Genomic DNA, 514,154 nt, shown 5'->3' with positions numbered 1-514,154 from the left:
AGGGGAGTGGGTGGTAATAAGAGGACAGCCGCTCCCATAGTTTCGCGTGGCAAAGGCTGCAAAATGCACCCATGAGGATCCACAGTGCTGGGAAGGCAACAGTGTTGGAGGGTGCAGGGGAAGCATGCATTGCTCTAATGACTTGTGACGGTGCAAAACACAAGATTACACTCGGTTTAAGTCAATTTAACTCAATTAAATGAATACTGTGCAGGATTACCTCAGGCTGATTTGTTGTTATTCCTTTAACTTTCCCAATCCCAATATAATTACAAATGAAAGTTGCTGATATAATGAACAATTAAATGAATGACTCAGCTGCAGTTTCCTGCTTCACCATGACACACCTGAGATTGAGCAACAGATCAAATGCAGGTAACTAACCTGACAAAGAAAGAGATGGGTGGGGCGTAAAAATACTTCTCTAATGACACTTAGGTTGCTTAGTGATAAAAAGGGTGAAAACTCTTTTTTTGATAATTTCTAGTAAGTGTTAAAGGGTCAATCTGGATCCATGAAATGTAAACAGCGCAGGATGAACTTAAACTTCTGACAGGGGCAAGCGAAAACAATTTCTGGTTTTAAACAAACAGTTTCAGATTCATTGTGAATCTGCAAGAGCTGATAAAAGCAACACACACAATTAGCAGCAGTCGTTTTACTCATTACATCACTTTTCATCAGGATAATACTCAGGGTGGGAAAAAGGGGCAGCTTGGCTTTGCATTTTAGCAGCTTTCTGCTTATTCATAATTCCTTCTAAAAAGGGGGAAAACTCCACGATTTGAGGAATGTTAATGCTCACTATTATGAAATAATCAATTAAATAATCATTTGTTTAGGATATTACAGGAATATTCTCTGAGTAGTGTATTTTTTTTCATTTTCTTTTATATAACTGAATAGGGATAAGAATAGTTGAGGGATTGGAGGCCCTCCCCCATCACTAAATACAGGGCTTATCCTCTCCATTAGGGCATGTACAACATTCTTTTTTTGCTTCGTTAATACCCGGCATTCTTTGCTCAGGAGCTGTTGCAGTTAAAAATGGACATCGTAGTTTCCTTTTGTTTGTCGGTAACATTTGAAAATGGGACTACAGGGCATCCATCAGTGATATACATGATTATGATCAAGGCATAATGACCTATTAAATACACATTTAAAAAATGAGCCCAGATGTAAATATGCACTTGAATCTAAAATAATCTGTTTATGGCCGTGTTCTGTTTAAACTGTGAAGAAGTCAGGGTTATTTACAGAGATTATCAGTCAGAAAACACACAAAAATAAGACAAAGCGACCATTCTGCATCATTCATTTTTAAACATGCAAATAAATCATGAATGATGCATGGTGGGCTGATCTCGGCCTGCACTAGTTTATGCCGTTCTATTACATATTAAAATATGCTCACTTACTGCACATAATGCAGCTCTCATGATTTCATAAAACTCAAAATTTCCATTCCTGCTGTGGTCCCTGGGATTCTTTTGTGAAATGCTCTTTCTCTTACAGTAAGAATATTAGCAAACACAGTTTTATCAATAAAATTTGAAAAATACAGATTTTGTTTTACCCATGGCAACAAAACACTGGATTCAAAGGCAGCACAAATGACAACAACATTGATAAGAAAACCATCTCCCAGAAATCACGTTCTAATCTGTTTTCACCTAAAAAGTACCAAACCCTTTGAGTGTGTTTTCTGCAGTTTTGCAGCACATTCGCCAGAAGCATGACAATTGCAACAGGTTCGCACACAGATCAAAAAGGTCAGTTCCAGCATCATGGTTCGGGTCTAGTTTTGACCTAAATTTGGACCCCACACAACAGTTATGGCTGGAAATGTTGGCAGAAGAGATGATAATTAATATAATTATGAATATTCTGAAAACAGTAAATGACATTCAAGTACTCGACATGGCCAAAGCAGTCTCAGATTAAACCAGTAAAGAAAGAGTGGATGTGGGAAGGTGTGTTTATGCCTCTGATTCACGTCCCCTTAAGTAAATACTTCCAGTCCAGCCCATGTGTTTCATGTCTCTCTCCTCACCAGCGATACCAGAAGCTGGTTGAAGGAAGGTGACGTGTTCTTGTTTGAAATCAGTGCAGCTAATTCACAGGAAGAGATAGAAACATGAAAGCCTGAAGGCTTCAAACTGTGGTTAGTTGACAAAGAGCTGAGCTACTGATCCATAGCAACACTGTAAATTCTTTGGAAGACTTAGAATGGATTAGAAAGGACATGTACCGGCACGCTGACCAAGGCAAAATTAACAAAAGTTAAAGTAGATCACCTATGGGGCAAATGCCAACTCTATAGACTCTGTTATAACAAGTATAAATTTGGAGCCTCTTTTCTTTTGGGCTAAACCATTGACTGTATAGAGGGATAACTGCTCCCCAAAGATGAAGCCAAATCATCTTGATCTCCCCCTGGTGGCTGGCTGAGGTCATAAACCCTGCGTCCTCCATGTTAGTGGATGGGACATGTACCAAAATAAAAAGTCAAATAAATATTTTTGAAAGATGTTTTTTTGTCATTTTAGGGAGTTCTTATTACTGATGCTATTTCAAGTGCATATATTTCCAATAATTTTTACTTTAATAGTTATTTGATGCTATAAAAATGATTAACAGATGAAACTGATCGTTGGTCAATCGCATTGGTGGGACATCAATATCATGGCTTCATCCCCGAATCACTACTGCACCCAAAATCTGTGATCAGTATATTTGATATAAATATAATGATTAAACAATAGACAATATGGAAACAAAGTACCGACACATAATTTTCATTTCAAAGCACCTCAATAGTGCAACGAGGGTTCAAGCCCTGTAGACACTTGTCCTGTGCCCTTGAGCAACGTACTGAATCCTGTGTCCCTGTGGAGCAGAGCAAGATAAACATAGAATCACTTTATCACCAGGGTTGATCATGGTCACAGTTAAGCTTGGTACCTACAGGTTTGCGTGTGGGGGTGACTTGCACAGACTGGTAAAATTCAGGCAGGACCCTCTTCTTCACTTTGCGTTTTCTGAGCGTGGAGGATGAATCGGGTTCGCTCTCAGGAATCTCGACTAGATTGGGTTTTTCTTCTGTCACTCGAGCATGCAGGGTCCTTCTTGCGTGACGTGGACTGTGCCTGAAGCCCTGGGAAACAGGAGCAAATGTCAAGCACACAAGCAGGTTTGACTTCCAGCAGTCTTGGCAGAAGAAAATAAAAGGTTTCATCATAATGTGGAAAATGATTGTGATACGATTCAGCCTTGATAATAGGGAGGCACTGTTTCATGACCTAGATTTCAGAGCCAGAAGTGTTGGAGGAAGATGACACAGCAACTTCAATACATGCAGGAAAAGCAAACATTTCAATATAACATTTTGACATTTCTACCATGTCTTTAGATCTGAGTTTTTATATGAGCTGTTTATTATTGCATTTTATATCTTTGAAGGTATTTATCAGCCCTGTTGTGTGTGTCCTTGAACATGAAACTAAACACCTACCGGCTACAGCCCTGATCTGTTGGGGATTCAGTGTCCTGTGGCTCAATAAAATAACCTCGGAGCTTTTTCTTTTTGGGACTTCAAAACCACAGAGAATCACATAAAAGTAAGAAAGAATACAAATGACCTCAATGTATTAAATGCAAATACAATCTTAAAAACTATATGGCACTTTATATCGAGCTTATGTGCTAAAATGTCTTATCACCAACCCATTTTAGTTTCACTTTTAATGAAACTACAGACTAATCTTTGCATTGATGATGCCAGGAAGACGAGTCAACCGTTTTGATTTAAAGATATCATGCTTGCTATAATATATTTACAGGCTTTCAAATGCCACATTTTATTTTGAAAATTACGTGCGTAAAACGGATATTGAGATCGACAGGAGCTCGACGGATTTGGGCTGAACATGAGAGCATCAGACATGGACCACGTTTGAGTACGAAGCCTTCTGTCGGCCCACTAAGACCTTACTTTCAAGCCTTGTGCTTCCGAGAACACGATACTAACAGTTTCGATTCATCTCCATCATATGAAACTGCAGACTCACCTATTTACTGACAACACATGCGCACTGCGCACATCATGCTTCTTAAAATAGTCATGCAGTACTCGATTAAAGTGGAAATAGTCTGATCTGTCGCATTATACTTTGTCACAACATGGAGCCTGTTTGTGCATTAATATATTTAAAATACAGTTTGTCCTTAAGAAATCAGATGTAAATGATCAAGGGGAGTCAAGCCCATAATGGGAAAAGTTCATCCTACGTACCTCTGATCGAAAATGGTGCGTTCGGAGGCCAACTACAGGGCAGATAGCAGATGAGAGGAGGAGATGTTACGATCAAACATTTTCCAACAAGCATGACATGTCACTTAGAAGTTACACGTTCATTTAATAGATTGAAGACTTAAAAGGTATTCAAAGCTCAATCGTCTTAAGACCATCAGAAGACTATACTTCATCTTACAGATCAGTGTCTATACGTCTAAAAGCTGCAGACTGTATCGCTGCGAGCTACAGCAGATGGTAGATAGAAACAGACTATGAACACGCACAGAAAACACATCAACGTCACATACATGACATGGGGATGAGGAGGAGGATGTGCGGCGCCTGCCCGGCCTGCGCCACGGGTACTCACCGCGGCTCTTTGCGCGTCCGGAGAGCACCGATTTTATTGGATGTTTCCCATTACGGAGCCTGCGGTGCCAGCAGCAGAAGAACAAGATCGTCGCGATGGTCCCGAGCAGGAGCAGCAGCAGCAGCAGCACACATTGAATACTGTACGGCCTGAGCAGAACCAGAAACGCCGCAGCGATCATCATAAGGCGGGATGTGTGGTGGAAGGACCCCCGCAGCCTTCAGACAGCCGGCTCCTCTCCTCTCCTCCGCCAACGCGACACTGGAGGCTCAGGATGAGAATAAACTCTCCAGCTGACATGTACGTGGAGCATCGCGCCGTGCGCATGAAGCGTGGACGCTTTACAGTGGACAGCTTGGACTGTCGGTGTCATTACTGCCAGGGATAATGCATGACTCAGCAGAGACGCAAGTTGTATTTATTTTTTTATTTTTTTTCTTTCGAGCAGGGAGAGTCAGCAGATTCTCCAGAGCATCGCAGTGATGTGCTGCAGAGTCAAAGAGCCCTGGCAGATAATGCTCCTGTACCAGTGATACCAGCAGTATATGGTTTCACATGAGTCTGTGAAACTCAACAGTCCAACTATATATATATTGAATATTGAAGGTATTTTTGCATTATCATCCTGTATTTATTATTCATATTGTGATGACACAAGATGTTTTACTACTGCAGTTTGTTCATATATTTTGATGTAGAGGTTTGCTTTCAATAGCCTCCTGCACTGCCAGGCCCTGAAAACAGGCAGGTGCTCTGCCCATCACACACTTGCAGGATTAGGGGGGAAAAATAGAAACCAAATCTAATCATAATCCAACAAGGATTATGTCATTTTTGGATGAACTGATATCATGTAGAGCTTTTTTCACCCCCTTCGGTCAGAGAGAAAGACTCAGGCAGGCAAAGTGTGATGGGAGTAACCCAAAAAAAGTTCAAAGTCAGGAACTGCACCCAAATAAAAAGCCAGATATTGATTAGTATTTATAGAGTATGTTAGCATGAGCTTATACAGCCATATTGTTTGTGTGTATTGTGTGCATGTGTCCTGTTATATAACATCATCAAATACAATAGATGTGTATTTTTCCTATATATTAGAAAAGTAATCGCCATTTTTATGTATGGTCATTGAAGTAATATTAATATTCAATAATAATATTATGGCAATATGCTCAGTTACATTGTGTCATGTATGCAGATATATAGAACATTCAGGGTTCACTTAATTAGGTAAAAATGCCTTATAGTTATATCCATAGTGAGCAAATGATAATGTTTTTCCTGTATACTGTCAGACATTAATTCAACTCTACTGTGTGTTTGTTATTGAGGTTGTAGTTTGCAGGAATCTTGAATTGAAAAGTGTTCGTTTAACTGGGCTACACACCGAGTTGAATAAATTGACATTTTAACAAGAATTGGCTTTACTATAAGATTTGTACTGATATAATGAGGCAGAGCTTTTGTGCTGAATTGCATTAGATTGTATTCGGTAGATGAAGCTAATAAAGTTGCCAGGAGGTGTGGGATGCAAATGCAGGTTACTGTCTTGTGTGGTGAGTTTTGTGCATCGATTTTTTGTTTACATTAATGATTATAATAAATGATTGATATTTACACATAAACACATTTTACAAGTTTTATTATTATTAATTTTACATCTTAACATTTTCTTGTACATGTATATCTAACTGATGTACATGTATAGGCTACTCATACTTAATGTAATACATGTAAATATATATGGTTGCATTAACACTATGATCATAGGGAGCAAGATGCCTGCAAAGGGCTGCAGATCAAGAGTTTCAACACACGGTTCAAGAAGTCAAATCTAAGAGGCTTTGTATTGGGTGGAGCACATTACTCACAGCCGTTAATGTTGAAGACGTCAAGTTACAACATGTCCACATAATCACAATGGTTTTCTGTACAAGCATCATTAAAACATTTGTGAACTTACAGTTACTACTCCAGGGTGGACACCCTATAATGGCTGACAACACATTTTGGTCAGGAAATCTTTCCTGCCCACAGCAAAAAACACTATAACTCCTGACGTCTGTCAAAATGTGAACTCTCACAACCCTGAGTCTTATGGTTTCTGTCCAAACAAAAACTCTCTGCTTACTCCTGCAATAACTGTGAATTTGCACATCTTATATTCATATTTCATTTTGTATGTCATATTCCTACCCACCTCATTACATTGTCTTTAAATGCAAACAACTACAGCAATTTTGCACGCATGTCCCTTTTGTTCTTTGCTCTATGTGCACCCCTTGACATGCTGCTGTGATCATTTCCCAAATTGTGATCAATAAAGTATCTATCTATCTATCTATCTATCTATCTATCTATCCATCTATCTATCTATCTATCTACAAACATAATCTTTGTATGCGGTGATATCTGTTTCACCCAATTTATGCATATAATAATGTATGTTACTATGGAAACACTGCTCTGTAACCCACATTTTTCAACTGCATCCGGTTTTCCATCCATCTGACTGGGAGAATTTACAGTGAAAGTTGGCGACAGGTTCGCACTTCAAGCCGAACAACTGAATCCAGACGGGCGGATATTATTACCTCCTTTTTTGTCTCAATACCCAGTAACCCCTCCCTCGCGGCACGCTCCGCGCAGGGAAAGTAGCGCTCCATTTACACATGACGTTACAGACCAGACTAGCTGCGATTGTTTTGATTTGGGGAGTTGTCGCTAAACTGCATCTGTTGACAGGAGCCAGAGGAGAAACTGCAGGTAACGCGATGCTCCGCTTCATCCACATTGGGTTCGACCATATTTAGTATTTAACAGTCAAGCCAAGTCCAATTTACTCTGGTGTTTGGCAACTCCCTAGATTTTCACTATTGCTAAAGTTGTTAAAAAATACAATAACTGAGAGTAGAAACACAATTTCAGTTCAAGTGTTTTAAAGCAGCTAAAACACGAGTTTCTTCCACGGAGTGACGTTAAATCCACATTACCGTGTTACACTCAAACCACGATGACCTGTGTGGCGGGTTCTTCTCTCTCCATCCTCCACTGGTGCGCTTGTGCAGCAGCTCGGTGCTCAGTGCTGCTGCCACAGGTCAAAGGGCTGTACTGCAACAACACCGTCATTTAACTGCAGCGGAGATGGCTGTAGTTTAGCCTCCACCCACACGAGGCGCTACTAAAGAGCGTTGCAGGGTGGCACGCGACGAAGGAAATTATCCTCATGCTGACTTTGGTTGTGTTGAATTTTGTGCAACTGACGTGAATTTCTCCGGAGTAAGTTGTGTTTAGATCATTGTGCATTAGGCCGATATGACGGGTATAATAAAGGCCAGCTAACAGCATTCAAACCGTTTTATTTGCACAACATCACCTCAGAAATATGGACGCTGTGTTTGGGTGGGAGCTAGCTGAGCTAGCGTTTCCGTTCTTGTATTTATGGTTTAAAAATAGTTGTTTTCCTTCTGAGAAGTTCTGTTATCGACTTTTGACTGATCCACAGTCAACAACCCTAACGCTACAGTTACAGTTATGTGTGAACATTACTGTTTAAATATCTGTCTGCCTGTATTATGTTAACGTGTATCCCCTCTACATGCAAACTTAAATTAGTTTGTTTTTCCACAGATAAATGTCTTCTCCCGTTCAAACAGACGAAGATGAGGCGGAGGAGGTGGAGGAGGTGGAGTTTGTATCTGTGAGTCATGTGTACATTGATCTATTAATGAATGGTCTGTATTTATATAGAGTTTACAGTACAGGTTATTGCCACTCACACACACACACACACACACATTCATACAGTGCATCTATGAGGCAACTCAGAGATTAGTATCGACCGCTCTACCCCCTCAGTCACTAAATCAATAGGTTCAACTGATAAGATAAGCACTTGCTTATTTTCTGTTCCTGACAGGATCACTATTTGTGCAAAATCATCTTGATTAGAGATTAAATATGACCAAAAAAATATATATACCAAGATATATATATACCAAGATAACATCTTTTATAGAACTTGAGATAAATGAAACATTGATATAACTGTTAAGTTTAAAGCCTCTTTTGTTGTGGTTTTAAACTCTTCTGTATGAGCAAAGAATGACAAACATTTGATAGACAAATCTGAGGTTGATTATGTGCAACACCTTTTTAGTCTGCTTACACAATTTCATCACTTTATATCCATATATACTGAATCTTTGTTGTAGTCCTTTTGTTGAAAATTATATTGATATAATTATTAATATTGTTTTATTACTCCACCCTAATATTGTTCTAGCCTGATAGACTGATGTACTTCATTCATGAATATATCACATTTATTTAATTTAACTCTGGACATGTATTTTACGACTGTTGCATTGATTCAAACAGAGATCTCCTCTGTTTTTATGGGCATGTCCGCCTTACACCCCCCTTCTTCACTGTACAAGGTTTACAGACTTTGATGAATGCTGGTGAGTTGTATAACACTAACTCACACAGTGTCTTACACTTGCTTCAGGAGGACCAGCAAAAACCTGTGCTGGAATGTATTGATCTGCTGAGTGATGATAGCGACGATGAGGGATGTTCATCATTCACAGGAGCGGTGAGTGGTTGAATGGAACAGTTTTTATTGGAAAGGGTAAATACCTGTCTTTAGAGTTTTTTGCAAATGTTCGTGGCCTATCTCTCCGATATAGCTTGAAGATGAGATCACCCGTCACAAAGCACGTGTTTCGTCTACACTGGACAAACTAGCACAGCAGGTGGCACTGGAGAAAAAGGAACGGGCAGATAAATGCAGAGCATTCAAGGTAAGATCACTTCAGCATAAAATAAGCTTCTACCATTAGTAGCTTGTTAGACTGTAATGAATCATTTATTTCCTTTTAATTTGGAGGTGTCTGAACTTGACCAGTCCAGTCTGTGGCTTCAATGCTAACCCTAACCCTTGTTAGTTTTTTCTTGTTTCTTTTTTTGTTTCAAGACTAAATGCCACTTAAAAAGCTAAGATGTAATTGTCTCATTGTTGTGTTGTTATGTGGGTTCAATGAAAGCCATTTGTAATAGCAACAGTGCCACCCTGTGGACATAATTGATAGGAAACTGGTGAAACCCACTGTGCTTTGACGAACAGACATCTGTGTACTCACTTCATACAACATTATAGTCGCAGATCATTAAACACTGCTGGTTTTCTGCTGACTTCCCAATGATTATAAAACATAGCATGTTGTCTTGTTATCATTCATCTCTGGGCCTTTTTTTTTTTCAGGAGAAGCAGATCTTACAAAAAGTTCATGGACAGCAGGAGTTGGCTTTCAGTGCTGCTAATGGAGAAGCAAAGCACTGTGTAGACATGTGGCTAAAGATGCCAGGTAATGTGGATCAGTATCACTGACATTGATACTTTTACCTCTCTAATATTCTGTGCTGCTGCAATGACTCACGTTCATCACATGGCTGTACTTGTTTTAATAGATCTGTTGCTATTGTGTTATTTGACTGATTCTGTCCACCTGATTACACTGTACCTCTGGGTTTATTTAGGTCTCGCTCCTGGATCGATCAGTTCTGGTTTTGGAAGAAGGCGCAGACCTGCTTCTTTCCCCATAAATAGTTCAACTAGACACACTTGTCCAGTGATTAACTGTGGTCGTGTTTATGAAAACGCCTTACTGCTTAATGGGCACTTGAAAAGGTAATAATCGTCTGTTCATTTCAGCGTAGGTCAAATGCTTTGAACCATGTTCCTGTGTCCAAATCTGCATATTTTGAAGTAAAATATCTTGCGTGCAGGTTTGATCATTCCCCTTGTGATCCAGCTATCAATCTGAAGGGATGTCCTTCTGAACTCTTTGCCTGTGTTGCCTGTGGTCAACACTTTCAGACCAAAGAAGCATGGAGAACACATCTAGAGACTAAGGTTTATACACTCTCAATGTTTTTTATCCATTCGATTTTGAAAGTCGTAGTTTGCTATAAATTTACAGGAGTCAAATTTCAGGACTTCTCTCATTTTGAATCTTAGGTAAATTCATCTGCTGATAATGCTCACAGCATAATTCAGGCCTATCAGCGGATTGTGTGTTTCGCCTGCCCTGCCTGCTACCTCCTCTTCAACCTCAGAGACGAGTGCCTTCAGCACATGTCGACCAAAAACCACTTCACAGAGACTCTTTCCATGAATGGTTTGTTGGAACAATTTTCATCAAAACTACACATAATCAAATCTCAGGAGGTATTTTATTAACAGGAGTATGTCTACATTTTACTTTTGTCGTCTTGTTAGAACCCAGAGGAAAACCGATGCCGGTTCCAGTCCCACAGTATGTTAAGAACCGTCTCACTGCTTTGTGCAAGGATGTACGGTTCAATGTCCGCTGCTCTTTATGTCACAAAGTACTGATCTCGCATCAGGCAGCTCAAGCTCACTTTAAGTAAGTAAGAGCTTATTCTAACATGCAGTGTTACAGTGTTTGGATAGAATGCCCCGATTTTATGTATATTGTGTTTGGAATTTTTATAGAACTTACTCATTTTCTTTTTCAGCGTGTTCTGCAGACAGGGCTGTGCAGTGGCCAAAGCTGATATAACAATAGGTCAGGTGATGAAACAGCTGCAGGTGCGAGGGCAGTGCTCCCTCTGCTGTCAGATCTTCCTCAGCCAAGATGAAATCGAGCGCCACAAAGAATCGACCCAGCACGATGTCGAGATCAACCAGACGATGGGCAATGCACTTCTGCAGCACGCCAGGATGGCTAAAGGGGCACGGGGGGCAATACAGTCCACTGGCCTTGAAACACCAAAAAGAACACGCAAGAAGAACGATGACGAAGGTTTTCCAGCCAAACGCAAGCGACTTAGCCCAAGTGTGAATGGCCGCATGAGCAGGAACCCAACAACAGCGTGGTTCTGCGAGTGTGGTCTGCAGTTCTTGGAGGAGGATGCAGCCAGTAGGCATCTCATGGCTATAAACCAGATTTTCCATCAGTGCGGCGTCTGTGGCAAACACATGGGAGAGTCTTCAATTACCCGTTTGCATATGAGCCGGTTTCACGGGGGAGCTCATCTCTCCAACTTTCTCTTCTACTGCCGCAAGTGCAAGGTGGAAATGCCTCGGCACGAAGACATCCTGTCGCACGTGACAGAAGCTCACAGTGGACACACCTACTTTGCCGAACAAGAAGTGTCTGAGGACGCCGCCACAGTCATCGATGCCGAGCCGTCCACCAGCCACGATGTCTCCATTCATTCATCCTCCAAGTCTTTCACAGTCCAGCAGAACACAGCGGAGACATCTTCTTCGAAAGCAGAGCAGACTTGGATGTGCAGGATGTGCGAGGACATCTTTGACTCGGAGGCGGCCGCGTACAAACACTGCAGCGACGCCAGCAGTCACAACTTTCAGAGGTTCATCTGTGGACACTGTCCTCAGAAGTTCTTCAAGGAGTCCACCGTACGGAGACACTGTGTGAACGAGCACGACGGCCAGATTAAGAGCTCCCACTTCTGCGGCCTCTGCGACAGCATGCAGTTCGAAGTTGAGGGCGAGTTCTTGGAGCACTACAAGAGTCTCCACAGTAAGGACTACTTCCGAATGGATGATGGAGACGTCGTTCAGCCTGCTGTTGCCAAGAGCGCCAGTCGGCTTACGTGTCCGTGCATGAGTTCCGAAAAGAGCAAGGAGGAAATGAAGGCTACATATACACAGTGCATGAGGAATCTGGCCGCCGAGGGTAGATGTCAGTATGTCTGTGCTCCGTGTGATGTAACCGTGCCTTCCTATGCACGGATGAAAACTCACGTCCACATGAAACACACCGCCTTGCACCTGGACAAGACCTTTGATGTAGAATGCAAAGAGTGCCCGGAGAGTTTTGAGAGTGTGCAGAGTTTCCACAATCACTACCACTCCCGACACTGTGCACTGGAACCCTGCAGGAGCTCCAGGACCTGCGAGAAAAACATCAAAGAAGAAGCTGCCACTGCAAATATTTTCAGTGCTGTGGAGATCGAAGCAGACAACAACGGTAAATGAGTTTACATCACATCTTTGACATTAATCATCTGCTGTTTGTTTGCATGCTGCATTTACTTGTGTGTTTATATTGTCATGTGCAGAGAGTGAAGACGAGACAAGGGAGACGTTTTTGAACATCTCTCAAGACAACAAAGAGAGTGAAGCAAATGAAAGTAGGCAATAAACTGTAACTGTGTAAAACTTTGTAAGCAAAGGCAGTGTAGCATAGTATCTTTTAAATGATATCACATTTCAGTGCTTCTGTTTTGAAATTTGTTTCCAAAATTTATGAAATATGTTCATCATGAAACTGGTTCAACTATTGATTAAATTAGGACTCAGCTCAAAATACATCTGCAAGCTGAAAGATATGAAGTGCCTTACATTATATAGGAGCTCAAATGTCATATCTCCTCCAAGGCCCCACAGTCCCCTTAGATTCAAGCTGCACCAAGCTGTATACACCCGAAATTTCAAAGGGCCCATGTCTCATTCTTCCACCAAGTTTCATGGAAAACCGTTTTGCAGTTTTTGCAGAATCCTACTGACAAACTAACCAATCAACAAACCCATGGACAGGGCTGAAAACATAACCTGCTTGGTGTACGTAATAACATTTGTCTGTAAGCTTCTACTAATTGTTACATTTACCCTTTATCGTTTATTCTGTTACAGATGAGTCGGATGAGGAAATGAAGAATGCGATGTCTATGATTGAAGAAGAAGCAAGAGAGTCCACAGGTATGGAAAAGTATTGACTCAAGATATTGGCACATTTCATAATGTTAATAGTGTGCATTACAAGTCAGATAATAAAAATGTAATGTGCGGAAAGACAATCTCACACTTATCAACATAAGATGCTCTCAGTAATGTTTTATTTGAACTTCTGTAACAAAAGATTTGTATTATCTGTTTTTTTTATGTACAGAGATAGAAGAAGCTCTTCAAAGAAGTCTTCTGGAATTCTAATGATGGGAAAGCTTTCTGTGACACATTTCATCAGTTATTGCATTGAAATGTTCTGTACAATGTCATTGTATTCAAAGTATATTAAATAAGCATTAGTTGTTATTTTTCCTGTTTCTTCATTTGTAATTGTTAAATAATCGACAGGACATGACAGAGAATTCCTCTCGGAACACAGAGTGCCACCCTGATCCCGCTGTCGTTGGCAGATCCCATGTAACCGTTGATTCATGCACACTCCTGTGTGTCGACACGTGTGCTATAGATGGCATTGATGACGCTGCAAGATGCCATGGCTGAACTTGTGACCGCTGTGCAAAGAGCTGGTGTCTCCAGTTGCCGTCTCTGTTTGCAGCGCAGACATGAAATCCAGTGAATTGCATTTACCAATATATCTTGAAGTGCTGTCACACTAGTCGTCAACATGTGACTGAATTCTTCTAAAATCAACAGTTTTAAGAGACACATTATTCTCCTGTGATATAATTTGGAGCGCAGGGTACACAATACACAAAAATACATTTCATAACATCTATCTGGATGAAGCTAGGTGCTTGCGTGTTTACTTTTCATGCACATCCCCCTGGTCGTTTGATTAAAGTTAAAAATATATAATGAAGAAAACTGTGAAACATCTTAAAACAGTAGAGTGATCGTGGTCCAGTTGGTAAACGAAGAGTCTTAATGGACTTGAGGAACAAATTAATCAGGATCGAACCTCCCTGGTTGTGGAATTTGTCAGCTGCAGTCTAATTTCAAACTCTGGTGAGAAGAGGCAGTTCTCATGCAGCCAGTAGTGTAGAACATAGACAGCGGCAAGATAGTAATTGGTTTAAGAACCTATAAAACACATGATCCCTGTGTTACTCCCGGTTCCGAGGAGGTTATGTTTTTATTGCCAATCGTCTGACTATAATGCAAAAACTCATTTAATTCAAACTTGGTGGAAGGCTTTGGTGTGGAACAAGAAAAAATCCCTTAACTTTGATGTTACAATATCTAGAGTTTCTGGACATTTTTCTAGAAATTATCCAGAGATCCTAATGAACTGTATTGAAAGTATTGGGACTGTATGACTTCATTTGGTTGTCACCTCTCTTCATGGCATTCTCCTTGTGTATGATCCACGAGTTTATCACACCAGCGTTCATCATGCCATAGAACACACTCAATGGCCACCTCTTGGTTTTTCTTCCACAGCCGTAGTGAGCACACATCTGGTCGAAAGTATCGACACCTCCCTTCGTGTGGTTGTAAAATTCGATCACTTCAGGCTTGCGAGTGGGTCCTATGCTTGGTTGTGTGTGCATGGATGACAGGAGCAGGACAAGTTTATTTTTTGAAGCTTTGTCAGGGAGGAAGGACACCAAAGTTAGTTCTTTGGTGAAAAGAAAAGCACTGGAGCCTGGTGTGCGATTTTCTTTATCTTTCATCACATGTGGGATCTCCCTTTTGTTTGCTTTCACCGTCCCCACAGGGGTCATGCCACAGTTCTCCAGCAGGTCGATCACCAGTGGCACAGAGGTGAACCAATTATCAGTGGTCACATTCCTGTTTGTCTGGTGATATTGCTTGGTCAGCTCCTTGGTGAAATAATGGCCAAGACTTTGGTCACCCTGTGGTCACCTGCTTCCCCAGGTATGGTATCCCTGCCAGCAGGTACTTGCTGTGGACATCATTGGCAAGGACATGCTTGATTCCATATTTGGCAGGTTTGTTGGGGATGTACATCCTAAATGGACACCTCCCTCTAAATGCCAGCAGCTGTTCATCCACAGTTATGTTTTCCCTGGGCACATACAACTTTTTACAGTTGTCAATGAATATGTCCCATATTTTCTAATGGGAGCAAATTTGTCCATGGCCTGTCTTTCCCGCCGTGTCTCAGGGTCATCAAATCGCAGAGAGGCAAGGAGGAACGAAAAGCGACCCTCAGACATAGCAGCACGGTACACAGGTGCACCAGTACCAGGGTTCCACATTTCTTTAGTAGACAGATGGTTGTCCATCTGGCAACCACTAAAGATAAAAATCCCCAGCATCGCACGCACCTCTGCTGCTGTTGTTCTCTGAACTGTAGCTGTTCTCCTCTGATATTTCGTAGCTTCAGCATCAATACGGATGTTCGTCCATGTCACGATTTCGTCGATGATTTGGTCCTCAAAAAATAATGTGAAGCATTTCTCAGGGTTGTCAGAATTTGATGCTTCTGGTGTTGGTCCTGGTATAACAAGTGGTTGTGCATCTTTCCGTACAGTTTGATGTGTTCGCTAGACGAAGGGTCATGCGCCCTCCACCCTAAGGATTGGATGCGATCTCTTGGAGCAGATCGATGCTAGGGTCTGAAACTTCCTGTTGATAATCATTGTCAAAGTTCGACATCGAGATGAAAAACGATGTGAAAATAAGCTAGGTGAGCGAAAGATTTGCCTTACGTGCATCACCGAATGACGGCTGACTGCAGAAAAGAGAAGGGATTTAAAGTTCGACAGCAGCCGCGTGATTGGCTGGAAGAGACTGTGGCAGAAAGATAAACTTGATAAGGACATTACAGCTATCATCTTTAGTTTTTCAAACCTCCATAGTTCTGTAATATCCAGTGGTCGTCGGCATTGTGTTTTAAGGTCCGTCCGTCTGTCCCATTCTCGTAAACCCTCAGCTCTCACATACAGTTTTATATTTTATTTTACACCTTTTCAAAGCAATGTTTTTCAGTTTATTGTGGAGTGAATTCAAGACCAAACTACATGTATATATACTTTTTAAAATTTTATTAGAAAATAAATTGGAAAACCGGAGCACCCGGAGAAAACCTAGTGACAGACTTTCTGTGAAAGTGGACGGCTCTAAGTACAGGTTTTCAAAAAGAATACCAACATCTCAGGATGAAAAGGCAGAGCCGTACACGTAGAAGACACCAATGAAGCTGTCCAGAGAGCTTTTCATCATAAGGGCCAACGCTGGTGTCGATGTGGTGAAAACACTTGTGTGGAGGTGAGGGGGCTGGGAGAGCACCCTCACCTGCGTGCCGTGTCCCCCGTCGGCGGTGAAGCCGACACCTGCAGCCCCTGTCCCGTGTCCCCTGTCGGCGGAGAGGCCGACACCTGCAGGCCCGGTACCTTTTGCCGGGGCGCCCGGGCGGCGTCGCCCACCTGCTCGACCTCCGGAGAGCCTCGGTGAGCGCAGGGAGAGCTGTTAGCTGATTGGTCCTCCTGCTTAAAAGGCAGCGTCTGCGCTGCCTCAGGAAGGACTCGGAACTCGGAACTCAGAGACTCGAGGAGACTGAGACACTCTCCGACAGAGTCCCGGACACTGAGCTGGAAAGCTCAAGAAGTTGTATTGGAATTTATGTTTTGAGGAATAAAGATGCTTAAAAGCAACCCGTGTGTCTCTGGCTGTGTGTGGGGGGGAGCCCCGTGGCAAGGTCAATTGCCACAACTTGATCACCGCAGCAGAATGAATATAGTAGAATTAATGTCATGTTTTTCTCAAAGAGCTAATAGCTAAAATGACCATTCCAAATATAGCTCCTATTCCTAATAGTCCACAAGTCCCACCCATAAGGAAATTGGACTTGAAACTGCTAGGTTAGTCATGCTTACGCTTTCTTGAATTATTCCTGAGATGTTTTCGAAAGCAATCCACAATTAAGGCCTTCACAGCTGGTATTTCAAAATGTATCATGTGTTTCAAGTGGTTGTGCATCTTTCCGTACAGTTCATCATACACTTTAGCAGCCACTTTCTTGCTGCTCACATTTGGGAAAACCCACTCCGTGACAGGGTAGTCTTTCATGATTGCATTCATCAGCTGATATGCTTGGCAGATGGTAATCTTCTCTCCATAGTCCGATTTGGATTTACACTTTCTTAAGACATCCACGACCACCAAGGCGATATATGTCCGGACTTCCATCTCTATGTCTGTCATCTCACAGTCAGACTGTGTACTTGTATTGTCTGATACGATCTGACTATCTGTTGGACTCTCATCAGGTAAGAAGGCCATTTGACCTGGTATCATCTCAGTGTTCTCTGAAAATCGGACTGTGTTCTCCATCATCTCGGTGTTCTTCTGTCCTCTGTAAGCTGGGTGTCTTTCGGTCCTGGTATCTGTTCAACAGATTCCACTAACAAGCAGATTTGATCTACGCTTATACCTTTAGAGATTAAACATATAAAATGTCCCTAAAGACTGAACAAGTTCTTTGTTCGGTTTATTGGCAGGTGACATTAAGGTGCATTACCTGAAATGTCTAAGGACATCAAAGACATTTGTGTCATTTAGTTGAAAGACATTTCTGTCTTTAGTGACATTTTATGACAAATCAGCTTGTAGAAGAAGCTGTTGAGAAATTGTTAAACAGATACAAAGGCAGAATAGATCTGGGATCTGCAGCAACTGAGTGAACCTGTGCCTTGCTGGTTGTACCAAGAAGGCATGGCACTTAAGTCCGCTGGGCATGAAGTGGAGGCTGCATATGCTTTTTTTTAGAGCCGGGTGGGGTCGCTGGATCGTCGATCAGGTAGAATCGATGAAAAGCTTGCTTGAACCGCTAGCTCGCGAAGCTGAGAAGGAGGCAGGCCTGGAGCTGGCACAATGCCGCTATGTTGAAGCTTAGCGATGAGGAAATCAGCCTCCTCTGTACGAGATTTGATGTGTTCGCTAGACGAAGGGTCATGCGCCCTCCACCCTAAGGATTGGATGCGATCTCTTGGAGCAGATTGATGCTAGGGTCTGAAACTTCCTGTTGATAATCATTGTCAGAGTTCGACATCGAGATGAAAAACGATGTGAAAATAAGCTAGGTGAGCGAAAGATTTGCCTTACGTGCGTCACCGAATGACGGCTGACTGAAGGCAACATTACCACGACTACTGATGTTCTTAAGATTGTTGGAGTTGTCAATACATGCCCTGCAGTGCTGCAGTTGGCCGTCGCTGCTGCGTTCAAATTGAATTAATTTATTCTAGTCGTCACAACAGCGCAACAAAAAAATACCTGGCGTTCAAGCGGGGGCGGGGCTCGAGCAGAGTTGCTAGGCAACGTTTGTCTCAGAGCGCGAGACCGCGGCGTGAATGGCGCTTGTCGTTGTCGAATCTTCCGTCGCTGGGAATGACCGGGAGGCTTACTGTTCGGTCTGTAAAAAGAAAATGAGTGCAGCTTCAATGGGGATCAATGCTCTCCGGTCACATATGCAAGGCGCTAGCCACAAATCTGTTGCGGCACGCAGACAGCGGTTGTCCATCGAGCATTGGGCAACACCTTCCTCGGCTAACGTTGTTACACCACCCAGTACGAGTACGACAGCTGAAGCTAGTAACGTTAACGTTACTGCTAGCGTTGCTAACGTTAACTCAGTTGCCGCCGCTTCAACTTCTACAGACCTCAGAGTGACGCCGGGAGCCACACCAACGCTGCTGTGTTGAAGTGTTGTGGTGTCTCGACACAACAGGAAAACACCACTCTCTCACGTCCAATGAAGGAATTTCAGAAATGTTCAAAGAAATGTTTCCCGACATCGCCATTATATCAGTGACAATGTTGATCTGATTTGTGTTATTTATGTTGCAAAATAGTGTTATTTAAAGTATTATAAAAGTGCCTATTGCAGAGTTGACTGAACCATTTACTGCTCAGTGTGTCTTTGCAGTGTTTCTCACACCAGATTCTGACTGCCATATTAATTTCAATCTAGCCTCTTAATTTTTCTCTCAAAGTGCACCAGATTGATGCATCTTTACTTTAAAATGTACAAAATCTTCTTCCAAGAGGGTCCAGGGTCCATCCACCATGATCTCTCCAAATCCTGTGGGAAACACTGTTGTGTGAGTGAGTGAGTGAGCATGTTATTGTTATAAATATACTTTATTTTTTTAAGTTAAAATAAATTTTGCCTTAGTAACTCAATTTATTCTTTTGAGCTTGTTTCCCTCCCGGCCTATCTGAATTCTGTTGTGTTGATACAGTGCTCCATAGAAGTTCTGTCAAACTAACATTTAATTTTGCAATCTCAAACTCAATTGTGTTAAAGGTGTGTCGCTGATGTAACCGGTTACAGCTCATAGTGGCGCTGGGGTCTTGAAAAATATTAGAAGGGTCTTGAAAAAGGTCTTGAAAAGTATTGAATTTAATCTCAGGATTGCTGCATATACCCTGGGAGGTAATAAAAACTCCATCTCAAATCGAGCTGAAGCAAGAATTACATAAACTTTAGTAATGAGCACTGCAATGGAACCAAATGAAAAGACCCTCGACTGCAAATAAAAAGGTATTTTTCACTTGGACATTGGTAAATTACATTGTAGTTCAGTCCAAGTGTTCGTTGGGGCCCACTGAAGCTTCTCGGGACCTGAAGGGTCCTCGAACCAGACTTTGGGAACTGCCTCTGCTCTGGGCTGCTCGGGAAGCTTCTGAGAGGAGTCGCTGGAGGAAGCCACAGCCCATGTTAGGACATGTTGTCCCGGGGGCGCACTCACTGACCGTCAGCCGGACGACAAGGAGTGTGAGACCGCGCACAGGAGACACCGATCATAAACATCAGATTATTAATTCACCATCATGGCTCAGGCGAAAATTCACGCAAAGATGAACGAACCTCTGTGCAACAAGTTCAGCAGGACGCTGTCCATGGCGGATCGCTCCGGGAGACTGCTGGAAAGTTTGGATCAGCTGGAAATGAGGTAGAGTGAAGCAAGAGGCCGGAGCCATGTGCGAAATGTGCAGTCAGTGCCGGAGCTGTCTGCGGAAGCCTGGTCAGCTGTTTTATAACTAAAGTCAACCTGGCTATTTAGTTAGGAAATGTAATAATAACTTTTAAAGATGAGGCTGTCACACCTTTTTATAAATGCAGCAGATCACGTGTCATTAACAAATGTTGCTGCACTGTGACAAAATAAGATTTGATTGTATCCTCACATGGAAAAACAGTGATTTCCTCCATCCACCGTCCCACTGTGGTAACCATTGTCTTCACTGTGAGATCATGATGATGTAAGTGGGTGTGTTCCTGTACTTGTATCTTTGTGAGGACCATTTTAAACATAAACCCACAGAGTGAGGACATTTCGACCGGTCCTCACTTTTTCAACGGGATGTTTGAGGGTTAAGACTTGTCTTTAGAATTGTGTTTAGGTTAGGTTTAGAATTAGGTTTGGGTTAGAGTTAAAATTAGGTTACAGTTATTTTTAGAATGAGGTTTAGGTTAGAGTTAAAATTAGGTTAGGGTTAGGTTTAGAATTAGGTTTAGGTTAGATTTAGAGATAGGTTTATGTTAGGGTTAGAATTAGGTTTAGATTAGAGTTAAGTTAGGGCTAGGCATTTAGTTTGGATGGTTAAGGTTTGGGTAAGGGGCTAGGGAATGCATTATGCCAATGAGTGTCCTCACTAAGATAGAAGTACAAACGTGTGTGTGTGTGTGTCTCTCAGGGTGGAGTCTTTACGTGAAGCAGCATCAGCCATGGAGCAGGAAAGGGAGTGCATCCTGGAAATGCTCCAGTCCATACAGGGCAGTCAAGAAATGCACAACATCTGCGCCGGTGAGGCCCACAAGACTCTGACTACACATGAGTTTGTAACGCTGGCTTTACAGGGAGATAAATAACTACACAATTGCCTGCACAACATTGTATGTATTGTGTGTTTTAGCATTTTCTCGCAGCTGCTGTAACATTTTGATCCAGTGAGGTTATGCTTTGAAAGCTGTGTTATAGTTGGGTGGTGGTGTTCGAGAATCTCAGGGGGTTTTAATAAGGATCAACATGGGTTTTTGCACCCCACCCTAAAGAAGATTGAAGTTTAACCTCAGATAATAGACTTGATGAGAAAAATGAGTTTGCTTTCCACCTATATTTTTAAGATGTTCTAATACAAAAGGCTACGGAGACCCTGAAGTGTAAGAAATAATAATTTTGAAATAACCCATGAGTATTTGAAAATAGAGTTTGACCTCAACCCACCAATGTTCAACCCAAAGTTACGTTACGTTCCCTTGAGTGGAGCCTATACCAACACCCCAGCATGCAATGGGATAATTACATTGACCTGGGTTATATTGTCTTCAGATGATGGGAAGAAAATGGAGCACAAACATGGAAACACACTCATCGAGGACAACAACCTTATTGTGGGCCAACACATAGACAGTGTGGCCTCCTACAGTAGATTGCACATATCTTCTACTTCTTATTACCAGTGTATTTTATTTATGTGGAGACACTGCATTGATTTTTCATGGTTCATGTCTTCTAGGGGAGAAAGAAGAATTAAACTTAACCGCGAACCGTCTACTTGGCCGGACGCTGTCTGTGGAGATCTCCATTGGCACAATCAGAAACTCCCTGCAGGAGGACGCACTGAACAAGGCCACGTCTATAATCGACGAAATCGTGAAAAAGTTGCTGGATGACATGGACGACAGCCGCCAGCAGCTGCTAGCCCTGCATGCGGCCTGCGTGACTGAGGCGCCGCCCGTCCCCATTGACCAAAAGTTCCAGGCCATTGTGATCAGCTGTTCTCTGGAGGACCAGAAGAAGATCAAGCGGAGGCTGGAGACCCTGCTGAGGAACGTTGCAAATGCTGAAAGGAACATCAAGATCATGGATCACCAAAAACTGGAGGACTCACAAGCCAATGGCGGTCAATAAGAACCCAAAACATACAAACAGGTCTTACATACCACTAATCTGTACAAACTGTGACTCTACTTGTAGCAGAAACACCAGCCACTACGTAGCAAATACAGCCACACTTAAACTTAGGGCCAAGAATACAATCAATCACAACTCACTACTATATTAGAGTGGTGTCTATGCATGATCAAGTTTCACTTCCACACTCAATATGGATTCTTTTTTTTTTTTATTGTGTGAACCCACTACACATTGTGTGCACTTAGGACAGAACAGCATAGTGCTTCATTGAAGGTTTGTTCAGTCCAGCGCTGATTACCCACTGAATAATTCATAATGTGTCAGGAGATAGTCTACTGAGGATGATACTGCAGTCTTAATAGCTTTATTACCAGGTTACACTTTGTGAGATCGGCACAGGAGTCTCCGAACAAAAGTGAAAGAGTATTCCTGATGAAATATGGTTGGTTGAATCGGTTCAGTAGCTTGTTCTGTGTCACTGTCATACTTTAAAATCAGACACTTGTTTAAGGATATTGGATGTGCATGCAACTCTTTGAGGAACACAGATCACATCAAGCTGTGGATTTTTATTCATATTTGCACCGAGCTGTCTTTTAATGTAAGATTGTGTCAGAAAAGTAAATAAAAGCAGAATGGGCACCAGATATGTCTTTATATCTGGATCCACTCCAGAGTGGCCCACGTGCGTTCTTTCTTTCATGGAAATCTCTTCAGTCGTTTTGTTGCGTAATCCTGCTCACTAACAGCTGAAATTGTCAAACAAATGGAGTAAATATCACGGCCTATTTCTGGGACTGATGGGAACATGGCAGTTCTCAGGTTGTCAGGGTAACAATTCCACCTATGATATAACACTTGTCTTCCAACTCAACTGTCACATGCACATTGTATACACACATTATAGCCCTGTTAAAAAGCTAGCACACCTATCGTTGACTAATGAATGTGAACACCATGTTTTAGCAACAACATAACATTTTTTTATTATCTCACCTTGTTAATTCTGAACAAATGTAACGAATAATACTGTTTTGAGGTAAACTTTCATTTGAAATTGTACACTGGATGCCCTAGGAAAAAAAAGAAGGTACAACTTCAATTATTTCTTTTATTTAAGTCAGATTACAATCAACTCCCCCACACACACGTAACATCAGGTGCACAATTCTGTGGCACACTTCCAGGCTGTGATACATGTATAACTGTGAAAACAAACAAAAAAAATCCAACAATGGCTTTTGTTGTTGTCAGACTGTAAGTAGAATTATCGATTTATTTGTAGATCTAATCATGTGAAACTGCTTTATAAAGTTGTGTGTGTGGAAAAAGTAGAGGAACAGTGAGACAGATTATTACAACACCTGAGTGACAGCACATAAGTATGGTTAGTTGTAACTTATGGTTCTTTAAGATTTCATACTATCTTAATAATAAAGTGCACTAAATCCATTCAGTCAAGAAGCAAATAAAAAAGGCAAATGTTTAGAAGTAAGAGAAAACTAGAGAAGTGATTATTTACAGATTCGCTGCAGCTTTAAACAAACTGCGAGAGGAGGATTAAAACGGTCAGTGGGGGAGAATGTAAACACGGACAAGGCAATGTGGCTTTACAACCATGACTGAACATTCACTGATGTGGAAAAAAAAAGGCTTGCATGCATTACTTATGCCACACTTTCTTTTCAAAAGAGAACTCTTTACATACAACCAAACGAGAAAGCTTGAAATGTGACACAATCTTAGTACCGACGGTATTTGAAGCAGCTGTTGAGATGCTCACATCAGACTAATAAGTGACATGGTTTAATTCCTCTGAACTTCATTTGAAGCTTCTAACACAGCTCCGAGATCAGTTGCAAAACTTTCAAAAAAGACAGGCATGCACATGTTAACCCACAAAGATGTCCTATGTATTCATATTCCATTTAAAATACTTTTAATAAAAGACATTTCAATAATTTTTATAAAGAAGATTTAATATAAGACTTTTCTACATTGCCACGTATTTCTTTGTGCTTGGTAAATTAGTAGCTTTCAGAAAATGATCTTTGGAAAACCAAATTACTGAAAGGCAATAATTAACAGTTCACAACTGTACGGGGGACTGAATATGAGATTGGGAGTATCCTGGTTTAGTGAGAAGGAACTGGAATATCTTGCATATTCAGGCCACCAGAGGCACTCCAGCAGAAACATATCCAGCCCTGATGCTCGTGGTTCTGGTAATACCATCAAGAGATGTTCCAATACCAGCATCGGGAATGCCTCAGATACTGCAGGATTGAGCATCAGCAAGGACGCAAATCTAAGTACCGTTCTTTTACCACGTATTCAAAATATATTAGTTCCCCCCTTATTAAACTGCAATTTTCTTTTCCTGGAAATCACTCTATCTTGTCTGCCCCAAAACAGCAGTTGCGCTGTACTGCCACTAATACTGTTTTTAGAGCAGCCAAAAAGAAGTGATTACTGGTAGTGTAGCATTAGCCACAGCTAGCTAACATGTCCCACATGGCGACATGAAACGCATGCTAGGCTTCCATTTCAAGCAATTTGAAGGAAGCAATAGTTGCATATTCCTGTATATCTATTTATTTGTGTTCTTGTCAGTTATGACTTTCAAACTAGATGGTAAAATAAGTTATATGACATTCATTCTCTATGTATTTGTTTTTCAAACGGTTTAACCTGAGCCAGGCCGTACAACAACGATAGCAATCATCACTTCCATACATGGTTGGTAGCATACAGCTGTTATACAAGTGTTTTTTTACGTTTGTTATTTTATGCACCTGTATCGGATCAGTACTTGGTATTGGATGATGCGCAAAGTCCAGGTATCGGAATCGGTAGTGGGAAGAGAAAAATGGTATCGGAACATCTCTGACACCATCAGAGAGCAAGGGTTCACATTCTGCTCAAGACACCTCACTGTTCACTCTTCATTCTTTCTGTATTCCAGATCCTTCTCCCTTTCATCCCATTAAAATGAGCAGAATGATAATAATAAAAAAAGGTAGTAACTGATAGGATGAGGCCAAACCACCAAAATAAAAATAAGACTTGTAACATGTTTAGTGTTTGAAATGTTAGAAATGTAGTGACGGCGAAATATATAAACCCTGCATAGGCAAAGCTATACTAACGTTAAAGAAAAGGTCAGTTAAATATGGAATATGTAAAATGCAAACAACTGAACTGAAACATAGAACCATAACAGATTGCAAATTGATGTATTATGACCTCAAATAGCAGAGAATCATGAATTCAACCCATAATTTAGTCTTAGTTAACACATTTTTAAATACGTGGATTGTAAGCAGACACACAGGACTGTTTTGTGACAATAGTTATTGATATTTGGTTATACATAGGAGCACATTCTATTCATTTCATGTTACATCCAAGTCGTTGCAGTGTTAATGTTAAACTACAGCTCAGAAAATGGGACATTTTGGCACAACGTCAACACTTCAGTGAAAATATCACTCAACACTAATGTGATTCGTACAAAAATACTTCTGCACATAGAATTAATTCTGGATTCCAGAGTGTTTTGTCCACAATAAACAGCATAGTCTGAGCCATAGTTTGTTGACAGTTAGAAAAATATGGTACAAAATAATCTGTTTATCTTCTACGATGCATGCAAACATATTGTACGCTTCAAATGTCAAACACATGAATGGGCGACCAGGAGCAAGAGTGCAACATTTGCTGTTACGTATTTTGATGAGAGGCGTGTATATCGAGTTATATATTAAAAAAGAAAAAAAACACAATCACTCACAGACATATCTCTGGTTTTTGAGGGGATTTCAGCTCTAGTTGTTACCCAGAGTGTACAAATATCAACAGGTTTTGTGTGCAGACCATTGGTGGATATCCAAGGTTTAACCAAAAGAAATTCAGCCATCAATGAGGGGATTCAGATTAAACATCAGATTGTTAAAGTAGTGTAGAGTAGTACTTCCCAGTCTGTATGGGCTTTGGTCTCTTAATGAATACAACAATGTCCAATCCAGTCTGAGAAACAAATAGTCGGGCTCTAAAATTAAAAGGATTCTATCTAGAGTAGGCTGCAACTTCCAAAAGGATTTTTACTCTTCTTGGTCCGTTGTTTGTTAGGTCGCAAAGTGATGACTTCTCTACCGTTGCTGGAGTTCTGGTTGCTGACATTACTACTTGTGGTATTAAAAACACCTTTGGGAAAATAACAATTTATGAGTAATGTCACCTTGCAATTTAAACCTTAAATTGCAACATAAAACATGACATTTCTTACCTATTTTATTGCTTGTTGAATGGACCACATCTGTCTCCTCTGCTGTTTGCTGCTTGAGTCGTTGGAGATACTTTTCAGCTAAGTATTTAAAAACTAAACAGAAAGGAAAAGAAGTGTGTCAGTAACATTCAGAATGTTTCACTTGCATAAAACCAGTTGTCCACATTGTCAGTAACCCACCCTCGTTAACATTAAGGTCCTCTTTTACTGAAGTGCGATAAAATCTCAGTTTGAGTCTTTTTGCCAAACCTTCTGCCTCCTCACTATAATTCAAGCAAAGAAATTACATTTCATTAATTCAATATCCTTGTCCTTTATTTTTTCATTGTATCTTTTGCAAAAAAAAAAAACTTACTTATTTATAACAGTCTCTTCTAGGAGGTCGATTTTGTTCTGCACTAGAACTGTGGGAATGTCTCCAACCTCTGCTTCCACTTTCTCCCTCCAGCTGTCGATAGCCTGAAAAGACTCCCTGTCGGTAGTAGAGAAAACCAGCACACATGCTTGTGCACCTGGAATATGGGGCAATAAGACAGCAATTCAATTTCAAGTTAACTCCTTAAATAATTTTTTATATCCATCTCTAATATATGATACCTAATCCACCTTCCGTGAGGATGTAAAAACAGTGTCGACATGACAACAGTCCCATTAGAGATTCACTTCATTGTTTTCAGTGCTGTGTGTGTGTGTGTGTGTGTGTGTGTGTGTGTGTTTTGTTTTGGTTGAATGCCGTGCAACCAGTGAACCATACAATCTGGGACTTAACCTGAGCACAGTGAGCAGTCAGTGAGGTCAGGGACCCAAAGCTGCAGCGTTATAGTTTGTCAGAGTGGCGGGGGCCTTACCACGATAATAGGCCTTGGTGATGGCGTCAAACTCCTCCTGCCCAGCTGTGTCCCAAAGCATTAGTCGGACCTCTTCGTCATTGACACTAAAATAATGAGCAGGTAAAGAGGGAAAAGTATCTGATAAGCTGTAGTTAGGATAACAATCTCCTACCCAGCACAGAACAGTGGTTTATTCTGTAATATTTGTGTACGTTTGCAAGCTCTGTAATTCAGAGTAACTAACATATTATCTTCTTGTTTCCTCATTAAAGTAACCTTTTGCGATACTAATTACTGTCAACTAAAAACATACTTTTTCATGAATTTGCAGTAGTTGACTGTAACATTTTTAACAATCTTAGAGAAAACAAAAAACACTAAAACCAGTTGCTTACTCGATCTGTCTTTCCAGAAAGTCCACTCCGATTGTCTTTTTGTAGTCCTTGGTGAAGATGCCTTTGCAGTAACGTTGGATCATACTGGATTTGCCAACGGCTCCGTTGCCAACCACAACCACTTTGATGGCCACTTCCATGTCCTCCTCCAACATGGTGGCGACGTCTGGCTGGTTCTCAGTTCCACTCTGCCCGGGTAGTTTTAGTGATGCCAAGTGGACACATATACCACCTGACAGTGTAAAACATTGATTAATGTGAGGCACAACTTTAGATATTAACCACCAAAAACAAGCCATGACTAAATTAGTTATATAAAAGGTGGTAGGGGAAGGTAGTACTATTCTTCAAACTTACTTTTTCTCCAGTACAATCCAAAATGTAGCACCTTTATATAACAGATTACTGGGGCTGCAACAAATGTTTATTTATTTTATTGATTCATTTTATATCTCAACTATTATGATGTTTATATGTCAAAAAGAACAAGATTTCAAATAACTGGAGTATAAAGAAATTGCTTCTTCTGTTTGGCCAACAGTAAAAATTGTTTGTTTATAATGACAAGAATTATATAATGGAGAAGTTACACTGCAAAAGATGGCCTTATATACACAATGACTGGGATTGTTCTTCAAACTATTATTTTTGTGTGTTCAATCTGAACACAGCGTTGTTAATTTTACAGGGAGTGACTGTGCAATGTGTTTATTCTTCCATTAGCACGGCGAGCGGCAGACTCCACATAGCAACTGGCCCGTCTACAGTGACATGTGTGGAGCTGCTGAGTGCGACGCTAAACAAAATATTGTGAGAAAGCTGTTCCCAGTGGACAGTGGCAACCTACTGTGTGAGTATGTTCCAACAGCCTGTCTGGATTTGAGTCATAATATTTATTGCAGCAGAAGACATTCATTAACCACCACTGAGCTGCATGATGCAGCAGTTGTTAGACCATGCAGGCAAAAATATGGAATATGATCCTATATTATTATACTATCAATCAAATCTAATATTATTTGTAGAGCCCATACTCACAAATCACGATTAGCCTCATAGGGCATAGCGTGTGACATTCTCTGCCCTTAACCCTCGACTAGAGTGAGCAAAAACTGCACAAAAGAAAACTTTTAACAGGAGAAAAAGAAATGTAGAAACCTCAGAGTCAGAAGTGAGGGATCCCTCTCCCAGGACGGACAGAAGTACAATAGATGCCGTGTGCAAAATAACAACATTCATGAGCAAATACAGTGTCTAACATAAATAAAGAAGTCTATCAATGTTTCAAGTATTTATACAAAAGAAAATATCTGACAGAGATGAAGGGAGGAGTAATGATAGTGGTATTGCCAGTAGTATTCAATAATAATACTGTATATCTAAACAACCTGGTTGTAATAGTAATTCCCGATCAGCTGCCACCATGATCCCTGATGTGGCTGCAATTACATTATCTTATATATATTCATACATTTTCAGTTTACAGGAAACTATATACTTTAAATTTAGATTTCACATTGACAGATCATTTCTGCGTCACTCGTGTTGAGTGAAGACTGAGGCCCCCTGGTTATTTCGACTTCTTAACTCCTAAGTTATACATCTGCAGTTCTTTCACATCTCAATCAAATCATATGAATATACATTAAAGACATAAGAGAGAATCTGAACTATAACACTGTCTTTTAGATCTTATTAATATGCACATGTAAATGAACACATTCTGTAGAAGATAATACATCCGAGTCCTTCCTGGGACACTGTTAAAGCCAATGAATTAGGGCACAAGGAGAATATAACTATTTCACAATACCATGAGAAGAACTCGTTTCTACATAGGATGGATGATGGTCAACGTAGGGCAGTATTTCCAAAGTCTAACAGTGGAATTAAGTGTCAGCGAACTTTTCATTGGGCTTTTTAAGCCCGAACCAGACTCGCCTTGGTCAAGACTTGACCTGTTGAACAGCAGCTTGAAGCGCCGTGCAGCTGCTGGTGGAGCCCCGCTGAACCCGATGGAGGAACCGGGGGATTCAAGGCTAGCTAACCCCACACAGCGAGCGGGTTCTTACCTGTAAAATCACGTTGAGACTCCTCCGGGTGTCCTCCAGCATTAGACGAGCTAACCAGCCGGCTAACCCGCAATCACATACCTCCAGCCGCCCCCTGCTCGTCTCTGTGGCGAGAGGAGACGCCGGTGCCTCCCTGGGCTAAGGTTACCTAGCTAAGGGTTAGCCACGTCTTTTCCCAGAGTACAGAACCTTCTGCTACACCTGCTAACGGTCTCTAGCTAATGTCTGCACAGAGCTCGGCTTCTCCACGTCTACACGACACACAAAGTTTGGTTAACGACGACGAGTGAGTCACCTCGGGGACGTTTACGGGATGGAAATCACTTATCAGTCCGCGTTACTGTCTGTCCGCGAGCCTGCGTATGCGCTAACTACGCTGAGAGCGGAGCTAACCAGGTTACTGGCTAGCATCGTAGCTCGCGAATGCTTGTTGCTTAGCAGCAGCGCCAAGAGTGAGCGCACAGCGCGAGGGAGTCGACGTGGAATCATGGGAGCGTTTGTAGTTCTCAAGTCACGACAGACAAGGTTGAAGTCATCTAATCCAAAATGTCTGGATATCAGTATTCCCCCCCACACAACGATCATACCTGTTATTCGTGTGTTTTATTTCTTGACTCAAACCGAACACACTGTATTTTTCAGTTTATTAGGAACACTTAGCTACTATCAGTGCAGTGTAATACACAGATCCCGCAAAGAATCCTCCCTCATGTGGGTTATAATGTTCAGTTTATAATTATAAACCAATGTTTATCTTGATATGATTTTTATATATTTTATATCTCTAGTCTTGTATTTTTTTTTCAATACACTTACATCTGCTGTACCATAATTGTACAGGCTATGTTAGTCTAATGCACAACTTTGAAAAGCTTCAGTTATTTATCTTTAAATCTGTATTTATATTTGGCTGCAATACTCTCCCTCGGTTGCTTGTGTCTTTCAATCACCTTATACTTAAAATATTTGTTTTGTCAATATCTCCATTAACACACACTTCTTTAGTGTTAGTTTTGTAGTCGTTCTGGTGGCTAGACTCTCATCCCACTGCAGTGAACTTATTCTTGACTGATTTTGACCTTTTATTATTCTTGTGCTCATGTGTTTGACTGTTGACTGTGCTACTGGATGCCTTAATTTCCCTCAGGAACAATAAAGTGTCTATTACAATTTAACTGTATGATCATTTTAATGAGAATGTCTGTGTTGCAGCTAAACTGCAAGTTGACGGGTGTTCCTATTATTTTGTCCACCCCATGCAAATCAACAAGATACAACTCTGTCTGATGCATTAAAGTTGAACAGCACATACGGTCATACGTGTGAATCAATATTTCATTATTATAGTTTCAACATCATCTGATTACAACTTTCATGATGGATGGATTTACAGTGCATTCGCTTTAAGCAGGTGTTCCTAATAATCTGACAACAGTGTGTATCTGCATTGGATTTTATTAAACTCATCACATTTTTTTGTTTTGTCTTAATCCGACATATGACTGCAAGAATTTTAACATCATATTACAGTGTCATATAAAGTACATATAAATAGAAATACTTAGGTAAGGAATTTAGTTATTTTCAGCTACTGTCAATATGTGCCCACAGTATATGCCCATACTGTCTTATGTAACTTATTTACAGACAATGGTTATGATATTTATTGGGAATCATCAATATCTATTGAGCTAATACAACATCACACACAGAGCAACCAAAATTATGGTTTTCAATGGTTTTCCAAAGTTTCCATTTACTCTGATGATTAATAGAGCAGATAGCCTATAAATAGAAGTACATGGGGGAACAGAACTAGAGTACACTTAGTTAGTTTTCACTACTTCTTATGTTTGACAGCTCCCCATTTACTATTTAAGTATTTATAGTCATTAGTTATGAAATCATCAATCTCTATTACACTCATGATTTACAGAACAACCCTATTTAATAGTGTCCGTTAGCTTTGACAATTAATTTCAAAAGACTTCTCCATTAATAAATATAAGGGGAGTTATAATGTTTCATTATTTAAATCTAGGGGGGGATTTTATTCTAAGGTTAAACCCACGTGTCCTGTAGGTCCATTTGTTGTGTTGTATAAATGTCCCCGCGAGTTCCTGTCGCACCCGGCTTGACACAAGAGTTTATAAACATGACACAGTGTTTATACCACGACTATATTTGAATGTGAACTTCTCCAGGCACACGCCTGCTTCACATCTTTCATACAAAAGCGAGAAGACCCCATTGAACTTTTCCACGGAGGCCACCATCTGCAGGAGGTGATCGGCGGCACGCTCGAGACAACTAAACGAGCGTCCACGCGTACGTCAAGAGTTTCCTCTTCCGGGGGCTGACGAGAGACGTCACCGTTTTACCCGCGTTCGTTGAACAGCGCACTGCGTTTGGCGGGAGTGACCTCAGACAGCGACTAACCGGTAATATAACCATAATATTACACATCAACTAATGTGTTGGTTGTTTGTTTGATACGTTGCTTCGTTAGTTTCAGAGCTCGCTCGTCTTTAAGTCACTTTCCACGGCGGCTCGCTGAGTGTTAGCTAACATCCTCTGTGCAGAAGTAGTTGCTCTGCCTGTGTGTTGTTGCCGGACTTAGCTCGAACTGTTTAGTGTGGAGGACTCAACCGTTTGAACTTTCGTCTGTGTTACTAAATAGAGTCTGAAAGCTGCTGCTCCTGATCCACTGTGACTTCATAAACATCCAGCTAGTCGGATGTATTATCAACTTTATAATAGTACAGTTTAGACAAGGGTCAGCTTTCTAGTACATGCAGATAGAAATATATTCTGACAGGATTGTGTATTTATATTTTCCTCTCTCTTTTACAAATGATTGACACTGACTATTACTACTTATATAATTCATTTTGTTTTTATTGCTGTTTCTCTGCTCATGTTCTTTTTTTTAATTCAAATTTTGTCTTCCTTGTGAAGCACTTTGTATCATTGTTAAGAAAAGTGCTACTTGATTGAAGTTTATTATTATATTAATATATAATGCTATGAAAGTTCGTCTTGTGGACTGTGGTTGTTTATGTTGCTAGTTGTGCACAGTTTGAAAGTGTTTTGTTTTTGTCACAGCTGTCTTTGGCATGTCACACCAGGTAACATTAAGATCAGTGGATTGCCACCCGTTAACAGTGGTAGCCGATGATTTCAGAGTATAAAAATATAACTCGAAACACAATTCTGATAGAATAAAAGTCCTCTTCTATTTTGTCGGTCCATACGTGCACTGTACTTTTTGTTTTAATTTGTGTCTTTCTGATACGAGTCTTACAGAACGCTCGGAGAGATTTAGCTTCCACTACAAGTCCTGTAGGATAGTTTTCATTGTTTATATGAACCTCGAAAACCCAATAAATGAGAATTAAGAAATACAAGACAGATCATTCTTCTCCAGTACACTGTTTTATTCCCTAAATGTCAGGATCCTAGTGATGACAAGATGGACACAAATAAACTTTTATCTAGGGCTACTGTTAATGTTAAATGCTCTTTACCTAGTAATCTGCTGATTCTTTCTTCTATTTATTTGTTGGTCTTCAAATAATCAAAGAATTATGAAAATGTGCCCATCACAACATCTTCTTTTCAGCAGTTCAAAACCCAAATATGTTCAGTTTTCCTCTCATACGTGACCAAGAAAACCAGTGAAACTTATTATTTACTTACACAAGTAATCGATCATGAAAATAGTTACCACCAAGTTGCCACCTTTTTTCAGTCAATCGACTAATTGGTTATTCAAGTAATTATTTAATTTGTACTTGTATTGAAACTAGCACTGATCTGCATCTCCCGTGTTTGGCCTATAATCTGCTACATTACAAACTAAATTTGCTTTCCTTTCCCCTCAGTCACCATGGAGATCCCTGGCAGAAGAAGGAAGTTCATCACCAGCCCTCAGGCGGAGCTCTATGATCATCCTCTGCAGTTCTACGGGCAGCCTCCTCTTGAAAACATCTCCCTCTCGGAATTTGAGACATTTGCTGTGGACCGACTGAAATGTAAGACCTGTGCAAATAATGTAATTTACTATAAGCACTGTTTTCTCTGATTTTGTCAGATACATTTTTAACATGTTAAAAAATGACTTATTTTTCATGGCACTGCAGTGTTGAAGACCATTGAGAATTTGGGAGTGAGCCACTTGAAGCTGTCGGAGGACTACAAAAGGAAACTGGAAACTGAGTCTAAAAACCTGAACTTTCCTTACAGACTAGAGACTGTGAGTATTTATAGCATGATCGCAAATCTCTGCTGTGCAGCTTTTATAAACTGTTACTGTGTAGCTGAGCTCAAACCTCAAAGCTTTATCACTATCATACAGGGATTTCTCTATGTTCATTTACCAGCTCATTGAGATGGGGCATACTGGGATTTCTTATCTATATTGTTAGAGCTGTAAATGAGGGATGGCACGTGCTTTGTAAAGAGTGATCTGCATTGTTAAGTTAAACTTTTACAGCTAGAAAATGTGTGTCTTGCCAGATGTCATAATTAGTAGCATTGTAAATATTAAGTGCAGGATCTGATTTATATATTTGTAATATTAATTATATGGAGGAAACATTTTTAATCTCTTACAGACGGAGAAAACACCCATATCAAAACACAAAAGCTGGGATCACTGAGAAAGTTCCGAGGGCAGAAAGCTGCCTTCTTATGTCCCATTATGAAGCTGAATTACTAAAAATATTAACAGATATTATAGTAAAATTTGTTTAATGTTCATAGCTTGTAAACATTACAGAAAATACAGCCTGTGATGATATGATCCAGTCTTGTACAGAGAGGAAGTCAGAAAATGCTCTTCGCAAAGATTATATACTCTTTTAAAGGCTGTGTAGACCCCAGTCCTAGTTGTTACTGGATTCTGAGAAATCAAAGCTACACATCAAATTAAAGTAACTGTAAGAAACGCTTGAAACCTTTTTCAGAATTTAATTTCTTTTGTTTAAATTAACCCTCTCTTTGCTTGTGGGAATCTTATGTTGCATCAGTATTCACTTGAATCTTGAATCTCAATCTTAGAGGAAGTTGAGAGATGAACTAATGCCAAATAAAAGACTTACTATTACTATACTGATACTTCTATTAATCTATCAAGGATGACAGAAAACCCCAGATTGGACTAATTGAATATGAGAAACGAAGAAAGGATCACATCTCCCACTTCATTCTCAGGCTCGCCTATTGCCAAACGTAAGTGAAGTCGGCCATGATTATTATTATGGTGTCTGTTGTCATGGATATCAAATGCAACTAAACTAAGTATTATTATTTTCCATGTCATCTTAAAGGGAAGATCTCAGGCGCTGGTTCATACAACAAGAAGTAGATCTTTTCCGCTACCGCTTCAATGAGCTGTTTGCAAAACAAAAGCTGGAATTTCTGCACAGGAATAATCTGCAATATGACACAGTAAGTTTATTTTACCTTGATTTTATGTTTCTACCTTGATATCAAAAGTAACTGCAAGAGAGTACATTTTGAAAGACACCTTTTCTCTTTTGTTGCCTGAGGGTTAAATGTGAAACTGACACCTCACTTGTACATTTAAGTGAAACATATTGTGTATTACAGCTCCAACTGAAGTACTGAGTGTGAAGCTTCCTCCAGTCACAACATAGTGTTATCACAATGTTTCTTCACTAGATGGCGCTGTTTGATCACTGTAACAGGACCCTGAATGTTAAATGTTTTCTTAAATGGTGATTTTAAAGTTTTAAAGTTAAAAAAATATATATATATATTTAAGAGATTTACATGTGATATGTAAAGAATGTAAGTCTAGTAATGGTGTTTAGTTTATCTCTAAAACAAAGCCTTCATGTGATAAATGACGTTCGGTTTCCTTGAGCCTCGACCTTCAACATATTCACAGTGACACAGTTCTGCCTTTTCAATGAAATTCATCTTCCTCATCCTCATCAATGTCTTTTCAGATTAGTGTCGAGGAGAAGAAGACTCTGCTGGGGAAACTCATCCACTCCAGTTATGCCGTCAGTGGGGCAACTGTTAAGGAACAGGACTTCTACAAAGTGAGTTACTCTTGTCGGACAATGTTTTCTTATCGCTTTAGTTTCCACGAGGTGAATGAAAGGTGCTGAAACAAGCCATGTGGACAATAACACCACGAACCATATGCTTTCTGATCTGGATGGTACAACTTTAATAGTCCTCATGTTAAAATCACCCTCACGATTGTAATTATCTTCAAGGAATTCTTCTATTCACTGTCAAAACTCTAGTATTTCCTGCTGTTTTTATGCCTTATATTTGATAGGACAGTGAAGGTGAGACAGAAACTTCACGATTATAACAAAGTTGAGGTTAAAGGTTGTGGTGTTAGCTACTCGGGGAAGGCTGAAGAAAATATGCATTTTGAGTTGCATCATCGGAAATTGTAGCAGGAATTGTAACTGCTCCAGTGTTAATCAATCCTACGTCTGGATCACAAAAAACTGTCATAGGTGTTTGATTATTTGGATTAATGTTCCAAAGTTAATGTTCTTTGGTCCTATTCAGAGATGTTGAGATCATTTTAACCATTAATTTGATAGAATAACCCCTGTCATTACCAACAACTCAGATCACAGGCTTTCCAATTTTCCTTTATGACTTGAAGTGTAAAATAGGCTGGTCAGAATTTTCAGAAAAAAACGTTTATCCTCTTGGAAAAAAAGGGACAAAACATGTTATATAAATCCTCTTCTGGCTTTGGTCCAGTGTTAGGCTCAGAATAATTACAAGAGCTTTCTCATTAGTGTCACCCATTCTCTCTAATTCGAACCTGCCCAAGAGTACCAGTGAAGCTGGGTAGTGAACTGTGAACTCCTTCAAAATAATGTATTAATTGCACTGAAGTAAAACACAGACATTTCTGCTTAGTTCCATTTTTTTCCCTTCAACTCTTCCTCCTCCGGGACCAATGTTTTGTCAGATAGAGTCAGAAAATTATAATATGAAATAAATGAATTTATAACTGTTGCATTTCTCCCTCAGGTTATTTAAATCAACTCACTGGAGAACTCCTGCACTCAAAAATACATCAGAATATATTGTATTACTTCTTAAGAAATGTTTTGACATAATACTGTTGAGTCACTTAATGTCTAAATGGTGGAAGAATCTATTAAATCAGTATGAATAGTGAGCGTGAAGAATAAGGGCCTGATTGACAGATCACCGTCATAACCTTTCACGGCTGAATAGATTTAAGTCTACAGTTTGTCTTTTCACAGAATGAAAAGGAAAAGGGGGAAATGTCATGGCCTGCTGCTTGACTCTGAATTTACATTAACGTGTTGCTTGACAGTCTCTTCGCCGAAGGAATGTAAATCATTACACTCTCGTTATTCAACATCACGTGAATAAGTGTAAATTCTTGGATTACATTAGAAGCAGCTCAAAATAAAAAGGGTAAAGGGTTTGGTGTTAACATCCTGACACTCATTCATGCAAAGGGAATATTAAAATGAATGTCTTTTGAAGGCCGCAACTATTTAAAACATTTTACTCCTCCACCCTTGTTGTTTTAAAGGTTCCATTTCAAGATGCCCTGGATCTAGTGCGAATGAGGAAAGTGTACCTGAAAGCCGGCTACGCGTACATCCCTCACCAGGACATCGTCGCCATTGTTCTCAATGATTTCCGCACCAGGATTTCCAAAGCCCTCGCAGTAAGTGTTAACAGCTCCTCACTGTTTCACAAAGCGTCTTATGTAACATTGCAGGAGGCACACAGATGAATGAGAATGTAGACTGGAGAGCAAACGTGACAGTTCATGGTTTAAACATACACCAAACATTTACCTTCATGTATATATGTAAAATAGGGCTGTACGGCCTTACTTTTGTTTGTCACTTTGCTGTTTATGGTGTAGAACCCCACCCAAAAAAGATCCTTTGGTCTCGACTTTGCTTGCTAGCATCCTCCATTTTCATAGCAGAACAAATTAACAAATTTTATTGATTGGTGAGCGCCCCCAGCTGGATCATGAGGTAAACTACTGTTTGTGATGCTCTTCTTGACTTCAAAATTTGAATAAATATGACAACCCAAATAAATGTAACAATAGGGACCTTTTGATTGGATCACACCAGCCACGACACCTGTGAACGTGTTGATTTTTTGACCAATGAGTACTCTGTATTTATTACAACATTATTACTCAGTACTCATGGGGAGAATTACATCCAGCTTCAAACTATGCCTTCATTTGTAAAGGTTTATAGTCACGAAACTTCAAACTATCTTACACACACGCACACACTCTCAAGTGTGAGTCAGTACCAGCCAAGCTGTCATGGCTGGTAAATATAATGCTATTCAATACAACCCTGACCTTTTTAAAAATAAATAACAGGATCATAGATTTTAATCAACCCCATTCTGACACACTACAACAGCCCCACTTTACATATTATTTAAGAGAAGTTAAAGTGGTTAAAATGTTCCTGTTCATCGATGTTATGTAAATACATTTTGTGTATATATATATAGTAAGCCTGGTCGCATCAGGCATAACATTATCAAATTGTGATTGTGGTTGTTTCCTTCTGTGCCCTGAGGAAAACTGGAGAAATGCAGGGTTCAGATGAGGAGAATAAGTGTGCGCATATGACATAAAATGTCTGGAGGGAAGACCAGGGACAGCTAGTGTGAAAGTGCTTATTGTTCCTGTGGGCATGATGTTTTTTTTAACGGGCTGGGGAAGTTGGTGGGTGAAATTGTGGAATAGGCACACTTGTGCATTGCATGTAATGCCCTGGGGGATCTGAGACATGTTGTTTTGGAAACCAGAGGCATTCTTCATAAAATATGTGAGGAGACAAGCAAGGTTCAGTTCCTTTGTGGTGAGGTCCTGAGTGGGGAGAGGGCACAAGCATGACCAGCAACCAAACGAAGTAGCATGGTACGGTTTGTGAACAGACTTTTCTTTTTTAAGATGATGCAAGAAATGTGCTATACAGGTTGTATACAACCACAGGAAGGAAACAATGAAGACATGTTGGACTGTGTATAAAGACGAAAGACAGGTCCTGCCAATACACGTATTCGAACAATCACAAGTCAGCTGCCAATCATGACGTTTCACAATGTTTTATATAATCAAATAACTAGTTACAACCACACTTACTAGAAACATGCTTGAACAAACATCATTGGGCTCAGAACTATACCTGAAATGACAGAAAACATCTTTGAGAAAAGGGTATTTAATGTGTACTTTGCCTTTGTTGTTTGGTCAGTGTCCTATTCACCAGCATGGAGGAGGCAGGGTTTCTAATCTAGACTGCAGCCAACCAGCAGGGGTTTGGCTTCACTTTTGGGGAGCTGTGATTTTGTCCATCTCTATATACACAGTCTATTGTTGGAAGCAGGCACCAATAAGTGTGAGATTATCATGGTAATAGTGATAAAAGAGAAGAGCTACATTTTGAGGGACATTGTTTGGCCAGGACAAGCACATTGGTCAAGAATTATACTAAACAAGTGTATTTACACTCCGGTACATGGAACTGGGGAGGCAGAGCTGTACTATACACATTTGTTTGACTTACATTTTTATATGCAGTTTGTGTATCACTGCCCACAAAAATATATGGCAGTATTTAACCTGCTGCATATTGCTTTCATAGAAGTGTAAGTATACTTCATATAGTGTTGGTGTCGTGACAGTGTTTCTTAATGACACCAAACACAGTGTGTGCCTGTTTCCAAAGCAGATGTGTGCATCTACCTTGGAGCTGGTGGTTTGTCGCTCTGTGCATAGAAAATTCTTTGGCAGTTTGAACAAAGGTTGTGTCTTTGTTCTGCGGTAGTGTGCTGTTCTCCATCCCTTGTATTTTACTGAGTAGTCACTTTCAATCCGTGCGTTTGGAGGTAATGCCTGTGTTCATGACAAAGAGGAATCTGCCTGGCCACTGATCTAAAATGCCTATTGGCAAACTGAAGAACTCATCAGAAAGAAAAACACTGCTGGGCAAGTTAGGTGGAAAATCCCCATGGGTTTCTACTCTGGTAAAACTGCACCGGCTGCGAAATACACACCAGTCTCCAAATAGTGAATTAAATTGTCCACTGCTCTTGGTGTAGTATAAAGCGTCATTGTGTCTGTGCTTAAGTCGGAATAATGGGCAAAACGTCCTTGATTTGCTTTAACTGGAACACATGTGCTCCACTACAGGATGACAGGCAGAGAGGATTAGAAAAGAAAAAACTAATAAAAAGAATAACTTGGCCCAGTTCAGACATACTTCTATTTCCTGGTAATTATCCGGACCACTAACTGTTGGAACGAAACAATGCTCCAAAACAATTTTTCTTGCAACTCTGCCATTACGACTGTTTGTGTAACTATAATGGGTATTCTCCTCCACTGGGTACAGCGATTGGACAACACAAAAATGTGTCATTAAAAAGGCATGAAAGTGAAGGCTGTTTCTCTATATGGCTCCAGCTATTGGTTTGATGTTAATTTTAAAAGACAGAATATAGTTTATTGAGATGTTTCTTTGTGTATGTGGATGGGGGACTTTGAAATGGAGACTGTAGTCGATTGGGATCATGTTATATATATATATATTTTTTTTTTTAATTTATAAAGCAATTATCCTAAGTAAAAGGTTTTTATTGGCGTGGGAGGTGCGTCCATCTGTTAACTTGCTTTTGAGTTTTAAAATTGCACTCTGAAAAACTTCCCATCAAGCCGATTGAAAACCAAATGTCAGGAGTTTATTTACTGATCAATAATTGTAATAATTGTCAATTTGGATAATGTGGTTCCAAAGAAAACCTCTGAGTTTTAGTACCTGATTGTGATTCCTTGAGTTTCATTCAACAGTCTTAAGCCATGCTCTTGTATGTTAATTATCTTTGTTTGAATTACCTCATTTTTCTTACACTTGACCTGCAATGGTAGGCTTATAGGTTATATAAGTATATTATAATAGGTTATATTCCTTTGACCGACACTGTTTACCATCACTCACGCCTATGCCTGTCTCTGCAGCTGACAGCCCGCTCGCTACCAGCAGTGCATTCTGATGAACGGCTTCAACCTCTCCTTAACCATCTCAGGTAAGCAGCAGGATTAATCCCTTTGTTCCGGTTTTCTTTTCTTTTTTTTGCCCGAATGCTTTTGAGAAAGAGATTTAGCAGAATTGATCTCTGGCATGGAGGAGGGCTGGGGGCGTGGTTTGTGGCTGGTCTGAATCCACTCAATCTGCCACTGTAGAAAAGTCCAGATGTTAAGGGAGTTGCTCAGTATTGGAAGTACTTAGGACCGTGCAACATGTGTCATGTCTCATACAATTTGTCGTTAGCTGTATTGTATCTCCGCTTGGTTGTTGAGCACCTGTTTATTCAAAGTTATCAAAATTGAATGTGTCCAAATGCCACCAAATTTGACAATGGACTTCATTATCCTTTGTCAATACTGTGGCTAAACTGTAAAATATCAAGCCTCAGTTACATTTCTTGGACATACTGGTTATACATAATTTTATCAAATATATATATATATATATATATCAGTATTGGAATTTTTAAATCCCTAATATTGGTATTGACCCTCCAAAAACTCATCTCAGTCGGGCTCTAGACGAATCAGATCTCAGTATGAAACCTGCTCGGCGTCATGCTGTGAGCAGACTGTGATCAGTGCCTGTGATGTGGTCACACTGCAGGAGGTTTTACACAAGGCAGGGATGATGCAGTAAAAGGTGTCACTTTTCTTGATGTGTTGGAGGGTGACGTTTTGCCAAAACACGCAACACAAGCCTGTCTCTTCGTCGTAGCTCTGCTCTAAACCTGCGTTCAGTTTTATATGATTTCAAATTGTATCAAACAACAAGAATGGCACTCAGTGTAGAGGCTGAGAAATCCTTTGACCGAATCCAATCCTAAATTTAATGGGTTCTTTCTGGGCTCATCCGTCCAAGTTTCATGGAAATCCATTCAATAGTTCTTCAAACAAAACTGGTGACAACATCCTTGGCAGAGATAAGAAGAACAAAGTGTACATAAAGTTAAATGTTTTACCAAACCACTGAGCCGTGTGAGCCGTGTGTAATACTGAGGCCTCACCTCTGGTAGATACCTTAATGTCAAATCCTTAAACGTGATCACAATTCAAAGATAATGTGATTCAGCCACAGCACACGTTTGCATTGAACATCAGTAGACTTCAATAGACGTCAGCCTCAATAGCAGAGAAGAATGACTCAGAGCACAGTGGGTGTTTATCTTACATTAGATAAAAGCAAGAACATGAATATAGGGGTGGAAGAAGTCGTATTGCCTGATTGTTGATGGGGATTAGTGGGGGAGGTTGTTGAGATTCGTGGGCAGGCCTATAATCTCTGGTGGGGGACAAGATGTAATGTGAGGCATGGCCACATGGGACTCCACAAACGTCCTAAAACATTGACTTAAAAATCTACTGATAGCAGATTAGCTGTTTTAAGTTTGTTTAGCAGGAGGTTACAAGGCTTGTATTCACTTTTTCTTAATAAATTGCATTAATGCCATTATTTTAGTTGTGTCCTGTTTTTAAAGTTGGGTCGATTTCCTATCAAAAAGACTCAACCAGTTTTCATTGCAGCCCTGCTTACTTTAGTTTTTTTTTATACTTTACTCAGTATTTGGTATTTATTTGTCAAAGACCTGATATAGATCTTATTTCTTCTCATTCCAGTCATGCCTATGTGGGACAGGATTACAGCATCCAGAAGAATGTCGGCAAAATCTCCTTGGAACAAATTGATTCAGTGAGTTGCACTGACCATTTATTCTTGAAATGTCAAGTTCAGGGTTCCATTGTGCCTGGGAATGTGTGGTGGGAAGCAGGAGAAATGAGGTTTGTATAGTAACTGTCATAGCCACAGCGAGGAATGAACAGAGAGTGTATTTAGTGCCACGTTAGTTTGAATCCATCTGTTCACATTATGTTTAACATGTTGTCTACAGAGTTCAATTAGATATTTACAGGTACTGATGAATTATTGTTGTTCATTATTTGCGTGTTGTCTTCCTGTAGCTTTCATTGAAGTCTTTCCCGCTGTGTAAGAGGCAGCTCCACCAGGCTCTGAGAGAGAACCACCATCTACGTCATGGAGGCCGTATGCAGTACGGCCTCTTCCTCAAAGGCATCGGCCTCTCTCTGGAGCAGGCGCTGCAGTTCTGGAGGTCGGAGTTCATCAGAGGCAAAGTGGATGCCGACAAGGTAATGTGGAAAATATCTACTTGTTTTCAGACACTTCACCTATGAAGAACACAGCAGTGTTCGGTTCAGATGCGTTCACAAAATCATGAAAATATCTTGAACACAGTGTTACATTACATTTACATTACATTTCATTTAGCTGACGCTTTTATCCAAAGCGACTTACAATAAGTGCATTCAACCATGAGGGTACAAACCCAGAACAACAAGAATCAAGAAAGTACAATTTCTTCAAAAAAGCAAAACTACAAAGTGCTATAAGTAAGTGCCATTTAAGTGCTACTAAATTGTTAGTTTAAAATTTTATTCAAGGTATAGTCGGAAGAGGTGTGTTTTTAGTTTGTGGCGGAAGATATGTAAACTTTCTGCTGTCCGGATGTCCATGGGGAGCCAGGACAGCAAACAGTCGTGATTTTGATGAGTGTTTAGCTCGCAGTGAGTGTTGACGGCTGTGTAGAGCATGCAGGAGGCAGAACATGACGTGTGCATTCTGCTGCGGATATCACATGTTGTGGTCCACAGCACATCAACACCAGCATCTGCCCGTATTGCCTAAATCTCTTATACCTGTTTTACAACAAATTTAGCAGGTAAATGCTGTGTTTTTATAAACAAGGGCAAGCCTGCTAAAAAAATGCATCATGTTCAACGTCACTCACCTCGCTGTCATGCAAAATTAGCACGTTCACCTGAGCGTCTCGTTTACCGGGAGTGAATGCAGATTTATCCCGTTGCAGACAAAAGCCAGATGTTAGTGGGTGTTTGTGGGTGTTTTTGGAGTGGAGAAACAGGCTATAGTCTTTCCAAGTAGTCATCTTTGTTGGCAGCTTCTACGTGTGTTGAACCTCTTTTTCATCCAGAGATGTTTTTATTCTTTGTTGAGTTTTTTTCAGTTTTGCATCCATATTCCAACCGTATTCTGACATGGTTTCACTGGGTCAGATCATGTCTGGCAGGAAAAGTTCTGAAAAATGTCCGCAGCAACTGACTTGGACATTTGTATTCTCACATCCTGCCCCTCCAGAAAATGTAATAAAAATGTTCAGCGCATGTCAAAAAAAGCAGCTTCATTCCCATAGCATTAGAATGCAGGTAGGCGTTATCATTAATGTAAACATGCTGTGTCTCCTGAGTGCTGTTCCACACTTGAAGCAGTGCTGTTGTTCTAATGGAGATGAAATGACCTCATCATAGCTGTATTGATAAAAAGAAGGTTTCATTAGTGGCACACTGTACTGTAGTGAAGACAGTTTTTGTGTGTCTCAATAGAAGAGTTCCACAGTAAAGACATTTAAATTGTTCTTAATGGTGAGAACCACTTCTCGTAATGTGAATAGTGACAGGGAGACGCCACCTATTTGAACAGAACATTCCTACTGTTTGTTCTTGTTGTAATGCTTTCATATTAATGTATTACAGACGAGCCAGAGCGACATTAACATTTAATAGTTCTAACATGAAACTGTTGTTTGCATTTCACATTTGCAGCTACAGCATTAGGCTCCGGTTCATCACACAGGTCCTTATTTTGCAGTATCTTGCAGATATGTTGTTACGCACTGTGTCTGCCTTGGCTCGGCTTGAGCACATTGTTTAAAGTCTGCTCTTACACATGTTCATGCAGTCCTTCGCTGACTGTCGAGAAAATAACTTGCTTGTTAAATAGATAATTGCTCGCTCTGCATCGATTTACAGATACGACTCTATACACCGGAGAGCATTAGAACATCCCTGCACGCCTCACCTCGGCTGGCCTGTTTTAGAAACGAGACGTGACTGAGTCAGACCTCCCTGTGGTTTTTCTGTAGTTATTTTCTGTAATCCTCCAAACCCCCACACAGCCATTTGAGAATTAGTTTCTGAGCTATTATGCATGAAACATGAAAATTAAATTTCAGTTCTAGAGAGTTGACTTTATTCTGCCGCGTAGTATATCGTAGTAAAAACTACTGCTGGAATTGATGGCTTTTTAATCATGGTTGAGTCAATGCCTGCAGCATGACCATGACTTTGTTCTCCAAGTTTCTTTCTCAATGCAAACCAAAGAATATAATAATGTTGTCCTGAATTATTCAAAGCTAAACTTCAAAAATGAATATGGTCAGATATTTGTAGCTTCATTATCATTTCTGTGACTCATAAAATGAATTATCAAAACAATTATGAACCTTTTTAAATTCTAGTACCAGCATAATTTGTTTCATGAGACCGTTGTGCCCCATGGGAGTGTTTGCTGCTCAGCCCCGGCTGGGTACTCAACCGCAGAGCTGCAAATATTGATCGATGAATTGACTCGCTGATCAACAGCAAATGAATCATCACATATTTGAGCTTTGAGTCACTTAAACAAGAGTTCCAAACACTTGAGGGTATCGGGTTCCTCAGGGTGATAATTTTGGCCTTTGCCTTTTTAAAAAAAAAGTGTTATAGCAAATCTCAGCTAATTTAGTTTGTAGTCTGAACAAAGAGAATTGATGACACAGTGGGCTCGAGGAAATTGAGCTGTTCATTGTTCTCTTGTGTTGATAGACCAAGTGATTCATCGAGGAAATGATTGGTAATACAAATAATCGTTTGTTGCAAACCCACTTGACAGTTTGAAATAAAAAGCAGCACCATCTGTTTGCATTGTGACACAGTATAAGACACTTGTCTCAACAGTCATGTGAGCTTTTGATCTGTTTCTCTAATGTCTATCTTGTAAATGATATAAGTAAAAGAAATGCTGTCCATGTGTGTCTCACCCTCTGACCTCCTCTGATTAAACAACCTTCCATAGCTTAATCTCACCCACAAGTAAGTTTCATTTTTGAGTGCTCATGAATAGATGCAGTATTAACAGCATGCAAGGTGCCAAGAGTTCTTTAATTGCTCCGAGTTGAATAGAAACAGAGTAGAGCAGTCTGGCGTGCGTGCGTGTGTGTGTGGGGGGGCCTTGATCCCTGCTGTGTTCTTTGTAACAATGACTTGTATTAATATAGTAGATCATATGGTTGGTATTCCACCTGCAGATAGTCTGCGCTCTTCCCAGTCTGAATCCAGACAAAGTGTCCAGACTTATATGTATTACATTTACTCATTTGGCTGAAACTCTTATCCAAAGCGACGACACCAACACTTAGAAGAACCTGGAAGTAATGACTCAGTGCAGGAGATCAGGTAAAGAAATGCAGTAAAAAATGTGCTCGTTAGACTAGTTAGGGTGTTCGAGGTGTTAGGAGGGGAACCACAGACGGGAACAGTCTGGAATGAGAGTTGCCGAGAGGGAGCACAAACCCTGAGTTCAAGTAGGTTAGTGCAGACCTGGAAGTCGCTCTGCATGCAAGCATTATAGTGACTTGAATTGGATTTTGGCGGCCGTGGGTCGTCAGCAGAGGTCGATGAGCAGCGGAGTGACGTGCCCTTTTAGGCTGATCGAAGACCAGACGCTGCATTCTGGACCATCTGTAAGCATTTCACTCTGCATGTTGTGGGAATATAGACTTTGTTTCTTGACTGCAGTTTTTTCAGTAGTAATATGGACATATAATAATAAATCTGCCTAGACTTCACAGACACACATACAGACTTTCATGTTTTCAGCTGTTTGAAATTGAGACATCTCTTCTTTGAGCGCAAATGAACAGTATCATAGAAATAGAGATGAAAGTGCACTAATGTTTTACTGGTAAGCAGCAGAAGTGACCTAAATTTATACAGGGCTAACATTAATTGAATGAGCATAAATCTGATGTGCTGTTTAGGTCTATGTGGGAAATTTACATAGAAAAGTAAAAAAAAACTAAACTGTCAATCAAATTTCAACAATAATTTTACTTAAGTTATGCTGGTTAATATTAATACTTTTTCTTTTTAAAACTGTAAAAATCTGTATCCTGCTGGTTAATTGTTGTTAATTGTTGCTAAGAAGAAATCATCTGAGACAAAAAGTAAATGGTGTAGCTTGCAGCAAAATATGCTAGAAGTAGGGGAGGTTATATTTTAGTTCCACTCTTCCTAAAGCTGTAATTCAGTCAGTGTTTTTATTTATTATCTCTGCCGAGGAAGTTATATTTTCACCCAACTGCATATTGTTTTTTTCATTGTCAGCAGTATGCTTACGGCCACACCAGCCTGAAAACACCCAATCTCAATACTCAAAAACTAAACGGATGAAAAATGGTGCAAGACTTGGGCCAAGAAAGGAACCATATTTTCCAGGAATTTTTTCACTTTCTTTAACATTGCAAGATGGGTCTATTGGGCCTTTGCAGGTTTATACACTCTATTGACTAGAGTTCTAGTTTATTTATTTATATATATGAAAAAGTATTTTCATTCAAGCCATTAAAATGTCCCATCTCTTGTGTCATTAGAATAACATAATGGTCAACCGGTGATTTGATGCCTGTTAAAAGATGACTTTAGAGAAATAAGGTAGGTTATAAGGTTGTGTCCTGCCGCCTTCACTCCCTCCTGTCCCACTATGTGACATCGGCCCTCAGGAAGAACCTCATGGCAGCTACAGTGCACTGCCTCCTCGCTGCCCCATTTCTGAGATGGCACGGGTCCCACATACAGGCTCCCAGAGAAGGTGTGATGGGGCTCTGCACACAGCCCCAGCTCTTGTTCCACGGCAGAGGCAGCAGAATTGGTGCTGACCAGTTCGCGGCTCTCCCAGTGATGTATGTGTTGTGTCAGGGACTGCACTTTGTGGCAGGCTGCACAAAGCCAGCTCATTAGTATGCGCCTGGCACAGAGAAAAAGATGGGAGGCAGCGATGCCGAAAGGGAGGCCTGGAGGAAGAGGCAGTGTAATATTAGACTAGAGGGAGAGAGAAAATTTATGAAATCATCTTGATCTATCCATTTTTCTTCCCACGGAAGTTAGCCCATCCATTTGGAGGAGTGTCTATTTGTACCACGTTTTGGTCGTGTTGTTTTGCCTCAGGGTCGGGCTGCTCTGAACTGCTTGCTTTATACAGATGTTAACTTCAGGTTAATTAATTTCCACTAACTGACACCGTTTTTCACATTATAGGTTTGCTTTCCTTTGGGGTCTTTAGCAGCCGTAGAGGAGATTCATTAGATGACACTTTAGATTAACAGATCTTTAAGTTTGGTTACAAATGTACACAGTGTTATTTTAGCACTGTCGCCTCACAGCAAAAAAGTTCATGGTTCAAATCCTGGTTCGGGTTTTTCTGTGAGTTTGCATTTTCTCCCCGTGTTTGCGTGAGTTTCCTCCGAGTACTCCAGCTTCCTCCCACAGTCCAAAGACTTGCAGATTGGAGTCAGGTTGATTGGAGACTCTAAATTGATTGTAGATGTGAATGTCAGAGTGAATCGTTGTTTGTCTCTGTGTGTTGGGCCTGTGATACACTGGCGACCTGTCCACGGTGTCAGCTGGGACCCTCTGGACTCCTTGACCCTCATCGGATAAGCGGTAAAGATAATGATGGATGGATCCTTTTGTTCTTTCTTCATTTCAGAAAGTCCCTAAAGTTCTAGACAATGATCTAAGAGATAGAATAGCCATTAGCCTAAAATGAACTGAGTAACGGTTAATAAATCATTATCTGATACAACTAAATTATATAACTAAAAAGTATAAAGGCGTGTTCTTAGATTTACTGAGCATGTTAACAAGTTGTCCTAGTGCCATTTACCTCTATTGAGAAACTAGGACCATGCAGATATAATGTGATTATTGGTTTGTCACAGATATATCAGTGTAATTATTCTCCATTGTTGTTTTTGAGACTTTAAGAATATACTTGTTTTTGGTGATTAATTAAAAAAGCACCCCTTTGCAGCATCGAACTTGTAAACCTAATGAGCACTTGCAGTATGTTTTATTCCTTCACCTTGTATTGTTTTTAGGCTGGGAAAAGGCCTGTAGTGCAGATTAAAAAGTATTTTAGTGGCGTTACATATAAGAGGGATTGGAGCTACAGGCACACCAGTCACTATGGACTGAGCCTAAGAAGCGAAGCCAAGTTGACACACATGCACACACATGCTCACACACACGCACGTACGTAATCCCTTTGATTGTGTCCTATTTCTCTCTGTGTCTCCACTGCCGCAGGTTTTTGTGAATGTGTCCTAGAGTGTGGGGGGATGTTGCAGCTGATGTAGCCCCGCGAGCTGAGTTGTGCACCAGAGGAGCTGCAGCTCTGCTCCTTTTAATGCTTCTTCTGTGCCTGTATTGAGAATCTTTTACTCCCGATTTTCTCAATTCACTCGGTTTAAAGGTCGACTGTATTGGGGAACATCCAGGATTATCTGCAGTGTCGGAACACTTTGCACTGAAAATATATTAAATTTAATGTTGCATTCAGTAAAAACGGGACCCGGTGAGACAAAATATGAACTGTAATCCACAAAATATCAGTGTTAAGATAATTCAATATTATTTTGAGAGGAAATCAAATGTCAAAAACAGTTAAAGTTCATCTTATGGTAGATTATTTGAAGAGTTTAACAGATATGAATTTTTGGGGGCTGATGCTGATACTTATATTGGGGATACAGTTACTTCAGCCAATATATATTAAACAATTTGGTAACCCTCTTGACGAATAAATGTAAGAAGCTTTCATTTGTACTCAGAGCGATGAAGCACCTGAGTAGCTTGATCCAGTTCTATTTTATACTTAAATATTTGCATCTTAATGTAATAGATGTTATTGTAATTAGTTTGTCGGCCTTGTGCTGGTACCTCAGGACTTTGGGATTGTTCAGACGGAAAGTACAAGGATTTTGAACAAATTTGTGTTCATGTTAATTAAAAAAACAGAGCAGAAGTAAATGCAATACGCTTCCATATTTCTGAATTATTTATGCCGTAAAGTCAAAGTTTTCATATCAGGGCATATTGGAAATCTATAACGCAGATACTCATGTCTTTTAAAGGCTCATGTCAACCAATTTATTTATTTATTTTTATTTGATCGGCCAACTGATAAATCTCCTGGGCTGTAATGTTGAAGGTGGACCTTTCGACGTATGTGTGGTAGTATGTCTGTTTTGTTATCTGTTAATTTATATAAACTTTAACGGTAATCACCATTTTTGGCAAAGGTCTCAGACTTCCACCGTCTAAAAGAAATGAAAGTTAGAAGGCTTTTTTTATCACTTTTCAGACCACGTGGGATATTTTTATGTCCCAATTACAATTTTTCACACACATGCATATTAAACACACTTCGTTGTCAGTGGAGTTCCAAGATTCGTTTTAATAGACTAGGGGGGGTCTTAAATCAGAGAGCGGCCTCTTAAAAATCCTTAGAAGCTCTACATAATTAATATTTGATTTATTGTACTTAAAGAAGATTTTATGGGTTTTTAAAGTGCCTCTGCAGCTTGTCACATTAGCAAGTTCAGGGGTTTTATTGCAACATTAATGTGTTATGATGGGTGCAGTCACGGTGATTGTGTTCTGCCACCGTCGACGCACACTGTGTGGATTTTACTGTTTGATTTTTAGAGGCAGGGTCCCTGTAATTCATTTTTAATGGTTGCGCAGAGGTACAATACATATAAAAGCAGTTCACTGAGGAGGTTTTTGTAGAATGACCTCCATCAAAATGTATGAAGGGTTTTTTGGTTTGGATTGAAGTGGAATGAATATGGTGTGAAGCTTTGCAGACGTCTGGTCTGGCACTTAAAAGTTTATCGATACACTTCGCTCGTGTCCTTGACTTTGATGTTTTGCTTGTTGGGAGATTATAGAAAGATTTTCCAGATATTAAAGCAGGGACGCGCATAGTTACTTTGAATCCAAACCCGGCCGCTGTGTGTTCATAGATAAATTGGATAAAAGTAGAACGGTGCAACAACACATTAGATGGCTGTAATGCACCTTGACGTTGGTTGCCATCCACCAATAAACCAGACAAAGAAGAAGAAGGTCGAGATTTTTCTGACTGAAAGCAGTTTGTTAATACTTTAGTTTGTAAGTAAAATCTTACAGCTGCATATATATGTATATACTCCATATTTGTTTATTCTGCTTTTTAAAGAAACAAAACATACATGTCTTATGCAAGCTTGTTGCTGCAACTTATCTATAATTTCCAGAATTTCTTTTTTTACATGTTGACCACTGTAAAAGTACAGTGATCATTTACTTAAGTGGCCTCTGTGACTGACATGTTATCATGTATATAACACATTATTAGATTCTAAATACAGATGCATCAGTGAGAAAGCAACATCTTTCTGTTGGAGCTAGTTTCTGCTGATATAAGCCCTTTCTAGATATTAACTCTGGAGAATGTCCGCACAATTTGGTCCGGACTTTCTCCAGAGTTTGCCTTTCACACATGCAGACGATTTTCACAGAACACAGAAATCTCCAGAGCGTTAGGTGTGAGGTGTGGCGCTGCATGCAGGAGGCAGGACCGTTTTGTTTTACAGCACACGTGTCGATGTGCTGCTCGAATCCTATTTGTATTCTTTTGGGATTTTTCAGTTTGAAATCCGTTGCGTGTTAGAAACATCAACATGCCCCATCGCTTATTGGGGGATGGCAGGACAAACTGCGCAGAATGTCTGCAGCAACTGACTCAGACATTTGTGTTCTCACATACAGCCCCTCCTGATCATTTCAGAATATCATCTGGAGTTCAGTGCGTGCAGTTTCCCTCCAATGGGTCACAGAATAAATCTGTGGGCTCGTGGAATAGGAAAGAAGAAAGTTCTTTTTTTGGGCAATTTTCTAGTCTTGGCTTTTATTTTGAAATTATCAAGTAATTTGCCCTCTTTGGTCTCAGAGCAGAATAAAATGAGAAATGTCTCGTTAGTGGAACTGCAAAGTAACCTTACCTGTTAAATACATTTTCCTCTGAGAAATAGTGGAGTACATGTACTGTACTTGAGTAAATGTACTTTTCCATTCATACAGTAGTAGGAGCTGGTTATCAGTTTTCTATTACACTGGTATATTGGATTTTAATTCTCTTATAAAAAACCTCCTCTTCACAGAGTATGTGTGCGCTGTGCAGGGTGAGGGCCAAAAGTACTGAGAGGGAAAGATGGCTGTATTAGGGTTCACATATTTCAACCACCTCGAGTGTGGCGACACCTCTACAGCAGGTTCTCTCTAATAGCTCTATATTTCACTGAGGAAAACACCCTGTCAAAACTGACATGATGTATAACAATGTCTCTTTTCACCCCAACCTTGTCCCTGTTACATTCTCATCCTCGCTAATACCTTCTCGTCCTCTCTCCCCTCTCTTCTCTCGCTCTCTCTATCTGTAGTTTGACAAAGCATATGCCTACGGCATCCGCCACATGTTTGGCAAAGAAGGCAAGCGAACAGACTACACCCCCTACAGTTGCATGAAGGTGATTTTGTCAAACCTACCCAGCCAAGGCGACCATCATGGTGAGTTGACGGAAGAAGCCGTTACCCATATGATAAGCCCCTCAGCTCTCATTATCAGGCCTTTTTATTTAAACAACTCAGACACTGTGGATGTTCTCATTCTCAAAATCTCAATTTGTTTTAACACATGCAGTTTAATCCCATCAGTGAAACAAGAGTTATGGTATCTTAATTCTTAAATTGTATTTCTGATGATTTCAATTCACTTTCTGTTCGTAGGATGTCCGTTTCGTCACAGTGACCCAGAGCTGCTCAAGCAGAAGCTTCAGTTCTACAAAGTGTCTCCCAGTGGAATTAATCAGGTGGGTGTCATCCTGGCTACAGACACGTCTCAAATGACCAGGCCGTCCTTTAGACGCCATTATTGCCTCCACATTCCTCCCTTTCACCTCATAAAGTATTTTATCTCTACTTTAGGTTAATAAATTCTGTTTCACGTTCATTTATATATGAATCCATTCAAAGGATGACCTGCAACATTTACCCATAACAGTGGTTTATTTCTAAATGACCTGGCATGTAAAAACAGTTAAGGCAGTAATATGACGAAGTAGCTTGAGGATGCTCTATATATTGTTTCTCTAATCCCTCAGAACAATTCTAGAGTACAGCTCAGGAATTGTATGCGAGTTATAAGTATCACATAAATATGATATTTGCTCTTTTAAAAACTCACAGCGCAGCAAATGTTTTCCCTTTATTAGCGTTCTCACTGATCTAACAGCAGCCACGGTGGTTTGAGCGTGCCGGCGGCAGTATCATGCTGCAGGCAGCCTTCAGGAATATAGGGAATAATGATGTCAGATTCTTCCAACCAGTCTCTCTCATAGCTCGAGCTGAAGACCTTGGATTTATTTTCCAGCAGGTAAGTCACCCCGAGTGAGCAGTCACGCCAAAAATACAGTGGTTTTACTACAAGAACGTGAGGGTTTTTTGCGTGACCCAGTAAAAACCTGCGCTTCAAACCGGCCGCACACACCCTCCCTTCAACTTTACTGAGCCTCAGAGAAACTGTAAGGAAAAAAAACAAACAGGAAATCCTGAAATTGATATGTACCAGAAGACTTGAAGATGTAATCGTTTCCAACCGTTCTGCTACAAAGAGTTGACTCAGGGCCTGAATATTTAAATTACGCAAAATAAGCCTGTGATCTGCCCTCGTTACATTTGCAAAGATTTCTTGAGGGATGCGTTCGCTGCTGTCTTTATGATTTAGGAGGGATGTTTGTGTAGGTAGTTGACTGAAAGCCAATTAAAACAATTTTGATTACAAGACTGCAGAAATCCCCAAATGTTGGCGATATGCTGAGTGCCAGTATCTAAAGTGTAACAGTTTAACGTGAGAATACAGTCAACTTTTTCTAACCTGCTGTTTTTGAACTTGTCTTTCTCTATCCTCTACCTTGTGCTGCAGATCCTGGAGCTGGTTAAAGGAATGCATTATCAGCTGGCGTGCCAGAAGTACTTCGAGCTGACGCACAATGTAAGTGCAAATTTAATTTGGAGTGGGAAGTTACCATGGCTACCTGTTTCGGGGGCAATGGTTTGGTCCTTAAATCTCACGCATGAAGGCTCAGGAGAGAGACCCAGACCTGCCATCACATCCGTCATTAGCTGCCTGTCACAACCACTTAATTGCTATTGGTTTATTAAAGCGTTCACATCTCTTATGTCCCCTGTGGATGCTTGTTTCATTTATCTGTTTAAGTTTGGATGCTTGAGTCATTGTCCCTTTCAGTCACACTCAAAGTCCTGGTTCTAGTGGAGATCTATAATGGAAAAAAAAGTAAATTCAAATGTGACTACAAATGCCTTAATGTAAGTCTGGCAAATAAGGATCATTAGTTAAACGCACCCTCTTTCTTTTATCACTCCCCATCACTACATTTACACAGAGTGATATATTAGGACTAGGGTGAAGTGGCTATTTTTAAATGTCAAATGTAAAAAGTCAGTCAATCAGAGTTAAATTGTGTGGAGGAAAAATAATTTTACCTTCAATACAACATGACTAATTGCACTTGTTGCACTTTACATGTTGGATCAGTTTGTAAAAAGTCCAAGTTAAAACTTTTCAAGAGTTTAATTTAATCCTGCCAGTTTCAGTATGATCACCCAAATATCATCAAAATCAACCATTAAACTTTGCCTTGAACATTTTCCTCTCAAAGAAGATCAGTAATTACACAAACTGCCTTTAGTGTTTTCATATCATGAGTTCACTGTCCTGACTGTAGGTGGCTAAAAGCAGTATCCTTGAGTAAGTCTATTTTTTGAATAATGTATATATTTTTTTATTAAATAAACATTCTCAATGCAGTTTAGTTTTATATTTGAGAAACAGCATCCACTGAGGCCACAAGTAACAAATTCAGTGTTAAATGAAACAGGTATTAACAGTAGCAACACATAGAGAAGAGTCATAACCATAGATTGTAAATGATGTTGGTGGACACATCTCCTCTTCCTCCCACTGTTAAATTTGTTGTAATTTGGAGCCAGAGTCTTTGCAGTAGCCATCTTGGTGCGGAGCCATGATGGCGAGGTCCCGCTAGGCTAAAACACGAGCTCAACCAATCACAAGTTAGCTCATGATGTCTCACCCTGATTTTATAGCATCAAATAACTATTAAAACAAACGTTCTGGAAAAATGTACACTTGGTCAAACATCAGGGTGATAAGAACTACCTAAAATGACAGAGACCATCTATGAGTAATATGTATTTAATGTGTACTTTGGACCTTTTAGCTTTGTCCATATCCAATCCACTAACATGGACGTAGCAGGATTTGTTACCTATCCTGCAGCCAGCCACCAGGTGGCGATCAAGATGTCACACAGCATATATAATATATTAACCTTCACCACACAAGCTCCTGCTCGTACCAGACCACATTAAGCTGAAGCGGCAAAACCCCTGAGTTCACCGCCTTGAGTAACAATGTGTTTTATTTATTATCAGTTTTAACTTTTTATTTGTAACATGATTAATGTTCTATTTCTTCTTTCATAAAGAACATAGTCTCACTATAAATCCTCCTGTGTGTAAAAACAGAGGAGACATTAAAAGCCAACTGTCTTTTCTCTTTGAACACACAGTCGTAATCGTGGGCTGCTCCTCGGCTCGCTGGCAGGTTATTGACTAATGAAAAATGCAGGTGTCATGTTTGTTTATAGTCATTTCATTTACATTCATTCAGTCCATGCAAACAGTTGATGGAAAAAACAAAAACAAAACAAAGACGTGTTATGCAGTCATGTGTGAAATGAATTATTCTGCTTCACAGGACAATTTGTACACGTTGAATTCACAGTCTTATGAGCAAAGCTCCTACGAGTGCTTAATCCTTGAAGGTTTGGGAACGTGAGAAATAAAATCAAGGCCTGGAAAGTTATTGGAAATCAACATTAATTAATATTTTCAGCAAAAACAACATGAAGTTCAAGACATTTTTCTTTGTACTTAACATTGGCAAACTGGTTTTGTGCACTTGGGTCTCAGCTCTTCCACTAAATAGCTAAAAAGGTCTCTGTCTCTAACTCCAATTACACAATATGCTGCTTTGGTGTGATTGTGTTTTAGAAGAAATCACAAAGTACAACTGAATAGTGTTCACACATTTAAATCTCTTTTATATAAAGCCTGATATTGCTCTTTAAAAACATTTTCAGAGTAATAACAGTAATTAACCTTTTTCTCAAACTATGTCATGTTGGATCCTTCAAATCCGAGGGAATTGGTCCGAAAAGTCCTTGAATTTGATGTTGAAGACAAAGTGGGAAGTTACTGGCCGATAAAACTGATGATTTAATAGAATTATGTAGAGAATCAGTGCTGATCAATAACACTTGCAGCCCCCTGCAGGTGCATTAGAACAGCTCAAGTGCTTTGTGCAGAGCATTTATACTAATATAGATGTTATGTTGTATTAATTTAAATGATTGATAGTTATAGTTACTGTCGTAGCTCAACAGGTAGAAACAGCAACGTGAAACTTCTCCTTACTGAACTTTATTTAGCAGCTGGAAGCCACTGATAGCTAATGTGTACAAACGTCATAGTAATTTTAAACATTTATTCCTACACTATGAAATAATCCATCACCATTAAACAATTGTTTAAAGACTAAATGTCACAGAAAGAGCTGGAACTTCATCTGTTAATTGAGGCCTAGGTTTTTACTCATCGTGAGTGATTTTGACATTTTATTCCCTGGAAGGGCTTTTCATCTTTTCACTGTGCTCCGATGGAAAAGTTAGGACGTGACTTATGTGTCTGTGAAACTTCTCCTTGTTAATAGTTAATAAGGGAATTGCATGTAAATGAGCAAACGATTCCGCTCATGAGATTCTTTGTGCTCATGGTATAAAAAGTAACACACATGAGATTGAATCAGTCGGCGAGTCACTAACCTGCCATTTCCGTTGTTCTTCTTTTTAAAACAGATCGAGGAAGCCAGTTTTTCGCTCAACCACCCCAACCAGTACTTCATAGAGAGCCAGAAAGTTTTAGGAGGAGGCAAAGACATAAAGCGAGAGGTGGGGACGTCGCAGAGGTCGCAGGAGAACTCTGCCAACAAAGGACCCACTGCGGCACCAGAGCCGGCGGCGAACACCCCCCAGGATTTGGCCGAGATGACAGAGGATCTGGACTCTTTCTTTCAAGACGCCTGATCTTTGAATTTCCTTTTTTTTATACATGTTTGTCTTTGTTTGTCGAGGGAGTGGAATCTGTATTTGACATGTGAAATATTAAAGTTGCCTTTCAGTTATCTTTGAATGATTTAAATTCATTTTTAAAACACAGCAGGGTTTGAGTTAACCTCCGATCTCAGTGTCGCGCAAAAGTTGACTTTTCTATCCGATAAACTTCCTTGTTAATGTTTGCGGTGACGCATCATTCACTTTGCAGTTGAACCCATGCGTTAAAAAGTCTCTGTTTGTTTCCCTGTTTTCACTCTGGTCTCAGTGCACTGTGTTTTGGCAGGGACGTGGATTTTGTGGGTGATGACTAGAACATTTCCCAGCTGTCTCAGAAACAATGTCATTGTATTTGCTGGCAGGAGCACGGATGAATGGTGGCAGGAGGATGGATGAAAATAAACAATTTCCACAGTTGTATTATGCCGCCTTGGAATATTGCCTCATGGCGCACAATGCAATTTATTCAAAGCATACGTAGTCGGGGGATATTTCCTTTCTCTTATCTCCACTTTCTGTCTGCGCAATAATTTGTGAAAAGTGGCGGCCGTCTGAAAGTGGAGAACCTTGTGCACTGCTGCGGATTCGGTTACACACACGCTGCTCGTCTAATCTCTTTCTTTAGGAGCTACAGTTTCAAACTCCTGCCTCCACTCCTACTTTACATTTCACAAGATCACTTAACTTTAGATCCAATTAGAGCCACTGAAGAATTAGCTCTGAATTATATAAATGCAAATGTGTTCTCCAGGAGGCCATAAGGGGAAAAATTGAATAATGGTATAAAAACCTCTATTTGTAATTGAATCATTGTTCCTTTTTAGATCCAATTTGATGTCCCATATGGTGTCAGATGTTTCATTTCGCCGCAGCCTTTATGACACTTTGGGACCGCACTTCATCACCGTCTAATGGCTCTAACGTCACGAGCGCAAACACACGGCCCGCTCCAGAGCTGCACATAGCCGGAATTAAATTAGGTCTTAAAATCCAGGCATGGTGCTTGACATAGAGAGGATTTATTCAGCATAATAAGGCGAGTGGATAACTGTGCCGCCGAGCTGCTGTCAGTAAGAGACCCTTGATGTTTAATACTTGGTGGAGCATGACTACGTTTGACAAAGCTGGCACTTTCTTAAGACTGTGGGCAGGCGGTTGACTAGGACGGTGTTTATCTCCTGCGAATGGATTTGCAATCATTAGTCATGAACTTGCTTGCTTTTGTCATGCGCTGCGTTCCCTCCATGTACTCATTACATGGGCAAGAGGTGTTCTGGGGATGGTGCATTATCTGAAATAATTAAATCCCGGACCTAACTGCAACATGTGTGGGTTTCTTTCCCCCCTGACGTGTGTGTGTGAATGTGTTGCAATCTGGAGCTCGTAAATGCTGCAAACATAACATCCTCCGTCTGATTTGCATTGAAGCCATTAACACGCAATAACACTTCAAAAATATACAGAATGAGCGAGGACTTAAAAACCTTCACGTCCGAATAATGGAACGTTAAAGTTACGCGTGCGTGAATTGAAAAGGTCGTTTGTGAGAATTAAAAACTCCACATTGTTCTCATTTAACGTTTCTGTTCAGAGCATGATGTTTCTCATTGTGTACGTTCACCCAGGGGAGTAGTTTGACTTGTTTAATATTCCTCACCAGAAGCAGCTCTGCTTAATTTGGGGGGGGATTTGGGTGCGTTTTGTTTTTCTATTTACTTTTAAGAATTAGATAACACCACATAATTCATTCTTCATTGTGTTTCGCCCCAGAGCTGTTTAAAAGAAAATCGAGCAGAATTTACTTGATAACTGTCTTATTCCTCATTTCAGATCTCATAAACGCTGACATGATGGAGTATTAGCTTTCTGCGGTGGGAGGAAGGAGAGATTATTTTGGGGCTTCAGTGGATTCTTGTCAAATTAGCTGTACTGCAGGCTGCCTTCATCCCTACTTGCACCGGAGTTCCTGCCACAGAAATAAATAAAGGTAATACTAAACAAGTTGGAGCAGAAATACGAAGTAAAGCCTGACGGAGGGTAAATTAGCTCGCCTCTAGAGTTAGGGTTGCTTTAAAGCCCTTAAAAATGTGTTTTATTTTTTAAAGGCAAAGTTCAGAAACTGCAACACGGATTTAGTCTTGTAACAAACTCAATCACAGATTTAAATAAATCCTCCTGTGTTTACAAAGATGGACAAAACTTTCTCCCACTGTCCAGAAAGGAGGCCAGAATATCTCGGTTATGGACGCCACCATCTCGCTCATTTGGAGCCAGTGACGGTCAGGGGATGGAGCCACGGTATCGAGGTCACATCAACGCACATGCTTACGTTTCACTCCATCCACTGCAAAAAATAGCAATTGAACACACCAGTGTGATAGGAACTGACTGAAATATATTTTAATAAGTACTTAGACTCTTTAGTTTGTTCCCTGTCCCGTCCACTAACATGGAGGTGGGATTTACGACCTATACTGCAGCCAGCCAGCAGATGGCGACCAGAACACTTTGGCTTCACTTTTGGGGTGCATATTTTGTCCATCTTTGTATAGCCTAAAGTCTATATGGTCAAAATGTGTGCACAATGGTGAGAGTGTGGAATTTAATTCATTACTCCCCTGATTCATTCAAATGTCGTGAGTACGTTCCATAGAATCCCCCCCACAGTCTCACTGGGATGTGTCGAACACATAGTACCTGGATGTTTGCAGGATAAATAATGTTTCCATGGAAGATCTTGTTGCTATCTGTTAACAAATGTGACAAAAGACCAATTGAAAAAAAAAAAAAATAAACTGTATTTTTCAACTTTTTCATTTTCCCTTGAATTGTCATTATTCTCCAGAACATTTATTCACAGCATTGTCCTGACTGATGAGTTTGCAGAAGTGAAGATGACAGTATGTATTAAGATGACAGATACTGTGGCAAGTTACAAAGACTGATGATGGAATTGATTTTTCTCTTTGCTCAGCATTGTGTTGTCAAAATTATAAAGCTTGATTATTTAGTTTCCACTCTACGTGCTGGTAGTCAACTAAAGTATTTCATCTTGTTCAGTCACAGATCTGAAATCCACACACACACACACACACACACACACACACACACAAAAGATGAGCTCGCTGCACATTTTGTTCCTGCTGGAAGGTGATGTTGATGGTTTGGAATATAAATGTGGATTTAGCTGGAAAATCAATCACTGTAAATCGCTGTTATCAGACAAACTGTCTGAGCTCATGTCTGTTTACACAGCACCGTGAGGAGGCCGCTGCCAGCATCATTCCATTGGCCTGAATCTGGAGATCCACGTGTCCATTACCGTCCCTCAGTGATGTTGTTTGCCATTGATCTTAACACCAGATGGAAATATCGCTTTACTCTCCCGTCAGCTTTTTATCCAATCCATGTGAAGCCTGGTCGTTCTTGTTATGATGCAGTGTCATGTTAGACTTTTAAATAAAATTAAAAAAAACATTTATAATCAAGTCCTCTCTGCAAACGTAAAAATATCCGCGATGCGTTACAGCCCTGTTGATTGTAAACTCGGCGGCAAACTTCCTGCAGCTGTTTGACGACTCATCATTATTCCCTCGGGCGTTGCTTCATTAACCTGACAGATGTGCGAGCCGCTGCTCATGTGATTAACTCTGCTCACAAACTCCTCACTCTTTCTAAGCTTCACCTGCAGCCCTGCTGTCGCCTCGTGTTAGAACGCCATGTTGGACGCAGCCTGTGAAGGAGCAAGAAGAGTTAGTCCCCCCTGCTCCTTCATGCTTCTGTGAAACAAGTTTGAATCACTGTGGCACAAGTGCACGTTGGTTCTTCTCACTGTGGATCAGAGTGCACGGCAAACACTGACCATGTATTTGAGCCCCACACACTGTGGAGTTTATCTGACTGAGGAGGGAGCTCACACATTTACATCTTTCTCTCTGCACTGATTTTTTTTTTTTCCCCTGCCCCCATGAGTTATTAAAGCTTTGAAGGCAGAATTTAATGAGATCATGTTGCTGTAGATCCACATTTGGCTTGAAACCGACTTGCATCTCATTTGGCTTTATTTACCCATATCTGTGTTTGTAATATTCTCCTTCATATCGCTTGTGAGGACGCTATGGTCGGGTTATTGTACACCCATGACTGCAGGACTGATCACAGTTTGCAGTTTGACCACATTTAAACACCCAAACCCAGTTTTAGTACATTCAGGCTGAGTGGCTGAGATTATAAACCACATGTACAATCACAGCCGGAGAAGGACGATGCAGGGCCGAGTCTTGCACCGTTCAACATCAACATCTTATCGTTTCAGACCAGTGCAGTTGACCTTTTCTCGTCCAGCTCCCGCATGGTTTAAATGGCATTACACTTGCACACACGGGTGTTGGTCTAAACTGGTGCATTGTTGTTATTTCTTTGCACTCACATACACGTTAATAATAATAAAAAAAAAGCTCTTAAGGTTTAGGGATAGATGCCAAAAGAATGTTATTTGTAGGTGAGAGATAGACGTACAGTTGTCAAGTGACAAAAGTGTCACATTTGACAAATTAAATGATGCTCTTTTTTTTATGGTTTGAGTGATGACATCAGCAACTCATGAATTCATGTACCAACATTTTGTCAGACTTTCCGAGTCGTTCAGACTTGAGACGTGACTTTCCTCAGTGAGAAACTAAGTTTTCTGATTGTTTTCCGACACCATATGCACCATCTGTCTTTATTTTTAAGCAGTGGACAGTGTGGTTGCACTTTTGACCAATAAAAACCTAGTCTGGAGTCAGCAGGTTTTACTGGTGTTCTAAGGGCATACTATTAAGATAGTAAATTCAACCTACACAGGCAGGTGCACAATATGCAAATACGCTGCCTGTTACACACACAGATGTTCAACTTGTGCCCGAAGTGAAAGTGTTTCCTCTGCAGAGAAGCTTTCTGTTTTTACAACCTGGCAAATCACCATTCTACTAGCAAATATCCACTGGATTTGAAAGGAAATCGAAGATGACACTCTGATTAGATTATTGCACGAGTTATGCACAAAACACACCCACGATTAATCAGGTACAATCCTTTCGAACCATGTACCTGCGGGACCTTTTTTCTGGTATCACACTGTCAAAAGCTGTAAAGCTCTGAGTTTCTTCTAGATTGAGATTGAATTATTGGAAAAATATTAGAATAATTAGAGCTTTTCAAGAATACACATCAAAATATTAAAAGATATGTGTAACAATTCTTATTTGAAGTTCCTAAAATTAACTTATTTTGTTGATTTGTATATTCACACTATTGAAACAATGTTCAAACCCAGAGAAATCCAAGATTTTATTCAAGGTAACTGGACGTTTTTGTCGCCTTTTACTTCCTCTTTCCCTGTGTCCCTTTGTCCGTCTCTTCTGTAACTTCTGATTCAAATAACATATGATGAAGGACAGGCAGCTAGCCAGTTAGCCAGTTAGCTGTTTTTTCCTTCCACTGTTTCTATTGGTCCCTTGTGAAGGATCACGATGATTCATTACCACTTGTTGGGAAACGTGAATAAAACTTTAATGCATGACCTCATCTGTGAATATGATTTGCCCCTGAGTCACGTAGATTTTCACAACTCCCATGATCCCACGCTGCTTTACGACTTCCTCAAACAAGGTCTTTTGTTATTGTTTTGATTGAGAGAACCCTAGTGGCCAAAGTTACATATACATTTTACCATCCCTTTAAGTAAAAAATATAGACAGAAGCTTTATGGATTTATTTGTTCAGATTTGTCCCCCGGGTGCAGTGCGACACAATCTTGATCACATGTGATGACTCATCCTCAGTATAATGAACCGGTTTTATGAAAGCAATGTTGGGGTTGAACGGCTGCTCCCAAGACGGAAAAAAAACCTTCCTCTCTCTCTCTCTCTGCCAGTTAAGCCGATTCTGTCACACATATTAAGAACAAATCTGCCGCAGAGTGTGACACATCAAAGCAGAAGTGGAAAGCAAACCACCTTGTTAATGGAGGGAATTGTGGAAGCGAAGACTGCGGGGGTGCTGGGAGGGACATAATGGCCTTGACAATCAACCAGCCGAGTGCCCATCCCTTCTCCCCCTGCAGGGGGTGTTTGGTGGAGTCAGAGTGCTGGAGCTTGTTGATGCCTCATGAGCTGACACAGAGTTAGTGGTCTGAACAGTCGGGGTGATAAGAATCCCATAGATGGGCGAGTGCGAGGAACCGGAGTTGAGAGCAATCCCCTGGATTTCCTCCCTGACGTTGATGGATTGATGAGCTGGAGCACGCGGCAGTCCACCACATTGCCCCGGTGAAGATTGATGGACATAAAATAAGTTTTTTCGCCCACTTATTTTCAGAGTTGATCCCCTGCAGAAGGCGCGAATGGTGGTGAGTTCCAGACAGGTGAAAAGGCTGCGGAGGAGAATTCTGCCTCACATCATCAATTCCACTGTGAAGCCAACAACATTTAGACGAGGAAGGATTTTGGTTAGAGCTCATAACCTGCTGGTACTGCAGCTGCTTCAATCAACCAACCTATCAATCACTTTTTATTTGTACTGCCCATTTTCACAAATCAATATTTGTCTTGTGGGGCTTAACAAGGTGAGACATCATCTGCCCTTAACCCTCAGCAAGAGTAAGAAAAAACTACAAAACTTACTTTTTACAGGAAGAAAAGTAGAAAGTAGAAGTGAGGGATCCCTCTCCCAACAGGTGCAAATAAACAAAATAACATATTTAAAACATTCATGAGAAAAGACAATATCTAAAACAACTGTAATGATAGAGCTATGGCCAGTTATAGTAGTCGTGTATATGTGAGTATTGTAGCAATCTGGTTGTAATCATAATCCACGATCACGCTTCAGTGTCTTAAAAACTGTTGCAGATTCTGTCTCATACAATAACAAAGGGATTTACTGCTCCACATTTAATGGCAAAAAATAAAAGCCTCTAAATGAAACGTCTGTGTTTTGTCGAATTGAATCCGTTTTCTAACCCCCTTTGCTTTTCTTACCGGGATTTATCATCGTGAGAACGAGCCGTCCTCTGGGCCCTTCACGTTGACAAAAATTATTTGCCCCATTAGATTACACCTGTCGCTGAACATTTATTAAAAAATAAATCAATTTAGAAATGATGTGCCGGAGAGGGAGAGCGGTGGGAGAACAGGAAACAGCCCACCTCTCCCTCCCTCTCACAGCTGCACTGGTTAATCTCTTTCTTGTGGTTCATAGCTTCAGCGCCCCTCGGGGGAAGCTGGGATTTTTTTTCTTTTCACTATTGACATGCATTTTTCATCTTCGCCGGGTCTCCAGCAGCACTCACTACAGAGAATTGCAATTTTCACCCGAGCCTCGTAATCGTCTGTATAGTTTGATGTCTTACTTTTGGCAGGCTGCACACGTGTGCTGATGTGAAACCAGCCGCCGCTCCACACAAGACTTTCTTTTTACTTTCATAATTACATCACTGTGACCCCACGACATAATATCAATACTTCAAAGGCTTGGATGGTTTGCAGGTCGCCTGATGACTCCATGTTTTTTGTAATCGTGTTCCGTAAAGGGGTCGCCCTTGAGCGACGGAATCGCTTTTAGACTTAGCCCTTGAAAACGTGTAAAACATCAATCAAATTGGAAACCTTCAAAACTGACCTTTTAAAAATAATTCATCAAGCGATTGCATTCACATAAACGTGTGCAGGATTTTTTTCATTTCCTAATCCTTACAATGTTTTTCTTCCCATTCAAGCATCCTGGTGAAAAAGTGTGTCTGAAAAGAAGCACTGAGAAAAGTATTAATTAGAAAGTGTCACAGTGGCTTCGTGTGCAGCTCCTGCACTGTTGCATTTTATTTGGTCCTGAAAGTGATGTGCACGACCTTCACTTTGAGAAAAAGCACTAACGCAGCCCTGCGGGTCGCCGGGCTGATGAGGTGAGGTCAACCCAAGCTCGTAATGGACTTCAGCAGCTTACTGCAGAAACCCTGTGGGCATTTTACCACAGAAACAAAGCAGCGGTGGAGGAATAATTCAGTAACGTCTGGAGTCTGGCTGTGGAGAGTTTCGGCTGCTCATGATTGGATTGTGAAATGATGGTCACTCACGCTGTTAAGGCCCAGAACTGACATGATGTAGATATATATATATCATCATCATCCTCATCACGTGCGTTAAGCAAATTGGAAACATGGTGAGGAAAAGGGAATTGCAAGAGAAATGAATAAAACAAAGTTCTATGCATTTACTCTTTCACAGCTGGGCTTATTTTATGTTCTGTGTTTATTATTTCTATTCTGTTTATATTTTTATATTTCCTGAAGTTTAAATTGCATGTTAACTCAGGATTTATTTTAGTAATGTCAATTTTTTTCAACTGTCCTTGCTGTGAGACGAATAAAGGATTTTATCTTATCTACATTTTTTTAATCAATTGTCGAAGTTATGGAGATCAGAGTTTTGTCTCAAGCTATAAAAGTCTAAATGTGCTCTGATTGAATGTGAGATTCTTTTTTATCACATGCACTTATCAGTTGAATGTGGGAGAGTTGACACGTTAACTGAGCGTGCTGATTGGTTGTTGACTCAGTCCTTAGCAGAGATGTGACACTTCTGACTAATTTGACCCATGTGGCTGTAAAGTTCCCTATAGAACATGTCGACTCTCGCCATACGCTCCGCATTAAAAAAGGCACCCGGGGACAAAATTACTCAAACATGACCTTGACTGCATGAATCAATAGTCGACTGTTTTTGTGTGGGCTGAACGGATCACCTTGCCCTCTGAGCGATAGTCGCTGCGGGTACTTTTTAAAATCCAGATCGGATCCATCGGCTGTGCCGTGATTCCTCGGCTGTGAGAGGAAATACAATCTGAAAACAAAAAGGCTCCATCGGGGGATGTCAGTGAGTCTGAATCTTGACAGCTACATCACGCTCTCTTCTGTTGGAGGCATTTATCCAACGTTGCATCTTACACCGTAACTTACGGGGGGATGAACTGTTGAGGAAAAAGAAGCTAAAATCCAGACTCTAGATACCGATCCACCTGTGGTGCGTTCATCTTTTATGTCTCAAGTGTCATTCTTAAGCTGAATGGACGTTTTTCTACGATTGGTTCAGCTGAAGAAAAATAACTCAGACTCTTTGTTGTGAAACAGTGAGAAAGAAGGTGAAAGCTGTGACACATTGCGGCGAATGAGACGGAGAAGCATAGAGAATGGATCCATGTATTAGTAAACAACTGCTGCAGGGGAGAGTGTCACAGTTTTACACAGGTTCACGACACAGATTCAGGATCTTTAGACTCTTGTGTTGTTTAGAATTAATGAACCATCCTCTGTAATCTGTACATTTTCTGAGTAAATCCTCTTCATAATATTTCAGAAACCAGAAAGTGTTGTTTTCTGTTGATCCAAAAGTGAAACATATGCACTTGCAATGAAGCCATGGCTTTTGGATTCCACTCGGCTCTGTATAATTTAGAAATTAGTCAAATTGAGAAAAGAACCATTGTAATATATTGAACAGTAGAAAATCACTCAGCAGAGCACAAACCGCCTTCAAGGCCAAACAGTCCCATTAAATCAAAATCAAGCTGCACCAAATTACACACACTGAGTTTTTTCATCAAGATCCATGAAATATTCTCTGTAATCTGTGAATATGTTGAAAATCGCCAGCGCTCTCACAATGTGTAAGTAGAGAAAAACCATTCCTGGACCTGCATCCTGAAAACGTACTGGATTCTTCCCTCATCCATATCACATCCTTTCATTCGTTGTCATCCGTTGAGCTGTGTTTGTGTGATCTTGCTTACAACCCAACAGACAAGGACAAGGGGTGAAAACATAACCTCTTTGGTGGAGGTAATTATTATATTGTCAGTGGATTTGTTTGGATCTGTTTAAGAGGAATATTTTAAACAGACAATGCAAAGTGTCACAGAACTGACCTTTGACACTGAATGAGGACAATCGAATAAGCTGTTTCCCAATTCAGGGGCCGAATCGTTTGAAGGCCGATTGTGGCTCGACCAGAATGTCCTATTTCTCCTTCAAAGCAGCCGACCAATGAGTCCTTCCATCCCCACGCAGCAAAGGCTGCAACAAGTGGATCCGTCTCAGGTCAACCTTACCCAGGATTCATTGCGCTTCGGTGACAATTTCTTTCTCAAAAAGATCATGGTAGCCCCAAGCGAAGAGAGCAAAAAGTCAGAAGCCTACACCTTTAGATCAAAGTATCAGGAAAACCTGGTGACACGAATCGACAAAATCATCCGTAGACCAGGGTCGTCTCATTTCTAATTCAGCCTCCATGGCCCATAAAAAGGCTGCCACCTTCTTAGGCCACGAAGACTGCGTCCTCTCAAAGGGGGGGCACCCCTGTATTGGGATACCCACAGACTATACGTGCTTAATCCTGTTTAGATTAACATAGGCTGCACAAACAGTAAATCTGACTTTATGTCCAATCCAGTGGAACAGATAAGCTCTGCATCGCTCCGTCATCATTAACCAGAATATCGAGGCATTTAATCACCTCATCCTGCTCACTTCTGCCTTCCGTGTTCAACAGAAGCCCGGTTGCCAAGGAAATATTATGTTTATTCATAAATAGCTATTTGTAATCTGAATATGTAGATGTATTTAGCAGCTTGTATCTGCATTATGCATGAAAACACTCTCAGTGGGACCAGATCTCAGACTCTACTGTTTGTTTTTAAGACGTTATTCAGAGAAGATTGGTTTAGTTTTCCATAAGAGAGACTTGAGGCAATTTCAGACCTTGAGCCCAAACAGTTGAAAATCATCATAATGGATGGAAATGGAATATTTTCTCTTTTGTCGAGTATTAAAAAGAACTACTCAAGTTTCAAGGGCAGCTACGTCCTGGAAAACATTTCCTACAATATTACAAACTTAAAAAAACATCTTGCGCATCAAACCAGCTCTGTATTCGTTGGGGGATTTCTTTTTACACGAGCAGACTTCATCGGTAGAAAACACAGTTAGCCCAGTTCACTTGCCGCTTAGTTTATCCAAATGCGCCGAGCAGCACAACATGTCAAAACTCATCATCTCTCCAAAAATAGCTCTAATGAGCTGGGGGGCAGGCTTTTGTGCAAAAGGGAGCTAAGATCAGTACAGTAACGCACAACTCCCCCCTCCCGGAAAAAAAACCTGCAGCTCAAGCTATACGTCCTCACCCTCCGTTACCTGGCTTAGATCCCAGCCCGCTGTCGCAAGGGAAACATGAAAATCCTCAAAACACGTCAAGGACTCTGACTCCACACACCATTTCATCACAAGTGCGATGCTGGTGAAGAGCCCCCTTTTTAGACCTGGGTGATTATAAGCCCTCATTTTCTATTCTGGCTCATCAGGCAGCTGTCTAAACAGCCCTCCGTTTGCTCAGGTAGCTGTCCCTGGCTGAGGGGGAAACTGCATGTTGGAGTTATTACCATGCAGCGTTTTGCATCATTGAACATTTCTGGGTGCTCGCCTAGATCCTGACCCACTTTGGTGCCTTTGTATTTCCAATATTTAGATCCAGAGATATGAAGGAAGATAAACACCATGCTGTGTGACAGGCTGTGTGGAGTGTACATCAGGGTGCAAGTGAGTTCAACCAATGCCAGAATGAGACGTGCACGTTTTTTTTGTTTTTTTTGATAAAATGAGTCTGCTGTGCAATTGAGCCGATTCTCCAAATCCCCCCCAAAAAAGATAAGAAACGGATGATATTCTGCACGGGATCTGACTCTATGGGCCTGCGAGCCGCTGGAGTCCAACGCTCGCTTTACAAGGCTACCGATTTATTGCTTTGCAAATCAAATATCAACAAACAACTCCAGAAAGGAGGCTTTCATGAACAATTATCCGAACCCCGGGACGCCCGCATTGCTCCTATCAATCTCAGATATGCGGAGCCACAGATGGCACCATTCATTATGACTACCACTCAGAAAATGACATACGCTGTGAGCTATGACTCGCTGCTGAAGTATATTCCGGCGGCAGCGTGACGGGTTGGGCTCGTAAAGTACCTGTGACATTTGGCCAGAGCGGCAGCAGCGGGCTCGACTAGCTTAATGAACTAACATGTTCGTGTTGGCAGCACTAAGTGAACCATTTATTAGTGGGCGGGGAGCAGACACAGGGCGCAGTCAGGTTGGTAATGACAGCAGCCGCCAGATGACAGGAGCTCTCAACATGGCTGCGATAAGGTGCAGCCCTGAGTCTGTCTAGCGTGTTTCCAAATTTAAGTGAGTTTACTTTAGGCGATGCCACCGGGCAAAAATAAAAAATAGATATAAAAAAAAAAAAAAATACTGTAACATGCCTAATATGTGATGCAAGTTAAAGTGCTTTTTCTACTTGTTTAAATGAATATTTATTAACCTGAGGATATTTTTACATATCAAAAAAATATGAGACGTAGACGCTGCAGCACAAGTTAAAACTTTTATTGTCCACAAGGAAAGCGACTTCCTGTCGCCATCACAACGCTTCCCAACCTGCAACGGAAATAAAGAAGCACTTTATACTGAAAGTAACAAAAAGCAAAGCACAAATATTCAATAATAATACATTTTATTTATAGAGTGCTTTTCATATTACTCAGACACTTTACAAAATTTTAAGTTTAGCATAAAAAGTAGCACAATAAAAACATAGAGCACATATCAAACATTCACATTAAAAGCGATTCTAAAAAGGGGAGGTTTAAACATGGTAAGGTCGGTGCAGTCACGGATGTGTTTGGGAAGAAAGTTCCAGAGGGAGGGGCTAAAGGAGTGTTTTTACAAGAATATGCCCATTTTATTTGTTGCTGAGCAACAGATGAGGGGAAGTCACACCATTATCATATTTATGTTAAATATGAAGGTGGCGCAGGGGACGATGAGTTTTACACTAACACCTCTCTCACACCAAAATAGGTGGGTATACGCAATGTGGGTAAGCCTGTGAAAAAAAAGGTGATTGATATTTCCCATTGCCAAATTAGCAGGTTCACCTGAATGTCATGTTTTCATCACTGCTCATTGAAGCCGGAGCTGATGAAAACCTGAATCTACTGCACAGTTATTTGACCCAGGAGTGAATCCCCACTGCAGAATACCACCTGCAGACAAAAGCCAGATGTTAGTGGCTGTTTTAGGGGTTTTGAGCTGGAGTGGAGAAGAGGATCAAGACTGGATGTGTACATGTCAAACTTTTCCTCTCAGTCTAAAAGCAATCCTGGGTCAACCCCTTCATCTGCACCTAAATGTAATGGATTCCTAGTAGTTTGTGTAATCCTGCTAACAAACATATGCAGATGAAAACATAATTTAGGGAAGGCAACAATGAAGAAATTAATTTCTTGCTGAAAAATAGATTTATAGATAGATTTATTTATTCTAACCCAAATGCAGGAGACAAGTTTCTGAGTAAAACAAAACAAAAAGTGTCCTTTAATATAGCAAGGGATCTTGCAGGAAAATGAAGGCAGAGTCAAACAATTTTAAGTCAAAATAATCTTAAAACACGAGGAAAAGCAAAAGCACAGGCACACACAACAGATACAAAACAAGACAAACTGACAAAGACAAGGGACTTAAATAGAAAAGAGAGGCAGAGATGATTGGACACAGGTGAAACACATGAGGAAGAGATGCAGACCATCACAAAAGGCGGAGAACAGGACAAAGGCAGGAAATCAAGCTGGAGATACACAAGGGGCATCATTTCACAAAGAAAACAGAACTCAGAATGGAACAACCAAATCCAAAACACAAGGACAAACAAGATAGTGTCTATGATCTAAAATGCCCATAAACTGAAAATCCAAAACGTCTTTCAGAGTTCAGGGCTCAGAGTCATGACGGACTGGACTTCCAATGGTGTAAATGTCAAACTCTCAGTCTATATAATAATGTGTATGGATATTTCTGTGTGACGCATGTGGACATGTGTCAGAAGTGATTCTGAGAGGATGTAGTATAAATGACACCGTGTCCTTGGTTTGCACTAGTTTGTTTATGCAGCGAGCCTTGCTGCCCCGAGTCTGATACTTTGGCTGGGTGTGCATCAAATGCACTACAGTAATTCCCCTGGATCCACCCCCTGTCTCTTTATGAATCCCCCAGTTATAATCTGTCAGCGCTCGTCTGACACGCAGGGGGACGCTCGGCATGGAGATTGCAGCTTTTAGCCGGAGACAATCAGCTCGTCCTTGAGATGGAGATAGATGGAGACAGACTCTCACCTCACACTCTCACCTCAACCTTCTGAAATGAGCTTTTATTGTCTTGTTAAGGACAAATAGGTGCAATTATTCCAGAAAATAAGGCACTGAGCACGAGAGCTGGCAGGAAGGAGTGCGCTGCCATCATTTATTTGTTCACACAGCCGTTGACTGAATTAGTGAGAATGGCGCGCTGCATATCTGAGGACGTCTCTCTCGCTTTCTCTCAGCCAGTATAAACCCATAAGCAGATGGTATCATTACATGACTGCGGAATGTGATGGCATTTGTGCACCCGCTGTTTTCAACTATATATATTTTCCTGCTTTTCTTTTTTCATTAGCATGTGTTCCTGCGACTTAGGAAAGGTACATTCTGAGAAATATACGCATATTAGATTTCTTACAGCGAGAGAGACAGAGAGATCAATATCCCTGTTGTATTTGTATAGTCAATATGAAGCGAACAGATGGTTTTGCCTTGTAGAAAGACTGGAAACAAGGGAGTAGTGCCTGAACACTGTCAGGGGCGGATGCTGGTGGCGATGCAGGTACCCATTAGGGGAGTAAAACATTTCCAATACCAATATATTTATATATAAAACATTTTGATGTTGTATTGGTTTGATATTTTACAGTTTAACCATAAAGATGTTTTTTCATAAAAAAGACAAAACAAATACAATATATAAATTGATTTATAACAATTTCTATGCCCCCCCCAAGAAAAACTAAACCTGGTACACAGGGGCCGCTGTTGGGGAAACTAACAAAACGGGTCTAAATCTGTCAAAAAGATAGAATAACAGAAAAATTGAGCTACACCAAAGGATAGTGGGAGTCACAGAGGAAAGGGGGTCTGTAAATAACAATGGGCACATGACAAACTCTTGTACCAAAACCAACAACACAAACTCAGAGGATCAACTGTAGGTGTTGACCCTCTGACAGCAAACAAGCAACTGTGCAAGGAAACCAAACCTCCTTATATACCCCCCCCCCCCCCCATTCTAAGCTGATTGCCACCAGCTGAGATCCCCATGTGCATCCCATTGCTCCAGATGAGCTGGGGAACCTGGATTCTGATCTCCACATGATCTCTACGGCATCTCATGCACAATTTGAATATACATGCACATCTTTCCTGCACTGGTTAGTGTGTAAAAAAAAGATTTTCAGCACATATCTGCAAATATAAACACAGATACAGATATTTAAAAAAACTCACTTTAAAAATGTTATTTCTCTTTTAATATATCTTTAAAACAAAGAGTAGAAATACCAAGGTGTGGTTATTTTTGAGGCTGTTTCGGGACACGGTTTGTTGTGCTAAGCTAAGCTAAATGTCTCCTTGCCGTTACTTCATATTTATTATATACATAATTGTGGAATTGAGCTTCTCATAGGTTTGGGATAATATAGATAATTATCATGATAAATCTCACATTATTATTCCTCAGAATTGTAAAGACTGATTTTTGCGGGTTTAGATTAGTTATGTTATATACTTCCTTGAATGTGCTCACACAATGCATTAGCAATGAAAATGATGTTGAAATAATTATTGATATTGTCTTTTCCTGTCTTCTCATCTAACTCTTCGTGAGATAGTGAATAGAAATATTTCAAATTCTATTATGATTGGGGAATGTTACCTACAGTTAATAAAACCCTGTTCTTACCTCCGTCCCTTCAGAAATGCTGAATGTGAGCTCTGCTGGAAACATTTTACCAAGATTATGGAAACTCAATGTTTTCTCAATGCGTTTGAAATCCAAACTGACCTTTAGCCGAAAACCAGTCATGTGGAAGTTCTGATTAATGCAAATTTTGACAATTATTACCTGACAAAGTCTATTTAATGTGTTTTCCACATTTTCTCTCAGGTTGAACCTGTTTGAAGCAGCTTTGTATACAGTGGGATGTAAAATGTGAGCAGTCAGTGGAACTAATGAGACATTCAGAGGGTCCAAAACAAAGCAGAGGGAGATTTTCTCAACTGAAGTTTTTAAAGTCTTTTATTTCTGTGGCCCCACATGACTTGGTGAAGAAATAGTTCTCAACAAACAAGAAGACACAGAATTTAGTTTTCAGCACTGATCTGAACTAGTAGAGCGCAAACCTCCGCCAGACAAACAAACCTATACACGTCTGTCTCGCTCTTATAATAGGAAACTGAAAGTAAAAAGTACAGGGTCTGATATTCAGAATCCAATTGAATAAACTTAAAAGTCTAGACTGCCTGTTTTTATTTCCTGAGAAACTGTTTAGTGTTTGGTGCGAAAGGTTATTCGGATAATTAAAGGTAAAAGCTTTGCAGACACCATCACCTCCTTACCTGCGAGTCATGAGTCAGTCTTTTCCATCCTCATCCTCTCTCTTCAGGCCAAAGTCTGAATGCATCTCTGGGTATAATAAACAGAAATTAATATAAAACACAATGTATCTTGACTTTTTCATAGGAGCAGATGCACAAACAGAAAGTTTTCACTGCATAGACTAATTTATATTCTATTACAAGTGTTGCAGAAGGTGATGAACTTTAAAAAGCGACGAAAACAAACAGCTGCCACTTTTTTCATCAAGCCCCAGGATACAAGAATCACTGTGGATCCATGTGAGGACAAAGTCTTTAAACACATTACTGACTCCACTTCTTTGTGCAGAACGAGGAGGATGCACAATGATTAATGACTCTTTATTACAAATCCTTTTTGTAATCTGAACGGGATTGGAGTTTCATCACTGGCATTCACTTTCTAAAGAAGCGCACCAACATCGGAATATCGGGCTTTGGGACTTGGGCTCTTGGCCGGATTCACGCTGGCAGAGAGCTTGTTCTGAGAGTGGATGTGAGAGCGGATTCTGGCAACGGCTGCAGGAACAGCACTGGCACACGCAGCGTTTCCAGCGACACTGATCTTCTCCAACTCGTAGGTGCAAATTACCACGAAGGAAAGTTTTAAGAAATTGACAAAATAGGAAATTATATCTGCAGCATTTACAATAATTCAATCACAGCCATTTCATTTCCCAAACCGCTCCACTACTAAAAGAAAATTGCCTTGGATTCAATTAACATTTTATTAATGCATTATTATCACATTTAATAGAGAGTTCATTGCTGCAGCTCACTGCTGATTTACAACAGTGTCATCCTGCAGAAAAAAAGCCTTGAAAAACATACTGTAGGACAACGTGATCGACTGCGAGTGCAAACCCGAAACATCTTGTTAATTTCGCTTTACGTCGACACAGTCGTTCTTCCCGTAGCCTCGACAATTAATCTCTGTGCGACGCAGACAGCTTTATAGCCGGGTGCTTTATGGGGAACAATTTGAAATACATACCAAGCTACTTTCCTGACTGATGAAGGACCTGAATGTGTCTGATGGCTGAGTACAATCTTCAGTCCCCGGGGAGCTGCGTGGTGTCTGTGCCTTCTGCTCTGCAAGGAAGCACAAGAAGGAAATCGTATTCTGCGAAAAAAGAAGAACGAATGCGCAACGGGAGCATGATGCGATTCATGTCACATTACTGCAGAATGAGAATATGTTGCAGGGAGAATGTGTCATAATTGTACAATTCAACTGAACCGCACTCCAGCACAGTGTGACTGCAGCGACAATGCTTCCTGTGCATCGCTATTGAAACAGCTCAGCCCATTATCTATAGCTATTATTTTTCTCCACCATATGGGAGGTAAAGCAGAAGCCAAAAGCTTCTGTCCCTTTTTTTTTCTTTTCTAGAAATGTTTCATATGTTGTTCAAGCAACTGGATAATCATTATGTGATAATATATGAGAAAGACAGATGGGGAATAATGGAAACTGTCTTGTTTTTTATCCGAATGTCTCAGCTGCAGTTTTCTAAAGTTTAGATAAAAGTACTTTCATTACATCTGCAGTTGCGCTGTTTCAGCCCAAAAAACAGATTGTTCCTCCAGAACGTGTTCATTAATCAAAATGTTTCTCTTTGCAGGAAGATCTCTTTTGTTTCACAGGCTCAGAAGGACTACAAAGCAAACTGTGACACTTGAGACTGTACAATGTTAAACGTTTGTGAGTCATTATTGACCCACTCTTTGTTCATGATTAAATCTTTCTTTTCACAGAGACTTTAGCAGAGCCTGATGTGGCGAATAAAACAAGCTCGTCATTTGTCTTCATAAGTATTCATGCATTTCACAAATTAGATTTTGATGAAAACAGATGGAAATAAAGAAGAAATTCCTTCAACTAAATCCTGTTACTATGCTTTATAGTCATTCAATTCCATTTCAGATATTGAACATTTCTTCAACGAAAAAGTTCCGGAACATCATAATGTCCATCTATCGTTATGATTCAGTGCAATATATATATATATAAATTATTTGATGTATTAACATCTGTGTGTCACCATCTGACTTTCAAATAAAACAAAGTATAATGCAATCATAGCTTAACAGTGTTTGTCAGTCTCCACATTGAACTGGAGGTTCAGAGAACCCTGATAAAAAAAAAGAAGCTCTTTTCATGAGAGAATAAAGTGCTTGACTTTAGAAAAGAAAAAAAAATGTTAATCATGTATCCCTTTATCCTTTTAACAGTTTAAACTATTTCAACTCATCTAGACAACTGAACTACCTTAACTTTTCTTAAATTCACTTATCTGGGGCTGTGTCCGAAATCACTCATTCACTATTCCCTACTATATAGTAACTTCTATATAGCAGACCATACAGTGAGCTGAACACTGAAAACACTTTCGGACGCTACTCTATTGTCACAGGATGATGCCCTATGCTTCTATTTACATTCCTACCACAGGTCGGGCTGCTCCTGCTGCCCTCGCTCCTCTGGTCTCTCCTCCGCGAGCACAATGCATGATGGTATATATTGCTCGATTAGTGACCATCGGTTGTACACTATTTTTCATGATGCATTTTGGGAAACAATGAGTTGGTAAACAAAACTTCACCAAACATTCGGACACCACTACACAATGGCCAACTCACTATATAGTGCACCATATAAACTCTATACCTCCCCCTGGTGTGTGTCTCTCACTCAACGACTGCCACTGTGGTAATCTGAATTCATAAATTTGATTGGTTGAGTGGTGTCACGTGAGATGATTTACAACACATGAAATTACTCTGTGTAATTTCCTGAGCCGTTACAGTGCGTCAAGGTCAAAAAGGTCTGGATCTGCCTATTACTGACCTCTGGGCCATTAAAGTGAGGACAACCTGCTGGTTTTGAGGTGAAAGACTTGGCTTCAGCATATCACAGCAAAACATATAATCATATTATCTTTGTGTGCTTTACAAATAGAAAATAACGGCTTACAGCAGAAAAGCAAACACCTCTGATGCAGTGCCTTGAACTTCTGATTGGCTTTGTTCATAAATCTTGTTTTGCATTATCAGCACCAGTGTGCAATTACCTTTGAATACATAAAAAAAAAAGAAATGCACCTTTGGAAAAACATCAGTATAAGGCATGAATTATGAATAAGGTTGCAGGTACAGCTTCTATCCATAGGGATTATGTTTGCACAGCTATAAAACACAGAATAAAAATAGATACAATAAGGATAATCCCAGAGAGAAAAACATGCAAATGATTAGCGAAGAAGGAATAAAAAATGTGTTAAACGGGAAAAGACGGTCTATGTAATAATAAGTGATAATAGGTTGGTACGAGTAAATATAATTCAAATGTCCATAGTTCATGTGCAGGGTTCTTCACTTTCTGCCACTGTGAAAATAAACTGGTCATTACTCTGCTGTTTTCCTGAAGATAATTATTTCTAAACACCGCAGCTTTAGTAAACTTTCTGTTTCCTTATTCCCGCTCGTTTCTATTACTTTAATTGCGTGTCAGTGCTTTTTTCCCCCTGGTGTTTTTAATGAGCTGTCAGAGCGTCCTGTAACACTTGTACAGTAGCTGATGTAAATGAGCTTTAATGAATTTGGGAGACACAGGAATTATGTTTCAATCCTTTATAGGATCAGTGTGGCTGCAGGGAGCCTTGTTTATGACGCGATCACACAATACAAATGGAACACACACTCATTTCAAGTTTGTCCGTTTTTAAAGTGTAAAGCTTCGTCTTTGGGAAATGAATTAAATCGAGGAGGCTAAATGAGCCAAACCTTTTTCTGTTTATGTCTCACTTGAATATTAAAGGAGGCATATTGTGCTTTTTTAAAATTGTTTCTTGCCTTTAATGTGTTTTATAGTTTTTTGTGGCTGTAAAAGTTCTGCACAGTTTAAAAGTTAATTTACGTACACATTTGCAAAATGCACAGCTAGCGGCTAATCTTGCCCCCAGCAAAGCCAGGTAAAGTGAGAGTGGAGGATGTCATTTCCTACATGGCTGGAGGCGGTTGACCAATCACAACAGAGTGGGCCTTATTGGGAAAGGGGGGGGGCCTTAAAGAGACAGGAGCTTAAACCAAGCGTTACTGACAGAGGCTGACAGAGGAGCTGCAGCAATGGACAGTCTGAGGAAAGTCTTGTGTTTTCTGAACATTAGGGCATGTAAACCTTTTCAAGTGATAACCCTAATTAAAATCACTAACCCGAATATGAGCATAATATGTCTCCTTCAAAATTAAGTCAAGTTGTATTTGTATAGCCCATACTTACAAATCACAATTTGTCTCATAGGGACAAGAGCAAGGAAACTACCAAAATAAAAACGATTAACAGTCGACAAACAACGTACGAACCTCAGAGAGAGCCAGAGTGAGGGATCCCAGGACGGACAGGAGAGCAAGAGATGCCGAGTGAAACTGAACACATCAACAAAACAACAGTATTTACAACATTGATTAGAAGAAACAATGTGTCAATGTTTTCAAAGTATTTATAAATTAGAAAATGCCTGATAGAGATGAAGGGAGCAGCAATGCCAAATGAATTGAGGAGCTATTGTCAGTAATGCTAGAATAAATATGATTAGTGACCAATAACCATAGTAACTCCACTCCTCCTCCTCCACTCGCCTCTTATATTCTTCTCTTCTGTGACCAGATCACTCGACAGCATCTTTCTTCATCTACACGGGAGAAAAAAAAACATACGATAAAGAATATGTCAGTCCTACGTATCACCAATGATGAACAAGAGTAGACTGACAGACTGCATGCAAAGTCGTCCACATGCATTGTTTACAACATGTAGCACAACACACTCATATTCCATCACTGTGAAAAAAGTAAACCAATTCAATGTGTTATAAATTCATTTATCATTTATCGTTTTATGAGGCGTTTTGAGCAAATTTATTTATATCACTGATGTGATGGTTAGTTTGCCGCACATTATTTTTTTATTATCTTTGACTAAAAATGTTTTATTTCTTTTTATCACAGTTTAGTTGGATTCCTTATCTAGTTAGAAGACAGACAGGGATTTTAAATTCATTTAGTTGGGGTTAAACAGGGCAGGTTTACTTTTTTTTAAGTGGAAGTTAGCAGTTAAATTAGCATTATTGTTACTAGTGTTACCTGCTTAGGGTTTAGTCTTCCTTTCAGTCAGCTAATGAGAGCCGGGCCTCGGGCGTACTAATCACAAGAGGGAATTCAAACGGCTAAGTGGACTTCAGCTTTGACGTTTGGAGCACGGAGGGTTTCAGTGTGACGTGTACTGTGCAGCTTCGTAAGGTTAGATGACAGAAATGCAGAGAGAGGTTAGCAGAGACATCGATAAAGACACTACATACTGAGTGTGCCGTTTTATCCCACTCAGCAGATACACTAAAACCAATATCTACATCCTGTGCGGCTGCTGAGCGCATTAAAGACATTATTGTGATAGAATACGAGGACTTCTTACCTCTTTTAACTCCAAATCTTTCTCAGAGTCAATCAGTGTGTCTGATTAATGAAGTAGAACTTCAGAGGATGGATTAGGAGAAGAAATGTATTAGTTTCTAAATGATAAAAAAAGAGTGATGAAAGGTTCAAGGACGACTGAGCGACAGGAATGTTTAACAAGTGATTCATTTGGGACAGGTCGGTGGGCGTTCATTATGAGACGAGTTAGCCGTTACCTGAAAGCACACGTTGGGTTAACAAACTAGAAGCAAATGGCAGGTTTAAGCTCCGTAGAGCCACCTATTTAGAGAGTCTTACACACTGTTGAGGTTTATGTTGTTTTTATTAAATGCTTTATGTACAAATACAGATTACACACAGAACAAAGCACGTGTTATAAATTACACACTGAATATTGCTGATCGCTTTCCACCCCCCCAAAAAAAGTGTTTTTCACAATTACGATCTCACATCTTATTTTTTTTTCAAATCACAATGTCACTAACTTTAGGCTGACGCATCCGTTTTTTACCATCAGAGTTTCACACAGGTAGTAGCAGTAGCAGTATCAGTTATGGGGGAAACGTTTTCTGAACATTAAACATGTTTAAAACAAATGTTTGGGACATTGAGTCACTTCAGTTACTTTGCGTTCAGGTCTTTAGGGTTTAGTTCCTCATCTGTTGCCTTTAATGGAGTTTATCAGGTCATTTGTGTCCAGATCAGTGCGTGGTTGTCTGTCCTTTACTGTAATACGCATTTCTGCACACACACTGATCTGCAGCTAAAAGCTAAAACAAATTAGGAGGAACAAAATAAAGATGTATGTTTATGAAGCCATATGACGATTACATTTGTGGGAAAAACCAATTTGTCCAAACAAGCCAGACTGAATCTCACAAGTCTGGGAAAGATCCACATAAACCAAACTGAGCCCCACAGCCTGACCAATCAGGGAACTGTGGAGAGAGAGGTGAGGGAGATGAAATGAGATTATTTCAAATTTAATGTGAGCATCATGTTGGCTCCACATCTGGTTATAGACTCATCCTGCCTATAAATGAATTTTGGTTTGACCAAACGCAAGCTAAACAGGGTTTGTGTCCGGTTTTCTTGTACAGAAAAAATTATTGGAAAATGTCAATATGTTTTGACAATTTAAATGTAAAAGAAGAATGACACCAAATGTCTTAAGAGTTGCTTGTCATACTGTAGACTGTTCCTATGTAAGGACATGCTCAAGAGGATGTGAGAATAAAAATGTACTTACTTTTTTTACTTCATTTCTTTTGCCTAATCTGACTAACATGTATTATCTTAGACTTTGATAATCTGTCCATTAAAGGCAGTTAATGTAAACTACTTTGTCAAAATCTGAGACCTTAGATATGGGAAAAAAATCTGAAATAACTGTATTTCCTTGGAGGTGGAATGAAAGGTGTTTAAAGAGCAACCTTCCTGTGCATTGATTGAATTTCTGTGTTTTTCATAAAACAACTCTTCCCTTCATGAGTAATAAAACCCAGAATACTGCATAATGTTAGATTTTGAGAATTTATGTGCTACAGGGGGTTATTTATTTACTTCACTTTCTCAAGGAGACGGACGAAAAAGTCACAACTTTTCACCAGGAATAAAAAAGAAAATTATAAACATTTTTTTTTGTTTGAAAAACGTTTGGGAGGTCACATATCCGGAGCACCGTCAGTATCTACCATAGGGATGTTTCCTGTAGCCCCCTCTCGTCAGCCGTAAAGCCGGGGCTTTGAGACTGGGACGGGCGGTCGGCCACTCCTCCTCTGTGAAGAAAACAGTTAAAGAGACGTTGTGGAAAGCTGCTGCAGTGACTGTGCAGTGAGGGAGCTCATGTCACAGAGTCAGACTGTGAGCTCAGGTAGCGTCCGCCGTATACCCTCTCACAATCCATTTAACCAAAGACAAGGAAAATTCAAGCGTGCAAATTCTATCCCGGCTACTGCAGAGGCCCCCTCGCCACAGAAAATTAATTTCATAAGCTCTGTGCCCTCTGCTGGACCAATACTGCGATCTGACAGTCAGCAGCTCCTCCCTGAGAGCCAAATTACATAAAGATGGCCACCTCTGCTGCATGGCACATTGCACCGCTTCCAAATAAGAAAGTGTTTATGGAGCAGAAAATCAAATCATTGCCCCCTTGGTTTTGGTTTGGTCTGACCTCAACACCCCAGTGCACAATTCATTGTGCTGAAAATGAATGAGCCTGCGAACCCGCTGCGGCGACCGGCCAATTTCGCTGCTGTCATGTGAGAACCTTATAACTCCACTTTTTGCTTATGTTGATGTTTTTTTTTATATATATATATGTTATTACAACTAAAGGTTTGAGGAAATTTTAAGACATTTGATTTTGAATTTCCAAGCAGTTGGTGTGTTGGATGGAGATACAGGATATATTATTGTATGCACAGCGGCGGCCACTCAGCCGTGGTGGCAGCCTTTCTGGAATAAGCCTACGACGGCACACATCCAAGAGGCAAAACACTCAACCTTTACAACGGCTACTGGTCGGCCCCCTGAGCTCACACTGGCACATTTACGGTTCTAGTCAAATGCAGAAAAGAAGGAAGTGGGTGAAGCGTGCAGGAAGCGGCTCCCTGGGTGAGGATGATTAGAAGTGGTCTGGAACCACAAGGCTTTTTCCTTTTGTTTCTCTTCTGCCAAACATCTTTTAAATATCAGAGACGCCGAAGCCAGGGTTGTGTTTTTTTGTTTTGTTATAATACATCAGGAATGAATTAAATAAGAAGCAAGGTTTGTGACCCATGTTTAGATCAGTAATGTTCAGCTGAGTGCATAATAAGCTCTTCTTACCATAGTTGTTGTAGGATTCATCACTGGTCGCATGTCCGTATTCGTAGTAATCGGAAATGCTAAAATCAGACAGAGGGACAACATCACAGTCAAAATAAAGAAACATTTGTTCATATTTTGTTTAACTTGAATATGGATGGTTACTGAAAAATACATATTTTCTACGTTATACTTATAATCAATGTATCCCATTACAAAATGAGCACAACAAGATGTTCTAGTGTCTTTCGTTTACTTTTAAACTTGTAAATCTTAAGTAATGTGTGACATGAGTTTTCACTGAGTAATTTAACAGCTGGGCCCGGCTTTTAGCCAGTGTTACTCAAACCGAGGTAAATAGTTGCTGGGGACTATTTTCAGCTGCAGATTCAACACATCCGATGCTCCAGTGAGTATTTACAGCAGCAGAATGGTGTGTGTGGGATTAACTCGGGTGCCCATGGTGCCATGTTGGTTACTGATGTGTTTTTAATAGTTTCTGTGTGACAGTTGAGCTCCGGCACAGGGGGAATGAGCCACGTCAGGGTGTTTTGCAACACAAGACAAGTTAGTTGGTTCCATTCATTGCTGTTGTTGTAGTTTTCTGACAGTTATAAAAATATGAAATGTCAGCAAATGTGTCTTCTGAGCCGAGAAAAAACGGTGCTAATTCATGGTCAGGCTGAATATTGGGCGTGAACAAAGTCATTTAAGAGCAAAGAAAGGAAATTGTGAAGCGCAGAAACATGACGATAGAGCAGCTGCTCACAGAACACGTGTCACATGCTGCTTTGCAAATAACAGTAGACAGATGGCAATTGAGAAACGTGTTGATTGACTTCAAAATGAAAACGCCACCTCTTCGACTGGTTGCTGTAGTTATCCTCGTAGGGCTCGTAACTCTCGTCGTCATATTCTCCTCCATATCCATCATCGTAGCCCTGTGAGCAAACACACGCACAGCATAAGCAGTCTAACTGGTTAGAGATGAGCATAAAAACAATCAATACTTAGTTCCACAGGCAAAGTCCATTACTTTGTGTCTATAACAGGGAGAGGAAGCAGGGGAAAAAAACGTCCAGCAGAGATTATTGATTAAGGTTCGCAGGAGCCTAATAGACACCTTTTGAGGCTTAACAGCAATATGGATCTCTTCTATTGATACGTAGCGACTCGGGGGAAACAAGCACAAAAAGCCGGCTAGTGACTGCAGTCATGTTCAATAACAATGTAAGTGGCTAAACGGCATGCAGCACACATTCAAGTCTAAATTTAAAAGGAGTGTATAGATATTTTGCAGAATGTCTCTCCCCGGCCACTTGGAAGTACTGGTAACAACTATAAAAATATAGGACCCTATCCTCTGCAGCTGTAAAACACCTATATATTACTTTAGTTTGTCTGTTTCTCATAAACACAACAGACTCATTGATTCCTCAAACACAAAGGAAAGATTTCTATAATGTAAAAAAAAACATGTTTGTAGTATCAAGGCAACTCCTAATGCTAACGGCTTTTCCAGTCTGTTTATCCAGTTTTTGTGTCTTTTACATCAACTGAGAACCCTACTTAGGTTTGGTAACCCACCATGATGTCACCCATTGGTTTGCAAACTACTGTTTTAAAGCCTCAAAGTAACCATAACCATAACCATCAATCACACGGTAACCACACCCCAATGCGTGTTGTCTATTTGACTCTAAATGGGAGCATCATTGACTAAATGAACATCATGCTGTATTGAAGAAGACTAGAAACTAGCGTTTGATGCCGTAAACTTCACATGAAAATGTTTAATGACGTTATAAATCAAGAAAGAAGTAGTAGCAGTTTTTCATTAACTTCTATAGAAATGACCATCCCACATCACCCAGTCATCATTGAGACCATGATATAGTTTTGGTCTCCGAGGTGACAAGGCAGCTTGCACTTGTTAAGCCTACGTTGCCGTGGATGAAGAGGATTGAAGAGGCACAAGAGCAGAAGAGGGTAAGACCCAGAACACCTGATAACTCCAGGCTACAACACTGAGGATGTGTTCAGGTTTGTGGATCAGGCACTTCTGCATTGGTTTTAATCTCCGGAAACCGGACTCCATTTTTATAAACAGCAAATACTACAACATTACATTGTTGCAGTGGTATGTAGACATCTCACTCCTTTTATGTAATACTGGCATCTGCATGAAGCATCCATCCATCCATCCATTGAACCCTCCATCCATCCATCCATCCATCCATTATCTATACCACTTGGCCTTTCAGGGTTGCGGGGGAGCTGGAGCCAATCCCAGCTGACATTGGGCAAGAGGGGGGCTCCACCTCGCCAGCGTATCACAGAACATATAGAGACTCCACACAGAAAGACGTCAGGTTCAAACCTTATACCTGTGAGAAAACGACGCTAACCACTGCACCACCATGCCGACCATACAGCAAACAATGTTCACTGTTCTTTACAATGTGTTATCGACAAATCAGGTTTTCTCTCTCTTTTTATTTATTTACTTCTCAAGTGTGTAATGTCCACTGGGGACAGGGTGGACACGTCACACTCTCTTTTCAAAATAAAGTTTTTCGTCCATTTGATTTTTACATTGTCAGTTGATTTACTCCTCAAACATCATTGAAGAGAGGAGCCGGTGGAAAATCTTCCTCCTCAGAGCTGCTTTCAAATACGACTGTGAACTCAGAAATTAAGTTTTATGAGCAGAGGTGAGTTCTTGATGGACTTTATGCCTCTTAGGCAGCAGGCCTATCTTCTTTGAGGAGGTTGTCGGAGATGAATGCAACCTAAGAGAAGACTGTGGGCACTATTCTGTTGAATGGTTTATTCATGAGAGCAGGGGTAACCAATCTCAGCAGACCCAAGGTTCACGTAAACAGCTTAACCTGAATAACACCATCAACTGGAGAAAGGCCAAAGAGTGCGCAGAGCAGTAAACTTCACTATTGTCTGCTCTTGTAATTGCTGGATCTCGCTCATTTAAGGAGATTTAGTGGAGTTAAAAGTGCTTATGTTTCTTTTTACCATGATCTAATCTCTTCTAATCCTCCCCAAGCCCGCTGTTTCAAATCACGCTCCACCATACATGCAAGTGTTTAGTTCTTTGTCGAGATGGAACACATTTTAAATCAGCACCAAAAGCGTCACTGAAGCTGGCTTATTCCAGACATTGAATCACGGCCGCAGCGTTCCTCCCCGCCTGCCTGTAACAGCAGAGTAATATCGTCTTGCAAAAGCTGACACAGTGAGTGTGAAGGACATCCAGTGCAGCAATGTTAAAAAAGAACGGATTCATGGCCTGTATGCACAGACTCTGCTTCTCCTGTCGGGTACCGCCAATCCAAACCTCTCTGGTTCCTGTGTGGCTTTATTTGTGTGAACACGAATTTGACCAAATTAAAGTTAGGGATTATGTCAGGGATTAAGTTGTTCAGGGGATCCAATACTTCTCCCTTTCTTGCATGAGTCTTTCCCCACAAAGGCAGAGTCAGAGACCTGCATATCTCAGTAATTGACCATTTTATTAACAATCCCATATGACAAATTGCTCCACGCTGGACCATAACTGCAAAGTAATCAGTGGATTCATTTCACTCATTATAAAAATAAACCTAAAGTTAAACTACAGGAATACAGGAATGTGAAATAGTTTTTTTATGGAGAGTTTCTTCTACAGTATTTTTATTAAAAGGGAGATTTTTTTACAGAAGCAAAATAATATTTGTGCAGCCTTTACTCACACAGAATATAAAATATCAGTGTTGTTTTCAGCTATACAAAATAAATGATGGAGACGCTGAATTCATTTGAACACATCATGGCCCTGCATACTGTTTAGCTGTTTGTTTACTTTAAAGCTATGTGTATACTTATAATGTTTGCTTTCTCTGACTCACGCTCCTCCATTTACACTGCATTTGTCTGGTTTTTGCTTTTTGAAAATGTGACTTTTATTTAGGTTGGTTCATCCAAGCAAACTAACAAGAGACTGGATTTTTGAAATGTAACTACACTGTGTTAATGCCTGGTTTAGTATTATGGGCCTTACTTTCCCGGAGAATTGCTGTAAAACCATTGTTGCTGTTCTACACCCGGGGGAAACAATAAAAAAGAACGAGTTGCTGATAATAATAAACAATAATTTAAATAATTGTGACTTAAAGGGGACATATCATGAAAATTCCACTTTGTTAGTGCTTCTACACGTTAATGTGGGTATCTGGCATGTCTACCAACCCCAAAACTCTGGAAAAAAAACACTCGCGCGTTTTGTTATGGTTCCTCTATGTCAGAAACGTCATGCTTGAGTGACTCGATTGAGCTTCCTGTGTTTTGTGTCGTCACAATACACTGGAAGTCTCCCTACATGGCCTTGGCCCACCCCACCTCATCCCCCGCCACCCTCCTCCCCGACACAAGCCGACGCCAACACCACTCGACCGCGGAAGCGCCGCGCCGCGCAGCGCAGCGCCGCTTCCAGCGCGCAGCCGCCTGGCTGTTCACACGGAACCGAGCATTTCGCGCTGGTCAGCCCCATAGACTGTATATATAAGGTCAGCCCGCGATTCTGCTTTCTCCGCTTGTTGTTGTACCCATTGAATGTCGGGGTTCGGGGCTAAATGATGGTCTTCATAGCCCCCCACCCCTCTCTTTCTCTCTCTGTCTGTCTGCTTGTGTGCTTGTCGTGGATGGGCAGAGGGGACATTTAATTATGTGATTGGGAAAATTAAAACTCCAGGACAACAAAGGGGAATACAAAGTATGGCATGCATATTTGATAATTTATATCATATAAAATATGTAATTTATATCATTTAAAATCATGGGGGATAGGGGGAGGGGGAGCTGGCTCATTAGCATTTAAATGAACAGGCACTCAAAACAGGTCACTCTGTGGAGGGCTGTTTTATACAGGGTAAAAAGGGTGCTGTTTTAAATGATCCTTGTGGTATTTTGACCAAAGTATGTTACAGACATTTCATTAAGACCCCAAGGAACCATATCAACTTGTGGTAAAATGGGCATGCTATGTCCTGTTTAGGTGATCGGGTGACGCTGAACCCCACTCCTGAGCAGCGATTGATCAGGTCTGCTTGTGAATTATCTGCTCCCCTGTAAGTTGTGAGTGCTGACAATACGATTATTTCACAACATGCCTTATCGTAGCCTATAATTTTGATTATTGTGGTTCCAATATTCTGGTGGTCCAACTGTTTCCCTTACCGTCATCTAGTTTATTCATACAAGTAACACGACCGCGGCTCCATCCCATGTTTATGTTATCGTTTACACATGACAACAAATCACAGCGATGACGTGTTGTGATTGTATCTCCATGACAGCCGAGCACAATTAAACTCTCATCTGCAGAGAAAGACAATGAGATGCGTTTGAAAGCTCCGGAAAAATGGAGATGAACCTTGAGTTGTTTTTCGTTGCTAAACTATACTTACATGTATATGGATCCAAATATAAATGCCATGAATATCATTTATTATCTAACGCAGACAAGACAGATGGACATTGTAAGGGAGAAGCTATGTGATTCCGATAAAGTCGAAGCATTAGTCAAGTGTCAGCTCAAACAAAACCTCACGCGGTGTTCATCAGCGTAACTTATCTCTCTGCTGACGTTACTGTCGGTTTGACCTACAACACATGCTGCACTCAGATCGGACACGACACTGTGTGTGTAAACAGACAGGCCCTTAATTAATGAGGCTCCATTGCTTTAGGTTGACACTTATCTGTAAAAACAATTAACACCGGTCCTATTTAACAAGGCAGAGGAAATAAATCAAATGTTAATACAAGGGTGGAGAGTCCTCGGCCGCTGTAATTAGGACAGAAAGAACCTAAAGGCCCTTAGCGCTGTGCTTCATTATCAATTGACAACCTGTACGTCCCCCGACAGTGACGGATCTTCACAGGGAGCAGCCTGTGAATGCTTCTCCACGTGGCAGAATGGGGAGGAAAATGAGATTCACAGTCCTTTTGTCTCAGTGAATAGACGCTTTCTACCTGCTCAAATTCAATCAGCGGGCACCTTTTGTCGTCTCTTGTGCACTTGGAGCAGGAGTTTGCTTTTCAATACATTTTCTCCAATTGTGTCACAGTTATACAATATGTAGGGGAAAAAATTGCGATGAGATTGACTCTCGATTACTTTGGCGACATTAAACAATATGGTGTTTGTCATTGGGAGAACAGAAATAAACAAATCAGACAAGGCCTTTTCTCACTATTCAAATTGTATTACTTGTGCTCACAGAGTTTAGCTTTAGAAGTAACTGCGTCCTTCCCTCGCCGGCGGCGCCGCGCTCCGACGGGACCGCCGAGGCCATTACGCAGTCTACCTGAGTCCCTCGTCTTTTAAATAATCGAGTGGAAGTGTGTGTCTTACATCTGTTTTAATAAACAGGAGAGTTCTGCATGGAGAATTTCCATAATTAATCTAACAAATGTGAACTCAGCAGTGTATCTGAAGCCATTGTTATAAAGCAATTACAGCAGATGTTCATGCCGTCCTTAAAGGTGGCCCGGGAAACTGCTCCCCTTCAAGAAACACTCAACCAATCTCACCCATCTTTTATGTTCATGAAATAGATTATATGGGAAGACTCCCCCCCCCATTTCAAAAAGGCGTCCTTTTGCTTTTTTTTTCACAGCAGATTGGACTTTTTTTTCCTCTTCAAAGCCTCCCAAAGCTCTGTGTTTAATCACATTACGCCATTTGCCGCACAGCCTCGGTATGGTTGCAGGGCTCAGGTCTAAAAACCCAGGCAATGTGTTTCAGTTTTTTAACAGCAATTTGTACAATTCATGGTTGTGCTGTGAGCGACAGAATTCCATATCACTCTCAGATTCTCCTCTCTTCTATCATCAGGCCTGACATTAAAAGATAAGATTTGATCCAGATGGGATTTGATCTTTAACATTAAACCGAGGCCATGGTCCCAGTCCATACAGAATGCCATCAATCACAATCTCTAATCTCCCTCTGCACTTTTCACATGGAAGAACTCTGACTGATCGCAGAGAGAAATGTCTCACTGCTGCTCTTTCTCGGGAATAAGTGACATTCATTCATTATCACCCGTTTGAAAAGTCAAAACAACTTAAAGTACTGCACCTATTCCAACTGTGCCTCATGCAGAAACAATACACTGTTTGACAAATAGTGCCACATCAGATCACATACTGGAATATAAAAGCTCTACAGTGGAAAGACACGTTACCTCTGTTTACATCAGTGTTTGATTGTTTGTTAGAATGAAAAGCTGCTCCACCAAATCCCATGAAACTTGGGGGAAGGACGCAGTATGGGTCAGGAAAGAACTCGATACATTTCGGTGCACATATAGATTACATAGCCGATCCAGGAAATGTCTTTTCCCACTATCTTTACCATTGTGAGATAGGACTTTTTTCCTTGATTTCTCAGAGACAATTTCAAGGATCAGGAGGCATTTTGAAGGGACTGATATCTATGAGTGCGTGCAATTTGTTTCTTGATGAAAAGAATATGTCAAATACTTGTCAAATACATTTAAAAAAGCTAAGTGGTCTTGTAATTTCAAGCATGTTTGCTTCAAAATGTGTTTCAATACCTCAAAATGTCCCGAAAGCCAAGGCATGTGGTATATAACCTTTAGCTAAAGAACAAGAAAGTAAGAAAGAGCCTTGAGATTAGGCCGACCACCATCAGTATATGATGCGCTTTGAATCTTTGAATGTTATTATGATCAAATTTTCTTGTTTAGTTTATGGATAACTGCATCCCTAAAGAGATCATCAATTTATCTCAAACCAAGATCAAAGCACGCTCGGGCTCTTTAGTAGCAGATAGAGACATCTAGCAAACCTCTGTTGCAAAATGTTAAGCTCAGATTCAAGCGCCTGACATTCACCGATCTCTAGATTTGGCAGATTTCATTTGACAACGCGTGAAGAACCTATTAGAAAGCTGTAACAGCCCGGAATGATGAAAATAACAAAATAAAGCTGAAAGCACTTTCCTCGGAGGTGATGCCCAAATCTTTATACATGCTGAACCCCACCACACACATTCCCTCCACAGCCATGATCAACTCCACTCCTTGCTCTCCTATAAGAGGCCCAATAATGGCCACTGTCACTGCATTACTTCAAGACACTGACAGCATGACAGAGCCCATTAATCACTACAGTCTCCGGAGGAACCCCGGTTACATGACGTCCTGCTCCACGGCCGAGACGCAGCTAATATTTATGGCAACTTCACCAAGTCTGAGCAGTAAACAATGGACTGTCGTTCGTTCGTTCACTATACAATGATTGCAAACTACAGCCTGCATGTATAAGTACACGTGTATGTATTGTGCAGCGATGTTAATACTAACTATTGAATTGACTGTGTATAAACGCACGATGGACAATGAAAGAAAATTGATGCGATACATAAGACAAAGCAGCGGCTACATCCAGGATTTACTTCACTTTATATTTACTTTATATTTATTCATAATTTTAGTGCCTCTGCCAACGAGGTTATGTTTTCAGCATTTGTGTGTCTATTAGTTCACAGCATTACACAAACAAGACAATTATCTTCACAGTAAAATGGTAAAAACCTTCCAGTAAAACACTCAATAAAAATCAAAACAGAATGATTTCCTCAGATTGATATTTACATAAATCTATCAGTGTCTATATAAATATCAAAGTGGAATTTATATAATCTAATTCAAATCGAGATATACACCCTAACTAATGTACTAATAATTACTGGTAATTAACTGTTAAGTCCCTTTCAGACACGCATCCTTTTTATATCAACCTGAAGGCAATTCACTAAGCTGGTCGCATGCCTGAATAATCATTCTGGTCATTTCCTACACTCACAATAGAAAATCTTATTAGATCAGACCTGGTAACATTTCTTTTATCCTCTGGGCGAACTCTAGCATATTTACAGTGTTGTTATGAATATACACTGTCCCTGAAAAACAAGCAATAAATCAATAATAAATAAAAATAAATAACAATGAAAACAAAAAGCTGAATAATTCAGTGAAACAGCCGAAGCTGAGAGTAAGGTGAGGGACTATATCTTCAGCTGTGGATGAATACACACTCGGTGAACTAGTATTAATTCCCAGAGGCAGCTGCACTGAGTTGAATAAACTACGGCTCATGCTAATAAATACAAAAAGTCACAGAGTGCAACAGTGCAGCCGACTGTTTTTAATACGGACAACAATGAAGGAATAAGCTGCGATGTGGATTTGGATACACAGAAAATACTTGGAACGTGTTGGAACATTATAAAGCTACCAAGAGCCTCATCCTTTAACATCCTTAATAAACTTGGCCTCATAGTCCCTCAACTCTTGCGAGCGCAAATCGTTTTTTCAGCTCCTGACGAGGCGCTTTTCTGAGCACCTGAATGTTAAAAAAGCTGAGTTGAGTCATCGAACGCTGAGGCCCTCTCTGCGAGGGAGTGCGCAAGTAAAGGATGCGGCAAGGTGAGATTTGTGGGAGGAAGATAAAGAGGGAGACGCCGCGTTCATAAATTATAAAGCAAACAATGATACATGATAACTACCAGCTTCCTCGTGCTTCCCATTGAGGTTTTAAATCAATACCACCCTCAAATAGGTGCAATTATGGACATTCTCACAGTATCACTTTTATGAGACGGACTGACAGTTTGACAGAGTCCATCAATCAAACGGCCTCTCTGGAGAAATCTGCGAGACACCCACACACCCATGCTGCTTCCACCCGAAGACAAATACAGGATGTAACAGCAGAGACTCTCACACACTGCTGCTGATCTCTTATTGTGCTTTTACACTGCAGGAATCTTGTAGTGGAACAACAGCATTAACAATAACATCTGCTGAAAATGAAAAAAAAAAAGAACCCAAACAAACAAACCTGGTCCATAAAGAGGTCTCGATACGTTCTGCCAACGCGCTCGGAGAAAATTGTGTAATGCGGCAGAGAGAAATAAAGAAATAGCAAAGTGAGATATGAGGAGAGAAAATGTTCAGGACAAATTCATCTTTCCATAATCCCCTGGTCTCCGTGCTCCCACCCTCCTTCCCAACCTCCAATTACAAAGAGAAGAAATGCCTCGCTTTCTCACTCCTCAGAAATACACAGGCTCTACATCAGAACTCAATTTGGTTTGGTAATGAGACTGCGCTTGTGCATTTCCCCATGCAGACAGCCCAATCTTCAATTGCCAGCACACATGGGGGCTTTGCTTAGCAGGAAGGCTCTGAGGAAATAGACTGGTAAAAGTGTTGGCTTTTTTCATTTGGATGAAACTTTAGCGCTCACCTTGTGTAGTCTTTTCAAAAATGACCTTGGGAAATTCCAGAGGACGAGTGTATTATAACCAGGGCCTTGATTTCCTTTTTTTTTTTTATAAGGATCCCAGCGTTGTTTTAAGTGAAGTGAGCAAATATGTGATATAGGGCTAGTGAAGGCACACTGAGGGACGGTGGTCTATCAAATATTCCATACATTAACCTGCCCTGTCAGTCCCTCTACTGGCCCTCGCTGCTCACTGACAATCAGGGTGTGCATGACAGCGTGCTGCGTACGTGATGCCGGACTCGACTCGACTCACAACCAAGTGCCAGTGCCTTCAGTGGATAAGTCCAGGGCTTTGTTTCCTTGCCAACCCTGAACCCAAGGTTGGCGGCTGCTGTCTCCAAGGTCAACAATAATGATACCCCTGCTGAGGTGCCCTTAAGCAAGGTATTTAACCCCCATGTGCTCTTCCTAATGGCTCACAGCGCAGACTAATGGCCTAAAAGCCTGAGAAGTACAATATAAGGCTACATCCACAATACTACGGCTTCATTTGATAACATCAACTCTGCTACGGAAACGCCTGACGTCCACTCTGCTGCAGTTTTACAGATGCTCAAAACAGAGAAGCATGGAAATGCTACTGGGCACGTTTTAGTTTGAAAACTCCTGGGCTGCGTTTTGAAATGATGAGGTAGATGCTCACAACCGCTTGCTGATTGGCTCTTCTCATTCACGATGAAGCCTTCGCTGATTCGTCAGGTTCCTATTACACGATCAACTACAAGCGTTGCTGAACCTGTTCTAACAGCTTTTGTGCTGTTGAATTCTGCATTATACAATGGGATGAGATGAGCTACTATTCGAAGAATCAGTTCACACCGGCGCACACATTGCCCAGAGTATGTGAGTGGTCACGTGATATGTGTTTCCGGCCCGTTAGTATGGACGGTGTTTAAAACTTCATGTGGACAAAACATCAAAACGCTCATATCAGAGATCATTTTGATAAAAAAACGAAGTAACATTGATGTAGCCTAACATCACCATATTACACAGAGATATTACAGAGATTATTTACTGCATTTCTGTCGTAAAATTTCCATTTTCCTTTTTAATTCTTTCCTTCTCATTGTTGTACAGGGAAGCTGGTCCGAATGTTTGTCAGGCTCATTTTACACACATGAGAAGGCTGAATATAAGTTTTCAAAAGAAAACTGTATTTATTATAACCATGCAAACAGAGAACTGAAAAGCTCCAGTAATATCTAAATCTTGACTGTAAGACCTTTGCAAAATATAGTTTAATTTACAAACCTACTGTGTATAAATGTAGAATAACGTGTTTGGATTATTAGTATTCATGCAGAGTGTGGTGATTATGATAATGTAGCCAATGTTAGGTAATTTATCAAAATATTATTGGTCAGAAGTTTTGTCGTCTGAAGTGCGATGTGTTATTTGAGGCCTCATTTATATGTGTGTGGAATATGATGCAGATTTGAGAGCTTTGAAATAGTGATGAAAAAGATGAAGGCGATGTTAACGTTCACTGTGATCCATCACTTATCCTACTTTTAAATTCCTTATCTTACTCGTGCTGAAGTTAATGGAAACCAAAGGCCTGCACAAGACGGTCCGAGATCATTACCAAATGAACAGTGTGATTTGAAAATTGAAGTTAATTGTATAAAATATATATATATATATATATAGTTCCTGCTTGCCCAAATTTGTCAAACTTGTCCCTGAATGCCTCACCATGCAAAGCCAGACTCCTCCGGATCACATGAAAGGGAATTAGAGCCACTCTGATTTAGACACAGTTCAAGTGAAATTACTATCAGCCATACTTTTCAGTGTGTGCTAAAGAGGATTGGACTCACGTAGTCATCATAGGATTCATGTGTGACTGCTAACAGCGGGACCCTGTATGCAGCACTCCCCGCCGCCCCCCTGGCTCTCGGCGCTTGTACCTCCCTCGTTAAACCGGTCGTGGGAAGTTTGCTGTGCGCCGCTGCTGCTGCCGCTGGCCCCCGAGGTGCCGCTGCTGCTGCCGCCGCCGCCGCCGCACTCCTCCCCGTGCCTCTGTGGCCCCTGGTTAAAGCAAACAAGCACACAAACATGGCATCGGTTTTTACTTCACAACATGTCTAAATAAGCCAGAGTGGGGGAAAACAAGTTAAACAATAAGAAATCTATCAAATCTCTGCCACCGACCTGGTGGTATAACTACTGGCGCTGAGGTTGATCTTGTCACGATCAGAGTGTCACTTTGTGTCTCTCTCTGCTGTGCAACTGTGCTGGAGTTTCAATAACACCATGGAGCAGTGCCATGCCTGTGTTTGTGTCACCATCTGCCTCGATTAACTGAATGCGCTCAGGTTGCAGTCGCACAGTTCCACCGGAGTATAGAGTTTATTTAATATTGTCCACCAGAAAAGAAATGAATGGCCAAAGGGCTCGGGCAGGAGAGAGGAATTTAAGGTGGTTTGTTAGTTCTGTGGAAGTGGTGACTGTCCAGCAGCAGGACCACATGAACAGCGCGGGGGATTGCGGGTGCGGATTTAGCCGCGCTAAAGCCGTCCATTGTCTGCTAAGTTACATTTTAACAGCTGCCTGATGTAGGTGGGCTAGGATACCCCTTTTCTTCCCTTGGCACATCCTCCACTAGGTAGCAGCTCATTGTGATCCAAAAATACAGACACTCAAAGGGGAATTACTGCTGCATATTTTTCATGGAGATTTACAATAATCGCTTATCGGCACGCCATAAGGAGTAAAATCTGGGGAGGGAAGTGGTGGCGGTGACTTTAAAATGGGAGCATCCAATGTTACTGGTGGATTTAAAGCATCCTGCCTGCGCTGCCTGAATTAGGCTGCCGTGGCAAACTGTACCTGCTCGCTCCTGAGGGACGGCCACGGCTGCAGGTAAATTACGGACAATTTACTCTATGAAACGAGCTGTGGAGGCGACGGGAGGAGGCAGGTGTTCCACACGCACGGCTTCATGCACGGCTGAGCCAATCAAATGCTCTGTAACACTCAGAGCTCTATGGTAACAGCCTGAGCACCTGGAGCAAACACCGTGTCCATATTGGCTTTTACTTGTATAACAGTGGGGGGAAAGAGTCCCCGTGTCAGACACATGCTTCTAAAGGGTAGAAGTCTTTGTTGTCTCTTAATTGGTCATGGAACCATCTCCCATTCTGTTTGAAAGCCAGGGGAGTTTGCTACGACAGTCGACCAAAAAACTATCTTTTTTTAGAGGATGAAGTTGAAATTTTACAAGAATAACAACATTTTACGAGAAAAAGTTAAGTTACACTTTAGTATAGTTTTCATAAATAATGAAATAGGTCATCTTTTGGCTCATCAGCACCACATTTTTACAAGTATCAGGACTTTTGCAAGAAGCTGTGTCTCTTCTGGAAATAAGCACAGACTTGGAGGCAATTGCCTTTTTTGTGGAGGAGGAATCAAGATTAAGGGATAATTAAGAAATAAGATTGGTAATCAAGATTTTTTATCCAGAAGTGGAACTCTGGAGAGCATGGCGATCCTCGCTGGTTAGTCTGGTTAGTCCTAAAAAGTAGTCCTTTCTTCATTTTTGCAATATCACAACTTTTTCCTCATTAAATTACAACTTTAGTTTCATAATAATATGACTTTTTTTATTCTTGCAATATTACAACATTATTCTTGGAAAGATTCACTTTTCTTTAATATGGCCCTAAGACTTAATGGTGGATTCACTGGGGAGAGAAAACCTGCTTGTGTTTGCAAAGTGATCATCTGTGTGAAGGCACACTGTGCATCCACCTAAGTGCATGTTACTATTTTGGTCATGCTACCTTAAGAAAACAGTGAAATACAATTCGAAACTCAAACAACAACCTAAGGCAGAGAATATAATATGAAATATTGAAATGTTCTGAAAATTCACCATGAAGGTTTTGTGCTTCCTTGTTTCAATAATTAAAATGTGTCTGTCATTCATAACACTTCACACTAAGTTTCACTTTATCTATAAATGTATGAAATTACACAACATCTTTAAATAAATAACAAATCTGTGGTAGTCAAAGCTGCTGACTCATCTTGTGTGACTGTGTAACTGAATTAAAGGAATATTCCACCAGTCGTCTGCTCATGGGCGCGTCTTCTCTTTTCCCATCTTCTCAGATTTATTTTGAGGAATAACTCACAACAACAGTAACCAGGGGATCACATATCAATTGAGTTATGTTTTATTTTATCATTGACAAAATAACAAAAAGCAAGTTTGGATATTGGATATTTTGATTTGAGGAGTGTTTTTGCCATTTGCCACTTTAGTCAAATTAATCAAATACTTTTTTTGTTTTATTATTAAAACAACCCGACATTTTTCAAAGATATCTCTTCAGTCAGAGTGTGTGCCATCACCAGGAACACATGGAATCTGTGCAGAATTCAGATGACACCTCCGCAGAGTTAATGCCTGTGAAGTAGATACATCTCTGCCGCCTTCCTCAGTGTTGTTTTAACATTTAAAACAGTGAAATGAGAAATACACTGTTTCATTCCTGTGTTCCAGAGCTAACTGTTTGTTCATTGGGCATCTGTGGCTCAGGGGGTAGTGCGGGCCGCCTGTTAGCCAGAGGGTCGGCGGTTCTTCCCCATTCCAAATGCCAAACCTAACCCTGTTCACATAGATGCACTGTATCAATGTGTGTTTGAATAGGTGAAACAAATATACTCTAAAGTTGGAGTGGTCGTCAAGATTAGAAAAATGCTATATACAGACCATAACCTCTATATAAATGTTTGTCTTCCTGTAAAACAATTTTAAATGTGTCATGACTCATGCTGCACTGAGGGACATTTACAAAACTTGCACTAATCAATTGTGACTTTGGGCGTGAAGCTTGCCGCTCCAGTCATATAACACTGCACTTCAATGTGTCAAAAATGAGATTTACTGCTGAGGAACAGAGGGGGAACTATTTGTCAACACAGGAAACGGTGAGGGATCAGGTGAATGAATTCTCTTTGAAGTCAATTTGTCTCTTTCTCTAACAATCTTTGCTGGGTTTTTTTGCTATCTGAGATAAATATTGGGCATCAATTTTACAAGCAAAACATATTCAGTGGATTTTTATTTTTGATATAAGCTGAAAACTGAACAACAGAAATCCTGCAGCTTCCGTTTGGGCCTGGTCTTCACTCATGAATCTCATCATATTTTATCCATTAAGATTCTGCATGAACAAAGTCAACATTTTTCAACATGTGAACATGTCTCGCTTGTGCCTTTTAAATGATAAAACTAAGACATAGTTTGATAGAGTGAAATAAGTATGTCCACCTCAACGCTGCAGGAAACAAACGGTCTGAAACAAACGGATTCAAACAGCCAGGGTTTGTGATGTCACAATCCTAAAAAAATTAATCCGTGGGTGGAGCTTAGTACCTGGAAAAAGGCTCCTCAGCTGCAGGTGGCGCTGTGAGGGTGGAGTGACAGGGAACAGGGGCGGAGCCACATTAGCTTATTCATAGATCTCAATCCCGAAATGAGGACGGAAGGTGTAGAGTTGCATTTAAGCCAGTGACATACTTTTTGAATGACGGACATTTTGAATAAGTAATTATAAGGAATAAAGAAGAGTTGTGGGGGTGTAACAAGCTGCTGGAGGGGGACTTTAAGGTTTGTAATTCTTCTGAGGTATTCCAAAATAACCCAGATAATGGTATCACTGTTATCTTTATCTTGGCTTTGGCTTGAGACTTGGGAACTAACAATTCTTATTATTGGTTCTGTTTCTCAGTTTTGATCTATTCCTGCAATGCCACCAATGTTTTAAAAGTGCAATCCTAAAAATCTGTGGAAACCCAATATAGAAACTGTAACTTCATATTGATTTCATATTATGTGCAACAGAAATGGTTAATCTTCACGATGAACAACACCAATTTTTTTTAACATGACTAACAAAGGCTGAGCACAAATTCAGCTTTTACAAATCCTACAACTTTGCAGGAACGAACGTCACTTTGTCTCTCTTGGATCTTTTATAACAATAGTAACCTTCAGAATTTCAAGAGGCCCTCGTTACTGTTTTCCACGGGAACACTCAGCTTCTTTCAGTGCAGCTCTTCACGCAGGTGTAACCGGTACTTTACCTTGTGGATATTGCGGTTGCCGGCCGCGCGCCCCTTCCCGGTGCACTCCTCCCCCTGCTCGACTCTTCGGAGCCGTTCAGCAGGGACAGCTCTCTCAGTTGCTCCTGTCTGATCTCGTCGTTATAGTCCTGCGGGAACCCCCCCCCCAAAAAAAGCATGTGTCATAAAAAAGGAAGACAAGGACATTTGTCTTCTGACTGCAACAGATGCTTGCAACAGCAGCAAATGTCATCGAATTCAAATTGTCGTGACACGCACAGGAAACACATGGCGTCTCTGAGCGCTGAATGCTCAATGAAGACGTTTTCTTTGGTTATGTTTGGACACAAAACACAAGGGAAGGATTAATAATTTGGGAAAAGACAATAACCCATGAAAGGGCTGCGGATACACTGCTCACAGCAAGTTTGAGCTTCTGTTTCTTTTCTACAGAACAAGATTGAATTCACAAATTATAGGCAGGATGTTCAATATAACAGGAACAGGGTTTTCAAAATAATTTCTCTTTTTGTTGAGGAGACGTAAAAAAAAAGGAAATAAAGTCAAAAAGCCTTTCTTCTCCCTTTAAGGCAGCACAAAAATAGTCTTTACTTCGTGGGCACACACTGCCTGTAATTGACAGCTTGAACAACGTTGTTTGGAATATCGTTATCTTGTGATTCTGAAGCATTTTTCTCAACCCGTTATCAAATGCTGGATCATTACAGAGCAGATAAGCCTGTGGGAAAAGCAGTATTCATTATCTTGTCATTGCTGACAACTAAACAGGCTTATTTATCAGAAACCTTCAAACCAAACCCACGAGATTCACTGCATTGGACAAACGTTTTTTTTGTTGTTGTTGTTTGACAACAAAGCGATGGAGGCTGGAAAATAATTCCTTTGCTTGTCAATATTTCTGACGGCCATGTTTTCTAACGTCTTCTTCGATTTTTGACGGCACGACTCAAAACGACTTAACTCACCCGGAACATTTTTTAATCTCTTTAGCACTTTTTCCTTGGACAGCCAGTTTTCCATAAATGTGAAATAAAAGTCGAAAATAATTTCCCCTGGTCCACATTAATCATCGCTCTCACTTTAGTCTTTACAGCCACGGAGTCAATGACGTCTTTGTGTGAGCATTAATCCAGCCAATATATTAACTGCACATTGATGCATGAGATACGACTCTGTCCAGAGTGCACTGATAAGTGAAGGACTAGATAACATTAATGGCTGCGCAAGTAAAAGTACAGCTCATATAATATTCTGGAGAATTAGTGTCACCTTTTCTTTTTCCTCTTTTTACGCCCTCCTTCTCATTGTTCGAACCCACTCACATCACACTCGTGACTATATCCCAGTTCTTCTCTGCGACTAGTTTTGACACTTCAAGTAATTAAACACTTTTTATTAGAGAAAAAAAAAAAATATGCAAAGAGTCAAAACTGTGAAGCTAATTCATTACATAGATGTGTGAAAAGTAACTCCTCTATTATTATCAGACTCAAATTTAGCAACCAAATCTGCAACCAAGCTCCTTGTGGGATAATTCATCATTTTCCTGCAGGACCGTTTTTCAGCTTCCCCCGCTCTGTTGTTTCTAATCATTTTTGCTCTACACTTGGTTGTTTGCGCTTCACTGTGCAGAATGATGTATGTGCAGACTTTGACACTTTAAGTCTTTCTCTGCTGGAGGAGCAAAGTTTGCCAGTGTGTTATCCCAAATATCAATGAATACATGGACTGCATGTCAAGATGATGATGCGTCTCCACTTCCTCCCAATATCCATGAAGCCAAAATATCCTGCATAAGCATGTTGCCAACTTGGGCTGAAGACATCATTTGAGGCCAGAGTCTGTGCAGTAGCAATCAGGGGATGGGGCCGTGGTAGCGAGGTGCCGCCGATCAACACACTAGTTGCTAGTCAGTTGTCAATCATGATGTTTCACATAAACCCAACTTATGGAAAACACAAACACTTATCACCAGTGTGAAAAGAACAACCTAAAAAAACAGAAACCATCTTGGTTAAAAAAATCATTTGACTTTTTAATTTGGGCCATGTCCCATCCACTAACATGGTGGAGGTGGGATTTGTGACTTGTACTGCAGCCAGCCACCAGGTGGCGACCGAGGTGCTTTTAGGCAGCTATCATTTCATCCATATTTATCTACAGTTAACAAGTAAATGACAAGACAAGTAAATGAGAATAATTTTGTGACATCACACATCTTTGGATGCCACTTGTGGTTCAATGTTTGACTTTTAGTCAGTCAGGAACACTTCGTCAAGATTTAACAATTTTTTGCATAAATAGGAATACAGCTATGCTTGGTGCGGACGGCTCCATTCTTTGGATGTTCCCTGAAATAGCCAAGCAGCAGTATGCCAGTCTACATGAAACCAAGCAGGTTTCAAACTTTTAAGAGGAATTGTCTCTGCTGAAGTTTAATGAAGAGAGGAATTCGTCCAACAGCCTCGTTAAACCTCGAGGATGCACACAGTGCATCTTGGTGAGTAACAATGGATGCAAACAAGAAAGCTACACAGGGCACCTTTAAACATTGCATATGCATAGATTCAGGATTTATCAGTGAGGGTAAAGGAGCGGAAACCATTTTCTTTCTTTTTTAAGGAAACCAGCCAGGAAATATCCCAAGCAGATGCATTCAGTAAAAAGTATTTTTATATGTTTTGTATATGAATTATAAATGTATTTTTATAGGTATTTATATGTTTTACATGTCTGTTTATATGTTATATGTTACATGCCTGAATATTATAAAAAATTGGAAAGGAGTCACTTTGTCACAGCTCTTCATTTGCAGTAACAGGATCCTGTCAGGAACCAGATGATGCACAGATTTTGAAACGGACATTTTTTCACACCTACATGTCAAGGAAGAAGAAAAAAGACTCCAAACTGCTCCTCTTGCTAATGGAATAATAAGGCATGCAGAGTTGTGTTGGTTTGAAGGAGACCGGCAGAGCTTCTCATTGGAGAGCTGGCAGCATATCCAAAGCACAACAAATGTGCCAATGCTTGTAAAAGTTGAGTGTGGACAGAGGCCCTAACGTGAGCACACAGAGATAAACCCCCTGCTGAGGATTCTCGGGTCAGACTGTTTGCGGACTGAGATTAATTCTGACCACGCGTGACCTTTGTGCACACACGACGTCCTTCAAATAGCCAAAGCTCGACTTTTAAAGGGTCAACACATTAACAATAGCGATACATTGATTCCATATCAATCTTGTGTTCGGGTCTGTCTCAGACAGGTTTCTATTCCAGGCTGTGTTGACTGATTTCGGATTTCATGCCTTGTGCATCTTATATCTCAGTGTATGAAAGAACTGTTTCTACATCCATAGACATTTTTCTGGAAAAATAATACACACGTAATTAATTCAGCGCGTCTGAATGATCCATCTCAGAGGATTTGATCTTTAATTAGAAGAGATGTTGTTGAGCCAGTCCCCCCCCCTGAAACCTTGAGGCATCAAGTGATGTGATTTAACTGCTTAAATACTCTGTCTCTCCAACAGAAACAACACAAAAGATCCATCCATCACTGTCTTCCCAGGCTCAGGTCTCAGAGGTAGCGGGCCAAGTGGGTCATCCCAGATGTCCCTCTCCTGAGCCACACATTCCAGCTTCTCCTGGGTGCTCCCGATGAGAAGCTCCATCAAGTTCTGGGTCCACCAAGGTGGTCTCCTCCCAGTTGGGTGAGCTCTGTAAACCTCCACTTGAGGGAGCCATGTGAAGGAGCCTCGGTTGTACTCCGAGCTCCCTCCGGATGTCTGAACTCCTCACCCTGTCTCTTAGGCTGAGCCCAGCCACCCGCTGGCCACTTGTATTAATAACCCTGTTCTTTTGGTCACCGATCAGAACTTGTGACCATATGAAGGTTGGGATGTAGATCGACCTGTTAATCGAAAGCTTTTCCTTGGAGCTCAGCTCCCTCTTCACATCAACTGTCACAATGGTACAACTTCCCCTTACTGCTGACGCCGTCTCCATCTTTTCCCTCACTCTTGAATAAGACCCCGAGAAACTGAAACGCCTTCGCTTGGTGCAGCACACAACCTGGAGCAAGCAACTATATCGATGCCACTATATAGATATATTGTGTGGTCTTTGTTGGATTACTAGTATGGCCTAAGATTGTTGTCTTCCAAATGGTGCCTTTCGATGATGGGAGCAGATCCATGCTGTTGTTATTGCTATGATGAGATCACTATTATCACATATGTCCAATGAAATATTCCAGAGAGACACACTGGCCTCTATGGGAGACAGCGCTCAGGACCCACTCTATAATACACTGTATAAAAAGCAGATTTATGGCACATGGTGATGATGAATGAACTGATTTTTCAATTTTCAAAAGCAAAATAACGTGTGTTGAAATGTAAGGGAGTCGTACCCCCTCCGTCTATTCAGGTGACCTCACTAACCTTCTCAGGTGTAGTGAGCGACGCTCTTTAGAAAGGTGCTCTCACACAGGTCAGGTTGTGTCACGTTAGCTGGATGGGCTTATTAAAGCATGTATTCCCTTTCACCCCTGGCCCAAAGGTCAGCATCAACATGCAATATGCAGGAACTTATGGTTCCACTGCAGAAATGGAAAACCACGCACAATTAATTAGTTTTGAATCTTTACAAATGCAACCCAAACACACACGAATGCCACAGGCCACAGTGAATTGAATTTCCTGTGTCGCCTTTAGCTTTTTTAGCTTCACCTCTTCACACCTATTGCAGACAACGAGAATCAGGAAGACGTCCATTTCCAGACTGCAATTGTTCAGCCTAAGACGGTCTGAGAAATCTTCATATACATGTATGTGATGTCTTGTATAACAGCCCAGTGAAAGATGCTCTCATACCCCCCAAGCACACAGGCCAGCGGACTCAGAGCCACAGAAGCAGCAGCTGCAGAGGAGCTTGAAGCGATTATTGTAAAGTTTTGTTACTGTGTGCATGTACAGTTTTCAGCATGAGTTTCTAATCTCTGTTGCTGAGACAGCCCGGGCTGAATTGTGTCTGAAGAGAGCAGTGGTCCTGAGCCAGCTGGTGTGTGTGTATGTGTGAGAAAGAGAGACAGCCGAGAGACAGGAGAGGATGGGTGCCTTTTATAAAAATAATACATTTCAAAATAAATGTGATTTCAAAACCAGCATTATGCATTTCATCAAAGAACAGTCATATAATTAAGTTTATAGCTGCACATTTAAGTGTGCGCTATCACTTTAAATAAATGGAGAAACAGTGCCGCTATTGGTGTCCAGTTGCATTAAAGCATAAACAAACCACAGCGTGATACTTTTCCCCACAGTTGGAAATTGCATATTTCGATTTATCGCTGTCTATTAGAGATCTAAATCTGCCGCTTTCAAAGTTACCACAACACAAATCGCACCATTGTTACGAGCACCTGCACAGTGCGGATCTGTGCAGATAATGACACACATCTGTACAAAACACACACCGACCTTTGGTGTCGCCGCTCAGGCTTCTTCATTGGGAGCATATGGCTCAAATAACTCACATTAACAGTAAAAACAGGCCGACGTGTGTCAGTTTTAATAACACTCATAATTTGTTTGACTTTATGCAAAAAAAAAAACAATTAATGCCACATATCTTGTTCGGGCATCTGTGTCACCCTGTATCTGCCAAAACGCTCGGTTTGGCCTGCAGATCAAGGCCACTCTCTCTCATCCAGCTGGGAGCAGGATCGCCCGTCCTTCTCCAGTCGCCTGTATATACAGCCGACCACTGATAATTCCTGTTTGAGTTTCCTCCTGTTCTCTGGTGCATTCTGGGACTCTGAACTAACAGGCATTTCTGGAGTCGGATTTTTCACTTCACGGTAGATCTGAGGGCTCCCCGTTAGAAGAAGAGTTTGTTTTCTCAGTGGTTCCAGTGACTGATGAAACAAACTCAACCTGCTGGTGGCCCCTGTGTTCTGTCTCCGCTCCGGACTAAACGAATAACACAATAATAAATACACTCTAATGATCCAATTATGCATCTTAAATTCTAATTGGAAATTACATTAGTCGCACAGCGTGAGATTTATAACAGAGGACTTGTCTACACGCCACATGAGAAACGTTTTCATATCACATGAAAAGACTGTGTATCTTTTTCTCCTGGTTTGTAGATGTGAGCTGTGGGAGCTCAGTGGGAAGCAGGTTTTGTTATATTATAAAGGTAAGACATTTATTTTCAGACATCAGCGGGGTGATGCCACATTAAAAGATTTTTGTTTTTACTTCAGTAGAGGAGATGGAATCAATTTGAGTTATTGTTCAAAGTTAGACGATAAGAAAGAGGAACAGGGAAGAAATGGGTGCTGCGCAAGTCCCCCACTTCAGCTCACATGTGCAGCAATTCATCCCAAGACCTGGGAACTCACTTTGATGTGCAGATTTCCTCTTTAATTACAACCTCGTGAACATATTTCCCTCACTCTGCCTTTTGAAAATATCAGAAATTCATGTCGACAATATTAACAAGCTCTTAAATCCATGTCGCTTACTTACAACTAAATCAATCGCCGTGACCGCCACTGATTGTTGTTTCACATGAAGTGGCTCCTAAAGCACAGTGCAGCGATAAAAAAAGGTAGACAGCAGGAAGCACTTGCTTCTCTCCACCAGAGGCAGGAAACATCTGTTACTAAAGATACTGACAGATGCCTGTTGTGTTACATTATGGGCAGGTTATTTGCAAACCCATTGGATCCCTGAGGCAGTGAGCGAGAGCTAAAGCACAGCATGGGATAGTCTCTATTCACATGTTTTTTATTGACACATAGACTAAGCTGGAGGAGGGATGTTTTCCCCCTTCTCTGACTTACATTGTTCACACTCCACCATGAAAACACAATGTGTGGCAGGGAATGTATAGGGTCTGATTAAGAAACAAGATATAAATAATGTTGTTGAGATGGTTTTTAATTACTTCATAGAAGGAGGTTACGTCTTAGACAGAATGTCTTTGTTTGCCTGTTGGTAAGCTATTACACAGAAACTGCTCAACAGATTACCAGGAAGCTCTGTGGAAGGAAGTGATAAGGTAAGGGAAGAACTCACTACATATGATGCAGATCGGAAGCAGGGGGCAGATTCAGGATATTTTTTTTCACTTTCTTTAACATTGCAAGGTGTTCTTTTGACATTTTCGTTGATTTCTCATAGTACTAGAGAGTGCATACCTCTGCCAAGGCCCAACAGTCCCCTCATGAAACCACATTTAAATTCACTACCCCAAATGTGCCTTATTTTACTTCGTCAAGATCCACGAATCCGTGGGAAATCAGTGAACATTGACTGCCCCATCTCGTTATGATAAAGAAAGCAAAACAAAACACTGGATCTGTCCCCTGATCCAGATCCGCAACACAATTTAAAAGCTTCTGCTCTGACCCACACCACACCCATCCAGTTTGGTGGTAATTTGTCCAGAAGTTTTTGCGTATTCCTGCAAACTATCAGACAAACTAACAGAAAAATAAACTAACTGACAAAAACATAACCTCCTTGGCAGAGGAGGGACTGTTGGACCTTGGTAGAGAAATGTGTTCTACTGCCTTTCTAGTTTTTTATAAGATGTTTCCCCTCAATATTGGCATTATTATTTTTAATAACAAAAAATAGAGTTTTAGTTTATTATTGTTCACTTCCACTCGCCACTTCCGGACGTCTCCAAACATGATAAACTGATGAGTCTCATCATCCACAGGAATGATTTCCAGCCCTTTTGACACTTCAGTGAAATATGACTGAATCTGTGCCTTCCTTGTTGCCCTGCATCATTAGTACCGCTGGCAGATTTTCTAAATAAATACATGAATTAGACTCAAACTTATGCCTGGCTTAAATTGTCTGTGCATATTGAATGTGCGCACCTATTAGAAAAGAAAGGTATTACAGCCAATCGCTGTGTGTCCACTGATCAGACAACATGAGGCTTCAGTTCTATAATGATAACTCAAGACGCTGCAGCTGAAGCGAGAGCTCAGACTCTGACGGCACCTTTACAGTCAAAATAAGGATCAAATGCAGCACATAAAAGCCCCTGCTGATGTGGAAAGAACAAGAGAGCCTGCTGCCACGTATGATTGGTGTGGATCACACAGTGGGAACTGGGACGCTGATTCCTGAGAATATGCACATCCGGTGCGCTTTTACAGCTAAAAGGTAAAAAAGCCTGTTAAAAGATCCAATATGTGCTCTGGATGGATGCAAAGTGGTACAGCAGGGGCCACGACTCCATTTTTCATGCAAATTACTGCACCAACAGGTCATGACTCACAGGTTAATGTCAGTGCCAACACTGTCTCTATCCTTGGTTTTTCACATTACTAATGTCGTAGTAAATCTAAACTAGCTCAGCGCCTGTAAACAGGGAGGGAAATCTGAGAGCTAACAACTGCTTTACTTGTTTTTTGGCAGACAGTGCGAGCTAATTTGTATTTTGATGGGATATTAACTGCAGACGCAGTATCGCCATCCTCCTGGCCCAGTGAGCAGATATGCTTGTAAGAACATCAGCTCGGGATAGGAAGATGCATGAAGTCCATAAAGTAGACTCGAGCAGCACAATTCCTCGATTAGGCTTGTCGTATTTGCAAAGCTTGATTAATATTTACAGCTTTGACTCGGCGAGAGCACACAACATGCACATTAATTATTGCTAAGTTCTCCAGGCTATAAGTTGCTGGAGTCTGGCAACTTGTTCCATACTGCACTTTAATTGCTGAATACATTAGTTTTCATTTGCAAGTAAGGGCAGTAAGTGTAGAGCAGCAGTTGTAATGCGGAGAAAAACTTCACTCCTATATCTTAAGTCCACGTAAACAAACCCTGGATACTCCTCAGAGCACTGGAAACCCAAGATGCTGTTGTCTTTGTGTTAATAAGGCGGGTGGAGGAATGATCACGCCAGCGGTGATGACTGATGTTCATAATGTGACATGGGAATTCAAAATTAGGAGGAATGAACAAGGTAGAGTCATAAACTTACTGGAACTAAGAATTTTTTTATTTCCTCCAAGGCGTGACTCATGCGGGAATAGGCCTCTCCAGGTGGAGCGAAGACTTCAATTAAAACGTGCAGATCATTACTCAGATGGGCGTATTTGGCCTCCCCGCTTTTCCTGAGTTCTTCCTCCTGTGAAAAAAAAAAGAGAGAGGGAAGGAGTTGTAAGAGAATCCAGAATTCATATGAAAAGCATCCATATAGTCTGATGTAATGTTCGCTATTGATCCCTGAAGACAAAGTAAAGCCACTGTTCTGTAATGTGAGACCCTCTGCCAAGGAGGTAATGTTTTCATTTTGTTTGTCTGTCAATTAGCAGTATTCTGCAAAAACTGCAAAACGGATTAGCACAAAACTTGATGGGAGGATACTGCACCAGTCAGGGAAGAAGCCATTCAATTTTCAAGGAATATTTTTTCACTTTCTTTAACATTGTGCGATTGGACGTTTTGTTTTTATTTCTCAGATAATAATTCCTGGATCACGAAAAACTCGAATAAAAATCCATATCTAGAGACTGTTGGACCTTGGCAGAGATATGCACTCTACAGCTATTTGAGAAAAAGTCAGGGATCACGAAACACAGTATAGGATTCACCCCACATGGACCAAGAATGTCTGCACAAAATTCCATTGCAATCCATCCACTCATTGAGTCCGGACCAAAGTGGTAGACTGACTGACTGACGCCCTGCAGCCATGCTGCTGGTTTGATTTATCTCGTCGGATGAAGTAACTCTGCTCCGAAGTTATTTTGTGAGATTGAAGAGGTTTTGATGTGACTGACACACAACTCCATCTTTTTTTCCCTCCTTTCATCACAAGTATAGTATTTGACATGCCGGGCACAACCCTCGCTAATATTTATGATTCAGCTTTAAGACAAAAGAACACTTGAGCAATCGCTACGTTCATCAGCAGGAAGACACATTCCAAAAAAACATTTGCGAATGATGTGAAGACTCACTTGCACAAAGTAATAAGTTAACTTCTACAGAATAATTACAGCTCATCCGACAACTGCAGAAACAAACTCACATGGAAAAATAGACTGTATAAAGAGCTCTGTCTGTCTGGCACTAGGGATGCTGTTGAATGTGTTTCTGATAGAAAATGCATTTTGTGATATGAGATCTTGTGAATTTGTGGAGAATGCTCTGTAGTCATCGCACTAAAACAGCTCCCGGAAATGTTTCAATTGACAGACATCACATTTATCGTCATTTAAGACCATGTGCCAAATGGATGTGGGTTATGAAAGGTTATACAAGGTTATACAAGGTTATGATTATGTAAGAGATTAGGACAGTTTGTTAAAAGGTTATGAAAGGTTATGCCAGGTTATGACGTGATGATATGCTGTGAGAAATTGTAGGAGGGTAAGACTTGTTATGAGAGATTATGCCAGGTTAGTTGGGACAGAGGAAGAGGGAGGAGTTGCTTCTCACATTACTTGTAACTACTATAATAACTTCATCACCCTTAACGGTGCTAAATAAGGGCTGTAATGTAACACGTCTCTTTCACAGCAGACATTTCCACGAAAAGTACAGGTGCACTTAACCCTTAACTGATGCCAACACTCCATTCAGGTGCTCACAGGGACAGTTGACAACAGAACAGGCCATCATTAATGCTGCTACACACATGCTAGTCCAACTGACTGTGGCAATGTCCAGTGTTGCAAACTCCATCCACTGATGCAGACCATGAGATGCAGTTGAAAGCTGGCGATTGGTCCACCACTTTGATCGAGACGGAAATATCTGGAATAATTATTGTTTGGACATTCATGTTACCCAGAGGATGTTTGCTGGTGGTTTTGTGCTGGTGGCTTTTCTCAAAACGTTGGATCAATAGGATTTGGTGCAAACGTTCAAGATGATGATCTATGATCACTTTAAGCATCCTGATTTTCACATGTTTCATTTACTGGATACCTGCCAAGCAAAGCATTGGTGTATTAACGAGCATTTAGCAGCAGTGTTAGCTTGGCTGTAGACTCTTCTTCTTGGAAAATAACCCATCCTTACTATTAGCTTATTAATTCCTTGGCTGAATATCACTTTCCACAATCAAAAAAATGACAGTTTGGGTGAGTAGTATGAGGTTAAAGCAAAGACACTGTGGTAAATAAAGGAAGTCAGAAAAGAGGATAGTCAACTTTTAGTCTTTACCCAGGCCCTGAGGGCTCCAACCTGATGCTCCACACTGGCTTTAAAGGCTTAAAAAGATCTGTCAAATAGCTCAGGGACAGTTTTCACTGTGTTTTCAAAGGAACCAGTCAAATCACAATATCCATTCTCCACTGAACAAGTAATCAGAGGTGATGTCAAACTTGGAGTGGAGACGTTCCCTCTACTTGTACCAGCCACAACTGCAGCTGCTGTTAAGAAGTTGGGCGATGAGCGTCTTGCTAAAGGACACCTTGATCAGACAGTCATGCACTCAGCCAAGCTGGGGATTCAAACGTCTGTTCTTGCATCACAGGGCTGTTCTCTGCCCTCTGGGAAAAGTCAGCTATAATTAAAAATTGCCCGAAAATTTCAGCAGGTTTCACATTCTCTGTCAGAGAGCCTGGGTCATTACGGATCACATCAAAATGTGTCTCTGAGTTGTTTCAATACTTTGTCATTGAAATGAGAGATTGTTTTACAGCGGAAAGAGAGAGACATACATCAGTCACCATGGCTACAGTATGCCCGTGTGTTTAGTCAATCAATATATATGTTTGCAGTGCACTGCAGTAAGGACGATAGGAACTCAGAAATAAAGATTCTCTCCAACCTTGCAGTGCTGGCTTTGACTTGTTCAAAGTCTAGCATCAGAGAGGTGAAATGAGGACTTTGTTTTAGCACCGTGACTCAGCACAGTGTCAAACAGAATAATACCTGCGCTCAAGGTGTAATATTCACCATATGGTCTATCGTGAGTGGGTGGGCTGCTCTGGTACAAACCTGAGATATTCTACCTCCAGCTGCAGGTCTGATGCACCGCTCTGAGAAACAGGATGTCTGGGGTGGCAGAAATCTGTGATGTCAATGTGCTTTCACGTGTAATGGGACTTGAGCTATCTCTGTGCCACACTGCCGTGTGACCGGCCGCTCTGAATGGCAGCCAGCCTCTCATTCACAACATTCAGTCTCGGGGTTGTCGGTCCTTCAGACTAGTTCAGAGTCAGACTGTACACAAAATCAATATCACAGGCTGAAAACACTGAGCCTAATCCAATCGTTACACAGCCACCCTTCGGTGAGAGACAACCGCTAAAGGTCCATTATTTTTCCTCAGTGCTGCACACAGCATGTGTCTCTGTCAGACTGAAACTGACATGCTGTCATCGTGCACGCTGTGCGGTGCAGAATAGCAACCTAAGTACTGCATGCAGGTAGAAATACTGACGTGCTTCTGACAGTTCGGCTCGTATGAACATTATTAAAACCTCTCTATTCTTTCATTTTAAAAACTGAAGACAAATTAATGCAGCACATTAGTAAACTAGATAGTCTTGGTGGCAGTAAGCCAGATTATTAAATTAACTCTTGCTCATGACTAAGGCACATGTGGATGGTAAAGAAGTGCTTCAGTGCTTTCAGCCGATGTCATGATGAAGAATTTCAGCTTTGCAATTAATGGAAATCCATGTAAAAGGTTGTTGTTGTTTTTATCTATTACTATGTCAAACAATTATCATTAAATAATAGTTTCATTAAGTTGACTTTATCTTTTGCATATATACATGCATGTAGGTATGTACATATGCACATATATACGTGTGTGTGTTTTTAATTTTTGCATAATTTAGTTGGTTGTACCTTTTACAATTAAATATTATTGGATGTTGTAAAAGAAAGTACAGACAACATACAAGCTTGCATTCATACTATATATATATGTATGTAGTGTAGGCACGGTTATTTATTTATATATATATATATATATATTGGGGTGAGAGTCTTCTTACAACTGACACCATGTGCCGTGTCAGTTAACATACACAGGTGACAACTAAAACCGCATTGATATGTTTAAAGTGGCTGTAACAGCTTCCGCAGTATTATCCCCTCAACGTGGTTTCTAACGTATTGAAATGCAGCTTCAGTTTCACCAAAGTGGTGACAACACTGCAAGTCTTTTATCATGTCTTGATGTCTGAATAGGAGGGTACAGTAATAATAGCAATGTAACTCTATAACAGCACAATGAGACCCGTTATGAGCATGCATACCATATCCAGCAGGCTGTCTGCGCACATGCTCGGATAGGTTTGGCTCCAGGGGACCACAAGTCAGCAGGATAAATGACTTCCGCAAAGAGATTCAGTACTTTGCATTTATAACTGACTATTACACAATATCCTATTAAACAATACAAGGAAAATGTATTCAAATTGATCTCAAACATATGTTTGTCGACTGAAAGCTATTCATTTTACTCCGGGTGCCATTCATCTCAGTTACCCTCAGATGTTGTTTGTTGGAACACTCCTCTGCGCTTTGGTGGAATTTCAACCGCTCTGTTTCTGTAAACATTTTATATTTGATCTAAATCTTCGACCAGCCAAACAACTATACATCAGCATAAATCAATATCTGCCTTACCTTAGCTTTATCCCTCATGGATCCTTTGCCGAGGATGGACATCTTCACCCCAGTCTCCTCCTGCAATCGCTTCATGGAATTCCCCCGTGGTCCCAGCAGCTTCCCAACAAAATTAAACTGTGACAAAGGATAGAAAGAAGAAAGAGTCCTTATCAATGCTTTCAGCATGCAGTTTGTAAGAGGAGGGAGGACAAATAATGAAAAGGCTGATTTATATGTCCAGGCGAGTATTTTTGAAGCAGCCTTTCTCTTAATGTCTTGGATATAAAAAGAAAGGTTAAACATAAGATATGCTGTGCTGACCATTAGTCATCTAATATCAATATAATCTCACATTCCATTCACCATTCATCATGGGAGAAAGAGCTGTAATGCGGCCTGTAATAAATCAATATAACTGTGTTCTATATGTACGTGCACATTGAAAGAAAATGGGATTCTCATTGGCGGTCTGGCAAAACACATACATCCATCCTTCTGCATGAACTGCGCCCTCACTAGTCATGTCTCTTATCGGCGTTTAGGGTCATGCATGTCCTGCCAAGGAAAAAAGAAAAGAAAAGGGAATATGGGCTCAAACCAATAACATTCCTGAAACTGTTTAAGAGGTCAGTGCGGAGATAAAGTCAGAAATAATGAGTTTCTTCCCAGTGGGAAATTAAATAATACTATCCAAATGACAAACTATCAGATTCAAGCCGCGGGGCTCTGACTATCATTTCCCTCTCACTGTGCACAGGCTAGTGTTCATATTGAGATCAGTAGCTCCAGGTTGTTTCAGGCGCAACGCTGCTGAGATTAGTGCTGATTAATCTGGGAGGTGAAAGTCATAACGCAACTGTAGTCAAATGGAGCCTTTCTCAAGAAACTATGAGCAAGAGATCACCTAGAAGATGAGACAAACAGACTTAGGGCCATAAAGACAAATGCAAAGAACAATGCGATAGTCTCAGCTGGTTTCAGACCGACACTGTTGTCACTTTTCAGCGTCCTTTTGTTTGTCTTTTAGCAAGATAACACAAAACCACTGAAAGGATTTCTATGAAACTTTGTGGAAGGATGTGACATGAGCCGACAAAGAACACATTTAATTTTGGCACAGAGCTGAACAAAGGAGCGGATGGAGGAATTTTTTTTTCACTTTGTACAACATTGCTAAATTGGGCATTTTTGGACATTTTCACAGGGAATAATTAATAAATCTCGATGAAATATTTTTTAGGCATATTAGAAGGGCTTATATCTATGAGTGTGTGAAGTTTGGTGTGGTTTCAGGGAACTGTTGGGCCCTGGTGACGGTATGTACGTGCCATTCTAATTTAAATAGCAAAAGCACTTGTGCCTGTCTGTGTTCCCATGTGCGTGTTGGCCTTAACTGTTCATTTTGGTGCATTACTATCTTGAGGCAGCAGAAAGCTTTTGTGCAATCGACCAACACAAACCAATGGGTGTATTATGTTTAAGGGTGAATATTCAAAACAGAAATGTGCACGTACATAGGCAGGTACACAACACAGACACTCTCTGCTTCTTACACACGCAGGCGGCTTTTAAGGGGAATGAGAGATGGCAAGAGTGGAGATTGGTTAGATGCATGTTATACCCAAAAACTCCTGATTCATTAAGAAACTAAGTACAACCCCTCTGAAGCATAACGATGCTGCAACCTTTTTTTTAGGCCATTAAACTTGCACAATCCTTCAAATAGAGTCCTTAAACTTTTCCGAAAAGAAACAAACCCATAAAGGCCATGCATAAAGAACATCTCACGCAGTTTCAGTGCTTGTTTTATTGTAATAGAGGGTTCGACCTTCAAGTGTTGGATGAGATGATAGGGGACCACCTCCAGTGCTGAACAGGTGGTCACCCATCCACCACAACACACTCTGGCCAACCCTAAAATGATATTAACCTTTCCACAAAACAGCCTCTCCCACTGTGGCTAAGCAGCTAATAACTTCTCTGCCAGCTGTGCATCTGCTGCAACTCAACGCCGACAAACGCACACTCAGCTTATTCCGTGAACATGATTAAAATCAGGAGTGAATGTTCAATCTTAGGTGAGGGCGGCGCCAAGGGCACCAAGATGACACCGTCCACAAAAAAACAAAAACAACGACGCTTCCCAACTGTCCTCTCTCTGTCCTCTGATCTGAGCGATTAAGGCACCTTTTGTGGACACCTTCCGTCACGTTGCGTGCGTTGACAGGACTATCCTATAGCCGGCAGCAGGGAGCTTCGGAGCAGATGGTGGCTGCAGCTACGTCGAGAACACACCCGGTGGGCGGTAGAAGAAGAGTGGCCTGTTTTCATTTAGCTAATGAATGTCTGGAGCCACTCTACTGCTCCATGGCGAGCAATTTGGGCTCCGGAAAGGGGCACGATTCGATGTTAAATGAGGTTTGAAATGATGTTATGTGCCCCCCGTAGCCTCAACACTGATAAGTATGCAGATATTAGAAGGAGGGGTGTTGTGAATGCAACAATTATGCACAACACATTTAAGACGCTGAACAAATATTCTGTGCGTGAACTGATCCTCTTATTTTTTATTCCACAACGTGTGAAGGACAAACAATTAATCAAGAGCTTTTGTGCAGATTAAAATCTAAAATATTCATCTGCATATTAATTGTTAAACACCAGTTTATGAAGACCTCACAACAGATACGTATGCTTGAGGCCTTTGAGCATAGGGGTCGCCTGGTCTAGGCATTCAGTGCTTTATTGTCCCCAACAGTTCTCCATTTTGAGAGGTTAGTCACTACGTAGCTGAAGGTCAGTGAGTGTCGTAATTTCTAATCTTCAGCAAATCAAGTGATGTATTTAATTTTTTAATTTATTTCATTAGAATGGAGATGAGACCAAGCAATGTATTTGGGAATGCTCACTTCTTATTGGCCGACAGGTCTCTGTCAATTCTTCATTTGATGGATTTACTGTATCAAACACTAGCAATCAGTCAGTGAGAGGTACAATGGATACATGAAGATTTGTTATCACTCGTAAAAAGTTTGAAGTTTCAGTTTTTCGTCTCCAGGTGATAATATTTTCTCATGTTTTACTACATGTACAACTGAGGTGGGAATTCTCTTTATATGTTCAAGTTCACTTCGAGTTGTTTTCAACTCTCATTCGTAAAGTTGTCATTGTATTAGTGGTTTGTAGGATTTTCCATCATGTTGGCTTAGTAAAAACGGTGGTGTAGGTATATGATATTATGCTCATTTTGGGTATGAAGACACTTTCTTCCATCTCAGACGTTGACCCACACACATAAGAAGAAAATGCATGAAAACCGACCTGAAGAGCCTGATTCTTCAAAGGGATATGTAAGAATGTTTTTGAAGGATTTTTCGAGGCACTTTCACCAATTTGACAACACAAATTCAACATCCTGAAGCAGTAAACAAATACAGAAATTTCCAGGAAATACAGAAAAGAAGCAAAAAGCTTTTCCTTTATATCCTTCCTTTGAAACTTTTCTGTTTTGTTTGGAACAACAGCATTTTTATATATTTTTGCAGCATGTTTCATTGTGTTGCAAATGTGCTGTCAAACTGGTGAATGTGCTCCTCAATCTTTTTTTGATTTGTCTATTTGTATGTATTTGCTTTTCCATTTTCTTGTAAGGGAAAATCCATTCCTCCATGCATCAAAGTCTGTTTACGGGTCTTGGGGAGTAGCGTAGTCCTGCATATATGAATAACAGGTTGTATAAAAGCCTTTGGTGGCTTCACAGGGAGCGGTGTGTTATCTGATAAATGGCCTCCAGTGATGTCACTTGAGTCAATGCTGGTTGGATCAACATCAAGAATCTTGTGGTGTGGGTTTAGAGAAAAGCGAGTTAACCAGACCTCTGCTGGCTGCTCATTTCTGCGAGCAGCTAACTAACATCTCAATCCCTGACTGGACTGTAAGTGTTTTGCGATGCATTGTGGGTAATGTAGGACTGACCTAAGTTTCCTCTGTCGTGGAACGTGACGGTTCTTGTTGGGAGCATGCGGAGGTGGTGGTCACTTCCATTTACAAGACAAGATCTCTCGTGTGTCCCTTTTAGATGCAAATAATCATGTATATCTTTACAAAGGTTGTTTTAAAATGGGGGGGAGCAACTCACTCACCATGCCTGAATTAAAAGGAGGAAAAATCGAGAATTTATTTATTTCAAATGTATTTATTATCTATTTTAAACACTGACATTCATCACAAGTAATTAGGACCTGAACAGTACTGACGTTTACTTTGTGTTTAATTGATTCGCTCCAGAGTTTATGAGACACGTCTTTAAACACATTGAAAATGTGACGACGGAACACACACACACACACACACACACACACACACACACACACACACACACACACACACACACACACAACATTGATTATTGTGAAGGGCCTACCTCAATACTTTTAGAAGGCATCAAGTTAGATGTTTCCTTGCACAGTTTACAGCTTTCATTCTCTAAGAATTTCTTTCATATCCCGGCAAAATTATTGTACACTGAAATATCCTTAACTAGATCGATGTTCGAACAAATCAAATGGAATCGAACCCAGCCCTAGTGAAGAAATGACCAATGCATATGTGTACTGTCAAGAAAAGGTATAATAGGTGTATTACTGCAGTGCCTAAAGGCATAGTGAAACATTTTGAGTGCACCTAAATTATGTGCTGGAGCACCTTAATGAAAAAGTTAGGCACACCAGTACAACCAATCTTAAGAGTTAATCTAGAGCCCTGATACAAAACATTTTGAATTACTTTTTAATTAATCATATCAGTTATTTTTTATACAGAAACTTTTCAATACAGAGGTAAATTCTTTACCCTAAAAAAATCATTTAATAAAACCTTCAGAACCCGCCGTTGGCTGAGTGACACATCAAAGACCTTGATTGACAGCCAGTGTGAAGGAGAGCAAAAAAAAAAGAAGAGAGAAACGTGGGTAAGAATGGATGATAACATGGGTTTTGCATGAATAAGAATACAGGTGTTGAGATTCTGGCCTGGCCTGCCCTGCGCTGCACTGTGCCTTAGGCAGAGAAAGTTTGGAAACCCCCGGGCCCAGACCACATTCGCGATCAAATCTCAATGCATCCTCCATGTGTCTTCGCTGCATTCACATTTGGAGATCTGTCCTCTTCTGACCATCCAAGATGCATGTTTATGCCAGGTATTAACAACAACAGTGACTCGCTATCAGAAAGCAATGGCTGTGCTCGAGGATTAACATATTAGCTTCACTTAAAGCAAAGAAGTGATAGAAGTAGAAGTGCATGTGGCTTTCCACTGCCAGAGACAGCTCTTCAGTAGATGAACTAAGTTTGATGCTAGACTCGCACTGATTGGGACATAAACAGTCCTTAGACGAGACAAGGGCAAAAAAACTCACGTAAATAAAAACTGAGGCAAACTCGGAATGATTCTCTATGTTTCTACCTCTCAGTATGTAAAATGTGCACGGTGGCCGACCTTTAAGGGAGTGCACTGAGGCCAGTCGAGATTTGCACATGTCCTGAGGCACTTACTGCCGGGTTAGCGAGCTGTGCTATTGGGAAAGTCCAGGTCCTGTCTGATAGGAGGATTAAAGCCTCAGGTAGAGGTTTATACTTTGATGACAACTAGGGATGACTGGGCTGAGAGTCTGTCAGAGGAGTGTGTCCTATGGACTCGGCAGACGTTAAAGAAAGCGGATGAGTGGTTGTTTGGTTCTTGTCTGACAAGCGGTGGAGATTTGCCGAGCTTTTCAGAAAGGAAACCAAATCAACTGAGAGTTTAAAGAGAGGCTGTGTGTCAGTGTAAATCACTGCTATCTAATATTAAGGTATGAATTTAAAAATGTAAAAAAAAAAATCAAGAAAACATCAGATATATGCAAGCAGTAATTTCTGGATTGGGACGCACCATATATGTGTTAAAATATTCAGAGAGGAGCATAATGAAACAAGATAATATCCAAAACATAAAATGTGAGTCAATTTGCATTTGGTGACTAAATGACCTAGATCTTTGTGTCTTTATCATGACAAACAGGAACAGGATGTGCTAACAGAGATGACACAATACACGTTAATATGTAAACATGTCAACATGTCGCCCAGATGGCCCACACACACTCACATACACACACACACGTGTTTGTAGGTCTGGCTTAGTGAGGACACTGGTTAGCATAATGCCCTCCCTAGCCCCTTACCCTAACCCTAACCCTCAAAACTAAATGCCTAACCCTGAAGCCCAATTCATGTGTCTGCCTCGAAGCTACGCCCTAGCCTATATGTAGATGTGTACCCTAAGCAAAGCCTGTACCCTGAAGTGCACCTTGCCAAAAGTGTAATGCCGCACCAAGGTGACGCTGACCACAAGAGCTGTGATTGGTCCGCTTGGTAGTATCGCATCTCCGGCAGACTCAGCGCCATATTTAAATCGAGTTGAAACAGTAATTGCTCTTCAACATCTATCAGCTCCAATTCCAACATGATCCGATTAGTAAACTGTAGAACACTCAACACCAGAAACTCAACCGGCGGTGTAATTGCAATGCGACTCACACACACCTTCGCACAACTATGACTGCTCTGCCCCGTGTGTAGGCTACGTACCTACGGGGTAGCTCCGACGCAGAAGCACGAATCAGCCTTAATCCTTACCCAACCCTAACCTAAACCTAATTTTATCCCTAACCCTAAAACCAAGTCTTTACCCTGAAACAGCCCATTAAAAGTAGGTCAGAAAGTGAGGGCCGGACAAAATGTCCTCACTTTCCCAAAATGTCTGTAGGTCGTAGGTTTAAATGGGCCTAACAAAGATATCTTTACAAACACACACACACACACTAACCAAACTCTAACAAGTGACTTGCAAACCTCGACAGGCTGTGTTTACTGTCTGAGCAGCAGCTTTATAACTCTCCTGTCAGAGCAGAGGAAAATCAATCCATACAATCTGAGCTCTCTTCTTGTGAGTCTCTAACAATCGATGGCCTTTAAATGACAAGTGATGAATACGTGTTGTTTTTTTTAGCATTGAATCTCTTCGGTTTTTTGCAAATCCTATTAGAAAATGTAACAAAAAGAGGCTTTTACATTGTCTCAAACCTTCACAATATAGCCATTCTATAATGAGCACATATTCAATACATATCTTCAAGCTATACTGTTTTGGTAGTTATGCACAGATAGTAATTACATCCATTTTTATTGTAAAACACTGACATGAGCAATGTGGCTGACATACAGTAATTCATTTTGTGTTTATAATTCATGGAAAGTCTATTATTTAAAATTGTAAAGAGTAACACATCTAATACTGCACAAGGGGCATATCCAGGGTTTAAGTTAAGGTTAAACTTACCTTAACTCGTATTTAACCACTATATAAGCCTGCATTCATTTTTATGGCATAAACTCAAATAACATCTTCTTAAGATCAGTAATTTAAAGTCACTGGGGCCCATTTTCACAGCTTCTCACACTGCGCTTCAGAAATTGTGTTTCACTTTGTAAGTGTTCCACCAGGAAATGTGTGTTGCTCGACCCACAATAATCTCCAGCCTCGTTAAGCGATTATTGCACTGTGTTGTTTTGACAAAGAACTAACCAAAGTTAAGGAAAAGTGTTTTTTTTAAAACTTCTTGTCGCTCTTTCACTTACAATTTGCTTTTCTCCAGCAGAAATGAGTTGCTCTCTTTTATGCTCTTAAACTCACGACAATAGTGTCAATCAACAGCGCACCGAACAATCTATTGAATCTATGCTGTGTGTTGACATTTGACTTGATTTTGTCCCATTAGAGCGACTCAATGTACTGAAAACTCTGTTTGAATCTCACGCAGAGCTACGACGCCGTGTATTCTGGAGGGTTATTGTTTTTTTTTATCACAGAGAGGTATTTTATCTTTATTATATCTCCTGAGCAGCATTGTGGCAGACAGAGCCATCACACAAACACTGACTTAGTGGGATCCCAAAGTACAGCTACGATGCTATCACACAAGTGCTTCATTTTAATTCACACTCTGCGCTCCCTCCACTGTATTCGCCACTTATCTAAGCAAAACACCTTTCCACATGAGAGGCTTTTCTTTGGGCCTCTGACATCTCTGGACAGACAAAAATGGAATTTCTCCACGGGCAGAGCACAGCTGTTGCACTACTTAAAGGTTACAATAACCCAAGACTGATAAGCTCCAACATTCTGGCACCCCACAAGGACAAAATACAATGTAATGTGTTGTGGTCTGTGGATGTACCTGCAGAATAGATATTCAGGCAAATACCCGACAGAGGTAAAATAGCTTCTTTTTTTTAAAGTGACAGGTGCAGAAATATACATATTTAGTTATTTCATTTTTTAAAAACCAAATTCAATTTCTAATTAAAACAGCAGAAATCCTATTTTTTTATGCAGAATTGACCCAGAACTGGACTCCAACTCGTAGATGGTATCGGCCATTGAAAAATCCATTTCATGCCCCAAGGTTATGAGATGCTAATCAAGCTGTCTCATTAAGGAGCAGAGGATAAATTCTAGTTAAGCGGTAATGAAAATGGCCATTCTGATTATCTCAACATCATATTTTTTCGCTTTAGTAAATAGTGATCTCCGTGTATGCGCTGCGAGAGTGTCATTTGTTTACGCGTCAAAACAGGACATGTACAGATGTACCTCTTCTTCTCCCGTTGACCGAGATCGACCCACGTTCTCAAGGTTTCATTTCTCTTTCAGGGGAGATTAAAGACAGAAAGTGATGGTGAGGTCACCAGAGGAACACTTCAGGGCCGGATTCCTTTATCTTGACAGGCTGCAAAATGACAACAAATCCGAAGTGGATTTTACAGGAAGTAGTGCACAAAACACACAAGTGCCCCCCTGTGAATGATGCATAGAGCCGGGGGCCAGTCGGAAACAAGATGCATCATCCTTCCAGGTTTTATTCAAATAGGTCTGTGGTGCAGCAGCTGCACATTTACAAAGACAAATTCATGTGTCTTGCACATTTTTCTGTCCAGTTTCATATAAATTAAGCAGTTAGGCTTCTTTTAAGTATACATACATAAGTACAGTGGTGGAAAGAAAGTAACTTTCTAAGTTTTCGATATAAGTACAATTCTTACATAAAGGAATTTAAGGTTGTAGCCTATGAATCATGCTTCCTGCATGAATGTAAATATCAGGCTTGAATAATAATACAATAATAAGAACCATACATAATTGTTTGATTAATGCAGTTATACTCATACTTTTTTATATTTTGCTTTTAAACATTTAATGGATATTTTCTCTTTAATGCCCAGTTTAATTCCATAACCATGAGTGTCTGGAAAGCTTATTTATCTCTGCACTTTATATTCTAATTCGTTTCCCTTATATTTCTGAATTAATGCATCGTTAATGCTAAAATTCATGTGTGGGTAAATCCAGGACATCAAAGAAGGCACTGGCCATCAACCACCACTATCACACACACACACAACCAGTATCCAGCCATGACCAACAACCATCAACCAGCAGTGCAGGTTTACACGATACAGCTCTACAGTGTTAAATACTCTGTTATTGTATAGAGCCGGATCTATTATTCATAACATTGCCAATGAAAATAAATGCCTATGATTAAAAGATAAAGATATTATTGCACTTCTTAACATTTGTATGTAGGGTGGAGGGCACCACAAAGCAACTATACTTAGAGCGACCAAATGTCCGGCAGGGGCCCTGTCTAATGGGATCTGAACAATGACAGAGCCTATGAATGTGCCTGAAACTATATGATCCAATAACAGGACTAAACAGGCCCAGCAGACATTTATCTTGTCGTAGCAGAAGCACTGAGGTGTGTTGGTTCAGCCGCCATGCACAATACCACAGCTCTGTCATCAGTGTCATTTAAAACACTTTAGTATGTGTAAATGTACCGTAAAGAGTGATTGATCGACAGTTAGGTGACATTAGTCCTCCGTGTGTCATATCATGGAATCCACAGCCATGCGGAGCGGTTCTCCCACGTATTCACGTAATTACTTAGCATTTAATTACAGGTGTAAGCTCGACTGAGCACTGTCACACTGCAGAAACGTGAGGGGGCAGATGCGTGATACTTTATCCTGTGCTCCACCACCAGTGACACTAAGTAAGGCTGGACGTTATTGAAGAGTCGACTCGACACCGGTGGAAAACGGCTGTGACACAAAGTGGGGTTGTAAAGTGAAGAGAGGTCAAATTGATTAGTTTGTGCCTCTCTGCGGGGCCAGATGTTGTCGGAGTAAAAAAATCAAATATATTGATCGGTGAAAACAGGCAGGGATTCATATCTGTGTAGCCACATTGTACAAACATTTTTCACTGCAGTTGGTGCGATATTAATGTTACAATTAATCAGGTGTTCTCTCATCTGTCGTGCAGGTGTTGCAAATAGTTATGGCAAGTGTTATAATGTAAATATATATATTCTTAAACAGCATTATAAAAAATATCACGATAAATAAATACGTTTTTTATATAATTTTCTTTATTTGCTTTCATGCTTTCCGCCATGGGGTTTGCTTACAATCTCTAACCAACAAAAATATATCATAATACCATAATATCATGATGTCATTTTAGAATATAGAACAATGAATGTCCCTTGTATGTTTGAAGGTCTTCTGCACAATTTAAGTTACCAACTACCAGTTGATAAAACTATGTATACTTGTTACACATTGATGAAAATGTAAATCTGTGTCTTATGTATTGTCTTTGTAAATACTAGATCATTTTTGTCCAACACACAACATGTCTAGTTCAGTCTTGAAAACCTTTTGGTATGAAAGTCTGTTACTTTGTGTGGTACTGTGTGCGGCGATCTTTCCGATCTCCGCGTGACGTTTTTGTTGTTCTCATCCTCATTGCAGGGCGTGCTGTTGAGCTAATAGCCTCTTCATGTAGCTAATCACCATTAACTGAAAGTGCAGTGTTACCAAGATGTTTAAGATAGTGACACTGCAGTCTTGCAGGGTGCTGACTGTGCATTTAGGTCACAGAAGCTGTTGTTGGACAACTGCTCCTTCCAGACTGCACTGCTCTGCTGACTTGGCAGAGCTGGAACTATTGTGCTCATTACACAGAACCAGGACATTCAGCCCGTGTACTGAACCTGTTTATAACCATAAGTATGTGTTGCTTTACGATACATTTTCTCAGACCTCATTCATCAATCTCAGTGGTTCTCAGGGTTAAGCTTCACTGGTTTTCATCTAATCAGGAGAATCACACCCCGGACACCAAATGCAATTATAAGATTAATGTATAAATACTAAACGGTATATAGATGTCCTCAGGCCTCGACTCCTTTCAGCCTGTGACGTTTTGGGCAGACTGGACAATGTTACAACTTCATGTTTCATGGCAAAATTCTAAAATGTTCTGTGCTGCTACAGAAAAGCAATTCAACGGATATTAAAAAGCTTTGCAATTTAGTACCAGAAAGGACTTTAGATTGCATTGACCTCATTGACTCCACCCGAGTCTGTTTAAGTACAATGTCTGTACAAAATACATAGGTAAAAAGCACTAAAAACTATAAATTTAATTCAAAATGGCCCACGTCTTGTGTGGGTAAGGGTGAGGTATAGGGTATTTTTGTGGATCAAAATATTATACACGTCTTCCTGATATCAAATATCAAGTTTCTGATGCAATGTTTCAAGAACCCCTAGAAAAAATGTGAAAAGTGATATTAAATTAGAATCCTTACTTATTTGAACATGTTTGCAAAGTTTCTTCAAGGTCTCAAAAAAGGTTCATGAAATGAAAATGAATGCACAAAATCTAAACTGTCTGACCTCCTGTACAAAATTCTAAAAACGTGTTCGAGAATGATGAGAATAATGATTCCAATTAATTTCATGAAAATTTCAACAACTTTATCCTGAAATCACCCTGAGTTAAGTGGTGGCTCGGCGCCCGCTGGCCACACGTGAGCTCAATCACCAAAGAACAACGGATCTGAAGTAGGTGCCAATTCATAATTATTTTTGAACACTTATTAAAAATATTTCTGCAGCCAAACAATAATGATCTCTACAAAATGAGTAGGTTACTTTGTGTTCGAGATCCAAATATCCCCATTCAATTATTCTGTTTTTGACATTACAGCACATATAATGTACATATATATATTCTTCTGGATATAATGAGAAAATGAAGTGTTCCCATTTCAGAGGTACTTCAATGAAAATTGCTGTAATGGATGGACAGCAAATTCCCCTGAATGAAAGTCATTGTGAATCGTCTGTTCACAAGAAACGGACTCCATTGGCATTTTTTATAGATCTGAAATCAATTTAATAGAGTGAGGACTTCCTGGACACTGTTTAATTACTTTCTCAACACTTTTCCTAAGGAGGAAACAGCAAATTGATTTCTGTGGAGTGTCCAGAGGGGCTCACTGGACAAAAGTACACCGGCTGTGCTCCTGAGGCACAGCTACAGTAACAGTATTGCTGCACAGAATCAGCAAGCATCTGAAACTAGAAGGCCACTTTGAAAACGCAGACCACCGCCAAGGCCAGTGTCCAACAACTTCAATAAAAGAGAAGAAAAAATCAAATTCATGAGGAAAATCAGCAACAAACATCCCGTGACTGTTAGGTGTTTCTGTGTTGAGGCAGCTGCATCAGCTGTGCAGTACGGTTCCAAGAAATAGCTGTGAAATGTCGGGGCAGAGCTCGTGACCAGACCAGACGTGAAACATTTCAAATCGGCACTTGGATACAAAATGTGTCTGAGAGTGTGTGGAAGCAGAGAGTGGAGCCACTAGAGGAGCAGAGTGATGAAGACGAGAGGAGCAGAGCGATGATGACAATAGCTAGATTGTTGCACACAGACAGTGAAGTACACACCAAGTGTTGGCCTAAAGTAGAAGGTGCAAGTTTTATATGATGGGAGGCACTGGCCAGGTCCCACCAAAACCAATGATCAGATTTGAGTTTGCTTCCCCCAAAACAATGTACTCCAGCAAAATAATTTAAAGCTAAGGTTGGTAATCCTAGAAAAGATAGCAAGAGCTTTGAAAAATGCAACCGATACATCCCACCCCCTCCCATACGACCCAAAACTGATAAACACACACTGGCTACTGGAAGAAGACTTTTTTCGTGACTTGCTCTCTAACATCGTCTCTGTTTCAGCTGTCACTGCAGTCCAGTCATGCGCAGTGAAAGCACGGGCAGGGTGTGTGGAGGCAGGCAGGTTGTTTAGTGACAGACAGGTACGCCAGCCAATCATGTCGTTCTGTTCAAATGAAATGATTGGTCATCTTTGTTACAGTCCTGTGATGGCCACAGACACCAGTTTATTTATTGATGGCTGTCTGGACGTGAGAAGGATTTCAACAAATAAGATTAAAAAAGGGTTTCAGATACAAATGACCAACCCTACCTTTAAAGGAAGATAAACAAGTGAGATTTTGATATAAACATTAAAAAAGGTTTTTGTCATAGATGGTGAAACATTACACTGTGCAGTTTTCATTTTATGGGACCTTAAAATTAATAGTCTATAGCAATCCTCGGATGCCAAGTATACCATATCATCTTATATCCTTATTTTCACGAGCATGCAATGAAAAGCAGTTGAGACATGACAAGGTTCAGTTAACTGATCCACAGAATCGGTTTGGTCAGACAAGATTTTTAAAGAGTTTACTGTAAAAACAAAAAACTTTATATACATCATATTTTAAAGTAAAGACCATAAATACTTTAAAAATATTAACAAGAAACAAAACTGATCACTGTATAGGTGAATGTAATGGTCTTGCTAATGACCTGGAACATCGATCTGTTTCTTCTACCTACTGTAACACACTGTATGCAGTATATGATGTATTTGTAGACAGGACATATAATCAATAAACTATATCAAAAAATGTTTTGTAGCGATCTGCGTTGTTAAACTGCCGCCATCATTCTTAGCTGCTTGTTGCATGACGGTGTGAACGCAGAGTCAGTGAAGCGGCCTCCTTTGATTACAGTGGCAGTAAAGCCTTCAGGTTCAACACCAGCAGCTGTGTGTTGTTGCTCAGACGCCCAATGGAGAAGCCTCATTAGGCCACATTTCATTTGTCAGTCGTGATATTGCATAAATCAGAATACCGTGTACTGTGTCACACAGTGATTTATGGTGCTTGTTCTTCAATCTACTCTTCGCTGCTTTAGGGCTGTAAAAACTTAGTTTTTTGTTAATTAACCGGAAATAAGCGGACTCGGCCCGATAACTTTCTATCGGGATTGTCGTTACCCAAAGTATTTATGCGATGGGTGCAGCAGGTGTCTAGTGTCCAGACTAAGAGGCACCACTCACTGACTAGTTAGTTACTAGTTAAAAGGTATTTTGTGGCGGCTTCATTACTGCAGGTCACTTTGCAGTTTCAGAAGGAAAGCTGCAACCAGCATGGCCGAGGCAAAGCAACCAGCCCATTCCAAACAGACATTTTTAGGAGGGGCACTGCACCAAAACCTCAGATTAGAAACCTGAAAGTCCCACTCCAACATCTTATTACAAACCACTAAAAACCTTCTTTGTTCCTAAAAATGACATATTCAAAATGTTTACAGTGAAAAATTCCCCTTGTGACCTTTAAATGGCCCAAATTGCTCATTTTCTGACTGGGATCTATGAAAATGCTAATCTGGCCCCGCCCCTGCTCTCCACCACTTGCACTGGAGAAGCCTTGTCCAGCTACTGAGCTCCACCCACAAGATGACAGGATTGGTGTCTTAGGTTTGTGACATCACCATTCCGGGCTGTCTAAATTTCTTGTTTATTAACTCCTAATTTCACTCATAAGATTTTATAAAAGACTAAAAGGCACAGGGAGGACAAAAAAGTTTTCAATTTTGAAAATACTGCAAATTTCCATTACTTTTCAGTTTCCTCCCACAGATAATAAAGCATAGGACCCTAAAATGCCACCGTGTGTTTTGTGGGATAAGACATTGTTGTGGTTGTGTCTCTTACCTTTGGATACTGTTGCACTGGAATGAGAACTCTTTCGGAGAGCTTGATATTTTTATTGCTGATGATATCTAGGTATTTCTTTATGTCGCCATCTTTTCTCAAATCGTCGCCTTCATACTTTTCAATCTCTGCAAACACAAAATAAAATAACAGATAAGAAGATAATTAGTTTTGTTATGTAACTGAAAAACACAGCATCAGTCCACATGTGCAACTCGGCTCTGGAGTTTACTGCAGCATGACAACCACACAGTGTAATGTTCGGCTTGGGGCGCATCGGCGGGAATTAAACTATGCATTGCATTACACACAGTGAATAATTTTAGCTGATTATTATTGTGTCTCAGTTGTAAATATGCTCACATTGCAAACTTAATGATATGAGATTATCCCACTGACTACCGCTACGTCCTTTACATCAAACCCTGTAATCTCATGATCCAGTCAAAATAACAACAGAGGCAAAAGTCGCAGTCAGCTTACTGTGCCTCACTTCACTGCAAACTGAGCTCTTGTGAGCTGCGAGCGTTCCCTCATCCCCGCACAGCGAAGGACTTAAACAGCTGTCAGATTAAATATACAAAACGTTTGATATCAGAGTCCTTTGGCGTAAAAGATGAACTCTCATATTAAGATCATATTTGCAGATCATTGGTTCCAATCAAGCTGCAGCACTTTACAGGATGTGCAAATCTTGTGCAAATTGGCCCAATGGTCCTCTTGTGTCTCCACGGCCTGATTGCAAACAGGAAGGAGATGAGAGGTGGATATTGACTGTCTGGTTCGACTCCACACGAACACCCTGAACTCAACACTCACAAGACATTATCCTCTAGAAATGAAAACCTCTGTGGTTTCCTCCTTGATCGCTGACTTCTACTCAACAGAATTACAATTTTAGGTCTGCAACACACTTGCGGGACAATAAACGATGTTCCTGAACAAGACCCAGAACAAGTCAGCGAACACACCTGAGCTGCTGTATTGAAACTCAAGGGTTCACTGAGGCTGGAGCACTGCACCCTTATCGGAGCTGCTGACAGCCGGCACACAAAGCTGTGACGTTAACAAACAGCTCCAGCTCGGGCAGATAAAAGGCTAAAATGTTCACTAAGGAAGAGAGTTGATTATAGACTGTAATACATCCTGATTAGAGTCGGAATGCAATATATAATCTGTGTCAACTGTCTCACAGCCTGACAAATTATCCGTTTGTGTGGAAAATAGTTGGAGAGAATGGCCAGTGGTGTCAATTTTACACCAGGAGTTGCGTGAAATGCACAAAATCCATGAAATGCAGTGATTTCTTCCAGCGTGACACAGTCTCTCTGATTGTGACTGATTGTCCGAGGAAGATCATTTAAATTGGAAGATGCTGTCTCTGCTGCTAAACTGTCAAAAATCAGAGAGAGGTCATTCAAAATGGAAGAGTACAAATGAATGAAACTGAAAATGCCTTTTCAGGTTACTAAGAGTCATTGCCAGAAGGGACAGCCTTAACAGAGATGTTTGCTGAAGGAAAGGTTTTTGCTCATTACCTCTCAGGACTGCTGTCTGGATTCTTTATCAAATCATTTATGCAGGTTGACAGATTGAAATCCAAGCATCCAACCTTTTTCTCACATCAACGCTGCTGATTCACACTTCCTTATTCCTTATGTGACACTTTACATGAGGCAGATGTCCCAGGATAACAAGAGCTTACAGAATATGCCTTTTAATATTATGTGTTTTGCCTGAGGACATACATCAAACACAACCTGTGGTGTGCAAGCACATGTACATTTTGAATTAGCTCTTCTTTATATACAGTACATGGGGAGCTGCATAGGGATTAGTTAAAAATATACAAGTTCAAGTGACAAAGTAACTAATGATATTTTTGAGAAATTATTCTTCGTCTCTGTTGGGAACAAATGTAACATAACCAATTATACAATATGTGTAACACAGTCTATTTACATATGTTTGTAATTGTGTAAATTGTCTTGGCCTCCATAGTCAATATGTGGAATGTTCAAGACAAAGTTTCTGCATTCACTTTTATGGGACTTTATACTAGAGGTATGTCAAATTGTGTTTGCACAAATTATTAAGTTATTACATGAAAGTAATTGTGTAGTATGCTTACACATTTCTGTTTTTGGATTTGTGATAAATGTCCCCAATTGATCAGTGGATTTTGCGATTTCGCACTTTCTGTCATAATAAATGGAGATCGCTTCCACAGATGTTCATGGTCAGGCCAATGAATATCGCGCACATCTCAATCCACACAATGCTAGACACCACAGGTTACACATGATGGAGATGGAAGTATGGTGAAACAATATATAACCACAAAGTCCATACACAGAAGAGACCTGGGTGGACGGACTGACCTTAAGCTCAACACAGTGTAAACGTTAGTTACTTTTTAACAATCTTTCCCTAACCTTAGCCAAGTGGTTATCATCGTAATCCTCATGACAAAGCCAGATGTTTCCCTAAGCGATTTGATAATGGGCCTAAACCCAACCTTAATTGTAGCGTTGCCTGAAATGATGTCATCCTGTGAATAATGGCATCACATCAAAAAGTGCCTATACAACATGTGTGACTGTGGAGGGTATAAAGTCACACAGTCTTTTATACTTTCCAGGACTTGTTCCTGTAGACTCTTGTTAAAGTTTTGATCATTTGAGAGTTAGCTGCTCTGCCACAATACTTAATGCAAATGCGCAGACGCAGACGCAAACATTCACTCATTTTGATTTGTAAAACTCACACCATCAAATGAAGCTCATGTGCTTTCTGTGCTCAGTCCCACTTCCAGGTTTGATCAAGGACCTCATACATTAGTTATGGACCTCTGCATATGAAAGAAAATTTGTTTTGGGATGAATTTTCATTATGAAAGTGAGTATTTAACTTTCAAATGGGCACAATGTTCACATCATTTGAATGAAGTAATGCTGTTTTTATAGCCCATGACGATTATTGTACTCTGTAACAGTGCATAATGAGAAACACCTTCATTCTAAAGTGCAGCCTGCCTGTGAACTCGGAGATTGTGTGAGGAGGCATGCGAGAGAGTAAAAGATGGGAAGGGAGAGAAACGGTGGAAAATGAGCTTACAGTGTATAAATCCGGAGAAACGTTCACACTGGTATCATCGTTGTCAAATATGTGGTAGGAAGTGGCGGGAGCCTGAAGATCAGAGACGCGAGAATGTGCTTTGAAGGTTCCTGGTTTCAGCCCTCACACAGGATGAAAAAAAGTGTCAGCGGGGAAACTGAATGAGTGACTATTCTTGTGCTCTTGATCCTCTCTGTTGCGCTGTCCAAACTGCTTCAGCAGAGCTGCTCAGTAACCAAGAATGAAAAAAAACAACTCTGGTTTAACTGGGCAGCTTCCAAATGAACGTGCAAATGCACGAGTTCAGAGACGAGGTTTTGTTGAAAAAGAGAAAATGTGCTCAGCCGGTTTGCCACGGATTAAAGTTAAATACATCTGCTTTGGTCAGTTTGCAGCAACACAGACTGAGGAAAAGTCTTCAGTCCATTTATCCTGGAAACTTAATATGCATATGAAATACAATATACAACCGACACATCCCAGCCCCTAATATCACATGAATGAGCACTGACCACTGCTAGAAGACAGCTTTTTGCTTGCCAACTTCTTCTATCGTCTCTGCTTCAGTGGTGCATGTCTCCCTGACTGAAGACTCCAGTCATGTGCAGTGAGAGCAGAGGCAGGGAGCACGCAGACAGGCAGGTCGGTTAGTGAGAGACAGGTACGCCAGCCGATCGTTTCATTAGGTCCTGCTTATTACAGTCCTGCCAGGGCTGCAGACACCAGCAACTGTATTTATTGATGGCTGTCGGGACGTGATTTGGATTTCAACAAATAAGATAAAAAGTGTTTCAAAAACAACTTACCAAACCCACCTTTAAAAATCAATGTACACAAATTATTCATAATTACAGTAAATTAGATTCTAGTTTCTATTGGGAATTCACAGATTATATTCGGTGGCATTTTTGATTCAGTTTACTCAGCCACACACACGTTTCTGCCCCTGTTTCTTACCGTGCAGCAGCTGAAAAAGCCAACGCCCCTATGAGACCACATTTCAATCTACTAGATCCAGATTTCAATTTGGATCCAGACCAGAAACGCACTCATCTCTGCCTACCAACCCCCTTGATAACACTGGATTTTTGCTCATGATTCACACATAATTCTCTCCCTGACAAGTAAAGGAAAATGTTGGAAAATGAAAGAAAGTGAAAAAAGGAAAATCCTGAATACCCCCGATACAGACCTGCCCCAAAAATGTATGAGTTCTTCCCAGACCCTGACACTTCCTCCCACCAAGTTCCGTCCCGTAGTTTTTTCATAATCCTGCTAACAAACAAACTAAATCTGATGAAAACACAACCTCCTTGGCAGAGGTAATTCGTACCTTACAATATTTGAGCTTGTTTCAGTATAAAGAAGAATGTATGCAGTTCAAACACACAAACAGGGGGGGGGGATGGGAGGTGCATTATTTGAGATTATATGTTTACTACTCAGCTGTTTATCTTCACATTGTAGCTTTATTGGATTTAAGGCTTTATTTGCCATACAGTCTAAAGCATGCAGTCTGTTCTAATACTGAGTAGAAGCTGCCTTAAAAGTGCATGTGCTTGTCTCTTCCTCTGCTGTGGAGGGACGTGTCTTTTTTATGATGGGTCAATGGAGTGTAGAAAAACGCACACGTTTCTTTTATACGGCTAAACTATGATGAAACGATTCACCATAATGAATACAAATCTAAATGAATATCTTCCTACATAGGTTTGATTAATCTCTGCCCCCCCTGCACTGTCAAGCCAAAATGGGATTTGATGAGACAAAACAGAACATGAAGACGAACCTCATCACACCCAACAACAGCGGCAACTCAGGATGTCCTAGAATCTGACGTGCGCTCCGTGTAGACAAATAACACACAGTAAGCAGCCTCCGCTTTCCACTCTCACCTTATATTTTGCAAAGCTGGCTGAAACACTGAAAACCTTGAATAACCTGCTGATTGATTGATGAGCAGCACAGGGAAAAGCTGCAGAATAGTAGAAAATACACATGTAAACTCTCCACTTCTGCTGGGTAAAGATCCTGGTAGCTGAGGCAATGTATTGTTGAATGAGGTTAAAATACTCATGCAAAAATAATTAGATTTATAAAGAGTTGAACAAGTCAATACTGGTATTGAGTGATTCTCATTCTATATGTTTAATTAAAAAAACTGATATACCAACTGCAGTAAGAGGCCGGAAAAACAAAGGCTTTTGACAGCTGCCGCCATGGGCCTGTAAACAGCTAAATTATTCCCCGATTGCTTCTACGTGCTGAAAAGTACATCTACAATAATGACTTCACAATTCAATCAAAAATGAATTATTACTGTTTAAATAGCACACAACTTTCTGTCATGTCAGATTTTCCTGCATGTCATTTAACGCTGCACAAAAGCATTTTGGTTGGTACGGTTAGGGGACAAGACATTCAAACACCCACAGGTGTTGGGTAGACGCAGACACAGATATATGATTGACCCTCTGTTATGTAGAGACCCCTGGGGTTAGAGTCAGGGAAAGTGGACAGGGGTCGGGATGTAGAATTTAAAAAGAGAAAACTATTTAATGGACTCATATGCAATATGAATGGGTTTGGGGTAAGGGCTATGTCTGGATATTGTCATATCTACGTATCTGTCCTGCACTGGATGGCTATCCTGCAAATAAGTTATGTAACAGGTAAAAATATATTTGTTTAACTTCACAGGTTCGGGAATTAAAATGTGTTTTTTGAGAAATTAGACATTGAAATGATTACATCTTAATCAGCGTATATGAAGCCTAGTCAGCCAAGGATTTGTTTTATTGTGAAAGCCTACGACACCACCTTTGACACCTTCACTACCGCCTAACTAACCGTCACTACTGACAGTGAACTAACTAGTACAAAATGGATCACACAGAAAGAGCCACTGGTGAATACATCCTCAGTGGCTTTTACTGTTTGTGAAAAAAATATCAGCTGTTGACAGCCACTAATTTGGCAGGTGGTGCATTAGTGCTGCGACAATTGACAAAACATTTTCCAAGAACACAACTCAACCATCATAAGAGGAGGACAAGGATGCCATGTGAGGGGCAGTGTATGGAGCATTTAATCACAGGGGGCTGGTTATATGCTAACATGTTTGGGCGGGTCCAGATTTGACTTGGAGTTAATAGCGGATAACGAGTCGAGTCCAGTGTGGAGCTCTGTGGGTGCGGGCGGGTGCAGGGCTGCAGAAATGGACCTGTGGAGGACTTCTAGCAGGATTCACTCGAGGTAAGTGGAAACAGTCTGATACCACTGGTGTTCATTATGAATTAAAATCATGCATATGGGGGAAAAAATTAAGAACATAAACAAAGATAAACAAGTTATATAAATGTAAAAAACTTTTTTTTACAACAGGTTTCGTCAGTAGAGAGACGGGCTGGTGTGAAATGACACACGAAAACCAAAACATGCATCGTGATTTCCAGTGTTATTCAGAAGTCATTTGTTGACACCATCTGAATTAGTCTCCTATAACTAAATGCGTGTTACCACCAAACACAGCAAATTGTAGTAATGGTGCTCCGAGTGGCAGAGTGGACCTGGTGAGGGGGTGGATGGACGACAAGACGTGTAATTAGATTTGGCCTTTTTCACTCTGGACTGATGAATTCATATGCAAAGGGTTTCAAATGTGCGCCGCTGCTCGGCCCCGTGCTGTTGATGTGTTTTTAACAGAGCCGCACTGAGGCAAATTGCATTCAGCCCTTGACACAGCGATAACGTATTAAATCTTAAATCTAATTATATTGCCGTCCCCAAATTCTCCGCTGAATATGCAACGCAAAGTAATTACTATTCATACAAATTACATATTTTGAATAAAATAAACAGATTATACACAACATAAAGGCCAGACAGGACAGAAAGTATGCCTCACATTTATCTGTGGTTGACAACATGGTCTTTATCTCCTAGATAACATGTGCAAAAGACACTATTATTTATGTATGTATCAGTTTCATTGTATTATATGTAAAAGTTGCAAATAAATAAATAAAGGATGGACAGCAAAATATATATATTGCTCTCTGTCCCTTATTTTTGTATTTACAACTTTCCAGTTAAATGTGAGCATTCAAGAGGCACAGAAACATAATCTGATCTGTAATATCTATTTTCCGAGTGCTGCGGCTTTGGCTCATCCACTCATTTCTGTTGCTTGAAAACGCTCATGACCTTGGAATTTAATCTTATTCAACCCGTGCACTCATTGTAAGTCACTTTCGATAAGAGTGTCGGCTAAACGGCGAAAATGTAATGCAATGTCTCACTTTCCTGAAATGCAATGTAATTTTTTCTTTTTTGTCCTTTTGATAGGTCACCCCACACGGGGTGCGGCGGCGTATCTGCTGCTGCGAGCCGAGTCACCGCTGGATCCTCTCATAATGGGCTCGCTGAAAATGTGACTAACAATTTATAAACAAGAGAGGGAGAGAGATTAAGTGAAAATCAATTAGAGTTCCCAGACAGAACTGCTCTCTGTGGTGGGGCATCATCCCAATCAATTATAAGAATGTAAGACATGTCTGTTAAAGTTATACGAGTATTTGTCGACTATACTTTACCTACAGACTATGATACATCAATTTAACAGTCAGTACAGCTTACTCTCAGTTTTGTAATTACTGCACTATACGTTATTAGTTGACTAAAGCAAAGAGGGGTCCTGCAACGTCTGATTAGTTTTAATAAAAGCATAAAAGGAGAGAGGATGGATGGACGCATGGATGGGTGGACGGATAGATGGATGGATGGATGGACGGGTGGACGGATAGATGGATCCCCAAAAATGTAACCACGCTTCGAGGCAACGCTGACCACAAGAGCTGTGATTGGTCCGCTTGGTAGCATTGCATTTCAAGCAGACTCACCGCCATTTTTGAATTGAGGTGAAGGAGCGAACACGGGCGACGTCTTTCTTTTCTTGGTTGCAGTTGCTTTGAGAAAAAGGAATTTCTCTTCAACTTCTATCAGCTGCAACTCCAACACGACCTTAGAAACACTCGCCATTGTTCTGAAGTAAACAGACACCGGCATAGAAACTCTACCGCCACTAGCGTTTTGGCGTAGCTTCCGCACCGAAACATGAATTGGGCTTTATCCCTTACTAATCGACTGGGCGGCTGTGAATTCCCACTAACCAGAGGGTCAGTGGTTCGATCCCAGTCTCCCAGATTCCGCGTGTGCGAGTGATGTGTGATAGAGAAAGTGTTGCCCACAGATGCACTGTATGAATGTGTGTGTGAATGGGAGAATCGCAGAACTGTACCGTGAAGTGCTTCGAGTGGTCGTCAAGTATAGAATAGTGCCACATAAATACAGAGCATTTACCATCTACTCGAACAGAAACCGATTTATACTGTGATTAACTACTTGATATTTCATCTATTTTTTTAAGAAAATGTCCTCTTTTTGCGTAAGAGTCGTTGAGAGAACGACAGCAAAGTGCAGCGACGTGCTGAAGAGAGAATTTGAGCTCTGACAGTTTGGAGAAAGGCTAAATGCAAACCAGATAAAACCCAGATATGATAAAGGATTAAAGGAGGCGTTGCGCTCGCACACTGCTGTGTTTCACATCAAAAGGCAGTTTCTAAGCTGCAGTTCAAATATCTTATACCCACTGACGCTTAAAGACATTAAACTGACAACCTCATTGAAAGTGGGAACACAGGTGAACTCGAACAGATGTGATGGGGTTTCTTATGTTCTTCTCTCTTATGTTCTTACTTTACGTGAGTCATGGGCCTCCTCCATAAACAGTACATGCTCATCTTTATTTCTGAGAAGCCTGCGTCCTTCAGATCTCATGAAGATTTGTTTGTACTGCCGCTTCGCCTGGCAGCACTTGTGAGGGCATTTGAGATTAGTAATGCTTAGCAACAATATAAAATAGATCTTGTCATTGTAAAAAAAAAAAAGAAGAAAGTGATGTGCAGAAATGTCACCTTTAATCTCAAAGTGGAAACATGCAGCTGCACACACTTGCCTTTGTTTTTCCCCATCAACCAATATCCCTCTACCCGTCCATCAGACATCTCAGTGCACAGTGTGCCTGTCTGCTCGGCTTTGTGCTTTGCTTATTAGGAATCCCATTGGTTTTCATGGCAGGACTCAGCTACGTGGCATGCAGGCAAGTGTTTCAAGGAAAACCGCTGGGATCTATTAAAGGCTTCCCTTTCTTGTCTCTAACTTGAACCCACTTTAAAAACAACGGTGCGGCTCTTTAGTCGGCCGCAGATTAAAGCTCAACACATGGAAACATTGACCTTTATGTGTCAATCCGAGTAATCATTGCCCACTTATACGCTGAAATGAGCCGTTATACGTGAGTTTAAGTGACTTTAAAGAATGGTCTTGAGGGGAAAGTGTTTAAAAACATTATTTCACTGTTTTTCACTGTCGAGGCAAACCAGAAGCCCACACTCCGATCCGAGAGATGATCATCCTCACCCACCCACTGGAAGAGCTTTACTCCGCTCGAAGAAAGAACAACAAATTTAAAGGCAACACTAACTTAAACAAATAACAAATTCATTCCATAAATACGGAGCCGTTAACTGAGGCCGTGGTAAATCCATGTCACGCTGGTAAACGTGCGTGACGTGAATAATTCAGGATTTCATGCTCCGCTGTTCAGTGACAAATAGCTGTGGATCTATAAATCTGTGGGTGCAGTTTATCTTGCCGTCCACTGATGAATCTGTATAAAACATGAGCGCAGACTGACATGAGATGATAGAAACTGTGTGAAAGTGGTTGGAATTATGACGATTATTTCAGATGCTGCCCACAGCTGATGGTGCTGAACATTGTCAGAGTCTGACCGAGCTGACAGTTTATACAGAGTAATTGTTCACTATTGTGAATGATGAATACACTTTTCTTTGTTGACCTCGCAAACAGGATTCATCTCATTGAAATGCTCTCTGTTCCTTAGAAATGTATTACAGCGTGTTGTTTTTGTGTTTATAGTGTTGTACTTACTTGAAGAATTGAAAACTGCACTGTATTGAGTATATGTGTATCTGTTAGTGGAAAAAACGGATTCACCTGAATGAAATCAATATCTATATAATACCATATAAACATGCTAATTCCCGTTCACTGTACAGATGCAATAAAGACATTGATTTTCCTTTGTGTCCTGGCTGTGGGACTCAGCCTTGAGTAAAGCTGGCAAAGTGCACTGTGTGACAGATGATCCCATCTGCATCACAGTTAGCGACGAGAGCGCCGCTGTCACGTGTCTCACCGGCACATTTCAACAGGGGAGCTCAAGGAGCCGAGGCACCAGAGCGCTGTCCAATCACAGCGTATGAATCCGACATGGAGTTGGACTCTACACCTCTCTCCATGAACACGTCCGAACAGATGTGTGTTAGGAATCTTAACATCACAGAGTAATACGGACGAATGTGGACGACAGTAAATGTTGACATTCATTTCACACCTGATACACGTGTTCCTACAGGAATATAGTGCCACGTGTTTAGCTTGATTTACTGTAGTTTTTCTCATGTAAGCAGAGTAAAAATATTCATTCCACAGCACATCACTCAAACCTTTACTAGTTATTTTTAGGATTGCACTCCTGCCTACCTTGAGGGAGCACATGTACATTTACAACGGAGAAAAGGAAACGTTACGACACTGCACCTGCTCCAGACTCCGGCCAAGGACCCTGTAAGACGTCACAAACTACAGGAGACCACCTCCTCCTTCAAGCTTCTCATCCTCATCCCGACTCATGAGGTACGATTATTGATGCTGGCACCAAATATCGATATTTACCCTTTTAGTTTTTTACTTTTATGCACTTTTTTATTCATGTCACAATCTCAGTTTATGTATGTGAAACCGACAATAAATTGCAGGGAATAAACACAAAAATCCTGCACTTTACATCTTTAGGGAGAATTTTGTAATTATCTTCAGTTAAACAGATACCATGATGTATTGTTATATGGTTGTCTTGCAACATATCAATTATCGGAGAATCGCTGTACTGTAATATTATCGTTATTGTCTGCTGTGTATCACGTGTCGTATTGTTCCGCTGTTGTGTCGTCTCCCACCTGCTCTTCTGACTATACAGCAAAGACTGCACCTCCAAAGACCCAGCTGTCAAACTTCTAAAGTTTGCAGACCACACTTCTGCCCATCGGACTTATACCAGATGGTGACAAGTCAGCGTATCGGCAGAAAGTTATAGTTCTGGTGCCCAGGTGCAGTCAAACAAGTGGAAATGACAGCAGACTCTTGGAGACACTGCTCCCCCTCGCAACATCCAACCGCACTGTTTCAACCCCCGAGCTTCTGGGAACTACCATTTTCCCCAAAACCTGAGGCAGGAAACCAACCGGCATCCCCTCCATCAACTAAAGTGCACTGCAGAGGATGTTCTTTCTGCCGCAACTGAGGAAGTATTGTCTGCCACGGGAGCTGTTGAGCAAGTTCTATACGCTGCAGTCAGTGAACGCGTGCTGGGCACATCCATCACGGCCTGGTTGGGAGCAGCCACAGAACAGGATAGGAGCCAGACTGCTGCGAACAGTGAGAACAGCAGGGGGAGAATTTGGTTCCGCCCCCCTCTGCCCACCCCCCGGGGTTTGTACTCTCCAGGAACAAGGAAAACTGGTGAGAAAGGCGTTACAGATTCCTGCAGGCGCCACAGAACCGTGTTCACCAGAACTACCAGACACAAGAGGAGTGTCTTTCCCCATCACGCTCATCAACAGCTGACCAGTATCATCTACTACACCATAGATACACTTGTTACATGATGCACACAGCTCTTGTTTGCACTACCACATCCTTGCACTTGATACACAGCATATAGTTTTTCTTTTATATGATCCGTACCTTGCTTTTATATTGTCTGTAAATAGGAGGTACTTTGTTTTGCACATTGTAGGAGACTCACCAACTGCAGGAACCAAATTCCTCCGTGTGCACGAACGCACTTGTGCCAATAAATCTGACTCTGATTCGAATTCTGCTTCGAGCCTGAGCCGAGTCCTTGTGTTTGCTCTGCCGTGATAAGTTTTCTCGCCTATCAAAAGTGACACAGTCTCGATATGTGAACGAAACTACGGATGCACCTGCGGCGTGCAGAAGGTACTTTACATGCTGCAGGCTGAACTTGATTATACGGCCCTGCTGGAAAAAGTGTGACATGAAGTCAGAGGGGAGACGGTCGAACATCTGTCTCAGCGGCACCTCCGAGTCCCTCCTGTGACCTTGATGACAGCGTTGGTGTTGAGAGAAGATGAGTCATGCTACACTACAGTCACCTCAAATGTTTATGAAGCAGTTTTCAGGAATCATCGATTCTATTTAGAATCGATGATACAGGCGATTAGATTTCAGCGTGCACGATACAGTCTGTCTGTCACAGAAACAGTGGGTTTCTTTCCTGCTATGCACTTTTCTCATGAATGTTGTAAATATTGTAATTTTGTTGATGTGCTCTGCAACATGTGACATCTTCTGCACTTCTGATCATCCTGGTAGAGGGAGACCTCACTTGAGACTCTCTCTGAGGTTTCTGCGTATTTATGGTATTATTTGGTAGTTCATTTTTGGTGGCAACTCTTGTCTAACATTCGATTGATTGACTGATTCATTTATTGATTGAAGAATATTCATAACAGAATATGATGGCTTGATTAGCAAACAATACTGCAATGCTTTTACTTTCACAAAAATGTGAGCAGACAAAGACGTCGACCCATGAACTGAACAATCTAAAATATTTATGTACAGGTGGAGTTCTTAGAAATATCAGACTTATACTGATATTTGCTTAGTGTGGTTAATGCCCTTTTTGCAAGGAAACTTAAGGCGGATGTCAAGTTTGTGCAGCTTGTTTTAGTCTGATAAAGAAATGATTATAACACACAATTTGATATGAAATAAGTCTATGGTGAAGATTCAAACACTGTTACAATGTACAACAGCCTTTAAAATGAGCCAAACATCCAGGTAATGGAGGTGATTGGCCCATCACTATATTTTCAGCTCTCCAGCTGTATAGAGATCTGCTCTGTGGACACTCTCGAGTTATTATTTTTGGGGCTGTTTTGTGCTGGTGCTTGACCTTGGAGGGTTAGAATAAAAGGTGATGACTCTACACTTTACTTTCTGTGCTCATTGCATTCCTCCACCTTTGGAAAACATTTTAAAAAAAAGTTGTGCACAAGGAGCCAAAGGGCAGTGCCCAAATCAAGACGCACAGCCACAGGGAATCCACTGTCACAGCATTGAGAGTCAGGGGTAATGTGTTGAATATAATATCACATCAGGTCACTGGACACCCCCCCCCCAAAAAAAAAAATACAAATGCAAGGGTGTTTTCAGTTGCAGAGATGGTGAATGCCACAGATTTTAGAAAACACCTGACTTACCTTCTGCAAGCAGGCGCAGCGCGTGCACAAAAGAGGGGTCCAGGGTGTTTTTCTCCGCCACCAGTTCAGGTAAGCACTTATTTGAAGTCATGGCTGTGCCAGCGGAGCTCCTCACCGGCCGTGCAGGTGAGAGAGACTGTGCGGGACTGGACTGGACGGGCGTCGGAATGCAACTGAAAACCTTCCCCCCGCTCCTGCGTTGTTGGCGGCTCCACTCCACCGGGGCACCAAGCGCAAAACCAAAAAAGAAATACCAAGACAGAAAAGACAACTAGTCCGTGATGCCTGGCTGGAGGGTGAGTTGTGCTTCAGAGGTGTGAGTCCATCTCTGCTGCTGCTGCTGCTGCTGCTGCTGCTGCCGCTCCGTCCTCTCCTCAGCACCCCGCCGCCCTCAGTGGGTCTGCACACCGCGCCGCTGCCGCTCCGCCTCCCCGCCCCCCAGACACATTATTGGCCACACTCTGGCACCGTGGCGCCGCCGGGAAAACAAAGACGGTCCCCGCTGGGCGCAGAATAATTGTGCTGTGAGGGAATGAATGAAAAAGAAGAAGAAAAAAAGTTGAGGTTTGCGTTTAGTCGGGGCTCACCCGTGGTCCCTGCAATAATCTCACTTCAACAATAGATTCATTCGCTTTGTTTAAAAGTTTTATGCTGAAAATACTCCCTTAAAGAAGAATGAAACTGAGAAACAACCCTGCAAACGCTGTGTGTCTTCAGACATTTTAGTTCAACCATTATTCAGAACCAGCAGAGCCGGTCCTGTACATTTTTGGGGCCCTACGTTTTTGGGGGGGCCCTGCTTCACCTAGTGGACAATACAATGTAAGTCGTTTTTATGCAGTTATATGCCTTATTCATTTGAATCTTTTAAAGAAACAATTGACAACTTTGAAAGTGCCTTATTATAAACAAATAGTTTTTGCAGTCTTGAACAGTCTTCATCAGGTAAACATTACGTTTCTTTTTCGTAACGACCTGTGGATATGTTCTTTTAGGCATTTTCAACGTCCAACCTCTAAGTTGTTGCGTGTTGGACACAGGCTGCATCATGTGCGAACGTCTTTGTTGCCAATTCTGGATCAAGCAAACGTTATGATCCTCGCTTGTCGCCCAATAGTACAAAACTGTCTGTGGCAAGCATTAGAATAGCTACAGTCACTTAAGAGGGGCCCCTGGTGGCATTTGGGGCACTAGGCAGCCGCTTATTTGGCTAAAGGGGAGGGCCGGCTTTGAGTACAGGCCACCCTACAAGTCCTTATGAGAGCATATTATAACATATACTATATTTTGAGTCAGGGGATTTCAAAATGCTGTCATCTCAGGTTAAATTATGACTGACTTTGATATGGCAAAGATCAATTATGGCTGAATCAGTGATGCCATACTACCGAGAGATAATACCTTATCAACGGGAAACATATCTGATCCAATTACTTTCTTGACTGAGTTTCTATTAGTTTCCAGAGTTCCCAACAGAGCAGCTTGTTGTTTTTTTCTGTCACACTGAACAAATGCTCTGTGTGACCAGTGGCTGTTTCGCCTCAGGGAGGAAAACACAGTTATGACCTCTGTGTCGCTGCCCATGGTGCCGGACACCACCTGCACGACTCAGATTTCTCCTGATGTGGGGAACAGGCAGTTTTTTTTCATCGCATAATCGAATAAACAGCATTGACTAATATGTTTGTTCAACTGGGCTCCTATCAGTCTGTCCTCACAGCCTCTGATCTACTCCAACGTCTTTATTAATCAAGTCAGAAAGAAAGTTTATGTCTTGTTATGGTTTAATCACTGTTTGGCATCTTTCCGAAAAGCTCTGCAAAACTACACCCGTCCAGCAATATATCAATGCTTTTGTTTATTGTTTCCTGTTTAACTTTCGCTAATGTCTCAGTATTTGACAATAACAAGTTTGTTTGGTTTTTCTGACACTGTTTTTTAATTTAGTTCTAATCACATCCTAATATGCAGCCATTCTGTTTATATCTGAATTAAAAAAAAGATATTCACAGTCATGGTTTTAAATGAGACATACTATACCTATACAATGCCCTTTGATGCAATACGTCAAGTCAAGTTTATGTATATAGCACATTTAAAACCAAAGGGATATACAATAATGTAAAATAAAGTTGATTAAAATAAATATGCGATGGTGTGGATAAAAACAATTTCAGGAAACTCAAGAGAAGATGTTTTTTTGTAGTTTATATTTGTGAGCTTGTAAAAGAGCAAAGCTGCAATCCCAGCATAACAATCTTCATTTCCTCTATTGAAGTGTGACTCAAAGAGCAAAGGAGAGCTTGTTTCTGCTTGTGAAGAGGAAAAGACATGACACCACCTTAAAGAACTTTTATCATTGTGATTCTTTATTCTCTCGTCACGGTGCAGCGCTGGAGGTGTCAGCGATGTAAGCACGAATGTGTGCATCTCGTATCAATGCCTCTCTTGTCCCCTTCAGCCGGGATATTGATCTGAATCTCAAAGTCATCTGCAGCGCAGGATGCTGGCTGCTGTACTTACTCACAAATTAGTTTTTGAGCAGAGGAAGCTGGTGGATGACCAAACTCCGGCTCTACTTGACCTTTAGAGATGATTGTGACTGCTCTGATCAGAATAACAAAGACTGTGGTGGGACCACACACACTGATGTTAGCTTCTTTTCCCCTTTAAATAGACACATAAATAGAGTTGGTCGAATTAGTTATTTTAAAAATGAATAATCTCGTCATAGAACAGTGAGGAGACAGTACATTTGTCTGTGAAATCTCATATTCTTCTTTTAAAGATGATCTACTTATCTTTACATTTCAATAGCAATGAGACAAACTGTATAATCTCAAAGTCTGTAAGAACAGAAATTTAATTATTTAATATCTAATTGTAGAAAATGTGGGTAAATGTTGTCATTAATCATTACTCTACATTTAAAATGATTTCTCTCACTTCACCTTTAGTGTCGTGATTATTAATCATGAGTATTAAATATATTACTCTTCAATAGAAGGTTTGTTTTGGAGACTGAAAAATGTCATGTGTAGGTTTCAGGAGCTCGAACAACCACGTGGGTTTGTTTAAAATGCTATAAAAAAAGACATGAATATCTTATTAACCAACTTTTTTCTCTTCATCTTTATAGATAGTTAGAATACATTGATTATAACATCACATTTGCACGTCCTCTTTTCTTTAAATGAATTATTGATCACTCTGTGTTAAGAAGAGACACAATGTTTTTCTGCTTGACAAAACCACTACGCCCATGTCGGCTGTACTGTCTCTGTGTTTCACGCTCGCTGGACCTTGACTTGTGTAATTTCATTCAGTGAAATGATTAATAATCTTGCTGCTGTTGGTGCTTGTTGGTTAGTATTGTTAATATGAGTTTGACTGTATATGTGGTTTCATCTTGTAATCTCAAAGTATGGTTGTATCTTTGGATGAAAACAGACAGAATGAAAACAGACATCAAGATGCAGAATGTGTTCTTTGACAAATATGAAAGAGGAAAACTGATGTTTGTCAGTGCTGAGAGAAGATGTTTATCAGACTGCTGCATGTTATTTGGGGGAAAAAGAGTTATCAACACTTCTCTTCTGACTTAGACTCTCTATCAGTACTGACACCATCGAGTTTTCAACTAAGATTTTATGGATTCTTACAGCTCTCTAGTGGTCAAACGGCAACATTACAAATTTCACGAACACTAACGGAGAGAAGCCTTTCAAACCTATAATTTCTAAAGTATCCTGGCTTAGTTGGTTTTTTTAAATTTGCAGACGATTTATTATGTGTTTTATCTGCTTGTTTATGTTTTGTTCATCGCTTCTATTTTTGTGTCTTTGTTTTATTTTTCCATTCAACTTCAATGCTTTTTGTGTGTGCTAATATTTGTGCATTACTGACGACAGCTGTTCTCACTGTGTCCATGTGATCACCAAGTTTGCTCTGTGGAGCTTTGATTCATCACTTCTGTTACATTTCCTTAGTGAAGCTCCAGTGTTGGATCAATGATTGATGAACATGTTCAACAATCTTTTGATTTGGGACACAAACAACAGAAATCGTATTAACATATTTCTCTGTAACTTGACGGTGGCGGTAACTATGTGAAGCTGTTTCTATGGCCTTTGTTATTGCTTAACCAACCGATGTTGGTCCTCTTTTTGGCCCCAATTACAGCCCGCCTCTGTCAAGCTGGACACAGGAATCTAACAATCTGTTGTTGTCAAATAAAACTCTAAAACAGCTATAAACACTACTAATGTTAATTCAGATTAGGCTAAAGTACTGTATGTATAACAGAGCTGGCCTGTTTGTTTTTTAAGCCATGTTCAAGTCTGAGGAGGAGAGAGACATGATGCTCACTCTGACCATCTTAGTCCACCGTGGACACACTGGATCATATATGTGGTGATACATGTTTGAAAATGCTGAGGGTGCATCATCGTCTGTTCAACATCAAAAATGTAATGAAATCATGCATTGAGCTGAAAATGTTGCCTGATACCTGTTGGAAAACCTCGGGCAGATTAATCAGGCCTACTTGTAGAGGCTTGATTATTACTATAATTATGACTAATGACTAATGAGGTTTCAGCTTCTTAGGTTTTTGTAATGTTTAAAAGATGTTTAAAAGAGCAGTACAATAGCTGACCCTTATATTCATTATTGTGACACCTATTCATCCAAATTACATCTGGACCACAAATAATTGATTCCTCCATCTGCTGAACTTTTATTTGTAAATATTAATACAATAAAACGTTTACCCATTTGGTCAAGACGGCTTTTATTTTGAAACGTTTGGCCGGAACTCTTATCTTAAATCGAACTTAGTCAAGTTAGAGGCGATGAGGTCGAACAAAACCACTCACGTCTCACAAACCCAAGTGAGAATGGCGGAGAGGTTCAAGTGTGAAGAGCTGGGAAGGTAAGAACAGATCCAGATGTTCGCACCTGCATGTTGACTCAAACAGCTGGAGGATGTTGTAGACAAACTGTTTACTGTGAACGACTGTTTAGTGACTGATGATCTACAGACTTTACTCTGGTGGTGTAAGACACGTGTCCTGCGGTGAAGTGGAGTCAGACACACACATGAAGAAAGAGATGTCACTTCGATGCAGCTAAATTAACCATTATTAATTAGCTAATTAGCTAATAGTGACAATGTTCGACTGACCAACTCCTATGTCGTTTATGTCTCATTTAAAATCTATATATTATGCAAAACTAATAATAGTTTTGAAACTAATAGCGAGAATGCTATTATTAATTTCAGAGTATAAATAATTACAATAATAATAATAATAATAATAATAATTTATATTTTAATTCGGATAATAATGACTTTGTTTTTGTTGTAAAAAAGTAATAAGACTGTAGGAATATCTCTTTAAGGCACGTTCACGTTAATTTGTTAAATCGTATCAGGCCAGCATGAAATACCAGGAGCTGGAAATGTGTGTGTGTGTGTGTGTGTGTGTGTGTGTGTGTGTGTGTGTGTGTGTGTGTGCCCCCAGACAGCGCACACACACACACAGCCACTCCCCACTCATTCGCTCAGAGAGACACACACAGTGAGATCAGAGCTCGTTCACGTGAAGCAGCCGGTCAGTGACAAACAAGACACAGTGTTCAAAAACCAAGTTGAAAAGAAAGTACGATGAAGCCTGTCTTGCTCTTGGGTTCACAGTGAATGAAGGAGGACATGAGGAGAGACCAGTGTGTCTTTTAGGTCTGAAAACTCTATGAGACCCAACAAATTAAGAAGACACTTAGAAACATTACACCCCAGTCACATGCATGTGTTCTTTTTGGTTGAGCTTTATCAGCGTTGTAACAAAGTGATTATAATTTAATTTATTTTTTCTCTATTTTTGAAAAAGTACAGACCGATGGAGGAATGTAGTGATAAATGTCACCAAAAGTACTTCAATTAAGTTGAATTTAAGCAAAGTTATTGCACTATTCTTTGAAAAAAGTGGCAAATGTCACAAAAAGTTGTTTGAAAAAGGTTTTTTATTTGCACATCAGAAATTCCTGAAAGTAATGTGAATTTAATGTTCATGTGTATGTTATGTAAATACACATGTTAAACTTGGCCCATTTTGTTGGGGCAGGGGAGCGGGTGGGGCATGAAAAATATTCTAGCTCCAAAGTGGGGCATGACAGAAAAAGTTTGAGAACCACTGCTTTAAGGTGTGATAATGTGAGAATTATATATTATTTTCCTTTAGATTTTTCTACTGTCTTTCTATCTTTAATATCTTTGTAATACTTTCTGTGATTTATTTACTTAAAACTTGGATCTTAGTGGAAATTAAATATCAGTAATATTAATGATAATCAGGTCATGTATGTGAACAAAATGGTAAACAAAAATTGTGAGGCTATTCATTTAAAAAAGGGAGCTGAAAATAATAAGATTAAAACAAAATAAAATATGTGTTTGCATGAGGAATTTGGTTGCGCTGAAAGTGTTGTTGCTCTGCCGAGAAAACGTTTATTGAAGACGACAGATACAGTCAAGTTTTAAAGTTCACTGACCTTGAAAACTGCAGTTGATAAAACCGTCTCATATCAAGATCAGTCGTAGGTTGATTGTACGTCTTGGAAAACTGTAACTAAAAACACAGAGAAGAGTCTGTAAATGTTAGTAATCCAATAATTCCTCGGCTACAACTTCAGTGAAACATCCCTAAACTTCTACGCCTCTTTGCCCTGCAGGAAGTCAAAGATGTCAGCGGTCATTGTGGTGCACGGCGGGGCGTGGGCCATTCCAGACCACCTGGCCGAGGCCTCTGTCGATGGAGTCAAGGCTGCAGCATGTCAGGGCTTTTCTCTGCTGAAAAGTGGGGGAACTGCAGTGGAGGCTGTGGAAGCAGCTGTGAGAGCGCTGGAAGACAACACTGCGTTCAATGCAGGTACAAAGAATTACTTTGTGATACATTCAGACTCTAATTTAATAGACACTGATGAAACATTGACACTCCTCATCCCCGTATTAGAGCGTTAATTCCAATCGGATCTGCACTAAAATGAAGATCACAATGAATCTCAATAAAAGCAGGACAAGTAGATTTCCTGCTTCACTACTCTCAGTTTAAAAAACAACAACAACTCCACCTCCACAGGATCCAATCACTGATCACCATCTTCTTCACCCAATTCAGCCAGCTCTGTCTGGTGTGAACTGTCTCCATCTGCTGGTGGTGATGCCAACGTACACCTTGGCTCCAGAAGGAGTCTGGGGGATGGTGGTGGACAAAGGTCATGCCGCCCTCCGATTATGGGGCTCATCTCCATAATCCAGCATTAGAGCCAGATGGAGTCTGTGGAGAAAAATATCAGCATGTCTGTTTTGTCTGATAAACATATATAATATTTGCTTCGCTAAACTTAACCCACGTGTTCTGACTAATGAATCAGTTTACATACATAGCATTTTCTGTCAGTGTAACAAGCCAGTCAGTCAATGCATTGGTCATAAGTCCTGCTGCTTTTGTTGTCAGCGCCCTGCGGACATGTGAGGATGTGGCAGACAACCTCTTAACACCCTGCAATTTACCGCAGCTCATTATTCGCTGGGCTCCCCGACACATCACACCCACACTCGCCTCATTGCACCAGCTTCTCGTGCTTTTTAGAATTGATTCTAAAATTTAATTCCCTGTTTTAAAATCACCTGAATGGCCCTGTCTTACATATAGCGGACCTCCTCTTCCCTCATACCCCTCCTTAAGCACTTCGATCTGCTAACGGGCTGTCGCTCACGGTACCCAGGGCAAGATTTAAGACAGAAGGTGGTTGGGCTTTTAGCAGAAGGGCTGCACTGTAACCTCCCTTTGTCATTTAGACAAGCTACCTCAGTTAACTCTTGCATTTTTTTTAATTAGATGTTTCATCTAGTGTCTCCTGCATTAACGTGTTTAAACTTGTAAGTGCACTTGTACTCTAATAGTAATTTCAGTTTTTATGTCTGTGAAACACTTTGTAATCCCGTTTTTCTGTATATAAATGCAAATGATGATTATTATTATTATTATCACTATTTTACATACATGATCTATACAGCTAATTCTTTGCGGGCCATGGGTGTGCTGCAGCCAATCCCCGCTCACCTTCACACCCTCAGATCTAGAGTGTCCAATTAACCTAAGTGGTAACCGGTAACGTAACCGAAGACTGTGGAAGGAAGCCGGAGACCCTGGTGAAAACCTACACACCCCGGCTGGTCGGCAGGTCCGAACCCAGAACCTTCTTGCTGTGACGTGACAGTGCTCACCACTGCACCACCGTGCCGACAATGATAAACAGCTGTAGTTTTTAACCTCTTCACACCAAGTTCTCTCAGCATGTCTGTGTGTTTAGTTGCTCAGCACCAACACTATTAACTGTGAGAAAACGTGACTTTTCTGAGATGCCGTTTAAGTTTGTTACTGAATGTAGCATTTAATTCTAGGACACGGAGCCGCACTAAACACTGACGGAGAAGTGGAGCTGGATGCCATCATCATGGATGGGAAGACACTGGCCTGTGGTGCTGTGTCTTGTGTGAAAAACATTGCCAACCCGGTGTCACTGGCACGAGCGGTGATGGAGAAGGTGTCATCTGAAATACTTTTGGCCTTACGGAAAAGACGTAGCAGGAGATACTGATTTATATTTTCATGAATGTTTTTAATTTGTTGTTACAAATTATATTTTGCATTTTCCTACATGTTTGTTGCCTTGGGAAATGTCAGACCGCCCACGTCATTTTGACAGGCAGAGGTGCGGACATGTTTGCAGAGAGCATCGGTGTGGCCACAGTCCCCACCGAGACTCTGGTGACGGAGTACAAGAGGAGCAAGTGGGAGAAACAGAAGAATTATGCCACTGGAGTGATGGAGGATTTTAACTCTCAGTGGTTTGTATCTGCAGCATCTGACTTTATTTTTACACTTTCCTATCTTGACTTAAAATTTCCATTAATCTCAACACATACAGTCTGAATAGCCTGACAATAACCCCAAATATAATTAAATAAATAAATATAATTGTTCAGTATAAAGGCTTCTAACAACACTCTTGTGTACTATACCAAACATGGCATTTACACTGTGTGCTTTTTCTGTGTCTTTTGAATAAAGTGTTTTTTTGTCTCATTCCAGGTCCCATGATACAGTTGGGGCAGTTGCTGTGGATGGTGCTGGTAATGTCGCATGTGCAACATCAACTGGAGGGATCAGGAATAAAATGGTTGGCAGAGTAGGAGACGCTCCGATTATTGGTACGAATTAATTGACTTTAACTCTCTCAAACAGCACATTATATTGTCGGCTGCAGTTAAAATCAGATTTTTAATTACATTTTACCCCACAACTTGGAGTTAAATTTATATTAGTATTTGGGGACATCAATGCATGAAATTGAGTTGCATTTAATACAAATTTAATAGATGATTAAACTTTTTTTTCCTGCTCTCTCTTGTAAATAAGGCTCTGGAGGATATGCAGACAACTGCAGTGGTGCAGTGTCTTGTACCGGTCATGGAGAGTCCATTCTTAAAGTCACATTGGCCAGACTCATTCTTTCACATATTGAACAAGGTAAAATATCAGGTTTTTTAGTCTGACTTTATTTTTTTCTATAAAGCACCAAACAGTTTTTGAATAAGATTGCAACAGTGCAAATGCCTTATATAATTCCTAGTTTAGAGTAACTACAGTATTTCATTGTAGCATTAATTTGATTTGATGACAACGGCAGCAACGACAGTATCTTTATTTCATATTTTATTCTCTCCCCCACACAAACAGGTAAATCAGTGGCAGACGCCTCACAGTTGTCTCTGAGGTACATGGGCGAGCGTGTTCGAGGTGCGGGGGGTGCGATTGCCGTTTCTCCATCAGGCCAGTGGGCAGCCACGTTCACCACAGAGCGAATGGCTTGGGCAGCAGTGGAAGAGGATGTTCTGTGGTTTGGCTTAGACCCAGATAAAAGATTAAAAGAGCATTTTTCCAAATAACAATTTTAGGTTCTTTGTCCTCATTAGTTGTATTGAGAAAAATAAGAGGAACAGTATTTTAATTGTGTTTTACTAATTTGCCATGCTGAACCTTTCTCTACTGTTGTCTGTAGCCAAAAGTAATCAACAGTGTTTTCTTGTCAGATCTATATACTCTACATATGTTGAATGAATTTAACACCTTATAAATATTACAGTGCATAAGTCTGGAGACCTCTCAGTCAGTGGAGCAACGAGTCCATACATTAGGATAGTTTTTTCTTATTGCATACCACATATGCAAATATAGGATGTGTTTATTTTACTAAAGTTTCTGTAACAGTAGTATTTTTTTCCCCATTTTATCTGAAGAAGTGGACTCATTTTTGAAACACTATTAAAAGGTGCATTTTATTGATTGTCAGTTGATACAAGTCCTGGATGTCTGGTAAATATGTCAGAGTTTTGTTTCACCTATTGACACCTGGCATTATTGTGACTTGGGTGGGTGGACAGGTCCAACCTGAGATGGGACCTCACTCTCCTGCTCTTTATGCAAATAAACACGTACACTATTTAGGTTTACAAAGAACAAATGTGTTGTTTGTTTTCTTTTATAACCCGACTGACGAGTTTCAGCAAACGTTGTTTGGTTTTCAATGCTTTTCAAGAACCTCTAAACAGCAACAACAGCCTCATTCATTCATGAATCTGCTCTATTTGACCAACAGCTTTGTCTGTGCGGCTTCAGCCTTTCGAACAATTGCTGCTCAGAGAGACTCTGTGAATAAAAACCTCATTCAGACTTTGAATTAAATGGCATGGATGTTACTACCACAGTTTTTTAATAAGAGTGCAGCACAGTTGAAGTTTTGAAAAACTAAATATAGTGTAGTAGAAGTTTAAAAAAAAAATTGTAATATAATTTTCAAAAAATTCTGGAAGTCTTTAGAATAAAATATATTTATTTTCAAATTATTTCTCACTTTCGTTGAAAATGTCATATGAGGCCTTATTTTTCAGTTGCATATCCAAATATTATTCTGGTACCTCAAACTACATTAAAATGTTTCAAACTTTTGGCCTGGATCTTGGAGCTACGGATCCAGATCTTACACACCATACCCGTCTGTTGATGGAGCTGAAGCGGCGTGATGTCTGTGAGCAGCCGTCTGTGGTGGGTCAGTAGTGGGTCAGTAGCGGACCTCACTGGGTCTGTGGTCGCTGCCATGCTGCCTGTAAACACAAGCCACGTGACGCTGCCTGTCAGGGGCTTTGCAGCACTGGGGCGATTCACGGCGGAGTTAGAGGAAGTTACTGGGAGCAGCGGTGCTACTATGTAACCTTACGCGAGTCGGACGGCAGAGACGCGGGAGAGAAGTAAGAGTTTGTTATATTTACGCAGACATGTCGAAATTTCCCAAACACAAGCGTTGGAGGGGTTGCGTGTGGGCGTGCTCGCGTAGCAGCTCCAAGGCTACAAACAAACTTGGTATCTAGGGCCTATGCTAACGGCACCTAGCTAGCCTTGAATGACAGAGTTAGCATCCAGCTGTGTAACTTAATACCCACATGTTTTATCCAGCATGTGTTGACTTCCCCTGCACACGTCTCTAACTGCGGGAACATAGCTTGTATTACCGGTGCGATAATCTCAACCAGTGAGCTTCCCTGTGCAGACATACCCCACAAGTTACCGTTAGCATGCTAACATAGCTTCCTGACGCGTTCTGCAGCGGCTTGTTGTTAGCCTCCTTACGTTAGCATGCTAACTAGCAAACAGCTCACTGGCAAAGCTTGGCCACGCGTTTTATACGGATATCTAGATTTATTCAGCGAGATTAAATCAACCTGAAGATGGTTTCGCACCAGTGTGTTTGAGATTTAAGCAGCTAATGATACTGGTTTGAGCACAGCTGAGTTTTCTGGCCTGCTCCAGTCGTGCTTGTTTTGTTTTTTTTAAAACAACATCTCTGGTAACTTGCAGGTAATTTAACAGTAGCGTCACTTTGAAAGCACTCCACGTCGAGGATGTGAACACTTTTCTTGTTTTTAAATTCAAAACACGTAAAGCTGATCAGAGGTAGAACACATCGGGCTTTGTAAACATTGGTGGATCAGAGAAATTGTCAAAACAAGTAGAAGCTGGAGACGTTGGCTCAACGGTGCAGGCGAGTAAACATGTAGGCTACAAAAAAAACAGCTGCTGGAGGAAACCTCGGTCATCTGTCGCTCTGTGTGCAACAACTTTGACATTAATTCAATGTTTAGCAGTGACTTCAATCTAACTGACAGTACACAGCCATTTGTAACTTTGTTAGCACTTTGATTACCAGCAGCTGTATGTAGAAGTTTACTCAAAATAGTTTGAAACCTGTGGATATTTGTTTACATCCTCTCTGGCTTGTCTCTTGAGCCTGGTCTGATATATTATGTGCAACTAGGATGTTGCACGTGATGCATGAGAGCTTCATCCAAGCATTATCAATATAATTTTACTTGGATCAATACGGACTCACTCTGTCTGTGTCGTTTTGCAGGAGGGCAGCAGCATTCATGGATATTGTGGAGACCTCAAACCATCTAATACCCAGTGACCAGTTGGACGACTCCCTGACTGCGGGTCAGAACTCCGAGTGTGAAGCCAGTAATGAGCTAGGGTCTGGACTCCAGCTGGACGATTCACTGAAGAACATGCTCAGTGACAAAGATCCCATGTTTGGATGTGCCAGCTCTCAGTTCAATCTGCTGGACAACGAGGAGTCTGCTTTTCCGGCTGCCACCTCCACAGGTACGTCAGACAATTCTATTTTATTTTACTGACTCCAGTCTTTGATTATATGCCTACTAATATATGCTACTGCCATAACTTCACGTGGCTACTTCACAATAAAAGCAATTCAGAATTAACTGGATAACCTGCTGAAAGAAGTTAAAAGCTTGCTCTTTTCTGTATTAAGTGCATAATGTTAGCAAGCTGTTAGGTGCTGCAGAACACTTGAGGGAAATTCAATTGTGCTCTTCTTATTTTTAGCCTTTTATTACACACTTTTTAGACAAATGCACACTATCGTCATAAATGTGCTTTACATTTTCTGTAGATATTTGTCCCTCATATTGATACACCAGGTGATAATCTACAATTATTTATTTTACTTGTTGTTGGCAGGTCCTGAGGATGGTTCAGCACCCACAGGTCTCAGCAGTGAAATGACAGTTGAAGAGACCAAACCAGTGAAGCGTCCTGTTGGCAGGCCGAAGAAACGTCCACATCATTCAGTACAAGGTAAGTTGGTGCCGGTGCATTTAGATTTCCACCATATGAAATCTTTAAACTAGAGATGTGGTGAGTGACATCATTTTCCATGTTTTGGTTCTTGTTGAAACAGAAAATAGTGATGGCCCACAACCCGCTAACACATCCAGCAACATCATTACCCGAGGACGACCTGGAAGGAAACCAGCCGACAGGCTAGAAAAGCCGTGTCTCATTGAGAAACAAATTAAAGGCACAGAACTAAAGAAAGAATTAACTGAAGGAGGACGCATCAACGTAAATAATCTTGATGGAGGACGATGGCTGAATCCTACGGTCGTACTGAGACGGTTGACAGTCACAATTGGAGGATTCAAGATTGAGTTGCTTCCAGGACCCTCTTATACACAAGACGTTGATACAAGCCAGGCCGTGTGCCTTGAGGAGGATATGTTGCCCGTCGTGGACAAAGGTTTGACCGTGTTGCCGGCTGATGCTGTCAATGTACAGAATCCCATAGCTGAGAGTGTGGCTGAGAGTGTGGCTGAGAGTGTGGCAGAGAGTGTGGCTGAGGTGGATGTGAGTGAGAAGAGCACTGCTGATGATGTAGTCCATGGGCTGGGCCCCTATGTGAATCCCAATGATGTGCAGACCTCCAATGGGACATTAAAAGGGAACCCGTCCACACAAGAGACAAAGCTTGACAATCAGAGTATTCCTGAAGAGCAAAAGCCAGTGAGTAATGAAAAAGAAGATATTAATGAGCCACAATGCAACGAGAACGACCTAACTACTGTTAGTAAGACTGACGGTAAAGAAAAGGAACTGAATGTGGTGAAAAATCCACTTAAATCTAAACAAGGACTGACTCCTACCAAGAATAAGGACTTGGTTTCATGTAAACCAAAAACCGTGATTACAGAGCCTAAAGTATCACAAAATCCATCGCCATCGAAAATCATCCCAAGAGGTGACCTGCACAAAAATAAACCTCTAAAGGACAAGAAAGAAGTTGCGCCTTTGAAAAGGCCTGCAGAAAACGCCCAAAGTGAGCATGCTTCTAAAGTGCAAAAGACACAAAGCACAGGAGACACTAAAGTGAAGCCAAAAGTACCAATTCCATCTAGCTCAGCATTAAAGAAGAGCCCACCATCTGGCAACCGTGTTGGTGATCAGCAGCCGCCGACCAAACAAACACCCGCTCCTAATAAGTCTAAAGTTGAGTCTGCTCAGCCAGTGCACAGTCGTCCAAGCCATACGTTAAAAACACCTGAAGAGGGAGGACAGGAAAAGCCCAAACTGAAAAAGCCAGAAAAGATCCTTCAGAGACAGAAAAGTAAAAGTGTAAGAAGCATGTCTGTGGACGAGCCGCAGCTCTTCATCCCAGATAACGCTCCTGTTACGAAGAAGGAAGCGGCCGAGGAGCAGCCTGCGAACAGTGACAACGTGTGGGATGGAAACAACTGCTGTGGCCTGTGTAAAAAACACCACAATAACACGTAAGTGCCGCTCCTAACCTAAATAGAGAATTATTGTACAGTATAAAAGCCATATTATTGATTGTGACTCAGATTTAATTAGTGTCTGTTGTAGATTTAACTCAACAGGGTTAAAGTTGTTTGTTGCAGAACTATGAACACCACCGAATTGTTGACTTTTAATCAGCAGAGCATGCAATATTAGCACAATTACATAAAGAACTTGGCAGAATTTGTAAACAGAATTTTATAATTGGTGTAATATTTGTTTGTTCAGAGTACTCTGGTGCCCAGAATGCTATTTTGCAAACACACCTTTAATAACAGTCGTACTTTGCCTAGGTTCATGGTGGGCTGCGGTCGCTGCGAAGACTGGTTCCACGGTGACTGCGTCGGTCTCGACTTGACAAAAGTACGTGAAATGGAGGAGGAGGACCAGATGTATGTTTGCCTGAAGTGCTGTGACGAAGAGAGCAGAAAGGTGGAGCCTGAGCCCCCGAGCGCACCCAAACCAGAAGTTCCAGCAAAGACTGAGGTCCTGGACCAGAAGCTGCCTCCCAAACCCAAACCAGAACCAGGATCCTCCCAGAGCCTCACATCAGGGGGAGTCAGACCGGTAAGAAAGGTGAGCACCGACAGCTCTTACAAGGAAAATGTTTAACCATGCATTGAAGAAATTGAAATCCTTCATATACAACAGATTTTGTTTCCCCCTCAGATAATTCATCCTCTGATATTAATCATAGCCAAGGGTTTGTCTTTTGGCTTGCACATGGGTTTGTGGTTAACAAGGTGTTCTCACCAACGTTTAGAACATTTCCCTGCACTTAAAAATCCCCCTGAATTCGTTGCAAAATTGGCTGAGGGGTTATTATGTCATATTTGACCCTTTTCAGATTTTAATTTCATTTATATATTTTATTCCTCAATGATGCAAAGTACTTATGACTAATGGACTTCTCTCTCAAAATAGGATCCCGACAGAAGGCCGTCTGCAGATGCCAGAGATGGAGCTTATAAAACAGGTATGTTATTACAGAATTATATACAAGATTAAATGAAGGTTATCACGACAAGATTCAGCAGCAAGTATGCTCAAAACTTTAATCATACACTACTGGCCAAAAGTTTTTGAAGACACAATTTTTACATCGGTTATTAACATTTATCTACCTCAGTGAATCTGTGTTTCTGAAATTAAAGCATGAAACAATCAAATTAGGGATTTTAGGAACGTAGAATAATTGAATGTCTAAATTTTATTTAAATTTTTGACTGATTAAGGCGATGAATGTAGTTGTGTTGTTCTTTCTACTACACAAATGTTGCTCTGAAAGATTGTCCCAAAAAACGTTTCTCACTTGCACAGGATTTTTCTAAAGGTCTCACAGGCCTTAGGTGCTGTCTGGGTTCTTGTAGGGATTTGAAATTAATCAAAGGTAATTTTAGGTTTAAATTTTTTCATTGATTCTCATTCAGAGGGCTATGATGCGATTATAAGACTATTACTGATGCATCTTGGTACATGCACATTCTTGACTAATTTCTTTTTGCGGATTTTAATGTAAATGTAACTAAATATTATTTCTAGAGCAACAACTGTAAAGTTTACTGCAGCAAAGTCACCGTGTACTCTCACTATCTCACTGGGAACAAATCTGAAATGTCAGTAAAATCCATATTATTCCTGACATCAAAATACTTTGTGAAGCTTAGTGAGAATGAAGAGTTTAGACATCAGTCAGCATCAGTCCTTCCTCCTGTCCTCTGTCCTCCTCCCTCTGCTGCCGCTGCCATGATTCATAGTCTGCAGGTACTGCTGGTAGAGAGAGGGGGCGGTTTATTGTCATCTAAAATGAACCTGCTACATACAGACAGCTTTTCAGTTGGACTGGAGCTGCTTACATTTTAATAAAAACTGGGGGTGTTATTGATGGTTTTACCACTTATACATGTATATATATATATATCAACACAACCAGAAAATATTGATATAAACTATATTTGTTGAGTCTACTGAGACCAAATATAATACTGGAATGCCACAACTACCCACATGCCGGTGACAGACGAGATTTGATTGCAATATGGATATACATGTGGGTGTAGCATGTTGCCAGTGTTAAAATACCGATGAAAAGCAGCGCATATATTGTATTTTTAAAACGATGCAGGCACATATTTCTCCCAACTCCCTTAGAAAGTGTCTCACAGCTCAATGTTTGTATTTCAAAAACTCAACAAAGTACAGAGTGAGTTTAAAGCTAGTGAGTGTGGAGGTCATTTTGGGAATCGGGAAGGCAAAACCTAAAACTAAAAAGGAGTGTATGTGTAAGGGAGTCTTATAATAGTTGTGTTGTTTCCATATTGGGAACCCAATACCACCGTCTTGTTGCTGCTTAATATAGTCTGACTACCTGCTGTTGTGTTCGGGTTGTGTGAAGGTCATCCACAGCTACATCTAAAAGTGCTAACTGTGCATTTTTTGTTCATTACAAAAGAAAAGGGTGAAAGAAATCTCATTAGCTGTTATCTAATATCTAAGAGACGATAAAGTTTTTCACATCAGCTGTTTTTGAATGTCACATTTTTCTCTCCTAACTCTGCTCCTGGTGGTCGTAGACTTCCCTCACCTGCTCCCCCCATCTTGTGATTCTGTCCTCACAGGCGTTTCGCTGAAACAAGAGGCAAAAAGTAAAACTTCGGCTTCAAAGAAACCCGTGTCCGTGGAGGCCATCAGACGGAGTGTGCGTGATTCTCTGAAAGAAATCCTTACACAGAGGTAAGTGTTTCATAAGCTTAAGTAAGAGTAAATGCGGAAATTGACATTGCCTTCCAATTCCTCAAAAACTGTGACTCTCTGCATTTTAGGTTGAAGGAGTCTGATCTGAACATCTCAGTGGAGCGGGCTGCTGAAGTCGCCAAGAAGACAGAGAGAGAGCTTTTTCACTTGTATAAAGACACTGACAACAAATACAAGAACAAGTACAGAAGCTTAATGTTTAACCTCAAAGATACTAAAAACAATGTAAGTACGACTTCAAATCAGGCACGACACACATGAAACGTTTTCTTGGTGTTGTATTTCAGTTTTAATATCAATGAATTTCCATTTTGTTTGAATGGTTTTCTTCAGGTCCTCTTTAAGAGAGTTCTCGAAGGGGAAATTTCACCCAGTAACCTAATTCGAATGAGTCCTGAGGAACTGGCCTCGAAAGAATTGGCTGCTTGGCGACAAAGGGAGAACCGACATGTAAGTAATACTAAAAGCTTAGTCTATATTTTATTGCATTAAATTCACCATGACAGTTCACGATAATTATGTAACAGAAGTTAAGCTCAGCAAGTACGATTAACATTTGTAGATGTGGTGCATTTATTATTGTTTTCATTATAGATGGTTGTATTTTGAAAATTCAAACTTTAAGTAGCCATCTAGAAAACAAATGATAATGAATTCCTCCTTTTACAGACAATTGAGATGATTGAAAAAGATCAAAGAGAGGCCGAGAGACGACCCATCACTAAGATCACACACAAGGGCGAAATTGAAATCGAAAGTCAAGAACCGCAAAAAGCGCCTGAGCCTGAAGAGGTAAGGCAACATGTCAAGTATTACTCTGCATTATATATCCAAGTAAAAGAGGGCGACATGTTTGCGTGAATGTCTTTGTTTCCCTCACTCTTCTCAGATGGAGTCTTCCCCCAAATTGACTGAAGTCTCGACAGAACCTCCCAAAACCCCAGAGGACAAAGCGGAGAACACCAAGACTGATAAAGACACTACAGGCCAACACAAGTCTCATTTATTTGACCTGCACTGCAAAATCTGTACAGGTAAAAGCCTGACATCAGTAAAAGATCTGATCTTAGCCCTGGAGCTCTTTCTCAATAATCCACTCTCCGTTGTTACACATTTGTCCCCTTTTCCCTCTATAAGGTCGTATGGCACCCCCTGTGGAGGAGGCCCCTACCAAAGTGGTCAAGGTCGCTACCACCGTTGTCAGGAGGCAGTCCACCAAATCAGAAGAGACAAAAAGCACAGCAGGACCCGCACTTGAGGACGACCTGCACCTCACAGTTTTAGAGGAGAGCTTCAGAAGCACTCGGCCAGGCTATGAATCCAGGTATTATTTCTGACTCTCTGCGTGGCTCTTATGTGTAACTCGTTTTTTGCAAGAGTGCTACATCGCTGTTCTGTTTGTCACAGGTCGGATCATGTAGCTGGAAGAGATGAAGAGGCCTTGTTCCTTTCCGGCCTGCAGTCCCTGTGGCGAGGATTCATCCACATGCACTCTGTGGCAAAGCTCGTGACTAAAGCTTTCCCCGTCTCGGGCAATCTGGATAATGCGACTGAGGTAATGTGGACACAACTGAACATATTCAAGAGTTTTTGATGGCTGTTTTAAAGTGCTGTCAGTTTATACATTTGATTCCACCTCCCAACAGGACCTGCCAGACAGCATTCAAGTTGGCGGCAGGATAAGTCCACAGATGGTGTGGGACTATTTGGACAAGATTCGGGCAAGTGGAACAAAAGTGAGTTTTGACAGCTTTCCTTTTGAAAATGAATATAGTACATCTCAGTCATTAAAGGTATATTACACCGGATTTGCCGGTTACTAGTTGATCATTCAAAGTCAGCTCCTCCTCCCTGGAGCAGTTGTTTTCTGATTGTTATGCAGTGGTTAGGATCAAAAGCACAAATAAACACACCTCACTTGTGGAAGGAATCTGGGAGGTAGATGACATGGGTTTAAATACGTGGTAAATATTAAAATATACGCTTGATGTTACAGTCTCTGTTGTATCTGTCTGGAACAGCTGCTTCCTAACATCTTCAATTGATGTAAACACAAATCAACAGCCGGCACATTTGTAGAGAACGTTAGAATCTATTCTGTGCACCTTTTTAATACGTCTGGATTTATGCACAGGTCGCTGATTAGGTAACACTTCTGACACACACAACATTTTTGTATTGTCCTACCCTCACACTCTACCTGTTGTTATTGGCTGAGGGATATACACCCACTGTCCCAAGGCAGCAGCCCAGAAACATCCCACACACAAAATACAGGCCTCTGCACAACCACACACTTCTAGTGGATCATAGGTGTTGATTTAGTACGAGTCTACACATTGTTTTTTCAGGAAAATCCTGCAGTCTGTCTATAAATGCAATCATCCACTAATGCATGTGGTTCATTGTGATCAAGAGCAGCTGAGGTTGACATTCAGACATTTAAAATTCCATTTGATGCATTTAAGAGCGGTTTGATTAAATCATTGTTCTTGTACACGGGTGGAAGATTTTACTGACACATGCCTTTTTATCTCATTAAAGGAGGTGTGCCTGATTCGCTTCTCCCCCGAGTCGGACGAAGATGAGATCTCCTACACGCTCTTGTTTGCCTACTTCAGCAGTCGTAGGCGTTTCGGGGTGGTGTCTAATAACCGGAAACAAGTGAAGGACATGTATCTGATTCCCTTGGGTGCCGCTGAGAAAGTTCCACATCAGCTTGTTCCCTTTGATGGGCCAGGTAACCTGAACGCTTGACCAATTTTCACATGGATGATTCATTTATCTTACTAACTATCTTTTAAACTGAATCAATCTTTTGATTTGACAGGTTTAGAAAACAACCGGCCCAACCTTCTTCTCGGACTCATAATTCGCCAGAGATCAAAAAGGGACTTTCTTCCCGTGGACTTGAATGAAACTGGGAGGATTATTCCTGAAATCAAACCCATCACCGTTTCCGCTCAAGAAACCAGGACAACAGTGGAGGATGAGAAATTGTTTCTCTCTTCCTTGACGACAGTGCACAAAAAAGAGAAGGACAAACCACTTAACACCACTGAGGCTGTTGATGAGCCTGTTAAAGAGGCTCTTGAAGAACCATCAGCATCAGAGGAGCCCACCAATCAGGAGCCACAAAAACCACTGCGCTTTCTTCCAGGTGTGTTACTGGGCTGGGGTGGGGAATTGCCACCCCTGCCAGATTTTGGAGGAAAACCTGCACCGGCAGCAGACGACACCCCTAAGACCCAACCACCTTCAAAAACGGAGGCATCGGCTGGGATCACCAAAAGTCCAACAGCTGCTGCCCAACGAGAGCGCTTTGTCATCAAGAAGAGAGAGCCGAAAGCTGCTAAAGCTGAACCAGAGCTCTCCAGCCCGACTGATACATCTGCTGCTCACAACTCGTCAGGGAAAGATGCTGCAGTGGTGACCCACACTGCGCATATCTCTCTGAAAGATAAGCCTCCAGATGTACCGACTGAAGCGTTCCTGGCAAGCCTATCAGCGGCTCCAAGCGGGACTGAAACTAGCATTGCTGCCTCCGCAAACAAAGGCGATGCCGGCCTTTTGTCTGAAACCGTAAAAGGAGCGACTGAAGGGAATTCTTTGTTGCAATCAAAATCCCAAACTGCAACAGATCACACAAATAGCTCAAAACCTCCTTTAAGTGGAATATTGAAGAAGTCCTCAGCTTATTCCAGTGTAATTGAAGATAAAACAACGGTGCTACAAAAGGAGAAAGTCAGCCAGCCAGCGACTTCAAGTCCTAAACCTGTTCCTGTGCCGAGCAGCGCTAGGAGTGATCCACTTACAACATTTCACCAAGGATATTTACAGCTTTCACAGGCCAAGAACAAGCCTGAGGAACAAAACCAATCTGCTGTTCAATCGTGCTCCCCTAAAAAGGAAGATCCTGCCATGTCCCAGAGTGGTGCTGCTGTAACACCAACAGTATACCCTCCTGCAGTACAGGGACCACCAGCAGCACCAGCTTTCCCAGCATACAACAGTGCAGAAGCACCTCTCCCACTACAACAGCCTCAGGTACCTGGCAGCTACGACTACCCGAGTGTCCCTCCTGCTAACACCTTCTCGACACCAAACACCCAGGATCAGAATCACAGTACGACGTGCGATCAGGACAGCACCTCGCATGTTCCTGAACCTCAGTCACAGTACTCTGAGAGCTACTCTGAACTATCTGAGCAACCTCCATCCCTGGCCAAAGACAACAAGCGTCCAGAGGAGCGATACAGCGACCCGTGGGCGAGGCCGCGGACCACAGAGGACAGAGACCACCACGGGCGGCACAGCCACCACAGGGACGCCCATCACGGGAAAAAGAGCCGACACCAAGACCGGGAGCGGGAGAAAAAGTACGATCGTGGCTCGGATGACAAGCACAGGGAGAGGAGCAGGCACCACGGACACTCAGAGGACCGTCACGCTGAGAAGAGGAAAGAAAGGCACCACAGCGACGACTACAGCAGCCGCAACAAGGACAGACACAGACACAGACGGGACTCTGATTATGAGAATGGACGGAGAAGTTCAAAAGACAGTTACTCGTAATTATTATTGTTATTTTTATTTTAAAGCAGCATAGAGCTAGAAAGACTGTCACAGCTTGTTTGTTTTATTCACCAGCCTGCGGCTTATAAGCCACTTTCTTCATAGAAGTTCCATTTTGCATTATACATCCAAAATGACATAATTTAGTCTTCTGACCCAGAAGAACTCAACATCGGAACATTTTTCAAATTTTTAACCTTTTACTGTTCATGTATTATTCACATTAAGCTGCTGTACTGACTACAGACGACCGATTCATGTTGTCATTGTCGTGGTAACATACAACACGTGTGTGTGTGGACCATTTGGTGAGAAGTTTAAGTTGAGCATATTGAATGAATGTAAGAGGAAACATTTCACTAAGGATGGCTCTAAACAGCAGCTTTGCTTTTTTTTCAACTTCATTTCTTTTAAATTGCTTAAATATTTTATATACTTACTTTCTATTGAAAAAAGTATGTACATTTTGGCTTGTATAAATTAGAGATGAAGTGTGCCTTTGCACCGTGTGTTTATGTACAGTTCGTAATAAAGCTAATCCTTTTTTTATTGTTGATTATAAAAACGTATGTCTTTGAATCAAAGGTAAAAAACATTTCGTGAAATCGGAGCAGTGAGTAGAAGATCCAGTAGATGGTGGTAACGCACCTTGACGTTGCTTGCCACCCGCAAATAAACAGAACAGAAGAAGCTGCTTTGATTTAGAACATTTACATACATTCCATTAAAAGCACTATTATACATAAGAAATCAGATGACAACTGAACTAAAAAGTGTTGAGAAAACAAGTAGTAAAATATAGTTAAGTATTAACTTTACTTTGAGAAACTGGAACCTAGCTAAGGTTGCCATTGGGTATTATTAAACACATACTATGAGCTACATTTTCACTATTCATTTCCCTTATAAACATTAAAACCTTCACTGTTTCTGAGGAACAGCACTGGCCTGGTGTCTTCAAATAAATAAACATTTCTTAGATTTCCTTCAAAGCCTTTTGAAAACAGCCCTGAGGTGACGATCGAGACGTTTCTGTGTAACTCGAACCCCCCGAAATAAAGCTGACCAGCGTAGTTTAAGGCCACGTATCGCTCAAACGGGTCCACGTCTTCAAACAGGATTCTCTTACTGTTCAGGAACACCTGAAGGACGGTGCTGTTCAGAGACAGGGAGATGTTGTGCCATCTGTCACAGCAGAGGGTTAGATTTCTGAATGTTAACGGGAGGGAGAGTCTCTCCCCGAGATTGACCGCGATTTTGAGGTGGCCGCTCTCGAGTCCGACTGCGAGGTAATCGTCGTCTTCGTGCTCGGCCTTCCCCATCCACATGATCAAACTGACGTCGGAGCTCGCGCGGAAGCTGAAGGACACTCGTGTGTATTTCAAATTTCTCGTGTTGTATCTCGGGTCAGAGTATTTCACGTACGAGTTTCCCACAAAGTTGAGCACGTCTGTGGATATTTCTGCGTCACAGTGCTTTCCTCCCCACCCTAAGGGGCACATGCAGTGGTATGAGGTCACATTGGATGGAGCACACGAGGAACCGTATCTGCAGGTGTTGTTTGCACAGCTCACAGACTGGTTGCACACAGAGCCAGTCCATGATGGTGGGCACACGCATGTGAATGAGTGACTTCCTGTCGCCCTGCAGTGACCTTCATTCTGGCAGACCTTGTACCCACACGCGGTCCCATCCCAGTCCCCAACGTTTGCTCCGCTCACTGCTCCCATCTCCGTTAACTCCAGCTCTGCATCGTTAAGTATAAGTTCTCTCATGCCGCCGGTGAAACCTGTTGGTTCCCCTTCAGTTGCATCGGTGGAGACGAGACTCAAAGTGGACACTCCACCGACGAAGATGTCTGTAGCTACGTCGAGGGTGGTCATCCCCTCGGTTGCATTCGTTCTCACCTCCTTATCGTCCAGACTGAGGAAGCCTCGGTGGCCGACTCGGCCGGCTGTCACCCTGTGCCAGGTGCTGCCACTCCTGTCCACTTTGTTGACAGACTGCAGGACGCGGGTGCCGTCACCCAGATTGTATCGCAGCTGGACGAACCCGGATTTTAAGGAGAGGCAGAAGAAGTCTCCTGGAGGAAGAAAATACACAAGAAATAGGTCCGAAGAAAAGTCAGTTTATTACATTTTAAAATACTAATTTCTACAGTTATATACTGGTAGTACTAAGATGATACCAATATGCCCAAACACCTCTTTTCAGGTACTTTGTAGCCTGAAACTGAGACAGTTTAAGGATATTGTTATTGCTAAGTATTATGGAAGGGGCTTAAAATTACTATTTCATCATCTACTTAATGGAGTTAAGTTTCTGCCTGTTTCTTTTGTTATATTGCTGAAAAAAAGATTGGTTCATAAAATATGATAATATGAATAAAATCCTGGTCCTGGTCCTCACATAGTCAGAAAAGTATTTTGTTTAATGATGTAAAGTTTAATACGGAATGAAAACGTCCTCACCAGCTCTGGCACTGAGGTGCTGTGCAGTATACACAAGGATGCCATCCGGTGACAAAGGCTGGAACTGCAGCTGCAGAACCGTCCTGTGTCTGACACCCATGGGGGGGAATGACATCCACGAGGACAGGTTGCCGCTGAAGAATGGATCGCTGATGGTCACGGCTGAACGGGCAGAACATTACGCTGGTTAAATAATTGAGCGGCGAGGCTCTTGTCTTATTTACATAAATAAATAACATATGCAGCATAATGATACAGTAAGGGGGGGGTGGGGTGTTAGGCGGCAGAAACCTTTCTCGCAGTAGAGCCCCGCTGTCCCCAGGGGGCACTGGCAGGTGTATCCGTTTGGGAGAGGGATGCAGGTGGAGCCGCGGGCGCACAGAGGAGGGGGGCTGTGCTCCACATCACACACAGACACGGTCTCAGAACAGAGAGCTCCCTTCCATCCAAATGGGCACTGGCAACTGCAGACGGACACAGGCACACGCTGTGAAGGGCTTGTAAACACTGTTGTGTCCTTTTGCTTTACATGCACTGTGTTCCTGACCATCTGAAGGTTATTGAAGTCTAGTCACAACACTGAAATATACACATAATGTAGAATTGTTCAGAGCATCCCACTCAGCAACAAGGCACCTCGTGTGTTATTTATGACAGGAATCATTGTAAATAATCAGAAAATGAACCACGTTTTTGTTTTTATCCAACTTACTACACAGACGAGCCCGAGTCCATACATGTCCCCCCGTTCCTGCAGTGAATATGAACACATGGCGTGACTCCACACTGTCCCACACTGCGCCCGAAGGCTGGATGTCCCGCAGGCTGTCCCAGCGCCTGGAACTTTCTGTCTGTTCTTGTGCGAAACAGCACATCAAAAATGCACCCTGCAAAAAAGACACACAAACACACATGCACACACTGACGGCCAATAGACAAGAGGATTATCAGAGAAACAGCACACAGGAAAATGTGATTAGATTCTGTTTTCTGATTCCAGTTCAAATACGACCAACACGGAGGGAAACACTTCTCATGATGCGTGCAATGTTTGAAATGGATTTGAGTGTTGTTCATGCGCCCACACATGGTTTTATATCAAGGATATAAATATAAGATTTATAGAATAAGTCTCAACATCTTCGATGTTAACGCTTGAATTTGATGGAATAAAGTCTGAGTTCACACCCGAGATTTCAGAGGGTTTTAAATCTGAGTTTCCCCCCCGTCATCATGCATCTCCCTCTCCCTCTTCGTATTTGCTTTTTTCTTTTCTTTCATAATTCAATTTGATCAAGACAATATTTGCTTTGGCCTGTACCTGCGGAGCACGGGGCCTTCTATAAATATGGGGCCGAGCACAAGCCTCACAGTCATCTGCACATGCAGACTCCCTTCTCTCCGCTGCATTAGTCATTGGCATAAACAGGATGCAGGGGAAATGTCATGCTCACTCATGAATATTCATGCAATGATGCTGTCTACTTGGCAGACTCAAGTGATGCTTCGCGCTGCTGCAAAAAACTTAGACCGTTGGAAAAGCAAAGCAGATTCATAAGAAAGATTTGCAAAAGCGGGTTTATTTTTGTTTTAGCTGCACTAACCAGACCAAGGAAACCACATTATAAGGAAAATGCGGCGTAAATGTTTTTGCAGAATTATTTTCTTGCAGAACTTTCAAGAAGTTTCAGTCAGAATAATATTTTCTACAGATTTCCTACGGCAAATACTTTAAATAGTCAAGTTCAACAAATGCAAACTTCCCGATGTCTTGTTATTTGATCAACAGGCTCAATAGAGTGACTGATTCTTTTTTTTCTCCAGCAGCCACAGCTCCTCTTCTGCCACCTTTCCACAGGGGAGAGTGGATCTGTTGATAACTGGGAGTGAAGTGCATTATCAGTGTGTTCACTGGCAGCCATCATGATTAGGGCTTGAGGAAGGTCACACAGATCTGATTAGACGCTCATGAGTTCTCATTACACCCCGAGCAGAAAGGTTATGGTTCCAATGGTGTCGCCTGGGCTCAGGTAGTGCTTACCAAAGACAGCAGGCTGTGGCGGCTCGGGGCAAATGAACGCTTCCCCACAGCTGATTTGATTTTTTTTTGAGGATTTATTTGGTGAGTGGGGGAATGAATTTAACGATGATAAATAAGCAAATTCACAAAAATCCCTCCGGTGTCCAAAACCTAAAAAGCTCTTGTTCACCTCAAATGGATCTGCCATGACATTTATTATAACAAGCTTCATTGCTATAGTGCAGAGGCTGCTGAATATGGTTATGATGATATTCATAGCTGTTGTCATCATTACGGTTACGGCAATTTCGCTCCACAGCTCGGCACATTAGCGAGGTACAATGAATGCTCTCCAGAATACATTCCTACACCTGAGAGAGAGCACAAACGATGCTGCTGATGACAAAGATTATTTGTATGGCACCCCGGTTCAAGCAACTTATCAGCGTTGGGAGTGGATTTGCAGCCAACACACAACTGTGCCGGGTGTGAATCCATTAAAGGGTGCGGATACAATCAACCTCGGAGCTCTGTTCTGGCCTCATACACAGTTCGAGCCTGTAACTCCCTTTTCATTACACACCTTCCCCTCTGCTCACAAAGAGACAGAGATCCTGAGAGAAACTCCGAGCCCAAGGGCTCAGCGGCGCCGGGGCCGTAATGAAGCCGTAGTCAGTCTTACCCTGAAAGCCACGCCGGAACCTGGAGCCAAGCGGCAGCAGTTCAGGGGTGTACTCATTATATCCACCTACAAAGAGCTGGTTGAAAACATTGAGGCCCACCAGGGGTCCGGGAGACGACGCCGTCCTGTTTCGTTGACCATTAACCTGAGAGAGACAGAAAAATCGTCAGTACTGAAGCTGGAGTCTTGCATCTGAAGGCGTCAGTGTGGGAGCACAATTTTTCGTTTTTTTTAATTCTGCCAAACTTGACATAACGTATGACCTTGGAGTTATTCAGTCAGTGCACACCTATCAGCCTCAGTAGCTAAACTCTTTGAGGCGCAGGTTCCCCCGGGGATCTCGGCCCTGCGGGGAACTCGGCAGCATCTCACCGTTCCTGCGGATTTCTCACCAAACTTACATTAAGCGAACATCCTGCTGTAACTGACCACTGGAACAAAACGACGTGTTGGTACAAGAAAACCTGAGGTGGTCTGAGGAAACATCGACTCAATATAACAGCATATACCAACCAACAGCAGGAGACAGGATACAGAGCGTTTCTGTGTGTGTGTGTGTATATATATATGCAGTATTCAGATGCTGTACTCTGTTGTAATGGTACTTTATATATTAATGACAAATGTAAGTGTGGACACTAACAAATATGAGTTAATTTTCCTTCTCAGATTGTTTAATTTGAAATCTTCTAAAAGGTGTGTAGAGGTAGTTGAACCTTAATATTTGTTTTCCTTTGAATTCTAATTAATCTGTAATAAGCATAGTTACTTAAATTTTTTTCCCATAAAAAAATACACTTTTCCAATCATCCAATCACCTTCAGCCATCCTGTTTTCTTGGACCTCCCAAATATGACTGTGTGAATGTCGACCCGCTGGTTCAGTCGATCGCTGACTATAGTGGCTACACCTGATCCCAGGTTGAATCGGTGCACAACTCGTCCGCTTCGTAGTCCCAGCACAAAGAAGTCGTCACCATCATCTCCTGCAAAACACAAGAGAGGTTTGCCATTAGCACAGCAGACTCAAAACATACGATCAATAACATTTATAGACTCTGTATTTGAAAGGACAAGGGGGGCTCATAAACATGAATAGAAAATGTAAAATACGTACAGACAGCAATGTTACATCTACTACAAATACACAAATACAGATAGCTCGCACACCCTCAGCCACCCACACGCCCAGGCCTCAGCTCCTGGACAACAGAAAATGATTTAAAGAAAAAGTAAATTATAAACCTACGCAGGTTGTTTTAAGACGAGAAAAGAAAGACGACCTGAAGCAACGTAGAGAGGTAATGGATCTCGAAAAAATGTGTCAGATAATTACAGTCAGAGGGAGTTTTGTATCGAGGATCAAGGATATCTTTATTGTCCCCGATGGGCGATTTGTAGTATGGACAGCAGCATCCACACAAACCTCGAGCTGAACATAAGAGATGGACAATAAAATAACCTAGAAACGTAAAAAAAAACCTAAAGCACAAAAAAAACTGCAGGATCTCAATAAATGGTAGCTGGGGCAAATTAATCTATTTGTCCGGCACATAGTCAAACTGTATCTACGGCCACAGAGAAACAGCTTAAACCAACAAAACAAGGGATGGCTATAGGGTTAGGTTCAGGGTCCTGTCCTCGTACTAACTAGCTTTGTCTTTTAATGACCTACGTCCGATTTCCAACACCGTGAAAAACAAACTCAATCAGAACGTTTTCTGCCTTCAGAAAAAATAACATCACACAAAATGCAAATAACTTTGAAACAAACATCCATTCACCAAAATGTGAAATTCGCATTTCCATAGGATTTATTATATATTTTGCCTCCTTTGTTTAATTTGGTGTAACTTGCCTTTAATAAATGAACTCTGCTTCCTTCCATGTTGTCGGCGATCAAAGATGCAACTTCATTAAACCAATTACCACGTAAGGCGTTCGTATTCCATCTATTCTATATTGTTCCTTTGAATTTCGCACCATTACCAACAGCGCTGCTCACTCTCCTGACAAGTGTTTCATTATTCATATTCCTCTTGTTTTGTTTTTGCCTCCGCCATGATGAATTGTACTCTCCCGGGAAAACAAATGCAGGAGGATCCACAAGATTGTTCTTTTTTTTCTCCTTTTCTTTCTTTCCCTGCTCCTCCTTTTGATGAAATACGCCGATAACAATGACACGGTGGTTACCTGCTACCAAATCTGACCCTGCAGAAAGAGGAGATCCTAATTTAAAGTGATGGCTGCTGACAGCATCACAGCGCACCAGCACCTCAAAGTCTGTTTAAGGCAATTAGCTCTCATACTTTGGAGATGCCTCGCGCTCGCATGTTTATTTTATCTGTGCGATGGCAACACAAGCTCCTTTTGAAAGTCAAGAACAAGAAATGTTTTAATTGCAGAAAAACTCACTATTCATTTCTCCGAACCCTCGGGGAACCCTCTTGATTAGAGGATCTCCGAGGAGAGTGGGAATCTATTAGGTAGCACATTACCATCCACAGCGGGTGAGAACCTCTCAAAGCGGCAATTGCATTTCTTTTTAAAACCCTTAATGGGGTTTGACACCTGAAATCAGACTAAGGAGAAGTCCCAAAGTTGTTTCCCCCCCGACGTCTTTTCATTTGACCGTAAGAATTATTCTAAATTGCCGCGCAGGTGCATGGGGCTGAGCTGACCTTGTCCTTTATGCCCAGCGAACAGGATCAGATTGTCTTTCACGGCAGATGAGTTGTTGGCGAGCGTGAACTTCAGCTTGAACTCGTAGAAGAAGCTGAGGCTCGGGACGGAGGAATAGGCCACGAAGGAGGTGTAACCAAACTCGTCGCTTCCGCTGAACCGGGCTCGAGTCACGTTGATGGCTGTGAAGAGAACACAGATTTCAGCACAGTCCAAAAAAGAAAAAGAAATCACATTTGTGTTAAAAAGTGAAGCAGCAGCTCTGATTCATCATTTATTTCACATGTTACCAAAAGATGGCACTATTGCTACACAACACTTACAAGGGGGGGTAAGTGACTTTTTTTTTTTCTCCCTCTGAATGCTGTTAGATGATGACCTGTTTTCAAATACTATCACCTCTTCAGTCCTTTTCTATTTTCATTAGTCGCTGTTTAGGAAGGGTTCTGGCGAGCGGGCGCTGCTTCGTACCCACTGATCACACGGGCAGCACCATAATCCCTGCGACTCATTTGCACTCTCAAGTTTACTTATTCACAACGCGTGGCTGATTCAATAATGCTCTCTCATGTATTCCATCCCAGCAAACCCCATCCACTTGATTTTACACTGGGGACTCAATGTAAATTCATTCATTCATTCTGCACGAGGCAATTTTGAATTCATTCAACATTACACTCCTCTGTGTTGGCGTGTGTGTTTTTTGTGCGAGTAACGATTCAAACACACAACCGCTCGTCTTCACTGCAAAGACACCTCGCATACTCTGCTGCAGCCCCGGGCGGTGTCTAAGAGGGGCTCAGCCCCCCCCTCTGCGACTGCCCTCAGCTCTGTTTGGCTGCTAAATTATTAATAAAGCTGGGAAATGCTCCTGTTGTCCTTTCGAGTCTGGCAGAGCTGTATTTGTCTATTGTTTCAATGGATGAGATGAGATTATTTGTGAAGCTGTGCTGTGTGTGAAGTGATCACCTCCACGATGACCCTTTAGCCCCTGTAATATCTGCTTCTCCCACCTGTTCAGACCAGATATGAAAATGTGAGCCGTCATTAGAAAATTAAATGACCTTGAATGTGTTTATGATGGAATATTTACTCTAACACTGAGCCTATTGTACAAACTCATTATCAGAGCTGACATAAACGGATTTCAGATGAATTCATAAAAAAACATTTGACATATAGGATATAAAACTATATAAATAAGTATCGCAGTATAATTTTCACCAACATCAATATATCAAAGGGTTGATATAATTCAATATATTGTTTATACTGTACAATGTACAAGCACAGTGAGAAGGAATAACAGAATATTGATCTACCTCCGATTTATGTTGTTCAATGTCATTACATGTTTGAGCCCACAGTTTGTAATGATGCTATAGTAAGTAGCATTATATTGTAAAGTTTTGTCACCCTGTTGTAGTATATGGGACAGTAACACAGGGAAAGGACAAAACGTGCACATTATAAGTGCCCATGCTTAGAAATTTCTAAAAAAACAACGACATATGGATACTAAAAACTTTAAAGCTCCATATTTTGGGAAATGATCGTGCAGGCAGCCTTAACCTTGAGCGAAGTTGATTTAACAATCAATAACTCACAGCACGTGTGAGGAGGTTGGATATACGGTATGTCACAAGGTAAATATGGAGGCTATTGAACAGCCTCGTGCATATGGCATCGGCAGAAATCAGACAGGTAATGTGATGTGTGATGGAAGCTTTCTGGAAGCTGGTGAAAAGAGAACTCAGGCAGCAGCTGATGTCCTATGCAGAAGATTTTCATGTAGACTTGATGCATTAAGGAGACCAGAAGGTGCAACAATATACCAACGCCAACAGAGTAACATGAGCAAATGTCCCCCCCCACCAAAGTCTGAAGATGTCTCCCACAGCATCCAGGTATATCTCCCTCTACTTGCGTCACCCAATCCAACAGCAAATCCATGAATGGCTAGAATTGCTGTCACTCTCTGTGTTACATGTAGGTGTTCGCATCCTAAAACACATTGTGTCCTCTGGTGAAATACGCTAAAGAGTTGGAGTTTGGTGCCTCTTTGTCTGGGCCATCTGAATTAGATATGAAAGTCCATGAGTGTAGACACAACAATGTGCTGTTGTTTGGCCCTTTATCTACAATATAACCTGACCTTGGGCACAGCGAAGAGAGAGATGGGATCATCTGTGGAATGAGACAGGCTATATTGTTTATTACTATGGTGCACTGATGTAATGTGTGAGGTTGGTCAAACATTCCTCCACAACACATGTATGTTTTCCTACTCCGTACTTGTTTCTGTTAGTAACTCGTGTGCAACCATTTGAAATACAGCAACACACAGGCTTGTCGGGCTGCCTCTGTGAAATGCATCCACGGATTATAACATACTCTGTGAAATAATACTTCACAGTATTTCTACTCTGCTGGGCATTTGTGTAATATGCTGTAAAGTAATCGGAGCGGCGGGGGGGAAAAACAGAGTGACGTGTGGCACCAGATAGCGAAACGCATTCTGCCAAAAACTGCATGTATATAGTGTGCCACATCTTAGCTGCCACGGAGCAGCTGGGGGAAACATCACATCTCCTGCGTTAGAGATGCTTCATAGCATATTGTACGTATGCTACTCTATCCTCTTTCCCTGTCTGGGAACAAGGTTAAAAGAAATTCCACTAAATCAATACTAAACTGATATGCTGATGCAGAAAAGTGCTGCGCAGTCTTTAAGCAAGAGCATTAAAACCCTTTGAATGGACTCTGTGCGAGATATCTGGAAATATAATGTACCAAACGAGATTGCGTTACATAACTGTACACTGAGCTGCTTGTGTGTTTATTATGCGGCTTGCATCATTTCTTCTTGCTTTGTGCTCTCAGACCTGACATCATCTGGAATTAAAATGATAATCACATTTGCAAGTGGTAGTGCTGTGCCAGTATAACTGTATATTTCATACGCGGTATATTGTTTTCAGCCATATACATAAATCTGTAGGAGGGAGCGAGGGTACCTTGTGTACAAAGGTAGACCATTAATAATTCTGAGTGAAGTTAACTTAAAAATGAGGCATCAATTCCAATTCCTACTCTTCCTTTTCCTGCTTGTTCACTGTTAAAACTTATCTATTAAAATGCACATGGGAACTGAGAACTAAAAATATTGTATTTAGAAAGAAATATCACTGTTTCATGTTGTCTTGGAGAGAAAAAATATACTGTCTGAGTATTTTGCTAAGGCCAACACGTGAGGAAAAGTAAAAAAAACAAAAAAACAGAGAGGCAGAGAGACTTTAGGAGTTGTCACTTTTCCCTCTGATCTTATCTGACGATATCAGGATAAAAATTCAAACACCAGCCGTAAACTTGGTGTGACACCGGAAGGTTGGATTACTCTGTGTGGTGTTGGGGTGCTGAGAGTCTGACGGGGGCTGTGGCACGGCTGAGTGACTTATATGCCAAGCACCCTGCTGCTCTTCCAGTCAGTTGAGTCAAGCAAGACACTTTGTTTCTGAGAACAGCAGCGTGTGAAGCCCCAACGTATAATCAGCTCTCTGTTGGGGAGCTATAATCATCAAAGGATTCTAAAAATTTGTATCTGTATGGTCATTCGTGAGCTCTTTGGGACCTTTTCACGAAAGTTATGTTAGCAGCTCTGTGATGATGTGCCACAGATTGTATATATAAAAAGGTGGACGTCATGACTGCTCTGAAGCCAAAACGTCTTGATTGCCCCCTGGTGGCTGGCTGCAGTATAGATTTGAGAAAAAAACCCTCCTTCCTCCATGTTAGCGGATGGGACATGGACCAAATGAAAAGTCAAAGTTCACATTAAATAGTTCTTATCACACTTATTTTTGTCCACGTTTGTTCTGTAAGTTTGGTTTTAATTAGTTATTAACTTAACACAAAGCAACATATTAGGTCATAGACAAACATTTTGGGAGAAGAAGTCAATTTTGATTTGACAAAGGCAGAGGTAACGTCATCTTCCTCATCTTCTGGGGACCATGAATATAGGAACAGAAATTCATGCTATAGTCATTTCAAAGGTTTATGTATTCTGTTCGTCAGTTCAACAACTGCTGCTTGTAATTATATATTCACTGACTTGGCTCAGATAAGCCTTAGATTAGTCAGTCAGCATTTCGTGACCCTTGATCAAATCTTTTCTTATAGCTGTGGAGTCGTGTGATAGATAGATAGAGAGAGGTCATGTATGTTACATGTATTGTCTCATAAAGCTATATAGCTTTAGTGTATTAACATTAACATTTAATGTGAAAACACATTAACTTCCTGTTTAGGGACAGCAGAAGACATTTTCAGAAAAAAACTTAAAAAATGTGCGACACAATGCTAAAATTACAGGTGTTTGGAAATCAGAGCTTATGAGTTGAAAAGAGTGTTTTGGAATAATCAGCGCTGCAGCCACGAGTTTTACTTTGATTATTAAAACTGTTGCTGGAGGAAGACGTTTCTGCCTTTTCAGCAGAATTTAGTTTCATTAATCCTTTCACTTGACAGCAGACTCTCGCTCTACCAACTGCTCCAGGCTCTCGTTCACGAACAGTTTGTAGATCCCCCCCCCTTCTCTTAAGCTGCTAAATCTACGCTGCAATCGTCTGTGCAGGAGCTGTTCTTTGCAAACACTTACATTCATCACAGAGTAGACCTTGTCTTCCGTAGGGGCAGAGGCACACGACCTCCAACGGTGACTTTGGGATGCATGTGGCTCCGTGACCGCAGGGGTCGCGCTCGCAGGCATCGAACTGGCACAGCCTGCCCGTGAAGAGCGGCGGGCACTCGCAGAACCAGTCCTCGGCATCGCTAAACGCACACACATGGAGGGAGGCATAATTAGGGCCAGAGGTGAAAATGGACCATGACATTATATCAACATGTCCAGATGCTTTACAAGCTCACACAGCGGCCTGCTGAACACACAGAGAGCAGTGAGGGTAGAATAACCCGCCCTGCAATGCACGAGAGCCGGAAAGAGTAAACGTGTCCAGCCTGATGGAAAACCTGTGATATACTGTATATACGAGATCTGCTGAAACCCAGGCATTTGAATGAATGTACAGAAAGTGCCTGAGAAAAATAAGAATCTAGTTATTATTCATCTTAGTCGCTGCAGCACTTCATGTCTTTTTTGCTAGAGGTAAACACAGGCACCCTGAAAAAGACCAGAAGAAAGCAGATGATTACTAACGCAGTCAGAAAACTTATAACCAGGAATAGTACAAGATTTTCTCTGCCTCTGTCCCTCTATTCAGAAGCATGTGGCTGCTCTCCTGGCAAGAAGAGGAGGGTGATCTAGCGTGCAGAGAATTATCCGAGACCGGGACTTTATAAAATGCTCCACGATGTGCGTAACTTTGAAAGGTATAATACCAGATAGAGGAAGCATTGGCGGGGGTTTCAAACCCATAAATTAATAATGTGTTTTGAGCAGCAGCTCTGCAGGATGTTATTTTGCTCCTTGAAAAACTGCCTTCTTGGAATGAAATATTTACATTCTGTCACCAGAGCTGCACATTGTTAGACATGGATGTATTGGGGTACAAAAGCATTGTGAGTGATGCAGGAGAAAATGTCAATTGCACGACTATTTAACAGGCTGCTAATGCTTATGTCAATTTCAAGATGTTTTACGACACACGCCACACACTGATACCGCCGACTGTGACCATTGTTTTCAAAATAACACTCATGGATGATCATTTTTCATGCACCGAACAGAACAGATGTCAATCGTATAATCTTTGACAACTCGGAGGAGGAAGGATCAAATATTTACCGGAGCGACTCCTGCTGGAGTTTCCATGTTTCTGTGTTTTCAATGCCCCTAATTTGATGGTTAGTGTTGGGTTTATAAATGTGGGGGTGACACATACATCTTGGATTCTTGCTCTAGTTTCCTGCCACAGTCATAAAAAATGCAGGTAAGATGAAGTGGACACCTTGAATTGCATATTCATGCGAATGTAAGTGTGAATATATCTGTCGGTGTGAGTGTGAATGTGTCTTGGGTGTGATCGGCTGTCGAGGTATCCGTGGCTGCACCGCTCCATGTTCCTGCACAGGATAAGTGGGTATAGAAAATTGATAAATCGAAGGAAGGAAACACAAAATATTTTCCTCGAGCAGCTTTAAACTCCTTGAGATGATTTTAAATATGAGTATAGACACTTCTTACATGTCTACAAATCTGCCTGTTGTGGGATTGGTGAGGATTTATCTATTTGTGTCTTGCATGAAATTTCATTTGAAGTACAGCAAGGATAACGTGCGTTCTGCCGAACAGAGACACAGCAAATAGTTCATTATACAAAGGGATCACACACAAAACAGTGGAACAGTCTTGACCCTGAAACTATTCACTTCCTGCACAGGGTAAACAACAATTCTCTCCGGATGTGTTGGAAGCAGCTGAAAATTAAACACACATACGGGGATCAGTACGGTGTGAGGGTTTACCCCAAATGTGTTTGCGATTGCAAGAGTTACAAAGGTAAGGGCATCATTGTAGAACAATCTTTTTTTCCTCAGAGGCATAAAGTTAATGGTCATATTTAAGTTAGTTTTATTGTCTTTTAAATGTAAGTTTAATTCCACTTAATGTCTCATTGCTTCTGCCAAGGACATTATGATAGCCCATTTCAGTTTGGTTGTTTCTACGAAGAATTATGCTGAAACTTGGTGGAAGGATGGGACATGGTCCAAAAGAAAATATTTGCAGCGCTATCTGCCACGTGCTCGCTTCCATCCAGAAAGTTTTTTACCATCCAAGACCTCATAGTTTCAGCTGCATTTGTGCACATACCTGCAAGTGACATGCAATGCAGCTCTCAGAGAATTTGTCTTCACTCCTTCAGCTGTGTACTTTGGAATCTGTTTGCGTTTGAATGCAACGTTCATGTGCGTGCATGTGCACCCCCGCTACCGCCATAGATTGAATCTATCATTTGGGTAACGCTGCAGAGAAAGTAAAACAAAATGTCTGGGTCCAGCAATTTATGTGCAGCTCTGCACGGAAATTCAATGGCTTCTTTCCTGACCCATATTGCATCTTTCCACCAAACGTTGTGCTAATCCGTCAAGTAGTTTTTTGCGTAATCCTGCTAACAAACAAACAAAACAAAAACATAACGTTTTAGTGTTATTATCAATACATTAATACACAGTATTGTCAAGCTAAGTTATTCATTATCAGTTCATATACTAGCCTCCACTTATCCACAGCAGGAGTTTTAGTTGTAAACAAGTACATCAATAAACACATATCTCCTTACATCACTGTAAATGTTGTGAACGAGCTGACTTAAAAGTGTTGCCAAGTAAGTGAACTAATTGGAGTAATTATAGTGCAGACAAATGAGTAAAAATTACCAACTTCAAAACAGGTAGCTGATATTTCTGACTCAATAAAAAGGTGAGCGTGAACAGACGAGGGGAAGACGCACAGCGGAAAACACCTTTTAATTGGCTTAATCAAAAACTTGATGTGTGGGGTGAGAAGAGGTTATTTTCATTTTCCAGAGGCAATCTCTTTGATTACTTAATTGTAGTAATGTTTGCAGCCTAATCGGAATATGTTAATTGCAAATGCATAAAGTCGATACTCGCCATATCTCACGCCATTCAATGGCTGCGGCTCTAGTACAGCCCATCACGCGCTGGATGAATTATTGAGGGGAACTACATTTTTAATCTAATGAGTACCAGACATATCATGAATAATTGATCGGTTAGCTTATGATATCCCTGTCAGCCGGAACAATAAGCTGTGTGACCACATGCATTGCTCGAATTTCACTCCCTTGTAAGTTATTTGCAGGACATTTTAATTCAAGTGCTTGTTGGTATGCAAATACACTTGAACGGAAAGGCACTGATGAGGCTCGGTTGCCATGGCAGTCAGTCTTCAGTTCTCTGAGAGAATTTAGTGCACTTCATCGTTTGTTAAAACAAAAAAAAAAGGACCACCGGGTTTAAGAGATATTATTTATAGAGAGGATCTGCCTTGGTACGGAAACACCATTTGCTTTCCAGCATCGTAAGCAGCCAATTCGACACCATCCGATAATGAGATTCTTGGTCGGTGGGGTGGGGGGTGGGGGGTGACATTCCGTGAGACGACATTTTTTCCTCAACTCAATTATTTGTCATCTGAATTTTAATATGATCAAAGGGATGAAGTGGAATTTACCTGACCGACCCGAGCACCTGTTTGAGCAGACAGCTGTTCGATATTTCTCCTGACCTCTTGCAGGCGCCCTCGCAAACATTTTCCTCAGCGGTGAGGAAGGGCGGTGTCTGTTAAGTCTCCTTCACAGGGTCTTTTGAAACGCGCTGTCATAAAAAAAAAAAAGCATACTTAAGATGACACTTGAAATAAAATCCTTGAGGGACGTTTTCTCAAGGGATCAGATAATATTTCTACGGTCCAACCTGGAACACTCTGCACTGTGCAGCAAGCTTTGCTTTTCTGAGACACTTTAAAGTATATGTACATGTTCAAACTGTACTTATAAATATATATATATTTATCCAGGTTTTCTCCTGATACTGGCGGAAGCAGAGAAAAAATACCTCATTGTGTCTGAGAAATAAAGTTGTTTAACCCTGATTCAACATTTCTCCACTTGATGAATTCATCGGAAAATAAATTGATTTGCTCGAGTCAGCCTCTATGAAAGGTGACATTTTCTTACCTTTTTTTTTTCTCTTACAACCACAAAACAACTGCTACCCCACTTAGTCCACATGCGGTGACGCAGCAGTATCCGTGTTTGTCTCGCTTCCTGGCACATCAGCAACACTTCATGCGATGAGCAGGGTTTCTGCTACATCACAGCCTGCAGATCAAGTAGTGGAGCAGCATCTTCGTGTCAACGAAGATTGTCATCGCGCCAAATGAAGCAGAATTCGCAAAGGAAAAACATGACAAAATGTTGAGCTTTGTTTTTCTTCTTACTAAAAGTGAAACAGCGTAGAAAAATACAATGGAGACAAAAAACCCCTGCTCTATCTATATCTGACATGATAAAGGGATGAGAGAAGGAGAAAAGAAGTCTGACAGAAGGAAACAGACGCACGGAGAACTGGCTCCTGCCGGATGAAGACAATAAGGAAGAAGATAATAGGATGTTTTCGTGGAGACTGGTCGACACCTCACTGTGGAGAACAGATACCTTCAACTGGAGATCACAATGTTTCACACACTACACATGTATTCAATTTTCTCCAACCTTTAACCCACGGCTACAGATGGCTGTGTCTGGTGTAATTACTTTTATGTTTTGTCTCCTTGTGATCACGGAATGATTATTTTGCACGTGTCGTCTTATTCGGGAACTGACAGTGAGAAAGGAAATATTTGATTTCTACATATAGCTGTACTCTGGTCTGATTACCTATAATTACCATTGGAGACTCTTACACCTTTTTATAAGAACCACATGATTTACTAAGAAAACAACATTATTATTTTGTGCCTATTAATAGAACAAAATTTGACACCTTATTCAGACTTGTTATCATAAATAAAGCAGTTAAATAAAATCAAAAACCAGGCAACTGTGTTTATAAATCCACCAATCACAACTGGTTTTCAAATAAGAAATTAAATGTGCTGGTTCAGGGGCCTCCTCTAATGAAGCTGGTAACCAGAACAACAACCTCTGATACGATCTGACAACTGTAATACATGACAACTGTAACACACACTGCTTATAAACCTTATAAATCCAGATAGAATTTACAATAACATTTTTCTTATTACTATATAAAGTATGTATGTGAGACAGTGCAGAATGTTTATGACGACAAATCAAACTGCCTTATGATATAATAGAAATCTTCTTCTTGCTCACTTACCACTAACTTTCACTTTGTGTTATCTGCCACTTGTCCCCAAGGTATTATAATTATTGTGTAACTACTATTGTAAGTGTTAAGTATGTCGAGGTTACACTGAAAAAACAAAATAACTTTACATGTAAAAAATTGCATTAAAAACCCCCTAATTTAGAAAAAAACTAAACATGCACTGTTGTTTTGAATGCACACGTCCTCCAACATCTAAAGACACGAGTACAATAAACTCTAATGAGCAATTTTTCTCTTGAAATGTTCTTCAGGGACCAAAATCGCACACAATCGAATGGTAGCCGTGTTTGTTTTCTCGTGGTGAATTAAAATAATTGTATGTTGGACCTTGAGTTATTTTATAGGGACTTTGAAACAAGTACAGCTCGAGCCCTGATTAAGATGAGATTGGTTTCACAACTTGCAGGCAGTGAAACGGAGCATCGGGAGAATTTAGTGTTAAGTGGAGTTTTTGTGTGGCACCGGAGCCGGACCACCACACAAGAAGCGAGACGTCGACTCTGCTGCAGCCAATTAGCAAGGAGTAATTCCGTCTGTATGAGTTCTGCTCTGTGTGTGTGTGAGTATGTGCGTATGTAAGTGTGTGTGTGAACATAAGTCAGTCCTCCACTTGATACTAATGTGGATCTTTGTATGTGATCTGTGTGTCAATCTGTTTTCTTTGAGGTCACATTTTAATGCACATTAAACATTAAAGCAGCTATTAGCAGCTTTTTAAATGTATTTATATAATAAGGCATGAGCATTAGCATGAACTTATTTTCCCTGTTCGCTCTATGTCTGAAGAGTGTGGTTGAAACGATCAATGTTGTTTCAAAGACGGTAAATAAAGATGGACAACATGACAGCTCCCGTAGCGTGGAGCCAAAATGTCTTGATCACCACCTGGTGGCTGGCTGCAGTATATGCCATAAATCCCGCCTCCTCCATGTCAGGGCAGTTATTTGATGCGATAAAAACTGGGTGAAGCATCATGATTGACAGCTGAGACTGACTTGCTATTGGTCCAGGGAGTGTAGTGGCAGGACATTGCTATCGCCATCCCCTGATGGCTACTGTGCAGACTCTGCTGTCAAATGCACAAGATGGTGGCGTTTTTAAATCGAGGACATTTTGGCTTCATTTCTGGATAGTGGGGTAAAGCGGGGATGCGCCGTTCATCTTTATATGCAGTGCAGAGATTAGAAACCTTGGCTTGGACAATTAAGACAACCGTGAATATTGAAACATACATTTGTATGAAATGTTTTAATGACGATTACTGTCATTCTCTGCAGTCAAGCTCAGCGTTTCAGCTCAGTCTTTTGGTTCCTTATCATTAGAACAGACGCTTCCTCCTCTAAAAACAACAAGGTGTAAAGTATCCACCTACCAGCACTTCCAAAACTCACTAATTACCACTTCACATTTTGTTTGTATAGTATGTACAAAAAAACAGTAAAAACAACACATTAGTTGTTTTACTGGAGGTTATGTGTTGACTAGACTATTGGTGCAGTAATTAACATCAAAATTACATAAAGCATGCAAAGATAACAAAAAAAAGTTCTCGCTTATTAAAAATTTTACTAAAATACACATTAGGCATATTAAACTTCTCCTTGTCTTGTTGCTTGTATAATCCTTAAAACACGAAAGTATGTATGAGATGTTTAATGCTTAGAGAAATATAATATAACATAGAGAAAGAAATATACATATGGATTAAAATCATAACCCTGGACAGGACGCTGCCATCTGGTCTCACAAAAGCATCAGTGCCAGACATGGGGGACGAGTTAAGGGACGGCATCAGCACCAGCAGGAGATTCACGGACCAGGGATCCAGGTGCAAGATTCTTCATACTGCACCCCCCACCACAACTGGCCCAATGTACATCTGTGCTGCTGTACGTGTCTTACATGAGAGGGATTGCATAGTTATGTATTTATCTAATTGTCTAATCAGGACATGATGAGACGTTGCATTTCATAACTACAGGGACTCTCTGATTGTATAAATGCAGGTGGTCAAATTCTTCTTTTTTCCCCATAGTGTTCTTGTTTCTTCCAGAGCGACTGCAGAGTATTATTGAATCTCTGTGCCCCTCTTGGAAAACAATTTCTGCTTTAACATTTCCATCGGCCATATTTACAATCCCTCTAATGACATGGTCTGTGCAACCTGCAGCTGAGGTTCATAACAGAAAGCGATATCAGGCGTCACAGAGCTGGCACCGAGGAACAAAACGGCCATGACCCCCCCTTCCCTGATGATTGCCTGGCTTTTCATATTGATGTCGCCTGAATAACTAATATGTACTGTATGTATCGTTCACCAGCCACAACCGGCTCTGGTCTAAAAATGACATTTCTACATGCCCAAGTGAACGGAAACCCACATGAAAACGGGGACAGCGCCCAAATCACCCCAACTGAACTCACAATCAAAAGCCTTATTCATCACATTATATTGTGGCAGTGCAATTCAGGGAGACGAGCAGAATGAACAGAGCTCTGTGAACTCCCGGTGACCCCGGCGTGCTGTGCAGTTCAAGAGGATACCGCATTAACGCGTATTCATCACACTGATAATTGCGAGGCCCACGCTTTCACACATGACAAGCCAATGTGACCACGGGGCCACCGGCTCTTAATTGGTATTCTCAGAGCCGTTCATATTCCAATATTCACGGTGCCCTTTTTCATTTCCTGTTTAATAAATGTAACTGTTAATTGATAGTGTCATTACACAATGAAGAAGACATTTGGGGGCTTCTATTTTCTGGATGGCCTAAGGTGAAAGAGTACCACATGTAGCTAATGCATCCTTTAAAAAAGAAAGCCAACGTCGCCGGTAAGTGGGCTGTGATCACAGAGTGATGAGCTGCACCAAGTAGAGATGAAGGACGGAGGGATCTTCACCTATTTGGCCGAGCGCAAGGGACTAACTTTGGTCCAGGGATTAGCTTCACTGTGCGATCAATGTATGGCAGATCTATAGTAAGAGGTGGGAAGGAGCAGGACATGACTTTATTACCTATTTAGCATTTAGCTTTAGATACTCAAGCAATATGTCAATAATCCGCCTCCTTCTTTTTTAGTAGTCGTACCTGGGCCAAGGCCTAATAGTCGCCTTATGAAATCTTACATTTTTTTTTCTCAAAGATGATTTCTATCATTGAAGGTAGTTCTTATCACACTGATGAATGTTCAAGTGGAAATGTGTCTGTTAAGTTTTGATTTAAGTTATTTGATGCTATAGAAATGGAGTAAAACATACTGAGACTGTGACGTGATTGGTCCAGAGTCTCGCTACCGCGGCTCCATCCGTGATCGCTACTGCACAGTGGCTTTTGATGTCCTCTGCAAAAGATGAAAATGTTTGTATCCAAGATATTTTGGCTTCATATGGCAAATACTTTTACATAAGTAGTCACATCATTCATCAAAAAATAAGAAATAATTCATTGCAGCTTTAATATTTAGATTTTATTCCTCTTGTATAACCACTGATTTGGCAATTCGGTTAGATTTTTGTTTTACACCAGGTTTATTTGGCTGGATAAATAACCATTTTTGTCAAATGTTGAAATGAGCAAGAGGATGTTTAAAAAAACTAACTGGACTCTCTTCTGTTGCCTCCTCCTCGCCATATTGCCGCACTGAGAGAGAGAGCCGGCACCATCACACTGAAGCCGACAGTTTCCTTTTCGCATGGATGTTTATTTTGTGTGGCACATTTCATTGGTGCAGTGTCACAAACTGTCTGAGACCTTAAACTTTGAACAACACTGAAAAAATTAATCAACTCGCAAAGCTGCAGCCTTTGTAACAGCCTGTTTTTAAAATATTTGGCATGTGACATGTTCCAGACTTCACCACCAACACTTGAATTATGCATAACGCAGAACATCATCATGCCAAGACGACAAAACAAAAAATAGAATAGAGAGAAAAAAATTCCACTTTTTAAAAACGTGAAAATTATATTGATTATCTGCTGATATCTGGTCCAGTCCAGTATTTCACAGTTAGCCCACACTCAAATTAGTCCAATGGAGATAAGATAAGCTTGAACAGCTCTGCAGTCGGAGACGGTTGGTGCCAGGAGGAGAAGCTGTTGCCAAAACTGTCATTTCACTAGCTGGCTGACTGGGATAGTGAGTGTTCAAAGCTCCCAGGGTACAGCAACAGCTCCATTCAGGTTTTTAGAGATTGCGAAAACAATTTAAATTGGAATATATATATTTCTACAGTGGATAGTGTGTGACTCTGAAGTTCCTGCTTCATACTGAGTCACAATGGCATAAGGAAACAGCTGGTCTAACCTAGATCTATATATACATATGCAAACAGCAAACTCTCCTTTCTTTTAATTGACACATCCATAACACTAGTTCTACTCAGCTGCAGTTCACCTTATTCATTGTGTGCTATGTAATATTGGTACAGAATGACACTAGAAATACCACACTGTGGTTATATGCCTCTGTCAACCAGAGTTTCAGTCAAAATAAATTCTTTCCCAGGCTCATGAGGTCCTCAAGACCTTTGACCCCTGAAAGTTGTTTCCAAGCGACAACTGGTCAAACTTTGAAGAAATTATGAAAAGGCAGACATGGGATGTTCAAGAGGCCAATAACATGTTTTGTGAGGCCACCTTGACCTCTGAACTTTGACCACACAGATCCAATCAGTAAATCCATGATTCTAGGTGAACATTTATGCCAAATTTGAAAGGATTTTCTTGTGGCATTCTTAAGACAACACGCCAATAAGGGAGAAACAGTGACCTTGACCTTTGACCACCAAAATATAATCAGTTCATCCTTGAGTTCCAATGAAAGTGAGTGCCAAATTCAGTGAAATTCCCATAACTTGTTCTTGAGATATCGTGTTCACAAGGCAAACAATGTATTTTGTGAAGTTACTTTGACCTTGACCATTGGCTTTTGCCCACCAAAATCTAAACAGTTCATCCGTGATTACAACTGAACATTCGTAGCAAATTTGAAGAAATAGACTCAAGGCGTTCTTGTGATATCGTGTTCACAAGAATGGGATGGAAGAACGGACAACCCGGAAATATAATGCTTCTGGCCACTGGCTATTTTCAGAGCAAAGCCATTTAAATATCCTATATCCGAGGCACTATTTTATATTCTTGGTGGGTTTCAAGTTCAAAGGGAGTTAAGTAATGTTTAATTAGAGTAAAAGGTGACCCGATACCTGACACAAGTTCCTCCATTACGACAGGGAAGGTGTTGGCAGACAGGCGGGTCGCAGTTCTTGATGTTTCTCCCTCTCACCGCCTCTCCCACCAGGTAAATCTCCTTTGCGTTGACCTGAAGTTCCCTGATGCAGCCGATGAATCTCCTTGCTCCTTTCACACTCCTGTCATGCATCTCCCAGTGGGACGAGACATCCCCGAGAAATATAGGTCCAAAGGTTCCCTGAAAAAAACGAAACACACAAACATAAAAAACAAAACAAAAAATCTAGGAAGTCAGCGATCAGTGTTATCACACTGAATCCCCCTTCAATGAAAACAGGATATCAGGGTGTATGAGTATATTAACATTATTACTACATTATCATACTGTATATTAAGATGAACAAGGAAGATTAACACTATCAGTTACTGTTGCTCTCCAGCTTAACGTGGTTTTAGCCCAACCTAGACTTTTTTCCTCTGAATTCGTATGATAATACACATCCTGATACAAAGAGAAAAAGGTAAAATATCTAAAAACTGCTGCAAGGTTTCTTTGATGTGAAAGGTAATTGGGTAGAATTAATGTGGATAAATTCTGTGAACTTGCAGCTTATCCGACCATAACGGTCAATTTAACAAGTGAGGTATAATTGTGTGTGCGACCAAAGTAGAGCTGCGGAAAATAAAATAAAATAATGTAACAAGGTGACAGTGGATTTTAAATCAAAACCACCCCAGGGATTTTCTGGATTTTCAGTTTGAAGCATAAATACTTAATCGCTTATAGCCGTCCCTTTAGATATTGCAGTTTAATCATACGTTGCAAATATTTTTCAGATTGCTCTCCAGAAATCACTTTATTCTAGGTTAAGATTTAAAGCTACTTTTAATCCATAATAATGTGGACGCTGTATGTAATGACATTGCGAACACATCAAATTACACTCAATCTCGACATTTTCCATTTCATAACAGAGCATTATGAAATCACATGGGAATTTATACGACTCTTACATCCTTCCAATGTAACATTCATCCCGCCCGGCGCTGGAGGAAAAAGGTGTGAGACAGCTGCAGTGAAGGTGTTTGGTGGCGGGACAGCGAGGTGTCAGACCACATGATCGTTTGAGATGCCGGCAGAATGCGATCTTTAAATAATAATAATAATATTACTGCATATTTGTGAGCCTATAAAAAGACACGGTTGACGGGAACGGGCATATGTATTGTCACCGCAAAGTTAAGAGCCCTAAAAGTATCTTAACATACATGCAAAGCTGAAGCTTTAACAGAAAATACGTAGCTGTGGCTGGAGATGTTTTTTTCAATGAGCTGAACTGTATGTTATGTGATAGAGCCACCGGTGAGCCACTTGAGCTGCATGATGACAATGGACTGACAGAGAACGACTGGATGATGGCTTCACGTGTGTTTACCATGTTTACGAGAAGGATCCGTTTGAAAGAGCCACTCATGTAATATTCATGAGTTTTGTAAGTGAAGAGTTCACAAGAGCCATATGCTGTGTTTTCTTCACTCAATTGTCTGTATAATCTTCTCGTGTATCATTAGAGAAGATGAGATCACATTCAATCTCGGAGCCTGTCGGGTATTAGCCTCTGCGGGGGGTACAGCTAATATTCTGGGGCTTACGGAATAGACAGACACGACTGTGTTCGCCGTACACAGGTTACAGTCCAACAAGTTTCTTTTATCAGTTATACTTTTTGTAGGTGTTTTAGGCCGAGACGACATTTTGTCTAATCTCTATTTACGTCTATCTGCATATGAATGTACATAAATGAGAAAGCCCCTTTTTTCTCTCCACAGAGATATTGGTCAAACTAGAGGGGGAATCCAAAAGGCTTCCAGCCCTAAAATCGTAGATTCTACTCATTCACATGCAGAACCTGTGTACAGAGATATTTAACACAGGATTGAAAGTATCACCTTTCTACTGTTTAAATTAAGAATAATAATACAGGTTATGACAGGTTTTCGTGACCATGCAGTCAGTCATTTTATACAAGTACATGTGTTGTTGGTGTGTGGCATTGTGACAAAAACACCAGAATGGCAGTAAGTTGAGTGCATATCGTGGCAAAGGCCATCAATGTCAAACCCAGTGTTAAAGAAAAAACAATTCCAGAATCTTCCCCTTTTGTCCAGATCAACGCCAAAATTGAATGGCTTCTTTCTTGGCCCACATCCTATCCTTCCTCCGACTTTTGTGGATATCAGTTCAATAATTCTTGCTCAATCCTGCTGACAAATAAACCAAACAAACGGGCGAAAACACAACCTCATGGGAGGAGGTAAAAAAAATATTAAAAAATCTGCCAGACGAGGGTAATGGCTTTAATATATAAACTTTCTGTGCACAACTGTAGCATCAGCAGAATGATGCTACAGTTGTGCACAGAAAGTGCAGTTTGAAAGAAATGAGGGTCGGGGTACGGCTATCGACAACTGCTCTTCCCAAAACACTTCAGTCGACACTGCACTTCCACCCACCAAGTTTGAGGGCGATTAGATGAGCGGTTGCCGAGAAAATCTACGGACAGTGACAAGGACAGAGATTTCTGGATTTATTAGTGGGACTCGTCCCAGTGCTCAGTCTGTTCATATGGTCGAAATTCACAAATGGGCCTCAGAGGGCTTCACAAGCTGTTCTAGCTCCTTTTATTGCTCCATTCCAACATGTCTCAGCTTCTCCTACTGCATATTATTTTAATGAAATTAAGCCAAAACCCCAACTGTTGCATGCCAGCTCCAATTTACTTAGATTTAACTGGCGCTGAACACTTCTTTAAACAAAAGTCCATTTCATTCATATCCTGGTTATACATTAGTCTTACATAAAAGCTGGTAAAGCTGAGCCAGTGTGAGATATAAATATAGCAAGCAGAAAACAAAAAAAAAAAGGAGAAACAACTTGGCATCTGAAATTAGAAGACCATAAATCACAGTGACGGCGGGGGAGGCATGTTGAGCCTGTGGGAAGGTTGAGCCCCTTCTCTGCGTCTTTGATGGTGAAAAACAAAAATTATTAATTTATTAACAAATATAGGTGTTGTTAATCAAATTAATGAGCCAGAGTGAAAAGACCAGCCAGTGATTAACAAGTGAGAACTAGCTTAGTCCTACTTACATGCTTGCACAGTGTCAGCTCGGCAAACAAAGTAACAGGTGCATGATTTTAATGGGAGCTCCTGTTCTTCATTCATAAAGCAACTGCTGCTATAGTTTAATAAAACACTGTGCCGTGCTGTGGCTTTAATAAGAAATGATTTAACTACTCGTGATGCTGCAGTCACAAGTGTTATATTTGATTAAAGGCAATAATTAATACTGTAAATGGGAAAAATCATACAATTCATGATTTAGCTGTATATATTCACAGATAGCTGCTTGGAGCTTTTAGGTCATATAAACCAACCAACACTGTTTACAGTATCATTTGATGCATCTCTGATGTACTGGATATTCAGTGCCAATATGAAAACATAATCTTTATTTCAACAGGATATTTCAGTTTCCTTTCAAAAGGCAGTTGTTGTTGCTGTGGCAGTTTAAAAAAGGGCAAAATAAGGTTATAAATCAGAAGTTGTCAGATCAATGATCAAGATACTTGATAGCAACAAGACCTTATTGTTGTTTGTTGGTACTAGATGTGGTGAGTTTGCAGGATTCTAAATACTGATCTATATTGCGGTATAAATTTGGTGCGGATTCAGATTTTCTTTTCTTGAGTGTGACATTTTTCAATATTGTCCTTGATTTCTCAGAAAATAATTCATTAATATTGTGAAAAAAATATAAATCAGTGGACATAATAAGTGAGTTTGTGCAGTTTGGTGCAGATCCAAGTAAAAACCCAGATATAGTGAAATTAAATGTGGTTTCATTAGGGGACTGTTGAGGCACTGGCGGAAGTATGAACCCTACTAAGTGCTTTTCTAGTCCTGGATTAGAAATGCTCATTGGAGATAATGGCTGTAGAAAGGGTTGATTTGACTGTGGGCAGGTCGGGTTACCTCTGACTTTGGATGTGACACGTCCTCCTCCAGACGCTGAGCTGTGCCATTATCTGCAGCTATTTCCACCATACATGACCCTCCTTGTTTGCCAACAGGCAGATTGTATCTGTTGAGGGAGAACAGAGAGAGGCCGGGGTTAGCGTCGGTATCTGATAAACACAATAAATCCAGCAAAGCATGAAAAATATTCTGATGGAGAGACAGACAGAGCAGCCGCAGTAATGGAGCCGCTAATGTGACCACAGAGACTATACTATAAACTGACTATGTATGACAACGTATACGTTGCACACTGTTTTTATGAGGAACTTTATGCGTCGGTAGATTTGGCCGGGAGCAATGGTGCGTTCCGTTCCAAAGCTACGGCTCAAACCCAAGAGAGACAACGAGAAAAATAGAGAACGCCGTCCACAGCTGGATTTTAAATTATAAGACGGAGAAATGGGTTTCTGCTCAGTGCCGCCGTGACACATTCTTTAAGTTGTTGTGTTCCTCAGCAGAAACTCAGAAGCTCACAAGGCGCCGCCTGTACATCTGCAAAAAGAGTGAGAAAACCAGTTTCATTTACATCATCAAGCTCAAACGCATTATGTGCATTGTTATTTCACATAACGATAATAATAATGAGGAAACAAGTCTGTCAAAAAAAAAAAAAAACATGATGATGGCTATAAGTGCTCATTATGTCATTCAGGATTAATTAATGATAAAAACGAGGGCACAAACTGGATATACATTATAAAACCTAATGAGAAGGAAGACAATTTTATCATTTGACCCTCTGCGCATCTCTGGGGAAATATACAATCGTACTAGTCATTAATGTTGCAGCCATAATGTTAAGTAGCTGGTCTACTTGTGTCATATTGCAGCTTTGGCAAAGTCAAGTGATTCCCTCTCTCCAATTCATCACCGGCTTCACACTGGAATACGCACGGTAGAAAAGCGGCTTCTGTGCAGGGCAGCACATTATGCAAAAGGTTGCACCACAAAATAAATATATATCTACACCGAGCACTTTTTGTTCATCGTTTGCCTTTTAACACGTATCACAGCTAATATGTTGCAAATCTGCAAATCAGATTGTGCGAAATTAATTCATCGGCTCTGTGTGATCGCACCTCTGTTGATGAGCAAAAGCCCTCGAACGTCTCTTCTAATGGCCAGATGGAAACAATCAGGGCAACTGCCCTCCTGCTAATTTGAAACAGCCTTCCAGGATGTCTCCCCGAGGCCATCACACACACGCACATACAACTTCAGGTAAGACTAATTACAGGTATGGAAATCGCCAGAGCTGTTGTGTACACACACACACACACGCACACCGATAAATTAAGGCACATTTAAGAGCACAAACGTGAAATGCAACCCTAATGTCCAGGGAAGACATCCATCCCCATCCTGCCCCCTCGTGTTTGCGAGCTCAGACTCCTGACATTAGCAGAGCGTGATCAGTGAGCGATCTCAGAAAATCGACATCACGCCTATTGTTTATTTTCAAGTCACAATAATAGCACAGGGTCCTAATGAAAAGACTGACATGATACAATATCGCAAATTATGTATTTATGCAGCAAAAAAACAGAGCAATGGCGAGTTATAAAGCATCACAATATTGCAACGGAACCTTGTTGCCCGAAGGCGCTGGAGGCACATTCTGGTGCTCGGTAGCGTCGCTTTTTATTTGCCTGGCTAATGCTGAGGAGACGGTCCCTCCGAGACACGGAGAGCATCCTCGCTATGCAAACAGGATGATGTTGCTTGATAAACTCTCGTGTGCATGTTGAATGCTCCACCAGGCTGATTTACATTGGTCTTGCTTTGAGGCAGGGATGATTATTTATAAAGATGACTATTGGATGACTACTTTACTTGGTCTAGTAGTTAGACGGCTCAGAATATGCCCAGCAGCCCCACACCATCACCGCCACCACCACCACCATCTCACAGACACACAAACACAAAACCACAATGGAGTCTATTACACAAACATATGAGTGAATCAGAAGATAAAAAGAGGCCGCGGTTTGCCTAACGCACAGATCAAGCGCCGTTGCAATTTCTTCCTGGGCTCCCTGTGCACCGTTCACCGCTCGGTCTCCCAGCTAATTCCCCACTTGAGGCAAACAAACATAAACATATGAATATTTCATTTTCTCCAAACACACAAAAGCCACAATATGGCTGTGATCATTTTGACTTACTCAATCATCATTTATGCATTTCTTCATCTGGCTAATGCTCTAATCATAAGTGATTTGTCATCTTTAACATCCCCATTTAGACTCTCTCTCTCTCTGTGTGTGTGTGTGTGTGTGTGTGTGTGTGTGTGTGTGTGTGTGAGAGAGAGAAAGACTAATTCTGTGCAAGTTCATTACTGCAACTTTCCCGTGGATCAACACTGAAATATTACCTGCAATGTTAAGGGACCCTGCAAATACTTTCAGCCCCGGCACCTTCGCACAAAGGTATTTGTTAAACCTGATGCTAGGTGTTTGTCTTTACAATCCTATTTGAACTTCATCACAGTCCCCTGCAGAAAATTTATAATGAGGGAGGATCATGATTAAAATATTACTATTGCATAAAACATCTGAAAGTATTGGCAACAGATGGCAGTAAAACATCACGCACTGCACGGGTGCCCTTGCAACAGTTTCCACTGGCTGATGGGCAAGTTGTCACTCTTTTTATGGCTTTTTAATTCCAATCATATTTCAGATTCACACAAAAAGCAAATGATAATGTGGAACGCGGCGGCAGTGGCGGGTTTATCATTTTCAAGTCACTCGGTGATTCAGTGTCAAGAATCTATTAGTCCTGCAGCAGGAGAATACGCTCGGCAGAGGCTCACGTCCGCGGGCAGATTAAATGTAAATGGGTCACACATGTTACATATGAAGGAGCCTGTGTGAAATTCGTTTTAGCACAACAGGCTGTGAAGTTAAACACAATCTGTGACCCGGGAGAGAGAGAGAGAACAAACATTAATGTACGATCCTGAATCACACATTACGTCCTGTGCGCCCATCCCACCAGACGTCAGGAGTCAGGACGGATCTGTCTGTTGTTTTTCCCCCTTAAACGCAACAAGCCCCGTATCACACCAGGATCTACACCTACAGTGACAGTAATGCCTGCTCTGGCTCTGGTGCAGCGACTCTCACTCACAGGGAGCACTGCAGCACTCGCCGCATAATTTGTGCTGTGACTGGCAAGGCTCAATTAATTTGGGTAGCTTGTGTTCTATCATTATATCTGCACCAACACAATTAGACAGCACCCAGCAAGCCTCTTGGCATTGTGGGGGTTCACAAAAGAAATTCAAAGTGAGCAGGCAGGGCGGCTGGTTGCTTCATCAATGAATCTTTTATGGCAGCGCTTGTCAATGCCACGCTGAATGCACAGTCACTGATAAACATATGTGGCCTCAGATTGGGCATTGTGCTGAGAGAACGTGGCTGCAAAAAACAGAACGATCAATATTGAGACCTCACATTTCACCCTGCTGCACATGTGGCACGGCAATCCCCCCCAAATAAATGTCGTTTCCACATTAATCTTGCCGCAATTAAAACCCAGTGGGAAAGTGCTAATGATGGGTTCTGTCCACTGTAGTTCGGAATAACTAATCAATGAGTGTTTGCTAATTACATTTCCAAATTGCACAGGGATTACTTTACCCATTGCTCAGTTGAGCACAAATTACATTTGTGATAATTTTACTTTCAAGCTACCTATTTCCATATACTTATATGTACAAATATAAATATGTGTTATAAAACGCACATTAGATTACTACGTGCAAACCACCATCTTCATAAGCAATCATATTGTTGACGGAGGTGCACAGATGTTTCTTACCCCGACAAAACTAGATCTTGAGCTTCTCATCTTCGTGATGTTAATTCAAAGAACCCCTCAGACAAATTTGCCATTATTTTGAAATTCTCCTCCTCTCAGAGCACTCGTCTGTTTTCTTCCTCTTACAGCAGCTGTTGCTAGGCAACATTTCACACCCACCCATGTGTATGTTTTTACATCAAACAATATTCAACGGTCAGAGCATGAGAGTATTAAATTTTGTGTTTCGTAAGCATCATGAAATAACTGTTACAATCCCACAGGCAGGAGTTAGCTCAATAAATATTCACTAAAATTTACACGATGTGTTTTATTATATTAGTGTGAAAAGAGACTGCATGGGCTGCAAACTCTCAGCAGAAAGCCAGTGTTTCACACTCAGGGGGTGAAGTTTAAGGACATGGATGTTTATCAGACAGAAAGGGTCTAGTAACATCATGACTGAAAGGAAATGCAGTTTTTTTCCAAACCTGCTCTATAAGGAATAAAAGTCAGAACATCTGCTTCATCCATCATCCATTAGTCATGGGTTTGCTTGATTGTTCCCTGGCTCACCCGGTCCATATGCTGAAGTGTCTTTGGGCAAAACGATGAAGACCAAAGTTGCCACTAATGGGACGTTAAATGCAGAGGCACCAAAGATCATTTCACTTTTGCAGACTGGTTCGAAGCGGTGCGTATCAAATTGCGCTTCCATGTGATTGATGATGTCCAAAGTGCCGTACAACCCTCAAATACTGGAAAAGGGTTTGACCGATTCAGTTTTGTTGCCGTCCCATGGCGCATTCTCCAACAGGTACTGTACAAGAACAGAACCAGTCAAGTATTTCAAATAGAGGCGAGAGATTGGCCTAGAGAGAAAAAGCTTTGGTCCACAACCGAAAAAATATGTTAAACAAGCACATTTTCCGAAACCCTCTTAACCCAAACAAATAAAAACTACAAGCGACCAAACAATGAGCTATGTATACGAATTACAGGAGTGTGTTTCTACATGAGCCAGTTGAGAGAGATAGCGTCATGTATATTGCAAAACTTTAATAAGTGAAATGAACACACCACAATCTTATGTAGAGTTTTTGGTGCACATATTCTATTCAAAATGAAAACTCATGAAAAGCATTGTGTGCATTCTCTCTGCCCGTTAATGGCTGATATATTTTCTGCAAACCTCCAGATGTGTGCGTGTTGACAGTCTATGAAGCCTTGGATCTTTTTTTTCGGCACAAATAGGAAAAAGCTTTCAAAGCTTCACACGGCTTTGTGCACTCGTCCCTACGAATGTATAGAGAAAAAATTGTCTGTTGCTTTGTGCCAAAAACGTTATATAAATCAATATAAATCCAATTGGAAATCATTGGTGGGTCAAGTGTTTTTGGTTGGAGTGACAGCATTTTTTGAATAAAGCGAGAAGGCAAATCAAGTCAGAATTACAAAAAAGCGTGCAACCAGCCCTCCATCCCATTATCAAACAAGCCAACAGACGAGCTACTCCGGGCGTTCCACTTTCTCTGATTGAGCATTACATTGACATTTTCACAGCGCCCGACAAATGCAGGTGAGAAAACAGTGAGAAAATTGCAGATGCGACGGCCAAACATTCATGCACGGCCCCCGAGTGAAACTGAATATCTTGTGCATTTTAAACCGATAATATTATTATTATTATTATTTACAGCCTGTAAAAACCTCATCATGAAAACCCACAAGGTGTTCGACACAAAAACATCTGTCACGAAGAATAAGAATATTTCCACTAAGTCAGAATCATACAGACTTGAAACACTGCTCCCGTTCCTTTGACTGACGAGAAAAAGAAAAATAGCCTCGAAAAAAGTGGCATGAATTTGAATAATCACATCAGCCAGGGACTGCGAGTTCACCGGTGACAAGGATAGAAATGCGATGCCGCAGAATGCCTCGTGTCATCCTTGTTGATCTTTGACTGTGTGTGTGTGAATGAAAATTACTCCGGCAGTGAATCCCGGGTGCACAACGGGATTCAGCCAATAATGCGCACAGCCTCACAAATGACCTGGGGAGCATTTGAAGTCTGCCACTCTCAAACTTTCATCGTAGCGGCATTGCCCCCAAAACATTCCCCAAAGGAGAAAGTTTCCGACATCAAAAACCGAGTCAACAACAAGCATGTCCTTGTACCCAAATGAAAAATTATACAGGTGCCCTCCCTGCACACTCCCCTCTGTGAAATTACATGGCAGAACGAGTCATTTTCGGGACTGGCCTTTGTTAAGACTAAAATCTATGTTTTCCTTTTACTATTTGTTAAGACTAAAATCTATGTATTCCTTTGAATATTTGTTAAGACTAAAATCTATGTTTTCCTTTGAATATTTGTTAAGACTAAAAGCTATGTATTCCTTTGAATATTGGTTAAGACTAAAATCTATGTTTTTCTGAATATGTGTCTGTGAAGATGGTAATGAAACTGAACTCTAAACAAGTGCAGTATGTTAGACAGGGGTGGGGGCAGGGGCAGTTTGGGCTGAATATGTGGGAAAATGTGCGGCCTTCAGATAGTGACTCATAGTAGCCGTTGCTGGCTGGTTTTAATCTTGAAGTTGATTGTTGTGTGTGGGTGTGTGCGTCACATCGCAGTTCAGTCTTGCACCTGTCTGATAATGCCTGTTTGAGAAGACTGTACATCTGTGGCAGACAATAAACTGTACTTTAACTTGTTCTCATACCTAACTTACTATATTACAGCATAAACTCCATTAGCTTTATTTCAAAAATCACACATAGATGAATGCACTGTTTTCTTAAAAAACTGTGACATACCCTTAGAAAGAATTCAAGCAGCTGCCACTAGGGTCTGAAGGACAGATAGGAAAGGCGTTGTTTTGTCTAGAAAATGCGCATGCCATACTGAAAGCTCACAAGCTGTCAGCCGATTCAAGGCTTGTTTTAAAACACCAAACCAAACACTGTCAGAATGTGAAGATTTGTCCCAGCTACTGTCAAAGGAGGGACGAAACTGGGAGCGGCTCCTCATCATTGGCGAATTCCAGTGCCTTGAGGCTGGGACCAGCCTGTGCACTAGCCACGTGACTCCCCCTCCTGCTGAAGTTCTACCTATTATTATAAATATTGCACCCACCGTCCGCTCGGGGCGACTCTTGACTTCCCTGGCGGTATTAGGCGGCTTGCGGGTTGTACGTTGAGTGCCCATAGCTATGTAGTAGCTGTTCATTGCTTCTAAATAAATACTTTTTTGAACCAGACCGACTCTACCATCTCTACCTAAGGAAAAAAGAACACGACACCTTTTGTTTTTCTAACTTTGGGCTTTTGTATGTCTGAGTGCCATAAAAGCTTCATGCATTTCAATTCAGAAACATGCAATTAACTTTTAAATGAAGCAGAAGACGTACTTTAAAGTTGTTGCATTATGGTGATTTCATAACTGTCTCACATCGAGAGTCAATCAGATTGTCTCTCAGTGAAAAACACATGATGCTCCATGACATCATTACATTCAAAAACATCTGCATAACTACTGACACTGTGCCTGAATTTACAATATAGGACTTTTCCTGCTTAATATATTTTTTTTTATCGTCTCAGTTTTACGACACTCAAAGAGTAAATGTTGTAACAGGGACATGTTCTTCAACTTAACCGTGGTGTTGGGGATGCAGCCTTAACGCTACCCCTGTGACATCATCAGGATTATTCATTCAATCATTTTCTGACATTTTAAATCACTGAAAAAAATCTGGGGAAATTGAGTCTGGACACCCCGGGACTGTCACATATGAAGCAGGAGATTTTCCAGGTCAGACACGTTCACAGCATCAGGGAAATGTGGGTGGTGACATAACGTTTAAATTCTGTGGCGGAGATGACACGTTTTCTGTACAACACTCTAGCGTTGACCCTTGTTGACAAAAGCCCCCGACTCTTTTCATCTTTCCAAGTTGAATTCTTTGTCGGCGTGTGTGTATGGGAACTCTTTTTCATCCATGCATTTTGTATTCTTCCAGTTTCAAGTCCGCTGCGTGTGAGAAACATCCTCAACACGCCCGCTTACTCGCTGTGAATTTTCCTTCATTTCTTTTTTCATTTTCATTCTCACATGGGTTCATTTGGATATTTTCCGGACATTTTACTTGAGGGCTGTCAGGACAAGTTTCGGGAAAATATGTGGAACTGACTCAGAAATTTACGTTCTCACGTACAGCCCCTCAGGAAAAAACTCAGTAAAATGTCTAGACTTTAATGCATGTCTGAAAGTAACTTAAATACGATCTGATGTTCATTGCTCAATGTAGACCTGTGGTTTGCATTACACAGACTGCAAAGTGACAGTAAATCAAATGCCAACTCTTTCATGCTCATTCTAAAGAAAAGGCCTGTCCTGTGTGTTTCATGTATCTGCCAGCCTGTTCTGATTGATCTGATCGTTTCGGTGCGATCGGGCTCTACAGAAAGCCTTTCTGCAGGAGGACCATGTGATCCACTCAATTATGTTTACCATCAGAACAGGCGGCTAAATTCTTGATTGAATATTCACAGTGCTTTTCATCCCTTTGTTGGGCATGATTAGCATGATGGAGCGGTCGTAAGACGCAAAGAACAAAGGTCCTCAGTGGCTGCGAATATGGGCGGGTCACTAAAATAAAACCTTCACTGGGTGTTAATGCGCAAGTTTGAATTTATTGAGATTTATCACCGACATTCTGTTCACACTGTGGGGAAAAGAGCTTCAGCATTTGAGAAGCGACAACAGCTGTGTGACCACCCACTGCAGGGCTTTTAATGTCATTTAAATAAACGCTCCACATTGTTTGGCGCTCGTCCTCATAACTACTCGTTGCAGCAATTATGCCATTATCCCAACCACGCCACATAAAAGCCCAGCATGGATACCCATCACGGAAGTGAAGTGCCGTATTTTCTCACAGTGTGGTACTGTAAGTTAGAACGGAGGTGTCACATCATCCTCTCCGTGTCAACAATGCTGCATCAGTGAAAAAATGGCAGCCCGGCTACGTGTACTACATGAGCGAGTCAAAGTGGCGCAACTGTATTCGTATGAAAGCAAATAACAATCCTGACGTGCTGTGCGTCAGCAGAACAGCGCTCCACTGTTGACAATAAGATTGGTGGGTTTGAAAATAAGAGCGTGTGAGCACCAAAGTCTGGAGTCTGTGTTACAGTGACATCAGGCAATTTGGATTCTATCCCGTTTGGTCACTGAAGCTCGGATTATTTACAGTTAAACACAACCACTGCCCTGCAGCGTGCAGATGCTGACAACAGCAAGTTGCAGCGGCTATATCCAGCGCTGCCAACTCTCATCCGAGGAAAGTAGGTGTTCACCGCTCAGACATGACTAGATGATGTCATGCGCTCATTTGCATGTGAATAAAATTGCTGAAGCGATCAAGAATAAATAGAGGCAGGACCTGGCTCGCTTCTCCCACTGGCTCACTCTGCCCCACGGTGGGAGCCTGTGCATGCACAGAGGAGACAGGGGATCAGCTGTGAACGGGGAAGCACTGTGATCACACCTATTTGGATGAGACAAGGAAGGAGCGAACATGCAAATGCGTGTGGATCAGGTTCAAGATTCGGCACCGAATCTTTTGCCAAATGCTTCGGAGTCGAATGTGTTCCTCGGATAATCCGAAAGAGGAGCTGCGTTCGGCGCTCGTGGCTTTTCGGGAACAATTTGATCCAGGGAGGAGTCTTAAAAATTAAATAGCTAAATCAAGTGACAAGCATGGCAAGTTGGCGGGGGTAATTGCTTTTAATTATTACATTGTTATCTAACAAAGCTACTATCATCTGACTCCAGCTTAGTCAACGCTGTGCAGTTCATGTGCTGTTTACTGGGTTCCTGGGGCTCAACAGAAAGGCTTTTACTTACCCGGTTATTTCTTTTATGTGTTGTATTATGTGGCGCTGGATTTAAAAAAAAGTTTTTTCACCTTCTGCCCAAATAAGCAAGTTTTTTTGATTTCTCCACGCCATCTACACACAAGATACATATATTGTGTGTTAGCAACTCAACTTGTGGTGGATGAATGGTTCAAGCACAGGACTATAAACCTGGGAGGCCAGGATCCGAGGCTTATTGATTTTAAACGGATTATTCTCACTTTTATTTGAAATCTTTCAGTCGGAAAGCCTTGAAGGAAAACTTCTGCCATGTGAACAGGAGCAGCACATTGTCATGCCCACCTCAAATGGCAAGAAAGCTGTAGTAAAGCAGGGACAGTTAACTCTTTGTGGATATTTTTCATGCCCAACCCACTGATTTGGTTGCCTTCCAGCACTTCTATATCGATTTAAATCGGCAAAATGAAATCGTCTTTTCCTGTTTTGTTGTGTTCTGCTATCATAACATGCACTGGACTTTATTTCTCTGTATACCAAACCTCTCATGGCTTCCGTAGATCATTGTAAAGCATATAAATATATATATTTTTTTCATTTAGTTTTGTTCTTTAGTTATCAAATGGAAAATTATCTCAGGAATAAAATCATTTGAACTTCACTTACAGACCCATAATTATAAACTCACCACTTACACACTCCAGACTTGCAGGAACCGTTTGAGAAATATTACACAACATAATTTATTAGTAAATGTTAGTCTGTACATTTTGTAATTATCATAACAGGGTTTAATATACATTTTTAATGGGACCTAGCTATACGAAATGACAAATTAATAAAATTGTACTGCTCAATACGCTGACAGTTCACTGAGCTAAGATTACTCTGCAAGGCCTCATCATGTATACAAGAACTCTTATCTTGAAATGAACCTCACTGCTTAACAATATCAGATTCATTTCTCTAACACTATGAGAGGAAAACATTCTGTAGAGTTGAGTAAAAAAAAAGTGTATCAACAGGTAGACAGTGTACAAGCTCTAAAATTAACTGTGGAGTAAACTATAGTTGTTGTTGCTATTCATAATATATCTGCTTACTTATGCAAATCTAAAGAAGACAGGAGGTAATTCACTTTATTCCTGCATGACAATGCAAGTTCTGCCATTCAAACTCAAATGCATACAATGAGATACAAGCAACAATTTGTATCTCATTTTCTGAGACGATGATTTATTGAAGTACGTCCCAGACAAAGTGAATACATGATTGCAGTGTGTGTGTGTGTGTGTGTGTGTGTGTGTGTGTGTGTGTGTGTGTGTGTGTGTGTGTGTGTGTGTGTGTGTGTCTGAAGGAGACAGCTGGCTGTCTCCTTCAGAACTCACCACGCCAAAACCCAGACTGCGCCAGTTTTCTTTGTCTGTGTGACTTTTGAAAGCATGTCGGGCACTGCACAGTTGCTGAGGTGCACAGAGATCCATCCAGGGTATTAAAGTTCAGATCTGTCTGATGGTGTGAGCGCTCAGTGTAAGTCTGCATTACCATGGCACCAGTTCTCTGATCAGCACTGATGTGGACTGATACTGGAGAGGAAGCTTTCACAGGGTTTTACCACAGAGGCCGTGACATGTGACCTTGTAGAAAAATCCCATTGAACAAAAGAAAAGAAGGGAGCACGGCTCACTGCATGATTTGAAGCTTTGAGATGAGTAGATATTTCCTTTTTATAATGGATGTTTTTATATTATGTCCATTTTGCCACATTTTGGGAAACAACGTAAAACATAACATTTAAAACAATGTAATTACATCTAATGATTAATAATTTTGCCATTTAATTATTAGATTGATGAAATCAAAGTGGTGATACTGGTGCATTTGTATGTTTTCTTTGTACAACATGAATTATGAAACTACATTTGACCATAATTTACAATTATGGTTTTCATTATGTGATATTGAAAATTGTCATGATGGAGGGATCACCTCTACCATTAGTGGCTTGATTACACTTTGAAAAGGACAATGCACATTAATGCATTCTAGAGTCCAACATGGTATGTGTGCCAGATTTAGCCATACAGGCTAGTTTTCAGCTGCAGTCGCTGGCAGGTTGATGGTAAAATTCAAATAAATAATAAATAGACATGTGTAAAAATCAGAGGTTCATGCACTGACGCAAACAAAGGCACAAAGCAAAAGGTAGGAACAAAAACACAAATGTCCAATTAAAAACGATATAAAGACAGGCAAATAACTTGGTGACTCTGTCTTTCCTACATTCACAAAACCATCACTTGTGTTATTCCTCCTTTTCTTAAAATCACAAGTAATAAGATAAATATCACATGTAATGCTCATTACAACAATTATAGTGAATTTGGCGATAGAGTATTAGGGACTAAAGAAGAAAGGAGGATGATGCATATCTTACCGGATTGTGATTGGCATCCATCTGTTATTGTTGATGTTCTGCACTGCGGCGACATTCAGAACGTGACCGCCACCGCACCCGAGTTCAGCGACAGGGTTTCCATCTTGAAGGAACACGTGAAGGAACTGATCCCCAAAGTTCTGCTCCTGAGCTGGGATTGGAAGAAAAAGATGGTTAGTGAAGAGGCTCTTTATTGCATGATTAAATTCAATACATCATGCAAGCTGATATATTTATTACATCGTACATTATTTTATGCTTAACTCTTAAAATAGAGAGCAGAGACGTGTTGTGTGTGAGGTTATTTAAAACACACTTACGGTGACCTAAAAATATTTCTACAAAAGGATGATGGAGACTTTATGGAGATTATATTCGATTTTTAAAGGCTAATCCATCTTCAAATGGAACAAACAGAGGTGTTGCTGCGAATTCTACCAACATGAGCGAGAAGGAAGTTAGACACGTCCAGCAAATACAACCTGATAAATGCCAAGGTCGTACTTGCTGTGATAAGTGGTAATTGTGCCAAAGAACAAAAACACGATGAAAAGCATTAATTGATAAAAAAACTAAATAAAGGTTAACCTTTGAAAATTTGAACTTTGACAAAATGTTTGATGAAACATTTTCAACGGAAAACAAAACAATCCTGTGGAAGTTTTAATGTAAAGTCTTGAACAACCTGCATCTGTGGAATTGCACACTTAGCTGGTGATTAAGCTGCTTGACTTGTTGCACTATTATTCATTAAAAACAACTGGTAAAGTTATGTGTGCAGCAGTTGTGCTATCTGGCATCACCTGCTGTAATGCCGCACAGCAGGAACAACTGTGCAAGATTATATTAGAGAGTTTGGAAATGCTAACAGGATTTACTGGGGTGAGTCAGACTGTACGACTGCAGAGGAAAGTGACATGGGCACCTTGCGGGAGACATCTGTAACCATGGTAACCCTATGTCACCATATTTGCCGACAGTTGTAGCTTAGAAGACACGATTAAAAATGTATGATTAAAATGAGATTTAATTGACTAAACTAGATTGAAATGTAACTCAAATCTAATCAAAAATGTTGACAAATCTAATATGTATACGAGATTAAAGACAAAAAAACTAAATGAAAATCAGTAGAAATCAATAATCAACCGGCGACAATTTGCAGGGATAATTCCAGCCTGCCAACAGATGTCATTGCACAGCCAGTATGCTTCTCTTTTGAAAGGACCTCGCTCACCTTGCTGTGCTCCACATAACACGCTATTAAACACACAGAGCACACAGAGCACAAAGAGCAAGGTCACCAAGTGGTGTTGCAGGTCCAATCACAGCTCGGGTTCCCTTTGAGACACTGTTCTGCCTCCAGGAGGGTACATGATTTTCCTTCTTAAACATTAGCAGTTACAAACAGAAGACAAGAATGGTGGCGAAGCTCTAAATCTTATTTCCACCTTCACAGTATAAAATTCAGTGCGTCGGGTCACACTTTTCTGCTTTATCGTTGAATACCAGAACAGTAGTGTGACCTCAGCCCGACAATTAAAGGAGACATTATGTGAGGCATATTCAGGTTCATCATTATAATTTGAGTTATTAATTGAAAAGCTTTTACATGCTCAAACGTTAAGAAATTCCTCATAATGTCCATTGCTGCAGCTCCTCTTTTCAGCCTCTGTCTGAAATACTTGTTTTCCACTCCAGTATCTTAAAGGCTGATGAAGCCCCGTCTGCTCTGATTGGTGTGTTGGCCCACTCTGTTGTGATCTGTCAACATATTTGTGCACATGTAGGAAATGTTGGCCTCTGCTCTCGCTTTAACTGTCTTTGTTAGGGGTCATGCCAGACTAGCCTCTCGACATGCATTATGTAAATGTGCATCATGGGGCACCCTGAAGCTCACCTGGTAGCGTGGGCACCCCGCACAACAATGGTTGAGCAAGTTAGGCCCCAGCCCTTTAACTGCACGTCTTCCCTGCTCTCTTTCACCATTTCACTTTAACTGTACAATTAATAAAGGATTGCTTAGGAGCAGGGTTTTCTGTGGAGGAGTTAAAAACTAAAAAGCATCACATGTCTCCTTTAAGGCCACACACTTTCTCTTGTGAAATAGAATTTTATTAGCCATTATTACATATGCCACTTCCAATCCTGGCATATGCAATGTGCACATCATATAACAATGGGGGTTTCTGCAGGGCTAGCACAGAGTCTCTTGAAGGCGAAACAGTGTATTTTAAGGAGCAACAGACAGCGACGGCATTAATCCTCCCACACAGGCTACTGGGGTCTTCAGGAGGGAGGTGGAGAGAGAGCACATCAGTCCCACACCGCTGTCGAAGACGAGATGAGCAAAGGGCCGACAACATAAGAATGCAGCTCTTTGAGGAAGAAAGAGATGTGAGGTGGGAGGGGGGGGGGCCTGCAAGGCTTGTGCCACTGTCAGGGAAGACATGGTTGAAGGGCAGAGGACAGCACAGGAGTGGTGCACTGTTAAGAGAGGCCTAAAACGTTTCACTGTTTTCAACATGGCACATTTCAACTGAATTAAAGACAGTGAAAGGAGGGGGGGGGGCACAAAGCAACACAAACACAGTCGACCTCTTGGATCCCACTGTGACAATGATAATTGAGCCAGGACAGTTGGAGACTCACTGGGTGAGGACAGAGGTGTCTTTGACCGTCTTGTGTCGTCCAGAGGCTTAGCATGTGGGCCAGCTCCTCTGTAGTGCAGGCATGGGAGCAGGATTTGGACACCAGAGGAAACTGGTGCAAAAAGCCTCAGTTTGCTGTTTCGAGGCTGCATAGCAACTGATATGAAAGCTCTGAACAGTTCCTGCAGGGTTAAGACAGGCATCCAGAAAGTACCCCATCTCTTTGTTGGGGAGAGGCTACGCTTTGCTTAATATGCTGCACACTGATAATGCATCTTCTAAGCTGACTTGGAGGTCTTTCCTGTCGTAAGACTCGACAAGGATGCACTTAACAGTGCCATATTACTAACCACTGTTGCCGAATGGAGCACAGGAGGAATATCTTGCTCAGATAATCCGGCATTTCATCATCCTTGTTCTGCAGAAGAGTATGATTCCTACACGCTGAGAAAAACAGCAGTAGGGACAAAGTAGGGCGCCGGAGCAATATTCACTGGAATGAAAATATACAGTATATATGCATTGCATCCTACTTAAAGTGACAACATTTTCCTGTGTCAGTCAGTAATTTAATGCCTATGAAGGTTGACACTGTGTGTGAGGTTCTCCAGGGATCAATTCTTGGTCCCCTGCCAGTCGGCCACATCACCCAGAGACTCAATGTTTGCTATCATACTCATCCCATCAGTACTTATTTGTACACAGCCCTGTCCCTTAGAGACATGGAAGTGGATGTCCAACATGTCCCTGCAACTGAACAACAAGATTCTTGTTAATGGTGCAAAACCTGAGTGGCAGGGGCCCTCATGTAACCTCAGTTTCAGTGACACACAGGTCGGAAACCTTGGTGCAATTGTAATTGCTGAGTCATATTTACAGCATTGCTTTAAACTGATATATCCTAAAATTTAAGATTATTTAAATGCTGTTTTAAGAGGTGAAAGAAAATCTGATCACATCTCACCAGGGTTAGAAACTCTACATTGATTTCCTATTATGTTTATTACTGATTATCAGTTTGAAATTTAACTATTTGGCTGCAAAGTTCTGACTGGTTTAGCTCTTGAGGACATCACTGGCATGCATGTGGCCAACAGGACTCAGGTTCTCTGGTATGAAGCAGTCTTGTCATTTGTTTGTTTGTTTAGAGCCAGGAATTTCTTTCATCACTTCATTTAAAATGGCAAGAGAGGGCATTGTTATCTTTTAGAGTCTTTAAATGTGGTTTAAACTGTGGTTTTATGGGGGGGGGGGGGCCTTAATATGGCCTTAATATCTTTTTATCAACCTATAATTTTTCAGCAATGGAGCTTATTTGCTTTGTTTTGTTGGCTTAAGGCTTGATTGAATTTAAGGGGGCCGTTAGGCATTGGCAGAGATATGTGGTTGAATGAGTGATATTATAGTTCAATCATGTATTTGGCTGGAGCACCCTGTGCCTTTTGATGGTTTGATGATTTCTCATGTTTGTCAAGTCTGCAGTTTGTGCCATTAAATGAGTTCATCTGCTAATTCAAAGATACAACGCTTTTTATCCAAAACTTAACTTAACAATTACTATAATTTTCTGTTAATTATGTAGTGAGGAAAGATTTTTAAAAACACCTTCCAGATGAGATAAAGCAAAGCTTGAAAATCTAATAAAAACTGGCATTGGACATAATGTCAGATACTGCAAAAATATGTCTGAAAGCGACAGTTTGTTAGCAGTGCATATATTTCTCTCCTTTGGCAGAAAGAAGGAAAAAGTTAAAATGTAACTTCAGGTTACAAACAAAGATGCAATCTTTAATACTTTCGTTTGATGCTTATTTCCAGAGAAGAAGGATTAGGACTCTGACGCAGGCAGCGACTCTCTGCAAGTTGTTTAGTGATTCTCATAGAAATAGATTGGCAGCAAATGAAGTCACCTTGAACAGTGGGAGAGACGGAAATGTGTGAGCCGGAGGCTGTGAAGTCACTATGGCCAAAAATACAGTAAATATACTGTTCATATATTGTATCTGTGCAATTCTTCACAGTCACACAGTTATACAAAGGTTATTGATTGAATTCTGTTTTCCAGACATCTGGTTCTAAAAATGACATTGAGAGCCCCTCCCCTAAACAAGTAGAATAAATGCAAGGCATGTTAGTGTGGATAAATGACAAATAAAAACATAATCATGCTCGGCACATAATCATCTACATTATTGCCAAACCACAGATTCAGTGGAGACCTCCCTGCAGTTAATGAATGCAGCGGCAGAGACAACAAAAACCACAGAGACTCAATTTCAATGAGCTTTTGTCTCCTTTTCAAACCAGTTGTTTCCACTTAGTGCCATAACTCACATGTTGACAAATATTATTTACTATACATGACAATGTGGCCCCATCTTTTATTCTTCCTCTATTTTTCCTCTATATTGTTCCCCCCTCTGTCCCCACGGCCCTGTTACGCCGCACCGAGCCTAACAGAGCGTTCGTCCTTTTGTCAGAGCCTGTCACCTGCTCTCTCTCTCTCTCTTTCTTCCCCTTCCCTCCCTCCACCTCCTTGTATTTCTCTTCTCGAAGCTGACAATTGAAGTCCAGGGGGAGACTCGCATGTTTGCTTCAGGGAGAGGTGTGGAAAAAGGGAAGCGGCGAATGAGGAGAAGGTCTGGCGAGGAGATTCTCTGCATCTCAATGCATCTCTTTTGGTTGTCTTCTGATTAACTTTGTCTGTTTGATCTCTGGAGTTTTCGTTTCAGTTCCTGTCCTCTGATGTGAGAGAGACGGTGCACTGCGAGCCAGGATGCATTACTAGATAAAAGGCTCTGTGCCCTCTCTATGTATGCTTTCTGAACATTCATCTCTCCTCCTGACAAGGCTCGCACGCCGCTGTCTGGCTTACATACGCTGAGGCGGGGAAATAGTGTATAGCCGAGAATAAAGGATAGGATGGGAGCCAAAATTAATTAAGCTACCCAACTTTAAAACACGACGCATGTTTCGATTTTCGCATTAGCGTTTGCATCCATTTGTGGAGTGTGGTGGAAGCCGGTGAAGCCCCCATCAAGTTGACACAGCAGTCATTATTTCTCAAACTAATCTACAGAGTAAATCTGTGCAGGCAGACACAGGCAGTGACTTAAGATCAACACAGGCAGATAAATGATGGCATCGGATATACGAGGCAACTTAATGACAGGGTGGAGGTGAAATGATTTCGCTAGCTTGACGTCGGGCGCAATCTAACACACTTGCCGCGTCACATCTGATGACTAACTTCAGGCATTTCCTCAATCTTCCTCCAGCTCCCCTCAGATGGAGAAGTCTTTTTTTAATACACACAATTTCTTTCACACAATTTTTTATTTTCTCTATTCAAAATAAATCAAGTAATAATAGCGCAAAATGCATTTTAGCACAAGATACACTGAAAATGTATCTGTGGCTCTGCAGCTCGGGAAAAACAAACATGCCTTTTTGTTGTTTGTTTCATGTCCACAGCTCCCTAAAGGCAATGGAAATTACTATGGGAACATTATTTGAGCACAATTTATTTTGGCGTACTCATAAATGCAAAGTCTTTGATACAAAGAGCGTGGCTTTTGGCAACGGCAAAAGGTATCCAAGGAATCCAAAACCTGCTGGTCATGTTTTAATGGTTAAAAACTGAAAAACCAAAAACTTTGTTGTTCTTAAATAACAAAAAAACAAATATTTTTCATCAATTATCCTGCACCGCTCTTCTCAAGCCTATGATTTGACAGTTTTAAATAGTTCTTCAATAATGATGCCCAAAGTTTCCATAACTCAACAAATGAGTAACAGTCCAAGCGCAAACACACACACACACACACACACACCCTAATAAATAACACTTACGAGTTCTGACCACTCTAATTGGGCACCTGCGTGTCAGGATACCACATATTTATCTTCAAAATGATTCTATCGTTGTCTATATATATTTAAAGCTCAGCTCGTTGACCTTTCAAGTGCGACAACCTTATAAAAAGCACTAATTTAGAGTCCTATTAGTTTCTAAGAGCTGGCTAATTAATAGCTCCTTAAACGGAAAGATTTAAGTCTTTGTTGGAACACCAGCTATCCTGGGAGGCAAATGTCTGCTCAGAGAAGCTATTAGCAAGCCGCTATTACTCTAAGGAAAACAAGACTCAAAGTGTCATATCGTCAAACTAAGAGAAACTTACAAAAGTATTTTTCCACATAATGAAATATAAAAGATGAAATGAACTGTCCTTGGTCATTAGTTCCCAGATGTACTGGAGACAGCACTTGCATCAACTTTCAGAGATTTTTTTTTTTCATTTAATAATCAAATAACCAATTAAAGTTGCTTAACACAGTGTAACTAACATTGCCTCAGCACCGAAGGGTCCACCAAGGTCGCCCCCACACAAGAGGATATTTCTAACGATTTCAGGTTCCATTCTCCCCTCCCAACAAACGTAAGGGCGTTGCTGATTTGGGGCTGAGCCAGTGGTGTAGTGTGGAATGAACAGTGATTCAGCAACCCAGACCATAGATCATAAACAAAGATGGACTGAAGCCAAAGTGTCTTATTCGCCCCCTGGTGGCTGGCTGCAGTTAAGGTCATAAACCTTTAGTTTCCGTAATTTTAGGTAATTCTTGCACAGTGTACCGTGAGAAGCATGTTCCCACAAAGACGGGTAATACCTCTAATCTTTTTAGACATCTGAAGCAGAAATGACAGAAATAGTGATTTGATTTATATCGTGATATACTTTATATCGATATGGACTGATATGACAAAAAATATAAATTGTTTTCCCATATCGCCCAGCCCTACTCTATATAATAGCACAGACAGAAGGTTGGTCGAGGTTACACTACAAAGATGAAGGTTTTGATGTTTCTGCCCAGTTGGTGCAGAGCAAATCACCTGTGATCACCACACAATGCCAGATCTGTTGTTCCTGAGACTGACTCGCTGTGAAGTCACACGGGGACACCGGCAGCTTCACAAGATCATGGCGGCTCCGTTTTTTTCTTAGAGCCAGGCGCTACAATTGCAGTCCACAGAGGCACGCAGTCGTTTTTTTTTCTTAATCGTTGGAGGACTCACAGCTCAAGGCACTGATGCAGAAGCTTCAGCCCTGAGCTGGCTGGTTCTTACTATTTGCATACATACTTTGAAGAGATGTATAATACACATAAAGCTTGATACACGGAACAAATTTCTCATGGCTAGGTATTCTCAGCCCCTGAAAAAATACCAGAATGCTACTGACTCCTTTCCTCACAAAACAATGCTCCATTGTTATAAGGGTCTACTCAGCGGCTGTCGGGCCTACCTATCCAAATCACCTTCTGCAACAAAGGGGAGCGTTCATCTGTGTGTGTGTGTGTGTGTGTGTGTGTGTGTGTGTGTGTGTGTGTGTGTGTGTATGTGTGGGAACAAAGGAGCTGACAGGAAGCAGACAATGCAGAGGTCAAGGTCAGCCCGAGCCTCGCTCCCCACATGTGTGAGTGACCCGTTCTTATGTTCTTCTGACGATTCATTTGTTTGCTTTCAAGTTACAGCTCCTGTTGCTGTGTGTCAATAACATCTTTATAGCAGTCCGGAGATTTTTTTATATTAATATTAGTTATGATTATTTTATAAAGATATTTTTTTATTCTTATTCTTTATTGACAGCACAGTAGGGGTAAAAAAAGAGGAGATAATGGGGTACGACACGCAGCAAAGGGAAGGAAGAGCACCCCAGCCTCCTTCTACAGGGCACCCATGGTACCAGGTGAGCTGGTGGGCCCCCAGAAAGGTTGCATTTCTTTTTCCATTGAAAATTAATTTTAAAATGTCTTGTTTGGTTGCCATCTCTCCTGTACCTGAATAACTTCAGATTTCATTAAGTGTTCAATTTCAAAAGGCATGCTGCCGACCAAAATGCCTCTGGATGCAATTGGATAGTCCCACAACCAATCAGAGCAACGTGACATGTGACGTTGTGAAAATGAATAATTCATTAATTTGTTTAATACTGACCTTCCCACATCAACAGCAGCTAACTTAGTTTTTAATGAAACTCCCTCTGCTGCGCTCCCATTGGACCCTCCCCTATCAGCCATTGTAACAAACACAACCTGTTTTAGATAAATGCTTTTTCTTTGGCCCAACCTCCTGAACATGATCTTGCAGATTGGTCTGATTCAAGACTACGGCACAATTACTGTGGCCAAACATCCTTGTTTGCTAGCACTCACAAACACTGAGGTGTCATCACCCCCTTTTCTAAGCAAACAAACCACCACACAGTTGTAAACAGTGGACTTTCCTGCTCTCACTGACAATCACAATCAACTATAAGCACAAAAACCAACCAGTCACAATCGGTTTTACCGTCTATCCCACATCCCAATGATGCAAACCTGTTTCAACTCTTCATGACTGAGCAGTTTACCCTCAGCAACCCAGACCATAGACTGTAAACAAAGATGGACGACATTACAGCTCCCAAAAAGTGGAGCCTTAGTGTCTTATTCACCCCCTGGTGGTTGTGATTATTTTTACTATAAGTTTATAACCAAGCTCCAACTCTGGCTCCAAATGCACAAGATGGCAGATGTCGTATCTGGGATATGTTGTATTTATTTCTAAGATGTGTTGCCCTGGTATATATACAAACTCAGCAGGAATGCAGCTTAAATTTTTTTTTTTTTACTGTATTGCCAGTAAAACGTAAGAATGTACCAGAAACCAATGCATTGGAAACCTTCACCATATTGTGAAAATTGATGCATCTTTCACAATATGAAGGGATAATTAGTGCTGCACCTTGTTCCCAAGATATTAAAAAGTACAGACAAGTTCAGGGCTATTTACGTGCATCACAGTGCACATCACGATGTTGGAAGGTGCAGCTTCAGTGTCTACACTGACAAAATAAGGAATAATAGCCAATAAACACATGTGTCATTTGAGTGAATGACGATTGTATCTATTCCCATTGCAGACAAAAGCCAGATGTCTGTGGGTTTTTAACCAGTGGAAAAGGGGCTACAGAGAGTGGGCTGACCATTCTAACAGCTAATAAACCTGTAAACTACTAATGTATTCAACTATTTAAGAAATCCTCAAATTGTTGGAAATATATTCGATGAAATATTAATAAAACACACAAAACAGTGATAATATAGGGAAATAGAGCCTTGTGGAAAGGGAACGAAGCAGCCTTTTTACATCAGTATGACATGTTTTAGCCGCTGAAACACAAGACAAGGCTGATGTATAATGTCTGCGTGATTAGTGAGCCAAAGATAGACGAGGCTGAAAGCAAAAAGCAGATCAGTAACAAGAGGGCAATCTGTTAAGTTAGGCAAATGTTCCTTAGTCATAACATGTCTAGACATCATTATACAGTATAGATTGGCCCTTTCTCTTGTGAGGGCGGTTACATCACAACGCTTGAGAGCACACTATTTTCTGCAAGTAAATTCATCTGTAGCTGCACTGGAAATATCTCGATCATATGAATCTGATTTGCAAATCATATTAAGATAAATTTGTTGAAGGGTCAGTTTGAAATATATATATATATATATATATATATATACACACAACAGATATATAACAGATATATAACAGATATTAAATATCATACACAGAAGTTTTACTTTTGGGAAATGTGCTTCTTCAACATTTTCATGTCTGTGGATGCGAGTGTGAAGCTACAGCTGGCAGTGGGTTAGCTTAGCTAAGCACAAAGGCTGGAAACATCTTCCTCGCCCCTGTACTGAGCCAAAGCCAAAGAACTGTCAACGCACAAGAAAGTGAAAATGAACATTTCTCCAAATGATGAACTATTCTTCTTGTACTAAGATCTAATAAAAGACAATGTGATGCATCATGACACTGAAGCAGCAACATGCTAGCCACTAAAAACATCATTATTCAAGGCAGAAGAAAATGATAGCTTGCACCCTGTGCCATAAAAACCAACAAAACCCGAGTGCAAGTACAAGGACGTACACAGGAAAAGAGCCATTTGCAAACATAATGGTCATATAAGAGTAGATATGCACGGGCTATATTTCCAGCTTTTATCTCTACTTGCTTTCACAGTGTTGTAGTGCTTTCAAACATTTGCAATAAAAAACGATTGCACTCACAGTAGAGGATGGTGCCCTGTGCAGATCCGGCTTTCACTGTCAGATGGAGAATAACAGTAGCAGGCACAGAATAAGGCTGAAGAAGGGACGCAAGAGGCTGCAGCTCCAAATAAGATGTGCCATCGAATGAGGGGATATACACTGTGGCATCTGGGAACAAAAGAGAAGTTGAAAGGGATGAAATGCATTTAAAGAGAGGGTGAAAACGAGAATATGATATACAGTAGGAAAAAAACCACATACGCGCTTGTACTTGCAAATACAATCCACTCACACTTATATCTAAATGAATACTACACAGGGCTTTCGTTAGTAAACACAACAGTAAGATTTGGCTGGTGTGTGTGCGCCTCTGCAGCACTGATAACAGGCCTGTGAGCAGAGTCAGCAGAGCCCCTGTCAGGGACTATGTGCTGGGGTGTTATTTCCCACTGGATGACAGAGGGGTATATGACTGTAAGCAGAGGTGGGGGAGGTACCCGCTCAGGTCATCAACTGCGCAAGCCAGCAATGATCTGTTGGCTTTTACACAGAGGACACTGTGCACCTGGCGGACAGCGTGCTGCTCGGGTACATGACAGTCGATTTAAAATGGGCCACGGCGGCCTCAGCTCAAGGGATTCGATGCTTTGAGTCCATCTCTCTGGAAAAAGTGCAGTTTGTTCTCGGTGGACAAATTCATAATATACAGAGTTTGTAGGGTTTGTTATTTTATTGGAAGAGAAACATGAATATCTTCTTGTAACTCTGCTCACTTTTTTTTTTATGCTTTGATTTTTGGCTCAAATGGATTCTGAAAGCAGACCTGGAAGATTGAAAACATTTAAAAGAGACTGGAAAGTAAAAGAAGAGCGACATAAAGAACGCTGCAAAATTTGATAAAGGCCATTTAATAAGAAGCACACTTAGTTTCCGTGATTGGCGTAACAAGGGCAACGGACAAAGTGGTGTCAGTCAATCATTTGCAGCATTTAGAAGAATTTCTGAACTGGTTTTGGATAATTTTGGAACACATCATGGATCTGATTAAACTCCACTAAGGAGGTAATACGGTTGTCAACATTTGTGTTGACCTTTAGAGAATAATTAATGAATCTTGATGGAAAAAAAAAAAATTAAGGAATATGAGGGGGACTGATATTTATGAGTGTGGGCAATTTGGTGCTGATCCAAATACAAATCTTGATCTAGTGAATATAAATGTGGTGTCAAGGGTGTCGGGCTTTGGCAGAGGTAAGCATTCTTCAAATGTGAAAATTGGCTATGCAGATATTCTGAAGCCTTCCACTGCCTTTTGACATTTGTACAAACCCAAGTGATCACACTATTATACAACAATGCACACATTTATTGATTAATCTCATGTCCAAAGTATTATGGTTTGACATTTGAATTTTTCTGCTGGCCTGAATGATGTTTGATTCCCACACGGTGGGTTTATTTGCGGCAATAGGAACAACACAATTCATGGGTATTGGTTAGCCAGAAACAATGATCTTATTCCCGAGTACAGAAAGAAGCAGAGTCTAGTACTAAGTGGAAATATCGGCAAGGTGAATCTGTACATTTGACAGTGAGGACTTCTCACGGCCTGGATGCTTTTAGGATTCTGACATTGTTGGGTTTCATGATCCGTCACCAGACCAACAAATGAGAGCAAGTCTCCAGTCAAACCATTTCTCAAATAGTCACAATCCTGTTTTCTTCGCCTGCATGTTCTGTAACATCCCTGCTTCTTTCCCCCAACCAATGGGAGGCAGCCGGCTCCTCTTGAGTTGCGCAGAGAATTATATGGATCAGACATGACAGCCAATAATTCAAATTACAAAGAGAAAAAAGAAACTGTGTTTTCTTGTCTCGTGGAAGAAGAGGTTTCTTTGGAAGTGAAATGATGAATCAATCCTGTAATGTTGGCTGGCAATTTGTGAGTGGGGCAGATTAATTACAGCAAACACACACTGGACGCCCACAAAGAGAGCTGGCAGCATCTAGCCAGTGTGCTGGCAAAGCAGGAAGCTGACAAGCTCTCATCAGGTCCCATTAATGTCAAACAAAAGCAGAGAGGCTAACAACCCTGGAACATCTTTCTTTGCTCTTTTAAAAGATAATTATTCTTCCTCCCAATAGGAAGAAAGAAGATTCTCTCTGGTCCTCATCTATGAAAATATCACCTGCAGTTTATATTTCACAATGATTTTTGTAAAAAAACCCGATAAATTTAGTCCCAGTAAATCAAGTTCTCCCTGTTACCATCTGATGTTGAATATTGTTCTAAATAAATAAAATATACTTATATTGATTAAGAAGGATATGAGCTATTGGGCTTGATTAGATTGGATGATAATTATGTGTGAACTAATTTGGTAGAGCCTAATATTGGAAAAGATTACACAGAACTAAATGAGAAAATAAAGAGGATTTCATCTTATTTGTATTAATAATTGTGGTTTGGTAAAAGTTGGTGAAAAGAAATAAAGGAGTCAAAACTTTGCACTCAGCTTTCATTTTATTATTCCTTTCTGGCCAACATCCTACATCACAGCTTCAGATATAAACGAGAAGTAAGGACATGAGGTAATGAGCCATAGACGGAGGTCATGATCAATACAGACCAAGTCTGAATAATTTCCTGCCTCGCCGCTTTTCGTCTTTTATGCCTTCTTTGTCGCCATGCAGCCCTTAACTCCATAACTAATTTTTTGTGTGATCACTTAGCTTTCGATTGAATGCTTACATACTTGACAGAATGTCTTCGGCAAGGTCTGCGACCTACCGCGCTGTCTTTGAAGAGACAATTTATCATAGCTTAAAACTCTGACATGCTCAGATGAACTGGCTTTATCTTGACATAACCCATCTTATGGTTGGCTTCTTGGTATCAAACACTGTGTGCACACGCACACGCACACACACACACCACCAGGTACTGAGCTGGATTACAGTACACCTTGGTGCGTCCCAAAGAACCAAAGAAAAAGGGCACAACTCCCAGCTCACACATATTTAACAACTTTTGCACCTATGAGATACCTGCTGAAAGTTTTGGAGTGACAGCTTTCATGAGCTAAAACAAAAAAGTGAGTTGATATTGTGAAGTATGAGAGGTATCCAGATGTTCTGAGGGTGATACTCCCTGAGAGAGGTGTGAAGGTCTTTCCTCGTATTGCATCTGACAGTATGATCCCTGACCTGTTAGCGCTATCTCTATATATATATATATACACACACACACACACACACACACACACACACACACACAGTTTGAAGCTTTACTGAGAATAAAGTACAGGATCCGCAACTCTACATGTTGTGAGGAATGTGAAGAGAGTACTCATATCTTTATGTACTGTAGAAAGAAGTTAAATATATTGAACTAGCTATGCTAGTTCAATATATTTATAGTAATCCTTGGATGCTTTGTATGAAAAACAATATTTGCCTTTGATATGTGGCAGAGTTGAAGCATAAAGAAGCATTAAATAGAAATACTGAAGCATAAGAACATTCAACTTTTGTAATCTGATGCACTTTTGCTAGAAGGACACTCGGCGAGCGCATACCTCCAAGGCTAATTGGCCTCAACTTCTGAACCTGTTTAATTGCTCTCTGGGTAAACAAATGAATAAATATAATATGCTAATCTTGGATTTCAGAGTATAGTTTTCCATTATATATCGAGTCAAATTAACAAATAATAGATTACATTGGAACCTGTATTAACTAATGTTAATTATGTCAGTATCAAATGAACTTCTACAGCAATAATAGAAGAGGCTGCAGAGACAAAAGCACGTCCACAGTGGAGTCTCAGATGCTCTTATGTCATGTCAGCATTCCATCTAGGACACAAACAAGTCCACATCATTAGTCACTTGACAGGGTGATGTGTCTATAATTACCTAAGAGCAGGGGTGACTGACTTAATTTTTACTAGACTCAACAAGATGTGAGGACAGGAGTGTAACCCAGAGGAGTTGCCGTACAGCGATGCACAGACTTTTCTTAGCATGTAAACAGCCTCTGGACTCCTCTGTCCGTGGGCTACACCGGAGTCGGAAAGCACCCGACTGGATGAGTGCTGGTGCGAGATTGCACTCCGTTAAACCTGAGAGACCGAAATGCTTTTGAGGAGGAGCGAATTCCTCAAACTCAGCAGAAACGAGTCTAAAAGGCCACTGCTTGTATTTGAGGGGAAAATTTATGAGAGAGCAAAGTTGAGGGATAAGCAGGAACTAACTTCATGGTCAGGGAAGGAAACAGCTGTGGGCAAAACTCCTTAAAATGTCATTAGTATGACCGATTAGGAGCAAAATGTAAAAATAAAATTATAAATTTGTGAGAATGTTATAAAATCAAACATAACATCCGATTCATTTTACATGGAATTGACGATACGCATGCAAAATCACATCATACAGGTTGTAAGGCATCATTGGGTTATCAGGGTTCCTTTTCAATTAGTATAGTAAGCTCATCGTCACACATCGTCATCGTCATATGAGCAATATGCTCATATGACTGACTAATGGGCCTCAGTCACACGGAATGATATTTTGTGGCACACTAATAATTACCCTCCTCTGAACCTGAGCGCTCTCCGATGCTAAGAAATCAAGAAATCAATAAAGGAGCGAACGAATCAATAAATGAATCCTGCTCTGTTCTCTACCTGCTCTTAAGCAGTCGGCCAAATCATCTTTACTAATTGGTTCAGCCAAGCAGCGCCTCTGTCATGTAAGAGAGGGGGTTGGGGGGTGGAGGCATCGCTTTCCTCGACGTAGCTTGTCTCCCACGGGAAAAACAAATGAGACTGAGTTCTTAAAAATAGCACCATTTTTGTTACAGTGCCCGGAGAGACAAATAACATTTCAGTAGATTACTTAAACACCTGTAAATTAGCATTTTTGGAGCGCGGCGGCGGAGGTGTCAAATACGAGGTGTCAGGTGCACACGGGCTGCTCAAGCCATGTTAATGATTGTTAACATTAGCTTTGAGCGGCCTTCTGTCAGATTTCCATGTATTCTGTAAACAGGCTGCAGGATTATGCAATCAGGCTAAATCATGTACGAGGGCTGTGAATGGGGGAAATCAATCCAGCTTCCATTATTGGAACCCTTTTTGTGATGCTAATAAGAATTTCCATCGCTTGGAATATTCCCCAGGCTGGAAATGTACAGCACATATGGCATTTGGTGGTCACTGTTATTCAAAGCTCATTATTTAATACCCGCGAGTGGAATAATTGTTCGTGCTATATGAGTAGCAGGGGAAGAGAAGAGCGTATAACACAAGAGAGAAAGTGAGGAAGAAAAGGGAGAAAGCCTCACCATTGTTGATGAGCTGGAAAGAAAAGTCGTACATTATCCATTGTCCTGAACGATACCTGCAGGACTCCTTCACAACTGAAATACCTGGGGGAACTTCTTCTAATAAGCCATGATGTTACTCTAATTTGTTTTCTCCCTGCAGAACATTTTTTAATATTACAGGAAAATTACTCGCCCCATTTAGTCAGTGTTCTTAAATCAAGCTTTACATAGTTGCATGTGACTCACAGTGTAGTGACAGCGATGGTACGTGGGCCTGCTGTGTTCGAAACAGACTCTATATATAGATGGAAGATGTGTCTCCTCTTCCTCTGGTGATCCAGAAATGAAGCCAAAATATCCAGGATAAAATATCCAGGATTTTAAATTAAACGCTGCCATCTTGCCGCATTTGGAGCCAGAGGCTGCGCCGTAGCAAGTCAGTCTCAGCTGTCAATTATGACATTTGATCATTATATAGTCTAAGATTTGAAAAACAACTTCACTGGCAGAAAGGCTTGCTGGTTTTAGCTTTCAGTTACAGTTTGGTTTAGGCAACACAACTACAGTTTAGGAAGAGATCACAGGTTTAAAATAGAAGTAGTGCCCTGTGGTTTTATGCCACTGCCAACCAGTGCAGCTTCATTCTACTTAAGATATTTTGTTCAGAGTCATGTGAGGTCACTGTGACCTTTCACCCCAGAAATCTAATCAGTTAATCTTTGAGTCCAAGTGACGACTAGTCAACATTTGCAGAAATATCCTAAAGGCAGAACTGAGACAAAGAGATACAGTATGTACATGTCAACACGTTTTGAGAGGTCAATGGGACCTGTGACCTTCGACCATTCAAATCTTATGTTTATCAGTGAGTGAACATTTGTGCCAAATTTGAAATTATCTTGTGGCATTCACGATCAGTTCATCCGCAAGTCCAACTTAACATTTGCATTAAATTTGAGGAAAATCCTGAACGAACAATCTGAAAACACAATGTGTCCGCCCACTGGTTGTCACAACGATAACCACTCACAAAGACAAACTTTGTCATCGTGCATGGAGACACACAAAGTTCGACACACCCGCTGTGTCCAAATATGAAGTGAAGCTATGTTTGTAGAGTCAGTGCTTGGAGGAGGGGTTAAGCAAACAGCTTGTTTGAAGTAATGTGCCCACCAGTGGTAATGCGCTGAAATCCTCCCACATAGAAAAGACACACTTACATAGATTTAACACATGTAATTCACGAATGACATATTTCATTTATGTCAGTGCCTTTTTTGAATCTGTGGTGGAGGATTAACTATATGCTGTAGCTAGAATAAAGTGATGTGAGATCACAGCACAGCATCTGAAGCTTGGGTCGCCTTATCAAGCACACACACTCTTACTTCACAACTCCAATGTTGCGACAGTGATCGTTCACAGACAATAAAAACAGCAGCAGAACACGGGACACGGTTTCCTTCACTGTCGGAGCCCATCATGCTTGGAGAGAGAGGTAGAAAGAAACTTCAGCAGCTACATCGCAAGCGTGCTGAGATGAAGTCTGAAGAGGGAGAACTCCTTAGTATGTGGGTCTGGTGCCGCTGTCGAGTGTTGGGAGTGGTTGGTACAAAATAAATATTTTTGGTGGGGGACAGGGATGAGGGCTGCAGCTGAATGTTGAGTGAGTGCTGCAAGGTCATATTCTCATTCTCGGCGAGTGCCGGAGGTGAACATGGACACACAGCGGCGGTTCAAGCTGCTTATATGGATCTTTCATTTCATTAATCATATCCTGAATAATTCACATCACTCAAAATTCCTAATGCAGTTGACTCTATTCTCCCGCAAAGTGAAACCTATTAGCCGAAGAGGCTCAGCATATATTAACCAACATAATTTGTTGGCTGGCTCTTGAAGATACCATTGTGGAGGTCACAGTACAGTAGGTTTTTAAGCTTTTTTAATGCTCGTGTGTTTGTGTGTCTGCGTGTGTTTTATATTTTATGTATAAAAACAGGGAAGCACAGTCAGCTAAAATATAAAGACTCTTTTTTACAAGCCTACCTTTCTCGCAAAAAGTTCCAGTAAAGTGAAGCGGGCAGTGACAGGAAGTCACAGCTCCACCTGGAAGCTGCAGCTGGTGACACGTTCCTCCGTTGCGGCAGAAACCGTCACGGCAAACTTGAGTTTGGTGCAGAGAATGTGTTGTTGTTCGTGTGGGAGCTGCCGGTGCTGTTGTGTTCACTGTGTCAGCGACGGTTGATCGACTTGTCAAAATTGAGGAAGTTGTTGCAGTGGCTTCAGTGGCATACAATGTATATCTGCAAAATCACACACGTTTGAGTTGTTTATTGGTCAAACATCCTATTTAACGTTAGATTTATTTGCTTTTAAGTATAAAAATAGTGAACTAGACGCCTGCACAGCCAGCCTCAGCCATTAAGGTAAAAATAAGTGCAGTAATTTAGTGGGAAGACAGATTTATATCAGACAAAAGAGGAAAACTCAAGTGTTATTTGTCACAAAAATTGGTCGGTTATTCCCCAATGCATCACACAAAGCCAACAGTGACTATTGGAGCTACAGGGTAATACTAAATAATCAATCAAATATATTTACGCACGCACGCACGCACGCACGCATACGCACACAGTGTTTTATTGATAAAAAAAACTACAGATCACATGCAAAAGTATCATCAATAATCAATTTCTGTGAGCATCTAAAGACTTTACCTGCATTGGCCCACATTGCTGCTGGCGATGGCATCAGATGTGTAGAAGCTCTTCAAGTTATTCATTTCAATGATTTCGATGCAGCCAGTGTAGTTATGAAAAGGTTTTGCTTTCTAAGAGGAAAACAAACAAAAAAAGAAAAAGAAGAGAAAATTGATTTCAGTGGTGGATCTAGGTTTTTTTTCTAAATCAGGGGCCATAACTTACACAGAGAGGCCAATTATAGTCTAACATCCACGAACAAGTCTGACTCAGTTAGTTGTACTTTCCTTGTTTACTGAGAAAAGACACACACCATTGGATATTGTTGGATTGTTAAAGCATATTGTGAACTTCAAAAAAAGCTTAGAAAATAAAAATGCTGAACAAATCGTTATATTTATTTGTTAGTATTGTTAGCACAACTCTCACTTCAGGGGACCAATCCGATTTCAGCTGGGGCATGTGCCCCCCTGGCCCCTTCCCTTGATCTGCCCCTGATTGACTTTTGTATTATGATGTAATTTCCATAAAATATTACGGACCATCCAGGTAAATTTAAGGTATATCTTTCAGATCACTGTCATTTCAATGGGTAGTAGAGAAACCAAACAGTAGCTGTGTGTCTTACCTGATTGAGTGGATAGTGCTGTGGCAGACCACCTGTAAAGACGTGGGTGGTGTTTTGGATCGTGTGTCCCAACCAGTAGTTACTTGCCGAACTTTTGATTTTCTCGTGGCCCCAAAGAGTCAGCTCCGCTTCACATGGGGTCAGGTGTTGTCTGGGAAAAGTTATACACACTACTTTAAATCAACTGCTTTCAATAAGTCACTTGCCTTTATGAGAGGAGTGCTGTACCAAGGGATCTTTCAGTTATCTTTTCTACATTAGCATTCAAAAGATGTAAAAATAACACAAAAGTATTTATATATTCTACTGACATTTTTCCTGACATTTTGTCTTGTTTGACACCAACAAACAAAATAAACATTTCCTATGCCTGAAGTATCTCAGAAATAAAACTATTACAGCTACAATGCAAAACTAAATGAATCACTGAAAACTTCCTCTTGCAGATCATATTAAACCATTATTTATTTTATCTGCATTGACTTTGAAAACGGACACCTGTAATTATAAATAAACATTTGGCCGTAGCTGCCGGAGAAGCAGGGTGAATACCCGGACGTTGAGATTTAAAAACAGTGGTAAATGAGTATAATTGTTTTATTTACTCTGCTGATACATCCATTAATCACAATCCGTTTTCTGCAGTCCTACTGCTCCATTTTGTTCGGTGTCTTATGAGCCTTGGCACAACTATTTTGGACCCACCCCACAGCCATTCATGGGTTTCAAAAAACCAATTCTCCGTTTTGAAACAACAGGGGATCAGATAATTACCCAAGTGCAGATTTTGGACCAACCATGTGCAGCTGGAGGGCACTTGGGCCACAGATGCATGGTCTCCTCCTCCAGTGTCTCCTGATACCCCTTGTTCCCAGAGTGGAAGTTAGGAAGTCCGTGAAGCAATCAAGTCTGATTTGTTAAGCCTGTACTTTGCAGGCTGTTGCATATGCCGGCTAAATACTCGGGGCACTAACTCCGAGCTGCATAAGTCCTTCCTCTAGAGCCGGCCGTGGAGAAGCGGTTAATTTAGAAGCAGCCTGCCAGAGCGGCCTGGCCGGCAGCCAGAGGGCACTGTGCTCACTGTCCTTGAGAAGTCAGCCCCACTGGGTTTCTATTTAACATATTGAAAAGCGTCTTTGACGGGAAGATATATTAAAAGTCTATAATGAGTTAGGCGGTGACGTTGAGGATGGCCATGGTGTTGTAGCTCTGGGTCAAATCAGACAAAGATGGACGGACTCGGCCATCAGACAATTACAAAGAATTTGCTTTGTGACACTGGAAACCATTTTTCCACACTCCCAACCCTCTAGTTATGACAGCTCCTTTTCTTGCAATGTCTCCAAGGGGTTGGTACAGAACATTATGATTGATTTATACTGCTGCTGTATTTTTCTTGCAGGAAATAATAATAATGAAAAAGAAAACAGGGGTGGAGCCTTGTAGCCCTTCGACGTGATTGGCCTTTCTGGAGGCACTTGCATATTTAGGGCAGCGCAGCTTTCTGCCAAGGAGCATGCAACCTTCCCAGTAAGCTTTGTTTCAACAGGAAATAATGTGCTCACCCTTGGCACGGCATTATCATTTTTCTACGTTCATCTGTTTTAAAATGTCCTCCTCACAAAACCCTAATTTGTCTCTTTATTCTATCTCTGCCTCTTAAGACTAGGCTTGGAAAATCAAGCTCAATTTACTATCTTTGCCCCAACAGAACATCTGGCTAAAAGGAAGCACTGCTAAAAAGTCTCTGCAGTGTCTCCATAAATGCAAAGTAAACTGATTTGATATGAGCAGAACATTAGTCGCTTTGTTCCAGCTTCCAGCTCATACATAATACACTTTGTGTCTCAAAACTAAACCACAATCCCTCTCATGTCAGAATATAATGGAAAGGGCTGGCAGCGAGATTGCACACGGGCCCAAGGAACAATATAACTAAAGGGGGCCACAGCCTCACTTTAAATCATTTAAACATTGATTTTGTGCTCGGGCTCTTGCTTGTTAATCTTTTTGTAATGAAAAACTGCAAATGAAGACTTTGGAACAGCCAATAAAACATGGTCGGTGATCACTAATGCATTTTAACAGGCAAATTCTGCCATTTGTTTTAGCTCTTTAGAATGTAAGCCCATTTGTTATAAAGTCCAAAAAATCTCACTCTGCCGATTCCTGACAACTATCTGTGTTTTATCCTGTTATTAGTCACAGACCTTTAATATAAAAAATACTTTGACAGAGATAAGATAACATGAAGATCGAATGAGTATTACCCGAGGTGTGAACAGTATTTGAACAGAATGTGTGTATTATTAAGAACTACTATAAGACATTTATCACTGTGAACATTTGTCTTTCTTCTTAATAGAAAATGTATTATCGCCAGAAGCAGATATTCAACACTGCATCTGAATTGATGTCTATGTTGAAACACTTTGTAGATTAAAAACTTAAATTACATTTATTACAAAAAAAAAGTAAAAAGTTTTTTTTCTTGACCACAAAATAAATCTGAACATGAATAAGTAAAAAGAACAAACCTGATATTAACAATGTGAAGCAGGCCGTCATCGACACGTTCCAGTGTGCTGATCTTTGTAACCGCCTCCTCTTCATTACAGCAGAACGCGTACTGAAACATTTCAGACCAAGTTTGTAACTCACGCAGCAGCTGAACGTCACAGGCAAACACAGCATTTTATCAATGTAGACACTAAAGAAACCTCACAAACAATCGTGCGTGATAACTACTCCACCTCAGTGCTTTACCTGTAGGACTCCATCCGAGATGAAGAGTTTCATGAAGAAGAAGTCACCATTAGCAGGTCCCTGGTCCACGTAAAACACGGTTCCCTGGGCCGCCTCGGTGTGGAATCTCACAATGATGTTGTTGAGGGCGCTGAGGTCGACACTCTCGAACTCAAGATACGAATTCCCAAAGTACTGAACGTAGCTCGAATCTGGGAAAGAAGTAAAATATATAGAGACAGCACAAATAAGGGGGGGGGAGGTAGGTAAACAAAAAGTGAGTCTGCAGTTTATGTATCTTAACTGTAAATTCTGCTGAGATTCTTTATTGATCCCTGAAAGAAAGAATTCAACCTTTCACTCACTTCCTCCAGAGGGAGGTCGGTGCACAGAGCGAGATACAGGGCAGCACCCTCAGAATTGTTAAAAGATTCAGAGTTGGGTTAAGGACACCTGAGCAGGGCAGATGCTCGGACTTTTCCGGTTTTGTAACTCTCGGGGTTGCACACACAAATGTTTGTTGCTGTATGAAACATGAATGTGACCCTGCATCCGTAAAATAACCATGGCAACAAACATGGAATGCAGCCTAAAGAGACTAGAGATTTATTGTGAGAAGTGGACGCATAAAGAAGATGATAATTATTTTGGCTTTAAGTGCCTCACAGTTTTCTCTGTTGCTCACTGTACGGTCGTAGTGTAAATAGTCTTATTTGCCAGAAAGCTGCGAGGCATGCAAATGACACTACATTAGGCGTCTTGGCTGAAATGAAGTTTATTACATGCCTCATTTTATAGTGGAATAACTTGGCTTAGATCATCCATGAGAATGGGCAATTATGTGGTATTTCAGTAAAAAGTTCCACCGCCCGCCAGCTTATTGGGGGCGGTGACGCAGACAAACTTAAAAGACTGACTCAGGCTGCAATTGAAGGCGAGCATTAGGGGTGCTCATGCTCAATATATTTCTCATTTGAGGGAAGTAGTGCAATTTGTTGCAGGGAAGTCAAACTGGAGAGCTTGTTAAAATGAAAAGCATTCCTGGATGCACCTGCCTCATGCTCTGTTTGTTCTTAGCAGGGAAAAGAAGAGGAAGAAGAAGAAAAAAAAATACATTATTGCAATAGAGAAATCAGCAAAGCTCCTTTAGAGTTGCTGCCGTGATTGATCGGGAAGCTGGGAGTGAGACCTTTATCAATATTTGTTACACGTCAAGGGCCTAATAGGTCAGACCCCCTTCTGATCTGACAGAGGGACCCTCGGCGCATTTGGCAAACAAGCTTACCTTTATACCCCCCCCCCCATTCTCTGGAGAGCAGTACGACCAATACCCAGAGGAAAATCCCAAGGAAAAAAAAACCAGGGATGAATTATCAGGCGCAGACCCACTGTGATCTGTGAATTAATGAGGATGAATGCACACGGCAACAACGCTGCGCTGTCTTCCGCTTCACTCCTGACAATGGGGTCTGCCAATGCTGATGATGGAAAATTACCCCTCAGAGACAAAGCTATTCATTAATTTTAAAGCCTTGTTTAGTCTGATGTAGTCTTTGATGCAGTCTGAGGCGGCTGCCAGGAGGCAGTATCATGCCTCATTAGCAGTTAGCTTCAGTCTCTCCTTCAAAAGGTCTCCTGTTTTTACCACTATACCTTATATTCTCACGCCACATCTCTCACCCACACCTCTCCGGTAACGAGTTGGACTGAATCTAAATTGTAAATGTGTGAAATATAAACAGCGTCTTGATTTTATTTTCTCTATTTTCAATATCCGTTGTTTTGCACGGAGTCAGTATTTTTACCCACGCCGAGGAGGTTATGCTCTCGTCGGCGTTGGTTTGTTGACAGGATCACACAAAAAGACGGATAACAACGAAACTTGGTGGAAAGATGCGAAGGTCAGGGAGGAACCAGTTACATTCAGGTGCAGATGCAGAATTTTCTCAACATTTTCCTGGATTTCGCAGAGAATAATCAATTATTCTTGATGAAAAGAATCAGACGTGTTTAGGGGACTGATATTCATGAGTGTGTGCAATCTGGTGCAGATCCAAACAAAAAAAAATCCAAATCTAGTGAATTTGGCAGAGTTACCCCACTCTAGTTTTCACTTTTAACATAACGCTGACCAAGGAGTTTGTCACGACTGTTCTCTGTTAAAAAGCCGTTCTGGGTTCAATTAGAAAGAAAATGTCGTCTCAGTGGAAATATTTCCTGATATAAATCTTTCAGATCAGATATAATTCCTTTTAATACAGGTCCATAAAAGAGCTGAGGAAATTGATGTGAGTCATATTTAATGTAACGTCGCGAGGTGGAGCACGATGTTACTGTAAAGGCTGCGTGGAGGTGTCAGGCAGGTTAGAGCGCGAGGTCTCCCGCTGGAAAATATACATTTGGAGAAACGTGAACTTGCGATCAATTAATATCAGGATAGACTTGGGGATGGTGGGATTTAATTGATATAGACTTACTGTCCCATTTATTAAAAAGAAGCCAGCGTGTAAGTCCTGTTTGGTGCCTGATTTATCGAGTAAGGTAATAGACTGACTGATTGAACTTGTCACAGGACAGAGATAAATACTACTGAGGACCATTCTTAGACCCTTATGATGTCAGAGCCCCGGGGGGGAAGGCAAAAGGTCATTCAGTGTTTCCAAAATGACGCGAAAATGTCTGATACGTAGCGTAATAAGACTTGGCGAGACATTATTAAGCTGCTGAGACACAGAGGAATCAAATCCTAAATATGACTTTCTTCTAATTATATCTTTGTTGTCTGGTTTTTAAAAATAACTGATGAATTTACTCCAAACACACTGACAGTCGCTGCACTGAAGCACACAGGCCGCGTAAACCGCAGCAGAAAATGACAAATTTAGACCCCGACGTTTTTCATCTTACACAGCCTCCGTCTCATGAATATGCATGACCGTGCACATCATGCAAATTCCATTATGACTCACTGGCAAAGTTGTGTCACGGAATATATCAAAAATTGTTGCAGGCGCACTAATGAGGCCCTGCCAACTCAATTATAAACAAACTGTATATGTGTAAAAAAAAAAAAGCATGCTAACGTAAACTAGTGCTAAACAGAGCAAATGCATGTGGAGGTTCACAAGGTGACTGATCCTAAAACAGGCAGTGCATGTTCGGAGTGACCCCCCCGGGCTAACTTCCCCCTCATCAAGCAGATTTTTTTTTTTGAGGCGCTTAAGTAATTTCATTTCCGCTGCACATGGCGGCGAAAGATAACAGCCTCACCTGCGCCGCAGTGATCACTCCAAGGAGAGTCAACCTAATCGTGGCTTAGCTGCGGTAAGCCTCCCTCCACCAGCCCCGTGCTCTCTAGATTCCCATCAGCTCTCATATTGTCGAGCTAAAATACTGTGGAGCTCAGCATTGCATGTACAGTGATGAAAAATAAAAAGAAACCCAGAAGACAATCGCCTCCGTCCGTGGAACGGAAGGGAACGGAGCTGAAATGACTTTTTCCCCCCCCGACATCAAAATTAAGACACAAAGTCAAGTTCCTGACCATATTCACATTCTCTTTGCAAATGTTATCCTCTACTGTCAGCGCAGTGTATGAACTACCTCCCCCTATGTTTAAATTCCCATTGACTTGCTGTATTTCAAATGTTGCGGAGCAGTATTAGGTTTAAAGGAGCACTGTCTGAGTCTATTTCAAGCAGCACCAAGGGCACTGCATGTGTTTAGATGGTGACCTAGTTAGATAAACCCACCAGTTTCTGGGTCCTCTTCCTTTTAAAAACTTATTTACTTTGATTATGCACTTATGTGTGTAAGAGTAAAGAGACGCTTACATTGCCGACGTTTTTTTTTTCTTTCGCCGGTGCCTTGTGTGTGTGCGTGTGTGTGTAAATTCAACCTTCTCCACAGCAATGCAATACGTGCCGGACAAGGAGCTGGATCAGGTGGCAGAGGGGGAGGACTCCATTATGTCTGGCCCACAGTGATTTTCAGAGTGTCGCACTGAATTGGTTCAAGCTTGTCCGTGTTCAATAGGTCTGTTTTACAGCTCCGTGAACAGTTTCAAAGGTAGACCTCATCTGTCGGGGAGTAACAATGTGCCCAGCGCTCCGAATTCCTCCTCACACACAGACGACTGAATCCAATACCAGCGACGTGGAACGTATTCCATCCCGTGTCTGCTGTTTGAGTGTTAATGGATACAGCCCCACATAATGATTGGACTTATTACTCCTTGAAATCACTGTTGCAGTCTAGTGTGCAATATGAATCTTGTTTTTTTGGTTTTGTTTTGTCGCTGCAGCTGCACAAACTGCACAAACTCACTGCAGCTGCAAAACCCACATCTGTAGAATCAGCTCAGTGGGAGTCTCGTCTCGATTGACACCGGTAAACAAAAACGTTTGTGAGGAAGGAGAAGGGAAGGGTAGGTTTGTAATTTGTCGGAGAGAATAAAAATATGGATTGGTTTAATTGGTCGTAAGTTTCAATAATTTAGTGTCACTGTCTTGCACACGTATCGTTAATGGAAGTAGAAGCACATTAACGGGAGCTGTGACTCGATTGAGAAATATTAATTCAGCATGACACTCTGCTGTACTTGAGCAGATCTATCAGTGAGGTTATCAGTGTTATTCTTCTTAGCAAAATAATTGTCCATTAAAATGATTCCCTCTCCAGAAACCATGAGTCACTGCTTCGCATTTATGTAATTATAATTACTGCTCATGTACTGTAGAACGGTGCACTTAACTTCTCATACAATAACGTTTTTCATTGAAGCACAGTATGAACACACAGGCAAGTCAATCAACATTAAAGGGGACATAGCATGCCCATTTTACCACAAGTTGATCTGGTTCCTTGGGGTCTTAATGAAATGTCTGTAACATACTTTGGTCAAAATACCACAAGGATCATTTAAAACAGCACCCTTTTTACCCTGTATAAAACAGCCCTCCACAGAGTGACCTGTTTTGAGTGCCTGTTCCTTTAAATGCTAATGAGCCAGCTCCCCCCTCCCCCCTCTCCCCCCATGATTTTAAACGATATAAATTACATATTTTATATGATATAAATTATCAAATATGCATCCCATACTTCGTATTCCCTTCTGTTGTCCTGGAGTTTTAATTTTCCCAATCACATAATTAAATGTCCCCTCTGACAAAAAGCGTAGTGTGGGGGACGGGGGATGAGGTGGGGGTGGGCCAAGACCATGTAGGAGACTTCCAGTACCTTGTTACGACACAAAACCAGGAAGCGCAATCGAGTCGCTCAAGCATGACGTTTCTGACTTAGAGGAACCATAACAAAACGCGCGAGTGTTTTTTTCCCAGAGTTTTTGGGTTGGTAGACATGCCAGATACCCACATTAACCTGTAGAAGCACTAACAAAGTGGAATTTGCATGCTATGTCCCCTTTAATGTAAACTGGAGCACAGGTGAGGTGAAGCTCAAATATCCTCAAGGAGATTCTAATGCAGTTTGTGAAAGAAACATTTACAAATTAAAAAGGCTGCACACATGTAACTTTAACATTTAGAAGCTGAATTCCTTTTAAATCTACTTAAAGGAGAATTTGAGAATACTGCAGCATCGGTGTAGAGAAGTCAGGGGAGAACGTAAAAACATCACAAATGAAATTTCTGCACTGACGATCATACTTAAAAGTATTATAAACAAAATATAATACGTACAAACATTTAAAGTACAACAACTCCCTCCAAGGTGAAAATGACCTGTACCAGTGTTATGTCATTATTACCTTCACCATGGAGGTCATGCTTTCATTGCCGTGTGTTTGTCAGTCTGTCTGCAGGGAAAAACTACATAATTGATTTCTATGAAATTCTGCAGAGGGCTGATAACATACGAAAGAATTTATTGAATTTTGAAGCAGATCCAGGATTTTTTTTTTTCTTTCTTTAACATGGCGAGATATGGCATTAGCCTTAGTGGAGGTAGGCACTCTCCCACGGAGCTTTTAGTTTATTATATTGTATTTTTATTACAGCTGTAACAATTTGTCAACAACATTTATATGTTGACATTGGTTGATGGAGCTAGTTTATCTATATTACATACATTAAGTATAGTGCAGTAGTACACAGCCATGGGGATCAGGGCCATCCCAAGAAGCTCTGCTATTGAAATATGTATTTTTAAATGTATTTCATATTCGTGGAATAATGGATAATGCTACTTCTTTGACCATAATAATATTTTTTCTCTAAGTCATGAGAGGAGATAAAGTCTCATTGTTGGAACTGCTAACAACTCAAAGACACTGGAAACGTGGGGTCTCTGCTTTAAAAGGTGTCACAAGCCAAAAAGCATCCAAACGATTAATATTAGTTCATTGTATTTTATGCTTGTTATGTTTCTTGATTTGAAATATAAATCTGAAACATGACCAGTAATTATAACTTCCAGAATAAAAAGTAAAATACTGCAGTTGAGTAGAAGTGTAAAGTAGCATAAAACTGATACTCAAGTACCTCAAAAAAGTATTGAGTAAAAGTACTTAGTTACTGCCTACCATTACTTGTACATATATGCATGCACAGAGTGGTCCCTACCTGTGCTTCGCTCAGCTGCTGGTGCCGGGCCAAGTGTCGGCATTGGCACTTTAGGTGCGGGGCTGCTTGTGATGTTCTTGACTACAGTCGCCAAGGGAAAGGCATCGGTAACAGGAGGCAGGCAGCTGACCTTGTTGATGCCATCTACACAGGAAAACGTGTCTGGACATGGATTCGACAGGCAATCATCGTAGTTGTGCTCACAATTCTTCCCCTGTGTATGTAAAATAAACAGCCGTCAGACGTTTCCGTGTAACCGAGCGATGAGATGCTAAGTGGAATGAAACGTCTGCAGGTTGAATAATAAAGTTAGCATTTCGTAGGGGGCGTGACATTTTCTAACAAATATGTGATGGAAATTGACTTCCGATAACTGGCGATTTAAATCCAGATGATTAAAAAAAGTAGTAGTAGCAGCAACAAGTAACCTAGAAAAGATGTCACAACGATAAGTGCATTAGCAACAGGAAATCCCTTATCTTCAACAGTGCAGAATATTTATTGCCATAAGAGGACTGGAGAGTTCAGGGTGCAAAAGGGTAAAGGTCAATTAAAAGAGAGACACAGAAAAAAAAAAAAAAAGATGGGAGATGGGGAATAAGGTGGGAAGACTCACCACAAATCCAGGACGACAGAAACAGGTGTAGCCATAGCCTGGATCATTCTGAATGCATATCCCCTGGTTGCAGGGCTGTGGAAGGCACTCATTAATGTCATCCTCACAGTGAAGGCCTGTCCAACCTGCCAGGAACAAAAGCCCACAGAGCGCCGTGGTGAGCCCAGGCTCTCCCACTTCCACCCTCTGAAGTGAATATCAATCAGATTCTCCTACATTGATTTGCCTCTTTTTGGGTTCACACACATACACAGACAAGAAAAGGCTTTCACTAAAGAGTAGGATGCCACATACATTTTAATGAGCCTGGGCAGTATCGTCTTTTTATCACTTTTTTTTTTTCTCTTCGTACTGTACGACCACAAATTTCTCCCCAGAGAAAAGTAGATGACTTTTGAATGGCTTTGAGGCACAGCAGCTATGTAGGCATTATGCTAACCTTTATATAACATTTTACATGGCCCCTTTCAATTCAGTATGGGCTTTCTGTGAGTATTAAGATATGGTAAACTGTACTGAGGCACATCTGAGGCACAGTAAGAAGCTGAAGCACTTCAAAAAAGTGTGTCGTTCCATCTAGGCCATGTTTTAGTGATCTTATTCATGGGCAACAAAAGCCTCGTGTAATAGGTCTCGTGAACGCTTGCCTCATTTCAAAGTGAATTAAGAAACTCACATGATGTCTGAGTCACTCACCTGACCTGCAGTGGCACACGTAGCTATTAATAAGATCTTGGCAAATGGCACCGTTGTGGCAGGGAGCCGAGCAACATTCGTTAGCATCCACTTCACAGAAGTCTCCCATGAAACCTGGTGGACAGCTGAAGAAAACACATCATGCTTTACACCTGTGGGGTTGTGTCACAGTGCTGTCACTATAACTCTATGTGGGGCTCACACACTGCATCCCAAAACTGCCTGTTTCCATTATTTATCAAAAAGTACCAAGACTTTTTTTGTCAGCTGGCTCTTCTCACTTCGAATTGTACCTTTCACACCTGAGGGTCTGTGGGTCTGAGGGTCCAGATCTAACAATTAGGTGTGAAAGCTCCCTCTCAATTAAAAGTAATGAGCTGCAGTCTACACACTGGCCTATATCTACTTGTGGTCCCATAATGTGGTGTAAAAAAAAGATTCATAGACACAAGTGTGATAGCAGTGAGTATTATGTTATATTTGCTTTAAATTAATCTTCTGACAGAAAATCTGCAGCCACCTTAAAAGGTGTCTGGCACCGTTTAGTGACTTCACAATGACAGAATCAAGACTGTAAAATTTTACAATAGTCCCATAATAACATGATCTTTCTTACTAACTTGGAATTGAATTCATAGCAACTAACTTTATTAAACTTTATTATCCAGTTTCTTCCATTCTTTATTTATCTTTAGTAAATACAGTGGCCCACTTTCTGCTGTATTCGACAGTGTATTTTCTGTCAACTCGAAATGTTAAGAACTGTTTGATTTGCATACTTGTATAATAATCCGGGCTTTGTCAGCTGCTAATCTGTTCGCCAGATAAACATTCTAATAAATCCTCAAATCAACAGTGACACATCCGCACTGAAGTGCTTTGGAGTTCTGGCATTAACGGAACATTTTCACAGCACCTGAATGAAGTTCAGAGAAAACACTGCTCTCATCAGAGGACGCTGCCATTGCACTGCTCTCGAACTAAGGACCCTGATCATTTAATCTATAGTTAAACTGGGTTAATATGGCCCTGGTTGTGTTAATCACACTACTGCTAATAAGTGCCATACAACATGAAAATAACTTTACAGACTAAGTGAGTAAGATGATAAACTTGAAACCTTATTTGTGCGGAAGATAAAACTGAATGGATTAATGCATAAAACACACAGGTAAACACAGAGCAGAGGCTCAAGTGGAGCATTGGCTTTTCTGTTGTGGAGCTTGTGCAGGATTAGCTACATCTTGAGCAAAGAGCGGCACCACTCAATTATGCAGATGTCATCCCCACTGGCTTTTGTTGTTTTGAAGATGAGCACTCGTTTTCCAGATGGACAATGGGCCTGATCACGCATTCCCAGCTACCTGAGGCCAACGAAGCCCGAGGGCCTGCTGACTGGTGAGGACTTGCAACTCACAGTCAGCAGATGTCAAACTCACCTCAGAAAAGGTGACACATGCAGAAAAAAACGAGATGAGAACAGGTAAAAGAAAAAGAAAACACGAACAAAAATGATGTTATATTCATGAGGCCAAAATACAAATGTCTGCTGCAACCTGAGATCTGTGATGCACAGTTGATTTAAAACGTGTAACAACATCAAGGGTCTCGTGTGAACCTCTTCGCTGACCAACATGGTCCAGAGAGAATCGAGTGCTTTTGAGGCAATTTGCTGAACAGGTGCAAAACTGAATATGCACCACTTCACACACAACGTGCAGATCATACAACAGTGAATTTAATGTATGCAGTTTGGACAGGAAACAATTGCATGACTGTTCAGCCCATTAGTCCATGTTATAATTTGACCGTGTCCTCCAAGTGGAACAATTATGTAAAAATGTTTTGTCTCTTATGTCGGCTGCACACTAGTGGATGTTCAAATCTTAAAGGGATAGTTACATTACATTACATTACATTTCATTTAGTGGACGCTTTTATCCAAAGCGACTTACGGTAAGTGCATTCAACCATGAGGGTACAAACCCAGAACAACAAGTATCAAGAGAGTACTATTTCTTCAAGAAAGCCAAACTACAAAGTGATATAAGTAAGGGTCATTTAAGTGCTACTAAATTGTTAGTTTAAACTTGTATTCAAGGTATAGTCGGAAGAGGTGTGTTTTTAGTTTGCGGCGGAAGATGTGTAGACTTTCTGCTGTCATTCACAGAAAAATGAATATTCACTCATTATCTACTCACCACTGTGCCGATGGAGGGTTGGGTGAAGTGTTTGAGTCCACATAACACTTTTGGTGTTTCAGGGGTGAACAGTGTTGCAACCAAATCCAATACAAAACAATACAAGTAACTGGGGATCGATTTTTCAAACATAAAAAAACTGAAAAAAGCATAAAATGCTTCCATAAGCCTAAATGTCCTCTGTTATCCTTCTCTGGAGCCTCGTTCATATTCGCACACATGCAAGCTCTCGCCCCAAGGGTGCACGGTAGCATCGCTAGTTCAGCTAGCATTAATACTTTCGGTACCGGATTCTTGGATGAGAAGTGTTAAGTGTGGACTCAAACGCTTCACCTACCCCTCCATCGGCATAGTGGTGAGTAGATAATGAGTGAATGTTCCTTTTTCTGTAAACAATCCCTTTAAGTTATATTAAATCTCCTGGGTCAAGGTGCAGGACAATGGTGGCAAGTGGCGATTCGAGAGACTTAGGAACTCATTAGAAACTTGAAGCTCGCAGTCATGGTTCCAAACACAAATACACAACATTCCATTTGTAATAATTCCCGATCAGCTCCCTCTCACTGGCTAGAGTTTACCCGATTTTCCAATCGTAAATATTAACCGTGTCTGATATTTACATTCACTCATATACGATTGTCTGTGAACCCCTCACTATGCAGGATATATTAGCCAGATAATCTGTTTAGATGAGCCTCAAATGGGGAACTCCCCTGCAGTCATTAGAAGAGCTGCATCCGACCTGAAATCGAGCTGATCTAGGCAGCAGGCATAAAAAAAAATACAGTTGTAAATATAAATACAAAATTTAACTTTTTGTCATTCACCAACAAATCGTTTGAGTGAAAGTTGATGGACAAACAATGTACAACAGCTAATCTTGTTGTCATGATTTCTGTTATTGTATGTTTATCTTTTTAATCAGAAAAGTGTTGACACAGCAATCCACTGGAAAAATGTTGACAGTCCATCTGTGACTCACTCTTTAAACAATGTGGCCAAACACCGGTTAACAGTGCAACACATTTATGTCTGTATACAAATTTTAATTTTAATTTAGAGAGATATAATCAAACAATGCACAATCACCCAACTGCAGATCAGCAGTACTACAGTGCATGTTTAATACTCTGTCCTTGGTGAGCAGATATATCTACAGTACACAACATATATTGCATCCTTGTAATACTGTATATACACAAGTAAAGCTAGAGTGAAGGGGGCATCATAAAAAGACGCTGAGCTGAGTCACTCCTGTGCAACAATATATAACAGTATAAAGAGGAGCATCTTGTTTGGAGTTGTTTTAGACTGGGATCCATTAAATGAGCATACATCAGCACATCACGGCTTGACATTGTAATTACCTTTAAGGCAAACAGGGAGCTGCTGTGTCAGACCTGCACACTCCTAACACATACACCTTGTTTTCAGACACACTTCATCACTCAGGGGAGAACATGTCAACACTTAAAAAGCAATGATTCACCGGCAACCACCGGAGGACTGTGACTGTAAAGTTCACAGATTAAGGCCTACACGGATTGTCGCTAAACAATAAGTCTTGAAGACTCCTGGAAATTCCTGGATCAGCGAAACCTTTTCAGCTGTTAAAGATGGATATTTAGACTTTTGTACCTGTTGTGATACTGCAACGACACAATATGTGAACTGACTTTTCTCTGACCCCGCTCCGATGAGGGTTGCCCTTTTCACACATCTCTGTTTACCACGATCAAGGTGGCAAATGATCACTGAATACATTTTGTATTTTTCTAAAAAACATGATTCAAAAATACTATACTAATGAATGAACAAATAAATAACATTTATCTGACTTACCCTAAATCACATAGTTATCAAATCTGTCAAGGTAAAATTGATCACTATAAGCTGCTATACAGTGATCGATTTACAACTTAATTTTTCAATAATACTACCATCTAATCACCATTTGTATATTTATTACGTTAATATAAATAACTGGAACTACTAATGAAATCGCTTTTTACAGATTTCATTAGTAGTTCCAGTATAATTGAGTTTCCACTGCACATTTGATGCTCAGCTTTATATATCTTATATTATAGTCATGTTAAGATAAATTCATAAAATGACTATAATATAAGATATGTAAAGCTGAGTATCAAATGTGCAGTGGAAACTCAATTACTAATAAATGTGCCAAGGGGCCACATGTGAATAAAAAAAAGAATAGGACCAAGCACAGATCCTTGTGGCACACCATAACTGAACATAGTATGATCTGATGAATTGTGGTTGTGTAGAACAAAGTGCAGTGAGTGAGACACAGTATAACTTTATAGGTGGTCTAATAATATGTGCTGATCAATTGTATTAATTATAAGTATTGAAGCAAAGTCGGTCCGAATCATTACTACTTTCAAGAGGGTTTGACGGTTTCAAGGAGAAATTTTGGGCAATTTTGTATGTGTCTAATGAGAGTTTCTAGCAGAATGAATAGCATGGTTACGTTCAGGCTATTAAACAGCACCAGCCAAAAAGGTTTTGCTTGGTTTTTCTCCATTTGTTCAATTTTCCTGCATTTTTGTTTTTCGACATTGAGAGTCTCGATTGCAAGGGGAGAGATTAAGATTTTTCAGTGGAACTGTTATTGCAGTGGTGGGGTTTACAGCAGACTCAAGATGCTCAGCAAGTTTATAAGTGGTAGTTGAGTCAATATGATCGGTAGAGCAGGTTTCAGAGGGGCTAATACAACGTCTAGACACTGTAACCTTATAAGTAAGGGAGCAGCGATGTGAAAGGACAGGCAGATGTGCCGAGATAACGAGATCTGAAAAAGACAGACTTTGTGTCAAAACTAGGTCGAGCGTGCGCCCATAGAGGTGAGTAGATCAGCATGTTGCGTAAAACCAGTGGAATATATGGGAGGTTTACTGAATTTCTCAGATTTGACATCAACACGAATATTATTTATTTTCTACCTATATGGTAGGAAACGGATTAATCAAATTGTAAATAAGACTATTAGAAAATACATTTAAATCATGACGTAAAAGCTGAGATGTCCGTTGGGTTCATCTTTCAACGATCTGGAGTCATAGCAGCTCGTTCCCCACCTCGTCTTGGCTCACATGACACTGAAGTTTCACTTAAACCCATAAAATCAAGGCTGTGTTGATTCATCATGCCATGCTAGATAAGCAGTGATTTACGAGTTATGGTTCATGTCATTCAGTCACAATATGTCAGTGACAATACATCAAAACAAATACTTCTAATTGCCGACCAACGCACCTGCATGTAAAGTTTGATCCTTCGCCGTCGACGCAGGTGGCTCCATTGAAACACAAGGAGACATTAACAGCAGCCTCTCTGCAGACGTCGACATCGATCTCACAGGTTTTCCCCGTGTAACCATCCTGACAGAAGCATGCATACTTATCAGTGAGATCCACGCAGGAGCCTCCATTCAAACAGGGCCTGGAAGCACACTCCTGGAAATGAAAACACATCAATCATTTACAAAGAGCGAGGCACTGTTCCAACAACAATAATAATACACATTCTGACAGATATAACCATAAAATGTGTCGTAAGAAAACACAATCTTCCAGTTTCAGATGGATCGTTAGCAGTTAAAAAGCAGATGATCTGATTGTCCATTCAGCTAAATGCACACAGAGACCTCGTAAGCAACTCAGGGTTTTATCTCTAGAGTCCAGCTCGAGCTGTGGTTTTAAATCAATTAGACATTAGACGAAGCAATTTCTTTTAATCAGGTGTTTGTACAATGCTTACATGATCCTGGTAGATCAAATGACTTGTCTTGTGGGGGAAATCAATGGAGTCGGGGAAACCAAAGGCCACACAAAGTTTACTAAATTCTTTTGACATTGCTCTTGAACACACAGCAGGTCTATTAATCAGGCTCCACTCACGTCGATGTTTGTTTCACATCTGCTGCCAGTCCATCCAGACTCGCACACACAGGAGAACGAATTGATTCCATCCACGCAGCTGAAACAGGCCAAAACACACGGGGTCAGTGCTGATCTATCAAACTTTACAGGCGACGGCTGTTTAAAATGAACTACAAAGCCTCGGTATATGCTGGTCTGTTCTTTTGCCGTATAGAGTGGAGAGAGATATAATCTTTTGACTGAATGTGTTTCCCCTTCAAAGGATTTAATAACTATAATTGAGACAACCTATGAGTGCATCACATTAGCGCGTGTGACATACAGTACGTCTCAGCTCGCTGCGCTGCCAGGGAGTGTAATTATAAATGATTCTGGGCCATTTCTGCACGATTTGCTGTGTTTCTGTTTTAAACGACGGGAAGAAAAATCTGTACCTTCCGTGACGACAAGGTGCCGACACGCATTCATCCACGTTGGTCTCACAGTGGAGCCCAATGAAGCCATCAGGACACAAGCAGTGGTATCGATTGGCTCCATCAAAACATCTCCCACTATTTTGGCACGGGTTGGAAACACACTCGTCGATGTTGACTTCACACCGTGCCCCTGGGAAATAAACATATATATAACATATTAAACTCTCTCCTGCTTGCAGTTGGTCCAAAACACAGGCAATTGACTTCTAAAATGTAGCAAGATATATAGCGTCCGTCCTGGCAAACCTACATTCGTTACCAGTTAAATACAGAATTGATTTGAAAATACAACTATTTGTTTAGAAAGCTCTTAATGGCGTAGTCCCTTGTCATATGACAGATCTCCTGGTTCTATGTTCTACCCCTATTGGTTACTCAGGTCATCCTCAAAACAAATCCTTTAAGTCCCCCTTTCTCGTCGTAAAACTAAAGGAGATTCTGATTTCTCTGTTGCTTCCCCCGAACAGTGGAGAAATCTCACATTCCACATTAGGTCTGTTGCACACGATATCTCAAGAATGCCTTTGGGAAATTTCTGCAAATTTGGTAAAGACGTTTCCTTGGACTCAAAGATGACCTGATTCAAATTTGGACGTCAAAGGGTGAGGTCACTAAACTACTTTCTGCCTCCTGATCGCACTATTTTAAGAACGCCTCAGGAAAATGTTTTTAGACTCACAAATTAACTGATGAGCTTTGGGCGGTCAAGGTCACGGTGGCCTCACAAAACATGTTGCTGGCCTCTTGAACATGAACCGATTTCAGTGGTCAAAGGTCTCGATGACCTCATATGATCTGGAAAAAGATTATGTAAATTGAAACTGCACTGGTTGGCGGACGCATGCAACCACAGGGCGGCATTTCTAGTTTAAAATCCAATTTAAAGTCCTGCCTTTTTAATCTTGCTTGCTTCAGCCTACTTTTGTTTTACAATTCCATTAACTTCTATCAATATTTAATTGTATTTATTTATTCCTTCTTTTTACCTTATCTTATGTGTCTTTTACAGTGTTTTTTTACTTTTATGAAGCACTTTGGCTCAACTGCTGTTTTTAATGTGATATATAAATAAATCTGACTTTACTTAAATTATGTAAACTGTGTAAGTGGAGAGATATTTTCTTAGTTCTAAAGCAGCGAAAAACACCCAAAAAATGTATAATTTATAATGGGGACCAGTCAAGAATATGGACAACTGAACTCTGAGTTGGATTTTTCCGTCTCTGTCCAATTTTATTTTGTAACCTCAAAACGCACGTGCAAGACCTTCTCAACAAAACACACGCGACTGAAACATCATTGTTTGCCCCAGGTCCATTTTTTTAGTTTTTTTTTTGTTTGACAAACTTAGAGGAATAAACTACACTGGGTATTTTTAAAGCGATGAGGGAATGTGCTGACAAAATGCACCAGCACTTTAATGCTTTAAATAGTTTTTGGATGCGGTGGAGGTCGACAACACAATTAATCTACTGAGCATCAGCGTGCGGCTACAAAGAGTTGTCAGGATGAATTTGTTGTTGGGTTTTCTTTCCATTTGATTTGTGGAATAAAAAGTAATAAAATGGAACAAAACAACACGAGCCTTATCTTTTTTTACTGGTGACCATGGGTTACAGTATATATCCTTGTCAAGCTATGTAATGATTATCTGCAAAATATTCCACTGAACATCTGCTTAGTCAGCATCATTTATTATTTTCAATAGATGCTTACAGCGCTACTGTTTTTTTGTTCTTTTACTCACACCAGTGATTATGCATTTATTCATTTATACTGTAAAGCAGATAAAATCACCATGTTGTTGTAGTATTTTCAAAAAAATTGGAAGGAATTTGAAGCTGTTCAAGGGCAGATTTTTTATTTAAAATTAAAAGACAGAAAAGTGACTGCACCATCCCATCCATTAGAGCTGATATATGCTGATCGTTGCATGCTTTAAAAGAATGCCAGTGTCAGGTCTATACACGTTTCTTTCTTTAGGGACTGATAAATAAAAAACATTAGGACGTACTGTGCAGGAGTTTTAGCCCAGTAATGATAACTAGTGAATTCCCTAATATCTCTGCCAAGGAGGTTTTCAAGGAGAATATGATTTCACCCATTTTTGTTTATTGGTTGGTTTGGATGTTACTTTGCTCATGATGTTAGTTCTGTTTTTCAAGATTTCCCCTGATTTCTCAAAGAATAATTCATGAATGTTGATGAAAACAAAATTTGGAATATTAAGGGATAACTGATATCTAAGAGTGTATGTAATTTAGTGCAGCTTGACTGAATTTCAGGGAACTATTGGGCCTTGGCTGGGGTATCAGCTTTAGTGTTGTTTTTATTTTTATAATCTATACATACTAAAAACATATGCATAACATGAAAATCAATTACCATCTCAGGGTAGATTAGAAACTAATACAATTATAAAGTCATAATGAGCAAAACAACCTGTGACTTCAACAGTAAAACAGTGTCTCTCCCTGCAGCAGTGAGCAAACTGTCCACGTACAGCTGCCTCACCAGCATGACATGTTGTCCCTCTCTGGTCTCTTTAGTAACCTTTGACCTACAGTGATCACAGACCGGCAGGGATGGTAAACAGGAGAGCGCTGCGTGCAATGAACTTGACATTGCATCGAAGGACTCCTGGCTTGTGTACAGCTCCAATATTTTCACCCCAAGTCACCTCCTGCTCACTTCTTATTGTTCTGACATTATAAGACAAACTTTGAATGCTTTTAATGAAAATGGTTCGCCACAATACAAACAATTCAAAGTGGAATAAACGCGTAATTGTGTTTGATATAAACATCTCTTGGGCGAGAGACGCACAGTAATGTCTTGCTTGCGTTAACTTTAATTTCCAGCGTCCACATGTAGCAAATTGGTTAAACAAAGAAGAGAGCAGAACTGTCATCTCCTGCAGAAAGATATTAAACCTTAAACCAGGGAGTTATTTGAATGTAAGTGATGACAGCAGGACTAATCATTTTTGCACAGTTTGTTATACATCTTATGAACATTTATTTATAAATATCCACACATATCAAAAGACACTAAATGAAAAGAAAAATCAACTAGAATGACACTTTGGTGAATACCTTCACCTTCATTCCTCTTATGAAACCACATTTCAATTCACTAAATCCAGATTATTAATTGGACGTGCACCAAATTGTACACACTGGAAAATATCAGTCCCCTAAACATGTCAGGAAAAACGCTCTATCTCACAATGTTAAAGAAAGTGGGAAAAATGTAAGCCCCTGACCTGGAACAAATTGAATTGGTGCTTTCTTTTGTAACGTTCACCATACTAAGTTTTTTTGCCAGATGCTTTTTCTATCTAATGTGAAACTAAAAAGGTATTAAAATATTGACTCACTAATAACTTAACTGAAGAGCTCTATTGATTATCCAATCATTTGATCGACAGACAAAAGGGAGAGGATTTACACGTGTGGTTTTCATAGTAGTGAAAAAGTTCACAAGGCACAATTATTTACCGACACGGTTTCCTGGTTTCTAATCCACAGAAATACCAGTGACCAATTACGAGTATTTCTTTATTTAAAAGTAGGTCCGACGAAAACTGTCCATGATGGGTTCTGAGGATTTTTCTTTTTCCACAAAACTTCCACATTCTCTTCATTTTTATTTTACTGCTGTGAGCACCACAAACGAAAAATTCCACTCACCTCCAGTCTGCTGGGAAACAAGAGGACATCTTAATAAAACCAAAGCTATCGATGCAACACTAAAACTGAGTGTATAAACTATAATCTGGATGAATCACCTCATTAACAACACTTCAATGTATTTAACTGAAATAATTCTTCATCATAAATAAACAGGCTGGAGAAAGGCGTTGAAAAAACTGAGCACGCCGCACCGTAGCTGGACTCTGAGAGGACTCGTGTGAAGTGCAGCACTGGACTCGCACTGAAAAGTGTGTCATGCACTGTAAGAGCTGTATATCCTCACAGCTGTGACTACACAGGACCAAGTTTACGAGGTATAAAGACACAATCCTACTTCGACTAAATGTGCTGCAGAAAATGTGCTGACTCAACTGGAACACATGAATTATCCTCAAAACAACTCGCATATAACTTCACTGTCCAATCGGACGCAAAAAAGAGTCACAGAGTGTAGGTCAGCGTTATTCCCAGAGCTGATGATTTTTCATTATTAATGCAGACCTCACAAAAAATAGCAACGAGATCACAGAGGAAACGAAGAGGAGGGCGAGTTCAGTGCTGTGAAGTGGAAACACCAGACAACACAAACTGTCAAAATAAGACTGGTTCTGCCAACAAATCTAAACACAAGTTCGGAAAACACACTGATAATGTTTGTGTTGCAGGTTATTGCTTCAGAGAGATCAACAGCGGTGCCTGTGTTTGTGGAGGAATTAAAAATAAATGAATCGGCGGTGGCTTATTTCTACAACCAAGCATTTTTTTGTTTGCCGTGTTATTTTTCATTTTTGGTGGTAAAAAGATTATTTCCTAAAACTCTGTTTGAGACTTCCAACAGATGAAGAATTATGACTGACCCGTCGTTAATCATTTGGTTAGCGTTTTATCTGCGGGCTGAGGCAGATGTAAGGAAGCACTGTGACAACGGGAGCAAGGATTTATTTATTGCCTCCCGTGTTTTATCATGAAAGAGAATAAATAAAGTGTCTTTTAGTGCACGCGGAATCTATCATGTTCCCTCATTACAGACTGTAAAACGATTCCTTTCTTGTCCCAAACCGATAACTTGTTTTATTTAGTCAAAGGAGAAAGAGACTGGAAAATTTGGATTGTGCCTGCACAGGTGACAAAACCACGTTTGAGCCCAAAAATAACAAAAGGGTTGCAGCAGAAACTGAACTATGAATAATGTAGCAGAGGAGTGTGATGGGTGAAAAGAGACGTTAGGTTTAAAAACGGTGAGAGAAAAATCTCTTCTGTCATTTAAGACACATTACTTTGACACACGTGTTTCACATTATCAATATGCTGAGGCTTAATAAGAGCACTCGTTTAATTTGACGGTTTTTATTAAATACAGAATATATTACTTCAGGTATTTTAAGATGATCCTTGATATTACAAAAGACAAAACTGTGAATGAGACACAATTTCCTCGTTCCTTGATCTTTTAATCCTGCAGAATGAGGGCCGGCTAAAAAATACTAATATTTACTATAATAAACACTCGTTAATACAACAACACTGCAGAGTGTCTTGTGGCTTAATTAAACACTGTAAATGACAGAGTGAAACACTGATACTTCTGTTTCTAAGAAAATACTGACATATTTGAAGCTTTTAATTCAAAAATACACATAGAAGTCGTGTACTACATCTGTCCCATAAGGACTGTCTCAGTTTTATGTTATATGAATATAACAGCCACTTTAATTAAAATAAAAAAATATACGATTTTGAGAATAAATTTATGATATTACCATAATAAAGCTGTAATATAATGAGAATATACACTTAGGCTGTGTGTCATGTTAGAGAGGGAATATCAGAAGATCAGCCTGTTAAAATGAGGAATTTTGAGCATAAGTATAAGTTTCACAAATAACTTACTCAATACTCTTTCAGCTCTTTTGCACCACATTTGAATTATTATCAGGACTTTGAAAAGATTGTGCAAGAAACTTTGTCTATTCCAAAGAAAGAACCACACAGACCTGGAGGAAATGTTTGGTCGGGTGCGAGGTTATCATTGGTTAAATCTGTGTGATATTCAAAGAGCTTTTATACTTTCTCAAGATATTGTGAGATTGGTTCAAGATTCTTGTAAAATATAAAAAATGTTCTTGTCAAATTATTGTAGTATTGCAACTTTCTTCCAATTAAAGACAGTATTCTTTCTTATGTAAATATCATGACTTTATTCTCATAAAATTCCGACTTGATTCTTGAAATCCCAAGATTATCTTTCTTTAATACGGCCCTAATAGTTCATTGTACAGTTTTAATTGATTTGATTAATAAATATTAGCACAGGAAGTACATGTTACTCTAAAATGTACTAAAATACATATATATCTAAAGCAAAAGATCTCTGCCGAGCCTCAGTGTAAAATAACATTCATTTTATTTATCAAGTTCACGCAGCAAAAATCCTGAATTCACTGAAGCCTGATCATCAAAACGACAGTGGGGACCAGAACATCATCATCATCATCATCATCATCATCATCATCATCATCATCGTCAGCCAACAATGTGCTGACTGAGGAGTCTGCAACAATGTGCTGATTGCACTGTTCTATCACTCAAGGGAACATGCTCCTTAATGACGGGTGAAGAAGAAAAAACAGAAGGTGACGAACAGTGTGCTTAAACTGTGATTTATATAAAGAGGATGAGCCATTCATCATGTCACTGTAATGACTTCTGACCTCAGTGTGGAGCACGGTGCCTGTATGTATAGTTAAATAATACATTATTGGGATTGCAGAGCCTTCTAAACCTTAAATAATGATAAAACGGTCGAGATCTCAGCAGCTGCCAAGACTGTCTTTCTGAATTATGTACAACTCAATGAGACATGTGGAGAACAAAGTGACACTGAATGGGAAAATAAAGCATAATAACACGTGATTAAGTTTGAGCCATAACTTAACACTGTGAAAGAGGTATTGTTTTTACTTCTGTCTGTTTATTTGTTTGTTTGTTTGTTAGCGGGACTGCGTAGAAACTGCACGGCTGATGGCCATGAAACTCGGTGGAAAGGTGTGTTGTGGGTCCGGGACAGACTCATTCAATTTTGATCAGCATCAGAAGGTGGATCCACACACTCCCTCACTTTCTTTAACATTATCAGAGAGGGCGTTTTTCTAAATGTTCACCGATTTCACCAGAAATAATTAATGGATCTTGAAAAAATAAATATCAGGCATAATAGGGGAATTGATATCTATGAGTGTGTTAATTGCTTCAGCTTGATTGAATCTAAAAAAGGACTGTCGGGCCTTGGTGGTTTGTTTGTTTGTTTGTTTGTTTGTCAGCAGGATTAAGCAAAAAAAACAACTGAGCAGATTTCAACATGATTTGGTGCAAGAACGGGACATGGGACAATAAATAAGCCACCATGGCACTGATCCAGACAAAGGGGTGGATCCAGGAATATTTCGTATCACTTTCTTTTACATTGTGACATAGGGTGTTTACTCAGTGCTATTCTAGTCTGTTTGACGATTGGTTGGTTTATTTGTTAGTTTTGTTAGGAGGATTACAAAGGACTAGAAAGGACTAGAAAGAACTGGATCTGGACAAAGGGGTGGATGCAGGAATCTTTTATCACTTTCTATAAAACTGTTATTGCCTCGGCCAGGGAGGTATTGTTTTCACCCCTGTCTGTTTATCTGTTTGTTTGTTTGTTTGCTTAAGGCGGATCCACAAATGTTTGAGATAGGGTGTCAGCATTTTCATTGATTTCACTAGAAATAAAACAGTCAAGATAAGGGGACTGATTTCTATGTGTGTGTGCAATTTGGTTCAGATCCAAATCAAATTCTAGTTCATTTTAATCTGGTTTCATCAGAGCCATTCTAGTTCAACAAATAAAGCGTATGGACACCTGACGTCCCAGAAAAGTGAAAAACACTTCATGATAAAAAAAAGCAATGTTTAATCCAACACATTCTTTCTTAAAGTGCGTCACGAAGGTTAGAAAATAACGATAAAAGCTGTTGGAAGTGTCAGAAATCTGACTAAAGCATGCTTCAATTAGTTCTCAAAGCTCAAACACCTCATATGTAAAAGGCCTAAAACATTCTCCATCAGTTCTGAGATATGTGGTAATAGTCAGAGCTTTTAGACGACTTCTACAAGAACACCGGCTGAAAGCAGGAGATCTAATAAAAGAGCGGAAAATACAGATGCACTCAGTGACTCATTCACCAAATATAAACTAAGACAATTCAATAAGGGCAGGGATGCAGGTGGGAATGAAGTGTCACCGCGGCTTAATCACAGTGTAGAAGCAGCTCCAGACTCATTTATTAGTGGGCAGCTTCAAGTGTTACAGTCACAATGAAGTTTGGCATTAGATATGCAACAAAACAAAAAAAAAAACACCCGTCGACATTCCTGATGGCTGGAGCAAATAATGTGATGTGTGTCAGGTTAAAAAGATACTTCAGCGACAGAAGAAGAGGCCCATTATAGCATCGAAGCTGAATAACATTTCAATCAATTTCCAATCGGGCTGCACACGCGTGATGTGATGAATCACGTCAGGACGGCAAATTACCTCTATGACTGGAATAGAAACAAGTAACAGCGGCAGCACGAAGCTGCTTGTGCTCTTGTGAAAAGTTGCGCCGCTGCTACACAAGTTACCGGAGCAAATATTTCGTATGAGTTCTACTCGGTTTGAGCCGATCCCGACTGTATCCTCTGGCCACTCGCTCTCTCGGGGAGCCCTGTTTCCTCAGATGAGCTTAGAGCAACAGAAAAAGTAATGACTTGTACTATGCTGCGCGTAGGCCTAATAATAAAAGCTGCTTCTGTGGGAATTGGGCCATGCGTGTCAGGATCTGCTCTCCAGAGAAGCAATACCTCCGAGATTTCCTCCCTCTCTCAACTGGGGAAGGATAAATTGATGATACAGTGTGGAAGACAAATGAAATTAATCTTCCCGGTAGCTGACAGGAATCGGCTTTACACACACACACACACAAACGCACACACACACTATAAAATACCTCAATATCCTTCTGGGTGGAAAATAAGACAAATGGATTGAAGTGAAACAACAATAGCACCGTGAGACTAAAGAGACTGGTGAAATGAAATAAAGGCGACTAACAGACACTGAGAAGTTTTCATCAGACGTGAAATGTATCTCGTTAGCTTTACGCTGAAGTAGCCGCTGTATCTCGCGGAGGCAGGCGGGCTAATTAAAACTAAGCATTGTGAAGCCGTTTATTTATTCTTTTTTTTTTTTTACAACTAAAGCCAGATCTGTGTCAGAGTCGCCTCGATAGCGCGCGGCCGCAGCAGTCATGATAAGCTTTTCAGACTCTCGTATTGATCTTCATGTCACCTGAGGGAAGAAAAAAAAAAAAAAGAGCTACCTGAGTATCCAGGGCGACAGACACACTTGAAGCCGCCGGGTGTGTTGATACAGATGCCCTCGTGTAGGCAAGGTGAAACTTCACACTCGTTCACATCCAGGTCACACAGCGTTCCGAAATAACCACGAGGGCAAATGCAGCGGAATCTGAGGAGGAGGCGATAACAGTCGATCAATGAGAAATCAATTATTAAGGAAAAATTCAGACGCTTATTGTAGCATGCTCGTGTGTTTAGTCCTTACTTTAAAATAAGATGATTTTTTTTATTGTAGAAGCTCCACGTACTCCAGCAGAAATAACCCAGTGCAAATTGAGACTCATTTTTCATTCTCAGACTCTTCTCGCAGAAATTGCCAACAATATGACAGCACTTAACTTTCCCAGTGTGTAACTTAATTTGAATTACGTTTGGTGACTTGTTACTAAAGGAAGGAGCCTATAATCTGCGCAGTTTATTCAATTCAAATCCCTCTCCGCGGCCGTCAGTGGCTCTTATATCTCCGAGCGCACTCCTCAGGTGTTGGGTGTGAGGCGGTTATTGTATTTTCTAGATGAGATAATTGGAAAACACGCAATTAGACACCTCTGCGCGAAATATAAACTCAATCTTTTCATATTTAAACACAGTTCTTATGATCGGTAAACCAGTTAAACTTGATCAAGTTTCAGCAATGGGGCTAAACCGAATTGTTATTGTCACACTGCACACTTTAAACTCCGAGACAACACTTTCATTACTGCAGTCTGTTACAGTCAAGTTGGACAGAAGCAGCTTATATAAAAGCCCTGTGCTGTGTATACATAGATGGGAAGAGACTGACCCTCGCAGAGCTCAACCCACTGCATCTTAATGCAAAGGCTGGGTTAACACAAGACACAGCATGGGCTGGGTGAGTACACTGCACAGTCTGATTCATCGCCGCGGCACAGATGGACTCGCTCGGCTTGTCGGGTCAGGGAGACGGGAGTCGGCGGGCGCGTGTAGTGCTCGTGGTGGGCAGCGGGGTTAAAGCACACCTGATGTGAACTCCCTGGACTGTGCAATCAGAGGAGCGCTCTGAGCCGGGGCCAGGTCACATGGGAGCCAAATCATGACGGGAGACAAACTGGAGACAAAACATTTAGGACTCAAATTGGCCCTGGGACTTCTCTACCCATCTGTCCGACTAAGCCCGGGAAGCCCCAGGGCTCCCATTAAGCACAGCAGAGAGAGGCACCAGTGGAGTAAAGCCCAATCTGGATACATGATGTGTTCCTGCTGAATTCTCTCTCTGTCTTTCAGAATAGCAGCCTATCTGTGTCAAGGATGAAGACAGGCTTGTTATATAAACTGGAGCACTCTGAAGGGGAAACGCCTCGACGCCGCGTGTTTTCCTGCGCTTTCGCCTTTCAAAACAAAGCTGGGGAAATGCATTCTGCCCGGACCTTTATTGACGTATTTAAAACGTCTCAGAAGCAAACAACGGGTTTAGGTGCGAAGTCACAGCGAGGTGCACTTACTTGTTCACGAGGTCTTGACAAATCCCAGCGTTTCTGCAGGGGCTGGAGGTGCATTCATTGACGTCTTCTTCACAGTGAAGGCCAGAAAATCCCATCTTACACTCACAGCTGGAACAGAAAAATCATTTAATATTGATATTTTGTCTCGGATGGAAAATGGAAGATCCATTTGTTTCCCACTGGCGCATGCACAGGGTGAGAATAATCAATGGGAAAATAATGATATTAATTACACATCATAATTAGTGTGATTGCACACGCAGCACAGGGACATAGATTTGGAGTTTGACAGATTAACTAAACTCAAAAAAGCAATGATGGCGTTTTTTTTTTTTTTCCAAGCTGAAATGTTACAAAATAATGAGAACAATTACATTAGCTCAGGGAAATCTACTATAAAAATCACTGTAAATGACCTGCGACATGTACAAGGTTTCTTGTATTGACTCTCCATCGCTACCCTGACATTCGCCTGTCTCCCCGGAAACGAAAAGCTGGTTATGGATAACACTCTTTACCTATAACTGTTGACCTGGTCCACACAGTCGCCGTGGTTTTGGCATGGATTGGAGCCGCACTCATTGGTGTCAATTTCACACCAACTTCCTTCAAATCCTGAAAGATAGATGAGATGGTCATGGATCAGCGAGCCCCACTTCACCCTGAAAACGTCAGGACCGATGATAACAAAGGCCCCAGTGAATGCAATTTTAATGGAACTAGTAGCCCCTGTAGCATATCTCATCTTCCAGCTCTCGGCACTCACTGTTTCCCCTCTGAGAGTGTGTAAGTCTAATAATACTTTAGAGCCGCAGACAGATTGGTCTGAGGGTTAGTGGTTTGGGGTTTGGGAGGTGTGCGTCTGTGTGTGCCACCGTGCATATGTGCATCTGTGTGTGTGTGTGTCTGTGTGCCGAGGAGAGAAACTGAGCGAGCAGGGGGACATCTTGTTAAGTTAGGGTAAGAGGGAGAGGCTAAGCCCAAGAGCTCTTTTGCTCTTGTTCATTAGGGGGTTGAGGGGCACGATGGCTAAGCAGATCAGCATGGATGTTTTGTTGTACTTGTGGAGACAGCCTGGGAGCCTGTAATGTTCCGCCTGCTGGAGGTTTTTCCCCCCCGGTGGTCGGGTCTGGTCCACAAGACGTTTTTCAGCTCAGCAAATCAAACTGCACGGCATAGTTTTATGAGGTTAAAGAAATTCAACAAAGGGAGCCCTAATGTCTCATTACATGGAGGCAAATAATGGAGAATAAAAGATTGAAATCCCGACTGTGAAATGTTATTACTTCTTAAATGTTACCGTTTAAAAATATTGAAATAATTTTTAAACTACTGAATTTATAGCGGTGAAATATTTCACCTGGAAAACTGAATCCTTCAGATTTTTTACTCGATATGTACTATCAAATTATTATTGATGTCAGATATAAAAGGTGGTGTTATACTGGACTATGTTATTAAAAGAGGTTAATTGTTCTGTTCCTACCTTTGCATAAATGGTGGGGGAAGAATATTAACAACACATAATTAAAATGCAGTTCAGTAAAGATGCCATCACTCACTAGGACTCAGCGTTAACATTTCATTATCACCCCAGGACAAATTCAATGAAAACTGAACATAGCAGATAAAAGTAGACTTTATGCCAGAGCTGCTGTATTGGCTTGGACAGCTCTACCTAATAAAAATCCCATTGAGCATTTGTGGTCTGACTGCTCCTCTGTTCTCATCATCTAGAATTTTAAACAACACATTTAAAGACGTGCATTATTTTAAATCATATATTTAAATCATCAACAATTATTAAGATAACTTTTTAATCAAAAAATTCAGAAATTAAAAGGAAAAAATACGACATTCAGATCTGAAAATCTAGGATATAAAAAAAAAGGAAACCAGCTTAATGATTCCTTGAGTTATTATATTATATTATTTTCGGAGCTTTCAAAACTCCTTTAACACCCTGAGCTGAGACTTCTAAACACCGCTGCTGTGCTGTCCCCGCAGAGCAACATCTGTAACACGCAATCATAAGCTGTACAAGTATATAACAAAGGGGTTAATAAAACTAGTTTATGAGAAGTATTAGTGCTGTAATTGTTTCCTTGTCCAATTATGCTTCTCCCGCTGCTTCAAGTTAAAGTTACATTTGTAATCCAATGGGTCTTGTAAGAAATAACTCTCAGCTGAGAAAAGAAAAATGAGGTTAATTTAAAATCACTTTTGAAAGACAAATGTACGTTAATGTGAAACCTTAGGAAGAGGTTAAATATGGGTATATTATTAAGAAGGGGCAGAAGCATTGTATTACATGGGAAAATTCATGTATGAAAGTATTATGTGATTAATATCTTGTACTGGATTGGTTGTTTGTCTGTTTTTAGGGTCACAAAGCGTTGTGTTGGTTCGCTGTACCATTTGTACTGATACCATATATCAGCCGACACCATATAATGCGCTGTAATGGCAACAATTGTTGTCATTGCAGCTCTTTTCGAAAAATCTACAGTAAACACCGTTTGGCAGAAAATTGCACAGATCATAAATTACTGTGTTCAGATGGGTCCCGGCATAGGAGGGCAAGTATTTGCAGTTTGCTTTCTAGAACTGTTGATTGTGTCTTGTTGAATAGGAAATAGCTTGACCACTGGGTGGGGCTCTCTGAGCAGTTCTCATTGTGCATTGTTAACAAGCCGAACGCCGTAATCTGTAAATCATCACGTTTAAAAGGAAGACAGACGTATTTCCAACTGAAGTGATACTCTGACGCAGCTCTGTGCATCTTGGGACGTACGGATGAGAGGGAATCCAAGGGACCACAGAGCATCTGGTGAATTATGGGACAGCACAGGTTTCGCAAGCTGCTCTGTCAGTCAAAGCAATGGTGGGGCACCTCAGGGACTATTTCAAATGTCGGCGCAATATAATGCATCTTCTGCCACTAAGCAGTGACTGGAGGCTTCTTTTGACAGAGCACAGAGAGGGAAAGCAAAGGCACGTGCTCACGTAGCCGTTCCATCATCTGGCTGCGGCTCCAGCGTGTGATCACTGCTCCTGCCAGGGAACGCCTCAGAGGAGAAGAAATTGTGGGTAATCCCCAGTGGATCGTGGACTTTGATGGACGTTTCAATTGAAACATGAGTGACGTCTTCATTTCAACTGTGCGAATTTGGTTTGGACTGTAACACATGTGACTATAGTCTTCTTATCAAAGTTGCTGTCGGTCTCAAGTTAACAATTTATCAGAGAAGGGGTCGTTTAAAAACACATTACCCGCTGTTTGTGCAATATAGAGGGATTATGGTCTTTGGCTGTGTGTGTCATCTGTGTGCTGTCATACATCACATGAAATGTCAGACATCACCCATCGCTAAATCTGTGCATGCACTTTCATGCTGAAACCTAAATGCATCATCATTTCACGTTTTCTGTCAGATCAACTGTGATGAGCTGTGATTTCCCAAGTTTACATGTTGAACTTAAATAGCTGTGCCTCTATTAGGTCCATCGACGTAATGTTCGAAGTGACGCAGCACACTGAACAAAAGCCACGCCTCCCCAAGAGTCATCAAACTTGGACCATCTGCATTGATACTTTTAACCCTCAAGACCTAACCAAAGTAATAACTACATAACTTAATTATTGAATGTAACGTTTGATAAAAGTGACGAAGACAAGTGACGAGCACTGTAAATAGGATATTATTATGGTCACACAACATTAAGTATAGAAATTTGAGATCCTCAGTAAGCACAGCTAAGTTACTGAGAGAATTACGCAGGACTCACACGCGTTTTAGGGGCATCAAGGGAAACTTTCCTCATTGACTTTGAATGGCATCGCGTTGCTTGCTCAACTTTTCATGTGGCAAGGGAGACACCAGCCAATCAAATGGTGTTTAAACAAACAAACCTGTGTATGTTCATCTGGTTGTGGATTGTATTTTCTGTGTACTTGTGTTTGCAGCTAGCATGGCACATTAGCGGCTATGTTGTTCGTCCTATAAACATGAAACTGTGAATATTGCTTTTTTTACTTTGAACTCATCTTTTATCTCGTGCTGAGCTCAAAGACTGTTGAACTGACACTGAACCTACTGAATATCATATTTCCACCCAATATAAAAACTCTACAATATGTGTTACTGCAATATCTACATCAGTTGAAAAGAAACCATGAACGCAGGAACCAAGAGGGATTCGTTATCTGTAATGGCCTTGTTTGGCATGTCAGCAAAAACATGTATGCTGCTGTCTTTGGCTGAGCGAGAACTTCCACCTAATACCCAGGAAATGATTGACTTACATTATAGAGCTCCATGAGTTTGCCATGTGCCAACACCGAGGTAGCTTGCATTTGCACAGAAAGCAAAAAAAGGCCGACCACACTAATCCATCACTGAAGAGATCTGGTTGAAGCATTGCTGTACATCCTCATTTGCTCTTGAGACTTCATTACCTAACACACATGGTGACTATTCAAAATGCAGCAACAATAGTGGCAAAGAAAATGGAAGTTTTATTTGTGATTCTATTGGATAAATACAGAACTGTGTTATTATAGCTGTCAGTTCCCCCAGAAAAAAAAGCACAGACTCAACAGGCAGAGACGTCACCAGTAGCAACAAATCACCAACTCTGAACAAAATATAGACGGACAATGAAAGAACACACCGGGGGCCATATTAGTCATCACAGCAGTGTTCCTCACAATCAGGAGCGCAGCATGCTTAGGAGTCCTTTATATGCACTGACCAAAAAAACTGTGTTGTGGAGTAAGTGGGTTAAGAATAGAAATGCGTGTAAACACCAGCGCGTGCAGCCAATTTGCCCCGGTGTGACACACCTGGACCACCTCTTCAGTGATGCTAATGAAGCCACAAAATGATTAAACACCGGCTTTCTTAAAAATGTGTTTACTGTACAGCGGTTGCAGGGCGAGGGCCTATTTTTAAACACTACGTATAAATGAAGCCACTTGCAGAGGTGTGCAAGTACTTAACCACAGCTCCTCTCTGGCTCAGACAATACTCCCTGAATAAGCAGGAGGTTTTTTTCTCTTTTTCTCCAGTTTCAGTCGTCTTAAACTCTTTTGTTAGATCATTTAGAAAACGGCAAACTGGTCCTCCTTTGTCAGCAGTCATGAGTGACAATACCAAGCAATTGCAGCCGTTGTTTCATACCCTGCTTTTAGGTATTTCTGTGACACACAACTACAGACATTTACAGGTTGTCTACTTGTTACACACGAAATGAAGTGAGACGTCTGCTAAATGTTCAGAAGTGATAAAACATGTGCCACTAGAACGTGTTACACAGCACAAACTGCACTAATCTGACTATGTTGTGAACGTTAAAGCTCCATTTAGTATTATTTCTTAAAAAGAAAGATTTCTGCTTGTTTTGATTGGCAGGTTGATCATGTTTGAGTCTGAAGGTTAACACCTCGACTTCCATGTGTCCCGAGATGAAAGAAAAGAAGATTATTCTTTTACATTCACATATCTAAGTAACAATAAGCATTTGTTTGCCAACAAGTTGACCATGTGGACCTGACAATAATACAGTACTTTGCTTTTGGCTTCTGAGTTTAATTTGTTTTCCTCTTAATTTAAACAAAATTGATAATGTGGATAATTGTAATTTACCAGTTTTACAAAACATCTCCGTCCAGACGAGAACAACCATGATGGGCCCATAGGTGGCGATGAAGTCTATCTCTAACTACACATCAAATACCACAGAAGAACATTGTGCGAATCCTCAGTGAGCCAACTCTCCTGTCAACCTGTAAATACCACTGATGTTGTTTCAGGAGCATGCTCAATACACTAGCGCACGTGTGACGTAAGCTGTGACGTCATCGTTTCCCAGACGCACCGCTTTTCACAGAGTCTTTGAAAACCTGCGCTTTGGACGGCCCTTGTTAAAATATCAGTTTAAGGGACTTGAAATGCAGATTGCGTGTGGACACTGAGGGACAGGGGGTTGAACGTCAGGGTTTTGTACAATAAGAGTAAATCACTACCTTCTCTACAAACAAGCATCCAGTCCTGCACTCATCTTGGTTGTCTCTGGCTGTTACCCTGCACTACAGCAGAAGGCTTCATGGGATGTAGTGGTGTTTTCACTGTAGGTTTTGCTGTTAAACCGAAGACAAATAGTAAAGAGACTAAATTATTTATCTATGGCAATGGATTTTAAGGCATAAGTGAAAACATCGATATAAAGTAGACGCTCTGTCTCCATGTGTCTCCTCTAACATCTGAAACTAACCCTTTACCTTTGGGTATTACCCATGAAATGAATTCTGTCAGCAATGTGGCCAGTCTCCACATTTGGGTATTTCCACCTGCAGTGAAGCGTTCAGGGGTTAAACACCAATATGTTCGAAGCTACTAATGACTGAGCATTTTTATGAAGGGAGAATTGATGTCTCTTTCTTTTTTGATGCAGCTGTTTGGGCTAAACCAGAGGTCTCGAAGCTAAGATGGAGAAGAAAAAAACACCCTTTGCCCTCGACAAAGGAAAGTCAGCAGCCTGCTGAGATCTTTGCTCACTGAAGGGGCAAACTCTCATACAGAGACTGAACACCTGCTACATTTTAATATATTTTTGCCTCTTTGTGCCTAAATGTTAATGTGTTAGCCGAGATAAGAGGGGCCATATTTTACACCAACGCAAGGCAGCTTAAAGTGCAAATGTCTGTCCAGCGTCCACGGTGCTAATAAATAGCGAACGAATTTGCACTCATGGCCGTGGGAGTCTTAAAATGACGTGTAGTCGGGAGCATTGCAGCAGCGGAATGCAATTGTGCTCTGTCCAACAAAAACCTGGTCGGAAGTTAGTTGCAAAGTATTTAACTGTTATGGTGCATGATCATTGTGGTGATATCTGGCAACAGAGCCGGGTGCACAATTCTTCTTGTTACACACACAGATGATGCACTTCACTTGGATTTTGAACACTCCGCTAAATGCACATGCTTCATGCACTTTAGGCCTTGCACTTACATCGTTAAATTGGAGCCCAGGTTCTCTGAATGGAGCCGTGATTTATATGGTATGCACTTGCTCAAAGTGCAGCACGCACATTAAAAGGGCTTTGGTTGGTTAATTTCTTACGTTTAAAATAAAAAGTGTATCTCGCCTTACGCTAAATTAGACCAGAATATTATTTTAGATCATCACGACTCAGAACTTTTACTTCTGTTGAAAAGGATCAAGGATTAATTATTGCCATTCCGGAGCATACTTTACACTAGAATGGCACTCGGAGAGCATACCTCTGCCAAGGTCCAACAGACAAGCTGCACCAAATTACACACACTCATAGAAATCAGTCCCGTAAAGAAGCCTGATTCTTATTTTTCTGTTAAGATTCACTGGGAAAACTGTAAATCTCAAAGCATGCAATGTTAAAGTAAAAAAAAAATCACGTAATAATAATTTAAAAAAGAACAAAATAAAACAGCATTCAAATAAAAATAGGAGAATAAATATATCAATATAAAGTATAAAGTGAGCAGAGTGTGACAATATGAAATGTAAAAATAAAAAAAAATCAGGCCAAATGGGCCAAAAGTTGCAGCGATGCCCTGGTATGAAACGAACATCAGTGCCAGTGTCATCAACAGCAGCAAAGTGTGAAGTGAGGCAGCAGAAGTATCAGTGTCAAATGGCAGCACTGACCTGATGTGTGGGGGGGATAGTAATAATAATAGCAGCAGTGTTGTGTGAGATGCAGGATTTTTCAGTCTCACAGCATCTGGGAAGAAGCTGTTCCACAACCTGGCGCTTCTGGCCTTGATGCTGCGTAGCCTCCTGCCTGATGGGGGGGGGGGAGCTCACAGTCCGTTAGCGAGGGTGGCTCGAGTCCCTCATGACGCAGGACGCCCTTTTACTGCCCCTGCTGTTGTAAATGTCACTGATGGTGGGTTGGCTGTTGTCAGTGATTCACTGTGCAGTCCTCACAATCTGCTGCAGTGCCTGTCTATCTGCAGCAGAGCAGTTACCGTAGGACATGGTGACGCAAGAAGTGAGGATCCACTCTGCCACACACCTCGGTTAGGAAATGATGACTGAGGTGCCACGAGCCGCACAGCTCAGCCTCCTCAAGAAGAAGAGGCGTTGCTGGACTTTATTCACTATAAACACTGACTTTGTTGATGCTCCAGGTGAAGATATCAGAGAAGTGCCCCCTCATTTATTCATAATAAGAGACCATCTCAACAGCAGCTCCCTCTATGTCGAGGGGAGAGGTAGTGGTCCATGATCGTCTTCTTTGTTTTCTTTGCATTTGCACCAGGCCTCCAGTTATTCAACCTCCTGCCTGCGTACGTCTGCGAACTTCACAATGATTCCTCGAACACTTGACTGAGCAGTTGTAGGTCAGCAGTGTGGAACCGGCTTTGAGAATGATGGGGGGAGGAGGAGATGTTGTGGATTCTAACAGACTGGGCCCCATTAGTTAACAACGAAGTCCAATACCCAGTTGCACAAGGATGACCTCAGTGGAAGCACTGTCAGTTTGTCTGTCAGGGTTTGCAGGAAGACGGCATTAATTTACTCTTAAGTAACACATATCTCCAGCTCTGCCCAGAAGAAATGTTCACTTTTCATAGAGCTTGAATTCCATTCCACAATCCCTCCATAGTCTATATGACATATTGCCGTCTGTACAGGCACGCATGTAAACTGTTTGGAAGAGTCAAGGCATGTATTATTTGTTTTTAAATCAGAAAAAAAGTGAATTCAGGAGAATGGGAAGTATTTGTCTATAAGATATGTTTCTAAATAACTTAATCTGGTGAGTTAAGAAAAGGATTAGTTGGAATTTAAAGTGATAATCAACCAAAATAAACTTGAAACTGACACATTATCTAAATGTATCTAAATATAAATGCTCAATAATAAAATAAAAGCTCAATTACTAAGTAAAAACTGTTAAGTAGAGAAGTTAACAGAACTGTCTGGCTTTGTAATGACTGATATTAAAATTCAACGTCCTCAGCGCTAGCTCCCTTAACTAGCAGTAAAAGACAAAGGTGAATTGCTGGCACGGTTTCAATTCTTCTTTAAATGGTGATAATTTAACGTTCCTTAAGCCTAACACATTGTAATGGCTATTTATGCCAAAGAATATAAGTTGACGTTTTTACAGTGTGGTCACTGACCGCCTCTCTTTCATGGACCATTATTCTGTGAGAGAGATTACTTTGATCACAGGAACTGTACTATGGGGAGAAATGGTGATTAAAGAGACTTAGTGACACAGTATATTGGCTCAGTTACATTAACCCCAACTAATTAATCAGAATACAATACATGTTATATACAATGTTAATAAAAGTCTGGTAAATGTCACCTCTATATTCTATATGCTTCTGCCACAGTATTTCAGCCAGGAGGACTTATTTTTTAATCTTAGTCCGACACTCAACTCTTAAATAAATTACGGTTACTAAAATGGTAGAACAATAATATACCATTATGAAGCGAGGCAGTGAGTGGGTTTTGCTTGAACAAATATGTATATAGATAGAAGTTCATTTGACTGGGAGTATGTATTCATCGGTGTAGGTCCAAAGGCTGCAGCATTATGTCATATATCACTATACTAGAAGAAAGAAAAAGGTCAGTGGTATTCACATACATCTGCCAGGGCATCTGGTTTTATAAATTGAGCTCCATCTTCGAGAACTCATATTTCTCCCTCCTCCATAAAAAGAGAATAATCACTTACGCGGTCAGGCTTTCCCCCCCAACACATCTCTGGCAACGAGCATCCTCAACACATCTTTTTCAATATCATATTAGGTGTGTGTCGGCTCTCTTGCTGGCACGGCTTCACAGCAGCTCATTAACCAACTGTTTGGTTGGACACAATCTCAATCTTGTGGAAGGTGACGGCTCGTGCAGCATGCCATGCAAACAAAGGGGTTTGTTCTCCATCTGGCCAGCAGCACCTCTGGGGATATTCTGAGCCATGGAGACCAAATGGTTTTTGCATGTGAAGGGACCACACAATGCTTCTGAAGGAAATCACCATACTGAGAGAATCATATTTCTCCCCTTGTAATAGACTACAGGCATAATTGTTATCCCCTTGACATATAACTCACTTTTAACAAACTGGGGGAATTATTAGGATGTAGTACCAAATACATAAATTCATTAGATTACTCAAGAGTTAAGTATTTTAAATACTTTGTTTTCCTTCACACTGTGAATGAATGTGGCACTCACACAAAACTGCTATACACTGAACTCAGGAGTAACTCTAATCAGATTCATTTTTCCTTGACCTTCTAATTTCAACTAAACTAACCGTGAATTTACAGTTCCATGTTTGTTTCACTTTGTTGCCTTGCTATTTATACTCTTAAAATAAAAGCAGCAGCAGAAAATGCAGTTATCGTATATCCCACAGAGTAAAATAGATGGTTAAGATATTTATAACAATATGTAAATCTGTAGTGCTGCTCAGGATAAGGAAGTTACTCGCATACCAAAATGTTATAGCTGTGAAACGGCTCTTTAAAAATTACAATTAGGTATATATGAATCATAAGTCTTGTTAGGTAGACCTGCATAGCAAGATATCAACAATGCTGACAAAGCAAACAGGCTGATCTTATTATCTTAGTTACAATAACAGCTCAGTTCACTAAACCAATGATTAAACTTAACTGCAACTGGGCTTACTTTATGAAACAGGGTGAATTATGCAGAAAATACATAATTATATGCCTTTATCTTAACAATTTTAAGAATTTTACAATTCTGATAACCCCCATGATGTATCCAAACCCAAATACAGTTACTATTACTCCACTGATTTTACCAACCCACTGAAAATGCTTCAATGGAAATTGGCACACTCTGATGGAAATTAAAGATAATTTGCCATTTTACAACGTTTTTAATAAATCTAAGACATTGAGTGTCAGGTGTTTGGGTTGCTTATAGGTTTATCAAACTACAACCGCTTCTGAAAATTTGTTGAATGTACTATGTGAGAGTTATTTGCAATTTGTGCAATAAAGTTCCATAGAAATATGAAACACAATATGGAATGTTATTGGGATCCTTTCAAAAAATAAGTGGATTTACAAATAAATAAAGTATCAGCTTTGTTATATTGCATTAAAATTCTCGATTGACCTACGTGTTTACATATTTGGTTCGAGTATTAGCTGTAATCAATTTTACAGTTTACAAACCATTGTCTGTGCAAACTGCAGCAAAGTGAGCAAGGACACCCCCGCCTATAGATCGTGTGCAGAGCTCAGAATTACTTATTACTCTGCCATAATGTGTGTCGAGCGATGCAATGCATGTTTGTTTCATTTGTTGTGGTTGTCGGCCGGTAACCTTTTCGCCCCGACCTCTGCCCCGACTCTTCCATTTTCAGGTTGCTCTTCTATCAGCCTTGGCACTCCCTGCTGAGGGTCCTCATTAAGAGGAAAGGGGAACATCTGTGCTGGTCAGGCCTGATGACTGGGCCTCCTGGCCACAGCCACAGCGGAGCGTCACCGCTCGGAAGAACAGAAACTTCCTCCAGGAGTCGTCTACCATCAGCCGAGGATAACCGCTTCCCTTGTATTTTCCTTTCAGAAGATGCTTTCATCTGGCTCTGGTTTTATTCTGGCCTCCAGGTTCTCACAGTACACCTTTGTAGACAAAAGTCACTTCCATTGTGTCTGTGTTTTACAAACCACTTTAATGCTTACTCCCAGTGGGCACCCCTGAAATAGCTGCCTTTTAGTTCCTGTGAACACTAAAACTATCACATCAACCCTTTTTGTGACACTATATTATAGTCTATTGAACTCTTTTGGGAAACCGATGACCATATATTTATTGAGTCTTTACTGAAAGAGAAATCTGATCATTAAACCCACTGCTGAAGAGCTTATCTTTTATAAAAGAAAAAAAACTAGATATTGGCTTAAGACTTCCCATAAAAATGTGACAGTGGCCATCCACTTTCAAAGTTATTATTATTGTCTCCTGGGTATTTTCACACAAGATACTATTTCCTCTGAAGAATCTCAGCACAAGACCAGAAACACAGATAATAAAATATCAAAAAACGATTTAAAGCAATCGACAAATAATAGTAAAAGTAAGTACAGTGAGGTGTTATTTCCCTCATTGGAACAACTACGACTGTATTGTACTATGTTTATTTCAATAAGCATATGACCATTTTAGGCTATATTTCTGTCAGTTTGTTTCTTGGTTGGTGTGTTTGTTTGTTTGTAAGCAAGATTACATAAAATCAAGTGCAAGGATTTCCACGAAATTTGGTGGAACGATGGGACATGAGCTGAGGAAGGAGGCTTTTAATTTCGGTGCAGATACGGAGATTTGTTACTTCTGTCATCTCAGGGATTGAAGCATGGATTTGATGAAGAAAAAAAATCTGACGTGTTTAGGGGACTGATATTAATGAGTGTGTGCAATTTGGTGCAGATCCAAATAAAAATACAGATATAATGAATTTAAAGGTGGTTTCGTTTTTTGGGTTTTAGCAATAGATGAAGTTATTGCAGCATATAAACTAGATACCCAACCAATACTAAATTGTTTTTAAATAAATAAAAAAATGTTACATTACTATATTGGCCTTTACTAATCTTTTTACATTCACATATAATAGATTATATTATTTTGATAGAGATCACCTACATTTGTGTTTAAGAAACATTGAATGGGACATTTTACATATAACTGTCGACCCAGATGATTGTTCAAGCTCTAATATAAACATTTGAATATCAGTATGTATAAGCCCCTGCAGTGAGTGGTTGGCAGTACTAATGACCTTCCGCTTTGGATAACCTTAATCTTGATGAGTGAGAATTTGTCACAGACATCTTACACAGCATTTTAGAGTTGGCACCCTCAGAATGGTACACGAGTATGACAGGACAACTAGGAAAATTGCAGACTACATAAACCACCTTGGGTTCAACCAGAGAATCATATCAAACTGCCTATGTCTAGGTCCCACAGTGAAAGGCCACAAAGCTGAATTTATCTTAGAAAACGTACAGAACCAGCTACTGAATGAGAGAGGGAGACTGCTGGAGGTTTGAATGAAAACGTTGACTGTTTACCATAGAAACATATTCATCTTCCTAGTGCAGTCGTGAGGAAGGTCACCGATTTCATTGAGAACGCACAACTATCTCAGCGCACAAAGAGCAAGGACAGTCAAACAGAGAGATTCCAAACCCAAATATCATGAGCCAGCAAAACCAAGAACACAGAAGAACCTATTTGGAGGCAAAGAAGAGATTTTCCCCTGATAGGTAAATAACTTAACTGACCAGAGAGAGATGTCCTTGCCAAAGGATTAAACTCTGCTTCCACGTCACCGTTTTTACCAACTGTTGATTTCCGAGCAACAGAATCAGCCATGATGAAAATTTACTTGACGGAAACGGAGGCAGAACAGCTCAGGTTGAAGGTATTGGCGGCCTTTTCCAACACAAAAGCAACCACTTAATGTCAGGGAATGTGAGACAAATAAATTGTTCACATTGTTCATATTGACCAAGGTTGAGAGCTCTGGATGGCGAGGCCTCTGGAAGCTAGAAGAAGAGGTATTTCAAATTTTGTGCCAAGTTGCCATTCTGTCTTTGGCATTGTGATAAGTTGTGCCTTGAGACAGTCTCCATTCTCAAGAAGGTAATAACAATCCTGACAAGACTTCTAGTGACCTAGACTGTTATCTGTTCCCCTCCGTTTGTTGCATACTGCTTCTGTTGTATCTCAAGCTATTTGGTTGGACTGTTCGCATGTGCGTTAAGAGGAAGAATCTTCTCTGTCCGCAGATCTTTGTTGTAATAAACTCATATTCAAGTAAGAACAACTGAAGCTCTTTGGGTTTATTATTTTATTCCCCACTATGAACACCAATCAGAAATTCAGCCATCTTCTATCAAACATTTGTGCAGAATTGTTTTTCTTCATCACTCACCATCCAAGGAAGGAAGGTTGCAATGTCACTGAGCAAAAAGTCTTCAGCTTGCTACTGGTAAATACAGGTAGATGTACAGTGGTTCTAAACACAGTGGAATGCTACTGCTCAATGCCACCAATCAGTGTTTACAAGGAAAAGGCCCATTTTCTGTTTACAACAGCTACATAAGAGGAAAACCCTGAACCATGACCAATACCCTCACCTATATCCTGGTGAATACATCTCAAGCATGTGCAGGTACAATCGTAGCTCTCTTGGATGGTAACACTTAATACTTCAAAACCCCAAGAACTTTATGAACAAGGTTAGAGGATTGAACCTGGCCAGGTTGTAACCATGATGTCCTATGATGTGACTCCATTGTTTACATGCATCCCAACTACGGAGGTGCAGGAAACCACAAACCACTGAGCGCTATATATCACTACATCCTTAATTATAGAACCAAACTCAGCTCAGACCAGATGCTGAACACCACATATGTACATCAAAATGGGGGGCGGGGGGTTTACAGACATAAGCCTGCTTGTGCCATGAGCTCACCAGTAACTCTGTGGTCAACCTCTACATCAAACAAGTACAAAGCAGCACCCTGCACTCCAAAGAGGAACAGCACAGAGCCACTGGTTCACAGATGTGGATGAGGCCTCCATGGAACACATTAACTGGACGTCAGGAAGGATAGCTTGGCTTCCGTGGACTAATCTTTACACACTGACAAAGACAGTAGCCTCCATTTTTCTTGTGTATAGGTTCCAACACACAGGGGACCATCACCTTCACTTTGATTCCACCAACAATTGGAACATAAGCCGGGAGATATAAGAACCCTGCATAGTTTGTCAACAAGTGCCCATGCCCCAAGAAATGTGGCAAACAAAACTGAAGGATGCACTTAAAGCTTGTGGCTGCCTTTGCAGAAACCTTTGTAAAAACAGCCACAAGATCCATCAAGACTATGGGGGTGAGGAAAAGAATAATAGAAGCAATCTCATATTTGTAGTATGTGCAGTATCAGAGGAACTCAGAAGGGGGGGTTCAACAACCACCGCTTCCCTGTGTTGCCCTAGATTCAAGCCTGCTTGGAGAACTTTATCCTGGATGACTGAGAATCTATGGCTAACTCAACATACATCTATATTGTTTAAATGATTCAACACCATGTCTAAACAAACAGGAACGAGTACCAACATCATGCTTCCACTGCACCTCAATTACACCTTCTACCCTGAGGCATGTTTTTACAATGGTGCAGCTGTAACAATGTCCAACTGTGCATGTGTAAGAGCACATGCTGTGCGTGTTTCTGTGTTAGCTGCAGTGGAAATGTGAATCATGCTACATTTGGGCTGTACAGAAGAACAATCACACAATCCAGGTCTTTCACTGAGACATGATTTAAGGTCAAATGAATACTCAAGCTCCCTCTTCGTAATTTGTTTCATTTAAGTACCCTGCAGGTCTGCCACACATGCACTTGCAAACCAGCAAATACAAACAGCTGAAAGTCACAGGGAAAAAGGGTATTTGGTGTTGACTTTCTAACAAATCAACCTTGATAACATTCACTGTGCTGTGTCCATCTTGAGTGTGTGGGATGAGATTTGCTTACGGCGGTAAATCTGGCCGACCCAGGCAGACAAATTCTAATTTAATTAGGTCTGGGAATAATGTAAGGCCTACACAATTTCCTTGACAAATAACCTACAGTGAATGGTAAACAACAAGTCTGTAAAATTGTAACTTGGGACAAAGCCATCGGTTGTATAACAGCTCTGTGTGTGTTGAGTACGAGCTATGTAGGATGGATTTATGGTGAATAACAATAGAGAGTAGTGAGTCACAATCATTGTGTGAAGTGAAAACGACCAAGCCCACGCAAAGCTCTCGGTGTAATGTATGCAGCCAGCACCTAATTTCCTATTCCTCTCCAAGGGAGCCTTCTGAAACTAACTCAGCCGCTCTATTTATATCCGGCAACATCTTTTCATCTCTGTGCTGATAGAGACATTAGTTACAGCACAACCCTATAGCATCTTGACCTGAACACTAATACGAATGTTTAAACACTCTCTCCTTCATATTTGCTCTTGAGGTCACTGATAAACTTCGCAACAGGTCATTTTAACTAAGTAGTGGTCAATTTCCCTGCTCCGTTATGAACGTGTTGCTTTATTCATGAGCTGACAGAGCTTGTGAACGTAACATGAAACAGATACATGAATTTCAGATGTGCGTGCGTGTGTGAGTTATTTATGAGAATGTGTGTTAAATATCTAAATGAGGGAAACATTTAAGGATTTTAAATTTGCAGGAATTAGATTTAATCTTTACCACCCACTGTTGCTTTCATATGTAGAGTTCATATGCTACTATGGATTCCAACTGAAGTTTTAGTCACAAGAGACAGATGCAATTAGACAGTCCAGAGAAACCCACAATCCAAGCTATATTAAACATATTAATTTGGTAAATTTAGTAAAATATGGATATTCATGCACACGCTGGGCATATGAAGAGACACCGAAGATATCAAATTTGCAGCAAAAGTTCTTGTTATTTCCATCGATTGGTTCCTAATCTCTTCCACTGTTAAAACTTTTTGATCCATTGTCAGAGACTTAATTCTGAGTTCACCTCAGTGAAGCATCATATTATAATCTTTCAGTAGCAAATTTTGCATATGGTTCATCCCAAGACAGCAGGAATGAACTCAAACACAGTACAGAGGTTCAGTAAAATCTGGTTCTGTGTGTAAGGAAATCCTTTGGCAGTTATGGCCTCAAATATAAAAGCTCAAAATATAAAAACACAACATTGTAGTTTGTGCGATGTGTAGTAGTTTTTAATTTGGGTTTATTGACTGTTGTTGGTGTAACCTTTGCACAGGCACTGTTTCTATATTAAAAATATAACAATAAAAAGATGGCACACAGTGACTGCACATTGTACAGTAATCAGCACACTAGCAGCTGATTTCCCAAGGACAGTATCAAGAATGCATCCCACCCTCTTTAACCCATGACCAGCCAATGACCAGAGACTAAGGATGATAGAACCCCTGATCTCATTTGTTGTATGAATCAGTCAATTTAAATCATCCCTGGAGGAAAACCTGCAGGGTTTATCCTGCATAGAAAATTGCGAGGCACATCCGCCCCCACCCTCTGATGGTTAAGTACCACCCCCGCCTAATTTGAGTCCAGGAAAACCCCTGTTACTATTATATGTATAACATTTATTCTGCGTCAGGAGGACAGTTCAACACGTGATTAATGCACAAGAAAACACCATTTATCGTCTCGGTTGATAGAGCAACTTTTTGGAGAACCTCATACGTTTCAGAGAAGAGATACAAATGATGCGCACTTAACTGTGACAGGGAAATTTCTCATCTTGCGGAAAAAACCCTGATCTACGATGTATATGTTTAACTTGTAATTTTTCAATTGTGTGTTTTCTCTGTAATTTTTTCTGTAAAGTGCCATCTATGAGCTATTGAGGAAAACGGTGCAGTTACACACTTGAAAGTGGGCTAAAACAGAAAGCACTCTATAAGCACCGGGAGCACGAAGCTGTGGCGTGTGTTCACTCACCAGCTGGGCATCTGCAGGAGGCTGTTCCGTTGGAGCGTGTCAGGCAGGTGGAGTCGTGCCGGCACGGACTGTGGAGGGGGTCGCAGGGGTCATAAGGCTCGTTGCACAAGGGGCCACTGAAGAAGGGGGGACAGGTGCAGGAGAACTCCCCAGGTATGTCTGACTCCTGACACTGAGCTCCATTTAGACAGGGCCCGGAATCACACTCATTCACATCCTCCGCACAGTCCACACCTGTCCAGCCCGGTGAGCACAAACACCTTGGATACACAGCAGAGAGGAGATATACGGCACTGCAGAGGTCCTTTTGGGCACAATTTGAAATGAATCCCTAAATAAATAAACAAACGTATTCAGTGGTTTTCTCAGGGTTAGGGGGGTGTCACATTCTCTCTGAGACCGTGATACTATAAATAGATAACACAGCAGCACTGGAGGGGGTGCTTCAGATATTCTACCACATGGCATATCCTTCTTCCAATTCAAACCATCCACACGTCACATTTGTCCCGAGTGCAAGGACACTGTGATACGATACAGGAATCGACACGGAGCTCCAGGATCTTTGTGTGAGAGGGAGCGGGGGGGAATGTACAGGTTATTTGTACCAGTGGTCAGAGCGGCTTCTAATTCTGGACAGCTGAATGTAGGACACGCTAGGTTAGAGCATTGAGTCGGGATTAAATGGGAATGTATGCATGCTAGACACAGACAGGAAGAGAGACAGAGAAACAGACACTACGTTCACCCTGCAAGCCTCAGTGCTCAATTCAGATTTTGTTCTAGATCAGATTTTTTTTATGTAGCCGTTCACATTATCCTGTCAAATGTGGCAAGTACCGGACTTAAATGTGAACTGGTTATGGCCCTGATGTGACGTCACACACTGCACGATGTGTATGGACACAAACAAGGAGAAGAATGTCGACCTGGAGTGACGTAAAAGTCCCATTGAATTCCGATACGGTTCACACGGCTGTTCAGACTGAGGTCGTGTTTTAAAAAAAAAATCTGATCTGTATCTGATTTCGGACGACATATGAAAGTGGCCCAAATCGGATTTGAAAAGATCCGATTCCATGTGATTTGTGCTGTTCACACTGTCATTAAACAATCAGATCTGGGTCACATGGGGGGTGGGGTGGGCGGGGGTCTGATTCAGGCCCGCTGTATGAACATAGTGAGAGAGAGAGTGTGTGTGTCTGTGTGTGAGTCTTAAGTATCTCCTCTTCAAGCAGATTGAATATTCCACTTGGTGGCAGTGAGTGCCTGAGCACTATCAACCACTCCACCTCACATTCCTCTCCATCCACCATCCATCCCCCTCCCGACTTTTCCACCTGAAGCAGTTTTAAGTCCCCCCCAGCGGGTGGGTAGGTGGGCGGGCAGCTGGGGGGGGGGAGTGGGCATTAGCCGAAGCAGATACACCAGCTTTTCCCTCCAATGAGTCACGGATCCCCTGAAACCTTTTCATGCTGTGAGCAATTGATTGACTCATTTGTTTTACCTGCCATCTGCAATTCATTATCTCCGCTGCCAGTGGAAGGACATATTGCCTTCTCCGAAAACAGCTTCTTTTTTTACCTGCATTTATCAAGTGCACCTCGCAAAGGACGGTGCCCTGGAGCCCGGCTCGCGCACCTACTTGTAGCCGTTGAGGAGATCCGTGCAGGTGGCGTTGTTTTTGCAGGGCCGTGACAAACATTCATCTATTTCTCGTTGGCAGTGCTGCCCCTCCCAGCCGGAATGGCACATGCACTCATAGCTCTGCAATATGAACAGAACAGGGGAAGCAGAGATTGACACTGAAATAGAGGGACAGTCATTTTAAGGAAAAGTCTAGCATTTTTAATAGCAATAAAAAAACACTGTCTATGTACTGTGCATATGGAAGCTGCTAATTGAGTTGTTACGGAGCATTCTGCCTCTTACCTGTTTACTTATTTATACCTGGTGCCTTTGAGAGAATAAATGGAGCAACACTTGATATTCTTGAAAACATTTATCATAATTTTCTTTGAAAAAACCTGCAGAAGAAAACCACCCACACACAAAAAGATCTTTCCAGTGGAAAATCTGTTTAAACTGTGGAGTCGTGTTTGTCTTCAATTTCCGCATTACTACTATGCAGATGTATTCCTCCTACCACCCCCACTCTGGAGAGTATGCCAACATGTTTTTTTTCAATGCCATTCAAAGTATATGGTACAAGCCTTTCTAATCAATCCTGCAATATTACCACTGCATATTTATTTCACATGTAAATAAGCATATGTCAGGAAACAGCCAGTGAATGCATTAGTTGTTCTATACATTATGAAAGTTGTATGTGTATGTATATACAGCTCCTGCCTTTGCTCCTCTTTCAAAACACTGTGCAGATCACGTCCTTTATTTCATCACTGCAGTCTGCGTTATGCCAATTACTCTCGACACGAGAGATAAATGGTCTGTTGTCTATTACTTTCCAAAGTACCAGTTTAAGTCTTTGCATACAGGATGAAGTCAGTTGCTTGGTCAAGGGCTTTTCAGGATTCCTCAATGCCAGCATTCTGTCTAAAAGGTCCTGGGTTGCTGCTGGTTGAACGCATGCTAATCTGTACTTCCTACACTGGAGGGGAGCCGTTAAACTTTGTCTGATATAATTTGTACACAGTGGGGCCCTATGGTGGCGGTGGGGGGGGGGAAACGCCGTCATCTCGTGATAAATTAGATACCTCCAGGAAACTCCAGATTCCTTACCCCAGGCAGTAGAACATAATCTCATTTTTTGCTGCCAAGTCACCTTCAGGGACCACCATCCTCCAGAATAAGGTAAAGCTCGGTGGGACACAGTGTTCAGAGAGAGGAATGGCTGCACTGTAAACAGGACTATAGTGTGAATGGGTTTCCAAAAACTGGCCCTATTTGAATAAAACTAAAAGCTGAGGTTGATGGTGAGAACAGTGCAAGAACAAAAACATTAGTTGAAATGTCATCAGTTCCCTCTGATCACACCATATCCCTTTCTTATGCAGCGTCCCTTTGTCTTTGGATTTAGAGCAGTTTGTTTATACTAGAAAATGACGCAGAAGTGTTTTGAACAGGACTCTATTTCATATAATACGGAGGAAAAAAGGAGCATTTTCTACTAAGGATATTCTGAAATTGCTCAGGGGCACATTCTTGAAATCAATGTGTCTTGATAATCACCAAAAAGTATGTTGGGAAGTTTTCACAGCTTGAGTCCAGGTCATGGTTTCACAATGCAAACTAAAGACTCACTTACGTGGGCTGTGTCTGCCTATACTTGTCATTGATTGGTTCGTGGATGGCGAGTCCGACATATTTGCTTTACTTTTTTTTAGTCTTTCCATTTGAAAGGATGAAAGGAATGAACACATTCTCATTGTTACTTTTGTTGCCACTGTAATATTTTATTGGTATTAGTTCCGAGTGAACGACCCTCAAACAGACTACAAGCAATCCTGTGAGCTGCTTCCACTTCTTTTTCTTTCTTCTACCTCTAATGAAGAGAACCATGGTTCAGTTTGATCCAGGTCAAGATCACCTCTTTTGGTTGGACTTAATTTCGGTCCGTTGGTCCAGACGTTGGTCTGAGGCACCATCACAACTGTTATTTTGGTTTGGACTGAACTGAAAAGTACAAAAAGTTTTGACCAAACAAGAAGGTTTGAACGCTTCCTTAGTTTGCCTCTGGTTGCCTCTAACGTTACAATTGACAGACAAAAGTTTGTTTTGGTTGCCATACCTGAAAACCTAGTTTCAGGAAATGTTTATTTAATTACAACATGTTGAAATACCAATGCGTGATTTAGCAAACCTGAATGTGGCTAAATCATTCTGGACAAGAGGTGATTTGTTGGGTAAAATACGCATCATCATAAAGCTGTTGCTATAGAAGAGGGCCAATGCCACGAGATGAGAGCTCAAACCACAATTGTGAAAGTTTAAACCGCGACGCTTTCCAGGGCGCGGGCCCCTCTCTCGGGGCGAACCCATTCCAGGGCGCCCTGCCCTTCACAAAGAAAAGAGAACTCTCCCCGGGGCTCCCGCCAGCTTCTCCGGGATCGCTTGCGTTACCGCACTGGACGCCTCGCGGCGCCTGTCTCCGCCACTCCAGATTCGGGGATCTGAACCCGACTCCCTCTCGATCGGCCGGGGGCGACGTAGGCCATCGCCCCACGCTTCTGAACGGCGTTCGCCCATCTCTTAGGACCGACTGACCCATGTTCAACTGCTGTTCACACGTGAGAATGAATGTATCTTTCTAACGTCTCACCATTTGGCCCCTACAGGTCTCACAAATGAAACATGAGTTTTCTTAATAAATAGATCTCACCCTTCTCGCATGCAAAACGCGCTAATTTTCAAGAGCACACACTTGTTTTATACCTGAACATTAGAGTGTGAACTACAAACTAGAAGTTATTTGTCTTTGTCGGAATAAAAATAAAAAAAACCAAAGACTTTATCTATGACACATCTGTTTCACTGCTGCAATCTGTTAGCCAAAAAGCAGCTGTTGGAAAAAAGGGCCCCTGGTACTCATTGCACAGTTTGTGAGCAGCATGCAGCTCCCTGGGCCTTTTTGCAGCTGCAACAGATCAATGTTATTGGCTTAAAAAACACTTGAATAACTACAGAAGTCGAGCTGCGCCTTGAAAAAACTAAACTCTAAAAAAAATGCTCTTTTAAGCCCAAGTGTGCGTGTCGGTATAAACAGAAATCCTATACTCTGAAGAAGTCATTCAGAAAATCAACTCAAAGAATCAACTGACCTTGCAGCTCTAAGGCAAACGCACAACGCTGTTGTTTATTCTCAATATCCAACCAATGAAATCCAATTCAAACTGAGCTGCATTGGTGATCATGACGTAAACTGTGGCTGATAAGCTGTGCTGTAAATGTGCTGCATTTTTTTTTTTTTTGAAAGAAGACAAACCGTGTCCTACGAGTGGCCGATTTCTGCGCCGTTCGTCAGAGGCGTCCTAAATTCCCCGTCTGTGCCTACACAAGCTTCACATAGCTGGGAACGGCACCAGAAATGGAACACATTCAGCAGAGGGGCTGACAGAATGTAATGTCACTGAATGCCTACACACAAATCTAACATAATGTAGAAATGTTCCCCAGACAAATGCTGATACCTGGACTCTGTGTATCTGTCAAGTACCGATAAGTACTGTTTGAATACCTGTGTATTTAGAAAAGAAACTTGTTTATAATGTGTTTTCACAGTTGTACGCTTCTAATCCTTTATGGAAATGATCATGCCTTGCCTCAGGTTAAACCCTTTGAAAAATACCTACAGGGAATGAATAACACAGAATAATCTTTTTCTGTATCTTCTTTTTTTAACAGCATTGTCTTTATTCTATTATTTTTTTATTTCTTTTTATACCTTTTGCTAGTTTTATGTTTTTTTCTTAAATCCTAAGTCTTTGTTTTATTGCCAACGTGTTCTTATTTCATGTCTTTGATTTTATTGTAAAGCACTTTGAGCTGTATTTTATGTATGAAAGGTGCTGTATAAATACAATGTATTGTTATATTATTATTAGTATAATAACAGAACTTCTTTCATTATCTAATTTAACAATCATAACTAAAAAGAATAGAGGAAATCTAGCAATACACCCCTCGATGCTGAAGTCTTTCATACGATACACGACTCCGTTTTACTTGTGGGTGTTTTGAAGTGGAGAAGATGTGATTCATAGGAAAAGAAAGCTGCAGTTTTATCTGGGTGAAACCATTATACTTTATGGACGTGGTATTGGATCGGTACATGGATCTGGGTACTCGCCGATTCCTGACCCTGCATTTTTAGTGGTAGGAGACATTTCTGATGCTGGTGTTGGTATCGGAACATCTCTATCGTCAAGTATCAAATATGATGCTATATATGATGCTTGTTATATGTATCCATCTATATCTGCATGTTAATCTGACAGACTAAAACCAAAACCTTTTAAAGATGTGTAATTACTAATATGCAGACTTTCTGCTTAAAAGATGGGTTTAATTTAAGATTTTGCATTTTACATTTAATATGCCCATTGTTAACTCCTGTGTTTTTCTCTCCAAGTTTACTTTTGGTAATTTTTTTGCACGTTAAAATTTCAAGCCCAAAAGGCATAATTGGTGTAATTGTCATAATTGAAATAATTTGTCTAATAGGAGATAATGAGGTGCATTGGTTGGACAGTCTCTGTCTTTACCTTATTACACCCAGACACCTGAAACTTTAAACATAGCAGCGTCTCCTTATGCTGGACAAATCTCCAGATACACACCTGTACACACACACCTGCTTGTTGTTTCCCCTCAGTACACCCCAGAGTGATATCGGCATATTTTATTCTTTTTAATGATGCACCAGTATCCGTGTTATTGTGCAGTTGTTTGTATTTTACTGCAGCAGGAACGCTCTAAACATTAACTGCATGACAGTCATCAAAAGTAATGGGCAGCGGTACCTGGTGTGATTCGGGCCCGTCAATATTTTATGAAAAACTCTTCAATGAGTTACTAACTGGGTTATTTTAAAGCCTTTCAAAAAGGCCATTATATCACTGGTTTTATACTGCCAAACCCAAACTGTGTCTACTCACCAGATGGAGGTCCTTGCAAACAGACTTGGTGCTGCACAAACTGTTCACGCAGTCGTCGATGTCTTGCTCACACCTCCGCCCGGCATAGCCAGGACTGCAGAGGCAGTAAAAGCCGTCCACGACTGAAAGAAGATCAGTGGGACAGTTACAGCACCTTGCATCATAAATCCATTCGACTCGACTCTCAGTAGGCCCCACATCTCAACGCAGGTAAATGCTGATTACGAGCATAAAGGATAATCACCCACTGTGATTCACTTTTTTTAATGGATAACTCCGTTAAATTAAATGTCTTTTGCTGTATCAGTCAAACCTGCTCTCGCTAAATCTATGTGACGGGCACCACCTCCCTGCCATCACTCTGACAGAGCTGGACACACTAACCATCTTTAAATGAACCTGTCTGCCAGACGGCCACAGAGTCCCCCCCGCTCTCCCGTCCGCCGTCTGTGCCACTCTTTCTCAATGAAAGCCTCAAAAGCCTCGTCATTTGTTTTCCCCAGCTCTCAACACACAGGGCCAGGGAGCCAGGGGGGGGAGAGAGAAAAAAGGAGCACAACAGAGGAGAGAGTCCACTTAAGGCCATTCTTTATTCAGATGTTACAAATGTGCCAATTTCTTCTTCCATCAGAAGTTTGAATCTCCCACATCTAATCATGCATTCCTTCCTCTGTTTAATTATTAATGATGTTAAAGAGGGATGCATCATTCTGTTGCTCTAACACAACACTGGTGTACAGGCAGCCAGTGACAGAGGTAATTGCACTTCTTACAGGAGTGAATTTATTACTTCCCCAGTCAGGGTCCCAGGATTCTTCATTATCCCAAAGATTTACCACGTAATCTATGCTGTCACTCTGTCTTGGTGCGTGTAGCTGCTATTACTCTCATTAAATGCTTTAGGTCCTGTGTGGCAGCAGCATTACTCATCTCAGCCACTGTGGCTATGCAGTGCTCTCCCCGGTGGCTGGCTGGCTGCTGCCGAGCACTGGCCAATAGGTCCTCGAGGCCTGCCTCGCTAACCTAAGGCGAACTGGCTGTACTCGAGATTGGTCGGGACAGCTGGCCGAGCTCATCTGTAGCAGGGCGAGTGATAGGATGCTCTCAGACAGTGATCCACTGCCATCACTGTTTGGTTCCGGCATGAGCCTTTTGAAACGACACTGGAAAGATGTCAGGAATGCAAACAAAGGCTGGAAGGTGACTGCTACAGCGACTACTACTGAAGTATTTACTTCAGTATTTAAAAATACCTCAGTGGAATTTGTGCAGCATCCAGTTTTTGTCTCTCATATTAAGTGTAAAATAATTTTATAATTCATATATGCAAATGATTGACCAACTGGTGATAGATAACTTTGAAAGTATATTTTTGATCAATGAGGTTTTTAATTTAATTAAATATTGAAATTTATAAAAATCTTACTGGATATCTAAAAAAAACCCTGTATATATATATTCTCGATTATATTGATTTCGTCATTTAGCATCCATTATTTAAATTCCAACACAACATTGATGCATAATTGATTCCCTTTCTTCAGTTGTGTTAGGAAACTAATCAAGCCTGGACCAGCAGGTAATGTCCTAGATCCTCACATCAGATGGAATAACTCCACTCTCATAACAACCTTATTAGCTGCAGTGGTGACCCAATTGAAAACTGCCTGTCAGGCTGTAAGTGAGCAAAACAAAATCTGACATATCCACCGTGTGTGCGCGCGTGTGTGTGCGCGTGTGTTTGTGTGTGCGTGCGTGAGAATGGAGCTTTGCTTCCTTCTCCAGTGTCTGTCATTAAGCACGGTGGCGAGATAGGCCGTTTCATACCATCATAGCAGAAGCCGTGAAAGCAGGGGCTCGAGCTGCACTCATCCACATTGATTTCACAGCGGGGGCCAGTGAAGCCCCGGCGACAGTGACAGCGGAATCCCAAAGGGAAATGGTCCTGATCCAACTCCTCCACACACACCGCACCGTTCTCGCAGGGATTACTGGCCTCACAGGGTAAGAACTCACAATTATGTCCTGGAGTGAGGCAAAGAAACGCACATTTCAAAAAAAAAATTAGGAAATAATTTTCACTTCACTTTCTAGCAGATACACAGCGGAATAGAACAGTTTTAGGTAAAATGTTACCTGTTAAAACTAACAAGTGCAATTTATCCATTTCAGTGGCTGAACAGATTACCAAAGGCGTTAAAACGGAATTTTCTGTGCTGGGTCTTATTGAAAATTACCATTTGTACAGTTAAGATTTTTGTGTTCCTGTTTTAGCAAACTGCAACTGTACAGACAAACTGGTGGCAGTATATTCAGGTCACCCAAAAAGAAAAACATCTGTTAACAAAACACACTCCTCTCAAGCACAAAGAAGAAAGATATGATGCACAAACAGGGAAACAAAGACAGAGCATGCATAAGTAGAAACTGTCTCAACAAAGCAAGTGAAGGACACTGATCAAGACAAGCAATGCACGTTAAATGACTGAACACAAAAATGTCCCAAACATGCACAGCTACACAACGTGATGGTTGTGTCCTACCTCTGATTATATCTGTCCAACATAGTCACAGGAGGAAAAATGTTGAGAATAAAATGAATATGACATTCTCGCTGTTTAACACACACACACACCTACACACACCCACACACCCACACACCCACACACATCAAATCCTGGTCAAACCAGTTGCTAATTTGCAGCAACCTGAGATCTGTGAGATACTTAAGAATCCGACAAGTTCAGAAAGTTTCACCCTGGCAGAGTCAGCGCATTACATCGAACTTTTGGAGGAAATATTGACATTTGGTCTTTCTACTCTGACGTTAAAAGTGCTTTCTCCAGTCATAAGCTTGGCACTGAACAACATTATGATCTATTATGGACAGTTTCAGTGATTTAAATGATTGGTCCAGACATTTTTCAGAGTTTGCAAGCTTGTGTTTTATATCAAAGAAGACAATGAATTAATATTAGCTTCAGATCTTGAGGAAGACAGATGAGGGGCTGATTGGGTCTAATAACAGTCATTTATAAGATGAAGCTTTGACACAGCAGTGAAAAATCCTCTATGTGACCAAGAGTCGGATTCGTGGATCATAATTCCTCAGAAGTTCCTCTCTTAGCTTACTTATGTTTGGATTTATTCTTAGTTCCCCTCCATCTTTGACAACGTAGAGGAACCACATCATGGAGCGACCACTACGATGCCTTACAATAGAAATAGTGTTTCACGGGTAATCAGCTGGGCCTCAATTCTGCTGCACTTCCTGCGGTCCTTGGTATTACAGCTGAAGAATTCTATTTTCATTTTTCATCAGCGCTCTGAATCGCTCTCGGCCTTTGAAGTGCCCTTTTTTTTTGTGTAAATTCCGTGTGTCTCTTTCAGAAGTAATTTCCTCCTGGCCACTCCGCTTTTAAGCCTGGATTCGTGAAGTACTGCCCTGACTGCTGTCCTTCCAGGAACATCTCACAGCCAACAAGCTCATTAGATCTGTCAGAGTGCTCCTCAGGTTTTGACCGTGGTCCTTGTTGAATGGTTGTTAGGACGACTGTGTCGAGGAAGAGTCTGTCTGGATGAATGTTTTTCTACATTTATCGAAGACTGATGGTTTTTAGATCTTGTGAAATTCCACCACCTGCTACCTGCTGATAGCGTCTCTACTTGGATATCGTCAAAACAGTAGATCTCTAATCATGTCAATCAGCAGACAGCAACATCCTTCATTTTCTTTTACCACCATGTGGTAAAAAAAACAAGTACTGTTTAAATTCAAATTTAATAGCTTTTTTTTAAATTAAAGAAACAAAATGTTATCCTAATACATATTAAAAACCAAATATGCCATTATAGTAGAATATAAAAGACTAATAATAATAAACACTATTATCGATGTGTATAAACAGAGTAAATGACATGTACACATTTTCTATATTTTACCTTGAATTAACTTTTAATGATCAATATAAAAACCCATTATCAATATTATATGTATGTTTTGGCAACAAACAGTGATCAAACATTGTTTTTTCAGCATCTAATAGAACATGCGAGTCTGAATGGTTTTCACTGTTGGTAAAGTTGTTTTTTCTTTCTATTGATAAACACTGATATTGCAGTAGAGCGTCTCAGGCTTGATGACAGATGTCACTTGTGCTGCAGACGCGCCAATCACGTCTTACATCTTTCTAATTACTCAGGTTTCCTTCCTTTAAACCACAGATCGCAGACGGAGATGTACTCATTTTGTTTTGCGACATGTGAAGTGAGTTCAGACAGGTGAAAATAATACTATGTGAAGTTAATTAGCTTTGCTTTTTTCCGATCCCCTGTTCCCTCAGCGTTCATTACCTTTAAATGGAGCCACACATTGGCAGAAGTAATTACCAGGCTGGTCAATGCAAGAGGCTCCATTCTTGCAGGGAGACGAAGCGCACTCATCAATGTCGAGCTCACACCTTGTACCTGCGGCAGAAGAGAACACAGATATTGATAAATACAGTACCTCATATCGACGGGACGCTGACGCAAACGTTTGGCAGTTAAAAAATAATAAACACAACTATGACGGACTATTAGGGCCATAATTATTTCAAGTTGTAATTTAATGAGAAAAAAGTCACAATATTTTGAGAAAACTGTGCTCGTCGCAGTTTTAGATCCAAATATTTTATAAAACTAAGAAACCACTTTCAATTTCATGCAAATGTAACTTGCCTCGCAGTCGGCTGCTATCAAAAGTCCTGTGTTGCTGATGAGCCAAACGATTAAATTATTTTGTTATTTGTGAAACCTGAAGTATGACTGAACAAGGCACTCCATATTCATTTAAACACAGGCAAGAGGCTGATCTTCCTATATACCCCCTCTAAAATGACACATAGCCTACAATAACTATTTTATTCCTCATATCTCCACTTTTCATTTTCTTCATTTTAACTGTCCCTACAGGGCTTCTGCAGGTTTCAACAAGTTAAATTAAATATTATTTAAGACAATAATGATGAAATTTAAGAACCAGTCGAGTACGACAGATATGAAGGAATATTGGCGTCCCAGAATTACTCACACTTCCCCATAACTGAAGATAAGGTGAAATACCCCGGTAGGGAATAAGCTTAGAAATGCTACGTTATCTCACAAACTACATGCAGACACAGTATCCACAGACTTTCCCACAGCCGACCTGAGTGTGCTGTGATATATTCTGACCCAGTGTTAGGAGACAATCAGTTATCAGTTCCATGTTGGTCTTGTTTGTAGTTGTATTACTTTTTAAAGAACAGTATTAGTGTTTGAAGACCTAACTTAACGTATCTAAGAACATGTATGTAATATTTATTATTTTCGTTTTTGGACGTCGAACACATCACTGTGCTGCAGTAAGTTCAATCAGAATAGAAGCTTGGATTTTGCTTTCTTAAAGCGTTTCATCTGCAGCCGATGAACCAGCTCTTTGGTTCTAAACCCAACGCTGCAGCCAGTTTTACTGTTTGTAATGCTCTGCAACTCAGGCTCTGTGGGAATTATTAGAACTTATTAGGAAACAATTCAACTGCTGTTACTATGTTTGACTTTTACAGGTTTGTTTAACCTCGAGTCATTATTCATCTCTCTTGCTTTAAACAGCTGCCGCCGTCGCACCGCATGTGGGGAAACAATTACGCCGTGAGACTTCCGAGTGAAAGCATCGCGCCACTCGGCTGTTTTGATGAGCTGCTGATGAATTGACTTTATTTAAAAACATACCTGTTGTTCCGGCATCGCACACGAGTGAGGACGCAATTTGTCTGAATGATGTTGTTTTAATTGGCGGCGAACACGCGTTTCCCGAACGCAGGCGGGTTTATCTTCACCTTTGTCACACAGACGGAATTACGACAACAGCACAGGCTCCTCCGTGACCCAGGTGGGTTTGTCAACACACGCGGCACATTAAATATTTACCGCCATTTTCACCGACAGCATCATCAAACATAATTAAACCCACCAGGGCTGCGTGAGAGCCTGAGCCACCGTCCGGCTCCACAACAACTTTCAGGATCTGCGAGTAAGATCAACTGTACATTCACAGGCTCCTCAGAAGGTCCTGTACCCCGAGTGTGCTCACATCGAGTGCTTTGAAGTCGGAATGTGGAAGAAAACACAGATGTTTTAAATAAAGTCTTGTATTTATGTGTAAAGAGCGTTTGAAACAACATCTTGACTCCTCTTTTGAATATTAACATGACAACGAAGAGCAAAGACAGGCAGATAAATAATTTAAGTTGACGAATCATAAAAAACATCTCTATTGGCAAAAAATAGGCGCTTGTAAAAGATGGACGTAGAGTTTGCAAAATTCCAAAATACACGAAAAACATAAAATCGGGGACTCCTGAGCATGAACTGGTTTATAAGTGATGATGATAGCAACTACACATCTCGTGCACTAACACTTTGAGCTTTACAGTTTTCTGCTCTGCCTGTTCTCTGTGTAACCTTGGCATTTATAATTTGTGCACAGATCTTATCCGCAGAGTTGCTAATAACCTGATGAAACCCAAAACATATTTAATGAAACCTTCCTCTGACTTAAAAACTCTCCTCACTGCAAGTGTAGACGACCGTGCAGAGTTCTTTTGCTCCTAATTGTACAACTTCAAATCTTCTCTACAAACAGAAATTAATTTTCTCCGAGTACAAATCTTTTCTACATGTGCGAAATTGAATTTCATATTTATTCCACAGGTTTACAAAGGTCAATATACAACCACAAACGTTACTTGTGAACATCACTTAAAAGAGATCAAATCTGTTTGACCCAATGTCCTCCACATATTCATTGTAAGCTACATATGCAGTTTATATTTTATTCATGTGAAAACATACACCCGCACTTACCGGTAAATCCAGGCAGACACACACATCCGTAGCCATTAACAAGGTCAACACATGTGGCATTGTGCAGGCAGGGGGAGGACATGCACTCATCTATGTTGACTTCACAGTAGTCCCCTGCAAAGACATGACATTTAAGAGTCCGTGCAAACCAAGGTCCCAAAAAAAATAAATAAATAATGTCACACTGCAGCTTTGATTCATAACATTTTGTGACTCATGCTCAGTTTTTAACTTTCCCCCGACTTAGTAAACTATATGTTCTGTTTGACTTGAAGTGTCGTGGTGTAGAATTTGAAACGTTATCACTCGTGACACCTTGAATCCCTCGGTTGTAGTATTTCAGACAGTTGTCACAAAAATTAACTCGGCCGCATATTCCACGCGCGCATTTTACGACAGAGGCAAAATTAATTTGACAATGATACTTGGTTTTGAATATTCAACAAACACGGGGCTTTAAATCCGGAAGATTTAACGGCTGCACAGATGTTCCCCTGAAAACAACGAACATAATGGGATCGGTGTCTTTCTTTCCAAACTATATTCATAGATTGTATTTAAGCTTAGTTTGTGTATATAGTTTGTTCTTCTTGTGTTTCTCTCCCCATTTGTTTGTCTCTGAAAACACAAAGCAGACCGGATGAACACAAACTAAGTCAGAAGACGGATTTATTCAGGCTATTTCAGACATTTGTAGTCGCTGCGAGCTTTGGAGGAGACGGTTATGTAATGTGAAATATCAAGTGAGAGGAGGTTTTTGAACTATGGCATCATTTCATGTAATTACACTGTGTGTTTTGTTCTGCTCTTGCAACACTATAAAAGGATAGAGCTTGTATTACAACCTTCTCACCTCCCATGCAGCTCAGGTGGCCCAGAGTTTAAGAATGACTTCCTCTACTATATATTGTGTATTATGGTTATACACTTGCCAGATGACCTAGATATTTAGGATGGATTGGGCTTGACAGTTCCACGAAGATGGATTTGGTGGCTGCAGAGTTGATTTTCCTCTTCCTCAGTTTGCCATGAATCTTACTGGAGATTATTGTGCTCCCCCAGAGAATAAGTGACTTCAGTTCTTCTTTTTCCCCCTAATATTTCCTCATTCAATTTCCTTTGGTTTCAAGCTCAGGCGGGTTAAGGCAACTTTTCACACAAGATGTTAAGATTAAATGGCTGGACCAGACATTTAAGATCCCTCCAAGGATTACTTATGACTTTGTGATGTGCTTTTTAATTGCCAAGAAATCTGGTGGAGATATTCCCGCTCCCACAGGGAGAAGCCCAGCCCGGCTCCTACCCCAAAGATAAGTTGTGCATTTTTTACCTTTTGACTTTTAAGCTCAACCCGGGTCAACTCGAAGTAAAAATGCCAAAATCTTTCTAAAACTGACAAAAGCATCAGAAAAAGCTATCTGGAAAATATAAATCTCATGAATGACACTCGATAAATTTCATAAAAGACCTTTTTACAATAAGATTTCCAACTGAACAGTTTATAATTTTGTGTAAATGGTGGTATTTAGCTGTTTATGGAAGATGAACAATACTTAAGTTTTATCTAATGTGCCTTCAAGATTAAACATCACCTGCCACACACCGAAAAAAAGTTGTCCCTATGATATTTCGGTTACTCTGCTGTAACTGTTCCTTACTGTTTCCATTATTGATGGGTATTAAGGTTGAATTTTCCTGGAACCAAATCAAACTGATCAGTTGCTACATTTGAACGATTTCACTCTAATTTCAGTCCCTTTATATCTGAAAGAGAGCGATACTGCATGTAGAGTTAGTTGAAGCCGTGTGTGTATTATGGTATGTCACAATGCACAACATACTATACTCGCTGCACAGCAGTTGGTTGGCATGGACGCAGAAAGTGATCAACATTTGGCCGAGCAGACTTTGGAAGAAGCGTTTGGAGCCAGTACGTGCTGAGCACAGCTTGGCTGAACATGTCCAGGTTTTCATTAAGTACAGGACGATACTTTTATAATAACAGATGCTCAGCTGCTATATATCATATGACCTTAGGGATTAATGCCTGCGTGGATACATACTATGATCACACACTGAAAGGTCTTAGAGAGAATATATTTAGACACGGATAAAAAAAATGCATCCATTTCCCTCTCATTAATTTATAAAATTATATATCTATTACCACGGCTAGTATCATAAACAAATGTGCAATTCGTGAATGTACAGTTATGAGAACATTTCCAATCAATTCAAGCTTTTTTGAAAATGTTTCCCAGACAATTGCAGCCTTTGAATGTAAAAGTACATTTTAGAAAATAGCAACGTAACAAAAGTCCAGAGTTGTAAGATGTTTTGCTTTTTAAGTGTTTGTCATTCTCTGCCCGTAAAGACAAGTTTAAAACTGTCTTTAAACTTAACTGAAATAATAATGTGACTTTTATTGTGATACATCTTCTTTTTCTTTTATCTTGATATATTTTTGGGCCATATCGTGCAACCGTAAAATGCGGATCACTTGGGATATAAGGCAGAGCTACAGTCAAGTGTCTAGTCAGATTTTATGAGACTAAATTGGACAAATATTGTTGGTATTTACTACATCAATGCCTGAATTCTATCTTCTATATTGAGATTGATTTTCTTAAATGATTTGTATTTTCAGTGTGCCTGGCAAAATCCTGTTTCGATCTGTATTCAAACTCATCACTGAGATGACGCATTTAGGAAGAGCTTTGAGCGATGCTGCGCAAAACAAACGCCGTCATGGTGGGATGCAGATGAAATACCTGTGACTCCGAGAGGACACTGGCAGCTGAATGAGTTGAGCTCATCAATGCAGGAGCCTCCGTTCGCACAGGGCTGGCTGAGACATTCATTCACTTCAATCTCGCACTTGTTCCCTTCGAAAGGATGGAATGCGCACAACATGTTGACAAACTGCATCGCCTCCGTGAATAAAACGTCACTTTAACTCACAGAGAACAACTTCAAATAGCCTCAAATAGCTTTCACTTACCAATAAATCCAGGTGCACAGAAGCAATTGTAGCCATCCAGAGTGTCCTCGCAAACACTCAGGACTCCACACGGCCGTTCTTCACAATCATCAGTGTTTACCTCACAAAAGCGGCCTGTTAAACCTGCAGAGAGAAAACAGTCGTCTCTGCTTCAAGTGACCCTCTGTTGTAATGGTCACAGGGTCGGCCCTTAAAATTACTATTCAACAGAAAAATGATCTTCTGGTCTTTCCTCTTCTTCACGTTCAAGAACAAGCTAAAACATACAATTACTGTGAATTAATGACGGAAATCCTTAAATGCTGCTTTCAACAGTTGAACCATTGATGTATTAAAGCTAAGCACTTATGAACAACGTTACTCAAACGTGGTGCTAGAGGATTTTTAAAGTGTAATCCAAGTAATGACTAAAGTTATTAAAGGTCCGCTGTGGAGCTTCTGACCACTTGGAACACTATAGACTAAATATTTGTAAATGGGTTACTCTTTCAGTAATGTCTAAATACCACATGTTTGCCAGGCATAACAAGACAATATATTTTCTACTTAACACTGGCTGTGAAAATAACTTTGCTATTAAGTCAATTTGACAGTTAATATAAAATCCAAATATAAAACAAACCTTCAACTGGCATTTATTTAATTATGTCGAATACAATTCTAAATGTTTCTAACCTCGACTGCTGTGTTGTCAATTTAATTGGAGGCTTATTATGATTGCTCCTTTTCTCAGTTTTTTATCAGCGATATTATTTAACAGTTAATATCAACATTCTTGAGAAGGAATATGGTAGATAATTACTACATTCTGTGTATGAGTGCGTAGTGTTGCCAAAACTGAACTAATATCTTTTTTTTTTTAAATAACAAAAACTACAAAAGCTATAACAGGTATATTAAGTTATAACCTGATGTTTCCATGACGCAACATTTACCTAGTACATTATGTGCAAGTATTTACAATGTATAAAAGTGTTCACGACGTAAAAAGGGTCACAATGTAAAAAAGTATTTAGGGTGTAAAATAAGGTTTTACAAATGTTAAATGTACTTACAATGTAAAAAAAAGTATTTAAAATCTCTGCAAAATCCAAAAATGGGGACTTCTATTATTTCTATCTATAGTTACCTTTGTACTTGGTAATTATCTATGAATTGGTGCAGTGAAACGCATGATTACTGAAATCAAATACATTTTTTAACTGATAAAATCCAAACATTACCTCAGAAATATTCGGTCCTCTATACATTAACAGTATATTGTTTTGTAATAAACCATTTCTTTGTTTAAAGGTCAGTCAGAGACTACTGGTTCATAAGTGGGCAAAGAGACATTAAAACATATTTCTTTTTTGAAGTCAGAGCACCAACTGATGAACTGAACCCTGACTTACACATTTCATAAGACTGTTATGTGTTGTTGCTTCGGGCCAAAGAGATTAGACTCCCACAGAGAGGGAGGCTGAACGAGTGAAAGCATCAAACCGGTAGCGTGTCGGTGCACATGTACATGCTTCATTTGAAGCATTGCCTCCGTTTGAGAACAAGCCGCTTCTGGAGGGTGGACCTACCTGGCAAACAATCACACTTGAACCCTCTCGACAGATCAACACACGCTGAACCATGTTGACACAGGCCATCAACGCAGTGGTTCATGAGTGTTCTGCAGTGTGGCCCGGTGTGCCCGTGTTGACACACACATCTGTAAGTATCTGCCAGCTCTTCACACAGGAGAGTCCCCTCAGGGTCGCAAGGATTTGACACACATTGGTTCACCGATGAGGAGCAGTCATTGCCATGGTATCCTGTAAGTTGGGGGATCAAAGAGGTGATTGATGTGCGCTGCCGTGTACAGTATCCTCCTGCCCTCCCACGGCTGGCAGACATCACGGATTGTGATTTCAAGTAATGCTGTCGTTGCCAGTGTTTTGCCTCCCTGCTGATTTACATATTTTTATCCGGGCAGAGCATAAAGCGCTAAAGGAGGGATTTCAGCATCAGTACACAGCCTTAAATACAAAAATAAAAAAACGGTGGCGTGCTGTTTCTTCACCGATTGTAACTAATGAGTGGATTTGAGCGCGTGCTTTCCGATGGTATTCACTTTGAGGTAAAAGCTGCTTTGGTGCTTCGGTGATACCACAGCAATCAACAACTCTAATATGTTTTCCACACGCATTAAGGGTTGCATTTGCAAGAGGGTTTGATGTATAATAAACCCAGAAGAGCACATGACACACTTTGGTTATAATGACTTTATAGCCTCTGTTCTACTCTGCGTCCACATTTTTAGATGGAATTACTGAAGTAATTACCAAAGCCAAGCCAAGTTTAATTCATATTTTCTAAATCTACTGTAGAAATATGTTAAATACCTGGATGGCAAATACAGTGGATTTCTCCAGTGGGGCTTTGGGAGCAAGCTCCTCCATTTTTGCAGACCTGGACATCTGATGCGCACGATACTGACGCCGACGTGGAGCAATTCTTACCTGAAAGGGAAATCAAGCTTGTTAATTGAGCTTGTCTGTGTTAATCAAGACGAAGCCAAAGAAAGAAAAGAGATCACAACACCGACATAACGACGCGTCTCAATAATCTGTCACACAAATGAGTTTGACCGCAGAGAACAACAGCCATTAACGTGATGAACTAGCGTGATGTGGTGCGAGTGTGTCCGGTAATGGAGCCACTCGGGGTCACACTAGGACAAAACCGCACATTCTTTGTGCTTTCAGAGTTTAGCACAATTTGTTTACAATGCCAAAGGGACATTCAATTCATTTAGACTGGATTGCAATCTGCTTATAGTGTCCCGGTACAAAAATAGATGAATAATAGTGATGAGCTTGCATGAAAGTTAAATTCATACCATAAAACGGAGACTAAATGGATTTGTATTAGTAATATATTGCTTAGTAATTTGTCAGCTTGACTCTTAACTGTAAACGCATGAATATGTAGAATCTGCAGGCGAGGGATAAGATCAGATTGGTTTCTGTTTCCAGTTTGACCTATTACGCTGAGCAGGCTTTGGTTGCCCGCAGCTGAACAGATGCGCCTTATCACATGCACCGCACTTTCTTCAGATTTCAAACACAAGAGGATGATCAGCCTGATTTGGGTCCGTAGCACCTCTCCTGTAAATCATGGAGTCATGGCCGTCACAGAGCGGATCTGAATAGAGTATCGGGACAAATGATGCTGTAGTTTGAGGCTTACAGGCATAATCTTGAAGTCACCGTCCGATTCAGTCGCGTAGTATTAAAGGAAAAGCAAAAGCTAATGAGAACGAGCTGCCTGGGAACCGTCACCAACCGGATGTTGCGAACTTGTGTTTAGAACCAAAACAAAACATGGCTGCCTACAGCGTAAAATCTGACTTCTCTCCCGTGTCAGGTGGACATATGACTTTCTGGAGTTGTAGCAACAGTATGAATGCTTTATTACTGTGTTCCGCAAACAGATGATGACACCAACAGACCACCTCCATTTCCGTGAGCCTCACAGTGAAGAAAAAATTGTTTAAACACCAACTGTGTGGTTCTGCAACTAGACTGGATCGTCCGGTGTTTGTGCAATCTTGCAATCAAAAGATTCAAAATCACTGTCATCTGTTATGTTTTTTAACATCAGTTAAGTTTTGTAAATGCTCTAGTTTGCAGCAGGCACTCAGATAATGCAGTACATTGTATTTGGATAACTACTTAGTCTCTGTATTCAGTTTGTACAATAGGAGAAAGAACGGCATCTTTATACCCAGTCAGCTGCAGAAATCGGTGAATGAGCTCTTTCATGAGACAATGGGACCCACTTTGATGTTTATCACTGCTTAAGAGTCATCAATCTGCACTGTATTCATCGGAGCCTAAAGTATGAAAATGATGACACAGATAACTCACCAGCAAAGCCCGGAGGACAGATGCACTCGTAGTCTGCAATCAGGTCGATACACGTGGAATTATTGGCGCAATATCCATGGACACATTCATCATAGTTGATTTCACAGTTCAACCCCCCAAAGCCTGTTGTGAAGAAAGACATTAAAAAAAAGAAAGATCTCATCATCAGAGACAGTGTGTGAATGTCAGTAATAAGCCGACATGAAAAGACTAGATTAGTATCGAATGACACCCAAGAGCAATGTAAAGCTTTCATGAAATTTTTACGTGACTTTTCACAAACAAGTGCATAAAGAGGAGAGCGGCACGGTCTATATTTGACTTTTTTTGGGCACACCTAATTTTTTTGTTACATCAGCATATTCGATATTTATAAAAATAAAAAGGTTAAAGTCATGAAGCGAAAGCGAGCGCTGCCAATTCCTGACATTTTAGTTCCCCCATAAATATATTCCACCACATGGTCACGCCGCAAAATGACTATCATTAGCACTGTCACACACTGCAGCTACAGGAGACCCATGACTAATTCTTGGCTATCAGCACCATCGATGCAGGTCAAATTCTCATCATTTCTCAAACTGACCATGGAACCAATTTCCACCTCTCTCCATGTCATAAAATTTGACAATTATTCTGACTTCATTAAAAATGCACAGCAGGCTTCACCCGCAATCGAGGTTTAATCAGAGGTATGTGTGACAGGTAAAGGTGTCAACTGGACCAGGAAATTGTTGGAAAAATAGCACCGATTTATTCCGTCATGCGCTAATGACGCGAGCGGCAGTATCTGGTGGGATGATTTCATGTAAATGTGAAACAAATACACTTGTTAACCCAACGGGTAATGAACTGAGGCCCGGGAAACAAGAGGAAAAGTGTTAACTGAAGATCATCGTGAACAAAAGGTGGCAATCAACGTGATGGTTTCTATTCGAGAGAAACACTAGAGCGAGTGAGTTCACTGATTGATTCCACGCTCTTTAGCTCAAGTTGTGCTCATCAGCGACAAAACCACCTGCTACTATTGGTTGGGATGAATTCTGATAACTCTCAACCCTCAAGGCTGTACAGATATTAGGATCAACTTTTTGCTGTCATCACAACAAGGACATGGAGTTGGAAGAAGAAGATAAGAACCAATCATTTTCTCCAGCTGTAGTGGTTGAATACATCAAGGGACTTTAGGGGCCCCTGGGCAATAAGAATAAGTGTAAACCCCAAAACCATCCCAGGGACATAATACAAACATATTTAGACATTTACGTCTTTGACCAACCTCTATAACTATGACGATTTGGCCGAAAGATGATGGCATGAGACCTTGTTAGGTTATATTTTTCCGATGCTGTTGTTGGAGTCTCCTGTACGTAACCAATTAAAGAATTTAACGGGGTTCTCACTAAATTGTTGTGGACGAACGTGGACTCCAGGCAATTGCCTTATCTGCTCCCTGGTTATATGAAGGTAGTTTCTTCTACTTTTTTTGTTCAGGACAGATTCAACCAAACCCAGTCTACAGAATGTAAGGCACAAGAAGTGCTCTCTTCATTTAGAGTTGTTTTGAGTAATAATTTCTGAATATCTCATGAGATGTTATTGTTATTTTTATACATTTTTTGTAGCAGAAGAGAGAAGTCTTGGAAATTACGTTTTTTTAAATCCATTTGGTGCATTAATGAGTTCCTGGCTGGATAATGTTGAAGAAATCTGTTGGGACGAAGATCACATGTCTGTTGTAATTGTTGAAATGATTGAGAACATAGTTAATTAAGACAGAAATCTGAGAGCTAAGATATTATTCTTTGATTTTAAGTGATTTAAAAAAAAAAAAAGATGGCTTTGCTGTTGATTGCAAAAATAGGGTTGGAAGAGGGAACAATGGAAACAATCTCATAATAGACACACAAGCACAATTGTTTTCTTTTCCTTGAACCGTTTAACACAGACGATCGTTTTTACAGTAAATATTGGTCCCATCAAAGAAATAGAAATTAGTTCACAATTAACCAGAATGTGAGATACAGTATTTATATACCTACTTACTGCAGGTGAAGTCTTTATGTGACACGATATCTCATTGATTAGAATATTGAATATTGATGACTTCTAGCTGCACATACAGTACGTTTTTAAGATTCTTTCAACAATACCATAAAACTTTATTAATACCGAAGGCAATTTGGTTTAGTGCAAGTAAAGGAAGACCAAAAAAAGACACCGACATGCACTGACAGACACAAGAAAGGGAAACCTGCACAATAAAAGAGCTGTTCAGTGTTCAGAGCTGTACAAAACTAAATACTGAGCAACAAGTGCAATTTAAGATTAAAAGTTGTAGTTTTTTTGTTCTCCATTCATTCGTGTGTCGAGCTCTAGATAAAGCAAAGAATTGTTCTGTTATGCCCTGTTGTAATTCTATGATGGGGTTTTACTTGTGTGTTTGGGTGAGTGGGTTTTGTCCATTTATCCACAGGAATAAGAAAAAACAGCACACAGAATGGAGAGTGTTTTTTAAAAATTAATTCCACATTCAAACCAAGGTCAAAACTCCAGGACTGAACCCAGATGGTTGCACATTTTTATAAACAACAAAGACCTGAGTTTAACCCATAATCTTATCAATTTAACTACTGGGAGATAGAACTGCATTGCAACTTACCCTCTGAGCAGAAGCACTGGTACAGGTCTGCGCCGTCCACACAAATGCCACCATTCTGGCACGGATTTGACTTGCAGTCATTGAGATTTATTTCACAAAACGGTCCTGCAAACCCTGCAGGCCAAGTAAAAGGAGATAAAAAAAATAGTTATTGAAATCTTTTTTTGTTGTTCTCGCCTGGTTTGAATTAGTCAGCCAATTCGGATCAGTATGACTTGTTTTCACAAACAAAAGCCGGTGTTCAAAGCTCATATTGATTTAAGGGGGCTTGCTGGGCACATGTAGACTCAGCTCATTGACTCATTTAATCATGTTTAATAAGAGCCAGTCGCTCCCCCTCTGATTTATTACATTAAACAAGCCAAACTTAGTGATTTTACCATCAAACTCAATCTATGCACAAAGGGGAACCACATGAAACAAATAACATGCATCGGTGCATGCTCTCACGCACCGACACACACACACATACAGGCCATTTAAGAGGTGGAACATGTCACTGTTTATGTCACATTATTGCTGGTGCTCCTCAGGCTGTAAGTGGGTTAACCTCACACTTAGCTACCCATTTGTTGTGTGTGGAAAGTGTGAACACAGGCAGCCAAGGACTGAACAGAGAGCAGGTCCTTAGATGTCCTTCACCAACAGTAACATGGAAAGAAACACTGTATGAACGTACAAAGCAAAGTTGTGGGAGCCGTCTTGCTGCGGAACAAGCAGGATTTCCTCCAAAATAAAACTGTGGCGTTATACAAAAAACAAGAAAGGCAAGAAAACAAAAACAAGTGCTGTGTTGCAAAAACCTTCTAGATGACAAAAACTCTCTCATGCCAAGAAAGGGCTTTTGATGAAACAACAGCTTTCGGGAGCGCAAATAATTTTATGGCAAAAATAAGTCTTGCACTGCAAAGCTGTTTCTTTTGAAATAAATGTAAAAAACCCAAAAGAAACTGCTGTCAGAAAGATGTTTTTTTTGGGGGGGGGGTGGGGGCTCGTAAAAAAAAACAAAAACAATTACTGCTTCATGAAACTTACTATTCAAGAGAGTTTAATCCCTTAGAAATCTACAAGGAATTTTACCAGCGACTTTCAGAACAAACCAGTGCTGAGATTTATTATTTTACACATTTCCATCATGTAAAATCATGAATTAAAATCTATAATCAAACAGTGACAATGTAATGATTTGATTTAGTGTTAGAACAAAACACTAGATCAATACATTGGCAGCATGGGATATGCAGTATGGTGAAGGGGGGACTAACATGTTTTGCAACACATTAAATTGGAAAACATTAGATGATACGGACGCCCAGCCTGCTGACCTGAAACATCTCGACAAGACAGCATCTCGCCGTTTGCCCTTGAGAGGTGATCTGCGGCGAGCAGTTTGCCGCAGGTTGCTTTCATTTACATAAGAAATCACTCACAATCTTTCACTTTGACATCCGGCGAGCATAAGTGCAACAGCAGTAATGAAGTTACGGTTATTGATTGGGTTACATGAACTTCTATGTAATAGCCATTCATTTGAAAACAGATAGCCGAGCTGGTGTGGAGTCGTGCCGACTGAATTATGACTGGTTTGGGAAGCCAAATGTTTTTTTATTTTATTTCAAGTGCCTTAACTGCATCCAGGAATAAGCTTGTGTGCATGTACACGCAGTCCTGCACCGGCACTCTGTCACTTAACTGCACATACAGACTTGAGATGCAGTGCTCTGAAGCCTGGTTACCGCTGACAAGCCTCGGAGTATCTAACAGGTCAAGTCTCCTCCACTTACTCCTGTGTTATCTCTGTCACTGCTGGCAGCTACTGCCGTGATAACGCTGGCGTCCTCGTGGAGACGAGTCACAAACACTGGACTGACAGACAAAATATTACTTTTCTGCAAGAGTTGTCAAAAATAATCTGCATACATTTGCATGAGATTATTGAATGGCAATGAAGTTGTGAAAGATTCCCTATTTTTGATGCATGAGTGAGTAAGTAGATTTCCTTTCCCAGATTGAAGCACACGAGGTGAACTGTTTTCTTCTACTAAAACATTAAAACTAGTGATGCCACCCTTAGGTCATCTGCTTCTGCCAACCAGTTCCATACATTTTTTTTCAGACTCATATGATGTCACGGTGACCTTCATATTTGACCTTTGACCACTGCAATCTGCAAGATTTGAGCCAAATTTGAAAGAATTCTCTAAAGATAACTTTCACAAGCCCAAAAAAAGGTTTTCTGGGGTCATCTCTTATTTTATCAGTTCATCTTTGAGTCAAAGTGACCACTGGTCAAAATTTGAAGACATTCCCAGAAGGCAGATACTGTGTTCAAGAGGCCGAAATGACCTCGACTTTAGGCCACTCAAATTGAATCAGTAAATTTATGAGTTGAAGTGAAGATTTGAGCCAAATTTGAAAGAATTCTCTTGAAACGTTCTTAAGATAACTTTCACAAGCCCCCAAAAAAAGTTGTTTGGGGTTATCTCCTAATTCTAATCAGATCACCCTTCAGTGGGGGTGTGAATGTTTGTGCCAGATGTAATAACATCCCCTGTGGGTGTTCCCGATCATATCATGTCCACAAGAACCCGAGGTCACTGCGACATTGACCTTTAACCACCAGAGTTTAATCAGTTCATCCAACTGAACATGTGTACCGAGACTGAAAATATTTCCTCAAGGTGTTCCTGAAATGTTGTGTGCACAAGATCAAAAACTTTTGTAAGGTCACAGCAACCGAGACCTTTGACAGGCAAATTCAATTCAGTTGATCTTTAAATCCAAATGAAAATTTCTACCAAATTTGAAGAAATCCCCCCCCAGGGCATATTTGAGACACTGCGTTCACAAGGCAAAAAATGTGCTTTTGTCTTTGACCACTAAAATCAAACCAGTTCCTCCTCGAGTCCAACTGAACATTTGTGCCAAATTATGTTCACAAGAATATGCTGAACGGACAACCTGAAAACATAATGCCTCGGGCCACAGGCTGTCGCCGGCATGGAGACATAAAAAAAAACACTTTGATTTACAGATGGCTACTTATTCCCTGAACTGCAATAAACCTGACTTTTGTGTAAGACAGTGAATCAGCAGGAGAAAATGAGCCGCTTTGTATCACACTGTTTACTCTTGCAATGGGCCCATTTTGGGCCTGTTATCGTCGCCGCATGACAAACACATCACCTGCTAAAGGTCCCGCTCACCTCTTTCACATGTGCAGGAGACATTCTGTCCATCATTGGTCTCGGTGCAGATCAATGTGTGTTCACCGCAGATTCCAAACGAGCAAAGGTCAATGTCCACAGAGCAATCCTTCCCCTTGGATCCTGACAACAGAACAACACGCATTGAATAAAAACCTTGGTAAAACAAGCAATAAGGAGTGCAATCATACAGCAGCACCGCAGCAACACACGCTGTGCAACACATACATACTGTGTGTTTTATTAGGTAAAGACACCTTTTCTTTAGCGGATTAATGGGGGTATTGATTTTTCTTCCCCCTGTGCAACCTAGCTGCTATGCAGTATGCTAATTGATTGAATCATTGACAGGGACCAACCCTACCGAGCCGATCCATATCACATTTATCTGCCCCGCCAAATGCACGTCTGCATGTCACTGATAGATACCCATGTCAATATCTATTGTTGTAAATAAAGCGCAGACAGATGGTGTGACTGATACATGCGTTTGTATAAATAAAGATGACCGAATGGGAGAGGCCAAAAATAGACGAGCGCGTATCACATGTGCAGCAGCCATTAGGTAATGTAGGTCAAAAATAATGAAGACCAATGTGATAGGGCCTGTTTTCATTTTGGATTGAATTGCTACATTTGCACAGGGGGAGGAGAGGGGGGAGAGAGAGAGAGAGAGAGAGATTGGGTTTATGGAGTCAGAATATTTGAAAGTTCTAAATTTCATAATCAGGCAAACCAAAAAGCCTCTTTAAACCAGAAGCGTCTAAACAGAAGGAATGTGCCCATATCCGTGTCACATTAATCTGGGTGCAGTCAGTCAGCGTCTGCAAAGTAGGTCTCGCTCACTGGCAGAGGAGTGAAGTGTTTCAAACATCGCTTCCTCATGCAAATTCCTTTTTATGAAGACATGAACACAAACGCACAGAGCTGCATCTATAAGAGACTACGCAACGTGTTTAGCTGTCAGCCGCCGCCGCCGTTGTCTTTCCCGTCGTAATCTGTATCGACAGCGACGCGCTTTACACCAACACATCTATCTCCATGTTTGATGACCTTCCGACTACCCTTCCCCCCCCATCATATTATATATTGCCTTGACTAGTTAATGGACAGCTATTGCCTCCAACAGAGTGTTTCAGAAGTGTTTAATAACCAATTGTGCATGCAGTTCACTCTGAGGTTAATGTTGCATGAAGGAATGTCACATTTACAGTGTCACCATCTCCAAATGGGACTCCCTATTCTGTCTGACAGCTACGACTGGCTCAGGCCGACCACTGCAGGAAAAGACAGGCACGACGAGAAACCCTTTGTTTTCCCATTGTAGCTCGAGATGCAGAGCAACAAGACACGCTGTGATGCTGCGCTGGAAGCATCCCGGTCGTTTGCCCATGTTGTCATGTTCCGCGGTTAATGGTGACATCCATGGGTCATAACTGCTCTTTGGCTCTGAAGAGTGCTGCTCATCAGCATATTTAATAATCTCATCAACAATGTTCTGGTTGCTCCACTGAGCTGAAAAAGTGAAAATCATGTCCGTTTCATAAATCAAATAAGAGTTATGGTTATGTGACGATTACGAAGGCTGGGTGTGGCTTGTGTCGCTCATTACCTCCACTAACAAAGAGGGGTTTTGTTCATGTCCTCACTTCTGTGGCGTGAGTGGTGTGATTGCTGAAATACAGAATCCAAAAGAGGTTTGGTGAGAAGCTCGGGTGAAGAAGTCAAGGAAGGACTGAGTGGTTTCTAGTTCTGAACAAAAAGCCACCATGCGCCTGTGGATGAAGCCCCACTGCTAAACGTTACATGGACTGTATTTAAAGTGTGATTTTACTACTCTCACTCAAAACCCTTTACTACATTCACCCATTCATACAGCGCTTTTCTATCCCACATCATTAACACTGACAGAACAGTCATCAGATGGTAATTTAGAGTTCAGCATCTTGCCCACGGTCATTTTGGAATGCAGACCGGAGGAGCCAGGGATCGAACAATTGACCCTCTGGTTAGTAGGCGACCCGCTATACCTGAGAACGCCGCCACAAACACTAGCTTTTAGTTAGCTGCAATAACAAAATATATTTTTGTTAAATTCCATTTGCGCCGAAGCAGATTTTCCATCAAATATATCGCTTTCCAACCTGTTTCTCCTTAATTTCATCTTGTTTCACCCTCTTCCGGTTTGTTGGTTTGTTTGTCAGCAGGAATACTTGGGGATAACTGTTTAACTGGATTTTCCATGACACTTGCTGGAAGGATGGGACATGGGCCAAGAAAGAACCAGTTAAAATGGTGTGGATCCTGATGAAGGGGGCGGATCGAGTCTTTTTTTTTAATCACTCACTTTGACATTGTGAGATTTTTGGACATTTTAAGAGATTTCCCAGGTAATAAATCATGGATCTATTAAGGGACCTGACAACTAGCGACTCTCTGTCCTTGTCAGAGGTGTGTGCTCTACTGAGTGCCATTCTAGTCTTTGCAATATTTTGGTTACATAAAAATATTTGGATGAGAGAAAAAATATATCCAACCATTGTCCTAGTGTTGGACCTGTGGACATAATTGAAATATCATGACGAGCTTCATGGTTATGAATCAAGATTCACGTATTCTCCAAACAGCATGGCTGCAATTGGCACAATTACCAATCACAATTACCAATCACATTGCATTACACAAATCCAGACGCAGATTAAACATTTGTAGAAGTGAAACCTTGGCCAAAGTCTGGTCCGAGTCTTTTTGTGCTCTTATTGTGTTTGTGTGTGTGTGTGGTTTTTTTTGTAACAAAAGCAGACAGACCATTTGTGTAATTGAATTCCCGCAACGATAAAGTGATCACAAACACCTGTCTATAAATCTGTCAATGAAATAACAACAGTAATGGAGGTTTTACTGACACACCGGTGTTCTGTTTTTCGCCCAAATTTAATTTGTGCAAAAGGGCCGGAAAATAGCACGGGCAGATTATTTACCGTGATGCATTTGCTTTGTCCATAATGTCATAAAGGCGCACCATGTGACAGGTGCTGCACAGGTCTCAGGGCGGTAAAGGTTTTAATGACTACACCCACATTTAGTGATTTATTGTGCAGAGGCATATATTCGGCTGAGGGAGAAGCACAGAGGACTAAAACAACAGTAACAGCAAAACACTGGTCATATTGTTCCTCTCAAACTTAGGTAGGAGGGTTAGACTTTGAAAACAACACAAATACCCAGGATAACCTGTGTAGATCTGCAGCTTCTGTGAACTATCTTGAGAGAATCATTTCACAAACATCGCCCAGTGCCAGTGTGTACTCTGTGTCCCGTCTACTTCTGTGTCTGGTGAATTTTATTCTTTCAAATATTTGTCTTTAAATCCTGTTCTCGGGACTGTGGCTGTTTACTGCCAAATGTGACATCGGACGTGCGACGCCAAGAAGGCCGGCTGCAGCATTCTGACTTGTGCAATCAAGCAGCGATTAAGTGTTTTATTACCGGAGGGCATCGTAAAAATCAGCTGCACAAGACCTCCCTCTATCAAAGACTGTGTTCCAACTGATTATGGATCCTTTCAGGAACATGTGTTATGAAATGTCAAACGTATATGAATGTGTAAAACAGGTTGTCGCTTGATTAACGGACAAGGCTGACAACTACATCTGAGTTGAATTAGGGAGGCACACATGCATCAGTGCTTTGCAGGACAGGAAACAGTGCTGTTTTCTACTGACGTTGATGTTAACCTCGACTCGACAAGAGTTTATTATTAATCGCCTTCCCATAATACAGTTGTACTGCTTCTATTTGCTTTCCTTTGTGTTTCAACCAGCTTCTCGCCTGCATTCAAACTTTTAAAAGACGAGTGTAACTGATCGTTCCCGTCTTTGCGGGTGCATCTTAAACAAAAACTGAAAAATGATCACAAGTGCACAATTAGGTTTGCATGTAAATGTATGACAAAATAAAACTTTTCACACATTCCCAAGGTACAGTAAGACAGAGAATTAATAGCGAGGTATTTTTGTAAACATGCTCAATAATACACAAGTAGTCGGCGCTTACCAAGGGGACAATGACAAATGTAGTCATTTATCAGATCCATACACAAGCCTCCTTTTAGACAAGGCTGCGACCAGCAATCATTTACATTCTCCGAGCAGGCCCTTCCTGCAGGATAAAGAGAGAAACAAATAAACTCTACTTAATGTCACAGGGAGTGCAGCTTAAAATATGTTTCCGCTAATAAATGTAGCCGTCACGGAGGATGTTTAATGCTGATCTTAAGTTCAGAATGAAGCTTGAATAAACACGGCAACATTCAGATCACGCGCAGAAGAAATTTCTGTTCATTTTTCTTAACATTGAGCCGCATCTGGTTTATTAGGGACGAGGCTTCATTCCACGAGGAAGCTGATAGCCTCTGATTCCGCTGGCTGAAAATGTGATGGAATGATTATGTGGTCGGCATGTTGCAGCTCGTACATATGCATAAACGGCATACACTCAATTTTAGTGTCCTCTGGGCAGGAATTACATGTGGAATTGATTTAAGATTTGACTGACAGACTTAAAGCTCCACTTGCTCTGCCCTCTGGCCAGATTTCAGACCTCTTAGTTCTCCCTGAGCCAGAGAGCTCAGGGAGAACTAACAGCCAGACGTCCTCGGGCACTGGTGTACAATTTGCTATGCTGTCTACACCAAAGGTAATTGTACTTTTGCCATAATGACCCCACACACTGGCAAGCACTCTGTTAATCATGCACTGTAAGATACTCGCATAATTAAAGTTGCCGCTGACTGTACCTCCAGACGAAAATATACTGTACAAGACATATTTAATACTACAAACTACAACTGGTATGATACTGAGCCAGCTCCTCCTGCCAGCAGATATTAATTATTATACCTGCATAGACATTACTGCACCACTGACCGGTTTACGTATTCACATCATGATTTACTATTAAATGGATAATGGTAATTACCTTAACTCTTAATGTGTAAGAAATAGACAAATTAAATTATTGACATAGAAAAGCTAATAACATAACTAAATGTAACTATTTTTTACCTCCACCAAGGAGGTTATGTTTTCATCAGCATTTGTATGTTAGTTCAGAGGATTATGCAAAAACTACTGGACGCATTACCACGAACCTTGGTGGAAGGATGCAGGATGGGTCAGGAAAGAGCCATGTACTTTTTTGTGTGGATGCCGGAAGTGTTTTTTCACTTTCTTTCACGTTGCAAGAGGGCAATTTTGTTGTTTTGTTAGAAAAGAGCTTGTGGATCTTGATTAAAAAGAATCCTGGTTCATAAGAGGACAATTGGGCCTTGGTAGAAGTATGAGAAGTATGAGCTGAACTGAGTGCCACTTCTAGTTCCCTCCTGATTTAAGTGCAATTACTAATATATAAGGATATTGTTTAAAGCACTGAAGGTACAGCATAAAAACGATCATGCCATCACTAATGTTACTGCTGTTAATCTTTATAGTTGTTCATTTTTTTTAATTAAAACTTTCATTTTACTTTTGGCACAATTAAATGACTGTTTTCTATATCATATATAGTAATTTAGATTCCCATATACTTTCATTTGTTACTCAACTTGCCCATGAGCCCTGACCACTGGACCACACCTATCAAACGTAAGTGTGTAAACCTCTAAGCGAGTGAAAGCTTCTTATTTCTGTTTCTAACATTACAAACTGTGAACACTTGCTCTAAAAGCTCATATCCCTGTGAACGGCCCCCGTGAAGTCTGCAAACAGGATCTCATTCGCATCAGATGGTCTCATACCCTCGAACCCTGGGGGACAGTGGCACTGATAACCACTGATTAGGTCCACACAGGTGGCACCGCTCGCGCAGGGGAAGCTGTTGCACTCATTCATTTCCAGTTCACAGAGCGACCCTTCAAAACCGAGTGTGCAGCGGCAGGTGAAGTTGTGCCGCCGGTCCAGGCAAACGCCGTGTTCAGAGCAGCGATGGCCAACGCAGTAATCAATGTCCTCTTCGCAGTAAACGCCCGTGTATCCTCTGGGACAAAGGCACCTATAGCAACAAATTACAAACTGAATACTGCAGAGAGTGGGAGAAATTCTCCAAACCCTGAAGGAGCAGAAACCGTAAATGTCACAGCTTTTACAATCGCTGACATTCTGGTGCCTGAACGGCCCCGAAGACAATCAAGATTTCAACACTCACCTGTAACCATCAATCTCATCCACACAAGTGGCTCCGTTCTGACACCAATGCCGAGCACAATCATTGACATTTATATGGCAGCTCTGACCGGACCAACCAGCCATACAGATACAGGTGTAGCTAGCAGCCTCGTTCAAGACGCAGCGTCCTCCGTTGGCACAGGGCTGTTGAAAGAGGACAGAGCTGTTAAAAGAGATGTGCTGGTGCGTGTGCAGGAGTCAAATTGCCTCATATCGAATGGTAATGTCATGCATTTGCACTGAGCACATTCTGCTCCCGAATATGACTGTTATTTTACAATGAGACCTTTTAAGCATTTTCTTTGCCTGGCTGCCTAAAAATGAGCTTCATTTCAGCCACTTGACACATTCATGAATACCAATTCATGCTTTATGCTGGATTCACTTTCCATGCATCTACATTCCATGAAGCATCAAGTCTTACAAGAAAAGATCAATGGTCATTGAGGGGCTAAACCTCCCAGGAGCACCCAGTAAGAAAAAGATACCCCTGTAGCTGGTACGTGTGTGTGTGTGTGTGTTTATATATAGCAGAGGGGAAACAAAGGGCCACAGGAAGTGCTGGCTTGTGAGAAGGTGTATAATGCAGACATCATGGCATTTCTGTACAGGGGCCAACACAAGCTTTGCTCCACAGCGAGTGATCATCTCCATCTGTCTTCTGAAGTAGCTTCCGTACTTGGTCTTAGTCGTTTTCTTTAAATGCAGAGAGGGTCGATTCATCCATACATACAAAGAGCTTCTGCGCGTACGGAAATACAGACACAGCAAATCTTCCGCAGCGCTCAGCAGGTGGCAGAGGCCTTTTCAGCGCCTTGTCCCCCTTGTGCGCGCCCCAAAGCAAAACCCATGATAAACAATGGCAATTCCTGCTTTTTTTCATTTTTTCTGCCAAACCTGCTTTCAAGCCTGGAAGATGTGCACCCACATGAAAAAGAAAAGATCATAAAAATGTGCTTGATTTAAATACACAACATTGAGTGTATTGTGAATAGCATGTATACTTAAGCCATTTGGTCCCTTATCAGGTGTTTCTTTATTATTTAGAGTCAGGTATAAGGTCAGAATCCACTACTTGATTAAATGTGTATGTTTCACGCAGCACACGCGGGAGCAGTGAATTCCCTCGTGAGTCAAGAATTTAATAAAAAAACCTAACAGGTAAACCAACATACTGGGCTGCTTCGGCACCAGCTGATTGCAGTGTTTATGGATTATCGCATTTGCTGTCAATCTTCCTGTGGGATTTATGCTTATGTTTATCCCCATGTACAACAAAGGATTATCCCACATTTTATTAATACGATACTGAATTACACCGGATACATTCACACTTAAGTTCTCCAAGTTTGTTGTTGGCAGTTCTCTTACGGATTATTATAAATCATAACTTAAAAAAAAAAAACGTATGAAAGTGTTTAAATCCTTAAGCGACTGTATTTTCTGTATTTGTATTCAATCACGGTTTGATTTATTTCTTATACCAAAGAATGTACTGATTTTAAAATAAATCCATAATGTGTCAGGTGAGTTGCATGTGAGTCACATGTTCTTTTATGTATTTTATTCAGGTCTAGATCCAGGGGAAGGGCTGGGGGGGGCGTTGGGGGGAGGCTTTGCTCGAAGCTATAGAGCCAACAGTAGGCAAGGGGTGACCTAACTGTTTTACTGATCAGGAGTTGTGCATGGATGTTGGACATATTGGCCCTTCTGTGCAAATGCTGGCCCCCTTTATGTCCCCCAGTGTGGAAACTCCTCTAAACAACATAAGCAAACACATAAAACCCCTCATTGATCCTCTTGCTTTGGTTCCCTGCTGTTGTCGTAATGCTGCTGCACTGCTGCAGAGATTACACAGAAGTAGCTTGAAGAGAGATCGTGGATCGCAAGGTCTTTAAACATGTGCACAACTAATAAGGGGCATGGTGGACGCACAAAAGCAGATGAGGACAAATAGCCCATTAAGATGTTTTTACCCACTTGGAGGTTTTGAGGGCAGGGTACACGGCAGGTGTATTCAAGACCGTCAGGCAGATCCAAGCACTGAGTCGTTGGTGGACACGTGTTGTCGGGCAGAGCACACGCATCAATGTCAACTTCACAATTCTTTCCCAGGAAACCTGCAGGAGGAGATTTCAGAGAGTTAATGTAACTGCTGCGACACAAAGTAGATTGGTTGTCACAAACCCCTCTCTAATTCATGTCCCTGTACCAGGCCAGCTCTTCTATATATTTAATAAACAAGGCCAAAATTGGGCCAAGTGCGGGTCGTCTAGAGGATTGGCCTCATTTTGAAGAATAATCAATGTGGCAATTAATTTAACTTGAGCCAAAATAATTTTTTTACCTTTAGTTTAAATAGGAAACATTAAGCATTGTGCTTCCTACTTTCCTCTGATTTTCCATCTAATCTCTCTTACTTGCTCTTCTGGTTTTAATATGAATCTGTAACAATTATCACATGTTGTTGACACTTTGTCTCGTCCCGAAACAATGTCAGATATTTTGTTTGGAAGAAATGATTTGGTATGACCAACTGAACCATAAACTAACATAACTTAATCCTGAATGCTTTACAAGGGTTAAATAACATCATATGGCTTTATACATGTATTGTTGATGAGGACACTTCTATTGTTGAGATGGTATTGTATCATATTCAGTGTCAGGTAGGGCTTAGCCAACAGCTTGTATATCAATCATGTCATAAGTCTGTGTTCAGTATTCCGGTCCAGAACTGTGGTCAAACACTATTTTCCTTTCTTGCACAAAATCACTTGACGATGAGACGGATGCAGCAGATCAGGCATATGAGCGGAAGAGGCTTAGATTTACTGAGATAACGGATGAGATCTAGCAGGGAGGCTGGGAAGCCAGTGTTCACCCTGTGGAATTTCGTTACCATGGATCTTTGGCCACATCTAGTAGCAGTTTACTCAGGGAGTTAGGGATTCATGATCAAGGATTAGGGCAGGCTGCAGAGGGTGTTTCAGGGGAAGCTGGAAAAAGAGCAAGCAATGGCCCTCGCTGAAAAGATAAAGGAAACCGGCTTGTGTGCAGAGTATGGATATCTATCTTGTGTTAACATGGGAGATACAGCAAATATTACTGTCAAGTCAGCAGTCAAACAACACTCTATAGTCTCTTTCTTTATAACCTTCTTACGTGTATAAGAGCTTTCCAGCATATGTCCACAAAGTGCAACTTAGTCTTACTCTTTGGTATCAACAGTGACAGCATAAATACAGTGTAGTCATCACAAGTAAATATGTGAAACATGTATTTTTCTTAAATGCACAGTATGCAACTTCCACCACTAAGGGTCTCTCAGTCAAAACAATAACAAAAGACCTGGATTGATGACCTCATAAAGCAGAGTGGGATCATGGGAGTTACAACCATCGCTGATGATAATCTACCTGATGTGACTAAGGCGCAAATCATGTTCACGGATGACCTTGAATTAAACTGCTGATTTCTCTGGGTTTTAACATTATTGGAAAGATTTTGTATAGTGTAAGTACTCAAGTCAACAAAATGTATAACTTAGATCTAGTAGTTATTAGACATTTGAATAAGTATTTTTACATTTCATACCTTCAACGCACACACAAGCCAGTGCGAGAGGGTCCAGTGCTGACCCATGCTCTGAGCTGGTGTAACGGGGGCAGCACACAATCACTGTAGAGGCTTCTGGGGTGTGGTGGGTCTAATTCAACTTGACATCTGCGATACAAGGCTCCCACTCGATAACCCCATAAACACAGCCATCAGCCCACTCCCTCATTTCCACAACAATGCCCACAAAATCAAAAGGCCAAAGGGACAGTTCATCACCCTTTTTTTTTTTTTTTTTTTAAAGGTCATCTTCAAATGAAAAAGTAGTTTGGACTGACTTCAAGACACTGCTCTCAATTACATGTTTTCCCCTGCTTGGTAGATTTCTATTCTCAAAAAGTAGGATTAAATTTCTTCTCAGTTCATTGTGAATTGTTATTCAGAAGATCCTGGGTTTGAACCTGCTTTTCCTGAAAAGATCTCAGTGTGTCTCCAAAGATTCTCTACAGATTCCTCCCTGACTTCAAAGAAATGCCAGTTAAGTGAACTGGAAACTTCAAATTCCCTGAAGGTCTAACTTAGTTTTTCTGTCAATGTGTTAGCCATGAGATAGACTGGCAACCTGTCCAAGGAATGACCCCTTGTTTCACCCATTGCATGCTGGAAGAGTACCCAGCCTCATACAGCACTGAACAAAACAAGTAGTACAGGAGATGAGTGTGTGTGTTGGTTGGTTGGTCACTCGGCCGGTTGGTTAGTCGGTTGGTCGGTCGGTTGGAGGGAGAGAGAGAATTTTAAGGCTCATTTATGCTGACTTTACATTGAAAAAAAAGAGATACGTCTGTTTCAAGCGATGCAACCATCACTGCCCGCATCCTTCCAGGCATTCTTTACATTGTCATGGTTATTTAGCGAAGCATCCACTAGAGGGCAGCTCAGAGTAGAACACCAAAAATGTCGACAGTGGAGGAGGCTGCGATAATGTACGTTCTAAGAAACAGTCAAAAGTGGCCCGTAGTAAATCGCAGGTTGGTACAAATTACCAACTTGCAAATTCTCTCGTTGTGCCATTGTGGACATTTCTTCCTCGTATCCTATGGCTGTCTTGCTTGAACTATTGGCTACACTGCCCCCTGTGATTTCCAATGGTACTGCTCTGTTTTTTTGTCCATTTTGTCCATATCCGTAAGCTTTCAGAAGACCTGCACAAATGCGAACAGAATGAGCGACAGAGGGCTCTGTTCCGTATCCAATGTTGAGCATACATGAGCCTCTAGACACTATAAGAAGTGCCAAATTCATGATTTGATGAAAGTCCAATGCCACCTCTGAGTGTCCCCTCAAATAGTGACTCAAATGTGCCTTGCTTCCAGCGGCTGATGAAGCGCCCGTGTCATTGACACTGGTATCTTTCATGTTAAATTGAAATTAAGTGCACAAACACAATGTTTCATTACCATCAATATAGCATTTTTCCTAAAGAGAAAAATCATTTGCTGGGAACGGCAAAGAAAAAAATAAACATCACCTGGCCACTAAGAGGCTCTGCCTACGGTGCCTTTTGTCTGAATGTGCTGTGAAACCTCTCCGTAAAGTGGGCAAGAGCAGTTGCCAGACTTACTAACTGAGCCGTGCCAAAAAACAGAGAGCTCCTGCAAGTGGTCCATCGGTTTACAGTCGCTGAATCTAAATTCAGACTCAGCCGGTGAGGCACAATGAGCAATTATGGGGAAATTATAATAATGGGAGTTTCATAATATAATATTTGCACAATTTGGGTGCCATTATTGAGCTCTGGCAAAGAGCTTGGTGTGTTTTTTTCCTCAGCTGTCAATCACAGGCCAAGGCTGCAAACTGATACTGTGGATTGTGTGACTTGTTGCGTATATGCTGCACAACGGAGGCTGTTTTGATCAACAGCTCTCTGGGAAGAGGGCTTTTCATTCCAGGGCTTTTCTTAAACATGTGGGCAAGTAGTAAACATGCTTTTACATATATTAATTCAATTAGAGGAAAGAAAAACATATTGGGAACAAGAAAACATGATTCTCGTGATAATTTAAAGATATAACTAGACAACCTACTGTATGTTGCCTATTTTGTTGACTTGTGTACTTAAATTAGCCAAAATGTTTCCAAGAATGTTCAAACCCAGAGAAATCTGCAATTTTCAATATTCAAGGGATCATCTCCTATTAATTCAGACATATCAGCTCCCCCCGTCTCTTCTTCTGGGGCAAATGACGTATGACAGAGGAAAATCACAGCCAGTTAGCCAGTCGACGGGTTTTTCCTTCCACTCTTTGCATTGATCACTTGTAATGGATCATCATTATTCATTGCTGTTTGCAGAGTAATGTGAATACAACTATAACACATTACCTCATCCTCGAACATGATTAGCGCCTGAGTCGTGTCAGGTACATTTTCATCTGCCATATTGGGGACGACAACAATTCCCACGATCCCAAGCTGCTTCATAATGTCATCAAACTAGTTCTGATATTTTTTTTTGATTAAGAGACACCAAAGTTACAAGATATTTGACATTTAAAAACAAGCTGACTTCTCTAGCCCATTGTCTGCAGGCAGGATGTGTCACAGTCTCTGGACTCTAAATCTAAATCACTGTTAGTTTCCAGTGGACAGTGTGATGGCTGGAGGAGCCCTGGCTGAGGATCTGAGGAAACATTCACTTTACACAAGTTTAAAAGGTCTGCACAGCCGCCTGCTTTAACAGATACCACTTAAATGTTATTGCAAAGCTCCGGTTTTGAACATAGTCCAACGTACCTGTTGGACATTGGCATTCGTAGTGTCCCAGCAAGTGGGAGCATGTGCCGTTGTGCTGACAGGGGCTGGAGTCACACTCGTTGAACTCTGTCTCACACGTCGTTCCTGAGAGGGAGGAAAAAAAAAAATGCGGCAATTAGTTGCATTCGAATTGCATCAGGATCCTCAGACAGTAAAGCTCTTTATGAGTCACAACATTTTACATATTTCATGACCTGTGCATTGCATTGTTAAAACGCAACCACGGTTGTTTTGAGGGAAATACACTTATTTGCTTTCTTGTCGAGAGTCAGGTGTCATCATGCGGCTCATGTGTCAAATAGATTACCTGAGGTTTGAGTGCAGACTGAAAACACGGCGAGGGGGTCGGCTCGGGTGTAAAAGATGAATCGAAATCTGTCTACCAACATTTGTAAAGTGAAGTAATTGGCGTACATATGTAGATTTTCTCTTATTGATTCTGTTCACATTGTATATATTATTTCTATTTACATTTTTTACATTTCCTGTGTCTATAGTGCATGTTTACATATTTGACACCATTTTTTACTATCCCCTTTGCTGCTGGAACATGGCAACCCCATCGTGGGACTACTAAAGGATTATGTTATCTTGTCTATTCTATATTTTTACATTTAGCATACAGGTATAAGTGGTATCCTTCTTCTATAAAGTTTTTTATCAAGAACATTCCCAAAACATTCCATGAAGAGTTGCCTTTTCTCCAGAAACCAAAATAAGGTAAAACTTTCCTTTACTAAGATGCTGTATGGAGGTGAGCCCCTGGGAAAGCCAGAGCCAGAGTCCTGGTTGAACTTTCTTGTTGAAAAAAAACAGACACTTAATAATGAGCTATGTCCTGCCTGTACAGAGCGAATGAGGTGGGGGATGCTTGATGGGAGACTGGTCTGGTGCTCAGCTGCCTCAGCAGCTGCTGGTTCTACCAATGTGGATGGGGGAGTGGGTGTCTTCCAGCGCAGGTTATTAATTTCAAATGTCCCATCATCAATAACAGAGCAGCAAAGACACGTAGTGAAAGTCCCTTCTTGACAGCGGCAACCTCATGCTACAGCACAAACACTATGATTGATATCATCTGCACGGGAGTTGCTACAGGTCATTATATGCAAAACATGCCATGCCGCGCAGCAGCAAATTATACAAATCCATCCTGCTAAAACCGGAGAAATGCCCGTGCTCCTTCTTTATGGCTGTGGATAAAATCAATTATGTAGCACTGTAGCCTCTTTTTATGAAACTTTAATGATGCAAAATATGGTGAATTAAGTTGCAAAATGTTTGTGTAGCAATGTCTAGAAAGTCTTCAAAGAATTGAAGAATAAATAACTATATATCTTGAAGATCAGTATGAATATAATATTTTTTATTTGGGAAACACACTTCTGGCTCTTGAGCACAATCATTATTTACCCGCAGGTTCCTTTAGGCCAGGGGATGCTAATTTTCCAGATAAAGTTTTTAATGCAAAGATCCATTTCAGGTGAAAAATGTAAAATGTTTTTTACAATTGTTCTTTTTATTACAGTCCTTTTAGTTTTATTCCATAAAGCAGTGTACTGTATACACAGCCCCCACATGTTATATTATGCACCCAATTAAAAGCTAATGAGAATGTGTGTAAATGAGACCAGCGTAACATATGCCAAGGGTTTGTTGTTCCATGAAAAATAAAGCCTTCCAAAATGAAAACCAAATGCCAGTGCTTGGGTAATGCATCCTGAGTTATGATCTGTGATAGAGTACTGTGAGGTTTCCGGGCAAAGCTCGAAATTAAATTGGCCTTTCCACGCTGCATGGCTCGAAAAATTCCAAAGCAAAAATCCCAAGATGCCAGAATATGATGAATTCTATCAGTCACTAAGACCTGCCAAGGTGCAAGAGACAATTTTCCATTACTGAAGTGGCAACAGATTTCAGCTTTGAACAGAGGGAAAAAATCGTGTTCATGTAGTGCTATGCAAGGGCTTATCTGACTGACAGGTGAGTGTGTCAGGACTTAAGGCGAGATGGGGAAATACGCTACAGGCCAAAGCCCGAGTGCACTGGGGAAGGAAAAAGAAAATACACATTCACTGGTTGTTTAAGCAATAAAACAAGAGGAGAAAAACACTGTGCTGCACCATTACAACCGTTCTGAAGCATAAACAATGTTCAGCGAGGATCACAACCAGCATTGCTGCAAAATGTACAACAAGGAATGAAAAAAAAAAGAAATCTAAAATTTGATTTTTATATCATGTACATTTTTAGATTGTATTGTAATTGGCAAAAGGAATGGACTGTAAAGTGCTTTGAGTGGTCATCAAGACGAGAAAAGTGCTATATAAATTTACCAAATTAACCATTCAAATACAGACCATATTGATAATTTTGTTATGATACAACTATAATGGTAAAAAGAAAAGTTGTTTTTTCCTATATGTCTGAGGAAAAATTAATATTTGAGAGAAGCAAGGCTTCAAACATTTTCTTTTATGGAGTAAAAACACTGCCACTCCTCTATAGGGTCTGTCCCAGACAGCATTGAGCCTTATAAAAACACACTGTATGCACTGATCTTTCCGTGAGGACTACACAATCAAACAATATCACTGTAAATATAACTGTATCTTTCCTTATTTCTGCAATGACACATTTAAGAAAATCACACATGAATTTGAAAACCGTTTCAGTCACGGCACATACGTGTTTTTTTCTTCTTAAATTTCATATCGCATAACAACCCCTTTAGTTAGGGGATTTTGTTTTGTTCCCTTGTTCCCTTGTTTCTTTAGAACAGTTGTCACTGATAGTTTAACAAGCGGATTAAATGCAATCAACAGCAGGCCTTCGAAATGTCAAGCAGGCGAGGCTACTGGTAAATAAGCTTCAAGGATAAAAAATAAGATTTGCTTCGTCCAGAGAACTGGCCTTTTGCTTAAAACTTGGCCTGTAATTGTCATTGTCACTTGAAACACTTCCAGTTATGTAATTAACTATCGATGCTACTTTTTGTGTTTTTCTCTTTGGAGTTCAAAAGTCAAACGGAATTTGCCTCTAGGCTGCATCAAACACTTTCTTGAGGTTGCGTGTGCAGTCATTAAGAACTACTACAAACACTACCGCTCCTAACAACTATATGAATCGTGAGGTTGTTATTTTTTATTCCCTTGTCCACTGCCACGTCTTTGGGGGGGGGGGGTCAGAGGTCAGTTATGGAACAGGAGCCCTTGAGTCAGCTGTGATTCAAGTCTTTGGGAACATTAATCAAAGCAGACGCTCGCAGACATGGCAGCTTGAACCTAAACCTGACGATTAAAGAGCGGCCTCCCCTCTTACGATGCCGACCTGCTGACCCATGTGCAGTGCAGGTACAGCGTCAGAGGTCTGGGACTGAACACTAGTGTGACGCCCTCTCCCTGAACAAACATGCTCTTAAACGTGTAATGTTTCTAGCAGATGGGTGGATATTAGCAAAAGCTTGCACAGCAAATTAAATACTAAGTACAAACATCAATATGAAAATACATTGTCAACACAATACATTAATTGGTAACATTTATGTTGAAAGTTTTACATATGGTAGTCTATCAAATGCAGCAAAAAATGTATTGTCTATACTGGGATATCGCAGAGTGCATTATATTTTTTTAATTGTGCTATTTTAAATTGTAAATGATACAGTACAGGTGTAGAATGTGTGAATAGTTTTGAAGCCTCATGAATGAATTTTGCATTTAAATATTAAATCAAATGACTCAGGTTTAGGTATAAATATGCCATTCAATTTACATATAAACTAGCTGGATTATTTTTTTTAGATTACATAGCAATTCCAATGAAAATCAACTGCTGCACACTTTAGTTTGCCGTTTATCGTCTGCTGAAAAAACAATGCAGCATCTAACACATGCAAAGCAAGTGCAGATGCATCACGGCCAGAAAGGAACGGCATCGATTTGATGTAAATGAGACTAAGGGAAAGTTAAACATTCACATGGATAAAGGACATTTTCTGAAGTTAGATAAAAAAAAACTACAGGTGAAACAGAAGTAAATACTGAGTTTAGCTACAACAAAGACATATTCCTGTGTATTGGTTTTGCAGTCTTTCTGCCCCCTAATGATCAAAATGGCTTGGTACAACACCAGATTCAACTGACTACACATCAGTTAATAAACAGATCATCTGATGCTTCAGAATAAATGTTTGTGTTGTATGTTGGCTATATGCTCAGAAAGGTGTATCTTAAATAAGGTCCCAGTACAGATCGTAGTTACTTTGCTGATCTTTTTATACAACATCAATTTTTAATGGCCACCTACCAGCCAATCAGAAACCCTTGTTTTTTGGTGACCAAAGTAAAAGTGTATTCATTCTAGCAGATACAAATTATGCATGTTTGATGGAAAACATGAGCTTCTCAAGACTTGTTCCTGGATTTTAAGCAATATTTCATGCCATCTGCCCTAACACACCAACAAAAGGCAAAATAGAAGCATTTATAATTTATGGATATGCTCTCAGCATGAGAGCTGTGTGTGTGTCAACTGTCTTGGATGCAGAGTGCACAGTCACTGTCCTAAAGGAGTAAAATATTCAGAGAACGACTGCTCTCACTACCTGTCTGCTTCACATCCCTGCAGTGCATCGTGCATACAGTGCATTTACACGACGTTTACATAAAAACTGAGTCTGTAAATGTCAAAACAGAAGCAGAAGCTGCCAATAGCATTTAACTGTCAAGCCATGTCAGATGTTTCCCAAACATTCATCAGTCATTCCACCAACCTCCCCACAAGGGTTTGTGCGAATCGACCCTGCCAACGAACAGACAGACAGACGTATGGGAAGAAGTCAAAAACAAAGAAAAGTTATCTTACCCGTGAAGCCGGGGGGGCATTTGCAGGTGTACTCTGGGGGAGATGACGGCTGACTTGTTGTGATGCACGTGGCTCCATTCAAACAGCTGTTGGGTCGTATCAGACAGGCATCGCCTACATACTGACAAAACTCCCCGATCCATCCCGGGGCACAAACACACTGCAGGAAAACAGGGCAAGATTGTGATATAGCGATTTAATAAATAGTATCATGTATAAGAGGAGTGTGTATTACAGCAGCCTGTTTGTTTGTATTGTCCAAGCTCTAACCTAGCACATTGGATTTCAAATGGGAGGGTTAAGTTGTTGACATTCAGTTTTCAGGGTGATTGTTGTTATTTCCTCAACACTTGTGTAAACAGTGTAGAGGGAGCATATCCTTTTTTAGCCTCGGGAGCAAAAGATAAAAATGGCAACAATATGCACACAGTTCATCTGATCTGGCTGCAAAAGACCTCACATTAAAAGGGTCAGTTCGCCCACACTACAAAAGTCCTTACGTTCTCTCCAACACCCACACAGATCCACCCGCGTTTTTAAATACATTTGCTCCGATCATCTGCCACTAGCTCAAAAGGATGGAGGCAAATGGCATCTGTGATAGTCACAGCATTAAACAATACAATGACTTAAACTTACAATATCTATCTTCAGCTGATAGAGGTTTCTCAATCAAAATAACAAAATACCTAATTTGATGATGATGTGAATTAGCGTGGGATCATGGGAGTTGTTGTTTTTGAACAATATTGAATAATCTTGATCCATTTCGGGTGACCAATACAAACATTGGAAGGAAAAACACTGGGAAGGCTAACTGGCTAGAATCAAATTGGGGATTTCTCTGGGTTTAAACATTGTTGTAAACCTTTAAGATAATGTAAAGTACAAACAATCAAAATATATATCTAGGCGTTTTTAGACATTTTAATTGTTACACATTATATCATTGAAAATAAACTCAGCAGTGGGTGATTTCAAGTAATGGTTTTCCATTAGATCTGTATTATTCTTTAAAAAGTATTTCTAAATGTTGAGATCATCACACATAAAATCCTATTATGGTGAAGGTAATAGTCTCATAGATCGATATCATAAAAAACATAACATAAATCCAGACGTAGAGTATCTGCATGGCTCGATACTTTGTCATTATGGGTATTGGAGGTGAGATTTCTTTGGGGGGGGGAACTGACCCTTTTAAGCTAAAACGGATTAATTAACCTCAGTCATTTTTTTTAATATCAAATCCAATGTACTGGACTGCTCTGTGCATCGACCAATAAAATCAGCTTAATGTGATCTCTAGTTTTATTCCTCCTCGTGACAAGGGGCCGGCCGTACTTACACAAACCACCCAATGGTTTTCACACTCAAAGTAAAGTCACATCCAACTATAAATTAAAAGAAAAACGGAAACTGCCAATTGGAAAAGAGCAACACTCTCTGATAATGACTGACCCTGGTAGGAGGCACATCAACTTGAAGCATCTGAAAGTGGATTTGAGATTAACAAACACGCTAATGGTATAAGATTGATGGAGAATAATTAGGAGCCATGGGGCATTACGGAGCAGTCTCAGGTGCTGTAAAAAAAATAATAGACTTTTGAGGAGAGTGAGCAATAGAGAGGCAAATTAGACCAGAACCTGTACGTCTGAGCAAAGCGTGCACATACCCACAATGATTAATGGGTTTGAATTGGATTACAGCTGCATGTTGACATTGTCCAACAGTGGTGTGTGTTTTCCTTCATTGAAAAACATATTTAAGTTAATGATGGTTTTCCCCATGTATAGAACGTCAGAGACTAAAGGGCTAATGCTATTAAATACAAAAGCATATTTTATATTAAAACCCAGGGGTGATCCCCTTATCTATTTACACTCTAATGTTTCTAATGGGAAGTTCATAGTAGCCCACAGGCTAACAATTACAATTTGACTTTAAAAATACATACATTAATATAGATTGCACTTCTCATGAATATATTACATAACATATGCATGTAGCACATTTCTTAATGTTACAAATGGCTTTACAATGAACAAGCAATGATAATTAAACAATGGGACACGAGCACAGAATATTGAACAATAAAATAAAAAGAGTTGTATAATTAAATGAATAGGATGAGGAAAATAGAACAATACAATTGATAGCTCTATATATTAAATATGAAAAAAGAGATTACTACAATATTACATTTCTGATGTGATCATAATGTGTACCGAAGGGAAAAGGAAAACAGTATTTTAAACAGTATCATGCACAATATATCGCGTACAAATGCGCTAATTCTTGTATTGCAAACAATCAAATGCAATAGGAAAGAATTAAGACTGGACTATTGTCTGTTTTCTTTTTTATTGTATGTGCCGTGTGTATCATAGCTCTGCCTCTGCCTGTGTTCACCTCCTGCTCAGTCCGTGACCCCCATTAAGGTGCCGCGTGAGTCATATTTCGTGGGCTTCAGAGTATTTAATTAAGACTGAAACATCAAATTACTTACCTGATATCCGTCAATTACACTCAAGCACAATCCCTCATTCAGGCAGTTGATATTGAGCAGCCCGCAGTAGTCAATTACTTCGTCACAATTCTTCCCAGAGAATCCTCTCAGGCATCTGTGGGGAGGAGGTTGGTGTCATCAAAATCAATTCCCCCCGGAGCAGTGGGCGCTAACAAGCCATATTTTTTCTTTTCTTTTACAAGCTAGACGGGGGGGGTTATAATTTTGTTTTCTACATGACCTGTTTGCGATACGGACCTGGGAGAGGCACGGTGCACAAATTAGACCTCCAAATGCCAAATGGGTCGAGTTAGAATATCAAGACAAATTAAGGTCCATTACAAACCATAGATTATACTTTCCTACAAATGTGAAAATCACTCTTTATTTCACTAATGTCTAATACAGAAAATAAGCCCTTCACCTAATTATCTTCTATATAAAGTTCTTACCATTTAAAACTTTGTACAAGGGCTCAAAATGAGAAAAAAAAAAATTTGATAAAAAGAAATATTCAGGTACTGTCTGTCCATTATTTTTTAAAAAGGCCCCAAAAAGGTTTGAGCTGAGGCTATATTCTAGATTATTGAGTCTGAGCGCGAAGACCAGAATTTATGTGCTGATATAAAACTCATTAGTCTTGCGATCTGGTACAGTTTAATAACTGGATTTAAAAGACATTGAATTTAAAGCAGAGATATAAAACATGGAGCCTAATAAACATGCAGAAGACTCACAAACATGTTCATAAAAAACAAGGGGTGAGTCAACAATATCATTCATGTCTGGTCTGTTAAAAAGCTGTTAGACAGTAATGTCTAAAAATTATACTATCACATCAATTTCACCATCTTCTTCACCATAAACTAGCTATTTGAAGCCAGAAGGAGTGGCTTCTTGACAACAAGTCCCACGTACAAACCAAAAGCTACAATTTAATTTGAATAAGTTATATCAGGGGCAGTGTAGTTTTAGCAAAACTTACCCAAACGGGAGCAACAATTATATATGTTGGGGACTGTTTTATGCTGTGGATTAATAAACATTTGGTGTGCAATTCAGATTAAAGGTTCAGTGTGTAGAGTTTAGGGACATCTAGTGGTGAGGTTGCGTGTTGCAGCTGAATACCTTTCACCTCACTCTCCCCTTCCAGACATGAAAGAGAACCTGTGGTAGCCTTCAGTTGTCATAAAAACTCAAAAGGTGTTTAGTTTGTCCACTTTGGGCTACTGTAAAAAAATATATCGGCCTCCATAGTAAGGACCCACTCCTGATGTAAATATAAAGTATTTAAATATAAAGGGCCCATTCTAGGTTAAAGAAAACAACAATTTGTACAATAGAGAGGAAACACACCAGTAAAAACATCACTAGGATTATTTTATATTCAATCTCTGCCATTAGATCCTTTTCACCTAAATCTTACACACTGGACCTTTAAGTCAAAACAGTGCATGGTATCAAGTCACCCAGTGTAACAGTGATGTGGCTCAGTGATGTATAAAATAATGTATAATGGAGGTGGCCCAGATGAAGTTACATCAGGCTCATGATTCACAAACAATACTTAAATATGATCAATTTATGAGCACTTTACCTGGAAGGGGTTTACTATAAGAAAAATACAGAATTACCAGCCAGCAATGCAGCTGGAGGTTTGATTGACAGGTATGCATTAGAGCTTTTGAGAACAATTTGAAATCCTAATAACATCCAAAGGTGGACAAAGAAGAACATCTCTTTTCACTCGCAGTGGACTACGCCTTCACCAGACCTCGCAATCATCTAGAAAGGGACGCATGAGAGTGGCCTCTGTGTGTTTTTCACCTGCAGACATAATGACTTCCCCTGGACACGCAGGTGGCATTGTGGAGACATGGCGACGGGCTGCACGGGCTCCGCTGCCTCCTGCACGCTGCGTCCACATTACCATCCGCACACACACATTCAGAGGCCTGCATGCACAGGCAGAAACAAACAAGGTCGCCTGTCAGCCCCCGGGGAAACGGGGTCAGATTACACACACACACACACACACAAATTACATCAGTAACTGCAGGAATATTATCAATAAGCATTATTTGTTGCTGATATCTACAATAATAATATACGAGTCAGATACCCAGGCTAATAAATGCTAATGTCCGTGTAATTCAACGTCAAAAAAGGATTTGAATTTCAAATTAAATCTCTGGATAAATATTGATGTTAAGCAGCAGCGATATGAGGCATTATTTTTGATGAATGTGCCTTTAAGTGCGCTGGACTCTATTCTTAGGCGGCTTGTGAAAATGTGTAGCACTTGGCAAACTGTAATGAACAAAACAAAGGTCACGGCAAGGCAATTAGACCATTACTGCATTTTCTCCAGTGTATCCTCTTGAACGTCGGGACCTCCTCCCGCCCCTGCCGACTGCATGACCACAATAACGTTCCCCGAAGAAAGGTGAAAATTGCAGCAGGCATCCAATTACAAATGCTTTTGATGAGAGCCATTTCAAACTGGCACTTAAATATGCACTGGGACATTCAATCAAAATGCTAGAGTAGGCAAGCACTCTTTCCCCGAGCTCATCTTCAGGAGGAAATATTAATTGCCACTGTAGCCGTCAGAATGAAGCAATTTGATCTCGTTTTAAGACACTATATTAATTTTCCACGTGCCATTTCGTGTTTATATCCCGCAAGATAAAAAACAAATAAGGGAAAATGAGTCCTCACACGCTCCCCTGCAGCGCAAATGTGCTCCTCCCGACATGCATATGACATGCAATCCAAGTCGGCCCCGGAGTCGCAGTAGAGGCCCCAGAATCCCTCTGGACAACGGCACGCAAACCCTTCGGGGCTCTCCTCACACAGGCCACCGTTTCTGCATGGATTCGGATGACAGGTCCTCGTCTCACAAGGTGGGCCTGGACGACAAGACAGTGCAACACTTTTCATCAGATTGCGGGAAATGGGTTTTACTTACACGAGCTATGATGAGCAGGAGCTGCCAATCACATGGTCACAGAATCTGCTGAAAGCCATCATGTACACACAAGTGGCTGAAATGGAAAGAAACGATGGACATGTATGAAAAAGCTTCAAAGTCTGAAAAGAAATGACTGACGTGACTTATAATCCGCGGAGGACGGGGTGATTGACGTGGTGTATTAATAATTACGCAGGACAGAGGCGTGTGCCATCCCCCGTCATTATGCATGTGTACAATTTAAGCAAATACTCTTTCCATCAAACTAAAAGGCAACTGTACATGCAGTGTCATTACTGTCAGAGGCTTTCAGATTCCATCACATCATCAGCAAACAACCGAACCATTTAATAATTAAAATATGAAGAGTTTCATTCATCTGATGGAAATAACATTTACGCAGAAAAGACTAACGAGGCTAATTATTCAGACCCTTAGTGATCTGACCAGAGATCCTGTGTGGCGATGGGAGAGACTTCCAGCTGAACAACCGGCTTTGAGGTTCCTGTCTGGTTTCCTCTTCACATGATGCTTGGAATTGAAACCAAACAGTTTAAATTTGATTTCATCAGACCAGAGAATCTTGTTTCTCACAGTCTGAGAGTCCTTTAGATGTTTTTTTTTTGCAAACGTCCATTCAAGAGAGACTTCTGTCTCTGCCTTAAAGCCAAGATCAGTGGAGTGTTGCACTGACGGATCCTCTTGGAAGTTTCTCCCATCTCCAAAAGTTAAGTCTTTAAAGCTCCCACAAGGAACTTTTTTCGTTGATTTAGGCGCCTCTGTGGACAAAAGCAGAACTGCATCCACTGTCACCTGTCGTAAAATCCGGTTCAAACTAGGGCGGGGCGATACGGCTTCATATCAATATCCCGAGTATTTGTAACTTTAACTGATAAATGAAGGAGTATTTTAAAGTAATAACATATATAGTAATAAATAGAAAATTATTATAATGCGATATAAGTGGTTTTCATGGAGGATTGTAAACTAAGTAGTCAGTGCTCTAAGCATTTTACAAAAAAATAAAGTAATTCTAAATTAAGCAGTAGCTGGTAGTTTTCTAAACCCTGCAGTAGCACAACACCAGCAGCTTATCCAGAGACCGGCTAACGCTGCAGTGACATTGTATGCAAAGGATAAAATTAGACCAAATTCACTGCAAGTTCAAGGTGAATAAAATTTGATGTTATTCCCTAGTGAGGGTTTTCATTTTTTTGTTGTGTTCTTCACAAGGTGCCTACACATTTATCTTTCCGGTGAGTCTTTCTTTGCATATTTTCTTTAATCCCCCTGCTGATACAAGTGCTCATGTCCCAGAGGCTGTCCCAGAGGCTCCCCCATAGCCTCCTCTGTGGGCATCAATCTTACTGTGTGCAAATTCAGGGCTGGCTTTTGCCTCAGCTCATTTTCCACCAGAAATTGACTTTTCATAACTGGTCCACTAAAAGTTGCATCTATACAAACTAATATATGTTTTAGGGGGAAAAGCTCCATCCGCCATGTGTATTTATGACACAGATAACGACTGTAGAACTTTCTGCACTCAAGAGAAAATTTCCTAATGTGTAATCATTTTGGTTTAGTTCACGCAGTCGATATTTCAGTTTTTATGATCGTTCATATTTGTGCAGGTATTTATCTCTACCCAAGATCTTCATCTCCAACACCCACATTATTGCAGTGATTATGAAGTGCAGCAATCTAATATACAGAGAGACACGACATGTTGTCAGTACATAATTAAATAGCTTAACAATGGTAACAGCTGCATATATAGAGTCCAAATTAAACTTTTAAAAAATTGATTTAACCACCATCAAGATTGCGAAACCAATTAACACCTTACACCAAATGGAAATGGCCCCATAAAGATGGTAATACTTGGCAACAAATACCCGAGAGGTGCCGCGGAGGCGAGTCAAATCAAAAGAAAATCTCATTTGAAACGTCCCATGAGTTTGGCTCATTATTCTGTGCGCATAGACTTTGGCCTATGAGGGCAGCCGGCGCTGGAGCAGCCACTAACTTCCAGTTGATTAATGAGGCGACTGCAGCAGGGAGGTGGAGGAAGCACGAGCTCCACAGAACTCCCAAGAAGCTGCTGGGACAGGAGGACACCATGACTCTGCGAAAGCACCCAGCAGAGTCCGCTGACTTAAGAGAGCGGCAGCAATTACGGAAAATTAGACAAAAGCCGCCGAGGCAGAGGTTGCATTTAATTTACCGATTTGTGTTTTGATGTGAATCGTACGAGTTATCCATCTCAAAGTGCACAGGCGCTGATTTTGTTTTACATTGCCCGCTGTTTTATTTGGTTCTACCAAAGGTCATGTTAGTGGTTCAGTCATTACTTCCTGTATTTAATAGGTCAACTTGCCTTAAAGGTAATTTTATTTTATTCAAACATTCTGTATGTTTTATCGGTTAAACTACTACAACTCTAAAGCGAATACATATGTTTTTGGCATATTTTGGCGCCATAAATGTCATGAAACATAAAAAAAGGTAATAGATTTTAAAAAATTACAAATTTTCAAGTTCATATGCAAGTTCTTAAAAACATACTCGCTAGTAACTCAATGTAAATCAACAGACATGAACTCTGATTATCATCATCCTCTAATATCAGCATCAGCCACCCCCTAGAAAATCCATATTGGTTGGGCTCTAGATAAAGGCAAAGCAATATTATTCCTTTTCCACGGTATCATAATTTATCTTTTTATCTTCTCATTTAAATTGTGAATACGTCCTGTGAAGTGTCTATACCCTTCACTCCCGCTGCTCTTCTCCTGTACGGCCTTAATCTGCTCTTACAAGAACGGATGCCAGACAGCACTGGAAGTAACCTTGAAACCACATCTCCAAAATAATAAGCTGAAAGCCCGGGCTGGACCGGAAGAGGCAAAGCTTTGACACTTCAAGAATGCTGCCAGGACAAAATGTGCTCCAAACAACACAATGAATCAGTGTGAGGAGCCACCTGGAGCTCTTACTTCCAAAAAAAAGTTCATCGCAGGCTTGTTTTCACAGCAGACGCTCAGATCCAGGGCAGCCCGAGGAGTATCCAGGTCTTGTAACCCATTTGTGCTTGATACTCATTAACCTAACTGTACGTTGCGGAGACTCATTACCTAAATATTGGGTGATGCGATAATGTCTCATTAACAAGCTCACCGCGAGTGCCAGTGCATGTACGAGAGCCTTCAGTAATTTGTCTAACGCACAGAGCAGGGAACAGAAAGTGGCTGCCCAAGGAAAATATGTCATGAAGGTCGATGTTGCTACCTGAGCAAACCATAGAAACCATCAGCGCAACACGCAGTGGTTTAAATTTGTCGAAATTAGAAAAAGTTGAAATCAGATGAACAGATTTTTTTCTCTGCTCCATCTCATATTAAACAATGAAACTTAAAGCAGTGAATGTTTGAGCCATGCTCGTATTTTTTTCTTCCAGGCTCACAGAAGTCATCCAGTATCAAAGTTTTGATTTTATAAGCTCTGCAAAAACAATAAACAATAAATTACACTTTAATTGATTGCTGTAAAACCCTTTTTTTATTTTATCAACCGTGTCATGCTCAGTTAGCCAGCAGTTTGGCCCCGGCTTTTAACGGCCACATGTCACCGCTCATAACATGTGGTATTTGATTTGGAGTGGCCGCTTCATGTATTACGATGAAGATATAACATCGAGCGGAAATCGGGTTTAAAGCCCATGAGGAAAACGCTGATCTTCCTTGAGAAATGGCTTTTGTAGTTTTTCATCTTAGACCTTCGTGGGGACCGTTGGCCACTGCAGGCGAATGACATTGTTTTGCATACAACCTGCTGAATGAGAGCTACTCACCTGAAACTCCTGAGTCACAGATGCATTTGAAGGACGTCGCCGACCCTTGAACGCATCTCCCACTTTCACAAATCCTGTCACAGTTTTCTTTCCCGACCACTTCGGAGCAGTTAAGGCCTGAAACAAACGGGTGAGTTAGTTTGACCGTTGACACAAACGCAGAGAGAAAAGGGAATTTGGGAGTTTCTATCCAGGCGCACAACTCCGGTGCTATTTATTTGAATTCCTAATTGAAGAAAGGAAAATTAGATTATTGCTGTGGATGATACTTCTGCGGAGAGAGTACATGTCGGCAGGAAAGAGATTAAGGAAGGAGTCATTTGGAATGCAAGCTGCTTTAATATTAATTGTGTTTGTGTAGCGTGTGAGTGTCGGGGCTTTATGTGTCCGATAAATATATAATTCAGACGGCAGCTTGATTCAGTTTTTAAAGTGGAATCAGACAACTTTTCAACTCCCGCCCCCCGCCACCAACACCCAGGAGAGTAAAACTGTGAAGAAGCATCAATCAGAGTATAAAAAAATACACAAACATGATGGGGTTTCCCCAGAGAAGGAGTTGCAGATGTAACTCACTAGATCAAATTACTACTAATTTAAAGTGATAGCACAACAAAGGTAAAAATCAATGAGGTGTTGTAATACTTTTTTGATCTGGTTCTAATTGAAATAAGTTCTAAGGGCTCCACAAAGCAGATGAGTGGGTTTTTTGTCCTTACCTGTAAAATGTGGAGGACACAGACATTTGTATGTTCGGTGGTTCGGATCCGCGGAACCATTGCTCAAACAGACGCCTTTGTTCCTACAAGGGTTATCCAAGCACGCGTCAAACTTTTCACAGAACCTCCCGGAATAGTGTTGGTGGCAGCGACAGTGGTAGGCGCCTTCCCAGAGGTCCGTTTGACAAATGCCGTTCCCCGAACAAAGTCGCAGCAGAGGAGAAGCCTGACAAAGCTGCGGTTTAACAGACACGTTGAGCCTCAAGCCAAGCCTGCACAGCTGCGCGTCTCCCTCGTGCAGCGCGATGAAGAAATGGCGGCCGGGGACAAGCCACTTGGCCTCAACTTGCAGACTTTCATTTATGTTGCGGGGGAAGAGGAACTGATCCTCCTTCAGGCCGTTGGCGGAGCAGCTTTCAAACTTGTGCTTGGAAACGTTGAGGAGTCTGATGCCGTACGACTTGAGCGATTCATCGGCGGACATCAGCAGTTTGTCCCCGTGCTGCAGCTGAAGTGGACATATCTGTGGGAAGCTGAGCAGGTGCCCCCTGGGGTCGTCTCTCCCCTGAGAGTCCCAGCACTCAGACATGTTTCTGCAGATGTTTCCTATGAGGGTCCAGTTCATCTGGACTGTTTGTTGCTTAAGGTGCCACTTAAGTGAAGCTTGGCTGCAAACTGTTCGGCAGTGGATGACGCGGACAGCGACAAAGATGCCGACCAAGAGAAACAGTGACGTTCCCATGTTCTTTTCTTCTCTGTGTAATTTAATCCAAACCAGTCAAGAACTTTCAAAGCCTCTTGTGTCATCTGATGATTAAGTTGTTTTTCCAGAGAGTTCAACAGGAACAACACCTGAGGAAAACAAACGCTTTGATTAGGGATTTGCAAACAAAAGTATATATCTACGTTCTAATTCCACAAATATCTAGCAAACCGTTCATCTTATCAACTTCACACTTTTGTATTTGTTAATGATCCATGGAAGTGCAGAGTCAAATTTGGAGCGATTTGGATGAGATACATTCAGTATCAATACAATTTAAATAAACTGGTGAATAGTGCTCTGTTGTGGGGGAGGGGCAGTTTTTTGTTGCTGTAATGCTTCATATCAATCAAAATTACAGAGATTGAATTTTGAAAGCTGTGAACCTGGGTGTGAATCTGAATCTGAATATTATGTCGACTGCTTAACAGACCTCTGAAATAGTAAATAATAAATCATTGGAACTCATACATAAGCCACACACCTGAATCGGTGCAAAAAAAACTGAATCCGATTGACCGTAGCTCACTTTCACCGTTTCATAAAGAAATCTGCAACCGGCATCACCAGAGGCGAAGCAAACAGCCCATTCCAAGCTGTTCAATATTTAGAACGGCCGCTGCACTCGTTTTTTACAATGTGATCAAAAGGCACAACAGCAGATACAGAGCCCACACTGCTGTTACATGCAGATTTGGCTTCACTCTGACACAGACTTGTGGCTCCGGCGCCTCTTGCAGAGCTTTCATAATCACGTGCAGTGCTGCTGCTGACCACCAGGTGTGTCACAGCAGCCGGGGCCTCCCGGAGGTTCCTACAGAGTGACAATGTCAGATAAAATATTCTCTCTCTCCCCTGCCGCTGCCTGATACCCCAGTGTCAGGCAGCGAGATGAGTTGAAGCAGACAGTGTTCTCTCTCCCTCTCCCTCTCTCTCTCTCTCTCTCTCCCTCTCTCTCTCCCTCTCTCTCTCCCTCTCTCTCTCTCTCCCCCTCTCTCCCTCCCTCCCTCAGGCCCTTTTCATACGTGTGCCCGAGATAAAAACAACAAAGTAGAGAAGCCTCCCCGCAAGAGGAAAACTCTGCTCCTTGATCAGCACACAAGGGCCGATATGAATAACTGCAGGGTGATAAGTAATAAAACGCTGAATATGGAACACCAATAACAATAGAAGGGGGAGTGATAAAGTGAATGGGCTTGCGAGTATTGTCACCGGGGCTGTGTGGGCACCCAAAAGACCTCATTTACATGAGATGAGGTTGACTATTGTGTTTCACAGCACAAATGCGGAAGCTGTCACCTGAATTTTGAAAGGAAAAACATGAATTAAAATTCCAGATGAAAAAACGTCTAATTGTTTGTATATTTATATTTTTGGCAGGGTATTCACGGTTTGCTGCAGTGCAAGAATAAACAGCCCTAATAATTTATACATTTTTTACTCAAGGCTGCTGTAATCAATATTTTCATATTAACAATGACTTAAATGACAACGTCTAATGTGGAATAAGTCTCTCGTAATGACAAACCTGTCAAGAGAATTATCCCCCTCAGCTCTGCACAGCGTTTTAATGCTTCCTGTTTTCATAACTTTTAACTCTGGTTTAGTTTGCTGCCAGCTTTCTCATCAGTGTCATGTTCTGCAGGCAGTGGTTTGCAATGAAAAACTCAATGTACACAACCTGCTCCATCCCAGAGAAACAACTGGGAGACTCCGCTTGTACAAGGTCATATCACGGACGGAGATCGGCAACAGTCTCAGAAGCGCTACGGTGTAAAATTTGAAAAACTTGACATCAAATAGAAAAAGCAGCAGTTTGTTAATCGACCTGTTGTTTATTTATTCTGTCGACTCTCCTCAGTGTTGTCAATCAAATTGAAATCAATGAAAAAAAGATGCTTGAGAAAATGTAACTTATTAAAAAAATATATCACATCCCAAAAAGTGGCTTTATCACCTCCTTCAATATTTACTTGTGTACACAGGATTATGCAAAAAGACAGATTACCAGGAAACTAAGTGGAAGGATGTTGTGTGGCTCAGAGTAGAAGCCATTACATTTGGGTGTGGATCTGGATCAGGGGGGTGGATCCCTGAGACTTTTCAACATTTCCTTAATTTCTCAGACAGTTACCCATGAATCTGGATGAAAAAGGATCTGTGTATAATTCACAGGACTGATGTAATGTACAATTTGGTGCAGGTCCACCTAAAAATCTGGATCTAGTGATTTAAACTGTGGTTTCTGTTGGGCCTTGGAGGAGGTATTGAGTGTACCCTATTGAGTGTACACAGAAATAAAATAAAAAAGGATCTCTATAGGATGAGCTATAAGATCTGTATTTAAGTTCCATATTTCACAGATCATCTCTTCAGATTCTTTAATGTGTAAATCTGTCACCCAGCTGTTCTGTAAACATCTGTCCAATACTGGAATAATAATAATAATAATAATAATAAGGCAAAAACAAGTATGTAATTTTGATGCATAATTTTCTTCTTCTAAACGAACACAATCACACTCAGAGACAATATCATTTGATGTGATATAATAACAGCTTGTATGCTAGCAGATTAGCTCGGTAGTAGCTGTGGTAGATCCGTGTTTTTCAGGTCGCAGTGATCCATCGAGACACCGTCCTCGAGACACAATGACAAATCAACTACCTGGTGCAGACACTACAGCCCAGCATTTAGCAGCAAGAACTCACGATATGTTCCCCAGAGGTGGGTGGAGACCATAAACACAGTTCCAAGTAGATTCAATATTTCTGGTCTCCTGCACGTGCAAATGAATGCTAATGTTGCTCCATGTCTGCTGAATGTGCGAGTGAGCAAACAATGTGCTCACTTGTTCATCAGATCAATTATATGCAGGTATATGTCCTGTGATTGCAACTTGTTGAAAATTAATTACTTTACACATTCAACCAAGAAAAAAAAAGCTTTCTGTGGATAATGCTCAATCAGTTTCCTGATTTAGATACACGGCAATAACATTGAGTGACAGGTTAGCAACATAAAACTGACACGGAGACAATATCATAGCATCTAAAACACATAAATATAACTGCTGTGAATCATATTAAGACTAGAACGGTACTCAGTAGAGCACATACCTCTGCTGAGGGCCCTATCTCACAGTGATAAAGAAAATCCCAGATCCACCCCATATGTCTGGATTCACAGCAAATTTATTACTGTGCCTTGGCAGATAAAAGCCAAAAGCCTATGAAACCACATCTAAATCCGCTCGATATCAGTCACCTAAACGTGCATGATTTCCCCCCGCGACAAATCCATGAATTATTGCCTTGGAAATCGGTAAAAACGTACAAAAAAAATGCAACATCTTAGAATTGTTTAAAAAAAAAAAGAGCGTAGTAAAGAAAAAGACTCCTGATCCTTGCCAAAATTCAATGGTTTCTTTGCCCATGTACCAGCCCCCCACCAAGTTTCATGGAAATCCTTTGCATAGTTTTCCTGCTCACAGACAAACGGAAAAGAGGCAAAAACAAAACCTCCTCGGTGGAGTTAAAAACATCCATAAAACTGCCTGACGTGGCACCAAAAGCCCATTTATAAGCAGTCAAATCAATGCAAAAATACATGAAAAAATAAAACCACAACAATTAAAAATTCATAAGACTAACACCCGATCAGAGCAAGTTCTGCAGTTATGGGTAGCAACAGTGTTTATTGACATTGCCAGTGATACAATTTAGGCAGGAGATCATGACTCAATGCTCCTCGTTGAGAAATGAGACACTATGAGGGGCATAATATTACAACGTGCTTATTTTCAAGTCATCTACCAACCGTAAATTGACCTTGGTCACTGCACAGCAATCTAGTATCTCGAAAAGTTGGAGCAAAGAGAAAACCATCTTATATCACAATGCATACGACAGCAAACTGGCAGCAGCATAGCTGAGTAACAGTTCGATTTCGTGGCCAGGGAAAAAAAAAAGAAATGCAGCAGGAAGTACAGCGCTGCCTTTGTCTTTATCACAATTTCCACAGAAAGTCAGCAACGACAGTGTGAGCATGCAAAGCCTCCTGGATTGTATATGTTAGTCAATACACTTTATCCTAATACTAAGTTTTCACAATAACCTCTAATGCGCAACTGCTAATTTGTTTGAGTACAATCCAATGTGAGATATCTAGAGGCTGTTTCGACCCCGCACAGTCTGCATGATTAACGCAATTTAAAACCCCCGAATCACATTCATCCTTCTTAATTGTGCTGCAGTTCAAGTTCTTCCTTTAATCTGAATAACATTCAATACTAATTCATAGTATTACGGAGATCTATGGTATGGGCCTCGACTTAATATCCCAGAAAACCTTTTGCTCTGTTTATTTAAGACACCTTAAGGGTATTGATCCGTCGGGATTGAACTGCGAGGGCGGCACAGAGAAGCGGTTCAAGTAATAAGGGCCACGGGGTCACGAGCAAAGTCGTGCATGCGGGGGGGTCAACCATTTGTCTCCCTTGGTCTCCTGCTATCATTGCGGCTCAGCTCAACCCACAGTTTAGAATGCCCATCACGCAGGTGTGAGGAGGCCAATGGATCAAGGAAACTGTGTAAATCCGGGGTTGACCGATGACTGAGAGACACAGAGGGGACACAACAAATGATCACATCAAACAAATGGGCCCACACGTTGTCCGTCGTTACCACACGAAATAGACTACTGTGGCTGAAACGCTCGGCTGATGAATCAATTAGCTGATCGACGCAAAAAAAGATCAGCAAAATCAAGAATTTTCTTTTATTAAGCTAAATGTAATTGTTGATTGTCTCCTGTGTGAATATATGTTGGCTCTCTTGGTCTTCTGTGATAGGCAACTACAAATCTTCACACTCTAGTTCTGTTATTGTGACAAAACAAGAGATTGAACTACAATTTGTGTCCTGGGAATCTGTGAGGGCTATTTTCAGCAGCAGGCTAATCAATAATAAAAGGCACTGGGGTAATCATTGTTTTCAGCCCTATAGGCAGGCGTTAAATTAAAAATAAGCCCTCGACGTGCTTTTCCACATAACAACAGCACAGTGAGTACAGCTCGAACATAAACTAGGCCACATCTGAAAACATTTCACTAACTTGCCGTCTAATCAGAGACATCACACTTTCTCTTTCTCCGCGGAAGTAGCCAAGTTTGGCTCATTAAGCCGTCAGCGCGACACACAAACCGTGATGAGGACGGTGGCTAGTGAGTGAGGCACAATTGCTAGTTAGGGTATAATGGCACTTGTGCAGGAACAAGGACGCACAGGTGTAATTCTGAGGCAAACATTGTTGAGACGAATAGTGCCAGCCTCCTTGTGTATGGTAATTTCTCATTAGGATTTGCTCGATTCAGAACTTCTCACACCCTGACAGCTGCAGCGACTGAAAGCGGCTGGTTACTTTTGCAATGTAACTTTTGTCTGGAAACTGCAGGATGACTTCTTGGAAGGTCGTGTCTTGCTGAATGTTAAATAAAGTGGAATGAAAATATTGATTCAGATCGTAAGCCTCCTACACTGATGGAATCTGATGCTTTTTTTTTGGGGTCGTCTCATATTTTCCAGGAACACCAACAAAAGAAAAAGGGGCTTTACAAATCTCTTCACCTCGATGGAGCTGCTAGAATTATTCAATCAAATGCGAAAATCTAAATCTTCTCTCCAGTTCTCAGTAAAGATGGTGACTCATGGAGGTGGATTAAGCTTTTCGGGCTCGATTTAAACAAACAACCTAAGCACATAAAGCGCATGGTGCATTTAGGGTGGGTCCACTTTTGGGTTCCACTTTTTGCTGGCACATGGTTTAGAATGGTTGCTCTTAGTCTTCTAATTAATCATTGATGCGTCTCTGGCATAACAGGCAATAAACCGATCAGAGTGCCATCTCTCATCCCCTTTAAAAGCCAGGTGCTCTTGCGCTTTGGCAGATCACTATTATATGGCCGCATTTGGTGGTAAGAGCTTCTCCGCACTTTGCAAATGATCAGACCACCTGTGTGTGTGTGTGTGTAACAGGCGGAGTGCGCACATGTTGTGCTCCCGCCTCTGTGGGTGCATCTTGATAATGCGCCTTTTAAAATAACAGTGCGATGCTGCGGCACCGACTTCAGACCAGGTTGCAGTGGATCGAAAGAGCAAACGCTTTCCACAGCCTCGAGATAACAGTATGCACCTGATAACAGCTCACACGTCCGTGAGCGCTTACGAGTGCATTTACCGTTCAACAACATGGGCGCTGGACAAGAAAATGACAAGTGCGTCACTCTGAGTCTAGCACTTTGCCACCACTTTGAGCAGTGTTGTAAATCGGGCCTAATGACCGACATTAGAGTCCTCGCTCATTTTTCTTAATAGTTTGGTGCGATTTTAGAGCGAGAGTATCATTTGACACAGCACACCAATTCCCTCTAAGTCTTGTCCTTTCTCTGTGAAGAATAATAATCTCTTTTGAAGTTACTTCGCCAAGTCTCATTGTAAAACTCAGAAGCTATAAATCAACCGGCACAGAACTCATTTCTCTGTCCACTCACTGATAAAACTCCATTTCTGAGCAGGTTAGAGCAGAAAGAGGTTAAATGGCATCATCACCATGTTTCTAAACACACATAACACTAAAAGCCCAAACCACTTCAGCTGCACAAGTGTGTGCTACTGCCTCAGAAACGTCATCGCAATTTGAAGGAGTGAAACATAATAACTCCGACGTCCTGCGGCGTAACTTCAAATCCATAAAACTCTGTTCATTTTACATTGTTCTATCACCAGCAGGGCGCCACTGAAACTGCACCGAGCCATTGATGTCACCGCGGAGCCACTGGAGGACTGATTAGCCAAACACCAGCCGGCTGCCGGCCACAGCCGCTGTCAGGCAGATCGTTTGTGCTCCCTGGGTGGCTATCTGGATCGTCACTAATCAGTTATAACACTGATGAGCATCCGGGATCGGCACAGCCCCTGAAAGCCAGCCCCCGCATCAATTTGCCTTCTCTAAATGCCGTAATTGATGCCGACGGCAAAACCAATTTTTCCTCAAAATTTCAGGATTGTTTTTCCTCGAAATGTGAACATTAATGAACTGGAAAATCACGAAAAGGAAAATCACATCCCTCTGAATTATATTATAATTATTATTATATTATATCCAGAGTAGTACAGTTAACGTGCCTATAACCCAGTACTTTTTTTCTGTGTCTTTGTCCTCTATAACCCCAAGGAACATTTTAAAAGAGATTGCAACTGCACGACGTCTCCGAGACCATTACACCTCTTGGAAAGTGTGAGGACGGGTCGAGTTGGGCCAGAGCCGGCAGCGGCACAGCTTCACCAGCGTGACTTCTCCACGAGGAGTTTCTCAGTTTGAGTTTGAAGAAATACCTTCATCAGTCACTGGCCTCCATGTAGAAAGAGTCTATAGAGTTTCCTGTGTATTTGGTGCTGTGGAGGAGAAGCTCAATAAGGCAAGTCTGTGTTTGGAGCACTTCTGCAGTGCTTAGGGGAATTGGGGTATATACACTGTATTCTTTCAGCCTGCATAAAGGAAACATAGCAGGCCTCAGAGGCGGCGTGGTCACATAACCACGATCCAGCAGCCGACCAGAAAATTGCTTTATGATTTTCTCCCCGTGTAGGCAGGTGGACGGATGAATTAAAACAGAGTCCAGCTCACTTCAATCAGGCAAAAACACCTCCTCAAAAAGCTCTAGTGCCCTTATTCTGAAAAGAATCAGTCCTTTGTTTGTCAAGAAGTTCTTTTCGCAGTTAAACAAAGTGAGACTGAGCAAAAAGCAAATCAACAAGAGGCACTTAACTTCTGAATCAGATAATTTGACGTGAGTATTGAGGTACATAATCATGATTATACCCCAAAAATATTTCAACATGGCTGTATTGTTGAAAGACATAAAATCCACCCCCCATATACCAGACGCAAAAGTATGGGAAATGTCGCACCTATAAGGGATATTGTACATCACAGGCATTTGTTCATGTCGTGGAGTAAAACAGAAAACAGTCTCCGCTGATTACCTCTGCCAAGGAGGTTAAATTTCCAGTCCCATGTGTCTGTTCGTCTGTTATTTCAGAGGATATCTAAAAAAAAAAAAAAAACTGTTATCAGATTTCAATTACATTTGGTGGAGGGTTTGGCCCTCAGCCAAGGAACAAGTGATTAGTTTTTAGAGCCAACCTCGATCCAGATCCCAGAGTTTCTTTGAGAAGAATCTAACACAGAGAGATGGAGCATTTCTGAACAATTTTCACCTCTACAGCAACACTTCTACTTCTATAGAAAAAGTGACACGGGTGTTCTTAGCTATATCATTGGATGAAGATTTCGATCGCTTTAATCTCCACAGACCTAAAGCCGATAGCGCCACACTTTCTATTCTCAAAACTGTGAAAACACAAAAGAATCGAGGACTATGTGACCTTGTGGAAGACATTTGCTTTGTGTGTTGAACAGTACAGTACATCCGTCAACCTACATGTACATGAATAAGTCTCTTTTTCATGCGTTTCATGTGTTTGTGCACGTAGTTTCTCTGTAGAGCCCAATTAGATATGGACATATCGGTACAAAAATTGATTTCCTCTGCCCAGGATAAGGTTGTTTTCACCCCTGACTGTTTGTTGGTTCGTAAGCAATATTACGCAAAACTATACTAAACGGGTTACCGCAAGAGTTGGTGGAAAGATATTGTATATGGGACAGGGAAGAAATCCATTAAATCCATAAAATGAAGGTGCAGATCTCTTGGGCATTTTCCAGTTTTTCTCAGGGAATAATTCATGGATCTTGAAGAAAAACACATCAGACATAAGGAGTGTGTGACATTGGGTTGAATTGAAGGGGTCTGTTGGGCCTCGGAGAAGGGGAGTATTGACTTCCATTCCAGTTGATGTCATTTCATGTGTGTAGATGCTGGGTGCTTAATGAGGCCAGTCAGGCCCTTATATCTTCCATACCATCTTCCTGTGTGTCTGTATTGTGACTCGTTGGTGATTGTATGCTATATTTCAAGCCTGCTGTACTTAATGTGGGTGTGAAACGTCTGTTCTTTCAGCCTCTAAAAAGGTGTGAGCAGGTTCAGCGACAGTGCAGGAGTCCACCTGCTGTGGGCCTGAGTGAGGGTGAACCTCAGTGACAGACACACAGTGGACTGAACACCTCTCTCTCTCACTCTGCATTAACCAGCAGCTTAGCGCTACATTCAGCCGTCTTCTGCCCCCCCACACCGCACAAGGCCCCGGATTTACTAAATGGACGCGTAATCTGACTAGTGAGGGCGCACACATGGCCCATCTGCTGCGCAAAGCGCGGCTACAACTGCGCAGTGTCAGGACGAGCCCACGTCGTGCGTGTGTGCGGGTCGGGTGCATGCTCACCATAAAGCTGTATAGGTGATCCGCTCTGGCACCGCGACGCGTAATGGCGCGTTTGGAGTGGAGATGCGTCCCTCACGCTGCCCGGGGAGTGTGACAGCTGAGCCGTGTGCGCGCGCACACACGGGAGGAGACGTGATGCTAAGGAAGCGTGATCAGGGGGCTGGAGGCGTGCCCGCCCGCAGAGGAGAGGACCCTGTGGGGCAGGGCAGGGCGGGGATAGTGCCTGCCTGATTGATTATTTAATTAGCCTTAACTAAATATTCATTAGCCCAGCAGAGTCATTATCCCGTGTAAACAACGAGAGCTCTCTCTCAGTAAATGAAAATGATTTTATGGAGGCTACCTGTGGGCTGAAGAGAATTAAAAACTAAATTGACTGGACTGTCTAATCACCATAATTGGACCATAGCAGATCCTGATTTGGGAGAACAAAAATAAATGATTTAAAAGTAAGACTCCAAAACAATTTGTGCAGTGAATGGAAGCTATTTGATGCATTGCCTATGAAATACATGTACATTACTGTAATACTTTGTGTTACGTAAGAAAACACGGCCCCTTTGACCCTGCCTGACCTTGCTGAACATAACACTTTGTCATGCATGAGCCGTTTCAATGACTTACACTTTGATCACCGATGCAGGCATTTTGAAACTTGAGCCCTGCACTGGATTAAAGGAAAGTTCAACATGCTCAGAAGCTGCCTTCATTTGATTTATTGATGAACATTAGATGAGGGGATTAATGTGGCGCACATGTCTGAACCAGGGCTGGATGTGAAGATGGGCGTCTTGACTGCTCCCCTAAAGTGAAGTCAAGGTGCCTCAATCCCCACCTGGTGGCTGACTGCAGTATAAGTCATTAATCCCTCCTCCTCCATTTTCATGTATGGGACATGGGTACTACTCACCACTACGCCGATGGAGGGGTGGATGAAGTGTTTGAGTCCTCTAAACTAAAGTTTTCACGGGTAAACAGCGTTGCAGCCGAATCCAATACAATTGAAGTAAGTGGGGATCGATTCTTCAAATGTAAAAAAAAACTACAGAATAAAAACATAACATGCCACCAAGTGTCTGTAAGCCCCAAAATTCAAATTCCACTCTGAACAGCGCCATTTACATTGTGTTTTTAGCCTCAATATCCGCTGTTATTTTCCTCTGGAACCACGTTCAAGGTCACACGCACACACCCGAAACATCGCACACAAACTCTTGCCCGAGGGTAAGCGCGGGGTGCATGGCAGAATAAGCACTTGGATGACACCACAGGAGCAGTATGGAGGCATTTAATGTCTTTTTTCTGTTGTTTTTTAACTTTTGAAGAAGTGGTGCCCAGTTACTTCAAACGTATTGTATTTGGCTGCAACATTGTTTACCCCCGAAACTCCAGAAGTGTTATGTGGACTCAGACACTTCACCCAACCCTCCATCGGCACAGTGGGGGGCAGATCATGAGATCATTTTCTTTTTTCGGTGAACTATCCCTTTAAAAAGTCAAAGTACGGGTCAAATTATTTTTCATAAAGATGATTTGTCTTTTAAGGTTGTTGTCATCACACTGACATACAGTATGTTAAAGTGTGTTTTGTTTGTTTGTAATTTGATGCTATAAAAACACTAAGCCAAACATAATGATAGACAGCTGGCACCGAATCGTGATTGGTCGAGCTTGTGCATCGGCGGGACCTGCTACTGTGGCTACATCCCTTGATCGCTACCGAGCAGACTCTGGCTTCAAGTTCGCAGGATGGCTCGTATCTGCGATATTTTGGCTTCATCTCTGGATAGTGGGAGGAAGCGGAGACTGGTTGTTCCTCTAAATATACAATCTAGGTCTGGATGGTGAAACCACAGTCAGCAGATGGTTTGCGTAGGTTTGGCATGATAAAGATTTGGAGACAGAGAGGAAAAGAGCAAGTCTGTTCAAAAGTAACCAAATCTGCCTACTGACACTTTGTGAAGCTCACTTGACACGCTCTATCTCACTTGTATAATCTTTGGGAAAATCAAACAAAAATGACTGTGCAAATATTGGCAAGAAAGCTGAAAGGCATATTTCCAAAGATTTTGAACTTATACTTTATAATTGCCCTCTGAACCAAGTTTGGCACCAATTCACAGTTGATTTCTTTTTTAACATCCTCTTTACACACACACACACACACACACACACACACACACACACACACACACACACACACACACACACACACACACACACACGCACACACACGACAATGTTTTTACTCCTTGTGTGTTATTGTTTTTGCAGTGACCCACTGTACAGCTTCATTCACACCAGGGAGCTCCACTGCCATCAGTCCTGCAGGCTGCACCAGCGGTTACAGAGACACAGTGTAAGTAAGGGGTCAAGTGCCTTGCTCCAAAGCAATCCGGCAGCAGTTGCAGAGGGAGAGGAGATGGTTGGACATTTACATTCGCAGACCAGATTCTCTCCGGCCGGCTGGTGAGCCAACCTGACGATGGTGCATTCATAAGCCTGGTGATGGACCGCTACCACCGTCCGTTCAGGAACGCTACCAGTGTCCCTGACAGAGTCGGTCAGGGGAACATCTTCCATCTTAATTTGCAGTCGCATCAAGGGTTCACTGACATCATCCATGAAGACGAAACAGCTGTAGAGAAGGCAACTGGAAATGTGAAGTGGAAAAAGGGCAATTACAAGAGATTTTGCATTTTTAATAATAAAAAAAAAGAAAAACAACAACACATAAGCACACATAATTAGTCGAATTTGTTTTATTAATAATCCCAAATAATCAGGGTTTAGAAACCCACCTGAATTCTGTTTTAAACATTTTCCCATCTCATTCACCACAACAAAATGGATTTTTATGGGCTCATGTCTGAATCACTGACATGATTCCCTGACCCACTTTTAAGCCTCACCAGTTGAGAAACACACAGCGAGATGACAGATGTTTTTCTAAAGGTCACTGGCTTCTGTTACACCTTACTTCTTTTTTATTTTATTCTTTGTTCACAGTAGGATTCACAACATATTTCATTTTTTTACCAGTCAACTTTCCTCCGTGGTTTATGCTCTATATACTGAGTCTTCCCACAATAAGCTCCCTGTCGACAAGAAGCTCCGCAAATAAAGGTCCTGCCCGTAGTCGGTTTCAAGTAATTTCTGGATCAATTTTAAGATGACTGCTTATCAAAATACATCAGAATGAAGCACCTGCCTGACCTTAAGACTTGACATATTCTATCTCCCATGCTTATCCCGGTGAAAGACATTTAAGCTCTCGAATTTGGTTTGCTTCCCCACTGTGACTAGATTAACGAGCTGCCCTTTTGCTTGTAGCGTCGGCCATATTTCCTGCAGCTTTAGGTATCTTCATTAGATGTAGAAATATTGACCTTCTGCGCTTTTTATGAGAATATATATCGGAGAAAAGCAAGCATTTATCTATATAGCGCTGCAAACTATCCCCATCATTCCATATCTCTCCTGCGCGGTACCAAGGCCACGGCCGGTATACTTTGTAGTACACTTTGAGGTCTTATGTGAGGAGTTTGTTTTACCTCTGATCCCCACTCTTTCTATCAGCACTCCCAAATGAATATAACAAATATAGAATATATATAACGATAAATGCCCTTTTCATACAAACAATGCAGTAAAGGTAAGCAATAAAAAGCAATGCAACCCAACTCCATCCAGGCACAACGCAAGACAGTACTAACTGGAACTGAGGTAATGCTATAGCAATTCTCATAAATAAATATATAAATGTATAATAAAAAAAGATGTAAAATATTAAACAAGAAGTGGAAAAATAAAGATAAAATAAAAATAAACTTAAAGAGGAGTAAAACCTGTATAAAATTGTGGGTATTAAATAAAAAAGTAAGTTAATAATTGGATAAATAAAAAAGTATAAAAGGATGATTATGTTAAACAGTCTAAGATATTAAATTGCGAGATAGATATATAGAATAAGTGAAATTTCATGGAAAGCCTCACTAAAGAGGTCAATCTCCAGTTTACCTTGAATATGAAGCCAATGAAGTGTGTAAATGTGAAAGATGTGAAAAAATAATAAAGCCATGAGCACAGTGTGACTGCATTAGTCACTCTGCATTACCGCTCTCTTTAAAAATCTAATGGAAGAAGAAATTAAAGAACAATTAGTGACACATACGCTGACAATATTCTAATATTTTGTCATCTACACCGAGAAAATAGGTTTTATCGTAAAGCCAGAAAATGTGTGCATGCGGTGCTAAACAACCGAAGGACTGCGGTGGAATTTATTTCACTCAAATTGACTTAAAGTGTTGGAAACTATTAACTCATGACATTTTAATTGCATCGAACGACAGCCGACAAAAATTGATAAGCAGTCATTTCTGGTACTTTCTTACGCCTCGCTGTGGGTTGGGGAGTGTGCAGGCCTGAAACGCTTCACTACAGTGTGTGCTGACTCAGCGACTTGTTAATCAAGCGCACTCTTATGCACACACAGTCAGCTGCACGGAGCCCGCTGAGAAATCCTCACATCCCTGTTGAATATACAGTAGATATAATTAGATTGTTGCACAGGATCTTGCCGGCAGAACTATGAACACTGGTGCACGGTGTATGTTCAGTGTGCAGTCTACAACAAAAGCGCTGGAGTGTAAAGAACATAAATCTGACAATCTGGGGGTCTCACATGTATTCCTATGTTTGTTATGCAAGTGGCTGAAAATGTTTTTCAATTTATTTACATGCGTCAGACGATATTTTCTCTGGAGATGTTTTCAGCCGTTAACTCTAACAAGCGGTGGGACTGGAGAAACATACACTGGCTGTCGACATTTTCAGAACTTCCAACTCTGAATGTCAAATATGAAAACAGGGCCGGAAAAGTGAAAATAATGAATACAGCCAGGCATTGCTAAAATGTCACAGGAAAACACCCATGAATTAATTACTGATTCAGAGGCCAAATGCCATGTCTTAATTGTCAAAAAAAGCAACTTAAATGTTTAAAGCGACTAAATATATTATTATATATTCCATAAGATTTTCCTGAGAGAAGTAAAGAATAACATTTAGACGTTGCTGCACTCATTCTGCTGCGTGCAGCAGTGCTCTGGGGTAAACGCTGCTGTACTGCATGTGGCGTACACCCATTTAATGCTTCTGCAATATATTATCCTGCAGTTCCCCCCAAACTGACCTACAAAGAGCATATTCCCATCAGGTTTGGGGGACGGAAACATGTAGAAAATGAGTAATTGTTGCAAATAGGGGGGGAATGGGTTTATGTTTACACAGTTCAAAAATCCTAATGGCAACACAGCAAACACATATAATCACAGAGATGGGAAAGGTTGCCTTGAGCGTCACTTGGGTTTGTAAATAGGACAAGACCTCTGTGCACTGCATCCTATATAACTGGATGATATCCATAATAAACGGCAATTGCGTCAGAATTGTCGCCCGTGTATAATAATCTTTGCACATTTCAGATTTTCCACATCCCTTTAATGGTAATCCATCACAGTTGTATTTGGAAACATGAAAGTGATCACAGATTGTGCTGTGCTGCTTGACTGATTACTCTGGGCTGAGTTGATAGAGTAGGGAGGGCGCTCGAAACAAGGACACTGCCATCTCTCTTTCTTTACCCCCGGGATTTAAATATTAAACATAAAGGATGGCAGATTATTATCCCTGTCACCTTGCCTTAAGCAATGATATTCTGTTTCAACGGTACCTGCTGTGTCACATATTAGTGCCATTTCAGGTGCTCCGGATGCTGGAATGTTTATGAGACGAGTGAATTAAGGGACAAAACATATCTCCATGGAGAAAGGGTTTCTCCGGTCACATAATCACTGGTTACAGTTTGAGGTATGTCTTAGTTGAGTGTGTTTAAATTAATACAATATTCAACAAGGAATATTGCATCTTTCATGCAGCTTAAAGACATTTAACTAGTGTTAGGGTTATTGTGAGGATTATTGTTATTGTTTCATTGCCCAGCCCCATTCTACAGTGAAAATATCTTGGGGCCCATTATTTGTATCTCTAGTGCTGTCAGTCCTTGCTTCTTTTAAATTGTTTCTTGATGTCGTGTTACATTTAGACAGGCCAATGCAGACAATACAGCAATATGATAGACTCAAGACTTAATACACCAGAGGCTCCAAGCTATGGAAGGTACAGTATGTATAACAACAAAGAAATAAAGCACCTTCTTAGCACTGATGCCAAACCTCCTTTTGTCAGCCAACATTAAATATGAACACCACATTTCTGCCGTGTAATTAAGGCCTTCAACTGAAGTCTGTAAAAAAGCATTTGTCTGCCTTCTGTTTGATTTTAAAGGTTTTCATCTGACGGAGGGAAATCAAGCCGTTGAAACACTATAACAAATGATGTTTCTGACTAACCACAGCTCCGCCACAGGAGCCTGGAGAAGGTGACAATAGAATCAATGCTCTGAAGTCAATCTACTAAGAGCCAGCAAAACTTGCTAGTGAGCACTGGGAATACAGAGCAAATATCGTGGTCTGCACAGTGTGGGGAAGTTTACAGCATTTACACAAATCTGGATTCTGCACAGTTCTACAGAATCAGTCTGTCAGACAAGCTGCAGATGAACAGCATCGAGCATTTCATCTTTAAAAGCAACATTTCCTCCACATCTTAACTCTTGCAATTTTTTTGGGGGCACATCATCGAAGTACATTTCCACCAGGAAGAGCTCAAACCATCTTATTTTTAACAGCCCGTTGCCATGACAACATTATCAAAATCCTGCTGCTGCCATCGTTCTGCATTACAGCAGAGACACACCAGGGCTTATTTAATCCACTCAGCGTTTACATTCAACATATTTCTTTATACCGAATAACGAATATTTACAGCGACGCACAATATTGTCAAGCTCACAGCTGCACTCAGGGAGAATGAAATGTTTCCTCCGAGTTGTTTTTTTTATGTGTTTGAGACCAGAAGTGTACCCGTAAAGCAGCTTTGAGTCTAGAGCTGTTTTTAAAAAGAAAAAAACTGGGTTATCTTAAGTTCCACAATAGGATAGGGGGAGATATAGTTAGATACTCCACTGCTCTGACTGTAAATAGACTAAGATATGTAATGTTCTTCACCACTTCAGCAAAAACTTGTTTTCACAAACTTTATTCAGCGAGCCGGCTGATTTTACGCTAGTTTAAGGGAAGCCACGGCGTCAGAGGCATCATATTAGAAGTATCAAACTTTGTTGTGTCCTAAGAGAGCTATGTGAAATCCTCAAAGCTGGCAAAAATAAAAAATCATCACAGAAAGCACTAGACGTATGAGTTACTGAGCTCTGCACTCACATGAAAGCCTCCGTCCATGCTGAGGAAATCAGTGAAGTAAAAATGTCACTACCTGTCTATACTGGTGTGTTGGTTGGCAGCATCCTCAAAGTCTCTCCACGGCTTCATCCACCCAGTCGTTTGGATCCAAGCTTCATGACACACACACACAGAGAAGATACTGTACCCTAGTTTCCTTGACACACTGTCTTATCTGACAAGACCTACCCAGGAATGAGAGTACACTGCAGGAGGAAGCCTATGAGTAAAAGGAAATAAAAACAATATAAATAATAAAAAGATGAGCAGTGGCTGGAGTGTAATTTATCATGAATGCGGGATGGAAAATAAGCCCATTGCTCCACTGCCATCCATTGTGAACTCAAGTTATCTAGATACACCTTTAGCTTCTCATTTTGCAATTAAAATAAATCTTCTTTTTTTTACGTAATTTTCTGGTTTATAATTGTACAAAATAATTAAATATATACCTTACTATTGCTTATGAGCTTCTTCTACTTTTAATTCCAATGACAAATCTGAGCAAAACAATTTTATTTTGGCTTCTTTTTTCCCCATGTTGGCAGCAGCTTTAGCTTTGCAGCTAAAACATTTCTGTAATGAAATTCAATGCAACAAAAAGAGACATGCCAGCAGTCACCCATAACCCTGAACCTGCTCTGGGACTGAATTTACATTGGAACAGTAGCTTTATCCTCTGTTGCTTTAGGGGCAGTTCCCCCTGCCTCCCTTGCTCTGACACATTTCCCTCTGCATTGCACTCTAACTCATACAAGCAAGCCCGGAATTGATTTGCCTGCCAAAATACCACAAAATGTGTAGTCATTCATAACCTGCACATTGTTATCATAGGATGCATTTTTCCCCCCTTTTTTTCTTGATGTTGGTCATGCCAACATTGTTTTTTCAACTTTAATGAGTAATATTTTGCTGTACGTGATGCTCTGAAGATATTTATTCAGCTGTGGAGTCGTTCAGGTATGCACAACTGACCATTTCACGGCCATCTGAAGAGAACTTGAATGGGGCTGGAGATTTGGGAGGAAGAGCATGTGCTTACGCAGCTTACGCACTTGAGGTCGGTCATAAGAGTCCACTCAAGGTGAGAAACGGGGAAACGTAGTGAGACTCTGTTGCCATGTTATTGGTTGATGATTATATGAAAACGACACTTCACACCCTTTGTTTGGTCCAGACCTTTGGGTGAAAGGTGTCTCTCATGCTCGGATCATAGTCCAAACCAAAAGACATGATCTCAGTCCGGAAAAAGCTGAACCATGGTTCAGTTGCAGTGTGAAAACACTTATAGTTCGGACTTTCGGACTGATTGCAGGAAGTTGAGACAGCATTATACAATAGTAGTAGATTGCTTGCTCGAATGCTTGCAGTCTTCGCCTCCGACGATAGAATGCTTGAACGACACAGATGTTCATTTCGCGCATTCAAACTAGTGTTGAAAACTGCGCTGGAGGTTGGTGATACTGGTACGTATAACAATGATATTACAGTGGCAACAAAATTAACTGCGGCAACGAAATGAACCGCGGCAACGAAATTAACCACTTCATTCATTTTCTCCAATCAAACAGAAAAATCAATACCCAAACCACTTTAAAACAATCAATGTCAAGCATAGGCAGAGGCTCATGCAGGCGATGACGACAGGATGTACGCTTGTGATATAGATTCTTGAGTGCGCTCCCTATATTACAATGTAAAACCAAATGAAATGTAAACAATATTAACAAAGACGTCAACATTGATTTAGACCTTGGTCGAGACTTTGAAGTGTGAAAAGGCCCTTGGGCTGTATGGATTGTAAACATTAGATTGAGAGGGTTTTCAGATTGGTGTTTGAAGAATTGTTGGGTTCTGTCAGTGATTTAAAACGCAAATAGAACAATTAATGTTTTTATACAGTTGATGAAACCTTTGCTTCAAGAGAGCCAACGGTTACCAATTAAAATCTTCAGCATTTCACCCCCGAGTTGTTGTCAAACTCGGAATACGGAAAATACAACCATGGTACATGAAAAATCATTATCTGCAATGTTAGCTGCTTTTGTCTTGAAACGCAGACCTGCACAGAAATCCCACTTTGTGCACTGAACTTGTCCATAACATCTCTCCTCAGATGTATTGAACAAAACTAAATGAAGTCCACCTTTGAAGTGTTATATATATTTAATGCCACCCATAAGCAATTATCCCTGACACATTTATCCTGACCTGCACATCTAATATACCAATTCATGTTCAGATTCCCTCATGAATATTAATTCACGTAACCCATTAGTGTAGAGCTTTCAGATAGCCTTGAGTTGATGATCTCTCTCTCTCTCTCTCTCTCTCTCTCTGATGAAATAGATTTTCTTTCCTGCCTTTCTATTAAAAGAGAGAGAGACAGAAAAAAAACAATAATTGAAGCCAAGTTGTAGCCGTAGGATCGGGGGAGAAGGATCAAGCACATCCTCCTTTTGACCTAGATATCAGTCGACCTGGCCTCCCTCCAACTGAATCATTACATCTGTGGTGTGATCCGAACCAAACGCCACCACTGTCCATTACCCACAGGTGTCTTCAAGTCGCTTGTGAGACTTCGCTCAGTCTGGCTGTAATTCCCTTGATATATTATGGGATGGTAATTGGATAGGGAGTAGCCATGACTCAGAGTGGCCGGTACATGAATCAAGTTGGACAGAGCATATCTTTGAACCCGATGACACCTGAGAGGTCGGCGCTCTTGGAGTCCGTAAGCATGGTTTTTCTTTTTGACGGGCAAGCATGGCACTAAAATTTTACAGTGATGCTATCATGACAGCTGCTTTGATTTTCTGTGCAGCAATCTCACTCTACTGTTGGGTCGGGAAATAACCCGTTCCCAAAATGTGTTCACAATTAAAGAGGGACAGAGAGAAAGAGAGAGGGAGAGAGGGGTCAAACATTTACTGATATTTAGAAAGGAAAGTCATTGTTTTCATACTTGACTCCAAAGGCTGCTGTTTGTTAATCAGTAATCTTGAGGTGTAACTTTTATTACGTTTTTATTACAGAGCTAGACTCGGCTGTTGGCTTTAGCTTCATATCATAGGTAGGATCGGTAAATTGTCTCTGAAACACTTTATATATATATTTTTTGAAATCCTCTTCACATCCTGATAGCAATCAATAAAGAAAGTCATCTGACAAAAAAAAAAAAAAAAGGCCGGTGTCTGTGGCCCTTAATAAAACACGACCGACCTGATGAAAAGACGATTGGCTTGAAGTTAGCGAGCGAGTCACAGAAAAGTCGTCTCCTGGCAGTTGTCAGGCAGTTTGTGTTCATGTGATTTGGGGGCGTAGCTTTGACAGTAGTACAGATAGGAGGGGGTGGGATGCAGGGGGGATGGCGGCATTGACAAGTTATCAGAGGTTTATTTGGGATCATTTTGGTTTAAAGGGGATGGTAAATCCCTCTATAAATTACCTACTGGTCCTAATGTTCTCCTTAGGACCCTGGAGAAGCGAGACCCTCTTTAACTTATTGCTTATGAACATGTTTAAAGGACACACTGTGAGTACAAGTATGCTATAAATCTGTCCACATGACCCTACTTGTAATTTAGCTGTACAGTAACTAGGATTTCGTATTTTGTATACGTTGTTCATTCACAGAAATAACCTTGTGAAAAACTGTATCTGAGATGCACTGCATAGTCCCCGGCTGTATCTGGTTTCTAGCCTTTGGTTATTCAACCAGGTGCTTGGACTGGATCAATTGTGCCTTTGTGCGGCATGAGAGGCCGTCCACCTTGGAGGTTCCCTTAGTCAGCAGACTTTGTGCCTTAGATGTAATATCCTGTTTCTATACTGAGCACTGCAGGTTATTTGTTATATTTCCCCTGGCACTTCATACAATATGTTGTTCAGATGAAGCTGCTGTCTGTGCGGCAAAAGAACGGTTTGCTTACTTTGAATATCCTGGCAAAATATTGCATGAAATTAAAGGCCAGTGGTTCAGGGATTATGATGATATATCTTTATTTGTATGCATAATGAGTGTTAAATGCTCTTTCTAATTCGTCTTAACCTTGTGCAGCACTGGGGGTGTTGTGGGTATTCTATACATCACTGTGCATGGCATATTTCTGTCTTTATATAACCAATGAGCATCCAAGGCAAGCATGATAAAAGAAAATAAATGTATACCCTTCTCCTGTACGGCCGGTAATTTCTACTATAATGTGCAAGGTAGTGCAATTCCCAGAAGACGTACATCATCAAAGGCACGAGCCAACTGTGCATCTGAAAAGTGAATTATTCAATGCGTGTTGTGATTTCCATATGCAGCACAATATGCATAATGCTATCAATAGTAATATCAATAACATGGTTCAACTAGTTTGTATGCCCTTGGGGCTTAATACTGTTAATCAAGAGCCATGCATCTCAATGTCAATATCATACCCCACTCAGTAACCAGTCCAGAGCTGTGGGGATAGAACACATTATGACATTGTAATGTTTTTTGAAATGCCGTCATTTTGACCCATTTACCCATCAGACCTTATTTGCACAGACAGCCACATTCTCTGCATCTGTGCTCGGAGGGGGAGATTTAGCCCGCTCATTGCATAATCACTCCTTTCCCTCTGCCTCGCTATACTTAGCAAAGCAGCCTGACATGCCTCACCAGCGAGGCCCACAGACACCTCCATCCTCGTGGTTTTCCAAGGACTTTACGCTTTGATGTGCGCAGACCTGGCATTGTGAACGTCGGGAAGGTGTGCCTTGCATGCAAATCCAAACAGACGCAATTATTTGTACAGGAAAAGCAAGAGCGTTACTCAGGATCCTTTGTCCATGTCGCCCGTGTTGAAGGTTACTTTCTGAATCTGGCTGTGTTCCGGATGCGCTTGTGTTTTCATTAACTGCAATAAAATCATGTTTTCAACAGATTGTGTTCTCCACCCTACACAGTTTTGTTTACCATCATATGTATTCTCTTGCCGTTACTTTTAGGCTGTTCCCTTGGCAAAACACTGTCTGGCGGATTAATGGATGGGTATTTATACAGTAAATGATTAAAATCACATTTTGTTTTATATGATGCCAGAATATCATACATGCATCTATGTTGGATACAAAGGAATTATAATTAGAATCAATTGTTATGAAATATAAATGTATGGCATTAGAGCTGACTGGAATACAGTCAAAAATCTTTCATTGGGGAGGACAAATTATTTCAGTTTTATATTACAAATGCCTTATTTGTGCATCAATGTATAAATATTTGTATTATATATCTACAAATATGACACTTCTCTTTACAGAGCTACTGTATAAAGACTGCCAGGGCACGGATTGCTCCCCAGCACACCACCAGAAACATGTAACACATGCATGCAAAATTAATTCAGCCACTTTATTCCCACTAAATTGCAGATTGCAGCAATAATGATATCATGTACAGTAACATTCCACAAGCTGCGGGCAGAGTTTCCTGACAACCTCGTAAATCAGAGGCTGAATAATAATCATCATGCTCTGTCTCAAACCAAAACCAAAGTGTCAAAACACATCACAGATAGACAAATACCCTGTGGCAGCATTATTATTTATTTAATAATTCATTTTGCATGCTATCTGCAGAATTTTTTTCTTTTTTCAAATAATTACATATGAATTCTAGACATAATAATTGTTATCAAAGCAAATTAACTCACAACAGATCAAATATAATGAAAGGGCGCTTGAATAATAAAAGACCAAATTGATGGAGCATCAAAAATTTAGGTTTAATATAACTTGTTCTGTTTAGTAATTATCTTCAGTGAACGTTCTTCTTATGTACCCTTTGATTTGAAAAATATTCTTTTCAATGCAAGTCCTGCGATTGTGCATTTAATCCCTCTCGAAAAAACACTTCTCGAAAAAAAGCTGCGGATCAATCGACAATTGCTTTAAATTAGGTATGAATGGACTGGGAGCAATTGAGCGAGCACAATCATGTGTTGCAGTGAGCTGGCATCGCTCCAACAGAAGACTTGCAAACACACTGGTGAGCTGGCTTTGTCAATTACGGATGCAGCAACAATGCCGGCGCCTTGACGTGCATCCCAAGTACCCCTCTCGGACTACTCAGGTTTAACTTTATGCACAATCTGTCTTGGCTGGACTCCGGCAGGTGGAGTGGGAGGTCGGGGAGGTACTGTCAGAGATAAGTTCTCAATGGGATACACAGTTTTCGTGTAAAGTAATTTATAGCGCCCCTGAAAGCTGAGAAATGCTCCCCTGAACCATCACATTCTCTGCACTTTTTTTCCCCTGGCAATAATGTTAGCAATCGTTATGGTGTACCAACAACAGTGCTGTTAAAGTCTGACCCTGAATTATAGCCCCTTTAGTGAGGGAAGTTCAAGTGTTATCTGGAAGTCACAAGGTGGGGAAAGGTTCATGGAATTGCGTCTTAATATTATCTTTATTGGTTACGAGACAGATTGGCGAGGCGGGGGTCCTCCTCAGTAGATGCTAGCTTTAGGAAACGTGCACTCAACTAAGCCTGTACCAGCTTTCAAAGGTTGAGATGCAGGTAGCCTTTGCAACCTGGTACCCAACCTTTACATCCAATCAAACCGCTCCCTTACATTTAAGCTTTTAAAGGTCAAGCTGTGTGCAAGAGAAAGGCTGCTGGCTGTAAAATTGGCACCATGATTAAGATGATTGATTATAGTGAAAATGTTATTGACATCACCTTTAATAATGTTGCTTATTTAGCTAAATGCACTACACCGGAGCACATTACTTATTGCAAAGAGGAAGCTCGTCTCCGTTTTGTCAGGGCCAAGTTCTAATGGCTGTTTCGCTCCTGTCAGATCACAGTGATTCAACCATGAGGGTGCGTTTTGAAAGCATTTGAACCCTCCACGCCGATGACAGAATGAGCACTCAGACACAGCCACCATCTTATGAAATGCACAGACTGCCTACTCCCACTCGCTCTGCAGAAAATACCCTCCTATCCCATGCTGCCAGTTTGAACTGCTCCCATTGGGCTTCTGTCTTTGCCACACAGAGTGGACAACAAATAGACACTGAGCCTGGGCCCCCGCCTCAGGCCATCCGGCTACTAAACCCAACACGACAGCAACAAAAAACCCAAGCATCTAATGTAGAAACAGCTTTGCCTGCCTATCAGGAGCAGCAGAATAACTGTTCTTACTCTTGTGACTGATGCCTTTGTATGAATGTAGTCCAGCTGATGTGAAACCCCTCTGCCCCAAAACAGCTGCATTACGCTAATTTACAGTACCATTAACAGAACTGGATTCAATGAACCGATCACTTACTAAACTGAGTTAATGGCTTAAGATTGGAAGAAGTCCAGAGATGCTAAATGAAGTGTTAATTAAATGACGCGTGAACATGAGGAATCAAGAGCTTCATCTCACCTTCTCTTCACCGTAGCCGAGTACATACACTGAGTAAACTGAAGTGGAAATACAGCCCGTCTCTGGATGTAGGGTACAGCTGCTGCTGCTTCATAACAAAACCCTTTGACAGATTGGTGATGTAGTGTAGCTCTTGGTACAGGAATACTTTCTTTGTGTTCTGCTGCCAAATGTATGTTTGTCACATACTTGCTAACAGCTTTAGCGACACTAGCGGCATGGCTCCAGGAATGTCTGTGTGTGCGACCGGGTCATCAATTTGACCTAGCATGAAATATCACAAATATCACTATCTGAATGGTGATCCCCTGACTTTACCTGCAGCACCACTATGAAGTTTTCCGTTTTAGTTTTTTGCCTTAATAGCCACATGGGATTGGCAAAATATTTTGTACAGATATCTATGGAGCGCAGAGGATGAATCCCAATCCCTGACATTACTCTTATATTTCATCCAGTGCCACCAGAGTTTTTACTTTAATCCTCTCAAGGATCTTTACATCACCAACATTATTAGGCACCAAATTCTGAGAGATTGCTGGTTCCTAGATGATAAACCCTTTGATTTATACACTTGTGGTTTGTTGGTTCGTTCCCTCTAATGAATGAATAAATTAACTCTGGTGATCCCCTGAATTTACATCTATTTCCATAATCAGGTCAAAAATGTAATTTATCCTTAAGTGCTCTGGTGGCTGAACTGTCATAGTGCATGACACATAACTGCAGGGTTCATGCTTGGATCCTGACTATGGACCTCCCTGGTTTCCTGTCTGCCACTTTGTAATTTATGATATTAAATATATAAATAACCCAAAGTTTTTATTAATTTAAAAATAATTTGAAAGAATAAATGCAAAATCATTCTCATGAGCCTCTAGCCACAGTATTTTGTGTTGTATGCTGATGATCAAATGTTAGCATGCTAACGTGCTTTACTCAGACGGTGAACAGATTATATCATCATCCATTTTATTCTTTTATAAGGGAATATTAGCATTGCAATTATGGGAAAAATACATAGAAGTCTTTGCTTGTTTGTTATCCCCCGTCAAAATCACAAACTGTATATAAGGATGGGCCACCATGACTGCTTAAGCCAAAGTGTTTTTATTGCCCCCTTGTGGCTTTATGTAACAAATTCTGCCTCCTCCATGTTAGTGGATAGGACATGACCCAAACTAAAAAGTCAAAGTAGGTAAAAAAAGGATTCTCACCAATATCTGGCATTGAAGGTGTTTTTTAATCACACTGATGTATGTTCATCTGTTGATCTTGGTATTTGCCATAAAACAGGGCCAAACATCATGAATGACGTCTAAGACTGACTCGCAATTGGATGGGCGGGTGTTTCGGCATTCACCCCCCATTCACTACTATGCAGGCTCCTAATGATGTCTTCGGCTCAAGATGGCAGTGTTTGTATGAGGGATATTTTGGCTTCATTTGTGGACAGTGGGAGTAAGTGGAGACATGTCGTCCATCTTTATCTAACCTAGAGTCTTTGACCAAAACTTTCCCTTTACCCTGGTATTTCCCTTTCCAAAGATGTGTCCAGCTAAAGACACAAAGTAAACACAAAAAGTAACAGCACTGCAAAAGAAACTCTGAAAAACAAAACATTTAACCACGGTTGCCTTATGCGTTGCTCACTTTAAATAATAGTTATATGTGATTGCATGGCGCAGACAGAGAGGGCAGGGGACACGGAGAGGGCCAGACACAGTAATTTTATTTAACAAGCGCTCTAATAAAAGGTGTTGAACCATAAAATCAAGATGTACTGTGATTAGCTATGTTAGGTTGTTGACCTGCCCCTGTTACTACACTTACTCTCAGTAAACACCCCAGACTGGTTCAAGCAGGCAGGCAAAGTGTGTTTGGTTAAAGGGGACATAGCATGCAAATTCCACTTTGTTAGTGCTTCTACAGGTTAATGTGGGTATCTGGCATGTCTACCAACCCAAAAACTCTGGGGAAAAAACACTCGCGCGTTTTGTTATAGTTCCTCTAAGTCAGAAACGTCATGCTTGAGCGACTCGATTGCGCTTCCTGGGTATTGTGTCGTAACAAGGAACTGGAAGTCTCCCTACATGGTCTTGGCCCACCCCCGTCCGTCCCGTCCCCACACTTCGTTACTTCGGGTTTACACGGAGGCAGCGCAGCGCCGTTCCCAAGCACGCAGCCGGGCTGTTCACACGGGACGAGCATTTCTCCGCTGGTCAGCCGCGATTCACTCACATGTGGCATTTGTCTGGATCGTTGGGACTGGGAGGCTGCAGCAGCTGCTCGGGAGCGACCGCTCGCTCTCCCGTGCGTGAGCTGGAATTTGTGTCAGCGCCACACAGCCAACAGTGTGGAGGACTTCCGCAGTGTTCAGCGCTACTGTAACCCCCGAACCCCGACATTCAACGGGTACAACAACAAGCGGAGAAAGCAGAATCGCGGGCTGACCTTATATGTACAGTCTATGGGGCTGACCAGCGCGGAGAAATGCTCGTCCGTGTGAACAGCCAGGCGGCTGCGCAGGCTTGCGCTGCGCTGCCTCGCAGCGGTCTTCCACACTGCCAGCTGTGGGTAAATGATGGTCTTCATAGCCCCCCCCCCCCACCTCTCTTTCTCTCTCTGTCTGTCTGCTTGTGTGCTTGTAGTGGATGGGCAGAGGGGGACATTTAATTATGTGATTGGGAAAATTAAAACTCCAGGACAACAAGGGGAATACAAAGTATGGGATGCATATTTGATAATTTATATCATATAAAATATGTAATTTATATCGTTTAAAATCGTGGGGGGAGAGGGGGGAGGGGGGAGCTGGCTCATTAGCATTTAAAGGAACAGGCAGTCAAAACAGGTCGCTCTGTGGAGGGCTGTTTTATACAGGGTAAAAAGGGTGCTGTTTTATATGATCCTTGTGGTATTTTGACCAAAGTATGTTACAGACATTTCATTAAGACCCCAAGGAACCATATCAACTTGTGGTAAAATGGGCATGCTATGTCCCCTTTAATAATTAGATAACAATCTCCATCATTAAAATGGCTTAAATTAGACGCTTATTTATTCCATGATTTTTTACTTTATAATGATGATATGTTTTGATATTAATGCTCAAATGTTTAATCCTACCTCAGATTGTGAGCGCGGAGCTTTACCCACTGACTAATTATTTCGAGGACTGTATCTGTGACTGGTTGATAAATATGTGCAAGAATTGGAACAATGTGACCTTTTGCAAATATAAATGTCTCTCACAAGACATTATAATTGGCTGCACTGAATACCACTGGGAGAACAATTAACGATAACAAGCGAGTATCTTTGTCCCTAAACAGTAATGTGATGGAGGGAAAACAAATGATTCAAAGCTGGGTCTTGGCGTGCATGAGATCACGATAGCTGTGTGTGCATGTACAGTATAGACAGAGACACCTTTCCAATTCAGAGTCATTGTCTCCAAACAGATTAGACGCACAGCGCGCTGCAGAGGTTAAGCAGCACGCTAACACGTGCAGGAAATGACAATGTAATTACCGAGACGACTGCAGCATCCTGGAGAACTGCGTTAGATCAGCACACAGCTGACAACAAAACAAGCTCAGCCCCTAAATACGAGTTGTCATGGCTGCCACCTGCAACACATGCAAACCGATCGCAATCAATCAGACGCTTTCATAATCGTAAAGAGGCTTGGAGGAGCATCATAGCTGAATTCAAATCCACCTCTGTTTGTAAAATCTGCACAGCAGAGAGAACGGCAGGAACATTTTGAACGTTGTCGTAGATGCTCTACATTCACACTATGTAAAATTTATAAGATAAAAATAAGAGCACTAGTTTTGTCTGCGTACTTTTGCTCCCGAGGAGTTTGTGGGGCCAGTGTGAAGCGGCTGCTGCTGCAGTATAGCTATGCTTGAGGAGTCTGTTTTTTTGTTGTCAGCAGGATTTCTTTTACTCCTACATAATTCATAACTCTGTCCTTCACTTTCATATAGTTCTACTTGAATGCGAGTCAACCCCGTGCACAGACACAAAAATAGATTTTTGTTCTGAGCATCCCTTTTCCTGCCACGGTAAAACCCCTCGTAACTCGCCCTGGACTTGAAAACTTAAATCTGACTGTGGCAAAGTGTAAAACTGTGTAGATTCAGTGGAACTTGTATTTGCACAGAGAAACAGTGAATTAGTCCTTTTTTAGGATATTGTGCAATGTGACAATCAACTTTTCAGATACAGCGACTCCATCCTTCTTTGTTTCAGCATGGGCAGAGGCTTGTTATTAAATCTGCTACACAGTGAAATAATGTCATTGAAATGAGTCTCCAGCCGTCTTTGTTATAAGTAAACTAGACTTTAAAAAAATCTTTATCACGGTAGCCCACACAGGATTGATACAGTTTGCAGAAACAAGCCCAATTCCTCCAGATTGTTGAAGGAATACTTTGACAATTGGGGGGAAATACACAAATTCCCATTCTTGCTGAGAGTAAGACGGGGAGATCAATACGACACTGATGATATAGAAATTTTGGACAGAGTCAACCTCGCTGGTTCTCCTCTAGTTTCCAGTCTTTGTGCTAAACCCGAATCTAGAGTGGTGCGAATCTTCTTATCCGACTCCTGGGAAGAAAACCCTTTTTTTTTAACATTCCAATTCGATTTCTGTAAGAAAAGCAACTATTTAGAGTGGGTGAGCTCATTTGTCGCATTTTTCTGATAAAAAGTCTGCGTACATTTCCTTCCCTTCTGAGCGTTTCCTTTTCTCATAAAAAAACAGACCCCTGCAACAGTTGGCTGCCACTCGATAAGAGAAATGTTCTCAGCAACATGAGATTGCTTCACAATAATAACTCACAGACGGTGGAAACACGGAAAGGAAAAATAAGTTCCCTCCAAGTTGTGTTGTTTATCATATAAACATATGGGGACCACATTGAGGTCGAAGGTCGCATCTGTCTGAGCGCGCCAACTCTATCATTGCACTGGGTCGTGTTGCCAGAATAGGTCAAGTCGTGTTGCCATTAATATTTCAAAATACGCTAAATGGAAAAAGATGTTCATGTGGTCTCGGCGTCCAAACAGCTGTCCCCTCTCCTAATAAGACGATGAAAGACAATTTCCTACATCAGACCAGAGAAGATGGCCCTATCTATTTCTTGTTGGGCCATTTATCTTAGCAACATTGATGAATTCATTATGGTGACAATTCCTGTCGCTATAATGAAATGCCACCCAAAGATTGGCCCCCTGGTTGAAATGGAGAGCAGAGATATCTCGCCCAATTATTGTAAGATTTCACTTCTTGGGAGATCCATCTTTCTTCTGTATGCTCGTATTACTCAGCGCACTATTGTATCTGCCAGTGCTGAAGGTCCCCCTGACATCTAAATGAGTTTGGAACATCCCCCTTTGGCAAACCCTTTTCTTTAATTGTGCCCTTTACAGGTTTAGACAAGGATAGGCAACTTTTATTAAAACTCATTACATACTAAACCTGGATCATAAATACCAATTACAATTTTTATTACAGTTTATTATAAGGTTAAAATTACTGTTATTCCAAGATACAAGATTTTTAGTTTTTAGTAATTTATTGTTGACGGACAACCACGCACCTTGATTGCCATATTAGAGTACATTAAGATTATTAACATTAAGTAATGGAAACTTCTCCTCAAATCAGCAGCTTGAGGAAAACATAAAACAGCTCTCGTTGCGATAATTTGTCTTTATTTACATTCCAATTAATTTACCTAAGGCTGGAAATGAAAATTGCTGAAGACTAGAAATATAACTCGAAGCCACCATGTATGAGGACATAATAACCCCACATAGCTAGTTAATAATAAATAGTGCAGTGCCCGTTCTGAAGCAGCCTGTTTGCACGGCCTGTGGTGACGCTCCGGAGCTACTTCAGAATCATTCTCGTCATTACTCAAACAGTTCTACAATATACCGTCACTTCTTATTGTTTGTGTGCAGAGCTTTTTATTAACAGTCTGTGGTGCAGAGTGAAGTTAAAAATCTTTGAGGTCATCCTACCTGGTTTGTCTGCAATGAAGATTTTATAGTCAATGTTTTTGAATAAAAAGAAGCTCAATATGCTTCGTTACTTTTCACATGTGTGGCTTATATATCACTTTTAAAGATTTACTAAACTGCTGTTATTTTGTTCATATATTTCAGAGCAACTGACAATCTTCAGACCCCAAAATAAAAGCTTGGTAATTCAGCTCGATGTAAAGCATTGCAGCAGCAAAACAAACTTTCTGCTTTTATTTTGAAGATAAATTGCTACAGAGGAAGTGATACTATAAATATTGGACCCGCGATAGCTGCAAACGTCTGTTTCAGTGTGATGTGGTGAAATAAAAATAATGAGATCATCATAATGATCTGGCAGGACGCCGCAGGCTGCCAGTTACTGACCACTGTGGACTGTATCTGAGGACATGTCCAACCTAGTCTACAGACTGAAGACACACTGCCCTGCCCCCAATGACTGCTACTCTGTTTATTCAAATGTCATTATTATTAAAAAGGTACCATGCATCCAAATCACACCAAACTGGGCAGGTATGAGATATGCATTCCACAGACAGACATACACAGACATTGGTGGAATTAATAGGTCGATAATATCTCCAAGACCCTTTTGGTAGAACAGTGCAGTACTTAGAAAACAGTAGATGATCTCAACACGCCGTCCCTCACAAGCTGTTGTCACTCTCCACTGCTCAGTGCTGTAAAAGATTTGATGGGTTGTGTGTCACTGGATTATCTCGCCTACATTCCCCCCAGGCTTTCAATGTAGGTCTGTGACATGGGCACAGGCATTTAGTGCGACTCCCAAGTGCCACTGGCAGCGCAGCAGGACCCCGCGAAGCTCCTAGAAACACCATCTATCATTGTCATAGGACCAATCATCCACATCAGTGGGGCCTTTTCTTCCAGCAGGAGCCGTGACACCCATTAAAGAGTTTTCACTGACCCTGTTGTGGTATATATAATTTTCCTTTTTTATCTTGTTTTCTTTTCTTTCTTCCCTGGAGTTAAGATCATCTTAAGATCATCACGAAGTGTAAAAATCATGACCACAGTTCTTTAGTTTGGTGCTACAGCTGGAAATAGCACGTTGATGGAACTGCGTGAACCCCCAGGGCAGAGTTTAAGTTGGGTGGTAATCGCCTGCTGGTTATTTGAGCACTTTATGGTGAAGATAAAGCTGGGGTCATTTCAAGTCCTGCTTTGTTCCTCACCATATACGGAACTGTTTGTATGATAAGGGTTATTGGATATTGTCACTTCAATACTACTAACCTTCGGGGGGGACTTGCTGTAATGAACTCAGTGGTACCACAATAATGACAGGAAATGGAAGCCCTGGGGAGTAGTTATTTAGTTTTGGGAGAGGGTACCGGGATAATGTAATTTTGTTACCAAAACTGCTCAAATATCAGTTAAATCAGTGATACGGTTACAAAAAAATATTTTAATTGTAATGATCTATTTCAAATATTGTATAAATAAAGGTGATGATAGCAATTTAGTATTGATATTGTAAAAAGAGCTAAAACGAGAGACAACTGGATGCAGGAAAGTGCATCTGACTATAGTTCAATATCATGTTGATTTGATCAGAAAATTCTCTGTCATCATGCGATATGATGATATTCTGGCCACACATCTCAATTTTAATAATATAAAAATACGCCTACTGTGCCAGTTTGTATTTTATTTTCCTTATAAATGTGCACATCTTATTAATGTGCACATTAATAAGAAAGTATTCAAGTGTTTTACTGTCCCTTCCCATTATGTGTATCATGAGGCTATAAACATACTAATTTTCTTTCACTGCTCAAAGCCAATCAAGTTATCTGTGTGATCTCTATACCTGCAGACCATTAGAGATTTCAGGTAGAACCAAATTCTGAGCAGTGCTGAAGTTCAAATTCACCTGCTACCGTACCCAGTGAGCCAAGAAGTTAATTTCAAGCCGTGCTGACAGTACACAAATGAAATGCAGTTTGTTTTGGTCAGTTAAAAAGTTTTCACGAGCCCATATTCCTCCCGTGTTTTGTACATCACAACTGCACAGCCTGGAGCTCAGGCATAAAATGGGACTACAAAATGTAAAATTACTGGTCAATCAAATCTGCACATGGCCATTCTCATTGCACCGGCAGTTCTTACAAGACACTCACAAGCCTCGCGGTGCACGCGGAGCTCTCTGCCCACACTGCTCCCACGTTCCCGCAGCTTGTTAATGCAGATTCCAACAAGGAGAAACCTCGGCTTTTATTCTCTCGGTGCGGATCATGAAATAGGACGTGAGCTCATTCGCTTTGATGGAGCTTATCACCCTGGCCTTCCCTGTGAGATAGCGCCGTGGCCAATTCTGTGCAAAGACGAGCTCTGGCTGTACACATCTGGAGTAATCCGCCCCCACACCTCTGGAGAGGGGTTCAATTCAGGGCACACCGCCATCTTCCTTCCTGACCCGTGTTAAAACAGCTTACAAGCAGGATCATGCATCATTTTCTTTGGTTGTCGAAGCAGCAAATGGACAATGTCATCATATGCGTTAGTCATTTGAGACACCAGGTTACATGTGTCCCTGCATTACAGTTTTATTTTCGGAAGAATGATGGCTAACGTTCCCTAATCCCAGGATGTTTCGTGGCATGCATGTTTGTTTCTGCTTTGCTGCGCAGATATTTGACATCGCACATTTAGCTGAATATTTAACCTTTATATGCACTGGGTTACATTAACTGGGATAGATTGTGTATATCAATCATAGATGAGCACATGGCTGCAGAAGACAGCTGTATTGCCCCGAGCAGAAGAATAACTGCTCCACGCGCTGTCCTTTTCTCAGTGTTCGCTGAGAGCGGCTATGTTGAACAGCAGAGCAAGAAAACATCCTCCAGCCTAACAGCCATAAACAGGATTGATGTTGGCGACCAGGATGTTTGACTTTATCCAGCCGAGCTTGAGAGGGATCATTCGGCTTCATTGAGCTGTGCTGCGGTTCTGATGGGATTGTTTTTGCCGCAATAATTTCTGTACCTGTTGGGAGCCATTATCACTGAACGCCATGTAAAGGAACGATCAAATGAAAGTAGAATTATTACCTCCAAAGTTCCATTATCAGATGACCTGCAACCCTACACATACATAATGCAAGTGGGCTCTAAAGGTGATGTAAACACTTGATTGAACATGAATATGAATTGCTGTGTGGAATTTAAGTGTAGATTTGGCTGAGTTGTCTCTTCCTGGAAATACAAAAGAAAAGCCTTTAGACATCCCCTGCTCACGCATGCATGCACGTGCACACAAACACACACACACACACACACACACACACCTTAATGAAGACACCCATAGGCATAATGCATTGCCAGCCCCGCACCCTAACCTTAACAACTAAATGTCTAACCCTAAAACCAAGTCTTAACCCTCAGACAACCCTTTGAAATGGTGAGGACGAGCCAAAATGTCCTCACTTTCCAAAAATGTCCTCAGTTCGTAAGGTCAATGCTCAAAAGGGTTCTCACAAATATATAAGTACACACACACAAACAAAAAAAATCTCCTTCACACTCACATACAAATTTAATGACGCTTACATTATTCGAGGGCCTAAGAGGTATTTGACTCCATCCAAGTGTTTATGAAAGCATTGAGTTTGTTTAGCAGTGCACTGGGAGGTATTAGAACAGGGCAATATTGGGACATAATGAGGGAGGACTGTTTGCGCCATAGGATGCATCTGGTCCTGTAAATGTAGCCTCATATTCCTTGGTAGCTACTCAGAATGCATTGCAATCATGGGACCCATTGTCTCTCATGAGTTGGCCGTCCATACTATTACAGGGCCACCGGCATCACATTAAACAGCCTGTGACAGTCGCTGCATTTTGATTCCAGTCGTTTATTTCTGCAGGCTGGAGTTCCATCTGGATTCAGAAACGGGACAAAAGAAGAGTCACATTTTTCTGTTGCTCAGAGGTTCAGGTTAAGTGTTTTTTTTTTTTACATTAACTTGTTATAGCCATGATTCTGTTACATAAAATATAGGACTTGATGTGATGTAATAACAAAAACTGCAAATAGATGAAATGTGATCATATAAAATTACATTCATATTTTATTCATTTAATTTTCAGAGCTATGAGATGCATTAAATATAAAATACTCTGATTATTGTGCAGAACACCCCAGTTAATGGGTCGTTTTAAAAAGGTTTTATATGTGCCAATGGTGGCAGTACAATCCCCCCCCCAAAAAAAACAATCTGCAATGAGACTTTCTATTATCTAATATTGAACTCTCTGTTCACTGGAATGTGGTTGGTGCTGGAGGAGAGGCAGGTGCAGAGGTTTGGCCGGAGTCCCGATTGATTTTCAGCTCTGTAAGTGACATTTACGCTGTGTGTGCGTTAGTACGTGTGGCCCCGGCCCGGCTTCCTCACTGCCGGTCAAACTGTGCTGCCGGAGCGCGCATTGGAAATGAGCTTGTGGTGTAAATCGGCGGGCGATATATCGGCCCACGCCCTCCACTCAGACACGTCTCCCGTGTCGCCGCAGATCCAAAGAAGTTGGTAAAGCGCTACCTGCCGAACTCATTCAACACCCATTCAGGACGCAGAACAAAAGAAGGGATCCTAAAACTTCCCTCTCAAAGTGAACAAAGGAATGAATGAATTTTAAATACATAATTAACCTACATTCTGTTGTACTACTTTGTGCCATTATTTCCAGAAACTGGATGTAACAGAGAGAAAGAGATTAATAATAAAAAATGTTCCGACTTTCCTCAATTCATTACTTTGCCGCGCGAATGTGGATTTGTGGAATTGCACATATAATAAAGGTTCTATTCAAACTCGATTCCAGTTGAAGCGTCGCTGGCAGATTTTCTGTGAGAATGAGGGCACAAGAACTTCTCTACTTAAGAGCAGAAAGGCAGTCAAATAAGAGGCGGCAAATTAAAATGCAGGACCCGCTCTCCCAGAACTCCCACAGCAGCCATTTGCATGATGTCAAGTCAACTCAATATCGCACCTTAAAAATTGTCTGCAATGTTTCCTGGAACCTTTTCATTTCACATGTTTAACACGTCCGATGATGAGATCCCACGATCTCACCAACTGTCTAATCTCCCTTCTCTCACTCTAATTGCCTCAATTTTAATATCAACCCAAAAACATTTTCCCGTCAGTTAATTATCATTGGTGGGATGGTGAAAATGGATCCTGCAGGATGTGAGCCTGAGAAGGTTCTGGATATAAATAAATATATATTTTACCAATTTCTTTAGATGTATTTGAAAATTGCTGATTCCATGTTCCGAGTGAACTCCGTGATTGAAAATCTGAGGAGCCTGATCTAATTGCTGCATTACAGATGAGCACAAGTAGTGCTGAATTAGGCTTCGAGCTGGAAGGTTTGTAAGACTGTGCCCAGCGCTCAGCAGTGGGTCTGGTGTTAAGTGTAATAAAACTAAATCCATTTGACACGATGACAATCAATGCAAATCCTTAATGAGACAAATGTTGGTTCCAGGGTGGTTTGCTGGGGGGAAATTCCTCTAATATCTTTATCCGAGATAAACTTTTCACTTAAAGCAATTCATGCTCATAAACAATAAAAAAAATTATGGAATGAACCCTGCATTAAGAGGGAACGCACAAATGGTGATGAGCAAAAAAACCCAAAACCCACTGCTGCAGAGCTTGGTGTCCTGAATCTGCATGTTTAGTTTGTGACAGCAGCGAGTAGATCTACTGATCATGCAGATCATGCAGACGTGCACAGGCAATCCTGGCTCTAACCTGGACTGACATGTTTACTCTGAAGCTCTGAAGAGTCATGAGCACCAGTGCGCTGCAGGAGCTGCAGCCTCTGTCGCTAATACACCATGTGATGGGGAAAAAAATAGCCTCAACAGTCATATTTGAACTCATTTCAAGCTTTGCTGCAATGTTTGTAATTCCCCCCAAATTACCGAGCATATTTGTAATTACTTCATACTTTAACATAATCATGCCCCAAATAGATAAAGAGAAAAACAAAACAAAAAAATTTTGTCAGCATTTCCTGTTGCGTATCAGTCGCTGAGAGGATAATGAATAATTAACGGGGAGCTCCATTTAATGTAAGAAGAATGCTGATGAAAATGCCCTCCCACATACCTACAGAAATTTATACCAGACATTAATATATATTGGAAAAAGGAGTTGAACGCATTAATATAGATAGGTTTTTTTTCTATATGGGTGAATTTAACTAGTCAAATTTCATTAATGTAACCGGAGTTTATGAACATCGCTGTCTGGTTTGTAGACAGCTGCCCGAGTTTTAGTTAGGTCACAGCCTATTTACTAGAGAATTACAGCGAATGATCCAGATATGGAAATGTGATACACATAATAAATTTGGAAATAATTGGCATCTTGTGCAGAATAATAAACAACTTTAGCAGCACATGACTATTTTTACAAGAGGGTTGTCTCGTTATACTTCACTCACACAAAGCACCATCTGCAAAGTGCAGCATTTCATTATTATTTAGTCATGACAGTGCCCTGGGCTGTGACATGGACTTTAAAAAATACAGATTTCACGAGTCCAGATACAACATCCCGATCTAGAAAATGTCCCAAATTATCTAAATCAGCATAAAAAAAAAATGCATGTGCAATATAAAGACACTTAATCCTCAGAAATGTAGCTGAGGACATCAGCACTGTGTCCTTACAGACAAAGAAATAACATAATCTTCCAACAAATGACAGATCCATATGAAGTCAAATGAAACCTTGCAGCAAATATGGCATAAGATGAATTGCACAGTTGTGGAAAAACATTCACAGACCAAGTACTATTCAATGGATTTGGCAGATGTCAAACTTTGCATTATAAAGGATAATCTACATGTTCAAAGCATATATTTGGGAACATATGAAGGCACATCAAGTGAATATTTATCTCAGTGGCCATAACAGTTTCAGCGCTTGCGGAATGTTTTTATGTCTTCGAAATTTGAGTCGCAACAAATTTTTTCGACATCATTTGTTGTGATGAGCATTCTCTTGTTTGTGTATTGGTTTATACCAATGCAGCAACTCATGTACAGTATATACATGGAATTTAAATGAGATATATAGAACACTATATGTAAAAGGGCTGTATTGCAAGTTAATCAAATTTCAATACAAACATCGGAAAATATTTAACCTTCCTCAATCCAGTACGATATAAGATCAATATAATGTAGAGTTTTGTTATTGCTGCCTAATTTATTGTATAAAATAATCAGTCATTATTTATTGTTTTTGTAAGCGATATTTGGTCTAATTGGTTTATTTCTTTCTGACTTCTGTAGCTCAGCTACTATTTCTATTTTCTGCTTTTTTGCCGTTTCTCTACATTTTAGCGATTCAGAGATAAATATTTAAATGCTTTCATCACAAAAGGTAGAACAAGAAGTGAACATGACAGAAAGCATGTTTGCTCCTTCGTGCTTGTGCTTCCACTGACTGCAGTTCAATATGATTCACTTCGGTAAATGGCAGCTGCATCGCTGCAAGTAAAGATTATATTTCCTTCTAAAGAGCCATTTCTGCACATGTTCAGTTTCCGGTTTGTGAGGTGAAGGTAAAGTTAAGATAAAGCAGATGTACCATTTCTTCTTTCACCCATGTAAACAAATTGGTGCGGCCCCCCCCAAGACCCTGTGCTGCGAGATCCTGTTCTTTACTATGAACGTTTGAGGAAGCGCTGGAAATGTGTCTATCACAAATGAGTCACTTCAAATAGGAAGTCTGTCACCACTGTGGGCTTTTTCGGCAGCTTATGTTTCCCTTGAAACTCGCATTGGAGATTTTTTTTTTTTCTACGAATCATTGGTGAATGTTGTGCGCTTTTGAATTCCAAAAGGAAAAAGCTCTGAGCAGGTACATGCGCCCCTTGTAATCACCTCGGCAGGAAGTCAACACATTAGTAGAGGCAAAAAAAGAACGGCAGCTTGAAAGACTGTGCTGACTCGTCGCAGCTGTGAAATGAATTAAGTGGAAAATTCCAGCATAGCACAATTACATTATACTTGTTGATGAACTTATTTAATTATCTACACTTATTTGCTGTTTATTCGACTGGTCTGTTGATAAAGAGCCATAAAAAAGGATTTTTATTTAGCATGTGAAGAAAGCTGGTGATCCACAGTATTGTCCCCATTCCGACTCTATATGCTTTTTATCCCCCTTCAACAGGTATTATCTGTTTACGCCTCTCACTCCTGGGACCCGGTAAATATTGTTACTTTACCACTGCAGCCGCTGAGCCGCTCAACAAGCTTCAGTTCTCATTTGATAAAAGCTAAACGTGTTTGTCTCCTTCCCGCCACTGGATCTCCAGGAATGGATTTCAAACAAGGAATATAAAAACATAAAAACCAAACCGGCAGCTACGACGTTTACACGACTGCATGTAGAGTCAAGTACACCACCCATCACCTCCTGCCCACAACAATAGATGGGTTAGTTTACATTAAAAATGAATGTCCCATTATGCCCCCCAGGGCCACTGTTGCTGACCTTGGTCCAGATACACGCAGCGCCGCGTCCTCGGGGAAGGACCCGTGCCACCTGGAGATACTCGGCTGACCCAAATCCCGGGCAACAGTGGTAGCGCCCGCTGTGACTCACCTTCTGTCTCAGCGTAGAGCAGGCACCACCTATTGTGTATGCTCTTTGAATCCTTTTGTGCAGCCTATTGTGGCTATAGTATGAAAAGGTAATGAGCTGTACGTGCTGACCCAGATGTATGTTTTACCTTCAGAAAAGCCTGATTTCACAGAAGTAAATGGAGGGAATAGACTGTCCCAGACTATCTGCAAATATTGCTGATGAGAGGCTTTTTGAAGTGACACTTACTGCGTCTACAAAAACTTTACCATGTTCCCCAAGGTGTAAGAAATATATAAAATACATAGTGTGATATAGGCTCAAACAAATGAGCAATATTACTAATTTACTAACATTGCAGCAATTCAATTTGAATAAAATACTGAGTATTTGTTGTATGCATTATATTTACAAGTTATTAATACTACTTCACACATGCATACTGATCTAAATATTAAAAGGCATCAAATGCATGCCTATTGATTTCGAGTGTAAGCACATTGATACCAATGTAGTTGGCAGAGACAGAGCTAATTTGATATGCTCCATGTACTGTTGAATAAATTAAGCCACGCACTATAATTTATGACACATGTCGACACTCACAACGTGAATTTAAACTGGAACAAAAATACTAGCAACTGTTGCTATTAAATAAATGCAGAGAGGTGCAAACACAAAGTTTCTCTGTGAATTGTGCTGCAGTAGAAATAATAAGCAGCATCAAGTGGAAGTAACCAAAACAGTGCCACAGAATTGTAAACTACTTGAGTAAATGTTGTCGGTTTACATTCTGCCGAGGCACTTCAGTGGTAGGATGCGAACAAAAGAGCTGAATGTCACCTGGATGATAACAAAAAGTGAAAATATCTGTGGTTATACATCTCACCTTGTGGCTCTCCACACTTATAATAAGACGATCTACTGATGAGGAGTTAAACATCAGTTTATTAATCGGTGTTAATTAACAAGACCGTGATGAATTGCATCAAAAGAACCACTTGCAATGAGAAGAACCCATTTGGCTGCTAACTCGAGGTCATTAGTAACCAAGGTGACATTTTTATTTGTATTGCTATAATACTTTTAATCAAACTCCAATGCTCTAGAATGCATTCTCCTGTTTTCTCTGCATGTTGCGATGTAAATGGAGATATATAATAGGTCACTGCGAGTTGTTAGAAATTAGAAACTAACCAGACTTTTAGTTTTTAAAGAAAATAGACAGCAGCACATTTAAATGTATGTAACAAAAAGATACAGTGAGCAGGGAGCTATTGAGATTTCCCTGATAGCTGCTAAAACTGTGTCTAATCTGTGATACTGAGATATAATCACATTTCTTGCAGAAAAATACATTATCTGCGTTTCAGAAGTTAGATAGTGAGAGCAGCCATTTTTTATACAACATCATTCATTTGATCTCTGTCATGGTGGCCAACAACCACTGAATAAATCTGTTCTTTTCTGCAAACGCTGCCAGCTGCAACTCAAAAGGAAATGTACAGTATTCCTCAATGTGGCAGAAAACTAACCAGACAATGTTCATGATTTATCACCATCAAACAGGTTCAAAGGTATTCTTAATAAAAAAAGAAAACGAAAAACTACAACGATGCCGCCTCACGTTAGCACGCCTCTGCCAACTGGTTAATGTCTGTTCGGACTCAATTCCCCAAAGGAAGACTTGAGATATTGAAATATGTTCAAGAAGCCAAAAACATGTTGTTTGAGGCCACTTTGACCTTGACCTTTGACCACTCAACTCTAATCAGTTAATCTGGGAGTCAAAGTGAAGAATTGTGCGGAATTTGGAAGGATTCTCTTGATACGTTCTTAAGATAACAGATTCAGGCAGAAAAAAGGGTTTGTGCCAGATTTATTGAAATGTTCTGTGGGTGTTCCTGATAAATCACATTCACAAGAACCTGAGGTCACAGTGAACTTGACTTTCGACCACCAAAATTCAAATCATCTCATCCAAGAGTCCAAGTGAGAATGCGCACCAAATTTTAAAAGGGTTCCCTGGAGGTATCTCTGATATCTTGTGTTCACAAGGCAAAAAAATGTGTTTGTGAGGTCGCAGTAAACCTGACCTTTGACCACCGCAATCTAATGAACTCATCCTTAAATTGAACTGGATTTTTGCAGCAAGTTTGAATGAAATCCCTCAAGGTGTTGTTGAGATAGTGTGTTTAACAAGAATGGGACAGATGAACAGCCCAGAAAACATGATTCCTCCAAACATGGCTGCTGGTGAAGAGGCTTTGTATGTGTCACATCTATTGATGCTAATGTTTACCTTTCTGATCTAGAAAATGAGAATAGTCAGGTTCTGACTGATAAAGGCTTGATGCAGAAATGTGTTGCAGTTTGTTTTAAAGGTTTAATATGACCATGCCATGACAATAAGGACATATGACCCATTTTTCCTTGGATGAGGATGTCAACATGTGTTCCATCCTAAAAGCACCACAAACAAACTCAATCTGTTCCCTGGGAGTGCTTCTAACAGCTTCTAATCACATTCAGTCAATTTGCAAAGGGTTAAGATGGAGGGAAAAAACTTGTTAAAAACGTGTAAAAGAGTTTCCCCCCGTTTCCTGTACTTCTTCATTGGGATGAGCACTGAGGTGGATAATTAAATGTAAACTGCCCAGTGTAATTTGTCATGTCATGTGAAGGACCCAAGGCATTTTCACAGTGAGCAGATGCTACTCAGCACTTCTCCAGCAAAAAAATTTCATATGGGTCACAGTTTCCTCTGCTGTTGTTCGTGCCAGATGGCTAAGATAGAGACTTTTGCCTTTCAAAACCACCTTTGTGCACATTTTAATAGCTTGTAAGTGTAACACTAATGAGAACCTGGAAAATACAGGTGCCTTTGAGCAAAACAGCTGACCCCCCGCGGCTCATGAAACTGGCCAGATACTGAATGTAAATATCCTGCGTGAAAACAAAGCAGACCGTTGCTGGAAAAGAGACATTAAAACTAAAATCTCCCTTTATAAACCTAATCCCCTATATGAGCATATGAACCATGCAGCAGTTGGCTTGTCTATTTAATCTTAATTACTTAAATTATGTTCTATTATTTGTTTGGCACTGTAAAGAGCACATCACAGATACGTGCAGATCATAATTTGTTCCAATGCAGAAGAATGTTTATTTATATCCCTCGAGTCTTATGGTTTATACATCTTTTTGAAAGAATAACCATTGATCCATTAAAACATAAGAACTGTCCTTCACTGCTTTGTCTTTACTTGGATCCATTTGTATTAAATGTAACATTTTGAAGATTAAAAACAAAGACACTCTCGGGCATTGTTATCGTTCTTTGTGGATAATAATTGCCCTGAATGGCTACAATTTAGATAACTTTCAATTATTCGTAAAGTCTGACAAGCATCAGATAAAATGTAATTCCCACATGTAAATTGTACAGACTGTAATAAACTTGTCATTTTCATATAAAGTAAGTTTTTGCAGCTGAAACAGTTGTCCAGTAACCAAGCTGTATTTTGTTCTACTGTCGGTACTGCCCAGATTACAATCTGCATTAATCCGTATGATGGCTGCTGTAGTAGCAAGGCAGAATCTGACACTGATGATTTGCCTAATTCAAGATAAACTGCAGTCATGCTAAAAATGACCCAACATCTACATTTGCCCAGATATACAGAAATATTAATCGCCATAAAACTTTTTATTTTTGGTTGAGGAATTTACAGTGAATAATAAATGTTCTAACTCTAGATTAACTAAGCCTCTGCTTATATTGTATCCCTTTATCTTTTAGTCATTAGGCCCCACAGACTTAATTTGTCAATGGTGCCATAGTAAGCCCCCCCGTCTTAAAGATTGGTGGTTGTGTGCCGGCAGAACATCCGCAGTTATTGATCCAACAGACTCAAATTCCTCTCTGATCCATATCACAGTGAGGCCTTATCAGTGACATGCAGAGATCTCCCTGTGATGCTTATATAGTCTCCACTGAAGTTTAATGCATGACTGCCTGAGAAGATAGGAAACTTCTCTTCAAAGCAGGAACACAGAATCACAACATATTAAAACATGGAAATAATATGTAAAATTGATGTAAACTCAAGTGTGATACAACATCCCAGTTTCTTTGCATTTAACTGCCTTCAGCGTGGGCAGCGGATGACTATACATTGCGCATATAAACAGCTGAATCTTTTCTAAAGAAACATTGTGCTTTTAAATACCTGACATATTTATGGTGGTGAAATAAACTGTGATATGCACCAGAGCAGAGATGGGTTTATTAAGGCCAATGCACTGAGTGCTTGTACACCAGTCAGCAGACTTAACAGGAGACTTTATAGAAAGTCAATAAGGCCGCTATAAGGCCAGTGTACTCGGCTCAAACCGTTCAATTAAAACCTGTGGGCAACCCTCGTGTTCAGTCATCTTCAATATCACCTGGTGGAGTAGATTTCTCAGAGTTGCTCTCTCACCTCGTCACAACTTTTATATTGAAAAAACTCAAAAACACAACACTGCTACTGTAACAAAGATGACCTCAACCTCAAAATCCCTTCAAATTGCCATTTCTAGAAAATAATGCACAGCCGTTTTCTGTTTTACAGCTGCTGCTGGTTTTGTCTCATGAGGTGGGCATATAAGTCATTCTATAGTTTGTGTTATCAAATAAAAAATTTCACAGAGACTCTCACCCCTGTTCTGAAACCTCTACAAAACCTACCTATTGTTTAACTTCTTGCCCTCCAGCTAACATCTCAACTTTAATGTGAAACACTGCTCTTTCTCAGCATTCTTCAGAGTTAGGTTAGGACGCCGATACAATAATATTGTTACATTCTCATTCCATCTCTCGTCACCTTCCTGTGCCAAAATCTTACCATTGATCATTTCATTACGATTTCATACAGATACAGAGAGAGATTACAGACCCTGTTTCTCTTATACCTAATGACCCTAGTAAAAATCAAGTTTATGTGATGCTTCATTAAAATACAAAAATACTACGAAGAATCCTAAACAATTTTTTAAAGTATAATTTACTATTCGTGTCATTTTAGAAAATATACCACTTGAATTTTATGTCCATGATTATCATTGTCTAGTACACTTCCCTTTAATTGTTTAATAGAAAGCTTTACCTGTATTATTTGCAGATTTTCTTGCCAGTACCACCATCTGCTTCATCTGTCCTTAAGCCAAACAGGTATGTGCACTAAAAGTGTATTAAAAACAGATTCACATTTAGGTAACCATCACAAGACATTTCATTAAAATATGACAAAAACTTTCTTTGCAAAAGGACCTGTCAGAGGGACACAGTGAAATAATGAGATTTTCATTCACAATGATCCAATTTAGTTTTAGATTCAAGCGCTTGTTATATAGTTTATTGGATGATAAGAAGAGTTTAGGAACATCTTGTTTTCTTCATCACCTTTACCTCATGAGAAATTAAAAGCACCACCCCACAGATAATACCACAGTACATATCCTGAAATAATATTTGGGGAGTTAAGAAAAACTCAACCTTTGATCAATGTAAAAATAAATAATTCTGAAACCGAATAGGGATATCTGCTGCATATGTACATGCTCATTCAGGCGAGAGAGGTTTCACATTAGATGTCAATGTGTTATGAAATAACTCACAATAGAGCAAATGTTCCCATTTCTTCAAGGTAAGACGTTCTATACAAGAGGGATACTACTCACTCAGTTAGTTTACTGTAAACAAGACAAAGAGCCCTAACTTAAGCCTGACCCATGTTAATGTTCCAGAAAATTCAGTACTCTCCTAATGGAGCTTAGTTAGCATTAAAGAGAGCACCTCTGACATCAGGATCTCAATTCATTAAATGTATCATTAATCAGTGAGTGGGCGTTAAGTGTTGTAAACAATCTTTATTTTAAAACAAATTATCTGCTTTTTCTAAATGTTCCCCTCTAGTGTATAATATAAAAAAATGGATTATTCATGTGTGTAAATGTAAATACATATTCTTTCCCCTGTTGTGTGATCAAACATTTTTTAACCTTACAGTAGTGGGTGATCACACAGTTAACACTACAAGCTGCATGTAACTGTGGATTTCTGTGTGATTTTTTAACCCCATTGACCTGCGTCAGCGAGTTGCATCTCTGCTGTGGGATCAGAAGAACCACCAGACTCCTGTCTCTTAACATTTTATCACGTATAGTAATACATCTGAAATTATTTAAATCCTACCCGAGGACATTTTCATTGGAGTTGTAGTGTTATACAACCCGCTGCCTGTGATGGCACCAAAACAGCAGTGATGAATTTTGCATGATACAAGGAGTTTTGGAAGCGGAGCTACCGACCTCACTGTGACTACACTGTGGAAACTCGAGCGTGCTTTTATTAGATTTCAAGTGAAGTCACGCTTCATGTTCAGAAGACTCACCTCCGACTGAAACATTAGAATGCGAATCAATAAACTGACAGTTCATTCACAGGACACTTTGAAAAGGCTGATATTCAGTCTCCAAGACAGGAGGAGAGGAAAATGCACCAAATTAATATTAATAATATGATTTTCTACAAGTTGTCTCTGACAGAACGTGGCCTCAGTGTGCACCTCGCCACTGATTAACACAAATCAACCAGACTTATTGTGGAGACTTCAAGCACAAGCTACTTTACATATTTAATGTTTGCACTGTAGACAAACCCTTTTAAATTATACAGCACAGTAAAAGATAGTGTCAGTAAAGAAAGACACCAACAGAACTACAGTTTCTACCTCTGTACCCAAGTTATCCGGCGTCGTCGTACAGTAGCCTCGTGTTAATGACGGTTGACCTCTGGCTGAATGTGTGGCTCCAGGTGTAAACAGCACACGAGGCAGGTAAAGCAGAAAAGGTTGATTAAAATAGACACTTACAGTCTCTGTGTGCAGGTTGGCAGGCATGAAGGAACTCAGATACACGAAACTCCAAATGCAGGCAGAACTCAGGAATGTGGACAGGGAACATGGCAGGACCACAGAAGACAAACTGACATAGATGTATACATGCATGATAAGACCAAGGGAGCAGAGAGACTGCAAACAAAATGGAGGCTTGGATGAGAGGGCACAGGTGTAACCCATTTGGGGGCGGGGCAGACAATCACAGAAGCAGGTAATCCCATCAAAGGCAGGAAGTAAAACAAGCAGACACACAAAGTTAGCAATTTCAAAGTAAATCAGGAAGTAAGTTTGAAGTCAAAATCCAAAACACAAGTCCAAACAGAGTGTCTCACAGTGGACAAAGTCATTTTAAAGTCCCGTCAGTGAGGGGGGAATTAAAGACCTACACCTTACAAACAGCGGAACAGGACATGTATTAAGTGAATCAAAACATGTTTGGACTGTGTTGTCTGTACACACATACACACACAAAGCTGGTGACATATACAGGTTTGAGGATAAAGTCCACACTTAAAGCATTAAATATACATGTAATGGTCATAGACATAAAGATGGATGACACGTCTTCACTTCCTCCCACTGTTCAGAAATGAAGCCAAAACATCCTGGATTTGAACACTGCCACGATTAAATGATTAGAACCAAGCACGAGCACTTAAACAAACATCAGTGTGATACGAAATACTGAAAAAAATATTAAATTAGATTTCCTAGTTTGGTCCACCTCCCATCCATTAACATGGAGGAGTCCGAATTGACTGCAGCCAGCCTCCAAGGGGCGATCAAGACACTTTGGCTTCACTTTTTGGGGGAGCCATCCATCTTTAAATACACTCTATGGTCAATACAATCAGTACAGCACTGACTTTAAGGGGCCGGCTATGTTTTGAAGTCAGTTGTAAATAAGGAGAGCTGGAAAGTTAATTAGGAATTAGACATTGGGAAATAAAAGTAAAAAAAAACTACTACACATTTTAGAGAGAGATTTATTGCCTCATTTATTATTACAGGATGTATTTCATGAGTCCTGTTTATTTTTATAGGCATATTCAGTTATTTGCCCATTTATTTATGTATTCTACGTTGACATAAATGGCACTCCAGATGGCAATGACATCAAGTTCTGGCGATGGTCGTAGCCACATGGTTTGCTGCCTTCTGTCGGTATCCAGTATAAGTATAACGTATGCCCTCCATCACAGTGACGCACACGTCATTGGCTGATTTCTGTCCCCGTCCGACTCTCACCACTAAACGTTTCTAAACATGAATTCATAAAGGCAGCAATATAAAGAAAAGGAAGAAAAGTGTAAAACCCTAAAGCACGGTGAGAAAGACTGCAGGTACATTGTTAATTCTCATTTAGCCTGATAATGTTGGTGTTCCCGTTTATTTCTGTCACAGTAAATACAATTTCAGCGCTGACACCTGCACTGATGAGTCATAAAACACACACTGCATTAAAATAAATGTCCTCACTGTCAGACTGACAATGTAGGACTACATAATCACAACATATTATACTGTTCCCATTTTTTGTAAGGGCCAACGACTCACTGGCATGCTAGTCTGTAGTTTCATATAAAATATTAATGTGTCTCTGCGAGTCTTTTAAGTCTGGCCAAGTTAACACTAGCAGCACACCTAAACCCCATATCAAACAGCAGCAGCTGCAGAGAAGCCCCGAGCCACCTCAGCTTAATCCAATTTGACTGGCCATCACTGTGGGTGATGCTGGATGGAACATTATGTGAGGTGGATGGAGCTTTATACTCTGCATTAGTGGAAAGGGATTTATCAGTCCACTTTAGACATCGTTGTGAAAAAATATATATATTGGCCAGATATATTAATATTTATGCTGTTGTCCGACACCACGGGGTCATTAGACTATTAAAATAGAATTCATCAATATCAGTGACAGACAAATAGGGGACTGAGTGGGTCAGTGTTGACAGGTGGATTTCATATCTTTACACGACTATTTATAACTAGCAAACAGAGGTGTTCAAGAAATATCTCCCATCATTGCAAATCATTTTTACTTTCCCTCTTTGACCTTGAAATGCAATCCGCTCTTTTTTATTTTTTATTTTTTTTAATAGAGGTACTGTAGTTGCACAAGTTGGACAACCTTCCATTTCTGTCACTTGAACGCTTCACGAGCTGCACACAATTTGGAAACCGGTGAATTGTCTGAGGAGTCTGAGCTCCAGCGACGGAGAAGGTGCAGAAATAAGCTTTTAGCTAATCCATGCCAAACATATCAGACATCTGTCACTTGCGGTTGCCGGCCAGCCTTCTGCTTCGCGAGATCACTTGGCACTCGAAACTGAAGATTTTTCGGAGACAATCTTCAGATTATGCTGCTGTATCTGCTACGTGTACAGCGACTCCGCGTGTTTTTTAATGGTGCTTGCACTGTGTTCTCGCTGCCAACATATCGCCAGGGTCCCTGTGGTTTAAATGTCAGAAAGATGCTCATTCCAACCGACAGAATTAACTTACAGTCAGCTCAGCAAGCAGGGGCCCCAAATGAGACGGGATGCACTATCAGGAGATGAAGTTACTCACCTGAGCTGAAACAGTGTGAAAACTAATAAGATGTGAGCAGATGTGCAGGCGCTGTGGCATTGTGATGACCCAAAACAAACAGACAAGATGAAATAATTAGCACCATGGAATTTTTTATGCAAGAAAAAAATTGCATGATTGCTTTATCTCTGACAACAACAAATAGGAATTCAGCAGATATTGTTTATTTCTTTTTACACACACTCAAAACATGTTTAATACTCCACTGCTGCATCCTCTTGCTCTCTCTCCCTGCTTCTCTCTCTCTCATAACAGATGGTGAGAGGGATTCACTCCAGGGTCAGCAGCACACAGAGCAGGTACTGTGTATACAGTCGTAATTCATTTCCTCTCGCTGCAGTGTGACTGAAAAGTGCTTTTCCACAACAGCAAAGAAGAAGTAAAAGTTTGCTTAATGGAAGAGGCTGTATTCTTAACAGGGTGCGCTCTAATGATCAGGAATGGATGTTTTGTGGTAATGGCAACAATACAGGCAGGAAAAGGTCTGATTACCTTGGATTGTAGTTGGTTATTTAATAGAAATGATACGGCATTAGTTACATAATCTATTGGATTACAAAAACATGGAATCTAATCAGTGTACTTTTGGATTATTTTGAACTTTACGAAAGTGTTTATTTCCAAGATTTTTCATAATTTCAAAACCATTTCAATGCAAATCAAATTCACTTCACTTGTATTTTCAGCATTTATATGTTAAACTTGTGAGCTAAACCACTGCTGCTTTTATCAACCATCATGGCAAACTCAAATGATTTGCAACAAAAAGAAAGAAAAATCAAATCAATCTCTGTTAATCATTATTTCCGCAATATTGGCAAGCCAACGGAGAAGTAGACCCACCTTGAAGTTGTATCTGAGATTTAAATTTGAGGTCTTGTACAAGCCTGCAGTGGACGTAGACCTTTTCTGTTGAACTGATGGTGGTATTGTCAGGAGGGAGTGCTGCTGCTTTAACCTGGCATCTTTGTCTCAGACACAGTTTTCATTAGTCAATTACATTGATTATCATGAAGTAATGTAATGCAATATTTGAAAGATGTAATCAGATAATTGATAATGTAATCATTGACAATGTAACACATCGTTTTGTTTGTAATACGTAATTTATAATGTGATCTGTGACTACCCGACCCTAATTACAGGTGGCACTGTAGGTTGACCAAATAAAATATTGCACTGACATTAATTGTAATGGCAAAAAAAGAAAGAGAAAGAGAAAGAAAGAAAGAAAGAAAGACATAATCAGCTCTTGAATGAGTAAAAAATCACATGAAGCAAGCAGAGGCCTGGTAAATCAGCTCTCTAAGCACCTGGGAGTAAAACCAGTGTAATATGCTGATAGAGAGCAGCTACTAGGGATTATGTAATGTTGTGTTGACGCTTCATTTGACAACGGCGTCTTAAGGAGGCTCTAACAGGTCTTTGCCTTTACATTAAGCCTCCCCCTCATTCAGACAGTTCAACTGGTTGGACCGGGCAAACTGTGTTGCTTTTTACCAGTGAAGTAGAAACATAATCTTGTGCCCAAACAGGGAGGTTGAAAAGCAGTCAGATTTGGTGTGCCTGGGAAATGTAAAAACTAAAAAGCTTTGGCACCCTCTGCTGTTAGAGTGATTTCCAGATGGCAGCGATTTACACACAGACCTGCTGTAGTGATGCAGACATGGCAGAGGGCATGGGGAATGTCGAGCACATGGCAGGAAAGGAGGAGGAGAAAAGAAGCTCCTCTGTGAGATTTCAGGACATTATCATGCTCTAATTCATCCAACTGTTGAGGTGTGTTATCATTTTGAGGGGTGCTCTGTCTCCTCTTGATCCTCGTTTGAAGGCTCATCTCTTATTTATCGCAGGAATCTGCAAGTCTCTGTTTAGATTCAGTGCCGGGAAAAGGAATAAAAGTGTTTCTCTGGTTTATTTTCTTGTTCGAAGCTTGTTCTCCCAGGTGATGATTCCCAAGGGTACACCAGACTAATTGTTGCTGTTAGTTGGTCCATAATCACCTAATACCTTGCAGCTTTCCCTCCTGCTCCCAGGAGTGCCGCACATTCGCTGGGCTGATATTTTGTCGGGGGGCCAGCCCTTTGCCCACATGGCGTCTCGCACACTCTGGTTGTCCGGGGTTGAACTAAGACAAACATTAATTGGTGCCACTGGATCCTGCGCTCTGTGCCTGCTGTGAGCCCGCGCCACGCTCTCGGTGTGGCAGCCCCATCATCCCTCCCGTCCGAAATCTCCTCTGACAGGGCCAGCAGCACCGAGCTCCTGGTTATCATTTATCATCCCGGCAGATTGGCTCACGCAACGCGAGGCAGCCTGATGGGTCATCCTCATGCTGGGGACCTGGCTGGAGTAGAGCCACGGACGAGTTGTCCGCATGATTGGAGCGCTGAGAAATGGAGAGGAGGCCCCTGTCATTAAAAAGAGAGGAGGGACTCTTCTAATTCATCTCAGCAGTCATCTCTCGTGCAGAATAAGCGCCGCAGACAGCTTTGATATCGTATTAGCACACCTGCGCAGGCCCCCAGAGGAAAGAACGGGACTTCTCAGAGGTGTTCCTCAGCAGCTCCCTCGGAGATGTACACAGGAGATTACCCCATTAATATATCCCACTACTCACAGGAGGGGGTGCAACGCTCCTCCATTGCACATCTGTAGGATACCACAGGTGGCCTCTCCTCCACACGGGGGAACCCTGATGGCTTTTTTCAGGGCTCATCACCTCCATTGAGAATGCTTGGTGGGTTTCGTTGGCTGGGGCTGACACCTGCAGCGTTACCCACCCGTCACACGCCATTCCAGTCTCCCCCATCCCCCCCATGTGGAGTGCAATGCCGAGAAATGTTCGGCCAATTGTATTTTTTAACTCAAAGCAACACTTTTCATCCTCACGTCTGCTCTTTCATTGCAAATGCCTCGAGCTGATCAAAGGGTGACGGTTGACAGGTCATCATTAAGTCATAATCCGCCCGAAAGCCCGTTTGTTATTTTCAAGATCTTGGGGCAAAGCGATAAATACATAGAGCACGAGCATGAGACTATTGTTTTTGAAAAGGTCAAAACCAAATCATTGATATCATGAGGAGACATGTGCTGCTCCATCAACCAGGAGGTGACTTTGTGGGCTCGCGGGGATATTTCCTGTAACCGCTACATATTAATGAGCTTAATTTCATAGAAATGCTTCGACTGGGGAATATCTCCCTCCTCTGAACGTCACCATGGCTACTGACTCCTATTCAGTGTTAATGGGCCGGACATGGACAGCTTTGCTTTGATGACAAATTGAAGAATTGGCTGGCTTTCATCTGTTTTAGAAGAAATATGGTCTCGGACACAAGTCTAGATTTCACTGTCCAAGTTTATGGCAGTAATATAAACTGTTTTTTTTAAAGTGGATTTTTGCTTTAATGGAAATTACTTTTGCGTCTCACTTTTTTGGCATCCGGCCGCTCAGCTGTCTCAATGTTACTCATCTCCCGGGATGGTCTCAGTCTGACAGGTCCTATTGCAAGGTGAGTAAATTGTGCCGGATATTATTACAGCTTTAATAAGCAAAGCCTGTGCACAGTCATTTTAACTGGAGGGGGCTTGTAAAAACATAATAGCGAGGATTCCATTATTACAATTCACATTAGGAAAGGATGTTTTAATGGATAACAAATCTTATTATGTCCAAGTGCTAAATCTGTCTAACTCAGTTTCCTACTGTAATACAGCACACGCAGGTCCGACTAGTTAGAGAGTAGTTTAAATGCCGGTGTAGGACATTCTCCCAGTAGTTGTGTGGTGCGATTTAAATGGACTGTTTAGTTGTGTTGACAGAGGCACAGTTTACCATGACCATTCATGCTGCTGATAGCTGCTCTCTGGGCAGATGTGATCAGCAGCGGCAGTGTCTCCCTCCAGCCCAGATTGACAAGCCAGACCAGACTCACGAGATGGATATCACAAAGGACAGCTGAGCTGCAGGAAACCAGTGGCGCAGGCAGTTTTCAGCCAGCCTCATTGCAGTGGACAGGTTTATCCAGGCAATTGCTCCTCAGACAAGGTTGACTCCGTAGCTCTATTTGTGTGATGCAGCATCGGATGACGATGGCGATACAGCTCCCTGACTGTACACAAATGACATTTTTTAAATTTTGGAGATGAATGTGCAACAATATGCAGGGTGGGGAGAGAAAGGGGAGACATATTGTTTGATGCACTTAAAACCAAATTCCTTTAAGTATAATTTGAGACAGGCTGCATTTGTCAGAACTGCGAAAAAGCAAGTGGGCAATTCATTTGAACTACTATCGCGATCACAGTTGGCATAATGAAGGAAACATCTTGTCTGCAATTTGCTTCATTCACTTCATCTTCATTCAACAGTGTATTGTTCAATGCTTGTCTACTACTCAACACACACCCATCAAATCAATTACAGCCTCGCGCATGGTCCGTCTGCATTTTCAGAATTCTCTTGTGTGTCTCACTCGCCATGGCAAGAGCATAATCTCCAAGCATTAATCTTTATTATAAAGCAGAGCCACTGCAGAATTCATATCACGAAACCATATACTCAAGGTCACAGTAAGAACAAGAAAAACATTTTCTCCAATCAACATGTAAGTGGAGGACTCAGTATTGATTGAGGGTTCTTTATTTTGCTCAGTAAAACCATACTGAATACATATTTCATAACGCACCCAACGACGCTAAAGGGATTCAATCGAAAGTTTGCTTTACACTAACTGATTTTTCTATGACTCTGGCGATTTGGCATTCTGAGGTGGTGGTTTTCATGTATTGTGCTCTGAGAATGCAAAGTGCCCAAGACAAGCAGTTGTGCCTAAACCTGCTGTGATAGGTGGACTGACCACTAGTCAATTCACTGCTTGGGCAGTGAGCAACAGTCAGTTCTGACCACATACTAAACACACACACATTGAATTTTAACAAAATCACAATGGAAAAAAAAACACTTCAGTGACATGTTAGATGATAAAATGGTCTCATTATAATTCAACCTATTATTGCGCTTTTCAATGGAATAGAAATCATTTCTAATTTGACCCTTTCTAGAGACATTATATGCAGCTATAATTAACCCCTCCTCGAAACAACGAATGGCTCATCATAGTTAGAATCTATAACCAGGCACAGCTGGTCTGCATGGGGAAGAATACACTGTATTAAAGAGATTGGAGTGAGATCTTTTTTTTAGCCCGAGGAACAAAACAGATAATGTAAAGAACTGTTAAAACTGTGCGTTTAACTGCTGTAATATACCTTAAGCTGCAGTCTTTACTATGTCTGACTAACTGGTATAAAGACCCCATAGAGAGCCAGAGTAAAACCAGTGCTGGGTCCCATGGCCATTTGTAATAACACTAACAACTGATGATAAAGCCTTTCTCCACAGTCATGTGGTTCTCTAATTAGACAAAGATAAAAACAGTAGTGTGTTGTTTGGTTATTTACTTATTTTACAATAGCTACATTCATAAAACACAATATTGTAAGGCATTAACACACCGGAAAGTCCGGGCCATGGTCTGAAACCAAGGTTAATGTTGTTGTTACATTGTATAAATTTGATCCTGTTAGTTTCGGTTTCACATCGGGAGCACACTAAATACTTTTAAAGGTATATCCTGTCCTCACCTGCTTGGGCTGCGTCTATCTATACTGGGCACTGATTGGTTTGCAGACAGGCTTGGATCTGACATTGGCGTGTTGTCATGGCGGCGACTGTATTTGCTAATTGTTTTGAATAAAATGCATAGAAACAAGCAGTATTACTCTTTTAGTGGTGTTACGACCAGCAAAATTAACATCCTCTTCGTTCAAACATTATATCATCAGAGACGAAGACTACAGACAATCCTGCAAGCAGCTATCTTTTTCGTCTTCTGTTGTTAAATGATGTCTCAGCTTCCTGCAATTGGTCCAAAAGTCTAAATTATCCCCCCCAAACATTTCGCCCAGCTAATGAGCCGAACCCTGGTTCATTTTGAGCTGGAGCAAGACCACCTCTTTTTGTCCGGATCAAATTGAAACTGTTAGTCCAGACTTTGATCCAAGGCACATTCACCTGTTATTCTGGTTCAGACTATGCTGAAAAGTCTGAAGGTCCAGGCCAAACAATTTGATCCAAAAGTGCAGGACCACCCACTGGGTTGGAAGCACTCATCCAGGTAAAGGACCCTGCGCAGGTTCTGTATAGAAAACAATGACTGTACTTCAGTGGTGGATGGTTGTTTGTCTCTCTATGTTGTTCCTGTGATGGACTCGCAACCTGTCCAGGGTGAACCCCTCCCAATGTTAGCTAGGATTGGCTCCTGCGCCCCCCCCATGGATGTTTGCCAGTCTAAATTAGTGACAGAGTTGTGGTCCTGTCGCCAGGAAATTGCCAGATGCTTGAAAAGTTTCTTATCAGTTAATTTGGGTGATTACGAAAGAATTTCACTCTCCATTGTCTGCTGGGGAGGCTAATTATTTTATCATAGAAATTTTAATTAGCTGTATCTCAGAGCTGTCCACGGAGCTACAAAAGCTACAATAGATAGAGCAAATAGCGTATGTGAGGCTTTTCATAGGAAGAACTGTGCTTCACATAGAATAACACAAAGAAAATGTGGACTGTACGGGATGAATGAAGAAACGCTGCTTGTGATGATAAAAAAAAAACAGTCTCTGCTTGACACTGCCATAGATTCAGTACAGCTTAAGGGAATGTCAGTATTACTTCGTGAGCCTTCCTCACAAGGCAGTCAGTGCATTGAGGGAACACATGAGCTGTAAAAGACTTTTCGATTTCTACAGTATCATCAGCTAAAAAGATGAGCGCGATGAAAAGGTTTGTGGAGACACAGCGAGATCATCAGCAAATCCAACCATGCCGCGTTCAGATCAGTTGCATAATGCGCGAGATCTGAAGTTAATAATTTGACAGCAGCCGAGCAGATCAAGGCTTTAAAAAGGTGAATGAGTGAAGGAGACGGAGATTTATTAGTGCTTCCTGATTGATTGAATACAGAAGACAATGGAGCAGGGTATCGTCAATGACAAAACTGTGGGGTTAACTCATATTTGTCTCCGTTATTAATGACGAAGCGGCTCTCCTCCGAGCGTCTCCAAGATTGTCTGATTCTCCTGCAGCCCACCCCCTCACTTCCTCGTTGCAGGGGTAAAATAAATTATAGACGCGTAAATGAAAATGTGGCGGGTGATTTGTCGGAGAGATAGTTTGTTATTGTGTGCATTCAGAATTGATAATTGCCAAGGTGACCTATGATCTCCTTGATTAACAAGGACACAAGCTCTCTCTCTCCTGACTGCTGCGGGGCTATTTCCAGAGCCCTTTGTCAGCCCTTCTTGTACTGAATGAATCACACTCATGCGCTATCAGTCATCTTTATTTTGTTCCCTATGCTGGAAAAAAAATAACCTGTGAAATTATAATGAACTTTTCTTAATTCACGTGTTGGAATTTTAACACCTTTAACTAGGGAAGTCGTGGGTTGATCCACAATAATTGGAAACTGCAAAGAAAAGAGGCTTTTTTCTCAAATGTCAATGTGCCAATCTGTGAAATAAAAGCACGGGCAGTGCAGGTTTAAGATGAAGTTTTCAAGTCAGGAATGCTTGTCAATCCACAGTGTGGGGGCAGCAGCTCATGGAATATTTACATAGCCAGAAGAGGGGGGTGGGTTTGTGGGAGTCGAAGTGCTGGTGGTTGAAACCACATTCAAAGGAATCGGATAAAGGCCCTGAGGATTCATGCAGTGCAGAATTGTCTCTGACAAAAAAAGAGGAGAAAAAAAAACAAAACAGGAACACTGCTGGGGAAAAATACCTTGATTTAAATTCAGTTCTAAACCCAGGCATGGAAAAGGCAAATAGGAGTGTGAGTGGAATTCGAAGCAGAGCTGTATACACCAGACTGGCATAGTTTAGGTCACACATGCATGACAGAGCCTACATTTTTCCCCCGGAATGAGAAATTCCAGTTGAAGAAATCATGCTTGTTGCAGCTCACTGGTATCTTGTCCCAATAAGGCTGCACAGCAGGCATGTGCAAAGCTCAAAAACTGGTTTCTTCGCATGTGATTCCTATTCCAATATATTCATCCTCCCCTGAATCATCCGAATGACGCCCGGTTTCGTTCACATGTATTAAATATGAAAGTGAATTTATTAATATTTATACCCAGCCATATGGTAAACAAGGAACTGTGTGGCTGGGAGATTTGGTCCGGTTTGTTGGATGTCAGCACTCTCTGACTAAAGAGAGAAATGTGAAAAGCTAATTCCTCTGAGTCTGCAGCAGGCGGGTGCAGCCTATTTAACATCGAAAAAGACCTGGGAAGAAAAAAAGTGATGAAATATGCTGTGATGAAAACACACTCGTCACCATGGGGATTATTCAATACTGTTGATGTTTGATTGTCTTTGTTTGTGATCATTTGAGATGGCAGACGGGTAAAGTGCTATAATGGGACTTCATTTATAAGTCATTTCCTTTGATTTTTCGGGGTGGGATGGATGGGGGGGGGGGACTCAGGAAGTGCATCCAGTGGGGCATCCACTAGCTCACCTCATAGGGAGGCTCTAGTCTTCCTGCAGCAGCCGCAGGTTTGATTCCGACCCAGCCCTTTGCTGTGTGTCTTCCCATATATATTTTCCCCATTTCACTTAAAGTGTCCTGTCAGTGAAGGCGAAATGCCCAAAAGATATATTCAAAAAAGGAAGGACATCCAGCATAAAGAAAACAGGTGCTGCATCAAATATGCAGATGATGATCCGCTGGGGTTATCCCTCAGGGGAGCAGCCAAATGACAGAGCAACAACTTCTCTTCAATAACTGCTAAAAACATGTACATACAAATAGATACAAAATAAGAAGGGTCTTCGAGCCCTCCATAGTCTAGTCCTCCGATCCCATAACATTTGATTTGAAATGATTCATATATATTACAGTTTTGACGGTAGAGCAGGTTGGATGGTTGACTTCCGTGAACTTAAGTTGCATCGTCATCCAGCATCAAAAATATACGTCACATTAAGTATGCGGACGGTAACAGGCTGATGTGACCCCTCAGGAGGGCATCCAAACGAGAAGAAGAACAACAAAGTGAGTGATGGAGACTCTTCAGCAATAAATGCCCAAAAATATGATCATATCATATAAATCCCACTTCTCAACATCCAGAGTGTGCACATAAAACTAAAGCCAATGGCATCATGACAGCCCTCCATTGTCCAGTCCTTGCAACACATAACACCTGCCAAGTTACAATTTTCAAAGTTGCAGAGTCATATGTTTGGCGCATGTCTTGGCTTGAGCCTGTGAACCTCGTTTTTCATGACTGTGTCCTGGTAGATTGACTGTATTTTTTTTTTTTTGGAAGAAACAGGATTTGTGATTATTTTCATCCGCACATCCTGCTTCTTCCACCAATGTGTCAAACTGCTGAAGCAGGACACAATGCACTGCCCCGTGGTGGTGAGGACTATATTTGAGCAAGGAAGGCGTTGCTAGTTCGAACACAACACTGTGTGGGGGTGACTGCTTGCTCTGCTGCCACTTAAAAGTTATTTGACTGATGATTAATTAAAGACAGCATCCACGCTGTTGGAGCCCTTGGACTCATTATGAGCCTCATCGTCGCCGCTCTACATGCTCTTGCTGCTGGCAGACTCTTGTCAATAAACAAAAGGTTTGTGTTGTCAACTATTAATCAATAACCACACAGTTAGATCTAGTCCTGAAAACCAAACTGTCCAGATGGACTAGTTGGGTTAAACCCGACTCAGAATATCTGTGTTTATTTTAGTGCTCCAGTGTGCCAAACGTGTAGGGTTCCCCCTACTAAGTGCTCCAGTGTTATGAGGAAGTACAAAAATAATATAAATAAATAATATCAATAGTGATGATTCTATTTTGATTATTTTAAAACTCGATTGTAGCCTTAACAGGATCTACTGTAAAGGCTCTGCTGGTCAAGACAATGTGGCAGGGTAATACAGCACGGTACAAGGATACCGACGTGTATCTGCTCCAATCCTGAAGCTGCTAAGGGGCGAGCCTGCAAGATACATTTAGCAGAAACCCTTCCTACCTAATACTAGACATATTACGCTTTAAAAAGACATTCTAATGACAATTAGAATAAAGTGACACATAATTATTTTTTCCAGAGGCGACCCAGAATTTAGCTGTTGAGGCTTTCAGGGGTTCTGAAAGTGTCAATCAAGGACCTCCAGCTTTTAGCTCTTCTGCGTGACATCAAGCAGCAGCAGCATCAAGGGTTAGAGCACAGGCACTGCTCTTTAAAAGATGAGATCGTGTCACCCATATAAAGCATTTTTTACACTGTTGACTAGCTGCCTTTAAATTTCCCTGGTTACTGCGAAGATGCCGCAGGGTCAGAAGAACAGATAGCGTACACACAGTTGTGGAAACACCACATGAGACGTACCTTGGCCCTGATGTCTCTGAGGAGAGATGTTTCAAGACTCCGGTTTTCTTTCAGCAGAGGGAATCAAAGTGCGCTACATGTCAGTGCACCGTACATTTTCTCACCTCATTAATCAAGCAAGGTTATTCTAAGTTTAAATTCAAAGAGGGACTGAAGTTGGAGGAGCGTGTCTCAGCCAACGAGGTAGAACTGCCTGTGAAAACGTTCATAAAACTATGTACATTTAAATTTGACTGTTTCCAGAATGTGAAATGTTTCATACATATTAACTTTTTGGTAAAAGTTGATCTCTGAAATATTGATTTATCGCTAAATGACAAGTCAATAATTGAATCTGTTGTACAAAGTTTATCCCCCTGTGACAAAAGGGCTCTTTTTATGACACTTTGTTTTGTAGATGGGCTCAGAGAGCGAATGTCTCACGCAATATGACAATAAGTGTAAATGTGTGTTGTGTTTTAGACTTTTGCTGATGTTTGTAAAAGAAAATCAAGCTAATAATACTGTTAATGTCTTTCCTTGTCATTTTTCATCTGCTTCTTTGACTATTTTCGAATTCAAATTGGTCTTCAAGCAAAAAATCACTGTGCTTAATGATGCACTGCAATTGACTAGCGAGGATCATGCGCGCTCAGGAGTCAAAAGGCTCATCCACACATGGGAAGTCAACATGATACAGTGACTTCACGTGCGCTACATCTTCAAAGAACCACAGTTACGCATATTTTTGACAGACATTGATTATCTCACAGAGTTAACATACATTTCCCTTTGCACTCACTTGAAGTGTTTATGATTGCCGTACAAGAGGAAGTGCAAGTACTGCCCTCAGCACTTAACCTCATCTCCACCATAGCACTCTGCAATTTCTGCAACAGTTTTTAATTAAATATGAAGAAAAATGGGAAAACAGCCCTTGAAGGGATGCAAGGAAAGTGCCCGCACTTTAATTTGTTAATAGAGCGCCACATCATTAGTGTAATGATTGCATCGAACCATAAGACACAGGCCTGTATACACTGATGTCACATCCAGCAGGCGTGACGCATGGCAAGCATTACTGTGAGCGTGAATCCTGAATGGAACACGTTGCAGGAGCCAAACTCAACGGGAGTGTGTGTGATTGCCTCCAGTCTCACAGTGTGTCTAGATATTTTCACAAGTGATTATGCAGTTCTTCTCGTGTCCCAGGGTAGGTTATCGCTTCCTTATTTAGTGGTGTTGCTCTAAATAGTTTGAGATGTGGGAATTCTCCCTGGGAGATTATTGTTCTATTTCACATGAAACTACAAGACAAATAGCCCCTTTACAAGGGTTAAAAAGAAATATTTAAGAATCAGCCAGTAACCATGTTCGGTATCGCAATTCTGTCCATTCCATGCTAACATTTGCTAATTAATACTAGAGGCTAGTGGGGATTTTGTTAGATTAGCCGGAATTTGGTCATAAAGCAATTGGACGAAATCACATTTGTCAAAATGATGTTGCTCGAGGAAAAGTCGATTCATCACGCAGGGAACATGAATGACTGTGTGTGCAGAGGTGTAACCTTGTTAAACTGGTATGGGTTTGTTGTACATTATGGAAATGATTCTGGGCAGAGAATCCTACGCTGTAGGGTTTGTGTACTTTCTGATATGAACCCGCAAGTGGTGCAGGGACACATACAGATGGTTGTGCCATTCCATCCAGTAGCTTTTGAGCATTTGCTTGATTAGTGGAAACCTTGATCAGTAGAAGTAGAGGAAAACTCAGGGGATTGTTGAAGTGATGAGTGTTCATCTCTGGAGACCATGAATACTTAACCTCAATCCAGATTTCACTGTGATCGATCCTATATTTACATACGAGCAGATCCTGACGCTGCCAACCTTAAAGCTGTGCTGCAAGTGTGGCTTCAAACACACAATAATCATTAAAGTCAACCAGCTACTGCGGGGAGTAAAGGCAGATTGACCACTTCTGCGTGGCACCTCGCTGGAGAGAAGTTACTCCCAAATCTGGTCATTAAAAAATATCTATTTAAATAACTTCTGTAACAGAGAGGGTGTAAAAAAAACTTACTCCACAACAGAACAATAGAATAAATAAACACAGAATTCAGCATTTTCATTATGACTGTACTCAGACAAATGTAAGGTTTGGACTGTACCTGGTGGTGAGTTGAGCTGAAGGTCTGAATTCATTTCACCGGTATCTGGAGACTTTGCAGAGTGTGTGTGTGTGTGTGTGTGTGGGGGTCTGCATTGTACTGTGTGCACTGGTAGGCACAATGAAAAGCCATAATTTCTCCCCGAGAGTTAAGGTTCATATATTCTAAAAGCAGTCACACTACAATGATTCATAATGCTGGTTTTACATCAATAATCTGATGTTTATCACATGATCAATAAACTGATGTTTATCGCATGAGATCTTCTAATGGGCATGAGTGCCATAAAACAGCCATTATATCAAAGAGACATACTATTCGGCACACACACACACACACACGCAGGAATGCAGGCTCAGTCATGCAGACACACACACAAACAGGAGCAGGTGATAATAGATCTATTCTTTATGCGAGGTCATGAATAATTCAAATTCCATGTTCTCAAACAGATTCTTGAGTTGACAGAATAATGTGACAGTCTGCTACAGCTATGAGATGAGAAAGATCACAAATGTTTTAGAGATCGCGGCAGGAGATAAATTGATCAGCTGTGTGTGTGTGTGTGTGTGTGTGTGTGTGTGTGTGTGTGTGTGTGTGTGTGTGTGTGTGTGTGTGCCACTAGTAAGCTCTAACCGGATGCCATATCGGGGTATTTCAGAAAATCCCAAAAGCTTTATGAATGTATACGTGTATAAATAAACATTCCCTGTCCTAGCTAATATGTGTGTTGTACACGTTTGACATCTACAGTTTCAAACCCCAACACAATATTATTTATGTTGTATAATTTTTCATTTTTTGCCTTTCAAACTATATTACAAGGACTAAATCCTTTATGGGACCCATCACACTGTCATCGTGCATGATGACGCACACCATTCAGCCCACTCTCTTCGCCTTTGTGTCATAATTTCTTGTTCAACCCTGACTCCATGGAATCACATTTCCTCTTTTCTCCAGGTTGCAGAGACTTGCACGGCGTCATTTGGACACTGGAAACGTCCTTGCAGGGGGAGAGTGATGGCAGCATTCCTGACACTTGGCAATTGGCCTCCCCATGAGTCAGTGGAGAGATACTTGTTCTGTTTTCATTGTTCAATTAGGCTTCGCATGAATTTCTTCCACCTCTCAGCTTATTGAGCCAAAAGCTCCCCACACGCCCAAGTCTTCATTATGGCCGTGGAAAGTGGGCTGGCTCCAGGTCACCCCCGATGTTCCGCTGGCTGCCTGGGGAAGACTGGAATTAGAAAGCACACCACAAGTCGCCGGCAAAGCGGCAACACTCCACGCCGAATGACTCCAGTCTCCTTTATAATTTTGGCAGCAGATTGACAATGTTGTAAACACTTCACGGCACAGGATGTTGGGGGGGGGATATAAACAAGTTCTTTCACATTCGCACGCTGCTGTGGCTGATACTGTCAGCGCGGTTCTGGAGCGCTGTTTGGGAAAAAAGCTGGCTCGCAAGAAACGCTTCACACTGGAAACTTCCCAGAAATAAATAAACAAATAGGCTCTTCATGCAGCATCTGCTCGGATGGAACTCGTTCAGTCGAGGCCTGAAAGAGACGGCCAGGCTAATGAATGTTAACTGTGCACAGCAAAGTGATTAGAGGGGCTGACACAAGCCTCCAAAAAAAGAGGACGAGTCAGAAAAAACATGGCGAAGAAGAAGCTTTGTATCTGCACCGCCCAATGTAATGGCTTCCCTTTTTAAATATGCAAATAATCCTGCATATGCAAATGAGCTGAGGGCCAATATGTATGAAGGTCACACACATTCATTTTTCATTCATTACCCTTTTTTTAAATGAATATGAAGATTGTGGGCCTGTGAGTGTGAATCGAATGCTTTATTTGCACCTGATAGCCTGAGAAGAGATCGACCTAGAGAACAGAGAGCTCCATGCCTCCTCCATCTTCATTGGGAGGGCAACGTCCTCACCAGATCACTGTGACTCCCCACGTCCATTATAGGTCCATTATTCCCACGATTTCAGCCTGTAGGCTTTGGAGGCTATTGCCACGTCAGTGACCAACTGCTGGAGCCAGGAGCTTTTATTAGACTTAATTGACTGCTGAGTAAATGCTTCTCAGAATGTAAAGTATTTGAAAGCAGGGAATAAAAAAAAAACAACAACATGAAAGCTGGAGGTTCCTGCAAGAGTTCCTTTATTTGTGAAGTAGCTGCGTTATCACTGTTTATTCTTACGTCGAATAGAACTACACACGTAAACAGTTCCCCCCTGTCTGAGAAGATGGAGGAGGAGGAGGAGGAGGAGGAGGTGAAGGAGGAGGAGGAGGAAAACAACAGTTTTGAGTCGCACCTGTGTAAGGCGCGAGGCAACTTTCCAAAGAGGAGCAGAAGTTGCCCCCGTGCGCATTTGTTTCCTCCAGCAGCGCGCAGGCGGAGAACAACCGGAGGACGCACGGCGCGCAAAAGCAGCGCCAACCGGGTAAGGAAACCCAAACAAGCGGCGGCTGTCACCCATCAGGAAGAAAAAGATTTACCAAAAACACGCCAGCGACTTCTCAGGTCCCGCTGAGAGAAAGAGGGGGAGAGAGAGAGGAGATAGCGTTTTAAGATCATGTCTCTTACCCCCTCAGAACAACAACAAACGAAAAAAAAGTCCATGACATATTCCCGTGTTTGGACATAAACCTGCAGAGGCGAAGCGCGGCGTTGTCTGCGCGCAACTGAGAGGGTCCGGTTCAGGGGGGGGAAACCCTTTTGACTCGAAATTAAGGGGGAGGCAGTGTGAGGGAGGAGGGGGAGGTGGGAGAAAGAGGGATGAGAGAGAAGAGAGAGAGAGAGAGAGAGAGAGAGAGAGAGAGAGAGAGAGAGAGAGAGAGGGAAAACGGGGAGGGCAGGAGGGGGAGAGAAAGTGGTGGCGGTGCCAGACGCAGCGGCAGTAAGAAAGCGTACGTACGTGCTTTATCTTAGCGGCGGAGTGTGTGACGTGATATTGCAGCCTGGCTCCCGGAGCTGTGCAAGCACCGAGCGAAAAGCGCGTCTATTCCTCCCTCTCTCTCTCTCTCTTTCTCTCTCTCTCTATCTCCATCTCTCTCTCTCTCCGTAACACACCGGCCCCCCAACCTCTCACATCCACCCAGCACGGATCCCTTCTTTTCTCTCTCTCTCTCTCTCTGTTCTCCCCCGTTTTTTTGTCCTCCTCACCCCCTGGAGTGGGGCTGCATATGCGGAGACTATCCGGAGAAAGAAAGGAAAAAAAACAACAACATAGGAGTTTTTGGGAGAAATAAGAGACGTGGAGTGTGTCGATTTTAATTGATGGTAATACTGCAAGAATCGCTGTCTTCTCTCCATCACTCCAAGAATTTCTCTCTCTCTCTCTCTCTCCATCTCTCTCTCTCTCTCTCTCTCCCCCTCTCTCTCCTCCTTGCTCCCTCTCTCCTTCTCGGTGGCTGTCGTGTGTTTGTTGCGCTCCGTTTTGATGGGAAAAACCCAGAAGAGGAGGAAGGAGACAGGGGGGGATATGATCGGGCAGACCGGAGTCTAACGCATTTTTTATTTCCCACCCGCTGAAGCATCTTGTTGCGCCGGACTTCTACTGTCGGGAATGGGGAGTATTGATTCGCTGGAGGGCTGCAGAATTTATTTATAAAGGATGTGGTCAAGTATGTTGGGAAAATAGCCATAGCTTCCGCAGTGTAAGGTAAGATCACCATTATTATTCATGATGATTATTATTGTGATTGCATGGAGCCCCAGTGGAGCCGCCGGGAAATATGCATGTGTCATCTGTGCGTTAAAGTTTACCCTCCTCCTGTCACATATTCGGACCCGTCTGTCCGGCACCGTGGCTCAGATCCGCGCGCACACAGTCTAACGGTGCTTAACACAGGATTCTACCCTTCTTTTTTAAAGAGCTGGTCTCTCTCTCCCTCTCTCTGAAGAGGCAAAAATCACTTTAAAGTGCCGCGCGTCGAGCTGACACCGCATGAGATGCAGCCCGTGTCTCTATATTCAGATTTCCTCTCGAGACGAAATTGCTCTTAGAAGCCGAGGCAATAAAAATCAGCGTCTCCTGACGACCGATTTATCGTCCCCGGAATACTAATTTTCGCTGTATGGGCTGGCTACAGCCGCGCACGGCCGCGATTCCTCTTCTCTCTTCTTTTTTTTTGGCGTAAGGGATGTTGGACTCGTCATATGGATTTATCGCGAATAAAAGCTGATCCCCCCCCCCCCACGCTGCTTCCACAAATCCTTATGTAACACATACATTATCCTAATGTAGTGTGGCGGCCAGGTTCCTCCATCATTCAAACAAAAAAAGGGAAGAAGTTGGGGACAGTAAGTGCACATTTTTTTTTGCATCCTTTTCTCTGCACTGTCTGCAGCCTGCATGGGATTTTTTTTTGGTGGTGGTGGTGGGGGGGGGATTTCAACGCCTACACACACGCATACGCGCACACACTCACTTTGAGACACACACACACGCACGCTCTGCTGTGACACCGCTCACAGCTGCATTGCCTGTAGGATTAAAGCAATCAGGACATCGCATTGCATTCTCCCTCTCCCCCTCTCTCTCTTACTCACACACACACACACAAACACAAACACACTCGTGCCAGCTCAAGCACACACATGCACGCACGCACACAGACACACACTGGCTCTTTATCAAATTGCATTGTCAAATGTGTCAAGCCCTGAATTTCGGAGACGTGCAGGTCGTGCGGTGGAGCGAACGCGCGCAGGAGGAGGAGAGGAGACATAGTGACCAGGCGGCCGCAGAAACATTCATATTTTTCACAGTGCGTGTTTTCCTCCTGTTGGTGAACTGTCGTGCGAGGAAAACGCTAAATCACGAAGAAAAAAACCGTTGCATTTGACAAGAGAGAGAGAGAGAAACAAGAACCCGGTTACTGCGTAAAATGAGCAGTTGCTCCCCGCAGCGTCACGAGGACCGCACCGACTTGGATCGTACTTTGCCCATTGTGCGTTTTGGTGTCAGATTATTCGAAACAGCATTTGAATACCTCCAGGGACTGTGCCATATCAAACATACCACCCGATAAACAAATGTCTAAATTACTCACATTACTGCACCCCCTCGCCAACACTAAATAAATAAATAGGTAGTGGCTGAAGCGACCACAAGGTGGCAATGTTTGCACAAAGTAAAGTAATGGAGGAGGCAGGATGGGGGGATGCAAAAGACACGTTGCTGAGGTTAATGTGTCTTTTTCACCCATTTTCACGGTAGGACGTGATTAGGAATGTGTGAAGCGCACCAGTCACATCACCTACCATGTTCCCTGTGTCCTCAGCTCTGACATGCCTTTGTGTAATTCTCTCCCATTTCTCCCTGCAGGCCAAATGACATAGGATGAAGGCTGTTCGAAACCTGTTGATTTATATATTTTCCACCTATCTTCTGGTTATGTTTGGATTAACTGGTGCCCAAGATTATTGGTGTTCCACTCTGGTCAAGGGGGTCATTTATGGATCATATTCGGTGACTGAGATGTTTCCTAAGAACTACACAAACTGTACATGGACGCTGGAGAACCCAGACCCAACCAAATACAGCATCTACCTGAAGCTATACAAGCGAGACTTGAGCTGCTCTGAGTATTCCTTGCTTGCTTATCAGTTTGACCATTACTCGCACGAAAAGATCAATGAGTTGCTGAAAGTCAACGAGTCTATAGTGTACCTGTGCGATTCCAAGAATATTTATGTATTTTTGCTGTATGACAAGAATTTTGTCCAACTACGGAGAGTTTTCCCTTATGATTATAACGGATTGACGCCGCAGAAGCTGGATGAGGAGGAGAAGTCCATTGTGGAGTTTCTGGTGTTGAATAAGGCGAGCCCGAGCCAGTTTGGGTGTCAAGTGCTTTGTACATGGCTGGAAAACTGCCTGAAACTAGAGAAAGGGACAGTGGAGACGTGTGGGATCGTGTACACAAAATGCACATGTCCCCAGCATTTAGGCGATGGAGAATCAGAGAGCATGCTCATGCTCAACAACGTGGTTTTACCTTTGAATCCACAAACGGAGGGTTGCCTGTCACCCCAACTACAAGCCGGGCAGGTCTGCAATCTGAGTGCAGAAGTGAAACGACCTCCTAAAGAAGGTAAGTATCCTTTAACCTTCCTATTTCATGCTCCTTTTATGCTGAAATAGATGCAGACTTAATGGACTACTGTAAGCGTAGATGGTAATCATGTCGTTCAAATGTGCACGTCAATGACTCCCTTCTCTGCCCTTATTGCATGTTTGAAGTGTGATGGCCCATGAAACAAAGAGCACACATAGATATATAGACTGCAGTTGGCTCAGAAATGTGTCAACTTCAAGAGCAAAGCTGCCAGAGGAGTTGGGTGTAGTAAAGACCACACCAGCACAAACCAAACCACCTAAAGGGGGGGTTGGGGGGGGTGGGGTCTTTCATTTGGTTGGATCCAAAATGCACTATCATTGCTGCAAATTTAAAATGGCTGTTTATTCTCTCTCTCTATGCTCCTCAGCACAGAGTTAAAATGGCTGTGATTCCAAAATGTTAACACATCCATGTCAGTGTCATCCGTACAAAGACCAACAGTGGTCGATATGGACACATCCATCGGTTTTTATTGGCATCTACGTCACATGGAGCGGCAGTGTCAGGTTGGATCCCATTGCTCATGCAATGTGGATACCAATCAAATGTTTAGCTGTCAGTCAAATACGTAGGAACTAATAACTAAACATAGTTCGATTCAGGATTACTGACTAAATGAGCATTATGTGTTCTATATAGGGATGCTACTTATCCATTGTTGCCATAGAGCAATGCAACGTGTTTTTTTTTCTGTGTGTTGGAACTGAGCAATATTAACCATATAGTTGAGAGCTTACAGAAAAAAATGTGGAGTCACTTGCAGCTTTGATTCAAACACAGGTTTAAATCGATACATAAATATCTATACATTCACAGGTAGACAGCTGAAAGAACATTTAATAGTAAGCGGTTTTGATAAGGTCATAATGATCCTGCTCATTAGTGTTACCAGGTAGCAAGGGGAGTTATTGTAGTTAACACATTTCTGCAGCTCTTTGAATTACAAAGGGAGCCCTCCTTGACACGTAGCTGCTCACATTCTAACAGATAGCAGAGAGAATCCCGCAGGAATACGCTACATACTTCAGAGGTGAGGTGCGTTTACCGTGAGACATAAAGGAGGGGTGTTCATCCCGGCACGCTGAACCAAAAATAATGAGTCAACCTTCAGATTTGGGGGGGTGGGGGAAATAATGATAGCAGGAGCTGTCTCCCCCATGGCACTTACCAGAATAACAGTTGCTATAATAGCGCCTCGGAGTACAGGTGGCAGTTTTCTAATCAAGAAGAACAGGTGAGCATCGACTGCAGCAGTTCAGCTCTTTGGTCGACTCACGCTAAATGCTGCTACGTTCTAAATCCTATTTCTAGGCCTATTTTTGAACCCCACTAATAAACAGAAATATCAGACCTAGATTCTACTACGCCCTTGGATCTTTTTTAATGCTTTCGTAAGAGTTACTCTTGCTCCAAATTTCCACGATTAATTAAATGGCTAGCCTCCATCAAGTTGGATGATAGAGCCCTCAAGCAATTAATATATACAGTTTCTGATGCAAATCCCAACTACAACTCACTCTGCAGTCAAGCAGCATGTGCGGTCACCTCAGAAAGTATGACTCAGCTGTCTGTTTTTTTTTTTTCTCCAGATAATTTAATCATTTGGCGAATCTCATGTTCAGATCACAAAAATAACCAGGGAGAATTATGCTTATTTTCACAGAAAAGTCTCTGCTCCAAAACAACATTTGACATTTTTCTATCAGCATGTTAATAACAGCTTAAGAGCACAGCTTATTTTTTTTTCCCCCTCTCAGAAGATTTTCCACAAGCTTCTATTTATAGTGTTGGGTGATGGGAGGTTTGAATAATCCGTTTTCATCTGGATAACGGGGAGATCACCACTGGGTTTTAAAAGAGCACTGCGTCTCCTGTGGCATCGTGGTGACAGACTGGGTGTTCCTGATGAAGAATAAAGCATTACAAACAGTGGACAAGGGCTCCATTTGATAAAATGGCTTGTCTTTGATCTTCTCAGTTCCTGGTAGAGGATGGCTTCAGAGCACATCAAAGGGAAGCAGTGCTGGAGGTTGTATACTCCAGCCGTACCACTGAAATGCCCAACCAGTGTTTCACACAGACAGAGGAAAGCAGCGTTATTAAGGTTAAAGCTCTTAACTGTTTAAGGTGATTATGCAGACAATGGATTCCTAACATTCCTTGATACTGGGGTATTGTGGAAATCACAGTGACAAAATGAAATCCCAAGCAGATGTAGCAGTAGGGTGACTCATTTCTGCAGTTTAATGTTTGTTTTTTTTACAACATTTTCACATTTCATGAATAGGAGTAGTAAAAGGATGGAAGCACAATGCTGCAGTGGCACTCACACAGAGACAAGTCTCTGTCTTTTTTCTTCTTTTTCTTGTGTGTTCACATGGATTCCTGTCTCATCCCAAACATGCGAGTCAAGTAGACTGTTTACGCTGAGCTGCCCACAGGTGAATGAGCAGTGACTGCATAGCTCTGACGTCCTGGTGACGTGCCCTGGGTGTTTTCTTGCTGTCGATCCAATTAAATCCCTGATCCAACTGGTGCTGTGCTGAGTTCTGGAGCAGAAAATCTAAAAATCTGAAGTCAAAAGCAGACAATCTTTTTACAGAGTCTCTATACTGTCCTAAATTTGAATCTCCCAGGGGCATATTTTTCGTTTTTGAAAAGATGAGTCAAGCTCATAAAGAGGCATTCAGTTGCCAGAAAGGAAGCAGAACCAGATATTTTAGTGCATGTTCTCTCACAGCTTTCTGCCCTTTCCGTGTCCAATCCTGTGCAGATGCTGATGTTTACATGTCTACAAGCTTAGAATCCTCAAATTGTACGGTTCAAAACATCCACAAATTGCACTTGGCTCTTGGAAGTAAACACCATGAGGCATTGTCTTGCTTTGTGGCCTAGTCTCCTAGTCTGCCCTTGGCTAAGGAAGTGTCTCGTTCTTTGTCTCGTTTGGTTGGAACTTGCCAGTTTTCAAGGATCAGGGTCAAGGGGTCTCATTGTTTGAGAGGAATGTGCTTTGTTGCATGTCCTCCAAAGTGTACATTGATCATGCCTTGTACAGCAATGATAATTTCAAGAGACCCACTAAAGAATCTCGGGTCCTTAATTTTGTCAAATATTCCAGTTTATATATCTGCATCTAGTTCTACCATCTCTTTCTTCTTTTCACTGACTTCCAGGTAAAAGTAGAAAAATAAGTCAAATGTGGCAGTGACAGTACGATGCCTTCTGGAGATTAGGGTTTATAATTTGTTTTAAACCCGATAAGGCCACAAAAGAGCTGAAGCCGATAAGAATGTAAAATATTCAAATAAATATTATATGAGTTCACAAAGCGGGCCTCCAAACTCATTGTTAGTACAAGAAGTGGCTTAGTAATGACTATGACATCACAGATTTGAGTCCCGATCCTTTTGTTTTTCAGTCCAGAGAGGATTGCTCACACTTATGCACATTGATTTGACTCGTACATGCACCATGCAATATGTATGCAATATATTAATTCTTCATGGATTCTGTAGCTTTGTTTAACACGGATGATTAAAGCCAACCACCACAGATCTGACACAGAGGGATAGACATGTCACATTTCTTTGTTGCAGTATGTTCATGTTATCTAAGAAACATATCCACTGAAAGACTAATTGCAGATGCTAATCTGTGCGGACGCCTATGATCACTACGTTTTTTTGACAATGCAGACCATGTGCCATGTGGAAAATGGCAATAGGATTTTATTGGCAAATGTGTGTGAAGCGTTCTAATGCACCGTCACCTGCCAAAGTCCTGAGCACTGCAGCAGCTCAGCCTTGCTGCCTCACACAGTGAGGCCTTTTATTCACTTTGGATCTCAGTCAAGTCACTCAGTAGTCACACTGCATTATGCTCACCCCCATTGTTCAGTACACTTGGAGGCCATTTTAGTTCCAATTCAGTGAAGGAGAGAGCTCAGCTCAACAGCACAGAATCTGTTTGTTTTATCAGAGACATGCAGTGTTTGTCTTTAGCTGTATTAAATGTCTTAAATATCCCATGTCCCAGTTTCCCCTCAAATCCTGAGCTAAATACCTAAAAGAATTCTAGCCTGCTGTAAACACTGTCTCCAGGTTCAGCTCTTGGATGTTTAAAAAAAGTATTTGAGTGATGCTCTCTATGAACATTCTTCTGTATTAAACCTCTGGGGGCAGCTGTGGAAATGCTTAAGAAGGTTGTTAGGGGATGACAAGGTCAACACAAAAAGCATGATACACTGAGGGACTCTGAAAAATCGGCATGAAAGCATCAGCCATCTTCTTTGTCCATGAACTGCATGTTAAAATTTGCCTATTCAAAAAAAAAGACAGGGTGGTGCAGGGTGTGAAACCATTAAGTTTTGGGTTGGTTCCAGTCGTGTTTTGGGAAAAATGTAGGTGACAGAAATAAGAAAATAGGTTTTAATATTTTACCAAAACGGATCTGGAGGGAGTGAGCAGGTCTTTTCTTTGCATGGCTGAGATATACATATCTAAACTGGATATTCTCCAAATGGCCCAGGCCAACGTTTCCAGATATAAAAAATTCACGAGGCTCTGAGGTGACACTTAAGTCGTTTTTTACTCAGTGATACACAGTAAAACCCCAAAACTGTTGCTATGTTTAAAGTTCTGCTTGAGCCACTCACACTGTCACGCGTGGATGCAAATGGGCTCTTTGGAACCACAAACATCACTGTTTCCCAATCATTACAAATGTATGATACAATAAAGTACAGAGCCCACCACACAAGGTTTGTCATGGCTTTTATTTTGCATTGTGAGTTAAGGAATTAAAAGAAATACATGCAATTTCATCAAATGGTCTCTCTGGTAATTGTTTTATTGAAAGGTCCAAAATAAATACATTTTCCCAAATAGGCTATATAAAGGAAAATATATAGTCCAACACAAACAATATAATTTTGTGCCATAGTTGAATCTTTCAGTTAATTTGCAGAGCTCAATGAGAAAATGCTGATGTCATGTATTTTTATGTATCACAGCAACATCTGAATCAAAACGTGACAAACGTGACAATTGTGTGAATGCTTGTGGATGTTGCCAGGCAACTGTCAATCAAAGCTGATCCCACTCAAACCTCAATTCTGAATGTGGCTCATGTAGTCATGAATATTTAAATATATATATATATATTGAATATATAAATATATAACCAATCCTCGGTTTCTCCTTCAGCTTGTACAACGTTTTTAGAACAGCTGGAACAGGAAGAGACCTTGGAAGCAAGGTTTTCTTATTTGGCATCTTAAAATAAGCACATGTAGTTTTTTTTTGTTGCAGTAATTCCATTAAAATACTATTTCCACGGCTCTAGTGACACTGCATGTGTTGACAGTTGCCTTGTATGATAACATAATGGTGCAATGTGAGAATGTGGTTTTGTTTTGTGACTTGAAGTCTATTGATGGACAAATAACTAAAACTGAAAATAATTCTGGGTATTTTGTTCAATCTCATCTGTAAACTATAATTAGATTTTTACTCGATTATCATTAATCATCAATCCAATGAAGTGGCCCACGAAGAATTGATTCACTGCGGGCCTAGCCGCGATGCTAACAACGATAACCTGGCAGTGGGGTGGATGTAGATGAGCTGCTCATTTGACATGGATTTGCGATCTCAGTCTTGAGGCTATGTTTCAACAGTGTGACAATCGGAAGTCAAAGTGATAACTCTCCACAGACCCGGACTGTGTGCTGCGAACTGGCTGCAAGTAAATTAAAGTCTTGTGTTGTCACAGCTCAGCTGCAGACGCGATGCTATGGAAACCAGAGTTCAATTTAGAAAAGTGTGGTCTTGAGATATGGTTTTTAGAGCATCTAGGAAAGCAGTGCACAGTGTGAGAAACAGACATTTCAGAAAAGACAGCATGGATAATTGTAAATTTGAAATGTTTGCTGCTTTAATGCAAAAACATGATGCTGTGACTTAAACAAAAAAAATAATAATTTGATGATTCACTTGAAAATGAATAGATGAAGAGTGCTTTGGTATTGTGACCAAAATGTAATTATAAGTTAATTTACTGATATATAATTTGTCAATTAAACTGAATCATTAAGATTAATACATATCTATGATCTAATAGATGCAAAGCCTGTTGAAAGGAAAGAAATGTGGTCGCTCATGAAACAAAGGAACCATATTCTCAAGACGGCTCTCAGTAGGAAGGTAGAAGATGAGAGCTGCTTATTTAAAAACACTGAGAAATAGAGTTGTGATCATGTTCATGAATGCAAAAGCAACATATTCCATTGATGTTATAATTGAAACAAAAGAGAAATGCCAAAGAAGACAGAATGGCAGAATTTGAAGAACTGTACAGGGAAATCTACGACCATTAATAAAACAAAAGAGCTAAATTTAGGAGATATGACTCATGTTCCAAGTAGAGACGCTGGAGTATTTCATACTTATTTCACTAACTCCATAAAGACTATAACTCAGAATTTCTGTATATCATATTATTCTCTAAGTCATTTATAGTGATGCTCCCATTCTGACTTTAAAAAAAAGGGACAAGTAAATGTGAAAATTTCCTCTTAACTGTCACAAGACCAATGGAAGTCTATGGGATGGTCACTGTATTCATCAAAATCCATAAGGGTGCATTCAGTCTTTCTGTTTCAAAAATTGTTAATTGGTCCATTAATGAAGGAGAGTTTCATTAGTGTTTCACAAGTGCTTGGGAAACTGCGATAATTTAATTACACCAATGTTCAAATCAGGCGACCACATGGTCATCAGTAATTAGCGACCCATCAGTATCCTTCCAGCACTTTCAAAAACTCCCCCCCAAAAATGGATCGCTCAATTAAAAAAAAGATAATATCACATTTAAATGTTTTTTTATCAATGTGTCTGGGACTGCAGATAAAATTTAGATTAGTCACATTTACAAGATAGATACAAGTGCTCATGTTAATTAATGTGCATTGTCTCTTTTTAAATAGAATCAACTTAATATTTAACTGTTGTAGTTGGTAGGAACTGTTGGGAATTATCACCAGTATCAATAGATCATATTTTATAAGCGTTTTTTCTTTATTTAATAATATATTAATAACTAATTAGTGCAGGCAGAGTTATTTATCGTATATGGAATAAATGTAGTGGAATAAAAAGTAATGTGAAATGTAGATACTCATTTAAAGTACTTACAATTTTAACTTAAAGAATCAGTGTGTAGAATTTAGTGACATCTAGTGGTAAGGTTGCATGTTGCAGCTGAATACCCCTCACCTCACCCTCCCCTTCCAAACATGGAATAGAACCTGTGGGAGCCTTCAGTTGTCATAAAAACTCAAAAGGTGATTAGTTTGGCCAGTTTGGGCTACTGTTAAAAAACATGGCGTCCTCCGTAGAGAAGACCCGCTCCTGATGTAAATATAAAGTACTTAAATATAAATCACACACTAGTGAAAACACCACAAGGATTATTTTATATTCAATTTCTGCCAATGGATCCCTTCCACCAAAATCTTACTTACTTGAGTAGTGTACTTGAGTTTATGTACTTAGTTACAGTTACAGCCTCAAACCCACATTTCTTAAATGAGTACATCAACCAAGGGACAATCACTCCTGCAGTGTCATGAAGGTGACATGTGCACCTTCTTAACTTAATAGCCAACACTAAACATAATTGCAATAAAAGTCACGGGCAACACTTAATGTCAATAATGTCATATTATGGTAATCAGCGGTATGGTTTATGTAATGTAATATCTAATTCTCTGATGTGAGGCAGCCGCTCCTCAAGTCCTCAGAACCGTAGCTCTATCCCCCCCACACGGCAGAACCCTGCACGAGTGACGAGGAAGAGCACGATTTATTAACACGCCTATCCCACCTGTACGCATGATTCCCGTTATGAAGTTCTTGCAGCGGTAGATTTGTGTGCTTGCGCGTCCACGGCTGCACCAGCGCTCCCACAACTCCTCATAAATTCTTCTTGAAACGCCACAGATATGCCTGTTTAGCATTCAATCGCTCATTCAGCGCTCTCAGCTTTGCCCATTAAACGAAAATAACACAAAGCCACAAATCTTAACCACCAGCGTGTTGTTGTTGTTGTGGAAAAATGTTGAGCCGAGGCTGGATTGATACTCTTGTCTCAAGGATACTGCAAAGTAAAATAGGATGTTACAAGGTGAGAGTTAGCCTTTCTGTACCTTAGTTAGTTATCAGATTAATTTATTGCGCTTAAGCTTCTATCACTTTGGGTGATCCCTATACATATTTTTAAATAATAGCAATATGTACAAGAAATACATAGTTTTTCCTTTAAAAGGCTGAACTGTAGGAAACATTCAATCAATGTGTGAAAGGTTTTGGGTCCTGATAAAGATCTCTTTTCTCCTTTTTTCCACTGCAGAGGAATTGTACCACGTCTCATCATGTTGAGAGACGTTGGTGCTGCATCAGTTTTGCCGTAGTGCGTGCACGGCAGAAGCTGATGCTGTTCTTTGTCAAAGGCTGCGCTTGCTTCATCACCACAACAGCAGTACACACTTATCACGAGACCTTTCCATTTGTAATTGCACGTCTTACTTTGACATCACAGCATCCAGTCCCTATTTTGCAATTTATGAGTGAAAGATAAGTGGGACCTTATAAATCAAAGCAAAAGCCATTGTCTGTCTGTCCCCGTCTCTGTAGATGAAGAAGACTGTCTCATCTTCTTATTATACAAATTACATCTGTTCAATGGCTTCAAATGCATAATTCAATCCAAACAATCATTTCTGATTCCCTGCATATTAAAAAAAAATGCCCCTGCTGTCTCACGCCGGAGAAAAGGGGGGGCACACCGCGAGCTTGTTTCCAATATACCCAACTAGAACAGAGTGTGACACCGAAAGGTTTGTGGTATCTCTTCTTCACAGCAGAATGGAGCAATTCAGCTCACTGCAAAAAAAAAACAAAATTGGACAACAATTGTGATTCTCATATGACAAATCCATTTAGAATATAAAAATCCTTCAGAGCGGGCCTCAGCCAGTGCGTTATTCATCCTTCTGAGGGAACATGAGCAACAATCACGAGTCTGTTAGCGCTCTGCCCTACAGTTCTGAAGCGAGGGCAGATCTTTGAAGCTCTTTGTGTGGATAAATGTCTCCAACATTTTCTTTTTTTCTAAATAAGCTAAAAAAAAAAAAAAAATCATATTCTAACTTTTGTGTGGGCTGATTCGATGTTGTAAATTATTATCAAGCCTTTGTCGTGCGGTGCCAGATATGGTAATGCAAAATTATGTGCTGCTTTCTGCCCCTCAGTTGCATGTTCCTGCATTTCAACCCAGTTAGATTCGGCCTGTCACCGGACGGCTATTTCAGCAGCGGCATTTGCATAAACATCCGCCCACCAAAACCCCGGCAAATGAATCTGTCACTCAGAGACACTATCTGTGTGGTTAAAGTGGAGGCAAATCCATCTTTTTCTGTCGCTGCTCTCGCTGGCACTCCCTCTGCAGGGTATAGCAAGTGTCCTCATGGAGCTGTAATGGTCGCTGCCTTTAAACTTACATGCTATGATCTAGGGCAGCACACACGCTTACATAATCAGTGTCATGTAACAATATCAGGTTGTGCACTCATCCCGTTCATTCAACATTTACGACTCAAGTCGAGGAATTGAAATCGTATTCTTTATTGTGGGATTAATTAAAGACCTGATAGCATTACAGCTGCGTACAGTAGTAGTAGTAGTATCTGTGAATAAAAGGCTGTCGGACCTCAGGTGCTGACGACCGCTCTGTGAAGCATTCACTCTGAAATGCACTTTTACGGTCAAGGGCATGAGTTTAAGGTGAATACTACTGTCTGTGATCCCAGATTGTCCAATTTACAACCATAGACCTTTGTCCTAATGCTCGAAATAAGAAAATCCAGACTGATTTGTCAGGATAAGGAAAATCGAGCTTGAACTTGTGACTTTTTTCACTCTGTTATAGACTCCTGAACCTATCTGAACACACACATAACCACGGGCGAGGTCTTTCTTCTTGCTTTTGCTTATTAAAAAAGAAACTCCAGTGTCGCTCATAAAACAGTAAAAAGACAAAGAGCAAAGAGACTTATTTAAAAGTAATTAGGATTTTTAAAGAATCATGAACATCCTTTTGTAAACAAGCCGTCACTTTGATGTGAAACAGCACAACTGGAGACAAATGGTCGCGAATGCCCTGCGCTCTGTTGAAAATGAAAACAGTAGTGTGAATACAAAATACCGGAACAACATAATGTGTGCAGGACAAAGTACAATACAAGTCGTTCATGTGACCGTGTCAGGGTTCAGACGAAAAAGCGTTTTGTCAGACAAAGGATGCATCAGAGTTCAATTCAACAAATTTCTCAGAAGGACAAGATTGTGTTTTGTTGTGTGCGACTGCAATAACAACTGTATTTAGGCTTAATGGTGAATGGTTCAGCTACAACCATACAGTGTCATCCATAGAGAAAACATACAAATCCGAATCCATGAATCAAAAAGGCTTACAACACAATAATTGTAAAGAAATTATATAATGCAAATATAAAACATAAATAATGTAATATTAATAAATAATATAAAAACACAGTGATTTTTGCATTGATCACTGATCTGCCCTGATCATTCATTACCATATCACAGTGACATGAAAACATTTGTCTTATTCGTCTCATTGATCCTGTGGTTTTTTGTTGTTTGTGGTTTTGCAGGATTAAACAACACAGTCCCAAATCTATCCACTGCATTGCATATATAAGAGTGCCTGCCCTCTTCTTTCCCCGTACTAAAATGGATAATTGTATACTGAGAAATTTTGAAAAAAAAAAGGGTCTTTTGAGTGGAAGCACTAAGGCTTGACAGATGCATGATGGGATATTTCAGTAACTTGGCTACCATGTGCGAAGACAGCTGACATTTGCTTGCACTCCCTGCATGTTTCCATGGAGCGCAATTAAAACTCGGCTCCTCTCACTGTAAGGCAAAGTGTTACATAACGTCGAACGAGATTAAAAAAAATTACCACTCTGCAACAGTTCTCCGTCCTACATAGCACAGAGAGATAGTCCAGCCTAAATAATAATAATGCCGATAATAATATGAAGAAAAGATAAAGTATATGTAAGCGATGGATAAGCCAGATATGGATAAAACATTCATAACCAGACATGGATCAGACTGTTTCATCAAGGACACATGGTAACTTGATTTACAAATCAGATTTAACCACGTTCGTGGCTGTGTTGAAATCAGATTTGAGTAGAATTTCTGGATACAGTGTTGGTGTGTGTATATGTGTGTGTATGTACGTCGGTCTGCCTGTTCCAATCAGATTTGAAACTGTCCTCTACACCAATACCAACCCCGCTCACAACAACGATGTCACATTCACAGCATGGTTATCCCACCGACGCTTCCACACATCTTTAACTCATCTGTCACTGTTGCTGTCTGGTGCGTTGGCTCAGGTCTGCACCACAACTAGGTGTGCTGTGGCATGAAAAAAAGAAAAGAGATGGTCGATGCATCCTCATCTGGCCTGCAGCATATTCTATCCTCCGAGTCTGGTCCACCAACATACCTACACACTACTATGTCATTACCATAGCAACCACTGCAGATGGGCATTCCATTCCTACCTGATCACTTGCACACAGCAGCGTGGATGGATACATGTAATAATAATAAATGTAATAAATGTGATTTTCTAGTAGTTTGGATATTGCACTTTAAAGACATTATTGCATCCTAGGACATTATATCTTATCAGTGGGGATAATTGTGAAGATGCAACAATTCCATTATCCACATGAGCCTTTTAATAATTAATCTTATAATCTGTTTTTTAATAACCATCTAAAGCTGGGCTATGGAACAGTATAATCATTATTACAATATCATTTCAGCAATATAGCAAAGGTGCAATATAAATCAATATATTACTTATGCATTGTGCAGCACAGTGAGGAAAACCTTCACTCAGGAGCAAAAATCTGTATTTAAACTAAATATAATCTAACATTTATCATAAGTTATTGATATTGTCTAATAAAATGTCATATCGTCCAGCCCTCTGACAATCACATTGCTCAATGTGATTGCTCAAGGTCTGTTCATGTTTAGTCTTGTTTTGTTAAGTATTTAATTCATATTAGGGAAACAGATAAGATAATCATAATTCTATGATTTATATTTTTGAACCTGGGGCCTGTTTCTGTTTTCCAGCCTTTATTTTTGCAGCATCCTGAAGAGGCGCCACCTCTGCCAGTCGATATCCTGGAGAGTGTAATTGCTTTGCTTGAGTATGTAATATTATAAACATGCTCTTTCCTTAAATAATCCTTAATTGTTAATTTGCTCGCAATCTCCTCCACGTCTCAATGGCGGCATCAGTGTGAGATCTCTAAACGCAGCGAAATGAGCAAATCGCACTCCACCAAATTAGCAGAAATCTGCAGCAGGGAGCCCCCTCCACTCAGCCAATACAGAGGACACGTCAGGTGTTCGGAGGCTCTCTGCGGTATCGTGTTAAAGAGAAAGAGAGCTTCAGTGCACAGGAGCCACGGTGAAATGTGATAGATAAATCAGAAGCTTTCGGGAAATGGCTTTGGATTAGAGAATCAATAGTGGACCACCACAGGTAGTCCAGACTCTCCAGACCTGCTCTGCTTCAGAAGCACCTCCACTAAAACCCTTTGTATCCTCTGACTCACTGGATTGTAATTTCTGTTCTTTTGTGCACGGGCCACAAAATAAAAGCAAGCTACGGTGGATTGAAAAAAAAAAATGAAACACTGCAGGCAGATGGTGTCTAGCGCAGGTCTCTGAGAATTACACGCGCAGTGTAATCTCAGGCTTTCAAATATGGATTAAAGACGATTCTTACATTTTAATTCTTAATCAGGAATTTTGCAGCAGCTGGAAATGTTTCTTTTTGCTGGATAGTTGGTGTTCCCGCCTCGCGGCGAGGATGCAAGTGTCCTGGGGGGGTGCGATTGGCGCTTTGTGACGTCGCTGTGAGGGGAGGTTACGGCCAAATGCGGGAAAACGTTCAACGAGAGGGGGTCAGTGCAACAGGGATTTTCAGCTTGTGACATGTCAAACATGGAAAAGAGCACACGGCTATGTAAATACAATTTAAAGTGCCAAGCGATTGCATTATTCTACGCTCACTTCCTCACCAAGTCAAAGGCTGAATGCATAAACCAACATGTCCTCGTATGTACGATGCAAACACGTGAACAGACTCCATTTAGTCACGGTGATCTCTTGGCCTGAAACACTCCGGATTGAAGCTCGCGATGGCTGACAGAGTTCATCTGTTGTCGCAGTCCCGTACAGCATCAGCCCATGATTGAATTATGCAAGAGGTCGACCCGAGCATAGTGAGTCAGTATCAGCGTTATTCCCTCCAATGAGTTTGGTGTGAGCCAAAGTGATCACGACTGGTAACTGCAGCCATTTCCCGTGTCATCTGTGGATGGTCTGCTTATTTGAATCTGATGTGTGCCTCTCACATGGTGGATGTGAAGAGACAAATCGCTGTGGTAATGGCAAATCTGCTGAAAATGTCATTTGTGGTGTTCGTTTTTTTTTACAAAGGGCGTTAAACAATGTTTTCCCCTTTCAAAACCCTGTCAAATCTAAAACTCAGACCTACAGTATGTGAGAATATATTCAAATGCACATAAGGAAGTGGAAGGGAAGGGATGAATCATTAATATTAAGCCTCAAAGCATTTATATTTCATATTGGAAAGATTATACTTCATTACACATCATGTGGCAAATTATGTATCGGAGCAGTGGCTGCGAGCTACATGGATGATCATGTTTTGTTCACTGTTGTCAAAAGGAGTCATAACTAGTTTGTTACAATAGACCTGCTGTTGTTGGCGTTTTTATTGGACTGCTAACATCTCTTGTTGCAATTTAAAATGTATTAGTCGTTAATTAGGCCTCAATTTGATCAGAATTTACCCATATTTCTGGTTTGTTTTTGCATCTGTCAGATACATTTCTATTTCCCACCATTTCTTCCGTCTCTTGCAGAGCATCTGCCACCCTGAGTGGGATGCAAATCAAAAAAATGGCTGGCATGTAAATTCCGTGTGTTCACTCCTGTAATCTGTGCAGTCTTTGATTCGGTGCATTGAAAGACACCTTTGTTTGTGGAGGAAACATTAATAGACCATTTTCTATGTGTGAGGCACTTTTACAAAGCCTTTGATTTTGTCTCTTTGAAACGCGTCTCTAAAAAGAGGTCATGAGACACACAGCTGCCGCGTGTGTGAGTGTGTGTTGCATCAAGCTAATGAATATAGAGCAAATGGCACTGAAGTGATAATGTAGGAAATAATCGCCCTGTGATTCTTACTCCTCGTCTGAGCTGCACTCGGGTTCAGTCACTATTAATAAACACTTCTTGCACTTCTGCTTCACGATGACTCAGTGCTTGCGCTCTGCATTCGCACCCGCGTCAAACTTTAAATCCAAACGCGGCGCATCTGGAATATTGAAACTTTCACTTGGGAAGTCCGCAGCCACCGCAGTTGTTGAGAGTTCGACTCCGCGCAACTCTGCAGTCGCGCTGTGTTTTGGAGGCACAGGTCACTGGAGGCCGGGACACCGGGAGAACTGAACTCCAAACCTTCACCGGGCTTATTGTAAATTCTGAGGGGCTCGACAACATCAGTATTCCTTGGTCAAAAGCCATCTCCCTGCTTTGCTCTAAAATGCATCAATTCAGACAGGACGGCTGGAGGCCATTGCTCGGTGGTCATCCTTGTGCGTCAGCTGGTCATGTGATCACTCACTCCCGCGCCAAAAAAGCCCTTTTTTTTTTTGCACTGTGCTGAGTAACACAGACATGTCATACAAATCTGCCTAACGTGTTTTGATTTATGCGCTGCATCTAAAAAAAGTAGTTGATAAATGAATAAATGCATTTATTGTTTATAGGCAAATTATTTAAATTCAGATGTTTAATCAGGTGTGATGATTCTAAATTCTACTGTATATTTAATCTCTTTGAGACGACGGCACACAACAGGAGTAATAGTAAAGTAAAATCACAATGGTTCATTGATTTCTTCCTTCTGAACCTTTTTTTGTTGCATTGATTGACAAATTCTTACTGCAGCAATAAAGAGGAAAATAGTTCCGCTGACTGAGGCTGATTTGTAGCAAACTCACAACTAATTAAGCACTTAATCTAAAAAAATAACAATTGTTGAACTTTTCCAATTTGAAAATATATGAATTCGAAAAAAAAGGCCCTTGCAATAACAGAATACAAAAGTGTTATTTGAAAAAGTGAATTTCTTTCAAGGTTAAAATCTCCACTAATGCACAGCACCCTCGCTTGAGAGAGCCATATTAAAAACAAACCCTTCATTTTTGTGTGCGTGCGATAATGTCTAAGATCACTCGTATCCATGGAAACCATTTCAGCAAATGGCTCATGCATTCGGAGCCGTACTGTACAGCCTCTTTAATCAGTGTCCAAACCGATGGGTCCACATTAGCTGCACATACAACAGCACGCCCTTCATAAAGCAAATGCTGCCACAATGAATAGTTAAGGTGACCCCGTGGTTACGTGTTAAACCTATTCTCTTTACTCCATTTCAGGCTTCAACAAATATCAAACTGCAATGTATGTTGTAGCTTTGCTTTGGCAAAAAAAGAAAATAACACGTGACACAAAATAAATTGTCAACTGAAAATTCCTCTGCCAGTATCAGCTTCGAACATGCTGTAGGTCAAACTGGGAACCAATTCTGTTTTAATTCCTCTGCGCCGGCGACAGCCAGTGGCCAAAGGCATTATGTTTTCGGGGTTGTCCGTACGCCAGCCTCATTCCTGTGGACGGGATATCTCATCAACGCCTTGAGGGAATTTCTTCTAATTTGGTACAAATATTCACTTGGACTCAAGGATGAGCTGATTAGATTTAACTAATCAAATTTTTTGGCATTGTGAGGGTGATATCTCAGGAACGCCAGGATGGAATCCTTTCTCATTTGGCACAAACGTTCACTTAGGACTCAAGGATTAACAAACTTGATTTTGGTAGCCAAAGGTCAAAGGACCCCGTGGCCTCGCAAAGTTTATGTTTCTCTTGAACGTGATATCTTAAGATCATCTTGAGGGGATGTCTTCAAATTTGGTACGAACATTCCCCTTGGACTCAAGGATGACCTGAACAGAATTTGGTGGTCAAAGGTCACTGTGACCTCACATAGCACATTTCTTGCCGGGTGAATCTCCAGAACGCCTCGTGGGAGTCCTTTCACATTTGGCACAAACATTCCCTTGAACTTGGTTTTCACTTTGATTAGCCAAAGGTCAAGTTCATGGTGGCCTCACACAGGGATGGAATTTCTTCAACTTTTGATCAGCTGTCACTTGGACTAAGATTTTCAGACAGTGATTACGTTTCAATGGCCAACTGTCACAGTGACCTTGTAGAATCATTTTTTTGCAAATGCACAGTTTGGATCTTTCTCTTTTGACCTGATTAAAATGTTCACGTAAAACACCCCCATACCAAGCCAAGTCTTTATTTGCATGAGAAACCAAACTGATTAGTCCCCTGATTTATTCTATGCAGGCTAATTTGGAAACTATTAGCAAAAGCAATTTAGTTAGCTACCAAATCTGACTAATGTATGGTGTCAAGACTAACTGAGGCAAAAAAATCAACACTGCATTTTTCTGCATTCAGCGTCTTGGTTGCAATTTTCTCATCTGGCCATATGTGTTCCCATTGAAACAAGAATAAAATTGTATTTGAGTGTAATTTTAAAACTCATGTGTTAACAGTTAGTGCCCATTTACTTTTGTAAGCCTGAAAAATGTGCGACACCACGGTAACTGCTGCTGCAGGGCTACTGAGCTGTGATGGAGGCCGTTCAGGTTCCTTTAGGCACCAACACCTGGCACCGCTCTGTGGGCTTGCGGCTCTATAGGCACATTTATATGAAAATGTCTGCTCCCCTGCTCTCGCACAGTGATCTAAAGGTATCATTTAGCAGGTGCTCAGGAGCCTTGAGATGCTCCAGTTTAAGAGCTCTGCTCGTCGCACCATCTTGCCTAACCATCAGCTCAGCGGTGTCCAAAGCTCCACTGTTGTGATGTTGTCTCAACAGTTATTCAAGTGCAATAATTGCAGCTTTTTCCTCTGATGTGAGGTGACAATTAGAGGGGGCTGAGAAGAAAAAGAGGATTAGCAGTGAGAGTGAGAGAACACTTTGCCATTTGGCAGAGTGAAAGTACGCATACTGAATTGCGGGAACAATCAAAGGATTCTGTAAACAATGTTCTTTGTGGGTGTCAAGAGATGCAGCGTTGACATTTTTTTTTCACAGTGGCTCCAGATAAGCGAGAGGGCCTGAATATATTTCAGGACGTAGAAGCTCATTATGTCCCCTCCTGTCTTACATTTTCTCTTTGGAAATTGCAAAGTTCACCCTCGCTTTGCGGCCGTGATGCGTAATCAACATCTTTAAGGTCAGTCGTGCCTCATATCTCTGACCTAAGTGACAAATGAAAAATAGTGGCAGGAGACGCCGATTTGGTTATCTGTGTCCCCAGCTGACTGAGGCATTACAATAAGCCTCTGAGGTCGGGGTCAGTGGGCGAATGCAGAGATTCTAATGTCAGCGCTTATCACAGGAGCTTGTTTCAAAGTGTGCATGTCTGCGTGACCCTGTTATGGCACGCAGTGGTACGTGCTGGTCCATGAGGTGTGAATTTCACCCTCAATTGGCTATTACAGTCTTTAACCCTGCAGTCTGCTGTGCACTTCTTATAATTTGCACAGTTTACAGATTGCTGATTGGAAGGGTCTCTCTCAGAGCTGTATTAGCTATATGTTGGTGGAGCAGGGGGTAAGCAAAGAGGCAACACGACATGTGAATGAGTTACAGGTTATAGGTGTGTGCTTCTTCACAGCACCGCTGTTTGTTAAAGGAGCAAACAGAAACTCGACAGAATTGAATCGATAGAATGTTTAAAGGCCCTGACAACACAAGTACAGCAGCCTCGACAACCATATAGGTTGTGTCTCTACCCGCTAAAACCTATATATCCCGTAGGTCTGCTGCCATATGTGCAGTGTTACAAGAGAAGTTTTAATTCACTGCAAATTGAAGACATTTGTGTTGTGGACTGTGGACAAAGCAAACTAACTGCAGATGTTGCTTTGTGTTCAGTGAAATCTGTATTTTTATAATATTTGTCCATGTTTTATTGACCGAACAAGTAATCAAAAAGATAAATAACAGATTCAATTATAAAAAAAACATTAATTGCAGCCCCATATATCATAGTCGAAGACCATGGTCTCAGCGCAGCTCGTTATTCATTGGAGATCCACACAGGCGGTTGCAAACCTACCAGGCCACACACAAAGGTACAAACAGCAGAAGACCAACTACTGCAGAGATCAAATCAAGACCCACACATTACAACCATAGACTGCATACAGAGATGGAAAATGCATCTCCACTTCCCTTTATATCTATTGTCTATTGGAAAAAATTCCATAAATATGTTTTTGAAGTTGCAGACAACTGGATGTCAGCTTTTTAAGCCTCCGTGGGCTGGATTCCCCACCCCAGCACTTGCTCCTCTATTGCCTTCACTTGCTGAGGTAACACTGTGATCAAATTACATCAGAAATGTTCCTCGGGGTCTCACCAAGCTCAGCGAATCATTCTCAAATGTATTTGACGACTCAGATATTGAGCCAAAAGTTATTTTGACAAAGCGGGCAAGCAGAAAAGTGGATGATACCGGACGGATCATTATCAAAGTGGCAAACCAGAGGACTCACAAACACATGGACGTGAGTGCAGCCGCTGCAGTCAGCACTTTCTGGAACTAGTGCAAAGGGATTTTGGGTATGGAATGTACAACACAGCATATACAACAATATTGCATCCTGCCCATGTTGGGTGTACTAAGTGCAGAACAACTTCAAAGATATTAAATTGTGCAAGCGATTTAAAAAAGGACTTAAAAATCCTATGAGTCATTCATTTGTAAATTGTGAGTGTCTGAACATTTCTCTGAGCTGCGACTGACTTAACAGGCAAAATGAGTCAAGTCACACATGTCCTCATATATGTAATATGTACTTCTCTTTGCTCTCTTTTGTCAGTTTGCATTTTTCTAACCTTGTCACGGAGCTGCTAAGAGGGCTCTCCTGTGAGTTATTTCATATGGGCACAAAACACACTGAACAAATGTCTGTGTATGCTTTCTGCCCTAAGGCCACGCTCGTTCACAGCGAAAACCACGGAACACAATTTTTTTCGTCCTTGAGGTGGGAACATATCTGGATGTTTGGCTGGAACTTTATTTGTACCTGTCCTACAAACGCCCTCCATCAATTTCTGAAAAAGCATTGATGTATCGGTCCCACAGCCTTTTTGGACGTTAACAGTAAAAAAAACAAATTTGATATCGGACCGAGTGTTGGTCTGTGTCCATTCCTGCCGCTTGTCAGGTGTGTAACTCCAAGCCTGACTGAATTCCCAGATGGACTGAAGCCATCAGCCCGGCCAGACAGATGAATCTAAAGCAAGCAATGAGATTTCTGCCGGAGTCTACCTTTCAGGACAGAACAGCATCGGTGAACTTAGTGTGAAATAGGTTGGTCTGGACAGTGTCTCCTTGCTTTTAATGCACGAAGCCGAGGCTTTGTTAAGATGCTCCTTCACGTTCTGGGGGTAGGAGAAAAAAGCTTGTCTAACAGGGAAAGTCAGAACACCTCCTGCCTTTAACAAAAAGAGGGAGCACTCCGATTCCATTCATTATTCAAGACCTTGGACTGGCATGTAAAAAGAAACGCCCAGCCATCAGATAAAGTCATTGCTGCCTTCGACAGAGTAAACACCCACACAAATCTGTCACTACCTTTGTATGTTTGTTTTAAAATGTAAATTGAATGTCTCTGGAGAAGAAAAATATATATAAACATCTTCACCAAGATAGGATTGTTGATTGATTAGGGACACTAACACAATAGACACGGTCAAAACTTACTGTATGGCTGTACTGTGTTTATTGTGGAACCTGTATAAACAACTTCTTTTAATTGAAACAGCGCTAAAGTCTTCTCCAAATGTTGCTCGGTGCTTATTAGCATGTTTGTGACATCAGCTCTTTATCTGCTCTCTTACGCTTTGTGCTCACATAGTAATTCAATATTGCTGAATTCCTTCTGAAGCCGTCCTCGTTTATCTGTTTCTGTTGTCAGACGATGAAACAAGTATGAAATAGTGACTGAAGGCAACATTGTTAACCAGCAGTCACTTCATTACCGAGATAATGCCCTGATAAATGATCCGATTTTATGCCTTACGCAGTTTAGGACAGTAAAAGACAACAGAGGCACTGTGAAGTCTGAGGCTCATTCATGTTGATCAGCTGCTGTGCCGTGTGAGAACGAAATGCATAAGACAGGTGATGTCCGTGGAGGGAAAGCCTGACCTTATTCTCACGGGGGAATACCGTGGAATCTCTTCAACATATATTCCCGAAAGTCTTTTTAAAAAGCCCAGAGATTTGTCGCTAGGTGAATTGAAAAAAAGTGGCTAAAGGGGTCTAGTGACCAAGGCACTAAGTTGGAGACACGGCCTGTAAATCCCCCCCGACAACGTTACAGAGACTGTTGGAGACAATTTCTTTGCAAAGAGCAATGGCCAATGAGGAAGGTCACATGGAATTTGGCTGACCAATGGTTATTCTAGGCATTTTCAGTTGCTATGCAATAGAAATAAGAACAGTGTGCTTCAAAATAACCTTCCCTGTGTGATTCTGATGTCTCGTACTTCAAGGTGCCCATAATCACCTTAAGAAATATTGACAAAAGGTTTCATTAAGCATGGTCTGAACAATGATAGTTTTGCCCGTCAAACTCATTTCAAATGTCTTCACTGCAATCAAATGCAGGAGGCCTGGAAACTATGTCAGCAATTACTGAGACTAACAAAGACACAAGTGCCAGGTTTTCATAAAAAGGCTTAAAACAGTACAATTAAAGTAGATTGGCTTGTGGGCATTGGACATCATGTACCCGTCTGAGCTGGATTTCTGTGTCTGTTGTGCCAGCATTGTACTAGTTCTGATCATCCCTAGGCTCTCTCCATGAGAAATTGCCAGAATCAGCTCTTGATAGACAAGAGCGGAGGGGAAGTTTTAAAGTCTGCACAGCAACACTGTGGGAGTGGGAGGGGAAAAGGAGATCAAAGACCCAAACTATAAAGCCCCATTTCTTAAATGATGATGATGAAGAATCCTGCGCCAATCCTCTTGTTCACAAAATGTACCTCAAACATTGTTACGTTACTCTTCAAAGATATGTTGTCTTACTTAAATCTCCAGAATGTGACAACACCACCAGTGAGTGCAGTAATTTCCTTTCATTTCTGATGCTGTTCATTGGATAACAGTCTGCTGGCGGATAATGGTGTGGATGTTACCTCTTACTGTGGAAAGACATGTGAAGCCTACAAGATGTATCACATTCCACTGGACTATGACGAAAGACATTTTTGGAGCTGCTGTCCCCGGAGCAGAACAAACAATGTGTATTTATTGTATCTTTTCTGTAGTAACATTCCAATTAAAATGAATTTGTTAACGAGAAAGGCTCGGATCACGCCTGATTTAAGATGTTACAGTTGGATTTCTAAATATGTGGAAATCGGTAACAGTAACAAGAAAAAGCTGCTGCCATCAGTACATTACATTCTTGATTAATGAATTTAATGATTATGGACATTATCCAGTATGTAGGTTACATGTACAGCTTGTTTGCTTCATGGACATTACAGAAGTGAGAAGACAAGGCCGGGAGAGAATTTGAGAAGCCAGATTGAAAATCACAGCCAGCACACTGCATGTCCCCCACTTCTGAGCAACCAGGACACCCCCATGGCATGTTATATTTTTGATATTTTCATAAACATGTCCTATTATTAGCTTGTCCTGCAGCACTTGTGACATCAGTCTGACTGCAGCAGCCTCCCTTCATGTCTTAGCGCTGCCTATTACACTTGGTCTGACTCACCAGTGTACTGTGCCTCCCAGCTGGCCATAGGCTGACACTGTCTTCCACCTCATTACCGGGAAGGCCAGTGAATGAAGTGAATGCCGCCTCCTGGTCTAGTTAGAGGCTGACACCTGGGGCCGTACAATATCTTATGTCATTTACCTTAGAAAAGAAGTGAGAAAACAGACACGATGAACCAGTCGGACACCTATAGTGCAGCTGTGATATTTCCTTTTGAAATTTCATAGTTCATTTCCATTTTTTCAATCTTGCAGAATACTGATTCAGTCTGATGGTGGTGAAGGGAGGGATGTTTATCCACACAACACTGCCTTTTCTTACCGAACAGCATCAGGCAGAGAATATACATCATACAAATCCCCTTAAAACAACATAAACCAGAATTTCTTCCGTACATTTTGCTCAAACGTGCATTTACAATATATTTAAAGCAGATGTAATTGTGACCCTAATATTTATGCACCCTCTACATTAACTGTTTAGTATGTATATCTGCAACTCTTGCAACATTAAACCAGTAATTTGTTGACTAAATGATTTGGACCATGCTAATGCGTGCTGCTATTTGTTTTGGCCTGTGAGCCCGTTCTGTGTACATTAAGTCATAGCTCATTAGATTCTCAATAGAAAACAAAGGCGCCGTATATTATCTTTTTAACCCTTGTGCATTAGAGTATTCATTATATTTTGATTTAATGAAAGTGTTATTCTGCCCTAATGAGCTATGCAAGAAAAAAGATTTGCACAACTTTAGATCATTGATTCAGGTTTAATTCTGTATGTGGCTCAGACAGATGGTAAAGTCATCCACTGCACTCCACTATATTCCACCTGTCAAGTCCTTTTAAAGGGCAATCTCCGTTATTAGTAGGTTGTTTGGAGCAAAAGCATAAGGTCACCTTTGTTGCTTTCAGTTGCCACTCCAGCTATGCAATTTGAAATTTTGCCATTTTGCTAAAGAGACTTAATTATGGATGGGCTGGAGCAAGCATTTATCATATTTCACCCCCAATATTATGACATATTTGTCGGAGCATTAATTTAGATTAATGGCATGGGGAGGGTTTTGGGCAATCTGCAAAGCCCTTGACAGCTCATCCCTTCAGAGTCAGATGGTTTTAATGAAGGTGGTCTGTACAGTGGGCAAATGTATAACAGAGCCTGAGCAAGAAAAATGTATTTTAGCTGCTAAGTATCCAAATTCTGTTAAAAAAAAAAAGACAGTGGTAATTGCCCAAGCCTTCATCGTCCGACCTGGGTATGTGTGCAGAATTAAGAGGAAGCAGGTGCTGAGTCCAAAAATACAAAAAAATGAAACAGTGAGGGGGGCAAGGGGGGAATTGTTCTTTCGATAAGAACGGATAAAAAGGAAAGAAAAAATAGGTTAGTGATCAAGGGAATCAGACAGCTTCAGTGACCTCTGAGCTCATCCGTAATTTGAATAATCTCACGTTTGACATCAGCACTTTCCATTTGTGCCGTTGTTAGAATAGAGCAATGTAGACGCTTGCAGGGCTTTCAAGTCGTGATAAAAGTAGCTCCCATTAAAACCCCATTTCGGTGAGATTTAGTCAGGCAGGTGTTTGAGCACTAGTTGGACCCTTTCCATGCATATGCCTTTGGACCATCACTTTAGCGTTGGCATCGCGGCGCGCCGAGGACGCCTGCATTATTCAAATGCAGTTTGTGTCTCAGTTATCTGTCATGCAGAGGGCTGTCGAGTGCCATAAAAAGGTGGGTGGTACCGTTGTGTGCTTCCCGCCCGCTGCTGAACTGAAATGAACTTGACACATAGGCAGGAGCACATAAACATGGGATGGATATTTGTAGTGAGTGTGGATGGCAGGGTAGGGGCGGATGCGTTCTGGATGTGTACATCCTCGCCTGCCCACTCCCATACACATAATGGCACAGCTGTGTGCTTTAAAACACTGCGCTCGTAATACCGCATGAGTCAGGATGTTCCGGATCTGCAGTCCAACAGTGACGTTATCCCAGGCAAAATAAACTTTAATTAACTGATGAGCAGGTTTAACTATTATTATTACTATTAGCATTATAGACGTGGATAATGTGTGTGCAGATGGTGGAAGATGGTGTGTGTAGCTCGTGTTTTCTAGTTTCCAAAAAACTTAAGTCAGCTTCTTGTTCATATATTGCTTGAATTTGCACTTTTTCAAGCCATTTCTTGCGAAAGAAGTCAATATTATTTAACCGAGGAGCTCATCTGTCTTTCTAGGAGCACATATTGATTAATAGCTGCCTGTTTTCAGGTCTGAGTGATTCATTGATCCGTATCCTTTATTTCAGGAAATAAAAGACATCATGAAATTCAGTGTTAAAATGTAAATCTTTTCCGCTATTCCTCTCCATCTCCTCTCCTCACTGTGGCTTTATCCTCACTGCAGACAATAGAATAGCAAACACCGCCTGAATCTCATCCCCCCCCCCCTCTTCTCTCCTTCCTCTTTTCACTTGTTTTAAAACCCAGCAGAGATTTTACTGCCCTAACCATCACCACTGGCCAACTGCTCTGGATTCCAGTCACATCCAGCTTGGGCGCCTCAATAATGCCTCTAAATGAGCCAAGTTCTCATTAAAGGAATTTCAAACACCCCACTTAGACTTGATCTGTTGTGCACATTCCTATTGCTTTGTCCTTTAAGGGAGTATATCCGAAAAAGAGGGCACGGATATGGGCAGGGAGCCCCAGTTCCGCCCACCCTGCTTTAATAGAGTGGTATGCACATTGGTTGACTCGGTTGCTTGGTAACAAGAAGGTAGGCATGTGATTCCCATCTCAGCTTTTTATTTTTTACATTTAATAATGAAGCCTTTTTAGAAGTGATACACTGGTTAGCTCATCTTCTACCCATCTGACACAGCTCAGTGTCACACAAAACAAACCAGACGTCTGCCTCATCCCCGACCCGGAGGACTGGAATAAGTGCGGTGTTGAAAGCGCAAAAACTATCACTTGGCAGTTCTTTTAATCCTCTATGCAATTTGCTCAGTTCGATTTTGAGTAGAAGTGAAAGAGGAAAGCAGAATCGCTCGCTATCCGACGCTTATAAACATGCTCATTTTCCGGGGACAGAAGCTAAATCGAGCAGACATCAGAGCACTGAACCCCAGCGAGTTAGCAAACAAACGTCTTCTTGTTCGAACTCCAGAAGCCGCACTTTGTGCTGCTGGTGGCATTGCGGCCTCCTTTGCCCTCCCCTCGCTCGCACAGAGATGCTGCTGAATAGATAGAGGGCGTGACTGCAGTGGGGCTGGAGTCAGGAGGTGGGGGATAAGAATCATGTAAGCTCCGATAGATGTGAGGATTTTGCAAAATAGGTCTTCTGTAGTCATACGATGGAGAGATAAATAATGGAGTCTGTATTAGCAGATCTTACGAATGATTATTTGTATTAAAATATCTCATGATCAGCTGAATCCAACTAAAGGAATCCCAAGCATTTATCGAAAACACTATGGGCTCTATTTAACAATCTAAGCACATGGTTTGTGTATTTAGGGCATTGTCCAAATCAACAACTACTATCATCAGTTCAGGTTTATGGTTCAAAAGGGTCATACTTAGTTTTTCAATTAATAAAGAGTGTTTGAACTAATTTCACTGATTTGATATTTAACCAATGTGCATGTGTCATCAATGTCATATTCAGTGCATCCTATAATGGCTTGTTTATTGAGACTGTGCTACTGGGGTGACTCATCATACTATGATTATATATTTGTGGTAATTTTGTTATCAGAGCAAATATTTTTTATTTGACTCACTATGTTTTAAAAGTTAAAAGGTAATATACAATTTCCATTTCCACTAGATATGTCTTTGGAGCACCAGCATCTTGGACCAACACAAATGCTTTGTAGGTCACGACACCAGCCTACATTTGTGATGGAGCCTTCTCTGTTTGTACTCTGCCTATATTTCGCCCATATCTGTGCACGTCTTCTGAAAGCTTATGGGTACGGATGAAACAGACACAATGGAGCAGTACCACCAGAAATCGGGGGAGGACAGTGTAGCCAATGGTTTAAGCATGATGAGGAGAGACTTTGCGAGTTTTTACGATCTGCGCTGCCCTCTAGTGGAGGTATTGCTTAACAACCATGCCAAACGTGAAAGGGCACATGGGAGTATGTGGGCAGTGACAGTTACATAGCTTGACACTGACTTATCTCTTTTGGTAAAGGGAGAATAAATGAGCCTTAAGATGTTTCAAAGCCCAGCAGAAGTAACCCGTTATCAACAGGAAGCCAAGGTCAATAGAGTTACCCTGTGGACATGAGAGCCAACAAAACGCAATCCAGCTGCAGCCATTAGCCCACGCTCGCTCTACCATGATGTGCTCCACAGTGATGCTGGACGGAAGCCAACTAGTGACAGCAACATTTGTAGTGACAGCAACATTTGCAGAACTAACTGATAATATCGGGAACAGAACGTTAGCTACTGCTATCATATCTACTGTAGTCAGCCACTAATGAAAAAGGACATGTAACACTATGCACCCAGCAAGTTGAATCAAGTTGGTGTCATTTAGCAGCTGGTATATGGCTTTCCATCTCGGATAAAAGCCGGTCCAATATTAACTCTGGTCTTATCACTTTCTTTGTCAGAGGCCTTTTCAGCTGAAGAACACGGTTTCTTTCATGTAGGAAATACTGGAGGGTCACTTTCGCCTGAACGCTTTGTACCCGGACTTTGCTATCTCGCTTTATAAACATGGCGAGGGCCAAAGGTGTCACTGGGAGGGACTCACGTGCACGGACACGCACACTGCACGACCGGCTACCAAAACGAAGACCGGAGAAGCCGGGATCACAGCATATTCAGAGAGAGGGATTGCTACTATATTCTGTTCTAAGGGTGCCTTTAATTCACTATAGTTCTAGAAAAAAGTTGTTGGCTGCTATATTCATGTTTAAAATCTCATATATAAATATAGCCTGTAAATACTGCACTTAAAGCACTTTTAGTTTTATCTGTTTAATTGGCTATAAGTAGGTTGAACCTCGGTACATGCACACACATGCTGTATTCTTAAATAAATTCTCTGGGAGGTCCATGGAGATTTTCTGTTATCATCAATATATTACAATTAAAACTTCACTGTACTTCTTGGGATTCTGATGTGTGGAGATTTATGAATCGCCAAGATCTCGGAAGCAGAGCAAAGAATAGTTAGAAGAGGAGTGAAAAGGGATGAGGCTGCAGCACCGATATATATATATATAAGCGAGTAGTCTGCTATCGGGAAGAAAATATAATGAGAGAAAATCTCCAACTGATTTGCGCTCTTCGGAGATTCCCCCCGGTAATCACTTCTGCTAAGTGTCGCATGCTTAACACGTGAGAGAAAGTAGGTGTTTCCGATGCGCTGTGGTTTTTCACAGCGCGAGGGGTGTCAGCTAATAATAAATTGATCACGGAGGAGGACACTCGATGCAAGCGGCCCAGCCTCGGCTGACCGAGACATTAAAACAAGGAGAAACAGGGCAGGCTCATACGTAATGAATTATTGAGAATGTCATATAATGAATCCTGTCTCCTGTCTCTGCTGGGTGCCCAGAGACACTGAAAATGCTGATTGCTCTAACTTCAAACGAATGTATTGCATTTTGCATTAACTTATAAATATAGTCATGGAGAAAGTGTCCCGGCTCATTAGTTTTTGCTATTTATACGTCAGTGTGTATTTGAGATAAAGCTGCATACTGTAGGCCTACTGTGTATTTATAAATGGTTAACCTCAATGCAAAGAGGGGTAGTGTGAATCACAGATATGCAATTATTTGCTTTGTATATTTGTTTGTTTATTAGCGATGTACAACAAATCTGTTCTCACAACACAAAGTGGTTGTTGAAAGTTGACATTTTTTATGCAACGTCCCTTTTTTCCCCCCTTCAGTCTTTGTTTCCGCTGTGTCTCCTGCCAGTCACAGTGTTGTTCATTTGATCTGAGCCGATGCAGAATGTCTTCAGAAAGCATGGACTTTGTTTAATTCTTAAAGACCGATTTGATTTGTCAAAATAATTGCTGTTTTTCCTCAAGTATCTTAGACATTACTATCATCGCAGCACCATTTGTGACAGTGCTTGTCAGCAGACAGATCCTCGTGCGCAAATGTCACTTCTGTCTGCCTCAGAACCGTCACAAGAAGTTAATAGCAGGGAATGATAATTGTTGCCATGAAAAAAATGGCTGTGTGTAGACACCGAGTGGGAATATGTGGCTCTTTAATGGGAGAAACAACAACAAGCAATAAAACTTTGCCTCGTGGGACTCGACAGATCGATAATGTTATGTAAGTTAGACCTATTATGAATGTGAATCGCTCTTTTATGTGTTATCTACACAGGCTGGTATGAGTGATTTAGTTTTAGTACAAACACTTCAATCCGCAGTGGCATACAACCGGGTACACAGCACCAGAAGCAAAACTGTTACTAATATACTTGACATGCGGGTGTGGGAAGGTCAGCCAGGCATAGGATGAAAAAGGAGATACAGTGCATCTGCCAGTCGTATCAAACGCCGGAACATCTTGTACGATTTCATACGATGAGCCCGTGTGCCTTGTGGTGGGTAGCTGGCTGCTTGGGACTGGGACTTATGATTCAGTCTGGACATAAAGACTGTTTGGAGAACAGGAGCTGTGTGGGAGCTGTTGAACGAAGCCTTGGGTAAAAAAAAAAAACGCCAATGGAGTAGGCTAACTTAGCATTTATTAAGGCTGTTGAGATTTTTGTTTTATTTTATTCATAGCACAGTCAGTATTTTGCCAGCATTGAACAACTACAGCTCCCGTGGGTCTTTGTCATAATAGCGTGCTGTCAAAACCCCATCAGATATGTTGAATACCAACGAGATAATGTGACGTCTCGGTACAAAATGTCACGCTGCTTTGATTCGACTGTCTTGTATCAAATGCTGATTTAGTCTTGAATACGAAAAGAAATTGTTGCATCTCATTTCAGCCTTTTTAAAAACATCAATGAAAGCAACAGTAAGAAAAGTCAATGCCTGACAGAGGCCGGTGTAAAAGAGGCTACTTTAAAAAAGGGACGGCACAACCCTCGTCCTCCATTACGCATTGCAAAGGGCGGGGCCAGTGAACGACCTTCCCTCCTGATTGCCTGCCCTTGACGCCACCCACGGTTTTGTTTGGATCAGACTCCTGTCAATCCAGCCGTTTGTTTACCATCAGCACAGCTACTTAATTGTTGCTGTTTCCAGACAAAGGGAAAATATTCCACGTTGCCACAACACCGATACACGTGAGGTGGGAAAACAGTTCAGCCGGACAGTCAGCCGATCAATCACTCACTCAGTCATTCATGTCTGTCTGTAATCTGACACTTTGCCCATAAACTGAAAAGACAGGCGCTCACATTGTATTGAGTGACACTTGCTCCACATCGCACGGCCTTGTTAACGCGTAGGGGAAGGTTTTATGTTTTGATTGAATTGGCAACTGTAAATAACAAAGTATTTTACATAAAAATCAACAGATGTAATAGAGAAGGTAAAGATTGTGTGGGTGTGAAGCAATCAGCTAAATTTATTAGTTTATGAACAACGGCACAAATGCCCTAAGATATTCAGCTAGTAAAATGCAAGACCAGGCAAAGTGCTGACATTTGGGAATCTGCAACCATTGACTGTTTGGTATTTTGCTTGATAAATGACCGAAATGACAAATCAATATCAAAATAGCAGGCACTTAAAATTCTGGTAATTGACTCATCAGGCGATTGAACGATTTTCCTCAGCTCTGTGCAGACTCATGAGGACACGTGGACCTATTCTTCTTGACAATGGGAGACTGATGTGATTGGTCTGATTAACTGCGGGATGACAGCGATTTCAGCCAAAGCTGCAGCTGATCCTATGTCAAAAACGCTTTTTTTAATGATAACTGAAAAGCAACCTGAGAGAAAAAAAGAAAGAAGTTTGCCCCGAAGGTGTTGCGCTCCCACATGTCAACGGAACATTCTGTACAATTGTCAGGGGCTGGAGACAAGGCCACACACAAAATAAAGGAATATGAAAAATATTTTTTTTCAGAGATTCACACTAAATTCTGTGCTGGTATAGTACAATGATGTTTTCCTAGAGTTCACCTTAAGGTATGGTATATACCCGCTGTGACCTAATTAATAATTCAAACAACCATAAAGTTCTGCAAACAAGCTAAGACTGTTCAAGGTTTAATCACGAAAACATTCAACCGTAAAAAAAAAGGCTTTTCGTGACTTTAGTTCCCAGGTATTAGTTTACAAATCTGCTATCACACATTGCGTTGTTTGTGTTCTGTCATTAAAAGCTATTTATTGAATTGTGCAGCAGTAAGACAGGGCATAATAGTGCTAAATCTCAGATATATATTAAAAATAACTATATATATTTGAAACTGTATTTTCTGGAAAGTTGCAAATTTAAGATGTAGTCTGTGTGTAAATAAACAGAAAGTAGTTAGACAATTCCCAAAACCTGGCATTGCCAATTAACTTATGTCCCATTGGAATATTTGAAGCAAAATTACACAGGCAAAATTAATAAAAGAAATAAAATGTATAAATGCAAGTTCATAATGTCCCTTTTAGGGAAAAGGACAAACTTAGTATAATATAGTCAAGGTTATATTATTACAACTGAGGTATAGAAGAAAAGAAACTGAGTTCTATGACATCCATTTTTAAAAGGTACTTAAGGTACAATCACAATGTAAAACCTGTACATGTTTTTTTCCATGGCCATTAAATCTATATTTGTCAGCACTTTCAGCCATTTGTAGACCAGCTATGTCTTCTATAGATAATGCATGCAATTTTGAAGATAATCTGTGCATGTCCAGATGCAGAGATTTTAGTTTCATACATACTACAGCATTTCATGTTTATAGAGGAAAATCATCCAGTCGCAGTGCCACTGTTTCTTCTCTGCATAATGTCCCGTAGATACATGAATAGTACATTGTGGCCCCTGATTACCCTCTATTTTTATATCATCTTATGTCCATGGAGATTCAATTAGCGGCTGAATACCGTTGATTTACGTGACCATTCTGCGCTGCCTGATTCGAAATCAGGAGGAAATGCAGAAAATGTGCATTCATCAGTGCCTGTAAATGCCATAATGAGGTGAAAGGATAGTCCAGACTGAAATGGTTATTTTGCCGTACAATCATTTGGTGTACAATCATTTTCTACCGTCTAACTAGCGAATTCTGGTTGTGGAGGAAAATCCAGCTATTGATGTCCTTGAACTTTAGCCTAGTTTAATAAATTCTAATTAGATTAGAGCAAGAGAGTGCACGGAAAGACAGCCTTTTTCTTTGCTGATTAGAGTGGGGGAAAAAAATGGATGCATGGGGCTACATTTTATTTTTTTTTTGCACAGAAATGCTCATTAAGGCAGCGCTCACAGAAACGCAAGGGGAAGTGGAAGGAAACGGTTTTGTCATTCAGCCTCACAGATCACACTTTGTTTGTTGTTGGAGAAACACAGACGGAACAAGTGGTCACCTTCATATGAGGGAAATGCCGGATGCTTAATAATAAATACCTATTGATTATTTAATGCATATGCATCTAACAAAATTAGAAGTAAGTCCAAGCACTTAGATGAATATGAACACCGCGAGTCCCATTTTGTCACATTCATCCATGGCGAGATCCCAATAAACCCGGGGGGGACATTATGTAGAATACTCGCCATAGATTCTTCTCCGCGAATTAACCGCTTCACCTGCGCCATCCCCGAATTGAAGAAAGGGACATGTTTTAAATTACCTCTCTTTTTCAAAAGGCCCGCAGCACTTTTGCTGAGAGGCAGAAGGCCTGAGAGCTTTGACTGCGTATCAGACAGGTACATCGACAATAACGTGAACTCGCTGACAATAGGTCAGACAGGCTATTCAGCCGGAGCTATTGGGGGGGCCAGGGTGTCATGGACCTTTAAAACTACACGTTCCTCTGCAGTAAGTGTGTCGCCCGCTCCCTATTTCGGCGCTCTGCAGAGCACCTCTTGAATGGACAGCAGCCTTTGTGTGCCCGGATAATGCACTTCAATCATCCTTAATGTCATCACAGCTAAAAAGGCTCCGGAGCCGGGCTGAAGGGGGCTTTATTCCCTCCGTATCCGAGAAGAAAAATGGAAGTTTGAATAATAAGATTTAGAACTGCGCTTGTTATGCCCACTAATTATACTGACCAGCTGCACTCAGAGCCGTGTGTTTGGGATGGAAATGTGAAATCCCGTTTTTTTTGATGGACACATGTGGGCTGGAAAACATTGAAGCAGTCATGTTTCATGGTTACAGCCGATTTAATTCACTTTGTTTAGTTATTTCTTGACACAGCACTTAATATTCCAGCCATGGCAGGCTGCAGGGAGAGCTTGTGGTGTGGTAATCAATTCCATACATCGGCCAATGCTAAGATGTTGAATGGCTAATTGACCACAGTAATGGTGCATGGCTGTGTGGTGGTGGACGACGGAGACGTGCACATTAAAAAACAATTAATTTCCAATACTAATGTCACTCTTGGCTGCCTCTGCCGCTGCATTTAACAAGGAGCTGTCACTGATAAGTCATTTCATACTCCATCTAGGATTTGATCCAGGCTCCTAACTTGTTGGATTAAGACACAGTTTGGAGTTTTTTCCCTCATTAGAGTAAACTTGATGAGAATTTAGGCTTTTCCTTTTTTTGGGGGGGCAGATGAGTTTCTATCATATAATTCCATCCTTCTTTGCAGAAGTCATGAGGTCACGGCATTGGTTATGCACTGATTACATTTTCTGTCTCCAGCCACTGAGTCAAATTGCTCTTACTCTTGTTTACAGCACATTTCAAGCTGCAGCAGGCAACTTTGCACTTTGGCAGCTCCGCGTGGCATCGAGACATCATTTTGAAAGTTTTTTCCAGAAATCATAACACTTCAAAAATCCCCACACATTTCCGCTCTAATTTGTCGCTTGTTAGTGGATGGGCAATGTTGGATTTGATTATTTATTTATTTCTAAACAGCCAGCAGGTTCAGCCATCACTGATGAGTAAGGCTCTGGTTGCTGAGTGCTTCTTGGCGCCTGTTTAGGAAATAGTTTGTAATCTGTTTTAAATTCAAACTTTGATTCAAGTGTTTATTTCTCTGTTTCCGTGCACATGGCTATTTTCTTTGATGTGGCTACAGTGTAGTGCCACCATATTAGAGTACAATTACCCACATTAAGGAAATAGCTTGACCGGAGAATCACACAGTAACCTAATTTCCTCGTGTAACAATCTGTGTGTAAATGGTGCTCTTGATAGTTCGGGCGCATGTTCAGAAAGATGTTGCAAACGACAGGAAACATCTTTGTCAGTGTCGCATTGTCAGGCCGGGACATCGGAGCAACCTCACTCGCTCTTTCCTATCGATGAATGGAAGCAGATTTTGCCCAGAAAAGTTTGCTTTATCTCCCACGAACACTGGCAGCCCAGCGGTTGGTACGGAGACAAACCGCTCTGCGTCTGGTTGACACCGTGGCCTTTAAATGGTCATGGAGAGAGACTCAAAAATCACAAACATTTCTATTTTGCTATCAGTTTTGTATTTATTTCACAAGGCTGATTACAAAGGCCTCTAGTGGGTAATAACCTGAGACCTTTTTCTTTTTTTTTCGAGATGTAAAAATAATAACACCATGAATTAATTATTGAAATTTTTAATGCACCCTTCGTTTGCTTATTCCACACAATTATCTTGCAGCATAATTTCAATGGGGCTATTCGGCATAATTTAAAATTAAGATAATACTTCTTTGCTCCATTGCTTTAACGGTACTTAGCATCTCTTTGATATGGGGTAGCAAATGTTTGAAAAATAAGACTGTGAATACATGCATGAAACTTAAAAAAACTACCCGGCATCATGCTCGCCCCACTTGGTACAGTTCGGTCTGAATATTTATTGTAGAACCTTCCCAGCGTGATATGTTTTTTTGTGACTCGGGCAATATCTCCTTTGACTTTGCCTCTTTTCCACAAATCTTTGGCAAAATCACTTTGAAGAAGATCAGAGGAAACATTTTACAGAATAAAATGGGCCGATTTGAGCTCAGTATGTGGCCACATTGTGTGGTGTGTCTATCTCTGGGATGTACTCGGTTTCCATTGAGTCATGGTTAAATCTCTGTACATGGCCTCCTGTCCTGGGAGTGAATCCCTGCAGGGTTTTCCCTCCCGTTTCTCCCTCACCACTTCACAACAGTCTAAACGAAGAGGTGAAAATAATACACATATATACTTTCCTTCCTCAGAATAAAGAAAAGATTTGATCATTGCAGGCCTAGTAATGACAACAATGCCTTGCACGCTGTATATAGCGGTTGAGTCATCTGTTAGTCAAACATTAGTTGAAATACAAACAAGTCACATTGGGTTGTGTGATCAGCCTCTATGCTGAACTAAGCCAAATGATTTAAGAGCTTAATTTAAAACTGACTTTAAAAAGAGAAGAATAAATGGTAGTTTTAGCAGAACTGACAAAAGTAGAAGCATTATCGAAGATATTTGCTTTAAAATGAAAGAAAATGAAACAATAAATTCTCTTGAAAGGGGGAATATTCAAGTGAAATTAATGTCACCGCATGCGCTTTAGTTATTAAAAGAAAATCCGAACGGTAATTACAATCCAGTGCAGCCGTGCGTGGTATTGAAACTTGTAATAACTCTGATGGTTCTCATGTTCCCGGACTTGGCATCAGAATCCATTAAATACAAATCATATTGCACCGCTGTTGTGCTCTTGTCTGAGGACATTTCAGCATCGCCACTGTGTCCTTGTAATTATTTTGGAGAGCGTATTTGCTTTAACATGAGCTTAGCCAATGAGCCAAGACAGGGCATGTTTCAGGCATCTTCCTCATGACTAACTTGCATTATGACACAATGTTCCGTACGATGACAGATGCAGGTTGGCAGTCTGAAGCAGTGGGCTTTACCACTGCGAAAGGATCGGACATGATTGGTGCTGTGGAAAAGCTGACAGCATGAATTATGAAAGTCTCATTAGGGGCTGCTGCAATGATTTATCTCGCAGCGAAATATGGTCATCTGACCACGTTCGCCTCCGTGGCTACAGAGTCCATATTGTGTTTTCCCCCCCTTTAATTTCTTAGGTGTGTCATTTCCCCCCGTTTATTAGCGAGGAATTTCCACGGAGGCCAAATGATGACTCTATTAAATCGAAGGTCACTGTTTGGTATGCCGAGCAAAATGGCTCAGAAAAAGGACAAAGTATGCTCTTTGAAAATTGGCTGCGGCCGCAAAAGGTGGTAAAAAATGTGTCATGTTTCTCACTTGACAGATGCATTGCTTGGCATGCCGGCGCCGGGCTTGGCAGTATGTGCGACTGCCAGGTCATCTACTGGGGTGGTGTGTTTGGATACGGTTGCCAAGAGCCGTTTCCATAGTTTTCCCTCAGGAGGAACTGGTGATATACGTAGTGAAAAGAGTAATTATGCAGAATTCATATATTAAGGTCATATCCTGCTGTTCATTAAAAAAATTTTTTTTTTAAAAATCTTGTTTTGATGCAATTGGCCCAATAGTTATGAGAGACTATTTCATTAGACGATTTAAAGACACAAGGACGCCCTCAGTACTTCACAGAGTTTATGTGTAGTTTCTGCACTATTCACATAACATGACTTCTGTCTGAAATGATGTCATTAGTAATCCGCTTCCATCCTTGTTTCTGTCGGTGCACAGTTAGCCCTTTCAGATGTGTCCCCGCAGCAGCCCCTCTTTTAGTCACGGGTGGTTCAGCAGCGTCGCTCCCTGAAAAGCCTGGTGATTCTGCAAGTTAGAAGCTGCAATCTTGGCGTTGCCTTCTCTTTAAAATGCTCCATAGGCGGATCCATTTTCTGATAGCATCACGCGGCAGAGCTGAAAACACCCCGACGCTGCTCTCGCATTATCATGCACAGGGTACATCTTTGTGAAAACCCCAAATAGACGACAAGGAAATGAAGATCTTCATTTGTTGTTTTCATTTCCCCCCTCCCTCTTATTTAAATCAAAATGAATTCTACTTTGCAGGAGAGTGATAAGCAAGCACTTGTTCACAGCCGCAGTTAACGTGGAGGATGCTTTTGATTCTCGTGCTGCAGCCTATTACAGTGTTTGTGATGCCGGCGAAATATGCATCTAAACCGTGTGGATATCTAATTTATACATGTTTGGATGAGTTGAAATTATATGAAGACAGACTGCAGAGGCCTGTTCCCACAAGTGTGTGGAAAAGAGGAGGGATGATCTGCTCACGGTGCCCAGCAACAGGGCTTCTTGATCCAGTGCTTTGATAACGTCAGAGCTCCATCTAGGTTGCTTTGCGAGGTACTGCTCACAACCTTGTGATTTAGCGTTGAGCTGGAGATTATCATTGCCTTCCCCGGTAGCCACTCATTTGGCAATACACATCAGGGGTGGGGGGAGGGGGGGGAGAAAAATAGTGTATATGTTTTCCTCTCTGCCTCCAACAGACTTTATTCGGAGTGCTCGTCTCACTCCGCTCGCTCCTTTTTTTCAGGTGAGTTCCCATGACTTTTCAATGAGGTGCAGTGGCAGTTGCACAGAATTCTAATTTGGCTTCAATCTGAGTCATTAGGAGAGTCAACAGGAAGCAAACAGATGGCAGAAGGAATATGATGGATAATTGTACGTCTCAGAGGACAAATCGTAATTTGTATCTGATTCCGTGCAACCCCCTCATTTTCTTAATGAAGGACTAATTGAGTTTTTTTTTTTTAGATTGGCTCAAGCATATGGTCCCACCGATAGCGGCGGATTTGTACAATAGCTGTAAGGAGATACGTCGAGGGTTTTGGAGGAGCTTTATGAGATCGTGTCTGAACGGGGTGTGAGGCTGGAGCAACGTCCGAGGCTCAGTTTGGATGTGGACGTGTATTTATGAGCTAAAATAAGGTGCATCCTCATTACATCACGATCATCACCACTTTCATCATCGTCTTTTTTATTTTTATTTTGCTTTTCCACATTGAAAAATAGTCCTTTACAGTTCTGTCAAAACCACTGACTCTTACTTTGAGAAAATAAAATGTTGGAATAAATAAAACAGTAGCGGAATCTGTACTTTACTTATGAGTACTTGTATATTTGATGCACATTTTGTTTTTTATGTAATGTATTTGTATGTTTTCCAATGTGACACACGACTGATTTTCTTTTTGCTTTCTCCTGAAATGTTTTGTGTTTTGAGCTTTTCGTCCTCAGTCTATTTGATTATACTTTCTTTGAAGGATAATAAATTATTGACAAGAAAAGGTTTTGATAATTTTTCCTTACATATGTTCAGATATAATAACCTCCCCTGACACAAGCAAATGAGTTTGTAACCCCTTAAATTAAATAACTGTTTAAGCAGGTGGTCATTGGTACCGTTTGTAAAGTGCTTCTTTATAACTTGCTGTCCTTTCACGTTTCAATATATTTCCATTGTAATTCACAACTCAAACAGGAGTGCAACATATGTACAAATGTAGTTTAATAATGCATATCCTAGGGTTTCTATCAAGATAATAAATGTTCATATTAGTCGATAACGAGAATTATTATCATGCAAAAACATCTTTCAGTTGAAAGCTCCTCTGTTGAGGTTGTTATAAACTCTTATCTGAAATGGATACATTTTGAGTTTTACCTCCTCACTGTGCTTACGCAACACATTGATATATATTGGACGTTCTATTGCTATTGATGAAATTTACAAAGCGATTATTATTGATATTGTATTATCTCCCAGCCCGAGTATACACACTACCTTTGACCAGCCTTAGATGTTCGGCTGTTGAGAAATGGAACGCAGACAGGTAGCGATCCTTCTCCCCGGTCCGCATGCGACTGAACACTTCTCTCTACACTCGTACAGTGCAGCAGTAATGAAGTGCCTCTCATCAAGTGCTACATTTGTGACAGTCAGTCAGTCGGCGGGCAGGAATGCTTGAAAGGCAGTATATGTGGAGCACCCGCGACAGAATCTACTCATAGGGGCTTCTGAGTAAAGGCTCATTTCACGCAAGGTTAGACACATCAGTCATTGGACATGGGGCTGGCTTTTACTGCCTTTCAATAAGATTACACATGGAACGTGTCCACACAGTGAAGATGAACCTGGAAATGAAATGTCTTCCATCGGACTCTGCCCACGGTGGTGAAAGCTTTAAATTCCCTGCATGCAGCGGCTCAAAGCGTCACTGATGACAAAGGTCATGGAACGAGGGGAACTTTCATTGTCTTTGACTGTGTGCGAGTCTTTGTTTGTTTGTAATGTGGACTGCGCGTACTTAGTAGCAGGACATTAATTAAATCAAGCGTGAATATCATGGTAAATATGGCCACTAATTAAGCTTGAAAGCATCAATGAGCTGTGATGGGTCAGAAAAGCTTTGAGCCCATCAAATCAGGTGCCCCGTAAACAGTTTGGCTCGGGCAGGAAAACAATGTCCAGCAATATCCATGTTTGCACACCATTGAAACAGTGATGAAGGCCTGTGTTGCCACAACACATACCGCTGCTTCAAATTCTTCGCCCTGGCATCTTTCTGTTAGAACCTTCATTCACCGAGGTCACAGCCCAGTGGTGACCACGCTGTTGTGGCTGCACTGCCAGTAGCTGGAGCAGACATTTTTGTCAAATTTTGGCCTAAGATTCTCACCGTTTTAGCTGCTTCGCAGGGGCCATGGCTGCACGCTGTTCTGCACGCAATCCTGGCTTCACTAACAGATGCACCCCTGGAGATCAGTTTTCCAAAGCTCATTGGAACAAAAGAGATACTTTCTGTTTCCTTTTTGGAGCAGCCAGGCGTATCTCACGGTAAGATCGAATTGCAAAAGGAGATTGACTCATGGGACCAGCCACGCAATCATTTCAGTTTCTTAAAGTTGAGAGGGAGGTACTCTCGCTCGAAACAGCCTAATCTCATTTCCACCACTTATTTCCTCACCTGATTTGTTGATAATCCCTGACAAGAAGGCAAAATGGCTGCCATTACACACTGGTGGCACAGCATTGTGGAAGAAAACAGTCCTTTCTTGAACCTTTTAAAAAGTCAGGTTTTTTTTTTTTGCACTTGCTTGAAGTGATTGCAGCTTTGAGGTCGCATTAAACCGAGCGCTAATCCTGCTTCTTCCTGCAGATGATTGAAGTGATTTTAAAAAACGTTCAACATGAGAAATTGAAAAACGGCATATGCATAAATTAGTCAGGAGTTGCATGTGTGATATGTTGTGTGTGGTTTTCTGTGAGGTTAGTGTATGAGAGGATTCCAAAACATTAGGGTCTATATTTCCATATTTTGTATCATCATAAGATGGAGTCGGCCACCTTAGCTTGACATTGCCAGGATGTTAATGCTTACAGTTATAAAGAGACATACAGAGCTATACTGGAACTGGAAACCTCATGAATCTATAGCGAGACAAAAACTGCTGACTTTTATACATCAGGGAAATTACGCAATAATCTCTTGATACCAAACACTTACAAAAAACAACACATAGTTAGGAGATGAGACCATGAAAACAGAGGTTAGGAAAGTATCCTGCGAACACAAGTCTTTATTTGACACTGTTCATGTGCAGGGAATCTATATAAATATATCTTTAATTCCAGTATGATGACAGGGTTCATGTTGATATGTTAATGATGGCATTGAATAGTGGGACAATCAGCCTGACCCACCAGCTTGATCTACTGGATCTTTGTAAATGCCAACTGTTCCCCCAGTCATTCCATGCATTTGCTATCATCTACAGTGTAAAACTAATGGAGCTCCATTTGGAAATACTATACATGCATATGAAACTGCTCTCCAGAAGCAACCCATAGCTTTCCCTCCCTTTTATTTTTAAATATTTTTTTTTAAAATGATTTCCAGAAAAAGCTGCTTCCCTTTGACCCAACACATTTTGCCTGTTACAGAAGGAAATGTGGTTATTGCTGATCAGTCTTCCAAGGTTATCTCGACAATTCAGCACCCCATTTCCACGCCAGTGTATTTAATCCTCTGCAAATATGTTGGGCATTCCTGAAAAGCAATGTTGCTATTCCAGCCAAATTTCATGGTCAGTGTAACACCTGTGGAATTCCTTTTTTTAATTCTGAGTTCTAAAAACGAATGCTCTGCCAGTGATGCCTGCCATCGAGGTTATGTGCATGCAAAACAAAAGCTTTTCGTTGCACAAAAAAAAACGAAAAGCAGTGATAGAAAAGATGAATGGATTTCTCTGAATGGTATCTTCTCCCCATTGTCGCTGAAGCGTGATGGTTGATGGATAGCATTAGTACGTATTCTAGTTAGTCCTGGCTGGCTCCTAAACTTCATTACCCAGAAAACACAGTTGAAAGGTTCAGAACACTACAAAAACCTTCAGAATCACGCCGTCTGAAAAGGAAAGAAATGGCCCGTTAAATGCATCAGCTGCGCTTTCTGCTTTATTAAGACGCATTGTTTTGGGCTGTTTTGACAAATGACAACAGCCCTGTCCCTCCAGATATTAAAATTCGGGTTTTGTCTCTCATGTTTACCATTACTTAGCCGTGGGCTCAAACACAACCCCGGTAGTTCAATTAAATCGCTGTGCTTATTCCTCAGTACCTTTTCTGGTGTTTTGACATCCTGCTCTTTTTCAGTCTACCTCAGGCTCTCTGAGACACAACGTTCGGATTAACATCTTGGTCCTGTGCCATCAACAAGGACTCCAGTCCGATGCACTTAAAACTGAGACTTTCCTCTGCAGTACATTAACCAGCTCTCGTTTGTGTACAAACAGGTTGAGCTGTTTTTTGTAACGGCCTCCCGTCTGGACTGATTTCGATATAATTACTCAAACGTTCCTTCCACGAGGCGATGAGGCTGCGATGATGAAACGCTTGTAAACACTCGCAACGTTTGATTCATCCAGTACCTCCTCGATTATGACGGTTTGTCATCAAAGTATCTGACTGACATCGCGCCTAATGACAATTTTATAATCTCTTTAATGTAGCGGTGCTCCGGTTGTGTTGTTCATCACGAGCTGCTCGGAGCGAGATTAGATTAGGTGTGACTGGCTGTGGGGCTAATAACTGTTTAATAGGCTGAGATGATCAATGTTTTGTGGAGGCGAGTCGTTTTCAAAAAGGTGTGATGGAGTTATGATCAATGGTCTGAGCGGCCGTGTTGATTAGTGTTTACAAAAGGAAAATATGGAATTAAACTGCCTCCAGCATCATATAATGTACAGTACTTCCTCAGTGATACAGGGATCGGCTAATTTATTTACGTTTATGTTGTTTGTAAATGTAAATCAAAGAAAAGCAAATCAGAGAACTGCTCATCATGGAATACAGGCAGCGTTTTAAACCTTTTTTGCATTGTTAACATTGAATTTTATTACAAAAGCATTTAAGGTAACTATATAATTTTGTAGGTATTGGCAATGTCCATCCAATCCTTCTGAGCCAAATGGCTTGAAAGTGCCACTTTATACCATCTTTTAGCTTTTAAAGTCAAGCGTCATTTGTGTAATTTGGTTAAACAGAACCGGGCCTTTGCTTTTTGTGTGATTTGCATAGTAGCAGACGTTCAGGCTGACTAAATCAGACGGACCTTTTTTTATTCTGCCAAATGTGGAATTGGTTCATCATCCAAGACACCGCGGGGTAGAGCACGAGAACCCAGTAAAGAGAAAACGTGTCCAAGTATCTACTGTAGCCGGCTGTACGCGATTGAGCCGTTAGCGCTGCCACCCGCTGTTTGTCGATCATTAGCGTAGCCGCACTTTTCTTTGTCCGACGCAGAGTTCAAACTGGGCTCCCTGCTTAATTTGAGCAAAGCACATGTGGACACGATCAAATCAGAGTGAAAGACATTAGAGCACGCTTCTGAAGCCGGTTACTTCGTGCAGTTATGGTCCTGAAGATACCAATCAGCATAAAAAAAAAAGAAAAAAGGCTGCAGCTTCTGCTTCTACCTGGCGGCTTCTCCGTCCTCTCATTAAACCCTCTCAATATTCAAATGTCTTCAGCAAACACGAGCACGGCCGTGTTGTTTTGAGTGCGGCTGAAAACCCAGAGTCACATTTTGCCTTGATTTATTTATTTATTTTTGCTCAAACCCAATCACGGAACATGTTTGTTGATATGATTTGGTTAATGCCAACAGTCTGATGCGTAGAACAAACAGCTGTCTTCTCTTTTTTTTTTGTGTAGTCGAGTGCTTTACCATATAATTAGTGACAAAAAAAAATGATAAAGCTTTTCAGCGGAACGTGATCAGACGAGACGACAGGGGCTCGCTGCTCTGGGAGGTCAAGTCTTTTTTTAGGCTCACAGTCTGCTGCAGGAAAACGCAGGAATCCGAGGCTGCAAACTATATTAGAAGCGATGATGTAAACATCCTCCTTATCAATGGCTGATGCATTGCATTGTCTAATGTACTAACATAAGCTATGTGTGAATCTGTTGTTGATGCATCACCTGCATTGCCTATTTGCAAATGGTATAATCACCTCATTAGGACCACGCTGGCAAAAGTGATGCTGGTTTTTAATTAAAAAAAAACAAGAGTTTCACAAGTGATTTGCATGAGCTACTTAAGTGAGTAAAATATAAAACCTTGTTTTGCAGTGTCACTGTGACTTAAAGCAGCTGATGCAAATCCCTGACTAAATGCAAATCGGCTAGCACCGCTTTTCTCAGTGTGGCGCCAGAACTCATCGGCTCTTTGTCCCCGTACGGGAAACAAAGAGGGCATGCATTGTAATGAATACAGCTCAGAATACATTTGTCTAATTTACAAAAAGGCTCACAATATTTATTTAGCGGGTCGTCAAAAAAAAGAGAAAAAAACATAAATCCCACAAAAGGTGACTGACAAACTGTTGAAGAAACTGTGGATCAATAGCATGTTATGTCCATGACCCCCCCTCCTCTGTGGCTTTCTGATGGCTTACACATTTTTACTTTCATTTCGTTTTTCTTTTCCTTTTTTCCGGGTGTGCAGGAGGGAGGGAGGGAGGGAGGGACGGGGGAGCTGGTCTGACAAAGTGTTAGAGTCTTAAAAAAAAAAAAGCGATGTGAGTTTATTTGCATGTTTGCTATGTGTCTACGCTGTGCTTCCAAGCTCAATTAATACTTCCAACTCACCCCTTTATAAATTCGTTGCATTGTTCTATGCCCTAGAGTAAACAAACAAACAAACAAACAAAAAAGGGACGAATTAAATACAAACTTGTGTGGTCTTTGTTTCTAGCCATGTACTGCAGTTGCTTTCGAACATCCTGAAAAAAAAAAAACACAGTATGTAATAAGCTTTTTTTTCTCCCTCTCAGAAGATCATGTCTAAGCCTAGCTTTCATATGAACCTCTATTTTGTCCCATAGAATATGGAATGATCGGAGAGCATACAGTAAAAAGTCAGCGGCCAAGATCAGTTCATGACACAAAGGCCCTGCAGGAGCAAGCTGAGTCTGCTAAATTTATGGCACAAACTGGTAATACAATAGTTATGTTTCTTTACCTTATCTTGTTAACTAAACTTAATTTCATCAGCATGCTCTCTCTTGTACTGCACCTTTTTAAGTGGAAATGTTTTTGCATTATTTTTCCTACTCATTCTTTATTTCTACATATGAACTAGGACGATAAACTTTCCATTTATTTCCATTGACTATAGGAGATAATTGGGTTTTGTGGGTCTGTTTGTTTTTTTCTTTTCTGTCATATAGTGAGTTGGCAACACGGTAAATTATCAGAGCATTAATTAAACAGCAGGTTTAAAACTAAGGCCCTGGTGTAGTTAATAGTTTCCTCCAAGGCGAGATGAATTAAATGTCATTTGAGAAAAAAAAAAAGAAGAAAAATACCCACCCCCTTCAGCCAAATATGAAACACATACTTGGCAAAAGTCGAACTGATAGATTCTGCCCTTAGAGATAAAATGAAGCTATGTGGCTTAATCAAGTGTAGCATAAAAAGCTTGAATGATTTAAATTCATAATGACATTTACAACATACCATCTTTGCACTTTTAGTTAAAAGTTTGGAAAGAAGGGAAAGTAATATTAAAGCAGAAGCTTGATTTTGCTTTTATTATCTAGTTACTTTTTTTTAAACAGCCTCTTTTCTTAGTGGGAGGGTTTTAGATTTAGCTGCTGTTGAGAACTTCTTCCTTTTGATTTGACTCATTTTCTGGGAAATGTTTACATTTTTTTTTCCATGTGTTCCATTTGAATTGCTGTCATTGTTTCAAAGAAACTCCACTCATCATGATTTTATTTTGCGACACGCCATACTTACTGTACTTATCGTGCATACATACCAATACTAACATATTCTCATTAACACTTCCCCCATTTGACACTCGCTGTAGGAATGTGGTTTCCCTGTCCAGTCGCATCGTGCTTTTCTGTTCCTCATCCTCACACAATTTACTCTCCCTGTACTGCCTCATTTAACAAATTGATCCACCTTTCAGTCTATTTTATGATCTGCAAAATTAAGCGCAGGGTTTAGATCCCCATTTGGCCAAATCTGTGTCCTTGATGCAACACGCTGAGAAAACGACTTTCAGGCACATGGTGCTTGAAAATACACAATTCAAATGTGATTTGATGACTTCAAATATCATAAAAATGTATTCAGAGCTGCAACGAGACTATTTTTCTCTGTAATAAATTATTCCTCTAATTCACCAAGCGCCTCAAAGGGAATGAATACTTCACCTGAGGGTTCATCGTAATCAAACATCAATTATTTGGTGACTACTCTGATGCAGGGATTTTGATTGTCCACTAACTTGTCACCAAATAATTTATTCTTTTTTTTTTTCATTTAGACTACCATGACTTTGGAAATCACCCCCACTGTCTCATCAAAATATAAATATTAATAACTAGTGTAGATAGCACTGTTAAAGCTACATTTAGCCTTTTTTCTGCCTTTTTAATCTTTGGCCCTTTTGGACCATGAAGATTAAAACGCTCAGTGCTGTTTCTTCTTATCAATCTTTTTAAATTGAACTTTACGACCGTAACAGCCATCTTCCTTACTAACTGCTACCAAATGCTTTATACGATTATCTAATGACAATATGTCTGCACGCAGAGTATAACTGCTTCAAAGTCTGCTTGCCAGAACATTTCCATATGGGCTCAAAGGCCTGGACCATAGAAACAGAACAAATGCTGCCTGTTGCGTTTCCTTCAGGGAACTTGAAATTTGAATACGGTGGAAACAGTCTGCTCGGCGCCACACCGGCACAACTGCTGAGCAAAATCTGCTAACATCCTCATTTATTTCCTCCATCTTTATGAGTAAACTGGTTAAGATGGATTTGAAAATGATTTGAAACCTTCGTCTCCAAAATACAGAATTGGCTCCGCTGTCGTCAAGGAAACTAGACAGTTTGCAGCAGTGCAAAAGGGAATCCATATCTCTGAACTCTCTCTCTGAACTAACACCCATTACAATCCATTTTATTTTCTCAGATGTTGTCTTCTCTTGCATGCCACCATGTTATTATGAATTTCTTTTTTTTGTTTTGTGCTGATTTCCTGGCTTTATTTAAACATGTTATTGGGTTTCATTGAAATGCATGAAGGATTTCTTTTTAAAGATGAAGTGAAACAGTTAGATGTAACGATGTCTACTGTTCATTCTTATATAAATCACAGCTTCGGCTTTTTTGTGATCTTTGCATAAATGCCCATTTGATCTCACCTCCATTATTAAGACCACTGTTAAAAAGCAACTACTCTGTTATCGCAGACACACAAAAAAAACACTTTACTGTGCTGATACAAAAGTAAACAGAGGAACTAAGCTTCTGACTCAGTGTTTATCAAAGATCACATAAAGGTAGCACAGAATGTACAATAGTGTTCCTGTAAATAAGTCTCAAAGGCCCCCCCACCTCACCCCAACGTGACTCATGTTGGCCCCCCCTCCCATTCTACTCAACTCCCCCCACCCGCCCACCTTGCCCCACCCCCGCCCTGTTAGCCCTGCCCCCCCCAGGACCATATTGCTGCATTTAACTAGTGTCACCCTTCTCCCACACAGGTGAAACAGGTGCAGAGGAGTGGTCCCAGTGGAGCTCATGCTCTGTAACATGCGGTCAAGGGTCGCAGGTGCGAACAAGATCATGTGTCTCACCATACGGAACTCACTGCATCGGCCCTTTAAGAGAATCAAGGGTTTGCAATAACACTGCCCCTTGTCCAGGTAGTGTTAGCCGCAGATTCTTGAATATTCATGTTTTGCTCGTTTGTTGTTTATATTGGGGGGAAATGTGTTGCTGTGTGTTAACAAAAAATGTCTATGTGTCTATGTAGGAATGTGTTATTATCGTTATTGTAGCTATTATACTTAATCTGATGATTTTCTTTTTAAATGTTATTTTGTGAATGTGTTTCTTTTTTTTTTGGTCATGATCACCTTTGTGTTTTCCATTTCATGTAACTGTTGGGCAATTCATCAGCATTGAAATGGTTTCATGACATGTGGTTGTGCACGGCGCTCAGGGAGCCGCGGATCCTGATATGTCATCGGCTTCATTTTCTTGAAGGTCAGCTGTGCACTTTAAAATAGCTTGACAGCGTCGCTTCACACGCGCTGTAAGGCATCTTCTTGCTCGACCCATAAGGGCATGGCAGATGAGTCACTGGTAGTCAGGTATCGGCATCACATGCTTTCACTGACGGGTGACTGCCGAGCGCCAATGTTTGTCTGTGCGCGTCTGGTAGGATAAGCGTGTTGTTTTTCCCGAGCAGAGTTTTTTTTGGGGGGGCGGGGGGGTTGCTCACACACACGAACATGCAGATTTAGTAATGAGATCCTGAACTCTGTGTTCAGTCGAGATATTTGCTGGCACCGTTGAGCGTAATGCTTCTGAGACTGCACCACAGACTCTTCAATAATTACGGCTGATCAAAAGTGCTGCAAGCTCCGTCTTCTGACATTCTGATCTCGGATGTACTGCGCTTCATTTGCTAGTTGCGGCACATGTAAATGGGAAGTTGGCAGTTCTCAAAAGGGTTTTTCTCCTACTCTGCGTGGACACTAAAAAGTGAAAAAAAGAGCATAAGTCATTTAGAAAAGAAAGTTGCCTAAATACCACCAGTCTTCTCTCTGGCCATTAATATTTCGCTCAGACAGCATTAAAGCTCCTATACCCCCCCCCCAAAAAGCCATATTCCAGGTATGTGCATTCATTTGCATAAATAATTATTATAACTTTAGCATCTGAACTTGCAGGGCTGCCCATGTGAATTCATTAGTGCCTTTGATTTATCTCAAGACCTGCAAACATTAGGCATTTTACTCGTGGCTAATTGTGGACCCGGAACTTTCTTACACATAATAAAGCAGAAGTCTTTATCACCAAATAACTGGGCCATAAAACTCTGGGAAACCTCTAAGGCCATTTTGACAAGAGTAAGGCTGTGATAGGACTTTTCTCTCTTTTAGAGGAAATAGGAGAGGGGGCGGCATAAAGATAAAAGTCTTTTTAAGTTTTAAAATGTCACCATTCTTAATTTATTGTATTGTTTCATGGGTTTCAAGTTAGACCTTATCCAATGTACTGTGGTCCTGCAGTGACGATAAATTACATTGCCTGTAATATCTGAAATACCAGGGTGTTTCTCCTCACTTACTTATATTAAAACCCTCGCACCGGGCTCATAGAGCTGATATAGCTCCAACCATACAAAGTCACAGTGGCAAACTGCTACCAAAAAAAAAAAAAATCCCACCTGGCGCCAAGCCACATGAAACGCAGAGTCTATATCTAATATTCTGAAAGGCAGACGGATCAATCCGCTTTCTTCAAGATGTCTGCAGTGTGCCAAGATGTGAGGATGTCTCCGAAATAGAGCATGTTTCAAATTAAAAGCCTTAAAGGAACCTTACCTCACAGTCACCATCACGGAAAAAAACATCAGCATCATCTGTGAGTAATGGCTCCGGCGCTGCGGGCTGCAGATCAAGCACGCTGGAAAATCTGGGAGCCTTCACACAGGTTGTGATCCTTTTTTCGGCCCAACACAATGCATCTGTCAAAATACAGCAACATTTGTGTTCTATAAAAGCCTCCCCCCCATTATAACCCAACACCCATGGCTGTATCTTGTTTTTCCTCTGAACTGTAGTGCAGTTATCTCGCCTCAGAAGGAAAGCAGTCCAGTCTATAGCAATCCTGTTAATATTTGACATTCCTGCAGTTCACATCCAGCGCCAATGTTTCGTGCCAATACAGAACAAGTGTGATATAATTCAATTCTAGCTGAAAATAAAGTGAGAGGATTTCAATAGTATTCTATTAGAGTGAGCGATTGTAAATATAATATTGTTGATGATTGTTTTGAACTGCACGCTTTAACAAACACTAAGTCAAATCAGCAGTAGTAGCCTGGTTTACTTTCATTTGTGCTAAAGCAACGTTATGCAACTATTTCACTAAGCAACAGCCTTTAAAATCATTTGGGGGGGGGGACACTGACTTGTAATGGGGAGAATGGTGCTCCTTCATTTCGCTCTCTGCTCCTGATCTCCTGCTAGAAGAGCTGAATGATAGTTAGGCCCAGCAACAGTAACGCCCAACTGCGGATCATCTGAAAAGACCCAGAAGTCACAAACGAATCAGCGAGGAAACTTCAAATATCACCATTTTAAAACCGAGTATGGCAGCACTCCTGGGTCTGAACATACACGTTACATACACACACACGTTTCAGTTCAGTGAGAAGGACGACAGAGTCAGAGCTTCGGTCAACAGACAAAACCAAAGTCAGGAAATACAGATGGATGACATGATAGCGCCCCCAAAGCATTTGAGTCGCCACCTTGTGGCTGCCTGCAGTATAGGTCATAAATCAGTAGTCTTCTGTGTAGTTAGTGAAGGGGACATGGACCAAACTAAAAAACAACCACTCAAAATGCACTTAAACAGTAAGGTTAGTTTTTATTAGTTGTTTGATGCAATAAAAACAAGGTGAAACATTACGATTTACAGTTGATACTCCATCCCAAAATAACTACTGCAGACTCCGCCTCCAAATGCACAAGACAGCGGCGGTCGAATCACAGAGAGTTTAGCTTCATGTCTGGATAGTGTAAGGAAGTGGAGGCACATTGTGAATCTTTATATAAAGTCAGAGGTGAAAACAGCTTCAGTCAGACTCTGAACCCTCCCAGAATTAATTACCACTTGTGGCCACAGAGGCTGCTGTTGCTCGGCAATAGTTACATAGTGTTGCTTTAATATTTATCATTTCTCACAGCACAGTTACTCTGACTGCCTGGATGTAGACTGTGAATATAATATCTACCATTAGACACATCCGTCTGGTGCCGCTTTCCTCCCCTTCCACTCCTTTTTCAATCAGCATTCAGAAAATCAGTAAAATTGGGAGTGGGGTTTATTGTGCAGCCCAGCACTTACAATAAGTCAGGGCATACTATTTGGCATTTTTAACTTGATTTTGACACAGACTCTGTCTCAATTTTACAAATAAAAAAGCACTAAAAATTATTACATCGTCTTAAATTCAGCTTGGGTCTTGATGGGAACGTCAGCACCGAAGGTCACTGCAAAAACTTTTCTACTCTGCCAGACTGAGGAGGAATTATTAGTTCCGGTAAATGTGCTGCGTCATTAGTCTCTGGATAAATTTAAGTTAAAATCATGTCTGCTAGTGAGTTTATGAAAATAAGGAAATGCAAGTTGAACAATAAGACGCTTCTAATGGAAACTGACATGTGGCTTTCATTCATTTGGGACAATGGGGATCAAGGTCCGAGTGCTTGGAAGTATATTTTCAGTTTGGATGTGTATTTCCATCACAAGCTTGGTCATACATTTCATCACTAGTGACAGCAAGAGATCTTAAAAAGCCTGAAATTCACTTTGAATTTAGCTGCAGACACACTGCAAGAGCCATCATCTGAACTGGCACCAAACACACTGAAGCTGGTTTTGATGAAGATTAAAATCTCACCACCCATGTATAACACGCCACCCTCCATGAAATAGTTCCACCAAAATGAGTTCCCCCATGACGCTATTTCACAGGAGCACAGCATCCACCCAACACAAATATGATTCTTTATAAAAGATCCAAAAAACAAGCCAGACAGTTATAATAACAGGACAACAACACAGTAAACACAACGTGTGGAAGATGTTGTTTATATTCAAACAAATAACTGTGCGTCTGTCAGTTTGAAAACTCTGGACTTCCTGGAGGATTGTAATAAAATGAACTGAAACTGAATAAAATGAAACAACTTCCTGTTTAACTACAGTTTGATATTTCTCGTTAAAGTTACACACGTAAAAAACCCGTAGAAACATCTCACCCAGCTTCACAGGTATCGCTCCTATGGATAATTATACTGGGATTTGGGTGGTTGGCAGGTTTCTGCTCCCACAGATTGTTGTGGGATACATTTGGTGGCTAATATGCTCTTGTGGGATTTGATAAATATGTAGAGTAACATTTGATTTAACCAGTAAACGTTGCATAGACATCAAACATATACAAGCCTAAACATGGAACAACAACTTATATTTTAAATTATGGGCAAAAATATATATTTTTATAAACTCTACAACTATTAATTTCCCTCGTATTAATAAAAGTTTATATAGGAGCTCCACCAACTATGTTTGGTTGTGTGCTGAATGTGAAATGTGTGGTATAATCAGAAGTGAAATAGTATAAAAAATGTATAATTAGTAGGTTTCATGGAAACAAAGAATAAGCAAACAAAGAGCAGGTGACAAAATATGTTTACTTCATTTTTTTATTTATTTTGAAGACATGAATACATGACAGTGATAATTATAAAGAAAGTGAAAAACATTTACACAAAGTAGAAGTGACAAGAAATAAAAAAATTATAATAGACATAATCATCCTAAGTATAAGATATTTTCTGTTGAGGCTTCTGCAAAACATAAAGTTATGACTGAGATAATCAATCTTAAAACTTGTGAATTTAGAGGAACATTTACAGGCAATTAAATTTATTGAACACTGGCTTTTGCACACGTAGATTCAAGGGCAAAAGAAAATCAGTAAAATTGTGAGGAGGGTTTATTATGCAGGCCAGCACTTATAAGTCAGGGCGTACTATTTGGCATTTTTAACTTGATTATGACCCAGACTCTGACTAATAACTCTTTATTCAGAAAACTCTGTGAACCTGAAGGACTCTGAAACTAACTCTAAGCACTATATGAACAAGGATGACCTGCTGTACGGCAAAACACATTTATTGTTGCCTTCTTTACATTGTGCAAATGTACGAGCCAGGTGCAATATCGCGCACAACAGATGTAAAGTGCAGCTTTATGCTTAGCAGTGTGGATTCTGGACTGAACCTCAAACAGCCCTGTGGAAAAAATAAGGAGTCGGCAGCAAAATAATAAATACTGCATGATGAATACAGTTGAGCACAAGAGGCAGGCTAACAAGTTCAACCCTCACTGGAATGATATGAGAGGGCCAACCAAATCCCAGTTTACCGCAAATTAATAACAACATTCTTGGCAAACGCACTCGCTTCGGCCACCATCTTGTGGCGGTCCAAGAGTTTCACCTCTCGGCGACTGCTCGTGGCTGTCCCAGTAAACCATGGCCGCGGTTCAGAGGGAAACCACACAAAGAAGCAGAATCCTATTCCATCACTGCTAGCAGTGGTGACTGGCTGCTTTGAACTCGAAATTTTCAAAGTAAATGCTCCAGCCACCACGGGACACTTAGCTAAGAGCATCAAAGCTGCGCCTAGAGGCACGGGCTGGGACAGACGGTGGCTCCCTTCATGGCGGACCGTCGGCCTGATTCCATGATCCGACCGCTCCGCAACTGATCCTGAGATCTGACTATTGTTCCGGGGCGTCTTTAAACCTCTGCACAAGTCTGTGACCTCTCTGAACAGGAACCGTCGGGTTGCCTGTAAACAAAGTAGTAAAGACAGATTTCCAGCGTCTTAAATCCCATTTGTTATCCAAGATGATTAAATGCCAAACGATCGGTGGTGTCTGCCGCCAATTTCCATACATTTTATTCCATGCGTCAGTCCTTAAGTGCCTTTTGTTGTGTGCCACATTTTGTTGTTTGTTAGTGCACATAGTCTAGTATAATTTAATCTGTTCTTATGTAAATGTGTATACACGGCTGCTCCCACATCAGCCTGACGCTCCCATTGCAGCTCCCTGGGTGTTATTGAAGCTGCATAGAAAACAAGGACTTCACAGCTAAAATGTGTTTTGTGCATTTTGAAACGATACGTACGTCTGGTGCTTAAGAATCGCTCCAGTGTGATTTGGGTTTGATACAATTACCATTCACTTAAAGTTTATTTTGGAGACTTTAATTGTCTCAGTAAATGCACTTTAGATGCTAATATGAGTGCTTCAACTTTTACATTTAGATCAACAGTGTCTTCATCATTTCATTATCTGTATTTGCCTTTGTGGAGACACAAGACAGAAAGTGTCTTTACTTCCGTCTGTCTCTCACATGTCCATATTTCCCTCTCTGAAGTAAAACTTTGAGCCCAAAGCAAATATCCTCCGCAGTTCTAAGACTCAGCATCCCTCAAACAGAATCCTCTTGAAATTACACACAAACCAAGATGCAAGATAAATCACGCACATTCCGCTGTTGCTGTTTTAAAGCTACCTTTCCAATTTACATTTTAATATTTTTGGATTTAACAATTGCAGCGGTCCCATGTCCCAGGTGTCCGTGTTAACAATGCGCCACATGGGATTTAGAATGATTTTGAGTTAGAGAAAATTATCGCTCTTTGGAACATCCTTTGCATAATTGCCCGCAGGCATATCCAGTGTCACACCAGTGTCTTCTTAATGACACATTTTCTTTTGGATTTGGCCAGTCGAGGCTGATTTTCAGTCAGAGTGGCCACGTCGTTACAAATTATTTTACAAAACATGAAACGTGGCCTGTTACCCTGAGGCCTGAGACCAGGTGAAGTCCTGTCCGTTTGGTGTAGAACCACCATTTAGTATGACGAGGACATGACAGTTCTGCAACACAATTGTCAGCTTATGTTAACCTGAGGGTTCAGTGCCACTAGATTCCCCAGAAGAAGAATAGACCCGCTGCTCCTCACCCAGTTAGAAAGACTGGATTCTTATTGTTGTTCCGCATGTTAAAACTTCCATGTGAAGATATTTCTTATCATACTTTATGCCTTTAATTCAGTATGCATCATTGTTAGTGGATTAGTATTTATCGTCATTGTGCACAAGATGAAAAACACTACATGCACAGAGGTGACTGAAGCTTGTGCTCGCTCAGTGTTTCCCTTACATTAGTTTTGTTGCTAATTATTTTTGATTGATTTCATTTCATTTATAGCTGGCTGCAGTTTGTTATGGGTTTGTTTATGCTACAGCAGGGACAGGGACATTGATTAGGCCTGACGCCTTTTCTGTGCCCGCAGTACACGGTGTATGGGAGGAGTGGTCACCGTGGAGCCTGTGCTCTTTCACGTGTGGCCGAGGGCATCGCACTAGGACTAGGATGTGCGCCCCTCCCCAGCACGGAGGCAGGGCCTGTGATGGACCCGAGACCCAGACTAAGCTTTGCAACATAGCCCTATGCCCAGGTATTATCTCACTGCTCTTTAAATGCATTTTAAAATAACAATATCAACCATTATTACTAAAGGCGAAATAGAAAAGATATAATCACAGAGATGATGATAATCACTTTTCAGAAGTTCCTTTCTTGAGGACGGTAGCAGTTTCCCTCACACACAGCAATTTAATCATTAATCAATACAATACTGCAAAGGTGAGTGAAAAAAAAAATGAATGACTGCATTTTGTGGTGCATTTAAAGTAATAGTGCTTACACAATAATGCGGTTTAGGAAACCCTGTCAATACTGTGATACCGACGTCCAAATCACTTACTCGCAATTGCCTGTGAGTGGTAAGCAGATTAGTGATGATGAGTTCTTCCACACAGTAAATGTTAGCTTTGCTCTGGTAACAGACTCAGTGAAAACCACTCAGTCGCAGATGCTTTCCCTCCACCCCCACATGGACGATGGAAGGCGGCAAACAAATAGTGTGTGTGCAGTTTGTGCAATAGTCATGATAATCTAATATGAAAATATTCTATTAAAAACTGATTTAATGTTTTATTCTCCTAACGCATTTGACTATTTTATATTCTAACCTATGAAAGAATACAAGTCTCCCAAATTTCCCAAAAAGTCATGTTTGATTCATTGAATACATTTTCTTTGCTTTTCACTTAATGTCTTAATGGCTCTCACGTCTGCGAGGGACTAGTGATCTGAATATCTCCTCCCATTTCTGTCTGCCCTCTTTCTCCCTCCGCTTGGGACATGCTTGTTGGGTTGTGGTTGGTGCCTCAGTGGATGGACAGTGGCAGGAGTGGAGCTCTTGGAGCGATTGCTCGGTGACCTGTGCCAATGGCACTCAGCAGAGGACCAGGCAGTGTTCAGCAGCCGCCCATGGGGGATCTGAGTGTCGCGGTCACTGGGCAGAAAGCAGAGAGTGCCATAATCCTGACTGCACAGGTAAAAATCCTGAGCCTCTTAATTCTATATATCCGCTTTGATGTCTAAATTAAAAAAAAAAATCATGATTTGTAATAGGGGGAAAGAACGAACACACATACCTCGACCCACATAATCACTATTTTAATCACAAGCACTGTAACCATAGGAATTTTAGATTGAATTCAAGATTAAATACGGAGCCTGACTTACTTTGTGTTGCCTACTGAGGAGCCTCGTAGCAGGAGTCAAATCTGTGTTGTAAGAATCAAGAATAATGTTTAAGACCATGCTCTATCAATTGGATTTGTGAAATCCAGTTAGATGTACTGTATGCCTTTCACATAACGCATGGGTTAGCTGTCCCAACTGCCTGTCAACATCATAGATGTATTAGAGGCTCAACGATGTCAGCTTAGTGGTCTCCATCAGGCTTTGAATTGTCTGATCATATGAAGGGCCTGAACACTCTCATAATCTCCTGATGCAATTTTCACTCGAGCAGAGTAAAAAAACTGCACTTCTTTTCTTTCCCTTTTTTTGGGGGGGGTATTTCACTTGTATGTGTGTGGCAAAGAGATTCCTCTCAAATTGTTGAAAGTCGGGGGGGGGATGTTGCGTAACCAGTCATCCAGCCTTATGCTCTCTCAGACGACTAAAGCAGCGGTAAAAGCTGGTGAATACGTATTTTTAGTTTGTGCGTGTGATAATAAAGCAGGAGAGGCTGCCGGTCGCCTCATTGTGAGAGGACGCATTATGCAATTTATTCATTTAATGAGGCCCAGCCAGTCTTATTTGTCTCCAAGGTGAGAGATCAGATATTAGAGAGACTGCACACGGCCGTTATTTAAAAGAGAATATGAGGGGTCGCCCTGGTTTGCAAAACAAAAAAACCTGAAACATTTCAAGGTAAATCCCAATATTTTCCGGATATCATTGAGTATTAAATGTAGAACCCTTTAAAAAAATGAAATAAAATACACTGACCTCAAAAGATAGCCTCATAATTATACAATAAAGGCCTGTGAAGGTCTTTGAATCAAAGCTATGTGTTAGAACTTCCTCAGTGAGCACGCGTCTGTCTGAGGAATCTGCTGCTCTGATGTTGGGGCAGAGGCTTCAGTATCTACTGGGTGCGGTGGATAGTTTTAGCCCCAAAAAACCCACAGTGGTTCCTGTTTTTTTTTTTTACTCCTGGTGAAAGCGGACGTGACAGAGGTTAGTTGTAGGACATGAAACAGCCTGACACGTGTGAAGAAGGGGGTAAGTGGAGGTGCAGACCAGAGTAGAGTGTGTTCGCTGCTCACAGAGTGTTGTACCTCTCCGTTCAGACAAGGGTATGTGATTTACTACACCGCTGAAGGGGCGCATCTGGGGTTTTTTTGTGTGTCTAATGCACAATTTAACAGTGTTCATTACAAGGACATAAAACATGCTGCCTGTTTTGGAAACTTCAGCGAAAATGAGTTTTAATATTGGCAAAGTGAGGCAAATAATCACCACTCACAGAGCAGCTTCTGGAGTCGGAAAACACACAGTCTCCTGATTATTCAGAGAAGTCTTGTTCATTTTTGTAATATTAACAACAAACTGCATTTACCCACTCATTTAGAATCGAGTGCAATCAGAAACTTATTTGAGATATCGCACACCAATTCAAAATCGTGGAAGGCAGCAGATGTTGGTTTAATAATTTGATGCATCTCAGAGTATCTGTGTCTGACCCTGCGTCCTTCTGTTTTAGCCAACGGCCAGTGGAATCCTTGGGGTCCGTGGAGCGGCTGCTCTAAGTCGTGCGACGGCGGATGGCAGAGGCGAGTCCGAGTGTGTCAGGGGGCGGCGGTGACCGGGCACCAGTGCGACGGCAACGGAGAGGAAGTCCGAAAGTGCAGCGACCAGCGCTGCCCAGGTGAGCCAGGGGATAATGAGACTTTACGCCGAGTGGCCGCGGGGAGGCCAATTGAAAGCGGGAAGATAATTATCAGTGTGTAGTTGAATGACATGTCTCATTACACGAGATGATTTCAAACAGAATGTGAAGAGCAGATGCAGATAAGTGGATACAGAGGGGGGTGAATAAATTTGGATGTATTATGATGGTCATGGACACACTGAGTAATGCAAGTATCATTACAGCTCACGCTACAATTTTCTAAAATAAATTTGCATTAAACACATTGTCATCATCTATATCATTATAAAACTATTATTATTATTATATAGCTCCCTCAGTGATATTCACCAGCACTGCACAGCTGTTGGCTCTTTGCATTAACTCAGTATCACTTTGCTCTTCAGCACCGTATGAGATTTGTCCCGAGGACTATGCCGTGTCCATGGTGTGGAGACGGACACCTTCGGGAGAACTGGCCTTCAACAGATGCCCACCCAATGCCACAGGTGAGCAACACCTTCAATTCCTCTCTTTTCTTATCATGGTCTTGATTTGTAAATGGTGCAGTGTGCACCCAGAGGTCCACAGCGGCGGATGATCGCTCTTTTTTTATGCTCACTTAAGGCCTGGGCCCCACTAGGTGCGTGTGCAGTGCGAGGTGGTTGCGTCTGTTCACACAGGAAGCTGCTACGTGAGGTTTCTGTTGTGATTACTGCATTTTCTCAAGTATAAGTAGGCCCATCTAATCAAGTAAATGCCATGACACTATGGTATTTATGTTCAAACAGGTAGAGGAAGTGTTGCAAATATTTCTGTTTGTTACACATTCAACAGAGATTGTCTTTGAATATCTGAAAGATCATTTCCTCTGCCTTTTTGTTTCGCCGAAATAAATGAAAAGCAAAATGTTCCACGGTTCACACTCATGCATCCAGAATGGCCCAGCTGAATTAATGTGGTTGATGGAATCTAAAAAGAGAAGTCCTCTAATAAAAGGGGACTAAATAATGGAATACATTTTCATGTATATAGTGTGTATTCAAGACTATTGATGGAGCCACATTTGCATTGTTTTCAAGGTATGGCTTTGAATCACACACACTAGGAAAGTTAACAAGCCTTTAGTTTCACTTGAAATCTTTGCATGGCACCCAAAACCCTGTTTCAAGGAGAAAGTGAATGTTCTTTTCCTCCCCTTCATTTCCACACACAGCGATGCTGCTGCACTCGTAACTCATGGCTACACCCGTCAGTGCACAAGGTGTGTACTGGATGGGAAGGAGGGAAAAAAAAGTGAGCACTGTTGAGGTCTGTTTTCAGACATTAAGCAGAAGCTTTAATATGTGCACGGAGAGACGAGCATCAGAGCGAGAGGATGCACGTTCTCTAACAGGGCGAGACTAACACTCGGCTCCCGGAAAGAAAGACGGGAGAGGAGGGAGAGGCGAGAGAATAAAATGAGAAATGCAACCGATGCTAACGCTGCTGTGATCCAGGTTATCTCTGTGTGCGGTGAAGGGCAGTTTGCAGAAGGAAGACAACAGGGCGATGGGGGTGGTGTCGGCTGTTAAAGTCACATGTTACAAAACTCCAAACACGCTGGACTCCCTGAATTGAAATGTCTTCCACAATTGTAAAAAAAAAGGCTAACTGGTAAATTAGGTGTGGCAGGAAAACACAGTGCCGTTCACAGATGGCTCACCTGAGGCAAAGTTATGCAGAGTAAGATTTACTAGTGTGACATTAGCTCTCCGGCTTGACATTAGTTTTATGGTTAATAACTGCTCGGCACTACAAAGCTATTTCAAGCTCCCACTATCAGGACTTTTGGGGTGGGTTTCCTTGTGTCGTCTTCTTCTTGTGACGGAAATTTAACACCTTCACTGATTAAGAATTTAATTTACACTGAGAGGTGTCTCAGGTCACTTAGTCAGAGTGAGACACTTGGCTCCTTCATGCAGCCAGACTAATTACTTTTCTTTACTGAGCGGTATCACATTCATTAATTACATTAATTATAATAAAAAAAAAGGAAATTAAAAAGTAGTCTTGTGAACCTTACACATAAACGACCAATTTGTTTCACAAATCTCTCTTATATGGAGCTAAATTTGGATCCTGTTACACCTACTGCTGTGTTTATGCTGTTAAAGTTTACACACTGTACTGCAGGTCAACACATTGTGACATTTCATAATAAATTAGTGCTGACTTCTTTGTGTGCGTCAGTGCTGGTGGACTTGAAGATCGTGATCTGTATGCACAGGATGCACAACAATTTGCCTAAAGTAATAACACGAGGCTGCTATATCAGTTAATTGAGAAGCAGGACCTTTAATGCCAGAACAGTATCTTGATGAAAGGGTAGAATAACAGCCATATTTTAGTGTTTTAACTGCAGCACGTCCCCTCGGTCACAGCCGCTACTGACCACAAGAAAAACAGAGCATGATGAACAACAGTTCAGGTCAGGTCAAGTTTATATCTAAAGCCATTAATCACAGGTCCGGTGTCAGCAGGTTTCACAGAGCCCACATTATGAAACTATAAATGAAATCAACACCTTCCGACCTTTGGCCTGTAATTAGATTAAGGTCAATCCAGCAAAGCCTTCGAAGAGAAGAAATGTGAAAAGAGACCAGACCCCTCACGTCTAGACCTCTTCCCCCTGTTCGAGGACGATTCAGAAACGTAATGGCTGCGCCGAGCGAGCATAAACAAAGATGAAATATTGATCAGCGAGAGCGGCACGACAAAGTGTGCGACACGAATGCAGTGAGACTGAGCGGGTGAGGCGTCTGAATGTGTTAGGGCCATCAGTGCCTACTCAGCTGCAGTCAGCTGGCGTCATCAAGGTCATCATAGGAACAGGGTCGTCAGCGCCGCCGCGGTCATCACGGATGACAACTGCCACCGGAGGCGAGAAAGGGGGAAAAGTCGAGAGGATGCTCGCACACAGCAGATGAATATGTTCGCTTTGGATCACTCAGACAACGATCATACATCTGTAAACACGTAAAGTACACTCACAGCTGTTCCTTAGGTGACCTCTAAGTACTGTGGAGGGCTAAAGCAAAACACGACATGAGCAACCACGCGATCTTATACATTATATAACTGACTCTTTAATTATACTGTTTATTTAATGAGATCAAATTGTATTTCACAAATTTGATTCATCTCATCTTCACAGTTACATTTTGTTTTTTTAAATAAGACAAAATAACCAATATGTTCAGTATCACTTAGTCCAACAATGTACCTGTAAGTATTTGGCCTGCATTGTATTAGGACAAATACATGTAGACTATAGATCAAGATGGACGCCATGACAGCTCCCCAAAAAGTGAAGCCAAAGTATCTCAAACGCCATCTGGTGGCTGGCTGCAGTATGGGGCAAACACATTTTTCTCAAAGATGGTTTCTGTCATTTCAGATAATTTTAATTTGTTTTTAATTACAGTAGTTGGTTTTAATTAACTAATAGAGGCTCTTAAAACAAACTGAAACGTCCTGATTAACAGCTGAGACTGACTCGTGATTGGTCGAGCGTGGACCTCGCTGCCTCAAACTACTACTGCCCAGACTCCAAATGTGGAAGACGGTGTGTTTCTATATATTTTGGCTTCATCTCTGGATAGTGGGAGGATGTGGATGCTTTTTACTAGTAACCTTGCAGAAGAGATTTTGCAGGTATAAGCTGATGCTCCGTCTCTAATGAGAAATCTGAATCATCAACTGAAGTTTGAGTCACCGGCTGAAAGGAGCAATTAAAGCAACAGAACCACAAGCTATTAAACCAACGTATCCCAGGTTAATGCAGAGGAAAATGTTCCTGTGCCCTTTAACACATAACACCATCCTATACACATGTTTAGTATTTACTGGCACATGCAGCATTAAAACATGTGCCATCATTTTTTTTAGGATCTCATAGTCTGTAAGATTATTTTTTAAAGGATTTGTGTTGTTTTTCCACCACTGGTTATATTCACTTCACTAAGTCCACAAAGCTCCTCAGCCTGTGTTTTTATAGACTTCTCTTGTCTTAACTCTTCAGGTCGTAAACTCAGTTTTTTAGCCTTTTTGTCTCGGGGAGGATTGTTTGGGCAGAAGTTCTCCTCTGATGGCAGCCGAGTAAAGGATGCCGTAAAAACCGGACAGCGACAGGTCAATGCCTCCGTGGGGCCTTGGTTTTGATGGAGCACATCTCCACTGACCTATATTTCACAGTCAACCTACTCTACGTACATCACCGATGATGCAAGGACAGACGACAGACTGGTGCAGAATCCCAGTGAAAAGCTTTGCGTTTGCATCCCTGACCCTGTTTGAACCCACGACTGTCGCAGGTCGAAACAGATTCTAAATAACTTTAAAAGTATTCTAATCAGGAATATAAAACTCAATTAAATACAATGTTGATTTATGAAAATGTGCATCTATTGAATACACAAAACTGATGACAAAAGGGAAGAAGATAAAGCTGAATTTACTGTTGCACATTCCCTCCTCAGTAATTCAAACCCCTCGAGCACCAGAGAAGTGCTTATGGACGTTTTTTTTGTTACGAAATGGCAACAAGTGTGATATTAGGTTTTGTTTTATACAGCTAATAAACTTCAACCACATTTGTTTCCCTAAAATCATGAATTTTCTCTGCAAATCCGTCGTGCAGACAAAAAAAAAAATGAGCTCTCTTCCAACGCGTTTCACATTAAAATGATTCTGGCCTTGAGCAATTTTTGAACCTTCCAGTTCTGCTGAATTCACATTAAAATTGCATCATCCAGCGTAATACTGAAATAACGGCAGGCCACAGGTCATTTGACGGCTAAATCCAGATCTGTCTTTTTTATATTTCTTTTATAAGTCTTTATGTTACTGTTGAAATCAATTCATCTTTCAAGTTGATGCACAAACAAGATTTGCGTCTTTCATTTGAGCAGTTGTCCCGCTTATTAGTTTAAAGAGGTTCTTGAACGTGGCCTCCACTCGACGCTCCGTGTCTTTTTGCCGCTTCCCATTTGAAGCACACCACCGTCTCTCTCAGTTTACAATGACCTTTAAGAATGATGGAGCCAGAAAACTGAAGTGAATCCCAAATTTTTTCAGGCACCCTTTGAAAATACACATGTTTTTGGGGGGGGCAGGGAGATGATCGAATAGAAATGTGAGAATATATCTTTTTTTGGAGTGCTTAACAAAAGGGGTTTGCAATATGAAGGTAAATAAAACCTCCCAGGTGAAGCCGGCTCAGGGGTAGACGGATGCTCGGCAAAGTGTGACGCAGTGGGCCTCTCCTGTTGCCCTCTGGGCCGTCTCACGGTCCTGCATGGACGCTCCTGGCACATAGCGATGTTTTGTGTGCACTCGTGGCTTTAAGTGCATATCGCCAGGTAGTAGCAGTTGAGGAGGTGGGCGTAGGAGGTGTGGTTTTGATCTCTTTCTCTCTCTCTCTCTCTCTCTCTGTCTGTGTGTGGAAGGTGGGGAGGGAGCGGGCGAGCGAAGAAGACATAGCGATGAGTTTATGTGAAGCACGGACGCCAGGGGAAATGTTTTGTACTGTGGGAGTTTTCCTCGGGATGTCAAGCACCTGTGCCGGAGCGGCTGGGTGATGTGTGAAGTGCACTCCGCCAGGTCGACAGCTGGGAAGATGTGATGTTAGACCCCATACGTGGGATGTGTGTGTGTGAGGGGGGGGATGTGGAGGGATGTTGGGTGGGTCTGCTATTTCGGGATCACTGTTTAAATGCCTGACAGCTATCACAGCCCAGTGGTTGAGTAAACCACTGTGTCTTGTATCAACACAGCTCGCACTGTGCATTAAAAGCCTGCGTCTGCAGCCGATATGATATAAAACCAATTCTGTATGACACTGCAGTACTTTCCTTCCAGAATCCTCCCTCTGCCTCCACTGCAACGTTTAATGGGCAATATCAAATTTTGATGATGAGTGATGGGCGACAGAAATGAAGAAAAAGAAAAGAAAAAAAAAAGTCTCATGAGAAGAATTAATTTTTCTGTCCTCTTCTTTTTTGTCCTTCCGCTCCCTCCACCCCTCCACTTCCATCTGCCTTTCTTTTGGCTCTCCTTACTCCCCCACCCTCCATCTCTGCACTCTCTCCCCCTGCATCCTCATCCCTCCCTCCCTCCCTCATCCTGCCATCTCCCCTCCAAATCTGTCGCTGTCGCTGTCTCCTCTGCTCCTCCTCCTCCTCCTCTTCCTCCTCTACAGGCACCACTAGTCGACGCTGCTCTTTGGATCACCGCGGTATGGCCTTCTGGGAGCAGCCCAGCTATGCTCGATGCATAACAAACGAATTCAGATACTTGCAGCAATCAGTAGGTGCAAAGTCAGCTTCCTCTCACTGCCTCTGTTTCCAATGCATCATAAATTACCTCCACCCCCGCTCTCCCCCAATTCTCATCACACTGTACCTAAAGATTAACCACGTTCAATACGGAGGAGCAAATTACAAGCATGATTTTGCCATTTTTCTCTTTTGTAATGAACGCTCATAGTCGGGTCCTTAACGGGTTGATTTAGTGTTTCTGGCCAGTTCTCGTCTCATCTGTGTCAGTCTCCGATCAGATAAAAAACAAATAGAAGAAACAAATGATATCAATTATTGTTAAGACTGGAAGAAGCATATTGTACTTTTTGTAACATCATATTAGGTATTATTCCACACACACACACACACACACACACACACACACACACACACACACACACACACACACACAACTGCATTTTAAATAGCATCTACTTCAATATATTACAATTTAGTTTTGTTAATCCAGATAGAGGGTGATATATATATATCGAAATCTAGATAGATGGAGAGACATGGAGAGAGAGATAGATAGATGGAGAGAGAGCTGGATAGATAGACGAGAGCTAGATGGATAGATAGAGATGGAGAGATAGATGGAAAGATGGAGAGAGAGATAGATGGATGGAGAGATAGACAGAGGGAGATATATATGGAGAGATATATGGAGAGATAAACAGAGAGAGATGGATACAAATAGATGGAGATACATGAAGAGATAGATGGAGAGAGATGGATATATAGATAGATGGAGAGATAGATGGATAGTTAGAGAGATAGATAGAGAGATAGACAGAGATGGAGATATAGAGGGAGAGAGATGGATAAATAAATAGATGGGTAGTTAGAGATAAAGAGATAGATGGATAGTTAGAGATAGATAGATGAGAGAAAGATGGAGAGAGAGATGGATGAGAGTTAGATAGAGAGATAGAGATAAAGAGATAGATGGAAAGATGGAGAGAGAGATAGATGGAGAGATAGACAGATGAAGATATATATGGAGAGATAGCGAGCTAGAGAGAGATGGATAACAATAGATGGAGATACATGAGATAGATGGAGAGAGAAGGATACATAGATAGATGGAGAGATAGATGGATAGTTAGAGAGATAGATAGAGCGATAGACAGAGATGGAGATATAGAGGGAGTGAGATGGATAAATAGATGGAGATAGATGAAGAGAGATGGATAAATAGATGGAGATAGATGAAGAGAGATGGATAAATAAATAGATGGAGAGAGAGATGGATGGAGAGATGGATCCTTTAGTCATTTGCATGCTGGAGACATTTTCAATCTGAGTATATCTTGATGCACTTTTTAAGATATAGTATATAGGTTTGTGTGTGTGTTTAGCCTGGAAAAACAATAACACGTCCATTAGAAGGTGATTTTTTAAAAACCTCCATCACGGTAAAAAATAGAATCGTTCAGAGGAGCTGAGATATCACGTACAGCGCTGCACCTGTGAACGTGTATTTATGGACATAAACCCTGTGCAATGATGTGAAATGTCATTTCACTGTGCAATTTCTGCCTAAATGTGAGTCTTCTGCTCCAGTTAACTCTTTTATTCATACTGGCTCATTTCAAAACATCCGTGAGGCAGAATACATTTCGACCCGGCTCAGATATACATGTGTCACAGGAGGGGCCTCAGAGAGCGGGCTCTTTCTTCCTGATCTTTTTCACTCCGTTAACTCCAAATGTGCAGCTAAGTGTGTATTTGGCGAAAAAAAAAAAATGAAAACCCGCTGAGGACACCAAAGGCCCCAAGTCCTTTCCTTTGCTGTTTTTGGAGGTTCAGGGGCACCTTGCGAAGGGACAGAGGATGCTGGCTGGGGACGGGATGTCCCAGGTCACGAAGAACCTTCTGGACCTCACCCAGAGGAGGAACTTCTACGCCGGCGACCTGCTGTCGTCTGTGGAGATCCTGCGCAACGTGACGGAGACATTCAAGAGAGCCAGCTACGAGCCTTCGTCAGACGATGTGCAAGTAAGTGCAGAGTGGGGTTTGTTTTAAACACATTCGGGACCTTGGCTTGGCACGTGTACGTTGTCCAACACGTCGGAAACGCCACAAAAGGCTGACAAACAACATCCCGTGTCTCTATTGTATCAGCAGATCCCCCCCCCCCACGTCCTGAACTGTTTCATCTCATCATGTCTGGGTAGACTGCTGTCTTGATCCTCTTTATGTCAATATGATGATGGAGATTATAGCTAAAGCCCCACCCCCATGGCCAATAAGATAATTTAGATCCTCAGAGCTGTGTCGTTTTCAAAGACACCCTTCTGAGGCATCTTTGTGCTGTCTTATATGCCCATATTGTTATAGTGTGTGTGTGTGTGTCTGTCTTTTCCTCACCACATGTTTGGCTCCTGCTGTTCTTTCAGAGTCAGCTGAATGGGAAAGAAGTAATTGTTGCTCGCCCTGTGCTGGTAACAACAGACTGAATATTGTACTCGTGTTAATGAAAAACCCTAATTCTCCCATTATAGTTCTTATGGGTGTTTCCCATCTTCCTCTGCGACTGTTATCAAGCTTGTTTAGTTGCCGTTCTTTCGCTCAAAGATGAAATTAAAAGTAAACATCAGCCATTTTTCTGTGGGGAAGTGGAAATGATTTCTGCTTTTAACAAGGTGGAAAAAAATCTGTCGGTTATAAAATCCACTAAAATATCACCCAATAGGCTTTTTACAGTATATTGAATGTGAAAATATACTCACATTGTTAGATGCTATAACGATCTCCAGGTTTAAGGGGGAGGAAAGAATATATACTCTAAAAGTAAGAATATATACAGAAAGGGGAAAAGAAACAAGCTCTCCTATAGATAGACTGTGGGAGCTTTAGTCTCTTTTGAATGTGATGAAACTTAATTGGAAAGCAGCTTTTTCCTCCTGCTCAGGACAGAGATAATTAAATCACCAAAAATGTTCAACTCACTAAATTATACACGTCCAAAGCGCGGTGGTATTTTGGACGACAAAATGTCAGGGATGTTCCTTTCCCCCGAGTTTTCTGCTGGTGTTGTGCACATTTTCACGGTGGTGGAAGGTGCACGGTCCGCTGCTAATATTCTGCAGAAATAAAAGCCAAAATGTACCGGCCACGGATGGACTACCCGGCCAATTCAGCCATTCTCCCCCACCTTAGGAAATCTATGAGATGAGGAAAGCATCCTGTCCCTGGTTATTATGAGAGCTCTATACTGTGTGTGTGTGTGTGTGTGTGTGTGTGTGGGCAGACAGGAGAGCAGTCAGCCAGCCAGCCCACCCCCTCCGTGTGTCTCTGCGCTAATGCAGTGTTAAAGTGGGCACATTACCACCAGAGGGAGCATAAGCATTCAAGTAGAAAACAAGATAGCCTGTGTCAAGAGAGAGAGAGAGCCACTCCCTCAGGCACATTGTAGACCAGACGAAATAACAAGGCTAAAGATCAGACAGGGGGTCCTATTACTACTGCAGGCATGCACACCCCGAGCAGCCCCTGCTTTCCGCTGCTGGAGAAAAAAAAAAAGACAATCCACACATCTGCTCAAACATTCCTTTTCATCTTCCTTTTCTTCCCCTGATTGCAGCTTGTGCTCCTCTCCTCTAGCATTAGGTGTTTGCTGCACGCTGCAAGGGTTCAAGGTGTATTTTTGTCAGAGGCGAATCACACGTTCCATCGTTTCTCGAATCATTTCCCCATGGCGGTCCCAGCTGTGAATTTCCTGTCGCCATTGAGCCCTTGCGGGGAACGCCATTATTCCCCCAGCACACAATTCCCTAATTTCCTGCGATCACAAATGTCAGTATATCCATCCATAAAAGTCGCCTCCGAGTGCACAGTGTTTACGTCTCATGGTTTGAAAAGCATCTCGCCGCAGTGCCTGTAGTACTTGTGTGTGGGCGTGTTATGTATTTTCCCCTTTCATCATCTCCACAGAACTTCTTTCAAATCATCAGCAACCTCTTGGAGGAGGAAAATAAGGAGAAATGGGAAGATGCACAAAAGGTAAGCATCTGGCAGCGCACGCAATAAATAATTTAGGCTTCTGCATGAATGCCACGCTCCCCCCGAAAATCATCTGAAAGCTTGTTTATAGTCGCTGCGTCTGAATAGCAGAGATTAAGGGGCAGCCAGGTTGGTGCTGATATAATGTTATACCCACACATATCACAGAGAAAGGTCATTTAGCAGGAGTGACATCTGGCCTCATTTGGAGAGCCAGTTCCTCAGACCTCCACTTGGTGGCAGCAGCAGTGCCACAGTGGCCGTCCGGGCATCGCCACTGCAGGACTCACTTCCTGCGGCTGACACCCAGCTCATACAAATCACAACAACTGCTGCGATTGGACCATTAATTAAGATGAATTTAATCATATAGATAAACAGTTTGGAGGTTTTATTGCTTGTACCACAGCAGTTACTATTCCTGATTCCCTGTATGTCTTTCTCTGACATTGTAAAGCAGCTCCATCACGCGCAGAGGAGAAAGACAGTCTCAATATTCAGTAGAAATGCAGAGGCGACAGACGGCAGCACTGCAGTAACGTACTGTAGATCAAAAATCTGAGCACAGAACGGAACATTTTCTCGACACCGGGTTTTATCCATGGAGACTGGCTCCTGGCTCCGTCCTCCGTCAGACACAGTTCTCAGCCCGAGAGGTGGCAACTCTCATCTTTGGTGTCTGAGACGACCTGAGTCCCGGCACCGTGCACATCCAGACCCTGACTGAGATACCATCTGCGATGACTGCAAGTCAGCAGAGGGCATCTGCTCCGTTGTCACCCTCACTGCTAAATTGACTTAAATTAGGTATCGCCTGCGCCTGACACATGACCGAGGGGCAAGTCTTAAAAATCGGTCAGATCTTGTTTTTGTCACCATTTTCCTCCACGTCTGACTGATATGGTTTAAGGAGACACAAGCGGTTGGAGCTCTGCCAATAGTGCCAGTCCTGGCTGTCTCCATCTCTGCAGGCAGCAATTTGGTGTTTATTCAGTGCAGCTTTAGTTTGGCAGGGCCCAAAAGAGACAGGTTGTCGGTGAGAGGAGCCCACAAATGAGCGGTTTCATCGGGAACAGTGTGTGAGGGAGACGGACAGGGAGACATTGTCTCCATGATTGAAAACCCAGAGAAGCTATTTGACATGGGTAATTATTCCTGCAGTTATTAATGTGCCTTTGTAAGGAGTGCTGCTTCACTTATGGCACTCCGCTAAGTGGACACTGGCGAACTTGTCTGATTTCACCAGACGACGCTTGGACTTCACAGCTCACAAGTTTTTTTTTTCTCACTCGCAGGCTTTTCTTGCATTAATGAGTGTTCCGAGCCGAGTTTCTCCACAGCGCCCACACGCTGCGTGCCGCGGACGTTCAAAAAAAAAAAAAAACACCCAGATGAAACAGCTCACTATGAGGTTTTTACTGGCTGCAGAATTGGCTCTGTGCAGAGATCACTATATATTCACCTCCTGTCACTGTTACCATGGCAAGGAAAGGAAGAGCTCCGCGTCTACAGAAGCGCCACTGCAGCCATTTCCCTCCGCTGCCTTCACATCTTCACCGGTTGCCATGGAGACCAGCGGAATGAGCATGACTGCACTGTGCGTCAGACATGCCGGAAGGGGCGACGTGATGTGCTTTTCTCTCTCTCTCTCTCTCCCCCACTATGGCTTTCACTCTGCTGTGTCAGAGGCTCTCAGCTTCAGCATCACCGATCCGCGCGCCCCAGCTCAGCGGCACACGGAGGGCCATGTGCAAACACGCCGAGCGCAAGGTGTTAGCGAGGAGAGAAATACCTGCCCCAGGTGTTTGTTGAATAACAGGCCTGAGTGAGGTGTTAATTGCTAAATGCCACTCAAAAGGCCCCGTCTGTCTAATTGCCCGACATCACCAGCGTGTGCTCTCACGTTTGACGAAGTCCCCGCAATAATATTTTTGTAGAAATGTGTCACGTTCCTCTTGCAGACATTTTTCGAAATGTTCTCCGCAGCCGATACTTCGCGAAAGTGTCGGATGTGTTAGAGTCCGTGGTGTAAAGTTCCACACAGTGTCCAGTCAAAAAAGGGGGGGAAAGAGAAGCCTCGATCAGAGCCTCTCATTAGATGTGACTCATCACCACGGGCCTGTCAGCCGGGACTGTGGTGCAGTGGTTTGAAGGTCAGTTATCGCATTAAGCGTTTCCTCTGGTTTACTGACCCGGAGGAAAAGAGCTGAGCGGACCAGCCGTGTCACTGGTGGAGCGGTGGAGCTGTCCGTGGTGCTGAACCCCTGCCTCTGCTGAGGGCCACCAAGCAGAACATGAACACAGACGATGTGTTCTCTTAGAGGCTTTTAGAAGAGACGCCAACCAGGGACTGTGTCTGTAAAACCCACTGGTTGAAAAAAATAGAATTTTTCATCATTATAATTTCTTTTTTGTAATTATAAAATGTTGGGAGAAAAAATGCAATCCGTCAGAAAAACACAATGTTTTCTTAAACTTCTTTTTCTTTTGATTTTCATATTACAAAACAGAAATACAAACAAAGCATTGTGTCCAATGATCAGAGCTGTGCCCGCCATTAAAGTCAGTAATCTGCCGACAGCCACAGGGGAGAAAAATAAAATTACGGGGCTCTGATTCCATCTGATCTACCAACATCAAAAAATGGCTGCCACGTTAGAAGACTTTCAGAACAGACCCTTGAAGAAGGAGAGTATCTCATCTTCTCTAGTCTGATGTATTGCATGAGCTATTTGATCCGATGAAAATACTTCGGGGGGGGGTCTTTCCATCTAAATAGAAAGAGTCACAGGAGTGCAGAAGGCCAGTGTGTTGTGCTTATGATTGTTAAGGTTTATTCAGTGGTGCAACACCAAATAAAGAAATGAGGCGATGGATCAAATGGTTCTGATTAGTATTTCAGTTGAACTTCGATATTTATCTTCCACTGACAGTTCTTTATCATTGCTTCAAGCTATTTGGCTTTAAAATATTCACTTTACTTTTTTTTTAATGCACTTTTATATCTTCATATAATTTAGGAAATACTTTTAACAACATCCAAACTTTGCATCTGTGTTTGTTTCTAGTATATATTTTGAATAACAATAATAACAGTGCATTGTATATAAAGAATTTTACACAAGTTAAAAACTGAAAATCCAATAACAAATTTATGCTTTTTAATATACTTCATTTATTTACTATCATTTATCTGTATTTTATGCTCCATCCATTTATCATTGATTAAATCATGACAGCACTGTTGACATTGAACGTGTCTTTTTGTGTTTCTCTCATCTTGTCCAGATCTATCCTGGAGCAGTGGAGCTCATGCAGGTCATAGAGGAATTCATCCACATCGTTGGACTGGGCATGAAGGATTTCCACAACGCCTATTTGATGACTGGGAACTTGGGTAAGAAGAAAGCAGCCCCACTTTACTCCCTGACCTCGTTTACTTTTCCGTTTCTTTTCTGCCTGACATGGACACATAATCCCTGTGCGTCGCTCACTACATTTGTCAATTTCCCTTCCGTCATTAATTTAGGATAAATGGCGCGTGGTGAGGGTATGGTGCGGGGGGGGTAAGAATTACTGCAAATCAATAAGGTTAATTTAAAACTGAGATTGTGGTCTTAATGTGCTAAATTCCTAGAAAAACACTTAACAGCTAATCTAATATTAAGAGCCCTACACAAGCTATAAGGAGTCGAGTTAAGTCACTTTTATTTATATACAACATTTAAGAACAACAGGAACTGATCCAAAGCTTAAAAACCACAGCAGGTACAAACATGTAATTAATAGAAAATATATAAAAGATATTGTTTTAGTAATATTTTCATATTTAAAACAATTTAATAGAAGATTAAGACAAATAAGACTAAATTAAAATTAATCTGAATAATTTATAACTGTGTGAACTTGTCATTATATTCATTCACAGTTTTAATTATAAAAATAAATGTCAGATCAAATATTTGTTGTATTCTAAGGTAAAGTAGGAGTCTGATGTTGCACTTTACTGCAGTCCTGTGAGAGAGGCTTGATCAGTAGAATATGCCCTAAAGCACGGTGTACAGAAGTGCAGCATCATTAAAAAAAAAACATGTTTGTCAGTTTCTTGCGAAATTAACAGTCATGGGAAAAAATACCGTCAGTGCCTGATAAAAGGAGATTAAACTGGAAGTGAAATTTCAAGTTATTCTTTGCAGTTGTAATAAACTCGCAAACAAATTTTCTGCACCACTGATCGTGGTCCAGATTACAACTCCCCCCTAAAAATAAAGTGCGTGGATATGAGTCTTTGAGCAATACTTCTCCTCCCTAATGTTCTCCTGGGTTCTTTTAGCTTGTGTCGCGCAGCCTCTCGGATGATCTGAGGTCTCGGTGGCATTTCATTCCTTACTAAGCTGTAAATGGTAACTTACTGCAACGGAATAATAGAACCGCGGTGCTGATTTATTCATGCCAGGGAATGTGAGCATGTACAGCTGCTGCTGGTGGGCAATTCCTCTGATGGGGAGCGAGGCCTCCATGTATTCTTTACAATAGCTAACATTTGACCCACTTCGAGCACACACTTGCACTCAGTGGCTCTTTATGGTGTGTGATTTCCATAATGATTTATACTGTAGGCGGCCCCCAGGAAAATGCACGACAAACATGGTGCGATGAATGCACCCATCAAAATGCCATTATGAAACAATGCGAGAGGGAAATTAAGTAACGGACACTTGGAAACGAGGCTCGGACGCCGACCATTAATGACTTCTTTCACAGATGCTGGGATATTTACACCCTCCAGTTTGGCTTAATGGTGGTCATCCGATCTCTCTGCCACGGCCTCCTCTTTATGCCAGAAAAAGCATTAACACATGACCCGTGCTTTATGGACAATATGCAACTTATTATTTGAAACCGACTCTAAATGACAGTAAAGTGTTTCAAACAAAAATTCTTTAAAAAGCTTATAGTTATATGACCGTGGGGCCTTCGCTCCATTCTGTAGCACTATGGATTAAAATGTGTCCATCCATTAGACCAGATACGATAGAAAATCTATCTATATCAAGGCAGTGATGCAACTCAACAGTGTGTGTCCTTCTTATAGAAAAGCACTAAGTGGCACAACCAGGGCTCCTACTCAAGTTATTGCTTGTTCTTTTTTTTTTTTTTTCTCTACAAATACATATTTTGCTGCCGACTACGCTATTGTGACTATTTTTAAGTTTCATTATTTCCAATTGATATATCTATAGACCTGTCCACAATAAGTCATTTTATTTTTTAAAGCACGTTTCTCAGACAAAAGTCACAAAGGGTTTCCCGTGAATAATATATCAGGAAATATAATAAACAATTAATATAAGCAATGAAAACAGTGAAAAATATGCAACAGAAAGACAATAAAAGCCCACACATTCAAACACTGAAATGCACTTAGTGCGATAAAAGACAGTCAGACTGTAAATCTAAAGGTAGAATTGTTGGGGCCACAACTTTGAAAGTACGATCACCTTGATTCTATCAGGGTTTTATGTTTGCAGGACACAAATGCAGATAACTGACCAAGCAGCAAAGAAGAAAATACTTAATTAAATCAACTTACAGTCACTTGAGGTCAGGGAGACAAACTGAAAATCCAAAATTCCACAAAAGAACTCCAAAAGAGAAAAGAACAAAGTAGGCTAACGATGTTGAGCGAAAACTGAAGCACTGGGAGCATGAACAGACAACGCGAACAAGACAAAGGGAAAGACAGGAATGCACCAGGGAGGCAGGGATAATGAACACAGGTGAAACACATGAGGACAGGTGCAGACGGGAAGCAGGACAAAGACAGGAAGTAAAGCCAGAGGGACACACAAGGCACAATGTTTCAAAATAAAACAGGGAATGAAAAACAAAGACAAATCCCAAAAATCCCAGCACAAGTTGATATTTAGTCCATAACATGACAAAGTGCAAAGGCAGGGCTCATTTATTAGTATAGTACATTTTCAACGAGGCAATTCAAAGGGCTTTACATAAAATATAAAAGGCATCATGACAAACTGTAAAAGCAACATCAGACAATACAAAAAGAAGCATTTACAAAGAAACTCAAAGTTAAAAATAAGACTTAAAGAGTGAAACAACAACAAGATGGACCACAGTGTAGCAGCAGCGTTCTGGACCACTTGAAGACCATCTAGACGAGAGACTATTTATTGATGCAGGTGAACACTGGATTGCAGCAGTCTAAACAGGATCAAATAAAGGTATGATCATCTATAGCTGTGCTTTGACACAATGGTCCTGCTCAGATAGCAAACGGATGTGGGCCACTTCAGGCAATGATGTGGCACCGCTGGCCATCTTGAGGCTCAGACACAAAGGATAAGAGTCTAGAGGGATGCGGTGCTCTAGGCAATGTGTAATCCGGATGTGAATGTAACTAGTGACTATGGCCTGAATTACACAAAACACATTCGGGTCACTGACCTGCGGTATTGCTGTGGCTTACTTGTGGCCCAGATCTGGCAAATGGGAGCAGACAGCTCAAGTGCCATCATTCCACACCATCCCAGTGTTTGATGTGGGCCAAATCTGGGCCAAAACAATGTTGTTATGTGGCTGAGTTTGGCAAAGTACCCCCACCCCCAGCTAATGCCAGCGGGGACTGGCTGCAGCCGCTCAACAACCCTCAAATGATAAACATCACAGATAAGGGATGGATGAGAAGAAACTTAAAGAAACTTAAATATTTAACACAAGCTGTACACCACTGTTGTTATTTTGAGCTTCACAAGTGATCAGAAACCAAATGTTTTCCCTGCACCGTGATCTTGTCACTAATGACTCTGACTGCTCTAATGAGGAAACTAATTTTTTAAGACACAAGTCTAACTCTGGTTCTATTTTAGCAGAGCCTGCAGGCACCTTGAATGCATCAACAGCTCTGACACGTTTAATTATGATACTTTAAATAAATTGAAATTAGATCTTTTTAAATTACTGACAGTAGGTGTAGATGTCTCACACTCCTAGACACACTCTCAGAAAGGTGAATATTTCACTCGTTAGGTTTATTTGAATCCTTGTTTTTTAATACATGCAAATGAAAAGTGCATTCGACCATAAATAAGTCATTGCAACCTTTTTTAAAGAAAGTTGATTCCAGTTGTCTTTTTTTGCCTCATACATCTCTCATGCATGACTGAAGTCTGGTTAATTATTCCATACACCTTTTTATTGTTCTAAATCTGTATCAACCCTCATTTTTAATTTCTAATTAGACAGATATGTTTAGTCAATGTTCCCCGAGACTAATTCAGAAAACTCAAAATTGACAAATCTCTTCATCTTCAGAAAAGGGCAACATAACTTTATGAAGGAAAGAAAGAAATACAACTTTTCTGACTGGTTTGTTTCACTTTCACCTCATTAACAAGCTTAATATGTATTAAGAGGATTTGTTTTTCTTTAGTAGCTCAGAGAAAAATACTGATGACGACTGAACATGACTTTTATATTGTTCACTTTTTGCCTATTTAGAGTTTATGTAATGTTTATACATGAATTACTCAAAGTAACTCTGGAAAAAAATGTGATGACTCATTCAAAAAAAAAGCACACACGTGATTTTCCTTAAATTTTTGAAGGAACATATGTGTTGTTTTAAAATAACCCTGGAACAACAGCATCATTATCATTTCTGGTCTTGCAGAACCGAGGAAGGCAGATTTGAGATATTTTTTTGGGTGAAAATCCTCGCACACAGGCTGAGGGGTTATTTGGCTTGTGAGCAGTTATTTGAAGATGTTGCAGTAATGAGCTGCCTCTGGCTGGAATCATCCAGAAGCTCGCTGGCTGCTGGTTGAAAGCACCGAGGTCTTGTAGGGAGAAAGAACTCTGTGTTCTACCTTCAGAAAGAAATTACTGCTTCTTGTTTACGTTTTCGGTTTTGTCATTATAGTGAAGAAATTCCAGATTGCGGTGGATTTTCCTTTTGTTTTTTTTCACATTTGACTCCGTATTTGCATGAGTCCCACGCCAATCTCTGTTTTGACGAGTCACGACTAAGACATGGGGATGCAGATATTTCATGTTAATTATTTCACCCCGGACACGGCTCACAGGTCTTTGGTCGCCAGCCACACGGCCATTCCAGCTCGGGCCTCGCGGCGTGTCTCTTTTCTGATTAAAGGAATGGAAAGTTTTGTGGAGCCATCGGTCGAATCCGAGTGGACAGCATCTGGCCGAGTAAGATATTGCGGCATCATTTCGTCACTAATTTATGGCAGCCCCTTGACACCTAGATAAATACTGGCTGTCACCAGTGCGTCGTCCTCTGTCCTCCCACTTTTAGTCAAATAACCTTGATTGCAAAAAGGCTGCGCACTCCGGCAACTTACTGTCTTGCCGCGCAAGCAAACACTTGGAGGACAAAAGTGATGCTCGGGACATGTTGGAAATTAAATTAAATGCCACTTTGAAGGTGGAAGACATCATTCACTTTTGACATTTTCTTCTCGGGGTCTATTGTGAGCCCGCACTTCATGGTCCGGAGAGTGTTTTGACATTAATAGTGATTAATCGTAATTACACACGAAATAAGATGCTGCGAATGCTCAGTGATTTATTTTTTCTGTGCAGAATGTTGATGTCGTCTGACTTGAGACTTGAGACTGAATGCTGAGTCTCTTATGAGCACGTTCGGATGTAATGCGCATTGCTATAATTCCCTCAGCGAATCCGTGTTCAGAAGCATCACAGTTCAACGCGATCGCTTTATTTATGCTGCCGGGTCCCGTCAGGCGAGTGGAAAGCCCCATTTACCTGCCGCATTACCCAGAAGCCTATAGCGGCATGTGTGTCACAGCGTGCCTCGTGACTAAAGCCGCCGACACAAACACTTAGCTACCGCTGCTCCCAACATCTGGCGCTGTGAACGGGGGCCTTTTGTGGTGCTCTGTGATTTCATGCCCGCAGCTCGATCATCCCCAACACAAGAGACACACCTTCCCTGTCTCAGATTTTCACTCAGTCGTGGCGTCTTTCCAAGATTTAAAAATTGTAAAACTGGCTGGGCCTGAGGAACAATGGAGCTTGTGCATCAATGGTGGGATTAGCCTCAGATTCCTCTCTGTGTCTGTGAAGCACCACCTGACAGGGACTGGATGTGACACCAGGTAGACAACAGAGCAGCTTTATCACCTCCCCTTGTAATGCTGAGGCCGCTTCAGCTGATCCTGGGTATTTTCCTTGTCGGCGTATGGACTGGTGTTTTATTGCACCTCACCGGGGAGCTGAGAGAAGAAAACAGTGATTAAGGAGATTACCAGTCTAAAAGTTGTCATGTGGTAGCTTTGATTTTCCACCCTGTGGTAAATGTGGATGCGTTGCAAGAAAACCACTTGAGAATTTACTATAAATTACCTGCATATTCAATCGCCCTGTGTCCTTTTTTTTTTTTTTCTCCGGGGAGTTCAGCTTCCTCCCACAATCCAAAGACATCCAGATTGGTGTTAAGTTATTTGGAGACTTCAAGTGAGGATTTCTGAGGTTACAGTTTATTACAATTGAAGACATAGGCCTGTTATGCTCCAGTTTTTAAAATACTAACAGAATCTGAGGCTACATCCGCACTATTACATTTTTGTCATTTGAAAACACATCAACTCTACGGATACGCCTGGTGTCCACACTACACTGGAGTCTTAGAGCTGCTTAAGCTAAGAAGTTTGGAATCACTGCTGGCCCCGTTTCAGTTTGGACGAGCCAAAGCGGACACGTTTGGAAACAATGACATAGACACGCACGCAACATGGACAATCCATTACAAGCAATAATGACAATGTCGTCTTTGCTAACTGCTGTTGAGCAGTTAAATTCTGTATTTTACAATGATACAACTGCTTATATACATACATAGGAGACAAGCCAGTATTCAAGCAATCTGTTACAATTCTAGCCGGATGCAGTATGTGAGTGGTCACTTAATATTCGTTTTCACACAAGTTAGTATGAACACAGATTCAAACTGATGGTGTTAGTTAGTGGAGAATTTAAATTTGCAGGCAGCAATCCTGTGTTTTTGAATTCAGGTCATGGGACTATTATATAGTGAGGAGTTGTGATTTACAGGACCCAGAGAGCAGACGTCAGACAAAGCAAGTCATGCAGAGAAAGAATATTAAATCTAAAACACAGGCTTCAAGTCTCTGCTGGCAGACAGGAAGGCAAAGAAAAAGAAAGTTTGGGGATCCAAAACTCAAACTCAGGATAAAAACTAAGGAACAGGAACAAATACGGAAAGCAAGTACGAGGTAACACCAGGGAGCACCAGCAGGAACAAAGCCAGACGAAGTGACAAAGAAGACTGAGGAGCGCGGAGACTAAATGCATGAGGGAGGTGAGGGATAATTGGGCACAGGTGAAACATGAGGGAGGGGCAGACAGTCGCACACGCAGGAAACCAGACAGCGACAGGAAGTAAAGCAAGTCAGGAAAACACACAAGGTGACTGACTTCAAGGTAAAATGGGAAAAAAGAAAATGAAAAGTCAAACACCAAAACCCTTAATGCTGCATGGATTCTAAATTACAAACCAAAGGATTTCCAAAAAGTAATTCCAAAGCCTCTAAGAGTTTATATACAGATCACTGATTTTAGAGAGTAAAACACACTTTTGTTGTGCATATCTTAATATAGAAATAGAGCCGGTTAAATAACTAATTCCATGTGTTTAGTTAAAGACATCTTTGCGTGCAGTTCAACTTTTGCAATGCTGAGGTCTCAGCCTCAACCAATAGCACGATGTTTGTGTTATTGACCCCACATGGCTGGAATTGTCACATCCTTCTCTTACTCCCTTAAACCTGTCTCCTCCTCTTCCTCCTCCTCACCAACAGCCACATTGCCAACATCTTCCTCTTCTTCACTGTACATTTTTATCACAACCCCAAAAAAACGCTAGTCTAACAACCACAACAACAACCTCAAACGCACCACAGACCACACAACTGATTTCTGTGTGCGTCCCATCCTGCATGTGTGTGAGCCTGAGGCACAAACAAGTTTATAATAAAGAGACAAATAATGAAGAGCAATAGATTTTATTTTATAATTCTGTTCTTCTATATTTCCCATGTGTCCATTCTGGTTTTAAAACTAAACTTGGAAACAGAAATACTTATTAATCATGCATCTGTGTGTTTATTTCACTCCATAATTCACATGTGAGCAGTGGCCCGAGCGAGAAAATATGATCATGTGCAGGAGCCTTTTTTTTTTTTACAACAGACTTCTGGTAAATGTATCCACTGCGATTCTCTGTAAGACAATCTACTAATGCATAAATAGCCCTAAAGTATATTGATCATCCATATTTCTCCATTGCTCCGTTTGTTTGAATTCTGCAGTGGCCAGCATCCAGAGACTTCCAGCAGTGTCTGTAATGACTGACATCAACTTCCCCATGAAGGGTCGTAAAGGCATGGTCGACTGGGCCAGGAACTCCGAAGATAAAGTGGTCATCCCGAAGGGCCTCTTTGTTTCCCAGTCAGCAGGTACGTGGCGCAATATATTTCCCACGGAGACGTTTCAATTGTACATCTTCACTCAGGACCCCGAGCCACGCGAACACGTCCGCGTGCACGAGCGTTATTTCTCGTCGGACATACACGGAAAGTTTTCTCCTTCTTAAAGCCAGCTGTAATGTTTTCTAGCATCTGCAGCGGTAAATGCAGTGGAAATGTGAGATGAATGTACAGCGAACACATTGTGATGGATTCGGGGGCCACTGCTGAGGAGCGGAAAATGAATATGTTGACATCTCGGCAAACGCTGAGTGATTTGAGTTGCATTGCTTTGCCTGGAAACCTGCGGTATGACTTTTGCACAGCAGCATTAGTCTTCTGCAGGATGTATTATATTTTTCATTTTATGCTACTCCGACCCTTGTATCTGGGGAGTGAAACAAAACTACCACGCCTTCCGAACAAAGCCGGTTCGCTTGCGTTCGCTTGTTCACTCGCCGAGTATTTCCAATCGACTCAGCATTTTTGAGCCTCCTCTCAAACGGTGCCAGTTGCCACAGTACACTGCAATCCAGAGCCAGACAATTTGGTTAATTGGTGTAATCAGTCTTATCTGGAATATATCAAAGATAACAAAACAAGGGATTGATTATAGGAACCTGTGCCTGATCCCGGCCACTCTCATTTGGACGCTGTGTAGAAGCAGCGTCGACAAAGTCTGCTGCAAAAAGTTGCAAAAAGTACTCTTTGTCAAATCGGGGAAAAAAAAGTCTTAAGTCGTGTTAAGTGTTACTGGCAGATTCTGCACTGGCAGAACAAACTAGCAGGTTTGCATAAGCCAAGTGTTACTCCCATTTACAACTGTCTCCGGTTATGAAAACCTGCCATATTACTGGAAAGCAAAACCGTACACTGTTAAATCTACACAGCATGAACATTTTGAATATTTACTTCATTGAATCCGATCCACTTGAATATTAAGGTTGTGTAATGCTATAAATATAAAAGTCTATGAGTGATGATACCTGATACTTCATCTTCTCCTCTAGATATGGAAGGATCCCCCGTCTTCATTCTGGGAACAGTTCTTTACAAAACTCTCGGACTCATGCTGCCTTCACCAAAGTAAGAGCAGCACATTTCCTCGTCTGTATTGTCTGAACTGCAAAAAAAAAGACAAACAATATGACAGATTTAATCCTTTGGAAGCAGCACGGGTATCTGTTTTTATTTGAAGTTGTAGATTAAGTCTTAAAAAGAGACTGTGCCTCACTCATGTGTCCCTCGGCTGTTCGTCTGCAGCAGAATCACATTGAACGTGTCAAACAGGAAGAAAGAGAAAAGCAGATGAATGTGCTGCTGATGTTGTTTCTTCTATTTTAAGTTACCTTTTTTTTTTTTCTCAATATAATACATACATGCAGCTTTAATGCTTCCAAGTTACAATTCATGGGTTTACAATCAGAACACAAACTATTCAAACACAAGCAGAAAATAAGATTAGATTCAAAATTATGGGAAAAAACAAAAACACATGTATAACATAGAGGTTGGGCACAGCCTTTTAACTCATTTTAATTAACTAATTGTAATTATTTTTAACTTATTTTAATCACGTTTTCATAAACTTCCTCCATATTCCTTTCACATTCTAATTCTTGTTGAGTCATTACTGCTGAGAAAGCATATACAGTTTAAACATCAAAGGAGGGGTTTGTGCTACAAAACACAACTAGTTCAATTCAAAGAAAACATATTTAGTGAAACACGGACTGTGGAGTTAATTCAGGGCGACGTTATAGCCTGGAACAAGCAGTGGGACGTCCCAGACAACCACCGGGATGTCAGAGCCCGATCAACAGGTCCCTGGCACAAACAGCCCAAGGACGGAGCGGTCATCCCAGGACCGGCCAGGCTGTCAGTCACAGGTGCAGCAGCAGCAGCAGCAGCAGCAGCAGCAGCAGCAGCAGCAGCAGCAGCTGTGTACGTGTGGAGAGGAGCTCATGATGTGACGCCGAAGGTCACTCTCCCTAGAATAACAAGGGGATACGCCGATCTTCTATTTGCCAGATTTTAAGCTTGTGAGGTTTCAACTATGAAAAGTAAATGTCAGAAGTTTCTCTGCGCACCGAGAGCAGGGGTCAAAAAAGAACTTACCTCTTTGCTCCATCGATTTCAATGATAGAACGAGTCCAGAAAAGTGACTGACTTATACAATTTGCAAAAAGGCAGATGAAATGATTCTCAGGTGGTGCTGGTAGGACAGCCGGCCGCTCCTCGCTCCCCTCTGCTGTCTCTGTGTGGTTGACAGTTTCCGTCCTTAGTGGGAAGCGCTCGTGGATTCCATCTCCTAATAAAAAATAATATTCTGTCAACTATACAATAGCTGGAGATGGGTTTTTGAAACGGGAGTAGAATGCCGGATTTTTTCAAAGCGAAAGACACAAAGAAACATCTCGAGCCTTTGATTTGTTCTCTCGGGTTTCTGATCTGCTTGGGTGTTTGAAACACCTGCAAAACATCCTGCGAAGCGGCTTTCACGTCTAATGGGCGGCTTTTGAAGTCCGTGTGATATTTGGGTTATAGCTGCACTGGAGAAAAAATACCTTACACTAACACTCTGCAAGGTTTAAAAAATTAATTTGAAGAACTTGCACTCCCGATTTCAGATAATTAGATTAGCCCCTCAGAGAGGAACTTTAAATTCAAAATCTTCTCAGACACCAAATCAGGTTTTAACACCAAGAGTTCCTTATGCTCCAGATCCCACATAAGTCTTAATCTAATCCTTAAGTGTTAATGCTTCTTCACAGAGCAGTAAAAGAGGCCTGGGGTGTTTGAAGTAAAATCAGGGTCAAGGCTTTAAACACTGCAAATGTTGTATAGTGCTCATCCTTTATATCAATAAGCTGCATGTAACATTTACAGGGATACACAATATACCATCACGGTTAAGCTTCTATATCAAAGAGGAGCCTCTGCTTTAACACGTTGTCTTAACACTTGAACCTCGATGATTCAATTAAACAGGGTTTAAAAAGAATATCCAGGAAATGAGATTTGTTTCCTAACTGTTTTTTGTCTTTGACGCAGGAACCACACTGTTGTGAACTCCAAGGTCATCGCTGTCACGGTGAGACCTGAGCCCAAAGTGTCAGAGTCCCAAATGGAGATCGAACTGGCTCACCTGGCAAACGTAAGCACCACAGACACGTTCTGTCATCTTTTTATTACAGACACAGGTGAAGGAGCTACACCTACCCTTACCCATAATCCTCTCTGCCTCACCTTCCAAACCACTGGTGATTAACCTACACTGATAGACAAGAGTGGAAATAGACAGACAGACAGAAAGGGGACAGACAGGAAAGACAGACATACAGACAGACAGGTGGGCGGACAGGACAGACAGACAGGTGGACAGATAGATAGCACACAGAGATAGACAGGCAGTCGGACAGGTCAGACAGACAAACAGACATTCAGACAGACAGATGGATTGACAGACAGAGGTGGGCGGACAGGACAGGAAAAATAGACAGACAGACAGGACAGACAGACAGGTGGACAAACAGAAGAGACAGATAGAAACGTGGGCAGACGGGACAAACAGAAAGACAGGTGGGCAGACAGACAGACACATAGACAGGTGGACAGATAGGACAAACAGACAGGTGGACAGGACATACAGACAGACCGTCAAACTGACAGATCGATGGACGGACAGACAGACATGTGGGCGGACAGGATACACAGACAAACAGATGGACAGGCAGGCCAGACAGAGAGATAAAAACGGATTAATTAGAATTATGGATGGGTGAACAGTCCTGTTGTAGTTAGATACCAAAGACATGACCGGGGTGAAGATGAGTTTGTCTCATGATGAGAAAGGGAAAGTGATGGTGGTAGATAAAATAAGAATGAAAAATCTGATGTAGAGAAGTAATTGAGGCAAAAGTAAAAGAGAATGTGGATAAAAAAACAAAACAGAATCAAGATAAAAAAAGAATAAATAACGTGAAGTTCTGATTGTGATGTTCATTGATTGTAGGAGATAAAATATGTAATTATAATGACACCGGCTCTCGACGGTCCCGAGGTCCTATCTGTTGACTGTATGAGCTCCGGCAGTGACCACGGCACCTCCCTGCACACAATGGGGCCTAATTGGCTCGATAATTAATTTGCAAGTCGGATCATTACGAGGACATTTCCCTTTTTATGATCCAGACCTTGTTACTCAACCGGGATGTAAAGTGCATGTAAGTCTGAACGGGTCAACCAACGCGTCCATGTGCGATAATGTAATACACACTCCAGTTTGTAGTTTCTGTGTGATCCATAAAACACTTTATTATGTTTTTAAGATCTGCACAGAAGGGCAAACACGAAGTTCATTTATAACGACGGTGACGATGAAGAGCAATTGTCATCATCACAATCTATCTGGTGAACATTTTGTCCTTTTTCCTGCCTTGCAGGGAACAATGCACCCGTACTGCGCACTGTGGGACAGCAACATCATGTAAGTGGGCATGAACTTTTTACTTTTTAACTCGCTTGTTTTTTCAGTCACTCTGTTAAATATCAAGCTTTTCAGTGTTGTCGTAGTGCTTCTCTGTTACACCTCTGAATTTGGGTTAGTGTGCGTCCTCTCTCTGCACATATCTTTACATAGACGCAACCTAATAGCGCATTATTTTACATTTAACTCTTCTCGTCAGATGGGCATAAATATATCATGACGCATACAGACCTCGACAAACGTTTCTGCTATGAATCAAACTCACGAAGTCTCAGTTTGTGGAGTTTTTCTTTGTACTTTGAGTCGGTGTTGTTCTGGTTCTACAGACGCAGTGTTCCTGTGTTCAGCCCCATACCTCCATCCTGACATGAGTCACTCATGAGTCACTGGTTCAGTGTATATAATCACAATTCTGCAGTCATTTGGACAAGTGAGCTGTACTGTACAGAATGTACAACCAAGCATGGATGATTGGCACGTGTCGGCTTTAACACACATGTGAAATTCTTTTTCATTTCAGCTGATTTTGTTGATAACAGCAGCTCACGGAGATAGAAACAGACCAGGAAGTGCTTGGACATCAGACGTAAATACTGGACAGTAATATAACATAGCAAATATCACAAGGACGTTTGAAAACACCCACGTGTATACGCACATCATCATCTTCTCTGAAACTTAACTTTGCTGCTGGTTTTTTTTACGCTGGGCTTGTTTTGCCAGAGTTCGGTGTTGTGCTGCTGTCGGAGTTGATTCCGTGTCACCTTGTTTGCAGCAGAATGATTTTTGTTCTCGCTCGGTTTACATTTGACAGCAATGTTCTTGTTGCAGTGTTGATAGAACCAAAGTTGTTGAAGCATTTCCCCCTGCAGAGACTCAACTTTTCTTAAGACTTTGCTTCAGGCCTGTTCACTGCTCTGTCTGGGAGGAGACTATTTACTGATTTAAAAAACTACTTACTGCTGACTATTTACTGATTACACGAAAATATTAGCTAACAGTTGTGTATTATTTATTAGTTATAAATTATAAGCTTACAATTATCTATATGGCAAACCCCATATGCATAGTTTTCTTTATTAACAGCCTTTTTTTCCCCCGGGTTTCTGCAGGATCCAAAAAATCCAAAATAACCTAAATATCAATAATTTAATTTAACTTAATTTTAGGCCTTATAATGTCATATATATTAAAATATAACATTTATATTTTAAAGATAATAGTTGTTTGGCGTAATGCATCGTTTGTTATGTCTCCATGTTTTGTGGTTGTTTCTTAATGATACGGATATTAGCACACGGCAATAAAACAATATGTGGTTGTGGGAAAGACTGCGGATGCCTTCTGTCTCTGCCTCTAGTTTCCAAGGTAACATGTTTTATCCAGGGTTATTCCCGTGGCTACTTCTCGTTATCATATTTCATTGTGATTTCATAACTTGACATTGGGGTCTTAAGGTTTATTAATTATTGTCTTAAATTTAAGTTGTTGAAACCTGCAGAAATCTTGCTCTTGCTTTTTTTTTTATATATTTGCTCTAATCATCTCTCTATGTATAGTAATCTTTTTTAATTGTTGATGCTGCTTTTCCTGTGTTGGCTTCAAATTGCAAACCTCTGCACGAAGCACTGAAACGATGCATGTGTGCATTGGTGGTGATGCAGGGGCCACGTGCTGCCTGCGTGTCACACTCTGTAATGTGGAGGGAAACATTTGGTGTCGGGCGACATCGTTGAATGTGGTGAATCGTCTCAGCTCGTGGTTTGTTTGGGTGCGCTGTAAACACACACATGCTTTTGCCCTCCTTCTGTTTCAGTCCTGACAGGAGCTGCTCCAGGCATGTTTGCTTCCACCAGCATTTGATCCTCATGTATTTTTAAGTTCTTTTTAAACCATACTTGAGAACCTATACCATTTAGAGCTACTCGCTGTTACAGCGAGTAACCAGAAGGGGAATTTGAATCAATATCAAGATTCAAAAATAAGGAAGATGGCGTCACACATGCACATTAACAGAAAACGAGAATGCAACACAATGTCAAAAAACAAAACACTACAAAAGGCAAAACACAACAAAATTTGATGCTTGTCTATTTGAGGTTTTACAGTACTGGTGCATTCTTCCTTTTTGGATGCTCTAAGCCCCGGTACCGTAACACCTCAAGTAGACAAGCATCTGATTTTAAATGGAAACTGACATTTCTTGTTTTTTTACAAACAACGGCTTACTTGACCGCAGGAACTAACTCTGCTATTTCTATTGTCAACATCTGCTGTCGCTCACTACTGTTGTGGTTTTGTTTCCATTGTCTGGCTTTTCTTGTTCTGTGGCGGGTTTTGCGGCAGTTGTGAGGTTTGGATTTCAGCTTTTTTATTTGTGAGCACACAAACAGCAGTTGTGGATGAAGCAGCTTAGGCAACAGTTTACTCTGAAATAACATGTGGATTCTGCATGTTTGTCCTCTATTGTTTTGTCAGAGGGCATGCGCTCTATTTTTGAACAGCAAAGACGAAACTGGGACGACTCTGCTCTATTCTCTTTCTCTGACTTTCAAGTATTGGATATCAGCATTTATTTTTCCTCTGCTTTACCCTAAGTCATTACAATCAGGGCTCCGCTGAATGACTCCGTGCTATGATTACCGTGTTCATTTCAAACAGTTGGCTCATCCCGTTACAGACTAGCAGCCACTCTCCGGGCCCATCGAGGGGGTAATACACCATCTGTCAGCCATGTTGGCTCAAACAAAATGAGAGTGCTCACTATAACAATTAGCAGAATGAAAATGTTGTTCACGAGTGGAGAGCTGAGTCCTTTGTGCTTCCTGTTTCACCGACTCGTTGTGGTGCGGATACACAACATGAGAATACTGAGCTGTGCACTCGAGGCGGCTGGAATGAAGCCGTGAGGCGGAGACAGATCCCGCACCGAGTCTCTGCTGCTTCACTTTCAGCACAGGGCTGAAATATATATATTGTGTGACAGCGCCAGGGAGAAAACATCATGATTTGTCTGTTTGTGTGAGCAACTGAGAGGATGTTTTAAAGGAGGGTTATTGGTGTTATGAGCTTTCGCAATGATTTCCACGAATACTTTCACATAATGTGAATCTACAGATAGTTTTGCAGCTACAAAAATATATATTTGCACGTGTAAATTGAAAAATGTATGTTTGTGTGATTAAATATTGTGCAGGAATATTTTCAACTGTGAATTTTGAGAAGAGAGATTCTGAGAGATTACTCTTCTTCTTCTTCTTCTTCTTCTTCTTCTTCTTCTTCTTCTTCTTCTTCTTCTTCTTCTTCTTGGACAGTGTGACTTAGTCTAATTGGATCGTGAGTGGGTAACATGCTGATTGGCTCGTTAGCAGAGGAATAAATGCAGGGTCAAACTATTTGCCTGTGACTAAAACATTTGAGCCAAATTTGTGTGACTCATTGTCGATATATATGAACATGTTCCTCCACAAATTTAATTAACATATACACAAATGTTTGTAAAGCAACAAAAACCTTTTACACGTCTACATTTTATTCGCGTGAAAAACAATTTAGACATGCACAAACTATTTCCACAGCTTCAGAACATTTTTACACATTCACATGATCTGTTTCACACGTTCAGATGCGTGAATTCATTTTGTTGTTCACCACTTCGAGCGACAGCTTCACATTGTGATGGAATCCATACATTCTTCACTTCGCAGTGTTCTGTGCTCGTCCTTTACTTCACTATGCACAGAGGATTCTCATTTGATGTTCGATATTTTCTGCTAAATTAAGGAACAGTTTTAATGAGAACAATTTGATATATAATGAAATCCATCTATTTAAGGGAAACTAGGTAAGAGAAACACTTCAGAAAAAATGTATGTCCGTAAAATTGAGCTATTCTGTCTATTCAGATTTTGTATTAGTAATACAAGACGCCCATATGAGACCCACATCATTTTATGATAACTCAGGGTAATAATGTGCAGTCATGGGAAGTACATTTACTTAATTACAAACTAAAGTCCAATTACAGCATAATCATAATAATAATCATAATAATGATCAATAATGTAATAACTGAGGATCTGAGAGAAGGCCATTCCCTAAATTAATACTTATATTTTCATTTGTTCCAATACATTTTGTACTTTTAGCAAAGAAAACTGTGGTATTAGTAATTTTACAATAGTACATTTTCTGTAAATCTTCTAACACTGACATTCTGATTTAGTAAGAAGAGTTTTGTCATTTTAAATAGTGAGGCAGTAATCAGTCAACAATATAATTAGTTCCCAAGTAAATTTCTTTTTGAAATCTTTTTATCTTATCTTCATGTCAAGGAGAGTCCCAGAAAACCATTTCACTGCAGGTCGTACGGTGTATGGTTGGTGTATGAGACAAATGAAATATGATCTATCTATCTGAGCTATTGAAGGTTCAATGACATGAGCTTCCTGCGTTTGTCTTGTATCCCAGAGAACTGTGGGACAGCCTGCTGCCTCGGTGATTACCTTTTCAAAATCAGAAATCACTAAAAATGAACGAGGAAAAGAATCAAACAAACTTGTAAATAAACATGTTGATATGCGACTCTGTAAAAAAAAAAAAAAACTCTGGAGCATCTGAAGAGCCAATATCTTTTTCATTTACTCTTCAGCTCCACAGCACCGGACGTAAACAGCTCAGATGTATACACTTTTATTACTCTCTCAAATGTCAATATTTTCAGCTATCAAACAAGCCTGATATGACCAATATCTCACCACTGTGGCGAGGGGAGGCAAAAAAGTAAATGCGGCCCTGTGATGTCCCCACTGTGTTCACAAAATGAAGGTAAAAAAAATACTGGAATTAATCAAACTATCTATTCAAGGATGCAGGTACTAAATTGTTCTATGACTTTTATAAAAATCACTGGAAATATTTTATTCTTCACTCTCTTGACAACAAACGGAAGAGCTCATTATTGTTTAAATGGCTCAGAAAGATTTGTTCATCTCATTTTGAATATTGTAATCACATTACAGACTAATTCCTTATCCTGCAGCAATTAGATGCTTTTAAAATCATAATGAATATTTGCAGGGAAACACATATGAGTGTGTTTCTTTCTTTTAAATCAAATATGTTTTACTGTCCAACTTTGACAAGAGGCCAAACATCAGGCTGAGAGCGACGACCTTTATCAGTGAACTACTCGCCACATCAGGATTAACAGCATCTGGAGCCTTCTATAAAACACCTTTAAGACACCGTATTTTTACGGACTGCCACATTTATTACACCTCTCTTTTTACTTTTTCACATTTATCTACCCTTCTTTATTGTTTTTCTTCCTCTGAAAGCAAACAGAAGGTGATAAATGATATCATTACTTTGTCCTTGTTAGTATTAAATGTATAGTTTCCTTTTATGGTGCTCTATAAACAAACAGATTGCCAACTTTACTGGCAAACATGCAAGATATGTTTGACATAACTGTAGTGGGAGTTATTTATTGAGTGAGTTTGTTTGCATCAATATAAAATACAAAACAGTTTATTTGTGAGTTTGATATTGACTGAATTTATATTTGACTGTAAATACACTAATATATAATATATTGTATAAACTCATCCTTAGTAAGTGGACAATAACAAACTCTTCAAAATTCAGAATTGTCACAACAAAAAACACTTTTAAACCTTTGACAACAAAATATTTACCTAAACTATTATGTAGTAAAACGTTGTAATTCTTGTGATATTGCATTTGTGATATAATCAGTTTCCAGATGACTTGGTGTTAAACAGTTAGTGCCACAGATTTGCGGGAGCAGTCTACCTCCTGAGGAATCAAAGCATATTAATCATTTACATGTGAAGGTATGAAATGCAGCTGTGGCAGCGATGGGTTCTGCGAACATCTGGCGAGCCTGGACTCGAGCCAAACAGGCCACACTAAACCGCGCCAGGCCGAGGCGAAGCTTAAGAACCCAGCTAAACCTCTACTGTACGTTTTTGTCCCAGCTTAACTAGAAACAAGAATCTACCAGGGGACATGTGAAGTCAACAGCATATACATCACCTACGGTCTTTAATTAGCTATATGCACGGTTAAAAGAGAGAGTTATATAATGTGTGTGCGTGCAAAGCTCGATTTATAATGTAATTAATAATATTTGTCACCACTTTCTTTTGATCCTTTTAATCTACTTATGTTTAAAGCTACTTAAGAAGTTGGACAAGTTGAGTAAACAGTAAAAGCACCCGGAGCTGGTGATATACTGCGTTTTTTATGCGTCTGAATTTACATCTCCACCTCCATCTTTCACTTGAAGTTCTATTTAATTTTAGGTTTAATCTTTCTAATTCCGTTGAAAGAGCTCGTTAATTGTTTTTCCTCTTTGACGTCAAGCTTCTTTTGACATTTCCGTATCTCAGATCGGCAGTTTCTCACGTCACAGACCCTCAAACAGACTCGCCTGCGCCACAGACTTGATCAGATTCAGGCTCTTGTGGGAAGGTTTTTGTTGTTTTTCAGCTGCGTTTGAATGGGAACTGTCTACGCTGCAGATGGGGGAGAGGATAAGAACGAGAGTTTTGCATTGGGGTTATTTCTGGTGGATTAATTCATCATGAAATTAAACAACTTCCAGTTCTGCTTGGGACCTCTGGATGTCCACTTTCCGATGTACTGCAAGAGGATGTGGGCAGGGAGAAGTCACAGTGTGGACGATGTTTATGGGGCGTCTAAGCTAGGACACTAACCGTGCATTATGTGACTGCAGGAGGTCTAGCTGTGTGTGTGTGTGTGTGTGTGGGAGTGAATCACATGTAAACCCTGACATGGTACATGATGTGAACACTCACTGGTGCTACATGTAATTACCTGCTCCGCTGGCCCTGGTTGATGTATTTATACATGCATTTACTTGTAAACCCTACACAGAATCAAATACCTCATAAAAAATGAAATGATAAGGAATGCAAGTTGTGTGGCGCAGTCATAGCGAGAGTGAGACTCAGTACAGTGCATATACTCATAAATATCAGTTCCCTAAACTGTTCCCTATTCTCAGAATCAGAAATACTTATTGATCCCAGGTGGATAGTGGGTTACAGACCAAGACAATAACAAAGAGATACAAAATAAACGTAAAAGTACAACATAAAAAGCTTGGAAAAAAACATATGTGGATTATAATACAATATTTAAAAAGAAGCAGAGTAAGAATATGCAGATATGTATAAATTCAGTGTACACAACATATACAATGGAAGATCAATTACCATACACGTTTCTTGTTTTCCATCTAGTTGTTTTTCTGTAATCTTACTAACAAGCAGACACAGATAAAACATAACCTCCTCGGCAGTGGTAACAAACGAAAACAGCAGAGATATAATATCTTGACTTTTGTGTTATTCACATCCTCACTGACAAAACCCAAACATCAACTTTTTCCCTTATCTGCCACCACAGTTTTGTCCCACTCAGGATTAATAAGATTCTTCTTGCAAAATAAATAAAAAATCACATGTCCATCATCACGAGATCCAGGATGGATGGAGTATTCTATTTTTCATGCAGCGTTGCCCCCTCCCTCCTCTGCCTGTCAGTTCGCGTCAGTCATTCAAGACTTTCCTCGAATTTCCTGAAGTGCATCGCCTCGGGCCCGTAAGCCACCAACTAGCCCAGTGGCTAATCCTGACGTGGGCATGCAAAGAAATTAAAGAGGTTCTTGGGGTGGCTGTACCCCCATCACGGGAGAAACATACAATATGCAAAGCAGTGTAATGAAGGCTAAAGAGACAGCGACCTTGTCTGGGCGTTTAACCGGTGAAGCTGCACCGTGCTGTGAGGCTACGGAGCTTCATTGTTTGACTCCAAAGTGGATAAGTTATGGGTTCGGTAATACGATCTCTTTGACTGCAGGACCTCAATCTGTCAGAGTCCAGCGAGGCACACGAGCGTTTTAGCAACCGTCTGTCTCTCTGCTTCACTTCCACACAGCGGTTTAAATACTGCATGCGCCATCTAAAGTTTTGCTGGTGCCACTCCACTGTCACTTATCAGGCGTCTTGACACCCAAAGATGTTAAAAACCGGAGCGTGATTAAAGTCTGTCACATTCCAATCCTGGAAGTTTCAGCACAAAGTTGTCACAGCATCACAACAAGGATGGTCAACAAATGGGTACGTGACGGATGTCGTGTCATCAGCCTCGCTGTGGTTAACATCAGCGCTGACACTTTCTCTCGGGGACGTTGTTTTTTTATATTCTAGGGCCACCAGGCCCCTGATAAGGTCAGACAACACATCAAACGTGGCGTACATAAATCCCCAGCCAGGGATGTTCTCCTGTCAGCTGCTCCCACCGGCGCAGAGCAGAGGCAAACATCTAGCAAGTCAGAAAAGTTAGAAACAGATCATGTCGAGGATTGAGATCTCACCGGGGGACAGGGGACGTGGGGGATTTGTGCCAAAGTTTTGTTAAACAGCATCAATCTATCATATCGCGAGTGTGCAGTGGAGAGAGGGCCTTGCTTCTGAATGTGACAGTCATGTTGTGAAAGTGCAAACAGCACTATGCTCAAAGGGGGATCTCTTGTGGGCAGCTGTGTGAAGGCTGTGATGCTCGCTGGTCACCCGGTGCTTCTCCATGACCCGTCTTTTCTGTCTGACAGGATACACAATAATAAAACCTGCTCGTATATTAAATGACGTGCCCGAGCCATTATTAAAATGTTGTTTTCCATCATGTGCAAGCTCCCTGGAGTACTTTGCATTCTGCAACTTCTCACACGGGCTCATACGTCATGGCTGTTTGTTCAGGCTGTCATTAAAGACATACTGTGCACTTCTTGGAGCTATGAATTAAATATATTACTCTTCTTTCATGAAACACATTAACGCTGGTTTTAGTATCACATTCATTACAAAATTAATAAAAAGTCTACCTTTATGTGTGTAACATAAACATAAACATCTCCCCTCGCTCCCCACATGGGGTGGTGTGTTTTCCTCGAGCTCGGGGCCTCTACCAGAGGCCTGGGAGTTTGTGGGTTCTGCGCAGTATCTTATCTGTTCCTAGGTGTGCGCTCTTCTGGACAGAGGCTTCAGATCTTCTACCTGGGATCTACTGGAGCCACTCTCCCAGTTTGGGGGAGGGTCATAGCCCCGAATGCTCCCACTGCCACGAGGATCACAGGGCCTTCCTCCTGTTCCAGCTGTTCTTTCAGCCCTTGGTACTTCTCGATCTTCTCAGGCTCCTTTTTCCTGATGTTACTTTTTCCTGATGGGATTGCCACATCTATCACTACTGGCATCTTCTGTTCTCTGTCCACCAGCAGCTGTTTGTCAGTCTGGAAATCGGAAGCCCCACAGGATCTTAGCTCTGTTGTTCTCTTACCTCTCTCGGTGGTATGTCCCATCGGGATTCGGGTGCCTCCGAATCCATACTCAGAGCAGATGTTCCTGTGCACTATATCCCAGCCACTTGGTTATGCCTCTCAGTGTACGCTGTCCCAGCCTGCGTCTTACACCCTGCTACTATGTGCTGGACTGTCTCAGGGGAATCTTTGCACAGCCTGCACCTTGGATCCTGTCTGCTGTGGTAGACCCTGGCCTCTATGGAGCTTGTGCTTAGGGCCTGTTCTTTAGCTGCCATGATTAGTGCCTCTGTGCTGTCTGTCAATCCAGCTTTTTCCAGTCATTGGTAGGATCTCTTCATATCTGCTCTTTTTGTCAGTGGTACATGCCTTGCAGGGGCTTGTCCTTCCATGATGGTTCCTCTTCGTCCTCCTCCTCCTCATCATCATTGCTGGGTTTCTGCTGGAAACTGGAAGTTCATGATATAGTTGGAACCATATTTCAAGTAAACCCTTATTTTGCACCACTCCTGAGTCGTCTTTAAGTGGTCTGGGCTACAGGCAGCAGCGTGGTGACAGTAAGTTCAAACACTCATGAACTTTATGTGAACTCACAGTTACTGTAGCTCTGATTGGGCGACTGAGCTGGGGTCTATATTTTACCCTCGGGGGCCTCACGTTAGCCACCCTGGTGACTCTCAGAAAGGCTGTTTCCTGCCTATATATATGATGCTATATCATTTGGCATCTATTCATCTGTCAGTTCTATTCATATTTATTCAGTGCAGATTAGCAGCTTCACAACCCTAACCAGTCGAATTCCTCATCATAGACTTTACTTTTATTTATTATTGTGGGATGTCTGTGTTTGAATCTTCCTTTCTATGAAGACATCTTTGAATACGATTCAAATCCATTGTGTTCCATCGACCTTTAAGATGTGATTCAGGAATGCAGCTGATTCTACTGTGACATATTTCCTCCAGGGGCTTTCTGAGTTTGAATGGGCTTCGTACTGTTATGTATGAAAGGACATTTTAATAACACTGTTTTTTCATGCTACCAATGCAAGTGCATTTATCCCTTTTAAATTGATTTTCATTTTTAAAATTGGTCAAAACAGCAGCATAAGAGTGACTCATCATAAAATATAAGCTGTATGGCTTTATATGTGCAGTCTGCAGGCCAAGCAAAAACATGCATTAGTTAAGAGGGGGGAGGGGGCTATATGGGGGTGTATGGTGAAGGTTATTGCTTTATTACTTTATTGCTTTGCACTGACACTGCAGAGATGGTCCTGGTTGGGAATTTGCAGCTGCATGGGCAGCGGCCGCTCTACCCACAAATCAACAGCTGCAGTGTGCTTTCTACTGAAGTCAGCGGTGTCAAATAAGATGAGATAAGAGAACTCTGATGTTGCAATAATATGATAGTTGCCAAAAAATATAAAAGTACAAAAATATGGAGTGTAATAAGGAGTAAGATAAGTTACAAAAATGTAAAAGTATAAAAGAATAAACTAAAACAAGTAGACAAAACAAGGAAGAGAAAAAGTAGGATTGGAAATTCCATTTTGAGAAGCATTGCACATGATAATGACATACAATATTATGCTCACAATATTAATATAGCACTGTAGAATATATTGCTTCTTCTTCAGGTCTACAAGTCATATAAACAGAGAGTCTGACAAACTGTTTTCATTCCACTGCTCCCTAAGTGATCAGCAACTGAACAGAACATGGTCAGTTAAAATCTAGTGAATTTAAACGACTTTGGCAGAAATATGCTCTCTGCTGAGAGCCACTCTAGTTTCCTGTGGTTTGCGTCAGTAGATGTGTCTGACAATCTTGTGGGTTTTGAAACAATGATTAAAGTTGGTTTCTGGCAGCTCAAACAACAGCCACGAAGTCTGAGCCCGTGTGAGAGGTTGCAGTCTGCTGGGTAATTCAAAAGAGAAGGTCGATGGGAGGTAAATCCTGCAGGACCGAACAGACAGAAGCACCGGGTGACCAGCGAGCATCACACCCTTCACTGCCCACTTGAGATATCCCCCTTTGAGCATAGTGCTGTTTGCACTCTCACAACATGAGTGTCGCATTCAGAAGCAAACCCTCTCTCCACTGCACGCGTGTGATATGATGGACTGATTGTATTTAACAAAACATTGGCACAAATCCACCACGTACCCCAGTGCCCCTCAAGTGTTTGCGTCTGCATTGTTTGTTTATTTATGTGTTTGTGGGCAAGATTACGCAAAAACAACTGAAATGATTTCCATAATATTTTGTGGAGGTGTAGTGCATGAACCAAGGAAGGGCCCATTCAATGTTGGTGTGGATCCAGGATTGTTTTCTTTCTTAAACATTGCAAGACAGGTTGGTTTTTCAAGGGATGTTTAGGGGACATACTATTCATGAGTTTGTGCAATTTGGTGCAGATCCAAATTGTGGGTCTTGCTGGAGGTTTGCGGTCTCTGGGTGACTGTCTGTTAGTTAGCAGGATAACACAGAAACCACTCCACCAACTTCCATGGAATTTCGTGGAGGGGCGACGCATTTAAATGCGGATCCGCAGCAGGAGGCGGATTCCAGGGGTTGTGATGGTATTTATGAGTGTGTGCAAGCAGATCTAAATTAAAAATCTGAATCTAGCTAATTGAAATGCTGTTTCATAAGGTGACTGCCGGTATGAACTCTGCTGCGCGTCACTCCAGTTTGATGTGCGTGTCCTGCTCTGTCTCTGTGTTGAAACGGGCTGGATTGTGCAGCAGTGAACAGACAGAAAGTTGTCTGGCTGGACAACAGGTGTTTGTGACATGAATCCTAACGCGCAGGTGAAATGACTCGGACCACTGTCCTCGTCCATTTTTGGCGTCAGTAAAGTTTTCTCGGATGTTTGGACTTTTCCTCGAGGTGGATTTCCCCCTGAAGATTGAGAACAAGTGGAGAGGTGTGAGAAACAGAAGAGAGACGCTCGTTTTGTTCCACCTCGGCTGCTCGTGGTGTGAAGCGAGGAGCGGCTGCAACCATTGGCGCTGCTTCCGCGGGGTGGTGTTAGTTCTGCGGTGTTTTTTTTTTTTACTCTCTGAAGCGCTCCTGCAGCTCGGAGCCGCAGTAAAAGAAATAATAAAGATGATTTTGAGGAATAACCCAAACCCCACCATTTCATCCCGTCCCGTCTCCACACCGCGGGGCTGTGTGAGCGGATCCTGCGACAGCGTGCGGTTCTGTTTTTTTTCTTTCTTCCTCCTCTCTCCCTTCACTGTATCAGCCCTTCCTCTCCTCCTCATCCTCCTCATCCTCCTCTCACGGCAGCGGAGAGGAACAGAGAATCAGTCTGATGCTGTCCGCCGTTTCCAGGGTGAAACCCCCCCCGAGGAAGCATCCACAAGCTGCTAATTAAAACAGCAGAGATAGAGGGGGGGCAAGAGAGGGGGATAACAGGGGCATTGAGAGGAGGAGAGGGAGAAAAAGGGGTGATACAGTCGTTTGGAGGAAGAGAGGAATCCCAATGCAGGTGAATATGAAGCGCTCTTATCTCTTCTGATGCTGTTTATTCTGCGTATGGCGAATCAATCAGCACCGGTCTGCGTGGACAGCTCCCGTGTCCCCTCCCCCCCTCCATCCATCCATCCATCCATCCATCCCTCCCTCCTCCCTCCGTCCTCCTCCTCCGTGTCTCTGCCTCTCCATCCGCTCCAGCTGAAACGCTGCTCGTGGCCACACAAGAGCCGCGTCGATGTGTCTGTCTTTTTTTTTCTTTTTTCCTTTTTTCTTTTGCGTAACCGACTCTTAGAGCGCTCGAAATAAATAGTTAAATCATCGGGGAGATGCAAAGACAACAACCTCCGATGTCGCTGGTGTGGAGAAGTCGTGTGAAGTCGTGCCACCGCTGGAATTAAAAAAAAAAAAACCCTTCCTCCTCTTCCTCCTCTTCTTCTTCTTTGCAGGAACGATTCCTGGGGAGCCTGGTCCAAAAAAGGATGTAAAACGGTGCTCACAGATGCATCCCATACAAAATGCCTGTGTGATCGTGTGTCTACCTTCGCCATTTTGGCTCAGCAACCGAGAGAAATAGTAAGTGTGGCTATCGATCTGTGATCCATTTTGGTGTGTGTGCGTGGGTGTGCATGCGTGTGTGTGCATGTGTGTGTGTGAGAACGGGAATTGAATCTTTGCAGTGCTAATCCTGTTAAACAGTAATTCAGCTGTAAAGGGAGCTTGTGTGTGTGTGTGTGTGTGTGTGAGTGTCTGTGTGCATGCGTGTGTTTGTGTGTGTGTGTGTGGGGGGGGGGCTATTCTCTAGTTTGCACATTATTCTGATAACTTGTGCAAGCGCAAGGGCGTGTGCATGCTGATGCCTGTCAGCTTCTCATCAGTCAAACCCACCTTATGGCCTCAGATAAAGAAGTTTTTGGGGATGCAATGCCCTTGTTGTGTTTTTTCTTCTGTGACATTAGAATACATCAAAATCTCTCGAGTTCATGTTGTTTATTTACGTGCTGGAAAAGAACCTGGAGCCTGTGATTTCATAAATGGATAAAGTAATTAACATTGAGAACATGGAGTACTTAGACTGTGGCCTCTGCATATTGTGGGAAACACAGTAGGAAGTGAGATAACACAAATGAAGCTGTTCCTTCTCCTCTGTGAGGCCTGCAGCAGAATGACGACTGTTAACTTGGACATGAACGCGTATTTATTGCTCAGGATAAGTGAATATATTGTCGGAAACAGCATTAGTATAGCTCCAAATTCTAGGCCTGTGCTTGCACAACACGAAGGCAGACTCAAGCAAGAGCAACACTTCCATGCACTCAGGCCTATGCAGCTTTCCATGTCTTTCTCCGTTTTCTAATGTAATTTACAGGTGGAAAGTTTTCGAGGCCTCGCGACTCAACAACCTTCAAGCCCACGCAATGCTAGTCCCTAACCTCGCAGTGCATAAAGGGGAAACCCACTGTGGAGTTATTCAGATTAGCGGCGGTTGTTTGTTGATTGGTTTCCTCTCTGGGCAACAATAAAGATTTACTGTCCTGTGTGAACCGCGTCCAAAGCCTCCCACTGACTGGTTCGCTCTGCTCCGTCTCCTTCACAGAGCATGGCGTACTCAGGGGTCCCATCTGTGACATTGATAGTTGGCTGTGGCCTGTCCTGCCTCGCCTTGATCACGTTGGCAGTGATCTATGCCGTGCTATGGAGGTAACTGCAACACAGCTTCTCACACACGATGATGTTGTTAACGAATGTTTGTGTTTGAAAACAGGACGTCCAGCCACACGTGGAAGGAAGGCAACTGATCCGGTTGCTTTTTTTGTTTTTCTCTTTTGTTGTTGTTTAGGTACATTCGCTCGGAACGATCCATCATCCTGCTTAACTTCTGCTTATCTATAATCTGCTCAAATATACTGATCCTTATTGGACAAACACAGACACACAATGTGGTAAGTGCTATTTAAGGATTTGTTCTGCATGGTTTACAAAGTGTGTGTGTGGGGGGGGAGGGCCTAATGGTTGTTTCACATATCAAAGATAATGTGGAAAGATCCAAGTGGCACGTCACTGTGGATTTGAATGGAGCCTGGTACTCTCTATGCTGTGAGCATTAGTCTTGTTATTGTGTTGTTACACGTGTGCAGTGATACAGTGCGTCAAGAAGTTCCTCTAAAGGCCAAGCTCCATCACACTCACCTTCTACCAATCAATTAGAGAGCTGTCAATCAGCTTTGGTCTTATTTTGGAAAGAAAGGCCGAGATTATACGACATTCACCAGAAATTTAATCTTCAAAATAAGGCCTTTAGTGCACCAGATGTTAGCTCCTGTCGCCGAGCATAAAAACAAGAACATAACTGGGAGATTATAGCCTCTTTCAAGCTCATTACTCATTTTCTTTTTTTTTGCTTTTGCACTAAGAAGCTTGTCATATTTCATACAAATGGAGAATTAAGTGTTTCTAATGGCTCTATACGAGATAAGGCTTCACTCTGCGTCGGCCTCGCAACCATTGGTCTCTGCTTGGACGTGTCAAAATCGAGGCTGACCCTTAATCTGTCGGCATTGAGACTTTGGTGGAGATCTTTAACTGCGATTAGAAGCGTGATGCCTCTACAGAAACTGGAAAAAGACTATACGATTGTAAACTTGTCCTGAAGGTTATGAACCTAGTTCGGGTAGTTGAATCAAAGGTGACTGGGTCAGAGATCTCTTAGCTGGTGTGCACATTCAAACACATGGATCCAAAAGCCATTTATCCATTAGTCAAAAGAGGTGGATGAGTGGAGAAATGGATTGTTTGTCTAGACGTAAACAACACAAGTTAATGTGCACCATTACTAAACAAGATAATGCTTTTATAAGTTGCATGCATCTGAAGTCTTCATCAGAGCTCACGTTTCTCTCAGATATATCACCTTTAAATGCAGTAAATATTAAAGATATAAAGTTAGTGAGGGTGGATAATTGATATAAATAGAACAAATGATAGAAAATAACTGATCTCAAACAAATAGTCCAATACAGTGAAACAAACTTACTGGTGCATGGTCGTATGCTCTCAAGCAGCAGGATTTGGCAGGATACACCCACATCTTACATAACTCACACTTTGTGCTCAGGTAGATCCCTCCTCTGACCCTGACCTCGCAGAACGGTCCTTGTAAAATACTGATGTGAAGTAGCAAAATCGTGATGCCGCCACAGAAGGATCCTCTAATGGTGACAATAAAGCTCTGCTGGAAGGTTGACCGGGTTGGATCTGGACCTTAGATTCGCTGCGTTGCATTCCTCAATTGACTCAAGCCCATCAACAGAGGGATGTGGAGCGAGAGTCGAGGTTTCGGATCAAGTCAGCAGGATTCATATAGTTAAAGCCGGAGTGCCTCCAATAAATATGTATCACTTTTCCTCTCTCTCTCGCCGGCTCCGTAACTAGCCAGTAAACAAGTGGCTAATGTAAAAAGATTGTTTGGCAAACAGTGGTTGGGATTTACAAGCTGCCCACACAGATGCACTTCTCAGTCACTTGGCAGCAAAGCAGAAGGACACATCCAACCCCACAGACATTTATTGTGTAACCATATTATCAGCGTATATACCTTCACCTTCTACAAGGAAAGCATTGTTTATTATCCTCCACATTGCTTCTAGGTCCCGCTACTACTTATTAATTCATTCGCTTTAGTTTTTTATTTGAGCGCAACAGCATGTAGAACAGCGCCCAAAATATTTTTTAATGGGCTTGCAAAAATATACACATCTGGGGTATTCCATTTCGAAGCGGTGCCTGTGCTGGTGCCGTACAGCGTGGCCACTTCCACTGTGCTTACAGGTATGAGTTATTCTGGGAGCAGATGGGCCGAACAGCAGTTGGGGCTCATAATGAACCCGACCCTGCTCATTAATCAAAATGCTTCCTCCTAGTCATTAATATTTATTTTTTTTAATATGTCCAATGAAAATTGAGTCACGATTAATGAATGAAGGAACGAAACAATAAAAAATAGCATGACGCTTGTTTTCTAGGATATCAAATGCGATCAAATGGTAACACTCACCTGAAACCGAATGAGTTATTGTTATCATGCACCGCCGATTAAACAAACAGCGTCTTCGGCTCATCTGTTTCCTCGCCGGCCCCTCACATGTCTGGCACGCAGTGGTAAGCAAGACCATGAATGTAACGAGCTTCGGGGCACTTTTTAAAGCTGAGCTGATTTGAAGCCTTGTCAGATTTAATCAGGGCTCCGGTCGTCTCCTGTCTTGATTATGAGGAGCACCACTTAACATGGAATAGTCAGTCGGCACGCTTCTGATGGGATATCTGTCTCTGAGATCTGCAACCAGATTATGCGCTTTTGAGAAAAACCCCACTGACATACTGGAGCTGTCATTTCAGCGTCTCCCCCCAGAGTGACTCGACAAAAGTTACCCTGCCTGACTCACCGGCTGCCGAATTAAAGCAGCGCGGGCCGATTTATTCTTCAGGGGGCCAACGTGCAATAATTGTTTTTATTGAAAAATAAAAGCTGATCTCATCAGTATTCTCAGATTAACCCTCAATCCGATGGGAGTGTGATGTGACAGAGGCATCGTGTTGAGATGAAAACAAATAGAGGCTTAGCAGCTTACTCAGCAGTTTAGCACCTTTCAGCTCTTTGTTTTGGTTTTTACAGCTTTGCTCTGTTGGTTCAATCATCAACCTGTGTTCAGTGGAAAGAGCAGCTTGCAGTGATGGTGTTCTCTCTGATTTACCTGCAACCTGCCCAGCACCTGACAAAGTTAGCAACTGAAGCATATAGACACTGTTGGGGGGGGGGTTAGGGTTAGGCTAAAAGAGTCAATGTCAATAGTATGTGGCCGAAAACATGACTCCAAATAAGTTCACCTGTCAACTTTGTGTCAGTATTAAGTATTCTGTTTACAGTCTGTTGCTTTATTAATATGAATATTAATAATAATCATAATGATAATAAATTGTTTTCATGTAGTGAAAGACACTTTTCATAGGTTTGAAACTGAGAAAGCAAATAGTTTTGTTCTTTGCGAGCAAGAATATATCAGAATCAAAGGTTACATTTTGTATTTTTTATTTCTAAAGTTTATGTTCAAGAAAAGTCATTTAAGGTTAGAAAGCTGCTTTGGTCTTGTTGAACTCCAGGTTGCTGTGTCGGAAACTTCCAGGCCAGTGACTTTATTGCCGCTGCTGCTTTGAATGTGTCTCTCCCGTAGAAATAATATTTGAGTTGTGCTGGATCAGACATACTGTAGAACCACAATGTTTGAGGCCAACATGAGGAGAAAACGTCACCCCCGTGTGGGTTTAATTGCCACGCTGCCTGGCTCTGCCTCACTTGTTTTCTGTTTCTCCTTCAACTCTTGTAAGAAGTGCATATAATTGGCTCCACTGTTTGTTGATTCACAGTTGCTCATCATCTAATAGAAATCATCTCTTTGCTGTGGAGGTGTCCTCTGGGAGCGGGGAGTCAGTGAGTCACCTTTACCGGTATGCGCTCCTTGCTTTGTCCTCTGTCGTTGTTCATCTCGGTTTATGGAGTGAAGACAAACAAAGAGAGGCAGACATTGTTGTTTTCTTTGTTTTTTCGCCGTGGAGGTACAGGAGAATTAGGGAGTCTGGGATGTTTCTGTAAAAGTGTTCACACTACAATGACTAAAAATACTTGAGGTGAGAAGGGGGTCGAGGTGGCCGAGGTCCACCGCGTGTCAGCCTGTCCGTACAGGGAAGTTAATAAACAGATCATCAGATATGTGTTAGCCTTAATGTCATCATATAAATAAGCTCCAGAAGATGCAGTTCTCCCGGGCACCTGAACCTTTTGATACATCAGAAGAATAAAAAACACATTTAATTTTAAATCTCTATGTATCAGCACAGATGGCTTATCAAAGCATATCCTTATAATAACAAAGAGCTTGAAAATCCTCGATTTAAACGAAATGCACTTAATCATTCCCATCACATTCGCAAATTCAGTGTCTCCACATGTTTTCCGACAGTATAGTAGAACATTTGAAATAAAAAGTATTGAGGTTTTCCAAGAATGAAACAAAGAATTAATTATGCTTTTTTCTTTTAACTCTTTGTCTCAAGCAACCAAGACAAAGTAATTAAAGGTTTAACTTTGAAACAGGTGAAATCAACATGCAGCTCATTTCCAAACTCTTGGTAAACAACAGCTTGAATCCTCTGGCGCGGTGCAGCACAATAATATATGCATTGTTTGGAGCCTTGAGAGTGTTACATGCATATCGAAGTAAAGTAGGCAGGAGTCTTAAAACACGAGTTCACTCCAGGTTGGTGGTGGAGGCACGTTCATGTAGGACACGAAGTACAAGTATGCATTTTCTGACTTTAGTGTCTTGCTCGCTGGTTCAACAACACTCCACCACCACCGCGGCCACTTTGTTGTTTGGAGTTTTATTGTCCTCCACCCAAGCACCCACTCTGTGAAACACTTGTTGCCTCAGCCTCCTCCTCCCACTCTTAAATCAGAAGGGTAGCGAAGAGTAAGCCGGTGCTATACTTCAGATACAGTGCGTTTCATGTGATTCTGCCCAGCGAGCCGATTTTTCCAATGAGCCATGGTCATATTAGACGAGAGGTGGGGTACACCCTGGACAGGTCGCTAGCATAAAGCAGGGCCGGCATACAGAGACATATGAACCATTAACACTCACATTCGTACCTACAGACAATTTAGAGGCCCCATTTAATCTTACTCCAATCTGAGGGGCAGATCAAGGGCCAGGGCCAGGGCCAGGGGGCACCGGCCCCAGCTGAAATCTGTTTGGCATATACAAAAATACAAAATATATAAATATATATATCTGTGGCTTTGCTCAAGCTAACAATCAACAAGGAATGACTTCAATGTGCATCTTACTGAATCAGGAATTGTGCAGGGACATATAATTGCCCCCTGTAAACTGTGGCCCCTTTATGGCCCCCGATTTGGAAAAATCCTAGATTTCGTTCTGCATGTCTTTGGACAGAGGAAACCGAGTTCCTCTTTGCCAACATGCTGGGTTCCAAATCCCAGCTTGTTGAGAAAATCAACAAGCTGGGATTCAAACCTTCTTGTTGTAACTTGACACTGTTACCCTGCACCACCGTGCCGCTTGAGCTAATATAATAATAATAATAATAATAATAATAATAATAATAACTTTGTTTGTATAGCACTTTTCAATACAAGTAACAATATATTAAAAGTCACATTGTAAACACTCTCAGGCAACCAATAACTTAACTGGTAGGAATAATCTGGGACCGCTAAGGACAATATTTCATTCACCGTGTCAATATTTGTTTAATCCAATTCTAAAATATGAAATCTGAAATCCCCTTTTCATTCAACTGGCCGGCCATGACATTATGAACTTGGTGACAATTAGGTTTCCTGTTCATAATATCTGTCAGAGCGCCGGGGCTCAGCCCAGACTTTTAATCAGGTAAAATACAAAATTTAAAGTTTAAATGTCCTGCCCTGACCTTAAAACTGTCTTTATAGAAATAGCTAGAAGTACACCCCCTCGCCGCCTAATCTTACCCTCATGTCTATCAACTCAGCGACGGTTTTAATGTGGTGCCTTCCTCTGTTCCTCTGTTTCCATGGATACTGACACAGTGAGCTCAGCATCTCCCGGCATTTGCCTTTCTAAAGGGCAGTCTGAACTCTAGGTCTCAACCTTATTTATTTATTTATATTGTCTGGACTGCCTACGTCCGACCGCTGCCATCACAACATCCTCCTCGTGTACCTTTCTCTCTTCTCAAATGTACTTTTTGTTTTGTTTCTCGGACTAATGAGAGCGGATGGCATAGGCAGCCAAATGAGCCGTGAAGCATAATGGCTGCATATGACCTGTTTCCTGGAAACAAGGCAGGCTCTATTTTCAGCACCTTGAACAGTACATGAGCAACAGCTACACTAGAATAAGCTTTGGATGTGAGCCTACATACAAGCAGTACAGCGACTGTATATGACAGAATCAACATGGCTTCTCCTTGTCTTATTCCCTAGATTTCATTTGGCATTTGTCTTCAACACTCAAAAGCACCTTTGTGGATCTGGCCAGAGACTCTCTGTATCCTCTTTAACAGCTACGTCTCAATCCAGAGGATGTGGTCTACGCGGCCCACGAAGGAGGCGTTGTTCGTGGGCCTGGCAGACCACGAAACAGAAAGGAGACAGTCTGGTGTGCAGAGGTTTCTCCGTGATCAACGTTACCAGCTTGTCCCTCCCTCACTGCTGTATCTTGGCCACAGAGCTGAAGTTGGACAGGACGAGAACGTTTGAATGCCCCTTTGTTTTTTAACCTGTGCACCGTTAGTTGTTCCGTTGAGTAAAAGCGTGATATTCAAGCATTGGACGTCTCGTTACTTGCCGGCGTCACTGCCTCTAAAAACACAGTTTGTTACCAAAGCGCAGTGAATCCTGGGATCGGTTGGCCCCGAGAAGAATCCACCCGTCTAGTCATGCTGCTGTGACGCAACTGGTTCTTTAAATGCAGCCTTCAAAGGATGTGAGCCCTGAATTGAGACACAGCTTTGTTCACTGACTCTCCTCCATGTTCGGCTCGGCTGTTTTGTTGGCTTCATGCAAATTTCCTGCCTGCATCCATGCGGTGTGGAAAAACGAAGCAGCGTCCAAATGATGGAAACAGTTAAAGAGTCTGATTTGTGAGAAGACGTCGGTCGTCAGATTGCAACGCCCCAGCTGTTTGCGAACGTACAAGAAAGACACATTTAGGAGATATTGCACTTAGCCTTGAAATGGAAAAGAAAAATGCATTTCCTCACTGCAAGAATAAGTGTGTGTTTTCCACAAAAGCATCTGTACGCACCTGTAATTACCACACGAGCAGGTGGCTGCGTGTCATGGGAACTTCACACACTTTGATTTGATGTGTTGCTCCGACACTTTCATCTTTGCAGGATTGGCAGCTCAGTTTCTTCTCTAAAGCTGAGCGTTTCTTTCCTGTCAGCCATGCAATGTGTGCTTCAATAGATATAGTTTTCCAAAACTATGTTATATAAGCACGTAATCAGAAAAAATGCATAAAACTTGAATGAGGTTGCGATGATTTTCTCTACCTTTCCTTTTTCAAATCTGCTGATAAAATGCTGTGTCATTGCAGGCATTAGGCCATAAAGATTTTGGCAGGTGCATTTTAAGAGGCCGGGCATTTTAAACAGTGATTTATCAGAAAACGTGAAACAAAGCTGGCTTATATACTTCAATAATATGGCTGTAATCTTTTATGTCACCACAACTGCAGAGGATGGTTTACAATTGGTCAGTAGTTAAGTCAAAGTATAAGTGCGACACTGTTAATCTGACACTGCAGCTTTTTATAATGCCACACATGCACTATAGATTTAATAATCCTCTTAGTGTTAGCAAAGCAGTGTTATTGTTTCTATTGTCTTCTTACTTTACACAGATTTTCATTGAAGTTGGTCGTATTAAGCAACAAACCTGTCATTTGCATTTAAGTAACAACAGTGTTAGGAATTGGATAATAACAGGCACATTTTCTACCTGAATCCACATGCACAGGAGGGTGATAAACATCCTCCCTGGGTTTTCCTACTTCCCGAGGTGTGAGGTAATGCAGGATTATTGTTCCACGTGAACCCCGTGAACACTCCAGGGGATGATGGGTTTAGTGTGGTTCTCTCAGTGGGGATGTAAAGTGTACAGGGAGCTCTCACAGTATGCTGCGGACGCCCCGGGACACGATACACTTCAATCTTCCTCCTCATTGTACGGTGTCACTCAGATTACCACAGCTTCACACTGCAAACAAATCTGAAGTGAAAAGAGAGAAGGAGCTTAATCCCTTCTCACTCACAAATGTCAGTGTGCGATGACAAAAAAAATTCTGAAGAACACACTTATTATTTCTAATCCTCTTCTAAACAATCCCATTTGGAGAGAAATGGAACAAAGATGGACGCGCTAATGAAGCAGAGGAGCGCTGGTGCATTGTGGAGCCTGAACGTAATCTGCCGCCTCCCACAACACGTGTGTTCCCGCATCATTCGGTGTTGTGGGTCGTTCCCCTTCTCTCCGTGTAAAACAGTTGACCTTGGCTCACATGCCTCCAGGTGGGATGCCCAGCATACTAATGAGGGCTAGTGCGGAGGAATGCTACGCTGTGGCTTTCTGTGTCAGCGAGCGAGGGCCTGTCTCTGATCTTTACTACCAGTGCCACCTCTTCTGCTGCTGCTGCAGTTCAAAACCAGACGCTTTGTTTCATTCTTGGCACGGGGACGGCACCCCAGCCGATGTGGTCTAGACGGGCGAACGCCTGTTGGTGCTGCGAGAAAAGTTCAGCCAAATAATGAGATATCAATAGAATTGACGTGTTTCCTGCAGGGAGCATCGGAACTCTACATGTGGAATCTGAAGTAGTGTGCATTTGGTTTTGTTATGCAGAGCTACCGTGTCACAGGTGTATCTGTTGACTAATTCCACAAATGGCTGTCTTTCTGTCTGTGTATGGAACAAATATCTCACGAACCATCAACACGCTATACGTTCTACGTTATAAAATTTGAATAAACAGGCGACCAGCGCTCTGTAGCCACCAGTGGGGGTGGGGCAGTGTGCTTTCAGCCTGCAGACCAAGTTGAACATGTCTTCTTTTACGTCCTCCCATAGTTACATTACCAATGAAAAAAATATCTATAAAATCTTCATTGCAGTTAAACCAGGTAGGATGAAAACAATGTTTTTTAACTCCACTCTGCACCATAGACTGTTTATAAAAGGTTCTGCACACAACGTCCAGCACACAATTAATAAAAAGTGACAGTGTATTGTCGAACCGTTTGAGGAGGACTCGCTAATGACGAGGATTAATTCTGAAGTAGCCCCGGAGCATTGACACAGGACCAGAGAACAGCCCATTCCAAACAGGCAGGTTTACAACGGGCACTGCGCTGGTGTCTGTCTTGGTTGCATCCACAGTCGATGAGTGCATATCGTCCTGACCTGTTTTTTTTCCTCCTTGTGTCTCCAGGGCATCTGCATCATGACAACAGCCTTCCTGCACTTCTTCTTCCTGGCATCGTTCTGCTGGGTCCTCACAGAGGCCTGGCAGTCCTACATGGCAGTGACGGGAAAGGTTCGGACTCGGCTCATCCGCAAGCGCTTTCTGTGCCTGGGCTGGGGTAAGTCGGAGCAGCATGTTTCCCCTAAGCCGCTCCCATTATCTCCCATTATGCCTCACGCTTGTATTCTCTCAAGGTCTTCCGTCAAGGTGTCTTCACAAGTAGTTGTTTTTTTTCCCGGCCCGCTGTTCTCATTCCGTCCTCAGCCAGATCTCCATCCTATCGGGCCCTTTGTTGTGATACTTTTGAGCTCTCTCTCTCAAGGCCGGGTAAATGGACCGGCCTTGAGGCAATGGTAGGGGGTTGTGAGACAGGCTGGTGTGGCTCTCCTGTAGCAGGTTGCAATGACCTTATGTCTGATCAAGAGGGTGTGAGTCGAGCATTTACGCTGCAGCAGGAATACATTTCATCTGATAACCCTCAGAAACCGAGCTCGGGAGGATGTAACGTTGACAGAACCATAAAGTCACGGAATTTATGGACCGGAGCTGTGGGATTGTGCACAGTCAGAGACGCTTTGGAGGAGCTAATGTTCAGTTGTTCGTAACCTTAACCTGTAAAGAATCCACGTTTCACAGAGGAAATGATTGATTATGGTTGGTCTTAGATTATTAAGTTCCTGCCTCCCACGCTGTGATCCCTGCCTGCCTGCACCACACTGCAAAGAAAAGATGAAACAATGACAATTACACATCAGGTGGGAAATACGCACAGATGTCAATAAACACGTTATAAATATCTGCACACATTTGAATTGTTTTCCTCATTTGATAAATGTCAATATGTACGAATCCTCGTCCGAAGGGTTCTTTCTTTCTTTCTTACAGACAACTAGAAATCTCTCCTTTAAAAAAAAAAAAATCAATTTGATTATGAAAGAGCCCACACTCATTCTTCCTGTTACCTAGCAACAAACAAGGCTCTCTTAGTCATTGCAGTGCCACTGCCTGCTGCAAAGAAGAAAAAATGGACAAAAGCTGTTCCACAATCACATAGATAGAAGAAACAGATATAACATACATTTTAATGACAAATAAGACGGCCAGCATTTTGTTGCGTGACAATTAAAATGCGTTACATAATATCAACATTATTTTCCCCATGTAACGGAATGGACAGAAGATGATACGAGTCTAATCCCCTGCAGATTTCCTCTTGTGTTCAACGAGGATAGAAGACAAACACACAGCAAACTGATTTCGCTCAGTGGCGTGCAACACACGGTACCTGTTGTCTCTTAATTCAGCCTGTTTGAACTGCAGAGTCTCCGCCAGGCGGTGATTTATGACGTGCTTGTGTACACTCGGCACTCTTTACCTCTTCAGCACTGCGGAGAGGCACTGGATGGCCACGGGGTCTTTGCCTCGTGCCTCCAGGAAACTGATTACATCAATAGCACCTGCCTGCGCCGCTCGGAGAGGAGGCAAGAAAAAAAAAAGCGTTGGTATTCCGAGCACACTGTAGTAAGGACTGAATCCATTACACAGATCTGTAATGAGGAGCAATACTGTATAATAGCAATACAGCAACAAAAAAAAAGATTCCTTCATAAGAAAAAAGGTGCGGATGGCAGTGAGATTTCTTACAGAGCAGTGATGTGATGACATTTTCTGGACTTGATGCGCCGCTGCCATTTTGTCAATGCAGAGAACACACTGTTCCCCTCTGCCGTTCAGTGGGATGTTATACAGAATGCAATATTTACATGCACGTTGTTGATCATATGCTCTGGGACGACTGTCTCGTGTCATCCTGCGGCTTCTAATGGAGAGAATCTCGTTGCACTTTGTTTAATGACTGGAGGGCACAGAGGCCGACTTCCTCTGCAGATTTATGGATTTAGTCTCTCACTTCTGACAGGCAACGAGAGTGTGCTCCAATAACTATCGATTGTTTTCTTTCTTTTTTTTTTAAGGGTTACCAGCTTTGGTGGTTGCTGTTTCAATGGGATTCACCAAAACAAAAGGCTATGGGACACCCTTATAGTAAGTTTTCAATTTTTTGTATAGATATTTGAATGTATTATTCAGCGCACATGCAGCAGCAGGTTCATGGAAACACGTTAAGAGTGGTGATTGAGTGCGCGTGCGGTGGCTTACTCTCCTAAATAGCGCCATAAACAAAGTCCCATGAACCCAATCAAATTTCAAAATAGCGCAGCAAGACCCCAATTTCGACTGAGTTGTATCCCTGCTGGAGACCAAACGCATAAACACTGCTTAAAATCTCTTTAGCATTTTATTACCCTGTGAAACTTTGGAAATAGAGTTACAGCATATGGCACATCTCCCCTGACAGTCAAGGGAAATGCAATTGTATGCCGGTGTGCGCCATTAACTTGGATGTTAATGCCTTGGTGGGAGTTAACTGTTTTTCCCTGCTTCGCCTGCAGCTGTTGGCTGTCTTTGGAGGGTGGGCTCCTCTACGCCTTTGTTGGACCTGCAGCTGCTGTTGTTCTGGTAGGTTTCAGTCTACACACGTCCAGTTGTTATACTTTTATATGCCGGGGATACAAGGGAAATGTAGGTTTACAACAGAAAAAAAAAACACACCTCCGCAAAAGCCCAACAGTGCCCTTATTAAAAACACATTCAAATTCACAAGATACAGATTTTTATCTGGATATCAGTTGTCTAAGCATGCCGGATTTTTTTCATCCACAAAAATGTTGAAAAACAGGGACAGTATGTTTAAGAAAGGGGAAAAAAACTCCTGGATCTGCCCCCTTATTCGGATCAGCATCAAAAGGTGTTGAGTTCTGCTAAAGCTCAACCCCTCTACACAATTTCATGGAAATCGGTTGTGTAGATTTTGTGTTATCCTGCTTAACAATAATCATGTTTAAGCAGCAACAGGAGAACTTCATCTTGATTCACAACATTTTTCTATTCTTATTATTAATGATAAACTCCAACGTTTTTCTTCTTGTTTTCAAATGACAAGATGTTCACAGACAACAGAGTCGTTTTAAGGATGGTAAAGTATCAATGTGATACAGCTGCCGTGTGTTGTCACTCTATGGAGGAACACTCTGGTTAGAAAGTAAAAGTAATGATCATATCCCATCAGGCAACAGGCTCAAGCTGTGAGGTGATCAATTATTAACACGTCAGATTTGAGCAAAATCTCATATACTGGAGTCTTTATAATCATCCCGTCTTTACATTGTTGTAAAGAGAAAATTACACAAAAGAATGAAACTGAGAGAGGGATTCTTTTTTCACTGTGGAACCTCTTTGCTGTTGTGGGAACTTTAGTTTATCATCAGATACACATCAACGTGATCTGTGATTTGGGATGAACCTCAGAGGAACACGAGCAGAAAGAAGAGCAGAAAGAAAATCCTCCGCATTGAGACCGAACTGACATCATAATCAAATGTGCCGCCCAAACAAAGCGTGTCGAACAAAACTTCCCCGAATGTATTTGTATGAATAGTTAATGAACTCTTTGTCTCAAGCCGGAGGGATTTTGAAATGGCCTCTCATGTTTTAGAGAATCTGCTGTGAATCTCCCTCGGTTTTTACATGAGTGCGCTGCACTGCTAATAATAGGGGAAGGTGCCTTTGAGAAGACGAGTGCTTCTTGTCAGGGAGATCTTTCCTCTTAAGGCTGTTGTGCCAGGCTGAGTGGGCAGGGCATGCCTCATCCACTGGCTGAAATGTCACAGAGATGAGCAAACAATAGAAGCTGGAGGTCAAAGCTCAGCGCAGATGGAAAATCTGAGAGAGAGAGAGAGAGAGGAAAAAAAAGAAACGCCCGCGGGATCGTGACATAAATCATGGACTACCTACGGAGGATGTCAAGCAGGGAAATTAAAAGAAATATCCCGCATTGATTTTGAAATGATCTTGTTGCCGTTGATTTATTGAAAAGTTAATATTCCCGTTCGCCTCCCTCATCGACAGGTCAACATGGTGATCGGAATCCTGGTGTTTAACAAACTCGTGTCCAGGGACGGCATCCTGGACAAGAAGCTGAAGCACCGTGCAGGGTATGACAGCACGTCCTTGTTAGTACCCCCCGCTTTTCTCTTTTTTATTCTCAAAAATCATGCAAAAATACACATCACATGCTTTGAATTTGTTGTATACATAATGGAGATTGAGACCCTGTTTTCTGTGCTGCTGCAAGGAAATTAGAAGTATAAACATAAAGAGGTCAGATGTCTCTCGGGAGCAACACGGCTCTGTAGTTTCTCTGGCAGAATCAGTCCAAGATCTCACGAAAAAAATCATCACGACGCACACACTTTGGCGGCCTCCGCTTGTTGCTAATATGACGGGGTGGGTTTTAAAGTCGGGGTAGTGGCCGTGAGCGTTGTGTGTCATGCTGTTGTCTCTATGTCCCACAGACAGATGAGTGAGCCGCATACAGGATTAACTCTCAAGTGTGCCAAATGTGGCGTTGTATCAACAACTGCTTTATCAGCAACTACAGCTAGCAATGCAATGTAAGTGCCTGTCAGTGTCTCTGAATCAATAAGACGATGCTACAGGGAGTCTCTGCATGTACAACGTGTCCACCTCCACCATTTTAGAGCCCGCTCGCAGTCCGCTGCGTCGTTAGCTGATGTTCCACTTGCATCCACAGGAGATTTGATGTACAGTGCAGGGACATCTGCTATTGTAAACACGCAGTGCTTGTTTTAAAAGTAAATTTAGCACATTATTACCCGCATGCACATTAAAGCCCTTCTGTTGCTATGGAGTATAAAAGGCTGTGATGCAGATTGCACTCGGGGTCCAGACATCATCGCGTCTTCACTGTTGTTTTCCTCTACACAATCCTTCCTCCCCTATTCGCAGGGCGTCCCTGTGGAGCTCCTGTGTCGTCCTACCTCTGCTGGCGTTGACCTGGATGTCCGCGGTGCTCGCCATGACGGACAAGCGCTCCATCCTCTTTCAGATCCTCTTCGCCGTCTTCGACTCGCTGCAGGGTTTCGTCATCGTGATGGTGCACTGTGTCCTACGGAGAGAGGTAGAGGAGGTTTTCCAGTCATCCGACCTTCCCCCGTGGTCTTTTATGGAAAATGTTGCAGGGACGAGATTTGCTAAAGTCACAAACTACTCCCGAAACACATCAAGTAGTACTTTGTCAATCAGAATACTGTATCTTTCGAGATCCGGCAAGACCCCAAAACTGTTTGTGCTATGCAGTATTGTGGACATGATGAAGAACTGACTCCCCCTGTCTTTAGGTCCAAGATGCTTTCCGATGTCGGCTGAGAAACTGCCAAGACCCGATCAGCGGTGACGCAACAGGAACCTTCCCTAATGGACATGCTCAGATAATGGTAGGCACAGTTACCCCCTATTATCTGTAACTAGATCCTCTATAATTTAAATAGACCCTAATGTTCCTGCACAGTGGTGTAGGGGTTTAGCAAGAAGTTTCAAATCTCCTCTTGGCCGTGGTCTTTCTTTGTGGAGTTTGCATGTTCTCCTTGTGTCTGCTTGAGTTTCCCCCCGGTACACAGAGTTACTCGGGTCATGCAGATTGGGGTTATGTTAACTGGAGACTCTACATTGTCACAATAGGTGTGAACCTGAGTAAATAGTTGTTCTCGTCCTCTGTCAGCTGGGGTTGGCTCCAGCCCCCTGTGATAGATAGATGGATGGACGGATAATGTTCCCTGGTTATTTATAATACACATGTACAACCGTTTGACCTTAACTTTACTTGTGTTCGATATGCAATGTCTGAAAATGTCTGCATTACTCAGTTCAATAAGTACCCTTGTTTCCCATCGGTTTATAATCTTCACACAACGCCTTTGCAAAGCTGCAATTACATGCAGGGTGGATGCTTGGCCCTCTGATAAACGGCATTTGGTTTCCTTTGGTGGTTGTTGTACAGGCCCCGAGACCAATCCTTTATACCTCTGTGATTGAACCCAGCGTCCATGTTTGCCCGTGCGTCGTCCCTCTCATTCCCTCTCTCGGGGGTAATGGCACAAGCGCTCCCCCGCCTGACCTTTGAAATGGGACACTGGTTCTCTTCATCTGGCATGACAACGCCACTGGCACACCACAGCAATGATCTGCGATTAGTATTCTAATGCCCCTCGGAGTGAGATAGTTTTCATGATAACAGAATGGTGTCACCCCCCCCCCCACTGCTTCAATACGGTCATTAGCAACAAGCACAAAACGCTTCCCAGCTGCTGCATCTTCACTTTTCCCCCCATTGATGTTTTGTTGATATATTGTTAGGAAGAGCAAGAGGAGAAGAAATGACTGCTTTGCATTTTTCTAAAGCACTGAGGAATAATGATATGAATATGTGCTATTGATCCTCGTCTTGCAGCTCTGGGTTTGTATATATACTGTAAAAAACGTTTTATTTTCAGCAACACTGACCATTTGATTGTCTTTTTCTCTACAGACGGACTTTGAGAAGGATGTGGACATCGCCTGCCGATCAGGTAAACAGATGCTGTCTTATTGTTCTTATTCTTATTATCATGAACAAGTGGCTCCTTTGCTTTGCATGTGAAGGAAAAAAAAAAACCCACCAAAAAGAGGTTAGACAGTAAAAAATAGCTTCGCTTACGTAACCACCAACAATCCCCACAGGAGTCTTTTCACAGTTACTCAAACACTGACTTTAATCTGAGAACAAAACAGTATAAAGGAAGCTGCTGGATGTTCACTTCATGTGTCGGCTTTACCGCAATAAACGGCCGCAATAGATTTAAACAACATCAGCTCCTCGCGTCATCTGGCAGGCGTACGCATAATTATGTTTTTCATTAACATGTCGACGCCGACATAGAAGATGTGCGTAGGTGTTATGTGTCTGGTTTTTTGGGAAGGATTGTCTTCGTCTGATGCTGAGCGGAAGGGAAACGTTTCTTCCTGATTCCTTCATCTTGTTGTTGTGTACTCGTCCCATAAATATGATTTCTTTCAACAAGATCCGTGGATGATCCCCTTTGAAGTTGGTGATCTCTATCTGGCAATGTGAAAGAAAGTGACAAACTGTTCCCGGATCTGCCCCCTGATCTGGAGCAGCAACAACATTTAATGGCTTCTTCCTTGGGTCATTCCCCATGCCTCCATGAAATTTCATAGCCATCGGTTTTTGCGTAATCCTATTAACTAACAAACAAACAAAAGCAGACAAAAACAGAATCCTGCACTTAACTAATGGTGTCAACTTGCTCTTGTCCTGCTCCGACCCCTCCCAAACCATCTAAAACCCACATTAACCAACATCCTAAATGGTTCTGCAGGGAACAACGGAGCTGACCAATTATTCACAGCACAAAAAAAAACGCAGACTCCTCTAACCCACGTTCCTTCGTGCAGGACGTTCCCCCGACACAAAGAGACAGGTGTCATTTATAAATCATGAGCAGATTTAGGCTGAAGTCAGAGCGGCAGCCAGAGAGAAATGCACTTCACTGATAAGTTCCTGGGCTGAACAGAGGTTGTTTACAAAAAGGGATTATTTTGGGCAGCAGACACAAGGACCTGCAGTGTCACCCTGCAGAATCAAAAGTGCAAACTTGGATCGGACTATTTCTTCAGTGTGAATACCACCAGACTCTGAGTGTTTCTACACTGAGCTTAATATGAGACTCAAACAAAAAAAAAAAAGGCTCGAGGTAATAGATCTTATTTGTCGTCTCCTTGCAGGCCTTTTGTGAACAGACAGTATAATTCCCACTGATTCATGAGGCAAATGGTAAAATGCACGGAGGCGAGGACAGGATGTTCTTAACTAGAGGGTATTTATGAATATGGGGATTACAAGGTCATCACCAATCACTAAATTAGGATTAGCCACATCCTGAATAGCAGTGAGAATGATTCAGCACTTTCTCACAGTCCCATCCTCCAGAGATACCTGTGTCTGTTGTTGTGCTCCTTTGTATAGACGTAATGTCAAACTCTGCATATCCACAGTTATTCACTCTGTCATCACCATCTTCCCTCAGCAGAAATAAATCCTCTGGGAATTGGCTCGTATTGATTCGGATTCTCTTGTTCTTTGGGTCATATGCTGGATAATCTCAGACAAACGGTGACATTACTTTCATTACTGTGGAATTCCCACTAATCCTTGTATCACTCTGCCCCGCAGCACTCCACAAAGACATGGGCTCTTGTCGCGCAGCCACCATTACAGGCACCCTCTCCCGCATTTCCCTCAATGATGAAGAGGATGAGAAGGTCCCCGAGGGCCTCAACTACTCCACGTTGCCTGGCAACATCATCTCCAAAGTGATTATCCAGCAGCCCTCGGCTCTGCACATGCCAATGGGAGTGGGTGATCTGAAGGAGCAGTGCATGGCCGACAGCAGCGGCGACATGCGCCGCACCGTTTACCTGTGCACCGACGACGCCATGCGGCAGAGCGACCAGGACATGGGCGGCCACGACATGGAGGGCCACCCGATGCAGGGTCAGATGATGGAGACGGACTACATAGTCATGCCCCGCGCCTCTGCGGCGTCGGGTAACATGCCCACTCTCCTTAAGGACGACACCAAGATGAACATCACTATGGATACGCTGTCGCACGAGAGGCTGATGCATTACAAGATGAGCCCCGATTTCAATATTAGCCCGTCAGGCATGGACCACATGAATGTGAACCTGGAGCAGCAGTATCCTAGCGCTCCGGAGCAGATGCAAAACCTGCCCTTTGAACCTCGCACGGCGGTTAAGAACTTCCTCGCAGAGATGGAGGAATCCGCGGGGCTTTCTAGGAGTGAGACAGGGTCGACAATATCTATGAGCTCCTTAGAGGTACATATGCTCCTGTGGATGAGGCGCAGAGGAGACAGAGCTGCGGTCAACACCACACATCTAAAAATACACAATGCATGTCTTAGAAATGTGCTTAACTACTTAATAACTTCATACCTTCCTGTTTTACCTCTACAGAGACGAAAGTCGCGATATTCCGATCTGGACTTTGAGGTACGTAACGATAACGTTTCTTGCCGTAGCACATGCATCTAGCTTTTTTATTTATTTTTTTATGCAGAGAAAAGCCATTTTTTGCACTTGTGTTTGTCATTTGATTTACTAGTACTTGTTGTGCCTCTTAAGCTTATTGGAGTAACACAGCCTTGACTCAACTGAGATTTATTGACATGCTGTGTAGTTAAGGTAAAAGCAAGGCTGTCAACTGACAAACAGGGCAACAGTTCTCATCTACATTTTGTCCTCCGCCATCTCCTCCATCCATTAGCTATACGTTGATTTCCAAAATGTATGCTTTTAAAAGTCATTTGCACATTTCACATCTGATTTTACCACTGGTTCCAACAATTATTATATTGGCTTGCAAACACATATCTTTAAACCCCCTTTGGCAGGTTTTTAGCATTTCCTTTGCATTATTAAATCAGGCTTTTGCTGCATATATATTGTACACTCGGTCAAAGTAAAGGAAACATGAGGCTTCTGGCAGCTCTTCTTGGCGCGGCGAGCACTTTTCGTTTTAGCTGAGATGCACGCCGACCCTTAAAATGGAAGATTTGTGCCAAGGTTTGTTGATAAGGATTTCCCTTACCCCGACAAAACTCTAAAAGGCAATTTGTCACTGGAGAATTATGTTGAATCTAGATACTGCAATTAAAATAGTCCGAGCTTTCAGCGTCCCATCAACCGAACATTAATTATCCCGGTGTTTCCTTTATTTTGGCAGTGGCTTGTATATATATGCAGAGACACACAGATTTGCTTCGAACCTGGCCTATAAGTAAACCGCCGTGACACTAACAAATTGATCAGAGTTGGAGGGGGTGGAGAGGAAGATGCATTTCCATTATTGGCTGTCAATACCAAAGCAAAAACCCTTGCCATTGCAGAAAGTCATGCACACCAGGAAAAGACACATGGAGCTGTTCCAGGAACTGAATCAGAAATTTCAAACCCTGGACCGATTTCGAGACATACCAAATATGGGCAGCATGGTGAGTAACAGGAAAAAAACCAGGGGGGTGGCTGTCGGCCAATTAAAAGAGAGAGAGAGATCAACATCCAAACACCCTATTTAGACATCCGGTGCAGGACACATAACGTGTGATTGTGCAAATGAGCGGCTGCGTAGCTGAGGTATTCATGTGGAAGTGAAGCTTCCTATAGATAGAGGGCCTGCCAGCAGCTGGGGGGGACTTTTCCACAAGGCCAGGGAGGAGAAACCTTTGGTAACCTTGTTGCGAAGAGAGTGCATCCATTCCAATGCAAGGCCACGAATGCACTTTTATTTACATGCACATTTATCTACTTAGCAACCCCATCATCTTCTTCCCATTAATGCATGGCAGACTTTTGAATCTACCGGTCGCTCTATTCTTACTGTTTGGGGGACTTTTCGTAGCTGCTCTGGAAGTCAGGCGAATTACGACAAAAACATTTTTCCTGACCTTGCCGCAGATGAAACAAAGTCCCAGCATCCTCCACACCTGACTGGGGCTGCAGACGGCGGGGACGCGGAGCTCTATTGCCCCCCCCCCCCCTCAGACAATCGGCGATGTTTTCTCTATTGAACGCAACAAACAAGAAATTGAGCTGGTGACCAAACACGGCCAGACTTTCAGACGATGTCAGCTCCGCCGCAGCTCCCCTTTTTTTTGGCTGCACGTAATCCTCTTTCACTCACATTTCAATCACCCCTACCGCACAATGTAATTTGAGGCCCGTTGCTTAGTTACCAGTGCGAGTTCTTTTGTGTAGAAAACGATAACTACAATACACTCACACTTCCAGCTTTTTTTCTCCCCAAATGAATGCACTGCAGAGCTGGCTGCAGACATTAGGATCCATTTTGTATTCCCTGACTGGGAGCAGCTCCTCTCCCTTATTTGAAATAGTGTCTTTGGGACTGTCAGTGAGAGCTTCATTCAGATGAATGGCTCATACGTGAAGCCCATTTAGTGCACCGGTTACCGAGCTTGGGGGGGGGGAACACGACTGCTATGACTCAACGTAAGCATGTTCACATTTAATACACTGCCATTATCTTTTGTTATTTGATGCTTTCCACAGCATTAATCCATTATTTTCAATTAGCAGTGGGTTAGGAATTCATATAATGCCTGTTTGAATGAATTGACCTCACTGCAAAATAGTGTTTTCTTTGTGTGTGTGTGTGAAAGAAATAACATTTTCGCTCCAGAGGTTGTCATGCCACTAATATCACACCCCACTGGCCGTGTTCACAGGACAAGGCAATGCCAAACAAGAACCCATGGGAGAGCTACAATCCAGCCTGTGAGTACCAGAACTACGCCACTATGAATGTACTAGAATCTGACACCAAGGACTCACTGGAGATGACGGCCGCAGAGTGGGAAAAGTGTGTCAACCTCCCCTTAGACGTCCAGGAAGGAGACTTCCAAACGGAGGTCTAGAGGGTGCGGAGACGGGAGGAAAAATGCAAACTAGGAATGGAGGAGAAAGGGATGTATTTTGCACTGAATAAAGCAACAGACTTTTCTAACAGCCTTGGCATACATATCTGGATAATACGAGTGTGGCAGGGACATTATGTGCCAATACAACATAAGGACTGAGGAGAGAGAGAGAAGAAAAAAAAAGAAAAAGAGAAAAAAAAAAAAAGGGAAAAAAACATCAGTGTTACTTTTTGTATTCTCACTAGTGTACTTAGTGTGGGGCAGCCTGGTGTACAATATTTACCATCATGTGTTTCAAATTATCTGTTGAGGAATCGGCTTAAAAAAACAAAAAAAAACAAGGTAATCTCTCGAAAAATGAAAACCTCACGAAAGCAAATGACATGCCATGTCGTCCCAGCTTCGTCGGGTCCAGTTTTGATTTCATAAAAACTGGACCCGGGAGCACAATGTATATATTTATGCAGGTTTTTAAAAAGTTTATAACAGTCTGTTTGGCCATTACTACACTTTTTACTTTATGATATAAAAACATGGGCGGCAAAGAGGATTTTTTCTGTCATATTAAAATGAATGTTTGTCAAGCTACATTCTTCATTGCTTTAAATGCAATAAAGATAATACCCACTTTTATATAAATAATATATTTCACAACTTTAATACTGCAGACTCTGCTTGAAGGATCCCAGCAAGCTCTCACATCTGCAGCTCTGTATAAAATATTTAAAAACAGAAATGTTGTATGGTGTAAATAAACTTTTGTCTACATATGTTTTACTTGTGCCAATTTATTTTAATGAGAAAAAAAAAGATGCCAACCTGATCAAAAGTTATAGCGAAAAATGTTAACATTTGAAAAGGAATGTAAATAAAAGAGGAAATATGTTCGTACTGCTTCAGAGGTCGTGTCAAGTTTATGTGGTTTGTCGGTTGTGGGATGAATTGTTTCACTGTGTTTGAGGAGAATATTTGAATGTATGGAATCAAAGGATGGGGATGGGACTATGGAAATTGTATGAATGGTGGAAAATTGAACTTTCCAAGAACAAAAGACCATGAAAACTGCTGAGAAAATGCTAGAAAATTCAACTTTTCCCTGCAGGTTATCTGAGCACAGACTGGATTATGTCTCCCTCGCACCTCACGTCTCATCGCCTCAGATCATTTCCCGGGTTAGGAGGTCGTTCCCTCTATGATTTAAGCCTCAGGTTTAACTGCAGCTGAAGGTCACCACTGGAAACTTTCCTCACTCGCCTCATAAATCCAGCCCTGTATCTGATTTCTGAATTTGGATTCGAGCACCCTTAATGGGTTTCTGCACCTCCGGAAGCTCCACCTGATAATACGAGGGGCAGAGAGGGTGTGTTCGGGGCTTAGGGGGGAAAATCCTGTTTGTTCTGTGTGGTGGTCTGGCACTTCGGCAATAAGGACATCAGTCGGTGTCCTTCCTGTGGGGGAGCAGTGGGTCAGCCCATCAGGGGAGAAGAGGAAGAGGAGGAGGGGGAGGAGGAGGAGGGACTTGGACCTGCACCATCAGTGAAGAATGACAACCGAAGGGAGAAAAAAAAGAGGCAGCAGACGAGGAGGACACACACTTTCAGCTCGATATAAAAGAAGCTGATATCACATCCAGCTCTGACTAGACATGAATGTCTGGATTCACAGGCCGTTTCAATTGAGACTGGCCGACATAATTAGGCTAATTATATGCAGAACTATGTGAGACAGAGGTTTGATTTTCATTAATGTGTCTCATAGTGTGAAGGGCTTTTCAACACTCGTCATCCCACCACCGCCTGCTCGTGGGGTTTCAGCTGAAAACCATCTTGTAGGAAAATGATCCTTTAAAAAGAAGAACATTTAATACAGAGTTATTCGGTTTGTAATATATAAAAGTAATCTTTCAAAAAAATGTGACTAGAGAGTGATAGTAAGTTTATGGTGTATGAAAAATATAATAAGATAACAAATAATTTGACAGTGATATTTAATTTATAACATTAATTAAAATGAAATTGTCTTAATAACAAGGATTAGCTTTATACTAAATACAATTATACTTTCAAACAAAGTTATATTTTTACAGAGAGAGATTTATATAATGCATAAAATTAACCTTAAGAACAAGAAACACTTCTATGCTGTGAAATTTGGTTTGAACTTATACACTATTAGAAAGTGGTGTATAGTCTATAATAATTGATCTTTAATAATATAAAACATTTTTATAGAGGGATATCAGGAACATACTGTATTTTGAGTCGGGATAATTTTAGAAAAATACACAATTATTTTGTACTTCCAAATAACAACCAGTAACTGTTGGAGCAGTCTTAGTATGTGCCTGTATAAGGCAAAGGAACCTCAGGACTACAGTATATCATGACATTCTTAAACTACAGAGAATACTACAGGGTATTATCAAATACTATATAAGGACACTTGTTTATGACAGCACTTGTTTTATACAGACACTAAATATGCTTTCTTCCTTTCACACTGATGGATTAATGCTCTACTTTCAGTATTTGAAGGACAGACTCATTGTGCACATGAAGCTGCAAACCAGGCTGTCGTGGTTGTAAGAACCAATGTCATGTTTGGAAAGCACAGCAGCTGCTTTTGTTTTGTTTAGCCTTAGCTGTTGAAACTGTGAGCGTTTGCTCAATCAACGCCCGACTGACAGCCTCTTCTTTTTCCAAAGAACAAATCTCACGTGGGGACGGATGGAAACAGACAAAGTTTCAGCGACTCCAGAGACAATTTATGTGCTTATATGAAGTAATGGTATTCAAATGAGAAGCAGGAAATGACAAGGTACTGTGTCAACTAAATGTGCCATAACCCCCCCGGCTACTGAGCATGACAAACACAACCACACCAATAAATAACAGGAAAAGACACTTTATGTTGCTGTTTGTCTCAGATGTTATTTGGGACAATATTTAGTTTAGCTTACATGTTGAAAAAAAGTAAAAGATGAGGTTTAAAAGTGCTTAAATGAACAAAGTACAAAGACATAACACAGATTGGTTCCTTGTTTCCCCCATTAACAATACACTATTACTACTCTTTAACAGAGTTGCCAATTGAATCGGGGAAACACACGCTGCCATCTTTATTTTAACAGACCCTTAATTTTAACAGGCACCACATGCAAATGAGTTTCCTAAAAAAAAAACTATAGCTATTTCATCATAGTCTCTTTGTACCACCTACTGCAAGCCCGAGTTAAAATGCAGGGGGAAAAAAACACTATGCAATGTGGGAATACTTCACAGAGGTCTTGCTTGAACATTGCAGATCAATGAATGTGTCACATGGCTAAGATCCTAATTCCAAGAGGTTGCGGTGACTTTATATTTGACACTTGACTTGCCATGAAAATTATGTTATTATAATTATTTATATATATTTTGATTTTAGCGGATTGTGTATGTAAAATGTGTGTTTTTTCAGGTTGTGGGTCTGAAACTGAAAAGCTGAGGGACCTGTTGACAAGGCTGCTGGACAGGTCTTCATTTTGGACGTGAGTGGCAGGTCCCACAGGCCCTCAAGGGCAAAGAGGTTAACCTGCTTAGGGGCTGCAAACAGAGAATCAACATAATTACACTGGTCCTGCGTCACTTTCCTCCCCGGAGGCGCGACTCCAGGGAGGAAAGGAAGACAAACTGTTGGTCTGTAAGGGGCCTGTCAGAAGAGTTAAAGCCCGGAGGAGAGACTAAAGGGCAACACCTCAAAAATCATTCCAGCAAATGTTATAATGTAATAATGAAATAGAAAAAGTGATGTTTCACCAGACATTTAGGCAATTTTACCTAAATTTTAATTTTGTTCATTTGGGCTACTTTTGAAGTTGCTGCAAGTAGAACATTTTGCCCTCTAGTTGAGTTTAGACATATTTTGCTTGTATATTATACATGAAGACAATCTATAAATTAAGATCCAACTCTTAAATGAAACAAACGATTGTTTCCAAACTGACACCAGATCAGAACGTACACACAAATAAACATACACTCACTCCAGCCTCTTGGTTTCAACAATTGGACTGAACATTGATGTTGTTGAGTAATGGACTGTTTGTGGTTTTATTTGGTGAACTGCTACAAATATGTAACACAACTAAAGAAGAAGATTTATAGCGTGTAATGAAATCAAAAGTATATTGCCCAGTTTGGGAGACACAGTTCAGGCATAGCTTACTGCCTGAACTGTGTCTGTGGTGGTAAAGTTACTGTAGCATACTTGTGTGTAAAAAAGTCCACTAAGCCAAACTTTGAAACTTGTACTCTCCAGGATAGATGTACTTCATGTGAGGAGAAAGTTTGAACAAAAATGAAGCTTTGAAAGACACAGCAGGCACTTCTCATGCACTGTATAATGCATTACACTCATCCTGTGGAGCAGTGGAGAGATGATGGCTTCAGATAAGGCTCCTGACAACGGCTGCCCTGATGTGAAGTTTCTCATGTATCTACAATACTCCACAGAATCATCAACGTACGGTTTAAATGGATCCGAGACTCGAACCCCACTTTGTCTTCTTCTTTGATTCAAAATGATTAGAAGTTCCCAATTGAACCAAAAACACCTCAGTGGGGTGCGTCCCTGCAAATTTGACAGCTGAACAATTGGGCAAAATAGCTCCGATTACAGCAATGGCGCATTTTCAAAAACAATAAATATTGGGTCAATTTGGATTTGCAGTTACAACGACTTTGTACAAAATAAAACAAAATCAAATGAATGTCGGGGCATGGTCCTCAGGCAGATCTTGTAAACCTTCTAGCGCCCTGCAAAATAATTTCCCCTCAACAAATTCATTAATTTATTCATTAAAATGTGCTCACTGTTCCAAAGCAAACTTGCATAGTAGCGTGATAAAAAAAAGAAAAAAAAAAGACAGGATGCAGGAGGGAGGGAGAAGATGAGAAAAAGCTTGGTGTTTGAATAACAGGGGTGACGAGAAAAGTTGCACCCCCGAACAGCACAAATCATCGGATCTGACACGTTGATCACACAATCGCTGCTCGAGCTCCGGGGCGCCATGTTTTTGGCTCAAGGCTTATTTGCTTTATTAGTGCATGTGTGGGTGGCATGTCACATAATGGCTTAACTCGAGGCGGGCTTGCGCCACAGTTATGACAAAGTAGGGAAACCGCAAAACTGTAATTGAACACGCGTGCAAAATGTTATGCAAATCCATCCGAAACAAGCGCTGAGTAGTTACATGCTAATCCATGTCAGTGTCATTGGATAAACGTCCTTATTGCTCTCACACCCGTTTAAGAGGGAAAGCCTCGGCTCTGAGCGGCAGGGTTCACTCTGTCATTAACAGAATTGTTTGATTGTGGTTATAAACGTTAAAGCTCCTTAATAGATTTTTGTAAAAAACTGACCACATTGTGGAGCTATTCCATTAAAGTAAATGTTACACAATTAAAGGGAATTATTTCATCTTAATCACACACTTTGCAGTAGAGACAGGTATTTCATGACTCAGCAAAAACCACAGAGAGCAATATGTTCTATAGACAGCAATATGAGGAATGGTCAGAAGTGCTGGGGGGGGGGTCCCTGTTGGACATGAACTGATTCATTTTAAGTCTCAACCTCAAAATGACCCAACTCACTCTGAAGCTTTAAAGAACAGGAAGGAGAGTTAACGTGTGCTTCTCACTAATATTTACACATGTATCACCAATCGCTCACTACCTGGTACAACCAATATGCGTAAGTTAAATAGCTCTAAGCTCCTGATTGGACACATCATACTGTGCAATGCAGATGTTATTTAAAGGGGACATAGCATGCAAATTCCACTTTGTTAGTGCTTCTACAGGTTAATGTGGGTATCTGGCATGTCTACCAACCCAAAAACTCTGGGAAAAAACACTCGCGCGTTTTGTTATAGTTCCTCTAAGTCAGAAACGTCATGCTTGAGCGACTCGATTGCGCTTCCTGGGTATTGTGTCGTAACAAGGAACTGGAAGTCTCCCTACATGGTCTTGGCCCACCCCCCCACCGTCCCCCCACACCGTCCCCCCACACTCGTTACTTCCGTGTTTACACCGGAGGCAGCGCAGCGCCGTTCCCAAGCACGCAGCCGGGCTGTTCACACGGGACGAGCATTTCTCCGCTGGTCAGCCCGCGATTCACTCACATGTGGCATTTGTCTGGATCGTTGGGACTGGGAGGCTGCAGCAGCTGCTCGGGAGCGACCGCTCGCTCTCCCGTGCGTGAGCTGGAATTTGTGTCAGCGCCACACAGCCAACAGTGTGGAAGACTTCCGCAGTGTTCAGCACTACTGTAACCCCCGAACCCCGACATTCAACGGGTACAACAACAAGCGGAGAAAGCAGAATCGCGGGCTGACCTTATATATACAGTCTATGGGGCTGACCAGCGCGGAGAAATGCTCGTCCCTGTGAACAGCCAGGCGGCTGCGCGGCTGAGAGCGGCTGCGCTGCTCACAGCGGTCTTCCACACTGCCAGCTGTGTGGAAGACTTCCGCAGTGTTCAGCTCTACTGTATGCCGGGGTACAGTAGTTACGCCGGGTTACAGTAGTTACGCCGGGGTACACCGGACGCGGAAGTGCCGCTGCGAGGCAGCGCAGCGCCGTTCTCCAGCACGCAGCCGCCTGGCTGTTCACACGGGACGAGCATTTCTCCGCTGGTCAGCCCCATAGACTGTATATATAAGGTCAGCCCGCGATTCTGCTTTCTCCGCTTGTTGTTGTACCCGTTGAATGTCGGGGTTCGGGGGTAAATGATGGTCTTCATAGCCCCCCCCACCTCTCTTTCTCTCTCTGTCTGTCTGCTTGTGTGCTTGTAGTGGATGGGCAGAGGGGGACATTTAATTATGTGATTGGGAAAATTAAAACTCCAGGACAACAAGGGGAATACAAAGTATGGGATGCATATTTGATAATTTATATCATATAAAATATGTAATTTATATCGTTTAAAATCATGGGGGGAGAGGGGGGAGGGGGGAGCTGGCTCATTAGCATTTAAAGGAACAGGCACTCAAAACAGGTCACTCGGTGGAGGGCTGTTTTATACAGGGTAAAAAGGGTGCTGTTTTAAATGATCCTTGTGGTATTTTGACCAAAGTATGTTACAGACATTTCATTAAGACCCCAAGGAACCATATCAACTTGTGGTAAAAT

General features: G+C 41.2%; 9 protein-coding genes and 1 long non-coding RNA gene across 22 annotated transcripts; 6 read left to right on the top strand and 4 right to left on the bottom strand.

Moving 5' to 3' along the window:
* The first annotated feature begins 7,313 nt into the window (after positions 1-7,313).
* znf451 (zinc finger protein 451) lies at positions 7,314-13,758 on the top strand. Of its 3 annotated transcripts, none has more exons than XM_035171870.2 (13): positions 7,314-7,436; positions 8,301-8,370; positions 9,181-9,267; positions 9,362-9,475; positions 9,937-10,039; positions 10,212-10,362; positions 10,461-10,587; positions 10,693-10,852; positions 10,954-11,101; positions 11,214-12,694; positions 12,786-12,857; positions 13,360-13,425; positions 13,616-13,758. In XM_035171870.2, the coding sequence occupies exons 2-13, from the start codon at positions 8,305-8,307 to the stop codon at positions 13,654-13,656; spliced, it is 2,616 nt and encodes an 871-aa protein (XP_035027761.1). In that variant the 5' UTR covers positions 7,314-7,436; positions 8,301-8,304; the 3' UTR covers positions 13,657-13,758. The 3 variants fall into 3 exon arrangements, with proteins under 3 accessions (XP_035027761.1, XP_035027760.1, XP_035027762.1); XM_035171869.2 differs by lacking the exon at positions 7,314-7,436 and adding an exon at positions 7,823-7,949; XM_035171871.2 differs by lacking the exons at positions 7,314-7,436; positions 12,786-12,857 and adding an exon at positions 7,823-7,949.
* Positions 13,759-20,079: 6,321 nt separating this feature from the next.
* Positions 20,080-22,978, top strand: bag2 (BCL2 associated athanogene 2). The gene is made up of 3 exons (XM_035172543.2): positions 20,080-20,336; positions 21,082-21,191; positions 21,904-22,978. The coding sequence occupies exons 1-3, from the start codon at positions 20,215-20,217 to the stop codon at positions 22,296-22,298; spliced, it is 627 nt and encodes a 208-aa protein (XP_035028434.1). The 5' UTR covers positions 20,080-20,214; the 3' UTR covers positions 22,299-22,978.
* A 423-nt stretch (positions 22,979-23,401) lies between these two features.
* rab23 (RAB23, member RAS oncogene family) lies at positions 23,402-30,338 on the bottom strand. 2 transcript variants are annotated; one of them, XM_035172541.2, is made up of 7 exons: positions 29,890-30,338; positions 27,818-28,049; positions 27,441-27,526; positions 26,948-27,104; positions 26,773-26,855; positions 26,593-26,685; positions 23,402-26,510 (listed from the first exon to the last, which is right to left on the bottom strand). In XM_035172541.2, exons 2-7 carry the CDS (start codon positions 27,970-27,972, stop codon positions 26,377-26,379), a joined length of 708 nt encoding a protein of 235 aa, XP_035028432.1. In that variant the 5' UTR covers positions 27,973-28,049; positions 29,890-30,338; the 3' UTR covers positions 23,402-26,376. The 2 variants fall into 2 exon arrangements, with proteins under 2 accessions (XP_035028432.1, XP_035028433.1); XM_035172542.2 differs by having other exon boundaries at positions 30,185-30,332.
* A 1,864-nt stretch (positions 30,339-32,202) lies between these two features.
* On the top strand, positions 32,203-57,299 carry prim2 (DNA primase subunit 2). The gene is made up of 14 exons (XM_035173533.2): positions 32,203-32,330; positions 33,774-33,923; positions 34,032-34,144; positions 35,027-35,121; positions 35,220-35,340; positions 35,865-35,960; positions 37,463-37,600; positions 40,937-41,004; positions 42,623-42,695; positions 42,965-43,150; positions 52,399-52,525; positions 52,745-52,827; positions 53,940-54,008; positions 56,974-57,299. Exons 2-14 carry the CDS (start codon positions 33,779-33,781, stop codon positions 57,199-57,201), a joined length of 1,542 nt encoding a protein of 513 aa, XP_035029424.1. The 5' UTR covers positions 32,203-32,330; positions 33,774-33,778; the 3' UTR covers positions 57,202-57,299.
* A 22,316-nt stretch (positions 57,300-79,615) lies between these two features.
* On the bottom strand, positions 79,616-141,286 carry khdrbs2 (KH domain containing, RNA binding, signal transduction associated 2). Its single transcript, XM_035171908.2, has 9 exons — positions 140,782-141,286; positions 127,229-127,356; positions 112,220-112,336; positions 107,604-107,750; positions 98,580-98,707; positions 94,301-94,511; positions 82,962-83,044; positions 82,125-82,183; positions 79,616-81,073 (listed from the first exon to the last, which is right to left on the bottom strand). The coding sequence occupies exons 1-9, from the start codon at positions 140,870-140,872 to the stop codon at positions 80,979-80,981; spliced, it is 1,059 nt and encodes a 352-aa protein (XP_035027799.1). The 5' UTR covers positions 140,873-141,286; the 3' UTR covers positions 79,616-80,978.
* Positions 141,287-145,617: 4,331 nt separating this feature from the next.
* On the top strand, positions 145,618-151,367 carry si:dkey-103j14.5 (isoaspartyl peptidase/L-asparaginase). The gene is made up of 7 exons (XM_035171909.2): positions 145,618-145,714; positions 147,514-147,710; positions 149,249-149,391; positions 149,532-149,695; positions 149,940-150,058; positions 150,267-150,377; positions 150,588-151,367. Exons 1-7 carry the CDS (start codon positions 145,635-145,637, stop codon positions 150,794-150,796), a joined length of 1,023 nt encoding a protein of 340 aa, XP_035027800.2. The 5' UTR covers positions 145,618-145,634; the 3' UTR covers positions 150,797-151,367.
* Positions 151,368-152,029: 662 nt separating this feature from the next.
* On the top strand, positions 152,030-163,452 carry phf3 (PHD finger protein 3). 2 transcript variants are annotated; one of them, XM_035171907.2, is made up of 16 exons: positions 152,030-152,155; positions 153,316-153,566; positions 153,945-154,061; positions 154,165-155,530; positions 155,852-156,125; positions 156,483-156,534; positions 158,177-158,291; positions 158,381-158,537; positions 158,646-158,762; positions 158,982-159,104; positions 159,202-159,346; positions 159,450-159,636; positions 159,720-159,867; positions 159,959-160,048; positions 160,857-161,052; positions 161,143-163,452. In XM_035171907.2, exons 2-16 carry the CDS (start codon positions 153,332-153,334, stop codon positions 162,885-162,887), a joined length of 5,067 nt encoding a protein of 1,688 aa, XP_035027798.1. In that variant the 5' UTR covers positions 152,030-152,155; positions 153,316-153,331; the 3' UTR covers positions 162,888-163,452. The 2 variants fall into 2 exon arrangements, with proteins under 2 accessions (XP_035027798.1, XP_035027797.1); XM_035171906.2 differs by having other exon boundaries at positions 155,852-156,134.
* Positions 163,453-163,582: 130 nt separating this feature from the next.
* eys (eyes shut homolog) lies at positions 163,583-330,890 on the bottom strand. The gene is made up of 51 exons (XM_047342277.1): positions 330,813-330,890; positions 320,646-321,497; positions 319,927-320,043; positions 315,824-316,014; positions 314,930-315,057; positions 313,103-313,217; positions 310,591-310,750; positions 305,707-305,811; positions 301,336-301,475; positions 299,336-299,499; positions 298,929-299,182; positions 297,188-297,292; positions 293,132-293,254; positions 289,926-290,039; positions 287,264-287,386; positions 285,737-285,853; positions 284,933-285,166; positions 283,362-283,484; positions 283,132-283,245; positions 280,361-280,474; positions 277,829-277,942; positions 275,303-275,500; positions 273,476-273,597; positions 268,504-268,625; positions 266,859-267,118; positions 249,786-249,882; positions 249,268-249,375; positions 247,768-247,913; positions 238,638-238,809; positions 238,222-238,300; positions 237,578-237,777; positions 232,098-232,222; positions 231,402-231,526; positions 230,786-230,999; positions 224,226-224,416; positions 223,997-224,088; positions 221,460-221,610; positions 220,850-220,962; positions 220,179-220,435; positions 212,820-212,969; positions 202,048-202,198; positions 189,876-189,984; positions 185,853-186,076; positions 175,402-175,574; positions 170,741-170,923; positions 168,879-169,045; positions 168,061-168,205; positions 166,071-166,245; positions 165,650-165,822; positions 165,359-165,520; positions 163,583-164,970 (listed from the first exon to the last, which is right to left on the bottom strand). Exons 2-51 carry the CDS (start codon positions 321,385-321,387, stop codon positions 163,778-163,780), a joined length of 9,174 nt encoding a protein of 3,057 aa, XP_047198233.1. The 5' UTR covers positions 321,388-321,497; positions 330,813-330,890; the 3' UTR covers positions 163,583-163,777.
* Positions 330,891-333,026: 2,136 nt separating this feature from the next.
* On the bottom strand, positions 333,027-367,396 carry LOC118119357. Its single transcript, XR_004698076.2, has 3 exons — positions 367,207-367,396; positions 365,440-365,513; positions 333,027-333,465 (listed from the first exon to the last, which is right to left on the bottom strand). It is a non-coding gene; the product is annotated as an uncharacterized LOC118119357 (long non-coding RNA).
* Positions 367,397-385,363: 17,967 nt separating this feature from the next.
* On the top strand, positions 385,364-507,874 carry adgrb3 (adhesion G protein-coupled receptor B3). Of its 9 annotated transcripts, none has more exons than XM_035172111.2 (31): positions 385,364-386,129; positions 387,798-388,566; positions 432,156-432,266; positions 434,836-434,997; positions 442,252-442,416; positions 443,196-443,360; positions 445,084-445,248; positions 445,638-445,739; positions 451,472-451,578; positions 453,384-453,572; positions 455,511-455,579; positions 458,868-458,976; positions 466,970-467,116; positions 468,136-468,211; positions 470,180-470,282; positions 471,571-471,614; positions 484,913-485,039; positions 486,061-486,164; positions 486,304-486,406; positions 495,512-495,662; positions 497,518-497,587; positions 497,995-498,061; positions 499,511-499,614; positions 499,957-500,055; positions 500,411-500,582; positions 500,803-500,898; positions 501,990-502,029; positions 503,694-504,361; positions 504,500-504,535; positions 505,432-505,536; positions 506,788-507,874. In XM_035172111.2, exons 2-31 carry the CDS (start codon positions 387,813-387,815, stop codon positions 506,974-506,976), a joined length of 4,599 nt encoding a protein of 1,532 aa, XP_035028002.2. In that variant the 5' UTR covers positions 385,364-386,129; positions 387,798-387,812; the 3' UTR covers positions 506,977-507,874. The 9 variants fall into 9 exon arrangements, with proteins under 9 accessions (XP_035028002.2, XP_035028004.2, XP_035028001.2 ...); XM_035172113.2 differs by having other exon boundaries at positions 453,378-453,572; positions 499,511-499,596; XM_035172110.2 differs by having other exon boundaries at positions 453,378-453,572.
* Positions 507,875-514,154: the final 6,280 nt, after the last annotated feature.

The sequence above is a fragment of the Hippoglossus stenolepis genome, chromosome 12 (assembly GCF_022539355.2).
Source record: "Hippoglossus stenolepis isolate QCI-W04-F060 chromosome 12, HSTE1.2, whole genome shotgun sequence".
In the NCBI taxonomy this organism is placed as follows: domain Eukaryota; kingdom Metazoa; phylum Chordata; class Actinopteri; order Pleuronectiformes; family Pleuronectidae; genus Hippoglossus; species Hippoglossus stenolepis.
The sequence above is the reverse complement of the archived record's forward strand: the minus strand, read 5'-3'. Positions and strand labels throughout refer to the sequence as shown.

What these genes read in the sequence shown, in the direction of transcription:
- eys (XM_047342277.1), bottom strand. Translation starts at nt 321,387, where the DNA reads ATGGGAACGTCACTGTTTCTCTTGGTCGGCATCTTTGTCGCTGTCCGC. An exon ending in CTGTCCCCCAGGGTTCGAGG is followed by an intron (nt 297,293 to 298,928) that starts GTATGAGACCAT and finishes TTTATCCTGCAG; the next exon opens with GAAGGGCCTGCTCGGAGAAT. An exon ending in CTGTCCTCCGGGCTTTGCTG is followed by an intron (nt 285,854 to 287,263) that starts GTGAGTTATCTG and finishes TTTCCCTTTCAG; the next exon opens with GTAAGAATTGCTCCACGTCG.
- prim2 (XM_035173533.2), top strand. Translation starts at nt 33,779, where the DNA reads ATGGAGATCCCTGGCAGAAGAAGGAAGTTCATCACCAGCCCTCAGGCG. An exon ending in TTCCTTACAGACTAGAGACT is followed by an intron (nt 34,145 to 35,026) that starts GTGAGTATTTAT and finishes TAATCTATCAAG; the next exon opens with GATGACAGAAAACCCCAGAT. An exon ending in CCTCTCCTTAACCATCTCAG is followed by an intron (nt 41,005 to 42,622) that starts GTAAGCAGCAGG and finishes TTCTCATTCCAG; the next exon opens with TCATGCCTATGTGGGACAGG.
- khdrbs2 (XM_035171908.2), bottom strand. Translation starts at nt 140,872, where the DNA reads ATGACTTCAAATAAGTGCTTACCTGAACTGGTGGCGGAGAAAAACACC. An exon ending in ATGAATCCTATGATGACTAC is followed by an intron (nt 83,045 to 94,300) that starts GTGAGTCCAATC and finishes GTTTGCTCACAG; the next exon opens with GGCTACGATGATGGATATGG. An exon ending in TACAGCAACCAGTCGAAGAG is followed by an intron (nt 82,184 to 82,961) that starts GTGGCGTTTTCA and finishes GTCTGATTTTAG; the next exon opens with CATTTCCGATTACTACGAAT.
- si:dkey-103j14.5 (XM_035171909.2), top strand. Translation starts at nt 145,635, where the DNA reads ATGAGGTCGAACAAAACCACTCACGTCTCACAAACCCAAGTGAGAATG. An exon ending in CAACACTGCGTTCAATGCAG is followed by an intron (nt 147,711 to 149,248) that starts GTACAAAGAATT and finishes ATTTAATTCTAG; the next exon opens with GACACGGAGCCGCACTAAAC. An exon ending in AGGAGACGCTCCGATTATTG is followed by an intron (nt 150,059 to 150,266) that starts GTACGAATTAAT and finishes CTTGTAAATAAG; the next exon opens with GCTCTGGAGGATATGCAGAC.
- rab23 (XM_035172541.2), bottom strand. Translation starts at nt 27,972, where the DNA reads ATGTTGGAGGAGGACATGGAAGTGGCCATCAAAGTGGTTGTGGTTGGC. An exon ending in CACCAAGGCCTATTATCGTG is followed by an intron (nt 27,105 to 27,440) that starts GTAAGGCCCCCG and finishes CCCATATTCCAG; the next exon opens with GTGCACAAGCATGTGTGCTG. An exon ending in TTCAACAAGCAATAAAATAG is followed by an intron (nt 26,511 to 26,592) that starts GTAAGAAATGTC and finishes ATTTTCCCAAAG; the next exon opens with GTGTTTTTAATACCACAAGT.
- bag2 (XM_035172543.2), top strand. Translation starts at nt 20,215, where the DNA reads ATGGCTCAGGCGAAAATTCACGCAAAGATGAACGAACCTCTGTGCAAC. An exon ending in TTGGATCAGCTGGAAATGAG is followed by an intron (nt 20,337 to 21,081) that starts GTAGAGTGAAGC and finishes TGTGTCTCTCAG; the next exon opens with GGTGGAGTCTTTACGTGAAG. An exon ending in AATGCACAACATCTGCGCCG is followed by an intron (nt 21,192 to 21,903) that starts GTGAGGCCCACA and finishes CATGTCTTCTAG; the next exon opens with GGGAGAAAGAAGAATTAAAC.
- znf451 (XM_035171870.2), top strand. Translation starts at nt 8,305, where the DNA reads ATGTCTTCTCCCGTTCAAACAGACGAAGATGAGGCGGAGGAGGTGGAG. An exon ending in CATGTGGCTAAAGATGCCAG is followed by an intron (nt 10,040 to 10,211) that starts GTAATGTGGATC and finishes GGGTTTATTTAG; the next exon opens with GTCTCGCTCCTGGATCGATC. An exon ending in GCAGCTCAAGCTCACTTTAA is followed by an intron (nt 11,102 to 11,213) that starts GTAAGTAAGAGC and finishes TTTCTTTTTCAG; the next exon opens with CGTGTTCTGCAGACAGGGCT.
- phf3 (XM_035171906.2), top strand. Translation starts at nt 153,332, where the DNA reads ATGGATATTGTGGAGACCTCAAACCATCTAATACCCAGTGACCAGTTG. An exon ending in AAAGAAATCCTTACACAGAG is followed by an intron (nt 158,292 to 158,380) that starts GTAAGTGTTTCA and finishes TCTGCATTTTAG; the next exon opens with GTTGAAGGAGTCTGATCTGA. An exon ending in GCACTGCAAAATCTGTACAG is followed by an intron (nt 159,347 to 159,449) that starts GTAAAAGCCTGA and finishes TCCCTCTATAAG; the next exon opens with GTCGTATGGCACCCCCTGTG.
- adgrb3 (XM_035172109.2), top strand. Translation starts at nt 387,813, where the DNA reads ATGAAGGCTGTTCGAAACCTGTTGATTTATATATTTTCCACCTATCTT. An exon ending in CTTTGTTTCCCAGTCAGCAG is followed by an intron (nt 467,117 to 468,135) that starts GTACGTGGCGCA and finishes CTTCTCCTCTAG; the next exon opens with ATATGGAAGGATCCCCCGTC. An exon ending in CTCAGCAACCGAGAGAAATA is followed by an intron (nt 485,040 to 486,060) that starts GTAAGTGTGGCT and finishes TCTCCTTCACAG; the next exon opens with AGCATGGCGTACTCAGGGGT.